The following is a 576,716-nucleotide window of genomic DNA, read 5'->3' as shown; positions in this document are numbered from 1 at the left end:
TTGTAGGGGATACCAGTGCATCTACTGATGGTGATGAAGTTAAGGGGATGTTGAGCTGTATCATGATGCATAATGCACCATCTGGGACTTGGTGTTTTCTTGACGCTCCAACAATTTTCCAAGGGTACCCAATGCATTCCCAATTCTCCCTTTGGCCTTCTGCGTGTTGTCGGGTGACAGTGAGAATTGGAGGAGTCAGCCCTTCGCGTGCATGCAAATGCGATCATGTCTGACATCTTGTACCTTCTTGCAGTGCATGAGCAGCGTACGCCTCTTTCTTCATGTACTCGAGCTGCATAACGTCATGGATGGCAGGGAGGACTGATATTGCCTGTGCAGTTTCTATGTATTTCACTAGGTGGGCCCGCTGGGCTGTGTCCATGGCATAAGGCCTGTGTTGCAATGTTTTCAGATTGTCCCCCAATGATCCTGCATTAGGCTCAGTGGCAACATCCCTTTCATCATCAGATGTTAAATGTAGGGGGCTCTGGCCTTCTTCATCTGGTTCAGGGTCATGTCTCTCGAAGTTGCTCAAATCAAGGGTAATCCCTTCTTGTGGCTTTATGTGGGATTGTAGTTGCTCACACACATCTACTACCACCGTGGATGGTGATTGAACTCCTTAAACATTGGCCTCAGATGTTGTTAATTGAGCCATGTCTTCAGATGGGTTGAATACATCATATACTATACATATACATACTATAGAAACTGTATTTCTCTCCGCAGCTATTAGGCTAGCTAGAGATGTGTCAGAAGCATGAGCATAACTTATGTCATCCACACACTGCCTGGACTTACTTGAAGTGGCCAATAGCTCTTTTGACCTTGTCGGTGTCTCTCCGCCAATAGAACTTCCATGTGGTGCTGTCTCCTTAGTTTGTGCTACAGTAATACTTGCCATTATGATGGTTGAGATCTCCTTACTGGTTGCAGGTATGCGGTCTTTATTGGCCAACATTAATAAATGCTTACTTGGGAGGGCTGCAGATAATTCACCACACATGCTTTTTGATGGCTTAGGTAACATGCGTTCACTTGGAGCTTGTTTGGCTACAGATGTTGCTGCAGCTAACTTTTTCTTGCCTTGCCTTGGTTTGTCGTCCACAGTTGCTGGACATTTAGAGCCTTATTTATGAGGCCCTTGCACCGCCGGTGCGGCCCTTTTTGTGACGCGCCGGCAGCATAAAATAAAAGCCACACTGAGACATATTTACAAAGTGCTACATTGTACCTGGTGGGCAATCCCCTGCAAAAAAGGCTCGTAGAAGTGTCGCAGTGAAATCTATGCAATTTCACTGCAACACCTATAGGGCGCCACTGCATCAAATCCTTATGCCTGCCTCACAGCAGGCGGAAGACTGACGCAGGCCCTTTCACACAGGGCTTGCCCCATGTGAAAGGACACATTGCTGGAGTTGTGTCTGTTTTTAGACTGGGGGTGAGTGCTTGCAATGTTCAACACTGCGTCCATCATTTCCTTTGGTTTTTGCTTTTGTTCGCCATAAGTTGGCAGGGTATGCTCAGACGTGAGTCCCTTGCTCACTTTGCCACTGGTTTCAAGCAAGCCTGGCTGAAGACGGCTGAAATGCCAGAAACCGGTCCTAGGAAGCTTGTTTCCGGTCCAGGGAAGACATGGCTTGGCAGTTCGGGCTGGACTGTTCCCATGAGGCACAGGGTCAGACTGATTTGCATAGGGCCATGTCTGAACTGGGGTGGCAGAGTGGGCTAAAGAACGGTGATGGATTAAACCCAGATCAGTTGACTGGGGGTGAGTGCTTGCAATGTTCAACTCTGCGTCCATCATTTCCTTTGGTTTTTGCTTTGTTTTTAGACACACCACAGCAATGCGCCACTATTGCGCCTACAGATACATCAGGAATACTGACGTATCTGTAAGTCCGTGCGACCTTGTGACATGGAGTGCTGTACAGTAAATACTGCGCATCCATGGTGTTGCAAGGAAGGTGCTCTGAAAAGTGTTGCATCGCTGTTTTCACGCAGCGATGCAACACTTTACATAAATGAGGCCCTTTGTCATTTGTGGCCTAACAGTAGCATCTCTTTCTTCTGTACATGTCATAGGAGTAGAAGGCTTTGAGCCACTTGCTGTAGCCTTAGCAGATGTACTAGGAGCATCCTCTCGGCCGGGCTGATCTGGTGGTGTAGCAGCTGAAATAAAAGAACAGTCACGAATAGTGTTATTGGAACACAATTCCTTATGCAGAAAATATTGTGTTGAGTTTGGATTGTATATTAGTGAGATATATACATATGTCAGTTATGCAGGGTACATAACCCTTTCTGTAAATACCCTTTTAATGAGTTACAACAAACGTATTATCATTTGTATTATCAAAACACAAATGTCTGATGTTAACATTGTATTATTGACACATTGATGTATGGATGGCATTGTCTTGATAGTTCCTGTAAACCCCATTTTAACATGTCTAGCATAAAATCAGAGATATTGTTACTCTTGCCGCTGTAGGGTAGCACTTTGTGCGTGGAAGAGCTCCTAATAAAAACCCATTTGCTCATCATGGACAGGGACATTACAGAATGAATGTAGTGGCCTGACGTACTGTCCCATGCTATATATTGTAGGTAGTGCTGACACATCATTGTACTTGATAGTGTTTTGGAAAAATACATGAAGGTGTTTGTGTAAAAAATAATGTACTGCATGATGTCATACCTATACTTTGTATAGCAGTTATGCCTGGACTGTTCCCATGAGGCACAGGGTCAAGACTGATTTGCATATGGCTGGGTCCAAACTGGGGTGGCGTAGTGGGCAAAAGAACGATGGATTTAACCCAGATCTTTTGACTGGGGGAGAATGTTTGTATTGTCAGCATTCCGTCCATCATTTGTTTCCAGTAACAATTGTCTGATGCCAGGCATAATTAGTACATCTATGATACTTCAGTGTATTCAAACCATGGGGTAAACCCCTTGTTTATGAACGAGTCGGAATTATGAGTTTGTAGGTGTTTAACACATGCGTTAATTACCAGATACATCAAATAACTCCACTTTTGTTAAATTTCAGCAGGTCAGACCTGCTGAAATTTAACGAGGGAAAACCATATGTTATTTACAGTATCCTGCTGCATTTGGTGCATTAAACAACAACATTTGCATGTTATTTCCCACAAAATTGCCCAAGAGGCTATTTATCTCACCTGATAACTGACATACCCCATGGTGTCATTATTTATTAGTTGTGACAACTAGCACCTATACGCGTATGCTATGGATGTCTTTGTTTGGTACAACAATGTCAGGAAGGCAGTTGATGGAAGTGGATCCAAAAACATTCTCACCAACATGAAACATGCACGAGCCAAAATGGCTGCCTCCATTTAAAGCCTGAGGACTACTTTTCAGGTGGCAACATAGATGTCCAATTTTTTGCTGAATAAATAATCAGGTGTAGTGGAATGGAGTGTTAATTTAACAATAACATGGCATTTTTAATAAGTTTTTACTGTTTTTCATGTTCCCCAATAACGCATCTAAGAACAACGCATGTGCTAAATAACGCATTCTTAAAACAACGCTTGTGCTTAGTAACGCATATGATATTTAACGCATAAGTTATTTATCGACCATTGTTAAATTCCGCGGGGTGCGATAAAAACTTAGAATGACTAATTATTTACCCCACGGAATCGTTAATTAACGATGCGGAGAATGGTGTGCTCTTTAGCAATTTATTCGTAATCAGGGCCTATCTCTATAGTCATTTTAACTTTAATCGCTAGCACTGTTCAGATAAACCTGGTATCAGGTTTCATATACCACTGGGACAGGACCCTTCTTTATTTTGAATAACATCATGTATACGCTAGATAACTGGTGTGTCGATTTGTTGGTTCATCTTGATTTCACTGCAGTGTTTGAGTTGGATGACTATAGATTGTCTATATAATGAGAATTCACATTATGATTATGCATCTCAAAGCTTAATTGGTTTAGGTTTTTTTTTTTTTTTTTTTTTTTTTTTTAAAAACCTTTATTCGCATAAATCAGATACACAGCTATTCAGCCGACATCCCGGAGGTTCGGCAGCTAAACAAGCAACACGTGAAGTCCTCCATAGCTCTAATGCAGGAGAATGACAAAGGTCTCATTTTTGAAAACTACCTACAATAAACACAACAAGCAAGGCAGTATACACCACAAAGTCGTGCCAGTTTCCAGCGGGGGCGCGGCCCCATTTCCAACATCAAATCAAAGCCAACGATCGGGAGGATGAGGGAGAGCAGAGGCACTAACATTCTAACGGAGGTGCATCAGGAAAACCCAAGTCGGAAGTGAGGCTAGGGGGAAAGTGGCTCCTCCGGCGGTTCAATGGCAGGAGGCAGACATATGCCTCCCCTATATTGGTTCCAACTTCCCCATACCTTATGCCATTTCTTAGGCCTCCCCCGTGCACTATACACCGTTTTCTCCCGAAACATGCTCCAGTCCATGTCGTCCTTCCATGCATCCAGGGTGGGCGGGCTATGGGATCCCCACAGTCGTGCTATATCTCGCTTAGCCACTGGTTTAGGTTTTTTAATATCTGGATGGTATTGGTTCATCCGGATGGGAGCTTCCAGGTTAGGCTCACCTCCACATACACTGTGGGGTGGCTTTAGAGATCAGTACTAACCAACACACACATACACACACACCACTCCTTGTCCACACTCCAAATGTATGAAGCAACTTAGGTACGTAAAACTACATTTATTGCAGAAAATGTCACCAATCGGCTATCCACAAAAGGATACCTAGCAGGCATGAAGGGATTTACAACTGCAGAATTGTAAGCTGTGATAGTGTACAGTTATGCAGTAGTACAGCAGGAAACCCCTTGCTTGGTGTGGGAATGGGGTGTTGAAGGCATGCAGTGGTGGCTCCTTGTCAGGGGCTCCAGGGTGCAGCCCAGGCCTCTGAGAGGCTGCTGCGGTCCGTGCAGGTAACAGCGGTGGGGCTGATGGGGCCGGGTAAGTGGGGATTTCGAGGCACGATGCAGAGAGGAAATGAAATAAATAATTAAGTTTCCCTCTGCATCGTCCCTCGATATCCCTCCTTACCCGGACCCATCGCCCTACCGCTGTTACCTGCACGGACCGTGGCCGCTGAGAGGCCCCACATTCTGCACCTTGCCGCCTCGAGTCCCGACACTTAGCATTATTTAACTTAGCATTGTTCATGAAAACACAACTTTTGTATTTTAATGAACACTGACAGTGCCGCCCTCTCTGCTTCATCTTCAGGCTCCGTATGACATAAGGAGGCGGAGGAGGCTGATAGGCTTAGGTACTATCCAGCAGCAGAGTACTGTCAAAACACAACACTCTGTAGGTGGATGTCTGGACTGTGCATGTCTGAAGGGAGTAGTTCAGCTATGATCCGCTCACACAGGCACAATCCATTTATTAAGCAGACATACTGCATATGCCCCAGATAGCACACTGTATGCTAAAATGTGGCTGCCAGGATGCACATCAGTGAATCCCTGACCCAATGAGAAGCCACACAGATGGTCAGGATCCCCAGCTCTGACCAAGCATTTTATAGAGCTGTGCTTCCAGCACTATCAAGAAGCTGGGAGAGGGATTAAGGTGGGTCTTTCCCTTTTTTCACCAAACATTGCTGCTGTTTTGGCTGGCTCCTCGTTGGGAATCATGGCTAGCTGGTTTCATTGTCCAGCACCTGATTCCTGCTCTGCTGCAAAGGAAGCAAGGTAAGTGTTGGACATGACTCTTTATCCAGGGTCATCCCCAAACTTTGTGCCTTCACCCTACTATTTTCTGAACCCATTTTTTACGGCTTCTAGCACTCTGCTCACATTATCACTGCTAACCATTGATAAAGTGATTGTGCACTCTCATTTAAATATGCTAGAATCGACTTACACCCAATTGTGCTATTTAATTTACTTGTAAGTCCTTAGTAAAGTGGTATCACGTGCGCCTAGGACATGTAAAGTAAATGCTGCTAGTTGCCCTAAAGCCCTGATTGTGCCACACACTTAAGTAGCCCTTTAAACATGTCTCAGGCCTGCCATTGCAGGCTGTGTGTGCATTTTAAACTGTCATTTCAACATGGCAAAAAAAAAACTCCATGCCCAAACCTTCTTTTTTATTACATATAAGTCACCCCAGGGTAGACCCTGGAGAGCCCAGAGGGCAGGGTGCAGTCTATTAAAAAAAGTTGGACATGTACTTTTACATTTTACATGCCCTGGTAGTGGGAAACTCTTTGTTTTTCACTACTGCAAGGCATACCTCTCACATAGGATAACATTGGTGTTACATTATTATAGTTAATAAGCAGTAACTTCCAATTGGGGCCAGGTAGACATATTACGTTTGGTGTCTAAAGAATTGTAATTAAAGGCCCTCTTTAATGTTAAAGTCTGATTTTCAATCACAGTTCTGAAAATGCCATTGTTAGAAAGTTGAAATGTTCTTGTCCTAACCTTAGGTGACTGCAGCAGTTGGTCTTTGTATATTCTCCCTAGAGAGCCGCAGACAATGGGGTGCTTGGATGGACCATCACTGGCAGGATGGGAGGGAGAAGCTTTGCACAGCCCCACTTACACTTGAATAGTGAAGAAGCCTCTCTGCAGCTAGATAGTTTTTGTAGATTTTATTTGATGAGAGCAGAGCCATATACAACTGAACCCCACAGTGCGACAGCATCGACTGCCTCCACTGAAGTTCCACATTCTAGACAGAACTGTCTCACGTATTCTAACAATTAAAGTAAAAGTAACCCTAGAATATAATCTTAGAACACAGCACACCTCTCTTCATGGAATAAACACGAATTACCTACATTTCGTCACATTAATATCCATACAGATTATTTCTATAGAAAAGTGATAACACTAAAATCTTTTGTACAAACAACACAATGCAAATAAGAAATGTAAAGTTAAGAATAAAGCATGCAACTATCTGACATAGTCCTTCAGCCATGTAGGACTGACTCTCCGTCTTGGATAGGTTCTGTTATTTTTATGAGGAACTAATCTTCTCACATTCTATTTCTTATCACCATCCAATATTACTGTGTTGCCAAGAATTCTCCTTGTTGTCCTGATACCTGAAAATTTCGATTCTCCTTTTCTTACAGTATTCCCCAATTTCACAAGCACACAATCCCCTTCCTTGAACGTTTGAGGAGACCTTTTCAATTTGCTGTTATGTCTTTGGCAATAGTTAATTTGCTTCTTCCTCACTCTCCTCACTATTTCTTTGACATCCAAATCACTATCTTCTCTGCACCTCATTCATACTGGGCAAGCCTTTGTTTCAGGCCTCCTTCTCAGAAGAAAATTAAATGGAGATACCCCAGTCATTGGATGTGGTGCGAATCTATAGCTCCACAACATACTTCTCAATTCATCCTTCCACTTCAAACCATTCTTTATAGCCAACTGAAAATATTCACCTAGCACTCTATCAAATCGCTCCACTAAACTATTTTCTCTGGAATGATAAAGCGCTGTTTTATGATGACATATATCATACAGCTTTAAGAAATCAGTCATCTTTTGCAAGATAAATTGTGGTCCGTTGTTAGTGACAACTTCTTGTGTAATACGTTCCCTTGCAAACACTTCATCGCAGAATTTGAGCACTGGATCAGTTTTCACGTCATCAACAATGCGAACCACAGGCCACTTTGAAAAGTAGTCAATCATAACTCTGGCTAATTTGCCTCTTAACTCTCGCTGACCAAAAAGACCACAAATATCCATTCCAAGCTTACTCCATGCCCCTTCATGACATCTGATCAGTACAATCGGTGATTCCTTAACCACACATGACTTGTCACTGTTCATACAAACATCACGGTTTCTCACATATCTCTCTATGTCCATCGGTGGCCACCAGGAATCCATCCGTCGCTTCTGGTTAATGGCAGTCATAACTTGGTGATCTTCATGCAGTAACACAATCAGACTTCTCCGAATGGGATCTGGAGCCACCAACTGCTCACCTCTATGCAAAACATTGTTATTAGCACTCGCCAATTCCGTCCTCACCAATTTATACTTTCCAAGCATCACATAATTTGTCCATTTCTTCCTCCACACACTTGTCAAATCATCTCATACTTTCCTTAATTATTCATCCATGTCCAAAGCATCTTTCCATTCACTTTCAGCGATAGATCCCTCAAACAATGACTCCACGGTGGCCACCATCCAACTGTCGACATCCTGTTCCTCTATACATCCATTCTCAGATGATGCAATTGGCAAACACGAAAGACAATCTGCTTTTGTGTTTCTCCAACCTGGTACATAACTCATTGTAAAGGAATATTCTTGCAGTCTGAATAACCATTTCGCTATTCGAGTGGCAGCTTCCCCGCCTCCCTTTTCGTCGCAAATACATTCACTAGAGTTCAGTAGAAGTTGAGTATCTTGGTAATGTCATTGGTGCGGAAGGCATCAAGCCCAAGCTAAAGCTTTTGCAAGCGATTGAACATGCCACCAGTCTGAGGACCAAGGAACAACTCAAGTTATTCCTCAGTCTAATCAAATATTATGCAAAATGTATGTGTCATTTTGTTGATTTGACCAGACTCATGAGATTACTACTGAAAAAGGAAGAAGAGCACAAGTGGTCTGATGAATGTGAAAGATCATTGTGTGCAGTGTAAGAGTGTATAATTGAAGCCCCTATATTGAAGTCATATAATGCAGAGTACAAAACCATACTCAGCACTGACATGAGTGTGTATGGGTTGGAGGCAGTACTCATGCAAATACATCAGAGAAAAGAGAGAGTTATAGCATTTGCTTCAAGGACCTTAACGGGAGCCGAAGATAATTATTTGGTGATTGAAAAGTAAGCACTAGCCTGTTGGTGGGGGGGGGGGAGCAGGGGGGGGCTACATTTTTGGGCATATCTATGGGTGACACATTTTGAGATAAAAACAGCCCACAAAACATTGTTATTAGCAATCGACAATGCCGTCCACACCAACTTATACTTTCCAAGCATCCTATCCTCATCACCAGAAGCCTCTATGTGGCTAGTTAGTTTTTGTAGGGTTTATTAGATGAGAGCCAAGCAATATACAACTTGACCCCACAGTGCAACAGCAACAACAGTCTCCGCTAGAGTTCTACATTCTAGACAAAACTGTCACACATATTCTAACAATTAATGTAAAAGTTACCCTAGAATATAACCTTAGGGCACAACACGTAGGCTGTGTCCTGCCTCCACACAAAGAGCTGCATACCCCCTGTAGTTAGTCTGGAGTCGGGGCAGGGACGGCAGGGCACCTGTGCACTTTGAAGGCATGCTTCCTGAAGCTTATTCCTACTTCAAGGACACAATTGGGTATACATACTGGACCTCAGGCACAGACTCTTCAGTACACTTCTTAGCCTGTGGAAACTCTATTAGGAAGGACTGCTGTACTAGTGAAAGGACTGCCACTCTGCTGAACTGCTGCTCTGAAGAACTGCTGCTCTGCTGTGCTGACCTGCTGCCCTCTTGCCTGGGTGAGAAGGACTGGACCTGCATCTGTTGAGTCCAGGACACCAAAGTGACTCCAAGGGCTAGTTGGCTTTAGGCACAGGGACAGAAGCCGTCAAAAACCTTGAATCCAGCACCTGAACTCTGCCATCTCTGAGTCTTCCCTGCCAAGTGGTGCCTAGAAAAACTGGTGCATCGCCGCTGCTGCATGGTTTGGACTCATTGCAAAGGCCTGCATCGCATCTTAGCCCATTTGAACCGGCTCTGCGCGAAGCATCCTTAGCTCAGGTACAGACCCTCGCATCCCTCATTGAAGCCAGCCTCGATGCCACCGCCAGACTTCGCATTGCAGCCTTGCAGACAGTGGTGTAGCTAGCACATTGGCCGCCCGTGGCCGTCCCAGTGTTTGCCTCCCCGCTGTGGTTGCATCAAAGAGAGCGGGGAGGGGTGCTGGTGAGATTTTTTCAATTTGCAGATTGAAGAGCAGGAGTGGCGATTGTCGCCCCAAGACAGCAGGTAAGAGTGGGGGGACGCTGCCGCCCCTGCCGCCCCATGGCATGCCACTACTTGCAGCTCATCGGAACCAGACATTGCCTGACTGCGTGATGCATCCTTGATGTCGGACTTTTTATTACAAGCCCTCATCAACAGGATCCTCGGCGATAACGCAGTACCTTGCACTGCTTCCTCACCTCATCTCAGAACCGATGCATCACTTCGGCGGTATGACACATCTTCGATGTGGATCCTCACAACACTCCACAAACCAAGATTTCAGGAACTTTCTTCAGCGAGCCTAACTGAGGACCTGTAGCCGGCTTGCACTCCATCGTAGTTGGCCTGACCTTGTGACTTAGTCTTGGTCTGGTATGACCAGATAACCACAGTTGGCTGTTTGTGCCTTTTGGCGCCATTTTCACAAAAATCTTTAAAGTTGCATCTCTTCGGTTCTACTGAATGGATTATTGTCACTTGCTTTATTATTAAAAATCACTCTATTTCTCTAACGTGGTGTGGGATTCGTTTTGTGTGGTGTTTTCCGCTTTATGTACTGCTTGAAGTGTTGCACATATACTTTACACATTGCCTCTAAGTTAAGCCTGACTGCTCTGTGCCAAGCTACCCGAAGGTTGAGCATAGGTTAATTTAGGGTTGGCTTCTGACTCACTCTGACAAGGATTGTTTGTTGCTGCTTGACCAGGGCTCATACCCCAGTCACCCAACAACCCAATTCCTTAAATCAAAAAAATAAATATTGTTTCTCTGTTTGTGTTTGTGAATGAGATTGTGAGTGACTGAAAGTGAACGGGATTGACTGAAAGTGTGTGTGTGAGTGTGTTTGCGAGTGTCAATGAGAGTGAAAGTGGGTTGAGAATCTGAGTTTGAGTGTGTATGAATAAGAGAAAGTGAGTATGAAGTTTTGAGTGAAGGAGTGCGAGTGCGTTAGGAGTGAGGGATTTGAGATTGTGAGAGGGAGTGGTGAGTCTGGAGTAGCTATTAATGGTGCAGAAGGTGCAGTGTCCTTCCACCACCGGCAGGCCCCTTGAGGGGGCTCTTTACTGGACATCCTATCTCTTCTCATTGGTCAAGGGATTACCTTGCCACCGGCAACACCCTTCATGTTGTGGGTCAATCGCTTCACCACTGGCCAGAGAAAGAATCTCCATTTAAGAGCCCCCTCCAGGGGTCTGTTGGGCATTGCAGCACCTGCCTAACAAGAAGAAGGCCCAATGATGAAACATGCCACTTCGATGGATGAGGGTCTACACATCCTATTGAGGATGTCTCCAATGACCTGGATCTGATCCTAAAAACCAGCATTTGGATCAAACTACCTATACAACGGAACTGCATACTTGTATTGTAAACTATTATTGACTGGGAGGGTGTGTGCTGGACTGCGATAATACCTCTATTTCCATCTGTCTTATTTCCAAAATGGTAGGTTACTCAGAACAAGGTGCAACACAGAAAACTAGAATAACCCAAAACCCTCTGGTGCTGAGATATGACCACAAATGTTATTATATTTCTAAGAAGTTTTACCCTAGAACTAAAACATTTACTGCAAAAGCGGTATTACACTATGTACTGACTGTGATCAGTGATGGACTTTAGCAGTTCAGTTCTCTGTGTTTGGTTAACAGATGGACCAGTGTCAATTTGGGGAATTTATTGTCAAAAAAAGTTGTTATAATCTGCCTTCCTTTTGCCCAGTTTTTCATTGTGGTCATGGTTCAAGATAGCGAGGTCAGTGGCCTTAAGCCAGTTCTGCAGAGATTGTTACTAAAACACATTGTACTGCCACCAAAAGTGAACTGGACCCTCAACCCACAGAAAAGGAGTGCTGCTGGTTGGCAAAGGAAACTGCAGGGTTTCAAATCATTGGGGTTTCCGGGGTACTGCTGCCTCAAAACACTCCTGCTGGTGAAGTTCAGGGGACTGTCATGTGTCCACATTTGACTAGAGCAAGAACACCACCATTTTAGTACTAATAATGAATAATTAAGGAAATTGGAAGCAGCATTACCAGCTGTTTTCCGAATTGCTAAGGGGAACCTTGGCATCCCACTTGTAAACTCCATGACCCTATAAAGGAACCTGATCCTCAGCCTCATTCCTCTTTCTGGTCATAGAAGTCCTTGGCGACTTGAAATATCATTAAAATGTTCGGCAGGGGGGACTTCACCACTTTAATAATAATAATAACAATAATAATAATAATAATGATAAGAAGAAGAAGAAGAAGAAGTAGAAGAATTCCTATTAAGTATGATAATAATGCAATAATGATTTTGTAGTAATCAAACCAGGATCCAAGAAGTGGTTTTATGTAGATTTATTGAGGTTGGTTACAAGATCAGAAATACAGCCAGTAATAAGCCAGAGTTTAGCCCCACCAGGAGCAGCCTTCCAGGTGCTCAGCCCTTCTCCAACTGTCCATTCCCACTCCCAACATTCCATCCAGCATCACACTGTCAGCATTCCACTGGCACATCTTAAACCATACCAGACGAGGATACTACATATCCTCCTTTGTTCCAACAAAAACAAAAAGAAACGCCAAAAACTAGAATGACAGGAGAGAAAAGGAACAGAAGCTAGACACAGGCTACAGGAAGGAGAAAACCGGAAAACACATAAAAGAGTAGAGGGAAAACATAACGAAAGGAGATGAGAGAGAATAACAAAAACCAACCCCATCTTCCCCTCCAAGGATAGAAACCTAACAAAAACACCAAGGAGAGTGCGGTAAAACATAATGAAAGGAGATGAGAGAGAATATCATAAACCAAACCCATCTTCCCTTCCAAAGATAGAAAGAAATAGAAGAAGAAAAAATCCATTAATGGCTGTCTTCTGCAAACCCACTGGCCAGGTAGAAATACAAGAAGGCAGCTCACAACAGAAGAAAACAAGACGACAGAGAAGAAGAGGAATCCAAGTACTCACACTTCCCCATCGACAGCAAGAAAAAGAGATTACAAATATAGAATACAACTGGGCTACAGCGTGCAAAACAAAACTAAGACAATTGAAACGCCCAGAGTAACGTAACCCATGCACTATGGCGACTTAAACCGCACACCCACTTAGGGTAAAGACATTTGCTAAAGCATGGGCAACCTCGAATGGAGGTATAAATATGTGCACTTTTGAAAAAAAAACATGTCCAACCTTAGACAACTAAGAAAGGTAAAGCGTGCACTCCTGTGGAGGCAACTGACAAATAATGTGATGTCCACCTACGGACGCACCTCGACTGGAGGTAAAAATTGATATGCACCGGATGACGGGGAAAAGCCCCACAACACACCTCCGGAGAGGTCAACAGATTGTGCATAGAAAACACGGGACACACGTCCACGCGACACACTTCTACTAGAGGTCAACTAATATGCACATGAACTAGGGACATAACCCTAACACACCTCGCGGAGAGGTCCTTAGATTAGCATGTGCGAGTGGGACAGTAGTCCACACATAAGATTGTGTACATGAGACACAGTACACTGTAATCGTTGTGAAAACAATTTGAGGAACAGACCTCGTGCGGAGAACAAATACGTTTTGCATAAGAGAGGTAAGTAAAACAAATAGTACCATCACCTTGTAAGACTAATAGTTACGTGTTCCCCACACTATGACCAACATAGTCATGACACCCTATGAAAAATAATAACTAAAGAAAATGCACCTCACTGGAGGTCAATGTATATGCACATTAAAAAAAATAATACCAAAAAAAACACACTTCACAAAAATGACCACCTCCAGATAAGCCAAACGACTTCGTCCAGGAAAGAAATAGGGTTAAACATTGCGATCTGAAAATCTAAACATTTTAACAGAAATACTTTTAAACTATAGTGATGAAATACACAACGAATGTTGAAATATTGACCCTGGAAACGTAACTGTATGGAAATGTAAGCACAGTCTCTTGAACTTGTACTCCATCAAACCTTGCACGAAGATTTTGCCCGTTACCTTCATGTTGCAGTTCGGTGAAAAATATTGAAGCAGCTTGCGACACCTGATAGCGCCCAATCCTCAAAGTTCACCAAAATCCTCGAGCCGGCCAAAAAACAAAGAGAGCATGTAACTGTTGCTCCCTCGACGGCTGCGCTGACCGAGTAAACTTGAATCAACTTTATTAACACGTGGTTGGCAAAACGTGGTTGGCAACATGACACCGTGAAAAGCAATTCATGTAAATGACTCCAAATCCCAAGATGGCGACACGTTTTCTCACGCTGCACCGGGTGGCTCCCGGCATCAGCGCGCACCCAGCCGAGGACTCAGAAGCAACTGCGCGTGACAAGACGGGTGGACAGGTAGGCGCATGCAATACATAGCTCGCGCGACTAACTTTGGATTCAAGAACGACGGTTGAACTGCCACAAGTTAAGAGCGCATCTAAGGCCCAAACAGGAATAATAATAAACTTACCCCCGAAGTCGGTATAAAAACCACATGCCCACCACACGGGCCATGCATAGAAATGTCAGCCCTTGAAACAAAATCGTAACACCGTGTAGGAACTTCCCATGCTGACCAGAGATAGAAAGGACTCTCCATGTCTTGCTCCCAGCATTGCCTCATTTCTCCTTCACCTCCAACCCTTTTTTGAAATGTACACCAAAATAACGATCACAGTATGGGAAGGCAGGAGCGAGGCGAAGCCTGTATGAAGGACGACAGCTTCTTTATTCAGGGTGCCCATTTGAAAACCATAGATTAACAAGAAACTGACACTAGGCACTTGTCACTTGTCTGTTAAAAGACCTGGCACATTAAATCCTTGTATATTGAGACACTGCAAAGAACACAGTAACAGTTCTTGAGTTTTTCAAAAATGCCATAGACTGTTGCCAAACCACAAAACATGACGCTGGGTCATATAAAAATAACGCACAGATCATTAAAAAAAACATTGTAGAAAGTCAGGCTTACCCTCTCCTGAGGGCACATCATAGGCTTACTCTCTCTTGAGGGCACAGCACAGCACAGGCTTACCCTGTCTTGAGGGCACAGCACTAAACGTTATAGAAAGTCAGGCTTACCCTCTCCTGAGGGCACAGCATAGGCTTACTCTCTCTTGAGGGCACAGCAGAGGGCACAGCACTTGACCAAGGCGTTGGGTTTACTCTCTCTTGAGGGCACAGCAGAGGCTTACCCTCTCTTGACAGCATACAAAGACTTGAGCTGCAGTTAAAACAGGAACTGGCACCGAAGCGTAGAGGGCGACCGATGAAGAGGTCACTGGTGGGGCTATGGTGTGCCAGTTAGTTGAATAATCCCAGCTGTAGTTACTTGAGTTTATTTAGCTTGAGAGTAGGTACTGCAGACTTGACATAGACTTGAAGTTGAAGGTTACAGAGGTAGCAGACGCAGGTTCTTTAGTTCAAATCGTCGCCATAAAATTGTAGTAATCAAACCAGGATCCAAGAAGTGGTTTTATGTAGATTTATTGAGGTTGGTTACAAGATCAGAAATACAGCCAGTAATAAGCCAGAGTTTAGCCCCACCAGGACCAGCCTTCCAGGTGCTCAGCCCTTCTCCAACTGTCCATTCCCACTCCCAACATTCCATCCAGCATCACACTGTCAGCATTCCACTGGCACATCTTAAACCATACCAGACCAGGATACTACAGATTCTTATTAATGATGATGATGATGATGATAATAATAATAATACTAATAATAATAATAATAATAATAATAATAATATACACCAGAGGGTATTTTATTCCTTATAATACAGTGACCCCATCACTCTTCCCACAAACTCATTAAATCGGTGGAATCTTGCTCTTTCATATAAAAGAGATAGTATTGTTGCAGAAATGAAGAATAAAAGCAGAATGTGTAGTGCAAAATTACACACACCAACAAGCAGTTACTAATTTGTTGCAAATATATAATAATATCATGTTAATGTAAGCCAGATCAAAAAATGCTGTAGCTCAGAATGTGGAGAAATGTTCCAAGAGATTCTATCTTGGCTGTAATGACCTATGGCATCCAAAAAATAAATATATTGTCATAAATATCGCCATTCTACTGATCACAGTTCCTTTTAGGTCTGACCCGGCATATCAGCTGGAGCTAGAGAGCCTGGGGTTCTCCCAGATCCAATCAATGGTCTACGGCACTCCGATTCCCCACGCTCTCCCGGCAGTAACTCGAATGGTTCTTTCTTGAATGGCGCTCTGCACTACGATATACTCAATGGGATGCTAAGCTCCCTTCACATGCACCTTTGTTGCCTGGCACCTGGATGAGGGAGGTGGCGGCGTTAGAGGGATTCTGGAAGTTGGATTTAATTGGTATTACGCACCTTGGGGATGTGTGGTCAAGGAGACACCTGCGTACCTTTCAAGATCTGCAAAGCATGTACTCCCTTCACTCCTCTCAGTTCTATAAATACTTACAGCCCCGACAAACTATCACCCTCCACGTCCCAGCTGACACCGCACTTCCTGAGTTTAGTCCACTAGAAGCCAAACTCTGTATGGGGAACCTAGGAAAAGGTGGGGTGTCCCAGATCTACAATTCTCTCATTAACAATTCCCCAACCACCTTAGACCATCTGAGGAAGCGTTGGGAATGATGGTCGAGCCTCTTGGAGGAACAGGACTGGCGAGATGCCTTATGGCCCCCCGAGTGATCACCATCTCAGCCAGACTGCGTTTGATCCACATTTACTATCTCCACTACGCTTTTCTCACCCTCGACAGACTGCACCATGCTGGGCTTCTCCCACCTCCACGATGCCCACTCTGTGCAGAAGAGCCCGCTGACTTTTACGACATGAGCTGGTCCTGCACCGCTCTCACTCAATATTGGACAGAGGAAGTAAGTGAATTGGGTGTCATTCTGGGATGGGTCCCGCTTACTCCCTTGGTCCTCATCTTGGAAGTTATGGAGGGTTTGGGAGGATCTCGCGCTGACAAGGCATTCCTGGGGATGGCCACTATGGTGGCCAAACATGATATAGAAGCCACTTGCAAGGACCCTGCCCCCCCCCTACTATCTCCCACTGTCGTAAGGGACTGGATTGGTGTGCCTTGCAAAAAAAACTGTGAGGCAAGAGGGTGTCCAGCCAAATATGACCATGTGTGGGGCAAATGGTTGGGCTTCAGGGGCTAATGGTAATATGTGATGGAAACTGCTTTCTCTGAGGCTCTGGTCGCATCTCTGCTAAACTGTAATGCGTCTGGGGCTGCAAAGGACACTCAAATAATTGCGAAATGTACTGTATGTCAAAGACTCATGAACTATTGTGCCATTGTTAAAACCCTAATAAAGTTGAATATCAATAAAAAAAAGAAAAACATGTTGGAAGACTGAAGTCACTTGTTGTTTATTGTTTAAACTGTAACTGCAGTTATTGTCTGTGACCTGCCTTTCATGCTGGCTGCTGGCAGCAGGCATTATCAAATCAAAAGCCAACCGTAATCATTTATTACAGTTCAACAGCTACTTCACTTCGTTATGGCAGGTAAAAAGAAATGTCACAACTTGACTGTGATAAGGAGATCAAAGACAGCTTTATATTTTTATTTAAGTTGTGATACACAGTGCAGCTTTCATGCGGGGTGGTGGGGGGTGGGGGGGTTACCATGGCGGTGTGAAACAATGTAAATACAAAGCAGTAGACAAAAATACATAATTAACGGCCGCTACATAATTAACTCCTGGAAAATAGACAAGTTTTTAGATGTTTTCTAATCAGCGTAAAATCTAGAGCATGTCACAGCTGGGACTGTAGTGTGTTCCAACTTTTGGCAGCTGCTTTGACAAAAGTGCCGGCACCCTGTGTTTCTAGGTGACTTCTAGGAATGGTCAGGAGGATTTGGCCTGCTGAAAAGAGCAGGTGAGCCGGTTATAAAACCCCAGTTGCATCAGGGCCGGCTTTAGGGCTGGTGGTGCATGGTGCGACAATGTTTGTTGGCGACCCCCGCCCCATCCATGGTGGACGTGGCGACACCTCCACCACAGATCTCCTCAGCACCACCTTTTAACACAGCCCCTCAAGTCTACATAATCACTCTCTTTCAGATGCTTTTAATTAGTTATATTGCACCACTCGTTCCAGTGTAGGGTGTCAGAGCACTTTGCATCACATATCCATTATATAGAGACAATCAATCATACGTGTGTAAATCAGCGTATAAGGAATGTTACATAAGATAGAGGACTACAAGGTGTAGGAGTGACATGTCATTCATACTGGTAGGCAGTATAATTTGAGTGTTTGGTCTGGAGAAGCACAAACTCAGAATTGAAACCTGAACACCATAGATGGGGATTCTCTTTAAAAATAAGTATTGATTTCTACCCAAATGAACCCTTTTTGCACCATTAATCTATGCTCGCATCCATACTTTGCAGGGTGCATGCCGTTCTTTGGTGACAGTTAATAATTCCCTGTTCCATATTCGGATTTTAACTTATAAACTCAAAAAGATGCTTCGTAGAAAAGCAATAACCCACTGCCCTATTTATATTATATGCACTTTGTGATCTGCATGTTACAGCAGCAGGCGTATATTAACCCTCTGCGCTGCCTTATGATGAGTCAAAACCTCAACTAGACAAAACTCCGATCTCTCTCCAGGAGGAACATTAATCACCAGAGTTATCTTAACATTTTTATTGTTGTCGCTGGAAATTCCCGGAGGCATGGAACGCGGCAGTATGTCCTTTTAAAACCGAAATAAACTTGCAAACTCTCCACCCCCTAAAGACAGCCCTGGGTGCTGTGGCACCGGTCGCACTGCCCTAGAGCCGGCCCTGAGTTGCATCATAAGGGTTGAAAGGTGATGTGAATACCAGGCTTTATGGACAATGCACATTGCTTTAAAAGTTACCCTGCATTTGATAAGCAATCAATGAAGAGACCTCAGAGATAGGATCCCAGGGCTTTAGGTTCCAAATGTCATGTTAGGTGATGTGTCAGGTGGATTTGTATAGCGAGCCTATCACCCGAGGGGTATCCAGGCCTATCATTCTGGCTGCAGTGTTCTTTATCTTCTGGAGTTTTTAGCTGACAGCTTTGGTAATTCTAAATAGATAGAGCTGCAGAGGCCAAGCCGGGAAGAAACAAAGGCATTTCAAATCTGTACCTTCTGACTGAAGGAGAACAGTTTGATAATCTACTTTAGCTACTGGAGTTAAGCAAATTTAGGCTTGGGTCTTAGGTGAAAGGGGACAAAAAGGGAAATCCCACACCGGAGAAGGGTAGAACAGAAGTACGTTTTCTCTCTGTTCTACTTTGATTTATTTTGATTCACCCATGCAGTTGTTTTTGAAAAGGATGGAATGGGTAAGGTCAGCTCCATGGTTAGCCTCACCGTCTTGCCTGATGATCAATTGAGTATCATCAGCACAGAACAATGCTTCACACCACAGGATTGAACGAAGCGGGCAAGTGGGAGCACGTAAATGTTAAAAAGTATCGGTGAGAGAGTCGGGCCCTGGGGAACTCTGTAATCCGCCATTCTAGCAGTTCAATAATGATTGGACAAAGCGACTTGGTAAGTGCCATTGCAAAGAAAGATTGCCAGCCGAAGCAGAGCCCGAAAGACCAACACCTGCAACCTGATCAAAAGGATGTTGTGACAGCGTAGTCCTGCCCCATAGGATCATTGTTGAAAGGAGCCATCTGTTGACGTTTGATCGTTGATCATTCATGAAAGTCACCACAGACAATTTTGAGCTCAGACATGGGCATAAGCCAACCTGGTTATGATTGAGGTCATTATGCTTCAGGACGCGTTCTTGTAGTTGCAGGAAACTGGCTTATTCCCGTAATTTGCCTGTGAAGGAGAACAGAGAAGTTGTGTGGTATTTTTATAAATCCTCTGGTTTAGGTTTGTGTTTTTCAGAATCGATTGTATGATTGCATGTTGTAATGGTTTGGGAATGACACCTGAAGAAAGGACTGATAACAAAATTGGGAGCACCAGATCAATCAGGGGCTTATAAAGCACAGCTACTCTCCCGTGAGGGTCTCAAGGCGCAGGGTGGGGGACTGCTGATCCCTCTGGGGGTAGGATCATTCAAAAAGCCAGGTCTTAAGGTCCGTCTTGAATTGGGTCAGCGACACAGATTGCCTGAGCTGGTGGGTGTAGTATACTTGTGATCCTCACATTAAGAAGCGTCTTAAGATCCATTTACAACAGTGGGGCAGGATGTTCCAGGTCGTGGCAGAGAGATACAAGAGGGATCTTCCTCCGGTTCTGGTCTTGTGGATACTGGGGCCGGAGGCAAGGGCAAGCTGAGCAAAACAGGAGGTAACAGGTCCGAAGGAGTACCTGATGGTTTGCTTGAAGCAATCAGTTTCACTGCGGAATCTTTGTCCAGTGGACACCAACAGGTCATGAATTCTATTGGAATACTTTTAGACTCTGTTAGAGTAGGGGAGGAATGTGGGGTTATGGGTGTCAAAAATCTTAGCAATCTTGGTGATTTTAGTAGCAAAAAAATCAGCAAACACATTGCATTTTTCTTTGGACGGGGGTTTTATAGCATGAGGAGAACAGCCTTTCAGCTCTTGATTTGCCTTAGAAAGAGCCTTTGAGATGCTAGGGGCAGAAATAATCTTCATGGCATAGAATAAGGCTTTGGCTTTTGTTAATCAATAATTTATATTGAAGGTTCAACTTATTCTATACAGCCTTTGCCAGGGGGTTATAACTGTTGTGGCAAAGGAGCTCCGTGCTTCGAAAGGACTTTTGCAAGAGGCTAAGTTCACTTGAGTACTGTTAGACCTGGTACCATTGGCTTGGGTCTCCCTTCCATTTTTCGCTGTTGTCTCCTTTGTTTTTGCTGGTGTTAGATGCTCTGGGTGCTGTGCCACTGCGATTCAGTGCCACAGCGCGAATGGTCCCTGTGTAAATATGATACGTGAATTGGTCTATCCATGATTGGCTTATTTGGTTTATCTGTTAGTCCCTAGTAGCATGGCCTGTGTGTGCCCAGGGCTGGTAAACCAAATGCTGCTGGTGGGCCTGCAGCGCTGGTTTGCGCCACCCACAGAAGCAGCTTGTAAAGTGTACCTCAGACCTGCCACTGCAGAGTCTGTGTGCAGTCCAGAACTGCCATCTTGGCTGTGAAGTGCACACACTTCCCAGCCCCTGAACCTTCCCTTGGCATCATATAAGTCACCACCATGGTAGGATGCATTGTATGTGTAAGGTAGGACATACCTTGGTATGTGTGGCATGTCCTGGTAGTGAATTACACCCAATTTCGTGTTTCACTACTGTAAGGATACCTGTTCTCCATAGGCCAGAATGGGCAGTTTGACTATTACATTCTATAATCCTGATCCAAGGAACATGGTAGAAAAACTAATTTAGTATGCCTGAGCTCAGGATATTAAAATACATCTTTTAGTAAAGTTTATTTTTCTATTCTGTGTTTGAAAATACCACTTTTAGAAAGTAGGTATTTTCTTGCCTAAGCCTTCCAGTGTGCTCTGCTGTTATGTGTATTGGCTGTCTGGTTTTGGAGGGACAGGGCAGGCTGAGTCAGAGTTGAATAGAGATATCTGCATTTGGAGTATGGGGAGGGGTAGCTCCTTGACCTGAATAGGTCTGTGCCTGGCAAGGTGAATGCTGGCTCCACCTCCTACTGTGCGTCTGATGGCAGACCCCCTCTCTCTGAAAGGAAGGATGCAGCCTGGTAAACAAAGTGCTCCAGGACTGAGCAGAACTGATTATGGCTGGGTTCAGTGACTTGTGACTCTCTAGAACAAAGACTTTTGGGGTATAAATACCTGTGCCCAAACCCCTACAATTTGTATTGCTCCTGGACATCAAGACGAACCTCTGTCCGTGTAACTGAAGGAATCTGCAGGAGGTGACTATCCTTGTGCTTGTGTGCTGTTCCTTGGATTGGCCTGCAGTGGTTACCATTGGACTTGGAAGAAGAAGGAAAAGGACTTTGAGAGAACTTTTATTAATCTTGCTAAAGTAATCACCCAAGGGTTAGAAGAGAGTCAGCCTCCTGCTGAAGTCTCAGGCACATCAGTCTTCACCACTGATTCCTCCCAGCGAGGATTTCTATCTGCAGGTGAGGCTCCTGTGTGTTCCAAGGCCTCTAGTTCTACTACAGAGAAGAGAGTGCTGAAATCGCCGCTAACGCCCGTTTGCGAGCAGCCAAGGCTGAAAGCGCCCCAGAAAATCATCGCGCTGCTGCCGCTGAGTGCTCACAACCCAAGATCATCGCATCGCACGTTTGCGGGCTGCCAAGTGCTCGCTAACTCCAAAGATCCTCGCATCGAGATCATCGCATCACGACATCGCAGCGCGGACGCCGGGCGTTCGCCATTTTCATCGCATCAGGATCGTCCCTCCCTCGCGGAGCTTCATTTCTTCACATCGCAACCTGATCGCACACGCAACAGGATCGTCGCCTCGTCTCCCCCCTCGCGGCAAGGAGTCATCGCATCAACGGCCTAGCGTGCAGAAGTTTGTTGCCTTGTCCCCGCACGCATCAGCAGATCGGTGCATCGTCTCCTCCCTCGCGGCAAGGATTCAGAGCATCGCCGGCCTCACGTGCAGAAAATCATCGCTACAGCTTCTTTGCGACATTTTGTTTGCTTTGCTACGAAATCAAGATACTTTGGAAGTAAAAGGGTCTCAGAGACCACTGCTTTGAACTGAACTCATCTTTGCACACTTTGAACTATTTTTGCAGTATTTCAAGAGTAATCCTATTTTTCAGTATAGTGGCTTTTTATCGTTATTGGTCTTGTGTTAAGTCTGTATATAAAGATACTTATTTTTTATAACTGCTTGCGTGGTGTCCCTTTGTAGTGTTCTTCACTGTGTTACTGTGTATGGTCAGAAATGCTTCACACACTGCCTCTGAGATAAGCCTAGCTGCTCGTGCTACGTTACCACAGGGTTGAGGAGGGGTTATCAAAGGGTGTAGCCCTCTTACTCTGACCTAGGAAGAAGGGTCCCTACTTGGACAGTGGCCAGCCATTGCCAACTAGAGACCCCCATTTCTAACAAGTACCATGATAAAGATTTTGTCTTATTCTTGAATACAGACTTTTTCAGTGGCTCCATCACTTCAACCGAGAACACTGTATTTAATTTATTTAACAATAGCTCTGAGTTGTTACTGGTGGGATTAGTCACCTTAGCTAAATCAACAGTCAATTTATCAAAGGATATAAAGCTACTTGATCTGCTCGATGTCATAGACATCGTTATTGATGAAGTTCAATTCTTTATTATGCAAATTAAATATGTATTATTAACAAAGTGCAGTTTACCACAATAAATTGTATGTGTACATTTAACAACTGAATATGTAGTAGGTAGCCATAGTTAGGGCCTTATTACAATGCCGGTCGGGCGAGCCTCCGACCAGCATTGTGTCAGAAACAGGACCAACCAACAAGGAGTCGCTGGTCCCGCTTCCCAAATTACGATGCAACCGCCATCATGGCAGTGTATTTTCCTATTGCAGCTTGTGCTGCAGGCCGCAGCACAAGCCACAATAGGAAAAATTCTTTTTTTAAACATCCATGTGGTGCCTGCCACACAATGCATATGCATGATGGGCACATAGCTGAGGGCCACGGGGGAAGGGCCCTGCTAGGGACCCCAAAAGACCCTTTCCGCCAGTCTTTTAGTGGCAGAAGAACCAACAGGAAGAGGCTATCGGGAAGGTGCATCGTAATCCTCACGGTGGTGCCTTAGCAGGCACAGCCTCCAGTTTGGGGATTACTATCCCCCCGTCGCCCCGGCAGGCTTCTTGAGCCTGTCGGAGGCAGAATGGATTCCCCCCACAGGCATTGGTCGGGCCACCTGTATCATAATATGGCAGTTAGACTGGTGCCTCAGATGTCGGGCGGACTGCCACCGTTGAGCGCTAGGATGCCTTCCCCCTGACATCGTAATAAGTTATTATAAGTAAACACTACAGTTATCAGGTCATAATGAATAACTTACCCTAATATTAAGGCCATTTTGAATGTCAGATTTACAAGTAAGGCCAAGAGGCCTGCTCACACATTTATGTGATTGTTTTGCACGAAATGTCTTCCTTTCTCTTGCCACTGCTAATGTTTTTTTTTTCCAGAGACCCTGCTGTTAAGCTAAAGAATAGGTATTTGTTATCTATTGAACAACTGATAGTGAGGTTCTCATCAGGAGGAGAGGAAGATGCCAGGAAGTGTGACTCATGGGAAAAACTGTCGGAACCACAATATTCTGTCCAGTGCAACAACTCAAGGACGTAGTCCTATTTGCACCACTGTCATAGCCTGAGGAAAATGGGAGTTTACCTGCTTCCATAGCTTGGTTGAAAATAATTGGTTCCCAAGATTGGGAACAAACTGAAATGTTGCAACTAATGTTTTGTTGAATTATATTAGTGTGTGTTCCTTAGACTAGGGACACTCAGATTCCAGGACTTCCCTGCTTGTTGTCTCTCGCACACTTTGGGGCCGATTCCGATCCTGTTTTTTTTTTTCCCGTACGACTCGTATCCGTATTTTTTTCCGTACGAATCGTACAAGTCACGTCCGACCCGTGAAATACGATTCGTATGGGAAAAAGTACATACGGATCGGCCCGATCCGTACGAATCGTAGCGGGTAAAGTTGTACGAGACGGACCCGGACACATTTCCGAACGAATCGTAAAAAGACAGTCCGAGCGTACAAGTACGATCCGGACCGGATTTCCGATTTACGATTAGTACGGAAAACGTCCCGTACACGGGGAATGACTTGTACAAATGCAATGTTGGTGTACGCACCGTACATACGCAATGTTGGTGTACACACCGTACATAGCAATGGTGGTGTACGCACCGTACATACGCAATGGCGGTGTACGCACCGTACCTAGCAATGGCGGTGCACGCACCGTACATAGCAATGGCGGTTTACGCACCGTACATAGCAATGGTGGTGCACGCACCGTACATAGCAATGGCGGTGTACGCACCGTACATAGCAATGGCGGTGTACGCACCGTACATAGCAATGGCGGTGTACGCACCGTACATAAGCAATGGCGGTGTACGCACTGTATATAGCAATGGCGGTGTACGCACCGTACATATGCAATGGCGGTGTACGCACCGTACATAGCAATGGCCGTGTACGCACCGTACATACACAACGCATGGGGGTGTGTGCCTGTACGACTCGTACCCCTGTACCATACTGAACCACAGACACTGTAAAACAGCACAAGGAGGGTCCATTTGACTCACAACACCACAAAACACGTCTACAGTGCACTAAAAACGGAAATGACTGACCTGGACACATCCAAACAGGCAAACAGAGGGGCAAACTCACAACCACCCCTTATAACACACCCACCAAAAATTCAAACTGAGGTCCACCCACAAATGGACCAATAAAAATGGCCCACACACACAAACCATGAGCCTTTGCAACAGACTCACTGCAGCTAGAGAGCACACACCAACAACTGCACCCATCCACCTTAACATATACACCGTCACACAACCTCCTTCACACATACCCCCTCTACACATTCACACCCACACCGTCACATTCAGACCCACACACCCACAACCATCCACACCCTCACCCCACACCATGCCCACAGACAAGAATCCAAAGCTCACAAGGGAGGAGCTGGAGATCCTTGTCAATGAAGTCATCAGAGTCGAGCCACAGCTGTTTGGAACATTGGTCAGACAGACCAGCATAGCTGAAAAATCACGCCTGTGGCAGAGGATCGTCGATAGGGTGAATGCTGTTGCACCCATCAGAAGGACCAGGAATGAATGCCAAGCCAGGTGGTACGATCTGCGGAGGGCGGTCAAGCGCAAAATGAATGAAGACTACGACCAGAGCAACATCACTGGAGGTGGTGCGCCCCGCAGATCAGTACATTACCATCCCTGGGAGGAGAAGGTGATGGCCCTGCTTCCGCCGGTGGGAGTACATGGACTGCAAGGACTTCCAGAGCCTGGTGAGTACACAAACAACTTACGTAACATGGGGGTAATGGCATCCACAACCCAACTACACAAAATGCACGTTACTACCCCCAAGCCCTCACCGGCCAGAACCACAGTAAAAAATAACACTAATGCCACTAACATGTGTATGCTCCATTGAGAAAGCAAGGCCATGCTATGTCCCATGCTACATGAAGCAGCAACCCAAGAATGGATGTCCCGTATGCTGGGAGGGTGGGTGGCACAAAACACATTGTTGAACTCCAAATCAGACACAATTGCCCTCATCCCATATGGCCCAGGTACATACCCATGCACGATGCACAATGCACAGGGATTGGTAAAGTACTGACAAGATAGCTCACACTCGGCCCGGGTGTAGGCAGCACAAGGCCCTCCTGTGACCAGTGCAAACACAAACACCAAGACAACAAGGTCAGATATCTAGGACAGGAACTCACACTCACTGTCATGGCAGCATGCTCCATGGGGGGACAGCTACATCACCTGGGAGCCCCACTGCCAAATCACACTACACCCACCAGCAGGCCCTGTCACACACACCCCTTACACAAGCAGACACCCCCGGGACAGGCAATGGATTTACACACTGTCACAATGGACATGTAACACAACAACACCAATACATAGCCAAAGAAGCATCCAAGCCAAAAATCTACATGTCAAAGACTCAGGAGAACATATCAATCTGTCCCCCGCAACATACCCATCCACAAGTGAACATTGAGGAGAATGCTAGGCACATACAACTACCTGGAGGAACAGTGCCAACTTGATTGTGTATGATACATGCATGTTGCATGAAACAGCATTAACATTGTCTGTCTCTCACACACAGGGCAACGTGATGAATCTACCCCCAACAATGGGGGTGAAGATTCACAGACGCCTCTCAACATTCCGCAGATGACCCCGACCGACCTGGACCCTCTGGTGTCCAAGCCCCTGCAGAACCTGGTTCAGGACCATCTGTGTCAACCACCACCCCCATTCCTGCCACATCACAGGAGACACCGAGGAGCCCTGCCCACAGTGAACAACTGAGCCAGTCTGACCAGGAGGGACAAGGAGCGTCGGGCACCCAGGAGGAGGCAGACAACACTGCCACTGCCATCCCTCAGGGGTCCCGTAGACCCGATGTGCCCACAACAGCAGGCCAGGCTCGTGTGGGCAGGGGTGGTGGGAGTGGAGGCAGGCGGAGGCGAGAACCTGACCAGCCAGCTGAAGGGACCGGTATGTCACACATACACAACATCATGGAGGCATACCGGCGTGACACCAGGGAGTTCAGTCAGGTAGTGCTGACCCTCACAGAGATCAAGAACCAGCAGGCCGAGCAACACGCCAGTCAACAAGAACACCAAGGACGGATGGAGGCAAGACTGGCTGAGCTCCTGGCGATGCAAAGAGACATAAGCCATTCACTCCGTCGGATCGCCGACAACATGGGCAACCCTCCCTGTGCCACCAGGCGAAGACCACCACCAGCCACAGGGAGGGAGAAGGAGGAGGAATAGGATTCATCCGACGGAGCGTCCCAAGCATCATCAAGGCCTGCATCTGAGGGTCCCCGGAGGAAGGTGGGTCGTCCACGGCAAAGACCGTGAGAGGCAACGGACCATCCACATCTCCCAGGTCACCTGGACTGGCACCTGGCCTTCATGTGCGACAGCATCACCTCATTGACTGACATCATCTGCCACATGGACCTGCTGGTCACAATCTGACTAATGATGCCAAACACTGTGGTCTGGACTCTGATGACTTCAAATGGCAAGGATCCCATCTCCCCCTGTGAACTTCGGATTCTATGGTCCCTGCATTGCACCTTTTTCAGTGCACAAATCACGCCCCAGACCTATAATTAAATAATTAATACGTGAAATTTGATGTTGCAGTCATTTAGCATGAGTCCACAACATACGTGTGGGGATATGTCAAAGTATGCCTGAGTGTGGAACTAACTCCAGCCATCCATATACTTGGATCTGAGTCCGGTCGAGGACACACATGTGTCTCAATGTATCACCAAATACAGACATGGAGCCCAATACTCACCGGTGATGGCCTCAAGCTGCTGAGGGGGGGCTTGCAATACTGCTCAAACAGACCAATTTGGAAGAGTATCATGAAGGTGTAGAGGTCATGGGTCACGTTGATGTGCCCGGGGAGGGAGTCCCAGGTCTGTTTGGCGAGGTGGGAGAACTATCTCCTGCATGCAGTGTTTATGTGGCTGTGATGAATGGTGGCCAGGGCAAGGTGGGCTGCACGGAGTTGGGCCAACGGGGTGTTGGATGACAAACGTCCAAGGTTTGTTTTGGGTCTGGGGTTGTGGACTGCCGCCTGAGTGTGGTTGAGGAGTCTGAAGGTGATCCTGTAGCAGACAGTGAGTCATTCTAGCTATCTCAGGTGGACGGTGATGTGGCTGGGGCTGGGGATGTTGAAGATGAGGTGTGCAGATGCACCCTGGATGTGGACAACTTCTCCTGCAGTTTTGCTGTTGTTCTACGTAGAGGCCGGTGCTGTAGTTGAGCCGGCTGGTGTCGTGGACCTGGGGGACGGTCTGTCTTGCCTTGTAGTGGATCTATCTGTGAATCATTTGCAGCATGCGGAGGGTGTTGCAGCATGAGGTACAGATGGTGGTGAGTTGCATGGTAATTGTCAGCGATGGGTCCATGATGAACACCAGCTTGCGTGCGTGGCCACTGGGTGCTGGTGCGGTGCCCAGACCAGTGGGACACAAGGAGTTGACACAGCCGTAAGGGGACAATCCTCAGATGATGACATCAGTCCTGTCCAAGTCCAGCCTCAGGTGGCTGATGTTCAGCCATTCGTCAACGGATCTCATGCCTTCTTGAAGTTTGGATCTGGCAATGGCTGGCTCTTTGGTGAGTTTGAGGAGCAGCTGGGTGTCAATGGCATACGAGATGATGATGAGGTCGTGTGCGCATGTGATGGTGGAGAGGGGGGTCATGGAGACATTGAAGATCGTCACGCTGAGAGAGGAGCCCTGGGGCATGTGCCACATGACCACAGTGTACTACATGCTGCAGGGTGGAGGCAGACTCCCTGGGCCTTGCTGGTGAGCTACTTTCTGATTGAATCCTGGGCCCTCCTCTGGATACCAGTGTTGATGTGTGAGCTGACAGTGTGGAAGCTCACGGTGTACAATGCCATTGAGAGGTCAAGGGGGGTTGGCTCACCATTGTTGAGCAGGGCAAAGTTGTCGTTGGTGGTGGCAATGATGACGGTTGCAGTGGTGTGATTACTGTGGAATATGTTCTGGTGCCGGTTGCCTGGAGCTGGTTGCGTGGAGGAAATATGTCAGTTGCTTGTTGAGTGTCTTCCGGATGACATTTGCTGGGTAGGGAAGCAGGGTGATGTACCAGGAGATCCTGCGGTACTGCCGTTCGTTGTTTAAGAAGGGCCTAGGTCTCTGCATGCCTTCAGCACCCATGGAATGTGGCCAACTCAAAGGAGACATTCAGAACGCGCTGGACGTGGGCTTCAAGGATGGGGAATGATGTGGTTTAGATGTTGTGTGGGAAGGGGCCTGATGGAGAGCCAGAGTGGATGGTTCACATGAGCCAGGTGGTGTACTTGCTGCTGACGGGAGTCCAGAACCTGAGGGGGGTTTGTCCTGCGGATAATAGTGCTGTCTGCCTCTGTGTGCCAAGGCTGTTGTGTATGGCAATGAGCTAGCAGTGGTACAAAGTTGCAAGGGATGTGATCTGCCTTGTAAGGGTGGGGTGTCTTGGATGGAGATCTGCTGTCAGTTCACTCACAATGCTGATGAGCTCCTTGATGTCGTGTGTTTTGGTGTCTCAGCACTATCTGAAGGATCTCCACTTGTCCTTGCTGATGATATGATGATGGCTGTGTGTGGTCTTTTCCAGGCCTGTAAGGTAAATGATGGCTCTTTGTGTTGCAAGGTGTGCACAAGAGTCCGGCTACGTCTGTAGGAGTCCAGTAGGTCTGTCTTGTCCCAGGTGCCTTAACTATTGTTGTGCTTCACAGGAAAGTCTGTCAATGTGGAAAGATTGTTGGATCGTGCGTGAGGTTTCTGGGTGTTGTGTTGGTGTTGTTTGGAGTGTTCCACACAGCTTGTCTGTGGTGACTTACATCAAGCATCTTTGGGGGATCGTTAGCAGGGTGTGGGGCAGTGTGTTGCTTGTCGGAGACGTCGATTAAAATGTTGATGGACCAATGATGGATGGTGGTGTGGTTCTCCTCCAGCCAGAAGTTACTGGCCCCCAGCCACATGTAGCCTGTGGAGGTGAGGGCGTGCGTGCAGATGTACGTGTTGATGACTTAGCGCAATTGTGGATGTAGGCCTGGTTATCTGTAGATGAGTGTTACTCTGAGGGTTGCCAGGGAGTTGCTGCAATCCCGGATTTGTGACTCTAAGGGTGTACTTGTGAATCAATTGCAATTCATCCTCCGGGATTGTTGGTGCCGTCCCTGCGGGTGATCTTGTATCCGTCTGAGATGGCAATGAAGAAGTTGTGTGCTGAGGATGCTTATGTCCTGGTTACTGTCATGAAGGTGATGTGTGGCCCTGTTGTGTTGAGGAGGTAACAGAGTCCAATGGCGTGCTGGTGGACGGAGCGGGTGTGGAGTAGGAGGCACATGACCTGGTTGTTCTGACAGGGTCTGGTAGGCTGGGCAGCGCTGTGTAGGCAGTTGGAGTTGCACACTCAGCATGCGAAGGTGTCGTGTGTGCGCTTAGGGGTTGCCTGATAGCAGGCGGATGATTGTGTGGAGGACATTGCTTGGAGGTTGGCTGCAGCATGAGCCTGTTGTGTGACGTGGGTCATGCAAAGACCAGAGGCTCGGGCACTGTGCACGTTGCAGGCGCACACGGTCCTGCCTTTGGCACGGCGTTGGCGCAACAGTGGCACAGACAAGCTGCTGGCTGCATTAAGAATGGGTGGAGGGGGAAGGGAGGAGCATTTTGGAGGCGTGTGGGTTGCAGAATCATGGCACTCGGCGGGGCGGTGCCGCAGGTGAGGCAGCAGCAGGCGGAAGGGATGAGAAACTAGGCAAAAAGTAGCACACAAAGACAAGGAGGTCAGAAAGCACAGTGCAACAGGTGTATGTAAAGGAAGGAGTGTCAGGTAACTCATGGGTCACTACGAGAAAATGTATGACCAATCACCAAAAATTACGGTCACAGGGTCAGGCAACAAAATGCGGAGCTGCGCACAGGAGACACACCATCAGCATGTGTTCATGTCCCGTTGTGTAGAGAAACCTGCACAAATACATACACAACCAGGGACTTCATGCACAATAGATATTATTAGCCATGAAGAACTGCATGCATGTTGCCGAAGTAGACATACACATATGCTCAATATTTGACAAGTATGCCATAGATGACGCATGCAAACTGGCAAGAGAGCTGCAGTGACAGAGATGAGGCACTTTGGATTGTGCTGAACACCTTTATTCCACATACACACACAAAGGGAAATGCATCCATGTGAACAGACTCACAGGTCAGTTGGCAGAACATGTGGGACATACGCTGGACCCCCCCTTCACGACACGGATGATGTCAATCCCAACGAACTGGCACACAAGTCAAGGGGATGAGCCAAACAAATCCTGCTGCACACGGAGAGGCTGCAATTCCCCATAGAGCCTGTTGTTGTGATGTCCCAAGCTATGTCCACCCGTAGCATCCACAATGTTTCAGAGGCAAGGTTTACACACATTGATGCCTTCATCAGACGCCACACTCCACTACAAATGACAGTCAAGAAGGGTGACTATCATGTCATGGGAGTGATGCTACATGTTACATGCTCCATGGTGAGAAGACATGTATGCATGGTACCACAACATGCACAGAAGCAGGCCCACACATTCCCAACCCGTACCACCACCAAAAAGCCTTGCTGCTATCCTTACCCAAACTGACATTTCCACATGTCCGTGCATGGAACACTGATTCAGCACACGTTGCAATCCTCATGAGGAATAGCAGGAGGACAAAGATGACATGAGCAGACAACAGGCGCAAAAACCTGGGAATGACAGACACACAAGAAGTCACCTAAAAGAATTCTCGCCGCACACAGGGACATTTACAAAACATGAACAATGTTGGACACATGTAAATTTCAAAGAAAGTTTCTCCGCAAAACTGTGTGGCATGACATCATCACTCGAGTGACACATCAGAACACACATCAAAGTCACTTTGCATTCAGTCAGCTGGACACACACATTGCAACACATGCCACTCAATGCTACAAGCTTGCACACTCATACCCAGTGACTCACCATTATGAGAAGAAGTTGCGTATGAGCTGACTCCGGATATCATCCTCCTCCTCCTCCTCGGCAGACCTTCTCCGGGGCATAAGGGAGGGACCCGCCTGTCTTGTCCAGGCACCGGAATCGGCTCTTCATAAGGCCAAACGTCCTCTCAATCACTCGCCTGGTCTGCCCGTGTGCATTATTGTACCTGTAATCTGCAGCTGTTCTTGGGTTGCGGAGAGGTGTCATTAGCCATGGCATGTTGGGATATCCAGAGTCCCCTACATGGAAACATCATGTAAAAAAGTGGGTCAGGAGATGCCGTAAGAGCCAAAGATACCGCAACACACAAGACAAACAGAGTATACCCACCAACAAGACATGCTCATTCGTTGTGCAGCCGCAGCATCATTTGTGGCACCCTGCTACGCCTCATGAAGTAGGCATCATGTGCTGATCCTGGAAAACGTGCACAGACATGGGAAATCAGCATGTTAACAAGACACACGACAAGGGCATTTATCAAGTGGTAATGTTTTCTATTGCGATAGGCTTGTTCCTGTGCCTGTGGTGGTACCAAAGCCACATGTGTAACATCAATGGACCCAATGACATGGGGCATCCCTCCCAGGGCATAGAAATCACCCTTGACATCTGTCAACTCCTCAGGAGTAGGAAATGTAATGAATTCATCAAGGTGCTCCAACATGGCTGCTAAAACATCACGCAGGACACGGCTGAACATTGTCTGTGACATGCCACCAACATCAGCTATGGTGAATTGAAACGTACCTGTGGCAAAAAAATGTAGGGCTGCCATCACCTTTATCTTTGGGGTCAGCGCAGTAGGATACCTGTGTCGCGGTTGGAGGTGTGGTGCCAGCCTGTCGGTCAAGTCCTCAATCAACTGTTGAGTGAATCTGTAACGTCGGATGCAGGCACGTTCCATCATGGCAGCCAAGTCTGGCATTGGTCTTGGGACAGGCGGTGCCCTGCAAGACATTGTTTGTAAGAATGAAGATTGAGAGTCTGCCAATATCAATGTCAATGAACATAGCACATGCTACACTGCTAATACACATCAGGTAACTATGGAGTAGGCTGTGTGCAATACATACAGGACACATATGCCAGCTTGCTGGCACTCCTACAAAAAGCCAGATACACCTGTTGATTGTCTAGTCTACATGACATGCCCTGAAATGAGTTGGTGGCCAGTCTGAGTGAAGAGCCACAGATATCACCGGAGTGACACACAACCACATAGCTGCATAGGAAGGATGTCATCTCATCCACACAGCTGACTGCAAGGCACACACACAGGTCACAAGGAATGTCAAATGTACATATCAAACACATTGCGATGAAGGGGTACACATGAAAAGAGAAAGACACAGCCATTGAGACAACGCAGACATGTATGACTGGGAAAATATGATGTCCGATGCACACAGACCCGACAGCGGTGGGAATCCACATGTGGCATGGGGTGCGTAGATGTGTCCCATGCCCATCTCCACACAGACCCATGTTGGATGCACCAACAGCAGATGCAGTTGACGGAACACTGACATCAAGCTCATGGGAACACATGACACACACATGACAAAGTCACAAAGGAGCACGCAGATCGTGACATGTCAGTTGATTGAGTGTCCCTGTCCCTGGCATCAGGAGACAGGTGCGGGTGGTGATGACTGTGCCATCCTTCTGCTGCTGTGCATGACACAGTTGGACTACAAACACACATGTGGCAAGTGTCAAGGTGATGTGTGCCACATAGTGCCCCATCACACATGACATGTGTCCACAGGTCATCACACATCAATTGTGCAACTAGATGAGAAGACCTGTGCAATATCACTGGCTGCCACACCTAAGGCCTGCACATAACAGTATGCAATGACAAGTACTTGATGGACATCCTTGTGCGACTCGTAGCCCTCCATTCCTGGCATGTGTGTGCCTGTATTACCATTGTAAGCGTGTGAAATGCGTACCCGTAGGTGTCTAACGCACTGTACTACTAGTGCGTACCCGTACGTGTGAACTAGTGCATACCCGTAGGTGTCTAACGCACTGTAACACTAGTGCGTACCCGTATGTGTGAACTAGTGCGTACCCGTAGGTGTCTAACGCACTGTAACACTAATGCATACCCGTACATGTGAACTAGTGCGTACCCGTAGGTGTCTAACGCACCATACTCCCGCTATCATTGCGTGTGTACGGTCCGTATCACTGTTCTACTGTGCCGTAGGGGTACGTGTGGTACGCACCGTAGCCACGCATTTATTGCGTGTGTACGGTCCGTATCACTGTTCTAATGGTGCCGTAGGGGTACGTGTGCAACGCACCATACACGTCCACTTCCGTTGTTGCGGTACGCAGGGGTTGCTGGCCACGCCCCCCAAGTGACCAGACCCTGGTGGTAATGTATGGCCTCCATATTATAGGTTTGGTTTTGAGTATGGGGTTTGTTTCCTGCCCCTCACCCCCACCCTGGCCCCTGGGTGTTGTTCTCACCTTCTGCGGCGTGTGCGTCGGGTGTGGTGCACCAGGTCGTAGGCCAAGAGGACCGGGATGACACGTACGACGTGGTTCATGGTGTGTACGTCGCGTACCGGGGCTCCGTTGCGTAGTGGTTCGGGTCGGACTCTGCTTTTCCGGCTGTGGTTGACTCCCGTAAAAAAAGAGCCTTACGGAGTGACGTAGGGACGAATCGTACTTGCTGGGCCGGAAACAGCTGCCTGAATACGTCCGGACTTCGCGTACAATCTGTTCCGGATCAGAATCGTAGGTTTTTTTGACCCGTACAGGCTTTTTTACGAAACGTACGGAAATAGGCTTTCTGTCCGAATCGTACTTCCTAGGTTGTACGGAACGTTTACCAGGTACGAGTCGTACTGGGTATACACTACATACAACGATTCGTACAGCCTTTTTACAGGATCGGAATCGACCCCTTTGTGTATTAAAGAGATGCTCACTGACTTGATGAGAAAATCTTTCTTAACTTTACAAATCTCCATGATTTGAGTGTGAAGGCTTCATGCCTCAGCATTTTAAATTTCTCATCAGAAACCTCCATTTGGTTTTTTGAAGTTGACACCTTACCTTATTTGCCTAACTCAAGGGTCCTTCTCAACTTAACTTTACTTAATTTAGAATAGGGATTTTTCCTTTATGGAATACATTTTTGTATATTCTGCATCCTATTTGTAATTCTAATCAATGTTCTATTTCACCTAAATTTTGAAATATCGAAATCGGTAATAATGATGCCTGAAATTTGAATACTTAATGAACTCACTTCAAATATCCTTGTCCTTTCCTGTGAAGTCTCAATTGGTTTTCTCTGTCAATGGTAATTGATGTAAAATGCTAGCTCCTTTCCCACTCTCCTCATTGACTAACAAAGGTCCAATGGCAGGGTTTGTATGATGATTATACCCGACATTTGAGATACAAGAATCCCAGCTCCAGCAGTATGAGCTCATATTAGTAGGGCAGTGAAAACAAATTGCAAACTGGACAGCAGAATGGTCGGTCCAGGGAAGTGGAAATGAGCAAAGGGGTAGATAAAGATTAAAAAGATCCAACAGCGTGAGTAATATTTTAATATTTGGTTGGTGCAAATCTTCGAGATGACATTTGAAATCCCCCAATAAAATCAGATGGGCAGAGGCTGATGCAGCTGATACAAGGAATGAGGAAAGTTAATCGAAACCCTGCATTGAATCTTGTGAAGGTGGTATACTAGCATAATTGTCCAAAGCACACTGTTGGGAGCTTTTAGACTAATCATTAGCACTTTAAGGTCAGATGAGCAAAATTAATTAATTAAATTGCCCTTGAAGTTTTTTTGTTCGTAATAATAGTTAAAACGCCCTCCCTTTTCTCGGCTTTATGGATGAAAAAGGTTTTAAAATCTGGGGTAGGTGAGTTCATTTAAAATATAATTGGACTCTTCTGCTAACCCCGTTTCTATAAAACAAAAACTACCTAAAGAATAGAAGTCACACAAAATGTTAATAAATATGCAATTTATTATAGCAAAGCGTACATTTAGAGGCTTACTCATAAAAATGCTGTTTCCTTCATTAGAGCTGCCCTAAGAGAGGGGTAAAAGTCTCTTCAGAAGCTCAGTTAATAAGTCAAGTGAGGCTGCTGTAACCAAAGATTTAGCCTCGAGTATTAAGGCTGGTGAGAATAATTGTATAAGAAAATCTCTCAGCAGTGCCCCCTGGGTATCCATCGTACCTATCAGAGGAAAGAACTGGCAGTATTTTTGGCCATTGGGCATGGTCTGGCTGCGGACGGGCGGAGATGGGCTTGCCTTTGGCGTGCCAGCGTCGCACCCACTGCTATTTTGCTTTTATCCCTGCTGTAGCGCATGGTCTGGGACAAAAAGAAGAACTACCTGTGGCCGGGCCCTTCTCTGCCTCCTCAGCAATAGCATCGCCACTTTGCAAGATAAGCTGACCTGCACAGCAGGAAGCAGAGCAGATACGCCAGCCTCTCAGTCCATTTCTTTCCATCACAGTACGAGGGGCCAGTGGGCTAAAGGTCAGGAGTGCCCTCATGCCAAGATGGCAGACACTCAGCGGCACAGAATCAAGGTAGAACATGGGCTACTCGCTTCTCATGAGTGGTCATACACTTGTAAATACACCCACTAATAAGTTGGAGTGCCATCCCCAGAGCAAAGTCAATAATTGTATCTCAAGGTTAAATTTTTTAAGGTTTACAACACAGTCAATAAATTGAAAAATAGGCTGTGAGCACTCCATAGATCGCTAATTTCAACTGTAATTAGAAGTACGGGTGCGCTGCGGTTCTGCTTTTTTCCCTGTCATAGAACATGGTCAGAGACAAAAAGAAGAACTAGAGCACCGATCTGCCAATGTAGCTCATGCTCAATGCAGTGGCAGCTGGCACGGATTGGGGGCAGAGGGGCGGGGGAGTGGAGAAAAATAAAAAATTCACGTACCTTTTCCCTGCGTCCCTCCTCAGTCATCTCTCGGCATCTCTTTCGGCCGTAACCAAGCAGGAAGCACCCAGGCTCCCCTGAGCAAATCACAACACTGCAAGGCACCATTGTGATTGGTCTGAGTGCCATGGTTCGGCTCTCAGACGGGGCCAGGAAGCCTGGGCATGCAAAGTGCGCATGACTGTTTGGCCGGCTGAAGACGGCAGGACAAAAAGTCATTCACACTTACAAAGTGTTCACCACTCCCAGCCCTGCCCGCAAAACTGTTTCAGCAGGGAAAAATTAAATTATAATAACCGTGTGTTATTATTATTTTATTTTTCCTTTTGTACACTGCTGAAAAGCAGTGGGGCGATGCTCCTCTGCCTTAGTGGAGGAGCCGCCACTGTCTCAATGCCACAGAGAGAAGGTAGAAAATGTCCAACTCTCTATTCACTTATAAATACTCCCACTCATAAGTTAGAGAGTCTTCCCCAGAGCAAAGCCAATAATTGTGCAAAATTGAAGGAATATTTATATATTCCTGTTTTACAGGAATTGTTTTTGCGACCAATAATAACAATAGTAATAATACCCTTTGTTTTTATATTGCGCATTAAACATCACTTGTGCCATCCAGCGTACTCACCTGAACGTTTCTTCATGGACCAGAACATCCTTTGCGTCCAGTGATTTTATTTATTTTCTTCTTCACGTTACAACCTGAAACTCTCTAGAGCTCTCCACAGTGAGCAGTGACTATTCCCCACACTGTCCAATTGTTGCAGAGCTTGAACGTGGCTATTGCTGCTATGTTATGTTACAAGATTTGTAGCGTGCACTATCACCCAGGAGGGTATCGTGGCCAAGGCAGGACCGGCCATACCAGGCATCAGGCATTTCCCCGGGAGGCTGGAAGGGTAGGAGGCTGGTTTTGTACTGTGGCTTGTTTTGTAGCAGTGCAACAGTTTCAAAAGCACCTGCTGCAGAGTTCCTTGCTTATCCAGCAGTTTTCAAGCCCCAATAACAGTGTTAAGATATCTCTCGTGAGTAGTCTTCCTGCTGGAGTGAGATCAGTGTTTTGTCCAGTGGCAGTTACGATTCATCTAAGGTAGCGCAGATGGGTATTATGTTTGCTGCAAAAACATGTACCATTCACATCACAGAACTGTATTTTATGTGCATTGCTCGGCAGGTTACTGCTTTTGTCACCAAGATCCTTGTGTTACTGTGCAGTTCATAAATTAGAATTAGAATCTAGCACAGTGAGCTATAAACTGCCATCACAGAGCGGCATGCAAACTGCATTGTACAGGTTAGAAAGTCATGTTTTCCCAGCCGTTCATTATCCTAATGTTGCTAACAAAAGGGTTTGTTTGGGTAGAAATAAATTCTTATTGATAAAATCAGCCCTAACCCCTGTGTAACGTTCTGAATTCTGTGTTTGTGCTTCTCCAGACCAAGCACTCTTAAAAAGTGCCCACCAGTATGGATGACATGCGACTAGTACAACTTGTAGTCCCCTTTGTCTTATGTAGCATTTTCTACACACTGAGTTACACACGCGTGCTTCATTGTCTCTGTATGTGTGCATTGTTATAGGCTAATTGAGCTATAGGAAAGAAATCTGTGAGGATGGAGTCAGCACACCATTACATGTCAAGAGGGCTCGAATAGAACCACCCGCCAGAATGAATACTATCGAGCGGAGTAATATTGTCACCAAATATTTAGTGGAAAACATGATTCGGTTCCAGTGTGTGCTATAAATATTACCTTGTTATTATTTTACTATTATACACTCTCAATGGCACTTTCTTGCGAGATGGAGGGCGATTTTATGATGGCACAGCTGCAGCTCGATTACTATTTTTGGGCATTTTATTATTCTTTTTATAAATTGCATTCAATGAAGGTGTTTTAAAACTGCGCCTTTGTTCTGTTTGATAAATCTTCTTTCTCTGAATCGTAACATGGTTTGCCCAAATATGCCTTATGGAATGAGCTTGAATCCTAGATACCAGAATGTGTCCTAGAAGGAAGGGCCAAGATCTACTATATTTAACTAATGAATTAGGCCAAGCGTGCTTTCAGATGTTTTTCTGTTTCAGAATTCTTTTCATAAGAGAGGCCTATAATCCCCAAAGCTGTAATAGTCTCTAAAATCTAATATATTTCACATAGAGGATCAGACTGAAGTAAATTACATTTTTAGCCATTTCTGTCTCTCCACCAAAACTCTTTTGGTGTTGAACTCCTAAGCTTTTGATTCCCAAAATGTATACAATATTTCACCAGCAGATGTACAAAATGGTGGCATTTGCTTTTCTTTTTTTCAACGATTACTTTACATTGTTTATATAACATTTCTGTTAAAGGTGCAGATCTTCAACCACCATAATGCACACTCTACCTCCCTTGAAATAATTGAAGACAGTCATACCTGAATATGGCTGGTATTTCCTCTAACACACATTGCAATACACAGAAGTAGAGTCACACGTTTCTTCTGTGTGGTTGTACTGACCCATATACCTGCTGAAAATAGGCAAGCAGTCTTAGCATCAAATCTGTCATGGAAATACAAGCATAATGTGGGCCTGAATCAGAAGCTGTACTTTGTGGTGCATTTTGTAATGCTACCAGAGTATTTTAAAACGTGCTACATGCTATTCACAAACTGCACATTTGTACTATCTTACATATTTTAGTAATTTATACTTTTTTTGTAAGTCCGTACCTTCATTATTTTCTATGAGAGGGTGTTGTAGTACCAATGGTTGGCCATGTGTAGTGCTGGACCTACTACAAAAGTGTAAGTTACTAAAAAAATGCAGTTTGCACATAACAAAAAGCAGTAAACTTATCAAATGTGTAAACTTACTCAAAAGTGTTACATTTATGAATCAGGGTCACAGTGTCTCGACGGGTTTCCAGTGGAAACATTTTAGAAGGGGAGAGTGGGAGATTAAAAATAATAATCAGGAGAATGTATTTACCTCGTTGACTTCTATTGAAGCAGTGACAATTTCGGACAGGAGAGAGCCAAAATAAAGCAATTTTTTGTTAAAAAAATTGCGAGTCTCCCGCCTGAATCGGGTCTCATTGTATGTGTGCCAGGGCCCCACTAACATTGCAAAGATAAACAACATGGTTTATGAATGATGACCACACAAAGGGTGTTATTGGTCCCTTTCCAGGATGTGTTACCTTTGCTGTATGCACACCTTGATCGTATCCATGGTGGTAATGGTCGCTCGAATGTTTACCTTATAATGCAACGCAAGAATATGTTATTTTTGATAAAGCATCTCAGATTTGCACAAGAAATGCCACAACTCTCTTTGACAGACTGTAACCTACAGGCTCCATTGAATAACCCTGTTTTATGTCCCCGGAGGTGCCTAAAAAAGAAGACATTAATTAGCTTGTGAAGTCAAGGTTTGTCTTATATGGGAATACGTGAACGTGCTGCGTTTACACACTTTCCCACTAGAGGTCACTAGGCGTCCACCTATCCATTGCAGCTTAGCCTCTACAGTTTACTATTAACAGTTTTCTATATAGAGTTGCAAACTGTTCTCTTTTACAAACATCTAAACATGTCTCGCTTTTTAACAGATTTGAGCTAATTCTAAGGAATTCCAGTTAAAATTATTGTACAATCGGCTCCCTCCCTTCTTACGCTTTGTAATATGCGTTCTTTCTGTTCAGACAGCACACATTCATTTTACCTTACAACTTAAGGGCTAAATTTCGTTCCTTGTGCAAACACGAGTAATTATGAGTTAGTGATTCTTACTCCCTAAAAATGTTCCTCTGAGAGGGCCTGATTACACGTATCCCCTGACAAGTGCAATAATTTATTGCACCTGATAAAAATGTGACTTTTTTTTTAATAACAGCTCCAAAACCCCAATGTCCCAGTAAATACCAGGCCTTTTCTCCCTGGTAAATTCCGGTAGGTTTGACCTATCAAAATTTAACAAAGGGTGCAAACTTGTTGCACCATGTAATTCCTGGGTGTGATGCTACTTAATTACTGCGATCCCTGTGCCGACAAGTGTTTTCACATAAATCGCAATTTAAGGCGTTACTTGAAATCAGGCCCACACGGCGAACGACCTTTACAACGTGGTCATTACACCACGATACGGTTACATCGCTGTCATTACAATGCAAGTCGTTACAACGACTTGCGCTGGATGGCGCTATACACAAAGGAATAGTATGATTTACTATTCCAACAGCTTCCCTACAATTACGTAGGCTGGAGTTGGAATAGTTAATCATACCATTCCTAAGTCCAGCGCCCTCCAGCGCAAGTCGTTGTAACGACTTGTGTTGTAATAACTGCGATGTAACGTACCGCGGTGTAACAACCGCATTGTAACGTCACATATTCGGCCCACAGATGTCAGCAGGTCAAACCTGCCAAAATCCAGAATGAGAAAGAGCAAGGAGAGGCAAAAACATGGAATTTGGTGAGCTAAAAACAAGTGTGCATTTGTGCCTCATTTTCTTGCTGAAAACGCAGAATAGACAGTACTTACCCTATGTGGTAAATACCTCACCTAGGGGAAATAGTATACCCCACCCTGTTCTGCTCGAATTGTAATGAGGGCCTAAACATGGATTTGCCTCACCATATACGGAATCATTTGAAGATTTCTGCGAACGCGTTTTTGTTTCAAGCAACAAAGATCAAAAGTTACTAACTGTTGCAAACACAATGCACTATAGCTCTTGACAATTTGCAAGTGGTAACTGGTCAATTTTTGCCCACAGATTGTGTTTTATGTGGATGTCAAGCCATGTTTGCAAGACAAAGTTCTCAAAATAGTAATCATTTCAAGGCAAACTCAGAATTTTGAGCAGCACCAAGAATCTTTTACCCCTTTTCAATGTCTAAAGTTTTGAATAGAAAATGTTTCTTAGTGAGACACTAGTATTAATAGTATGCAACAGTGCTCTATGGAGTTATTCCTTGTACAAAAGGGGTGCTTTAAGGAGCCCTGAGCCTTGACATAAAATAAACCAAGACTGAGATACTGGGGATAGTTTCTAAAAAAAAAAGTCGATTTCATTATTGCTAATAACAGTAAGCCTTTTAATATTTCTTTAAAAAACTATTACGCATCATTCAGACATTCGTTTTCCTCCATATGGCCCTGTATTTGTACATTATACGATTAAAAACATTGTTCAACAAAGTCATTTCATGATCCCTAAAGTGCAGGAAAGCGAATTGAGCTTTGAGTCATTCTTTAGTACATGATCTGTGTATGTGTGGATTTGTAGTCTGCTGAGGGAAGCGCTGTATGTTTTGTACAAATTACTTTTGTTCTATGAGATTCATATCCTCTCCCTCACCAAGGATCCAGACATCACCAGAAACAACTTCCAGGAAGGACTGAAGGACGTCGCATCCTGGATGAGCAGCAGCTGTCTGAAGCTGAACTAAACGGTAGTCCTCATCCTCGGATCCACCCCCTCTGCATGAAACAACACATGTTGGCCCCCTGTCCTCGGCAACCCTCCCACACCCACGGACCATGCCAGAAACCTCAGCATCATACTCGACTTCTCCCTTACCATGAACGACAGATCAACGCCGTATCCTCCACATGCTTCAACACCCTCCGCATACTCTGCAAGACCTTCAAATGGATGCCTCCGAATCCAGGAAGACCGTCATCCACGCACTGATCACCAGTAGGCTGGACTACGGAAACGCCCTCTACACCGGAATCAACAGATCTCTACTCCACAAACTCCAGTCCGTCCAGAACGCCGCAGCCAGACTCCTCCACAACATCCCACAACAATAGCACATCACCCAGCACCTACCAGACCTCCACTGGCTCCCTGTCAAAAAAAAGAGTGACCTTCAAGCTGCTCACACAGCCCACAAAGCCCTCCACAACACCAAACCCCAATATCCCAACGCAAGAATCTCCTTCTACGCCCCCAAGAGAAACCTCCGCTCCGCTGACCTAGTCTTGGCCGAAATCCCCCACATCCACAGAGCCAAAACGGGAGGCAGATCCTTCTCCTACATCGGGGACAAGACCTGGAACGAACTCCCCCTCAGCATCAGACGAAGCCCCACACTGCAAGCATTCAGGAAGAGCCTCAAGACCTGGCTCTTCGGATGACCGTAGCTGCCTGAAATCCTCCTCACCCCAGCGCCTTGAGACCCTCACGGGTGAGTAGTGCGCTGTACAAATCCCTGATTGACAAGAACATGTTCATGGAATCTATGCTTGAATGGAAGACAGGATCGCTGATTATTGGTGAATGTATTTTTTAATACCACCTACTGAATGTGTGTCATCTCTGAAAACCTCTATATTTTATAAATTATAGGGATCCAATTTTTATCAGCACCTTTGGCCATTTTGATGTAATAGCTAGATAATTATGTCACAATAAATGCCACATAATGTGCATGTAATCACACAATATATCACATGATATGCCTTTCTGTGTACCATTCAGGTAGAAAAACATTAAATGAAATGAAATAACAAAATTACTTAAGACATGTACAAGGCAACATTATCCTTTACCATTCATGAAGGTCATAAAGACAGGACGTGGAGTAACATTGCAAATTATTGGTCATCTTATAAACATTACTGGTCTCCATTGCATGCTCTACGCTTATCTACTAATTTATTTGCTGTTTTATTGAGCATGAACCAGACCCCTGTGTAACTCAGAGCACTTTACAACATTTTACTTATGCTATATAGAATGAGTGGCCATTCCACAAAGGTAAATTGAGACATGAGTAAATATGCAAGTCTAAATTTACTCTTACACTTTTGTAATACATTTACTAGTTTTGGCTAGTCACCATTTATGACTGTAAACTTACTACAAAGTTTAGATTTACATGTCTCCACCTCCTGAATTCAGGGGTGGAACCGAATTTATGAGTGTAAAGTTGCTAAAAGTCACTTTTTATATGTAGGCGGATATCTCCACATTCGGGACAGAGATCTCCCTGTGGTAACACCTAGAATTAAAATGTAATTACATCCCTCTTGGGGTAGCCTTGACTGCTCGACGACAGCTACCGCTGAGAGTTGAGTGCATAGGGGTACTTGGCCCAGTTGAGCAGGATCCATAGTAGGTCAGGGTGTAGAACATCAGGAGTAAAAGGCCCCAACCACCACAGTTGGGCACAGTAACCCCTGCTTACCCCGTGGCCCTCTGAAAGGGGTTCTGACAACATGAAACAATCTCCTGCGCCCAACCAACCATGGGTAGCCAGCCAGTCCATGCTGCACACAGCCTTCGACAGTGCATGGTGGGAGTTGGCTAGGCCCTGCTTACAAACCTCCAAGGGCAGTCAGACCCTGCTGTGCAGTGCCAAAAACTGAAAGGTTTTGCACCAAACCAATGAAAGCATGCTTTCTCACTTAAGCTCTACTTTTATGCCAAGTTTGGTGTAAATCTATTCAGCAGTTTTTGCCATACTCTGTGGCCAAACCTCACTGGAGGAGTTGAGGTGTCACTAAGCAAACAATCTTGTACTACCTGAGGATGGGAGCCCACAATGGGTTGCCAGGTCTTGCTGCAAACCACTGCTGTGCATTGCTAAAGGCTGGTGCAGTGGGGTCTAGCCACCCACACCGTGTTGGTGAAAGGGCTAGCTGCAGGTACTGCTATCAAATACCACTGCGAACGGCCATAGGCTGTTCAAAGCGAGAGATAGGGAAAAAGTGCATTATAAAAAAACTTCGCAATTCTCTGATATTCTGGTTCAAATGTGCAAAGCCACTAATACTCAGCTATTATGGTATGCAACACACACAATACACACCATAACTCATGTTGCCTGCATTAACAAAAAACTGAAAACAAAATATACATCCATTTTAAATTGGCATATGAAAAAAAGGCTGGATACCAAGAGTAAAACATGGTGGCCATTGTGAGTTATGGCATGTGTTGTGTGCCTTGCATACAACCATCGGCACATTTCAATGGATTTGCGCATTTGAGCCAGAGCCATAACTGTTTTTATCAATGTTTTTCAATGAATGTGTGTGTTTTATATGCATATGATTACATGTAAGTCTAATTATTTATGTATCATGCCCGCGCTCTAAGAAGTATATGGGTGGTACTATTTGTCCCATATAGAAAATAGATCTCAAACATCTACAAGCTACACAAAATGTAAGTAATAACTACACAATGGCTTTTCATGATTCAGATAATAGCCAGTGGACTATCTTTGGTCTAGATAGGGAGCTGAAACATGATACCCAGTTGAGAATGTTTGTCATAGATGGGGCATTGAAACATGATGGAGGAGGGAACCAAATCATGAGTCTATACAGCTTTAATCTAAATATATGCCGGAGTTGGCAACAAAAACCCTAAGGATAAATATGGATGAGGAGCTAGCAGTACACTTGTAATTTGCATAATTATGTGATGGATTTATGCTATCTAGTCTCCATTGTTCTTGTGCACTAACTGTATGATCTTTTGAGTGTAAATGTTGGTAACTTTGGCATTTTAACTATGATTTTCTTCATCTTTTATAGGTCACAGAGATAAGAAGAGAAGAGAAATTTGATTTATCAGACTGCTCGTACATGAATTGTGCCTAACTGAGCTTTAATATCAGTTGTGATTAATTTTCTTTTCTGGAAACTAGATAACTACTGGACTATCTTGATTTTGGTATTACTGTGAATGTTTTTTCAATGCAAATATCCGGGGCCACATTATACATTGTGCCCTGGAGGTGCCATGGTTGCCAGGGTTGTCTTCACCTGCTTTGGGCACCCCCGGGGCACAATGGTATTGTGCGTTCCCCTCTGTAATACTGATAGTGCACAGGTAGCGCTAGCATTATCTTCAGGGTGTGTTCCCTCATTCGGATGGGGGCATGGCCCCATGAAAATGAGGGAATCACTTTTGCCTCTGAACCCATCCCATATCACTGGCGTGGGCGCAGAGGCAAACATTCCTTTATGAGGTATATTGAAAGTGTGCCACAAAAAAGTGGCGCAACTTTTGTATGCCTCCTAAAGGGATCCCTCTGGCAGGCTGATACAGGGTCCCGTGGGCTCCCTCAGACATCCCCTTGCAGGCTGGTGCAGTCACTCACTGTAATCACCTGCAAGGGGATCTCTCTCCCCTCTTCAAAGTGCGAGCGGGTGCTGCCTGCACTGTGTAACACAGAACGGCTTTGAAGCAGGAGACGTATTTTGCTGAATGCACTGCCCCCATGGCAGCACAAATTAGCGGCCGCCCTGTAGGGCATTCTTTGTAATACGCTGTATTCATAATAAGGCCCCAGATGATTTATTTTTTTTGCAGTTTCTTGTAGCGCAAACTCGACCCGAAGGTATCAGAGTGCTTTACATGAGCATCAGTTGCAATACAGATGGCCACAATAAAGGAAAGGGAGTTGGAGGATAGGAAGGTAGGTTTTTCCTCCTGTTACGATATATCTGTCAAAAAAAGGGAACCAAAAAGGATCCTGATAAAGCCTACCTAGAAAAATATATATATAGGTGCTCTATGAATTAATAGAGTACTATACTAGAAAAAACACTTATTTTTCTAGAGTCCCCTCACTCACCTAGGGTTGCCCCAGGGTGACATGCTTCATCATTGGGGTCCTCCCAGACATCTACTGTCTGGGGCGTGCTACAACGTAACGAAATACGCAGGAGCACTTTTATATTTTTTCAACTATGTGTAGTGATGTGTTGTGCAGTGCTGTGTGGAGTGAAAAGTGAAATTAATTCAATAAAAATTACCTGGATAGTGAGCCCCAATTTTATTCTGCTCCTATCCGGTAAATGTACTTAAAAATGGGGCTAGTAATAGAGTACAGTAACGTTATGTGTGCCTGTCCCTAATTACTTGGTTGACATGTTTCGTGGTTACCCCAACCACTTCCTCAGGACCATACAAGGACCAGCCTTGCGTGTACCACTCCGTGTTTTTACAGACAAACAACTAATTTGGACTGTTTTTAAACCATTGGTTTGTTAAATACATACGATTCCCATGTTATCAGGATTTCTTAGATCAATTGGGTCGTAGTTTTTTAATGGAGGTGTAATTCTACTCCATGGTGTTGCTGGGGCAGAGAGGCTCTAGACATTTGTCTAGATTGCACACATCACTACACGTAGTTGAAAAAATATAAAAGTGCTCCTGCGTATTTCGTTAAGTTGTAGCACGCCCCAGACAGTAGATGTCTGGGAGGACCCCTATGATGAAGCATGTCACCCTGGGGCAACCCTAGGTGAGTGAGGGGACTCTAGAAAAATAAGTGTTTTTTCTAGTATAGTACTCTATTAATTCATAGAGCACCTATATATATATTTTTCTAGGTAGGCTTTATCAGGATCCTTTTTGGTTCCCTTTTCCGCAATACAGATGGCCACATAAATGTATTTTTTTTAGGCATGGGATATTAAGTGATTTGCCCAGAATCACAGGATGTTTGAGTCCACGCCGAGCGCCGAGACTCGAAACTGGTTCCCCATCTTTAAGGTCAGAGGCCCTAGCCATTAAGCCACACCCTCTCATACACATACATAACATAGGCGCTCTGATTCTCCTCCAAAACGACGGACACGGACCACAATGTAAGTTCTAATTCAGGTGTTTATTCAGATGCAGCCATTAGGCATTTCAGCTCCTCAAGGGCCTTGATCACATGACAATTATATATATATATATAAACACTTGAAAAATATCAAAAAAGTGAAATGATGAAGTGGTGGGAGGAGATCTCGCTGACTAAATATGAGGAAGCAGGTCGGGTCCCACATGGTTTAAGAATCATGCTAGCGCCTAATTTTGACAACATCCACCCTGAAATGCTTGTGGAATGGGCGGACAATAATCTTAGCGCTTCCATGAATGCGGTCAGGATTCTGATCAAATACGCTCAAATTGATCGTAATATGCTCCTAAAGAAAATCGAGGAGATCAATGAACAACTTAGTCAACGACCTGAAATAGAAGAAATTTTGAAGCAAAGAAAGGAAATAGATGATAGAATCAGAAAACAACAGGAAAGAATTAAACAAAGAAAAGTACGCAAATTCACTAGAGACAAAGAGGACTACGAATTGGGGCAGATTTTTACATTTGCTTGTCGTTATGATAACGCAAGAAAAAAGCGTTCCGACAAGCTGACCACAACCATGCAGAGTGTACCAACTACAAGTGGACATCCCATGATGGCGGGATCAGACACAACAGATTCTGTTTCCTTGACCAGCGGGAGTGAGGGGGAAGAAATGGACCGTGTGAGTTCCAACATGATGCCAAGCATTTTGCAACCAGGAGAAGAGCTGAATTTTTTAGCCGAGGACCGCCGTCAGACCATGAGGCGGCGGAATCCGCAAACATCCGCAGGGTCAAACGCAACAAGAAACGGAGCGCCAGAAGAAAAGCTCGCGGCGCAAAAAGGCAGAAAAGCACAATGGCGACAACGCTAAAAAATCGAAGTGACAGCAACACCATAGTCAATCTCTCCAAAATTATTCTTACGGCTGCTGAAGAAAACATCTTATCTTTGGGCCTCTCCTATTGTGCAAGCAACAATTTTAATTATTGCAAGACCAGAGTTGATATGTTTTTCGAGAAAATTAAAATTGAAAAAATTCTTCACCATCAAAGGCGGCAACAAATCAAATGCTTCTCCTGGAACTACAGCCACCACTACTGATTACAATCTGGCAGCAGCGGATGCCCATCTGCTCCTTACCATGGCTGAATTGAACAATATCGATCCAAACTCCTCAAATGAGTTAAATGACACACGGTCCACACAGGATAGGCTTTCAACCCTCATTAATACAGATTCATGTGCCGGTCTCAGCCCATTCAAAGGGAAATCGAGCTTTACCCCCATGATGCCCAAAGATGCTGTGGACATTTTTCAGGAGATGGTCACTAATGATTTGAAAAACCTTTACAGGGCGATTAGTCATAAAAATGTCAAGATCAATCAACAGGAGTTACAGTATAAGAATCTGATGAGCAAACTCAACAACAACTCAGGTTTGATGATCTGTACGTCCGACAAAGGAGGAAACGTGGTTATATGGCCCAAGGATGAATATGAGACTGAAGCAAGAAGGCAGCTTTCCGATGGGAACTGCTATGAAAAAATAAACACAAAGATTTACAACACTGCCAAGGAGTCCCTGAAGAAAATGTTGCACTCCTACAAGAGACAGGGTTTGATTTCAAACAATGAATTCAATTTTTTATACAATGGATTCCCTACCATCCCCACGCTTCGTCTCATACCAAAAATTCATAAAGGAGTAAAGCCGGTACCAGGCAGACCCATCATCTCGGCCATTGGCAGCATCAGTGAGAATACTAGTAGGTATGTGGATTACTTTTTACAACCACTAGTCCAAGACTTGTCTACCTACATTAAAGACACTGGTGACTTCATCAGGAAACTGAGTAATATCAAATGGCAACAAGGGTTTCTGTTAGTGACTCTTGATATTGAGTCACTATATACAAGTATTGAACACGTCACTGGTATGGCCGCCACTAAATATTATTTGGACCTCAGACCAATCAAATTTCATAACCACAATGCCATGCTTTTGGAATTAATTGAGTGGGCCTTACGCAACAACCACTTCATGTTTGGTAACGATCTGTATTCTCAAAAGAGGGGAGTCGCCATGGGAGCTTGCTTCTTCCCCAGCTATGCATGCCTTCATGTTGGCTGGTGGGAGGAGCAGGTTCTCATGGGGACCCATGCGGATGTGTTTAATTCCCAGATCGTCACATGGTTCAGATTTATTGATGATGTTTTTATGGTTTAGAACGGGGATTTTACTAGTGTGATGAATTTTATTGAGATTTTAAATAATAACGCTTTTAATCTCAAATTTACTTCGCACATTGACAAAAGCTCAGTTGAGTTTCTCGACACCAAAGTTATGATTATTGACAATAAGATTGAGACAACCCTCTATAGAAAACCCACTGCTGGCAATTCCATCTTGCATGCCAGTAGTGCTCATCCCCAGCACCTTATAAAAAGTATCCCCTATGGGGAACTCCTCCGCATTAAGCGTATCTGTAGTACATCTGAGGAGAGAACTAGATGCTCAGAGGAAGCAATAATGAGGATGAAGGAAAGAGGATACACTGAGAGGACTTTGAGGGATGCCTATAAGAAAGTGCAGACTATGCCCAGAGACATATTACTAATTGATAAATCCAGCATTCCCATTCCCAATGAATCTGATCTTGGGATGGTTGACCCATTTCCGGACGCACCCCGTTTGATTACGACCTACAACAAGCAACACCACAAAATCAGGGCCATTATCACCAAAAATTGGCCCATTTTGCTTACTGATGGTGTTCTGGCACCCATGTTACCCTCCAAACCTGTTCTTACATTTAGAAGGGCTAAAACAATGAAAGGAGAACTTATGAGGCACAATAGGGAAAATTCCTCCAGTAGTAGATGGCTCAAACCCAAAAATGGATTTTTTAAATGTACAAGCTGCAGGGCCTGCAAGTTTGGCCAGAATACCACTGAATACCTTGTTCCTTTTAGCCCCAATACAAGGCAAATCAAGGGTCATTACACTTGCAGATCAGAATTCGTGGTGTATTACCTCAACTGCACGTGTGGATTAAATTACATAGGCAGCACCAAACTCCAAGCCCATGTTAGAATCCTTCAACATTTAAGGGCTATCGTCAATAACGATTCTAGCTACCCCGTAGCGCGACACTTCAAGAGATGTCATAATAATGACCTAAATTGCCTCAAATACTTTGTTGTTGATAGTATTCCTGCACAACGCAGAGGGGGCAATAGAGAAAAGCTTTTAAGACAGCTCGAAACAAGGTATATCCTTGAGTTCGACAGCAAGGCCCCTACAGGACTCAACAACACTGAAGACTTACATAACTGTATTTGAAAAATAGGCACTATATTATATGTGACATTTGTCAGCGCCTTATCTGAGATAAGATGATATCCATCAACATTTCTCTTGTGTGTTTAACTGCCCCTTGTTTTTAGTCTTTTTATCCTTACTATTTTAGAGAATACGCATCTAGAAAGAAAACGTATAACAATACATGTCTTATTTCATGACTATTTGAATATTGATGATTGGTGAATAATTTGCTCATACATTCTTCTTTGTTTTTTCTCCCTTCTTTTCTTGTCTTGTTTCCTTCCTTCTTTCTTCTCTTTTCTTTTCGTTCCCTCTCCCATTTTTCCATTTTCTTGGTTGTCATATACATTTTTCCTGATATTGGTGTTTTCGGCATTTCCAATTGATGTTCCACACAATCTGGCCCTTCCAGTATCTGCCAGCCATAGTGTATTCGGGACCATCGCCACTGAAGACGTATAAATATTTGTTTTTTATACATGCTTATTGAGCCAGCCTCTGAATTTGTGTATATATGCTGCTTGTTTCAATGTACTCCAGCATTTTTCAAAGAAAATTCATTTTCCTTTCTCTCTCCCTTTTCTCCCCATCCCTTATTTTCCCACATTTTGCACCCTGTTCACATTTTTGGAAAAACAATATTTACATGACCGACATATTTGTTATCAATTTTTGAAATCCCAAGGCTTGTTTATTAGTTCTTCATTTTTATTTCTTGCCAAATACTAGAAGGATGCGTTTTATTTTATTCATGAACATTTTTGAATCAGGTTAACATTGTTGCCATGCAGATTAGCTTTTGAATCACCATTGCGTATTTTGCACAAGAAAAACTTTTGTATTTTACATCTTTAATTGTCTTTCAGGCAACTATGTCAATGTTTTACTAAATGTATTTTGCACTATTCCGTGCGAACATTTGTATTTTGCACCATCTTTGCGTATTTTGCACAACAATGTGATTGCAATTTGCACTTCAATCTGCGTATTTTGCACAACAAGCATCTGCACTTTGCAAAGATTACTGTTCATGTTTTGGTGCACCTTCAAAATAATTTATCATGATAAGAAAAGGAAATATTTAGCCTACAACTAGGATTTCTGCTATAGATTGACCATGACCATATATATTTCTTCTATGTCGTTCATCACTAATGATCACGTGATTATAAAGTGCTGTGTATATAAGGATGTCCAGTATGGTGGTTACCTTATGTGATCAAGGCCACCTGGTGGCCGAAACGCGTAATGACATGTCATGCCGATGCAGACTTCTAAATAAATCTTCGTGAAGCACGATTGGTGTCCGTGTGCTTTCCTCCTCGCCTGCCAGGAAGTGAAAGAATGCGCTAGGTGCTTGCATATATATATATATATATATATATATATATATATATATCCACTTAAAAACCATAGGTTTCACACATGTTATAGTTAGCTGGCATTTCACTCGTGAAAAACCATTGAAATTCCCCCGTTATAGTTAGTGCAGGCAACTATAACTCACGCGACCGCAATCCTCTACTGATGACGTCAGATATTACATCACTGTATTTAGACACTTATTTACCCATGTCTTCTTCCATTAATCTTTAGCTATACATATATTACAAATATTTATTTTTCAGAAAGACACATATGTCATCAGTGATGTAATATCTGACGTCATCAGCAGAGGATTGCGGTCGCGTGAGTTATAGTTGCCTGCACTAACTATAACGGGGGAATTTCAATGGTTTTTCACGAGTGAAATGTCCAGCTAACTATAACATGTGTGAAACCTATGGTTTTTTAAGTGAATTTGCAAGGTTTTTTAAATGCTAATTCCTAACTATAATGTGTGTGAAACCTATGGTTTTTTCAGTGAATTTGTACGGTTTTTTAAATGCTAAGTTATGTTTTTTTTTTTTAAGGTTTTTCACCGTGCGCGTACCGTACGCGCGCCCACGTTACGCAGTTCACGGAATTTTTCCGTTTCTACCGTAAGCGCACGCTACACGTACTCCGCGATTTTTCGTTAAAAAATTAAAGGAAATTTTGGTCCTTGGGGGTCCTTCTGGGACCCCCTGACAAAGGCTAGGGGGTCAGGAACTGTCCACCATGCCCCCTTTTCACGTTCTCCACCTTTGTTTTTCACCCCCTCAGACTGCGAGAGACAAAATGGCGGCCGACACTTCCTGGTTTCGACCAATTCGAATGTTTACTAAGATCTAACAACCAATCAGAATCAGCGTGCGCGTACGGTAAGTTTTACCGTACGCGCACGGTGCGCGCTTATAGATATATATATAGATTTAAATGCTATTTTCTCAGGAAATACTGAACAGATTTACACCAGACCTACAAAAGGCACATCCCTGACCTGAGGACTACCTCTCTGCTAAATTTCAAGTAATTCTGTTCAGCCGTTCGGGCTGTAGCTTGGACTAAAGGTCCTATGGAAAAATGCATGGCGAAAACGCGTTTTGGGACCCCCCCTTTTTCTCAGCCCCCGCTTGACGAATCCCCCCGAGACTTTCAGGGAAGGAGCGGAGTGGAGCGCCCCACCTATTTTGAAAATTTCGCGAGGATTCGTCAATCGGCGCCAAAGTTATTCCAAATAGAATGTTGCGGATTTCCTATGGAAACACGGTCCTAACTATAACTATCTACTGGCGACCGCCAGTAGATAATATATATATATATATATATATATATATATATATATATATATATATGCAACCCCAGTTCAGACATGGCCACATGCAAATCAGTCTTGACCCTGGACCCTGTGCCTCATGGGAACAGTCCAGCCCGAACTGCCATGCCATGTCTTCCCTGGACCGGAATCAAGCATCCTAGGACCGGATTCGGGGTTTCACACCTCTTCAGCCAGGATAGCTTGACTCCAGTGGCGTAGTGAGCACGGGACCCACGTCTGGGCATACCCTTCCCACATAGGGTGAACAGCAAAACACACAAGATGATGGACGGAATGTTGCACATTGGCAAAACATTCACCCCCAGTCACAGATCTCGGTTTAATCCATCGTTATTTTGCTCACCACGCCACCCCAGTTCAGACATGGCCACATGCAAATCAGTCTTGACCCTTTGTCTCATGGGAACAGATCAGCCCGAACTGCCAAGCAATGTCTTCCCTGGACCGGAATCAAGCATCCTAGGACCGGTTTCGGGGTTTCACCCCTCTTCAGCCAGGATAGCTTGACTCCAGTGGCGTAGTGAGCACGGGACCCACGTCTGGGCATACCCTTCCCACATAGGGCGAACAGCAAAACACACAAGATGATGGAAGGAATGTTGCACATTGGCAAAACATTCACCCCCAGTCAAAGATCTGGGTTTAATCCATTGTTATTTTGCTCACCACACCACCCCAGTTCAGACATGGCCACATGCAAATCAGTCTTGACCCTGTGCCTCATGGGAACAGTCCAGCCCGAACTGCCAAGCCATGTCTTCCCTGGACCGGAATCAAGCATCCTAGGACCGGTTTCGGGGTTTCATACTGGAATGGCATGGTGAGCAAAAAAATGATGGATTTAGGCCCAGATCTCTGTACTGGGGTGAATGTATGACATTGTTCTGCATTCTGCCCATCAATAGTTCTTTTTGCATTTGTCACCCCGAGTGGGACGGGTATGCTCAGATGTGAGTCCCGTGCTCTCCATGCCACTGGAATCAAGCTATCCTGGCTGAAGAGGGGTGAAACCCCAAAACAGGTTCTAGGATGCTTGTATCCAGTCCAGAGAGGACCTGGCCTGGCAGTTCGGGCTGGACTGTTCCCATTGGGCACTGGGTCAAGACTGATTTGCATATGGCTGGCTCCAAACTGGAATGGCATGGTGAGCAAAAAAACGATGGATTTAGGCCCAGATCTCTGTACTGGGGTGAATGTATGACATTGTTCCGCATTCTGTCCATCAATAGTTTTTTTTGCATTTGTCACCCCGAGTGGGACGGGTATGCTCAGACGTGAGTCCCGTGCTCTCCATGCCACTGGAATCAAGCTATCCTGCCTGAAGAGGGGTGAAATCCGAAACCCGTCGTAGGATGCTTGTTTCCAGTCCAGAGAGGACCTGGCCTGGCAGTTTGGGCTGGACTGTTCCCATTGGGCACAGGGTCAAGACTGATTTGCATATGGCTGGGTCCAAACTGGAATGGCATGGGGAGCAAAAAAACGATGGATTTAGGCCCAGATCTCTGTACTGGGGTGAATGTATGACATTGTTCCGCATTCTGTCCATCAATAGTTCTTTTTTGCATTAGTCACCCCGAATGGGACGGGTATGCTCAGATGTGAGTCCCGTGCTCTCCATGCCACTGGAATCAAGCTATCCTGGCTGAATAGGGGTGAAACCCCGAAACCGGTCCTAGGATGCCTGTTTCCAGTCCAGAGAGGACCTGGCCTGGCAGTTCGGGCTGGACTGTTCCCATTGGGCACAGGGTCAAGACTGATTTGCATATAGCTGGGTCCAAACTGGAATGGCATGGTGAGCAAAAAAACGATGGATTTAGGCCCAGATCTCTGTACTGGGGTGAATGTATGACATTATTCTGCATTCTGTCCATCAATAGTTCTTTTTGCATTTGTCACCCCGAGTGGGACGGGTATGCTCAGACGTGAGTCCCGTGCTCTCCATGCCACTGGAATCAAGCTATCCTGGCTGAACAGGGGTGAAACCCCCACACCGGTTCAAGGATGCTTGTTTCCAGTCCCGAGAGGACTTGGCCTGGCAGTTCGGGCTGGACTGTTCCCATTGGGCACAGGGTCAAGACTGATTTGCATATGGCTGGGTCCAAACTGGAATGGCATGGTGAGCAAAAAAACTATGGATTTAGGCCCATATCTCTGTACTGGGGTGAATGTATGACATTGTTCTGCATTCTGTCCATCAATAGTTCTTTTTGCATGTGCAAACACACACCCATTACACAGTGGTGGTTGCCATTGTGTAGTTACAGTTAGGTCAGAGTTTCTTTGCTTTACTGATAACGTTTTCACCGTTTGAAGAATCTTCATGAAACTTTTTAAAAACTGATACATTTTGGCTCCTCCATGGAATGTTTTGTGCTGATCAGTCAAGCAGGGTCCAAGAAAAAGGGGAGGTCGGTGGGGAGGGACGGGGGGGTTTAAAAGTGTGATTTCCCATGTTAATTCCCACAGGAAACGTTGCCCTTTGATACAGAAAAAACAGATGAACGGAATTGCACCAAATTTGGTAAAAAGTTAGAAATTTTCTCAGAAAGGCCAGGGAGCATTTTCTGAAATCAGTCATTTTTGTACCTGGTACTGGTACTGAGTGATATGATTGGCTGGCTGCAACACAGAAGGAAATGTTGTGGCTATGTTTACAGGACTCAGCACCTGGTACCATGGTTCCCGGCAAAGCCACCCCTGTTGTATCCCACTACTGGTGCCGTGGTATCAAATAAAACATTTAAAAAATAATTTCAAGGGTGTGGCCAACTGCCATTGTGAAGGCCGAAGACTGTGTACAGTGGTGCGTTGGGTGTCCATCGGGTGCTGCGGCCAACCCCCTGCTGCACACAGTCAAAGGCCATGAGCAATAGGTGGCCACAGGGGATTGGATGCAGGCCGAGGCCGGAGTGTGAGAAACGTTTGACCCACTAGTCAAGGAATTCTTTTAAATATCTTCTCTATACCCCTTTAGAAATGCCTATCCGACAAATGACTTTTTGCCCAATCATTTATGAAAATTGTGCGGGACATGCACCATTTGCCCCCACTTTTGTGAAAATATTTCTGAGGTGGAGGTGAGGCAAAGGGATGGAGCAGAGGGATAACAGGATTTCTTCATGCATACAATTTGTCGGGGGCGTCTCCTCTGTTATGGCGGAGGAGCATTGTGCCACTGCTGGAACCAGCAGACGTATGTAAAATAAATTGATAATACAGCAGTTATAAAACTGCTTTATTATCATTTTATTTTACTCCAGAACCAAGCTGATTCTTGAGGGCGGGGCCAGCAGGAGCAGTGGTGGGCTCGGGGCACTGCCAGTGCGCATGTCACTTTGTCCTCCTGTCCAGGGCCGGCCTAACCAACACGCGCACTTTGATATCTCCAGGCTATTGTTGGAGATGTTGGCAGGCTCAGGAGCACAGGCTCCCAGGCCCTGGTGGAGCATGGAACCAGACCGCTCTGCCCAATCCCGACGCTTCTCTCATGCTGGGCACCAGCAGGAGAGTAGAGTCTGGATTGGAGCTGGGACTCTGGGAGCCTGTGCGAGCATCGGAGCTGGCGAGGTGGCTGATGTCAGGCTGACGGTAAGTTTAGTTTGTTTTACTTTTTATTCCCAGCAATTTGTGGAAGTTTTCCAAATCTGTTCTAAAATCTGGTAGACCCTGGTAATCTCCTTGTAATTACAAATATAATTCAGCCTTCACCTAATTTGTAGGAAGTTATAGTAAATATCTTACTTACACACTTTCATTCGAGCAAACACTCATCATCATTTTGCATTTGGTTTTATTTTTCGGTAGGATTCTTATTTTCGTCTATTTCAGGATCAGAACTTGTGATGCTCACAAGTACTGTGGAGTTTTCAATACAAGATTTGTTCCCTCGGAAGGCCACCACCCACCAGGAAATGGGAGGCCTCTAACCTCTTCATTTAGTACTCATGATATGATCTTTGTTGTGCTCGCACTGGAAATTTCTTGTGCAACTTCAACTTTTGTAAGCACTATTTTGACAGGTTTTTTGCGTACAAATACCTTACCCATTCTGGCTGGCGCATTATTGCTTCCCTGGACTGTGTACAAAATCAATAAATCTGACTGCATGTGCCAAACCTTCCTTCATTGAGAAAGCCTCTCTGCTTCTGCCATCAATGGCCCCATTCACCTCGATGCCGTCTCACTTATTACCATCAAAATGGTCTGATTACCATGTAATCTTCTGGTCGAAAAGCCTCAGGTCTTAATCGTCTGGCCAATTACACAGTGACAGGGCCCCTTTAATGAAACAGACAAAACAGTAGATTGACAGGTATGATCCCACCCGGCTATGCTTGTCACAATAGGGCTAGGGTTATGATTGGTCCGAATATCCTTGTGGCGTTCGCATTACTCCATCCTGCTTCTGTGCGGCCATTTTGTTCTTACCTTCCATGTAAGGTCATGGATTAAATTAGGTTTGTACCAAAATAAGGTCCTCTATCAATGTTTGCAATCCTTTGTAAAATAAAAAGAAGCCATTGTTTGGTATCCTTTGAATAAAACTACATTGAACAGTTAGCTGGCTTTTCAGATTCAAATTCAAGTTAATTGCTGTTTATAGCCTTTGCACCATGTATCACATTTAAATTACACTTGCAAAATACTCACCTATCCATGTTTAAAATCACGTAGAATAATTGTGTCTTTCAAAATGTACAAAAGGCAAAATGTAGGAAAGTATTTGTACCTCATATCTCAATGTAACTGAATACTTTTAAATGTAATTACAGTGGTACTGAAAAGAGAAAATGCAAGGGCAATTAGTGCCCTTTATATCCTTGTTTCTGCGACACCGGGCGCTGCACATCGATACCATGTAATTTCCACTAAGTACCGTCAAAAGGCTCCTGGATTGTTTGGACTCTTGCCATGTCCAGCGATGCTACAAAACTGGAGGGAACTCTCCTGCAAAGTACATCTACGTAACCGCATCACCTTTCCTGTGAACCTCTCCTCAACCACTCTAGAGACCCGCTGACGAAGAACGACGCAGACTCAGTTACTCAGTCATAGTGGGACGGAGAGGCCCGGCTTGACTATGAAACTGGGGCTAGAAACACACTGCTACAAGGAAGACACAAGTGCTTGGGCAAGGACTGCATGGGCAGCAGCAGTATATTAAGATACTATCCCTAAGAGAGGGTTAGACATTAATACTAGAAAATGGGTGCATTGGGGGACTCTGTAGAGCAGAGAGATATGCATTCATACACTGGGGCACCGAGACTATAGCACCAGTACAAGGAGACACAGAGGGCCTGATTCACAAAGGTAAACTTAGACCAAAAGCCTAAGGTTATGACTTTCGGTATTCACAAAAGTGTCTTTATGTCCGCACTACTTGGGCAGAATCTCCTCACCGTGTGTGGCGATTTCAGAGTACATTCCCTTTGTGATTAGTAGAGAAAGTTTCAGGGGGGTAGGCAGTGATCCAGTAACCACTGCCAACTCTCAGAGAAACTTTAAAACTCGGCTCCTGCTCTCCTGCCTCCGACAGGAAGCAGGCAGCCAGGCTCCCTCCCCTAAGCTAATCACAACACTGCAAGCAGTGTTGTGATAGGTCGGGACACCGCCCAGCCATGGGATAATAGGGTGGCCATGTTCTCCGTTCAGGCTATGCAGCCTGTATGGAGATGGGCACAGTGCGCATGACTGGTTTGGGCAGACGAGAGGGTCTCAGGAGTCTCAGGAGTGGGCAAACCACTCCTCCCCTGCCCTGCTCAAAGGCAGAGCAGCGCCGCCCACCCGCCTGCTCCCAATGCGCAAAGGAAACATGGAATGGTAATAACGTTTAGTTATTACCATTTTATGTTTTGGCTTTCTTGCACTGGGAGAAAGCAGTGGGGCGACGCTCCTCCGCCCTAGTGGAGGAGCTGCCCCTGCTTCTACAGTACCTTCTTAAACAATCAGTAACCCCTATCTACTTGTGGCTGGGTGGTTGCTGGAAGAATTACATACGTTTGGGGTACAATGTTCGATATGGTGCCAGGCAAACTCTATGGGCTTCCCTTAGGCAAATCTACTAGATGTTGGGCAGCAAGGGCTGGTCCAAGGATTTTTCATGCATTGCATTTCAAAAATTATATTTCGCCAGAGATTTCTGTTATTTTTGGTTGGAATACATGTAATGCTTCAGCTAAAGACTACAGTCACTGCCTCTAAATTCAGTAGTTCTAGGAGAGAGGAGAACTGTTCAATCAATGGGCACCACTTTGCTATGTCCTTTTCTGTAGATCAATAAACTCACCTCCAGGAATCCAAACCTCCCATACATCAAATTGCTGTAGAACTCAACATGGCCAGTCCACACTCCTAAGGATGATGGCTTTAGTTTTGTACACTTTTCACGCCACAGGAAAATCTAGGACTATGTGTGATTCTCCAGGGAATACATACAATTCTTGCCAAGGTTTTGGATCACTATTTGTACTGCAAGGTTTGAATGTGAGATGCTCTTAGGAATTAATACAGGGGGTTTGAATGTGATAATTTGAAGTTGGAGGTCAGAGCTTTGAGTCTCTATGTTAGGTCATTATTTTAGTCAATGTCCATGAGGCCAACTTTTAAAATTAAAGACTTTCTGAGGTGTGATTGATCCATTGGATCAATGCTCCTTGTGCTATTCAACGCATATATTTCAAAGCCATATAATATTTCATTTAGTGTGTTATTCAGTCGGACATCAGTGGTGAGGCGGAGCGAGGTGTTAAAAAAAGAGAGAGAGAAACTCAAAAACAAAAAAAACCTTGCCTTACTGACGGCCACATTTCCAGGAACAGGAAGCACCCAGGCTTCCAGACTCCTCTAGCCAATCACAACGCTGCTGATAGCAGCGTCGTGATTGGTGGGAGTGCCGTGGCTCGCCGCTCGGACGGAGAATGGGAGTCCCGGCATGTTCCTCACCAGGCTGTGTATTACAGCCTGGTGTGGAACAAGCACAGTGCGCAGGACTGTTTGGCCGGCCCAAGATGGCTGGCCAAGCAGTCATGCGCAATGGGGGAGTGCCAACACTCCTCCTCTGCTCTTTGGGTAGCCCAGCCACGCCCTGAATCTGGAGATCGATAGGGAAAAATAAAATGATAATAAACTAGCGTTCTTATCATTTTATTTTTCTTGTGGGGCAACGCTCTTCCGCCACAGCGGAGGAGCCGCCACTATCAGTAACATATTTCATGGAAGCCTATTTAAACCTCCTTGGGCACTGTAGGGACTGTGTACACCTGAGATCCTTGAAGCAAAGGTCTTCCTAGGATGATATCCGCCTTTACTACAAGAAGTTTAGGTTTAAGCTGAAAAAATATTGGGGTGGTGCAATCACTGTGACTGGAGCCTCAGCTAGCGCTTTGAAAGGAAAAGCTGGGCCTTCGTCTCAGTGAAAATCAACACCTCTCCAGTTGCTGCAAAGAAAAGTAGGTCGTTTATGACTTCACAAGCTGTCACCTGACACTGCAGCCAAACCCACATAAACCAAGAGTAAAAATAAAATAGTAACTATTATTTGTTTGAATTGATTAAGCAGTTGTAGAGGACCTATGTGATTGTGATAGACCATTTGAAAGAGACCAGTGTTTTCGTGAGAGGGACTGGTAGCTCTGGGCACAAGTGGCTCCAGTTTGCTCCTGAAGGATGTACAGAAAGTAAATCTCCTAGAGTTAAAAAAAATATATATATTTTTACTGAAGTTTTAGGTACATTAACAGAAAATTATGCATTTATATCATTGCAAGTTGTTCAATTCTCAAACATTGCAAGTCATATAACCGCATTAATCTTAAAGAGCTTTGAATCCATTAGCTATCAGTTCAAGCTTTGATTGCATTCTCCCTTTCCATCCCCTTTCCGGGGCCATGTCATCCGTTCGAAATCCCCTCCACAATACTCCAGTTGTCTGAACATTGTATTAACAGGCTTGTGCACCTTCATGACTGCAAATGAGTTTATCTTCATTACAATCAAAGTGACCCATACCCCTTCACATAGGCCTCGTATTTCCCACATATGCATCTCATGATGGGTTGGCCATCAGATACATTCGCAAGAGGTCTCATATATCCCTCAACATAAAAGTAAGCGGGAGAAGTTCTGCATAGACCATGGATTGATCTTGCCACAATATGAAGTCCTGGAGCCAGTCCTTAAATTTGGGAGCACTTCCCCTTCCCCATTTACAGGCCACTCTACGTTTAGCCAATAATAGCCCCAACGCTTAAGTACCCCTGTAGCGCCCTAATCGGTGTAGTGGGTAGGGGGAGTCCCTATCATCACCTCGAGGGCTCCCAAGAGATCGCAGTTTATCAGGGATAGGGATATATATGAATCACATTTATCTCCAGGCTTGGCAGGTTTTAATAAGGAATGAATTATCGCCTCCCACATGGACAGGGGAAGAACACCCTCGTCCCTGGCCTCCTCAAACACCTTTTTAAGTATGGGGTCAAGTAGTCACCATATGGTTGATAAAAGTCAGCTGGGAAGCCATCCGAACAAGGACCTCTACCAGATCGCAGCTGCATCAACGCCACCCTGATCTCACACTCGATCTCTGCCAAAAAGAACTCCCTCTGCGCTCACCCCAACCATCCGAACGCCACATCTTCCAGGTACGATGTTAGTGCGATGGGTTGCCTCCCTCTCATGGTATAGAGGGTGGAGTAGACTATAGTGAAGGTATGTAGAATAGAGGAAGTATTCTTGTGAGTTATATCACCTGGATCTTGTATTTCAAGCACATAATTAGAGAACCGGGGTTACGGATTTGGTCAGCTAACGCTTCCCCTGGCCTTTCTCCCTCACCAGCTAGCCCCGAAGTATTTGCCACAAAACAAGCATTCTCTGCGGTGTCCTTGTCTCTAAGGACAACCTGTGTAACCCCAGCAGAGGAGTCTGACAGCTCCTTCTCCAGGCGCTTGTGGTCTCTCTCGAGTCAAGTAACGGGGGTGCATATGTCTTGCAATATTCCGCCTCCCTTTGCGATGCACATGCCACGTATAGTGACTTTGAAAGCCTCCCACACTGTTTTTAGTAGGGGAACCGACCGACATTGCGCTGAAAAAAGCTCCTTTATTTCTTGTCCTACGTCCGACCTAAATGGGTCATCTAATAAGGCTGTTGGATTAAGCTACCAGGTGAGGCATGGCGCAAAATTAAGCAGGGGAACCAATGTTAGCATCACCGGAGAGTGATCCGAATAAGTGCATGCCAGATGCTTGACCTGTGTCACCCATGTACCCATCCCCCTAGAGACAATCCAGTAATCAAGTCTGGACTAAGTGGAGTTCACCACTGCATTATGGGTACCCTCCTACAACGTCGGAAGGAGGTGTCTCAACGCATCTAGGAGAAAATGTTCAGTGAGAATATTTTGCATTTGATGCTGAGTGGCCGTGTTGTGTTTGGGCTGGGGGTGTGATCTGTTATGTTGTGGCTCCAGTGCCGTTTTAATGTCCCCCCCCCCATATCATGCATGTGGACCCTATTTCCGGCACCTTCCCCCAGAGGGTGTTAAAGAAAGCGGAATCATCTATATTCAGGCTGTCGCAGCACACCAGGATGACAGAGTATGTCGCTAATTGTGCCCACATAATGCTAAAGCGACCTTGTGTATCTCGAAGGGAACCCAATGCCACGTGTGGTGTACATTTTCTGACCAAGATTGCAGTGCATTTAGCATATCTGGAATATGACAAGAAGCATCTGTGCTCCGTCCATCGGGCAGCAAACACTGGATCTGTCGAGGAACCAAGGTGTGGCTCTTGTAACATGACGGTTTGAATGTTGTGCCTATCTAAGTAGACCAGGACCTGTCTGCGCCTGCATGGGTTACCCAACCCTCTGACGTTCCTAGTCAAAAGGTTGAGGCCTGTGCCCCCTTGCTGGGTTAAGAAATGGTATATTAGACTACCTGGGAATGGAGAACATGCAGCCAGATTTGCGATAAACCTGAAGTGTAGTAGCTTCCAAACAGTACATTGCACAATGCATTTAAGAAGATGCATTCCCTCCCCCTCCCGCTCCTCTCCCACAACAACAACCCAAACTTGTTGTAGCCAAAGTACCCACCCTCCCCAGAACTATTAGCCTCTACTATCAGTGTAGCTGGTCTATGGAACAATACCAGTCTCAATAACAATGTACCAAAAATAGCGAAACAATAGGAATAGCAATAGGAACTTTCCAATTAGCGGGTCTATAGGTGCCAACTCCTGCGTTAAGCCCCACATACTTTACAGTACAACATAGTGTATAGAGGCAAAAAGATAACAGTAAATAGATCAAACCCAAGAAAAGCAGTGGGTAGATAAAGAGTGAGAAGAAAGAAAACCATAGGAAGTCAAGTAGGGATCTCCTTGTAGGGTAATACCAGAGGGCACATCAGTACACCCCCAGTCACACAACGGGAGCTGGGTGCCCAGGTGTAGTCTCATTGTGCTCCCTATAAATCCCATAAAAGAAGTAATGTCATGTAAGAAAGGCTAGCCTTGAACGTTCTGTAGGGTTCAGTCCACATTCCTCTGAGATTTGCGGAAATTCAGTCACAGCAAGACCCACAGCGGTAGACAACTCTTGATCCTCGGCCAAGGCCCGGGATTCTCTCAGCGAGCCTTCCAGGAAGCACTTTTATCCTTGCTCCAACCCAGGAAATGTTGAGCGCGCCGGCGAGCATGCTCTGCCCCCTCTGGTAAAGGCACAACCGGTACGCTTCTATTAATCTTCCACCTGCTGTGGGTTAGTGAAAAGGTGTTGCTTTCTTTGATGATTGACCTGGAGGCATGCTGGGTATAGCATTGAATAGTCTATTTGGGCCTGTTGTAGCTTCCTCTTCACCGGTAGGAACTTCCTCCTGGCCTCCTGTACCACCATTGTAAAGTAGGGATAGATCGCAATGCTATTACCTTCAAATATGAGTTGCTTTTTGTCCCTGGCCAGCCAGAGGGCAGTATAGTGGTCACAATAATTAAGGAGCCTAGCGATGATGGGTCGTGGTGTTGCACCTGGAGGGGGTTGAGGTCCCAGTGAATGATGCGCATTCTCGACCCCCTGCTGTATAGAAAAGACATCTTTGATGGCTTTGAACATTTGTTCAACATAGTCCTCCATTCGGCCCATGTTCGTGCTGTCCGGCACACCCAAAATCGCACATTGGTTTGCCGCAAGCGCACCTCCAAATCTTCGTTTTTAGTAGCAATTACTTTTAAGAGGTGCTCCATGTGTAATAGTTGTTCTTTTATGCTGTCTGATGTGTCCTCCTGTTCAGAGATACAAAGCTCTGCTTCTTGAATGTGGTTATCCTGTTTCTCCAGCTTCTGAGAGAGAAAGTCTACTCAGGTACACACAGAGTCCATTTTAGCCTCTATTGATGTAAGGCTGTGTTTCATGGTCATTAGGAGGGATTTGATTTAATCTCCTGAGGACTGCTGGGTGGTCGGGAGTTGTTTGGTCATTGTGTGGCCTGTGTCTTTGGACTGAGACCTCACCGTCCTGCGGGGCTCGAAGGGCCGCGTTGACTGCTTACCTTCAGTTCTGCCCATAGCAGGCCTCTCTGTGTCTTAGTAAAAGCAATATGTGCCACAGGCGACATGACCATGCTGTTCAATGCAAGTTTGTTTCACCAACCTCATGAGCAGCCAAGACCACAGATTCTGCAGCAGCAGAAAGCGGAGCGGGCCCCTCTGTCCACTATTTAGAAGCAGCGCAACCATCCCTGCCAAGAGTCCCCTCCATGCCTTATGTGGGGTTCCATTAAATGCAGCTTCAGTATCTAACCACTCCATTAAACAATATGGACACCAGGGGGTGGACTCTGCCCGCGTTGTGTCTTTAAACCTGCACTGTTCAGAGCAGGGACCCCTCAAATGCCAGTCACAGCCTCTCAGGGTCGCACAGCCCAAGCGAGTCTCTCTACACTTCCCTTAGGACGCTCTGTGGTGTCAGTGAAATGGGCAACCAACAGTGCGGCTTTCACCTTCTCACTAGCACCTCGTGTGGGGGAAATAGGCTGTCAAACCCCAGGCTCGCCCCCGCCAGGCCCACCGCGGTCCAGGCCGTGCACACCAAGCCTACGTGTGTTTCCTGCTCTACGTCGGGCCACCATACGCTCTCCTCACCTCGCTGGCAGCTGTGGTGTCCCGCGGCAGCTGCACTTCACCCCAGCAGCCTCAGGATCTCCTCTGATGTGTCTCCGTGGTGCTTGCTCAGGCCGTGTCTCTCCCGATCGTTCCCCGGGGATGTACTCGTTGTTTTCTGCTACAGGGGGAGGACCCGACCACAAACCAGATCTTCCTAGCCGGCCCCCGGCTCGTAAAACAATTCCGCCATCCTGTTGATGATCAATCATGGGTTATTAGGCAGGATATTGATGATTTAGTGGCCTGGGCAGCAGGAGCCTCACCACTCGGCCATCTTGCGTGCGCATCCCTCTAGTGCACCCCATCAAGAGTTCCTTTAATTAAACTCATTCTCACTGATTCAATAAGAAAGTGCAGTCTCCAACTCATAAGATTTAGATTGTAGAAGCCCATTGGGACCCAGGCAGTATATATACTTAGCTGGGAACCCTGCAGCTGAGGCATGTTCCTAATGCGATGCCTTTTTTGCTAGCATACTTTCTGGGTCAATTTTAGTTTGAGACCTATACCAGCTAACTACTCAACACATCTGAACAGCTGCTTTGGCCACTACAGTCCCTATAGATAAACATTCCTCTCTTTGATTTACCAATGGTTGCTGTATGTACACTAATGGAAGCTGGCTCTGGAGACCACTTGTCTGACTTAGGACCTGATTCAGATCTTGGTGGTTTTACCGCCATCCCACTGATGCGACAGCCCCAAGTACTCTTTCGATTTGACAGTGGTCCTCCCGCTATATTTAGATGTAGCGGCAATAGCCAGAAGACCGCTGCGGTGACGGTCTTTGCTTCTGGCTGACAGTACTACATCACCATCACCCCGGCAGGATTGTGCCAGGCTTCTGTTGTTTTTGCATTTGTCACCCCGAGTGGGACGGGCATGCGCAGACGTGGGTCCTGTGCTCTCCATGCCACTGGAATCAAGCTATCCTGGCTGAAGAGGGGTGAATCCCCGAAACCGGTCCTAGGATGCTTGTTTCCAGTTCAGGGAGGACCTGGCTTGGCAGATCGGGCTGGGTTGTTGCCATGAGGCACGGGGTCAAGACTGATTTGCATATGGTTGGGTTCAAAGTGGAATGGCATGGTGAGCAAAAAAACGATGGATTTAGGCCCAGATCTCTGTACTGGGGTGAATGTATGACATTGTTCTGCATTCTGTCCATCATCTGTTGTTTTTGCGGCGGTCTGCGAGTGGCGGTGTCTCAGCGGAGTAAGGTCCTGGTGCGGTGAAGAAAGGTAAGTACAACTTTTTTTATAGATCTAACAACACATGTGTCATGTTAGCATGCAATGCATGTGTAGACAATGTGTAACATTTATTTGTGTCACTTTTTGCATCCCGCTCGCACAACATATACACACCATTGAATGACCCCCTATACGATACATAGGAGAAATGTATGAATGGCTTACATTTAATACTGGTGACAACAGACTCATTTGGCATTGTGGTGGTGTCGGTGCAGCAAAGGGGGGACCAGGATGAAGGTATAGAAGAAGGAAACGGAAGCGAGAAGCAGGAAATAGGTAAGTTATTGCCTCATTTCCTTCCATTCTTCCACCTCAAAGTAGGAGGTCTTCCTGCCATAGTTGGACTGGCGGGAGGGCACATCATAATCAGCTTGGTGGGAATCTTGCCTGGAGTACCGCCGCCAGCCGTGTCAGACCCTGCTGCTGTCAACCCAGTCCAGAAATCCTGGCGGAGTTGGCTGGAGCATGGCGGTCTTTCCTCCAATGCCCAGCCAACATCTGAATCGGGTGAGCAGACTGCCAAGGCAGCAGGTGTGTAGACCCCCAAAAACGCAACGGCGGGACAAGTCACTCCAAGATCTAAATCTGGCCGAATGTCTTTGTTTAGCTTTGATCACCTTTCCCCTAGAGTCTTTGTACCCATTGATCATGCAGTGTATTGAATCTACATTATAAACTCGTTCGTAGAAGGTAACATTTGAAACAAATAGAGCTGGAACACTTGCATTTGCCTTTTGCAGGGAGGGAAGTAGTGAATTAATCTTGGCTATTCGCGCTGTGTAATCTACTAGTAGTAATATTCGTTTATAGTCAATAAAAACTATAAACATTATTACAAATACGCAGTTAAAGGCACAATAAATAAATAAAAATTAGGAGCAGAATAATCAATCATGTACAATCAATATGCACGAGTGAAATTTGGCTAGCTCTAATGTTACCAGCATGTGCAAAATAGTGCGTAAAGTGCAACTGTGCAGATCTTCTTCCTTATTTGGTCAGTAGAGAGAAAATCAAGCCAAATAGCCCTAATTCTATCCAGCATCCCATGGCGACCTGCACTAATACTGAAATGGCACAGGCTTATGTAATGTGTAAAATTACGTAGAAAGTGCAGAAATGCTAATATTTGATATGTGAAGCTGGCAGAGGCCTAAGCAATGTGCAACTTTGCGCAAAACTTTTAACAATGCTACTTTTTTATCATCAGAACAGTTGGGGAAAGTCGGGCTGATATTCAACCTTGCGGGAAAGGGAATCAATAAGGTTATATAGTATTGTATTGTATTTCGAGGGTTCTGATAAGGGGCTTTCTTCACTGTCCGTCTTGACCTCTGCCTGAGTATCTGCTTTGGCAGGGATTTAAAGATGTCCAAGAACTGTACCAATCGAATGTTAAGCATTGTATTCCTTGGATCTAATGACTCAATTAGAGCTGATCTACAGGGCCTGATCCCTAATGCATAACATTATTTTTTCAATATGCTTGTTCACTGTTGGTCCAGAACAGGGCAGTTACAGATTACACGCTGCAATGTTTTTCGAAGGCATGATGGCATAAACAGCATTTCTGCCCCCCCCCCCTTTGACCATCTACCCTCCACTTTGGGAAAAAGTCTAAGGTTGGAAAATCACCAAATCTCAAGATCAGCAATGTCTGCTTAATCTTCAGGGAGTAAGTGACTTCCAGGAGGGGAGGCTCTTTTTGGGCATCATACGATTTCAGTACCAGCCACCCATGCGACCACTTGGCCGCTTTGTCTTTATCATCCATCCAACTTTGCAATTTAATGGATGTATTTACTGCTCATCTGAAAGCTTGGCCGGATGTATTAAGGTTCCACAGGTCGCCCAATTCAAGCTTTTCAAACTTTTTTTAAGGTACTTTTTATATTCACCATTCCCCCTTTGAAGGTTGATTTCAGACCAGACTAGATTAGCCAGTGAACTCTCTGCGGCTAACCGCAATTTGTGGCAGCATTTAACAAACACCGCAAGCCTGGCAAGTGGCGGCTTTATCAGTGAAAACTCCAGCCTGACTTGGGTGGGCAATGCAAATCTCAGTAGCCGGAAGACTTGTTTATAAGATCTTATCACGATTTCGTCAAGGAGGCTGGCCTCTGCGCCTATCATTATTTCTGTTCCATATGAGAGGGCAGGTAGCAGTTTACCCTTCATTAATGCAGCCAATGGCTGAAGATTGTGCACCCAAATAGATTTTGCTAGCGTTGTAAAGGCATAGTGGAGAGCCTGCGCTTTTCCCTTAATCGCCTCTCTTTGGGGTGCAAACGTAGCCCTTGCATCTATCTTGACACCTAAATACACAGATGCAGGGGTTTCATCAATTGTGTCTCTGCTACCATTTGCGCTGGTTTAAAATATGATGATTAAGTGAGATGACTTTAGTCTTTTTAGGATTTATTTCCAGCCCATTGTCCTCTGCATGTGATCCAAGGCAGTTCCGTAATCTCTGTAGGCCCATTCTGGTGTTGCTAAGCAGTAGCAGATCATCTGCGTGCAAGATATTTGACAGTGGCTGGCCACCAAGGCTCAGGCATAAGATACCTGGCCATTTGATTGCGAGGAGAAGTCTGCAATATATAAGTTAAAGAGGATTTAGTGTGGATCGGCTGAATCCTCAATTCTGAACCCTCAAACACACTTTATGTTGCTGCACATACATAATAGTGTTGCTTAGCAGCAAATGTTCTTTGTGCAGAACAGGCAGTGCAAAATACTGTTTAGTAAGTTTGCAAAGGTCGAACAAGCAAAGAATGTGCTATAGATGTTTTCTATTCTAGAAAATCATGTTTCTTTAAAGTCAGGTCATACTCAGAGTGAATGTCAGCTACCGACTGAGTCTCTGTCCACTAGACCCAAGGAAGGTGCATGACTTTGGATGTAGGGATGATAGTTTGTTTTGGTAGCAACGTCTAATGTGGGAATTTAAGAAGCAATAATTTTTGTGTTGGGTAGTACATTTCTCTTTAATTATTGTGGTTTGTACTGCTGTGAGAAATGAATCCAGTGGTTCAAAGCGCTTAATGGAGTCTAAAAATTAAGTTGTAAATTCAATTAATATTGTATGCTAAATTTTCCTACCTAAGAAGAAACTCAGTACTGTTGAAATGGGCACAACGTGATGTAGAAGCGTGACCTTACACTGATGCTTAGAGATGTTATCATAACTGCAGAATTTTTTCATTTAACAAAGAATAATTATTTTCTATTCAACATTTTGTTCTTGAATGTCATGAGCTTCCTATTTCTTAATGTTTCATATAAGAATTTAATAGAATAGCTTTTGCATTTAAACAATAATGACTGTCGTTTAGTAGAAAAGAATGCAGTACTTAATAGTGATTTATCTTTCGGTTAGTAGCTCATTGTTCTTGCAGTGAAACAAGTAGAGATATAGAAGGTCAATGGATGTGAGAAGCCTCTGGGAACTATGCCAGATGTTTCCAGAATCCAACGTTGCAAGACTGTCTGCAGCTAATAACATGATAAAAAGTTTGATCCACATGCATTTCGGTGGGAACGGAGGAACTGAACTTGCTTTCCGAAGAACCCTGTCTTCTTATTGGCCTGTGAAGCAGAAAGCCAGGAACAATGTTTTCAATATGTTTTTCTTGACTTTTATATTAGTGCGTGTTCATAGGTAGAGTTTTGCTTGGAGGATTACTCCAGACCTATGACGGTGGTAGCTACTTCTGCTACTGTTTCAATCAAACAGGTGTTTGTTAAGCCCGACTACTCCCCAGTAAGGGTCTCAAGGCGCTGGGGGGGGGGTGGGGGGGGGGGGGTGTCGCAGGTTCCAGTCCATCAAGGAGGGGGTTTGTCGAAGAGCCAGGTTTTGAGGTTTCTTGCGAAGATGGGGAGCCATGTTATCTGTCTGAGGTGGAGCGGAAGGTCGTTTCAGGCTCTGGCCGCGCGGAAGGAGAAGGAGCGGCCTCCGGATCTGGTCTTTCTGGTGCGGGGGACCACGGCGTAGGAGAGCTGGGCTGATCGTAGGGTCCTTTGGGGTGCGTGGAATTTGAGTCGGCTGTTCAGGTATGCTGGTCCGGTGTCATGGAGGGCCTTGTGAGCGTGGGTTAGCATCTAGTGACTCTAGCTTCGATGGGAAGCCAGTGGAGTGTGCGCAGGTGCTGAGAAATGTGGCAGTTTCTTGGCAGGTTGGGACCAGTCTTGATCAAGTTGAGGACACCGCAAACCATTACAACGCATTCCCCATTAAAACGCCCCGGTGGAGTTAGAATAGTAAATTGCGTGTAATGGACAATGCATTGTAATGGATTTGTATTGTATAGCCCTGCGTTGTAAAAGATTTTGCGGAGTAAAAAATGCGGGGTAATGACATGCATTGTAAATGCGTGCTGGGGAAAATGTCATATTCCTTTGATTCTAATGATTGATTTTTTTCTAACCAATTTTCCTTATGATGAGAATTCTGTAAACTTATTTGATTGATGGACTAACTGAATAAAGATCAAAAATAAATAAAGATCTTTACTAATATTTTAATGAGCAAATACATATTTTAAATGACAATACAACTCTCATCATTGACTGAAAATAAGCTGTTATTATTGAGATGTCTAAATTGCTCCTTGACTCCTAATACTCAATTTAAAGGTCCATCGCAGAAGAAGAAACACGTAGCAGAGGAAGGTGAGCTCAATTCTTACTTAAATGATCAGTAGAAATTAATTTTGGGCCCAGTTGCGTGCTATGAGGCTCATCTGCTATGAGTGAGGTGACACATGTATGCTGTTTGTCCTTTATTATATACATTTCTTAGAATTGCTTCTTTGTAAACTCTGCTGCTATTTTTTTTTTATTGTTGCACTGTGTCTTTTTGTCCTATACTTGTTTTTAAATTGCCCACTTGAAACTTTGCTGCTATCTTTAATAATTGTCACGTTGTGTGTTTCTTTTATTTTAAAAAAATTGAGCTCACTCACCCGCACGCTTCTCTGCACTTGACAAAACAAAGCTTATTTCTTTTTTAAACTCACTGCTGTGCTTCCAAAGGAGCTCACCTCTCCCCTCGCTTGTCTTCCTGCTGAGAGGCTATTGGCTGTCTCGATTACTCGACAGCCAATCGGCGCGCAGGGGGGGGCGGTGCTAAGGCTGCCACCGGCTATTTTATGCCGGCTGCAGCGCGGGAGCGCCAAAGGCAAGCCCGTCTGCGCCGGTCCGCGTCCGTCCAGGACCTGGGACCTGCCATCATGCTCAGGAAACTGACTATACTGTCAGTGAGTTGATAGCATTTCATGCAGCCTCTATTAAACTTAATCGTAATCCCCTTGTATACTCGTTTGTGTAAAAGAACTCGGAATATGGGCAGTTAGAACTACCTTCCCCGAAATCGGTAGTGTGCATGCCACTGGTCCATCTCTGACCCAACATAGCTTTGGACATAATACACGTAAGCTCTCTGTTGCATACTTGAACACTCGCTCTTTGGTCAAACATCAGCAGCCTGATCTTCTCTTGCTCACTGAAACCTGGTTATCCCATGAATCATCTCCTGATATCCTTGCGGCACTACCCTCTGACTATCATTTCATCCAGGCCAACCACCCCCGGGGAAAGTGGGCGGAGGAGTAGCGGCTATAATACGCCACAATTACAACTATACGGCCTTGACGTCGCTAAATTTACCGTCGGTGGACAATCTAGTGATAAAATTCGATTTTGAATCAGATGTTGCTCCCTTGGTATGTGTTCTGCTCTATAGACCTCCCTTCAGGATGCCTCTCTTTCCCCATTCCTTGGGTGAACAGATAGCCCATCTGGTGTCCAACTATGGGAAGGTTTTGCTGATTGGGGATTTCAATTACTGGGCCAATTACATCCTTGGTGGTCCCCATTCAGCTGAACTGACCGAGCTACTTCTAGGTTTAAATCTTACTCAACAGGTATCCAAGGCCACACACACTAAGGGAAATATCCTTGACCAGGTTTGGACCACTAATATCACCATGTCTCCTGTTTCAGTTTTACCTTGTACATGGTCTGATCATCATATGCTTAAATTTTCTATTCAAGATAATTTTGCAAATAAAACCCCCAGCCGTGCTGGTTGCCTCCGCCGGAGTTTGAATAAGATTGAGAAACCTTTATTCTTTGACTCACTTGCCAACTCTGCTCCCCCGGGTAATCTCTCAATTAACCAGGTGGATATACAGTCCCACTAGTTGGCTGCTAGCCGCTAGCGACAAGTTTGCTCCTCTTAGGAGCATCCATGTCCCTCGCCGCCATGAGGCCCCGAAATGGTTTTCAATTGAACTGAAACAACAAAAATTATCTCTAAGACAACTGGAAAGGAAATGGCGAAGTAACTACAAACCTGAAGATAAATTGCCTTATTTGAACTCTCTGAAAATCTATAAGAAATCCGTGTCAACTGCTAAAGTGGCGCATTTTTCATCCAAAATCCTATCGGCAACTAATCGTTCGAAGGAGATTTTTCATATTGTCAATGAGTTATCTAATCCCGATAGACTACTTCGCAAACTATCTCCTTCACAAGCATTTTGTAATGCTCTGAACCTCTTCTTCAATGATAAAATTAATAAAATTAAGTCCAGTATCCCAGTCTGACAAAATTTGGATTTCAGTTCTCATTCCATTTTAAACCATAGTTCTTTCACACACTTTCCTCCTATAAGTGAGCATATTTTTATTAACCTTCTTTCAAAAGTAAAATCGGGCTCTCCCAATGACTGTTGCCCTCCCAACATTTTGAAGGAAATCTGCACTATCCTTCCTAGTCCTGCTCTTAACCTCTTAAATGAGTCCTTGTCTCAAGGAACTGTCCCTGCCACCTTTAAAGAGGCAATTGTTGTCCCCCTTTTAAAAAAGGTAGGATCAGATCCTCTCATCCTAACCAATTACCGCCCTATCTCCCTTCTTCCCTATCTAGCTACGATTTTGGAAACCTATTTACAGGGTGTCTTACAGAATTTTTGGAGGAATCCGAATTTTTGGACTCCCATCAAGCTGGCTTTCGTCCAGCGTATTCCACTGAGGCGGTAATTCTCACAGTTCTAGACACCCTACGTGGCGAGGTTGATAGTGGCTCCGCGCAGGCTCTCGTCCTGCTTGATCTCTCCGCTGCCTTTGACACGGTCGACCATTCTCTTTTGGTCGACCGTGTGAGGGATGCAGGAATTGAGGGCCCTGCCCTTAGCTGGATTAGTTCCTTTTTGGAAAATCGCTCCCAGGCTGTCTGCACAGCCCAATTTACCGCCCCTAGAGTCAAAATCTCCTGTGGAGTCCCTCAGGGCTCATCTCTTTCTCCCTTGCTGTTCAATCTCTATCTGCTCCCTCTTGTCCGAGCTCTGAAGGGGCGTAAAGTCTGCACTTTCAACTATGCAGATGATTTTCAGCTTATTTATTATTTTCTCCACCAGTAACTCCTCAGAGTCGGTTCATGCTTTTCAATCGACCATGCTGTTCATCAGTCAATGGATGAACAAGAACCATTTAAAACTTAACCTGGACAAGACGGAGCTGGTTTTAACAGATAGCATTCTTAAAAATTCATGGGGACCTAATTTCGCGCCTACAGAGCTGGGCCAGCCCCCTGTTCCTTCTAGTGCGGCGAAAAGCTTAGGGGTGATCATCAGTCAGGATCTTACCCTGAAGCCTCAAATTAGCTCATTGATCTCCGTCTGTTTTTTTCAACTGCGTAGAATAAAAAAGATTTGCAGATACCTTACTCATGATGCCCGGATTCAGGTGATTCTCGCTTTGGTCATGTCCCACGTGGATTATGCCAACTCATTATATTTTGGCATCCCCCTCTATCTTTCCAGACGTTTACAGATTGTTCAAAATCAGGCTGCTCATCTGATTGTTCATCATCCTAGGCATCATCATATCACTCCATTTTTTAAACAATTACATTGGCTTCCGGTTGTTCAGCGATGCGCATTTAAGACTGGATGTCTTATTTTTAAATCACTCTATGGAAAGAGCCCTAAATTTGTTGATAATATGATTAACAAATTTGCTCCTACACGAAATCCTCGTTCAGCTCACAAAAATGTATTACTCATTCCTCATTTTAGATTAAAGCGCACTTGTGGTGCCAGGTTTTCTACCTTGGGCCCCATATTTTGGAATTCTCTTTCCCTCGATATTCGCTCCTGTACCAATCTCCTCAGTTTCAGGAGTCTTTTAAAAACTTGGCTCTTTCGACAGGCTTTCTAAACCCTTTTTTATGATCTGGATTTCAACCAAAACAGCGCCATTAAACCTCCCCGGTGTACGTGCACTCTATAAATTCATTTTAACATAACATAACATAACATAACATTGTACGTGACCTACTGGGTACCTTTAATTACTTGTTATCCCTACCCCACAGGCACTAAGCTTTTATCATGACAGTCTGAAGATATACTAAAATAGTGGTCTGCTTGTCTAATCACATTGTGCCTGAAAATGTGGAAGCTGTTACTTGGAACAGGAGTTTAACCATCTATGAGTAAATTGGCAAGTAGGTATGACTGAAGTTTAAAAAGCCCTTGAAGACCAGCAGTTTACAAGTGTGTTCGTAGACTTGAGCGTTCTACACTTTGAAAGGAAATCTGGGTTATCAGGGTTCAACTTCACTTAATAAGTCATAACAGAAAAATGTGACATTTAAAAAGGCAATTTTTTATTTCCTAAGTTTATTTTAAATCCTGACATTGCTTAGATAGTGATGACATTGTCTATATGTAGTAAGTGTCTCTAATGTAAATATTATCAATACAGAACATCACTTCTGGGTCTATCTACAGAATTTCAGTGATCCTTTGAGCAAATACTGCGGGCAGGTCCTATAGCTTAATCTAAATGAGGGCATTGGATACCCCCAATTGAGTCATTAGTCCGATGCTCTGCATGTTTTGTACAGCATGTGTTCGGCAAAGGGAGTTAATTGTGAAGTAATCCGATACTGATCTCCAAGACCCATTGGGCATGGAAACTGGTAAAATCAGATATTTGTGGAAGACTGTCATGAAGTAATTATTCCCGAATACAACAGATCGTCTCAAAAAAGTCATCTGCTATGATCTCTTCTCCAGTGAGAGTGTCCATCAAAAACTGAGGAGGCCAGTTATCTTTGGCTAATATTTATAATATATTTTTGCCAAATGAGTCCAAAAAATCATTTTATTGTTCTTGCAATATCATCCTAATTTAGAATTTTTGTTCCACCTAAATTTAATGATTTGGTGTGTTCAAGAAAGACTAGAATATTAATATGAGTTATGGTCATTTCTTTTCTGCTGTTTTATATTGCCAGTGTCCTCTCTGCTAGTCCGAAGAACTCTTTTCCTCAGAGGCATTCTTTTTCTTGCTAGCTTCTACATTCTTCTTCTTTAAGTGTGCTTTTGTCCTGAACCCTGTTCCTCTCTCTTATTACCATATTCTTCTTCCCTTCAGTAGAGCTTCACTTTGTCGTGTATTTTTTTTTTTTAACTGTTCATTCTTGTACACGTCTTTATTGCCACTCCTCCAAGCGTCTTGCTTCTACCTTATCCTGTGAAGATTGAGGATAGCGCTCATAAGAAAATTGGTACCTATCCGAAGGTTTTATTTGGTTATGATCTCTCAACTAATATTCCACTTGTTTCTCTCCTTTATAACATGGCATCAGTTCCTGACAGAAAATCGACCTCGGATTTGAGAACTTTCTCCAAGATTTCTTTTGTTCCTGTTTCTTACCCTTAGGGATACCCTTGGATTTGCTCTTTAACTCTAATTGTGTCTTTCGAGGTTTTTGTTCCAAGACTATGCCTTGCCATACAAATACATATCTGTGATATAGGGCCATATGTATCAACACATTTCCCCATAGACACAGAATGGGCAAAACCCTTTGATACATCTGGCCCATATTCTTTGATGAGAATTCTGCTTTCCTGATCCTGTGATTTTGCTGCATAACTCAGCCTTATGACCAGGAGGGAAGCATCACTGTCCACATTGCCGAGAATTATCTCAGTTATCATATTAATATGATTGAGCTGTTTCATACCTACATCGACAGTGGGAGATGCCCCATGGTCCTCTTGTATATGTTTAGGCACTTGAGATAGCACCCCCTAAGAAGGGGTGCCATGAGTGGTTGTGTAGAGTGCAGCAGTTGATTCTGAGTCATCCCAAAGGTACATGGTCATAATTCTATGCTTATGCTGTGGTTAGAATAAGTGTACGCAGCAGATAACCGATGTGTTTTATGAGCTATCCAATAAGAAGTGTGTTACTTACTGGGCAATGCCCCTCATTATTATTATGGGATGTGGAATAATTGTTGAAATAAGGGTCGCTGTATGATCTCAATTCCCTGTTCCTATAGTACATATTATTTTAACTGCAATACATCCTACTATCCCTTGAGGAATGTTTTAGTAGTTCTAATGTCTTGTCTCTCTCTTGCCAGGTGAGAGGCATGTCCCACTAATGCCAACCACATATTTGCTACTAACATTGACAGACCCATTCTGATTGGTTCTTGACATGCTGTGATCCACCCTGATCTCATTTCATGTGCTCGAAATATGTTAAGAGCATCCTCTGTGTGCTGGTGTGAATAAAACTGAGCATATGGATTAGCAGATGTGTACTTTGTAAGGAGCACCTTGTTACAATCCACTGCACCCATGAGTAATATATTTCAGTAGTGAACATGGGGTCTGCCCCTACAGTGATGTCAACCCTCTCCATCAGATGGAACCTTTTTCTTGTTAACAGGACGGTAAGTAGAAAACACATCTTCTCTGGAGTATTTACTTCATCATCACCTACTTTCTACAAAGACTCAGGTCTTTGTCAGTATCTTGGGTGTGTTTCCTTTTTTATCTTTTATGCTTAACAAACCTTGGTGGACATGAGGACATCTTTCTTCATCCGGAGGGGATTAGTTACAACCTAGGGATCTCGTCTATTTGGGACCAGTATGTAGCTGAAAGTTTGGCCCAGAGGACTTCCCCCATGCTGGGCACCACTGATGTGTACTTCCCTCATTTGGGAGAACCCCACTAGATTTCCCAAGCCCCAAGAAATGTAGGAAAAGGAACAGGTATCTCACAACTCTCCCTGTTGACTACACTCACTTGGATGGGAGGCATTTGGAGGACAACATACCTGTGAGTTGACACTAATGGAATAGGAGGAGCTTACTTTATTTCAGAGGAAAGCCCCAAATCATTACTCAAACAACAGGCAATTATATTTGTAGGGATTTATAATACCATAACCCATTATAGGAACTGTGCATTCAAATTACCATGATTATAATATAAACAATAAAAAATGCAAACAAAATCATAACATAAAACAACAAATAGTAGAGAACATTAGTGAGAAGCCTAACCTATAATTGTTCTCAGATGTATTGAATTATGTAAAACCTTTTCCCCATAGCTTGCTATGACCCATATAGATGGGTTGCTGGCTATTCAGAGGAACACAGGGCCCAGGCATGTAGATGGCCCTTCCTCCTGTCACTGGGAAACAGAATGACATAGTCCTTGTGCCTGGATACTGAAGCTGCTTGGGCAGGGTGTCATGCAGCCTATTGCTGGGAATGGCTGTACGGTAACCCATTGCTGGGTAAGAGCACTTTGTTACCTACTACAGGGCTTGGTAATTAGTGGCCTGGCTCTGTGCAACATGGGATGGCAACCAGTTACTGTACAGTGTTTGAGCATGGATGCAGCATAAAAGGCATTGGCAGGAATGCAGCATAACACCTATATATTTTTTTTATCAGTCTGAAATCTGTGTACATCTTCATTGTAGGAAACCATTGTATTGGTCAAATCATATTTTAGGACAATATGCACACAACAAACTATTTGTACACGCAATTGGCTCCTACCATAAGAAATGGTGAGTGTGGATGCCAGAACCCAATCAGAGGAGGGGAAACAGCTTCACAATGGAGGTGGTTGTGGCCATTCATCACTGCCAACCTGTGACCAGACCTACTAGGGTACAGAAAACTGAGTACCAAGAACACCCTTTTAGCACTTGACTCTCAAGGTAATGGGGCGAGCAGCCCAAGACTCCCAGGAAGGTAGAGTGGGGGCGGGGCACAGGCTAAGAACTCAACCATCACTCAGTAGACCAATATAACTGCTGCCCAATTCAATGCTTGTTTTTAGGAAAAAAAGAAGCACTCCATTACTAAGGTGCCACACGTAAAAGGCAATAAGATAACGAGCAAGGCAAAACTACAGGTGCAAGCTTGCGGTGAAAGTGCAAGTAAACCCTGTCTATGACCTGTAGATCAGCTTCACGGGCACTCAATCTCAACCCGCTTAACAATCAGGCCTTTGTCTCAGTTCTAGGCCTCCGTGTCCACCTAGGCTGAAATCAGTTCAGGTTGATCTTCTCATGTAGCGCCGGTACCCTAGTGCGAGGTGTTTTGCGGGTGGACAGCTCCACTTGTCTTCCTGTGGCACTGGGGAAGCTACAAATGCTGCAGGTGTAGCAGCAAGCTCTCGCCTTGCAAACAATTCCAGTGGAACATCTCCACCCCTAAAGGGACAAGAGTCCACCCTCGAATTCTCAGTGACGTCGTCAGCTCTGGCAGTCAAGGGACTGGTGGAGTTGCTACTTGAGCTAAAGCCAATTCTTACCTTTCCCTAAACTCTGAGACGACCCTGAGAGCTACAGAACCCAGTGGAAGGAAACAGGGGAGAGAAACACTGGTCCATAGTTGCAAAGAGCACATCTCAAGGCCCAAAGGTCTTGGATTGCCTATTCCTCTAAGGCTCACATTGCACCTCGATATAAAGAGAGGAACTCACAATAAGTATAGGGATTATAGGGTATTAAGGAGTCACAGTCAGGTGAATACTCAAGTAGTACCTCACCCGCTTCCTTGCAGGTGTAAACTGTGTCAAGTCCAAGGAAGACCAGGGCCCAATCCTGATTCTGGAATAAAGGCCAGTCAGCACAAAGGAGGTAGCACAAGGCATGAGCCTGTGAGGAACTCGAAAGGGACGAAAAAACAAAGCGAGGGAACGCAAAAGCCGGGTGCAAGCTATAATGGAAGGCAGGAAGCCAATGCAAACATGGACAGCTGCCAGGCACTGAGGAAAAGGAACCTACGCTCTGTAATTTAGTATAAAACTATGAGTTAGCGCACTCGCATCTTTAATCTTTTTCCTCCCCTGCCAACCCCCCATCTGCCACCCATGCCAGGAACCTCTTATCTTAGAGAAGTTTGCTTGCCCTTTATTGTGGCCAATGTTAATCAACAGCGAATATGTGAAACCCTGTTATCTTATTTGATGTCCTAGTGGGAACCGATTACAGTTCTCTCAGTGAGTAGCACACGGCCAGGACCCCATGGGGCTAGATGGCTCCTTGGTACAACAGGACATCATGGGTGTGTCAGCAACATTCGCCAATACCCAGGCCCGCACAGTGAGACTGTGGGCTGCAGTCGAGGTCATTCCTATTGGTCCCGCATGCCAGTCCATGGCTGCGCCCAGGATCATCCACTCCAACCCTGCAATCAACAGACACACTACACTGCCTTGCTTTTCTTCAGTGCTGCATGCCACATGTGGTTACGGGGATGGAAGGAACTCCTGTGATGTCACACTAGTCGTGGTGTTCACAGGCAGGGGTCACGCTCTTTGGTTTCTGTTTTGTGCAGTGCTCCAGAAATGATTTGGGGATGCAACGAGACCCATCATCACTCAAGCAGCTATGTAAACATCCCCTTTGTCAATTCACAATCTGCCGCTGTTCCCTCTCCCTGGGTTCTTCAGTTGAGCTTCTTCTCTAGCCACTTTTCCTCATGCACTCTCAGTTCTCAGCAGACCAGGCAGGCTCAGCACCAAGGTAGACCAACAGCTCTCCTCCAGTGGCAAATGCAGATGTCCACTTACCTCTGAGAGACTGGCTATCAGCAACACCAACCACAGATCACAAGAATTGCCTGCCACTCTGCGGCGTGCCTCCTCTTCAGTCAATGAGAAATGCTGGAGCATCTCTAGAAGGTTTCAGTCACTTTCTTATAGGCAACTTCAAGACAGTTTGCTTGCCCTTTAGTGTGGCCAATGTTAATCAACAGTGAATATGTGAAACCCCGTTCTCTTATTTGATGTCCTAGTGGGAACCGATTACAGTTCTCTCAGTGAGTAGAACACGGCCAGGACCCCATGGGGCTAGATGGCTCCTTGGTACAACAGGACATCGTGGCAACTTCAAGACAGTTATGAAAACTCACAGTTGGATGATTTAGTGCAGGGGTGCAAGTTCGCAAAAACACCCATACAGGGGGCATTCCCATCCCTGGGTGATTAGTAATGCACTGAACACCATATACTCAGTAGTTATGTCATATATGGATGATATAATGAAATAATAAATGATGTAAAGAGGAAAGAAATCTCTCCCTGGGACAGGGGGTGAAAACTGCCTCACACATCAGCCCACCTGCACACTTCCTATTGAGGATAAGTCTAGAGGGCACCCCTTCCATTATTATAGACATGTCCTGCCTGGGCACCACTTCACAATGTACCATATGTTTTGTCTCTTTGCTTTGTTAGTGCTTTGATTGCTTGTCCTTAAGCACAGGAGTAAGAGCTCTGAAGTCACCTAATGAATAATTAGCCCAGTTTGTCCTAGTATCTAACATCTGAATAAGTAAGGGTGCCTGTAGATCTTTTGGGCTTCTAGGTGCTTTTCATCATGATTAAATAAGTAATGTAGTTATGTAGGTGGGCTCAAACCTGGCTTGGGCCAATGCCTGGCGCTGGCCGGCCCTATAGCCTTGGGGACTGCATGGGCATCAATTCACCAAAATGCCAGGGGTATCGGAAGTGACATCCCACACCATTTGACCTTTACTTAGACTCACACACATGCTTACACATACACGCACATTCATACACCTCAGATAAACATACTCCCCTGCAAACATGCATACAACATACATTTAAAAGCATTGTTTACGTATCTAGGGTCATTTTCCAGCTCATTATACTCCATTTTTGATTACACTTATAGTGAAAAATATGATTCACTATCAGCGTAATAAAGATTTGACAGAAAACCAGTAAATTGGAGCTTCAACCGATGTCTATAAGGAGGAGCTGCTCCTGTGTTCCAGGCACTGATTTTTCCACCTCTGAGGCCAGGGGTTGCAAAGGCAGTACCAAAGGAAGCAAGGGGCAAGCCAGGGGTCGCAGCTGTGACCCCTAAATGACGTCCATGGGGGACTGACTCGTCAAAAAGAGTCCCAGGCACTGCCTTTACCCCCTAGCTGCTGCAGCTTTTTCTTAAAACAAAACTACTATGTGTGGTAGAGCTGAGCTCAGACGTAAAACTCCAAAGAGTGCCTTTCACCTTGAACTTTATTCAGCAGGTCAAAGGAATAACGTGTAAGAAAGAAAGTCGGTATGCAGCGAAGCCCTGACCTGTCCTAGTAACCAGAGACCAACTCTGTGGGATCGCAGGCACCCCTTTGTTTTGGTAGTTTGTGCATATGTCATCACTGAAGTTTAGAGAGGCAAAAAATCCTTCTCTTTGCCAAGTTAAAGGAAGCTATTGTCATTAACATACAAATAAAGACATGTATTCCCTTAACTCCACTTTGTACCTTTTTAGGTCTCGCCTGACCCAGCGCATGCGCTGGTCTGGCGAGACTTATTGAGAGGGCTCCAAAAAGTGCTACCAGGCCAGCCTAGAGCTACAGTGCATGTGCGCGGGCGCGCGCGCCATGCTTTACCGCGATTACTTTCACTTTCGCGGCCGCTTTGCATAGCCAATAGGTCTCGCTTTTGGGACCTTATAAGTATTTAGTTATGCAACTGTTGCATGGTTAAACACGTAAAGTCCCAAAGGCGAGACCTATTGGCTATGCCAATGCTTGTTTTTTTCAGAACGGCTTCCAGTGTGAGTTTGCATTTAACACACTTTACTACTCAGCACTTGGAAGAACTGAACAAAAGCACTGCCCTTTGGTGTTTAATGGGATAGAGGTTAAGATACCAGTCCAGTGGCTAAATTATACAATGATTAACTAGGAAAGCTTGGGTTCAAATCCTGGCTTCTCTGATTCAGCAGATGGTTTGATCACTTTACTTCCCTGTCTCTAATTTTCTTTCATTGTCACATTTGGCAGCACTTTGAAGTCTTTCGATTCACGATATGCGCTTTACAGAAATCTCTCTTCTTTCTGGGTTAATAGACGTGGACCCACCTGGAACAGTGGTCTTCAAAATGATTTGCTCTGAGCACCTACTAGGAAAAATATTTTGAAGTCAGGCTTACCCCCAAATATTTATTGCAAGGAAAGGGCTGATCGCAAGGGGCGGGATTATGAAACCATTTTGGGGGGCTTTTCTGTAGCTCATAATTCATTCTGAATTGTAAGACTTATGAAAGAGCAAATGCATCAAACAAGAACAGAACTTGGCAAAAAAATACTCCCCATGTTTGTGGTGCTGTGCAGCCATTGCACTCCTGAGACCCAATGCAACTGCACCTGCTGCACTAGTGATAGATGCAGCCCTAAGAAGCAGCTTCTGCTTCTTTCACCCCTTCCCCACCATGCCTGAACCATCACTTAAGTTTCAAACAGGCTCTCGGTCTCTTTCCGAATACAAAATGTGAGCTCCCACATGGTGCAGCAAGGTTGCCCTCTGCCCTGATGCTAGCAAGAAAACTGAGCCGCCATATGCCCTTTTTAAAGTAAGACAGAAATGACTGTGATGTAGTGGGCCCCTCAGACCCCTGGACCTCAGTGCTGCTGCACCTGCTTCACTAATGTTAGCCAATGCCTCGCAAAGCCGGTTGTCTCCTTTGCCCTTTGGTAAAGCCATTAACTCCTATCACACACTATGTCTCTCCATCCTTCTGATGCCCAGACCAAGATGTTTCCTCTGCCTTACATTTTCCATCCCTTGAGCCATTGCTCTGAGGCCCAAAGCAATAGTGGCACAGCGAGTGTGCAGTGGGCCCTAATGCAAGCAAGGAAGGATAGTAAAACAGCTTTAATTCGGCACCTGTCACACCAGTGATATCTACAGCTTTGCGAGGCAGGCTGTCTACTCTGGTCAGTCCTTGGGGCCATCATTCCTATGTCTGAAACCCAAGGCAGGCTTCCTTCACTTTGTGTGAGAAATAAAGCCCCACATCTAGCCCGCTCACCCCACACCTCGTTGCTTGGTTCCGGTTCTATGTGCAGCAAGGTTGTCTTTGGCCCTAATGTAAGCAAGGAAAATAGGCCCCCCACCAGGCACGGCCCGTGTAGGGCGTGCTACCGGGGCGGTGACATAGGGCGGGGGAGGGGCAGGGTGGGGGGTTGTAAAATGCGGCATACGGCCAATTTCAGGTAAGTACCGGGAAAAAAAAAATTCGTTGCGTGCGCTGCATCGCCAAATTTTTTTCGGTACTTACCTGAAATCGTCCGTATGCCGCATTTTACAACCCCCCACCCGGCCCTTACCCCGCCCTCCGTCACAGCCCCGCTAGCACGCCCTACATGGGCCGTGCCTGCCCCCACACACCTTTTCATAGTAAGACAGCCACAACTGGGATCCAGTGCCCACTCATACCCCTGGCCAGAGTGCCACAGCACCTGCAGTACTAATGGTAGCGATGACCCTTTAAAAATAAGAAAAATACCCTCTCCGTATCTCCCTCTTCCCTGCAGGCATCTCTCCAAGGAAGCTGTCTCTGTCCATTTCTAAAACAAAAAAAAGAGCCCCCGCATAGTGCCCCTTCTTCTAGGCACCTCTTTAACACAATCATTGGATCTCCCTCCTTTCTTCTTTCTCCTGGGCCATTAATTTGAGGCACCAGGGGTCACGTTTTTACAAAAAAAAACTGTCCTGAATACTTAATGCTGATCTGAGGGGTCTCTGCCTGAAAGTAGAGGGTATGGTGTGAGGAGGGATACAGGGGGAGACTCCTGTGCTGTGTGTGTGAGAGAGAGAGAGAGAGAGAGAGAAAAAACACTAAACAAACCTTCTCCCCAGGGTGCCTGCTACCTGAAAGAAATGTAAATGTGTTCAGTTGATTAATTGCCAGATATAAAGTCTGTGATGTAGCCAGTACAGGCTTTAATTGATGGAGTCACTTGAAGCTTCATGGTGACAAAGATTTATTCTTTTTGAGAGGTAATATAAGACTAGTATCAGTGGAGGGCTGGGTTGAGTCCTTTTGATTGGCACTTAAAAAATGTTTGCACTAGGTACAGTCTGATTACTAAAATGTATATCTTTAAAGCACTTCTTTTATCTTAAACAGTACATGATTATGTTGTGGCAGCCTATCTTCCACTGTGTAATACAATTTTAAAACAACAATATATATTCACAGTGCTTTCTGTCACAGGCTGGGACCTCGGAGCACTATAAATAAACAAGTCACTATTGCTCATGGCACCAAGCAGGGTTTAATTCTGCACCAACCAGGATTTAAGTCTATGTGTGTGTGACTCTCTTGTCTCACACACACAGACAACTGCAATGATTGCAGTAGCCAAGTGAGGTTTCATAAAATAAAATATACATTTCTCGTCAAATAGTTTACCTTGCATTTATTTTTCATTTAAGGTTTGTGCATGTTATTTTATATGCAGTGAAAAACCACAAAATACAGAATATTTTGTTATTTTTAGCTATGCCTCTTACCCCCCTCACCACACTCACCTTCCATGCTGCATTGCACTCAGTGTTGCAGTTCCCACGCTTTTATATGCACTCAACTGCCGCATGTAAATGAAGACAGCCTGGAAATGTGCCAGTCACACTTCTAGGACATCTTCGATGACAAGTACTTGCAGACACATTTGCACTGCCCTGGGAATACAGCCAGGACCCCCTGGGGGGCGGGCCCCACAGTTTGAAGACATCTGATCTAGAACAATGGCCATGTGGAAGGGACACATGACAACTGACTTGTCTTTCGTTTCATTCATGGATCATCCTTGGGCGAGATTCGTGAATGTTCCCAAGTTTAGAAAGGTTTGCCTTCAATATTTGTCACTGAGGACATTTGTGAAATTTAAGGTACTATATTGAAACATTAACGTAAAAAAACATGCTTTCATTTCAAAGTCTTTCTCATACTTTTAAAGTGTGTTTGCTGCGTAATTTACATATCATATATTTTGATGGCTTCAAGGTTACGCTTGCACCCTGGCTTGGCCCTCCCTTTTAACTTGCTTACCTGCCCACCTATATTTAATTATAAAAATTGATGCATAGGTATTGTGCCCTCCATCCGGTGTTCTTGCTGCTAGCTCAGGCAGTGGAGTTGCCAGGGTTCACCAGTGCCTGTCAATGAGTGAAAAGTTTTAGTACACTTGCTGAAAGCAAGACAGTTTAGACATTGTGGAGACCCTATAATTATTTAAAACATACTAGAGACCGAAGAGACACATGTGTGGGTCTTTTTCTACGTGCAGCCGTCTGATTGCGGGAGTCAATGCTTTTCTAAGATAATTTGGTGGCATCACTCAAGCCCACTTTGCGGGCTGGAGGCTTAAATTGTTGCTCATGCCCCCTTTCGGCCTACTAATTGACTCTGTAATAAAAACATTATCTTATTATGTAAATCGAACTATTGTATTTATTAACTTGTGTTGTACTGTTTTTATTTTTTGTGTACTTCTATGGTGGTTCGCAGCCGAATAAAGATGAAATAAAATGGGTGACATCTCCCTCCACTGCGAGTTTAGCAGGGATAGAGGGTGTTTCTACTGAGCAGAAATCATTTGCGAAGAAACGGCGTTAAGAGGTGAGGATCCCATTACTTACCAGTAATCTTCATTACCCTAAGTCTTAGTACACTTTGTCCCAGTCCTAACCTAGCACCCGATTCACAAAGGGCCTCCTCAGTCGTGGCGGAGGCTCCACAGTCGTTGGGGAGGCTCCGCAATTGCAGCTGAATCTTCGGATTGCCGTTCTCGTTGCAAAGATTCCACCATGAGTGCGAAGACTCCGCCGTGACTATGGCGGCTCCGCCATGACTGCGGAGGCTCTTAGAGACTCGAGCCCTCAGTGTATGGGCCAGCTATCAAGACAACGCTTTCCACAAGCAGTGAACCTATCCGAATTAGGTAGCCTTTTTTCCTGCTTTAACTACTCTTTTGCTATAAACCCCTCCTCCTCCCCATGGGCGGCTGGCATGTAACAAACAAACGCTGTAGTGGAATTGCCCAAAATGCATGGGAAGGGAGAATGAGGAATGGGAAGAGGAGCACCAGGACACAGGGTAATACAAATTATTGGTAAGTAATAGAGGGCCCCATTCACAGAACTAACTTAAGACAAAATCCTAAACTTACTACTTTTGGTATTCACAGAAGTTAGGATTTAGTCTTAAGTTTGTCTTAAGACAAACTTAAGACAGACTTAAGACAGACTTAAGACAAACCTAAGACAGACTTAAGACAGGCTTAAGTTAGGATTTTGTCTTAAGTTTGTCCTAAGTCTGTCTTAAGTCTGTCTTAAGCTTGTCTTAAGACAAAATCCTAACTTAAGTCTGTCTTAAGTCTGTCTTAAGTCTGTCTTAAGTTTGTCTTAAGTCTGTCTTAAGTCTGTCTTAAGTTTGTCTTAAGACAAACTTAAGACTAAATCCTAACTTCTGTGAATACCAAAAGTAGTAAGTTTAGGATTTTGTCTTAAGTTAGTTCTGTGAATCGGCCCCAAGATCATTACTCCTTTATCCCTGCTCCTCATCCCAGTCCTAACTTAATGAGGATATATCCAAGCTTTAGAATCAGCACCAATACAATAAAATGAACTGTACGGATGTTATTGAAACAAAACAATTTCCCTCTTTTAGTACAATTACTTCATTACAGCTTGAAACCCCCCACAAAGTACAAGTAACAGAATTGCCTTTACCTAGCTCTCATCTATTGTGTGAAGCGAAAGATTTGGAGTGGACCCTGTGGCTTCTCTGCATGTGTCTTGTAGTGATACACCACAAGCGTCTGCGCCTGAAGTTGAAACTGCTCTAGCTGATCGTCCCGGCACATTGTTTTTATTACAATACCTGTCCTGCAGATATACATGCTGTGAGATGGCCTGACGAACCTGTCTTTCTTACTCTTATTAGCTGCATCATATGACACAAACATGCATTAGTAGAACAAAACTCTTGTCTTTGCTAGGTATATTAGCAAAGCTCTAGCAATGTCTAAAGACAAAGGAATTGACTGTGCAGAGCCTTCATCACACACTGGCAAGATAATGTCCTGAGCCAAGAGAAACTGCTTCTGAACCTCTGGTGTAAAATGTGGGTCAGTTCTTAATTACGCCCTATTTAAAATGAACCTAAGATGTGGATAAGACATTGCAATTGTTCCGAGTTCACTCAATCTTGTTGCTGGTGTTATTGCCCCATAGAATACTACTTTCACTGAAAGCCACAAAGTGTTAGCTGACTCCAGTGTTTCAAAGGGCTCCTTTTGTAAACTTTCTAAGACAACAGTTACATCCCATGTTGCTAATGGGTTTAGAACATTTGGTTTCCTTATTTTAAAACATTTCATAAATCTTAACACAAGGGGAATTATCTTCAAAATATCAGCCCAGGATCCTTGGAAGCCATTAATCGCAGCCCATGGTGCTGCTAAGGTTGAGAGAGCTAAACTGTGTGTCCCTCCAGAACACCGGAATCTAAAGTGGATCACAGGATACTGCTAATAAACCTTTAATAGGGCGCTACTTATCAAAGTGTTTTCACTTGTTTAAATGAACCTTAATGGAACAGCATAGATGTTGAAAAGCAAGCCTCTCAACTTCCATGCAGTGAGATGTAAACTGTCTCTGAGACAAAGTCCAGAAGGACTTTAAGGATGAAGTGGAAGTTGAAATGGTTGCTCAACTGATAGCTGTTTCAATAACAAAAACCTCGGTTGGTGAGGCCAGAATAAAGCTACCAAGCCAGAATAAAGCTACCAAACTTATGACTCTCTCCTCCCAAATCTACTGAGGCATCCTCGCTAGGAGGGAAATTGAAGAAAATATAAGATCCCGGCTGGCCATGGATTGATAAACCAATCCAATGCATAGATCTGCCCTAGACTGGTGACAACTTGTTTCCATGCAGAATAGAAGAAGAATGCTATTGGACAGAAATACAAACAGATCCACCCACAGATTTCCGAATAGGTACACTGTATCCTGAGACAATTCCTGTGGAGGAGAAAAGGCACAGAGGATGGTAAGCTGTGGCTAAGTTTGTCTTCCTGAAGATTCTGCCTGTCTGGGATGTAAATTGCCTTTAGGGAAAAAAATATTTGTTCCTGCCCATGAGCAAATGCAGTGAGCTATGTTTGCTAGAGCTTTGTACTTTGTTCTCCCTTACCTGTTCATCTAACTTTCGGTTACCTGATTGTCTGTTTTGACCTCCACTGATTTCCTCGCCATGTGCTGGGCAAAAGCCTGTAGAGCATATCAAATTGGGAGGGGGAGTTCTGAAGTCTATAAAATAGCCATCAAGAATAATGGATAGCGCCCATTTAGCTTTTACTAGGTTTTTTCACAGATGGTAAAAGTCCTTGAGCCTGCTCCCCATTGCATGGACTGTATAGAGCGGGGAACCACCTTTACAACGCAACTTTTACAACGCTATGCTATTACAACGCATTTTTTACAACGCAAAAACTTTTACAACGCATGCTTTTACAACGCATGCTATTATATGGTAAGTACTTTTACAACGCATATACCTTTACAACGCATTATTTGAAAATGCCTTTACAACGCATGCATTTACAACGCATGCATTTACAACGCAAGATGTTATATGGTAAGTACTTTTACAACGCATATACTATTACAACGCATTTTTTAATGTTGGTATTTTAATTAAAATAAATATATATCGTATAATTATTTGTTATTAAAAAAATTGTATTTGAAATAAAGTGAGTTGTTTATCAAAATATTAATACTTGAGTATTTTGTCTAGTAGAAATGTTTTGTTGGATAGTTAAATTAATACTTGAGTATTTTAATATTAATACTTGAGTATTTTGTCTAGTAGGAATGTTTTGTTGGATAGTTAAATTAATACTTGAGTATTTTAATATTAATTCTTGATACTTAATACTTGAGTATTTTGTTTACTAGGAATGTTTTGTTGGATAGTTAAATTAATACTTGAGTATTTCTGAAAATGGAATGATTGTTTTTATATTTAATTTGATACATATTACAGTGAATAGTGAGTATTTTTAAAGTTAAATAAATAATTGAGAATTATTCTAAATTGAAAGAGTATTTAATATATTTTTTCTAAAAAATAAGAGTGAGTAAATAAATTTTAATATTTGAGTATTTTTTAAATATTAAAGTGTAGTTCTTAAATTAATTTAGTTCATTGGTTTTTTCAAATTAAGAAACAGCATATTTTAAATTTAATTTATTAAAAGTTTGTGAGTACTTTTTAAAAATATTAATACTACAGTATCTATCAAAAATTTAAGAAATAAGAAATGTAAATACTAAAGTATTTATAAGTTCAAAAAATAGAGAACATTGTTTTTAAAAAAAGGAAGAGTACTTTTGGATTATTTATTATAAAAATTAGATAAATTTATTAAAAATAATTAAAAATATAATAATATTTGAAATATTAAAAGAGTAATAAAAAATGCATTTTAAAAACAGTAATAGTTTAAAACAAAAAAAAAAAATTAATTACTTACTTTTTTAAAAAAACTCCCACGCTTTTCCATTGAAGTCTATGAGCGTCTTTGTCCTTTATTTATTTTGGCAGCATCAGAATATACAACCCGCGGAACAAGAAAAGAAGGATCAGAAAGTGAAGAAAGAGAAAGTTTTGAAAGGAAAAGACAATAGAGTCGAGGTAAGGAACATATATAGTGAATTAACATTTAATTAGTTATAAATTTGAAAGTTAAATAACTATTTAAAAAATAATGACAGGAAACAATTTTTGTTTTCACATTTTTTATTTATTGAAAAATCATGAAAAAATAAACCATATTTTTAATGAATTTTGCAATGTAAGTAACATTTTTGAAACAAAATATAAATATTTTATTAACATTTATAAACATTTATTTACAGGTTAGTTAAATAAAGTAGTCCGCTTTAAATTTAGATGCACGCGATGACGTAATGACGTGAGCGTCGACGTAATACGCCATTTTGCAGAGCATCGGAGGAGGAAGCAGCAGGAAGCTGATCTGCGGCCAGGTAGGAAATATTTTCATTTGTAATTGTAGAATAAACCTTTAAAAGGGATACATATATAGTGAGGAAAGAATAAGGGGAGGTTGCGGAAAAACTAATTGATTACTTAATTGTTTTTAAACATGTCCACATTAATGTCATTAATGTATGCCTATGTCGGGTAGCTAAAAGTTATTTATTTTGTTTAAAAAAGTATGTAACTGTTAAAAAATTAAAAGTTACTGTTCAGAAAGTTGATTATTTAGTAAGTAACAAAAGTAATGTCGATCTTCATTTCGAACTGCAAAAAAGTTGCGTACTTTCAAATTTTGAAAAATAACGATTGTTATAAACATGATGATTAAGCTGCAAAGTGCATTTCGGAATATGGTTTGAATTGTAGATTTTACATATGTTTCATTTTTGGAGATTAGTTTTGAAGGTAATTAAATTGGATTTTTTCGGTAATTTAATTAATGGAGTTACGATGTCGAACAATAGTTCAAATACTATGGGACAGTAAATTTGTAGACATTGGTAGTTTTTGCTTGAAATGAAGATTTGTTTTAAAAAAAAATAACCCGACTTGTTTGTTTGAAAAAAATTTTAGAAAATACCTTGGTATGCCAATTGTAATTTGAAAATTAGTAAAATTTAAAGCAAAGCAGGAAAGTAAGTAATTACATTATTTTAAAAAGAAAGAATGTTAGAAAGATTTTCCAGGTAGTCTATAGCCACACACAACGAAAATTGTTGTAGAATTGCCAATAGTCTCTCAGACATTTCCCTTGTTTTGACTGTTACTCGTGGGTTTAGACTACCTGCGAGTGTTTGGGCTATTCTCATTTCTTGGAAACTTTGCTCCTTCTTCAAAGTTTCCAAAAATGAGTAGAAGTTAGGATGTGGTTTACCAATTGTATGGTTGAAGGAGTTATGCCATCCCTCAATGGCATTGTTTGTTTTTGCTTCTCCCTCTAAACAACTCGTGTAGCAGTTCCACCACTCCACATGGAATCGTGGCTTCCTCCTGCGACCCGATCTGCTTAGGTGTCCAATCCATGTGTCCTCAAAATAATTTAGAATGGGTGCCAATTTTTCTTCGTTACTCGTATAATAAACAGATTCTATAATTGCAGTGTAGTACTCGTCCACACTATCGGGAGGAACAAAACAAAGTGCAGTTAATTTTTTTAGTTCAAATTGTAGTTTGCTATCCCGAGAATATTCTGCAACTAGGGATGTTTTCTGTAATTTACGCCAAAATGCCTGCGAAAAATGGAAAAAACATCCCTGAATTTGGGTATCCGTGTACGTTTTAGTGATCACATTGATCATACTCAATTCAAAATCAATAATTATTTTTCGAGGACTTGAAGATGTTTTACTTTTAATCACTGATAAAAGTTCAGTGTATGTTGCAGAAGTCTTATCAGGTAGCAAACTATAAACTAAGGGAATTACACTATTGTTAATTTTAGCATGTATAGTGTAAATTTGAGTGAAAGGATGGGGTGTACTTTTAAACGTCCCATCCATCATCCAAATTTCACTAGTTTCTAACTTAGCAAGGTTACGTGGGGTACTAAAAATTAAAATACGTTTCTGAGGGTTTTCGTTGTCATGCAGAAGGAAAGGTTCATCAGAAAAAGAAATAGAAAGATCATGAGGAATTCTAATGTCAGAGAAAGTATGTGGTGTAGATAATTGAATGTTACTTGCCTGCTTTTGTCTCTGAATAATTCTTCTCAAATTAGGTATTATAGGCATGTTACTAGCAACATGACTGGGGACATGCTGTGCAACCTCTCTTAAAATTGATCCTGTGGAATCATTGGAGGTGCTTGCAATAGCTTTCATCTCGTTTATTGTTTCTCTAATTTCTACATCCATTGCAGAGGCAGAGTGGTTATGTTCTGTGGTTTTCACAACCAAATTATCAACAGTAACCGCTCTGCCACTGCAATGGGTAGTGTAGTATTGCACACACCTCCAATGATTTCTAGTTAAACTTATTCTTTCCTTACTATATATGTATCCACCATGGTTTAACAAATTTTTGCCCTTCCTGGATTTAATAAAGTTGGCAGCTCCCAGGCTAGACATTATCTGAAAAGAGGAGAAAAGACACAAAAATTAGCCTGAATAAATTTATGATTTACCTAAAACATAACATTTACACCATCCTAAACATTCCCTACTGCTGCACCTTCCTGGAGTTAGAATAGTAAATTGCACCCCTACACCCTCCAACACTTTCCCTACTGATGCACCTTCCTGGAGTTAGAATAGTAAATTGCACCCCTACACCATCCAACACATTCCCTACTGATGCACCTTCCTGGAGTTAGAATAGTAAATTGAACCCCAACACCATCAAACACATTCCCTACTGATGCACCTTCCTGGAGTTAGAATAGTAAATTGCACCCCAACACCATCCAACACATTCCCTACTGCTGCACCTTCCTGGAGTTAGAATAGTAAATTGCACCCCTACACCATCCAACACTTTCCCTACTGCTGCACCTTCCTGGAGTTAGAATACTAAATTGCACCCCTACACCCTCCAACACATTCCCTACTGCTGCACCTTCCTGGAGTTAGAATAGTAAATTGCACCCCAACACCCTCCAACACTTTCCCTCCTGCTGCACCTTCCTGGAGTTAGAATAGTAAATTGAACCCCAACACCATCAAACACATTCCCTACTGATGCACCTTCCTGGAGTTAGAATAGTAAATTGCACCCCTACACCCTCCAACACTTTCCCTACTGATGCACCTTCCTGGAGTTAGAATAGTAAATTGCACCCCTACACCATCCAACACTTTCCCTACTGCTGCACCTTCCTGGAGTTAGAATAGTAAATTGCACCCCTACACCATCAAACACATTCCCTACTGATGCACCTTCCTGGAGTTAGAATAGTAAATTGCACCCCTACATCATCCAACACTTTCCCTACTGATGCACCTTCCTGGAGTTAGAATAGTAAATTGCACCCCAACACCATCCAACACTTTCCCTACTGCTGCACCTTCCTGGAGTTAGAATAGTAAATTGCACCCCAACACCATCCAACACATTCCCTACTGATGCACCTTCCTGGAGTTAGAATAGTAAATTGCACCCCAACACCATCCAACACATTCCCTACTGCTGCACCTTCCTGGAGTTAGAATAGTAAATTGCACCCCTACACCCTCCAACACTTTCCCTACTGATGCACCTTCCTGGAGTTAGAATAGTAAATTGCACCCCTACACCATCAAACACATTCCCTACTGATGCACCTTCCTGGAGTTAGAATAGTAAATTGCACCACAACACCATCCAACACATTCCCTACTGCTGCACCTTCCTGGAGTTAGAATAGTAAATTGCACCCCTACACAAGCCAACACTTTCCCAACTGATGCACCTTCCTGGAGTTAGAATAGTAAATTGCACCCCTACACCATCCAACACTTTCCCTACTGCTGCACCTTCCTGGAGTTAGAATAGTAAATTGCACCCCAACACCATCCAACACATTCCCTACTGCTGCACCTTCCTGGAGTTAGAATAGTAAATTGCACCCCTACACCCTCCAACACTTTCCCTACTGATGCACCTTCCTGGAGTTAGAATAGTAAATTGCACCCCAACACCATCCAACACATTCCCTACTGCTGCACCTTCCTGGAGTTAGAATAGTAAATTGCACCCCTACACCATCCAACACTTTCCCTACTGCTGCACCTTCCTGGAGTTAGAATACTAAATTGCACCCCTACACCCTCCAACACATTCCCTACTGCTGCACCTTCCTGGAGTTAGAATAGTAAATTGCACCCCAACACCCTCCAACACTTTCCCTACTGCTGCACCTTCCTGGAGTTAGAATAGTAAATTGCACCCCTACACCATCCAACACATTCCCTACTGATGCACCTTCCTGGAGTTAGAATAGTAAATTGCACCCCAACACCATCCAACACATTCCCTACTGATGCACCTTCCTGGAGTTAGAATAGTAAATTGTTACCCCTACACCATCCAACACTTTCACCAACGGATGCACCTTCCTGGAGTTAGAATAGTAATTGTTACCCCTACAGCATGGTACATTTTTAGAACTGGTGCACCTTAGAATGTTGGATAAAATTACCTTTTTATTTCGAATTTGCTTTTCTTGCTGACTTTTCTTAATTGGGAATGGCGTGTAGGCAGCAGTAGACACTTATGAGGTGATTGGATTTGGAATGGAAAAATAAATGTCTGGAAAAGTGAAAAAAGAAAAGAATGAGAAAACTGAACGATGTTGAGAAATGCGATTTTACAATAATTTTTGAAAACTTGTATATTTGTTATAAGTTGCAGTAGAGAACACTTTCCCTAATGCTACACCATCCTTTAGTCATGAAATAAAGTTCTGAATTCTGCAAATGTAACCATAATTAAATTGGGTTTTTTTTCAACATTAGCAATGAGATAGCTAGTCTAATATATTGAAGGTTAAGAAACCATCATGAAAATCAATACCTTGTTTTGTAGAACTTGCTTTTCTGGATGAGGCTTCGGAGGATGATTTGGACTGTTGGTTCTAGATTTAACGTGTGTGGTGGAAAGAATCTTTCTGTAAGGAATCAAATTGTTGTCTTTTGAAAAAAAAGAGGATAAAAAAAAAATTAACGTTGGTTTGAAATTTAAAATCTGAGTATATTTAAATTAATAATGACATACAATATAACTAATACTACATGACACTGTACTAACCAATGCACCTTCCTGTAGTTGAAATAGAGATATGTACCCCTACACTATAAAAAAATCTCCCTAATGTTGCACCTTCCTGGAGAAGAAATAGTATATTGTTACTCTAAACTATCCATTATTTTACTAATTTGGTACGTTAGAGGAGTAATAATTGCAAAAGGAAGATTTAAAAATGTGTAGTAAAAATAATACTGAAAAGGTAACATACCTTTTTCTGTTATTGCTTGTTTTCGTGCCTTTAAGCTAATGCTTGCAGCAGGATAAACTTTTTTTTTGGTACAGATGTACTCTGTGGAAAAAAAAACTTGAATAAATTAATGTTCCTTAGCCAACGTTGGTTGTTAAAAAAATAAATTTTAACAACAATTTGATATATGACAAAGGAGTATGAGTAACAATTGGTGAAAGAAAACATATTACACATTTAATGCATTTTTCGCAAAAAAAAAAAGGTTAATCCGATACTATCACTAAATTACTATAATGCAGAATATTCGAGGACTTTGAATAGAAATAGTTGCCCTAGTAATATGAATCGCTTTTTCAGATGTAGTACCCAACTGAAGTCTTATTAGTAATTGTTACTCCTGCATCATGCTATTTTAGTTTATGATGTAGTGAGATTGAGGTTTAAAAACAAAACACCATTGCCATACATCACTTTAGGTAATTTTTAAAAATATGTTTTACAATTAAAACCATTACAAATAAATTACATTTACCTTCACAATTTTATATGTCAGTCGTTTACGTGGTGGTGATGCTCAATTAGGTACACCTGTTGTTGAATCTCAATATATTCCGAGTTTCTGTTTTTGGAAAATAAAATACTTGTTTTAAGTTGGTGTGTATTTTTAGTGATAATAAATTAGAAACAGTACATTTTAAAAGTTATTATTAAGAAATTTCTTTAAATTTTTTTTTGGGTTAAGAAAATATATTTTCCTCAAAACCAACGTTTAAAATTATTATAATGACTTACTAGTAGTTGCTCTATTGTAATGCTTTTACGAATGAATTCCGTGCTCTCTCTGAGGAGGTCGCAGTGGAGGTGACAGAGGGTCAGCTTTTCACGTCTGGTCTCTCTGCTAGTTGATAATCAACTGAGTGCAAAATGGTGTCTTCCTTGTATTTATAAGTTTTACTCTGTGTCACTATTAATTTTTTTTAAAACTGCGTTCGTTGTGTTTTTTTAAATGCTTTGTTTTACTGTGGAAAATGATAATTTAAAAATGCTTTTTAAAAAATATTGTTTTCATTCATTTGCTCCGTTTTGGCATCCATTTTGGAACATGTCTTTTGGTATTGTTTACATAGAAACTGTGGTAGGACAAGTTTTACAAGTGAGATGGTTAAAATGGCGCCTATGTGTATGTGTGTTTTACTCTGTTTACTTACTTTCCGATTTATTCATGATAAAAATTGTGTTAGTACTGTTGTTTTAACTATCGTTCTTTTTGTTAATCTTTGAAATGTGTGAAAACGGAATTTATTTGGGGATTTTGAGTATTAATTTTAATACTCGAGTATTAATTATAATACTCGAGTATTAATTTGGTTAAGCATTTCAGTAGATTTACGCTCAGTTGTTCTCCACATTTTAATACACTTCCCCACCCTAAAACCCCTAATTTCCCTGCATCCCGTGCCAGATTTTATTGTACTTTTAATTTAAAAAAAAAAAAAAATCGCGTTGTAATGGTATGCGTTGTAATAGATTTCGTTGTAACAGCACTTTTCAGTATTTTAATAGGTTTTGCGTTGTAAGAGTATTCGTTGTAAAGTAATGCGTTGTAGTAGTACTTGCGGTGTAAAAAATGCGTTGTAAAGGTATGCGTTGTAATAGCATGCGTTGTAACGTCATACATCCGTATAGAGCATATGTTGTCAGTTATTTGATTGAAGCCTGGATTTGTCTGATTCTCCACACCTCAGACTCTAACGGGACAGCGTTCTTCTTGGGCTACATGAGTTGGTTTTCTCTGCACAAAGGATCTTCTCTCTGATGGCGTCCCAAAAGGTTAAAGGTTCTTCAGCTCGTGCCCCCGTCATGCACAGTCTTCTCATCATTGATGCTAATGCAAACGTTGCAGTGATGTTTTCAATGATGTTATAGAACATGTCATGAGTGATGTAATATGTGGGGTAATTAGCTGTGCATGGAGTGGGTGTGAGTTATAGTTACCTTTGGGTATGAGTTATAGTTGCTAGAGATCACTATAACTGGTGAATTTCACTGGTGTTTTGAGTTAAAAACATTACATTATCACCGAAAGTTTCACCTAACTGTAACGTCATTTTAACATTTGAATTTTTCAGTGAATTTCTAGGATTTTTTTTTAACATAAAGTAATATTTTATTTCCATACATAAAGCCAACCCCCTCGCAGGCAGCCAAACCCCAGCAGCGTACTGAATTGGACTGTGCACAGCAGGAGTAGGCCGCAGGGCCTGCCAGCAGCTTGGCCCTGCCGACAACCCCTTTACAGGCAGCCAAGCGCCAATAGTTGGCCGCAGGGCCTTGCACTCCAGCTAAAGAGCATGGAGCTCCAGCTAGGAGTCAGTGGCGAAGCAAGGGGGGATGGTCCGGCCAGGCGCCATGAGGTTTGGCAGTCGCAGCAATCACCAGCAACCCCCCCCCGCCCCGCTCTTAGATTCAGTCGACAAATGCAATGGACGCCTCGGGCAGCCTAAGGCTTAGCTACGCCGCTGCTAGGAGTACTCTAAAAACATACAGTTAGTTCTCTTTGGGTTATGGAATTCTAGGGGCATCACAAAGCAAAAAATAAAATAACAATAAAGCCCATTGCAGGTCATTATTAAAAGGAGCAGTGAATAATAATCAGGGGCTCCTACCGCTCATTTACAATTCTTTTAAAAAAAGTTTTTTTACTTTGGTCCATACCCGGAACACAGCATACTGCCTTGAGGAGTCTTAGCTCACACGCTCTAGATCCTATTCGCAGACATGATTGTATCTTCACCTTGAGGAGACTCACAGCAGACTTAACATTTGGATCACCAACATCACGGTGTTTCCTTGACAGAACAGTCCATTATTTTAAGACTTCATATTGGCTAGCCGGGTCAGAATTGTCACTGGCGGAGCGACTACCAAGATTTTTCATCTTCATAGTTTATACAGCCCTGAGGAAGTCACGGAATTATTTTCCGAATGCAACGAAACACGTGTTGGCTGGTTTCTGTTTTGCTCTAATGAAAATGGAATAAAGACAAAGCAACTTTCTACCAACAAGGACAATTGACTGTTGCTTCTAATTCACTAGAACTCTGTTGATACAATTACACTGTATAATTATTTTTATGTGTGCCCAGGATTTTGTTGAAAGTTCTCTTAGGGTCATGGAATTCTAGGGGCACCACAAAGCAAAAAGAAAACCATAAAAATAAAGCCCTTGTAGGTCATTATTCAAAGGAGCAGTGAATAATAATCAGGGGCTCCTGCCGCTCATTAACAATGCCTTTTTTTTGTAATACTTACTTTGGGTGCCCCTGTGCCCACCAGGCTAAAATCTCCCGCAAAAGGCGGCACAAAGCATCTAAATGGTTCACCCCTGACTTAACAGCTGTTAAACTCAGTGCACGGCAGGCTGAAAGAAAATGGCTTAACACCTACTCAACAAAAGCTAGAGAGCAACACATTGTGAGCCTAATAGCATATAAAAAAAGCCGTCCTGGAGGTAAAAAAATCATTTTTTATTAACATAATACTCAATTCAAATAACAGGACAAAAGACATCTTCAGTATTGTAAAGGAGTTATCTAACCCTGATTGTGTGACCCCCTTTCATTGGTACACATAAATTATGTAATGATTTGAATTCTTTCTTTGTAGACAAAATTTTAAAATTCCAAGAATCGATAGACTCTAGCCACAAGGATGTGGAAGAACTGTTAAGTAATACCAACTCCGTTTCTCTGGCCACCTTTCCTTGCCTAAATAAAAAACTTCTCTTTGAACTCCCGAATAAAGTAAAATCAGGCTCCTCTAAGGAGGTATGCCCTCCCCATATACAAAAATCCATTTACTAGGCATTCCAATTTTTTTGCTCCTTCATTGAGGGAACTCATTTTCTAGATGCCCATCAGGCTGGTTTTCGTCCATCTCACCCTACCGAATCTGTCATTCTTTCCATCATGGGCGATCTAAAAGGAAAGGCGGACGAGGACTGCACTCAGGGCCTGAGTCTCTTCGATACCGTTAACCATGATATACTGATGGAGGGCATTGCTGCAGCTGGTCTCAGAGGTGTTGCTCTGAGTTGGTTCAAATTCTTTTTAGAGGACAGCAAGCAATCAGTGTGGCTTTCACCCTACAAATCCAGCACTGTCAATATGAGTTGAGGAGTACCGCAGGGCTCCTCTTCATCCCCGCTTCTCTTTAATGTTTACATTTGCCGTCTCATATTTTGACATCATCAGATGGGGGTCAAGATTTTTTTTTTACCATTATTTTTATTAAACAATGACCGGTGAATGGTACATTACAGTGGAGCCATGCAGTTAACACTTCGCACAATGCATGAATGGAAGGATATACAGATAGTACATATGAGAGGAACATCACGGCAAAATAGGGTCATCATGATCAACATTTCGAGGTGGTGCGCAGATCTCTCCTCTAAAAGTGTTCCATGGGTTCCAAATAAGTGACCACTTCCTACGGCACCCTATTGCCAGATACACTGTTTTTTCTCTGAACATACACCAATCGAGATTTTTCTCCCAAACTTCCACTGTGGGTGCGTGAGCTGCCCCCCACAGTTGAGCGATATTTCGTTTTGCCAACATGTACCCCAGAGTGGCCCACTGGGTCTGTGAAGTGTTTTATTTTATTTTTTTATTTTTTTTATTTTTTTGAAACCGTTTATTACAAGTCTCAAGAGTATACAAGTATGGGCCTACAACCTTCCGTCCGGCCGCTAGCAATGACAGGAACATACGACATACAGTTATGGAACACGTGGCGTTGCAGAGGAGCATGCTCAGGAGGTAACAACGTCAAAAGCCACATCATCCAGACCCCACTATACGGTTTCATTTTAAATTAAGAACAACAAAAAAACCACACCCACAAGGCAACCCACAATCGGAAATAGCAGCACGTGCTCCCCTAAAGGGGGGATCCCAACTATCCACAGAAGTCTAAAGAGGGGGAAGAGAGCAGAGCGAGGACTGGGGGAACCCAATGCTCGGCAGCTGGGGAACGAGTCGGCTAGGGGGATGGGGCTGGCGAGGTATCAGGCAGCAACGGTGGTGCACAGATACCCCCGCGGTAGGCGTTCCAGGGGCCCCATACTTTCACCCATGTCCCAGGCTTACCCCTCGCCACATACACCACTTTTTCTCGAAACATGCACCAGTCCATGTGTTCTTTCCAGGCCGAGACCGTCGGGGGCCTCTGGGATCCCCACAGTTGAGCAATATCACGCTTGGCTATCATATATCCCAGAGTCACCCACCACGTCTGCGGCGCCGAGTAATCAGTCGGTTCCCACACATTCAACAGGCATCTCCTCGCTTCAGGCAACAGCGCCACATGCGTAACCAGTCGCAGCACCTCATGTACACCACGCCAGAACCCCTCCACCTCCGGGCACTCCCACAAAATATGCAAAAAGGTCCCCAAAGCACCACACCCACGCTTACACAACCCATCTCCAGCATAGCCCATACGCAGAAGCTTTGGCCCCGTCATGTAGACCCGGTGGAGTATCTTGAGCTGGACGAAGCGAAGGCGAGCCGGTATGGCCACCTCCTTCGGGGAGGCCACCGCGGAGGTCCAGTCCTCGTCGTCCAACTCCAGCCCGTCGGCAACCCAAGCCGCGCGAAGGGCAGTCAACAGGCCCGAGCGGTCATTTCTGTGAAGTGTTTTAAGTCCGTGGGCTCCCAGATATTCAGGAGGCACCGTCTCACCTCGGGCGGAGGAAGACATGTAATACTTTGTTAATTGTGTCATTCACCTGGCACCAAAAAAGGTTGATATGTGAGCATTCCCAGATCATGTGCATAAATGTTCCGGTAAGGCCACATCGCCGTCTGCATTCCCCTGCATCCGACCACCCCATGTGCACTAATCTAGGTCCTGTTATGTAGGTTCTATGGGGGATCTTAAGCTGAACCAGTCGCAAGCGTGCCGGGATGGTGACCACTTTGGGGGAGGAAACCGCTGCCTGCCAATCTTCATTTTCGAGCTCTACCCCATCCTGCACCCACTTATCTTGCAATCGCGTGAAGATTTACAACTATGCTGATGACGTGCAATTAATCTTTACCATTGATGATTCAACAATCCCCAAGGAGTTTCTCAGAAACTCCATGCTATTCATCAAGAATTGGATGAATAACAATCAATTAAAATTGAACTCTGGAAAACCGAAATCATCATCCCCAAAAACAAACTCCTGCATTGGGGTCCTGCACACTGGCCCCCGGAGTTAGGCTCTGCACCCACCCCAAAGACCACGATTAAGAGCCTGGGCATACAGATAGACTCGGACCTCCCCATGAGTACGCAGATCGGCCCGGTCACCTCTGCATGTTTTCTCCAACTCCGGAAATTGCGAAAAATCTGAAGATTTTTCAGCAGAGAGGCCAGCATCCAAATCACTATTGCCCTGATTTTATCAAAAATGGATTATGCAAATGTGATGTACCTAGGCCTCCCGCAAAATCAGAAACACCGTCTGCAGATGATACAAAATCAAGCTGCAAGAATTATTTACCAACAAGACAGGCGTTGTCACATCAGACCGCTGCTGAAAGAGCTTCACTGGCTCCCTGTGGAGCAGTGCTCTCTGTTCCAAACCTGTTCAAAGCTATAAATGGCATAGGTCCCAAGTACGTATCCTCGAGAATTCACAAATACTCACCTCAGCGTACCCTTAGATCCATGCACATGAATCTATTGGCAGTCCCTAGATTCAGACGCAAACGGACAGGAGGGTCACGGTTTTCAATACAGGGACCTCAATTCTGGAACTCTCTGCCTACAACTCTGAGACTTGAAACAGACCATTTGTGATTTAGGAGAATGTTGAAGACTTGGCATTTTACCCAAGCGCACCATTAGATTTGGACTTCCTGTTACCAGTTACTCCGGAATCAAATTCAGCGCCAAGAGACCTGCAGGTGAACGTGCGCTTTAGAAATTTACAATAACATATATCATATTATCATTTTTTAAGGTCTTTACATGCCACGGGAACTACGTCCCAGAGGGCTATATTCTTTTAAATAAAGGCCCGCTGCCCCAGCGGGCTCCCCAGTCAGCACCATACTGAATGCGGGCTGGAGCAAGCACCCTTCTTTTCCTCCATCACAGGCGGAAGCAGCATTTTTAAACAGCTACCAGCGAGTGGCAGAAAAGTGGAGTTTCCTGCCCAGGAGAGTGTAGGCAGGGTAGGGAACCACAGTGTCCTGGGGGTGGACACCCAGGGTACACTGTGTAGCATCATGCCCCAGGGGCTGGTGTCCCCGGGACTTTTTTTGACCCCGGGGGATGGGATCCCCAGAGGCTCGGAGACGAGGGGCCACATGCCCCTCCCCTTCAAAGTACATTTGGCCCCGTGGGATTGCGTCCCTGGGCCCGTTAATGGTTCATGGAGGGGGGGCAGCATGACCACTCCCCTTAAATTTGTATTTGGGGACAGGGATGGGGTCCCCTGGCCTTGAGTAGTTTACTAACGCCTCCCCCCATAAATATAATATTGAAGACTTCTGAGCCCTGGCCCACCCCGAGGATCAATTTGATTACACTTTTAAATACTGTCGGACGTTGTCTTTTTTTTCTTTAGTCACTATCCCGTTTTTTTTAGGTCAGAAGTGGGGGGCCCTCTGGGACCCCACCAGATGGGCTAGAGGGACAGGGTATCACTACCCTGCCCCCTTATATTTTTTACAAAATTTAAATTCAGGACAGGGGACTTTGCGGTGGCCCTGCCTAAAAAAGTCTATGAAAATTGCATGGGGAGATTTGGTTTTGGGACTCCCTTTTTAGGTCGAGCCTATAGCGGCAGCGCGCATGCACTGCTAGCTTTGCGAGGAATGCAGTATTCAGTATGGAGTGGAAGCTCGGTGGAAGCTCCGCCCACACTCCGCCCATCTTTTTCATTGGCTTAGTTCCTAAATGCTGCCTTCCGATTGGTTTTAGGCTTGTTAGTCTCTCTTCACGACGGCCATGTCGGCATTTGCATCCTTCCATGTCTACTGGCCCCTTTACTTCGAGTATTGCACAGTATGTTTTATGTAGACTGTGAGCACTACTTTGTTCCCATGCCTTCCCCCTCCTGCAGTCCGTGCCTTCTCGCCCTGCTGTCGCCTTCCCCATCCATAAAAATATCCCTGTGAAGTCGAGGAGCTTGTCTTTTGAGGGAAGCTGGAGGTGGTGTATATTGTGCAGTATACTACCCGGAAATACACGCCCCGCTCCATCGGCATCCGTATTTGTAGAGCGAGGAGGCACGGCTCGCCACTCTCGCCGGTCCTCTCATGCAGCCTGGGCACCAGTAACTTTATGTGAGTACTACTTGACCGTTATGGGCCACTTGACCTCCCTTTGTGTTTTCCTCTGATACCCCGCTTTCCTCTTTTTTTAAGCGGCAACACTCCTGTGCCCTTCCCCCTGTGTGGTTTGCCTTCCTTGTTACCTCCCACTAGCCACGAGCATACTTCACCTCCCGTGAAGTATTGCTGCAGTCCTGCTGGGCTAGCTGATTCCCCGGCTCGCATTTCTCTAAACCTGGGACTGCTCATGGCGATACTCCTGAGACGTGTCTCTGACGGAGACCGTCCACACGATAGTGACTTAGCCTTCACTAGCTGTCTGGGCCTCTGCACAAGCACGTGGACCCTCTATAAACCCCCCCTCCCCCCACTTCCCCCCCTCCAGTGTCAGTCCTGCTGTCTGGGTGCCGCGCCCGAGTTCCTTCTTTGCAATAACGCCCTAGACTTGCTCACCAGCGCTGCTAGGCCCCAGCGCAACACTTTGTGTGCCCAGGGGCGCCACACTCTCTGTTCCAATTTCAGGGTGTTAAGGCTTTACGATTACATCGTGATGAGCTGTCTTGCAATTTCGCTCCATGACTTAGATAGTGATGATCCCCCTAAGGGCGAGGTGGCATGCTACTGCCGGCGGCACGCTTGGTCGTAGGGGTCGACAGTGAGCCACATACACATATGTATACCGCTGGGACTGTGGGTAAATTGTGACTTAGTGACTACTTGTTAGGCTAGGTACCACACACAGTCCAGCGACCCTATTCACATTTAGAGGAAAATGTCTAGATAGGAATGATGATGTATTGCCAGGTCTGTTTGAACGCTTTGACAACCGTATACACACTGGGAGCTGCTACACCACAGGGTAGGGCTTGATTGAAAGCACTTCATACCCAGACGAGGCCTTGAGGCACAGCACACTGGGAGCTGCTATACCACAGGGTAGTGCTTGGTTGGAGGCATTTTATGCCCCTACAAGTCCCTGCAGCACACCGGGAGCTGCTGCACACAGGGTTGTGCTTGGTAGGAATCCATTCATACCCTCAATAAGGTCCTGCAGCACAGCACACCGGGAGCTGCTACAGCACAGGGTAGTGCTGGGTTGGTATCACTTCATACCCTGACAAGCTCCTGCAGCACAGCACACTGGAACATGCTACACCACAGGGTAGTACTTGGTTGGGAGCACTTCATACCCAGGCGAGGTCCTCCAGCACATAAGCACACTGGGAGCTGCTACAACACAGGGTAGTGCTGGGTTGGAAGCACTACATACCCCGATGAGGCCCTGTAGCACATTAGCACACCGGGAGCTTCTACACCACAGGTAGTGCTTGCTTGGAAGAGCTTTGCACGGTGCTGTGGCCAGAGAAGACCCAGATTTTATATTAAAAACACAGCTTTAGAGTATAACATTTCCCGCTGATAGGCAATATTTATCTCCATGTGGAGAGAAACGGACGCGCGCTGTGCATGGGAAAGCGCCTCTTACTTTGCTGCTACTTCTAAAGGGTTTTAAGCATTTTTTTACCTCATTTGTGTGAAAAGAAAAACAGTTCCTTTTAGTTATTGTAAAATTGATGCTCACCCCTGATTACTATTCCCGAGATAAGGCGCCCCACTCCCCGGTCCACCACAGGTTCTCCCGATTGAGTGGAGGGAGGAACCGGCGTACAAGCTAATCTCACTTCCGGGCTACACCTGAGGGGGGAGCCTCACAGGATACTTAACCCATATGCCATTCTCGTCGCACAGCGGACGCGTGCAGCGGGTGCGCCACCGGCGCACTGAAGGTGCGCCAAAGGCAAGTCCGTCTGCGCCTGTCTGCGCCCGACCTGGCCAGGGGCCACAACCCCTCCCCGTCTCTATCCGCATTCTAGGAACTACAATCCCCACTCCCTCCTTAAACTTAAAGGGGTGACCTCCGCAAATTGCTGGCATTCATGGAAAGTGGCAGATGAACACAACACCTTACCACACTGTGGGTTCCACTTCCAAACTACAATCACTGAACCAGTCCCCCACACTAAGAACACCCAGCAAAGTATGTACCTACTAAACTGTAGATCACTTCCTAAACACCAGATGTTCTCTTTTTAACAGAGACCTGGCTCAATGCAGAAACTTAGCCAGATCTCATCAAAACCCTCCCTCTGAGATATCAGATACAACGAGAGGACCGCAAAGAGGGAAGAGGAGGAGGCCTAGCGATTATTTTCAAGGATGTCTATAATTGCCGCAACCTCCCCAACCTGGTACCAGATTGCGAAAGTCTTTCTTTCGCCATTGATTTCTCCCCCACAAGTACCTTCTCTGGGCTACTTATTTATCGCCCACCTGGGCCCCTTGGGCAATTTCTTAATGCCCTCCCCCCCATCATAGAGGATCTGGCTTGCAGGCCTTCCAACTTTTCACTATTAGGGGATCTTAATATCCATCCAGATGATGCCTCTGACCACACCGCTAAAGAACTGACTATGAGCCTTTCTGCATTACAACTTAGACAACTATTATCCGCACCCACTCACACCAAAGGCCACCTACTCGACCCCATCTTCAGCAATTGTGCAGATCTTACAACGGGAACCCCATCCCCGCTCCCTTGGTTGGACCACTTCCTGATCCCCCTCTCCTGGGCTAACCCCGATCCCCAGTTCCCCACTAATTTGATCATGCGTAGGGAATGGAACTGGTCTAAACTTCCCCTGGAACTCTGGATGCCGGCCCTCGAAGCTTCAAGATCATCCAGTAACCCCAATCCCATCTTAGCCAATGAGGCATACAATAGCTGGATCCACAGCTCCTTAGACGCTGTGCTTCCCATGAAATGCTCTCAAACAAAACGCAGTGGCACAACCTCCCCCTGGTATTCCCCCAAATTACGGGAACTTAAACGATATTGTAAAAAGCTGGAGAGGAAATGGCGACTTGACTTTTCCCCCACTAGAAAAACCGCATACTGGGAGGCAATAAAAATGTACAAAAATGAAATCAAAGCCTCTCAATCAGCCGTCTATGAAGAAAAAATTAAGGCAACAGCGTTCTCCCCCAAGGAAATCTATCGTATTGCCAAAACTCTCTTCAAACTTCCCCAGAAACCGCCCAACCCTATCGACGCTCAAACCCGCTGTAACAATCTGGCAGAATTTTTTCTCCAGAAAAATACAAAAAATGTATACCTCTTTCCCCATCACTCAGCTTGATCCAGTCCTGGTCACTTCCATAAATCCAGGACCCCGATCTTCAGCCGCACTGGATACACTCCCCCCTTTGGATCCCACCACATTAGATTCCATCATGCACCAGGTAAAATCTGGCTCTCCCCTTGACCCGGCACCCCCATGTGCCTTGCTGCCAGTTATTGGAAATATTCTTCCTACCACCCTCGATCTGCTCAATGCTTCCATCTCCTCCGGCATTGTCCCCCCCTCTTGGAAGCGCGCTATGGTCAAGGCTCTCCTAAAGAAGCCCAACCGAGACCAAGACAACCGCAGCAAATACCGGCCGATCTCCCTGCTACCATGGCTGAGTAAGATCCTGGAGAAATATGTCAACTCGGTACTGGTGGAGTTCCTGGAAAGCAATCACCTACTTGATCTCTCCCAGACTGGATTCCGTCCCCTGCATGGAACCGAAATTGCCCTCCTGACAGTAACCGAGGAGGCCAGGAAAATCCTTGATCTAGAAGGCTCCGCGGCAATTATCCTCCTCGACTTAAGTGCCGCAATTCGACACTGTAAACCATGACATCCTGATTCACCGACTCATGAACTTACGAGTGTCAGGAAATGTCCTTACATGCTTTAGATCCTTTTTAGTGGATCGCTCCTTCCAGGTCTTTGAGGGTGATGTTGCTTCCACCAGCCTGCCTCTCAGTTGTGGTGTACCTCAGGGCTCCTCCCTGAGCCCCACACTATTCAACATATATATGAGCCCCCTACCTGAGATCGTACGTCCCTTCGGCATAAGAATCATCACTTACGCCGATGACACTCAGCTAGTGGTGGCCCTCAACCAGCCGAACATCTCCCCAAACCAGCCAAACATCTCCCCAAACAACCTCAGTAGCTGTTTGGAGGAGGTGGCCAACTGGATGACACTCTCCTGCCTAAAATTGAACGGGGACAAAACCAAGCTCATGCTCTTAGGAAACACACCCTCGTTTAATGCGAACCGTCTGTGGCCCATCTGTCTCGGCCCCGCACCAGCTCCAAAGAACACAATCAAAAGCCTGGGCGTCTGGCTGGACCACTCGCTCAATTTTAACCATCAAGCATCCAAGCTTTCAGCCACCTGCTATGGTCTACTTATGCTACTATGGAAAATTCTTCCCTTGCTTCCATTTCAGGCAAAACAAATCATAGTCCAGGGCCTCATTTTATCACGCTTGGACTATGGAAATGCCCTATATCTAGGAGCCCCTCAATCTACCATTTGCAAACTCCAGATCATCCAAAACTGTGCAGCTCGCACACTCCTTCAGATCCTCCGTCGGCACTCAATCAATCCAGGATTAAGGGCCTTGCACTGGCTCCCAGTCGGGCAAGAATTCAATTTAAGGCCCTGTGCATTGCCCACAAGGCTTTCTGGAACGGGGCCGGCCTTCAGCCAACCGGTAATCACTTCCTACCAACTGAATAGACAGCTTCCCTCAGCATCTTCCTTCCTTCCTCGCCCTAGTCCCCAAAATCAAGAGAGCAAGGTGTGGTGGCCGTTCCTTTGCCTACAACTCAGCTAAATCGTGAAACTCTCTCCCCCTCCACCTGCGAGCTGAACCCAACCTACTATTGTTCCGTAAACTTCTAAAAACGCTGTTCTTTAATAAACCCTTATAGCTCCTAATAGCCTCCATGCCCGCATTTGTCTGCAGTGCTAGGACGCCTCAAGGTAGCTACCGCGCTTTACAAATGCTCTTTTCATGTCATTCTTTTCATTTCATTTCATTTCCATGTGTTCCCATACCTGGCGTGTTCCACAGCTTGGTGCTTACTTTACCCCCATGTTAAAGAACAGTAGCTGTTTCAGCACCCAGGCTAATGTGTTGCATAACTAAATACCTATAAGGTCCCCAAAGCGAGACCGATTGCATTGCAAATGCTTGTTTTCTTGGCCCCCGCTTGACAAATCACCCCGACCCTTTCCTTGAAGGAGTTAAGGTGGATGAACCATTTTTTTTGGAAAGGTTTGTGAAGATTCGTCAAATGGCACCAAATATACTAACAAACCAAAAAATACTCTTCCTATGGAAACACAGATCTAACTATGAATACCTAGTGGCGGCAACCACTGGGTAACAGCTAATATTCCTAAGGGATAGCCTGGAATGTGCACACTTGGTTCTGAGGCTCCCGAGGGGATAGCTTGGAGTGTGCACATTTTGGACAAAGGCACTGAGGGATAGTTTAGCATGTTCACTCTAAGTTCTGAGGCTCTTAATAGATAGTTTGGAATGCGTACACTGAATACACCTGTACCTGGGGCTCTTAATGGATAGTTTGGAATGTGTGCACTTGAGCCTGGGGCTGCTAATGGATGGTTTTGAATGTGCACACTTGGGTCTGAGGTTCTTGAGGGGATAGTCTGGCATGTGCACACTTAGCGGGAAGGCTTCTTAGAAGTAACTTGCAATGTGCGCACTTAGAACTGAGTCTCACTGGAGACAGTTTAGAATGTTTCACACATGGGTCTGAGACTCCTACTGGACAGTCTGGAATGTACACACTTGGGACTGAACCTCCTATAAGTTAGTTTGGAATTGACACACTAGATTTTGGGGCTCATAGGGGAAGGTTTACAATATTCACTCTTATGAGGGGTGGGGCTTGTGAGAAAGTGGCTCTGTATATACTGTTCCTTAATAGGTACAGGGTGTACAGAGTCCACAGTCCCCCAGGGTTTGACAGAGGTTAAAGTTAGGTATAACCTTACTCTCTGAAGTGGTAGCTTGGTCGAGCAGTAAGGCAGTACCAGAGGACAGTGTAAAGCATTTGTTGTACACACTCAGTCAGCAAATGGTTTCACACACTCAATAACTGAACTCTAGGCCAATGGTTTATATATAAAAAATATATGCTTGTTTTATTTTAGAACCAACACTTGGAGTTAAAATATATTTTCTCAACAGTAGATGTTTCATATAAATACTTTTGCAATATGCAACAGATTTTAGTAAACAGTTACAAGTGGTTGCAGTAGGCAACTCTATTTTTAAACACAACAATACATTGAGCTCAATGGTAAATTCAAGTTATTTGCAACAGATTACTTTTTAGATTACTTTTGGAATTCCAGGACTGGATCCTAGATTCAGTCCTGGGTCAGTTCTCAGAATCAAGTGATGAAAGTCGACTTAAGTACTGTAAGGATTTTTAACTAATATTTAGCTATTTTAAAAGTTGACACTTAGAAAATATTTCAGAGAAAACAATCAATGATTCCCTATGGAAGAAAATGCAGGTTACAGGTACAGTATGTTCTCGTTACTTTTGTACTCCAGTACTGGGTGCCTAGACTCAGTACTGGGACCTTTATCCAAAACAGATAATTAATTACGTTTTCAGATATTATACGATTTTTGAAGAATATTTAAAGATTGCAGAAATCGACACTTAGAAGAAATTTCACAGAAAAACAGTCAATGGTTTCCTATGGAAGAAAATTGAGTTAAGGGTAAGTACAGTTGTAGAGACAGAGTCAGTGCTGGGCACCAAGATCCAGCACTGGGAGTTCATCTAGGAACAGGTGAGTAAATTCGTTTTTTTTGTCACTCGGCTGACTTTTGGTGAATATTTGAAGATTTGAAAAGTCCACACTTAGAAGAAATTTCAGGAAAAAGCCAGTCAATGTTACCCTATGAAGAAAATAGAGTTTGCGGTTTAAGGGTAAGTACTCGACTGGCAGAGTTGAGGTTCTGGGCACAGACTCAGGGGTCTCCCAGGGTCAGGTAGGTACTGTTGGTTCACCCTCAGCGGCTCTAGGGCGGCCGGGTGCAGAGAGAGTTAGGCCCAATGTTATCCTATGAGGGATAGGGGGGCCTTGTTGGGTGGCTGCTTACTGACAAGCCACGCCGCTGTGGGAGCTGGGCTCCTGGTCACTTACTCAGGGCAAGTGGGGAAGTAGGAAGGTGTAGAGTTTTCACTGCCAGGGCCACTCGGGCGGCTGGGTGCAGAGTGCTTTTGAGTCTTCGGGCGCTCAATGGATGTCAATGGGAAATCTCCGGTTAGGAAAAAGACTGCAAGCTCGGGGACGAGGACTCTTCAGGTGCCACCACCACTTTGAGAGGTAAGTTGGGTAGTTGGAGGATAGGTAGGTACCCCGGAGTTGGACACAGGGGGCCGTGGGGCGCCGCGTGCAGGGGTGCCTTTAGGTGTCGGGAAATCTTACCCTCTGATGATCGCGGTTGGGGTGGCACCATGTTCTGAGGCTGCAGGCTTCTTCAGGAGTGTCGAGGGAGGTCCTTGGGTGCCGCACTCGAAGTCACAGTCGCCGTGGGGTCGTCCTCAGGGTCGTTGTTCACTCCGGCACTGGCCAGGCTCGGCTGGTGCAGAGTGTGCTGGGTTCGCGGTTCTGGGCTGCTGCCAGGGGTTAGAGGTAGGTTTCGAGTAGAACCTCTACTCATGGGAGTCCCAGGGGCTTAGAGCCAAAAGGTAGCCAGGTCCTCCGGGGTTGGTGAGGTTGCTGGCCACGAAAGATGCCGCGCTGGAGCAGGAGCAGGCTCGAGGGTCGACAGGCCAGTAGGGCTGGGGCCAAAGCAGTTGGTGTCTTCCTCTTTTTAGCAGCTGCAGGGCAGGTCTTTGTTCTTCTTGCTCTTCTTGTAGTTTCGAATCTGGAATCTGGGGAAGGAAGGTTCAGGGTGCCCCTAAATACTAGATTTAGGGGCGTTACAGGTAGGTGAAGGCTAGGGACCAATGGGTCCCTGTCCTGGGGTGGGTACACCCCCTATCCTGCCTCTCTCCTGTGGGAGGGGGGCAGTAGCCTAGTCCTGATAGGGTAGGGCCTCCCATCTTCAAGATGGCGAGAGCCCGGAGTTGTGCTTCACCTCGCCTCCCCCACCTGAGGGGTGGGGTGGGCAGGCTGGCACATCCCCTGTCCTTGTTTGGGGTTTCCGGCCAAGCTTCCCGCCAGAGTGGGGGGTTGCAGTGGCCTGGGGAAGCTCACAGAGGCGGCAAGCCTTTGAAGCTTCCCTTTTGCTCATCCTGGGGGAGGAGATTTATCACCTCGCCCAGGATGTGCATTGTTGCAGGCCCAGGAGAGCAGGGGCTCTCCCACCCAGGGGTCCAGCAACGTGTCTGCTGTGTGGCAGCCTGGGCAGCCTCAGAGCAGACGTGGATTTGTAGGTTAATTGTAAGGGGGCATCTCTAAGATGCCCTCTGGGGTGCTTGGTACATTAAATTCCACACTGGCATCAGTGTGGGTTTAATGTGCTGAGAAGTTTGATACCAAACTTCCCAGTCTTCAGTGTTGCCATTATGGTGCTGTGGAGTTCGTGTTTGACGAGCTCTCAGCACCATGTACTCTTAAATGGCAGCACTGCACTTACAGTGCCCAGGAATGGACCCGGGTGCTGTAGGGGCACAGGGCTCCTGCTCCTGTGCCCACACCATTGGCATAAGGCACCCAGCCAGAGGGGTGGCTGATATATGCCTTGGCAGTGTAGGTGATGGGCATGGTACACAGTGATGTGTGCCATGTCGGCTCTTTGTTTTGTCTTGCACCCAGACACCCAGCCTGCAAAGGCAGTGTGTGTGTGTAAGGGTACAGGGCCTCTAAGGGTGGCACAATGAGTGCTGCAGCCCTTAGAGGCCTTCCCTGGCCACAAGGCCCTGGGTACCTAGGGTACCATTTACCAGGGGCTGACATGTGGCCAGGGTTGGCCAATTTGGAGTTTGTGTGTTTTAAGGAAGGAACATAGGCCCTGGGCACCTGATTAACAGGAGTCCAGGGCACACTCAATCAAAGTACATTCAGCAATTCAGCAAAAGGTGAGGGCATACCCTGCAAGAAAGATGGCACTTTCTCACAGGGCTTCTGACGAAGTAGTATGTAATATGCACACACAGGGCTGGGGCCTCTGAGGGATATCTTGAAAAGTGCACCTTGTGCATTTAGGGCTGAGGCTCCTTTAGAAGTTGGTCTCTGTGCTCTCCTGGCTGACGCTCATAGGGCGTAGTTTCAGGGGCTTCTCCTTTGAGTCTGAGGCTCCTGGGAGGAGAGGCAGTGATGTGTGGAATGAGTGTTGCAGACATCCGAGGGGATAGCTTGGAATGTGCACACTGAGGCCCAAATGCTCCAGAGGGAATACCGTGGTAGACAGATGCACGTCTTACACCCCTATGGCCATAGGGTGGGACTCCACAGTACATGCTGAGGGTCCAAACCTACTGAGGCGCAGTTGGGGAAAGGGGGTGAACAGCTGAGCTTCCGGGTGGCACCGTTTGGCGCACAGGTGCGCACTAAGACTCGGGTGCGTCACCGACGATGGGCACATTTTCACACTAATGAGTGGGTGCCTGAAGCATGGGTGGTGATGCGCTGGCTGCGTGTCTCGTGGCTCGTGTGTGGTGAGCACACTGACACGATGTTGCGTGTCAGTGTACGTACAATGTATGAGGGTGCAGGGGTGCGAGAAGTTGTTTCCCTCTTCTAGGACGAGCCTGTCCTCTGAGGAAGAAGAGGAGGGAGGTGGCCCCCGAGGAAGGGAGGCGGGCTCTGAACTCTCTGACAGTTCGAGCCCTCCTGATAGCGGGGTCTGTGACAGCCCTGGTCGCACACCTCCCTCTGGACCGCTCCGACTCAGCCTGGGCAGTGCCCGCCTGGTGATTGGTGCGCACTGCCCCCTCCGGTGCCTTCCAGCGGCGCTACCCTGTCTGGCCCGGGCTGCTGGAAGTTGTGGCGCAGCAGCCTGAACTCCGAGAGGGCCGGGTCTGAGAGCGACAGGCAGTGCAGGTGGGGGAGAGCACAGCCCAAGAGACGTCCTGTCCCCTCACAGACTCAGCGCAACCCCAGAAACAGTTAGAGACACCCAGAAATGCATTCCCACAGCGATCGGGACAACCTGCTACCGCTCAGACTTCAGGAAACCACTGCGACAAACTGCAGCCCCAAAGAAAGCGTGTAGGGGCAGAGGCATCCCGGAGTTACATAGACGGATGTTATGCAGCTACAGTGACAGTCAGAGACGCCCCGCAGCCCGAGAGACACCCTTCAGCCCCAGAAACGGTCAGACACCCAGCTGCTTTGGAAACATTCAGCTGCGTCAGAAACAGCGGGAGACAGAGACAGTACAGCACCAGAGACTCCCTGCAGCTTTTCCTGTAAGGCTGCGGCGCCTGAGACATCCCGCAGCCCCCAAACACAGAAGAAGAGACATCCGTATAAGCTGGACGCACCAGGCAGCGCAAAAACAGCCAGAGACACCCCGCTGAGCTTGAGGCAGACTACAATCCCAGAGACACTCTGGAGCGTCAGACATCTTGCAGCGCAAGAGACCTTCTCCGTCATCAGCACACGGGCAGGGCGGGCACCCCTAGGAAAGAGACCTTTCCTAGGGGTGTCTGCTCAGCTCTCCCTGCCTCTGAGAGTGTGAGGGAGAGGGAGGGGTTGTTACTTGTGACAGCTGCCTCCTTCACCCTGCCTACAGTTACTGGGAGCTGCCTTCTATCCAAATCAATAAGTGACAGCCTGCTGCCGAAAGCTGCCTGCTAAGAGCTAACTTCTGCTCCTGACTACAGCATACCACTGCTTCACGGCTCTGCCTGCGCCCACTGGCTCTTCTGTTGATGCCTGCTGAGAACGTCTTACTGTCAAGAATGGCTGGCAGTTCGGCGTTGCCTGCATCTGAGTCCGCCGCCTGCTGTTGGGAGCCCGAGCCTGTAAGAGCTGCCTGCTGGTGAAAGATGCTGCAGAACATTGCCTGTTGTTTTTAAAGGCTGCATGCTGTTGCTGGGATTTAACTATTGCCGAGCTGACTGCGCTGCTGTTGAACAGTGCTTGCTGCCGGGCAGCCTGTCTCTTCTGAATGGTACTGCTGCCCGCTGATGATTAACAGTGTCTCCTGCCGCTGAGATCCACCTGTTGTGAGCCCTCGCCCGAGCTGCCTGCCTCCTGCTTCTGAGAACTTCGACTGGCAGTGCCTGTGACAGCCGCCTGCTTCCTCCGCTGCCTGGCTGCCTGCTTGAGCCGTGGCTTCTCGGCGCTGCTCGGCAGCGGGCAGCGCTGGCACCATGTGAGCTTGGGGCTCGGAGCCGCACCATGGTGGACCTGGGCGGCTGCCCCAGGAGACACCTCTGCGAGCCCCTGCCGCCCCCCGTCCTGCTCTGCTGGGCCCTGCTGCTGCTCTGCGCCCCGGAGAGCTCCGCGCTGTCAGACTTCTCAGGTAAGACACTCTGCTTCCCAGCCTGTCCTCTCGGCAGGTGCCGTCCTTCGTGTCCCCCGGGCAGCAGTCGGGAGCGGGACCTGTGTCCCGGAAGTAACAGCCCTAAAGCAAGCAAGAAATAAACCTCCTAACCGCACTCAGGTAGTGTAAACTGTCTAAACTGGGTTGCAGGCAGCCCCTCTTACCCCTCGGCCTGGTGCCACTGCAACTGCTGCACTATGAATCGTTACAACACTTGAGCAGGCATGGTAGTGAACGCCACGCCTTGTATGGAGCTACAAGGATGCACCTTACACGTGCAGGCGTGCCCTGTAAACTGCATGGCCCGCAGGTGGAAGCACAGTTCCTCATCCGTGGGAGCGCAGTCAGAACTGCAGCCGGCATGCACCGCCTTGTGTGAGCCTGTGCCTGTGGGCTCGAGACACTGATGTGTATGTCCCACACGTGCAAGTCTCACATGCACGGTTGCAGTTAGCACTCATTTGCAGAATAGCACACCAGTCTTCTCTGCGCCTTCCAGGAATACAGGGCGAGAAACAAACCACACCGGCGGAAGTACAGGCATGGTGACTGCACTTTACAGTCACACCAGGTGAACTTTTGGCAGAAAAAGATGCGACAGTTAGAACATTCGGCAGCAGTTGCAGTGCTAACACACCTTCAACCCGTAGTCAATGAGTGGTTTAAATGTCCCCATTCCCTGCTGCCATATTGCACCCCGCCCTTTTTACCTCACCACTAATAGAGAGCGCGCACCCTTAACCCCAGCTTGTTTGTAGATTGTGCGGATCTTAAAGCAGCGTGTGCCGGAAGTGCCTGCGGTCTCCCCAGACGCAGGAGTACCGTAGTTTAGCGGATACGTTTTAAGGCATGGGCAAAGGGGGCAAGTGCCCAGGGCGCACATATTCCGAGGGCCCCCTGAGCAACTTTCTCATTATTCTGTTTCTCCATGTAAGCCCCTCTCCCTGTGTCTACCTGTCTTTATCCCCGAATCTCTCTCCCCAGTGTCATTTGAAGAATTGTTGGTTCCCCCCACACGACATTTTTTAAATGCTTTTGAAAGTTTCTCAACGTTTCTCGTATAATTCAGTACTTTTTGGCACCCTGTATGATTGAGTTATAAGAAAATTGGTAATTGATTCAAAGTTATTCTAAAAAGGGACCTTTACAATAGGTCTTTCCCTGGGCCCCCAAATCCTTAAGGTGACACGGAGTATGTATTATATCTGTTCAAATGAGTATTTTATATTGTATAGCACCAGAACGTGCCACCACTTCAGAACAATCGTCAGTTTTATTATGTAACGGTCAGAGGCCGTTTGAACAGTTTTGCGACAAGAGGTGTCGCGTCAAAACCATCCTTTAAACGTGGCATCATTTCTCTGGGACGGCGCGGTGCCTAAGTAAGCCCGTCTGTGCGGGTTATTGTCGTGCAATACAACTCGGTGGAACAGTCCAGCACTTTGTGTGGGCAACGGTCCCACTGGCGGCGCCAATGACTTACTACTGTAGTTGCTGCTGCAACAGGCCCTACAAAGCAGTCTGGGCCACAGAGCAAACAAGCATTTCACAACACCATGAACTGAAGCTCCTCCGTCAATTAGATGACTATCTGTGCATTTCTCAATTATATCTTGAAATAAGGTACGTAGGGCTTAATTCACCAGACATGCACCTACCATGCTACCCCTAGGTAAGCAAACACAGTATCTATGGTCTGCACCGCTAAGGACGGATCCCGACAGGTTCCGCGCCCGTGGATGTTGACAGGTGCATATTACAGCCGCGTAGAATCCGCTAGGTGGCAGCACTTTCCGTGGTCCTGAGTTTAGTCGAGGGCTTGCAAGTGGGAGGCCCAGAGGAGGGTCGGGGGTGGCCATTGGGAATTTTGCAAACACCTACAACGTCATAGCTTCCTGGGTATTGACAAGCATCCCAACGACTTAACGTAGTTGAAAAAAAACGAAGTTAAAATAAGTGAACTTTTATGGTAGCACTTTAACTCATCTCGTAGGGTTGTACGTGTCTCGTCAATATCCCAGCAAAGAGCCAGGGCCTCGCTGAGGAAAGTTTTTTAGGGTTGTCCCGACCCTCCTAATTTCCTGTCTTGTTTTTCCCCTCCTGCGGATCATATGTAAACAAGCACTGGCAAACGCACTGTGTACATACACAGTCACACAACATGTGGGTATATATAGACCATGCACACATACACTTTCACAAAGTTCAACAAACGTGCAGGCACTGGTGCACACAGGCAAACTTTCAGACATCAATGCCACAGATCAGCAGCTGTACATAGACCTGTGCTGCAGGGTCACAAGGGTATTTACCTCGCAGGGACAGTGATGTGTGTGTCTGTGATGCAAAGGTATGGGCTTGGGCCGAGTTTGGATTAGGCCGGAGTAATCAGAATAATTTCAGTAGTTCTAAATTACTCTTTGACTTGGAATTATCCATAATTAAGCGATTACTCCTGTTCGCGCAATTAAGAGCAATTTGGGGGGAAATATCCTACAGCGAGAGCACATTTAGCGATTGCGAGCAGGCGCTTGCGCGCGCTATTCGTGGTCTGCTGCATTTAGCATTGTTTCTTAGTGCACGATGCATCCTTGCGTCTATTTTGGTTGCGAGGGGGCATTTTGGGCTAAGAAAATAGCGCTAAATGCCAGATGTAAGTTTGGGGAAATCTCACTTCAAGAGCACACTTAGTGAGCGTGAGCGGCTGCTTGCGCTCGCTATTCATGTTCTGCTGCATTTACTGCTATTTCTTAGGGCAAAATGCATCATCGCATCCATCGTAGACGCCAGGGGGCATTTTTGCTCTAAGAAATAGCGCTAAACACAGAATTACTCTTCTTGTGCAACTCAAGCATATTCTTGGAGAATTCTTAAGTAGTTCTATCTAATTACACTGCACAGAAGTATGCGAGTTACGCCCACCCCTACAAGAAAGCACAGAGTGATGTGCGGGAGAGAAGCGCGCAGCTTGATGTGCACTGCGGGTGCACAGGGCGATGTGCATCAGGAGGCACACGGAGATGTGCAGCAGAGGAGCCCCGTTTGATGGGCGCCAGGATCTCATAGGGTCATGTGGATCTGGAGAGCAAGAGATGATCTGCATTATAAAAGCACCGGGTGAGGGATCTGAGTGCTGTTCGTCGAACTCCGGGTCTAGTTCACCTGATGAGCACTGAGGGGTGTGTATGAGGGGAGCACTAGGTGATGTACTATACAGGATCACAGCAGTGTGAATTATGTGGAAGGGACACAGTGTGACGGGCAAAGGGGCTATCGATAGGGGCTCACCCATTAGGGTGTTGCCTCTCCTTTTTATCTCAGTCACTTCGACCCTCTGAAGCTGCTCACCTCAGATTTTTGAGGCCTGATTCACAAAGATAACTCACACATTTGAATAATTTACTTTTAGGACTAAGTTTGCTACCTTTTAGTATTCACAAACTCTAAGTGTAAATTTGCTACAAAAGTTTAAGTTACACAGCTCCCTGTGTAAAGCTACTGGCTTATTCTTACCTGGGTGGGTGACCCTCACTATACCCCTCCCTGCTTCTCCATAAACCCCTCTTACTCCTTCCTTGTGTAGTAAGTCTGCCACTTTTTCCACCCACTTCCTATAGTCCGTCTCACATTTACTACTAAAACATATACTTACACGTGCAGAGGCTGTGCAGTTAGGGTGGAGAAATCCACACACATAAGTATATAGATAATGCAGAGGCATTACCTCCACACGTAGTTTGTGAATAACACTTTGTAGTACATTTTGTAATACTACAAAACATACTACAGAGTGCAGTCTGTGAATCAGGCCGTCCGAGTGATAGTTGAAAAACTGCACCTTTCTGCTTGGCTGAGCCCCCAACCTTGGCAAATGAAACATGTACATTTTGAGTAGTTATTGTGCAAAGAGGCTGAACTCTGATAGGATGCAGGCTTGCAAATAGACTTCACATGTTTCTACTGGAACATTGCCTAGCAAAGCTCTTCACCAGTGGCAAGGCCCAGCATCACACTGCTTATGCGATTTCAGGCCTCCAAAGTCATAAAACTGAGAGCTCCATGGAGCATCAGAGCTTAAGAAAGATCCCTTTGAAGGAACCAATGGGGGGCCTGTGCAGGTGGACAGCGGGAGGTAGGTAAAAAAAATCCCCTTTAATGGTGTGTGTGTGTGTGTGTGTGAATGCGCATGTGTCTTTGTGTGTGTCTGGCATATTAGTGGTAATTCTTGTCATTTTCGGGCCATCCATGGCATGCTGGTGCGCACTCTGGGCAACACTCAGGCACATTGGTGGCAACTTTTGGAATTTTCGGGGACCATCCATTGCATAATTGTGCCCATCCATCAGTGGCGTAACACAACTTGAGGGAGCCCCCCTGCAAGGTACTTGGAGGGGTACCCCACCAGACTCAATCAGGAGCTCTCTGCCCGAAGTGCTGTGCTGAGGGGGCCCTCTGGAGCTAGGGCCCCCCCGCACCGCGGGGGCTGCAGGGGCCTGTGTTACGCCCCGGCCATGCATGGAATAAAAGCTGACCATGCCATATTGATGGTCATTCTTGGTACATTCTAGCTATCTACAGTATGATGTGGCCCAACCCAGGAATAATGCTGGCCTTGACTTTTTGGTGTTGATTCTTGCCATGTTAGGGGCATTCATGGCATTATGGTGCCTACACTGGTATGATTCTGATCCTGCACATTGGTAGTAATTCCTGGCCTCTTGTCGGCCTCCATGGCATGCTGATGCATACCTGTGGGATCCAACTGGCCCTATCATAATAGTAATGCTCATCACATTGGCACATTCAGTCTCATGAGACGGCAATACATGGACATGTGAGGCCGAAGAAGTCCATGAGTGGCAGTAGTATATATGAGTGTTTAACGAACGAGATACATTGATGGTTGTAGAAATCAAGTTTATTTTTTCCTAAATGAAAAGCATGTATTTGATAACAACATGCCTGTATTTTTCATAAACTGACAGGTTGACGTTTTGGTACAAGCTATTGCAGTTCTAAATATATATTTAAAGCAGATAGCTGTGTTGTCTGAAGACCTAATCTACAAGGTTAGTGTTACATGTCTTCTTCCATAACATGTAAAGTCTTCCGAACTGGGGCAATAGCACTGGCATGTGTCTAGCTCTGCTGCGTACTAGATTTGTGTAATTTTTTTGTTTACCACCAAGCCCCTTCAAAAAACATTTAATGTAATATATGATTGAGACTTAACTTGGAAGGGGCAGTGAGGAAAAGTAAAAGAAGTGAATTGCAGAACTGTTCATTCATGCTATGGTAAAGTTAGGACACATTAAACTGATTTTTCTGAACTGCCAGCATTACCGGGGACTTTTTAGACACTTTGTAACGGAAATTGTGTTAAAAATGCACAATTCCTCCTCCATGTTCTCGAAATTATCTTAGGGTAGGCAAACATGCAACACTCCTAGATATTGTCTTAGTTGGCACACTATGAAAGAACTGGAATATTTTATGAGTGGCTTTTCAGCGCCTATCACTTTGTAGCAAACAGGTGTGAAAAATATGCAATAAAATGCACAGTCTGGCCTATGTTTCCAACATTTTCAGGTAGGATAAACCCCAAAAACCTCCTGAGACATTGAGACAGTGCTGCGCACTCACTTACTACAGTTTAGGGCAGGTATAACACACCACCATTTTCAAAGTTTGCCAGCCTCCACATGGTGATATGCAACAGGGGGACCTCAGCGACATGCACCTTATCACCTTCAGACAGTCCCGGGGTTTTGCTCATCAGCAAAATTCCAAATTCCAGAATACAAAGTTCTGTTGACTAAAAAAAATTAGAAACTGAAGGTGTCACACACTTGGCAGCTAATAACATCGAAATAGTACTTATTATACCTTTTCTTCTTTTTCCCCTGTTGCTTGCATTATTTAAATATTTAATATTTTGCATATCTTACTTATTCAACTATTTATTCTGTTATTTATCTATATAGATGTGTGTGTTACTTATTGGTGCATAGTATTCATCATTTATGAATTTTCATTTCTTTTCATATATTCAATATATTTATTCATACAATTTAAATTTTAAGTTGCTATTATCATTACTGTACTTTTGATGAAATATTTTCAAAATGCTAATAAAAAATTATAACACAAATAGTATTAGAACTTTGAAATTTTGAGAGCTCCATTGACGACAATGGAGTAGCTCCGGGCTTAATGGTTGCAATAAGCCCAGAGATCCAGCATTCCAATGTTTGTCTTCCTGTTTCTCTCAATTTAGTTTAGAACATTCTACCCATAGTGGGTGGAATGTTCTAATAGCCTAATATCCATTCTTCTTTGGGCTATACCGGTTGTTAAGGGCCTGCGACTCAGGCCTATTATTCTGGTTCAGGACCTTTAACAACAGGTGGGCTATAAAGCTATATTAAAACCTTCATTTTCATCAATATGTAGTCAGACCACTCTTACAGGCTTTCAGCCACGGCCCGTATAGGGCGTGTTAGCGGGGTGGTGACGTGGGGCGGATGAGGGGCAGGGTGGGGGGTTGCAAAATGCGGCATACGGCCGATTTCAGGTAAGTTACGAAAAAATAAAATAAAACGAATTTCCTTGCGCGCGCTGCATCGCCAAATGTGATGCAGCGCGCGCAACGATATTCTTTTTTTTCTGTAACTTACCTGAAATCGGCCGTATGCCGCATTTTGCAACCCCCCACCCTGCCCCTCCTCCGCCCCACGTCACTGCCCGCTAACACGCCCTATACGGGCTGTGGCTGCAGGCTTTGCTGATTTAGATGTTTGGGACATGAATTCACAGATCCTGCATTCACACACAATCTCCTTACTGCCCATACATTTATCCAAGATGATGGAAAAACAATGGACAATCTTGAATAATGGAGGTCATTTTCTGCTGACGGAGTTCATGCATGCCCAAGCCTACCTTTCCAAGCCACTTTAAATAGGTATGGCTTAACGTTTGATCACATTCCTGCCATGCTTTTATGATGCTGAATTAAATAGTAAATCCGCTAAAAGCTATTGGCACCCAGGTTTTTCCCTCAGGAGCTGGCAAAGGATGAAGATTATTTTCAGAAGGTGAGCTCAGAGCTTCTGCAGTTCTGAGGTTAGAGCTCTCTGGCCATAACTTCCATCTTGTATAAGTGGTCTGACACTGAGGCATCTGATGTGGGAATGAGGTGGCTGGTACAACATGCGTGACTGTTTTAACATTGTTCTGTATCTCAATATGTTTTGATATAAAAAAAATACTGTCTAGGGTAGGGGAAGGGAATAGATAACATTTAATTTCATGCTTTCTGTTTTTAGTGTGGGGGTGACATGTAGTGGAAGTGCCCCCTCCCACTTTTTAGATGACATAGAACAGCAAAGGCATTGGGGTTTCCAATGGTGGTCAAGTGGAGAGTGGGGTAGAGAGTGCCTTTGACGATGGGTAGGGATGGGGAAGAGGCAAGAGTTGCTGTGCCACCCAAAATAAAATGCTAAAAGCATTAGATACATTTAGTAGGAGATTAGGATTGGGTGAAGGCAAATGTTTGGATATTAAACTGAAACGTATAAGCCATAAATGCAGTCCACAAATTCAGAGCTACTAGAACGCAATTGCACACAATTAAACCTGAAATAATATACTTAAAAAGTATGTATAGATTTAGGGAAAAAAAGCCCTACTAGGCCACCTTGAATTTCAGATAACTATCTCTACCAATCAAAAAGTCATTGTTAGGGAAGTTATTTGTGTTTTAATATTGGAGCCAATTTTCTGGATTGGTCCGGATTCCATCTGTGGGGATTTAATGTGGTTTTGAGCCCTGCAACTGCTTGTACTATGCAGAGACCCCATAGTTGGAAGGTTTCAGCCACTGTAGTTCATCCTCAAGAGGTGGGCTGAATGATAGCTGGACTCAGGCTGGTTGTAAGTTTTATTCGGTGCCTCATAAGCAATATTTCAAAATATACATGATTTTATGTTCGCAATCTTTACTTCCACTTACATAGATTAACCTGAATGCCAAGACCTCCTCTGATCTTAAGTCTCTATCATTACATTTGAGGCATAGGACCTGATTTATAATTTGGCAGATAGAGAAATCTTCGTTGACCTGGCGGAGGACTTAACATCCGGCACGCCAAGACTACTCCACCCTCCAAATTTAGACATAACCGCCAAGTTGGCAGTAATTTCTGAAGCATTGGCAGGAACCGCCATCATGGTGGTACCTGCCAGTGCTGTTTACAGTTTGGTGAAGGGCTTTTCGTTTTGAAAAGCCCGGATTTTTCCGGGATTTTCTCTTTGAAAAAAGAAAATGCTTCCCTTGCCATGGGAGCTTCCTCCCATGGTGAGCGGAGCATTTAGCAGAGTTCACTTCTCCTTACCACCAGGGTTTTCCTGGCAGTGACGGTCAGTGAAAACTGACCTTTAACTCCACCCATCTAAATTATATGGGTGGAATTAGAGATTTGCCTCCGACGGGCCTTACTCCATAGGACTGTTGGAGAGGTTTAATCACTGTGGAGATGGACTAGTCTCCACTTTGATTAAACCTAAGGTTCACCCGCATATAGATTTGGCAGGTAAACCATTATCTTGGTGATATAACTCAGACCCTTAGTTATCTGATTAAAAGCCCATGATTTAAGTGGACATCTGTCCAATCTCTGTTACTGTCCCCTGAGTTATTAAGGAATACATGGCTGTTAAAGAATGGCCGAAGACACCTTCTGTGCTCTGGCATACTCTGAAAGCTGCAGCCCGATGGGCACCACTCAGTTATCACACCCACCGTACTTTTTTTTATTTTATATATCTTTTTATTAACAAAAATCGACATAATTGTACAGTACCGCAAACATGACAGATGTAATTCTGCTGCTCGGAAGCTAAAATGGGGTTACTATTTATCTGAGCAGGGTTACTAGAACCTATATAAGTCGTTCCAACGGTGGGAGTTCCTTTGTTATGTTGCATGGGCCTACTGGTCCGACCCCCGACCATAGGAACGACTTATATAGGTTCTAGTAACCCTGCTCAGATAAATAGTAACCCCATTTTAGCTTCCGAGCAGCAGAGTAATGTAAACTCGCCATCCTCAAGGGGTTCTATAAAAGTTACTACAGCATTATCTTCATGCACTAATGAGGTCCCTCTGAACCCGCCAACCATCCGGGCCCCGGGAAATCAGTTGAAGATCATAAAAAGGGGGATATCTAATAATCGCGGCCTACCTCAACCAAACCTCCCACCGGACTGCTCACCTTATGTAGCTGTCCTGACCAATGTTACACCAATTAGGGAGGATGGGCTTCATCATTATAATGAATCACATGAGTCCCTTAAAAATAAAACCGTGGCATGGCTTAATCGGGAGTGTGGCTTTCCAGTGGCTCTGGCGGACCAAATCTTGGCTACCACCAGGGTCAACTGGATTGGCACATCCCCGAAGCACATCTCTGGGGATTGTGTTATTGTTAATTTCAGTAATCCACACCTTGCCACAACAGCTTTGATTCGAGCCACCTCTCGTCCATGCAATGAGCAGGGCATCTCACTTCGTCCCTTGGGCTTTTTTTATAGACAATGCATTAGTCACCATTTTTGCAACAATGGGGGGGGAGTACGAGGGGAGAAGCTGTGGACAGGTTTGCAAATAGTTTTCATGTGAATACTGCTAATCGTTTTGAGTGCCTTAGCGGTCTGGACCAAAATGATTGACTGGAATACAAGATACCCCCTGAGATTCTGGAGAGACAGGCTCCGCCTGACTTGGGACAAAAGGTTTGTATTTTAGGGACTCCGACCAACACCGCTGGGATAATTATAGATCGCTTGCCTAGGGACTTGAAGGGTGATACAGTCGGTCAATCGGAGTCTTTGATGGTGTTGGGTATGTTACCCCCAGTTACCGAGTTGGAACGGACCCCGTTTGGTACCGATCAAATTGATCATACCTCAGGATACATGGATAACCCCTCGGGGACTACTGTAGATTGTACGCCTATGGGCAGGGAGGGCACCCTTCTTGGCCGGCCGGAGTTATCACCAGATACCTTAAATGTTGCTATTTCCAAGCAAGGTAGTAATTGTTCACCTAAGGGGCCTGGTGCACCTGGTCTTTCCAGATGTTATATTGCCAGTTGGAATATTGCAGGCATCTGGTCCAAATCAGATTGCTGAGGCTGGACTGAATTTTTAGCTCTCTTTGATATCATCTGTTTACAGGAAACTTGGTGTAGGGACTTTGAAGGATATAATGGTTTTGTCTCTTACCAGTTACCTGCCACTGGCTCCCTATCAGGTAGAGCTAAGGGAGGCCTTTTGATTTTAATCTCTGTCCAAACCCCCTTGCTGGTTAAAAAATATATACAAGTTGGGGCTCATTCTCAGATCTTGTGGCTCTACAAAACCGGAGGCAGAAACATTCTTTTAATACATTTTTATAATAATGTTTTTGATGATACCAGGGTTCAGGTGGTTAGTGCACTATCAAGTGCGTTGGATGATATCCTTAAGGAATCCAACGTAATCTTTGATTTGTTCATGGCAGGAGATTTTAATGCTACTACCTGTCCATTCTCAAATGTCAATGTTTGTGGGGTGGTGGACTGTTATGGGGACGGAATTCCCCACTTTCAACATAATCGTTATGGAGATGCCTTAAATAGTCTCCTTGATTCACATAATATGTCTATTATGGTGAATGAGAAAAATGAGCAGGAGGAGATTTGTCCAACTTTCACAGGTCGGGGTGCGAATTCTGTTATTGATTTTATCTGTATTTCCTCGAGTCTCGAGGCCTGGACTATGGCATCTAAAGTCATAGACATCCAGCTTAGTGACCATAATTGTTTGTCAGTTGAGGCTATGTTATGGGAAAATAATGGGAACTACATTGCAGGCAGTATCAATAACATAGAAGTTGTACGCCCTAATGGTTTTAGACTCAGATGGAGGGGGGACAAAGCCGAAATCTTGTCTGACTCAATTATCACTAGCTGCCTGGCTGGTATCACAGGTATTTTAGAAGATAACCTTGGTACTATTGGCTCTATTGAGCTTTTTACCGGTATTAATGCGGTCATTGACTCCAAGTTTACTAGTACATCTAAATTTAAGGAAGAACGTCTGCGGGGGTGGTTTAATACAGCTTGTACTCAGGCTTTAAAGGAATTAAAGTTAGCCTTATCAGCCTCGCCTAGAGACAAGGATTTGCTTGCAGATCTCAGAACCAGATACAAGGATACCCTCAAACGGAGAAAACTGGAACTCCAACAGGAAGCGTGGGATAATTTGTCCCTGGCTACCGAATCTAATAATACACCCTATTTTGGAAAACAGTTAATTCCCCTTTTCTCAAAGATGACAAAATCCCTGAATTAACCTCTAATGTTATGAAGGAAGAGTGGGTTTCCCATTTCTCTAAAATCTTTGAGTCTGATACTGTATCTAGGGATTCTGGGGATAGGTGGCCGTATATGCCATTGAATATCACCATTCAAGAGGTTTTAGATAGCATAAGGGCAAGTAAAGGAGGAAAAGCCCAGGGACCAGATGGCGTTCCAATCGATGTTTATAAACTGGTCCCTGAAGTCTGGGGGCCTTTGCTAACTAATATCTTTAATGCAGCAGCCTGTAATGAGGTGCCGCCTACTTGGGAAGAATCCATCCTAATACCAATATTTAAGAAAGGAAATCGAGGGGACGTTAAGAACTATCGTCCAATCTCCTTGTTGGATTCTTCCGTAAAAGTAATGAGTAGAGTGCTCCTAGTAAGGCTGGAAGAATGGGTGGAGGATAATGGCATTCTAGCAGAGAGCCAGTTTGGGTTCAGGAAGGGCCGAGGTACGATTGAGCAGTGTCTAAATTTAGACCTGCTCATCGGTAAATATACCCTGGCAAAGACTGGCACTATTTATCTCTGCTTTGCAGATTTGAGTAGTGCCTTTGACCTGGTGGACCATGGCATTCTCTGGGCAAAGCTTATTGAAATCGGGGCACCTGAGGGCATTGTGTTCTTCTTAGCACGTCTTTATGCCAAATTACGTGCTTGTGTCTGTTACGGTCCCAACGGGGAATGTACCACTAACTTCGAAATTGGACGTGGAATTAGGCAGGGATGTGTGTTGGCGCCACTGCTATTTACACTTTTTATTAATGAGATTGATCCTTTTCTTAAATCTTTGGCAGTGGACGCCCCCAAAATCAATAAGGACTCAGTCCCTGTGTTATTATACGCGGATGACGCGGTCCTAATTTCACGTACCCCAAATGGCCTTCAGCGATTGATGGACGGCTTTTCTCAATTTATCACAAGTAGAAAGTTAGTGATAAATAAATCCAAAACCTATGTTATGGTATGTGGGCGTAGGAACAGAAAGACTCAGTCTTCCTTCTTTATAGAGGGACAGAAGGTTCAGGCTATTGATAATTTCTCATACTTGGGGGTCACTTTTTCAAATAAAAATATTTGGGTTAATGAACATAAGAATGTCAGGGCCAAGATGGCGAGGAGTGCTCATGGAATTTTTTCCATGGCCACGAAACTTGGAGACAGGCGGGTTCAGGATATGCTTAAAATGTTTCAGTCCCGCTGTGTTTCGATTGCCTTATACGGAGCTGGCATTTGGGGCTATGCCCCGGCGGGATCTCTTCAGGCCGAGGAGAATCTTTTTCTGAAGAGACTTTTGTGTTTGCCAAGCTCTGTTTCCAATGTTCTAGTGCATAACAAATTGGGTATTTACCATCTTGCCGATCTGATCCTCCTTAGGCCTCTGTTGCTATGGCGTTCCATCTGGATAAAAGAAGAGACCTCATTATGTAGAGCTATTATTTCTGACTGCCTCTCTCTGGACCATCATCTGAAGATCCCATGGTTAAAGTATATCGTGTATAGTTTTCATGAGATCTTTAATATTAATATCTTTGTGGATCATTGTGGGGCCAATGAGTTGTCTAAAGCAGAACTCAAGCACTGCTTTTTACAACAGCTCTCCACCAGGAGGTTACAAAACAGTTTGGAACTTTCTTCCTGTGTTCTTTATTACGATCTAAATGAATTTGTAGGTCTCCAACCGTATTTGTTACAAGTGAGCAGGAAGTCACATCGGTTTGTGTTGGCCAGATTTAGAACCGGAATAGCCCACAATCTTGTTGCTTTCCCCTCTCAGTACCTACATCCTGTTGGCCCCTGTCCATGTGACACTACTACCCCCCAAAGTACCGTGCACTTTCTTTTGCTTTGTCAGTTGTATAAACATCTGCGGATTGCTTACCTGAAACCCTTATTTGCTAAATTTGGAGTTAGATCAATACATGACTGTATGAGCTTGCTTTTTAATCTACATCATCCCGATGTTTGTTTTTATACAGCTACCTTTCTTCTTAAATCAATTAATGCAAGGAAAAGTATGCTTTTTTAACTTTTTAATATTGTTGTATATTTTGCCCATGACTCTGTTTTATATTTTATGCTGTGCTTTTATGGTCTTGTTAAATGTACCGAATAAAGCCTTATGAAATGAATGAAATGACAGATGTAATTACAGTGGAGACAATTACCTATACAGATACAGTAGGATAATTCATTGGAAATAACGGTGAAGGGGCATCATCACAATCAATATTGCAGGGCGGAACACAAATATTACTATGGTAGGTATTCCAGGGGTCCCAGATCTTGGACCATTTCCGGGGGCAGCCTCGGGCCATGTACACCGTCTTTTCCCTAAACATACACCAGTCAAGGTCTTTTTTCCAGTCTATGATTTTGGGTGCATGTGTGGCCCCCCAGAGCACCCACTGTACTATCTTGAGTGAAGAGATTGATAGGAGACTGTTTGAACTAGAACTACCTCAGGGAGTTGCAATCAAGCATGGTCATTTGGATGAGGAAGAGCTATACAAGCAGCTGGTTGGCATTCAGGTGCAAGCTATGAGTTTTTATAGTGACAGGGTTGCAAAGGCATACTTGAGTGACACCGTATTGAAATTAGAGCTTTGTGTTTTGTTATTGAAGTCTTTAGATAATTCTGCCAGGGTCTATATTGTGAGATACTTGTTGATTTAATAGTGATAAGGAAACGTATTTTAAAGGGGTGCTTATGTCACAATTATCAGAAGAGAAGTGCTCTACTGTGAAACTCCCATTTACCCTAACAGGATTCAAAAAGCTGCAAAGCTGGATGGCTATTGGGGAAGATGCATTGCAGCAAAAGTTTTATTAGACCTTCAGAAAGGGGCTTTTTGAGGTTGATCTCAGGGATTGACAACTGTGCAGACATGCATAACTCTTTGAATTAGACCAGCTTAATGTTGATGCAAGATGTATAGTTTGTATAGTCTATCTCACTAATTGATACTAATGCCTAAGGCATGGAGAACTACTCTGGAAATGACTTGGTAAAATACCCCTATCTGCTAGGTACTCAGGTTTCATGGGGGGACAAGAAGGGTGGTATTTCCGAAATGGACATAGCAGGGTAATCCAAACCAGACCACCATGTAGTGCAGCATAAACATGGGGTGTAGATGGACCATGCTATATCCAGCTCACACATTAACCACACATTATTAACAGACACACACACATACATGTTTCATGCAAGCTCCAGGCATGATAGCTGCAAGAGACTGGACAGACCGTTTACCATGGAGTGCTGGTAGTCAGTTTACCCACAGGGATACAGGTACAAATCCATGTGTTTCTGGATTATAATCATTATCCAAAGCCTGGCTTCAGGGGACTGTAGACACCCTTATTAACAAAGGAGGACACTTGGGTGTCATGGCACCAGAGGCCACACACTCCAAAACGGTCTGTTGCACCTCAAATACAGTCACAAGACTATTGAGCTGTCTGGAGGAAAGCGTCTAAGGGCAGGGGAAGCACAGCTTTATGGAGCTGTGCAGGGGAATTTTGTCCTGAAAGCAGTGAATCTTGCTTTCAAGGGGTTCAGCATGGCAGTAGCCAAGGTGTGAGCTTTACCAAAACCCTTGTGTTAAAGACTAACAACCTCTGCGTGTGAGGTCCATGAATGGGTGTTTGAACACGCCCAGTAAACAAGACTCTGTGCTTGATAATATTGTTGATTTATATGTACGGAGAGTTCATTTCCAGGTACACCCTCCTCTTGGGGGGAAGCTATGGAACATCTGCCGCCCTACCCATCGCCTACTCCTGCTTTCTTCACTTTCTGGGTACAATCAAAACTTCTCAGCCCATGAAGTATTCCAAGGAAGCATGGGTAGAAACAAGAAACATGAATTCTTTCCAGAGTGTCAGAATCAGATTACTTTTCTTGGAGAGGTTTTTCTTATGTGTGGCTTGTATATAGAGTGGGGGAATAAGCAGGGAAGCTGCGCTTACCCCAGCCCTCTACTGTTGGAATAATCTGCAAAGATACAGCTAGCCTGGTTGATTGGCACTTAATCTTTAAGCATTAAGTTCACTCTTATTAGCAGATATTTCTTTAAAAATGTGATAAAATTGAAATTGTGAAAGTCAGAGGGATAGACGACCCTTCCATGGATTATCTCTCAGTGAACACCTACATGGTGCTCACTAGAGTGAATGCAGTCTGACTAAGTCTCAGACAGCCCACCTGGAGTATTTCATATGAACTTCAGCAAGACAGATGGTTCACAAGAAACCCATAAGGAAACAATGGGTGGACCTGCCACAGTAGACGCTTCTGGTTAGCCTGCCCAGTATCTTACCAAGGGAGGGGTCTATCTACAAGCAAAAGGTACCATTGTTCAACCTTAGTAACAAAAGTTTTTCAAGGATAGCTGTCTAGACAATCCACAATTTTACAAAGCCCAGAAGGAGTCTCTCACTCTTGGGGACCTGCACTTGCAAGCTCGGGTGCAACCTAATGGGGAGAGGATAACCTGATGGGAAGAGGGTGAGTTCTTGTATAGGGAGAATGAGTTTCTTAAATAGGGAGCATGGCGCTCAATGTGGGGCAAGCTGGAGATAGGTTGATTCCCCAGTGACACAGTAATTTGATGTTGACATTTGAACAAGGTCAACAATATCTTGCCAAGGCACCCTTGTCAAGATGTATTGGGAGTAATATTGCCAGTGGCAGTGGTATGTGCACAAGCAAAGTCTGATCATACCTAGGTTACTTCAACCTTTACTGTGTCCTAAGCAACCTTGGTCTTGACTTCCAACGGGCAGCATTGTAGACCATGCGAGATCACAGAATTGTATCATAATCTCATTTATAGTGGACTACTTCACTAAAACTGCCCATTATATCCTGTTACGTAAAGTCACTGTGCTCCTGAACTGCATTGACCTTTTTGAGGGTGGGCTCCCACTTACATAGATTGCCTAAGGTTATTATTACTGAGAGGGGAGCACAATTTGAAGCCTGTTTTTGGAAAGCGTTAGCTGAGCAGTTAGATATATTATACTTTTTGTATCACCCGTTGTCAGATGGACCGACAGAAAGATTGAACCAGGCACTTGAACAGTAGCTCTGCTGTTTTTTCAATGAATCTCCAAGAAGAATGGATCCAGTGTATAGCTGAGTTTGCCTGAAATATTTCCCTTCCTAGCGGTTTGGGCCCTTCCTCCTTTTATTGGTGTCACCACCAAAGTTGGCAGTGGAATTATCACTCATTCCAAAATTCCTTCAGTTCAGTCTCTTCTGCAGACCTTATGCAAAATCCAAAGACAGCTATTCAACACTTACCTAAAATCAAAACCGAATACACGAAATTCCTCTCAATCCGTGATAAAAAAGCTGCAACTGCGACTTCATCATTTCAGATTAACTGATGATAATGACAGATATATGAGATTCAATTACATTTTTGAGTGAGTAGTCCCATGTGAGCATCATACTTCAATTTTTTCTTCCTAAATATGGTTTTAATTTGGCTTAAAAGGCTAAATAATCCTGTAACTAAGGTTTACTATTTATAATAGGAGATATGGCCCATGCTTAAGTTTCCTTGGTCAGCTAGGTGAAAATAAAAGTAATCTTTGTCTGACCAGACAAGAATACATGTTGTCTAGAGAGAACATGTAAATTATATTGCACAAGGACAATCTGAAAAGACTGAGGGTCCCCCAAGAATTTTCAGGAGGAGCGATACTTGTCTTCAGGTTTGCAGACACCATGCTGCTCTCATTCTCATGAGAAAGATGCAGAAATACCTTGAAAAGAGATACAATAATAGAAACGTTCAGATGCTGAGCTAGGGACTTGAAAATCCTCAGTTTGTGCTGCGAAGCAAGAGTGGAAGGCTACATATGTCAGAAGTGGTGTGGCCTGTAAGACTATAGTTAACATGGTAAACAAGATGGCGTCGATTAAACCAACATGGCATCAGCTGTCACATTAATGTTTTGGCAAATTTTGGCGATTTCTCATAAGAGAGAGAGAAGTGGCTAAGCTTGCCTCTTCAGGAATGGAGCTAGCAGATAGTCAGCCAGGAGAATTGGGATTCATCTGTGCTATGGGCCACATTTACATATTGGCAGACAGGGTTAACTGAGTAAGTTACTCCGTGTCCCTGATGGAGTCCCTGCCTGCCAACTTCAGACATGACCGTCAAGCCGGTGGTCATTTCATAAGCACTGGCAGGATCTGTCATCACAGAACGTCCTGTCAATACTTATTTAACTTTGAAACATGACTCCGACAACATGACAGAATCGTCCGTCAAACTTATGTTTTGTGTTATTTTCAAAAAGTAAATTCTGAAGCGTGGCTTTCTTTTTGAAAAAAAAAATACAAATGCCTCCCCCTCACCATTGGAATCTCCCACGGCAAGGGGGGCATTTTAGTGTTTTTCTGGCCATACCACCAGGATTTTCTTGGGAGTGACAGTCACAAAAAATGTCTACTCTTCATCCCTTCTAAAATGGGCAGGCAAACAGATTGTCAATTCCCTGATGACCCTTACTCATTCGCCCCATCTGAGAAGTTTGGCCACGGCTGAAATGCAGTAGTTTCCGCGGTCGGCAAACTATAGTCCGCCCACTGTCAAATTTGGTCGGCGGACTAATATGTTGGTGATAAGGATAATCTGTCACCATTGCAACAGAGTGTCCTTACCGGCAACATATAAATTGGGCACTATGTAATGTTATGAAGGATGACGGACAATTATTTATAGCAATACCATAACAGAAAGAGGTAAGGTATACACTATATAGAAAAGGTTCTCAACTGCTACATTAGTGAAAGTTACTCTAACTAGTCTCCTAGCTACCATGAGACTGCTGGAGAACCAAACAGGAAATTCACAATGTTGAAATGAATTTAGGTTGAACTCAAGAAGTGTGACAGCCATGAGCGGTGAGGAAGGAAGACGGTCTTCGGAGACACATCTCTATTAAACAGACTTATAGTAGGAGGAAAGCTAGAAATAAAAACTTAACTGTGAGACTACCCTAGAACTAGACCAAAACAGGTGCAATGACGAAGACAGCTGACAACTGAGGGTTGTGACAGTAACTCACCAACCGCTATTGCCTGGTATAGGTATTAGGGAGACGTGGCTTCTTACCCTGACTCCTCTCCTCTGGTCCCAAAGTCTTCCTATGCGTACAGTGTCTTCCTGACCAGGAGGGCCTCAGTTGGTCCCGCGTCATACCCTTGACTGGTGTGCCAACCTCCCTTTGTCCTGAGCCTCCATTGCTCTCTCATGAGTAAGCCAAACATTTTTGGCCATTGTATTGGACAAGGTCCAATAGTCACACTGATGATTTCTGATTTATCTGGAGCCGGATGGTCTTATGAATTCTTACATTATATTGCTGAATAAAGGGAAGAGGTGTGGTGCCGTGGCCAGGGCGTCTGACTCTGGAATGCGGGGGCTCACGGTTCGATCCTCAGCGCTGGCGGCAGATCAACCCAGCACCATGTGACTCTGAGCAATAGCTTGCTTTATCCTCGGGTAATTGTTAGCGCTCTATAAAAATACTGGAATTCGAGCTGTTATTATGACTTATATAGGAGTCTGAAATATCAGAGATGGATTAATTAAAACTACCCTTAAAACAAGCAGCTCCCAACCAACTAACAAGCAGTATATGTGCCCATGTTTTTAGGTCTCGCTGAGTCAGCGCGCATGCGCTGCTCGGAGAGACTTTAGTAAGGGCTTTAAAAAATGCTACTGCCGGCTTCAGCTTGCAGTGCATGTGCGCGCTTCAGCAGAGGCACCATATGGCGTGATTACTGCTGCGCGCGCACCACTCGCGCACATGCACTGCAAGCTGTGGCCGGCGGTAGCATTTTTAGCTTGCTAATCGTGGCACCGGTGCTTTACTTTTAACTTTAAAAGTAAAGCGCCGGTGCCGCGATTATAGCAAAAGCAATGAAATAGAAACCAACATCTATTTCATTACTTTTGCTATAATCGCGGCACCCGCGCTTTACTTTTAATGTTAAAAGTAAAGCGCTGGTGTCGCGATTATAGCAAAAGTGGAGAAATAGAAACAAACATCTATTTCTTCACTTTTGCTATAATCGCGGCACCCGTGCTTTACTTTTAATGTTAAAAGTAAAGCACCGGTGCCGCGATTAGAAAGAAAACAAGCAATGGCATAGCCAATAGGTCTCGCCTTTGGGACCTTATAAGTGTTTAGCCATGCAACAGTTGCATAACTAAATACTTATAAGGTCCCAAAAGCGAGACCTATTGGCTATGCCAATGCTTGTTAAATTGTTCCACATCAAGGGCCTGAATGTTCATCAAACAAAAACTGAGGAAAAGATAACATTAAAATACTTTACAACCTGTGACACAGGGTGTTGAAACTACATGATAAAATGCTTTGGTGTGCTACGATAGATTGGTAAATCAGTAGAAATGGCAAACGGGTTATCAGAACATATATGCAAAGCCGCACCGGAAATCAAAAGGCTTCTGTTGCATTACAGTCGGCAGAAAGGAAACATCATTTGAATGAGACCAGTTTTCAGATCTTGGCACAAATAAACATTATGTCAAAAGGTGAGGACCATGTAAGTTTCTTGCCAAAGAGAACATAACTGGTTCAAAGACGTGATATGATTCAACGACAAGACTGGCTTAAAATGCTTTTGATAAGATTCATTTAGGCAATGACGTACAAGGAAACTTTTGTAACAACTTTTGTATACAATGCAATAATGTTTCCCTACTTGTTAGTATTATCCAGAAACAGTCTTTTCATTTTCTGTCATCTGTTGTTTTATGCATAGATGAAGTAGGATTAAAACGTGGAGATTTATTTAGGACTTTTGACTCATTTACAAGCACCATAAAATGCGGATATAGAATAGAATGTAATATTTAGGTATGTGGTGGAGTTTCCAAACTTCGAAAAAATTTTGTATTTTCATTTTTGACTAAAGTGTCGGGACAATAGTTCAAATCGAGCCATGAAATATGCTGGACACAGTGTTCTTTATTGCATTGCTCTGCTCTCTATCTGCTCAGTCAGTATGGAGATTAAGGTACAGGCTGAAAAATGAAACTACAAAGACAAAATGTTAGCATGAAGCACATTTAGGACGTGGCACATTATTTGACTACAGAAGAGGTACTTTAGAGAAAGAAACTATAATGAAAATAGACAAAGTATCAACTGGCGTTTAGAAATGTAAGTCCCTATGCCATGTGACATGGTGTGTTATTTGACAGTATATATTGCTTTCAAGGTCCACGTTTTCACAAAACACGACCAGGGCCGGAGTGGTCGTAGCAGGCACCAGGCATTTCCCTCGGACGGGTGGGGGCCAGTTTTGTGTCCGTGGGGGCCAGTTTTGTTACAGGGGGCCGGTTTTGCAGCAGTGCTGCAATATCAGCCCCTGTAACAAAAGCGGAAGCGGTGCTTTTCGCTCGCACCTCCCCACTGCACACAGAGCCGGTTGGGCAGCAATCGCCAGGGCAGGTTGCTGTTCCCAGTCCAGCCCTGAACACAACACAGGAAGACGTACAAGCTAATTCCCTATAATTCCCTATAGACAGAACGTACAAAGACTTTTCTGATATTCAAGAACACGACATGATTAGCAATAGCAGGAAATATTCTTCTTTTCCGCACTCAGTGGGGTATTTACAAGTCCCTTGCGCCACCGGTATGCCACTTTTTCCCGTATTAAAAGTGACGCACAGGTGGTGTAAGGGGCTTGTAAATAAGCCCCTCAGTGCCTGTACATAGAGTTTTATGTTGGTGCAATCTCTTAAGTCAATACTGGTGCAGTCATTGGTGGATCAGCTGCTATAGATGTTCCCTTCATCAGAATCTGACAGATACCCAGAATAAATAAAAAATAAGGCACACTCATTAACTCATATTAATCACAAATAAAGGTAGTTTGTTCCATGATATAGTTTTATCCAAGCAGAAAAATCAAGTCGAAATGTCCTTCAAATTTTAATATATTTTATTCATCATGTTGCTCCAAAATGTCTTTAGTATTCCACAGCATCACAATCCATTTAATAAATATCATTGACAGCTGATGTGTTTCGTCCCCATTGGACTTTCTCAAGGCTGAACAATAATCAGATATAAATTACAAAATTACATTCATTTTAAAAACATCTTAAAATAAGTTACCTATCATTGCAGCTATCCATAGCACACAGAGAGAATAGCATAATTGATCCTTGCAATCTAAAGATCAAACGTACAACCTGAATGACATTTCACAATCAGAAAACACAGGGCCACACTCACACAGGTAAACTTAGACCTGAAGTCTAAGCTTAGACCAGAAGTTTAAAGTTAGACTCCAGGGTTAAACTTAGACTTCAGATCTAAGATTAGACTTCAGGTCTAAGGTTAGATTTCAGGTCTAAGGTTAGACTTCAGGTCTAAGGTCAGACTTCAGGTCTAAGGTCAGACTTCAGGTCTATAGTTAGACTTCAGGTCTAAGGTTAGATTTCAGGTCTAAATTTAGACTTCAGGTCTAAGGTTAGACTTCAGGTCTAAGGTTAGTTTTCAGGTCTAAACTTAGACTTCAGGTCTAAGGTCAGACTTCAGGTCTAAGGTTAGATTTCAGGTCTAAACTTAGACTTCAGGTCTAAAATTACCTTTGTGAATCGGTCCCACAATTTTTTGCTCATAGTCAATCCTCAAACCGCTTCCTCTCATAGTTCATTTTTTAAAGTTAATATAATATACAATTTGATATTTATATATTCTTTTCTCTTCTTTTTTAACATTACCTAGGTCCTGAATCGAGAATGCTGTAACACACAGCACACGAACCCAAAAACTCTCGAGTTCTGTAAGCATTTAACAGAGAGATTTACATTTTTAAAACATTTTTCCTTATTGATGTTGATCTACAGAGATATATTATAATTTTAAATATCTTTTAACGGGGAGAGTACTTCCACATCTCCTTTGAGTTAGTGGTGGTGACATACTTGACTATTTACCCTATAGATCAACATATACACACAGTGGTAAATTGAACCCAGCTCTGGTACCTATCAGATATATGCTGACATATGCATTATGTGCAGAACCTTCGAGGACCTATAACTTACAGACAACATACCTGATTTTGAGTTTAGTGGATGGGTACTCTGTCACAAACGTGATGGATATTCTGTACACATTATTACAATTGCATTACGATATAATGTACTTGTAATAAGGCAGACCATATATTCGCCACATTTGTGATGGCGGTCCCATCCACCAAACTCCAAATCAGGCACAAAGTCTTCAGTACTTTTTCTTGGGAGAAACACGTCTAGAGATTAAGGTAGTGCCTCAATTTTGTAATGATTGGAATGGTTTAAGTTTATTTTATACAAAAAGTCCAGGCTGTATGTCAGTACCCCATATCATATACCATGCTAGTAAGGTTCTCTGACTGACCTTATGTATATTGTGTTGACAGGTACATGTATCTACTAGCTCCTGAAGAAGCGCTTGCCAGTGTGAGATGCACTGGCCTTGCTCTATCTGCCAGATAGATGCATTCTGTTTTTCTTTTGAAGATCTATGTAAATATTTATTAACTACACTTGATTACCGAAGAATTTGACTTTGGAAAAGACTTTTGAAAAGACTATATAAAGACTCAGTGCATGATTTAAAGTTTGACAGACCTGTAGTGTACACTGTCACTAAAGTGACGAATATCTTCTTACAATGCACCTGTAATAAGATGGATGGAATATCTTCCAAACTCGAAATCAGGCCATCTGTTTCTTAAGATCAGAAATTAAATCAAAAAAAGGAACAATATATTTATAAGGAAATTACGTCAAAACCTGAAGAGAAGCGGTTAGTGTGCACGGTGACATTCAAGTAGGAGCACTTGAATAACATAAGGCACATTTCTTCTTTTACAGCTCCCACCTTTGCATGGGCACTGCACAGGCCCGCAACTCCCCACTCCCCCTTCCTCAACTATGACGTACAGTCTAAAATTGTCTCAAATACCCCTTAGTTTGTAAGCTATCACTAAACACACACTTCCTAAACCTTGACTTGTCTGCCTTCTCACAGCCATTACAGTTGTTGATGATCTGTTCACAGCTGTATTTTTAGCACAACCAGGCGACTTTGATTTACTGGGACAAGTTCCGGTTTTTCACCACCAGTCGCAGTTGATATGAGTAAATTTAGCAACTCTTGGTTTTCAGAAAGGGCCGTCTGAATATAGAGGGGTGCACATTTCCATGTGTTCTACTGATGCTTTGTATAAAAGTTACACTTAATTCAGCTTGGTGCCTTATTGTCTGGGTTTGGTGCCTCATTATCTGTATTTGGAGCCTCATTGTCTGCATTTGGTGCGCACTATTGATGAAGTCATTCTGTGCCTCTCAGTCCATTCAAAATTACAGTGTTACTTCTATGTGTCTGGAATGGCCAGGTTTTTGTTTTTCAAAATCTGGTCATCCTCTACTCCACTCCATGCAACACCCTCTATGCCACTCCACTCTGCTCCACACCACTTCACAACACTCTCTACTGCTCCACTCTACGAGACTCTGACACTCTACTCCACTTTGTGCCACTCAACTCTACTCCATTCTGCGCCGTTCCACTCTATGAGACCCTGTTCCCTCCACGACACTGCACAACACTCTACACCACTCTCTGACACTCCACTTTACCCCACTCTATGCTACTCACGTCTACTCTACACAACTCTACCCCACTCCATTACACTCCACTATACTCCACTTTATGAGACTCCACTCCACACCACTCTGCTTAATGCCACAAAATGTTTTCCATGCTGAACAGCAGCCACTCTGGTGTACAACATGGCTAAGACATATAAGCAAAAGCCAATAAATCTTTTATAGGCGAGACGTTTTGGCTTTGCCAAACCTTGTTTATATTCCTCGTATGAAATGGAGAAGGCCGTTAAGGAAAAAAAATGATAATTTGTTTTCCCTACTTTTATGAACCAATGATCATTCCTTGGGTTTGCTTCTTTCATGGGTGCATTTAGAGTAGTATTCCAAAATAAGAGGGTCAGAAATTCTTGATGGTGTGAAATAAAGACGGATTTATCCCTGAGAAGGGACTTCAGCCTCCAATCACCAAACTACTTCCTCCTCTGAGCCAACCGTTAACTCACAGAATACAGAACTCAGAACCTAGAACATGCCATAGACATAGAACCCTAAGCATGAGACCCAGCGTGATACCACAGTGCACCTCTCTTTTGAGCCTCCGGTCCACAATAAAATATTTAGTAGTTTATGATACACATTTCAATGGCCTCAGAAGAGGAAGAGACCAAGGGAGGTCATTTAGAGTTTGACAAAGTGAGTGAAATTGGCGGTTCACCTGCCCCACTAAATTTTCTGATCCTTCTAGTGGGACACAGCGTGTTACACCTGTGGAAACCCCATGGCCTGGCAACCTGTCCATCAGGCCATGCTGTTGGTGACCGTGCCCTGTTTAGGTTGCAGCATCCATCCTTTGGTTTCCCTGCCCAGGACGGTCATGTGGTGTAATGAATGACAGTCCTGGGCAGGGAAATGAAACAATGACCTCAAGGACCAGGGAGAAAACTCACTGCACGTCAGGCCTTTCTTTTTTTGTTCTATCCGCCTTGGGTGGAGCCAAAAACAGGATGGCTGCTCGATGAAGAGCGTTAGCTTTGGAGCAGCGCTGCATTCGTGGTTTCGAAGGCAATGAGATCCACACCAGGGAGGGACGGGTGTCAATTTAATAAGAATATATTTTCATTTCCCCCAAACAAATGCAATGTTATTCAATGTGCTGATTAATTGTACACACGTTGACTGACTTATTACCAAATGTGTGTTAAGTAGGGGACACCGAACAACGCCTGGTAATCTCTTGAGCTGCTCCTCATTTGAGGCTCGGCCTTTTCCTGCACTTTTACTGGTCAAGGTCCTATTTATGTTTGAAAATGGGCCCTGATTTCTACTTGCAGGTTTCCATTTTAGTTACGCTTTTTTTTGCTGTAGAAAAAAAACATTTTATGGGCACATACCATCCAGTGTTGAATGGCAAGTCCTAATTAGCGTCCTGCCAGATTTTCCAAAATGTGCGCTAGGAGTTTAGGCGCTACTTTGCTTTCAGAAAGTGTTCTATCAGAATTGAAAGAAAAGCAGTAATTATACATGGACACCTTCTAAATACTGCTCTCTGTTTACTGTATAAAGTCATAGTCAAGCCTTGAATCTGCACACTTGCTCATTGGCCTGGGGTGGCAGGAACAGAATGTTGGCAAAACCCCTCATCCCAACTGGACCAGCCATGTTCTTTCATCACTAGGTCTGGTGATGAAAGAACATGGCTGGCCCTGCTAGGTCATACGATATCACCAGCGGTGTAGCGTGGGTTGCCAGCGCCCGGGGCAAGGAAAGTATCCTTCCACTTTTCTTTTAAAATTTTGCACTCCTAAGAATGCCCCTTAGAATGTTGTGCCTGGAACAACAGCCCCTCAACTCCCCCCTCCCCCACTACCCATTGTATGCCACCACCTGGCTCCCAGGATTCTTCTGATGCCTGTCTCTCAAGGCTACTCTAACCCTACTTACAGCAGCTTTTCTACCCTCAATGGTTAACTCCGCATGCAGGCTATACTTCAGGGAATGCACCGTCTCTATAGAAGTAGTAAAGGGTTTTGGCCATCCATGACGATGAACCACCAGGACAAGGGACAGAGTCCACCAAGGACCAGAAGGTAGCTGTCAGGTCCTCCTGACTTTTATAGTGGCCTTGACATTTGTGGCTTAGACCACCAATCCCAATCCCAGCTAGGTGAACCCCACTTCTGCTGCTATGGGTGAAGATGGGTGAAACCCTAAGGGGCCGAATGGAAGCCGTGTGCTTCTTGGTGCTCTTCAGTAGCATAAGAAATATCTATGTGAGAAAAGAAAACAGAAGAATTAACCAATGTTCCGAAATTGTATCCTGGATATTACACAAAGAACAACAAATATATAGCTGACTGAAAGGTGGTAAGAGCCTGAGGTGAAATGCAGAAGACTGTCTCTCCTACACTCACTCACTTCTGTCACATCCAGGGGTGTCTCTGCTTCCAACCAATGTCCAGGCTAACGCCCAATAATCACACTCATAAAGTTTCCAGAGCCTAGCTCCACTTACTAACTTAAACAAAAATCACTAAATCAAGCGAGCATTCTGAAACAGAATCTCCGTCAGATGTTGACGCCTTTCTCAGCAGCAAGGATAACATCTCCACTCTGCAGTATAACCAGGAATTCTTCAGGTCAAGGCAGAAACTCCACCGGGCCAGAGTGACCTGCAAGAATCCAATCGCTAGGTGCTCATTCCAGCTGCTGCTGCTTTATAATGTTCGGCACTTCTCTTCCCGTTTGTTTCCTCTGGAATTTTCAGGCATAATGCCTGCTGGGAACTGTAGTTCTGAGAAGTACAAACATTGCACCATCTGCTGCCTGTGAATTGGCCAAACCACAATTCAGAGTACCGCCCTGTTGCTAGAGGATGTCGATCACTTATACCACCTACATATGTCACTGGGAGCATGACACGAGCTCACCTCCCTAATACCAATGGTCATATTAGTGACGTAAGCACTACAGGCACCCAAGTACACTCGGTAGATGGGTACCTTGCATCTACTTCCGTAAAGCACAGGGAAAGGCTCAAATACACCTTTACTGAACCTGAAAATATCCAATACTTAACTAGCCTACATGTTGGCAGACATCTGCAATAACAAACTTTTATAGTGCACGTTTTTCCTCATCAAAGAAGCCATGTACAGTAACTTAAAGTATATCATCAAGTCACTAGTCACAGGCACTAGGTTTAAAGAAATGTAGACTTCCATGCATAGAATTATTAGGCAACAAACATAAGTTCGTGCTATATCTGAACCAATAGTTGATGTCACATTTTTAGGATCAGAGAGGCATTACACTTAGGTATTAACGTCCCACATAAATAGCTATAAATGGTGTCATTGATATGTGGATTTCAGTTTTCTAGGGAAGGATGAATGACTAGTTCCCTAGTGGGATATGTACTCTGGTCAGGGCTTTAAGTAGTATGAAAAAAATGGGGGGGTCTCTCAAAGGGGCGTGGCTGATGGAATTGGGGCGTGGTTTGAAAAGTGAACTAGAAATCTGTGTTCAGCACAGCGTACCGCCGGACTGGTATTTTGCTGCTTCTGTCATTGCATCCAGATATATAATACAACAAGTAACATTACACCTACAACAAGCCTGGACTATTGGCTTTGCCAATGGTTGTTAGATGCATAAGATAAATAAGCAATATAAACAAAACAAGCATTTGCAATGCAATAGGTCTCGCAATTATGCAAGTTTGAGCTATTGGCACTGTAAATGACAATGCCTCTTATTTATGTTTTTGTTTGTAAAACATAAATAAAACGCATTGTCAATTACAATGCCAATAGCTCAAACTCCCGTAAATGCGAGACCTATTGCATTGCAAATGCTTGTTTAATTTCCCTCTGTGACAACCCTCTCTTCGTGCCTATTTCCTCCTTAATTTCTGGGGTTGGGCACACACTGAAACACAAGGCAAACATGAGCAGGAAACAAAGAAAGGACACGCACCGACATGGGAGGAGGTGGAAGAGATGAATGCTTTACTAAACTGCTCCAAATCTGAATGTATCCGCACACAGATTTTGAACGGATCTCGGAGACCAGCCAATCCTAAACATTGATACGAATGATTTACGGGGAATCAAAGTCCAATAGGGGTACAGAAAGGCCAAAATAATGCCTGCAGCGATGAGTGCCACAAAGGAGATTCACGATGCCTTTGCGCTGCCACGAGGAAGATCCTCTCCTGGCCCCACCCACATGGTGGCTGTGTTCAGTAAGAAAGACTGTCTTTTTAATCAATTTCACGCTCTTTGGTGTTGATTAGAGCGAGATACTCTTGGGAGAAGGGACCGAAAACAACAGACTGAACACCTAGAGATAAGTGTTTGCTTAATATGGATGTGGCCACAACGCTTCATTCTTTTGATGGAAGTGCTGGCAACAGTAGAGGCCTGATGCGCTCGTAACAAAGGCAGAGCGATAAATGAGAGACACGCTCGTGAGGAGACGCGAAGTCTCTGATAGTAGCACAGTGTAGGCACGAGAAGAATGGCACGGGCAAATGCGCAATAGAAGGTGGCGCGAGTTCTGAGATGAGCTGTGAGGAGTGCGCGGTCTTCGAAGACAATGCAGAGCGTGGCAGACGGCAGGCACAAGCACTCATAAGGCAGTTGGTGGCATACGCGCGAGGCGAGCGTAACCGGCAGCTTGCTTGGACTAATAAAAAAAAAAAATAATAATAAAAAAAAAAATGCAAAACAGCAGCAAGGCAAAGTGGAGGTTAAGCAGGGCAGCAGAGAAATGGCAAACGGCAGGCACGAACAGTTGAAAGGCAGTTCAATCAGCGCATGGCAAACGCGTGAGACAAGTGTAATGGGCAGCTTGCTCTAATTAAAACAAGACAAGCCCGGCGGAGCGTGGCGCGCGCGCTTGGCGGGGGCGGGGGAGCGCATTCCAGGTGGGGGAGCGGACCCTTTGAAGTGCGATGCCAAACAAATTGCATGGCGGCACGATGCGCGTGATAGTGCGCGTGCTCGCCATGCAATCCGCTTTTGGGAGCACTTTTAAATCTCCCTTACAATAGTCTCGCTTTGCGATCGCTTACGCGATAGCAAGGCGAGACCTAAAAACAGTACGGGACAGCAAACACTTATGCCTGGGAGTGGGCTGCATGCAGTTGTTTGAAGTGGGCATGCAACCCACTGAGTTATTTTACAAGGATTACTCAAGAATCTTTGCAACAAGCACAATCAGCGACTGAGCTACTATGCTTACAAATAATGCTCCACAGCAGGCACATTAACCCTCTAATTTTTTTTTTTGTGATAGGAACCTATCACCACAGATTATACACACAGATTACTCCAGTAAATGCAGTAACACCTGACCTACGTTACCAGTATCATACCCACAAACCGTCGGAATCTTTCTAGCAGGTTCTCTGACCCTCTAACACATCTAAAAAGTCAATCAATCTGTGATCATTTTAGAAAGCCAAAACAGATACGCCATCCCCTTTTGATTTGTAATTTATTTGCAAAAAGAATGTTTGATTTCCACCTGCGCTTCCCTTGGCCCTCATAATGAACCACTAAGGTGGTGATTTATGACCTGAAGTAAGAATTGCACTGACTTTTTGTGAAAGGAATAGTATTTTTAGAACCAATCCAAATCGCAATCCTACTTGTCTCATCAATATTCAAGAAGTCGTTTGTAAAGGGTGCCTCATTACACCTGGATGCCATAACAGGAATGGTGACCTGCTGGGGTCATCAGACCACAATGTTGTGTCCACATTTTAATAAAGAAAACTTTTTTTTAATGTAGCCCATTTTCCTTAAAGGAAATGGGACTACATTTAAAAATAAACATTTAGTATGGGTTTCTTTTAATTCAAAAAGGGAAAGGGGTCCAAAGGGGATCACGGGCAATTCTCAAATAAACTTACAAAAAATAATAAACTTTTCTTTTTAAATTCAGTCATCCATTGACCCTGTTGTTCTTGCTAGGATCGATAAACAGAAGAACATACTAGCGATGGGTGGGTGGGTGGGTGGATGGATAGATGGATGGATGGGCGGACAGACGGGTAGGTGGGTGACTGGATGGATGGACCGGCGGACAGACGAATGGACGGACTGACAAACGTGGGTAAGTGGATGGATGGATGGATGGACAGACGGATGGATGGACAGACGGATGGACGGACAAGCGTATAGGTAGGTGGGTGGGTGGATGGATGGATGGATTGATGGACGGACAGACAGACGGATGGACAGACGAGCATACGGGTAGGTGGGTGGGTGGATGGATGGATGAATGGAGGGACGGACAGAAGGACGGGCGATTGGGTACATAGATCACCAAATGCAGGTAGGTATATAGGTAAGAGGCAGACAGGCAAATAAACTGCCATGCAGAGAGACAGACAGCAATCCCATCCATGGAGGGGGGACCGAAGAGGGGCCTGCAGGGGACGTGTCTGATCATAGGAACGCACAACTCAACGCTGAGCTGGGTGAGGGGCGCGCATCGCGGAGTGACACGGGAGGGGGCTGAGACCTGTTCTGAACAGACCGCTCCTTTGAAAAGGATGAAAAGACACAGAGCTAATAAAGGGCACACACAGTAATTGAGAGAAATGGGAAAGTGGCGGAGCCCCGGGTCTGGCAGAGATCCCATAATGAGAACCGTATGTCTTCGACCCCCGCATGTGACCCCAGGGTCCCTGAGGGCCGAGGCTGCGAGCACACCGAGTCCCAGGGATGAAAGAGCCTGTATCCCGGCCTTCCTCCCTGCCCCTGGACAGCTCTGGCGAACGCAAACAGGTGTGGGCTAAACAAATGACAAATGACGAGGCCGAGGCTGGCCTGCAGCACAGAGGCGTTTCTATCAGCGGCGGCTGGCAGCGGAGGGAGGGGTGCTGCGGGGACCTAGGCACCGCACGGAGAGGTGTCAAAGACGGGTCTCAGTCATACGGTGAATTCAGGCACAGGGAAATGCAATGCTCTGTTAAAGGTTAAGGAGAATGTGGCCTAACAACCAGAGCTGCCGACTTTAGAACTGGGGAACTGGTTTCGAGTCTCGGCGTCCCCTCAACATCCTGTGATTCTCGGCAAATCACTTATCTCCCAGAGCCTACAAACATGAATGTGCCGTTGTGTAATGTAATTGGTGCGCATGCAAAGCGCTCCAACACCTTCAGGTCGAGTTAGCGCTACAAATCTGCAAAAAAAAGATTACACCGTTGTTAGGACCTGGGAATGCTGGTGTGAGAGCAGTCATTTACTGTTCCAGCCAGGAAGGAAGCCATCGGAGGGCTACAGCTGCAGAAAACAGTCCCCGAAACACATCTGTCCACCAGAGCCACGGCGCGAGGGTGGGTTTCACTGGCACGCTTTTGATTCTCGGCAAATCACTTATCTCCCAGAGCCTACAAACATGAATGTGCCGTTGTGTAATGTAATTGGTGCGCATGCAAAGCGCTCCAACACCTTCAGGTCGAGTTAGCGCTACAAATCTGCAAAAAAAAGATTACACTGTTGTTAGGACCTGGGAATGCTGGTGTGAGAGCAGTCATTTACTGTTCCAGCCAGGAAGGAAGCCATCGGAGGGCTACAGCTGCAGAAAACAGTCCCCGAAACACATCTGTCCACCAGAGCCACGGCGCGAGGGTGGGTTTCACTGGCACGCTTTAGGCAGCAGTGCACCAACTGCGATTTTTAGCCCGGTGCATGCAATAGAAAAGAAAAACTAAAAGTCCTGACATGCCCCTGCGTGGTTAGTGCTGGAGGCTGACAAACTAGGTCTGCTGAGTGACGCGGCCGCGAAAGTGAAAGTGATCGCAATCGCGATTACGATCGCGTGCAACGGAGGGCGCGCGTGCACGTTCACGTGCACTGTAGCTTTAGGCCACGGCAGCACTTTGAAAAAGCCTGTTTACAAAATGTCTCGGCCAGATCAGCGCAAGCGCTGAATCAGACGAGACCTAAAAAGGAGTGAAGAGGTTCAATAGGTAGTGGACTCACCTTCCTCTGTAAATACGAGAAAACAAATAAAGTCCACCATTAACAACAGGAATTTTACTATGCTTCCTTGTTCAGTATTTGAGAGAGCTGGTCAGTTTTCCTAAGTTTGTATATGAAAAACACACTGTTTTGTTAAAATAACCCATTCATCGGAGCCCCAGGGAGGCATTGCTAGGGTGAGAGAGCAGCTTTGATAACTGTGTGACTACAAGCGCTCCTCCCCTCCTGTGAAAAAGCTCATGGGGCTGTAGTTTGGCAACATTAGTAACTAACTCGTATGATCATACCAATTGGGTATTGTATCAGTGCATGTTTTTTCTATCCATCAAAATCTGCAACATTGAGCAGGCAAACCACATGGTTGTTTTCTAACATAGTGGGGTACAGGGATCCCTTTCTGGTTCTGAAGAGAAGCCAAGGGGATGGCTTCGAAACATGTAGACTAGGGAGGTACTAGCCCATTTTAGCATGCAAACCTCTACTCCCCATTTTTAGGTCTCGCTGAGCCCAGCGCTTGCGCTGGCTCGGAGAGACATTTTGTATATGAGTTTTCAAAGTGCTGCTGGCTAGCCTAGCGCTTGCGTTCACGCGACCGTGCACGCGCGAACCGCTAGCCTTCAGCAGCACTTTGAAAACTCGTGCGTCATCGCGATCGCACTCACTTTCGCTTTCAGAGCGATCGCGAAGACGCACGCTTTCAATGCTTGTTTGTTTTGTTGCTGTGATTGCCCCCTCTTATTTCATTTAACTTTTTCAACTTTTCCGTTTTTATCTGTAACTGGTACGTTTGTAAAACTCCTCATGCAACGCTCTTGATTCTATTGTAAAGCGCTCTGACACCTTTGGGTAAAGTCGGCGCTGTATAAAATTGCATAAATAAATAAAAAATAACTAGCGCTGTAGTGCAGAGTTGAGCGGCATTAGCCGAGCTGTATATATACTTCTTTGTGTAATTTAACTGGTGCTGATGCAAAGCGCCCCAACACCATCTGTTCGAGTTTGCGCCGTATAAAAAGAGCATTAAAAAAATCGTCACTTCTAGGATGTGGGTGAGGTGCATTAGTAGGGCTGTATGCAGGGCTTTTCCAAGTGCAGGGAGGTGCCACGCGGCTGACCTTCGTTTATTAGAGCTGTGTGCCTTACATCACCGAGGCGCTTTGGAATACAGGACAGATGCGCATTGGCAGAACTAAATGTGGGTTCACTTTGAATATTTGGGGTGCTGGAAAGGCGGACTGGTGTGGCTTGGAAGTGCTGCCTGTATATTACTTGCAGTAGCAGTAGAAAGTGTGGCACAGTGATTGGACTGCACAGCTTACCTGCTGGAATATCGAGGGTTGCTACAGGGCACGGCAAACGTACCTCGGTGAAGTTATGTGCTGGGTTCAAGACTAGCGAGGCCTGCTACAGGGAAGAGCTGAGGGTTACGCTGGCCTCACGTACGGAATAGCAGGGATTACACAAAACGATACTGAGGTACCCTGGCGGAGGGTTACGGTGGGCTCACTTCTGGTTGCTACAGAGCACAGCTGATGTATCCTGGAGGAGGTTTATTCTGGATTAATGAGGGCTGATTGAGGGCACGGCTGAGGTACCTCGGCTGAGGTTTATTCTGGGTTCACTTCTAGATTAATGAGGGCTGACAGAGGGCACGACTGAGGCACCTCGTTGCAGGTATGTCCTGGGTTCACTCATGAAGTAATGACAGGGATTTAAACGGATAGGTAAGGGAGTACCTAACAAATTAAAATATCCCCCACTTGAAGCACACCTTAATCACATGACCACAGGAAGAGAGCAAACCCAACCTTCATTAGAAGCCCTCGCTTCTGCCTTTCATCTTTCTTCCATCTATCCATCCTCTCAGCCTTACATCTAGTCATACACCCATCTAGTCATACACCCATCTATTCATACACCCATCTGTCCATGCCTTCACCTTCCCCTTTCACCTAACCATCCTTTCACACCCCCTTCCTCCATCCTTTCACCCATCTGCCCATTCTTCCACCCTCCCATTTATGAAACCTTCCACCCCCTGATTCCTTCAGTCTTACATTCATCCTTTCACCCTTCAATCTATTCTCCCTCTCGCCATGCCAACCTTCAGTGCACACTTCCTTTCACGCTTCAAACCTTTCACCTTGTCATTCTTTCCTATCACCCATCCTTTCTCCTTCTGTTATTTCTTTCCACTTTCTATCTACCCCTCTTTTTCTGAATGTTCACTTTTTCTATTTGATATTCTCTGTTTTCTCCTATTTTCTTCATTGCTCTTTTTTTAATTTCCTTAAAAATGCATGTCAGCCCACAGCCCTCTGTAGTGGTATTCCCTAACATTGTTATTCAGGAGCGTTTTGTGCACACCTGCATGCCGAAACAAGCATTGGCATAGCCAATAGGTCTCGCTTTTGGGACCTTATAAGTATTTAGTTGTGCAGCACAATATCCTTGGTGCAACAACATCAACTGTTGCATGGCTAAACACTTATAAGGTCCCAAATGCGAGACCTATTGGCTATGCCAATGCTTGTTAATAATACCAGCCATAGGGAGTATTACATTTTAGTTTCCACTCAGCCAGGTATTTTTTAATCCCACTATATTCACTCAGACCCTTCCACTCTCACATCACACATAGTATCTCGTCACTAAAAAGTGCTCCCAATTCGTCGTCTTCGGTCGCAGCACGCCCCATCCCACAGCGGGGCGGGAAGAACCCGATGATGAAGCATGCCACCAAGTGACCTTTTGGTGGGTGAGGGTTATTTTAATAAAACTGTGTGTTTTTCCTATACAGACTTAGGAAAACTGACTAGGCCTCTCAAATACTGAACAAGGAAGGATAGTAATATTCCTGTTGTTAAGGGTGGACTTTGTTTGTTTCCTCACAAGATAAAGAAGCAACAAATAACGCTTCAGTTCTGAAATGATGAGACTGTGGAAGAACTATAACGAGTCTCTTTGAAGTTACATCAAAGGCAGTGAAGGGTGGTACTGTAGAAGAGAAAAAACTCTTTTCACCCTGAGGGTGAGGGCAAAAATGGAGAGTCCGATAGGGACCCGTCCCAGAACCTGGTTTTTAGAGCGGCAAACGACCTTTACAGCGCGGTCATTACAACGCAAGTCGTTACAACGACTTGCGCTGGATGGCGCTATACACTGAGGAATAGTATGATTTACTATTCCAACACCTTCCCTACTGTTACGTAGGCTGGAGTTGGAATAGTAAATCATACTATTCCTAAGTCCAGCGCCCTCCATCGCAAGTCGTTGTGACGACATGCGTTGTAATAACTGCGATGTAATGTACCGCGGTGTAACGACCGCGTTGTAACGTCACATATTCTTTTAGAACTGTTGGTGCTGAGCACCGGCAGGACCTGGCCCACTTAAAGCTCTGAGTCTGGCCTGCAGATCTCAGAGGCCCAAATTAATAAAATGCAGGGTATGTGCAATGCTGTGTTACACAATAGACAAAAAAATGTACAGCACTGTATTAATTACAGGCCACACGTTGATGATGTCATCAGTCAAGGTTGTGCTAGAAATACCTTTTTGCATGTCGCTAAATGTGAGTCGGTGTTACGACACAACGCAAAGGAGCGCGAGGCAGTGTCTTGCTTGAGTTTCATACTCGAGGCGCAACCCCTCAGCACAAATCTGTGCAAAGAGAAAACCCTAAGCGTGAATCACACAAAGTGCCATTTTGAGGCAATTGCACACATTGTGCCCAGGGATATGCGATTTACCTTTTGCGCTTTTCATGCGCCTCTTTTCATTTGGCGCTAGAATACTCCAGAAGGCCATGTTGTGCTGATTTGCTCAACTTTAGTTGTTATGGTTTTGAATGGAGTCCAAGGGGTGGTTGCTTAATTTTGCGGCCATTCTTCTTTCCTTGCATTCAATAGGGTGCTGTTTTAGTGCTCCACTCGCTTCCTCTTTCGATACAAAACTCTTTTCCACATGAAAATTGATCAGCGCTGTAGCTTGTGCTGCTTTGCGTTGCTTAGCACCCCCATGTCAGAAAAAGTGTTCAAACACACTTTTTTCTGGACCTAAGTCATACTGCTGCAGGGAGGGCCTGCGCTCCCCTGGAGGTCGGCGCCCTGGGCGTCTGCCCAGCTCACACATGCTTAAGGCCATTTCTGTTAATGTCCGGACGAGAATTCGCAGGAGTGGGCACTTATCTCCCGTGGTACCATGCAGGTTTGGGATGGGCCAGGGTAGGGGCTGTCAGGGTCATCAGATCAGCAGAGCACACAGCCCATTTTAGGCTCAGTTGTCCGGTGACCCATGGCCAAGTTAGAAAGGAGAAAGGCGTGCTTCTTGAAAGAATTAACTGTGAGATAATATTGGCTTTTCTTTCTCAAGCCGAGGGTGCGTGTCAGATGAGTCACTAAAAAAATTAAACTGCTTAAAATAGCATAATCTAACAAGGGACAGAACGCACTGTGTTAGTTTTCCAGTGGGAACTTCCTGTCCCAAGTCTACTGTTTAGGATAAACGTTTGTATTGGCAGGATAGCGCTAAAATACATTTCCAAGGCAGACGTCTTTCAAAAAAAAGGATATTGAGCAAGTTCTCAAATAAAAGAGGAAGTATTTTAGACTAAACAGCTGTGCCTAATTTCCGCAAAAAAATAAGTCTGTTTATTTAAATTGAAGGCGGTTCGTATTTTATATTATAAATTGAATTTTAAAGTGCCTCACCCTGTAGGCTTCTGGGAGCTGTGTCTTGTGACCGATCTCGTATTAAAGCATGCCTTGAAGCTGATTAAAATAGCGGAAACCTGAGCTGCTCTCTGAATGTGATGATCCATTTTCCTTCTAGAATTTCCCTGCCTCTGTCGGTCAGGCTGCGCCATATAAGAACGTGTTTGCGCCAGTGCTTCATCTGAGCCAGAGGTTGCAGGTGGGGCCCACAGGACTCACTTATTTTTACTAACCAGCCTTTGATCCAGACAGGAAGCGAAAGAAAACAGAGGAGGGGGGAGAGAGGAGGAGAAAGACAGAAAAACAGCGACCTAGGAAGAAAACAGGATACTGCAAGAGTGAGATAAAGGTGGCTTAAAGAAGCATACGATGGAATCAAGATTACGCAGCCTTGGTATTCGGCGCCAATCTTCTATAGCACCGGTTGCAAGCTTCTCAGCCAAACTTTGGGCCACGGCACAAGTTGCGCAGAACAGCTAGTCACCTTGCTGCGCTGCGTGATAGGGAGAGAGCAGGCATGCACCGTATTTATTATTCTGCCTTTGTCTCTGCGCTGGCGCTGTTTTGGCTGCCCAGCGCCAACGCAGAGACTTGCACCATTGTGCAAGGGTGTCTGCGTTGTAAGGAGAATTGTTTTTGTGCAGGAAGGCGCACCTTCCTGCACAAAAACAATCCGCTGAGCCATTTTTCCTCTTTCGATGTGTGCTGCAGGATGCAACACACATATAAAGAGGAAGTAACAAAGAGAAATAAAGGTATTTCTCCTCATTACGCCTCATCTGGGAAGGCGTGGCATTTTGGCACATTCCCATGTCTACCACCTTTGGCAACACTGGGAATGCATCAAAAACCATGGATGTTGCGTGGCAACACCCACACAACACCCATGGAGCGCCCTCCTAGTGCAGAGTAATGCAAAGCAGCGATTTGTTCTGCGTTACTCTAGATTTATGAAGCCACACAGGGCCACATGTGGCTTCATAAATCGCATTTTAAGTTTGCGTTGTGCCTGCACCACGTTGCATGGTGCAAGCGAGACGCAACCCCACTCATAAATACGCTCCTTATTCTTTTTCAAAAAGTTTGCACTGGTGTGAAACACAGGTCAACTCAATTTGCTCTTTCTTTGCTGATTGGGATGGCACAAACAGATTTTTCTCCAGTCTATATCACAAAAATAATTTTGCACCAGATCAAAAATGGAGGAACGGATTGTGAAACCGCTTGCAAAAAGTATTAATTTTTGATAATTTTCAGAGTCATACAGATAACATCAAATAGATCATTTATGAGTAACACTTAAAAACGCAAAAGTAGACTTTGCACTTGTTTTGATATTTATGTAAGAAAAAACAAATATACTGTTTTTGTCTCAATCGCAGACCCATGCTTCACATTTATAAATTGGGCAAACATTTTTTTTCTCTTTACTAAGTAAAAAAAACATGATGTAAAATCATTTTGATCCATGTTTCACCTTAGTGCAAGCACAATTTGTTTCATTCCGTGCTAACAGAAGCTCCAAAAATGCTCAAATGTATTGAGTAGCATGCTGTATGTCCACTGAAATTGTTTTTTTTGAAACTGCTAAATTTCTGAAACACGCCCTGGTCTGTAGCCTTCTCCATGCGAAACCCAAGTAAGTGGTGGGTTTCAATATTAACACAATATGAAAGATGCTTAAATGAACAGTAAAGTATATGAGCTCATCCACTCCTGACTCCTTAGATCTGGAACTCTCATTCATGGCTATACATTTTTCTCGTGCCACAAGTAGTTAAAACTTGTTTGCAATTAAGCAAAATACAGGGATATGCCAGCTTGCTTATTTACCTTGAGTTGATGCTTGTGGAAAGCACTATGGTGGACGTAGCACAGAGCTGAAGCCATCGGAGTGGAAGAATCCCTCCTGTGGAATGTCCTTGGCACCCTTCTCCAGGCCCCGCCTAGCCTCCCATTCCATGATAAAGATGGTCTGTTCAATGAAGATATTGTGTGAATGCTCACCCTCTAGTGGGAACCTCCACTGATGAGGGATTGGGTCTCGTTGGATCCAGGGCAGGGGTGAAAACCAAAATCAGCCCTGTCAAAATGACCCAACCAGCCCCACGCTGCAGAAGGCAGCGACTCGACTAGTGCCGTAGGCCTCTTTGATAACGGGGTCTTGACTGCCCACCTTGCAGTAACAGAAGCCTATGTAAGCCTGTAGCCCACAGGAAAACCGCCAGAGTGGTGGGATGGAGAGTCGGTCCCTCGTTCAACTGCACCCAGAACCCTGCTTTGCTGTAATTGATGCCTCCTCGTTCCCTGAAGTTGAATCTGACAGCCTGCAAATGTGCACCCTGCTGTGGGGTGCAAGTTAGAAGGGTGCGCAGGGCAGCTGTGGTCGTCTGTACTGATTCTTAGCACAGTTCAGATGCTACGAAGTTGCCGTAAAAAGGTATTTTGGTGTTCTGTCTTGAATTGACTAACCAAGCTTTTATTTTTCAAGGTGGGAGAGAGTCTCTCATGTCCCCAGATGCTGTGGACCCTTTCAAGCTGTTTTAAAAGTGACCTGATAATGATAAAGTCTGCAAAAATCAGCATTTGCCCTGTTAGGCGATCAGAAAAGATCTGAGCACTGTGTTTGTAGTATCAATGCTTGTGATGCCATGACAACAGATGTTGACTGTAGAGGTTCTCGATTTGTACATATAGGACAGTTTCTGCTCTCAAGATGTTAAAGTTCACCTGGTTTAACATTATTTTGTTCACTATAGTACTTTGGAGTGAGCAATACTGTAATTGTGTTTGAAATTGTGTTTATATAGCGCTTACCACCCCTGAGGAGGCGGCAAAGCGTTTTTCGGCAACTAGCAGACTAATCCGGAACCCACAGTGGATAAGTGGTGGATTAGTTTATCCAAATATAAGTTGTTCATTGGATTGGTGGACATGTGAGTCTGTTAGTTGGATTGAATAAAATAAAGGGGTGATAGAGGCGGGAAGAGTCTAGAAGGTGTTATTTGGGAGATCATAGAAGTAAAAACAGGTTTGGGATGAGTCAAAGGAGGGATGGAGGGGGGAAGGGTCTAGAAAGGGTTATTTGAGAGATCATAGCAGTAAAATGAAGTTTGGGATGAGTCAAAGGAGGGATAGAGGAGGGAAGAGTCTAGAAAGGGTTATTTGAGAGATCATAGTATTTACATTAGGTTTATGATGAGACAGAGAGTGGAGGTAGAATGCTTTTTATAAAACCCAATGGATTTCGGGTCAACCACAGGCCCTTCTTCAGGGGTCTAAAAGAAAAATACAAGAACACCAGATCACACTCTAATATGTCATTGACTTCATCAAAAACATAAATGAAATTCCTAGACATATTAGAGTGTGATCTGGTGTTCTTGTATTTTTCTTTTAGACCCCTGAAGAAGGGTCTGTGGTTGACCCGAAATGCATTGGGTTTTATAAAAAGCATTGCGTCTCAACAAAATGATGGAATTATGAATTAACGAAGTATGACCTTGCTGATGAATGAATAAATTGATGAAGTAATCATAAATCAACAAGCATCAGAATTTTTTGTGTTTGAACAAGGTGGAATTGAAATTAGAAACATATTGTTTCATCGAAGGTGCACACATCCAAGGGACTGGTTTGCCTGACCCATTTAGTTTTGCATGATTTGGGGCACTTCCAGACACAGTGCAACGGATGGAGTAGCACACAATGAAGGTGTAAAGATTGGTTAAATTGTGGAAAATTGAGTGTACTGAGAAACAAAACTGTAATCTGCATAGTTATAGTATGTGAGCTGCAATGCATTGATCATTGCTGGTAATGACTTCATGTAGATGTTGAAAAGCATGGGTGAGAGGATAGAGCCTTTAGGGACCTCTGCTTTTGCGAATAATGGTTTGGATGAGAAAGGGGGAGTATGGATGATATTTGTTCTGTTTTGAAAGTAGGATGTGGTCCAGTCGGGAGCAGTCCCCTTTATGCCGACTTCGTGGAGACTTTGGATTAGAGTGTCATGATCAACTGTGTTGAAGGCAGCTGAAAGAACCAAGAGAAGTATGCAGCAACCCCGTTCTAGTCTACTGTGTTTTTAAGCTCATCCCAAAAGGCAGGACGACTGTTTCACCTTCTTTTACTTGCATTTGTGAATCGGGTCTTTTCTAATTGTGCAAAAACAACAATTGATGGACAGAATGCAGAACATTGTCATACATTCACCCCAGTACAGAGATCTGAGCATAAATCCATTGTGTTTTTTGCTCACCATGCCATTCCAGTTTGAAACCAGCCATATGCAAATCAGTCTTGACCCTGTGCTTCATGGGAACAGTCCAGCCCGAACTGCCAAGCCAGGTCCTCCCTGGACTGGAAACAAGCATCCTAGGACCGGTTTCGGGGTTTCACCACTCTTCAGCCAGGATAGCTTGATTCCAGTGGCATGGAGAGCAAGGGACTCCTGTCTGAGCATACCCGTCCCACTCAGGGTGACAAATGCAAAAACAACAACTGATGGACAAAATGCAGAACAATGTCATACATTCACCCCAGTACAGAGATCTGGGCCTAAACCCATCGTTTTTTTGCTCACCATGCCATTCCAGTTTGAACCCAGCCATATGCAAATCAGTCTAGGCACAGTGCCTCATGGGAACAGTCCAGCCCGAACTGCCAAGCCAGGTCCTTCCTGGACTGGAAGCAAGAATCCTAGGACCGGTTTCGGGGTTTCACCCCTCTTCAGCCAGGATAGCTTGATTCCAGTGGCATGGAGAGCACGGGACTCACGTCTGAGCATACCCGTCCCACTCGGGGTGACAAATGCAAAAACAACAATTGATGGACAGAATGCAGAACAATGTCATACATTCACCCCAGTACAGAGATCTGGGCCTAAATCCATCGTTTTTTTGGTCAACATGCCATTCCAGATTGAACCCAGCCATATGCAAATCAGTCTTGACCCTGTGCCTCATGGGAACAGTCCAGCCCGAACTGCCAAGCCAGGTCCTCCCTGGACTGGAAACAAGCATCCTAGGACCGGTTTCGGGGTTTCACCCCTCTTCAGCCAGGATAGCTTGATTCCAGTGGCATGGAAAGCACAGGGATTCACGTCTGAGCATACCTGTCCTACTCGGGGTGACAAATGCAAAAACAACAATTGATGGACAGAATGCAGAACAATGTCATACATTCACCCCAGTACAGAGATCTGGGCCTAAATCCATCGTTTTTTTGCTCACCATGCCATTCCAGTTTGAACCCAGCCATATGCAAATCAGTCTTGACCCTGTGCCTCATGGGAACAGTTCAGCCCGAACTGCCAAGCCAGGTCCTCCCTGGACCGGAAACAAGCATCCTAGGACCGGTTTCGGGGTTTCACCCCTCTTCAGCCAGGATAGCTTGATTCCAGTGGCATGGAGAGCACGGGACTCACGTCTGAGCATACCCGTCCCACTCGGGGGTGAATGTTTTGCCAATGTGCAACATTCCATCCATCATCTTGTGTGTTTTGCTGTTTGCCCTATGTGGTAAGGGTATGCCCAGACGTGGGTCCCGAGCTCACTGCGCCACTAGAGTCAAGCTATCCTGGCTGAAGAGGGGTGAAACCCCGAAACCGGCCCTAGGATGCTTGATTCTGATCCAGGGAAGACATGGCTTGGCAGTTTGGGATGGACTGTTCCCATGAGGCACAGGGTCAAGACTGATTTGCATATGGCCATGTCTGAACTGGGGTGGCGTGGTGAGCAAAATAACGATGGATTAAACCCAGATCTGTGACTGGGGGTGAATGTTTTCCCAATGTGCAACATTCCATCCATCATCTTGTGTGTTTTGCTGTTCGCCCTATGTGGGAAGGGTATGCCCAGACGTGGGTCCAGAGCGCACTACGCCTCTGGAGTCAAGCTATCCTGGCTGAAGAGGGGTGAAACCCCGAAACCGGTCCTAGGATGCTTGATTCCGGTCCAGGGAAGACACGGCTTGGCAGTTTGGGCTGGACTGTTCCCATGAGGCACAGGGTCAAGACTGATTTGCATATGGCCATGTCTGAACTGGGGTGGCGTGGTGAGCAAAATAACGATGGATTAAACCCAGATCTGTGACTGGGGGTGAATGTTTTGCCAATGTGCAAAATTCGATCCATCATCTTGTGTGTTTTGCTGTTCGCCCTATGTGGGAAGGGTATGCCCAGACGTGGGTCCCGTGCTCAGTACGCCACTGGAGTCAAGCTATCCTGACTGAAGAGGGGTGAAATCCCGAAACCGGTCCTAGGATGCTTGATTCCGGTCCAGGGAAGACATGGCTTGGCAGTTTGGGCTGGACTGTTCCCATGAGGCACAGGGTCTAGACTGATTTGCATATGGCCATGTCTGAACTGGGGTGGCGTGGTGAGCAAAATAACGATGGATTAATCCCAGATCTGTGACTGGGGGTGAATGTCTTGCCAATGTGCAACATTCCATCCATCACCTTGTGTGTTTTGCTGTTCGCCCTATGTGGGAAGGGTATGCCCAGACGTGGGTCCCGTGCTCACTATGCCACTGGAGTCAAGCTATCCTGGCTGAAGAGGGGTGAAACCCCGAAACCGGTCCTAGGATGCTTGATTCCGGTCCAGGGAAGACATGGCTTGGCAGTTTGGGCTGGACTGTTCCCATGAGGCACCGGGTCAAGGCTGATTTGCATATGGCCATGTCTGAACTGGGGTGGCGTGGTGAGCAAAATAACGATGGATTAAACCCAGATCTGTGACTGGGGGTGAATGTTTTGCCAATGTGCAACATTCCAGCCATCATCTTGTGTGTTTTGCTGTTCGCCCTATGTGGGAAGGGTATGCCCAGACGTGGGTCCCATGCTCACTACGCCACTGGAGTCAAGCTATCCTGGCTGAAGAGGGGTGAAACCCCGAAACCGGTCCTAGGATGCTTGATTCCGGTCCAGGGAAGACATGGCTTGGCAGTTTGGGCTGGACTGTTCCCATGAGGCACAGGGTCAAGACTGATTTGCATATGGCCATGTCTGAACTGGGGTGGCGTGGTGAGCAAAATAACGATGGATTAAACCCAGATCTGTGACTGGGGGTGAATGTTTTGCCAATGTGCAAAATTCCATCCATCATCTTGTGTGTTTTGCTGTTCGCCCTATGTGGGAAGGGTATGCCCAGACGTGGGTGCCGTACTCACTACGCCACTGGAGTCAAGCTATCCTGGCTGAAGAGGGGTGAAACACCGAAAACGGTCCTAGGATGCTTGATTCCGGTCCAGGGAAGACATGGCTTGGCAGTTTGGGCTGGACTGTTCCCATGAGGCACAGGGTCAAGACTGATTTGCATATGGCCATGTCTGAACTGGGGTGGCGTGATGAGCAAAATAACGATGGATTAAACCCAGATCTGTGACTGGGGGTGAATGTTTTGCCAATGTGCAACATTCCATCCATCATCTTGTGTGTTTTGCTCCTTTCTAATTGTCCCAGTTGTAGATGAATATTCCCTAAGTAGTCCCATTTAATTCCCATTTTAGATATTTTGACGCCAATACCTAAAGGCATATAAGAGTATTTAAAAGAGTGGTACAGGAGTCCTAAATTACATGCACACTAGAACGCATTTTGAACAGCCCCCCTTGTGTTTAAATTCATACATAATTTAAACCAGTGTTTTTCTAGCGCCAAATAGTTCTCTGATGGTCGAGAGACCTGGCTGGTATACCACAAAACTATACAAATCTAAACATAATGCATAGATAAATCAATAAGCATGGGGTAATAAAAAGAGTTAGGGAAAGTCATGTCTAAATATTGATTCTCTACCCTGGAAAACTTCAAAGACATTGGAAAGTACACATGCCCCCAGGCCCCCTTTCCTCTGTATTTATGGGGCCACATCCCAAGCAGGGGAGGAAGTACTGCATTTGGCAATTCCATTGTTTTGTCAGGAGGATGGGATATAGCACACTGTGTTAGACGAATGAGAAACCACGTTATAATATTAAAATAAACAGAATGCTTTAAAAATGTGCTTTGCAAGCGCAAGGACATGATAAGCCACACCCCATCCCCAGCCCCAGGCACCAGCAGCATCTTCCTGAACCCAGGGGATTATTTATTCTGCTCAGAGTCTGCACTGTGAGCGTCCCAGTCTGTGCACTTTTATTTTATTGTATCTTAGGTCCTTGGCAGGGACTGTTTCTTCAGCCTCGTTGCGTCCTCGCTCCTTACCTTCTGTGCATCCCCCAAAATAATAACTTATTTACTGTATTATTTGCAAGTGCTGCAAATTACAGGGGAATCTGCTACCACTTTATTTGTATTCAAGCCATCATCTTCGGATGGATGGAAGGCAGGTTTGACCTTGCCTGGGTTTGACCCATTGACCTATTTCACACGACCATGGTCCAGCAATGGGTGGAGCCTTCCTAATGAGATGCAGGTTGTGAGTGGTCTTCTGGTAAATTTGTGTGAAGGTCAGAATACATTTTTAGATGAGAACAAAAACCTTTAAAAAATCTTTTAATAGCAGGTGGAATGCTGAAGGCATCCGTGCACAGTGCTCCTATGTCCATATAATTGCAGGAGGTATTATACCATATGGATTTCTTATACGGAGTGAAGAGCAGGGTCTCAGATGTTCTATTGAGTTTGTCTTTGAAGGTACATAAGTGAGATGACTGTCTGGTAGATATTGTGAGTCAGAAATTTGCAAGATTATCACCTATAAGGGGTTGTAGAATGGTTATCAGAGAGATAGAACATTTAAGAAAACAAGGGAGTACACCAAAAGAGGATGACAACCTACGTCAAAGGAGGCTACTCAAAGAAGGGCATTCTGGAAGGTTTGAGAAGAACTCGCAGAGGACAGTTTGCTATAATGTGTGGTGACAAGGTTGTTCTACCAGAAATGTTGAGAGGGGGTGGAATGTGTCAAACTGGACAGCTAGAAATTACTAAACATGGAGTGCAGTAAGTGTCAACGGTTGATGACCTTCAAAGGACATGCATGTGGTGAGGATTGTTCATAAGTGTATGGTTTGTGAGTCAGCAGATAAATTACCTCAGAAGAAGGTGTTGGTTGAAGGAAATACATAGAGTTTGTTGAAGTTCATAGGTTAAGTTTTGCTTTTGGAAAGAGTAGGTAGAACATTGATGAGTTTAAAAAGGGTGCGGTTCCGGTCTAAGCAGAGATAAGAATTTCTGTCTGAGATGGGATTAGTACCTCAATTCATCATCCCATGAGGCAATGTGTTAGCTGAATTAGTCATGGTGTTTTAAGGGGGTCCCTGGTCTATGGAGGGATGTCATAGTTTAGAAGGGAGAGCTTAAGGCAACCCTGTGGAAATATAGTGTAGTCATAGGATGACATCACCTGAAGGTTGAGCAGAAGGCGGATAAAGCCGGAGGCAGAGTCTCTAAAGCTTAGATGAGGTGCACACAGGTTTGTGAGAGCAAAAATGGAGCAAGGAAGGTAAACATGGTTGCTAGACATTGGGTGAGATGTAAGTTCTTCCAAAGCTCGCTCAATGGGACACAGTGCATTCTAAACCAAGGAAGACAGTAGAATTATTCTATAATTTTGTTAGGGGGCAGGATGGAATGTGTAGCATTTCAGTCTCATTCTGGCACTGCACTGGATTCCAAAAGGAACAGACAACAGGAAATGTGTGGGTTATCAATGGTAGCTTGAGAAAATAGGAAATAGGATTACCCACTACAGACAATGGGCCCTATTAGGATGGCGGGTGGACTCCTCGCGGTGTTGGGACTGGCTGCCAGACATGCGGTGATCCCGCACCGCGAGTTAGGATGAAACCGCCACTCTGGCGGTCGCATTCCGCATTTTACAGCAGCACCCGCAGAAATGTCAAAATTGCATGCCTGGCTTGTCACTGCATCACATGGCAGGCATCACACAGTGCCTGCCACTTGGTGCAGCGACATTTAGGGGGTACCATAGGTCCCCCCACTCCCCCATCCCTCGAGAGTCCGCAACAAGCCCCAAAGGCCAATCTCTGCCAGCCTTTCCATGGCGGCATCGCCGCCATGGAAAGGCCTTCAAAATGCCACATCCTAATATGGCTGGCGGTGCCTGCTAGGCACCGCCACCATATTGGAACCCCTGCTCCGCCGGGCAGGTCATCTCAGCGATTGCCTGCCGGCGGACAAAAAGCAGCGGACGGACTTTCCGTCTGCCGCGATACCCACCGCCATCGTGATATGGCGGGGGATGTTGCATGCTAAGATGGCGTAACAGTCGCCACCGCTGGCTTGGCGGTGGCGATCGTTACGCCATCGTAATGAGCCCCAATGTCTCCAGTCCTGAACTTTTCATGTACAAATCGTTGTTGTAAGGTGTGTAATCCTAAATAGTTCAAGGGAAGTAAGCAAAGCTAGACTACACCACCCAGAATTCATTAGGGGATCACACAAAACTTCAGGACTGGAAACAGTGTCTGTAATGCCCTTGAAGGAGGCTGTCACCCTAATGCCTGGTACGTGTTTTATATAGAATGTACTGTTGGGCAAAAAGCTGAACAAAGCCATCGGGGAATTCGTATCTCTCATGAGCAATCCATATAAACATTTGATTATCAAGCAGGAGGAGAAATAGGCCTCTTTACTATGCCTAGTGTTTAAAGGGTCTAATAAAGTGGGAAAGGGCAGTAGAGGGTACCTTGTGGTTGTTCCAGCTGCAGTCAGAGGGATATGACAAATGGTAATTTATGTCGACTCAGTGTGGAACTCTGATGAAACTAGTACTACACAAACCATAATATTCTTTTAAATTGCAGGGAATAGGGAGAGGAAGTGATATTGACTGATAATGGCTCTCCCCAGTAGGTATACTGTACGCTGGTAGAGAGATGTTATATACATGAGGTAACCGGAAGTGCTGGGTCTCCATCTTTGGAGGGGCCCCTCTTGTTTCGTGGTGCTTGTGATGTATTATATTTTCAGCATTTGTAAAGCACATATATGCCTTTTGTATGGCCTTGCAGTGCCTTCGGAGTCTAGGCACCGTTGTGTACGATTCTGAGATTGCTCATTGTTGTCATGATGTCTGATTTAATCTGTCCAAGGGTGTAGTTTCCATTAGTGGAGCAGGTGCAGTGGCACAGGGGCCAGAGGCCTTAGGGGCCCATTGAACCCTGATCCTTGCTGTATTTCACAGTTCAAACAACGGCCGGGGGCATTTCCTTCCTGCCACTAGGGCCATGACACATTAACCACACCACTGGATTTATCATGCGGCTATGTTGTTGTAATGTTATGGAAAATGAAAAATTAAGTTTAAAAAAGCGAGCAATTCGTAAATCTACCCATGCACACGCACTCCTGTCCATGTGTATACATTTGCGAGTTTTAACAGTTCACGTACCTTTTCACACGTGCATCTGGAAAGATGCACCAGTTGCAATTTTCCACTTGCACCCCTGGAAATGCTATAGGACTTTTTTGTATCTTTCTTTTTATTTTCTCCGCAGGGAAAACTGTTTCCCCTTACAGAACCCCCTTCTTTTACCCATCATAGCATTATGGTCTATTCTGTTTCACTTCTCACTCTGGAATGTAACTTACCCCAACCCTTGCCTGGTGTAAATCTACCACAATTTCCAGGATAAGAAAGGGTCAGAGAGGAGTTTGTGAATGCTCTGGTATTTGTGGACATTCTCAAATCTACTAGAGAAATAATTTGTTGAGCCACAAACTCGCTCCCCTTTGTATAGAATTTTATCCTGAATAAAATTACGCATCCATGGGGTAACATTATATGGGAGAAAATTGATCTACACCGCCAAAGTTACTTATTGTGAATTCCTTGATCATAGATTCACTAAAGTATAAAATAAAAGTGATGGATGTTATGCTTGAATTAATCTCAGCTGCTGCTAATCACTCGGTGTCGCAACCCAATCCATCATTATTTTACACATCGTGCCACCTCAGTTTAGACCCACCTATATGCAAATCAGCCCTGACCCTGCTCCAATGGGAGCAGTCCAGTACTAACTGCTAAGCAGGCTCCTCAATGACATGGGTTTTGTGCACACTGTGTCACTGGAACCAAGCTATACTTGACTGATGAGCGCTAACTAGGGCAAAACTGGCCTTAGAGTGCTTTTGTTCTGATTCAGGGAGGACCTGGCCTGGCAGTTCGGGCTGGACTATTCCCATTGGAGCAGGGTCAAGATTGATTTGCATGTGGCTTGGTCCAAACTGAGGTGGCATGGTGGGCAAAAGAATGATGGACTGGGATGCAGCCCGAGTAATTTCCAGCGACTGAGATTAATTCAAGCATTCAATCCATCACGCTTTGTATACTTTTGTTTGTGATAGATGCATCAATTTTCGATCGAGAATGACTTTGAGGGTGTTTTACTATCTGTACCAATGAGGCCTTTAAGAATTGTATTCTGCTATCACACCCCTTTTTAGGTTTTATCAAAAAGGCACTTTAGCTCCACCTGTACAGCATGTATGTATGACGGCACTAAAATGCATCAGTCGTAAAGAGATACTCCTATGGGAACTGAAGTTATGTACTAAACGAGCAGCGAGGAGGACTGAGTGGAGAGTGGAGAAGACTAACCTAGTATAGAAGTGGTGTCTCCTACAGCTGGTCTATGTTTAAGAGAGCCTGTCATGGCAGTGAGATTACTGGTGGGTGGGGGAGGGCCTCACTCAGATGGGTTCACAACTTGCACCCACCAAGGATATACTGCACTGGTCTACTCAAGTAACGCTCTAGGGGCTACCCAAGATGGAGGTGGGGGTTAGTTTAAGGTTTGAATAAGCATTTTGCAAAAGATCACTGACTGCACATGGAATGTGTAAACTGTTCGACATATAACCCAAGATATAATGCCAGAAATACCTTTCCGGATTCAGCATTGGATAGCCTGAAAATGGAAAATATAATGATTTAAAAGTGAAGGATAGTAATAGTACAAGAATGGGCAGGGAGACATTCTTCTGAACTACGCCTATTCTGCAAAGAGTCCCCGCTAGAGTGCATCTGGCCTCAGCGGTCAGTGGTGTAAACCAGGGATGCTCTTATGTGGGTCCTTGCAGTCGGATGCTTTGTTACCATTTTGAAACGAAGGATTAAAGTTCATTTTCGAACACCTAATGAAGCGCAGGAAATGACGTTTCCTTAAGGGTCAGAAAATGTAGTTGACTTTCATTATTAGAATAAAATAGTAGAAATTATCTTAACCATGCTTATAATGCTGCTCGCCGGAAAATATTTATCATTGATAAAAGTTTAATTATTTTAAAACTTGTTAAACTAGTGAAGGATGGTTAATTGTGTTAGGATAAAAGAGACTCGAAAAGAGTGGTTCATTTATTAGCGGGGCTTTTTGTTTCATTGACAAATGATTTATTTTCCAGTAGTACACATACTAATACAAACTAAATATTCAACCTTTGCACGCTTTGGAGCAGACAGAGAGTGAGCCTTAAAGAAACCCAGACTGTGCCAAACTACATGTCTGTTTCCCGTCTACCTCCAGGCTGTTTTTGTAGAGTTTTTTGGCTCCTCCGCCCATCATTTTATCGTCATAAATTTACCCAGATGAGAGCGCCTGTTTGTTGACGCTGATCGTTCTTGAAACATGTACCTCTAAAACAGGATGTGTCTTTAGGTGAACAGATAATGATCATTTTGAAATATAAACATGGAAGCTGCACAGGTGAATTTCATTTGCCAGCCGGATATGGACATCAATTCACCAAAATGACAGGGGTGGCGGAAGTGACATCACAGGAAGCAACTTCATCTAACATTTGAACCAGAATCTTCCCAAAAATGAATGTCAAGTGACCTTAACCCTAATGACATCACAACTAACGACTTTACAGTAGTTTTATTACAAATGCACGATTAATATACACAGTCAAACGTTCATATTAGAACGCTGACGAGATATTTGTAAGTGTAACTGAATTGTAGCGGGTGGGCGAAGCCAGTGAACCACACCTCTTCCAGGAAGTTTGGGGAGGAGAAGAGTGATTTGAAAGAAATTGGGTCAAATATTAGTGGATTTTAAAGCACAATTTGCTCTTAAACTTGCTAAAAAGCCATAGGCCCTGAAAGGGTACTTTTTAAATATTAATGTTCTGTCATGGTGTGCCAAGACAATGAAACCTGATGCTCCCCAGGAATTTACTCCATTTTTTTCTGAATGTGCTATGGGTGCCCCATGTGTCAAAATGTGCTCCAGTGTGCCAGGCCAGTAGTTTGTCATGGATACCGTCCTATGAAATGACTGCCACCTATGCCAAAAATTACATATAATATGCCAGTGCATGAATTTTGCTATTAATGCCATCCATATGCCATGGTGGACCCTTATGTCAAAAATTACCTGAGTATGCAAGGACCAAGCATTTTGTCATGGTTGTCCCCCTCCCGTGTGCTACGGCTGTCCTTCCTCAGGCCAAGAACTACCCACAGTATGGTAGTACCAGTATTTTGCCACATGTGATCCATATGCCAACAATGACATGTAGTATGTCAGTACCTGTATTTTACAATGAATGCTCATTATCCCAAAAATCATCCCCAGCATGTCAGTGCCAGTATTTTATCGCAAGTCCTTATGATGCCAAGAATTGCCTACAGTATGCCAGTGCCAGTATTTTTCCATGGGTGCCTCTATAGAAGAAGAATTATATTCAAAATGCCAGAGCGAATGGTAGACTCACGAGCATAACACAAAATTCACTCTCACATTAATTCTCACCCACTTTCACTGATTCATTCTCACTCACTTGCACCCATTCATTCACTCACACCCACTCTCTTACACTCATTCATTCATTCTCTCTCTTACTCATTCTAACTCATGCACACTCGCTCTCTCAAACTTTCTCACTCACATTCACTTGAACTCAATCTAAGTGTCACTCCCTCATTCTCACTCCCTAGCACTTATTCATACTTGGATTCACTTTTACTCTCACTCGCTCATTCTCTCTTATCCTCACACTCTCTGGCTCACTCATTCCCATTCACAGTTACACTCCCTCACCATCACTAACTCACTTTTTGTCACTCACACTAACACTCCCTCACACTCATTCTTACTCATTTCTTCTCACTCACTTGCAGACACTCTTGGTCTAGCCCATTCACTGTCTCACTCAGTCTCTGACACATAATCGTACTCATCCTCACTACCTATCTGTCACTGACGCTCACTCGCTTTCACAAATTCACCCATAATTACACATACAAACATGCACCCTCACACATACACCTGCTCTGCCTCTTATAAGCCAACTCTCACACGATCTCATGTACACAATACACATTTAAAAGCTTTTTTTCTACTTTCCTTTGCTGCCAGCGAAGGTTATGTTCCAGCTAATGGTGATCCATCTTTTATTGCACTAACAATGAATAATAGAGTCATATTCACTGTTACTATAATAAAAAAAAAATGGGCAGAAAATTCTCTAACAACCTTTGGCGGAGAGCCCAAAAATGGATACGTTTGTACTACAGTTGGAAACCTTCAAATGGTCAGTTAGGGCCTGGTTTGGAGTTTTGCAGAAATGTTCCTCTGCCACAGACGTGGCTGAGTTCCCTTTCCACCAGCCTGAGAGCCCACACATTTAGTTAGAGTCTTTAGTGTCATTTAGAGCGGATGGTACTTTTCTCTCTTCGTGACTGCCAGGAAAAGCCCTGCGGTCTCGAAGAAAAAAGGAAAAATTACCCACACACCATGGACGAAAACTCCCACGGTATCAGAGTCATTTGATTTTGTGTTTTTTTAAAACAAAAAAGATCGCTGATTGGCCGCATGAAACACCACTGCCAGTCCATAAACATTCAGTGCCTTCAGAGGAGCTGCCTTGGAAAAAGTGTACCACCACCAGACTGCCCACTGTGGTACTAGGGTGGTTAATCCCAGCTTCACCACTCAAATGGATATTAAAACAAGATATTAAAACAATAACTCAATTTTCTGCACTTAATTTTTCATCTATCAGAAGTTGGTGCATTGAAAGGCAGGATAAGTCATTCATAAATAACTTGGCATTTGCAGGAGTGGACCATGGCTGGAAGGGTATTAGTTGATGCTGTGGTTGTCTTCTTATAGACTATACTTTAAGATGATACCTGTTTGCTTTGCTGCAGTAAGGCGGGATGGGCGTATTTTGTAGATACCAGTGGCGGTCCAAACATTTTCTGGGAACATTTACCACCACGTGTGCTGCACCTGCACAGTTTGTGAGTGAAGCTTTCACAGTTACTGCTTCTGTTGTACTTTTTCAATTAAATCAATTATTATGATTTGTGATATAACTAGGGCTGGGTGTTTTTTTTTCTCAATGGCATGCAGAAACTAGTTACCACCAAATTCTGTGGCATTTCCTTCGGCTTATCACAGAAAAAGAAAATTTAAACGTCCATTGGACATTCTGCCCAGCAGCCATGAATTCTCTGGTTCCTACCATACATGTGGTTCTCCCCAGTAATGCAAACTCCAATGAGAACATATTACAAAAGGATGATCAGCACACACTTTTTTCCAAGCATGAGTACATTTACTGAAATTATTATTATCATGAAGCAAAGTCCAAGAAATTTCATGGAGATATATTCCAGAATTTATGTTTTTTATTTTATTCTTCACAGTGTAGCTACACTGCGAAGAATAACATTTAAAAAAAATAAAGGATTACCAAATACATTCTGGAATATATCTCCATGAAATTTCTTGGACTTTGCTTCATGTTAATAATAATTTCAGTAAATTTACTCATGCTTGGAAATAAGTGTGTGCTGATCATCCTTTTGTAATTGCTTATGTGAATTCGTTCACTATTGGGAAATTAGGAGGTCTTTTTTCTTGTGATCGTTGCACCACACGTAATACGTTCCCACTTTTATAACTAGGGCGGTATTGGGTCTACGGCCTCTTTGTAAATTGTTTCCAATGAGAACCTCATAAACCACAAGAACTGCCAGCTTCATGTGCAGCTTGGGAAGATCTCTCTAGACCTAGTTATTCAAGAGAGAACTATATGGAGTGCGTGAATCGCGATTGTCTACCTATTTTTCAGGTTTTCCTACAAGGCAGATTTGGGAGTCCTGTATTGCCTTGCAGGCAAATAAAAAAATTGGCAAATTTCACCAGTTTTGCATTTTGCAAAATAGTTTTACCCACCCATAGAAATAACTGTGCTGTCCCTGTTTTCTATCTGATTGCACCACTTGTGTCTGTGCTGTATCAGTCCTGTGTGGCAGAAGTTTGCTGTGTTTTTGGCCCTTCTCCTTTTGGGCTATGTTTACTCTCTGCAGATACCCTAAATGATGCATAATAAAGTTTTAGGAAAATTGTTAGACAGATGAACTCTGAACCAGCGGTTGAAGTGGTAAGATTAGATGGGAGGAGATTCCTACCGTTTATAAGTCAAATAGCAATATTCCTATGTTTGTTTCCACACAAATTTTTTTTTTTTTTGGATTAGCACACTTCAGTGCTTACTTCTAAATGCGTTTTGGACTGCTGCAGAAGGTGCATGACAGTGCAGGTCAGCTTTTGTTTTGTAACCGAGGGCACATTTTCTTTTTGCCTCTGTACAGTGCAGCATCCTGCGCTGTTGCAGCTCCCCTTTCTAAAATCACCGCTCATCAGGCATTCGTTTACTGGGCATGTGCAGTCTTCCCAAAATAATTTTGGAGACATTTGCAAGAAATGACCAATTGTAGTGATGACTGGAGTGGCTGTAGTGATGACAAAGTTGGAAGACAATGACTTTATTCGGCACAAGAAGATGCCTCCATACATAATGATAACTCGTAACTGCAAATCAGCACCATAGACCTCACACTTCTAAAGATTCCACAATTCACCTAAGCACACAAATAAAAACACCAGGAAGGCAGGGTAGAGAAAAGTGAAGTTTGATAAAACAACCCAGAATACTATATCTACTACCCAACCTGCCATGGTAAAAAAACTAGGGTATCTTCACAAGCCATGTCAGTGGTACTTGCTGGTAGTGCAGCAGGAAATAAAGCAACATCAAACACCCTGCCATCATGCATAGACATATAAGCATATCCCCCACAAGTCGACACATTCTCTCTTCCCCCTTTACAGGCATGGCTTATGGTCTGTGACATCTGAACAGCACATAAGACATTCCGCCACTGTGCATTCTTCAACATCATTGCTGAACCAGATTCTAGAAATCACAAGGAGATGATGGACGGACGCTGAAACTTTTCAGACACTCACCCCAAGTCACAGATCTGGGTTGAATCCATCATCATTCTTTAGCTCACTTCGCCACCTCAGTTCAGACCCAGCTATATGCAAATCACTCTTGACCCTGTGCCTCATGGGAACAGTCCAGCCCGAACTGCTAAGCCAGGTCTTCCCTGAATCGGAAACAAGCATCCTAGGACCTGTTTCTGGGTAACACCCTTCATCAGCCAGGCTAGCTTGAATCCAGTGGCAAAAGTGAGCAAGGGACCCACATCTGGGCACACCCTGCCAACTTAGGGCGAACAAAGCAAACACAAGGAGATGATGGACGGAGCGCTGAAACTTTTCAGACACTCACCCCCAGTCACAGAACTGGGTTGAATCCATCATCAATCTTTAGCTCACTTCACCACCTCAGTTCAGACCCAGCTATATGGGAATCAGTCCTGGCCCTGTGCCTCATGGAAACAGTCCAGCCCGAACTGCCAAGCCAGGTCTTCCCTGAACCGGAAACAAGCATCCTGGGACCGGTTTCTGGGTAACACCCTTCATCAGCTAGGCTAGTTTGAATCCAGTGGCAAAGTGAGCAAGGGACCCACATCTTGGCATACCCTGCCAACTTAGGGCGAACAAAGCAAACACAAGGAGATGATGGACAGAGCGCTGAAACTTTTCAGACACTAACCCCAGTCACAGATCTGGGTTGAATCCATCATCATTCTTTAGCTCACTTCACCACATCAGTTCAGACCGAGCTATATGCAACTCAGTCCTGACCCTGTGCCTCATGGAAACAGTCCAGCCCGAACTGCCAAGCCAGGTCTTCCCTGAACTAGAAACAAGCATCCTGGGACCGGTTTCTGGGTAACACCCTTCATCAGCCAGGCTAGCTTGAATCCAGTGGCAAAGTGAGCAAGGGACCCACGTCTGGGCATACCCTGCCAACTTAAGGCGAATAAAGCAAACACAAGGAGATGATGGACGGAGCGCTGAAACTTTTCAGACACTCACCCCCAGTCACAGATCTGGGTTGAATCCATCATCATTCTTTAGCTGACTTCGCCACCTCAGTTCAGAGTCAGCTATATGCAAATCACTCATGACCCTGTGCCTCATGGGAACAGTCCATCCCGAACTGCCAAGCCAGGTCTTCCCTGAACTGGAAACAAGCATCCTGGTACCGGTTTCTGGGTAGTCAGTCACAAGCTAGCCTAGCTGATGAAGGGTGTTACGCAGAAACCGGTCCCAGGATGCTTGTTTCCAGTTCAGGGAAGACCTGGCTTGGCAGTTCGGGCTAGACTATTTCCATGAGTTACAGGGTCAGGACAGATTTGAATATAGCTGGGTCTGAACTGAGGTGGCGAAGTGAGCTTAAGAATGATGATGGATTCAACCCAGATCTGTGACTGGGGGTGAGTGTCTGAAAAGTTTCAGCGCAGATTCTAATCACATGCAAGGGACAACTGTAATTGTGTTAGTTGGTGTGCGTTTGATCCTGACAACCTTACCTATTCATATCCTATTATTGACCACTTTCTCCTTCTGCTGTTTTATATTTCTTTGACCTTTCTACCATGTTTTTATGCAAAAGTTCATTCATGCTGGGTCTGGTGCTTTGAACCCCTCTAACTCCCCCTCTTAAACCTAGATGGATGCAATTTGGTCATGACCAAATTCCCTCTCAACATTTCAAAGGGGTCCTGCTGGTTATGCAGTGGGGAGTGGTGTGATATTCCCACAAACGTGTTCTCACAGCATTTTTAACAGGTAAGCTCCCCTTAGTGGCTAACCATAAAGTTTGCTTCATAAGACAGTTTTCACGCTCTATTTTCCATTACTCTGGGGATGGTACAATGATGCTTTGCAATGGGTAATACCAAGTATCTTGACAAATGTTTCTGTTTCGCCAAAAATGAATTGACAATATTGTCACTGACAACTTCCTCAGAAAATCCTTCTCTACAAAATGTTTGCGTAAAGAATGTCTTTTGCTGTGTGATATTTTAAGGATTCTAGGTCAAGCCACTGCTGTAATAATTCACCATGGCTACAGCATAGCGCATGGCCAATAGTAACTTGTTCATGGGTCCTATCAAATCTACACCCACCTTCTGCCACATGCCTTCAGGGGAATTACATGCACCTTAAGTGATTTATCAGACTCTGTGCTCATTTGGCACTCTTGCACATTTACATCAACATCCTGGTCTATGGTGAGCCACTAATAGTCCATCCTGAGTTGTATGTTAGTGCCAGCTATTCCCATGTGTCTCTCATGAGCTAAGGCTATGGCATGTGCTCACAACAAAACGGGTGAAATCAAGGCGTCATTCCTTATAATGACAATGTCATCAATGAGGAATGAGGAAACAATTACAAAATGGCTAGTGGAGGTCAGCAATGCTCATGCCCCCCTCCGTAAAACAAAACGGATGAGATGCCATGATGTCAATACAAGGTTTTCAGATGAACTGATAATTGCTAAACTGGAACTTTGGTGCTCCGAACAAAAAATGGCGTAAAAATTACTCTCTTGATCGCAAAAACACTTTCATACCACAACTTAAAGAGTATAAACAGATGATCAGGGCAAGCTAAATCTCGTTGTTTTACTAGTAAGATCTGAAATGCCCCCAACAAATCTAAAGAGATGTTTTAAATTGTCTCTGAACTTCCAAAACCTGATAGAAACACTTTACCCTTCATGCCCTCTCAAAATCTCTGTGATTCTCTCAATTCTTTTTTTATCAATAAGATTGAGACCATCAAAAAAAGTATCCCCTTTAGCACCTTGCAGAATGTTCTGTCATCTGATGATATAAATACAAGTCATCTTTCATCCTTCCCCGAGATCAGTAAAGAGTACCTAATGAACTTACTCAAAAAAGTTAAATTGGGGTCCTCCAATGATACCTGTCCTCCAAATGTTTTCAAAAAGGTATTTACCAATTTTCCAAACCTGGCTTTATATTTTCTTAATCGGTCTCTCAATCAAGGCAAAGTCCCTAGTTCCTTTAGAAAGGCAATTGTAGTCCCCCTACAAAAGAAAGCAGGTGAGGATCCCCTCAACCTGAAAAAACTATTGGCCAATTTCTCTCCTCCCCTATTTGGCAAAATTACCTGAGGCACACGTTGCTTGTCCTCTCTGCTTGTTTATAGAGGTCTCAGACTTCCTTGATCCCTGCCAAGTGGGCTTCCGCCCATCTCACTCGATAGAAGCAGTGATAGTCTTGGTAGTAGATGACATGCGAGAGGAAGTGGATAAAGGCAACACTCAAGCCGTAAGTACTCCTTGATCTGTCAGTGGCTTTTGACATGGCCAACCACAATATTCTGGCTGACTGTGTCAGGGTCCCAGGGCTTGAGGAATCAGCAATCAACTGGATCATCTCTTTTCTCAAGGACAGATGTCAATCAGTTACACTTTCCCCCTATAATTCTCCTGAAGTCCAGTTAAATTGTGGGGTACCACAAGGCTCCTCTCTTCCCCTCATCTTTTTAATTTATTTATCCGCCCTCTGTTTCAATCTCTCAAAAACATCAAAGTCTAATTATTATACTGATGACATGCAACTCCTCTTCACGTTTGATAGCACTCCTAATTCCCAGTTGCATTTTCAAGACTCCATGCTGTTCATCCAGGATTGAATGAACAGCAACGACCTGAAACTAAACTCTGACAAAACAGAGATAGCAGTCACCAAAAATAAGTTCGACCTTTGGAATATCTCCTTTTGGCCCCATTAGATGGGCTTCCCCCTCTCCAAAGAAGTCGGTAAAAAAGTTGTGACTTTATTATTTACAAGGAGCTATCTCTAAAACCGCAGTTTGGTTCCGTGATATCTTCCTGCTTCTTCCAACTTCGCAGAATTAAGAAGATATATACATTTTTTACTACTGATGCCTTGGTCCAAGTTATAATAGCTCTGATCATGTCAAGAATTGACTATGCCTATTCTCTTTACTTGGGTGTTCTCAAACATCTTATGCGGAAGCTCTATTTGACCCATAACCAGGCAGCTCAGCTTATCTATCAGCTTCCCAAACACTGCCATATTTCTCAAGAATCAAACGATCTTCACTGGCTCCCAGTTGCACAGAAATCTACGTTCAAAACATGTTGCGTTATTTTCAAAGCTTTACACTGGAAAAGTCCAGCTTTTATCAAATCTCAGATTCATAAGTTCTCCCCCACTAGAGATCTTAGATACATTCACTTACACTTTTTTTGCGATCCCCCAATTTAAGAGGAATAGGAAAGGTGGAGTCAGGTTGTTAGTCACTGCTCCTTGTGTCTGCAACTCCCATCCTTGGGAACTCTGGACCACCTTAAACTATAGGAAGTTCAGACAGATGCTGAAGACTTGGCTCTTTAAGCAAGAATATTAATAAGTATCGTGAGCCGTGTGGAGACAGGTACCTAGTGCAAGGAGACCGTTCGGTGTATGTGCGCTCTATAAGCTACAGTAACATAACATAACATTATTCCACATAAATCCAGAAAACCTAGCAATCTTTTTACAAATGTATTATACGTATAATAAGGCGGACTGTATCCGTCACATTTGTGATGGGGGACCTGCCTGCCAAACGCTAAATCAGGCCAATAGTTTGGATATGGTGGTGTTGAATGAATCAAGGGTGCCCTGGGATGTGTGTGATCGTATTCATTCTGAGCACGATAGAGCTTGGTGTAGGCTTCTCAGTTGAGTCACAGCCCAGAAAATCAACTCTCACTGCTGACACAATGAAACTTACATACAGGACCACTGTATAGCCTGCAATTTGTTCATAGTATACTTCCAAATGCGTAAAACCTAAGTTGAGCAGTGTTTCATGTCATTTATTTATTTAAAAAACACACGCAATATAACAGTTGCTCTAACAACCTACTTGTGATAGAAACTCTATCAAAGGTGAATAAACCATTTAAACATAATATCTCATAATTTACACACAACCGTAGAATTTCGGTCGACCGGTACAAAATGGTCTCCTTTGGGAATTACCACCCCCTGCTCCCTCTAAAACATTCAATCTTTGCTGAAAAAAGTATTACCGCTCTTCTGGGTGCAAAGAGCAAGCCAAGTGGAATGAGGACATGTGCCCCAAGTACCAAGGAATCCAACAAATGATGCACTAGTGCCTTGCAAGGATTGCTATGCCAGCAGCTGCTTTCTGCTAAAACCGGTTTAGAGATGATGCGCTTCCTTAGGATCTGGAAGTCAAGCCCACATTTAAATCGCCATTCTGGTGCCTTTCTTCTGGCTAGGATTAGCCCAGGTCTGCTATATGAAACTATTTTCTTCTATTGTTGAGCTCCAGCCAGGTTTTACTCTGTTTTTGATTGGAAAAAACCCTCCATTATTATATGCAATTGTCAAAGGAGAAAAAGAGGTGCAACATAGCTTACTCCCTGGCCTCTCTCCTGTGATGAGGAATGCCTGTGTCTTCCTTGCATGGCTGAGTCTCTTTGAACTAGTATCAAAGTTGTGTTGTACTTTCTTGTTAGGCGTGAGCTGGATCGATCAACCAGCCGCCTCAGACCCACTGTGGGCCTGAAAGAGCATTAGTCTGGTCCAGTGGAACTTCATGAAGCCTCACCAGGCATCCCAAAACGTCAGTGGATTCCAGCAGCTCCATACAATGTGAAAGAATGTGACGTCTTCAACCCCGCATGCAATAACATTGTGGGCTATTTCTACGGACACTATTTTCGCAGTGGCGAAACAATAGCCCCTGTGGTGCGGGCGGCCCTCAGCTCCAGGGGCTGCCCCTCTGGCACTGTGGAGAAATACTAATGCAGGGTTTTAGGTTTTACGGTATGCGATGGCGCCCACAATGTATACGTAGAGGTTTGGAGCTGAAGAGTAAAACGGTGCAAATAGGACGAGGGGAAAACAAACCCTAAACCCCTCCAGTAGACCGGAGTCTAAAATAGGAAACAACATAGAATGCCCATGCACACGTTACGAGTAAGTACTGTATCAATACAGGAAGTAATGGTAAGAACAGCAGTATAGACACAAATTACAGAAATCCAACACGTTTCTTTTTCTTGGTTTAATATGATTCCGTTGCCCAGCCAACACGTGTTTCGTCCGGGTGTAAGACCCACGACTTCTTCAGGGCATCAGGCGCAACGTGAACAGTAAGTGGATCTCTCCGCCGGTTATAATTCCGTCCCGGTTGTACGGGAAAAAAAAACATGTAATGGTCACTAATTGGACGAGTTACACAGGGGTGAGTAGCCCAAGTGAGTCAGGACCTGTGAGACGAGTGCGTCAGGGAGTGTAGTTGGAGTCCGGTTCTTGTTAGGCGTGAGCTGGATCGATCAACCAGCCGCCTCAGACCCACTGTGGGCCTGAAAGAGCATTAGTCTGGTCCAGTGGAACTTCATGAAGCCTCACCAGGCATCCCAAAACGTCAGTGGATTCCAGCAGCTCCATACAATGTGAAAGAATGTGACGTCTTCAACCCCGCATGCAATAACATTGTGGGCTATTTCTACGGACACTATTTTCGCAGTGGCGAAACAATAGCCCCTGTGGTGCGGGCGGCCCTCAGCTCCAGGGGCTGCCCCTCTGGCACTGTGCATGGGTAGACCTGAGAGCTCCTGACTGGGCCTGGGACATGGGGGGGGCCCCCTTCATGTATTTTAAGGGGGGCCCCCTCGAGTTTCGTTACGCCACTGCATTTTTAAGTATAGCCAAAGGTACAGAAATTAGTACAAGTATAGAAATCGTGCTAATGCGCATGCTCAGAAAAGTATGGCAGATGTAGAGATGCTGAGAAAACTGACCCATAATGAATATACATCTGTTCATCCGCCATGGCGACCGATGTATCTAGTGGCATAAACATTAAAGGGAAATAATGCAAGCTATGTGGGCATGTTTTGGTATGTTATGTTATATGAATTTGTAGAGTGCGCGTAATCACCCGTGAGGGTATCCAGGCGCTGAAACGTATGGTTTGTATAACATGCAGACCCTTCACTGTGGTGCCACGACATGCCCGAAACCTGTTGGCCGGCATGTAACACAAATAAGGGTTGAGCGTACACAATATGTAACTATTGAAGGGCTGGCTCCATTGTCAGACAGGCCCTCCCATGGCTGCAACAGAAGAGAAGGAGAACAAGCTGACCGGCTGCAGAGAATAGGAAATACTCCAAGACTACAACCAGCATGCTTGACATGCCATGTGAACAGATTGTACAGCTGTGTCAGGGTTTGCCAAAAGCTGCACTAGATGTTCTAGCAGAGATCAAAGGCTCAACCTCTCAAAGGGCCGGCTATCCTTCCAAGCACTCTTGCAGGGGAAGGAATGTGTCAACATGAGAAAAAGTGTCTGCAAAGGGAACTTCAATTTGAAATGGTAAAAAAAGTAACATTAAAGAAGACCTTCAGTTTAAGAGATAAACAGCATCTTTTAAAGAGGATTTCAATTATTCATGATAAAAAGTATCAGTAAATGGGAATTTCAATTTAAAATGCTAAAAATCACCTTTAAATGAGAACTTCGGCATAAGATGATAAAAATACTTTTTTAAAGGATCTCAATTCGACAAGCTAAATAGGAGACGGAAATAGGATTTTCAAATTAACAAGACTAGTATCTTTAAAGGAGAACTTCAGCTTGAAACGATAAAAAATATCATTAAATGGGAACCACAGTTTGACATGATAAAAAAGCGTGAGTAGAAAAAAACTGCAATGTGAAATGATCAAATTTACCATTAAAGGGAATATCAATTCGAAATGATAGGACATATAATTAAAAGAAATTTGAAATGTTACAAAGTATCATTAGGGGCAATCTCAATGTGAAATAATATACAATGTGACAAAACGAGAACTTCACATTGAAAAAAATGTGTTCCTGATAGCAAAGACCTTGAAGTGTACATTTTTTGTGTGTTTTTTTTATGTGATTTTCCATGATGACATATATGTGATGCAGTCCTCATCCTCGTGTTTCCTCCCAGATTCAAGGCGCATACAAAGGCTTGGGGGTGGGGGTGGGGGGGGGAGGAATGCTCTTAGGGATGATGCAACTGTTGTCTTGATCGACCAAACAAAATTACAGGATTTAATTGAAATTGAATAAAAGTATCTCTGAAACATTCTTCTTAGCAGAAGCAAATATCTCACAAAGTTGTTTTACAATCAGATATTTTTCTTCCTGTTACTGCCTTGTGTGATCCGAAGCTCAATAGATGGTTCATGCATTAAATAATATGGACAGGAAATGGGGGACATCATCCACTGTCATGACCTCATAGTAATCTATAAATCACAGTAATCTATGCATTACACAGGCCCCTGTAGAACGTTATGGTGGGATCATGTAGTGGAGTCTAAGCTGCAAACATTAAATCCCCCAGAGGAACGCTCACCTGTAAAATCCTAACATACGTTAGTTGGAGATTAATTCTCAAATTGACTTTAATTATGACCTATGAATGTGGTGATGGATATCACCTGACAGGTTTGAGTGGTACTGTACATGTTACAAATGTTTTCAGTAGCGGCTGCTACCGAACGGGGGTGGTAGGGCAGGGGATAAGAAGCAGGGGGAACAGAGGAGCGGGAATAAAAAAATTAAAAAGCACTTACCTGAATACCGCCGGCTGCTGCCTCTCCTCTCTGCAGCAGGTAGCACGTAGTCTATCAGAATCACCTGGCCAATCATGACGCTGCCTTACAGCAGCGTTGTGATGGGTCTGAGTGCCGTGGGCTGGTGCTCAGAAAGGAGGGACTGGGAGGCTGGGCATGTTCTCCACCCTGACTATACAATACAGTCTGTAGAGAACATGCAACGTGCACATGACTGCTTGGCTGGCCCAAGACGTCCGGCTAAACCGTCACGCGCACTTAAGGTGCAGCCACCACTCTTCCTCCCTATGACGCGGGGAGCCCAACCCCACCCGCCCTGACAACCTGGCTTCAACTGCAACCTCCATAGAAAAAATAAAACGATAATAACGGAAAGCTATTATTTTATTTTTTGCACTGAGCTTGAAGTTGAAGCAGTGGGGCGACATTCCTCCGCCTTAGCGGAGGAGCCGCCGCTGGTTTGCATACTGACTAGCTTTTACAGTGCAATCGGTACTGAAGGTATATGTTATTTAATGGGGTTTGATGTTATGAACTGTTGCATAAAATGATGAATACATGTAATGTTGTAGGAAAATGCCCAGATGATAGTTTCTTGGAGTGTTGTTGGAGCTTAATCAGTGGTCAGTTTGGGACTTTTTATGAATGTGTGAGGGCAATCAAGCTAAAGACATTCAGGGTACATGCTCAAATGTCAATGGTAAGAGGTTGACTCGGAGAGCCGCATGATTGGGCACGTAGAACTGCACACAAATGGAAGAGTGGTGCAATGAAGGGACTACTCAAAAACGAATATGGGGAGTAATAGGGTGTAGACAATGTGAATTAGCAAAACAACAGATAGTAAGAGGTCACTTACTTTGCCATAAAGCATACGTACACTTTCAAAACAATCATTTTACATATAGCGTGTCGTTCTTGCATGTGTATTGGTTCTTCAGATCTCGTTTACAAATTTCGCAATACTGATGTTTGAAACCCAGCCAACTTCTGTTTGCTCCGGTTGGTTTATTAGATTTTAGGCTTTCTCAAGGCTTGTATGGTAGCGGTCTTTGGATCGCTGTAATTATGCTAAGATTTGGGATCTATGGACTGAGCAAAAAACTGAAACATACTTCTGCAAGACCGTAGTATACCCCTTGGACTGGACGCCCCGCCCCCCAGACAGACTGCATTCCTGATTTCCTTGTCCACGTGCACCTGCAAGCAGAATAAAAAGAGACCTTATGAAGAGCAACTCATATAAATGGCATATTATATGACTAACCTGTTAGAATGAGGCACTTATAATACATGTAAACAGATTTTAGACAGGGTTCCAAAGTATACCTTATTGTAAAGTAAATGACTCCTGACTATCTGTTAATTTACTATCCACAACGAATTACTCCCTGCATAAACTGTACCTATCTATCGGAATGGGGACTTAACTGTATCAGAGGCAGTGAACGTACTGATCATTAAGAAATTAAAGTAGAAATTAAGCACATTTGTAACAAGAACAGAAATAAATGGCCCTCACTCTTTGATATAACACTAGTCTAAAACAGACAATGAAGGGGCAAAATGGGAACAGCCCAATGAGGACAGCGATAGTATGACCGAGCCGAGTGAGAAACAAGAAGGTGTGACTGGAAGAAGGAAGAAGGGTTCATGTGGATACAACACACACCGACGCAGGCACCTGCTTTGACTATTTGTTGAATGTCCTGATCCAGTGTTTGTTTCACAACCAATCACATACAACCGGATTTAGAATTGGATGAAAACAGGAAATCTTCTGACTTCTGCGGGGAAAAAGTAAATATGGAGGACAAGAATCCACTCTCAGAACGTCCTCCATGATAAGGATAGTATGGAAGAGGACATTTACTAATGGGTTCTCCTTCAGATTTAGACCTTACTCCAAACATCAGAGGATTTCCTGTAATCAACCAACCCTAAATCAGGCCCCTAGTATGTCACTAAGCTTTCATCCCACCGATGATCAGAAAGCCAGCCTTCCCGCCTGTACTTCTTTAATTGAATGAAACCAAAAGTCCAGAGTGGTATGGTAATTTAGAAGTTTGGATGCTAGATGCTGCGAGTGTTGCCAGCTGCTCTTATTGTACTTTCATAATCTGTTTCTCCTCTTGTAGCATGTGGCTAGGTTTCCACAATCAACGGAGATCCTACTTTGCCTATATATTAATGTCAACCCTTGGTTAGTTGTATCCAATTTTGCATACATGCAGTAGTGACTGCTACCAGACAGGGTGGTGGGGAATGAAAACCAAAGAAAAAAGGACATTCCTTGAACAGCCGGCCGCCGCCTCCCCTCTGTCCTCTTCATCTTCCTTCTTCCTGCAGTCCTGGCCAGCAGCAAGAAGCATCCAGGCACACAGGCTCCCCTGAGCCAATCACAACGCTGCAATGCAGCATTGTGATTGGTCTGAGCACAGTGGTTCGGCACTCAGATGGGGGCAGGGAGCCTCTGCATGTTCCTCCCCAGGCTGTTTAATGCAGCCAGGTGGGGAACATGCAAAGTGCGCATTAACTGTTTGGTGGGCCCAAGACGGCCGGCCAAGCAGTCATGAGCACTTGGGGAGTGCAAACAACTCCTCCCTTGCTCTGGCAAGCCCCACCCGCCACTGACTGCTATTAGAAAAATAAAATGATAATAACAACATTTTCTTCTCATTTTATTTTTCCTTTTGACCAGTGAGACTACGCTCCCCCGCCCTAGCGGAGGAGCCGCCACTGCATACATGCCATGGCAAGAATTTATCTCATTCAAGAGTATGGTTGGATAATGGCCAGCAATCAGCAATTTCTTAAACATGTGCAACTACTGTACAAAATACTTGCATTGTGCCAAAGACACAGTGTCTCTTCATGACTGGTATGTTGTCCCTTCTATGAACAAACTATCTAACGTGCCCTAGGTCTTCAAATCTGTTGCAGCTGGAATGGCTGGGATGATTTATGTTGCTTTACCCAGCATTCTATTAGTCTCTCGTCATACCTCTAGGTATATCATCAGCTTGAGTCTTTCTGTGTGCATACAGAACATCCACTGAGACATCTGCAGTCATCTACGTTAGAACTATGGGGCTGATTTGGAGTTTGGCGGAGCGGGTACTCCATCGCAACTGTGACAGCAGTCGCGGCCGGCATAACTAGCGGGGGGTCGCGCTGGAAGGGGGTCGCGCGGGGGGAGGTTTAATTAAAAACAAATATTTAAAGTTAACTTACCTTTGCCGGCCCGGTCCGGTCCCGCGTCGTCTCTGCTTCTCTGCTCCTCACAGGAAGCAGACAGCCTTCCTCCCCTTCCCTAAGCCAATCACAACGCTGCAATGGCAGCGTTGTGATTGGTTGAGACGCCGATCACACAGACATCTATGGAGAGGCCATTTTCTCTATGTAGGCTGCATGCTGCCTACAAGAAGAAAAGGCAGAGTGCGTATGACAGGTTTGGTCGCCGCTGGGGCTGACCAAACAGTCAGCGCCCTCAGAGTGGGCAAGCCACTCCTCCCCTGCCCTAGAGCAGGACCGCCCACCCGCCCGCCCCCAACCAAACCCTTCTGCTTTCTCGCGGTGCGAGAAGCAGAAACATAAAATGGAATTTATAATACCATTTTATGTTTCTGTTTCTCTCACTGCGAGAAAGCAGTGGTGCGATGCTCCTCCACCCATATGGAGGAGCCGCCCCTGGGGAGTAACTTACCCGCCAAAATGAAGGTCTGTCCCCCTAATTCACAAATGTGCGGAACTTAAGTATGTCAGTGACAGTGGCTACTCCATCTCTGTCACTGACATACCTGATTTAGAGTGGGCAATTTATAGTGGGTGGTCGGATGGCGAGTTTATAAGGCTCCTTGAAGCCAGGTGAAATCTGGCAGCAAGGGACAGTGAGAATTGCACAATGACCGCCACACCATGAGAGACACATCCCATGGTGCTGGTGTTATTAGGTTTTGTATTTTCGAAAACAAATTCCACTTTGGGATTTTGTTTTTGAAAATACAAAAACATGTTAAAGGTTTGATGGATGCTACAGTCAGTTTGACGTTACAGTCTGCCAAACTTTTAATACATTGATAGGAACCGCCATGATGGGAATTCCTGCCAATGTTAAGAGATGAGTGCTGGACATCTCTAAATTAAGCAGACAGAGGACCCTTGGTATGGCAGGAGTAAAGTTCTCCGTCATACCAAAGGATCTACTTCTGTCGACCAAAGTCTAAATCAGGCCCCAAGCCTAGTTTTCTGCTAGCAAGCTTTCTCTTGGTTGCGATTGAAGTTTCATGCTTCACTGTGTAGTCTTTCAGGCCTATTCATACAGGTAGACATAGGAGTACATCTACATTTGTAAGTTTACTCTTACCCTTTTGAGTAACTTTACTGCTTTTGGCTATTCACCATTTACAAGTGCAATTTTACTAAAACATTTAGACTTATATGTCTCCATGACCTGTAACAGGGGAAGAGCTAAATTTACTAGTGTAAAATTTCAATAGTCAAAACGGAGAGTAGTAGGTCCAGCACCACACATGGCCAACCGCTGATACTACAACACTCTAGAAAGTAATAGGCAGAGGTAGTAACTTAAAGGAGAACTCCATAGGAAATAATTTATAATTCAATTAAATTATTTAAAATAGTTAAAGATATAAATACATTTAATTTAAAATACATCTAAAAAACTTATTATCTATTTATTTTAACATATTTTAATAACCATTTTGAATTAAAACATTACTGCAACAATATTTGTATTAAAAAATAATCATTGAAAACTGAAGTTTCGAATAAAGGTCTGGGATTTGTACTAACTCACATAGGTGATGACTTCTTAACACATGTTGAGATATCCCAATTCTTTAGGAAAGTTCGCTTGGGCTTCTTCTTTGAAGGAAATACACAGACGGATGAACCGAATCAAGTTACTAATACAGGTCTTAAACCAAAAGCCACTTTTTATCCTCTTCTGCACCTGGTTCCGCCAGAGGTGGTGACTTTTGAAAAGGCAGCCATCAAAGAATTTGATAAATTGAGACCCAGAGTGAAGATGCCATTTTTCAATCTCTCCAAGAAGGAGTTACAGTGCTTACAGCGTCTGGGTTGCAAGCTAAAGATTTTCATTAAACCAGCTGATAAAGGTGGGGCCACTGTCATCATGGACCGACAGGATTACAGAAGTGAATGGCTTGGTCAACTCAATGATGAAAAATACTATCAGCGCCTAAGTCTTGATCCCACCCCCCAGACTCATGACCACCATAAGAAAAATGGTGGCTGGATTACAGAGAGTGAAGCTAAGTTTCTGATTCAGAAAGAACCGAACTGTGTGCTGCCCAAAGTACATAAGGCCACAAGACCATCCCCGGATAGACCCATCATCTCGGGTATAGGTTCATTACTTGAAACTTTTTCACAATTTGTGGATTGGTTCTTGCGTCCTATGGTAACAGAGATGCCGTCATACTTCCAGGACACTAAACACATTTTGAATATACTTACGGAAATTGCTTTTTAGCATCCTTTGATGTTGAATCATTATACACAAACATTCCGCAGGATGATTCTCTTGTGAAAGTGTGAGACAACTATTGAACCAACAACTACGGGATGATCTAACTCCTACTTCATTTGTGTTGCAGTGTGCCACTCTGGCTATGAAAGAAACATTTTTACAGTTTGAAGAACAGTTGTATTAGCAGATGAATGGAACATCGATGGGCCCCAAGTATGGCCAATCTATACATGCATAGTTTTTAAGTTATCCACAAGAAAATCCCTTTACATTGAATTTAAAAGTTTGGAAGAGACACATCGACGATGTATTAGTGGTGTGGGAAGGTTCGACGAACTCCCTTGAGATTTTTGCGAACTGGTTGAACACAAAAACACCACATCTAAAATTTACGTGTGAATCTAGCAAGGTGTCTTTGCCCTTCCTAGATTTACGCCTATACCCGAAGGACGGTGGAATATACTCTGAGTTGTATAAGAAATCAATGGCCCGGAGTTCTCTACTGAGCTTTACCAGCTTTCATCCACATGCACTTAGACATAACCTCCTTCTAGGTCAGTTCCTTAGGTTGCGGAGGAACTGCATGGAGGTCAAGAAATGTAAAGAACATGCAAACAAACTAAGCTCGTATCTGCTTCATGGAGCATATCCTACAGAGCTAATACAAAGAGCATGCAAAAGGGCGAGGAACAATAACCGAGAATCCTTACTTGATATACATACAAACGAAGCCCAATGGATCCCCTGGTTTGTGTAAGCACTTACATTCCCTTAACTGACATAGTGAAGAAGTCCATCAATAAGAACTGGGCTATCTTGAACATTGGTGAGAACCGGTTGCCTAGACCTCTCTTTGCCCTGAAGCGGAGTAGGAGATTTAGGGATATGCTGGTCCATACCCATCCACATATTTCAGCAATTCAGATAGGTCAAAACATCTTGTGGTCCAGAACGTGAGCGAAGGGGCATTACCCCTGTGGAACATGCTCTGTCTGTCACTTCACCTCAGCCTCAACATCTATAGAGTTATGTGTTAATACGCGCTTGGAACTATGCTATATGACGAACTGCAACACAGAGGGAGTCATTTACATGTTACGCTCCCCTTGTGATCTGATGCATGTGGGCATGACCACCCGAAAAGCTAAATAAAGGATAGTCGAACATCGGTGCTCATAAGGTGTAAGAAGGACAACACAAAACTTACACGGCACTTCCTCAGTATGGGTCACACAGATAATGACATCCGATGGACAGTCATTGATAAGTCCCACTATGTGAGGACAATGGGCTCTTTGCAATCTGTCCTGTTTCAACAAGAGCAGAGGTGGATTTTCAGACTCCATTGCGATACCCAGGGACTGAATTATGACATTCCTTGGAACAGCCTTGGCAGATAACCTGATTATGGGGGGCTGTTTTTGAGCTTGTAAATGACACCACCCCAGCACTCCATTCTTCATGTCTTCTCTATAAACATACACTCTCTCTCTCTCTATATATATACACCCTTTTTAACACTCCTGGTTATAGATGCACATTGCTTACAGTAGGGAGTAGATTGTACAGATTGTGACTAGTAAGACATGAAGTTATTAGGATTTGGGCCATTAACAATTCGGTTTTCACAGAGACACGTCAAGGAGACTATCATCTATATGAGATATGCCTGATGTGCCATTGGTGATTATGCGCTGATCGAGTGGTGTTATGATATAAGGATTTTGCCCCAGAACTCTTATTGCACTTTTCCATTATGATGATTGTCACACCAGCTATTTTTCCACACTCCTGCATTAGAGTTTGTTTTACATTCGGCTGAACGCTTCATGATTACAGACAGAAAGGGAAAAGGTAGGCGCGGACGTGCATGGCAGAGGAAACTAAAATTCCCATGCTTCTCGCTCGCACGCTACGCATAGTGTCAACGTTACTTCCTTGATTTTTTCATCTTTAGCGGTTAGCGTCAGCGTTCTACTGCCTCTCGCTGGGACCCTGTCAGATTAAAGCCCGGACCGCTGTTTGGGTGAGCTTCTCAAAACTATTTGATACATGCCGTCTTCTTTTTTCAGTTCTTGGAAGATTATCTGGGATAATTCCGAAGGGTGTCCATTTAGTCCGGCGCATAGTGGAATAGATTAGAGAGTCATGTAGTAGGCAAGATTGTTTGGACACTACGCTCTCTTGGCGAGTCACTTTAGGGTGATCATTAGACTACGGCTACATGGGAAATTTGTTCTTTTCAACCCATGGCAGGGTAAAATTGACTGTCACGTGGGAATAGCTGGATGGTCTCGAGTCGAGACAGTCATATTCACAATTTAGCCCTGAGCACAGTGAACTTTCACATGAGTGATCCAGTGTAATATTCAGGGTAGAGATATATAATGTTATGAAGGTGGGCGAGTTCTTCCACTGATTGTTGTCAATGAGATAACAACATGAGGGTGAGGAACATTGTTTTGTGGAACACTGACTGTTTTTAAACTATATTGTCACTGCCATGTTTCTTTGGATTCTTTCCTTTATCTGAGCATTAATGGGGTACCCTTTGGCTGAAGAGAGGTAATCAAATGCATTTGACCGTGTAACCTCTATAATATTTTTTTTCAGACACCTGGTATTATTGTTGGTTGTGGATCTTTGTCCACTTTTCATTCTTTTCGTTGTTCTAAGATTATGTGTACACATGCAAGCCGGAAGAATTCTAGTTATGTTTTGTTTCTATTTTTACGGATGAGACGACGTACTCCACAAATTCTGTGTATACGGCTACCAATCGTTGACGGCCAGTATAAACGTCTGTTTCCTGTTTGCACATTATCTTTATGTTCTATATTCAGAGTGACTACTCTTATTTCCAGTCCTGACGAATGCCCATTGAACCTCGTTGGGTGTCGAATAGAGGGCAGAAACTTGTTGACCCAATAATAGGGGTATATTTGTTGTTAACCCCTAGTCCTCTGAGTTTTTAATCCTGCCACAGGACACCGCACAATGAAGTTATTTGGTTTACTGGAGACAGTTTTAACATTTTTCTCACAGTTATTTATTTCATTTTTGCACTCTTACCCTAACTCACCGTGTTGTATTTTTGGTCTCCTCTATAAAACAAACAAATAAAACACCTCAGCTCCTCTTTCATTCCTTTTGGAGAGTTGAAGCCCACACTGGGGACCTTGTGGCCCCAATGTGAGGAGGGAACCCTATGATGAAGCATGTCACCTTCGGGTTAGTGAGGGTTCTCGTCCTTAAAAAAGGATCCCTCCCTATTCTGCACAACACTCTTGATTTTTCCCTTGACATGAGTTAATGCAACTGTATCTGTTGTAGAGACCGTACCAAGAGTGAGTTATCATATTAAAAAATAATTACATTATTTTAATTAATTCTATACATCACTTTTAATAATGCATAATAAACTATATATGTTTTTTTACTTTAGGCGGGAATTCTATTTATGATTTAAACTTCCGTACAATAATATCAATTTAATTTAATACAATCAAAATAATTATAATTTAAATTTAAATGAGGATATGAATGTTGTAAGCTTGTTTTATGTTGTTCTATATTTGAAATTAATATACCAAAGTAATCTTCCTAAATATTTAACATAATAATATTTTTACTAATTTGTTTCACGTTTAATAACCTAGAATTAATTTAAATTAATGTTGTTATTTTTATTTTTATATTCATTTGATCAGAAAGTAGTATTTATATTTTCATTATATTAATGTTGCATTATTTTTTACTTTAAAAAAGGTCATCAGCATCTATAAAAATAATATAAATAATATTTTTAGATAATTTATTTAACAATAGATTTAATGTATTTAACATTTTACCTATTTCAAATAATTTCATTAAATTGATGATTATTTCCTACAGTGTTTTATTTTAGTCCTGACCTCTATTATTGTCTATGTGAGGGTGTTGCAGTACCATTGGTGGACCTTGTGTGGGGCTGGACTTTCTCCAGCTCTGAGTTGGAATACATTTACAACTACTTTAGGTCATTTTTGGTTGTAGTAACTTTAAAAGTGCAGTTTGTGAATAGGAACAGGCCTTTTCCATCTTCACCCACCACAGCGTTTCTAAGGTGTTATGCAAAAAATAATGAATAAGCTCTACTTCAAAGGATAGCCAGGATGACTCATAATGTGGTTGGCTAAGCCCTCCATATTTTACAGATGAGTACAATCGATTCATTTTCACAAACAGTTTTACCATTTGAGGATATGTCCGTCAGCATTTTCTTAGAGATTTTTATGGGCAGAATAGCAAGAACATAATTAAAGTGAGGCACAATTTAATTTTCATAACTATAGTCCTTCCTCATACAGATTAATTAAAGGAGAGACCTCCTCTTTATGTCTAAGGGTGGGCGGAATTTGCGAAATTGACTTTCGCAAATTATCGCGAAATTGCACAAAATCTCCGCGAGCATGTGAAACTTTCATGAAGATTGCTTTTCCCGCCCGTTCGCGATGTTTTTTTGCGTGCTCACGGGGAAATATATCTCCAACTTACCCATGCGGTCGCTAATGGGCGCGGCCATCTTGCTCGCGATGCTTATTTCCTGTTCGCGATCGCAATGACGTGTTCGTGATCTCAAACTCTCGCGGGGATAGCGCGACCGGCTACCAACAATCCAACATCTTGTGGCGCACGCGAACGGATAGGAAACCTCGTAGGCAAACGCAGGGACCCGGTAAGTCGCGACCGCGCGCGAATGCATTTTTAAAGCGAGAACAAGAAAAATACTTCCGTTTCGCGGCAGGTTGCGAAAGTTTTGACATTTTCGTGCTCTCCACGGAATGCGAAAATGTCAAAATATCGCAAATTCCGCGAACGGAACGAAATTTACCGCCCAGGCCTATTTATATCATGATGCGACCTGTCCCATAAAAGACACAAGTTATCTCTTAACATATTATCAAGACCTTTATTTAGAAATATCCCCAAATATTACAATTTTGCTGTGTTTCATTGAAAGGGGGGTTGTCCCAAGGGCATTACTGTATTAGATCTGGGTAGTGGTAAGGCTTCACATTTCCCCCAATTAATACAATGAGCAGAAAACACAGAAAATCTGATGATCAGTGCTGTAAGGTGCGTAATGGAGTTTTCAGGATCTGATAGGGTTGATAGAATGTTGTCCACATAAAATAATGCCTTGTGCTCACCTACCATTGATGGAATGCCTTTATGGTCTTTAATTGGCTGATAGCAATCACCAGTGGTTCTAGGGCAAGGACATAAAGTAATGGAGACAGTGTGCAGCCTAGTCTTGTTCCCCTATATATCTCAAAAAGTTGCACTGTGTACCCATTGCACAATGTGACAGCCATTGGATCAAGTAAAGCCTTTGGATTTTTGGACAAATCATCTGGTATTAGACCCGTGCGTGCCAGCACCCTAAACAGATATCCCTATTCCACCAGGTTGAACCATTTTTGGGCGTTCAAAGAGATAACCATCTTTTTGTTGTCATCGTAGCATACTTGCTGCAGGCTATCTGACAGTGTCTCAGATGGCCAGCCAATGAGCGGTGGGAGACAAAGTCAACTTGATCTCGGTGTATCAGCGACGGTAAGACCAGTTTCAGTCTATTAGCCAATATTTTGGCCAGTATCTTCATGTCAACAATAATTAGTGATATAGTCTATAACTAGAAAAACGTAAGGGTTATTTGTCTGGTTTGAGAATTAACAATGTCTGGCTATGTTAATTTCTGGAGAAGAAAGGTGGCCCTTCTTCACTTCTTTGATAATTTTACACAGAAGGTGAACCACAAAGTGTTTATTAATCTTAAAAAACTCAGGTGGATATACGTCTATATTTCCGGGGCTTTGGAGTTGGAAAGAGCATCTAGTCTTGCCCTATCTCTTCCTCTGTAATGTTTCTCTCCAGCTGTTGTTGAGCTGCCTCATGGGAGGGGTTAGTTAGTTGCCTTTTGGAAAGAAACCGATCTTCTGCCACAGTAGTACCCTGATTCCACTGAATATAGGGTTTTAAAGGTGTAGCAGAAGACCGAAAGAATTTCTTTCAGGTGTGTCACTGTCTAGCCATGATAATCTTTTATCACACGTACAGTGTGGGAAGCTTCCATTTGTCTTAGTTGCAAATCCAAGAGACGGCCCGCCTTTTCCGTTGTTTCAGACAGAATAGGGTTTCTCAGCCTTTAAAGTATATAACTCATTGATGTCATATTAACAGCTAACCCAGATTATCTGGTGAGGATGTTGCATTATATTGTGTTATAAGAAGTGTTACTTTCCGCTCTAAAGACTTCTGGTCAGAGTGCGTTTGTTGCTTAAAAATTGCAGAATCACACATTATCTCACCTCGCACAGAGGCCTTGCCCGCTTCCCACAGAACCTGGGGGGATGTTACTGAATTTTGGTTATCCTCCAAATATGTGTGAAGAAACCTTTGCAGTTTAAGTTTAATTTGAGGTAGTTTATACCATGATATATTAAGGCACCAATTTCCCTATGGAAGTGCTGAAAATCCTATGGCAATGAGCATCTGTACTTCGCCGTGGTCCGAGGTTCAGTTTGGTATTATATCTGAGGCAGTGATATGAACCAACATGGAAGATTAAATAAAAATCTACATGGGTACATGTTCCATGTATGCAGGAAGTGAACGTGCACTCTTGAGCAGTCGAATGGGATTTCCACCATGGATCCAGTAATGAATGATCAGTCATTAAGTCACCCAGGACATTCCTGTCTCTGGAATAATTTGCTGTGTGATGACCTCATTTATCTATTGAAGAATCCAGAACTAAATTCCAGTCTCCTCCAATTAACACTTTGGCTCATGAGCGAGGACCTGTTAATCGCCATGAAAAAACTGGTTATATCTCCACCTGTGGCATAGATTGAACCAAGCATGATCATTTGCAAATGAATAGTTACCATTATGAAGGCCCAGTGTCCTTCCAGGTCTGACTGCATCTGACCTACTCATAGGGGGAGTGCTTTCTGGATTAAAATAGCCCCTCCCCCATTTATGGTAGCCCATGGTCATATCTGCCTGCCCATACTTTTGGAACTTTAGATTCATGGTATACTCGCCCCACCCAATCGCATCTGAGGTCCCCTGTTTCATTGTGAGAGAGGTGCATCTCTTGAATCTGTGCAATGTTTGGTCTGGCGTTGTGAAGGAACATTAGTATTTTTTATGTTTTATAATGGGTAAGTCCATTAAAATTGTGTGAAAGGACCACTAGATCTTAAGCTGACTCCAAGATGAAAGAGTAAGGGTGGTTGGGCTAACAAACTGGATTTACGGTGGTGTCAGCTTATGTTGAGCCTCGCAAGATGTTTTAGAGAGTGTAGGCCTATATTATGTGCTTGAGGAAAAGTGAGCCGTATTTGTGGCGCACCCTGGTGGATATACTATCAGAGTCCAATCACATGTGTGGTGTCTAAAGGAATTCCTAGTAAAGTGCCTAATCAGTCACCTTGTATAACGTGGGGAGTGCGCAGGAAGAGCTAAAGGGATATGTGGGTGGGTACTTTGCAACTGGGTACGGCGGTCACTGCCAAGGGGCCTAGCCTTGCTCTCACAGCAGCAGTGTGTCTCATATGAGGTAGCAAACATACTATAAGCCACTGTAAGCATGTTTCTGCTGGAATATGGGACGTTACAATGTGATGATTTACATCGCGGTACGTTACATCGCAGTTATTACAACGCAAGTCGTTACAATGACTTGCGCTGGAGGGCGCTGGACTTAGGAATAGTATGATTTACTGTTCCAACTCCAGCCTACGTAACAGTAGGGAAAGTGTTGGAATAGTAAATCATACCATTTCTTAGTGTATAGCGCCATCCAGTGCAAGTCGTTGTAACTACCTGCGTTGTAATGACCGCGTTGTAAATGAATCGCGGTGTAGCGACCGTGTTGTAAAGGTCATTCGCCTTCTGCTGATGTACGCATTATGAAACAAATGTAATTATTGTCAATACTGAATGTGCTGCAACCAGTTGCCTCCTACAGTTTCCATTTCTTTGATTTGCATGGAATACAGAGAACTGTATGGCTTTCTAACATTGTAGCACAAATATTTAAGAAAAAATAAAACAGAGTCAGAAATTGCACAGAGGTTTTTACTGTTGTTGATGCTTAGGAAAATCTTAAAATGGCTCTCAAGCAACACTAGAAAAACACATGCCCTAGTCACCAGCAAGTTGCACAATGGGAACACCCTCTACACTGGATCACCAAACAACTCATTAGAAGGCATCAAACCATCCTGAACTCAGCAGCCAGACACATCCTGAGCCTCCCACACAGAATGTACATCACAACACACTTCCACTGGCTGCCGAAACACAAATTCAAATTACTCAAAATACTCAATTCAAACCCCTCACACACGCTTTTAAGACACTACACAACTCAGGCCTCACCTGCACTCGCACACATACCACACATACCACAAGTACACAGAACCAGATAAGGAAGACGACCGTTCTCTTACATTTCTCCAGGTGCATGGAACAGCCTCCCACTCCACATGTTAACCTACCCCTCTCTTCTTGAATTCTGCAAGAAGCTGAAGACCTGACTTTTTAATTAACCAACCTACCATTGGCATGGGGCAGGCACACACATGTGCTCAGCGCCAGGACACCCTCGAGGGTAATAGTAACAAATACAAATACACAAAACATAACAATAAGAAACATATGATGATAAATCATTATAAACAAATTAGTAAAAAAGTTTATCATATATTGAAAAATTGTGTTTAGAAAATATATAGGACTAACACAACTGTTCTGACGATGATAGCTGAAACAAAATGTGTATACTTCTTGGCTCACTGTGTAGCGAAAGGCAAATATTTACTGACTGTATAACTGTTCCACAAACATGCAAATGTAGGCACTGTGTTAAACCTGCCTAGTTGTTAAGCTATCTCATGTTCATTGACAATATTTGGACTTATGCACTTTTGTTTTTTATTTTTATTGAAAACATTTTACGCCTTCACCGTTCTCAAGCAAGAGACAGGAGTCCAACGTAAATTAAAATCACAGCCAAAAATGATAAGACGGGGCTTAATCTTCCATAACGTGGACAAGGGTCAGCTTAATTTGCTGTCCAACTCCCTCCAAAACACAACAATATTTTAACAATTTCAAAGTATATGAGGCGGATTGACTGGGTGCTTGCCACAACTCCAACAAAGCTTGGACTCCTGTAACTTCAGCTTATTCACGCCATTGCCTTCCAAAGAAGACAAAAGATCAAAAGGAGAGAACCCCTGCTGCATTTATCTTATTTTAGAAGTTCTTTGATGTTTTTTTTCCATGCATTGACTTAAGTAAAATATGTTAAACTTCCTCAGTCCATTTTAATTGTGGAATCAGTACTTTGATTATAATAATTTACTATCTACTTGTAAAGCTAGTTGAAGTTGTATTGGAGCAGGAAGGAAATAAATATGCAACTGCACATAGGCGCCAGATATTTTCCCTGGTTGAACTGTGCTGAGGTTCCAATTCCACAGTAGGACAATTCCTCTGAAGTAGTCAGAAGACATTCTCGTGAGTGGGTCCGGAGACCTGCGACTGGAGCAGCTTGCAGGTGCAAGATTTTGTGAATTAAAAAAAAAAGTACAAAAGTGAATTCTGACTGGAAAGCAAATCTTTAAAAATACTTGTACCCTTTGTTTTCTGACTTGGACCCTGAGGGAATTGCCAGCTACTTGAGCCTTTCTTGCAAAATTGGCAAAGGTTTGGAACGCAAATAGAGAACAAATAAACTTTGTATGGGTTCGAATATCACACAGAAACAAACTGGAAAATCACTAAAAATTTTGCAGTTTCAAAATACAAAGTCAACGGGAAGATCGAAAAAATGAAAGCACTCCAGTAGTACAAAGCCCACTTAAAACCTATTTTTTTCCTTACCTGTGGAATAAGGGGCTGAACGACATGAAGTGTAAAAGGCCTTCTTTGTGTCTTCATTCCTTCCATGCCTTCAGCACTTTCTTTTTAGCACTGTAGCGGCAAACAGGCCCTAACCCTGGCTACAGCGAACATTCTGGTTTAATAGATTTGTTAAATTTAGCAAATAGGCTTGTGGGTTGGGTGAAGATGTCAAGCAGGCCAACTAGTTCCGAGGTGCAATATTTATCCAGTGGCTGCATTGCTAGTCCATGATGTTCAGCACGGTTAGTGATTTTAACAGAGGAAACCCTGGAGTTGTATCTTGTAGAGCCACATTAAAGGCTATTTTTCTAGCTTCTGCCCTCCATGCAAGTGCACCTTGATGGTATAACCTAATACACGTTACCTCCTGGCCTTGGCCATAAGATGGTTTGAAAAGTAGAGTGACCTTTTTGTTCCATATTTTAAGGGAACCATTCCACGCGAGGCCTAACCAGGAAATTAGGCCTGCGAGAGGCACCAACTTTAGATCTGGGAAACCAGGGGGTATATTTACAAGAATTGCTGCTATGCAACTTTGACGCTGCTTAGAGAACAGTTTTTTTACCGCTGACTATCGCCGAAATTCATCACCATGTAAGCAACGTATTTACAATACGTTGCTACATGGCGATAGTATCAGCTAGTCGTGGAGAAAACTGCTGCTAACACTAGCGTCAAGGCGATAACATTTTTTACGTTAGTGAGAGAAAAGTCATGAAAGGCCAATTAGTGGCAAAAAACAATGGAATGCAGAATGGAGCAGCCAGGGCCAAGTACAGCACAGGCCAACAACCCCCCAGTCCCTCAACAGCCAGGATGTCCCAAGGGAAGAGGAAATGGAGAATCATGGCCTCATATATGAAAAGTGGTACATCGCTGGGGAAAAACAGTGATGCAGCACTTTTCATAGTGCCATCCATGCGACACCATGTCGGCCGATGCCTGGAAACGCGAACAGTCCCCGGGGCCTGGAGGCCCCGCTGGGTCTGCATCTGAGACCCAGAGTGGGAGGCGCCGGTGCAGTGGAGTTGCTGCAGACTGACGTGGAAACGGTCCGCGTTAGGTGCAAGCCAGTGGGCCGTGGCAGTAAACATTGAGGCGTTGGCGATTGCCCTTACCTGGTGGCGTAGTCTGGCAGGTAGCATGGAGACACGTTGCTGACCTCTGTGAGAAGACCGGCTGCCGCCCCTTGGAGCTGTGATCGGTAGAGCACTCCTGCGCACCGACATGGAGATGTCTGTATTGCATAGCACGCGCCAACACTACACCGGGGTGCACAGAGGAGAATGCCAATGGGGGCATGCACCTCTCTGCATCACAGGCCGGATGATGTTGCGCTGGCTAGACACTGTGGAGGGTGATGCCTCTGAGCTGCGCCGAACTCCTGCGGGAGCGCCGCAACTTCACGCCTAAGGGGGCTCTGTTGCATCACCTGTATCGGGAGGTTCCCCAGCAGATTTGGCGGCAAAAGTTGTACCCAGGATTGTGGGATCCGGCCTGGCTGAGGCGCCTGCTGGCTGAGACACACATTTGGAAAGAGCTCTGCAGAGTGATCCCCAGGGTGTCCATGTCCAGGTGAGGAGAAGGCGGGATGTGGAGCAGAGGAGGCCCGGGGTTTGACTCGGGCCCAGGCCTAGCGCCTGTGGGAGGCTCACATCATGCGCTAAGCAATCTCTGCACTGCGGCGGACCTACATTGCCAAGGGCACTGCACAAAACTGGTGGGGTCTCCACTAACTGGCTGTAGTCGCTGATATCGGCCGTTGGGCACGGGGTCATTCAGGCACCGGCCCTTGGGCGCGCTGCCTGATCTGCCCTCCCTCACTGGGGCACTGGGAAACACGGAATCTGATTGTCACTGTTAGCTCATAGAAGGCGACCGGGTGGTGCTGCCTTTCTTCGCCCCCAGCTAGGGAGATCTTGGGTGTATGTGGGATTTCAAACTGTGTCGCCTAAACGAAGATTCCTGACTAGCATACACTTGACTGGAGGAGAGGGGCTGGCTGGCCACACTGCAATGCACCGCATGTCATACATAGTGCCTGGGCATCTGGCGCGATGATGTCCCACCTGCAGACTGGGACGGCATTGACATTTGGCCGCTCCGCATTATCAGTGAACCGAACGGCTGGGGTTCGCTGTCCAGCGGGGCAGGTGACAGAGGACACCCTGGCATTCAAACGAGACTCTGTACTCACAGCAGGTACCTCCCTTGAACAAACGCACACTTCTTTTGAGGGCCACATAGACAAAATCACAGTCGACTTCACCCTAGAGCGCGCAGATCATCACAAGCTGACTTACAAGGTACACGACATGATTGTGAATTATTTATTTGGCTCATTCCTCATCAGATTATTTCATTACTTTTTTAATTCCATATATCTGACTACATCTGTCTTTGTATGGTTTCTGAAATAAGCTAAAATCTATTAAAAAAAGGTTGAAGTTGATTAAAAAAATTGTGATGCCTTAAGCTGGCAATTACTATTCCGACTAGGCATCATTCTGAATCCAAACCTATTTCTCTTAGTTGGCTTGCTGTCGAAAGGGAAGTAATGGCCCCATATCATATTCATGCTACTTGTACTATTAACAATATTAAGGTTAACTACTCTAAAAGTATATTGGCAGATACAGCAAATTCGTAGTTGATGTTGAATAAAAAAGCTTAACACTTAAATGACCAAATTTACTTGAATGATGCTTTACCATAACAAGGGAATTACAACGGAGAAAAAGTCTCTCTTTAGGGAGGATGGGCTGAGAGGTATATCCATGGTCTGTGACTTGAAGATCTGAATTCTCCTATGAGATTTGCTGTGATACAGTACAAGCTTTGGTCTCTGCATGTTGGACTTTTACAAGCTCCCAAATCCTAAAGTGGCAATATCTAAATTGAGTCTTCTATGCAATATGGACCAACCTATTGTCATAATAAAAATATTTGTATAGGGTCTCCTGGTGACTAAAGTTGATAAATAACTGTCTCCATTTACTTTGAAACCCAACCTACTCATATGGAAACAGTGGGATAGATGATTCAGTGATTGGAAACAGAATGTTTTTGAAACGAGAAAGTTAGACCTGATTCTGCAATAAGGGAAAAAGTGACTAGAGACATATGATGTTTTATTGCAAATTCATCCTTCCTTTTGATTGGAAGTCTGGTTGTATATTGATGAAAAACTGCATGTAAATCTCCACATTATTTCATTGATGACTACTTTGGGTATCTTCACAGCTTGTCCTTCCCCTGATCTAGATGCTTTTGACTTGCTTCTTATAGATCTACTGTTTAAGAATGGAAATTAAAACAATATTGCCTGTAAGAAATCAGCTGAGCACATATACATATACATATATTCCTGATGAACATGACTATGTTTCAATTACAGTGTGGAAAGTGATACGTCAAAGGACTTTATTTCCACAGACAAGACAGGAAACTGTTGAATAAAATTGGCCAATTGCTGCAAAAGGACAACCTCCCTTGACTTGAAGAAGTCAGTCTAGTCTAACAATGGTTGCCCCCTTCTCTTTATAATTAAGGATCTTTCTTGATAACTAGTCTTGCATTTTAGGTTATTGATTTATCACAAATAGAACTTATATATGTTGCTACTGCTACTTTCTGGATCTACAACGATTTTACGTGCTGTTTTTTCTTTCTTTTTTCATTTATGATGCTGGATACCAGTACAATTGCTAACACGAGGAAATAGTTTTTAAAAATGATTTGTTCTTTATTTTTTAATATGAATATGCACGCAACACTGCCCTGGTGTTCTGTTGACTTCATAACAAATTCTGTTCTGTAATGGGAACACTTTGCTGGAAAGGTTGTATTTCCGCCAATTTAAGCTACACTGGCAGTGTGGTAAAATAGTGAACTAATGTTACAGCGATAGAATGTTTATATTTATCTGTTTCAAAGCAGACACCATTTATTGAAGTTAAGAATACAAAACATTTTTCTTGATTTTCCACATTGTTATCCACTTTTAATTATCCTCTGTACATTAAGTATGTTACTTTCAATACATCAGCTCCCATCTTGTAGGATTCATCACAGTTTCTGCGCCCATAGTTGTCGACATTCCAAATGATCACCATCACCCTGGGCTTCTACCTCATGGACGCTCTTCCACAAATTTGGGGCATATTCCCAAGGATCTATCGCCGAGTTAACAACACTTTATCTCAGCCAAAGTTGCGATAAAGTTATCGCCCCAATCACAAGCTGGTGTTAACATCCCACAGCACCAGTTTGCCCGCGATAGCAGCCGCAAAAAACATCGCCACAGATGACCCCCACAACTATTGCTAATGAGATGCAGAGTAGGCGTTCCCGGGCCAAAAGCCGCGACAACACCACTCCACAACATTCACAGCGACCAGCCAGAACTGCGATAAGAACACAAAACAGGCGATAAGGCGCGTTAGCAGCAGGTAAATAACACCTGATCTGACCTGGTGCAAAGTCAGACCACAGCCTGCACCACAAAAGGGAGCCCAGGCCACAGCCACATCGGAAGGGCAACAGATGCCATGGAGCCACTGGTCATGCGGCCCAGTCACCCGAGAGGGCCACAACACCCACCGCCACCACCCCAGGACCCAGGACCCCAACCCACCCACCCCCCTCCCCCCCCCCCCGGAATCCCCCTTCAGGAAACGTACCAGCCTCACAGACCCAAAACCTGACAATGTAATTGCCCACTACAGGCTCAAAAGGACAACACGCATCCTGACCAACAACGCTCAACAAGCCAACGGCACCAACACAGCGGACAACCAACATCCCACCCCACACAAAGCTGCTGGCTGTGCTGCACCTGTTGGCCCCTGGTAACCCCCAACTAACACCCGCCAGAGTCGGAGGAGTCACACAGCCAGCCACATCCAAGTCCCTCACACCTGTCCTGGACATCACCATCAGCCTGGTACTCCAGCCCCTATACGTCCAACACAATGCACAGGATCCGCTAGAGACCAAGCAAGGACCATACGCCATAGCTGGATGCACGCACTTGTTGGGGGCAATCCACAGCACACATGTCCTACCTGTGCCCCCTGATGACACAGCACATAATCACTGCAACAGAAAGCACACATCTCACATCAATGTGCAGGCAACAACCGAACACCGTGGAACCTCCACCAATGTCGCCTCCAAATACCCAGCCAGTGTGCATGATTCCTTCATCCTCCGACAGTCCATCAGCAACCAGCGTTCCCAGGATGGCACCAAGGGAAATGCACAGCCCCTTAGCAAGTTCCAAATGAACACCCCACTCACCTCAACTCCACAACCATGCAACTCACAACTCTGGCAATTCACACGTCACAAAATCACAACCAACATGCAAAACATCATGCCCACCCACCAGACACGACAGAACAACTCACAATGGTAACCTGGGCAAGCCGTGAACATGATCCATCAACGGCATGGCACCTCAGCCACACACTAGCCCATGTGGGGAGAGGTGGCAACCAGGCATGTGTGAAGGATGCAGGAGAACCATGATTGGGAAAGTACACAATGCCAAGAGTGGCGGAGATGTGCTGGACAGACCGCAGTATGCCGAACACATCCATATCCATGGCGACATACACCGCTGGTGTATGGAGTGTAGTGGACAGTGAACACGACCATGTCACCCCAGCCAGCAGGAATGTTGCCTGTTACGTCCCCCCGTAAGCGTGAGCAGAGTGGGATGGCCCGGCGTACGCCAGTCCAGCGGAGGGGTGTGAATAAAAAGCACGCAGCCCTGGGCGTGGTCCTTTTCCGGAAAGCCCAACGTCTCTGCCAGGGTGGCACCTCTCACCGTGCCACGAGGCCAATGTCGTCCTCATGAGCGGAGTTGCCTGCGATCATGTGTGCCTGCCGTACCCCGGCCCGCTGGACCCCAAACCCGTCAGGCCCGCCCCTGCGCAGCCAGGCCACACTGATCACCTTCCGACACCGGTGTATGTCAAGGAGGGCCCACCACGTGCCTGCGCAGGCTCCAAGCCTGAGGGCCGTGACCTTAGTAGCCACTCAGACCATCACAGCCTCCACGACACAGGCCCACTGTAGTCCTTTCTCGTTGACGTACTCTACTGCCGCCTTCGGCCTACACCACAGTCAAGTAGGTCACACATTTGGAACTGAGTCTTGATCATACATTGTCCGTGTATGCATAAAAAGGAAGATTCTACTTCACTGTACTCCCTTTGGTCAGGTGGCAGCAACCATGTGCATAGCATCCCACCAACACGTGGCTGTGGACACTTGCTGACCACTGACCACGGCCTACGCTGCGGGCGAATAGGTCACACACACCTTCGAATTCAGCCTTGGTTTATTTATGGCAGACTTGATGTCATTGTACAGGCCTCATCGCAGACTGCATCCCCTTTTAGCCCCGGTGCCACTATGTCTATTCCCCGAGAACCATGGACACATTCAGGTTGGACTTTGGTGGTGACTGAGTCCATGGACTTGGGGTTGTCGTCGCCATCATGGCAATGATACTGACTTTGTGGTGAAAATGAGGCCGTGGTATTCCACCCATCCATTTGCTGCTTCCGGACAGCTTTCACGCTCTGCATCATGCCCTGGAGGACACCTTCCACTTTCCCCTGCAACCCTACGCAACATACACCTCAGACATTGATGAGGACCCGCTCAGGTCGCATGGCCCATCTGACTGCACTGCAAGTCACCGTCCGGTGGCAGGGTGCCTGTGACGGCCGCAGTGCATCCAGGGCCACTAACTCTGTGCTGGTCAGTTCTGGAACCCCTTCTTCTGAGATATTGGATGGCCTCTGAGGCGATGGCCTTAGGGTCATCAACGCCATGTGTCTGTGGCCCTGCACTGTCCGCTGCCTCCGGCCTCAACTGCGGTCCACCAGGGCTCACACATCAAATTGAGTCCTGACCGGCCCGAAAGTCGCATCACCGCAGGAGGCACACGCCACCACCGCCAGGACCACCTCCAACCGCCATCTGTCAGAGTCAAAACGGTGGTCCTGACAGACTTACGGAGTTGCTCACACCTGTCGTGTATTCCATCATCAGACTGATACTCTGCTCGGCACTCCAGGTGCCACTGACTCAGTGCACCACAAGCCATCGTCCGTTACTGATTGAGTTTTGTGTTGTTGAGAGGTTGCACAGCAATGTCACCTCAAGCAGTGTGGGAGACCTGGGACGTTGATGAGGAAGATGATGCAGGTTTAACACACCCCACTGCATCTGCATCAGGAATATCTCAAGGGAATACAATCTGAGACTTTTTCTTCACATGGGTGCGCTCAGCTGTAGTGCCCCTACCTCAGTGCACTGCAACTCACGGACACTTCTGTTTGCATGTTGTGTGTCCTCTGGACTTTCTCCGGCTCCCTCCATGTTTCTCAGCAGTTGACTCTGTTATGCAGGTGTTTTCAGTTTCCGTTGCACTGGTGTCCACTGTTCAAGTGGTTGCCAGCACCAAGCACTCCGTGCAGGCTGGCTTACACTCACCCCACACACATCCAGCACAGGTGTCACTGTACATGTGGCCTGCCAATAAAGGGGCTGGGCGCACGTGCCTGTATCCAGTTCAACATAATATCTGCGTGTGTCCCTGTGGTCTTGTTGTATGCATGAGGGCCCTGGGCCCTACAACATTACATTGTGCTGTGTACAGCGGATGCAGACATGTCACCACAGGCAGCGGGTTGGAGCTTGGACATGTAGCTTTGTCGTCATCCACTCAATTCGTAAGGGGAGTGGCCTGGGCCGTCGTACGCACAGCCAAAGTGGGTGTGTGACTGCTATTTGCGTACCCCTGGGCATGGTTCTGTACTGTGAATGTGCATCTGCATGTGTCTCTATGACTGTGTGGGTCTCCTTTGTGGGGTGTAGGTGGTCCCTGAAGGGTAATAGACACCAACATATGTGATCTAGTTCACCTTCCATGGGTTCAGACCCTACCCACACCTGTTCGGCCACCTCCTTTTGGCGTGCTGACACATGGCATTGGGGGGCCATGTGTGGGTGGGTGAAGTGTCATGAGCCAGCTGTGTTTGCCGGTGCTTCCTGCTGTGTGGTCTGTTGCAGGCTCTGTGTTCTCTTCTAAGTAGCTTGGCTGCCCGGGTCCTGGTGGTGGGTTGCGTGGGATGTCCATGGGTTGTTGTAGGGCATCGGTGTCGAAGGTGTGGTGGTCCTCTCCGGCATCACAGATGTGTTGTCTTCTGTGCTCTGCTGGAGATGTTGTGTGCCCCTCTGCAATGTGAACGGGAGATGCATGTTGACATTGTGTTGACATGTATGTTGGCGCATTGTTCTGGTTTACATGCAGACTGTATGACAATGTACATTGTGACTGTTTGGGAGGAGCTGAATTCTGCTGCGGGACAGTGTACATTTGGACAACACGACGGATGTGAGGTCGTATGCGTACATTTCCATTTCACAGTTTCCTGCTCTGTCAGATGTAGTAGGCATGTTTCTGTGCATGTGCGGAGCCAGTTGTGTCCTCTGTTCTGCAGTGTCGGCTATGCGCATTGTACCACGTTGTCGTCAATGTGGGTGTGCTGTTCTTGCTATGTGTGTGTGCTGCAGTGTGCCAAGGGGATCAGGGACATGATCCTGGGTAATTGTGGGTGTGCAGTGTGCTACACCTTGTTGTGCATGTGTGCCATTGTGTCCCATCAGTCCCTGTTCATTACTCTCCCAGTTGATGTTGTGTCAGGTCCTCTCGAGCTGTGTCCGTACTCCCTACTCCTTGCACCATCTCCACACTGATGACTGTGGCCTCGGTTTCCTCCAGCTCCTCCTGTGGCTCAGGACTGCCACCTCCTGTCGCCGTTGCTGCCTTCCTGTTGGCAGCGGGTTTGTGCCTGGTTTAGGTTGTCACGTCATGCCGGTGCCTTTTGGCCTCCTCGATTGGCTTCCTCAGCACTCCGACTGCATTCCAGGTGGTCTGCTTGTGGGCCATTTGCTGGTAGTGTTTTGTCACCTCCGTGACGCTGGTCTTGTTGTTCTGCGGTCTGCACCCCGACTTCCTCTCCCTCTTCTCCTTGGCCTTCCCCGACCCCGTTGTTCCTTGCTGGTGGTCTGTGGGGGTTGTGTGGTTAGCGTTGGCCTCTGCGCTGGGTCAGGGTGCATCCATGTTGCTATGTGCTTTGGCTTGTTTCAGGTGTGTTGTTTCTGTGGTTTTTATGGTGCATTTTCCCGCCAGACGCATGAGATTTGCAGGCCTGTGGCTGGTTTTCGCTATCTTTTGTACCGCGATTGGCCTCATCGCATGATGCGTTCGCATTTTTAGGGCATGGCGTTGAATTTTGCGCGGGCATTTGACCCGTTATCTGGTGACTATCGCATGCTACGGCCGCGTTGTGGATACTTGGTTGGCACGGCGTAATTTTTCTGCAATAGGCTGTGATGTTGAGAGTTGCGTTAAGCTACTCTTGCGGTAGTTATCACACGTTCTTGTGAATATACCCCTTTGTTTCTTCACTTTCTCTGAACTGAATCAAAGATCTTTGAATTAGCTGCTTATATGCATCACGCTCTTCAGCACTATCAGCTCTAAATGCAACGAAGAACACCAAACCGAGAGCAGACCTTTATTGCCAGAATCAACTCATTACGAGCAGCTCAGTGTGATAACTCCAGGTGTTCCACCGCCCTCAGTTCCAAGTCTCTCCAGGCTCAGATCTATCAGATCTATCAGGTCCACAAATTCCATACCTGATCATTCACGGCCATTATTAATCCACATGTGTAAAGCGCGAACAATCACCCGTAAGGGTCTCTAGGCGCTGGGGCTCCTCGGGAAGATGAAGCAAGCTATTGCCCAGAGTCACATGGTGCTGGGCTAATCTGCCGCTGGCACCGGGGATCGAACCGTGATCCCCAGATTCTGGAGTCAGTCACCCTGGCCGCGGCGCCACACCTCTTCCCTCTTCCATTCAATGCCCAAAGACACCAGACACTGCTCTATGCTGCAGGAACTGTAGGGAAGAGCACAACACAGCCTACGCTACACCTGCAGACAATGCTTACACCAGTGAAGGTCAAACCTGCCCGACCCCTTGTCCTTCACCGCACCCCTCTAGCCCCTACTGCCCTCAGTCGCCTTCTCAGTGCAGGCAGAAACTCTTGGCAGTTTTCTCGTCTTAATAGGGAAAAGCTGCATGGAAAAGGACCCAGTATTAAGGGGATTTGTGCATTTATTCCCAATTCCCGAGAGGAAGAGTTGAGACTGGGGAAGTTGTAAATGGGGATACCAATAGAAACGTAAAAGTGGCGCAAGGGGCTTGTAAATCTGCCCCTCCGTTTTTCCAGTATAACAGTCCCAAATTTTAAAATACGTTCTTAATGAGGGCCTAAGTGTGACACCCGAAGCTTTCTCATTACCTTTGAAGCTGTGTTTTGTGTTGACTTCCGGTTTTACCAACCTCAAGAATACCAATATATAATTTTATGTGAAATTATAGCGTTTGAGTAACAACACATAAATATGGTGAGTACTTAACCAGTCTAGAAGAACATATAAGCCACTGGCGTATCACCCTAGCGCAGCGGCATAGCTTGGGTGGCCAGCGCCCGGGGCAAGGCAAGTATCCTTCCACTTTTCTTTTAAAATGTTGTGCCCCTAAGAATGGCCCTGCCCCCCTAAAAATGCCCCTAAAAGTTTTGTGCGCAGGACAACTGCCCCTGCCCTAGTGTCACACTCATATACCAGTGAAATATCAAGCTGACGTTTGTGACTCCCTATAGTTTACATCAAATCTGCCAAGACGTTCCAAGTATGTGCCTAATTTTCCATCTCAGATTTGGAGACTTAGAACAGATGAAAAGTTCCGCGAATCCAACGATCTTTTAATTGCCTGTAATTGAGAATGTGCATTTTTGATTTCGCAGAAATCTCAGAGGGCCTCCAGCCTTTGTAATCAAAAGATGTGCCCAAAACACATCCTTCCGGACCACTGTGGGAACAGATAGAAGCAGAGATTTGGAGGTTGGAAATGTTTTAAGAAAGAAAAAATAAAAGCAGGGACATTCGAAATAATATGTATGTACGTACTCTTTTTCTCATAGCATGAAAGGACCCTTAAGACCAGAGAACTAAATTAAACCCAGCAAGGTGCTGTAGTGATCTGACTTTATTTTGGACCCAGTGCATGTCCTTTGATCAAAAAGTCCTTTGGGCAATCAGAGTGCTTTTTCAGTCTCTTTTATGTTTTTTGCATCTTTCCTCTGGACTTTTCAGCCTCCAAACTGAGGAACTGTGAAGGCTGAGCTCTCAGGGGACATCCAACTGGTCGCAACTTCTTCTGTGTTTGTCCTAATCCTGCGACAGAGCACATCATGGTGCACACCCATCGACCCAGTTCTTTTATTAATTGTCCGCTAGGTTTTTTAATCGGTATTTGACACAACAGCAGACTTGATGCCAAATTAGGAGCTTGGTGATGTGGTATGCTTGACAGTTGTCACCTTGTTGTAGGAGGCGACCAGCAGGAGATCCCATGTCAATAACTGAGTATTTTACTCAGCAGACCACAGAGCCAGTAACAGTGACAGTCAGGGCTCCTGTCTGCAACTGGCAATCTGTTATACCACACAGGATAAGTCAATAATGCAAATAGCTTTTATGAGTAATACAGTTTCCAAAAAGTGTTATACATCAGAGCACAGGCCAAAAGTGCAAAACACATTTAATGAGCATTAACAGTAAAGGGGGTGTCTCTTCCCAACCAGCCAAGCTTCAACTAGGTGAGAATCCACCAGAGATTCCAACACACAAGCTAGGTTCCTGCATGGAATTCCTACAATTGCCATAATAAAACCCTCCACCAGTATTTAAAGATACCGCACAATCCGCGCCCAGATCTTCAGCATCATTTCATTCTTTTTCGTACACCACACAACATGCTTATTCACACTCACAGGACACGCTAGCACCAAGCACACGAATGTACACAGACACACAAACACATCCTCACCAGTGATTCTCAAGTGATAGAGACCACCCATATCAACTCAATGGACAACAGAACGGAGAACCGCGTCTCACGTAATTTTCTCGACTCATAACAATAGACACTCAAGTTAATTCTTCAAAGGCTTGTGTGGAAGCAAGTGAGCATCAACTGTTTCCTTGTCCAAGTAGGAAAAAGGTAATGAACTTGCTGTTACGTTGCTTTGGGGAATTATGCTTGAAAGACTTCCCTTGAAGGCGATAGATATGGATTCCTGTGATTTTATGATCCTGACTTGGAAAACATCTTGTTGGTACCCATTCTACTGTATGTGCTAAATAACTGAATGAACTTGACAAACATTCCTCTTCTGAACATTACCTGGGTTTTAAAAGATAAAGGGGCGGGCTGTAGCCATTCCTTCTCATTTGAATGGTCCCTCAGACTTCAGTATCAGGTCAACCACAAGATCAGTCTATGTATATCAAGGAATCCCTCTGCTACACTGAGGAAACCCTACACAATGTAGACTGATCATACAAAGAATTACAGACAACCACCCAAGTTCTTCATCATCGTGGGGATGAACCAAGAAAGGTTTCTTTAGTTTGCTTTACCTACTAGGTTTTGATCATGGCTTAGAACAGGCTTTCCCTCTCAATGCTTAACCTACCAGCTCAGGTTTTGATCATGGTTTAGAACAGGCTTTCCCTCTCAATGCTTAACCTGCCAGCTCAGGTTTTGATCATGGTTTAGAACAGGCTTTCCCTATAAATGTGCCTCTGTTTGTGCCAGAAATAATAATGCAGCGCATGGTGCCTTTTAGAGTTTGCCTGTTTTATGGATATCTGTAGGAGAGCCTCGTGGGCTGCGACTCTGTAAGGAATACTTCTGGGGTGTTTGTGTCAAATCACATGCTAGGTTTGGTCTAACTATATTGTGCAACCTGTTCATTTGCAGGAAGTGCACATTAAGGGCCCGATTACGACTTTGGTGGCGCAGCGCTTGGCCCTTCCCGCCGCTGCACCACCAAAACCATGGTCAGACAGCCTACCAGATTAGGAGTTTCCTCCTGTCTGGCGGGCAGGTTTTTGGCGTTCCCAAGGCGGTGCCTCAGAAAATGGGCACCGCAATGGGAATGCCAAAAACAGTCCCTGCACGGCATGGACACAGGAGGGAACATGTTGTGCCACCCTTTTTGCATCCTCATGCGGAGAAGGCACAGGGGGCCCTGCAGGGCCCCTTTATTTCCTCTCCGCCATGGTGTTCATGGAGGAGGAGCCTCTATGACACCGCCGGAGTACAGGAAACTAGTAATATGCTTGGCAAGCATATTGCGGCCTCCTGACCACTGCAACACTGCGACACTGCCACTGTGGCGGGACTGTGTTGCGGTCCGACTGTCTAAATCGTAATAGACCGCCACCGCCGCGCCCTCGCGAGTCTGGCAGTCCATGGGCCACCAGACTCGTAATCGGGGCCCTAAGTGTGTGAGGGGAGGGATGATGTCTAGAGGGATGATTAGTATTGATCCCTGCTAATGAACTCAATGTCTGTGTGTCTTGTTGCGTCAACAGAAAATCTGTCCAAAATTATTTCCAGGTCTCTTGTATGGCTTGAGGATGCTTACAAAGCACAGCTGGAATACCCTTTCACAAACATCTAAGAGCATAATAACTTTTAAACAATTAGTGAATATGTTTGTGAAATATACTCAGTAGGTAAGTTGCACACTTCACTTCATCATAAACTGTTTTTATACTACACTGTTAAATTGCACAGTTGTGTCATGAGGCACAATAGAAGACTGGCTAATTTAACAATGGGAAGCAGTGGTTAATATGTAAAAGAATAAGTGCTGGTGCTCTTGTCGGGAGGCCACTGCAGCTTGCACCACACAATGCCCCTGCCAACTGCCACTGACAGTACAAACACAGCTACTAACCATCTAAAAGTGTGCCAATTCATACTAATCCAGGCCCCCAAAGCTATAAGAATGACTTGGGAGGCAGGTATTAGTCATTGGGAATGTATATTGAGCTAATAAACAGGTGCTGTTGTGCTCATACCTAAATTATCCAGACAGCGCCACCATGTGGCAGACTGTCATAAGCTCTAGTGCTGGCAATTAGGTGCCGGTGCTGAGCAACAGAAACCACCGGCTCAAATTAAGCACTGATGGAAAGATGTCTATTGATTAAAAGCAGCAGTAACAAAATAGGGAGTAATAGTTCCTGCTGTATCTTAAATTATATGATGTGTTGCAGTATAGTTTTCTGGAACCCCCAAAGATTCCTTCTGTGTTACTGGACCTTACCTGGTCTCTCTACCGTGGTTTCTCTACGCTCATCTTAAATATATTTCAAGGCATACTACTGATGGATGTGGTAAGGATGTGCGTTGTTTTAATGCAGTGTGGATTTATAGTAATTTTACTGACCGGGAAACTAAGAAACACTTTGAAAGAAAGATTTTTTTTCATTATTATCGTGGTTTAATATTAGTATTCACTGAAAGGGTCTCTTTGACCAGCAGCAAACTTCGAATTTGGCGTGCGAATTGTGGCTGGAGTACTGGAGCCAGACCTTAACTGAGATGTTACGGGCAGATTTCTTAAGGTCTGTTTCTATGCTGAGTTGCGTGAAACAGAGTGCGCAAAAATGCCATGTGCCGGCGTACTTGAGGCTGCCTAGCTCAAACACAAGCACCCTTGTGCCTTACTGTAAGTGTGCCTGGGTTATGAACAGGATTGTTTTTGTGCAGGAAGAGGTACCTTCCTGCACAAAAACAATCCTAAAAGACATTTTTTCATTTTTTCATGCATGAAGTGGAATGCATCACACATAGAAAAAGGAAGTAAAGAGGAGAATGAAAGATATTACTCATCATCACGCCTGAGTCTGAGAGACGCACCATTTTCGTGCAATCCCAGGTTTACTGACCTTAGTTAATGTGCGAGTGCGTCAAAATCCATGGGTGATGCATGTGAACACCCATGCTCCACCCACGGAAGGCCTCCCCAGCGCAAGATTTTTCTAGGCAGCGCTATGTGCTGGCATGCGTTACTTTTCTTTTAACAAAGCCATAAAAGGCGCCACAAATTGGCCCTTGCGAGGCTTTGCAAATCTCAACTTGCAAAAAAATGGCCGAGCCATGACAAAGAACAGTAGTTAATCTCCACCTAAGTCTTCACATTCTGTAGTGAACATTTGGTTGTTGTTGCAGAATGTGGCAATGTGGCCTGCATAGTCTGAATATCTGGGTCACTGGGAACCAGAATGCATCGAGTGTGAATATTATTTTTTTAGAAATGAAGTTAGATTAACTAAACTAACCCAAACCACAGCATAGCATCAATTGACCTAGCAGCCTAACTTGAGTAGGGTAATAGCTTAAAGGAATTTGGTAACAGTTTCATTCTTGATTGAATTATGTTGAACAAATGACCTGGTCTTGAATTCGTGTGCCCCGGATGAGAGAATGTAATATTGATCGTACTCGTTAAAAACTAAAACCCCATAACAGGCTCAATATCACCTATTAAAAGTTTAGCTCTAAAAATGGGTCAGAAAAGGCTGGATTTTAGTCCCTCTGCACTAAAGTCTGCATTTACCAGTACTGATTGGGACTCTTCTCCAGTTGAATTTTCACACGTTTGGCCTGCTGAAATGTATATGGGGGGACAGACTTGATCACACCCGATCATTACCAGGTATGGGGAACTCTGCTCCACTTGGTATAGCAACCTTTCTGTGAACAGTTATTTGCACCATAGTTGCCAAAACACTTGCAAACAAATTCCTACACAAATTTTGACCTATTTTATTAAGTTCCCAATTTTGGATTGATGCTTGTTAGAAAATCTAGGATTTTTATAAAACGAACCCCCTTTTCATCAGTAAAGTAATGAAGATTTTTGCTTGAACAAAGGGTTTTTCGCATGCATATGTTTAAACCGAAGGAGATGTTTGAATACATCAGCCGTGCATACAGCCTGCACCGCATTGTTTCATATTTAACATCGACATTCCAGCTGGGGGCTGTGTCTTAGGCAAATATTTAGCACATGCCGAGCGGGGCGTGGGGACCCTAATAATAACCGAAGCCCCTTTATAGAGAGCAAAGTAGCAAACGCTATGAAGTGCTGAGACAGCAGGTGATTTTATTTCACAGCTCAACAGCCCCAGAGGGAGATAGGAGTGAGTCCCTCTAGCAGGGCTAAAACTTCTGGGCTACAGGGAGCGCGCAGACATCTGCAGCAATAGCAACTGGTGAGTGAGCTATGTATCCAGCCAACCTTAACATCAGCACCAACCAAACATTGGCAAAGCCAATTGGTCTCAGCTTTGGGCTTTGTCAATGTAGGCCTCTTCGCTTTTCCAGTGGTTTGCATCAATGCTGTTCAGCATTAGCACAAATATTTAAAAAGTAGTTATTGCTGATGATCAACAGCATCAGCAAATTGCAAGGCATGATGATGTATACAGGTGCATGTGTGCTGATGCATGTGCATGCATACCTCATGATGTCAATGGCTGTGACGTGACGCTGTCTATGCATGCATGCATCACAACACATGTGCGTGCATCGGTTATGATGCAGTGACCATTTTGTTATTTTTCATTTACCGTCCCGAGATGGCAGACTCCAATCTTAGTAAATGAAAAAATTATACTTTAAGGTGCATACAAAAGAAGCGGTCCAATAGCAAATTGCAGTTGGGACAAAAAAAAAATGTGGACGAAAGCCATCAACTGAAAAGCATGGAAATGAAATATAGACAAGAACGCCATCCAATCAAGTGCAAAGGGATGACTCAAAGCCCACATTATCTATATATTTTAATGTATTATTTACAATTGACCTTCAACAACTTACAGCTAAAGGTGTCCGTAAGTGAGACCTAAAAAGTAGCTCATGCTTTCTGTTAGAAATGGGGTCTTTAGTTGGCAGAGGCATGCACCCTGTCCAAGTGTTGACGCAGACTCTAGTCAGGGTAAGTTAAGTACACACTAAACGTTTACCAGTGCTTACTCTCTGGTAGATTAGCACAGAGCAGTTAGGCTAAACTAAAGATGCAATGTGTAAAGTATTTGTACACACACATAGTAACACATAAAAATACAAAAGTACTCCACACCAGTTTAGACCATGGCCAATATTTCTCTGAGTAAAACAAGATCTAAATGACAAAAATCCAACATACACAAGTCAAGATATAATTTTTTTAAAGATTAAATCAAAATGCAGTGCTTAGAAGTCTGGGCTATCTGGTCCCGTTTGACCGGGACAAATCCAAAAGTTCAGTCTGACTGCAATGGAGCATGGACCGGATACAGAAGTCATGCAGGCCCCCTTGCAGTACATTGGATGCATCAGAAACCAAAGACAATGCATCGCACAGAGGAAGTGAGGCGTCGCAAATGCAGGTGAGAATCCTCGGTTCCTGATGGCAATGTGGCGTCGAGGATGCGTTGATGTCAAGAGCATGGTGCATTGATTGTTTGGCATCGAACTGCTGGGCTGAAGGCGATGAATTGGTTGAAAGCCACACAGAGTCGGGGATGCGTCCCAAATCAAAGACGCTGTGGCAAAGTCGGGCTGCATCAAAAGTTGAGGTCGTTGCATCATGCATTCAGCGAGCAGTGTCCCTGGCCTCGGTGCAGGCAGCAGTGATGCGTCGGTTTCACAGGGATGCGCTGCTTTTGAAATTATGCTTTGGGTCCATGCGTCAATTTCTTTGTTGAAGCACCAAATCCACCTCCAAGGGCCCAGGACTGGTTTTGGCACCACATGGCAGGTCAGGACTCACAGCAGAGGAGCCCAGGTGCTGGTAGCAAGATGCAGGTGAAGTTGTTGATGCCCCTGAGACTTCAGCAACAGGGGGCAAGCTCAGTCAAGCCCTTGTAGCACCTTAGAAAGCAGGATGTAATGAGTAAAGTCTAGTCCTCTCACTCCCAGGCAAGAAGCAGCAGGCAGCAAGCCAACACAGCAAAGCAAGCAGCAAAGTGGCAGTCCTTCCTGGAAACACAACAGCTCTTCACAGAAAGGTCTTTGTATTGCACAAGACCCTGCCATTTACACTACAGGGCGGTATGCAGCTATTTGTGTGGGAACAGGCACAACCCTATTCAGGAGCACGTTTCAACTCTTCCCACCACTCTAGCTTAGGAAGACCCATCAGCCTGGTGATGGGCCATCTGGATGTGCAGGTCACACCTCAGCTCCCTTTGTGTGTGACTGTCTAGAGTGAAATCACAAAGCCCAGCTGTCAGCCTGACCCAGACATGTATTCTAGGGCCCGACCAAGGCACAGAATGGTTAAAGTAAGAAAATTCCAACTTTCTAAAAGTGGCATTTCCAGACCTGCAATTTAAAAACAAACTTTACTAAAAGATGTGTTATTAAATTGTGAGTCCAGAGACACCAAACTCCAATTTTTCATCTGCTCCCAATTTGAAATTATGTTTGTAAAGAACTACAAGGCAGCTCCAATGCTAATCTGTGGGAAAGCTATGACTTGCTGTAGTGAAAACGAATTTAGCAGTCTTTTACTATCAGGACATGTAAAACTCCAAAGTACATGTCCCACCTTATTCAAAAACTCTGCATCCTGCCCGTAGGTCTACATAGGGTCTACCTTAGGGGTGACTTACATGTGATAAAAAGAAAGGTAGGGCCTGGCAAGTAGGTGAACTTGCCAGGTCGACATGGCAGTTTAAAACTGCACTCACAGGGTCTGCAGTGGCAGGCCTGAGACAGGTTTGAAGGGCTACTCATGTGGGTGGCCCAATCAGAACTGCATGCCCACTAGTAGCATTTGATTTACAGACCCTTGGCACATGTAGTGCACTGTACTAGGGTCTTACCAGTAAATCAAATATGCCAATCATGGAGAAACCAAATGCCATTACATTTTAGACTTAGAGCACATGCACTTTAGCACTCAGTGGTCGTAAAGTGCCCAGAGTCCTAAAACCAGCAAAAACGAAGTTCAGCACACAGTCAAAAACAGGAGGTAATAACCAAAAAGACACAGGAAACCACGCCAAGAGATGCCTGGTCTAACACTTACTTTTCTACCATCTGTTCAGCTACATTTATTTACTCAAAAGTTTTGTTTACCACTGGTCAGTGCTTACGTGTGGTGCAGCGAGTTGTTACTTGAGAACAACAGCTAAAAGGTTTTTGATAACCAGAGCTTACAGCCAGCCAACCCAGCACACATGGGCAAGCAGATGGATCTCTTCACTCCCTAACACCACTACTGACACCAATTAGTGCCCTCACTTAGCAACATCCCAGGCGATAGGTGAGCCAAACAACAAGATTAAAATGGTTTGGCAAGACCTCAGGGCAGACCCAATAAACTCATGAACTCCCCTGATCAACTATGAAAACTCACCTATTGTAAACATCAATAGAGTCACAAATACACTACTGACATTACAATTCCTAATCCTAATCAGGTTTCAGTCTATGGGCCTGATTTAGAGTTTGGCAGATGGGTTACTCCATCACAAATAAGACGGCTATCCCATCCACCTTAATACAAGTGCATTATATCCTATAGCACTTGTAATGAGACAGACAGGATATCATGTTCGCCAAACCCTAAATCAGTACATATGTCAGAATCCTCAAACTCAGGGCAAGAATGTACCAGATACGAATAGCTAGCAATATGTAGCATAATATAACATATCATGACATAAATCTAATAGTGGATTCTCGAAGTTAAAAGGAGAGGTGTGTTTGTCCTCTATTGGTTAAAGGAAAGCAGGGTTGGTGAAGCTTGATATTCAGTAGTTCGGTCGAGGGTGGACTCCAAGCTTCTCCAAGACAATGTAACGCAGGGCACATCATTGGTTTCACTCATATGGATAAACTTAGCACTTTTCTATTGTCTAACAGTCTTAAAAGCTGGCTACAAAATATATAGCAGAGGGTTTTCAATGGAGGATTTTTAATCATTTAGAAGGAATCAAGCTTCGGATAGTTCTTGTCATGCTCCAGTTGTACCTTTGAAACAGAGATTAGTTTTTGATCAACCCAATGCACACAGGCTTTGCTTCAGGGGGTATGGGTGGATGTGTGGGCCAAGGGTCTTGTTTGGCGCAAAGAGCCCATGCACGAGCCGAGTCATGAAGACATTTGGCACGAAAGTCCTGCAACAAACATTATGTAAAAATGTGATAAAATTGCTCAAAAAGTATATTTGTTTAACATGCGGAAGCGCTTCACCTCAGTACTTCAGATTGTATCACTCCATTGAGAGGCAATGCTTAAAAATGATAATCTTAAAACATGAACTTAGAAATATCCATGCTCCCCCTGCCCTGATGAAAATGCCACTAGTGAATTCAATGGTAAGTCAGTTGTCATGTGTACCCTCTATGTGGTCTAGATTCTTATTATAGATAAAGCCTCATTATAGTCTGTTCAATCAAACACAAGCGATTCTTGTACAGCGCACTTCCTAAACTCATGCGTTTGAAGGTGCTCTCAAATGTGATAATAAATAAAAAAGGAGTCTTGGTGAAATAAATATTTGCTTACAATCACACAATTTATTCAAACTTGGAGTGATATTAGTTTTTCTGTTTTCAGGTTGTGCAATTCAGCTACTAGATACACATCTCTTTCTCTCTCTTTTTTTACATTAAAGGTCAGTGCTTTGTCTTTGATACTTGGAGTTAGTTGAGGGCAGGCAGGAGCCAACTGATACCTCAGCACATTTTGAGCTTGAGTGTCCAAGCAAACCTCGAGCTGAGCCAGAGACAAACATTGGGCCTCATTTATGGTTTTTTTGCCGTAGGGCATCACAATAGGCCTTGCTGCTGTGCTGCCCTACTGCAAAAGAAAATGGCAGGAATGTGCCGTATCTATTAGATATGGTGCATTCCTGTCTTCCTCTGCGCCGGTGCACAATGGGCTGCCGTTCACCAAACCAAGCACCTTTGCACCATGCTGCAAGGGTGCCTGCCTTGCAGGGATGATTTCTTTTGTGCCGGAAGGGAAACCTTCCTACACAAAAACAATCATGAGAGGCTTTTTCCTCTTTCTAAGCGTGCTGTAGAATGCAGCACACATAGAAGGAGGAAAAACGTAGAAGTTCTTATGGCTAATGAAGGAGCAAGGAGTGTGTCCAAGCGTTGCTCAAGCGTGCTCTGACGTCACTGGGGAAGTACTTCCTCGACCTGTCTAAGGCTGTTGTCCTTCTCAGAGTCTGAAAGAGATCACATAATGTCCTCCCAGCTGTCCGAGATGGGCTTTTTACACCAACCTCTGTACTTTTCATGCTGAAGTGCTTCGTATTCTCTATCAGTCCAGTACTCCACTTTCTTTCGCCAGGCTCCCATGACGGGAAGAAGGGTTGATTTCCACCTCCTCATAATTGCCCTTTTTGCTAACAGTAGTGCCAAATCTATACATTTGCTGCTTGCTCTAGCTGTGTTGGGTCTAGGCTAGATGCCTAATAAACAACTTTCTTCAGACTGGAGAATATCCCGCCCTGTAACTCGTTTCACCTCAACCGGTACTGCTACCCAATAACTGTGGATTTTGGGACTGGTCCACATCATGTGCTGGAAGTCTACTTGCGACTTGTGGCATATGCGACAATGCGCATGTGTGACAGGGAAAATGCTATCAATGGAATGTGGAGTGAAGTAGGCTGTATGAGGTATGTTAAATTGTATGTATTTGAAACAGGCGTTGCATGATACCTTATGGGGACAGTCAAGAGCTTTTTACCACTTCTTGTTGTGTAAGCTACGCCCCAGTGCTGCCTCAGATTTATCTCTAAGGGGTTGCAAACTAACCCCGGTGTGCTCCAGGACGGCTTTATACAGCCATGTGATCAGGTGGCATCCAGAGCCGATCATATACACGATATGTACTAGGGCATGTGTTAGGGATTCTACAAGACTGGCTTGTCAATGAAGCTTTAAGGCACACTTGATGTTCCAGAATAATAAGAATTGACCCCTCAGGAGATTCCACTATTCCACTGAAGTGGGGAAGGGCAATAGAGTACCTTCAGTGTACAGGTCTCCAATGGTATCTATACCAGCTGCTTCAAACTGCTAGATCTCCCGGTGAGTCAGCAAGCTAGTTCCTGTAGCCATTCCCTGTAGTGGGATAGCTGGTGCATAGGGAACTGTGGAGTGCATATTGGCTAATGCATGCTTCCAACAATTCGAAGCTGTGGTGAAAAGAAGGGCCAAGGGAGTGCGACGCTGCAGGCCTGGGAAAAACAGCACCTGAATGCCATCTTCGGCAATCTGTTGATTGGAGAATCCAGGCTCTCCCATGTTCTTATCACCCAGCCAAACCATCCAGCAGGCCACTCACTGCAGTTGTTTAGCTAAGTACCAAACCCCTAAATTAGGGGCCTTATCTGTTGGCAATCTCAGTTTTCCAAGCACAACGCTCCATCTGCTGGAGGCCCAAATCAGTTGGATTAGCAATGCGTCAAGGTATGTGAACAGGTTTGCTAGTAGGACATATGGGAGACTGTCAAAGTAATACAGGAGGCAGGGAAGCATCAGCATTTTAGCTAGCACTATGCTCCCCGCCACAGACAAAGGACATTAGGTCCAGAAGAATGCCTTTAGAGGTAATCCTCTAGCATGTCCTTCTCTGCATGTTAAATATTGATACCCAAAGATTTGTAAAGTGTGGGATTCACAACTAAGCAGTTTCTCCCCAGGATATGTTGGGTTGGGATTGGTTCAGTGGGAAGACACACAATTTAGTGTAATTAACTGCCAACCTCAAAATCTCACGAAAATGGTTGAAAATCTCATCTCTATTTGTCAGGCTGGTGCGGACGTCCTGTATGTTAAGCAGCATACCGTCTGCATAAAATGAGATGATCTTTGGCATGAAATTTATCAGAATCTCCAGCTCGTCATTCAGTTTCCTCAGTTTCTCCACCAGGGGCTTAAAGGCTAAAGCAAAAAGAATGGGGGCAAGCAGGCAGCCCATCCTGGGTCCTCGGGCAATGTGGTACGTCCCAGAAATGTGTCGTCCAGTTTGCTCCCTTGCAGTGGGCGAGGAATAAAGCAGTTTAATCCAATCTATCAGGCTAGGACCTATGCCATGGTGGCCCAGAACTGTGTAAATATAGCCCCAACATGTGGTATCAAAATCCTGCTATAGATCTATAGCTATACAGACCACAGCAAGGGGGCTTTTTCCATAATTGTATAATCAGTGTTTAATATAGACAACGTAGCAACACAAAAAGATGATAGATAGAATGTTGTACATTGTCAAACATTCACCCCCAGTGACAGATCTGGGTTAAATACATCATTTTTTTGCTCTCTTTGCCACCCCAGTTTGGACCCAGCCGATTTCAAATCAGTCTTGAATCTGTATTCAAGGCACAGAATGGCAGCAAGGTTCATCAACACTGCACTACCCAGTCTAGTCACTAGTGTATTCCGACACACGTATTGCGCCATGAGAACAGTTCAGCCCAAACTGCCAAACCAGGTCCTCCATGGCCTGGAAAACAAGCATCCTTGAACAGTTTTCGGGGTATCAACCCTCATCAGTCAGGCTAGCTTGAATCCAGCGGCATAGCGAGCACCGGGACCTATGTCTGTGCATACCCTTCCCACTTAGGACAACTCCTAGCAGCACAAAAAGATGATGGACGGAATGTTGAACATTATCAAACAATCACCCCCAGTCACAGATCTGGGTTACATCCATTGTCGTTTTTCTCACCATGCCACCCCAGTTTGGACCCAGCAATATGCAAATCAGCCTTGAACCTGATCCCCATGCGAACAGTTCAGCCCGAACTGCCAGACCAGGTCCTACCTGGGCCAGAAAACAAGCATCATGGGACTGGTGTCAGGGTATCACCCCTCATCAGCCAGGCAAGCTTGAATCCAGTGGCATAACAAGCATGGGACCCATGTCTGGGCATTCCCTTCCCACTTAAGGCAACTATAGCAATATGATAATGGACGGAATGCTAGACATTGTCAAACATTCACTCCCAGTCACAGATCTGGACCTAAATCCCTCGTTTTTTGCTCGCTATTCCAGTTTGGATCCAGCCATATGCAAATCAGTCTTGACCCTGGACCAGAAAAAAAGCATCCTGGGACCTTTTGTGGGGTACCACCCCTCATCAGCCAGGCTAGCTTGCATCCATTGGCATAGCGAGCATGGAACTGGGGGTGAATGTTTGACAATGTACAGCATTCCGGTCATCATCTTTTTGTGTTGTAATATAGACAATGGCCTGTCATGTAGTTTCCACCATTCAGTAGTACCTGCACGTTTGCAGATGACATAAACGGTGCCAGACTGATTCCATTCACCCCGGTAGGCTATGCTGTCCCTTGGACCAGCTAGCTCGCAGTCCCACCGTTACCCCCCCAAAAACGGAGCAAACAGTTCTGGCAACCACTGAACATGACAGCTCTGTTTCCTCAGGAACCATGGTGACAGACTTCTAACTTTCGCTCAGACACTTGTGCTTTCTTTCGCTCAGTGAGATATACAAAGAATACACGGAGGTACGTTTTCAATATTTATTGAAACAGCGGGATTCTTGTATAGAATCTATGGGCTGCGATGATTAATAGAAGCTGATAAAAGTTATAATGAGAGTCAGTACGGAGAATAAAACAAAGAGTTCCAATATCTTGTTGAGACAGGTTATATATATTTGGACATATAAAAGATTATAACAATTGTGCGTACCCCTACAATCCTAACCTATGTGTCTAGGGTATGAATGTATGGTCTGCCAAGAAAACCCCCGTCTGGATGATCTAACCCCTTTACTTGGTGGCTAAGAGCGTACGACCCCTTCTTGGTAACAAACTGGAAACCCCTCATGGAGATATCAGTTTAGCTGCTAGGCGAAAGCTTTAGCAGGCAGGGACTCTTTGAGATCAGAAGTGTCTCCTCTGTTTATGTTAGGGAACGAAAGGCTACACATAGAAAAGGGCATCCTTGCCTTTGGCCGAAATTGTGATGGGGCACCCATTGTTTGTGTTCTACAAATAGTGGTGTCACCATATGTATGCAATAATAAGCACATTTGTATTACGCATGTGATGCCTTGTACTAATGCCAAGACAGTATGATAGTATTCTCACAAAGTATTCTGTGTCAGCAAGGTGGGTGTTTCTACGAAACCAGTCCAAGCATCACAAATGCAAAATGTGTGTCAAATGTCACTGTGGCAAAGAGAAGGCAACTTTAGTAAAAAGGATTTGTGTACATGCAAGAATGATACTAATTCCTACTGAGCCTAACTCGGGCACATGACAGGCCTGTTGGAAGCCATTACAGTCGGGTCCATGCCTGGTTTCAGGATTGAGGTGACCAATGCCTTTTTAGTTGTGGTAGGGAGACACCTGGTCAGCTTGGCCGAGTTATATAATGTGAGCAATTTTGTAACTAGTAGGGCCTCATAGGTGGTATAGAAGTCTGTGGATAGTCAGTCAGACCCCGGTGTCCTGCCCTTGGCCATGGAGCTTAGCACCTGCTTTGTTTCCTGTTCAGAGGTTCTTGCCGATGTTCTCAACTTGGAAAGGGAATCCCCGCGAGGAACTCATTCAGTGTCACTGGAGCGGTTGGGGGATTGGGGCACATAGCTGTGCATAAAAGGTTTTAAAAGCTATATCAATATCATTTTTTGTATGTACCAGCAGATCCTCGCATTTCATAATGGACGTTACTGGGGGGCAACAGAGGTGGCTTAATAAACCTGGTTAAAAGACCACCTTATCACTCTCAGTGTGTTTCAGCTCTGCATACTTTACGTAGTCAAGGCATTGTATATGCACCAGGAGGTCAGCATGGATTTTCCTCATCTTGGAGGGATTTGAACACTGGCTACCTCTACAATGTGAACCTGTCTCTCTGCATTCAAGAGTTTAATCTCAAGGTCATTTTGCACACCAACTGTGGAGTGTATGCATGCACCCCTAATGTCGACCTTAAACGCTTCCCATTCTATGAGCTGAGAGGAAGTTTTGCCCATGCTATTGTGAAAATTATTTAGTATTTCTTGATACATTCATCTTGAAACACTGGATCTTCAAGGCACGTGGGTTGTAGTTTTCTGGTGGGTATAGGCAAGGGTATGTTATCTCAGTGTAATCCCATCTCTAGTGAACAATGATCGGATAGGATTTTCCCAAGCTATTCCATCTGGTATATATCCTTCTGGAGGATCTTTGAGCATACTATCATTTAAAAGGGATATGTAATTTGTGCATTGAGGAGTAGAATCAGTTTTCCCACGCTCCCACATTTCTGTAACGCCAGGAGTCAATCAAGGACTCATAGCCCTAGAGTTGCATATTGTGGGTGTGCCTGTCAGAGGTGGATGGATCTGTTGAACTATACATCTAACACACTATTGAAATCCCCAAAGCATGGGGCATCTGTCCAGTCTGAGAGTAATCTTGTCAGATTGACATTGGGGAAGTAAAGACTGCCCAGCACCAATGGGTGTCCATTCAATTGACCCCAAAGCAACACTTAGTGACCTCCGGCATTCAAGGGTGTTTCCGTGACCAGGGCTCATCCAAATTGCGGCGCCCCTGGAATACAGCGAGAAGGTCATGTAATAGAATTGGCCTTTCCATTTGCTTCTGACGTTTGCACCCTCAGTCTCATTGAGATAAAAATCCTAGGGAAATGCAATGTTGACTCCTCGTCTTTTCAGCTGTGTGCGGAGTTTATATCGCTTGGTCAAAGTCCTCATTCTCCTTTATATTCCATGTGGTGAAAAGGTATTTACCAGCAGCCCCTACCCGATATATCATCTTTCAGTAAGTTGGTGTTTAACCCATTGTCTAGGCTGAGCAGAGCATGCTTGGGGGACCTAGTCAGCACTCATAATATTGTGTAAGTATGCACAACTTTCATAGGTTAAGAAACTTCAACGCCAAGGTTGTGAGCACCAACATGTGCAGACCAATTTTGAACAACGCCATTGTCCCAAAAAAACAGTAAAACACACAAATGGGGTACAGCATTGGAATTCTTGGACCCCCCTTGGGGCATCTGGCTCTGAAATAACAGACTTTTATATTCACCCATCCATATTTGACCATTTTACCTCCTCAACCATTCATGAATTTACTAATCCACACAACCATACTGAAACATACACATAAAATAACCCAGGGTGTTTGTATTGCCTCTGCAGACTGTGCTGTACCTGTTATTTGAGAGAGTAGATGACTGATATTTCTTGACTTGAACCTGCTCTATGGCAGTAGGAAGCTTGTACTGCTGCTGTAGTGTCAGGTAGAAGCTTCCACTGCAGTCACCACGCTGCACCTGTTCTTTGAAGAAGGGGAATCTTGTACTTCTGCCTGTGCTGTACCTGTTCCATGAGGAATGGGAGCCTGCACGGCTGATGCCCAGCGGCACCTGTGAGGGATGCTATGATGAACTTCTATCTGTGAAGATGGAAATATTGTCAATTGATGCACATGGTGTATCTGTTCTGTGAGAGAGGAAAACTTGCACTGCTGATACCTATCTGTGTCTGTTCTGTGAATAACGCTTGCACTGCTAATGGTGTGCTGTACCTATTCTGTAAGGGAAGGAAGCATGTACTTTCAGGTTTCAGAAGGGCTAATCACATCTTCTATGGGTGTACCTGTCAGTGGTGTTAAGGTGGTGCATCAGACTGTGGGTTCAAACCATTATTGTGGGTATCCTATGAGTGTCCCTGTCTTTTTGCAGGCCTGCAGGAATGGGCACCACCTTTCTCAGAGAAGAATATTGAACATTTCTGTGTATGTTGAGGGTGTGGAAGGGCCAGGAGATGGTACTTAAAAGAAGTTTGTGTAAATCTGTATGTATTCTTTAGCATGGCAATTCTGCCTCTGTTTGCATTAACAATATATAGGAATAATCTAGGCAGCTCTAGGATACTTTTGACATGTTTTTATTTTGGAGTTTCTGTTTTATATTTGTATTTCAAAGGGAAAATGACTGGATTGAGATGATTTTTATGATTTTGTTATCTGACTTAGCATGGAAATACTGGCCAAACCAATGGTCACAATTTCAGTCCTCTTAAAATAGCTTAAATGGTTAATGATTCTTCATCAGGACACTGTATGCAAGTTTAGATCTCATATTTGTAGTCTAATTAAGATAGCTTTGGGATAAATGTTTTTATCTCCAAGTGTAATCTTTGCCCCCACTTGCACCAATTTTTTTGCATCTTCTAAAAGGCTCTAATCATCTTCTGCACCGGGGGGTGGTGAGAAAGTTGACTTAGACTCAGGGTCTTACGTTCTCTTCCTGTCTCAGCTTGGTTCCATCTACCCTTTATATTGTTATCTCCTTCAAGCAATTACATTGCAGAGCCCTGTCACGTGCCAGTGGGTGGGGAGACAACTCCTGGGGCAATCAATCAGCTGCAAGCCATCCAGCTGGTTTGATGTTTTCTAGATTAGTAGTGCATCCAGCTTAAGTCACACTCTACAGGACTCCATATTAGACATAATTCCTGTCACATCATATGCACAATACAGCTCGGAGTCCTACAGTTGTCTAAGTGTTTGCTCCATCAGTGGTACATCATTTCAAGTCATACTGACAAATGATGCCCTATCATTCATCTACACAGCCATTGGGAAAAACGTTAGGGGCAGATTTACAAGCCCCCTGTGTCCCCTTTGTGCTGCAGTTGCGTCACATTTTGTGACGCAGTGGCGGCGTGCGCCACATTGTGGCCCATTTCTAACGTGACGCATCTAGGGAGATGCTCCTCTTGTAAAGCCCTGTGCCACATTATACCTGCGTCAGCTTTAATGGCGTAGTGGGCATAAGAACAACGGACTTAACCCAGATCTTTTGACTGGTGAGAATGTTTGCATTGTCAGCATTCCATCCATCATTTGTTTGCCTTAACACTTTTCGCCCTAAGTGAGATGGGTATGCCCAGACGTGGGTCCCTTGCTCACCGTGCCACTGGATTCATGCTAGCCTGGCTGAAGAAGGGTGACATACCCTGAAACCGGTCCCAGGATGCTTGTTTCCGGTCCAGGGAGGACCTGGCCTGACAGTTCGGTCTGGACTGTTCCCATAGGGCACAGGGTCAAGACTGATTTGCATATGGCTGGGTCCAAACTGGGGTGGCGTAGTCGGCAAAAGAACGATGGACTTAACCCAGAACTTTTGACTGGGGAGAATGTTTGCATTGTCAGCATTCCGTCCATCATTTGTTTGCTGTAACACTTTTCGCCCTAAGTGGGATGGGTATGCCCAGACGTGGGTCCCTTGCTCACTGTGCCACTGGATTCATGCTAGCCTGGCTAAAGAAGGATGACATACCCTGAAACCGGTCCCAGGATGCTTGTTTCCGGTTCAGGGAGGACCTGGCCTGGCAGTTCGGTCTGGACTGTTCCCATGGGGCACAGGGTCAAGACTGATTTGCATATGGCTGGGTCCAAAGTGGGGTGGCGTAGTGGGCAAAAGAACGATGGATTTAACCCAGATCTTTTGACTGGGGAAGAATGTTTGCATTGTGCAGATGCGTCAGTTTCATGTAAATCTGCCCCTTAGATAAAAACCTACCACATCCACAAATGCTTAGAATGGCATCATAGTCATATAATTAGGAAAGCTAGCTCAAAACTTTACAAGAAGTTGAAGCCAAGCAATGGACACTTGTTCACCCCAATAGAATGAAACAAACTGCAATGTCCTTCAGCACACAAATTCACGCACACAATCTTCATATTTTAAAATGTGTGACACCATTTCTATAGTTTCTATTAAAAGGGGAAAGAAACCATGGCATGGATCACCGGTTCCTTGTCATGTAGATCAACACAGTGTACAAGGGTTTTTTAGTCCAGGTAGTTTCAAACTTTACTTCCTTGTAGCTTAGGCGCCTTATGTAATTACACACTGCTGTGTATTGTGCAGCATTTCCTACTATTTTGGACCTTTGACCTAGTCTGCTCTCCCTGATTTCTCTCTTCTTCCAAGTGTTGTCTGCGGTTCTGCCCATGCTACAAAAAGCCTTCCTCTTGCTGCCCATCCTAAGACTGGTCTGATGATGTTAGCTATGGGTTTACGCCAGCCTTCTCTTCTGGGCCTATCTGCCCAACATTGCTGTAAGGAGGGATTGGACTAGAGGGAAAAAATAGTAAGGTCTGGTGGCCCAGTGTGCCCTATCCTTTTTAGTTGGATACACCTCGTTGCTTTTTAGGACATCTCGGAATCACACCCCTCTCACATTATAGACTAAACTACCCCCCTGCCACCGCAGATGTCCCAGCCTCAGTGTTTTGAGTGGAACATGGAAGAGAGCTGGTGGCAAATGTTGAAGAGATTATGTCAATATTTTAAAAAACATTTATATCAAGAAATACCATTATGAAGAGACTACTATGAACAAAAGTTGTTCTAACAAACTAGGCAATAGTCTTTTTTCACTCTTGGTCTGCATTACAGGCCATTCGTACTCAGAGCTATTCTGTTGCTTCTCCACGCATTACTTACTATCCGGTGTTTAAGACTGGGCTCCTGACGCCTTCTCAGATCTTTCTACATATCCTTTCGCGACATTTTCTCATTTGGTTGTGCCTACTTTCCATATCACCAGTAATACATCATCTTCTCCTCCACTACAGAAACACTGCAAGCTTTGTTACTGACTGCCTTTGGGCCACCCTACAATAACTGTCTGCCTGCGGCTTAATGCTCAGTCCCACCGAAAGCAAGGCCACCTACTTCCTATTACTAGTGCATAATGTAAGTCAGGATTCAGGAGCTTTGTGATAGCTGTGTGGATACCTAAGAAATGGGAAATCAGTGCTTGGCAGAGGTCACCATAGAGGTTCTTCGTAAGAGCTCCACGAATGGGATAGCAGTGCAGAATCCGGGTCGGTACAGAGAGAGAGAGACAGAGAGAGAGAGAGAGAGAGAGAGGGAGGGAGAGAGAGAGAGAGAGAGAGAGAGAGAGAGACAGAGAGAGAGAGACAGAGAGAGAGAGAGAGAGAGGGAGGGAGAGAGAGAGAGAGAGAGAGAGAGAGAGAGACAGAGAGAGAGAGACAGAGAGAGAGAGAGAGAGAGAGAGAGAGAGAGAGAGACATTTCAATCTCTCAGTATTGAGATAGCACTGCAAGAAATAATAGAAGGACATTCTGAATCTATTAACAAGACCTGGGTTATATAGTGATACTGTTGGTGCAGTTACACTGTAATGTGCTCCATTCAACAAGTTTTTCATTTGACAGTATCAGCTTCCAGTTTTGCTTTATCGTGATGATTGCAAATGCATCCTGGAGAATCTGAGAAGCCCACCTCTGACACCGGTCAGGCAAGTAAGGTGTTGTGGTGCCAGATCCCCATTTAAAAGCACTAAAGTACATAATGTACACACACACTTGATTGCACTTGGCTGGCCAAGTAAGCCTTGTTCTTGATAGTGTAGTCACCTAGCCTGTAATTGGGAGTACACTGGGCTGGAGTACATTTACACCTGCTTTAACACCTTTAGGACAGTAATCACTTTTGAAGTGTACTTATGGAATAATAATGGCCTTACTCTATTGTGGGTGTGTGTTTGCATTAGTGTGTCATTCCCCAAACCGTTCCTTAAATTTCCATAAACCTCTCCTACAGAGGGTCAATTGTCAACAACTCCCACCTTGTCCCTCTCACATTTACTACTGAAACATAGTGGGGATCTCAACACAGAAAAGATAGGAGAGGCAGAAGTCCCCACCCGTAGGTCTGTGAATAGCATTGTGTAGTAAGTCGTACTACATTAGGTACTACAAAATGCAGTTTGTGAATAGGCCCCACTGGGTTGAGGCATCTTTGCAGGGGTTATCTGCATTGTATCCTGAAGGACTTTGGGGGCATTTTAGAGTGTCTCACTTAGTTTCCCAAGGCCATAGTGAAAGAGATAGTGAAAGAGAGAGAAAGTCTTTAATTAATGAAAATGTTCTTTTTTATCGATATGTGTGGGTTATATAGCTCTCATTCCACTTAACATGTTTACAAGCAATTAAAGAGAAGGGTAGCTGAGCCGAAGGCAGTGTTGCAGGTGACTGGGCTTGTGGTCTGGGTACCCCAGGTCAAAGCAAGCATTGGTCTCAACTTATTGTGTGGTGAGTGAGTGTGTGAGGTCGCAAGGAAGCTCATTTGACAACTTCATATATATATATATATTTAAATTTTACAGGTTCACAGAGTCCAAAACTGCCAACGTTTAAAAAAAGGTGGGAGGGATTAAAAAGGGGTCCTGCACAGCAACTGGAAAACCCCTCCAGTCCGCTCAGGACTGATGCAGGCCTCCACAACTCAGCAGGCAGGCACTGTTGACACCTACCACTGGAGGTGGGACTTCCGGTGGCATGGAGTCATTAGTGCCACTCAGTGCAATGAGCAGCGTTGAGAAGCAGCCGGTAACCTCCTCACTGTCAGCCCTGGGAGCAGCTGGTAAAACTCAGGTTGCAGCCAGTGCCCCATGCTTGACCAAGTGTGCACTATATAAATCGGCACAAAAAATCTGCTAGCCAGAATTGAAATTGATTCCACAGCAGTACAAACTAATTATGAGACTTAAATAACATGTGCTATTTTCTCCCAAGTTTAGTTTGTACTTCATGTGCACGTGCTACCACTCTTTGTAACTTTGAAACTGGATGGGTGCCCCTAGCGCTCGTGGCTGGAGAGTGCACCAATTTAGTACACTTAGGGACCAAAAAAACACTTTTACAGTGGTGACAACAAATGTTTCAGCTGATGAAAGGAAAATCTTTTTTTTCGTGAAAATGTTGAATGGCAATACGAAAAGTCTTGTTTTCTTGCGAAAGTCCAGATGTCTAAAACTTCGATATTTTGTGCTTTTCTTCTTTTTTGTCCTAGCAAACCTAAGGTAGCAAGGAAAAGGGTCACAACTTTGCCCAACCCTAGTTTTAGTACATTGACCGACAACCACGGTTGGGCTTTCTAGCCGCGAGGCTTGGAGAGCACACCCGATGCGCCACGTAGCTTCGCGGCACCTCCGCACTCCTGGCTTTCTACTGACACACTGACTGTTGTCCAATTTCCTCAAGGGGACTGAAAAATGTCAAAAAGCTTTCTAAAGCCCATCACGGCAGACCGGGGGGTTATTAGAACCAGGCTTTGAAATTTGGAGAAAGAAGCAAGACGTTGCGAGCGGTAAGAAAGGGATCTGAAGATGGGATTCCGCAAAGTGGAAAGAGCAGTGACCCAAGAAAGTATGCCATCAAATAATCTCTGTTTAAAAAAATGTCTTGAAGATCTGTGAAGAACAGAAGAGGATTAAGCTTCGCGCCTTCCATCGCTATGTGCACCGCTGACCTCCGCGCCGACTCCCTGCAGAACTGCGCACTTGACTTGTTCCCGCTTTTATTTTAGTGACATGCTTTCCTTCAGGAGCTGTTTCCGGGGACCCTTGAATTAGGGTGACCAGATTTTGAGAAGCAAAAACGGGGACAGGCCAGACATAAAAGTAGGGCTAAAGCCTTTAATCTTACTTCTATATCTGGCCTGTCCCTTTTTTTGCATAGGTTTGTAAAAATAAATATATATATATATATATATATATGTTGTATATATGTATTTATATTATGTATATATATTATTATCTATGTATATATGTCATATCATAACATAAGGTATGGCAAGACCTCCACCTTGAGCACCCTTGCTCTCCTCCTCAGTCTGGCTCTACTCAGCTGGGAGCGCCCAGTGGATCTCCTTGTGTGCTGCCTGACGGAAACAGATGCATTACTTTAATTATTTGAGACAACAGAGGCCCCTGTCAAAGGAGAACATGCCTTTCTATTCTGCTTTGCAGAATGACCCGACTTACCTTTGTCCCAAAAACCGGGACATTTATTTAAAACTAAGAAAAGTGTCGGGACACAGGGACAGTCCTCCAAAAACCGGGACTGTCCCAGGAAATCTGGTCACCCTACTTGTAATGTAACTTCCTGTCTGGAAAAAAAAGCTATGAAAACTGTGGCCCTGACTTAGAGGTAACTTACATTTTTGAGTAAGTTTACACTTTTGAGTAAGTTTACTATTTTGTGATATTCACAAACTGCACTTTTGTAGTAACTTACACGTTTGCAATAATTTAGGGCCTGATTACGATGGCGGTGAGACCACTACTGACAGCCTACAATCGGTAGTGCAAACAATGTAATGCCTACAATGGTGGCGGTGCCTACCAGGCACCGTCGTAGGCATTACAATGTCTCTTTCCACTGGCCCTTTCATAGCAGTGAAGCCGCCATGAAATGGCTGGTGGAAAGGGACTTTGGGGGCCCCTAGCCGGCCCACTTACCCCAGATGCAGGACCTGGGGGGCACCCATGGTGCCCCCATAGATATCCCTTCACCATGTGGCAGGCACCGCATGCTGCCTGCCACATAGTGCCGGAATATGTCAGGGGTCCCTTTTTCGCATTGCAGCTGGTGCTGCAGCCAGCGGCACCTGCCGTAATGCAAAATATAGGCATTGTGACCGCTGGGGTGGCGGTGGCATCCTAATTGTTACTGCAGAACCGCCGACATCCTGTCGGGCGCTCCCAATCCTCAATAGGGTGGCGAGCGGACATTAGTCTATCCGCCATCGTAATCAGCCCCATACACTTTTTCAGTAAGACCAGCACTACAAATGGTCAACCACTGGTACTGCGACCCCCTTCCATAGAACATAATAGAGGGAGTGACTTAATTACAAAACCCATGGGAAACCATACTAAATTATTTAAAATAGTTACAAATATAAATAGAAGTATTAAACACATATATATCTGTATCTCTCTCTCTCTCTCTCTCTCTCTCCAACGTGGTGAAAAATCATTTTCTTTTATTGTGCAGTTTTTAAAAGTGCCAGTGCAAAGTAATTTGACAGCAAGTGCCCAGCCTGACGCGTTTCGACTGTCCAACGGCAGTCTTGATCACATGACGCGCTGGACCAATGACAATGTATATATAGTAAAAACTATAGAGTCACATGGTATATACATTCCAATCAGTTATAGACACAAGCATAGACGGTGAAAACAGACCATTACATTCATAAAGCATACTAGCTTAAACATAATACACCGTGTTTGAGAAATATGAGGAAAGTCAAAAAATAAAGGCATAGTGCTCCAAATTTCATGACATCAACCTTCCCATATTATGTTATTTTGATTCTTAAAATTCTAACACAGCTAAGATCATTAAAACAAGAAGGTTTTCTTATTTAAAAAAGCTTGTGCTAATTTGAACCACTAATGTCCTGAAAAATACTAGTATTTTCTTTTAAAGTTAAATTGGATTCACTGTCAAATGCTCATACTAATCAGTCTTTTCAGTCACTAAAATGGAATGTACTAATGTGCAAAAAATATGCAAAAAAGTGCTAGTGTGCAAGTGCAAAAAAATATATATACATAGATAAAGCAGCATATATGCAGACATTACTTGAGTCTAATTCTTATTTTCATTATCTTAAGTTCCTTCTTTCTTTCTTTTTTCTTTTTTTCTCTCCTTTCTTTTTATCATTCCCATTTCCGATTTTTCCCTCTCCTGCGATATTTTCAACACAGTTTTGAGATCTCATTTTCCAAATTAATCAGTTTCCTTCAACCTATTAAGAACATACAAGAGCAACACACAAAATGAATGTTTGACTGAATTGGTTCATAAAAGAATAAATATAAAGAAAAACACGTTCATAATAAACCTACGGTCTAAAAAAACAAAAGTCTGAACTGTCAGATGTTTTTAAAAAAAACACATTTGACCACAACAAATTTTATAATTAAGACAAAATTCACAAAGGTTTAAAATCGGCAATATATCTCTCTTAAAACCAGTTAAAATCTAAAATAACATAGACTAAAAAACTGGAACATAAAAAGAGAATATACATCGATTACAGGAGTCGTCCCAAAGTGTACATTTCATCTAACATAAATAATTATAAAAAGTTGTGCAAATCATCACTATTATTTAATCCATTGGGCATTTTAGTGTCGAGTAACATAATGAATTCTGATTCAACCTGTCTTAACCTCTTTCCTCGATTCCCTCCTCTCATATTTTTGGGTACAGCATATATATATATATCATCTACTGGCGGTCGCCAGTAGATAGTTATAGTTAGGACCGTGTTTCCATAGGAAATCCGCAACATTCTATTTGGAATAACTTTGGCGCCGATTGATGAATACTCGCGAATTTTTCAAAATAGTGGGACGCTCCGCTCCGCTCCTACCCTGAAAGTCTCGGGGGGATTCGTCAAGCGGGGGCTGAGAAAAAAGGGGGGTCCCAAAACACGTTTTTCCCATGCAATTTTCCATAGGGACCTTTAGTCCAAGGTACAGCCCAAACGGCTGAACAGAATTACTTGAAATTTGGCAGAGAGGTAGTCCTCAGGTCAGGGATGTGCCTTTTGCATATCTGGAGTCAATCTGTTAATTAGTTCCTGAGACAATTGCAGTTAAAAGTACATATATATCTATAGGCGCGCACCGTGCGCGCACGGTGCACGCACAGTGACGTGCGCTAGCGCAATTCTGATTGGTTGTTAGATGTCAGTAAACATTCGAATCGGTCGAAATCAGGAAGTGACGGCCGCCATTTTGTCTCTCGCAGTCTGAGGCAGTGAAAAACAAAGGTGGAGAACGTGAAAAGGGGGCAGGGTGGACAGTTCCTGACCCCCTAGCCTTTGTCAGGGGGTCACTGAAGGACCCCCAAGGGTGAAAAACCATTTTTTCTTTTTTTCGAAAAAGCGCGGGGTGCGCACACCGTGCGCGCACGGACAACGCATCGTGGGTGCTCGGTGCGCGAAGCGCACCGTGCGCGCACAGTGCGCGCACGGTGAAAAACCTGAAAAAAAAAATATTAATAAATACATAACTTAGCATTTAAAAAAACGTACAAATTCACTTAAAAAACCATAGGTTTCACACACGTTATAGTTAGGAAGTAGCATTTAAAAAACCTTGCAAATTCACTTAAAAAACCATAGGTTTCACACATGTTATAGTTAGCTGGACATTTCCCTCGTAAAAAACCAATGAAATTCCCCCGTTATAGTTAGTTCAGGCAACTATAACTCACGCGACCGCAATCCACTGCTGATGACGTCAGATATTACATCACTGATGACATATGTGTCTTTCTGTAAAATAAATATTTGTAATATATGTATAGCTAAAGATTAATGGAAGAATAATTGGGTAAATAAGTGTCTAAATACAGTGATGTAATATCTGACGTCATCAGCAGTGGATTGCGGTCGCGTGAGTTATAGTTGCCTGAACTAACTATAACGGGGGAATTTCATTGGTTTTTTACGAGGGAAATGTCCAGCTAACTATAACATGTGTGAAACCTATGGTTTTTTAAGTGAATTTGCAAGGTTTTTTAAATGCTAATTCCTAACTATAACGTGTGTGAAACCTATGGTTTTTTAAGTGAATATATATATATATATCCAACTTAGTGCTCCTTCCGACTGCCAGGGACCCATGAGGTAGTGGCGCACGCACTGGCGGAGCACGCCGGTAATTCAATCAACAAAATCCTCAGCGTATGTGCGCTCTCAGTAACAACGGACTCCGACACCATAGAATGTCCACAAGATGTTTATTCCACCACAACGCGTTTCGGCTTACTGCCAAGCCTTGATCACGTGAAAAAGTGCACAGGTTTTCAGGCACAAAATAAAGCATACGATGTGTCATGAACATGAACAAGGGACTTCACCAGATAGAAATACATGGCGGCCATCCTCTGCTGATGACGTCAGATATTACATCACTGATGACATATGTGTCTTTCTGAAAAATAAATATTTGTAATATATGTATAGCTAAAGATTAATAGAAGAAGACATGGGTAAATAAGTGTCTAAATACAGTGATGTAATATCTGACGTCATCAGCAGAGGATTGCGGTCGCGTGAGTTATAGTTGCCTGCACTAACTATAACGGGGGAATTTCAATGGTTTTTCACGAGTGAAATGTCCAGCTAACTATAACATGTGTGAAACCTATCGTTTTTTAAGTGAATATATATATATATATATACTTGTACATAATAACAATCTTGATGATCTCAAATATTTTGTCATCAGTGCAGTGCCCAAAAATATTCGAGGTGGCAATAGAGAAAAAAGACTGAGACAAATTGAATCGGAATTTATTTTGCTACTCGACACTAAAATGCCTAATGGTCTTAATAACAGCGATGATTTGCACAATTTTCTCTAATGAATAACTGGCTTTTGACATTACTTATAATGTTATTTTAGATCCCAGATTTACTATCAAATGGCTTTTATCTACTCTTTTATGACTAAAGTTTTCTGGAAGTTTTAGAATTTTTTAAGAATTTTTTAAGATTTTTTAGATTTCTTAAGGGGTGATAGTAGCTATGGCCGGTTTCAAAGCCTGGGGAATCTTATCCAGTTTTTATTCCATTTATCATTTATCATATATTTTATTGAAAAACTATGCATTTCATCTTGACTGCCAGCTATTGTTATAATTTTATATCTTCTTAATACCCACATTGGTCTATGTCTTGTTTTAGGAATAAGAAATGATTTACACCCCTGATTTTACTTGATTATATTTGAGGATTCCTTAAATGGTTTTTAGTTTCATGGGACCCTGACCGGCTATCTGGTTTCTGGGTTTTGTTTGATTCAAAACTAACTCTAATTAATTTGAGACACTGTGTCTGAATTGAGTTAATGATCATTAGCTTTCAAATATCTGTAAATCTATTTTTTTCCTTTTTTGCCAATAGAAACATCTGGGTATTAAGACTGAAGAGTGGGACAAGACAATTTAACGAGATGAAATTAACTGAAAGATTTATGATGAGGAGATTACATAAGGGACATCGATTATCTGCTGCTATTTTTGTATGTTCACATTTTATTGACTGAAATTCTACTATTATGCACTTTAGCACTAGATCACTTTTTTGCACTATTTTGCACATAATGATTTACCATGTAAACGGAATTAGATACAAATATTTTATTTGATTTAGGCCAGGGATTGTGGTTACTTACATTATTTGTGGAAATTTATTTCCAATTGAGACTCTTCATTATGAAATTTGTAAGTAATCTTGGCTCAAATGCTTTGAAAAGAACTCTTGTAGACTGGTTACAAAATGCAAACACTATGTTTTTATCATTGTTTGGTACTGTATTGGTTTTACATTTATGTTTAACATAAGATTCCCTTCGGGGAAGTACCATCAAAACCGGTTTTATATGTTAATTCTCTGATTTCTGTAATTGGGTGAATGGAATCATGTGCTTAATTTGAATTTCACTATTTAGGTGCACTGATAGGTCCAGCGCGTCATGTGATCAAGACTGCCTGTGTGCAGTCGAAACGCGTCATGCTGGGCACTTGCTCGTATTGATTTCTGCACTTGCATTTGCACTTTTTTTGAATCTGCTAAATAAAATGAAGAATTAACTATCCACGCTGTGGTCCGTACCTGTTTGATGTGATCAAGACTACGATTACTTCAGGATGGTGGTTTGCATATATATATATATATATATATATATATATATATATATATATATATATATATATATATATATATACAAGGTGCCCGAAAGCATTTGAGGGCGCACACTCAGCACTTGCACCCTCTGGCTTCCAAATGCAGCTTGCCTTTGTGTTCCATCAATTTATAAATGCCGACTTGTTTCAAGGATCTGGGCCTCTTCTTCATGGCCTACTAGTAAACCACATCAACACTCACCATCTATTTCCGGCTTTATTTATTGCTATTCAGGTTCCTTGGTAGGCTTTGCTCAGTGCAACCAAATAACTGCAACCTGGGACTTGTAGTCTTAGGATGTGAATAAAGTAATTTTCTTCCTTTAATAGGTTTGATGCGTGTTACCAATTTAAAAGCTTTACAATGTCCTTAGTAGGATTTTGGAACATTCTGGACGAGCTCCTTTATGCATATCAAGCGCTGTGCTGTAAGCGGTTTCAAATAGTTCAAATCCCCAGCCTTGTTGTTTTAACAACGGTGCTCCCCTCCACGGCAGGGCCGCCGTGTGAAAAATTTGCATTTTAGATGTCATCAGTGATGTCATGAGTGATGTCACTGACCATGACATGAGTGATGTAATATGTGACGTCATCACCAGTGCATTGCGGGCGCGCAAGTTATAGTTAGCTCAACTAACTGTAACGGGGGAATTTCTCTGGATTTATATGAGTCCAATGTCCAAGTAATTATAACGTCCCTGAAACCTATGGTGTTTTCAGTGAATTTCTAAGGTTTTTTAAATGCTAATTTCTAACTATAATGTGCCTGAAACCTATGGTTTTTTTTCAGTGAATTTCTAAGGTTTTTTAAATGCTAATTTCTAACTGTAACGTGCCTGAAACCTATGGTTTTTTCAGTGAATTTCAAAGGTTTTTTAAATGCTAATTTCTAATTATAATGTTCATAAAACCTATGTTTTTCTCAGTAATTTGGAAAAAAAATGTGATATTTTGTAACTTTAATATCCTAAAAATCGTTTTTGTATTTTTTTTTTTTATTATTTAATGTCTTCTTGTTTTTTAAATATTAAACAACTACATACAGTATGAAAGGGAGCCCAGCCCAGAGCCACATCTGAAGACCAACACATGTCATAGACCTACTGATGAAGCAGCTCCGACACCCAAGAACGCCACAACACCCACCACCACCCCCAGGACCCCCACCCCTCTACCACCGAGGCAGCGCAGACCATGACAGCGAACTTTCCGAAAACGGCATGGCCCCTCAGCCACACAATAGCAGAATATTGGGACAGGTGTGAACAAACTATATGTGAAGGAAGCAATTCACCCATGAATAACAATGCACACGATGCAAAGTGTAGCGGTGATGTGCTGGACACATCTCAGTATGGAGAACACACACCTCTCCATGTGCACAAATACTACTGGTGCTTGTAGTGTTGTGGACAGTGGACCCAACCATGTTACGTCAAACACTAGGGACGATCTCAGTCATGTAGCTGTATCGTCCCCCCCTGTAAGCATAAGGGTAACCGGAGTGGTCTGGTCCGATGTACGCCACTTCAGCGTACGAGTGTCAATAAATAGGCCGGGGCTCTGGGCGTGGTTCACTTGTGAACTGTGAAGACCAACGACTGTGCCAGAGCGGCGGGCTTCACCCTGCCACGAGGCTGCTGCCATGACCACGGCTCTTCTCGACACAGGCCCCATGCGAACCCAGCGGCACAGCACCGCAGACTTATGTCTGTACAGACTACTGCCTTCGATCTACACTGCGGGCAACAGGCCACACAATTCAGATGGAGTAGCGATTGCAGATAACACAGTGCAGTACGCAAGATACATTGCTCTCAGTGTGGCCCTCTCGGACCACGCATCATCGCAGGGTGCGCCCACGCTGAGTACTTCAGATGCCACTAACTCAGTGCACCACAAGTCATCCCCATGTGGCCTTGCTGGGGCAGAATTCAATAGACAAAAGACATTGGTTTGAATGCGGCCCTCCCGGACAACGCATCATCGCAGTGTACGTACACGCTGAGCGCCAAAGGTACTACTAACTCAGTGCACCACAAGACATCGACACGTCGCCTTACTGAGGCAGAATTCAATAGACAAATAACATTGCTCCGAATGCGGCCCTCCTGGACAACGCATCATCGCAGGGTACGTACACACTGAGCGCCAAAGGTACTACTAACTCAGTGCACCATAAGTCATCGCAAGGAAGAGTGAACAGTTTTATGTCAGCAGTGAGGCATACTATCACTCGAAAATCACCCAAAAATACTTATAATATAAAAAGAACAGAAGAATCAAAGTACATTAATTATTACAATCCAGTAATTTTGAAGATGTGGAATGCAAATCTGGACATACAGTATGTTGCAGATAACTCAATTCCTGTTCCTCGCATACTTTCCAAATAGAAGTCCATACCTGGAAAACATATGTCTATATGAAATACTGCAACATTATAGTTTGGAAAAAATGTTACAGAGAAAATAAATAAAGTGAAATATGCTGTAATTGGATCTGATGGATGTTTCTTAAAGAATGCCAAAGGAAATTTGATAAATCACAGGAAATTAAGTTGTGATACTCCAGATAAGAGAGCGTTTTCTATTTAGCTCTTCTCCAACTCTTCAAACCTTGGAGGACTGAAATGGAATTAATTGGAGATTTTGACTGCTATGAAGATTCTTTCAAAGCATGTAAAGACATTGCTACCAGTGAGGCCCGCCAGGACCACGCATCATCGCAGGGTGCGCACACGCTGAGTGCTTCAGGTACCATTAACTCACTGCACCACAAGTCATCACCACATGGACTTATTCAGGCAGAATTCAATGCAAGCCGCAACACATGGTGCCACTAACCCTGTTCAACACAAGCCGGCGACACATGGTGCCACTAACCCTGTTCAACACAAGCCGAACGATCCCACATGTGTAACTGTGTCCTGAGTCCTGAATGGCAGTGACCCCAAGTCCATGGCAGCGACCACAGCACCAGACTCCCTCTGATTAGTTAGGCATATTTCCATATGCAAGGCCGGTGACACGTGGTGCCACTTACCCTGTACAACACAAGGTGCGACACGTGGTGCCACTAACCCTGTTCAACACAAGCCGATCCCACATGTGTAACTGTGTCCTGAGTCCTGAATGGCAGTGACCCCAAGTCCTGGCAGCGACCACAGCAGCATACTCCCTTTGATCAGTTAGGCATATTTCCATATGCAAGGCCGGCGGCACGTGTTGCCACTAACCCTGTTCAACACAAGCTGATCCCACATGTGTAACTGTGTCCTGAGTCCTGAATGGCAGGGATCCCAAGTCCGTGGCAGCGACCACAGCAGCATACTCCCTTTGCTCAGTTAGGCATATTTCCATATGCAAGGCCGGCGACACGTGGTGCCACTAACCCTATTAAACACAAGCCCATCCCACATGTGTAACTGTGTCCTGAGTCCTGAATGGCAGTGACCCCAAGTACGTGGCAGCGACCACAGCAGCATACTCCCTTCGATCAGTTAGGCATATTTCCATATGCAAAGCCAGCGGCACTTTGTGCCACCAACCCTGTTCAACCCAAGCCCATCCCACATGTGTAACTGTGTCCAGAGTCCTGAATAGCAGTGACCCCAAGTCTGTAGCTGCGACCACAGCAGCATACTCCCTTTGATCAGTTAGGCATATTTCCATATGCAAGGCTGGCGGCACATGGTGCCACTAACCCTGTTCAACACAAGCTGATCCCACATGTGTAACTGTGTCCTGAGTCCTGAATGGCAGTGACCCCAAGTCGGTGGCAGCGACCACAGCAGCATACTACCTTTGATCAGTTAGGCATATTTCCATATGCAAGGCCGGTGGCACATGGTGCCACTAACCCTGTTCAACGTAAGCAGATCCCACATATGTAACTGTGTCCTGAGTCCTCAATGGCAGTGACCCCAAGTCTGTGGCAGCGACCACATCAGCATACTCCCTTTGCTCAGTTAGGCATATTTCCATATGCAAGGCCAGCGACACGTGATGCCACTAACCCTGTTCAACACAAGCCGATCCCACATGTGTAACTGTGTCCTGAGTCCTGAATGGCAGTGACCCCAAGTCCGTGGCAGCGACCACAGCAGCATACTCACTTTGATCAGTTACGCATATTTCCATATGCAAGGCCGACGACACGTGGTGCCACTAACCCTGTTCAACACAAGCCGAACCCACATGTGGAACTGTGTCCTGAAATCTGAATGGCAGTGACCCCAAGTCTGTGGCAGTGATCACCAACCAATGCATGTGGGCCCTTGCTCACCGCTACCTCTGACCTACACTGCGGTCAGCAGGACTCACAATTCAGATACAGTCACGATTGCAGATGACGCAGTTGGCAAGAGACATAGCTCCCACTGCGGTCCATCCGCACCAAGCAGCATCACAGGCTCATACACTTCGACAGTGTATTCTATACATATTTCATCTTTTCATGATACGCCTACACTGTGGTCAGTAGGGCTCACAATTAAAATTAAATCTTGATTCATTAATTACAGAGTCCACTAGGCAAGTGACTATCACAGGCCTAAAACCTACATAATATCTTTTTAGTATCCTTGCTTCAAGAACTTTTTTTATATCAGTTATACCTTTAGCACAATCAACAAATTAATCTTCAAGTGCAAACAAACACTCAACAACAGTCTACAGTGCGGGCAACAGAGCTCGCAATTTGACATTTTGACACATGGTGCCACTAACCCTGTTTAACACAAGACGCGACACGTGGTGCCACTAACCCTGTTCAACACAAGCCGATCCCACATTTGCAACTGTGTCCTGAGTCCTGAATGGCAGTGTCCCCAAGTCCGTGGCAGCGACTACAGCACCAGACTCCCTTAGATCTGTTTGTCATATTTCCATATGCAAGGCCGGCGACACGAGGTGCCACTAACCCTGTTCAACACAAGCCGGTGTCACGTGGTGCCACTAACCCTGTTCAACACAAGCCAATCCCACATGTGGAACTGTGTCCTGAGTCCTGAATGGCAGTGACCCCAACTTCGTGGCAGCGACCACAGCACCATGCTCTCTTCAGTTTTATTTGTTGTTGTTTTCTTTAAATAAAATGTTTCATATGTGAAACCTATACAAGACTAAGATTCTTATTTGTCCAACCGCACAAGGACACTTCCGGGCCCAAGAAGGTTGTTGGGGGTATGTTGGTAATGTGGGAAGAGATTGCTTTACCTGCTGATGTGGGGAGAGGCAGCGTGAAAGGGGTATCTCTCACAGAAAGAACTCCGATATGTTTTCAGAAATGCCTCAGACAGATGCCAGCTGACGGATTGAATCACAAAATGTTTTTTCAATGCTTATGTAGTGTGAGTTATGAACAGTTTGCACCCAGACTCGCAGAGGGAGAACTGCAGCCTATCCGCTCGACTCACAGACGCAGTACTACGAGCCGTCCGCTCCCAAAGGAACAGCACTGTAGTAGTTTGCAGAGGTACAGGCACAGTAGCGTACTAGCTCGCAAAGGTAGAGAGCTATGATCCGACGGACTGGCTTCTAACGGCATAGCTGCGAAGTGGTGATGTTGGGCAGAGGCAGCATGAAAGAGTTATCTTGCAGAAACAGAGCTCCGGTATATTAAATTGCCCTTGAGACCTTTCTTTTATATTTTCACTCGATGCGAGAAAGCCCGCTTTCTGGACCAAGACCTTGCTCCCTGCCAAATTTGGCGTAATTCCGTTCAGCAGTTTGACCTGTAGCCTTGTCTAAAGTTTCCTATGGAAAATCCATTGAGAAAACACGTTTTCACACCCCCACATAGCTACCTGACGCAGGCGTACTCGCTGTTGGTGTGCAGGTCAGTGCTCTATTTGTCAACATGTCACGGCCACGTGAGGGCAGGTTTGCACACACACCACACCCATCCGGCACATGCGTTACAGGCCATGTGACCATGCAAATATAATGCATCAACAACGTCACATCCTTTATTGCCGGTGGTGACTGGATGGCGGACGCTCCACGGGTCTGAATCATAAAGAGTCTATGAAGGGTTGCGCAGAGAGTTAGTCGCACCCTAAGCTGCATGGCCTACTACCACGTGGCGCGGACTTGAGTTGCACAGGGTTAGTCGCACCCTAAGTTGTATGGCTGTCAGCGGCCTACCACCATGTGGCTCTGACTTGCGTTGCACAGGGTCAGCGGCCCCAAAAGCTGATGTGGACTCCGCCATTGATGACTCAGGACTCAGCGACATGTGTGAGATCTGCCGGGCCGCGGGGAAACTAATGTGGTCTCCGCCATTCATGACTCAGGACTCAGCGACATCTGTGAGATCTGCCGGGCCGCGGAGCTTTGACGGGCACGTGGTGTGCCCACTGGTAGACACTCCGGTGGCAGCAGGTAATTATTTGGTCACGGCTGCGCAGGCGTGGCAGTGTCTCTCTCTCTCTCTCTCTCTCACTTCCCTCTCTTCATTCTCTCTCTTCCTTCCTTTCCTTCTATCTCTCTCTCTCTCTCCCTTCTCCCTTCTCCCTTTCTCACTCCCTTTCTTTCCTTCCCTCTCTTTTTGTCTTTGCTTTTTTTTCCTTCTCTCTTTCTCTGTGTCACACTTCTCTGATATGCGCATTACACACGTCCTTATTTTGTGCTTTATTTTACAGGCTGTGTCGTCGACATTGATGGACCCGACAGGAGTCTTCCGCCTTGTTGTTTTGAGTTCTTTAAATTTCAGTAAAGTTTTTGGTTGTTACTTAAGTGCTGTGTCACTCTTTCTCGTTCTTATTACTGTTCTTTGGTGGTGTCCAGTGATGTCTGCATTTTGCACCAGCTTCTGAATAGTGTGTTAGATTTATCTCAACTTTAATTGCATTAAAGTGCTGATAATGAGATGCAGACTAGGCGTTCCCGTGCAAAAACACACGAGGTGCAACTTTGCGATCTATTCTAATTACTAAAATCCTGTATTGAATTCCACTGTGGTAGTGGGTGCATTTACAGTGTACAGACAAAATCAATAAAGAAATCTCATTGTATTTATATTGATTGAGAATAGTGGGTCAGGTGCTGGATCTAGAAGGGATACACTGCCAAGTTCGTTTATTTTTCTGTACACGAAAAAACCACAACACAACTTTCACAACGAAAGCCAAAAAATACGAAGCGAAACAAATTCCGTCGATAAGCCGCGTTAGCACCAGAGATTTTACACCTGCTTTCTGCTGATGTTAAGCAGGACGACTACCTGCAGCATGAAAAAGAACACAGCCAAGAGCCACACCTGAACACCCACAGCTGCCATAGAGTCAATGAGCATGATACACAGATACCCATGAGGGCCATAACACTCCTCGCAACAACCCCAGGACCGCCAATGCCCCCCGAACTCGCATCTGAGCAAGTATGTCCGTGTGGTCATTGTGTTAACATGATAGGCACCGGCCCTGCAACATCACAGTGTGCTGTCTTATGCGGACGTTACCATGTCACCTCAGCGTTGGCAGTGAGCCTGGAGATGTAACTACGCACACATCCCCCTGCATGCACAAGCGGCAAAGGGAACGAAGTGTATCACACATGTCCGTGTGCAAGAAGTGTGGTAAGTGTGTCTCTGTGTTCTGCTGTGGCCACCACAAGGGCCACAGCAGTTGATGTTGTAAAGTGGCATGCACCACCTCCAAACGGCAGTGTCACGGTGTGATTGTAATGCCGCAGGACATGCGGCAATAGGCATTACAAAGGTGTGCCGTAGGAGTGCACGGGATACAGCAGCGCACAAAAGTGTGGGGGCTTGTTGGAGGGAGGAGCAGCTGTTTGGCAACATAACGCACAGTGAACCTGCCCATGTGCCACGTGCTGGGCATCTCATCCATGATGACCAGCGTCGCAGACATCCCACAACACCCACGACCGGCCTTTGTACACATCCTGTATGAATGCACCTGGAGAAGTTACATTAAGGATGAAAGGTTCTTTGTCTGAGCTATCTTGCGCTAACACATCTGCTGCTCAGAGAAGGAACTTGCAAGTAGCCAGCCCCCCTGACAAATACGATAATATTTGCATCCGTCTCCCACACTACCCACTGCCCGATTTGAGAACAACGAGTGGCCATCCCACACTCAAAAGTCCTTCGTCGTAGTTAGCGTGCATGAAATGGCCTTCACACATACTCCCACCACAACCCTACCCTGCACCCATTACACACAGACCCGGATCATTGCACCAAGCTGTGCCATTTCATCCACAAGACTGGCACACGGCAAGCCAGTGCAGCTACAAGCAGAGCCACTGATGCATAGCAGGGCATCCCGAGATCATGGTCGACTCCGGTCACGTCCACCTATACCTTGCACGTCTGCTGCATGTCCTGGGTGCATTGCCTTTGCAAGTGCTGCGGATCACTTACCAGCACCATATACAAGTTACCGTGTTCCAAACAAAACTTCCTCCTACTACGTATAAAATATTGCTGACACTGCTTGGACAGGTGTGGCACAGCGCCCAGAGCACATGTCTTCACAGCATAGGACACACAGTTTGGGCTCACGGTTTCATCCCCGAGTCCAGCAGCAGCTCAATTTATCAGCATAAAACTCTAGGCAATACCTCACTTAATTTCCATACCCCGCACTTTCAGACCGGTAGGGGTCAGTAGTTCGGCGCCTTTATCCCCGAGTCCGGCAGCAGCTCAGCTTACACCCCCAGCGCCATCAGATCTGTACGAGTGAGTAGTTTGCACTTTCCAAATACCGAATTGATTTGATACGCGCAAATTTACCTTCGTGCTCACTGTATAACACCCCCTAAACACCATTCACAACTTACAATATTCGAAACAAAAGTTCCTCCGAGTAGGTATAACTACATGCTGACACTACTTGCGCAGATGTGGCACAGTGGCCAGAGCACATGACTTCACAGCATATGACACACAGTTTGGACTCACGCTTTCATCCCCGAGTCCGGCAGCAGCTCAGCTTGAGACTCTAGACAATACCTCACATATTTTCCGTACCCCAGCACTTTCAGACCAGTAGGGGTCAGTAGTTTGTCCTAGTAGGTATAAACACATGTTGACACTACTTCCACAGGTGTGGTGCAATGGAGAGGACACCTGACTTCACAACATAAGACACACAGTTTGGTCTTGCGCTTTAATCCCCGAGTCCCGCGGCAGCTCACCTTAGCAGCATCAGACTCTAGGCAATACCTCACTTAATTTCCGTAGCCCAGCACTTTCAGCCCGGTAGGATGAGTAATTCGCTTCACACCCCTGTATAGCACACCCTAAACACCCCACAGAGGTTACAGTGCTCCTACCCTCCTCTTTCCTCCTTTTTTCGCCCTTTTTTCCCCTTACTCGCGTCAACAGAATCACAAAATGGCTGCCAACACTTCCTAGTTGCAACCACTCGCACCGCTCGCAGCCAATAAGCAGAAAGCTCGTGCTCGTAACGCCTCAGCCAATCAGAGGGCAGAATTCCCAAATATCGATATCTGTAAATTTTGATATTTCTCCAAAACTACTAAACAGATTTACACCAAATAAACAAAAGCATGCTTTCTAGACCAAGACCCTTCTCCCTGCCAAATTTGGAGTAATTCCGTTCACCCGTTCGACCTGTAGCCTTGTCTAAAGTTTCCTATGGAAATTAACATGGAGAAAACACGTTTTGGGACCCCCTTTGTTCTCGGCCTCCCCTTGATGAATCACCCCCAAACTTCCAACATAGGAGCTGATATGAACAAAGAATTAGTTTGGAAAATTTCATGAAGATTCATCAAACGACGCCAAAGTTATAAGCAAAACAAAAAATGCTCTTCCTATGAAAACTTGGTCCTAACTATAACTACCTACTGGCGACCGTCAGTAGGTAATATATATATAAATATATATATATATATATATATATATTCACCGTTATAGTTAGTGCAGGCAACTATAACTCACGCGACCGCAATCCTCTGCTGATGACGTCAGATATTACATCACTGTATTTAGACACCTATTTACCCATGTCTTCTTCCATTAATCTTTAGCTATACATATATTACAAATATTTTTTTTTCAGAAAGACACATATGTCATCAGTGATGTAATATCTGACGTCATCAGCAGAGGATTGCGGTCGCGTGAGTTATAGTTGCCTGCACTAACTATAACGGGGGAATTTCAATGGTTTTTCACGAGTGAAATGTCCAGCTAACTATAACATGTGTGAAACCTATGGTTTTTTAAGTGAATTTGCAAGGTTTTTTAAATGCTAATTCCTAACTATAACATGTGTGAAACCTATGGTTTTTTCAGTGAATTTGTACGGTTTTTTAAATGCTAAGTTATGTATTTATTTAATTTTTTTTTAAGGTTTTTCACCGTGCGCGTACCATACGCGCATGGTGCGCTTCGCGCACTGTGCGCGCGCTGCGGGCGCGTGGTGCGCTTTGCGCACTGCGCTTTGCGCACTGCGCGCCCACGTTACGCAGTTCGCGAAATTTTTCCGATTCCACTGTACGCGCACGCTACGCGCACTCCGCGATTTTTCGAAAAAAAATTAAAAGAAATGTTGGCCCTTGGGGGTCCTTCTGGGACCCCCTGACAAAGGCTAGGGGGTCAGGAACTGTCCACCCTGCTCCCTTTTCACGTTCTCCACCTTTGTTTTTCACCCCCTCAGACTGCGAGAGACAAAATGGCAGCTGACACTTCCTGGTTTCGACCGATTCGAATGTTTACTAAGATCTAACAACCAATCAGAATTGCGCTTGCGCACGGCAGCGTGCGCGTACGTTACGTTTTACCGCACACGCACGGAGCGCGCCTATAGATATATATATTGATTTAAATGCTATTTTCTCAGGAAATACTGAACAGATTTACACCAGACCTGCAAAAGGCACATCCCGGACCTGAGGACTACCTCTCCGCCAAATTTCAAGTAATTCTGTTCAGCCGTTCAGGCTGTAGCTTGGACTAAAGGTCCTATGGAAAAATGCATGGGGAAAACGCGTTTTGGGACACCCCTTTTTCTCAGCCCCCGCTTGACGAATCCCCCCGAGACTTTCAGGGAAGGAGTGGAGCGGAGCGCCCCACCTATTTTGAAAATTGCGCGAGGATTCGTCAATCGGTGCCAAAGTTATTCCAAATAGAATGTTGCGGATTTCCTATGGAAACATGGTCCTAACTATAACTATCTACTGCCGACCGCCAGTAGATAATATATATATAAATATATATATATATATATATATGTTTATTTATTTATATATTTCCACAATTCATCCTCCATTCGAAGACGCACTCCAGAGCAGACCGAGTAAAGGCTTGAAGGCCGTGAAGACTGCACCACCCTGTAATTTGAACACAGACATGGAATTGCTTCGAGTCTGGGAGTGGGAGAACAGACAGGCACAATTACTGAACTTCTTTCTTCTAAGGCCCACTGCAGGGCCATGAAAATTGAAATTAACTGTCTGTGGCAAGCGCAGAACCCACATGGGGAACAATGTTTAAAAGGCACTGCAAAATCTACTGAAAAGAGAAAAAGGTTGTACTAAACATACCAACATGCAACACACTTGTGACTCACCTGTGAGGCCCACTGGAGAGCAATTACAATAAAAGACATATAGGGGAAGTGCCTTTTGTATTACTGCACAACCTCAGAAGATACCTGTGAACAAGGAGTTTTCACTCCGAAACGCGTAAAGACTCCTTTAATGAATTGAAGAAGAAATGCCGGTTTGCCTTTACTCGGTCTGCTCTGGAGTGCGTCTTCGAATGGAGGATGAATTGTGGAAATGTAAATGACGGCAGTCCAGCCGTGAAGACTGCACCACCCTGTAATTTGAAAATGGGGCCACACAGACATGGAACTATGGAATGTGTATATATATATATATCTAGATATATATATATTAGCCTGGCTGAAGGCTTGAGCCGAAACACGTAGGCTTTCCATGTGGGGTGTTGCGGAGGCACTTCAAAATACAATAAAAATTAATTGAACACTTGGAATTGGTGCAATGCTGTTTTTTCTGTGAGAAGCGGGATAGTGCGGCTGGATTATCGGAATGGTTGGTCGTTGTGGAGAATATATACATATATATTCACTGAAAAACCCAAAACTTAAAGTAATGTTAAAGTTAGGTAAAATGTTCAGTAACAACGTAACGTTTTTTAAACAAAGAAAACCACTGAAATTCATCAGTAATAGTTATAGTTATCTTAAGTAACTATAACTATTTTCCTAAGGTAACTATAACTCATGCACAGTGATATTATCAATGATGTCAAAGAAGACGTCATGAGTGATGTAATATATGAGTTAATTAGCAGTGCATGGCGAGGGAATCCAAACTGGGGATAGGGAATGCTTAGCTGCACCCCGAGTACCGAGCAAGATCATCATAGAAAGAAATTCACAGCTCCAGGTGTGAGAATGTGACTCCCATGTGCTCCGCACTGTGAGGGCAGTGCAGAGGAGATAGAGGCCATGTTCTCCACACTTAAGGGTTAATGTCCCAGCTCAGAAGACTACTGGCATTGGCGGTAGGCCCACACTGCCCTGAGCAGAAACAGACCAAATATTTGTATTGATCATCAGGTGTGTCAGGATTCGAGCTAGCTGCTAACTAGAGCAAATCCCAGAGGTGGTTATTGCAAGATGTAATGTTATTATCCTGAGGACCCTTTATTTCATACAACATGTCATGGCTGTGTCATGTATGTATGTGGATTTATATACAGCGCACCTTGTGCCTAGAAAGCAGTCGGTGTTGGACGGGGTTGAGGTAGGGAGTCTTCTGATCATCAGGATTGGGCAGGGCTGCACCAGTTAAGAGAAGAATGGGGTTCAATGGGCAGGATGTTGAGGTGCAAAGGACAAAGTGAGCCGTAGGTTAATGTTGATGCGGTGTTGCTTGCAGGGAATGGTCTTAAGGGCTTTTCCCTAAGTGTACAACAGGAGGAGCCTGGGGGATTTCTATAGGGATGGCATTCCAGATCCTAGAGTCATAGCAGGAGGACGCCTGACATGTCTTCTCCGTTCTGCAGCCTATAAACTCGAGTGTGTTGATGTTCATTCTGTAAGTTATATTGAGATCTCCTTAGGTGTTGACCTTGGCAGAAACTGTGCAGTGTCTTCAGTGACAGGTTTGTCTGTGATGCAGCTTGCATTGAATTGAATGAGCACTGGTAGCAGGAGCCATTTGAGTTCTGTGAGGTTAGGATTAATCAAATTTTGGGCAAATCTCTTAATCTCCCTGTGCTTAACAAAAATTAATGAGTCCTTGTGTAACGTAACTGGTGCTCATGTAAAGTACTCAGATACCTTCGGGTCAAGTCTGCGCTATATAAAACCCAGAGACAAAAAAATCCAGTCAAGCTTTCGGAGGCTTTCACATGTATAGCACTGCAAACCATGTGCATACGTGCGCATCGGCAGGCTTGGTGCTAGTGAAGCGACTAAGAAACAACGATGAAGGATTCCCCAAGCAGGATGAAAGAAGTGACCTATAATAAGAGTGCTGTAATGGCTTCGTCGAGGATCAGGAGCTGGGGGCTATTCAAACTGCTGTCAAAAGAAATACCTTGTCAGCTTTCTTCAGAACACTGTGTTCTTGGATGCAGCTTAACTTTCCAGGGGAACATTTCTGTTAATAGTTTCCGTGCCTTCTTCTATTCTGGGGGCCTACTTTTCAAAACCTTTTGTGCAAGTAAGTGTAACTTGCGACCGCAAAATATGGGATTAATGTCCTAATTCCCAACATGCACGTGATGTGAAATTGTCTGACCCCAATATAAATTTCACTTCCTTCTTTGGGATATACACTGAGTTGGGTGGAATTTTATCTTGTAGGAAAAAACTGGAGATACATCAGTGTCTTCAGGGGAGCAGCCAATGGAAATGTGGGAAAAACACACAGAAGTCGATTCACCGAAGCATTTACGAGTGCTGAATACAGTGCTACAGGAATACTCTTTTACATACTCTTACATGCCTTAGTGAATCCGACTTGTAACTTCCAACTACCTATTAGTAAGTGTGGGTGCTAATTGCATATGAATATTGCCTGCATATTCATATTTTATCTCCAAATGTTGATGCTTTGGGTACAATTCACAAAGACATGTAAGAGTACATAAATGATTACTACTTTACATACTACATAATGCCTTTGTGAATAGCCTCCACACCGACATAATTTTGTGGGAGTCACAACATGCTCAACGTCTTTGTAATCTAATTTACACACAGCGTCAGTTCCGGACGTGTTGCAGTATGGGTGAATATATAGGCAAAGCACTCTTGCAGCCATATATTTTAGGGACTTCAATGGATAGTGGTGTGCAGACTTTATATCATATGAGTAAAGATTTGTGTGAACCTGATTGTTGCCTGTGGTTTGCGTTTTGTCTCTTTTTCTGCATCTAGGGTTGTTTTTCTCTTCAAACTAGCAATATCTCCTTTCAAGTGTTGTGCTGTTTGTCTTCAGTTAACGTTGAAACCTTTTTCCTTGTGGCATTGAGACCAGTGGGATAGTGGCAATATTTTTTATCTCCACAAAAACCTAAAATACGCCCAAAAGTCATGCTTTACATGTAAAAATCCACACGCAGGGAACATCACGCCCTAGGAGTAGTATGCGTAGCATTCGCAAGAATTATGGGAAGTTTGTGAGAAAATCTTTGCATAACAGTAGCAGAGGAAGGGGATTCTCAGCATATTATGTGAATTTGTAGAGTGCAGCTAATTACCTGTGAGGGTATCCAGGCCCTAAAAAGGGCAGGCATGATGAGGGAGGAGGAGATCGTGCTTGTTTCATCTGGAAGAGCCATGTCTTGAGGGTTCCTCAGAAGTCCATGAGAGAGGAGGAGGTTTTGAGGTTTCGAGAGGTCATTCCAGGTCTTGGCTGAGAGGTATGAGAAGAAGTGTACTCCGCTTTTGGTCTTCTTTATGTGCTCTAGCCTGAGATGCAGATTGAAGGTGTCTGGTGGGTTGGTAGAAGTTGAGGTGGTGGTTGAGAAAAGATGGACCCTGTTGTGGAGAGCTTTGTAGGCATGGGTGAGTAGCTTGAACTTACATCTTTCCTGGACTGGGAGCCAGTGGAGATTGTTGAGTTGTGGAGAGATGTGGTAATTTCTCGGAATGTTCAGAATGAGTCTGACGATGGCATTCTGGGTGGTTGGGAGTCAGCGTAGGACATGAGCTGGGATTTCGATGTAGAGGGAGTTTCCGTAATCAAGTCTACTTGTGATAAGGGTCTGGGTGACTGTTTGTCTGGTGTTCAGTGGGACCCACTTGAAAATCTTGCATAGCATTCGCAGGACGTGCAAGCAATACGAGGAGATGCAGTTGATCTGTCTGCTCATGGACAGTTTAGTGTCAAGGATGATCCTGAGGTTCTTGGCATGGTCTGCAGAGGTGAGTAGGGGGCCAAGTTCAGAGGGCCACCAAGAGGCATCCCAGTGGGAGTGGTTGTTGCTGAAGTTTAGGACTTCAGTTTTGTCTGTGTTGAGATGGAGGCAGTTGTTTTTCATCCAAGCAGTGACGTTTCTCATGCAGTTGGCAAAGTTTGAGTCGGAGAGGATGAGCTGTGTGTCATTGGCGTAGGCTACTATGTTGCTGCTGTGAGCTATAATGGTGTCCGTGAGGGACGTCATGTAGAGGTTAAAGAGTGTTGGGATGAGAGACAATTCTTGAGGGACTCCTCAGATGAGTTTCTTCGGTTCTGAGGTGTAGGGGGGAATTCTAACTTGATGAGTTCTGTCCGTGAGGAAGGAGGATATCCACTTGATTTCCTTGGGTATCCGGAGATAGCCAAGTCCTGAAACTTGTGGGAGACTGTATCGAAAGCTGCGGAGAGGTCGAGGAGGATGAGTGCACTGTTAAGGATGCTTCTGATGTCATTGGTGGCCACTATGAGGGTTGTCTCTGTGCTGTGGTTGGTGCGAAAGCCTGATTGAGACCTGTCTAGGAGTTGATGGAGTTCTAGGTGGTCTGCAAGTTGGTTATTGATCACTTTCTCAATAACTTTAGCTGCCAAAGGCAAGAGCGAGATGGGTCTGTAGCTGCTGAGGGTGTTGTGTTCTGCTGTTGGTTTCTTCAATAGGGAGTTGACATCTGCTTTTTCCAGTAAGATGGGAAGGTGGCGGTGTTTATGGAGATTTTGATGATAGCGGTAAGCACGGGGGAGATGATGGTTCTTCCAAGGTTGTATATGAAGTGGGGGCATTGGTGTATGGGGCTACTGAGTGGATGGTAATCACAGGGCAGTGGTTTCTTCGTTCGAAAGGGACTTCCTATTGCTTAGCTGCTGTTTGGCGAGGAAGGAGGTGTCCAGCTGGTCGGGGGAGTTCGTATTGGTATGCTGTGGTTAAATGTGTTGTAGATTTTGGCAAACTTCTGTTTGAAGAAGTTAGAGATTTTGTTACAGGGTGTTAGGGATGGGAGGATGTCGTTTTTGGCAGCTGTGGGATTGGAGAATTCCTTGACGATGATGAAGAGTTCTTTGTTAGAGCTGGCTTCGAGTCTGAGAGTTAGGGCCTTTTTTTTGCGTCTTGTAGTTATTGGTGATAGAGGGCAGCTTTGCAAGTGGAACTTGCGGTGGTGTTTTTGTTGAGTCTCCATTTTCTCTCAAGTTATTTGCAGTGTTGCTTGGACTTGCTGTAGTCGTTCATGTACCAAGTGGGTAATTTTTGTTTTTTTGTAGGTCTTGTTTCTTGTGGGAGCAGTGCGGTTGGTGCAGTCGACAAGGCATTTATTGAAGAGCTTGGTGTCGACATCGAGGTTCCTGGTATGGTTGGGTGGGCATTTCTATAGGGTCTTGGTCCAGTTTTTTTCATATATTTTTCCCAGTGTTTTGATGGTGCTTTGGGTTTTTCTGGTGGGGTGGCCTGGTGGGTAGGAATTTTGAAATGTATGATGTAGTGGTTGGACCATGTGAGTGGGGTTATGTGGGTAGTGGTGATCCTGTTGTTGGAGGTGAAAATAGGGTCGGGGTTTGTCCTTGGATGTACTGGGTAAGTCTGATGTTGCTGAAGCTGTCGAGAAGGGCTGTGGAGTTAGGGTATGTGGTGTAATCCAGGTGGAAATTGAGGTCCCCTCAGAAAATAAATCTACATGGAGAAAAAAGTCAAAAACATAACATTTTCAATCTCAAATTTCAGCCATACTTAACACAGATTTGCTCTGCCGATATAAGGGTAGGAGAATAGGATCCTGCCTAGAGATCTGCGACTTGAGTCATTTTCTACGGTATTCTTCTTAACATATGAATCTTGAAAAATGAGGATAAGTATAAACCTCAGGAAGAAATCTTTTATGTCTGGATTTCCTCACTCCTTTGTGAATTGGGTCCCAAAGGGAAAGTTTCCTACTTTCTTTTTGCAGTATTTCCAAACCAGTATGAGTGGCCTGTAAATTTTGATAGGACTTCAAACAGAAGTTACCCGTCCCATCGGAATTACACATTTTGAATGTGTCACATGGAGATTTCGGCTGCAGAACTTCGGGGGGAAACATTAGGAAACTAATGCAGAAACTCCAATTATACCATGTTAATCCCCAAAATCTTGGAATCCCTATTATTTCCCCACCTATGAGAATTACCAGGACCCTGTTTAACAGTAATTCCTAGGCCGGCAAATAACAGGGATTTTAACAGGCAACTTATAATGAGGGCCCATGAATTCTGATCTTGATGTGCGTCTGTGCATGCATCTCTCCACTCTGCTCTTGTGGAGTCAGCCTAACATATGGAGAAAGATGAAGGGAATTTGTGGCTGTTGAGGGACGTTTGGCAACAACATTTGATTCTTTGACTAGTTCAGTTGTGACCAATTTTGTTACATTCATTCGTAGATCTCAATAGACTGTGGTGCATGAAGTTTTGCTCCCTAATACTGAGCATGAGCCTGAACCACAAGCTTGAGAGTATGAGCACTAATGCAAAAACAACAGTTGATGGACAGAATGCAGAACAATGTCATACATTCACCCCAGTACAGAGATCTGGGCCTAAATCCATCGTTTTTTTGCTCACCATGCCGTTCCAGTTTGGACCTAGCCATATGCAAATCAGTCTTGACCCTGCGCCCAATGGGAACAGTCCAGTCCGAACTGCCAGGCCAGGTCCTCCCTGGACTGGAAACAAGCATCCTAGGACCGGTTTCGGGGTTTCACCCCTCTTCAGCCAGGATAGCTTGACTCCAGCAGCATGTAGAGCACGGGACCCACGTCTGGGCATACCCGTCCCATTCGGGGTGACAAATGCAAAAAATTAAAAATTAGGGGAAACTGGAATTATATGTTCTACGGTTTCTGTGAATAGCAGGATTTTTGTGCCACAGAGAAAGTCTTGACCACTTAGAGAGGAAGATGAGCAGAGCTTGTTATGGTTCACAGTACTAGAAGCAGCTGACAAGTCAAGAGCTATCTAGACTGCGGGCTTTATTGTCCATGAAATATAACAATTGCCTCCACCCTTTAATAGTTGCCTCTAAGACTAACACTGTCCTATGCGGAACAGGTCCACAAATCACAGTTCACCCGTCTGGGAGCTAAGTTTGAAAGACTCAGACCTCCTTGCTCCCAGGTTTCCTACAACTTCCAACTCAAGGGGACGGATATAAAATATAGCCTGGATTTCTGATGACACATTAGTGCTGTGAAGCGGCTCCTGGTGGCAAGCAGCACTATGAGATACCAATAAATGAATCGGACTGATTCCACCCCATGGACCAGTCTGAACTCAGATTGGAAGGTGTGAGCAGCTTATGTATTTCAGCATGTGTTTGAAGTTGTGCCGTCAAGAGCAGCAAACAAGGGATTGTGTGAAAGTTACACTGGAGTGTGGGACCCAGTTAGAGTTATTTGTACTGGTGTAACTACAGCTTTCTTGAAGTCTTTCACTATTAACCCTTATATGGGAGAGTCTCTTCACAATATCCAGTAATAAGGGCTCAAGGGTGATGAAGCCATCTTTGGTGAAGGGATCAGGAGATAAGGAATTTGAGCCAATGTTTTCATGGTGTTAGGAAGGACCATCGAGCTAAGAAAAGGAAAATTGGATTAGTGATAGTCCTTGAGTATTCTCCACTGATAATTGATGGGGTGTGTGATTGCATCATGTTTTGGCCTGGTTCTAAAAGGGGCAGTCCCACTCTGAAGCCACGCCCCTCTGGGTGGGTACACAAGCTGCTATTGGCCTGTTTGAACCCTGTGTGCCTCATCAGAGAGGAGCAGCTTAGGTTGAGCATAGCGAGGTGTGGGAGCCATATCCGAACAAAACCGTTCAAACAGGCCGACTCACACCAAAACACAAAGAAAACATGAACTGACGTGCCTGCATCAATCCGAACAATCAGTTATCGAGGCACGTGTCCCTTCCCAGCCGCCATACTAATATCTCCGAACACAACCACGGGTGGCATTGTTATATATGTATGCAACACAGGCGCGCAAACAACCCACAACGTCTTCAGAATGCGTGACCAAGCAGTAATTGTCCCGCTTAACAGCACTCGTTTGACATTTACGCCATAAAGACATATTGTCATCTCCCGGAGCGGAGGGCGGGGCTGGTCGCTCTGAAATCCAAGCTGTATTTAAATGTCGATCAGGAGCACCTGCTCCCCAGCTGTGAGGCTGTGCCCTGCCTTCCTGCCGCCCTCATCCCGAGCACGTTTTCTAACGAGGCTAATGCACTCACGGACAGGAAGTGCCAACATTGGCTTCAGTGGATTTAAGGCGGCTGATTAAAACATCATTTACTTTCATGTTCCTGATAAATAACCATTGTTTATGAAGGAGCCCACTCAACGGCCTCAGTGAATGATTAATCCGGCGTTTGTAATGTCAGATAAAGGAAAATGTCCCTTTGTGGAAGAGCGAATAGAGAAAAGTACCACTGCGATAAGCAGTTACCGCCCAGCCCCAGACCATGACGATACGAGTTACTCCTTCACTGCTGACGTGGCACTTTTACTTAAGAATATAGTTCAACATGTCTGTAGGGATGTTTGAAGAACTTCGGAAATGCTGTTTAAAATAAACCCCCACCGTAAGTCATATTACACTTTTACCGCGGTCTACGCACAATAAGTCAAACTAAACTCAGCAACACCAAACTGAACTAATTCATGACACTGTGAACATAAAAAACGCCACAGCCTCTCTCGCTTCAAATATTCTGAGACTGGAGGAAATAAGTCAAAACTAACACGTTTTATTGCAGGTGACTGTTGGACAGGCCACATGAAGGGCTTGCTCCCTCCCCGCATGACAGGGCCCAAGCCCCGGACCCCCAGGTGTTACCCACAAGAGCAACCCGCACCCCGTCTCCCGACGGAACTCCTGCCCCCGGACATCCTTGTATCATGGGGCCGAACCACTACCGGCTCCCCCGGCCGGATCAGCCGCCATCTTGGACACTGCCCCACGAGGCCGCGTGGCCTCAGCTCGACCCTAACCCTGGGCCTGGACAGGCCCCGACATCCCGGCACCACCATCCACCCAGGAGGTGAACGGACCACTTGGCAGGTCAATGGGAGAAAGAAATGTCGATGGCTCTCCCCCGCCAGGTGCCGATCGCCCTCCAGCTCCCCCGGGCGCTGGCTCCACCCCCCTGCTGGGTGTCTGGACTCCCTCATCCCGGACCTTCCGACCTCCAAGCGCGAGGGTCCGGACATCAAAGGGCGCCAGACCTATAACTAGGGCAGCTCCAGAGCAGGAAGGCAGTTGTATCCTGGAGTCGAGAGACACCGAGAAGAACTCAGCCTTGACGGACTACCGGCGCTGCCGTAGCCCTGCCTTGTGAACTATCGTCCTGCCTGCTGGCGCTGCCGCGGCCTTCTGCATCCTCCATCCTCGTCGGGACCTGCTGGCGCTGCCGCGGACCGTGTAACGACCACCTTCCTCGGGACCTGCTGGCGCTGCCGCGGACCGTGTAACGACCACCTTCATCGGGACCTGCTGGCGCTGCCGCGGACCGTGTAACGACCACCTTCACCGGGACCTGCTGGCGCTGCCGCGGCCCGTCCAAAGCTAGAACATCGAGCTCGAGGATTGTGAGCTATCCATCCGACCATCTCAGCTACCAGATTGGTAACCAGACTGTCCCGCTACCCCCTTTCCCAAACCAAGAGACTAGAATCGAGGGGACCCCTGAGTCCAGACCTCCTTGTACCATTCCATCGTACCTTAAGAAATCGCTTATAAAGAACGTTAAATCCTATCCTTGTGTGGTGTATATCCGTGGGGGGGAAGTTACGCATCTGTACGATCGCTGGAGACGGCTCTCCCCGGAGACCTCTCCCCTTGTCCTCGGCCGACCCTCCCGGTCCGTCTAACATTGGTGGCCAGCGGCGCGATCCGAATCAACGCGTAATCGTACAGAGAGTAGCTCACCCCACGACAAAACCACGATGTCAACCAAAGAGAGCGGATCCACCGAGAAATTCCAGATGGATAAATTGGAAGAGTACAGCCATCGTGAATTGAAACAATTCTGCATGGAACTAGGCATTGCTACCACCGGCCTGAGTACCAAAGACGATTTTAAGCACGCCATTGAGTCGTGGGCAGAAACCGGGGTCGCCAGATCCCCAGACCGAAACGGTGCAGCATCGGAGAGGAACGCCACGGCTCTCGAGGAGCGAGGAACGGGCCTCTCGCAGGAAGAGATCCCAGAAAGAGAAAAAAACAGACTACATGAGTTAGAAATGGCACGACTCAAAATGGACGGTGAACTAAAATTAGCCGAGCAGAAACTGAACCTAGAACATCTGCGGCTCCGAGAAGAACGGGAAGAAAAACAGAGGCAGAGAGAGCTCGAAGAAAAAAGATTAGCATACGAACACGAGCGCAAACTGGCAGAAATAGAACTACGGAAGCAGAACAAAGAACCGGAGGTGCCCGAGCGACCGCGCACCCCGGGAGCGACAGAAAAGAAAGTCCACATCCCCAAGGATGTCGTCCGAGAGTATGTCCGAGAGGACGACATACAACAGTGGTTCAAGGCCTACGAGATCGCCATGACCTCCCACCGGATCGATCGAAGTGACTGGGGAGCCGGCCTATGGGGGAGGTTCGTCAACGAAGGCCGCGATGCCCTGCTACAGCTCCCAGACCATCAGATGTCATCCTATGACCACATGAAGGCTGCCCTCCTCACCCGGTATGGGCTCACACCCGAAATGTACCGCCAGAGGTTTCGGGACTGCACCCGGATCCCGGGTACAACTTGGGTGGAATATGTCAACTATTTCAGCCGAGCCTTCGAGGGTTGGATCAAGGGAAGCCACGTAACGACCTACGAGCAACTTTTTAATCTCATGGTGTGGGAGCACCTATCTAACAACTGCTTCGTCGAGCTCAGGCAGCACCTCCTCGACAGTAAATTGACTGACCCACGGCAACTCGCCGCCGAAGCTGACCGGTGGGAAAGCACCCGAGTGGGCCGGAGAGGGCCACACGAGCAGAACTGGAACAACCAAGGTCAGCACCGTCCCCGAGGAGGAGGAGGAGGCCAGGGGCGAGGGAGAGACACCGTCCCGGCCGCTCCCACTGCCAGCACCCCGCCCCCGGCCAGCCGGGGGAACCCCCCGATGCGCCCGGGGTTCCGAGCCAACGTCACGTGTCACCGATGCCAGCGAGTCGGCCAGTGACTATTATAGATGATCTAAATAACCAGTCCCCTTTAATATTCACAGACTAATAAATCCGTCACTCTACATCAGAGTTCTAGAATATTTTTGGAAAAGTGGTCGCATATTCTGAACAGTGAATGCAGAAAAGTAAAAACAAAAATCACGATGAGAGCAAAGTGCCAATATCGGCCACACTCACCAGCCCTCCCGCAGCAACATACAGGTAGCATAAATAAGCAGACAAGACAACTTTTTGGGGGAGAAAATTGCTGCAGGTTTATTAGCATACCAAATATGCCAACGTGGTGGGTTATCTTACAGGCTATCCAAAGGCAAGCCGCCCCTCGCGGCCTACCACCTGATGGGCCAACTTGCATCGTGATCTTAGCCAATCGGTGCTTAGCGGTTGTGGTGAGGGGATAGCCCCTCCCACTTCCGGTGAAACATTGGTCCACCATATAACTCACGCCCCCCCCTACAAGGGGCGGAGCGTTCAAGCGACCCCCGGTTGTACAGGTTTCCAACTGCCCGTAGGACAGATGGGGCGCCGTCACACCCCAGGGTCCACCCCACAGACTTCCTGGGGATATTCGGCCTCAGCACCCTTTGTGCTCCTGAAGAGGGTACCCCTGAGTACCTTTCCGCCTCTGGATCGCCATGTAACTCCGCCACAGCCCTGGGTGTGGCGACCATCGAAGCCACGGCCCCCCACCAAGGCCGGCGCTCCTACTTACATCCCGCTATTTCCAGGGCCTCCCCTAGGTCCAGGAGGAACAAGTCCATGCCTATTCTGGGGAGATGTATCCCATCGTCTTCGAAACACCCTGTGGATTTAGCATGAAGCAAACCATGTCTTATGAATCCAAACCCCATTTGTTCGGTGAATTTACGCATCGCGCAATTGACTCTCCTGCGCGAAGCCTCCATTGCCTCCCCAGATCGGGCTCCCTGACACAGGAGCCGTGGGGTGATCACCGACCACCACAGTTCACATGTCCCTAACTGATTGCTTAATTTGCAAATAGTGGCTTTCATGTTTTGAAGCAATGTCCTTTTGCCCAGTGCCATCAGGTCGTTGTTCCCCAGGTGAATAACCAGCACGTTGGGGAGACTGGTCACTCCCCCAGGTCTCTGCTGAAGTTTGTCCAACAACCCATTCCATCGCATGCCCGGGTACCCCAGCCAAGTTATCTCGCTGTTTGAAAAGCCATGCCTCCACTTCCTGCTCGCAGCCCACTGTGCCAATCTGCTGACGCCAGAATGGCCAATCACCCAGACCTTTGTTCCTGGTAAATAAAGAAATGTGATGTTGCAAAACGTTTATTACCAACACAGCACGCCATAATGAAACATTAAAATTACAATACCACCACACTGCCGCCAGTACCCGGAAAACCGGTTCCTGCGAGCAAACCAAATAACTTGGCTCATGGCCATACACAATTGCAAACAGAAACTTAAAAACACACCATGCCACCATCACTCGCCATGACCTGGCTGTAGAAAGGCCAATAAAGTTTGTGGGCTCATGGACGTATGTATCTTTTGAAACAGTGGGATTGCCAGCGCCCCACTTGTTTGATACCCTCTGCTGGCAAGCCTTCCTTAAACGCTGTAGTTGCTGCCCCTATGCGGAAGGAGTGGCTGCAGAAACGCTTGCTAGGGTCCTTGTTACCAGATAGCGCCAGGCACGCATGCATGATGTGTTCCACCTGGTACTTAGTAAGGTGCGTGCTGTCTGTGTGTATGAAAAGGTAAGCGTCTGCTGCCGGATGCAGGGCTGCATAGGCGGCGAACAGCCTGACTGGGCAATACCTGCCCTCCCCCAGACTGCGCAGCCAGAACACCCTACCCTTGCCGCTCTGATCAGTCTTAGACCTTCGTAGTGTTACTTTGAGGGAATCCCCAGAGAGGACCACATCCTGCCATTTCAGAGCCACCCCAGACTTATCATTCTTCGCTCTGGCCACCAACTCACTAATTCGAAGTGCCCCAAAGAAAGCCAGGCTGAACGTGCCAGCAAACAATGCTGCCTCAAACTCTGAGTGAGTGGCCTTGTGCATCCAATCTAGCACCCCCTGGAGTGTCTCAAAGTCTATAGGGGACGTGTTGTCCGGTGCCTTAGGTTCACTCCTTGCCCACCCTTTTAATGCCACTCTGATCACAAAAGATCTAGTTGGATCTGACTGCCCCTTGAGTCTAGTGTGGTGGCTAATTGCTGCAAGGTGGCCCGATATCCAAGAATGACTCTTCCCATTGTCTTTAGCCCACAATATGAAGGACTGCACTCTGGTTGCTAAAGATAGTTCGCCTTCATCCCATGGGCCCGTCACTGAACAGAATTTTTGCACACAGGACTTATACCTCTTGTTAGTCCCAGGCGCTAGGGATAACTCGCCCAGGCCCCTCATTCATTTTTCCACTTCAACAGGAACCACAGGTGCGCTGGGAAAGGGGTCCCCTCCTCTCTCGCTCTCGGCCATGCCTCCCGGAACCGGTGCCACTGAAAACGAGAGAGAGCATCAGCCGCTGTGTTCTGCACACCCTGAATGTGTCGCGCCCTGCATTCAACATTGTTGTAAAGACAAGCCCGCACCAACTCCCTCAAGAGGCACAGAACCAGGGGACAACTCGCTGACTGGGAATTGATGGCCTGCACTACCGCTAGATTGTCAGACCAGAAAAGGACCCTTTTGGCCGCCAGTATTGTGGGCCATAAATGGAAAGCCACCACAATGGGGAACAACTCCAGCACTGTGATGTTGGTTGTGATCCTTTTCTTGTGCCAGGCACTGGGCCATTTCTCAGCACACCATTCCCTGTCTAGGATGGCCCGAATCCTTCCCTGCCTGATGCAACTGTATGTAGGGATAGGTCCGGGCTGCCTGCCCAGGGAGCCCTCCAAATTACTGAACCGTTAAAGTTGGCCAAGAAATCCGCCCACATGGCCAGGTCCAGTCTCATGCCTTTGCTTAGCTTGACCATGTGGTGCTTTTTAAAGACCCTGGCGGTGGCCCTGGCCAACCTTCTGCCAAGCACTCTTCCAGCTGGTATGACCCTCGCTGCAAAGTTCACTTTCCCTAAGAGCCCTTGAATGCATTCCAGGGTGGCCCTGCCCTGCGCAACCACAGACTGAATGTGTTGTGCAAAGTCGTGTACCTTGTCTGTAGGCAATCTGGATTCCCCTGCGATGGTGGTACCCAGCATCAGCAGGGTAAAAATGTCCACAAAATCCCTCCTCCATATTCCCTCTTTGGCTGCCTGAGGCACTTGCCAGGCTAGTGAACAACGCCCAGACAGCAGCGGGGCAGTCGTGACTTGTTGGACCAATGTGGGCAAGGGAGCGGCCATGAGGGCAGTCGTGACTTGTTGGACCAAGGTGGGCAAGGGAGCTGGCGTGAGGGAAGACAAAACAGCTGCGGCCCCCAAACTTGTATTGCCTGGCATAGTACTCAGGCGTGGGGCTGGTGGACACAGAACCTGCTTGAAGCTGAGACATGAAATTGTTCATAGTGTCCATGAGTTTGGCAAGCTCATCCCTAGTGGCGTAGTTACCTTGGGCCGCGGTACTGTCCAACGGGGTGAGAGGCCCCGGAGGCGTAGGAGCACCCAGCGCTGTAACGACCTCCTTGGGGGCCTGAACTGCTCTGCTTCTGGGTGGTGGCAGCGGATCTGCCGGGAAGTCCCTGGACGTGGGTTTGCGGACCCGCTTGGGCATAGATGGTCCTGCCTCTGCACCGGGTTGTTGTTCTGTAGGAGGAGAATCGCCAACGATCCCAGAGTCCTCCTGATCGGGGGCGTTCAAGATGCCATTGACCCATGCCAGGCCTTTGATCTTGTCCATCTCAAAGAAATTGGCCCACTGTGCATCCTGCGAAGTGCCCGGCATCGAGTCGTCCACCTGGGATCTCTCCAGAAAAAGGGGGGGTGAGCCCTGGCTATCCATGCCGACCTTCGACTCCACACGGGCCCCTGATCTGAGGAGATACATTTATGGAATCAAAACATGATATTGCTTGGTTGTTTTGGGCGGACACCTCAAGCCCCCTGCTTCCCCAGACGCTCCTTGCCCCCCACATTCCCTATACTTACTTATTGTGCGGTAGCGGGAGTGGACCTGGGGCGTGATGCGCCCAAAAGGCTTGCTCAAAGTGTGCCCTGCGTGTTCTGATGAAGTGGGTGTGCTGGGGGGACAAAAGAAAACGTTAGCTGGGACCCTGGTGCGCGAAAGAGACCCTAATCGCCCGCCCACATTGGTCCCGGTGGTCCCCCCGTGGGCCCCGAAGCTGTCTCTCCTGCTTCCACTCGAAGGTATGAGCCCTGACCAATACCTGTTTCTCCTGCTGTTCAACCCTTTGCGTCAGACAGCTTGCGACGTCACCTCCCAATGACGGTTTTGACCTGGAATAAAGAAGGAAATGTTTTATTGCGCCCGAGACGAGGCCTGCGTCCATGACCCCTCGTGCCCTGTCACATCTTCGCTGAAGACCCTTGTGTCCCAGAAACTGTTGCGGGCCGTGGACACGTCGCACCACCCGCAGCAGTAACCCAAACGAATGACTCAGCACCTGCAAAGAAGACACATTAGTCATGACCATCAATGTGTACATTATAATGCTAGTGTGTCCCGCCACATTGTAAATACCGTGGGGGGGGCAGGCGAGTACACGCGCCCTGCCCATGCCTCATGTGCTAGCCCCTTTCCATTATTTCCCTAGACCCTGCGCTTGGTAATGCGCCCATAAATATATAGTCATCTAATCAACAGATTCCCTTGATGTGAATAAGATACGGCAAGAGGCAACCATCCCGTGACTCAGCACTGCCTGATTTGAAAGGATCTTTTAAAAAACACCCTGGAAGGCCGTAAGCTAAATAGCAAAATGCCTAAAGCATCCTATTTTTCCCAGTTGGCCTCCCATCCAAGTACTAACCAGGCCCGACCCTGCTTAACTTCGAGGATGGAACGAGGTCGTGTGCCATCTGGAAGGTGCTGGCCGCAAGCGCGAGGCTGCACACAGAAACGGAAAAGAAACGTGGCCAAATATCTACCCCGCCCCTCTCACATTCCGGTGCAGTTGTCTAAGAAATGTTGCCGGTATGCAGAACGCTAATGGTAGGTGTGTGAATAAAAGCTTCCGATCTACACTGCCAACAAATGCACTCGAGCGGTCGGACGCATGGCACGCATGGGAGGGGGGGGCACCCGATCGCTACGCCGGCAGAATGGGCAGGCGCGCAGTAACCAGACTTCGCCGGCGGCAGTTATAAGGGGTGGGGGATCCCGGACCACCAACCTGCTAATAAATTATGCGAGGGGGTGTGGGGGGAGCAAACCATGATAAAGGCCCCCCGCGGCCAGTCCCGCCAGAACAACGGGCCTACCCCATGGCCCCCGAAGCGAGGACCAGACATACTTGCGCTTGCGTTGCCCCCCACCCCCCTGTCCGTTAATCATAAAGGTGCGGCTCTAAGCGCGAGAAAACTATTGCCGGAGGTCAGGATCGAACCAACTAATCTGGTCACTTCAATCACCGCCCCCTGCACCTAACCCGGGGGGCGGTGCTTTACCGACTAAGCAGCCTGGCCTGTAGTCCGTGACCTGGCCATGTCGCTCTATTATTGCCGCCGTAAAACAAGAGGAGACGTGTAGCGGCCACCGGGTGAGGAAGGATCGACCGGAGTCCTTCGACCGGCCGCCCCCTCCCGCCACCCGCATGTCCCCGGCGGTGTGCTAGCCGTGCTTCGGCCCCCATAGCCCACTAGCCATCGGACCCCAGCCGCCCCTCATCCGGCACCGCGTGCCAAACCCGATCCCATTGCCGCATAGGCCCGGAGTTTCCCACATTCCAAGGCAAATCTATTTATGGGGCTAAGCAAGAATTATTAAAATGCCCGCCAGACGAAGCTTTGCGGGCGCCGGGGTCAAGAAAATTGTGGCCGTATGTAACCTTAATGATTGTGGAGGCTTTTTTCTCGCTCACCTGTAGCCCCACCACCATAAAACAACCTCCCCCTGATTGCCCCCGCGCGGACCGGAGCTGAGACGGCTGGCGCGGCGCTCGGGCAACTGGGCCGTCCGTGCAGCCTTGCTATAAAAAAGGCCCTAACAGCTCTCGTCGTGACCATGGTTGAAAGGGGGGAGAACACTAAAATGGGTATCCGAGCCCCGCAAGCCGGGGGGCCGGCTAGCGAAGCACTAATGGTAGGGGAATGCTGCTGCTGCCCCCCCCCCCCCGGCGGCCCACAGCTATGGCCGGGCCGCCCGGCCCCCGATGGTTAAAACCAGGGGGGGGGGAGGCCCATTAATACACTTACCGGCACAATGGCAGCAGCTCAAAGGAGCTCAGATGAGTGCTGGCACCGGTGGACACAGGGTGCAGCTCCCTAGTCAGATGAGTATTGGCACCAGTGGAAGCAGTGTGCGGCTCCAACGTCAGATGAGTGGTGGCACCAGTGGACGGAGGGTGCAGCTTCTCATCAGATGAGTATTGGCACCAGTGGAAGCAGTGTGCAGCTCCCTCATCAGATGAGTGCTGGCACCGGTGGACGCAGGGTGCAGCTCCCTCGTCAGATGAGTGCTGGCACCGGTGGGTGCAGGGTGCAGCTCCCTCGTCAGATGAGTGCTGGCACCGGTGCACGCAGGGTGCAGCTCCCTAGTCAGATGAGTACTGGCACTGGTGGACGCAGGGTGCGCTCCCTAGTCAGATGAGTGTTGGCATCAATGGATGCAGGATGCAGCTCCCTAGTCAGATGAGTGCTGGCACCAGTGGACGCAAGGTGCGCTCCCTAGTCAGATGAGTGTTGGCATGCAGCTCTCTAGTCAGATGAGTGCTGGCATCGGTGGACGCAGGGTGCAGCTCCCTATCAGATGAGCACTGGCACCTGTGGGCACAGAGTGCAGCTCCCTAGTCAGATGAACACTGGCACCAGTGGATGCAGGGTGCAGTTCCCTAATCAGAAGGGTACAGACACAGGTGGACGCAAGGTGCAGCTCACTATTCAGATGAGTACTGGCACCGGTGGATGCAGGGTGCAGCTCCCTAGTCAGATGAGTACTGGCACCTGTGGACGCTAGTGCAGCTCCCTAGTCAGAGTAGTACTGGCACACGTACATGCAGGCTGCAGCTCTCAAGTCAGATGAGTACTGGCACCCGTGGATGCAGGGTGCAGCTCCCTAGTCAGATGAGTACTGGCACCAGTGGACGCAGGCGGCAGCTGCCTAGTCAGATGAGAACTGGCACTGGCGGATTCAGGGTGCAGCTCCCTAGTCAGATGAGTGCTGGCAGAGGTGGATGCAGGGTGCAGCTCCCTAGTCAGATGAGTACTGGCACCGGTGGACGCAGGGTGCAACTCCCTAGTCAGATAAGTGCTGGCACCGGTGGATACAGGGTGCAGCTCCCTAGTCAGATGAGTACTGGCACCAGTAAATGCAGCTCCCTTGTCAGATGAGTGCTGGTACTGGTGGATGCAGGGGGCACCTCCCTAGCCAGTTGAATACTGACACAGGTGGAGGCTGGGTGCAGCTCCCTTGTCAGATTAGTACTGACACCCGTGGATGCTGGGTGCAGCTCCCTAGTCAGATGAGTTCTGGCACCAGTAGATGCAGGATGCAACCCCCTAGTCAGATAAGTAATGGCACCCGTGGATGCAGGGTGCAACTTGCTAGTAAGATGAGTACTGCCACCGGTGGACGCAGGGTGCAGCTCCCTAGTCAGATGAGTGCTGGCACCGGTGGACGCAGGGTCCAGCTCCCTACTCAGATGCGTACTGGCACCACAGGGTGCAGCTCCCTAGTCAGATGAGTACTGGCACCGGTGGACGCAGGGTGCAGCTCCCTAGTCAGATGAGTGCTGGCACCGGTGGACGCAGGGTGCAGCTCCCTAGTCAGATGAGTGCTGGCACCGGTGTATGCAGGGTGCATCTCCCTAGTCAGATGAGTACTGGCACCGGTGGACAGAGGGTGCAACTCCCTAGTCAGATGAGTGCTGGCACCGGTGGACGCAGGGTGCAGCTCCCTAGTCAGATGAATACTTGCACCAGTAAATGCAGCTCCCTTGCCAGATGAGTGCTGGTACTGGTAGATGCAGTGTGCACCTTCCAAGCCAGATGAATACTGACACCGGAGGAGGCTGGGTGCAGCTCCCTTGTCAGATGTGTACTGACACCAGTAGATGCAGGATGCAGGATGCAGCCCCCTAGTCAGATAAGTACTGGCACCCGTGAATGCTGGGTGCAGCTCCCTAGTCAGATGAGTACTGGCACCAGTAGATGCAGGATGCAGGATGCAGCCCCCTAGTCAGATAAGTACTGGCACCCGTGAATTCAGGGTGCAGCTCCCTAGTCAGACGAGTACTGCCACCGGTGGACGCAGGGTGCAGCTCCCTAGTCAAATGAGTGCTGGCACTGGTGGACGCAGGGTCCAGCTCCCTACTCAGATGTGTACTGCCACCGGTGGACGCTGGGTGCAGCTCCCTAGTCAGATGAGTACTGGCACCGGTGGACGCAGAGTGCAGCTCCCTATCAGATGAGTGCTGGCACTGGAGGACGGAGGGTGCAGCTCCCTAGTCAGATGAGTGCTGGCACCGGAGGATGCAGGGTCCAGCTCCCTAGTCTGATGAGTACTGGCACCGGTCAATGCAGCTCCCTCATCAGACTAGTACAGGCACCAGTGGACGCAGGGTGCAGCTCCCTAGTCAGATGAGTACTGGCACCGGTGGACGCAGGGTGCAGCTCCCTAGCCACATGAGTACTGACACCGGTGGACTCTGGGTGCAGCTCCCTAGTCAGATGAGTACTGGCACCGGTGGACGCTTGTGCAGCTCCCTAGTCAGATGAGTACTGACACCCGTGGACGCTTGTGCAGCTCCCTAGTCAGATGAGTACTGGCACCGGTGGACGCAGGATGCAGCCCCCTAGTCAGATAAGTACTGGAACCCGTGGATGCAGGGTACAGCTCCCTGGTCAGATGAGTACTGCCACCGGTGGATGCAGGGTGCAGCTCCCTAGTCAGATGAGTGCTGGCAACGGTGGATGCAGGGTCCACCTGCCTAGTCAGATGCGTACTGGCACCGGTGGATGCAGGGTGCAGCTCCCTAGTCAGATGAGTGCTGGCACCTGTGGGCACAGGTTGCAGCTGCCTACTCAGATGAGTACTGGCACCGGTGGATGCAGGGTGCAGCACCCTAGTCAGAAGAGAGCTGGCACCGGTGGATGCAGGGTGCAGCTCCCTAGTCAGATTAGTACTGGCACCAGTGGACGCAGGGTGCAGCTCCCTAGTCAGATGAGTACTGGCACCAGTGGACAGAGGGTGCAACTCCCTAGTCAGATGAGTGCTGGCACCGGTGGACGCAGGGTGCAGCTCCCTAGTCAGATGAATACTGGCACCAGTAAATGCAGCTCCCTTGTCAGAAGAGTGCTGGCACTGGTGGATGCAGGGTGCACCTCCCTAGCCAGATGAATACTGACACCGGTGGAGACTGGGTGCAGCTCCCTTGTCAGATGAGTACTGACATCCGTGGATGCTGGGTGCAGCTCCCTAGTCAGATGAGTACTGGCACCAGTAGATGCAGGATGCAGCCCCATACTCAGATAAATACTGGCACCCGTGGATGCAGGGTGCAGCTCCCTAGTCAGATGAGTACTGCCACCGGTGGACGCTGGGTGCAGCTCCCTAGTCAGATGAGTGCTGGCACCGGTGGACTCAGGGTGCAGCTCCCTAGTCAGATGAGTACTGGCACCGGTGGATGCAGAGTGCAGCTCCCTATCAGATGAGTACTGGCACCGGTGGACGGAGGATGCAGCTCCATAGTCAGATGAGTGCTGGCACCGGAGGACGCAGGGTCCAGCTCCCTAGTCAGATGAGTACTGGCACCGGTCGATGCAGATCCCTCATCAGATGAGTACAGGCACTGGTCGACGCAGGATGCAGCTCCCTAGTCAGATGAGTACTGGCACCCGTGGACTAGTCAGCTCCCTACTCAGATGAGTACTGACACCCGTGGACGCTGGGTGCAGCTCCCTAGTCAGATGAGTACTGACACCGTTGGACGCTGGGTGCAGCTCCATGGTCAGAGGAGTACTGACACCGGGGGACGCTGGGTGCAGCTCCCTAGTCAGATGAGTACTGACAACGGTGGACGCTTGTGCAGCTCCCTAGTCAGATGAGTACTGGCACCAATGGACGCAGGATGTAGCTCCTTAGTCAGATTAGTACTGACACCAGTGGATGCAGGATGCAGCTCCCTAGTCAGATAAGTACTGGCACCCGTAGGTTCAGGGTGCAGCACCCTAGTCAGATGAGTACTGGCACCCGTGGATGCAGGGTGCAGCTCCCTAGTCAGATGAGTACTGACTCCGATGGACACTGGGTGCAGCTCCCTAGTCAGATGAGTACTGACACCCGTGGACGCTGGGTGCAGCTCCCTGGTCAGATGAGTACTGACACCGGTGGACGCTGGGTGCAGCTCCCTAGTCAGATGAGTACTGACACCGGTGGACGCTGGGTGCAGCTCCCTAGTCAGATGAGTACTGACACCCGTGGACTCTGGGTGCAGCTCCCGAGTCAGATGAGTACTAACAACGGTGGACGCAGGATGCAGCTCCCTAGTCAGATGAGTACTGACACCGGTGGACGCTGGGTGCAGCTCCCTAGTCAGATGAGTAATGACACCTGTGGTCGCTGGGTGCAGCTCCTGAGTCAGATGAGTACTGGCACCAATGGACGCAGGATGCAGCTCCCTAGTCAGATAAGTACTGGCACCTATACATGCAGGGTGCAGCTCCCTAGTCAGATGAGGACTGGCACCAGTGGACGCTGGGTGCAGCTTCCTAGTCAGATAAGTACTGGCACCCATACACGCAGGGTGCAGCTCCCTAGTCATATGAGGACTGGCACCCATGGATGCAGGGTGCAGCTCCCTAGTCATATGAGCACTGGCACCAGTGGACGCAGGATGCAGCTCCCTAGTCAGGTGAGTACTGGCACCAGTGGACGCTGGGTGCAGCTCCCTAGTCAGATGAGTACTGGCACTAGTGGACGCAGAAGGCAGCTCCAATGTCAGATGTGTTCTGGCACCAGTGGACGCAGGATGCAACTCCCTAGTCAGATAAGTACTGGCACCCGTAGATGCAGGGTGCAGCTCCCTAGTCAGATGAGTACTGACTTCAGTGGACACTGGGTGCAGCTCCCTAGTCAGATGAGTACTGACAACCGTGGATGCTGGGTGCAGCTCCCTAGTCAGATGAGGACTGACACCGGCGGACGCTGGGTGCAGCTCCCTAGTCAGATGAGTACTGACACCCGTGGACGCTGGGTGCAGCTCCCTAATCAGATAAGTACTGGCACCCATAGATGCAGGGTGCAGCTCCCTATTCAGAGGAGTACTGACTCCGGTGGACACTGAGTGCAGTTCCTTAGTCAAATAAGTACTGGCACTGGTGGAAGCAGGGTGCAGCTCCCTAGTCAGATGAGTACTGGCACCGGTGGATGCAGAGTGCAGCTCCCTAGTCAGATGAGTACTGGCATCTGTGTACGCAGGGTGCAACTCAAAAGTCAGATGAGTACTAGCACCGATGGATGCAGGGTGCAGCTCCCTAGTCCAATGAGTACTAGCACCGGTGGATGCAGGATGCAGCTCCCTAGTTAGATGAGCGCTGTCACCGGTGGGCCCAGGGTGCAGCTTCCTAGTCAGAAGAGTACTGGCACCGGTGGATGCAGGATGCAGCTCCCTAGTCAGATAAGTGCTGCCACCAGTGGGAGCAGGGTGCAGCTCCCTTGTCAGATGAGTACTGGCACTAGTAAATGCAAGTGGGGCAGATTTACAAGCCCCTTGCGACACTTTTAGCCGCAGTTGCGTCCCTTTTGTGACACAGTGGCGGCGTAAACAATGTGCTACATTGCAACACATTTACAACGTGACACATCTAGGGAGATGCGTCACGTTCTAAAGCCCTGTGCCACATTATACCTGCATCAGGTATAATGTATGCAGGGTGGGTGTTCTGACGCAAGAAACCCTCCTAAAAGTGAAGTAGTGAAATCTGCAAGATTTCACTGCACCACTTCTACGATGCCACTGCGTCAAAACCTTATGCCTGCTTGAAGCAGGCATGAGGAGTGACGAAACACAATAGGAAAAAGCATTCCTGAGCATTGCTGGAGTTGCGTTGTGCTTGCGACATGACTCCAGCAATGCGTTACCTTTACGTCAACAGATCCTTGCGCCATGGTGAGCCGCATTGTAAATGGGACGCATCCATGGTAGCGCAAGGGTTTTTTTAGTGACACAACTAAACAGACACATCTCTACTATGACGCAGAGATGCGTCAGTTTCTTGTAAGTCTGCCCCACGATTTCTAGTGTGAGATGCCAAATAATGAGAATAATACGACAGGGAAGATACTCCAAACCCTACTAGAGAAGGTTGTGCCTTGTGGAAGGCAGAGAGGAGCTGATCTCGAACCATACTCTTCTATAGACCATTTTGATAATGTAGTGACAGCTTTTTTGAAGAGCAGGCAACCTTCTTTTGGCAGACCCTCGAACAGGGAGGAGGTGCAAAATGTGAAGATAATCAGGTTGAGTTATTTTCTCCTAGCGAGGATAAGACAGACATTACCTCTGATGACAGAGATTCAGATAACAATATCAAATATCGGCAGAACCTTTCAGGTATCAAACTCAAAAAAGACCCAATTCCATCCAGGCATAGATCTATGCCTCTGTAGGCAGCTGCCAACGGTCCAGATTGTGAGGACCTTATGTCTGATCAAGAGGATAACCTGCCCCCCGCCCAAAGGTCATCAGGGTCCTGGAATATTTGGATCATAGGCTGTACAAATCTCTAGTAAAAGATGCCAGATTGAGATTCAATGTTGGATGCCCCAGAACTAAAATTGATGATAACGTGGTGGCCTCACTGGAAGTGGCCCTAAGATGATGACCTATTTATCACAGTATGCCAGTAATTACAGAAAGATATTCCATAGGCCTTAGCATTCGTGCCAAGACAAGCTCCTGGACCTATCAGGACCTCTGCCAAAGACCATGGAGATGGTGGAAGACTAAAGCCTCTAGCAGCCCATTTGATCCAGATGAACTGACAGGATGTACACAACGCACCATCTGTACATAAGAGAACGCTAGTTGTGGCATCTTTGTATAACATTGCTAAGGCTTACTCCTGAAGACACCCAAAACTCTGCTGGTTGGCATCCTCCAAGGCAATTTCATTTGCTCTGGGCCTCCTCATATTACTGAACCCTCTCATAAAACAGTTTGGAAAATGTATATCCATGTATTCTGCCCTAGACAAAGACCAATGCTCAATGATGAGTGGGTTTTTTTCTGTCAGATTTTCAGTATTTATGGCTTGACCATTATGTATCATAAAGCCAGAGGTTCCATGGTTGCCAGAGAGCTTACCTCCTCGCTGGAAATTCCTTTAAGAAAGCACAATTGTTAGCTAAATTGGGCCAAACTCCATGCAGGTATGGTGTCCAAGCCAACAGGCAAAAACCGCACCAGCATACCTGAACAGCCGACTCAAATTCCACACACCCCAAAGGACCCTAAGTTTCAGCCCAGCTCTCCTACGCCATGTTCCCACGCACCAGAAAAAACAGATCGGGAGGCCGCTCCTTCTCCTACCTCGTGGCCAAAGCCTGGAACGCCCTTCCGCTCCACCTCAGACAGACAACATCGTTTCCCATCTTCGAAAGAAACCTCAAAACCTGGCTCTTTGACGGACCCACTCCTTGATGGACTGGAACCTGCACCCCCCACCCCCAGGGCCTTGAGACCCTTACAGGTAAGTAGTCGCGCTTCTTAACAAGCGCCTGATTGATTGATTGACACCAAAAGGCCACCCAAAATGGTAAGAAAACATACCTGGTTGGTAAGAATGAGATAATGAGATGCAGAATGCAGGGCTAGACTGGGCGTAGTAGGCACCGGGCGTTTCCCTGGTGGGCCGCCTGGGTGGGGGTCGGTTTGGGGCCCCTGGGGGGGGGGGGGCGTTTTTGTTACAGGGACGTTTTTGCAGCATAGCTGCAAAATCGGCCCTGTAACAAAATCGGCCGATACCGGCCCTGGCAAACAGCTCGGCCGCACCCCCAACCCCTCAGGGGGGGGGGGGGGCTGCCGAGCAGTTTGCCAAGGCCCGTTTTGGTTTCCAGACCGGCCTTGGCAGAATGGCACACGTACCTTGCACCAGGCACTTTATACCATAAACCAGAGCTGAACACACACTATCGGAGATGGGCAGACGGCACAACCTACTTACTCGGTTGCCATTGACAACAATTTTTGTTCAAAGGTAACTTCTTGCAGGCCACAAACAGTCCTTTTGAAACTGACTTGATCCATTGAGGTGAAAATTGGAAGACACCAGCTTTTGACTTATTCACGTCCCTTCTTCTGACGTATCATTGTGCACTAATAAATCTTTTGTGAATATATTTTAAATTATTTTAAGATGAACAGTTTTATTGGCATATTGTTATGGTTTTAATTAACTGAAACACTAAAGAATTCATTCACTATTTGGAAGACAGGGAGTTTTCCGTGTTGCATTGAGGCAGTGTTCATCTCAGCCACACTCACCAAAACCTGGTGTAGTGGACTTTGTGGGAAGGGTGGAGAGAAAGGAGAAAAGTAGGGGCATGCTGGGGGTCAAAGGGTGACCGCTACCGCAAAAATACTCTCTGGAGCACACGCAATACATGTAGATCTGCAGCCAGGGGTACACCAACCCTTCATGTATACGGAACCCACCAGGCCTGCTTTACCAGGGGGGGTCGTTGAGCAGCGTAAACATAAACGCCTGTGCCCTCTGACTACGGCTTCTGCAAGCCATTAGTTTATTATACCCACGGCATTGTCACATATGAGACTTTCTCCCTGACTGATGTCATAGACAGGCGGGAGAAATGAGAGTTCCCACTCCCAGAATTGTCAGAGTGTCTGTCCTGGAATCCCACAGTTCTCTCTTTTGAATACCCTTCATTTTGACTCCTTTTCCATTGTGCTTGAAACTTTCGCCTATGTTTCCTTTCCACTCCCAGCTTGACTTATTCTGTGCACTCATAGTAAGTTTTCTTAGTAAATTAATATTTTATCCCGAATTTATTCCCGGGGACCTGCATTTCGGAATGATCCATCTTGGCTGTGCTGCTGCTCGGCTCCGTGCAGTTGTTGTTGGTAGAAGGGTTTTCATTGCTCTGATACATTCCTCATCGAATTCCTTCCATTTTTCAAATAACAGCCAGGCTGCAGCTGAGTGACACGTTTGGCTCGTTCCTCCCTCTACAGTTGTTTCTTGGACATTATGCAGCGGGCCCGACCCCGCCGCAATGCATGGCAATTTAATGTGGTTACTTGTCGTTGCTGAATGGCTGCTTCATCCATTAACCTGGCTTGAGTGATTTGTAGTCAAGAAGCTCTTCGCCCAACAATGGCTGTGTGTGGCTCTGCTGGTCGCGGTCCAGCGAGGCCGCAGCGCGCCGGCCGGTCTTCACTTTCATTAAAGCAGTCTAGATACAGGACGTCATCACATTTGTTATCAAAGGCTGGCGCCCAACCTCCTGGGCTATTTTTGTGCCGCGCTCTCTGCGAATGAGGAAAAGCTGCAACCATTCTATCCTTCCACCTTCGTTCCCGACTCCGGTGAGGTATCACGTGGAGGGTGTGGCATAACGGCCAGAGCTGCCGACTTTGGCGTTGGGGAACCACGTTCAACCAGGCTCAACATCCTGCGATTCTGAGCAAATCACTTAGGGGCCTATTAGCAAGAAGTTGCGATATTTATCACAAAACGCGCTTAGCGTGTTCATTTTTATTGCTGCCTATTGCTGGATATTTTAGCGGCGAAAACAGGCTATTAGCAACCTTTTTCTCCATTGTGCTAAAATATCCAGTGATAGCGGCGAAATGCGTGAATATCGCTGGAAATCCAGCGATATTCACGCATTAACGCCAATGGGGACTTAACCTGAAGATCCACCTCCCATTGGATAAACAGGTAATTCATGTTTTTAGCAGGCGTTAGATTATAGCGATTTTTTTCATCGCTTCGCCTACCTTGCTAATAGGCGATAGCTGTGTTAGCGACTGCTTTCAGTCGCTAACAGTTTGGGTACGCCCACTTTGCATGTCATTAGCGATAAATATATCTGACATGCAAAGCGGGCCCCAAACCGGTCGCTATCGCCTAAAAGCTGTCGCTAACTGCTGTTTGCGACAGCTTGCTAATAGGGCGATAGAAATATCGCCGCTTTAGCTGCAAAAAGTGCCGCTAAAGCAGCGATATTGCCCTTGCTAATATGCCCCTTGATCTCCCCCGTTCGTCCGAAAAAATGAATTTGTCCTTGTGCAACGTAACTAGGGCTCATGTAAAGGGCTCCAATACCTCCAGGTCGTGTTCGCGCTATATATAACTGCAAAAAATAAAAAGCCCAAATATAGCTATCTAATGTATGTATTTCTCAAAATTATGCTCCATTGTTGTGCTGTTAATTTTTGACACTCTTAATACTGGGTTTTAGCGGCGTGGCTCATAACATTTGTATAATTAGAATATCTCCCAAAAAGTACCAATTTTTGCACAAAAAGTTGGCCCCTTTTTCCAAATTGGTGCGTATATCCATTCTGGCGTAGACTCCCTCTCTCGTTTTGAGGGAGTAGTATACCGCTTTTTATTATTTCAATGTATTCACTGCTCTTCTATGACCACGGTATATCAGTCAAAAGCCATGACAGCAGAAAGTGCATCAACGCATCATACATGTATGTTAAGACTGTGGTTCTGGTTATGAGTGAGGCCCAGTGGAGTCACCACATGAGGAGATGATGTTGACAAGGACGTGGTACACAGAGAAAAAGAAGAGAAACCAAGACAGAACCTTTGGGATGCCGACCGCTAAGGTCAGGTCGATGTGGACAGCGATGAGCTTCATGAACTGTGAAGCGCTGACCAGAGGGACAGGAACTAAAACAGTCAAATGCTACATCAGGGATGCCAAAGGGCTTGAGTGGATAACTGGGTGGAGTGGTCTAAAGTATCAATCACTGCTGTGAGGCTGAGCATGATCTTAAATGAAAGGCGCTTGTGGTAGGAACAGGTCATGAATTTGGCTACTTGTGAGATGTGGGATTCTCTTGAATATAGTACTAGGGAGCGTGGATGAATGGGTTTTGTCAAGTTGTATGCATTGAAAATAATTTGGCTATCTGAATAATGGAGCAGTATGAGTCTTGCTAAACCCTCTTGAAATTGCAGGATCTACTCGTTGTACTGAGAACATCTTGAATTTTATCTTGTGGTGGCAGAAGAGCAGAACTCACTAACTATATAGAAGCACACATATCCCTCATTCACTCTCACGTCCTGCCTGCTTGCCTGGCTAGAATAAATGATACCGTTCATCTAGCAGTGCCAACAAGAATCTGACAAAGACTAGACCGTTTCTCTCAAAACTAAGTACCCTACACATCCCTGCTTTCCAGTGTCCAGACGATACTGTCTCCTTAATCACACCCCCATTGTCTTATAAATGACGTTAACCAGTATCCATAGCTACAATGATGACAACCAGCTGTTAGAAAGGGTAGATGGACCGGGAGGGTCGGCCGGGGACAGGAGGAGAGGTCTCCGGGGAGAGCCGTCTCCAGCGATCGTACAGACAAGTAACTTCCCCCCCACAGACAGATACCACACACGGATACGGTTCAGTGTCCTTTATAAGCACTTCTTAAGGTACGGTTGAATGGTACAAGGAGGTCTGGACTCAGGGGTCCCCTCGATTCAAGTCTCTCAAAGCAGGGTAAGGGGTAGCGGGACAGTCTGTCTACCAGTCAGGTAGTTCGGATGAGATGATGACTAGCTCACAATCCTCGAGCTTGGTGGCTTAGTTGGTACGGGCCGCGGCAGCGCCAGCAGGTCCCGGTTGAGATGGTCGGTACACGGTCCGCGGCAGCGCCAGCAGGTCCCGGAAAGATGGTCGATGTACGGTCCGCGGCAGCGCCAGCAGGTCCCGGTGAGGATGGTCGTTACAACGGGCCGCGGCAGCGCCAGCAGGTCCCGACGAGGATGGTCGTTACAACGGGCCGCGGCAGCGCCAGCAGGTCCCGACGAGGATGGAGGTTGCAGAAGGCCGCGGCAGCGCCAGCAGGCAGGACGATGGTTCACAAGAGCGGGCTACGGCAGCGCCAGTAGTCCGTCGAGGCTGAGTTCTCTCGGTGTCTCTCGACTCCAGGATACAACTGCCTTCCTGCTCCGGAGTTGCCCCAGTTATAGGGCAGGCGCCCTTTGATGTCCGGACCCTCGCACTTGGAGGTCGGAGGGCCCGGGATGAAGGTGTCCAGACGCCCAGCCGGGGGTGGAGCCAGCGCCTGGGGGGAGCTGGAGGCGATCGGCACCTGGCGGGGGGAAGAGCTCTTGACACTTCGTTCTCCCATTGACCTGCCAAGTGGTCCGCTCACCTCCTGGGTGGAGGGTGGTGCCGGGATGTCGGGGCCGGCCAGGCCCGGGGTTAGGGTCGGGCCGAGGCCACGCGGCCTCGTGGTGCAGGGCCCAAGATGGCGGCTTGAACCGGCCGGGGGAGCCGGTGGGGCTGGGCCCCGGGATGAGTAGAGGCCCGAGGGCAGAAGATCCGTCGGGAGATGGGGTACAGGTGCTTTTCGTGGGTTATGCCTGGTGGGCCGGAGCTCGGGCCCTGTCGTGCGGGGAGGGAGCAAGCCCTTCGTGTGGCCTGTCCAACATGCGTCCCCCCCAGCTGAAGGCGGGGAGAGTCACCCATCTCCTTGGGGACTCTCTTCGTCGAGGCGGAAAAAGCGGGACAGGCCGTCCGCGTTGGCGTGGTCTTGGCCTGGTCGGTGCTCCACAGTGAAGTCCATTCCCTGCAGGGAAATGGACCAGCGCAAGAGTTTTGGGTTCTCCCCCCGCATCTGCATCAGCCACTGCAGGGGTCGATGGTCGGTTTGTACCCGGAAGTGGGTACCGAAGAGATAGGGCCGGAGCTTTTTGAGGGCCCACACCACTGCGAAGGCCTCCCTCTCGATCCAGCGCTGTTCTCGGGCCAGGAGACGTCGACTGATGAAGGCCACCGGCTGGTCATGACCCTCGGGGTTTAACTGAGAAAGGACGGCCCCGATGCCGTGGTCGGAGGCGTCGGTCTGTACCACGAATTCCCGACTGTAATCGGGGGCCTGGAGCACAGGGGCGGTGCACAGGGCGGCCTTCAGCTTCTCGAAGGCCGCTTGACAATCGGGGGTCCAGTTAATCCGCTTCGGCTGGTTCTTGGACGTGAGACCCGTGAGGGGCCCCACGATGCTGCCGTAGTCTCTCACGAACCGCCGGTAGTAGCCGGTGAGCCCCAAGAAGGCTCGGACCTCGGTCTGGGTGACAGGGGGCTGCCAGGACTGGATGGCAGCAATCTTAAGTTGTAGCGGGGCCACCAGCCCGCTTCCCACTTGGTGCCCAAGGTAGGTCACAGACCCTTGGCCAATTTGGCACTTGCCGGCCTTAATTGTGAGACCGGCCCGCTGGAGGGCCTGTAGGACCTCTTGGAGGTGACGGAGGTGGTCGGGCCAGTGGCGGCTGTATACAGCGATATCGTCCAGGTAGGCAGCGCTGAACTCTTCGAGCCCCGCCAAGACCTGGTTCACGAGGCGTTGAAACGTGGCGGGGGCATTCTTCATGCCGAAGGGCATGACCTTGAATTGGTAGTGGCCATCGGGGGTAGAGAAGGCTGACCGTTCCTGAGCCCTGGGTGTGAGGCCGATCTGCCAGTAGCCCGCTGTTAGGTCGAAGATACTGAGGTAGCGGGCGGCCCCCAGCCGGTCGATCAGCTCGTCTGCTCGGGGAATCGGATGAGCGTCGGTCCGGGTGACAGCGTTCAAGCCCCGGTAGTCGACGCAGAATCTCAGTTCAGGTGCGGTGCCGGGGGCAGCGGCTTTGGGAACCAATACAACCGGACTGGCCCAGGGACTGTCCGAGGGCTCGATGACCCCGATTGTGAGCATCTTGGCCACTTCCTCCTGTATGCAGGCCCGTACCCGATCTGGTACGCGGTAGGCCCGGTGTCGGACAGGGGGACTGTCCCCGGTGTCCACGTCGTGCAAACACCAAGGGGTGACCCCGGGGGTGAGGGAGAACAGGGTAGCGAACTGCAGCAGGAGGTTCCGGCAGCCCTGGCGTTGCTCCGAAGTGAGGGCGTCAGAGAGCCGGACCCCGTCCACGGAGCCGTCATTCTCCTGAGTTTTCAGAAGATCCGGGAGGGGTTCGGAGTCTTCCTCTGCCCCACTGTCCGTAGCCATCAGGAGGCTGAGTTCTGAGCGCACAAAGTGTGGTTTGAGTCGGTTGGTGTGGAGGACCCGGAGGGGGTTCCGGGAGGTCCCCAGGTCGATGAGGTAAGTGACGGGGCTTTTGCGCTCGACCACTTTGAAGGGCCCCGTCCACTTATCTTGCAAGGCACATGGTTCGGTGGGGGACATCACCCATACTTGTTGTCCAGGCTCGAACTCAACGGAGGAGGCATTGTGATCATACCACCTCTTCATGTCCTCCTGGCTGGCCTCGAGGTTCGCCTTGGCCATCTGTCTGAAGCGCCGGTTCTGGTTGCGTAGGGCCAGGATGTATTTGAAGACGTCTGGAGGGGTCTTTAGGGGGGCCATCTCCCAACCTTCTTTTACTAGGCTGAGGGGCCCTCGCACAGGGTGCCCGTACAGGAGTTCGAAAGGGCTAAACCCGAGGGACTTCTGGGGAACTTCTCGGTAAGCGAAGAGGAGGCACGGGAGTAGTACATCCCACTGGCGACGGAGGGGCTCTTCCAATCCCTCAATCATCCCCTTGAGAGTGCGGTTAAACCGCTCCACTAGTCCGTTCCCTTGGGGGTGATAGGGGGTCGTGAATCTGTAGGTGACCCCGCATTGTTGCCAGAGGGACTTCATGTATTTGGATATAAAGTTCGTGCCTCGGTCGCTGACGACTTCTCGGGGGAAGCCTACCCGGGAGAAGATCCCCATTAGGGCCCGGCCAACCACCGGAGCTGTCACGGTCCGTAGGGGCACCGCCTCGGGGTATCGGGTGGCATGGTCCACCAGTACTAAGATGAACCTGTGTCCTTGTGCCGTGCGGGGGTCCAGAGGCCCCACAATGTCTATCCCCACCCTCTCGAACGGGGTGGTGACCACAGGGAAGGGTTGCAGAGGGGCTTTCAGCTTCCGACCACTCTTCCCGCTGGCTTGGCATGTGGGGCAAGATCGGCAGTGGTTCAGGACGTCGTTCCTCATTTTCGGCCAGAAAAAGTGGGTCACTAGGCGGCTGTACGTTTTGTCCTGGCCCAGGTGTCCAGCCAGGGGGACATCGTGTGCCAGGTTGAGCAGAAAGTCTCTGAAGCGGAGAGGTACCACCAGTACTCGACCGGCCCCCAGCTCGGCGATTCTTTGCTCGCTGTATAGCAGGTCGTTATCCCAGTAGACCCAGTGAGTTCCGGTGGAGTCCCCTGCGTTCTGGGCGCTGGCTTGTTGGCGGAGTCCCTCGAGGGAGGGACAGGTCTTTTGTTCCTGGCGGAACTGTTCTTGGGTGGGCCCCCCTTCTTGACGCCACTGGGCCAGGTCAGGAAGGTCCTGGGATTGCGCGTCCCCTTTGGTCGTCGGGTCTGGGAGGCTGGCCTTGTCGTTGTCTTCTACTGGGGCGACCGGGGGCGGAGGTGCCGGCCATTCCGGTTCTTCTGATCGAGGGACGGCACGGGCGGCCATGGACCGGGTGGTTATGCAGGCCCAGTCCGGGAGGCCCAGCATCCCCAGGTGCTCCCTTCTCTCAACTGTGGCCCACGGGGAACTCTCGAGGTCATTCCCCAGGAGGCAGTCCACGGGGGCATCGTCCCGGACCGTCACCTTCAACAGGCCGGAGACCCCTCCCCATTCGAATGGGACGCAGGCCATTTGACACATACTTTCAGAGTTGTCTGCCGAGCGGACGGGGCAGAGAATGTTCGGCAGGATCTGCTCGGGCTTCACCAGGTGACAGCGGACGGCCGTCACACTGGCGCCTGTGTCACGCAAGGCCTCGGCTCGCTGTCCATTAATGGTCACCCACTGACCGTATTTCCTGGTGTTAGCGGGTAGGGGAGCCCGCGGGACCATGTCTCTTCCCCCTAAGCACGCCAGGACCATGGCGGCCGGCTCCCACTCTTGCTGGGCCGGCTCATACTCTTCTGGTTCCTCCGATGATCGCTCTTCCCCCAGGGCGGCGGCAGCTACCTGGCGGGGCTTGGGTGCTTGGTTCTGCGGGCAGCTCGGGTCATTGGCGTAGATGCCGACTCGCTGGCATCGGTGGCACGTGACGTTGGCTCGGGCCCCAGGACGCCACGGGGGGTTGCCCCGGCCGGCCGGAGGTGGGGTGCTGGTCACGGGTGTTGTTGGCAAGGCGTCTCTCCCTCGCCCCTGGCCCCCTCCTCCTCCCCGAGGACGGTGCTGGCCTGGGTTGCTTCTGTTCTGTTCGTGTGGCCCCCTCCGGCCCACTCGGGTGCTTTCCCATCGGTCAGCCTCGGCGGCGAGCTGCCGGGGGTCAGTCAGCTTACTGTCGAGGAGGTGCTGCCTGAGCTCGACGAAACAGTTGTTCGACAGGTGCTCCCATACCATAAGGTTAAAGAGTTGTTCGTAAGTGGTGACATGGCTCCCCTTTATCCAACCCTCGAAGGCACGGCTGAAATAGTTCACGTATTCTACCCAAGTTGTACCTGGGATCCGGGTGCAATCTCTGAACCTCTGGCGGTACATCTCGGGTGTGAGGCCGTAGCGGGTGAGGAGGGCAGCCTTCATGTGGTCGTAGGACGACATTTGGTGATCGGGGAGCTGCAGTAGGGCATCGCGACCCTCGTTGATAAACCTCCCCCAAAGTCCGGCTCCCCAATCACTCCGGTCGATCCGGTGGGAGGTCATGGCGATCTCGTAGGCTTTAAACCACTGTTGTATGTCGTCTTCTCGGACATACTCGCGGACAACATCCTTGGGGATGTGGACTTTTTTCTCGATTGGCCCCGGGGTGTGTGGTCGCTCAGGCACCCCCAGTTCTTTATTTTGTTTCCGAAGTTCTATCTCCGCTAGTTGGCGCTCGTGCTCGAGCGTTATTTTTTTCTCCTCCAGCTCTCTCTGTCTCTGCTTCTCTTCTCGTTCATCTCGGAGCCGCATATGCTCGAGGTTGAGTTTCTGTTCGGCTAACTTGAGTTTCCCATCCATCTTGAGTCGTGCCATTTCCAACTCGTGCAATCTGGTTCTTTCTCTTTCTCGGATCTCCTCCTGCGAGAGGCCCGTTCCCCGCTCCTCGGGAGCCGTGGCGTTCCCCTCTGGTGTGATGCTGCTTTGGTCGGAGGGTCCGGCGACCCCAGTTTCTGTCCACGACTCTAGGGCGTGCTTTAGATCATCCTTGGTACTCAGGCCGGTGGTAGCAATGCCAAGTTCTATGCAGAATTGTCTCAGTTCGCGGTGGTTGTATTCTTCTAATTTATCCATTTGGAAATTCTCGGTGGAGCTGCTATCTTTGGCTGACATCGTGTTGTTGTCGTGGGGTGAGCTACTCTCTGTACGATTATGCGTTGATTCGGATCGCGCCGCTGGCCACCAATGTTAGAAAGGGTAGATGGACCGGGAGGGTCGGCCGGGACAGGAGGAGAGGTCTCCGGGGAGAGCCGTCTCCAGCGATCGTACAGACAAGTAACTTCCCCCCCACAGACAGATACCACCCACGGATACGGTTCAGTGTCCTTTATAAGCACTTCTTAAGGTACGGTTGAATGGTACAAGGAGGTCTGGACTCAGGGGTCCCCTCGATTCAAGTCTCTCAAAGCAGGGTAAGGGGTAGCGGGACAGTCTGTCTACCAGTCAGGTAGTTCGGATGAGATGATGACTAGCTCACAATCCTCGAGCTTGGTGGCTTAGTTGGTACGGGCCGCGGCAGCGCCAGCAGGTCCCGGTTGAGATGGTCGGTACACGGTCCGCGGCAGCGCCAGCAGGTCCCGGAAAGATGGTCGATGTACGGTCCGCGGCAGCGCCAGCAGGTCCCGGTGAGGATGGTCGTTACAACGGGCCGCGGCAGCGCCAGCAGGTCCCGACGAGGATGGTCGTTACAACGGGCCGCGGCAGCGCCAGCAGGTCCCGACGAGGATGGAGGTTGCAGAAGGCCGCGGCAGCGCCAGCAGGCAGGACGATGGTTCACAAGAGCGGGCTACGGCAGCGCCAGTAGTCCGTTGAGGCTGAGTTCTCTCGGTGTCTCTCGACTCCAGGATACAACTGCCTTCCTGCTCCGGAGTTGCCCCAGTTATAGGGCAGGCGCCCTTTGATGTCCGGACCCTCGCACTTGGAGGTCGGAGGGCCCGGGATGAAGGTGTCCAGACGCCCAGCCGGGGGTGGAGCCAGCGCCTGGGGGGAGCTGGAGGCGATCGGCACCTGGCGGGGGGAAGAGCTCTTGACACTTCGTTCTCCCATTGACCTGCCAAGTGGTCCGCTCACCTCCTGGGTGGAGGGTGGTGCCGGGATGTCGGGGCCGGCCAGGCCCGGGGTTAGGGTCGGGCCGAGGCCACGTGGCCTCGTGGCGCAGGGCCCAAGATGGCGGCTTGAACCGGCCGGGGGAGCCGGTGGGGCTGGGCCCCGGGATGAGTAGAGGCCCGAGGGCAGAAGATCCGTCGGGAGACGGGGTACAGGTGCTTTTCGTGGGTTATGCCTGGTGGGCCGGAGCTCGGGCCCTGTCGTGCGGGGAGGGAGCAAGCCCTTCGTGTGGCCTGTCCAACACCAGCTAAAACTTAACCTGAACAAAACCAAGATAGTGCCCTTTGGAAAACCAACCAGTAGTGAATCCTGGCAGATTGGAGAGGACAAAATGATATCTATTGGGCGTGTGGCGGTATCGAAAACAAAATCTAAATAGTCAGGTTCAAGCCATGCGCAACTAGTCAAGATACTCGCAACAACATGTAAGGAAAATATTCAGGAGTTTATAGTGTTCGACGGGCTAATTAATCTTGCAATGATCGCAAACCTTCAGTTTATAAAATACTGCTTCAGGTTGAAGAAACCAGTCCCAGACTCTCCAAAAAACTTAATTTGGAAAGAACTATGTGAGCATTCATAAACACAGATTACTATTGGGATACCAAATCTGGACAAAATACCAGAAGTGATGAAGATAAAGGAGGAATGCAACACAAACGCATAACACATTTAATTTAAAAATGTGGCGTGAACCGCAGCCATCACCAATGCCTTCAACAAGATCGTTGAAGAGCTATCAAAGCTGTCCAGAGGGAGTCTATAGTTATCAACATTCCGCTCTCCATTGCCACAGCGTTATCTGAATGCGACACTAAAACAAAATATCAGGTTAAAGTTTTTTAGACTAAGATCCCGCCTTGCTCCACTCTTATAAGTTGCAGCAGCGACATTTTAATTTGTAAATAAAGAATTTTTTTTATGTGGAAACATTTATAGTTAAATAACATGCATATAATACAAGCACATTTTGTAGTAAGTAATCATACCTAGATGCCATACGCCTACAAGTGAAGTAAACAAGTGCTGATTTAAGTTAGCTTAGCTGTTGATGCCATGTTGATCCAAGCGTCACGTTAACATTGAAATGCCTATTTTCCACACTGAGCTGTTGTTTTGCATGACATGTTCTTTTTTTGCTGCAGATGTCAATTTCCCAGAAATGTTCTGTTAGTTAGTGAATAGGCACCTTTTTTTGTATTAGACAACTGATAGTGAGTTTCTCACAGGGAGACAACAGGAAGGATTATCTATGGGAAGAACCGTCTGGACCACAAACTGTGGGTGATGTATACTTTCAAGGTCTAGTGTCTGTAGCCCATTGAGCAGACATGAGAAGATCGGGAGTTTACCTATTCCCAAGAGCTGTCTAAAATCCTATTGGATGTTGTAGATGGAGAAAAGAAACTTGTTATCATTTATAATATTGTGCATTTATATTAGTGTGTGTTCTAGAGTAGGGGGGCTTCTCTCATTTACATTTGCTGGAGACTCATTTCTGAGTCTCTTGAGATTATACCTCTCTACATGGGAGGTTGCTTAGCTGATTTTCTGATGTCCGCTGATTTATGGCTGTGAATACATTCCAGCTTCATCTTAGTTTTCAATTGATGAGCAAAAGCTATATGCAGATGCACTTATTCTCTCATAAGAATTCTTTATTGGTTATCTGAACTGAATCCCTAACTCAATTTCAATATAATTTAACTTAGATTAGGGAAATTCCTTTATGGAAGATGCTTGCTGTATTATTACAATATTAACTGTTATATTGGCTAATATTGTATTCTTACTTTTATTGAAATATCGATTATTGGAGTATATAAATCGTTAATGCTGATACTTAAATGATTAATACTTATTGAATAAATAATGAAAAACTAAAGAATGAAAACAATTGAAAATAAAACTCTTCAACTCACACAAGTTCTCTTTATTTACTATACTAAAAGTCTTTAATGATTTTTTCATTTATACGTTTCTTTTTTTTTTTTTACGGGTAACTTAAGATGGTATTTATTATGGTAGATGGTTCCAGGTTACAGGTACATAGAGCCCCACCAGGAGCAGCCTTTTTCAGTTATACGGTTTGATGTAGATTATTGCTCCTTTCAACTTCTCTTTGTTGATGTACAAATGTCCATACGACCAACGGCAGGGGTTATTTGATGATTTTGCCCGAAGATTAAGATACAAAAAACCCTGCTCCCTCACCGTTAACACCAGCAGTTACTCCAACAATGTAGTGCCATGCAAATGTTGTAGAGGTTGTGGGTATCCACTTCAGTCACTGTTACATGTCATCTGCATATGTCTTTACTTGCTGGATTTTAGAAAGATGTTCTTGCGGCCCTATTCATAAGGCTCGGGGTACGTACAGTCGATAAGCTATTATTGTAGGTCTTCAAGGTTTGGACCACCAATTGATCTACAGGTTGGTGAAATATATACACCTAGCAGCCAAAGAATGTAACAACTGCAAAGGAAACCAGCACTTGACAGGCTGCCAAGAAAAAATAAATTAATGATTATACCATCTCCGTCTGTTACTATTCTGGTCTATTAATGCTGTTTATTGGTTAATCTCGTCGCATTTCACTGATCATGTACTGTTTTGTGTAATACCGCGGTTTAACGCTTTGGAGGGCGAATTGAACTCTTTGCACTTATTCGTGATTTCCGTTTGTTTTGCTTTGTGTATGACTGTACACAGTGCTCTGGAGGTCGCAGAAAAGCAGAATGAACTCCAGGGTGGACAGCCACTAAAATCAACAAAATGCAGTAGTGCGTTCAGACACAGCACTACACTTTATTTTTGAATACTTGGATTATTTCCTTGCTATGTACATACATCACATTCCGGCCAATAATTAATGACCACTAGCCATCATTTTTAAATTATTTTACTAGCCACTGAATGAAAAATGTACATTTTATTATGGCCAACAATTCGTGAATGATGCAGTCATCTCTTTTGTAGTAATATACATTTTCGAAAATCAGAATGAACTTTGTAATGATTTTTTATTGATCAACAAATAAAGAAATTTCATTTAATTTAATTTCATGGAAGCTCTCATGGAGACCTTCTGCTGGAAGGATGAAGGGACATTACTGCTTCATGCCATAAATGTGGGAGATTGTAACCCCCTCCCCGATTAGCCCGGAGAGGCTGCTGGTTGGAGCCGGTGGAGCTCTAAGACAGTATTACCATGGGGGTTTCACAGGTTAGGAATCTCCACAGGATCCCCGAAAACACTACAGGTGCCCTTTACTTACTGCTCCGTTCCTGGATTCTTCCCAGCTGGCAGTTCGAGTGACACATCAAATTTCCTAGCGTGACAGTCGAGGCAGCTGTCAGTCTGCTGACGTCACTGTCACAGTGCAGCACCGAACACTCATTCTCCCAGCTGCAAACATGCCATATAAAATGAGGACCTATACACATAGAAAAGAGTGCGACTGCAAAAAAACTATAACCCAGAGCAGGGTTCTCCAAAGTCAGTCCTAGAAGGCAGGATCCATGCCAGATCTTTAGCATATCCCCATTTAGATAAATGTAATTGTCTTAAAAATCTGGCATTGATCCGGCCCGCCAGGATCAACTTTGGAGAACCTTGACCCAGAGCATGTAGGTTTGTGGCTGCAGACAGTCCCACATTAACAAACACCACGGGAAATGCGTCCACGTACATGAATATGTATGTACATATATGAAGAAAAAGTCACAGAGAGTAACACGGAACACTCACAGGGTCCAACATACTTTATTCAATGCAAGTAGACACGTTTCTGCGTTTGCTTTCTTCAAAACTTGCTCATAAACTTAAGCACACCAAACGTGACTTTTTAAACTCGTTTCCATGGGGCATATTATCAAGACAGGCGATAAAATTATCGCTGCTTTAGCGGCAGAAAACTGCCGCTAAAACGGCGATAATGGGCTTGATAATATGCTCTATGGAATTCCAATTGAAGCTCAGGTTAGATGTCCTTCACATCTAACATGGGCTTCAATTGGAATTCCATTGAGCATATTATCAAGCCCATTATCGCCGTTTTAGCGGCAGTTTTCTGCCGCTAAAGCAGCGATAATTTTATCGCCTGTCTTGATAATATGCCCCCATGTTCTCCCATTGGGTGATGTATTGTAACAAGAGAGAGTGGACTGCTATCATTCCGCTAGTATAGCGATGTCTATAGCAGACATTTCTGCGGGGTTTGGTAGCATTCATAGTACGTTGTGCCGACCATCGCTACCCCAGTTCCATATGACTTGTTCATTGATTTTACCTTTGATGGATGCACAGTACCAAAATGCCAATTGTCCAAGATTCTTGCAGTTCTGCATTTTTTACACATATTTAAAATGAGGTACATGCCCCTCGCCACAGCCGTACCTTAAAGTTCGTATGGCACCAACCTACACAAGTCGGTCAAATGGGCAGTTATCCAGCAGTTCAATAAATGCCAATCAGAGTTGACAGGGGAGCCTGCAGAAATCCCACACAGTGGTGCAGGCAATGTGCAAATTAATCAATCTCTCAAGTTCCACCAAGCAGTTTGCCACACTCAGGACGGGTGCATCCATTTCGAGGGGGGGACGGGGGGGGGGGTAACCATGCTATATGAACAAAACCTCTACCCTGAGACTCCCTGCCCTCCATTCCTACTCTGTCTCCTCGTCTGCTGCAGCTGACCTGCTGTGCTACCTGAACGAAACAAACAATTTACTTAACAAGATCATACCTTTCAGTTCTCCTTTCATGATGACTTGACCTTTGTCCCAAAAACCGGCACATATTTAGGAAAGAATCAGGAACCCGGAACAGTCCCTTGAAAACCTGGACTGTATGGGGAAATCTGGGCGGTCTGGTCACCCTAACACATCCACACACACGGTAGTTTCACTTCTGCGCCAGGGTTTTATTTTTACTTAAGACTCCCATTTTTCCATTTTTACAGATACATGTAGACAGAAAAGGATCCATTTTCCTATCTGTATTTATTTCTAAACATGGAAAAAACTTCAGAAAATAGGTCTTCTTTGAATGATTCTCACTACTGTCAATCACAAATGTCAGGTCAGTAGGTGTTTAGATTGACCTGTAGAAGAGTAAAAAAAAAAGAAAAAAAAGATTTCCTAAATAATCTTAAATACATATAGATATACAGCTGTAAACGCTATTCTATAATGCAAATGTTTTCACATGACTATACTGCACTGTATATAGCAAAAACCTCTTTGGCATTTAAATGTGAGTTTACATTTTTCAGTTAAATAAATGTGGAAATATCCATTGCAGCTTCATTTATACACTAAACACAAAATAAAAAAAGATAAATACATACAAAATTGAACAAAAAATAAAGATGGATAAATACAGACGGAAATGTAAGAAAAAAAATAGATACAATAAAACTGAAAGCCCTATTTTAACTTTATTATTACTGTACTATTGCCTTTGTTTGTAGAGCCTGATGTGATAGTAGGATGCTTTGTTTTGCCAGATGCCAGCACAGGGCGCATTTGAGCTTTATCAGTTTCTGTCTCCTGCCACTGCTGTTGTAAATTCCTTTTGAAGTGGCCTTTGTTTATCAGATAGCTGTTTTTGCACACCATACCAGCAGCTCACAACCACTATTTGAGCTCATGATGTGCTCTCTCTTTGTAACCCTGTCTGTTGAACCTTATTTCTTTCCATTGTTTCCTTTTTTGCTTTCTTTCCTTCTTTAATATTTCTTTTGTTGCTTCTTTCTTTCCTCTTTTTCTTATTTCTTTTCTTATTTGATACTTTCTTTCATTTCTTTCCTTTCTTTCGTTCCTTCTTTATTCTTTCTTTCTTCCATTCCTTCCTCTTTCATTCCTCCCTTCTTTTTTCCTCTTTTCCTGCTTCTTTCTTTCTTTTTTTTTCTTTTTCTTTCTTTCTTTCTTACTTTCTTTCTTTCTTTCTTTCTTTCTTTCTTTCTTTCTTTCTTTCTTTCTTTCTTTCTCTCTTTCTCTCTTTCTCTTGCTGTCATCTTTCTCTCTTACCTTCCACTCTCTTGCTTTCTTTTCTTCCTCTCTCTCTTTCTTGCCTCTTTCCTTTCTTCCTTCTCAAAGTCAGCCAATGCCAGACCGATTGTGTTTTTTAAAGTCTGTGTTAACCAAGACCTTTTGATTTTACTAAAATTGCATGTATAACATACTTGACTATGAGTTTTTTCAGTCAGACTTAAGCCATTAGTCTGTGATTGTGTCATTCACATTTTCTTCCACCTACTCCAGCATGCATCAAGGGGCAATGTGTCAGCCCTTTTCAGCCATTGCCCATTGGCTGACTTCATGATAAGTTATTGCTTGCCTCCCAAAAGGAGCACATGCACATACAAAGTAGTTCCCTTCAGTGCCAGGGAGTACTATGGCAATGTGTGCTTTTTGGAGAATAAAACAACAGCTTTTAGCCTTTAGCCACGTTTTGTTTTAGATTGGTGAGGGCTCAGGTGCTTCCAGAATAATAACGTTTTGCAAAAACCATTACAAAACAAGGATTGCCAAAAGGATGGCAGCCAATGTGAAAGCTATTGGTTTTGCCAATACTTGTTGCACCTTCATTCCAGTCCTTTCAGGGCAACAGCCTGCAGAACAGTTCATCTTAGCGACTCTTCCTCGATCTGGCCAATGAAAAAAGCATCCCTGAATAAGGTACATTTTCATTTTTCATCTTTGTGTGTAGCTCAAAATAAGCTGGATTTTGAGTACAGGTGTCCCAAGGACATCACAACTCCCTCATGCACACCAAGCCACTCTCAGTGCCACTGTCCCACCCCTCTGTCAAGTGTCTACTGCAAAACCCATACTTATGCACACGCTGTTGCTATGCACGTCATGCTCGAGTGGTGCTGCCTTGTTAAGAGGGTGCCTATCTGTTTCTATACCACTGTGCTGTACTGACAGCAGTACCTCTGGCTCAGTAGCTTTGAGTTGAGACGTTACTATCTCCACTCAGGTAGAGAGGAAACTGCAGTTCAGGACCAGGTGGGCTCAGAGGGGGCTATTGCTTATCTTGTCTGGCATTAACTAGGGAAATCATGAGAACTTTGAGGTCATCCAGAATTACCACCAAGAGCAGCAACAGCAGCTTCAGGGACTCTATCCGGTATGCAGGCGGAGTAGGCCTCTCTTTGTGTGACAGGAAGGACTGGACATGGTGCTGAGCATTCAGAGGCAGTAAGATGGAGCAGTTGGAAAAGTTCATTGTCCTACACTGATGTTTGATCTACCAGAGCTCCACAGTCACAGATACCTGCCCATGCTTAGTGTGCCTCTACTTTCATACTAGACGTGGTGCACAATGCTGAGGTCACCTCTGAGCACACACAATATTAATACCAAAGCAGTGAACTGCACCAAAACCAGATCCTCCAAATGCTTTAAAACACAATCACATTCAGTCTCATTGATAAACGTCTGATTAGTAGCCCTCGGGAAGACATGACCACATCAAGTTTAAAAAAAGAATGTGAATGGTCACACCCCAAAAGCTAGGAGGATTTATGTATAACTACATTCTCTGGGCAATCTATTTTTCATGGGTTCTTGTACAGCTTCTTTGATTTGATGGAGGGAGGATGACCAAGACCTACTGGCAAGAGACATTGTGGACAATCTCTAGTATGGTGTTGGTGTTTTGAAATGTTGTCACTGGTATTGAGATGAGTTCTTGAAGTGGGCTGAATACAGGATTATTTTCTGAAAGCTCTGGCAATGATTTGCAAAGGCCCTCGGCTGACCTTAATGTGAATATTTGTCACATAATATTGAATGGCATTTCCTATTGGTCTGACCGCCTTAGGGGAGAAGGCTAATTACAAGTGACAGTGATGAGGTCAACGATGACTGGATTTAATGTGCTGCAACTTTGGAAATTTGGATTAATTGCGTGATAGAGCACAGGCAGCAGGTCCAGTCCTCTTCTGATCTTATGCTGGTCCAGAAAATGTTCTGAGTAAGGTGCCTTGGAAAGCCACATTTATGGTTAGTGCTAACTAGTGGGTAAGCTGTGAATCCTGGCTTCTCTTAAACCAATGGGGTAAAAGTTCACAGGGCAACCCAGCAGCTCCTAATTGTTCTACTGCAAACAATCCCACAGTGCCCCTCTCTCAGAAAATCCAAAATGAGGAAGCCCTTTCTTCCTTGTGCAGAGCTCTTGAGTCAACCCAAAGATGAGTCCATGGAAATGAGCAGTCCCCTCTGCTGTTTCCACTCCAAACCAGTTCTGGTGTAGCTTCCCACCCACTGAGTTTGCAGCCAGCCTGACTAGTGTGGGTCTTTGGGAAAAGGCTTATCTTTCTTCAGGTCTCTCCTGACACTAAACTATGAATAGACAGGTCTCACCTATGTCCCTTTCAAGTTATTGAAGTTCACAGATATACACCATCTTCCTGGACTGATAGAGGTCAAATTTCCCACACCCATATCATCCTGTCGCCAGTCCTAAGCCATGTTTCTCCTCTGGTAGCAGTTTTCACACCTCATTAAGGTCAAGCACTTGCTGGAAGATGCTGGCAGGCCAATGCAAATTAGCATCCAGGTGCTTCAGGGAGGGGAAAAAGCTACTTTCTACAAGTTACTTTTCCTAAGTATTTATTAACTCTGACTTCAGCACCAAATCGGACTTTAAATAAATATGAAAAACAGTTGTCTTTCCTGTCAAAAGTTAGAGCACAAAGTTTATAATTTGTGCTTTGACATTTTCATGGATCCAGCTACAGACTTCTTAGTGAAAATAGCTTTTGGGTACTCGTCACTGGAGGAACATGCCAACTTTAATTTTGCACATGTTCCACTTATACATATCAGGCACCCTACCTTGTGGATGACAAGTTGCACTTATGGTGACTTATTGATATTTAAAAGCAGAGTTTTCCATCCAGTCAAAAATATTTTTTTGTATGGTTTGGCAGCAGGTTTTTAAGCTGCTAACATCAGGCTACACATGGTAGGCATGAGGCCATGTTTTACAGGCCAACCTTGTGGATGCCACCATAGATGCTGCAGTTCATAGGTGGCATTTAACTTCCAGGAGTGTATATCCTACACCATACAGTAGGGACATATAGGCAAGTTAAATATGTAAATCGTGGTAAGCCAATTTACACAGGTTTAGAGGGAAGCACATGCCTTTTACTCCTGTTTAATACGAGTAAAGTGCACAGTGTTAAGAAAACAGCAAAAATAGGATACAGAAAAGGGTGAGAAATCTGGGATGACCATGCAGAAATGATGGATTTGCTACATTAAGTAAATATGGGCAAGTACAGGTTTATTTCACTTTACTTTACATCTATATACCTTAGCAGTGCCCCTGATACTAGAGCTGCTACACCAGGTTAGCAAAGGATTGCACAACTGACCAGTCTTGGGGAGTGGTTACCTAGCGAGGCCTACTGACTACTTACTGACACTATCTCCACTTCTTTCTTCTGTCACTGGGTCTATCAGAACCACATTTGTCTTCTGCCTCTCAATATGCCTTCTGCCTAGCAGGTATTTAGTCCTGCCAGTGTTGATACATTTAATCTGCAAAATCTTCCCCTTTTGACACCGCTATCTGACCTGTCACAATACACCCCATGCCGCATGGGAGTAGATAAATTCCTATTTATAACCGGACGCCTACTCAAATCACTGCCCAATACATTTAAGATCATTTACCCCCCTGGCCTATTGAAATATGCAACAAACAATTGCAAACAGACACTTCCCGAACACCCAGAAATGCTCATCACCAAACAAGAGGTAGAATTGAAACTGATCTTGTTCTCTCACAATATGTCTCAGCAGGCAATGCTATTAACGAATATCCTGAACATCACTGTTAACTCCAAAATCCCATATGGACCGAAACTCACCATCATGCCCTTTCCTGCATTTTATACTAATCTCACAAACTCTATTTTCACAAATGTCAAAATCATGATCCAAGGCATGGATGAAAACCTCAGAAGATTAGATCGACATTTCCCGGCCTTCCTCTGATGTCTAGTAAGCCTGTCCTCTCTGGTGCACAACATTATTCCTTCTCACCCCACTCCTAACATAACTTCCTCTACCTCAGTCTGTCTATTATTTCCTCTCGTCCAATCTATAAAGCAGTCTATCATCAGCATCTCATTTCTCACATACCATGTGCCGCAGCTGAACTCTCCCTTACCACAAGATCTCCTAACTCTAACAAAGAGACCATCTCTTCTTGCATCCTTGTTGCCACTTGGGGGCATATTATCAAGCACGGCGTTAAAATGATCGCCGCTTTAGCGGCAGAAAACTGCCGCTAAAGCGGCAATAATGGACTTGATAATATGCCGCAGAGAATTCCAATAGAAGCCCATGTTGACACCAGAACATGGGCTTCTATGGGAATTCTCAGGGGCATATTATCAAGCCCATTATCGCCGCTTTAGCGGCAGTTTTCTGCCGCAAAAGCAGCGATAATTTTATCGCCGTTTCTTGATAATATGCCCCTGTGTCTCTTCAGTCACAGCAGCAGATGCCTTCCCCCCCTCGAGATCTCTGAATCTTTACCATTGTAACACATCATCACCAATTCCAGGATCCCCTATGCCCCTAAATTCCTCAAGCCTTTAAATGCCCCATCCTGTGTCACTGCGAAATCCATGTATGTTACATCCAACATCTCTTACAATTTTACAGACTACACATGTTTGAAACCACAACCTCCACTGAGCAGCAGTGCTCCGTCTTGTCTGCCCATTCGTGCAACAACACAGCAGCAGAAATCTAACAGTTGCCTCCCCTAAAACTTTCCATCCCACTACCTTTAGAGACTCTCCTTGTTCGTCTTTCTATCTCAACACTGTTGGATTTGAAACCTCCTTAACCCCTTCGCTGCGGCGGGAATTCCGCCGCAGCGCTGGGGGGTGCGGGGGGGCAGCGCGGTGGCGCTGTGCTCATGACGGAGCCACTCCGTCATGAGCCACGGTTGAGCTGTGCTCATGACGGAGCGTCTGGTAGGTACACATGATTTATAGACGAATGGAGACGTTGGGGGGGGGGCGTGGCTGACAATAGTGCCCAATGAGTGAAAAACAAATAATAAGTGCCCAGGGAGAAGAATCGGTAAGTTAAAAGCACAATTTCACACACAAATGTTAAGAGCTGCAAGCGATCGTTCTCCTGGCTTCCGCCTCAGGAGATTACTGTCTCAGGCTCGCGCTTGTATTCAGCGCGTTTAAGTAGCTTTTGGCGGGGGGGCGTGGCCGACAACAGTGGGCGTTGCCTGGGGAGTCCCAGGGAATGGCGGCAAGATAATTATGTTGTAACCCGTGGCAGCAATAAATCCGCTGTGCGGGGGATGCCCAATGAGTGAAAAACAAATAATAAGTGCCCAGGGAGAAGAATCGGTAAGTTAAAAGCACAATTTCACACACAAATGTTAAGAGCTTCCGCCTCAGGGGATTACTGTCTCAGTAACACCAACATATCACCAACAGCGACATGCAGATCAACCTCAGGTTGTGCTAAAAAATCTAATTTGATTAAATGTTATGACAGGCCTTTGTACACCAATTCCAGCCCTTCCATTGACAAAACTTGACTCACTACATATGGAATTACGGTTACTTGATAATGTCCTGACGCACACAATCATTGGTAGGACAAATTCAACACCAGCATTAACCAACTTACCCTTCTTGAAACGACCGCGTCAACCAAATTCACGATTGAAACCAAGCCTTGCAGGAATAAGGAACAAAGGTCTAAAAGAGTGAAACAGCATTTGTCTAAGACTGACGTTGAGAATCTACTTAAAGAAAATGTATCTAGCTCAAGACCAAATATTGTGCAAGTTATCCAAACCACTCAAGTCATTGCAAGCTGTAAAACATCAACAGCTACAACCCAGGGTAAAGGAATCCATCAAGATAACCTGTTTAAAATAACATCTCTCACCTCTTCTTTCAGCAGTTCCAGGCACATGACCCTCAAATGCTTCTCTCATAATTACAGGTCAGCAGTAAAACATAATGGGTTTCAGTTCCATTTACAGTATGCTTTATGGGTTTGTGTCCCATTTTGGTTTGGTATACCTTATTGGTATATGGGTGTAGTACACCCATAGTTTGGAGTACATACACGGGTGAGGTCCACCCACAGTGTATTTGTTCTGGGAGTCTTTCTCCCTGTATGACTCATCAATTTGTAGAGTACCTATAGTCGTTTTCTACTTTGATTCTCTGAGTTTTGTTTCATATGTATCTTATGTGGGGTCTTTTTAATTTCTGTTTGGGAGTTTAACGTTCTTTTCGTGTCTTATTAAAAGAGGAGATTGGTGATAGTGAGTGAGTTTAATGTTCTCTTTTGTGTCTTATTATAAGAGGAGGATGGTGATAGTTTATTCTTATCTTTTCATCCTCGTCGCCAAATTTGAAGTGATTACACCACAAGGATAAGTGTAAGAGCACAAGGTTTATTCACTGTATGTCTCCACAGCTTCCAGGAACACCAACTGGCCTCCCCAGAGATTCAAACCACAACACTCCATTGCCATGACAGTGACATCATGGTCATGATGAACATGAGTGATACATAGAGCTAAAGAAGAGACTACTACAACATCTCCCATCTCTCGGATAATTTAGTACAAAGAAAATGCATGTACTAAAATAGGTGGAGATAAAACCAAATAACATGTACAAATTAGTGAGTAAAGAAAAAGAAACATATGCAGAAACAAAATAGAAACAATAATATACACTGAGTCCTCATGGAAACAACACATCAAAGATGGAACTCAAAAGAAAATACAGATCACATTCTATAAATTTAGACGATCTGGTGGAACACTAGTTCTACCAGCCCTACGTGGTGGAACATACATCAAGGAAGACTTACTTCTGCATTCTTTCCCATTACGAGAGCATTGTCTAGAATCAGATTGATATTGACCCGAGTTTTCCGAATCCAGACCAAGTTTCACGACAACACTCAGAGGTATCCTATACACTCTAGAAAGATTCCACCAATTCTTCCCATTGATCCTTACAACAAAACGTGAACAAGCATCCACTTTAACTGGTGGACCAAATTTTGACAACCCCTTTGGAACATTAAAAGGAGATTTAATCCTTATCCAATCTCCTACCTTAATGTTGGATTTAAACTCAGCTTCCAGGGGATCCACCAGTAAAATGGAAGATTTGGCACAGAGCTTTTGAGAAGTATCTAGGAGCGATAGGGGGTTTAAGATTCAGTGCTGAAAGAAAACGATTTATTTTGGAGCACAATTTAGGTTTTGAGGGGCAAGCCGTACTAGAACATTTACCTCCTATTCCTGTTGTTGCGGGTGAAAATGCGTTGAATGATTATGATCAAGCTGTGAGAATGTTGGAAGTTCTGTTTGACGTAGAGAGTAGTCTCGTAGTTTCTAGACACAAGTTCTTTACTAGAGAACAGGAGAGTGGGGAAAGTATAGTTTCTTATGTGGCAGCATTACGGATTCTTGCATCAGAGTGTGAGTTTGAACATTTCTGTTCACAACTTATTCGTGATCAAATAGTAGTTCATTGTAGGGACAGAAAAGTCCAACAAAAGTTACTTACGTTAAAGAATCCATCTTTAGAAGAAACTATTAGCATTGTTAAGAGTATAGAATTGTCTGAGGAATCATCTAAAGAATTAAAACCAGAGAAGAACCCCGTAGGGGTGGTTAAAGAAGAAAAGGAATCTAATGAGAAAACAGCAGCAGACAAGTTCAAAGCCAATAGTGATCAAAAGGGTAATAAATTTGTTCCGGGGAGATTTGTCAACAATAAGACAGGGAAGAAGGGAATGTATTCGAAAAATGTATGTAATAAGTGTGGATTCCCTTCCCATTATCCTGATTCGTGAATTTGTCCTGCGAGAAATACAGCTTGTTGGAAATGTGGGAAGCAAGGGCATTTTGCTAAAATGTGTGGTTTTCGTGGGAGTGTAAATGTGGTATATTCTGACGAATCCAAATCAGACTCTGTGAGTGAAGTGGTTAGCTCACTAACTGATTTTGTAGTTGTAGTGAAAGATGATTCTGAAGAGTGTGTTGATCCTGTAGTTGATATCCTGGTTGATGGGAGATCTTTGAAGTTGTTAGTTGTCTCCGGAGCGAGAATGACAATGATCACTGAGGAACTTTTTGAAGAGACTTGGGGGAATAGACCTCTCAATCCCCCTGACAGAAGCCCGGTTTCCTATGAAGGGAGACGGATAGATCTATAAGGGTTCTTTGAAACATCTTTGGTCTTTAAAGAGAAACGCATTCAGGGGAAGGTTTATGTAGCTAAAAAAGGACTAAATATTCTTGGATGGTACCACCAAGGTTTATTTGGTATGACCCTCAGACCTGGGACCTTAGAGCAAGTCTCTATAGTTGGTGAGTTACCTGTTGATGAGAGTTTGAGTCATTGGTCCAAGAGGTTTCCTAAAGTGTTTGGAGACGGATTGGGTTGTATTACGGGTTTTAGACATCTCATTAAAGTTAAAGATGGGGCCTCACCAGTCAAACACAAACTTAGGAATGTGCCTTTTAGCATTAGGGATGATTTGTCTGCTGAACTTAGAAAAATGTGTGAAAATGGGGTCATTGAACCCATTGAGTCGTCTCTATGGTTGAGTCCTTTGATAGTCGCGAGGAAGAAAAATGGCAGTCTCAGTGTATGCATTGACTTACGCAGTCTCAATAGGGAAATTTGGGTGGACTCCCATCCTCTTCCCCGTATTGATGATATTATGTCTAGGTTTGCTGGTGCTAGGTTTTTTTCAAAGATTGATTTGGCCCTGGCGTATCATCAGGTCGAATTGGATCATGATTCAAAGCATTTAACTGCTTTTGTGTCACCGGTAGGGACCTTCCAGTTTAGGAGGATGCCTTTTGGGTTAGCCTCGGCGGCTGCAGTTTTCCAACGGATTATGGAAAAAGTGTTGGAGGGTGTTTCTGATGTGGTAGTGTTTCAGGACGACATTTTGGTGGGTGGTAAGAGTAAGGATGAACATGACAGGAATGTTGCAAGAGTGTTAGAATGTTTGAAAAATAGAGGTATTGTGGCTAACAAACTCAAGTGCACTTTTGGTGTTGAGTCAATAGAGTATTTAGGGCATCGTATTTCAGGAGATGGTATTGTGCCAAGAGAGGGTCTCATTGAAGCTATATCTGAAGCTCCTTCTCCTATTTCTAAAGAACAGGTTTCTTCCTTTTTAGGGTTATGTGAATTTTATGCTAAATTTATCTCTAATTTTGCTGGAAAAACTGTTCACATGAGGGAGTTACTCAAGAGGAAGACAGTTTTTTGTTGGAGTGATGACTGTCAGAAGGAATTTTTGCAGATCAAAAAAGAGTTAGGTTCCTGTCAGATTCTTACTCCTTTTGATCCTTCCTTTATGTGCACTGTGTTGGTCGATGCTAGTATAGATGGTTTGGGCGGTATGATCACTCAAGTCAAGCATGGTAAGGAATATACTGTGGGTTTTGCGTCTAGGGCTCTGAGACCAAGCGCGAAAAATTACTCTGTTATTGAGAGAGAGCTTCTAGCTTGTTGTTGGGCCGTCGAACGGTTCAAGTGTTTTTTGTGGGGGAAGTCTTTTAGGCTTCTCACGGACCATAAGCATCTTATTCCCATATTAGAGGGTAGGATTGTGAAGGATCATACACCAAGGATCGCTAGGTTAAGTTCGAAGCTTCTGCAGTATAATTTTGTTGTTGCTCACATACCTGGCGGGAAGAATACTAGGGCTAATTATCTTTCGAGATCCCCGCTGCCTCTAAGGAAGGGCAAGTGTGATGTAGATATTTCGGATGAATGTCTCATTGCTGCTGTAGATGCTTGTTGCATTGGGTGTTTTTCTGAATGTGATTGGTTTTGTGGGATGGAGTCAGATGCAACTCTCAAAAAAGTAGGAGAGTTGGTTGTATTGGGGTGGCCAAAGGAGAAGCATCTTGATGCTGACCTCCATCCTTTTTCCAAGGTTGCTGAGGAGCTTTCAGTAGGGGATGGTGGAATGGTCATGAGAGGGGATAAGTCTGTTCCTCCAGAGTCTCTCAGAGCTCATATTATTGACTATGGTCATCAAGGACATCTGTAGCAAACCAACACGAAGAGGAGGATTCGTGCTGTTTATTGGTGGCCTTCTATGGATCGCCAAATAAATGATGCGGTTGAAGGGTGTACTACATGTTGTACCAGTGACAAGGTCGTTAAGATTGTTTCACCTCCTTTGCAGTGTGTTGAACTACCTGATGGGCCGTGGTTGAAGTTGGCCATCGATTTTGTTGGACCGTTCAATATTTTACCCAGCAGGTACAAATTTGCTCTTGTTGTTGCTGGTTATTTCAGTAAGTGGTGGGAGGTCCATTTCATGACTGATCCCAACTCTAAAAAAGTTATCAGATTTCTCCAGTCTTTTTGGTAGGGAAGGTTTCCCAAAAGAAATCGTATCTGACAATGGAGTGCAATTTACTTCAAAGGAAATGTCGGATTTCCTCAGTCATTCAGGAATAGTACACCGGCGAGTTGCGTTATATCACCCACAGGCCAATGGTTTCATTGAGCGCAATAACGGGATTTTGGTGGAGTGTATTCAGTGGGCTGTTTCAGGAAATATTGACATCAAAGAGGCTGTGCAGAGTATGTTGTGGGCTCATCATACTACTCCAAGCACTATTACTGGGTCTAGTCCTTTCTCGCTACTTAGGGGAAGGGAGGCTTCTTTCCACATGTGTCCTGCATGGATGAAGAAATGGGAAATGTCAAGTAAAAGCGGTGAGGTTAAAGGCGTTAAAGATGCGGTTTTCTCTTCATGTGGGGGTGCGTGCAGGACTTCTCCTCAAACTATTGCTGCTGGTGAGGATGAGTTTAAATCCAACATTAAGGTAGGAGATTGGATAAGGATTAAATCACCTTTTAATGTTCCAAAGGGGTTGTCAAAATTTGGTCCACCAGTTAAAGTGGATGCTTGTTCACGTTTTGCTGTAAGGATCAATGGGAAGAATTGGTGGAATCTTTCTAGAGTGTATAGGATACCTCTGAGTGTTGTCGTGAAACTTGGTCTGGATTCGGAAAACTCGGGTCAATATCAATCTGATTCTAGACAATGCTCTCGTAATGGGAAAGAATGCAGAAGTAAGTCTTCCTTGATGTATGTTCCACCACGTAGGACTGGTAGAACTAGTGTTCCACCAGATCGTATAAATTTATAGAATGTGATCTGTATTTTTTTTTTAGTTCCATCTTTGATGTGTTGTTTCCATGAGGACTCAGTGTATATTATTGTTTCTATTTTGTTTCTGCATATGCTTCTTTTTCTTTACTCACTAATTTGTACATGTTTTTTGGTTTTATCTCCACCTATTTTAGTACATGCATTTTCTTTGTACTAAATTATCCGAGAGATGGGAGATGTTGTAGTAGTCTCTTCTTTAGCTCTATGTATCACTCATGTTCATCATGACCATGATGTCACTGTCATGGCAATGGAGTGTTGTGGTTTGAATCTCTGGGGAGGCCAGTTGGTGTTCCTGGAAGCTGTGGAGACATACAGTGAATAAACCTTGTGCTCTTACACTTATCCTTGTGGTGTAATCACTTCACATAGTATGGAGACTGCAGATCTTATTTCCTTCCCTACAATCTTGACCTGATCTTCCAAACCAAGACTTAGCTCAATGAATCATCTCTACCTGTGATGGACATCCTGATAGCACAAGAGTAATCTATCATTGGCCTTTACAGAAAATAAAAAAATAGGTGATGGGGTAGCAGTCATGAAAACCTCTAAATGTAGGATCAATTTTCTACCTCCTGTGCCACCTGATTACAATTAAAATAATTGACCCGGATCCACGTAAGCTTCGCATCCTTTGTTGCCCATCAGAAGGCATTAAGCTGTTCGTAGAGCAGCTGATTGAGCTCAACATGGAGTCTCCCATCCAGTCCAACAGCAATATCTTCCCCAGTGATTTCAACCTTCACTGAAAAAGAATCTACCACTTTTCTATTGCTGTCGTTTTTAGTGGTCAATAACCTCAGCCAGCTTTGTTCATTCCCACGCATATCAAAAAAGAGCCACTCTGGACCTCCTGATTACAAATGAAGGAATAATTAAAAGTGACACCCCTATTCAGGTTGACTGGTCTGACCACTAACTCGTACCCTTCCCACTCCATTCCTCTGAATTATCCTTCGCTGGACAACCAAAAAAAGCCAAACAGTTGATAAGAGAGCTGAGAAACGTAGACACTGCCATGCTGCCTTCGGCTATAGAATAAGTACTACAAGACATTCTTTCCCCTAATCTTTAAATCAACGATTATCAACTCATTGGCACCAACAAAAACCAATAGTCAAAACGTCTTAAGGATCATCATACTGGGTTTCAAAAGAACTTCATGAAATCAGGAATTCTCTGAGATCACATGAGCGGACTTGATGTAAAAACCCAGAAACAGAAATGATATCTAGCTTAGGTTCAGAGAGAAATAAATACAGAATACTGATATTCAAAGTGAAATGTAATCATATAAAAAAAGATTAATCGAGCTAAATAAACACCTAAAAAGACCATTACACAATGTGAAATAAGCCACTCTCTCCAAGCCAGTTACTTTAAGCAACGACTCATGTGAGGAATTATCTAATTTCTTTACAGAGAAAGTGAAGAAGAATGAACAGCTTCACTTGCACCCCCTAACATGCCAGAATCACAGTGCTTTTTCTTTAAAAGTCAAAAGAAATTTGGTCCAATTTAAGAGATTTTCCCCTCAACATTGACCAGAACAATCATCAAAAACAAACATCCTCTCACTTCTCCAAACTCATTCAAATGACACTCCTAAATGCAATCAGTGCCTCTATCATTCTCTATTGGTCATACCTTGTTAACACCTCAATTTCATAAGGAAATATACCTGCCTGCTTATAAGTAGGGCAAGTTTGGCCTCAATGAAACAAGGAGGAGTAGATCTGACAGATATAAACAATTTTTGATCGATCTAAAATTTCCTGCTCTTGCAACTGTAATGATAATAGACTATGCTCACCGCATCATCAACCATGGCAGCCGTGCCTGCTTGCCCTCTTTGACCTGTCGGCGGCCTTCGCCACCGTGAACCTTCCCACCCTCATCAAGATCCTAAACGCAAGAATGGGACTGAATGGAGCCATCCTCAAATGGTCCTACGCACATGTGGAAAACGGGAGGCAATGCATAAAAAACTATGACCACCTCACCAACCCTATGAATATCCCACAAGGTGTCCCCCGAGTCCCTATTCTCTCTTTAACTTGCGCGCTGCCACTCAACTGCTCTCATTTCACTTCTAAGCTGATGTGACCCAGCTTTATCTGTAATGATCCACTCCAGAAGATGTGAAACACATGGCACATGCACTTGAAACTACTCAGGTGTGGATGCTTCAATACCACCTCCAACAATGCAGAGAAAACTGGATTCTTCCCCATCCCTGACCCTCCAACGTACACTGTCCCAATTCAAACTTGGCTTGATGCTTTCTCAGCACTGCCAATCATCATAGATGGCAGACAATGTGCAATTCACCACACCTTCATCCTTCTCCCCACCCTTGCCGTGTAGAATATCCCCATAAAAACACGTCAGACTGTATTTGGTCTTCACAGCGTAGTCTTTATTCATTTTAGAAATGCTACCGCCAGTTTAAATTTTGGCTCACTCACTGTTAATCTCTTCACCAACTTTATTATTGCTTTATTCAATACACCACAGCACGCCAATAAGATATCAGGTTATATATTTTCATCTCTACATTTATATTTACATTTGACTCTCCACAGGGCGTTTGCCGCGGGTTGTGCCAGCAGGCCCCAACCAAGATACCCTGCTCTCTTTAGTGCTGACCGCCCACCGGCCAACAGAGCCGCAGGTAGTTTCATCACTGCTGAAAACTAGCACCAGCTTCCTGGGTAGGGCCAGAGAGTCCAGGGCCACCAGCAGGTCAGCCCCCTCTCCCGCCAGCCCGGAGCCCACAATAGGCTGCGCGCCCTGTTCTGGGGCCAAGCAGCCGCCGCCAACCGGAGTCCCTGACATGTCTCTTGTCCAGGACCCCGCCTAACCAAACTCTGAGCTTAGGGATGGGTGGGTGGGTAACTTCGCGACGCCCCGATGTCGCCGACCACGCGGCGAGAGGAAAAAGAGGGGGTTCTACCTTGCCACTGAGTTCTTAAACCCCCCGCCAGTTTCCTGCCCGTGACGCACTTCCGTGGGTCCGCGACGATCAAGCTCTTCCGGGTAACTTAACCCGGAAGAGTTCCTAACCTAGTTCCGCCCCTTGCTGCCACTAATGGCACCACGCCCCCTATGTGGGTTGGTGCCCGTCAATACTGTGATCTGCCAATATCATTGGGCTTCTACTGTGATAAAAACCTCAAACTCCACTCCCACTTCAACACGATGGCTAAAGGGGAGCAACTCAAATGCAACCTCCTTTGTGGAATCGATCTGTTTACCTCTGACACTTTTTTAAAAAGTAATTCAATCACTTATCCTCTCAACACTGGACTAAGGGAAGTCATTACTCACAGGAATCCTGAACGTACACCTGAACCCTCTCACAGCATCACTCCATGCAGCTGCCAGGTTAGCCTCGGGCTTTAAGAAATGTGACCCTATTGCGCCAATCCATGTCACTCTAACATGGCTTTTTGTTGAAGTGAAAAGTATCTACAAACTTGCCTGCATCATACACACAAAACTTTAATCAGAGGAACGCCAAGCAATCTCACCCAGAAACGACCATCTCAGGTGAATGTCCCTTTAGGAGTCACAACAGCCCTCTTCCTTCAAATGCCTGACTCCGACCTCCCCCACCCCCCAAAAAACTCTTAAATACTAGTCATTCTTAGGTAGCGCCTACTGGGCATGAACTCCTTGGTAGCCGTCAAAACTAAAAAGCTTACTGTTGCAACATCACGTCCAAACTTGAATGACCACTCTAAACACTTAAAAATCTGCATAGTAGGAATTTGATCACTCTGATATATTTCTTGTGTTTGAAGTTATCGCCTATTGTTGTTGTGTAACTTCTGGTAGCCCCCCCCCCCCCTTCCTCTTGCCTTGCCATTCGAATATACCTGAAAAATATTAATTTGCAAAGCCCTTTGCCTCCTCTACGGGCCTGGTCCGTGCTAGATAAAAATCTTTCAAAATAAATAAATACCAAAATACACCATCCACCATAACATGGCTATTTTTGCTTTGAGCTTCTTCTAACAGGATTATGTCTGCAGTCCATTTTGTGACACAAACAACTACGTAAATTTGAAAATGGACAGTATCAAATCAGGTCTCTTTTCCTTCCAATATAATTGAAGAAATAAATACCTGAGCTCAGAAAACTATCCTGTTTATAAAGGTGGAAAGGTTTACCCTTCATCACACTTTATTGCGTTTATTTGCACAGTAAGAGAAAAGGTCATTTAACCCAGATCTGCCTGGGGAAAAAGTGACTGTACCTCCCTGTACATTTAACACAACCTCTAAGACTGCCCGAGGGAAGTAATGTAGGAAAGGGGTGGATGAGCCTGACTCGACCGCCTCAGGTTTGAAATTAATAATTGTGTGCACTGAAATGCAAGCACCTTAATATACATTTCAAAGAGAGCTGCAGCATTGGACTAGAAAAGCGACATATCATGTGCAGATAGCAGAGCTAAAAACACTCAAAATAGGTGGAAGGGGATTCATTTTCAGAGCAAGTGCACTAGATAAAAACTTTAAGAGTTCAAGCATGTTTGTTGTCGGATGATGAAAGAAATTGAATGTATTTTTATGTACTATTCATCTCGTGTTCGAGCGTCATACAGAAACTACTCTCAATTAATGTAAGGCCGATGCTCACTTTTCCACATGCAATAAGAGATAAAGCACCCTGCTTGGAATTCTAAGTGCTGAGGTTGTCTCCACCAATCAGATGTCAGAGAATACCCCTACTAGCCACTTGTTTTCTTGCTTGCTGGGTTCAGTGGGAATGAAGAATGAAGCAGACACATACAGTAAATATTTTCGTTTTTCTGTGTTGTGTGAGGTTTGAGGGACAGGTGTCAACAGGGCTATTGACTGATTGCTGTCGGGTCCCAACATCTAATAAATCCCCTTCCTGTCACTAAGGACCGCCCCTTATGTTTGGGCCCTGAATTGAGATGCAGGCCATTAACAATGGTTAATGACTTCAGCGGGTTTTGTTAAGCACTGTTAATGCCCTGAGTAGAGGGTAATAGTGCTTAATTGGTGCATTGGTGCATTGGAAGCACAACTGAACTCAAGGGAGTTGCAAAGGGCAAACAATGACTGATGTGTGAATCAGTAGCGGCTGGTCTGCGGGCGGAGTGGTGAGGAAGGGGTGGGAGTTGACTTGGGACGACAGAGATAAAGAATGCCCTCAAAGTAAATACTATATGCAAAGCCCATGTCACTCTAATGTTTAATTCTTCAGAAAAAGTAGAAAAAATGTGTTGGCGAAACTTAACCTGCGATCACTTCTTACGTGTTTTTCCACCCAGAATAACAAGTGTGTCTGCTCTAGATGAAAATTCTTTGTTGCATGTCTACCTATATATTTCCGAAGGCACTTCTGGGTCATTCCCAAATAATGACATGATTAAATAAGGTGCATTTACCATTAGGCTTACCAAATGGTAAACGTCTATGCGAAATCACTACCACCTTTCCAGCCCTATCTAGAATCCATCCTACCAAACCAGCTACCATCACCATTAATTTGATGCCCCATCACAGTCTTACACCTTCCTGGAGAAGATCTGAGTGTCAACAAATTCTTGGGACTGTTCTGTGACAGTCAACTCAAGGAGCCTGGCGAGGAAGTTGGACGGGCCACTCACATCAATCAATTAATTGCTTAGAAGGATGATAGGGTTGTTTGTTTCACAGCCACCCATGAGTGAGGCGGAGAGCTAATCTCCCATAATTCAAAGTAAGGCAAGAGCCTTAAGCTGCTACTAGTAGAAAGCACCAATTTAGAGTCAAAATCTTCAAAAATGGCCCCTTTCCTAGGTGATGGGCAGTGCACAAGGCTAATTTGCAGAGCTGGACATCCTTGTCATGGATAATGTGAGTGAGCTGGAATTCAAAGTGGGAGGGAATAATCTTGGAGCATCATGGACATCCTTTCTCTTGAACTTTATGGATATCATTTCTTCACCATTTCCCTATCACTATTTGAGATGTGCTAGAATTGAAGAATATGGTAGCTGCAGGTCTGCTATGTCTAGAACCGTGAGATAATGGCAGTCGCCCTCTGTAGAAGGTAAGAGGCTACTGCAAAAAAAGAAATCACACTCGAGGCTTCTGATATAAGGAGAACAATGTTGGTCCAGAGGACCTGGAGGAGGATCACAGAGTGGATGGTTAAAACAACAATTACATGGACCTCCCTGCCTGAGATGTCTTGCATCATTACCTCCAACAGGTCCCAGGAAGTCTGGCTCCCTCTCTATACTTCCAAACCCAAGAACCTCATCTGACGGATCATCGTTGAGCCCTGCTCTCTTTAACGTCTACTTCGTTCCACTGACTCACGTCTAAAGATGCCACAGAATCAACATTGTCTCCTACACAAACGACACCCTTGTCATCCCCCCCATCACAGACAACAACCACACCACCAGGACCAACTTCACCACCTGCAAGTCAAACGTAGCAAACTGGATGAAACAGAACTGCCTAAAAACTTAACATGAATAAAACAGAAGTCGTGATCTTCACGAGCAAGAGCTCTCCATGGGCCTCCTCCTGGTGGCCAACAGACCTGGGACCCATTCACACTCCTATCGATCATGCCAGAAACCTCGGCATCATCTTAAACGACAGACTCATGATGGACAAACAAGTGCACACCATCACCTCCTACTGCTTCTTCATCCTATGTATTTGCACAAAATATTCCAATGGCTCCCCACGGACACTAGATGCACCGTCACCCAGGCCATCATCAACTGCAGACTAGACTACGGCAACACAGTCTCTGCTGGCATTACGAATCAACTCATACAAAGATTCCAGACCCCCCAGAATGCCTCTGCCAGACTCATCCTCAACATCCCCCACAGCGCACACATCACGCCCCACCTCACAGAGCTACACTGGCTACCAATCCAGAAGCGATGCCAATTCAAGCTGCTCACCTACACATACAAAGCCCTCCACAATGTCGGACCTGCCTACCTCAACCATTGCCTCAACCTCCCCCAACCCACCAGGCAATTGCGCTCAGCCACTCCACCCCGCGGACAGGCCACACATCTGCAGGAGCAAATCAGGAGGATGCTCCTTGTCCTAAAGCTGGAATGATCTTCCAAACCTTAGCAGGACCCCCTCATCCCTACTCAAGCTCCGCAAGAAACTAAAGACCTGGCTATTCCACTAGGAGTCCGATTAGCCTACTGCTCTACTCCAGCGCCTGGATACCCATTGGGTGATACGAGCGCTGTACAAATCCTAATAACGTTACATAACATATCTTAGCATAACATAGAGTAGAACAGAACATATCTAGGCCTGCCTAACTAAACTGCTGAAATGGTACCGAATGTGAAAAAAAGTGTCTGAAGGGTGGAGTAACAAAAAGTTTTGCGTAAATTTGACAAAATTCCATTTGCAAAGAGTGACATCTGGAACCTGCAGGCGCACTGGTTTAAGAAATTTGAATGTGCTGTATTTTTTTATATGCCAATTGGACTTGTAACTGAACAAAATTCACCTAGGTAGAGATTTCGCACTTTTGTGAGCGTAATGTAAATATGGAAAATGTATGTTTAAATGGAACTTTCATGGGAGCTGGCACAGGAACCCTGGTTATCACCTACGTTTGAGATATTCACAAACATTTGCAAAACCCTTTCTCACAATTATTGGACGTCTAACCTTGCAGCTACTTCAAATAGGTTTCATTGGCACAATACATTTGTGGGGGTGCTCCAAACAGCACCCCAGTTTTTTCAGGGGTCTAAGGAACTTAATTTCCGTTACATGGAAAAATGCAATCCACGTGAAGGAAAAAAAGAATACATAACTGTGCAATTGCAAATTCAGTGTGATCCCGCGTCTGCGTGTTTCTGTTGCGTGTAGAATACACGGTGATAAGGTCAGGGATACATGGCACACAGCAGAACAAACTTCAAAAGCCACAGTTTTCCCAGCATTCCTCAGGGGATTATGAGAATTTCAAAATGGCGGAATAGCACGCAAATCGTAGATGTACACCAGCGTAGACATGCACATTCTTGTGACTCGGCCCCTCACTGTAGAAGCAATTGCAAGGGGGTAATTGTAGGGGCTTCGTGCACCCCTTCAGCTGAGGACAGGTCCCACATTCCTTCTGGTTATGACTTAATTGCTGATGTAATTGCTGAAGAAATGTCAGCGTTTGATCTTGAAACGGATCTTCCAAGGTTTCTAATTACTGCGGTTAGCCATAATGCGTACAGCAATAAATGTCAAAATTAATACATATCAGTGTGAGCTGAACCATGGCAGCAGAATACGTGGGCTTGTTTCAGCGCTGTGCGTCACAGTCTCAACGTTTAGTCACATTGTTGGGGACTGGATTGGTGAGAGATATTGATCTCGCCATAGTCCTAGTAAACAAGTATGGCAAAGCCAATAGGTCCGTCTTTAATATCTTAATTCATGCAAATACAGGCATACGCAAATGGTGTTTACGTGTGTTAGTATACATGAAAGCCAAATCTTTTGACTTTGTCAATGCTGGGTGTCTTGACCAGCACAAGACTGCTGTGCCACGGGCTGTTTCTAGGTGTCCCTCGAGTGAGCAGCACAAGCGTTCTCTACTTCAGTCTCTTATTAAGGGCCATATTACGAGTCTGGCGGTCTGAGGACCAGCGGTGGTGGTCCAGGCACTGCCGCACCGGCGCTCCGACCACCCTATTACCACTAGGGCGGTCAGACCGCTGCAGCCACCAGGGAAACGCAGCAGTGTAGAGACAGCAATATGCTTGGCGGGACCGCAGCGGTCCCGCCAAGCATATCACGAGTTTCCTCTCTGCCGCGGTTTTCATGGCAGTTCCTGTGGCAGAGAGAAAACAAAGGGGTCTCTACAGGGCCCCCTGTTGCCTGAGGGTCATGGGGTGTCTGTAATGGGGCAAAACGGTGTACATGCACCCCAGTTCCTGCAGAGTATGGTCTTTGTAGTCCATGCTGTGCAGCATTCCCAGTCCAGTGCCCATTTTCACAGGCACCGCCATGGCTTTGCCAAACAAAGCCCACCAGACATGAGAAACACTCGTAATATGGCGGGCGGCTCGACCACGGGTTTGGCGGTGTTGGAGCGGGCCACCAGCTTGGCCAAACTCGTAATCAGGCCCTTGGTGTTCCAACTGTGAGAAGCATAACTCTGCTGTACCATAGGTTGTTACAAGGTGACATGACACCTAGTAACACCACAAGGTGTTACTGGGTGTCCCGAAATAAATAAAAAAATGCAGTGGCAATTTATTACTATTGCAGCGCAAAGTAACAGTTATATACTTCCAAGGTAGATATTCAATAAATATGGCAGCACTTGCATAAGCGAGACTTGATTAATTGATGCTCTGATAGTTAACAAGGAATAAAATGGTGCACTATAGTAAAAACTTCAAGGGGACAACTCTGAGCCTATCCACTGCACCTTGAACAAGTAACACCCTTTCCGTTGTTGTTGTGCCCACCTACAATGGCTGGTTGTCGTCAGCGCGACCTTCAGAATGATATAACAGGGAAATGAACCAACTAGTAACTATAGATTAACGTGTAATGTTTGCACAGAAAGCTTTAGAGACACAGGTCCTCTTAAGAAATGTTCTTTATTTGGATAATGTAGTTCTGAGCAACACAACAAACAAACAGGCAATGCGTTACGCTCTTTCAAAAAGACCTTCTTCAGGGCTAGAATGTGTATTGGGCAGACACTCAGAACTCAAACAACAGATAAAATAGCTCACTGTCCAGCCGATGCTTGTCTTAATTAGAAGAAAAGTACTTAATGTAATAGCAAAAGTAAATACTACACACAGGCATGGGGAGTTGGGTACAAGATTCGACAACTCCATCTACAGGCTTTAGTCAAGTTGATACTTCCTTTAGGGCCTCATGTAGGTAGCCAAATACCGGTCGGTAACGGCCGATTTTCGGTAAATATGCCGTTACCGACCGGTATTCAGACAAGTGAGATGTAGGAGTCCAAAAACGACTTTTCGGTAAATATGAGGCGGTAAATACCGAATCATATTTACCGAATTCTAAAATACCGAATCAGAGTTACCGAATACATACTTATCGAATCGGTAAATATGAAGTGGTAAATATGAAGTGGTAAAAATGATAATGACATGTAGGAGCACTCGGTAATTAAGAAATCCAAGAAAATCGGGAAATAAGAGTCGGTAATTAACACGGATTGAAAGCAGGTGGTAACCATCAACAGTGCATATTAGCAATCCCAAAATGCAACAGCGTGGACAACATGGCCGCTATGTATGTCATTGCAAGGCGCCTACGTCTACAGGCAGCAGGACTGAGGGTTTGGCGACGGGAGGAACGCATCTACAGACAGCGCATCACACTATTCCACCTGACTGATGCAGAGATACATGAGAGGTACAGGCTACACCCCGAAACCATCATGGACTTAATCAGGGACCTTCACCCACTCCTGGACCAGCCAATAAGAAGGGCGCACGCCATACCCCCACATGTGCAGGTGCTCTGCAGCCTACATCTGCTGGCATCCGGCAGTTATCAGGTGGTGATAGCTGCGGTGGGTGGTGTATCCCAGAGTTGCCTGTCACGTTTCTTCAGGAAGTTCCTGGATGCCATGATGCAGAGAATGCACCACTACATCAGCTTCCCCAACACACAGGCTGCACTGCAGAAAACAAAAACAGACTTTTATCACATGGCACAGTTCCCCCATGTCATCGGCTGTATTGATGGTACACACATCCCAATCTGTCCACCAGCTGACACAGAGCACATCTACAGGAACAGGAAGTCCACCCACTCCATCAATGTGCAGGTGATCTGTGATGCAGGGAACATCATCACAGATATTGTTGCAAAGTTTCCTGGGAGCACCCACGACTCGTACATCTTCCAGAATAGTGGGATCTACACACGACTGAGTGCCGGAGAATTTGGAGAGGGATACCTGCTAGGTGAGTAACAGTGACACCCCTTGCAACCTGCAAATCATAGTGTAAAGAGGCATGTGACTGATGTTTCCCTTCAACTCATATAGGCGACAGTGCATATGCATGCCGGTCATTCATCCTCACTCCCTACCTACACCCAGCAACCCAGAGTGAGAGACGATACAACGTGGCACACAAAACAACACGCAATGTGGTGGAGCGCACGTTTGGACTACTGAAGAGCAGGTTCCGCTGCCTCCACAAGAGCGGAGGCGCACGCCAGTACACACCCATCACCTGCTGCAAGATTATTGCCACTTGTGCAATGCTGCACAACCTTGCCACGAAAAAAGGTACAGATGTGGAACTAACATATTTTGAGGACAACGAGGATGAGTCAGGCCAGCCACAGGGCAACGCAGCTAGAGTGCCAACTGCAATCGATGGGAGAGAGAGACGGGCAGAGATCACATGCAACTATTTCTGAGTAAGTAAGGGGACACAGCCAGTTGTGATTAGTCATGACGTGGTTTTACTGTGGCACCACGCCATGAACACATGAACAAGCCAATCTGGCAATATAACATCTATACAAGGAGTATGTCCAGGGTTACGTCACCCATTGGGAAGTGGCTAAGCAGGGCCACATCAATGTTTGCGCATACGCGCTGCAGTGGTGGATGGCACGGCCTGTGCATCCTCACTAGAGCCAACCCCAAGCCGCCTGCTGCTCCTGCGTGCTTCTGGGATGGGGGGTGTGATGCTGCTCCTGCTGCTGGTGTCGATGCTCTCCGCAGCATCCCCTGCAGCAGTTGTCGACGCCTGACTAGTCAATAGCACCCCTAGTGCACTTGTCACCTGCACCATCCCCCGAGACAGGTCGCTGCAGCAGTGTGTTAGGCCCTCCTGCATCGTCACAGAGCGCCGGCACAGTAGAGAAGTCGCAGTTGCCAGACAGTTGAGTGCCCTGTTGGTAGTGTCCCTTCTCTGCCGTTCCCGGCGCCGTGCCTCGATGTCAGCATCCAATTTGCTGCACAACTGCTGGACTGACTGGGACATGTCCCGAATGCCCGCAGCCATGCCGCTGATGTTAGTGTCCATGTTGAGTAATGTAGTTTTCATCACCCGCATGTGCCTCTGGACTGTCATGACTGCCTTTGTTTGCAGGCGCTGTTGTTTCAACATTTGGCCCTCGAGACCCAAGAAGACACCATGGCCGTCAATGGGTGCTGGTGGACTCTGGACACGCGACCTGCGGCGCCCTCTTGCTCCCGTCTGTGCTGCCTGTGAGGTGTGGGGCACAGTGGCATGGCTCCCTTCCTGGGGCCTGGAGCGTTCTTCAGGGCCCATGCTGTCGTCTGACGAGGTGTCTAAGGCTCGTAGCCTGGCTGCTGGACGCCTCCTCATTCTCACACCTGCAAGCGGAGATGTGGCCGGTGATTCAAACATGAGTGGCGATGCTGGCTCTGGGTGAGGTGATGCTGGCTCTGGGTGAGGTGATGCTGGCTCTGGGTGAGGTGATGCTGGCTCTGGCTGCGGCGAGGCTGCCTGTGTTGGTGGTGCGGCTGCCAGTGGGCCTGCTCCCTGGTCTGAACTTGTGCTGGCTAGAGGTGATATTTGTGGCCGGTGTGCCGTCTCTCCTGCAGCATGCCCTGTCCTGCATGATGTCACATCTGTGGACAGAAATACAACATTGGCTCAGTGTCCCCGAAGGGCTGCATTGAAAGCGTCACAATACATAATTTCACATTCCAAAATGTCCTCTGTCTCCTTGTGCCTCGAGTGCGTGACATGCCTTGTTGCCCTGTAACATTTACGTCATGGTTGGTGTTTCCCTGACTACATCTCCCGGAATGCATTGCCTGTCTGCACTGACACGTGTGGACTGCAGTGTGATTCTCGTTTCACATTGGGGGATGTGGGATAGGGATAGGGGGTGCTACATTGCTGTGCTTTCGTCTTACCTTGTTGTGTGGCGGCTCTGGCAGAGCTGTCGGCGTCCCCAAGACCCACGACGCTCTCTTGCTCGATTGTGGCCCCCACCAGCTCCTCCAGTTCGGTGAGGGCAGGTGCCCTGTTGGTTCCACCTCCAGTCTGGCTGGCCTCCTTCTGGATGTCGCCCATCTTCCTCTTGGTTACAATCCTCAGGTCATACCAGCGCTTCTTTAGGACCTCTATGTCCCTGTGGGTCACTCCCACGGCATTCACATGGGCCTGGATGGCCAGCCATATGTTGCGCTTTTCAGCCTCAGGCACTTGCAGGGATTGCCTTCCAAACAGCTTCTGGTGCTGCTTCACCACCTCCTCCACCAGCACCTGGAGTTCCTTGGGGCTAAATTTCAGCTTCCTCCTCCTTTCCCCTCCGTCTCTCTGTGTTCTCTGGCTGGACATGATGTTCGTTTTCCCGCTCGCACAGGCACCGGCTCCCTGCCTCTCCTCTGCACTCCAAGCCTCTCCAGGGTCGGCTAATTATGTACACCTGCCTGGGTGTGGCCACTTCCTGGTTGGGTGGGCTGTGGTTGCACGGGATTAGCTGTTTCGTCAAGTCATGTGATTTTATTTACCGATTCCGTACATACCGATTCGGTATTTTCCGATTCGGTAAATACCACCTCGGTATTTTCCGATTCGGTAAATACCACCTCGGTATTTTCCGATTCGGTAAATACCACCTCGGTATTTACCGATTCGGTGAATTCCGATTCGTGATTACCGAATGTTACCGAATCGGTAACTGTTACCGAATTTTTACCTACATATAACTTACCGATTCTAATTTACCGATTCGGTACGGCTCGGTATTTAAGAAACGGTAAAATGTATTTACCTACATGAGGCCCTTAGTGCTGTATCCCCACTCCTATGGTGTCCCCAGACCCTGGAGTGTGCTGGCCCAGATCAAGGGTCAAAGGCAATGATCAAGCACAGAGTTTGCTGTCACGTAATGCAAGTCACTACCATGTGAGTAACCCATAGGTCATTTCGTTTAGACCTTCAGCAAAAGAGTTCACTCTGGCAATCGCTGTTTTCCCAACAGAATGCTTATCTTTTTAAAGTTCAGGATAGTTTCTCAGTCTCTAGATCACAGCCCCCCTCGGTGTGGCGTTTGTTGGTTTGCTCCTCACTGACGCACCTGCAGTGCCTTCGTCAGCAGAGCAGGATTGTGGGTGACAGCCTCATTTCTATCTCAGGAAGCTTGGACTATTAACGCGGTAGGGCTGGGTAGCAGGTGATCGCCTTCAACACGAGGCAAGACTTCTGCTGTGGGCGAGTCTTCTCCTCATGCAGATGTGTGGATTCTCGCTGGCTGCTCTGCCTCTCGAGGCAGCAGCAGCACAAAGCTCACTCTAGATATGCTGCAGGGCTGCTGGTTAGCATGTTGTTACATTGGATTTGTAGATACTTGGTGCAGTTCGCCACATGAGCCATGCAGGTTGGTCAGGTGACTCCTCTCTACTCGGGTCAGAGCTGGTCATGCCCCCGGGCAAGGCAGCTTCTTCTGAGTGCTCCACGTGCTGAGATCACTGCTGGGCTTCTCCTGCTGGACAGTCTCCTCCTCCAGAGACAGGCCCTTTCCTTCCCTCTCTGAACAGGCAGGCAGACTTCTAGACAGTAGACAGACCCACAGCTTCTCCAGCAATCTGTGAAGGCTTCAGGTAATGCAGCCTCATCTCTAAGAGACTGGCTGTCAGGCAGACACATCCCATATCACACAGCAGCTCTTTGAGCACTCTGTGGAAAATAATTACTTTGAACTAAAACAAAGTGGAGTGTCCCACATTTGTAATACTTTTTGTGACAGGTGAACTGGATCCACTGTCTCAGGCTTTGAAAGTAGCTTGAGTGTGTCCCTTTCAAGTGTAATTCTCTGGCTGTAGTGCAGACGCAGCCTATATGCACGGTGATACCTCTCTCAGCAGGTAGTGATGATGCTGGCTCCAAGCATGAGTATCCAAGATAAGTGGACAATGAAGTGTGGAGACTCTGTACTTGGTTGACATCAATGTTCCGGAAGTGGCGATGGATAAGACATACGTGCTGGCCCTGGCTGTAAACATCCTAACCCTGAACAACAGAACCTCCTGCCTCAACCCCTGTCCTCTTCTATCCACCAAATGGCACTGCTCGGAAATGACTAACTCAACACCTTGTTAGAAAGGTTAGATTTTGTAAGGACACCTCTTTCTCTACCTTCCCTCATTTCAGTGACTTTGTCTCCTCCCTTCAGCTCAAGGATTACAGGTAATACACTTCCACTGTCTGGGGAAGCTGTATCCCTCCCTGGTCTTGTGCTATGTCCAAACTGGGCATGTCCCACTCGTCACGGCTGTCAGGCTCTCATCACAACATGGAGTGCTGCTGACAACCACACCAAACATACATGCATGTGCCGCACATTCAGGAGGTCAGCAACAGGATATGGCTGCCACATTAGGGCAGCACTTAGCATGAGTAGGACCAGTAGGCTGCACTCCCCTGAAAAAAAGATCTGCTTCGATCTATCAATTCGCATAAATCAGCATTCTGCCCCCAGTATTTCATGTCTATAACCCATGAGCAGTAGACCCATGTCAGCAAGGAGGGCATTCGTGGTGTGTTCCTCTTGATCACAGGTTCTGGACTTTGTAATCACCATGGACAAACCTAGGCCTCAGTACACATGTTAGGTTGACCTGCTGACTGGCCCAACAAAAATCAGGATGCCATTTTCACATGCAGTCGAGTCACTCTGGGTCGTGGTGCATGCTTGTTTACCATGCAGGGCACATTCCCCTCCCAAAACCTGCCCATACTGAATCGCAATTAAGGAAGGAGTGTGAACTGGTCATTCACAACTAATTGTGATTCATTACGGTGAGTGTCAAAGTAATTGGGGTTGCAAGCTATTGACCAGTTACCCCATAGGTATAAGCATACAGGGCGGACCCATATACCCAGAACGGAATCCAAGTCGGTAAGTGTATCACAGACAATGGTTTTTGTGGGTGTCAACTTGGACACACTTTGAGGAATCACTTGTACTTACGTGTCCTAGTAGAACAATTAATTCATCACAGGGCCACTGTTGATATGTCAACAGATTGTATAATTTCAAAGTGATAATACTGTAAATCCGGTATTTCTAAGGTGCGAACTAATCACCCGTAAGGGTCTCAAGGCGCTGGGAGGCATCAGGGAGATTAAGTGAGCTTTTGCCCAAGGTCACATGATGCTGAGCTGATCTGCGTCCGGCGCTGGGAATTGAACTATGAGCCCCGCACTCCGGAGTCAGCCGTCCTGGCCACTGCGCCACACCTCTCCCTATACTGTATGAAATACAATCTAGTGCAGATGGCACAGTTTTACCTAAGATGCTCAGAGCAGGAATATTTACACATGAACAAAACACAGGGTGTCAAAAATAATGTAGATGTTACTGGTTCAATACACAGCATTTGAATCAAAGTTAGGCATAAATTCACAACACACACCCCTGAGATTATTTTGACTTTTCCACCCTATGTATTGAAGCCGCAGGTTTCTTCAGGACATTGCTGTCTGTTTAGCAATCTGAAAATTGAAAAAATTGGACCTTTTTTTCCGATTAGTGGAGAGAAATAGGTCTTCTAAAAATTCATACGTGTATCAAGATATCTCAGGTAAAGGAAACCTTCCTGAGCACTCAGCTGGTCCAAGCCACAGTTGGCAATTTCAGTCATGAATCTGTAAAATGTCAGTTCTTGGGTTTAAGTTTTTGATCGACACTATAGTTGGTTAGCTCAACCTCTTGCGCACTACCACCACCTTGCTGCTGATGTCCCGGTTGTGAATTCTGAGTGCCCTCTCAGCACCTTCACAAGGTGGTTGAATTGTCTGTGCACGTGGTTTTTGGGGCAGGTTCTACGATGCTACAGGCTTTATGTATTGTCCCAGTGAAGGAAAAACGAAGGAGAAGCTAAGTGTTACATGTCCTAATGAGGATCAGCGCTTAATTTGAGCCAGTGGTTTCTGGTACTCCGCACCAGCACTTAATTGCCGATACCGGCACTTAATTGCTGCACCATGCGCTTATGACAGCTGCCACAAGGTGACGTTGCTTGTGTAATTTAAAGATGAACAGAAAAACATTTGTTTGTTAATTCAATATACATTAAAAACAGCTAATACCTGCCACCCAATCCATTCTTTAAAGCTTTGGCGGCCTCGAATAGTCTGAATTGTCACACTTGTAGCAGTGTGATGGTTAGTAGTTGTGTACGTACAGTGACAATGTGTGTGCTGCGGTGGCCTCCTGACCAGGGCCCCAGCACTTATGGCTTTTTTCTTTACAAATTAAGCACTGCTGGTGATCCTGATTGGTCTGCATGACCTGCAGCTCCTGCCTTCAGAGTGAATAACCTCTCTCACATCCAGCTCACTCATCACATAGTACTATATCGCCATTTCTTGGAATTATCTTGATTTCACAATGTCACGTATGACATAAGGCATCAAAAATGCCTTATACCTGCAAGCAGAGGCTTTCTTTCGGCTGTTACGGCCGCATGTAACTTGAACGCTCGAATGCGAGAAGGCAGAAACGTTTTATTTTCTTTCATTGCTCTCACTGCTAAATGCTTTTATACCTGTCCTGTTAGATTTTATGTTTCAGTACCCGCCGTGATTTTTTAAAAATAGCACTTTCCCTAATTGTATGAATTTGTACTTTGCACAGAATCTCTGAATTTGTATTTCGGGCTGAATCACTTAACCCATCTTACCTTGCTCTTGGGTTCCTCGGGAGGGGGAAAGCCATTGCTGATTGGGTTGTTTCCTGAACGACAGGAAACCACCACGAGGCACCGGAAGCAGCGCACAGTGGGGCAGCGCTCCAGCTTCTATTAGATGGGTGTCCTCATAAACGGGCCCCTGCACGGCCGCGCAGCAGGCAAGTCGCTAGAGCACCTAAGGCAAGAATTTACTGCACCTCTCCGCGTCCGCATCACGGGCAGCACCAGCCATGCTGCCCGAGGGACGTGAGGTGTCCGCATTGTATGGTGGTCTAAAGAGCAACTCCTACATCTGAACAACTTGAAACCGGTTCTATCAAGGCATGCCTGATTGACTGTAGGTCCCTCCCCAAGCATGCGGATGGCATATGGCTATGTTTGGAGGCTAACTCATGGGATTTAATGTTCCTTACAGAAACTTGGCTTAAGAAGTGCGCTAATCCAGACCTAATGCTGGCCATCCCGGCTGGTTTCAGACTGGCGGGTGTCAACAGAGGAGGCAACAAGACTGGCGGGGGCGGGAGTGGCTATTATCTTTAGGGAAGGCAGGGAAATCACATATAGAAGGATTGAACATTTAGGGATCTTGGAGGCCATGTATTTCTGTGTAAAAATTGCACCCACAGTATCGGTAGCAGGGATCCTAGTATACAGACCCCCAACACTCCGGCCTGTCATCTAGCTGATCTCTGTGATATAGTAGCAGACCTCTCTCTAATATACACCAGCTTTACAATTTTAGGAGACTTTAATGTCCATATGGACAGTGACATATGCACTAAAGCTAGCCACCTAGCAGATACGCTGCTCAGACTCAACTTCTCACAGCGCGTCACGGCTCCCACTCATGCTGCCGGTCATACACTCGATTTAATTTTTGCTAATGACCTCAACCTGATGGTTGAGGCTCCCCTACCCCTCATGTGGTTTGATCATCTACTGATACCATTTATCCTCAGGCCCGCTCATTCCAGTATCAGACCTCAGCACTGCCCAGAGAGAAGGAGAAACTGGAGCAAAATCACTAAAGACAGCATGCTACCAGCACTCCGTTCAGTCTCCCTTATGCTGTCAGGTAATCCTGATGAAGATACTGCAAGTTTTAATAGCTGGGTGGATAAGGCTCTTGATATTGTTACCTTCCCTAGACTAGCAGTCTCCTCTAGGAAGAGGCCTTCTGCCCCTTGGTTCTCCCCAGAACTTCAAACCGAGAAAAGTGTATGCAAAAAATTGGAGCGCGCTTGGAGGCAATCCTACGACCCGGCAGCCAAACTCACTTAAAAATTTCCATAAATTTAAGAGAAGCACCATGCGGGATTACTTTACCCTAAAGATTAAAGATTAAAGTAGCTGACTATTCAGCGAAAGTCTTATTTAAAATTGTCCAAAATTTTATGAAACCTGTAGCTCTGGACAACACTGTGACTCCCTCCTTGTCCCTCTGCGCGGGGCTGTCAAATTTTTCCCAGGACAAAATTGTATCCATCTATGCTTCTTTCCCTTCCAATCTGACACTGACCAGAACGTCACTTCAGATAGCTCGGAGCGTTTGACCGAATTCTGCCCTCTGTCTCTTGAAGCTTCCTTTAAAAAACGATTAAAAAGCAAATCTGGCTCACCCGCGGATCCCTGCCCAGCCCAGTTTTTTAAACCCGTGGTCCCCTGTTTTAACGCCCCCTTGAACCAAATCTGGAATTTTTCTCTGCATTCAGGCATTTTCCCTGCAGCATGAAAACAGGCTTTTCTACTACCTATACTTAAGAAACCAGACGCCGACCCTGCAGAGTACAAAAACTTCAGACCCATCTCGCTTCTACTTGCTCCGGCAAAGATCCTTGAACAGATAGTCCAGAGCCAACTATCGGAATTCTTGGAATCTAAAAAACAATTCCATGACTCCCAATCCGGCCTCAGAGCAGGCTATAGCACTGAGACTGCTCTCCTAGAAGTGGCTGAAAGCGTCCGTGATACTACGGACCACGGCAACGCAGCTAGGCTGGTGCTGCTGGATCTGTCTGTGGCCTTCGACACCGTGGCCCATCCGGTTTTCCTAGAGAGACTCAAACTGCTGGGAATTCAGGGTACGGCCCATGCCTGGATCCGGTCCTTCTTGGAGAACCAGACACAACAAGTTTTCCTAAGTTCCTTTATCTCTTCCCAGAAGCCCCTTGTTTGTAGGGTCACCCAGGGTTTGGCATTGAGCCCTCTCCTATTCAATGCCTATCTCTCCCTGCTTGCAGCACTGATTGAATTCTTGGGGGTGAAGGTGATTTCCTACGCTGACAATACCCAGCTTCTGTTTTCCTTTAAAGAACATTCAGATGCTGCTTTTATTAACTTGAGAAGCTGTCTAAGTCACATCTCGACCTGGATGACCCAAAACTGTCTAAAAGTTAACTTGGAAAAAACCGAGGTGCTATTCTTCAATCAACAGCTAGGCCTGGGCTAAAATTCCGTTCCGCTCGCGGAAATTGGGATAATTTGACATTTTCGTGTTCCGCGGAGAGCGCGAAAATGTCAAAATTTCCACAATCCGCATTTTACCGGAAATTTTTTGCTTGCTCGCGCTGTGAAATAATACCTGATTCCCCGCGTTCGCCGACAAGTTTTCCCGATCCGGTCGCGTTCTCCACAAGATGTTGGATTGTTGGTAGCCATTTGCGCTGTCTCGCGACAGTTCGCGCCCGCAGTAACGTCATTCGTCGCGCGATCACGTCTTTCTTCTCGCGATCATGCACCGCGAGACAAGTGAAAACAAGATGGCCGCGCCCGCGAGCAACCGCATGGGTAAGTTGGCGAGCCGCGACCACGCAGAAAATACCGCGAACGGGCGGGAAAAAAACTTCCGAATCTTCGCGATATTTCCACGGGTTTGCGGAGATTTTAACATTTCCGCGATAATTTGCGAAAGTGAATTTCGCAAATTCCGCCCACCACTCCACCCCCTAGGCTCTGGTGGCCGCAGGAATTGAACCTCCTCCTGAGCCGGGAGACTCGGTTAGAAAGTTGGGATTCAGATTTGATAATACCCTTTCTTGCAAGTCCCAGATTCGACAAGTCTCCTCCTCCTGCTTCGGGAAACTCTGCATTCTGCAGATATTTCTCCATTTCCTTCCAACAGACTGCAGGAGGTCGGTGGTTCATGCCTTTATTACATCCCATCTAGACTATGCCAACAGCCTGTACTTGGGTCTCCCAGCTTATCTGATCCACAGACTACAATTGATACAGAATGCAGCGGCCAGATTGATTTGCAAGGTGCCTTACCGACACTCCATCACACCACACCTGAGAAGCCTCCACTGGCTACCCGTCTTAAGGAGAATAGAATTCAAGGCACTCACCCTGGCACACAGAGCAACCAGGAGCCAAGGCCCGGCCTACTTGAGAGCTAGACTCCAACACTACCAGCATGACCGGGTCCTGACATCTAACCACCTGCAGCTCCTCACCACCCCCGCTTTTGCAAAGGTGAGGGTAGGTGGCAGAGCTTTTGCAGTTAGACCACGAAACTGTGGAACACAATACCGCTCCCTCTCCGCCTGACCGAACCTGAACCCGCCTTTAGACAAGCTCTAAAAATCTGGCTATTCAACCATCCCTGAGCCTACTTGCGCCCTGTGTCTCTCGACTGCCTTAGTGCCGGGACACCTCTGCTGGAGGTAGCTGCCCGCTTTAAAAACTCCAATAATAATAATAATAATAATTAAAAAAGTAGAGGGACACTGATAAATTACATTGAGTCTTACTGTAATGGTTTTTGCTTACAATTATGTTTTTCAGGGTTAGAGGATTCAAGGCAAAATTGCTTTTCAGAAGCAAATGTGGTTTATAATGTGGTTTATAATTCACTGCAGCATAAGCTCAATCGGCTGCAATAGTATTTGAATAATTTCACAACAGACAATCTGTTTTAAGATCTTTCTTACTTAGACATGCTTATTTACACATGTCCATCCTTTGAAATATTGTTTTTTGCAGCAAGAGCAACGATTTTTGGTACTTCATAGCATCACTGGTAAGGAATTGGCTGCTCTGTTGAGTGTGAGCTGGAGCCGGTGTACTAGTTTCTAAGGAAGTCCTACGTGTTACCCTTATTGGTATCCAGCCATGAGATGATGACTGCCCTGTTCATTGTGTCTTTGGGAGCCACCGAGACCTATGAGCAATGTTTTTCTCCTGTAGGAATGGTAATCGGCTGACTTGAGCACACGGTTGCTGGGGGTTTCGAGAGTAAGTTTTTCAGATCTTGCACACTGAGGGCCCGATTCACAAAGGTAAACTTAGACGTTTGGTCTAAACTTAGATCAAACGCCTAAGTTTACATGTCTATCTTTATGTCCACACCGCCCGAGTGCGAACATAAAGATAGTATTCGTATATGTCCTTTGTGAATTCCCAAAGTTGTAAACTAAAATGTTTGATCTAAGTTTAGACCAAACGTCTAAGTTTACCTTTGTTAATCAGGCCCTATGTTGAACTGCGCTGGTGCAGTGTTACATAATCTGGCATCTGGTAAGAGTTGTTGGTTACAAGTGGTGTTAGAAATGGGGGTTTCTAGTTGGCAGAGGTAGGTACCCTTGACCAAGTAGGGGCCCTTGCTTCTAGTCAGGGAAAGGGGGGTACACTCCTGGTTCACCCCTGCTCACCCCCTTGGTAGCTTGACACAAGCAGGCAGGCTTATCTCAGAGGCAGTGTGTAAAGCATTTGTGAACACATACAGTAATACAGTGAAAACACTACAAACGGACACTACATCAGTTTATAAAAATAAGTAATCTTTAATAGACTTAACACAAGACCAAACAACAAAAATCCACAATACTGTGATCAAAAATAAGACTAATGGTAGAAAATAGCTTAGTTCAATGTAGATGGTAAATGCGACACTTTACTTTCAAAGTACCTGGGATGCGTCACGCAATACAAACAAAAGGGTCACAGGGGGGTTGATGCGCCGTTCCTTACACTCAGGGGAGTGGATGCGTCGGTTTCTTACTGCAGCTCAGGGGAGGTGATGTGTCGCTTCCTTGCAGTGTGGGGAGTTGATGCGTTGTTTCTTACTGTGGCCCGGTGACGCGCTTCGTCGGTGATGCAACGGCGAACAGCTGCAGCAGCGACGCGCTACTTCGGCGATGCAACGGCAACTGCTGTGGTGGCGACACGCTTCTTCCTAGATGCGTCGTGCTTCCAGCTCCCAGTGACATGCAGTCTCCAGAGGGCCCAAAACAACAGCAGGCGCCTCTCTACAGGCAGAATTCCCAGCAAGGAAATTCAGGGGGAGCTGGTGGTGAAGTATTGGGGTCCCTGTGACTTCAGACCGGAGGCAAGCTCAGTTTCAAGCCCTTGGAGATCTTCCTCAAGATGATAGAGTACACAAAGTTTATTTTCCCTTTTCTTGGAAATGAGTTACCACTGCAGGCCAACCCCAGACAGCAACCAACACTGGGGCAGTCTCCTCCTTCAGCTTCCTTGGTTTCTCTCCTTGACAAAGGTCCGTCTTGATTCCCAGAAGTGATCTAAAGCTCTGGGGTCTGGTCTCCAATATTTATACTGCAGAATCCTTTGTTCTCTGAAGGTTGAGAGTGTCTGTGCCTAGTCAAAACCAGTTCTGTCCTCTTTGGTGCAGCTTTCTGGAAGGAGGTGGAGACAGCATTGTTTGAGAGCAGACCAGACCCAGGTAGCTGAAAATAAATCTCCTCCCCCTACTCTCTATTCTATGAGGGCTCAGGTCACTGAAAGGAAATCTCCACCCCCTACTCTCTATTCAATGCAGGTCCTATTCAGCCCAGCCCTGACCCATCAGGTTGCTGGAGCCAAAGTCCTCTCCAGCCCCCTGTCACTCACAAACCAGACATGGAATACACAAACCTATCAGAGGCATGCTGGATGGTTAGGCAAGAAAATACCTACTTTCTAAAAGTGGTATTTTCAAACACAGAATGTAAAAATCACCCACACTAAAAGATGTATTTTAACATTCTAAGTTCATACATACTAAACTTTATTTTCTTATCTTGTTCCTTGGGTCAGTTATGATTATAAGATGTTATAATCAAACTGCCCATTCTGGCCTATGGGACTGAGGACTTTCAATAGTGAAAAACAAAATTGGCTGTAATTCACTATCAGGACATGCCACCCACACCAAGGCATGTCCTACCTTTTACATACAATGCACCCTGCCCTTGGGGGTGACTAATATGTAGAAAAGGGAAGGTTTGCGTACTGGCAAGTGCACTTGCCAAGTTGACATGGCAGTCCCAGACTGCACACAGGCTCTGCAATGGCAGACGTGAGCCACACTTTACATGCTGCTTCTGTGGGTGGCACAACCAGTGCTGCAAGCCCACCAGCAGCATCTGATTTACAGGCCCTGGGCACGCATGGTGCACTGTACTTCGGTCTGACAAGTAAATTAAATAAGCCAATCATGGAGTCACTAATCCAATACAACAATTTACAATAGGGAGCACTTGCACTTTGGCACTGAATAGCAGTGGCAAAGTGCCCAAAGCATCTAGACCAGCAAAAACATAGCAAAACATAGGAGGCAACAGTGAAAAAATGGAAGGGAGACCCACGCCAATGGTGCCAGGTCTAACAAGTGGCAAAAGGTTTCATTCTTCTCTGCACTCCTTCTGAGATTTGGCAGTAAGTGAGTGATGTCCAGCTATAGTTGGGAGACTAGCCTGTGCAGTACTAAGACGGACCATCAAAGCACAAACCACACAATGATGCCGTAATTCCAGACAGCACCAAGACAATCTTAACATAGACAGAGCAAGTCACAGTACTGATAGCAATGGCCAAATGATCACAGACAATCTTAAATCCTTGGGAAATCCCTCTCACAGGACGAATCACATGTTTGCTAGGTTTGAAGTGCTAGAAATGTCTAAAAGTGTTAAACAAGCATTGGACCACATCTGTATAACCTAGGAAGACCCTCTTCAAGGCACCATTTCATCTGCACCTCTTAATGCTGTCTCCACCTTGTTCTGTCTCTGAAATACGTATGTCAATATGACCACTTGCAAATGATATTCAAACTTACTGCATATTTGGTTCCTTTATGGAAATTTGTTTACAATATGATTGCATGTATATGATAACTTAACAATTGAATATCCTATTCCACATACCCTACTATCCCCACAAACTCATTGCTTAATAATACATGTTAAAGGCCTTACCCATACCAAGGGTAACAGCCTGAACCCTGTACGCCACTAATTATTCTAAATTAATTGAGGAGGCTAAAAATTCCACCAAGAAACTGTTTCAGGTGGTAACCAAACAGACCACACACTTTCTGACAAAGCTGTAAAGGACCATTCCAAAGCTTTCTGCAATACCTTTTCCCTGAATTTTCAAAATAAAGTGGAGCTGATTTACTCCACTTTTGAAATTATGCCTAGGTCTGCGGCATGAGAACCAAATGACCTGCTAACTTCTTGCTCCCCAGCATTTACTGAATTTCCCCCAGTTACTAGCGATCAGATAACAGCTTTGATCAATCAGGCCAAATCCAGATCGCCTCATGACCCTTTCCCCCTATGACATTTAAACAGGTCCCTGAAATCCTCAGAACCAGCTTGGTCACCATCTTTAATTCTTTGTTCAAGGAAGGAGTCTTTCCTTCCATTTGGAAAAGGGCTTCAATCTTACCTCTTCTAACGAAACCGAGTCTTGATCCAGTCGAACCTAACAACTATAGACCCAATTCGCGTCTTCCACTTCCGGCAAAGTTGGTGGAAAAAGTCATGAATGCTCAGTTAGCTAACTACATGCATGAAAACAGTTTTTGGGATGAGACCCAGTTTCTGTTTAGGTCAGGCCACAGCACTGAAACAACCTTAATCAAAGCCACAGACTAAATCAGGGCAGCATTAGATGAAGGGGGTGCTGCGGCTATCATCTTGCTCGATCTGTCAGCAGCTTTCGACACAGTCAACCACAAGCTGCTACTCAGTTGTTTGAGCGCTCTGGGTATCAAGGATAAAGCACTGTCACTGGTCTCCTCTTTTTATCAGGAAGATCTCAATCCGTAGCTTTATGCATTTATGAGTTACCTTCCTTTGCTCTTCCCTGTTGGGTTCTGCAGGGCTCATCAATTAGTCCCACTCTTTTTAATATCTATGTGTCAGAACTGGCAGCTCTGATCAGATCCTTCGGACTGGCACTGACATGTTATGCGAACGACACCCAAATTGTCCTGTCTATTCACAAAAATAGTATCCTGAAGCAATTGATAAGGAGAGGACTTAGGACTTCTTGGGAACAAAAAGCAAAGCCATTATTGTCCCTATGCCACGATTTCTTTCATTTAAAAGAATGGATTTTTGATCTTGGATTGAAACTAGCACTCAGTGGTACAATTAGGTGTGTTTAACGTGCTGCATAGCAGCACGAAAAGATGAAGGGCGGAATGCTGAACATTGTCAAACATTCACCTCCAGTCACAGATCAGTAACTCCATCGTTTTTTTGCCACTCCAGTTTGCACCCACGTTATAACGTGCTGAATGACCTGCGCACCAGGAATATCATAGTGGATTGATGTTGTCATTAATGATTGAGGACTAAGGGCCTCTAATGGAGTTGGTTGATGTGTGACATCCACCGAAAAGCAGTGGATGTCAACCATCCGCCGCCAAACTTGGCGTTTCCCCACTCTATTTAGTGTTGTGGATGTGCCTTGTTTCTGATGGAAGAGCCATTTCTGGCTCCCCCGGTAGAAACACCTGACCAACGTTTTGCCTGACATTGGACCATCTGTAAAAATTCATTTCTTTATTACAGATGTTACGAGGTCTATTTTTCCTATTCAGGACAACAAGGAAAAACCTGCCAGTCCCCTACAGGAAACCAAAGAAATGACCCTCACACAGGGAGATCCTAGACAAGTTCTTTTTTGGTTTTTGATAAAAACCCAAATCAAAAGATGGCGCCCACTCAGCAAAGCTTTAGTGCATTCAATAGAACCACCACCATAGAGAATCTTCTGAAGGCAGCGAGATCTGTACCTGGTGCAGATCTCTAAGTATGTCGAGAGATCTTACACCAAATCAGCTGAGGACGTCTGTCTGCCGTACTCTCATGAGTCTGAATTCTCATTTTTCTGAAGAATAGATTTCTGGCCTGATCTCCGGTGGGGGAGACACTGAAACGTATCTACCATGGAAATTTATTTTCCCCAGAATCTTTCAAACTGCTGACAACGTTTTTGTCATGAGTAATGTCTCTTGTGAACTATTTACTGGTGATTTTTCCGAGGGCTGTGTTGATTCTTTATCCTTTTCTGTTCTTTTTTAAGGAATTATTCCCTACAGTATTCAGCTTTTTTCAGTCAAACATGGTTGGAAGTTTTGAAGGTCGTTCAATAATGAAGGATCATAACACCTCTTCAGATACATAACCTAACCATTTATTGTGTGGTGATGTGCAGGGCTGACAAAGTACACATACCAGTGTTGTGAGGGTCTTGGTTAAAGGTTGCTTCTAGTACCTTTCCCTTGAATCTTCTACCTTGACTTAACATTTGAAGGGAGGCAATACATTAAAAATTCCACCACAAAGAATAAATTACACTGATTAAGTTAACCAAAAGGATAAGAATAAGGGCTCATGTAAGGGTCAGGGTTAAATTTGGGATTAGAGTAAAGGGCAGAGTTATATGTCATGGTAGACTGGGGTTAGGGCAATGGATAGGTGTAGGGCAAGGACTAGTGTTAGACTTAAAGTTAGTGTTGGCATTTGTGTTATGGATAACTAGTGGTAGTTAGATGCAATGGGGCATTTGTAATGGTAGTTCGAGGTAGTGATCTCCGTAGTAGAAATAAGCAACCATATTCCAAGTAAAAAAATCTAGCAGGAGCACATGCTGACTCATACACGCGGCCCGTCTCTCATGATTGCTCTAAGTGTCTCAAGAAGAACACCCTCAGCTATGCGCTCCCCCACTAACCAAAGAAGCATGATCACACTGACCAGTGGAGGGCCGGACTGGGAACCCAAAGCAGCTCGAGCAAAGTTTGTCAGAACAGACCCCATACGCTGCATAGTGATTGAGCGCAGCAAGCAAGCCTATCCACTAAAAGGGGGCTGGTGGTAGGTGGGTCTTCCCCCAATCAATCAATCAATCATAACACTTGTATAGCGCGTTACTCACCCGGAAGGGTCTCAAGGCGCTTGGGGGAAGGGGGCCGCTACTGCTCGAACAGCCAGGTCTTGAGTTGTCTCCTGAATGCGAGGTGGTCCTGGGTCAGCCGAAGGTGGATGGGGAGGGAGTTCCGTGTCTTGGCCGCCAGGTAGGAGAAGGATCTGCCTCCGGCGGTGGTTCTTCGGATGCGTGGTACGGCGGCGAGGGCGAGGCTAGCGGATCGTAGCTGGCGGGTGGGCGTGTGGAAGGTCAGGCGGTCGTTGAGATACTTGGGGCCCAGGTTGTGGAGAGACTTGTGTGCGTGGGTGAGGAGCCTGAACGTGATCCTCATGTTGACGGGGACCCAGGGCAGGTTCCTCAGGTGGCCGGAGATGTGGCTGCGTCGAGGGATGTCCAGGATGAGTCGGGCGGAGGCGATCTGGATGCGTTGTAGTCTTTTCTGTAGCTTGGCTGTGGTTCCGGCGTAGAGGGTGTTTCCGTAGTCCAGCCGGCTGGTGACGAGGGCCTGGGTGACCGTCTTCCTGGTTTCGATCGGGATCCATCGGAAGATCTTGCGGAGCATGCGGAGGGTGTGAAAGCATGAAGAGGAGACGGCGTTGACTTGTCTGGTCATCGAGAGGGAGGAGTCCAGGATGAAGCCCAGGTTGCGTGCGTGGTCTGTCGGCTTGGGGGCGGTGCCCAGGGCTGGGGGCCACCAAGAGTCGTCCCAGGCGGAGGGTGATGGTCCAAGGATGAGGACTTCCGTCTTGTCTGAGTTCAGTTTCAAGCGGCTGTTCTTCATCCACTCGGCGACGTTTTTCATCCCTTCGTGGAGGCTGGTTCTGGCGGTGTCGGGGTCTCTGGTTAGGGAGAGGATCAGCTGGGTGTCGTCGGCGTAGGAGATGATGTTGAGGTTGTGTTGGCGTGCGATGGCTGCGAGAGGTCTCATGTAGACATTGAAGAGGATGGGGCTGAGTGATGATCCTTGCGGGACGCCGCAGATGTTAATGTTAATGTTAATGTTATCGGATTTCTAAAGCGCATAGCTGCCCGTAAGCGTCCCAGCGCTGAACAAGTACTGATGGAAAAAGAGGGAAGGAAGCTTATGGGAACAGCCATGTCTTTAAGGATTTTCGAAATGCCAGAAGATTAGGTTGGGCGCAGAGGTCAGGAGGGAGGGAGTTCCACATCTTGGACGCATTATAAGAAAAGCGTCGTCCTCCCGAACGTGCTCGAAAGATCTTGGGTAGTTTAGTAAGGTTGGCATTGGATGATCGGAGAGGTCTGGAAGTGTTGTAGGGAATAACTAAATCTCTTAGTATGGGGGGGGCTTTGCCATTCAAAATGTTATGTGTAAGGCAGAGTGACTTGAACTGCACTCTTTCTGTGATGGGTAGCCAGTGCAGTGCTCGCATGGCTGGTTTGGCTGAGCAGCGGTTCCCGGTGTTGGTCAGAATCCTGGCGGCAGCATTTTGAACTACCTGAAGTTTAGTAGTGACTTTTAGAGGTGCACCAAGGTAGAGTGCATTGCCGTAGTCCAGCCTTGATAGGATGAGACCCTGTATCAGAAGTTTCCTTGATTGGAAAGGGAGTAAAGGTAAGATTTTTCTGGTGGATCGCAGGAGACCAAAGCAGACTCCGGCAGTTTTTCTTGCTTGGGTTTGCATGGTGAGGTTTTTATCCAGCCATAGACCGAGGCTTTTAATCTCTGGCTTGGGGGTTGGAGGTTTACCCATGCAAGGAGGCCAGAGGGAGTCTGTGAGGAGGTGGGCTTGATTTCCCATCACCATGATCTCCGTTTTGTCGCCGTTAAGCTTTAAGTGGGATCTGTCCATCCAGCTAACAATGTCAGTCAGGCAGGAATAGAGGTCTATGTTGGGATTTTTTTGCTGGGTGAGGGAAACCACCAGCTGTGTATCATCTGCGTATGTTAGAAATTTTATGCCGTGTGGGGTGACTATCTGTTCCAAGGGGGACATATATACGTTAAAGAGTGTAGGGCTCAGGGAAGAGCCCTGAGGCACTCCACAGCGTACAGGGGTCTCCTTGGATGAGTAGTTGCCCTCTATGACCTGGAATGAGCGGTCTTGCAGAAATGATTTTAGCCAGGATAAGACGAGGCCTGAAATCCCAAGATCGCTAAGTCGCTGGGCCAGGATCTGATGGTTGACCGTATCGAAGGCCGCGCTTAGGTCCAGGAGGATCACTGCCACTGATCCTCCTGTATCCAAGATCTTCCTGGCCTCCTCAACCACGGTCAGCATCGTGGTTTCAGTGCCCTGACCCGGACGGAAGCCTGTCTGTGAGGATTTGAGTAGTTCATTGGTCTCGAGATAGTTGGATAGCTGAGAGTTTATACATTTTTCAGTTATCTTGCTAATGCAGGGGAGGAGGGAGATTGGCCTGAAGTTAGAAAGGTTAAGGGGATCCAAATTTGTTTTTTTTAGTAGAGCCCTAACCTTCGCCTTCTTCCAGCTAGGGGGAACCGTACCATTAATCAGAGAGGAATTGATTACGTTTACCAATGGTTCGAGAATAGTTGGTGTTACAAGTTTTAAGATTTTTACTGGGGCAGGATCTGAAGGTGAGCCACTTTTGAGTGACTGGAGAATCGGCGCCAGAGTGTCAGGGCTTAAGAGGGTAAATGATTCAAGTCCTGTGTTAGGCACGTTGATCTGTTTTGCCGTTACAGGAAGATGATCCGTGTTGGAAAGGGGGGGGAGTTTTTGTAAGATATTTTGGATTTTTTGGTCAAAAAATATAGCCAGTTTGTCACATTGATTATCTGAGGGATCGACAGATCCTGACGGTTCTGATGTTTTTAAAAGTTGTTTGACGATTTGAAAGGTCTCCCTTGATGAACAGGATGCCGCACTAATTTTTTCTTGGAAAAAGATGGTTTGTGCATTTTTCAACGCTTTTTTGCACGCAATAATGGACAGTCTGTAGTCTTTCTTACGTTCAGGGTCGAAGTCTTTCCGCCACACTCTTTCAGCTTTTTTACAGAGTTTTTTTAGGTGGCGGGTCTCCTGTGTAAACCAAGGAGCTGTTTTTTTTTTACGGGAGGTAAGATGTGGGTTTTTTGGGAGGATCGTATTAAGGGAGTTTTCGATCCAGGAGGAAAAATTTGTGTCAGCTCTTATAGGGTCTAATTCGTGGATTGGTTTACGGCGTTCTAAGACTAGTTTCCATTTTTCAATGTCTAGTTTGGCCCAGGGACGCGAGGGAGCGACAGAGGGCTTGTTGGGGGGGGAGATGTTAGGTATTTCCCATCTGAAGGGGATGAGTAAGTGGTCCGACCATGGCAGAGGGATCGGGGCGTTGGTTTTAAGATCGTCGATGTTACATATGATAGGGTCAAGAAGATGTCCAAGCCTATGTGTGGGTTGGTTGTTCTGGAGCTGGACAGTTGCTAAATCTGCCAGTAGTTCTACTGCAGTATCGTCATTGTCCCTATCAAAATGAATGTTGAGGTCTCCTAGGATAATCATGTTAGATGAAGTGCTCGAGAGAGCAGTTGAAAATTCTAGTAGAGAGCTACAAAATTGGCCTAAAGGCCCTGGTGGGCGATAAATGAGGACTCCTGAGAGGGAGTTACAAGGGGACAGTTGGATGTTGAAATGCATATTTTCACAGTTCGATAGGGGGCTGTCGTAAAAACAACATGTGAATTGATTATTATAAATAATCGCGATACCTCCTCCCTTACCCTTCGCTCGGTCTAGATGTTGAAGTGAAAGACCCTGAGGTAGGGCCTGGGCAATGTCGAAGTCCGATTCTGGTCTGAGCCACGTTTCTGTGAGAAATAGGATCCCGAATTTCTCCTCTTCTAGTAGCATATGTATTTCCTGGGTGTGCTTGGGTAAGGATCGACAATTTAACAAGCCCATTTTAATGATTGTCGGTGGGAGTTGGTTCTTCACAGCAGGGGTGAATTTGAAAGGACAGTTCTGACAGTGAGTGCACAGGCTCTCACCTGTGAGGGAGTTGGTACAGGAAGGCTGTAGGGGTTGGTTCAGTCGAAGCAGGGAGTCCCTGGAGTATGACAGACTAGCATGATAGGAACGGTCCAGGGTGGCTGGCCCTAGGCCCGTCCTGGCGCGGACGGGCGCAGACGGGCTTGCCTTAGGCGCGCCTTCGGCACATATTTATTGGTGGAAAGGGAGCACTGGGGGGGCGTGGCCTCGAAGGGGCGTGGCCTCAGTGCACACCGGCAATGGCATCCGAGAAAGTTGTTTGTCCCAGGTCCGCTCTCAGCGTTAAGTCTGCTGTGCAGCGAAATCAGGGGAGGGTATTATTCTGCAAGTGCACAAATGAGGTAAGTTTAAAACAAAATACAATCAGCAAGTGACACTCAAATTTTTTAAAAAAAAGGTTCTGCTCCCGGCTTCCGCCTCAGGAGTACTGTTTCTAAAGCGCGCTAGTAATCAGCGCCTTTATACTGATGCGGGGGGCGTGGCCTCGAAGGGGCGTGGCCTCGGTGCACGCCGGCAATGGCGTCCGAGAAAGTTGTTTGTCCCAGGTCCGCTCTCAGCGTTAAGTCCGCTGTGCAGCGAAATCAGGGGAGGGTATTATTCTGCAAGTGCACAAATGAGGTAAGTTTAAAACAAAATACATTCAGCAAGTGACACTCAAATTTTTAAAAAAGGTTCTGCTCCCGGCTTCCGCCTCAGGAGTACTGTTTCTAAAGCGCGCTAGTAATCAGCGCCTTTATACTGATGCGGGGGGCGTGGCTTTGAAGGGGCGTGGCCTCGGTGCACGCCGGCAATGGCGTCCGAGAAAGTTGTTTGTCCCAGGTCCGCTCTCAGCGTTAAGTCCGCTGTGCAGCGAAATCAGGGGAGGGTGTTATTCTGCAAGTGCACAAATGAGGTAAGTTTAAAACAAAATATGACTTCGGTGGCCTCGGAACGAAACGGGGGGAGGCGGACTCTCTGTGTTCTTCCAGCGAGGAACGAGATGATCCACTTCAGTGCCTTGTCTTGGATGCCGGTGTTGCTGAGGCGTTGGACTAGGGTGCAGTGGCAGACAGTGTCGAACGCGGCGGAGAGGTCCAGGAGGATGAGTGCCGCTGTTTCCCCGTTGTCGAGAAGGGCTCGGATGTCGTCGGTGGCTGCGATGAGGGCGGTCTCGGTGCTGTGGTTGGCTCTGAAACCGGACTGCGAGGGGTCGAGGGATCCATTCGTCTCGAGGAAGGCGGCAAGCTGTCTGTTGGCGATCTTCTCGATGACTTTGGCAGGAAAAGGGAGGAGCGAGATGGGGCGGAAGTTTTTGAGGTCGGTGGGGTCCGCTGTTGGTTTCTTCAGTAGGGCGCTGAGCTCGGCATGCTTCCAGCTCTCCGGGAAGGTGGCGGTGTCGAAGACAAATTGGGGCAAAAATGGCAAAAATGGTGCAATCTCCAACACATTTCTCAATATATATTCAATTGTATTAGTTTTTAAAGCATAGTTGATGATGACCTTACAGTACATCAGGATAGGATTATCTTTGTTGGGGCCTTTCAATTATTTCCTCACTATCACCCTTCATCAGTGCCTCTTATCTCTCCATAGCCCCTCTCTCACATGTATTTCATTTGTTTTATAGCGCCTCACCATACAAGTGTAGGGTGTCAGAACATTTAACATCACAAACAGATACAGCGACAATGAATCATACGTTTGTAAATGAGTGTATAGAAAATGTTACATAAGACACAGGGAACAAGTGTTATGGTGTATATTGGTGTGCTTGGTTACCAAGGAAAACTTCAGTCTATATTTATATAAGGAACTCTACAGTGTTTTAAAAACTGCTGCAGTGGTGCATAACCAGCCGCCAGTAAAAAAATCCCCCCCCCCTTCCAGCCACCCGGGGAAACGCGCGATGCCTGGTATGACCAGTCCGGCCTTGACCCTAAACAGTACACTCAGTTACAATACCTTTCACAGCTTGTGCCCTGTGAGACAGCTAATCTTTTGGAGTCACTCTGTGGCATGTTTTCTGTACATCACGGTTTATTTTGTCTTGTTGTTCTGCCCGCATTAACTTATTCTCCAAAGAGCAGAAGCTAACCACCCATCATTTGGATATAGTACTCAGATTCTGTAACCAACATTGTATCTCTTTGATGTTTGAATTTTCCTACCCGAATTTTCAGTGCAAGTAATGTGGTATGTTTCTTGCAGATTACCTGGCTAAACTTCTACGGAATCATACAGTGTATGCTTGCGACGGGGACCAAATAAGCTTGCAGTGTCCTCGTCATTCAACAATAAGTATTCAGTCAGCTTTTTACGGACACAGACTTGAGAATTACCACATGTGTTCTACGTCAGAGCCGGAAGCCATGGAGAAAGAAAGAGTGGATTGCTTCGCGGAAACCACTTTACAGGTAATTCATGAAGTGACATATCTAGCAAGTGCAACCTGCTATATATATGTACATATATATTATTCCTTCGGTGTCCTTTACACTTCTCATTTATCCTGAAGAGAAATTGTTTTCTATCACTACCGGGCGCAAATTCTTCATTTTTGATTTTATCAGTGGGCTTAGAGACCGCCTATTGATTACCATTGGTTTGCTTCATTGTAATTGGTCAGCTGCTGTCTGCTTTCTTTCACTTTGTGTATGTGTCCCTCCCCTGGAGCATGGATGCATTACTTGTGTTCTTCCAGTGATGATCATTTTTGTAGACACTACTTTTTTCTTTGTGTTCAAGCACTCTACCAGAGTGTGTGTTTTTCAGCTGGCTGTCTTGTGTACTTCATCCCCCTATGCTGTTCTTCTTCTTGCCCCCACCAACCCTCCCTTTGTTGTTGTCCGTGCTGCTTGCTCCACCCCCTCATTCCGTTGTTGTGCATGTTGCTTTCCCCCACCCACCCTCTTCCCTGTGGTGTTGTTCATTTTACTTGCACCCACTCGTCCTCCATCTTTGTCTGTGCTACTTGCCGCCATCCACCCTCTGTCACTCTGTTATTTAAACAATATCAAAGCTGCACCACATATCCAATTGTAATCAAACAAGTCAAAGTGTTCAGTCTGTGTTGAAAAATATAATATTGATTCTTTATTGATTCCTTTTAGAGACCACAGCCAACGCGTTTCGTTCTGTAAACAGAACTTCTTCAGGGCAATAATAATGTCAGCAATTGCATTGATAGCTGCGTAAAAAGCTAATCTCGCTTCGGAGTATTCCTTAGAGATGGATTTCTCGATCATATTTCAACGTCGCTATTCAATTCGTCATAACATATCATGTAGTATTGATTCTTCTATCATGGTCATGCAGTATTCATTTTGAAGAACGGGTATTAAGAATTGATATGATAGTCAAACGAGGTAATCCCAACATAAATATATTTTGGGACAGCATACACCGTACCTAGAGTTGTGGTCAGTACTCCCAACTTCTCTGCCGGCGTTCTTGTTCCCGTCCGTTATGACGAATTGAATAGCGACGTTGACATATGATCGAGAAATCTGAGTACCATCTCTAAGGAATACTCCGAAGCGAGAATACCTTTTTACGGAGCTATCAATGCAATTGCTGACATTATTAACGCCCTGAAGAAGTTCTGTTTACAGAACGAAACGCGTTGGCTGTGGTCTCTAAAAGGAATCAATAAAGGAGCAACATTATATTTTTCAATACGGACTGAACACTTTGACTTGTTTGATTACAATTGGATATGTGGTGCAGCTTTGATATTGTTTAAATCTACGATTCGCCCTGAGGTTAAGGGTGGTACTCTTGGACAGAGGGCACTTTTGAATCTTGCACACAGATTTGTTTGGTATTATACAAAATACTGGTATAATTTCTGAAGTTGGTACCTTTGCAGGTGAATTGGTCCACTGTCCAGGTTTATGTGTTTACTCTGTCACTCTGTTGTTCTCCGTGTTGCTTGCCCCAGCCTTCCTCCCCCCTTCCATTATTGGCTATGTTGCTTGGTCCCACCTGAACTCCCTACTTCCGTTGTTTCCCATGATGACCACCCTCTTCATTCCATTGTTGCCCGTGTTACTTGCCCCCTCATGCCCCATCCTTCCATTGCTGACCATGTTGCTTGCCCCCTCCTTCACTGGTGTCTGTTTTGTTTGCCCCACACACCCCCTTCAGTTGTTGCCCATGTTACTTACCCACCCTCTCTCCTTCCGTTGTTATCCACGTTACTTGACCCATCCACCCTTCCGCCCTCCCTCTGTAGTCTGTGTTGAGCCCATCATAACAAATGAAGGGCTATGGCACAGACACTAGAGCTTTTTTTCGCACCCTCTTATTGTGTTGCCTCCCCCCTCTGTGTTTCCTCCTGGCACACCCGTCCTCTCCTACCATGAATGGAAAAAAGCGCTATGACGCAGCCAGCACTGTCCACATCTTAGTACTTCAAAAAATCTTTCAGTCAGGCTGCACAGAAGCTGTGCAGCTGTACAACATGGCTAAAACATTGACAAAGCCAATAGGTAGTGTAGGTTGGACCAAATTGCTTTGCCAATGTTTTTTCTTTTTATACTTTTATTCTTTTAATAATCTTGTATTTGCTTGTTGTTTGTGTGTGTTATATTTTACATGGATGAGTGGATGAATGCAAGAATGAGTCCGTGTTTGGATGAATGAATGACATAATGAGTGACAGGGCGCTTGTATGATGAGGTACTGACGCCAAGCTATACAAAGAATTTTCTTCGGGTTTGCATTACATGTTTAGAGCTGATGCAATGCAAAGTCTAGGCTGGTATTTACAAGCTAACGCTAAATCATGATTTGGATTGATTTCTAACCAAAAGTAATGCGATGCAGCCCAATGCAATTCGTGCATGACTTTGCCTCACGTGGGATTTCCATGGGTGGTGCAAGAGCATTCCTATGCGACCATCTATGGGATTTGATGCAACCCCCTATCTACAAAGGGTTGTAGACAGGGATATATTTGCCAAACTCTTGTGCTTGCCTGAGCCAGGCATAACAAGGGAAAATATTTGTATTTCTCCTCGTTTTGTTTCTTATTTTCACTTGTGCTGCATTCTGCAGCACACATACAAAGAGAAAATTGCTTTAAAGCATAGTTTTTGTGGTGGAAGGTGTTCCTTCCTGCACAAAAACTATGCTTACCACAACTCAGACACCCTTGCACTATGGCGCAGGGGTGCCTGCATTAGTGCATGGCTGCCAGAGTGTGCCAGAGTTGGGAAAGAGCAAAACTGCACCACTTCTTAGTAGATATGGCACAGTTCTGCTCTCTCCCGATCACGCAGCGCTGCACAGCAACTTTACTTGCTGCCCCAAGTTGCTTGAACTCTGTGTAAATCTGGGCCTGAGTACCTGAAATCACCAGTGACTGAAAAGGCACTCTCAGTTAAAAGCAAGACTTATTGGCATGGCCAGTGCTTGTTATTAAAGGTGACGCAGGGCTCGTAGGAGGGTGCGATTGAAGTCAAGAGATATATTTGATTTGTGAGATTAGTAATTTTATTCCCTGGAAAATAACACCCTCCGGTAGGGGTGAGTTGAGAAGTGTACTGTGTACTGGGGATGGTGGATACCCTCTCAGTATTCCGCAGTTGAACACGTACACTCTATCCTTGAAGCTCCGGTCCTTTATACCAGTGTGTGTTTTTGTTCTCCATGGGGCTTATTTACAAGCTCCTTGCGCCGCCGGTTCATCACTTTTTTTGATGCACTGGCAGCGCAGTGTGCCAGCCATATTTCCAAGTCCGTGCAAAGCCACCCTGTGTGGCTTTAACGGCCTTGTAAATACGGCTCCTATTCATACATCACTTTGCGTGAAATGGGCATGCCAAGGGGGTTTATGGGTGTTCCTACACAACACCTATGGATTCTGACACATTCTCAGATTTACAACGTTTTGTAAGCATGGGAATGAGTCATAATCCTACGCCTCCCATGAAAGGCGTTAGAAGGCGCAACAAGGAGAAATACTTTTATTTCCCCTCGTTTTTTCTTCTTTCTATGCGTGCTGCCCTCAATGATTGTTTTTGTGTATGAAGGTGTCCCTTCCTGCACAACAACAGTCATCCTCGCAATGCGGGCACCCTTGCACCATGGTGCAAGGGTGCATGCGTTGGTGCACAGCAGCCAATAGTGCACCAACACAGGGAAAAGCACAGGAATGCATTGCATTGTTGTAAGTACAACGCATCCTCGTGCTTTTCAAATGACGCAGCTCGGCACAGAAAATGCCTTGCGGCGCCATGCTGTGTCATTTTGTTGTAAAGGAGGCCCCATGTCTTGCCTATGCATCTTTCAAGATTAAACATTGATACAGAAAGTACTCCCATTTTGTTTAATGGGCAGTCCTCTCAGCTCCTTGCGACTAGATGTCGAGCTAAAAGTATTAACCCCTTCGCTGCGGCGGGAATTCCGCCGCAGCGCTGGGGGATGCGGGGGGGCAGCGCGGTGGCGCTGTGCTCATGACGGAGCCACTCCGTCATGAGCCACGGTTGAGCTGTGCTCATGACGGAGCGGTTCCGTCATGACTCCGCCCAGTTACGTTGTCCCCCCGCACAGGCGGGGAATCAGCGCCGCGTGGGCGGAGCGGCCGCCAACGGTCGTGGCATGACGGAACCGCTCCGTCATGAGCACACGGCAACCGTGGCTCATGACGGAGCGGTTCCGTCATGAGCGGGGAAGGGGTTAAGCACTCTATGCCCAAACACATAATTGAAATTATGTAGTTATGTTACAAAGGTTTAGGAAAGTCACCGACCTCATCGAAAAACTGTTTTGAAAGCAAGCCTAAGCATACCTGCCTAATAAATATATCAAATACCTTCTTGTTCTGCAATAGATTAACTTCATGCCAGACTATATTCTTTATCTGAAATAGTGTGGCTCCATGTGACTTTATTTTCTTTTTATGGAAGATTATAGCCACTATTAATTTACTGTCACTGTAAGCCCAGATGCATTAATTTACACACACCTTCTCTGATGTGTGTAGATCCATGTTACTGTGTTTGTTGATCACCTATGGGATTGAGATGCTTGTGAGAAGTAATTAATGTGTCTTCAGTCTTTGGGGGGCATGAACAAGGCTCTTTGGCTCATACAGACCTGCTGTGTGCTGCTCTCCACTGCCTCTCTTTCAAGGCAATCATCTATAATCCTTTTTCTTTTAGAAGATGCTGGACGAGTGCCAGAACCTGCGAGCCTGCCAAGTACCTGTCAATAGCCGTGTTTTTGGACCCGACCCCTGCCCAGGCACCACTAAGTACCTCCTTGTCTCCTTTAAATGCAAGCCCAGTAAGTACTGGTAATCTCCTGCCCCTGCCAAGCGTATTTTATGCCTTGCATTGTGCGGTGCCTGTTACAGAGGACTTAGCATTGGTGTATTTTATGCGTGTCTATTTAAATCAGCCTGTTTTTGTGATCTTTCAATATATCTATGCCAAGATCCCTTAGAAGTGTAGCACGAAAACACGAGACGAGGTGGGATGTATTTAATTTTGCATAGAAAACAGTTTGTTTAGGTGCAGACTGATAACTTACGGTGTGTGAGCCATCAATGCACAAATATACTCAGGGCCTGATTCTCAAAGGTAAAGTTTGCCCAAAAGTCTAACTTAGACCAAAAGTCTAACTTTACTACTTGTCGGTATTCACAAAGGTAATATTAGACCAAAAGTCTAACCTAGTCCAAAAGTCTAACTTCACCACTTTTCAGTATTCACAAAGGTAAAATTAGACCAAAAGTCTAAATTAGACCAAACGTCAAACTTTGCTACTTTTCGGTATTCACAGAGGTAAAATTAGACCAAAGGCTAACTTTACTACTTTTCGATATTTACAAAGATAAGTTACTACTAGTAACTTTATTACTAGTATTTTTCTAATAGTAACTTTACTAGTAGTAAAGTTACTAGTAGTAAAGTTACTAGAAGTAACTTACCTTTGTGAATACCGAAAAGTATTACGTTAGACTTTTGGTCAATGTTAGACTTTTGGTCTAACTTTACCTTTGTGAAATGGGCCCCAGTGCTTAATCTGTAAAAAAAAAAAAATGTGCATGGGACCAAAGTTTTACATAGTAGCCATCGCCGTTGCTGCTGAATACCAGAGTCCAGAATGCTAAGGCGGTGTAGTCTTGATTCCGCCTCATGTTTCTTTCGTCCACCACCCACACCTTCTGTCTCCTTATTTTACTCTTGCAGGGTCTTTTTCTTCTGTGCTTTCTCCCTTTGTCATTTTTCCCCTATCTTTATTTTCTATCACCTTCCAACTTTCTCTGTTTTCTGTCCTAATCTCATTTGCTGTCAGCCAAAGTCTGATGATGAAAAATAAGTGCTGGTGCTTTCAAAAGAGTGCCAGTTGCCTCATTATGCAACCTCCTCCACAAATTAAGCACTGGACATATTTGTAGTGATGACCTAGTAAAGGTAGACAGAGGGTGGCAGGGTATTGCTCTGTGTCTTCTTGTGTGCGTATGTGCATGTTTCCTACGGTTTTATGTTGGTTGCAAGTCTCAGCAGAGACGGTAATGTAAAGAATAGCCGTGGGCGTTAAACTCCATATTACCTTCGAGCAGGTACTGGCAAGAAAGCACGTCTTAGGAGAGCTACCATAATTGTGATATAAAAGTTTGAGTACTTCTTGAAAGAACTAACACTTTTGAAATAGGACAGAACAAGTACTTCTCAGTACTGTTTAACTCAACCTTGTTGCAGGTTCTTCTGATATTTCAAGCTTGGGATTTCTGCTCCTTTTGTGGTATTACTGGCTTTGTGGTGATGTGTTGCAGGGCGTAGTGGGCATCAGGCATTTTCCCGGGAAGTTGGAAGGGTGGTTTTGCAGCTGTGGGGGCTGTGTTTTTTGTTACTGGGGGACGATTCTGCAGCAGTGATGTAACAATAGCAGCAGTGCTTCACACTTGCACCCCATCCACCACTCCTCCTCTCAGGGGGGGGGGAGGAGGGGGCGGTCCTACAAAATTTGCAGGGCTCCTCTGGGTTCTCAGCCCGGCCCTGCGGTGTTGTGAAGGGTGAACTTGACCTATTGCATCTTTTCCTTCTCTGTGGCAGTTTATTCTTTATCCAATTGTTGCAAGGCCCACGTTTACAGGGGCAAGCATGCCCTCCCCCCTGTCTCTGCCTAATTGCAACATGTGCCTGAAGAGCCCAGAGTTCAAGAGAGGGTTGGAAGGCGGGAGACATGGAGTGCTGTGGTTTTCAAAGCCTCTTCAGGAGCCTTAGCGTGTGCGGAAGAAGCCTCACTGGGGTCTTGAAGGACTGCACTCAACGCTCATCCATTCATGGGTGGCATGGCATTGGCTACCTTTGTTGTTGGCGATGAATAACTGAATTAAAGGCAATGAACAACTCAAAGTACATCGGGGGCTTGTGATGTTTGTGCTACTCAATTTCTGAGTTGAATTGGAAAGAGTCGTGTTTTTCCAACATATTCTCCTTGTTTTTCTTGGTAGCAAATTCATGTTCAATGCCGTTGCTTAACAATGTTGAAATCTATATTATTCAAAGTTGTTGGATTAAACGATATATTGAGAGGGATAAAACAGGCAAACGTGCACTTTATTTTCCTCTCCTCTGAGAATTTTGTTTACATTTATTTCTTCCTCTGTTTCTCTTATTATTTTATATTTGTACATTTTGGGGGTAAGTACCCTATAACTTGCAACAAAATTTTGGGAGGCAGAATTACATTATTTCCTATTTTAGGCCACAAATCTGGTAAACTTGCTATAACCTTCCATACCTTTCAATTTTTTAGGCATTCACAAATTGTCATTGTTTCAGTAGAATGTTATTCAAGAATAATGTGTTTTCACAACACAGTTGCAACAATGAAGGGTGGTAAGGAATTGGTCCCCCAGCCGAAACTATGCCTCCTCTATATATAAGACGCAACGGACCTGTCTAGTGTAGAACAAACATGGGTTAGCAATGGTCATAGTGAAGTGGAATATCGCTCGCAGGTGGGGGGTACAGGAAATGCCAACAATCGAGGAGTGGGAGCAGGATATGGACTGGTGTATGCTCGCACGAAAAAAACAGTCTATGTAAATAGGGGGTGTCCCCGGAAATGGGATAGAAAGTGGGGAAATTGAATGCATATAGAGGTTATATATGTATCCCTCCATCAACACAAAGAACTGGACGGGGGGGCGGCGGGTGTAGTGGGATGCTGATGTCAATGTTGATGATATTTAAAACGTGAATGTGAGGTATTGTAAATAACACCTTATGGACTGCTAAACTATGAATACAATGGGAAATGTGACTTGCTTTTGGGAAATTATTCCGATTTCAATAAAAAGATTTTCAACAACAAAAAGAATGACGTGTTTAAAAGCAGTATTCAGTGCAGGGAAAACTCTGTGGGTGCAAAAGAGTTTACTTACAAGTAGTTTCACATGTCTAATAAGAGCACATAATACAAAAACCAAACATTGAAAACAAACTATAGGATATGGTCATAGGCTAGATTATTACACACAAGGGAGAGATTTCCAATTGATGTGTGAGTTATGGTTTGCATGGTAGGTGTGCGAGCTATGGTTGGGAGAGCTTACCATAAATGGGGAATTTCAGGGGTTTTTCAGTTTTATTACATAATCATAACTGCACTTTAATCATCGTATTTCTGTCTATCTATCTATCTATAGATAGCAATATAGGCCCTTTTTCACGTGTTGCTCATTAAGTATTTTTTATATTACACAATGTATTATTTTATTTTAGTACTCTTTAAAAAGAGTTGGAGCATTTGAGCATCAGCTGGTTAGTATTCATTGTTTTGCCTGAGACTGCAGATATGCCTGTCAATGTTTTGAGAAACATGTTTTTATATTGGTAATAATGTCCTCATATTTAAATGTGTTTTATGTAACAATTTGTATTATTATAAACACATTTTTAATTGCACATCACTCTGTAAGGAAATTGAACACATATTCTAAAATGTTTTTTTCTCTTGTAGTATACTGAGTCTGTAAAGTAAACTAAACAAGACATATATATAAAAAATAAAAAAAAGACAATGTGGGACATTGTAACATTTTGCTGACAGGTTTCTGTGATCCCAATGTTCGTTTTCACACACTGAGGAGGAATCATGGGTAGATGCTTGCATCAAGCATGGGCATGCTAGGGCGAGCTTGCCAGGTGTGCTGATTAATGGGCTGAGAGCAGCATTGACACCGATAAAGCGTTTATTTCTACAAGAACTGAAAGAAAGAAGAAATGCTCTTTTAATCATGCATTTAACTTCTTTATTTGTTAAAAGAAACTAAATATCCTGCAGATAGATTCAGCACGATGAATTACAGGAAAAAAAATCACAGTGAGAACTTCTTTTCTGTGGAATATGAACTTTGAAACCACTAACAAACATTCAATATACTTGTATTTCTTTTTTAGGAGAAGTTTATAGATTTTTTTGCATATACGCTAAGGTTTTATGACCATAGATAGCAATAAGATCATGTTAACTGTATTTTTTAGATGAAAACGTAAAAATGTAATGCCTCGGTATCACATTGCAGTCTGCTCTCTACAAGGTCTTCAGCTTTATGCAGGAGGGTTTGAGTTCAGGGCCTGGCCACAGGCCCTGTGAAAACCTATCATGTGACAAACCACTGGTGCACATAGTGTTCAATTGTGTGCAACAGCTGTTTTCTGCAGGAAGCCAACCTCCCATGTGGGCTACCGCCCGCTGGACAGTCAGTTTGCAAGTTAAACCCAATTCTGGTGTAAATCCATCAACCGATGCGAAAGCTATTCCTAAATCAGCTTTTATGATCCCCACACCCCAATTCATTTCCCCACCCCTTGCCAGATTTGCATGCCTGGGATCTCAACACAGGGCTTATTTTGACACACAAACCGAAAACTAAACATGTAAACTACAGATGATTTTCTTGCAGATTTGTCAATGTGTGCCAAAGGTATTAGCAAATGAACACTCATTATTCCCGCCCCTTAACCATGGGATAACCTTTAAAACATGTTTTTTTATCCCTCTGCATTAACTGTCCCCCCAACCCAAATGTGCATAAAACTAAAAAGATCAAGAGTAAGCTAAACATGTCACATTTCTGCAAAGTGTTGTGCCACTCTGTCAAACGGCGCAAAAATTATTTGTGACTCAATGATTTTTTTGCCCCCTTCTTCTAGATAGCTCCCCTTTGTTAGATCTGCCTGAACTCTCCATTCCTATACTGGGCTAAACTTGCTAACAGCCTGCCAAATTTCATGCATATTTATTAAACAGCATCAAAGTTATTAGCACACAAAAACATTTTCGCCCCCTTTTAACTTTGACCCACCCGCTGGATGGATCTGCTCCAAAAATGTCATACCATCTGAAGATTGAACATGTAATGTGTCTTACAAATATCGGGGCTTATTTACAAGCCCCTTGCGACGTCCATGCATCACATTTAGTATGGGAAGGGGTGACGTACCAGCGGCGCAAGGGACTTGTAAATAAGCCCCTTCATTTGGAGTCATCAAAGGATGCAGTAATTATTATCAAATGAGCACTTTTTTGATGTCCCCTTTTTATTGTACCCCCCCTTGACTTATCTGCGCAAATTTAAAAATACTAAAAGTAAGCAAAATATCCTACGTTTCTGATACTTTTTGTACAAATTTGTCAGACGGCACGTAAGCTAAAGTTTTGAACTGTCAAGATATCTCTATCTTTCAATCCTTCGGTTGGCACGGGAAAGTCTCCTATGTTGTTTCGGGATTGTGCACTACTGCCATGAGTTAACATTCTGGAAGTATCCACAGTATTTTTAATTTTTAATGCGATCATGCACAACAATCATGCATCTGTGTGGAGAAACTGGAGGAAGTACTATAGCCCCAGAGTGGGAATTTTTAGACTGGAGGGCTGCACCAAGCTTGCCTTTCTTTTACATGGGACTACTATCCACCATTGGCTTGTTCACAGACACTTAGGGGTCGATTACGATCCCATTCGGATTCCGATTCGGGTTTGCCGAATCCGATATGCAGCCCTTGTTTCCGATCGAATCGTACCCAGTTCCGAACGACCGATTACGATGCCCGGAAACTATTAGGGCTGTCCAAACTGGTTCCGAAAGGCTGCCGGAATCGGTCTTTGGGGGCACGTAGCAGGCCTCCCTTCACCTGGGACCTTCCAAATCTGTCCCGTGGGGGTACCCAAAGGACCCCCCTTTCCAACCATGTACAATGTGGCAGGCACCATGGGGTACCCACCACAGGGTGCACGATTTTCCCCAACTACCCCTTTCTTCAATGGGAGTCTGTGTTCTCGTTCGGAACACAGGCTTCCATTAAAGTCAATGGGAGTCCGACCGAATCGTATCCGGAAGCATCCGGATGCATCCAAATTGCTCCCCCGATCCGAGTCCTCCAAAAAGCATTCCGGAACCGATTCGGTGGTAATGCTGTCCGGACGAGATCGTAATCGGCCCCTTAGAGGTGATGGCTGCATTCTGTTCTTAAATTTCCCCAAAGTACCTCTAAAGTGTCATAACCATGCTGTTTGCTGACATCCTGAGTGTATGGTGTTTGTGCAAGGGGCAGTAGGTTACTTGTGTTATGAATCTTTATGGATGTGAGTATGCTGTTTTAAAAACAGTTTGACAATTCTGGATTTACTCTGGTAAAATATGGTACAAGATGCGTTGTAGTTGACCTAGAAAAAGCATTCAGCACAGTAGATTGGGGATACATGTTTGCGACGCTGGACAAAATAGGAATTAGGGGTCAGTTAAAGCGTCCATTAAGACTCCTATACATTAAGCCCACAGGACAGGTGAAAATAGGGCAACATATCTTGACCCCAAGCACAGAGATTCAGACAGTCAGGTCAGGCTTGGGGATTATAGATGGGAGAAATGACGCATGTGGCCTCATTATATTGCCTAATCTACGTCTGGGATATCAGGTTGGGCATCGCCAAGATAGCCGATATCATAGCTGCATTCCGATCCACTTTGGGGCTAGGGATAAATCGGTCGAAAATGTGTTTGTTCCTGATTCATCTGGAATGTCCCCCACAGCAAGTCATGGTGGGCTCACTTTTCTTTCACTGGAAGTCCGCACCTTCCGCTGTTTGTGCATTAATGTCTACCACGCGACTTGAGATCTCATAGATGAAAACCCCACAAAGGCAGTTTCTTCTCTTTGTCCTCAGATTGCATTCTGGTGCCCGCTTCCACTTTTGGTGCAGGGCAGAGTGTCCGTCTCAAAGATGGTGATACTCCAGTGTCTATTTATTATTTGTATAACTTACCATTGAACATCCCCCATAGCACCTTCCACACACTGTACGTTATGCTTGGCGGCTTTCTATGGAACAAGGGTAGACACAGGGTAGCCCTGGCCAAATTACAGCTCCCTGTGGAGAAAGGTGTGCTCGGCACCCCGAACATTGAACATTACTACCTGTCAGCACAACTGCAGTGGCCCAACTGCTGACTGGCTGAGAGGCACATAGAGGGACTGGGATTGGCTCCGGGGTGCAGAGCGCAGCAGATGGTGCAGGAACTGTTTCTTCAGCAGGGGGAGCTCCCCTTGCCTTTTGGCGGTTTGCTGCAGATGGCTCATGATAGCTTTGGGTGAACCTTGCGCCTCATGCCCGACATGCCTAAGTATGCCCCTGGGGTCCGATTGTACTCCATACAAATACTCAGAGAGCAGATCAGCCTGGAGGGAACGGCGCTCTGGGAGTCGGTAGGCATGGGCTCCCAGGGTGATCTGATCCAGAATGCGCCCTCATCCCGTTTGATCAGCTGGTGGGTGATACAGGCCTCCTGGTTGGCCACTTCCTCGCTTATGGCCGGCTGGTAGTCGAATTAGGGAGATTGTGGGGTATAGTTGATATGGAGCCTAACCCACACCTGCTGCTACAACCAATGCACACCATAGGGGACAGATGTCAGCTAACTACCTGGCTGACTAGGGCCCTCTCCCACACATTGCATGACGTACCTGGAATTCCTCAGGAGGACTTGGGAGGGGGAAATAGGCCACGGGTTGATCTAGAAGGAGCGGGACAGAATTGGGGGCACGTAGCAGGCCCCCCTTCACCTGGGACCTTCCAAATCTGTCCCGTGGGGGTACCCAAAGGACCCCCCTTTCCAACCATGTACAATGTGGTAGGCACCATGGGGTACCCACCACAGGGTGCACGATTTTCCCCAACTACCCCTTTCTTCAATGGGAGTCCGTGTTCTCGTTCGGAACACAGGCTTCCATTAAAGTCAATGGGAGTCCGACCGAATCGTATCCGGAAGCATCCGGATGCATCCAAATTGCTCCCCCGATCCGAGTCCTCCAAAAAGCATTCCGGAACCGATTCGGTGGTAATGCTGTCCGGACGAGATCGTAATCGGCCCCTTAGAGGTGATGGCTGCATTCTGTTCTTAAATTTCCCCAAAGTACCTCTAAAGTGTCATAACCATGCTGTTTGCTGACATCCTGAGTGTATGGTGTTTGTGCAAGGGGCAGTAGGTTACTTGTGTTATGAATCTTTATGGATGTGAGTATGCTGTTTTAAAAACAGTTTGACAATTCTGGATTTACTCTGGTAAAATATGGTACAAGATGCGTTGTAGTTGACCTAGAAAAAGCATTCAACACAGTAGATTGGGGATACATGTTTGCGACGCTGGACAAAATAGGAATTAGGGGTCAGTTAAAGCGTCCATTAAGACTTCTATACATTAAGCCCACAGGACAGGTGAAAATAGGGCAACATATCTTGACCCCAAGCACAGAGATTCAGACAGTCAGGTCAGGCTTGGGGAATATAGATGGGAGAAATGACGCATGTGGCCTCATTATATTGCCTAATCTACGTCTGGGATATCAGGTTGGGCATCGCCAAGATAGCCGATATCATAGCTGCATTCCGATCCACTTTGGGGCTAGGGATAAATCGGTCGAAAATGTGTTTGTTCCTGATTCATCTGGAATGTCCCCCACAGCAAGTCATGGTGGGCTCACTTTTCTTTCACTGAAAGTCCGCGCCTTCCGCTGTTTGTGCATTAATGTCTACCACGCGACTTGAGATCTCATAGATGAAAACCCCACAAAGGCAGTTTCTTCTCTTTGTCCTCAGATTGCATTCTGGTGCCCGCTTCCACTTTTGGTGCAGGGCAGAGTGTCCGTCTCAAAGATGGTGATACTCCAGTGTCTATTTATTATTTGTATAACTTACCATTGAACATCCCCCATAGCACCTTCCACACACTGTACGTTATGCTTGGCGGCTTTCTATGGAACAAGGGTAGACACAGGGTAGCCCTGGCCAAATTACAGCTCCCTGTGGAGAAAGGTGTGCTCGGCACCCCGAACATTGAACATTACTACCTGTCAGCACAACTGCAGTGGCCCAACTGCTGACTGGCTGCGAGGCACATAGAGGGACTGGGATTGGCTCCGGGGTGCAGAGCGCAGCAGATGGTGCAGGAACTGTTTCTTCAGCAGGGGGAGCTCCCCTTGCCTTTTGGCGGTTTGCTGCAGATGGCTCATGATAGCTTTGGGTGAACCTTGCGCCTCATGCCCGACATGCCTAAGTATGCCCCTGGGGTCCGATTGTACTCCATACAAATACTCAGAGAGCAGATCAGCCTGGAGGGAACGGCGCTCTGGGAGTCGGTAGGCATGGGCTCCCAGGGTGATCTGATCCAGAATGCGCCCTCATCCCGTTTGATCAGCTGGTGGGTGATACAGGCCTCCTGGTTGGCCACTTCCTCGCTTATGGCCGGCTGGTAGTCGAATTAGGGAGATTGTGGGGTATAGTTGATATGGAGCCTAACCCACACCTGCTGCTACAACCAATGCACACCATAGGGGACAGATGTCAGCTAACTACCTGGCTGACTAGGGCCCTCTCCCACACATTGCATGACGTACCTGGAATTCCTCAGGAGGACTTGGGAGGGGGAAATAGGCCACGGGTTGATCTAGAAGGAGCGGGACAGAATTGCTTTGTACCCTTGAAAGGTCTCCTGCTATGCCAGCTTCCAGTACATACAGCACTACATCCTTCACAGGGCATACCTCACCCCGGCCAAACCACTAAATCTTCCCTGGGTCTTCATCCGACTGCCCGCGCTGCCATGTCACTGGAGCTGATATGCTGCACATGTTCTGGAGCTCCCCACTGGCCGGAAATCTTTGATCAGGTCTCACAGACACCCTTGCCAGAATAGTGTGCCGCACCAACCTCAACAATGCAGCTAGCAGAGTGCTAGGCCTTTATAGGTGCTGAAAGCCCAGTGGGGGCACAAACCACTTTATTGATTTGGCATTACTTATGGTATGTAGATTGATCGCTATGCATGGAAGTCTTGCGCATTGCCTGGGGTAAGGCACTGGCAGGAAGCAACCCTTAAGTGGGGTAAGGCTGAAGCTAGAGCGCTCTGGTGGGAAGACGTGTGTGGGCTGTGGAGGTGGTCCATTGCGGCAGACTGGGAAGATCTATTAGTTTCCCTTTAGGGATCATGGGGCAGTTCCTCCAGATCAGACTGGTCACTTGCACACTATAACAGCTCCTTGGAATCTGTCCGGGCGCCCTATCCCTCTCTGCCCTCTCTGACCACCCTATTCCCTACATAGGTGGGGTGTAGTGGTGACACACTTCATGCCATGAGTTGTGGACTCACAGCAAAAGACAGGGGAACCCTACTCACAACGGAACCAGGGTACTAGTTATATATGGGGAAACAGTGGTTCCAGAGGATAATAGGAAAATGATTTAAGCAATGAATATGTACAATCGCAATAAGTATGTAAAGGACCTGGTAATGTCAGAGGGCAAAATGAAATTTCTACACAGTTTGCTCAATATAGTATTTTATTAAAAAAACACAGCAAATTGTATATACACTTCTTTAAGTCAAAAGCACCAAACTTTGTGCATAGTGTCCCCAAGTGAAAATTGGAACCAAAAAGTGACTGTACAAGGTGAATCATTTTGTAAAGGGTTTCCATAAGTTGTAAGAAACGACCATTCAAATACGCTTTTTCAATAGCCTAGGTATACAGTGATACAAGCTGGGTAATGGTCCGTTCTGTGTGCTTGACACTGTTGAAAAAGTGTATATAAAATGCAGTAATGCAGCCGTGTTCAGGCCTTGTCAAAAATGGCAACTACCTCTAAATATCTTTGATTACAGTTAGACTTGACAGTTTAAAGGCCTCCCTATGGCTTTAGTTTGATCATGACTTTCTTTTGGGATGTGTCTCCAATAAAATGACTCTGGCTACTTAAACTCTAATCACTTCCCGCAACAGCAAATCTGGCATGAGCCTTCATAGATTAACCGAGTGCAACCAAGCATGAGCTATCTGCTCTCTATAACAGGCTCCCCAGGTGCTTCAATCTACACCACCTCGCCCCATGTGTAAACCACTTACCTCTCACAGCTCAGACATCCACCGGTTACAATACCTCCCAGTCACGTTTTTATGCTCCCCGGCTTTGGCATTCTTCTCCTCCTCAGGTCTGTACCCTTTCTATGTGACTAGGTCGAACATCGCCTCACTTCAAAATCCTCACCTCTACATGCGAACCCAGTCCGCCTTGAAGCCCAGACACCCACTGGCTCCAGTCTGGCTACATTACCTCTCCGTAACTTTTTTGCGGTGCTCCTCAGCTCAGGGAACCCCCTCTCTCGCATGTCTCGCCACACCACCTCACACCCTCTTCTCAGTCTAACTCTCTCTCACCTTAGGACCCCCCACACTTCAGTTCACATTATCTCGCAACCTCTGGTGCTTGCCACCCCCTCCTCCCCATCTATGCAGACACCCCCATGCTCCAGTCTGGCCTCCCACCGCAGACGTCTCCTCCCTCACAGTCCACACCACCTCCACTTCACACACTAACATTCTGAGCCTGGTATTGCGTGCACCCCTCTCTGTACTGCTTGCATCAGTGGCGCCACTCGCTGCCTAACTTAGCACCTCACATGCCCACCTCACAGCTCCTCACCTGCTTGCCCTGAAGGCGCCCTGTGAGCGAACGCCAGACTGCCTCCTGTAAGGTGCAGTCTTTACTTCAGGCTCAGGGGTACCTGCCCCTCGCTGCATATTGTTCATTTCAGTACTGGTTGTTATTGAGCGATGTATGCGCCTCGCAGCACGCTGGCTGTTCTGACTCTGGCGCTCTCTGGTGCCCATTCTTTGATTAAAACAAAAACCTGACCTTTAAAATGAAGCCCCTGCGCTCATGTGTTGTTTGGTCGGGGCATGCACCTTGACTGAGCGAGGCTCCCTGACTTTGTGACGGCCCGTGAAGGCTCAGCCTCACTGGTAGTGCCAGGTTGATTTGTGTTCACCTTTCCACATCCGTCTTCGTGGGCTGGATCTTGTGGTGGCCCCGGTTACGGTATGCGTAGCATTGCGTGAGCATCTTTGCCCGTACAGAGAGGAGCTTAATTCTCATGTGAACACACTCTCCAGCAGCACAAGTTACCTATTACAACAGGCGTCACTGAGCACGCGATTGGAGCATTAGGGGGTTGTCTCTTGGTTGCGGTCATTTTACTTTGTTTTTACTATTTTGTGCCCTTAGGGCATTCATTTTAATTTACTGCCTTATGGGTTGCGTAAGGGATGCATCATTAAAAAGCCTCTGTTGCTCTTTTATGGCAGCTCTCCATCGGTCAGATCAGGAGGCAAGCCTATGCATTCCTGTATTTGTTTTCAGTAATCGACCCAATGAATTGTAATTGGCATTCAGTAATTAAGATTTGTTTTCTTTTCTTTTTAGTTGGCAATTGGTTTGTGCAGATGTAACCATAGACTGCTTATTGTGTTTCTGTGTTTACCTAGGTAAAGATTTACCCAGTGGAAGACGCTGTAAGCGCTTCACATTTGGGGGATGGGCATAGTGTGACTTCGCAAAACAGACTCTTCAGTTTTGCCATTTACATGTTGTGGTCTGTGTGACTTGTATTTCCAGTAGGAGTGTTGGTATCTTAGATAATACGTCATATTAATGCTACCATCAGATTTAGCAGACTGTAATCCCATGGAAAGTTTATTGGCCTAATCCGGCACAACTGATATCATGTGCTCACCGCATTACCAAAAAAACACACTTGTAGTGTATCATGAGCTCAGTGCAGCCATCCAGTCGATAGTTTCGGAGTGGACGTCCTGCGGATGCATATAAAGGAACTTTATCACAAAACGTTTCAAAATGGAGTCCATCCATAATTTTGCTACTGGTTTGTTCTTATGAACCGTTGGCAGATCTCTACTGGATGGTATGATATCGCTCGGCATCCCATGACCCACCATCCATCATTCTTTAATAAACTGGTCATTTTAAGTCGCAGTACATGTGCATTGCCCGGTTTTAGTATCCACCAAGCAAATTTTATTTTCAACTTTTGGTTTTTGTACAGTCCTGCTTGTGGCTTTCTTGATGAAAGCGCCTTGGTCGCTGAAACGCTCGTAGATTCTACAAAGACCTATCAACGACTCGAGCCACACATTCTGTGATCATGTCAATTGGGACATATTATCATTTTTGAGAATCATTGCTCGCTCGTGATTCATGAACACTGTTGCCCTGACTTGAAAGGAATCAGGTCAAGTTATTAGAGGCAATATATATTGATGTTGTTATTTTGTTGTGTGCATCGACGTTCGGATGGAGATGTGACTGTCGTTTGATATATGTGTGATGGTATTCTGAGGGAGAAGTGTGGCGAAGCGGCCAGAGCGGCTGACTGTGGAGCACGGGAATTACGGTTCGATTCCTTGTGGCAGCTCAGCTCAGCATCATGTGACTCTGGCCATTTATACAATAGCCCATTTATACAGTCATCAATCATTGTTGAAGTGTGCATAGTTGCTCTGGGGTGTTCTAATTACAATACTCAGTGCAGCCAGACACACTGTAAACAATGCATTATTTATGGGTGCGGTCAGGAATTGGCCAAACACACTGGAATAGCGCACCCTAATACACATACTGTAAAAAAGCAAAGTGTAATAATTGTATAGCTCTTCAATCCCTGGCGGTACAGCGCCAAGGATAATGTGCTGCATGGCTACACACTTATAAGGTCCAAAAAGCGAGACCTATTGGCTATGCCAATGCTTGTTTATTAGTGTCTAGAATCGAACTGACTCACTGTTTTAAATGTTTGTTGACTTTGTGGAACATATATTTTCTGATCACTTTCAAAATGTGTACAAGGATATGGGTTCCTTGTTGCTTAAATGCTCGTAATGATGTTCTTGGAAGGATTGCATGGACCGGTATACCCCCTGTATTGTTGATGATAAACTTCCAATAAATATGGTTTAAAAAAAAGTTGTGGAAGGACGGAGGCAGGTAGGGCTACCTATTGAAATGTAGCAGTGGGCCGAGTGATTGATCCTTCCTCGCGCTCCCATTAGGATAGATGGAGATGTGCGGAGGTGGAGACAGCACTCTCCTTTGCAAATGTAGGATGAACCATTCTGTCAGGGCCAGAGGCCAAGGACAGTACCAGAGGTACTATAACAAAAGGCTGATGGCTGTCAGGCGAAAGGACGCCGCTCCTAACTGTGCTCTTGTTATGGTCTTCCTGGAGACAGCACTGATGAAAGCCTCCTGTGATACACTTACCTGAAGACAAAGGGGCAGATTTACAAGGAAAGTGACTCAGTGCCTGCCGCAAGCCATTTGGCTGCGCCGCACTGAGTCACTTTCAAAGCACAGGGATGCGACATATTTACAGCAGTATGTCGCATCTCTGTGCTTCCCCCTGCGCTGGCGCACAAACTGCTGCCATGCGCTGGCACAGGCCACCTTGCAGCATGGTGCAAGGATGCCTGCATTGTGGGGAGATTGTTTAAGTGCAGGCAGGGTTGCCTTCCTGCACATAAACAATCAGAAATGGCATTTTCAACTTCTATGTGTGCTGCATTAGCACACATAGAACTTGCAAAACGTCATTGTTTTACCGATTGTTTACGCGCAAGAAGGGACACCTTCTTGTACATAATCACCAGAGCTTATTTCCTCTTTCTATGTGTGAATGCAGCACACATAGAAAGAGGGGAAAAACGAGGAGAAATAAATACATTACTCCTCGTTGCGCCTCCCTATGCCTCCTCTGGGGAAGAATAGCATTCAGAAGCATTTCCAGATTTACAATTTCTCATAAATCTGGAAATGTGTCTGGTTCCATGGGGGACACCCACAGCAACACTAATGGAACGCCCCTTTCACGCAAAGTGCTGTGTGCAAAGGGGCTGTATTTACAAGAACAGGAAAAGTCACCCCTGTCCTTGTAAATATGGGGCACTAAAATGCACAGCCGGTTTGTCACAAAAAGTTACACAGCGGTGGAGCAAGGGGCTTGTAAATCTGCCCCAAAGTCTATTAGGGGAGAATACGCAAACTAAGTGAACTCCTCAAATCAGTTCCAGAACAGTGACAATGGAATCAACATTCACTGTCTGGAAAGGACCGTAAGGGAAGGCTTGAAATGTCCTCAAATGGTTTCAGGACTTCTCATTGACTAAACAGATATCACTATGCAGAGTGTGAGGGAAGCTCTTCGCGAACCTGGGCCGGTGATGCTGACAACCAGTCTCCCGAGAGGATAGTTGTGGGTCTGTCTTGAAAAACAGTCTACTTTGGGTCTGTATTACATCACCAGATATGGCAGCTGCTCTAGCTGAATGTCCATAGCATCTGTGGAACATCTGTCGAGAGAGAAGGCAGGGCTACTCATACACAGCAGGTTCAGCGAGGACCTCACAGTAGGATCCTGCTGCACCAGAGAAGGTAAAAAATAACTGAGCACTGCCCCAGGAACACGCACAGCTTGAAACAAACTGTGGGTTCTAATCACTAAGAAACTGGGCACCGATCAGAGACTGGCCTGAGCTTTATAGAAAACATACTAAACTTCACACTTCTTACTGTGAACCTCAACCTATAATTTTGCCTTTATAGATTGCTATTGCCTTACCTAAAAGAACACCTGTTTAAACCCATTCTTCCCAAGCATAACTTATTTCTGTTGTATTATGTAGTAGGTGTAATGCAGTACTTTTTGTCAATAGTGGCTCCTCCGGTAAGGCAAAGGAGCGTCGCCCCACTGCCTTAAAGCAGGAAAAGAAAGGAAAAAATAAAATGTTAATAATGTAATGTTATCATCATTATATTTTAGTCCTCCTACTGCGGTAGCTTTGCATGAGGGGGCGGGGCTGCAGGGGAGGGTAGTAGAATCCAGAACCCTCCTAAGTGCGCAATGACTGTTAGCCCGGCCCTCTCGGGCCGCCCAAAACGGTCATGCAGGGGGCGTGGTCTGGCCACGCAGGAAGATGGCCGCCTGACGAGTGAGCTCCGCCGCGGGATGGGCTCTTAACAGAAATATCTTTCTCCTTACCTGCTTTGGAGCCCTCTTCACGTGCCCTGTGCTTGCTGGAAGGTGGGGGGCACGACTTGAGCGTGTTCCAGGGATGTGACAGCGCAGTCTTCTTGGTGTTGCTCATCTTGACGAGATTGTGCGGCGCTGCTCACCTGACGCAGCCCGCCTGACGTGCTTCCTTCGGCTGCCTCATCCTCCCCTCAGAAGCCGCGCCTCTGCTACTCATGGAGTGCGCCTGCCCCCTCAAGAGGCCGCGCCTTTGTTGCTGTTGAGGAGCATCCGCTTCCTTATGAGGCCGGGCTCCTGTGGATGTCGTGCGCCCGCCTCCTCATGAGGCCGCGCCTTCGCTGCTGCTGTCAGGCGCCTTCCTCATGAAGTCCCGCCCTTGCTCTTACTGCTGAATACCTGCCTCCTCATGTAGCCGCGCCTCCTTCAGTTTGCCTGTTTTATTCTCCTTAGCAATATTACCTCACAGGAGTCATGGTTCTTGTCGTGCCGCTGGACTGCTGCTGGTAGGATTAACTCCTTTTATAACTTTATTGTGGCGCCTTGTCATTTACCTCAGTCAGTCATTTTGCGCCACACTCTCTGCAAATTAATGTTTTTCTTGCAAGAACAAGCCACGACTGTCACCCACAACTGAACTTTTCGAATTTTTTTCCATCCTCTTATGACTGGCCTCACAGTTTCGCCCCTTCGACTGGGGACGTCTGGAAATGACTCTTTTAATGCAACATGGGTGACGTATATAATGGCATGTCTTAACTTAATGTTATCATAGTGCTTTTGTCAACTTTTTCAGTCAGGTTGTGTACTCTTTGCTTTGATGTGGCTCATGACCTCCCTGTTCATTCTGCAAATTCAATTGTGGTTTATATGCTGTTTCACTCTATTTATGCGTCTTTGAGCATGCCGACAGCTACACTTTTTTCATCAATGCTTTCAACCTTTGCTTGTGGTTTTGGGGATAACTAAGCAGGGGGTTTTCCCCTTCATGTGATGTACTCTTACCTTTTAGTGTCTGGAATTGTTGTAATTTTATGTTTATATGCAAGAACTGTCTACCAGCAAGACGCCCTCACGCATTTTCAAAGTTTCTGTCAAATATTTTCCTCAAATGCCTGCCCCTAGGCAAGGAAATAAGTCTTCTAAACCACTTCTCTTTGCTGAAGCTCTTAAGCAGACCATTAACATGCCAACGAAAGGTACTGCCTCCTCTCCTCCCGCTTTATCCTCGGCTTCGACCTCTAATGGGGGACAGACATCGGCGGTAACTCTACAGCGTATTTTACACGAAATATCTGAGGTCAGTCGCCGACTAGACGACATGAAACTCACAATTACATCATTAGCTGAGGAGACCAAATCAATTAAAGCAGAATTCACCAGCTTTAATGCGAGGATTGACTCTCTTGACTCCAGAGTTCAGGTGGTGGAGAACCACTTGGACTCTCTTCCCAACAAAGATCAAGACCTCCTATTCTTCCGCAGCAAACTTATTGATTTGGAAGACAGAAGCAGGAGGGATAATGTTCGTTTCTTTGGTTTTCCAGAGCGTATTGAAGGGCAGAGTTCCAGTGCATTTCTGTGTCGCATACTTCCTCAGATGACTGGTATCTCTTTTACCCCACCTCTGGAGATTCAACGGGCCCATAGAATTGGTCCTCCTCGTGATGATCCTGCCGCGCGTCCTCGGCCGATCATTGCTTGTTTTCTCCGACATGACCAAACAAGACAACTACTGTCTGCTGCTCGACTTCGAGGTTCCTTCTCTTTTGAAGGCCATCGCATTCATATGGCAGCTGATTTCTCAAAGGAAACCAATGAACGGCGGAAGGCCTTTCTCTCCATGCGACCTCAGTTACGTCAATTAGATATCAAATATGGCCTGTTTGAACCTGCACGTTTTCGTGTCACCAAAGATGGAGTCTCCAAGGACTTTTTTGATCCAGAACATCTTCAGCAATTTTTGGACTGCCTTCAACCCCAAGATATGGAGGTTCTCGCTGCATCCTCACAGCCAATTCCGTCCCAATCACTCCTTAAATCTTCTACTTTAACGTCAGAACGTAACAGGCGCCCTCCTAGTAGCCCTAGATCTCGGGGCAGGGACCTCGAACGACTTCATCGCTCACAAGAAGATAGGAAGTCAGCAATACAGTCGGTCTCAGCAGCCACATTCCCACAAGACTTACAAAGGGACAAGTCCCGCTCTCCTCTTAAAACCCCTTCGGATGCGGACTGAATAATACTTCCTCATGTGGGGAAAAATCACCTCTTGACCTATTGGCAGCTTATCGTAGACTTTCGGTCCTTGCGGGCCTTGTTTATATTGTTAAATCATTATTATATTTTTGGCATTTTTCGCTGTTATAATATCTGATTGCCTTTTCTTTTTCACCTCTTTTCTCACTAGCTTCTTATCTTACCTCTTTTCCTTTTCACTTTGCCTTCTGCTATATCTCTGCCTTATAATGCTATTCTTTTTTCTCCCTGTATTTCTTACTTTTCATGTTACAATTTTATTGCATATTCTCAACTGGTTTTGCAATTACTCGGGTGCACTGGCGCCTAATTGTTTGATTATAGTTATATCACCTTATTTGCTCGTATGCATATTGGTATAGATTTTTGATATATGTGTATGATATGTTTTATACGCTTAGGTTACCTCACATTTAATTACTGTAAGATTTCTCCTCTTATGTAGTGTTGCTTCTCAACCTTTATTTGGCTTTCTCTACCTTCTTCTGTTCTTTTTATATTGTTTTTTTGGGCTCCCCCTCTATATTATTAATGCCTTCTTAATTGCTTCTCTCTTTCTGTGGGGTCTTTTCCCGCGGCGGCGCTCTAGTGCGCCCAGACCCGCGGGTAACAGTTTTACGGTTTCTTGTTCTTTACTCGCTATTATTCTATAGTTTCTTTATTACTGTACTATTTTCTAAATTTTACCTCCTTTCGTCTTTATCTTTTTATTGTTTTCTTTATGCATTTCACCTAGATTACAAGTACTACTTCCACTTATATTCTTTCTGTTTCCTCTTTCTTTTGTCATTTCTCTTCCTTTTCTTTTTGTTTGATTCACCACGTTGTTTTGTGCTTTATATTATTTTCTTCCTCCTGATTTTTGCTCTATTCTACTATGACACAGGCACATTCTCTGAATGCGATCACTTGGAATGTACATGGCCTCACCCATTACATAAAGCGGAAGAAAGTACTCTCCTATCTCCAGACCAAACATGTAGATGTGGCCTTGCTTCAGGAGACCCATTTGGATGCTCTGGAGTCGGATAAACTTGGCAGAGACTGGGTGGGCAAGGTTATCCATAGTAGTGTTCAACAAGACGATTCCTCAGACACAGGCCCTCTCCGCAAATGTGGAGTAGCAATCCTCCTTCGCAAATCCCTCCCGGTCACTGTCTCTAAAACATGGTCAGATGTAAATGGCCGTTATGTATTTGCCAAACTTAAAATTGGAGAGTCTCACATTTGTGTAGGGTCTGTCTATGCCCCTACGGGTACCAAAAAAACATTCTTTCTTCAACTTTCCCGTTTGCTGCTTGAAATTAATGCATCACAATATTTGATTGGCGGAGACTGGAATGTGACGCAAGATACCATTCTAGACAAAACTGGCCCATTAGATAGGGGCAATGCGTCAGACAGAGCCTTGTTGGGGGACATCATATCAGACATTGGACTGGTTGACCATTGGCGTTTTAGCCATCCAACAGATAAGGAATATACTTTATTTTCTTCGGCCCATGGTACATTTTCTCGTCTTGATTACTTCCTTATTTCTCATAACACAGTTCAATTCGTTACAGACTCCTGCATCCTGGAAGCGGCCTTGTCTGATCACTCTCCGGTTTTCCTTTCCCTTGATCTGGGTCTCTCTCGGCCTGGACGTAAATCATGGCGAATGAGCATCCAACGCCACAGGACTCCTGCTGGTAAGGCCCAACTGCAATCACACCTTCAAAATTATCTTTCTACTAATCAGGGGTCTGTCACCTCCAGCAGGACTCTTTGGGCCGCGGCGAAGGCTACTTTGAGGGGGCAATTAATGCGTGATGCAGCAATTGCTAATAAACAAAATGCAAGGAGACAAAGTGAGCTCGAATCTGATATACAAACTTATTCTCGCTTATACACCACATCTCCGTCTCTACAAAACCGCAAATTATTAGAGCAAGCTCGAATGGCCTTAAATAGCCTTTTTACATCTAAAGCAGAATACGCTTTACAGAAAATGAAAGGCCGGCATTACGAGCAAGGGGAAAAGGCGGGAAGGTTATTGGCCGCGCAGCTGCGTCAGAGGGAGGCGTCCATGGCCATTCCGGCCATTAGATCTACGCAAGGTCACCTGTGCACGAAACCTCAAGACATCGTTAATGAGTTCGCCTCTTTTTACGAATCTCTTTACACCTCCGATAGTAGAATGGACTCGGATAAAATGACAGCATTTCTTGCAAAAGTACATCTTCCTTCTCTTTCGGCGGAGGGCAGAGCCATCCTAGAGGGTGAAATAACCAGAGATGAGGTCTCTAGTGCGATTACTGCCCTGCCCTATCACAAGGCCCCTGGTGAAGATGGATTTCCCCCTGAGTTCTATCGCTGGGCAGGTCACAATATTATTGATACCCTGCATGCCGCATTCCAGGAGGCGGATAGTTCATCTTCACTAGGACCTCTTTCTAACAAGGCTATTATTGTTGTGCTTCCAAAGCCAGGTAAGGACCCCCAGCTCTGCAGTAGCTATCGCCCCATCTCTTTATTGAACACTGATATTAAAATCCTGGCCAGCATTCTTGCTTCGCGTTTGCGTAAGGTCTTGCCTTCCTTGATACACCATTCTCAAGTAGGCTTTGTACCGGGTCGATCCTCTCGGAACCATCTGCGTTCTCTGGCCCATGCATTATGGTCGGCTCAACATCTTAAGGACGATGCGTTAGCCCTTTCACTTGACGCAGAAAAGGCGTTCGACCGCATTGAATGGAATTATCTTTTCAAAGTCATGGATAGATTTGGTTTAGGCACGAAATTTATTGATAAGGTACGCTTATTATACGACCATCCTTCTGCTCAGGTAAATTGTGGTGGGTTTCTATCAGACACCTTTACCATTAAGAGAGGGACACGTCAAGGATGTCCACTATCCCCTCTTTTGTTTCTTCTGGCTATGGAGCCCTTGGCCGCCACCATTCGTCAATCGGATGAGGTCTCTGGTGTCCCCCTTCCAATTGGACATTCTAAAATATACTTATATGCTGATGATATCCTACTCACCCTTACTCGTCTTCCCCGGTCGATTCCTTCTCTTCTTCACATTATTAATGATTTCTCCTCTTTTTCAGGTTATAAGATTAATTGGGACAAGAGTGAGGCTTTGCCCATCTCTAACGGTACCACCAAAGCAGCCATTTTTGGATTTCCTTTTCATTGGCAGCCTTCACGCCTTAAATACTTGGGTGTCCTTGTTAATAAAGGATTGCAAGACATGGTTGCAGATAATTTATCTCCTCTTATATCCCAAATGCAACGGGATTTTGACAAATGGAGGGCTTTGGGCCTTTCTCTTTGGGGCAGAACTCAGGCGGTTAAAATGGTTACCCTCCCGAGATTTACATACATTCTAGGTATGCTTCCTTTGCAGATCCCTCTATCCTTACTTCGATCAATAGATGCCCAGATTAAAACTTTCATCTGGGGTACTATGAAGCCGCGACTTGCTATCACTAAGTTGAAGGCTCACCAATTATCTGGCGGAATCGGTCTTCCTTCTATTGAACACTACTCTTTGGCGTTACATATTTCCCAAATCTCATATTTTTTACCTGGCATCAAAGATTTACCACAATGGGTTCCAATAGAAAGACACCTTCTATCCTCGGAATCAAACCTTTCTCCCCTGTATGGTACTGGCTCTAGTCGTTCTGACCCAAAAAACCCGATACTATCTGCCATGCATAAATCCTGGCAGAGAAGTCATAGATTATTAGGCTCAAACTCCAGAATACATGCTAAAGCTCCCTTGTGGAACAATTCGGGGATCCGTATTAATGGCCGTATGTTATCCTGGCCTGAATGGCGAGCTGCAGGTATTCTCTATCCGGATCAACTCCTACATGATGGGGATTTTAAGTCATTCTCTCAGCTCAGGGTAGAATTTGATCTTCCCCTTCATCATTCTTCCAAATATCTTCAACTCCAACAATGTTTAAAGACCCATATGGGAACATCACCATGGCTCCTGCAGGATTCCCCTATATTATCCTATTTGCACATTTGGGGGAAATTTAAGGGTGTTACTTCTGGTATATACAAAATTTTTTCATCTCATCTTTTTTCTAAATCTCTTTCACATGATCTCCAGCGTAAATGGCAATCTCGTCTCTCCATTTCCTTTTCCGATGCTGAGTGGGATTTGATTCTAGAGAATTTAAATAAGGGAGCTCGTGAATCAAGGCTTAAATTTTGTCTTTTTAAAATTCTGCATGATTGGCACTGGTCTCCTGTCAAATTACACCAAGCTGGTCTTCTCTCTCATTCTAACTGCTGGAGATGCTTCAATTCAGGTTGTGATATTACTCATATCATTTGTGAATGTCCTAGTATTCAACCCTATTGGACGTTTATCGGTGCTACCTTGAAATCCACTATGCCCCTAAAATTGCCACTTACATCTACTACCATTCTCCTACATGACTTACGTCATTCCCCAAAGCTCACGAAGCCACAACTCCGTCTTTTTCATACTTCAATTGCTACTGCCAAAATATGTATACTGCGTCATTGGAAATCAACTTTGCCTCCCTCACAGGAGGACTGGTTGGTGGCAATGATGCAAACTGCTTCCCATGAACGTACAATCTATAATCTTCAAGATCAAAACGACACCTTTCTTCGAATATGGTCTCCATTTCTTAAACCAAATGCTGCTGATTCTCCGGCCTCCACTTCTACTCAAACACACTAATCAACTTTCACTTTTCTGTCCTTTGTTTTTTCTCTTCTCTCTGTTCCCTCACAATCCTTTGCTTCCTCCGTTGTGGTATTCTTCTGCTTTTATTTAATTATTTTTCCTTTGTTCTATTTCTTTATATTTCCAGCACTCTTTATTCTACTATGTTTTTCTTCTCTCTTTTTTCCCTATTGCTCACTCTTATTACATGTTATTCTGGGTTTTGATATCTTTGTTGCATTAATTTGTATTTATCTATTTAAACGCATATTTATATCGTATTTATTTATCAATTTCTTATTCCATGATTCCTTCTAACATGTAATTATTCTCTTTTATTTACTATTGCATATGCTCTAATGTATTTGTCTTATAAAATTCAATAAAAAATTTCAACACAAAAAAAAAAAAACGGTCATGCACACTTTCCCTGCTCTTCATGCAGGCTTTAATGCAGCCCCTAGCTGTGCGGCGTGTCACGGCACTCAGACTAATCACAAGGTTGCATTGCAGCATTGTGATTGGCCAGGGGAGCATGTGAGCTGTGTGCTTCCTGTTCCTGGAGTCCTACGCAGGACAGCTGGAGCAGAGAAACGGGACCCGGCGGGAAGGTGTTTTTTTTTTTAATTGGATCCAGTGCGCCCCCTTTTTCCCACCCGTGCCCGCCCCTCCTTTTCATAAAGCTAAAACACTGGGCTCGAAGTCATTATTGAGTTCTAGTGATCGCACATTGAATTTTCAGTCTCTACCCCCACACTACCTCACAGAAATGCCCTTGACAGCTTGCAGTGTGCCTGGTCTTCAGTATTCATTTACCAGAGTGGGCCAGGCCCTGGAAAATCAGTGTTGAAAGGCCTACCACCTCGATTGTAGCCTTCTAATCTCTGTGTGCCTTGAGGCTCCCAAAGCAGTTCTGACACCATCAAAGTCGTCTCAATATATGTTTGTAATGCTAATTTCTAAGAAAATACTGAACTGAGTAACACCAAACCAATCAAAGGAACGCCTCATGGTAAAGTTCTATTTTAATGTCAAATTTCATCTAATTCAATAAATTAAATTAATTTTGTTGGAAAGTTTTGTGCAGGTTCATCAGGCGGTGCCAAAGTTATTAGCTAAACAAAAACTGTCTAACCATAACTGTAAATGACTACACAATTGATAAAAAGATAGAAGGTTGGGATCTCCCACATGTATCAAATATAAATAAAAACATATATCCACTCTGACTGATCATCTCCTCTGCACTAGCTGGAATTAAAAGAGTTCTCTCTACAGGCTACTGACCAAATCGTAAAACCCTCTCTGCAGTTTCGCCCTTTCTTCAGTCGCTTTAAAGCCTGCCCAGTCTGGAAAGATCATGTTATTTGCGCATTTCTTGAGTTGCGATTGGATAATTAGGAGACAGCGAATAATGGGCCCAGCCAAGTTCTTTCAAGTGATGGGAGAGGGTGCAGCCTCCAGAGCACTAGGGGTACAAGGCCTCAGCAGGTTTTGATTGCAGTGGTTGATTGAACCGCACAACAAGGATGCAAGTGGACAGGGTTTGATGCTTTTCCATGTGGTTCTTCTAACACAAAGCATCTCAAGAAGGTCTCTCCACCCAAATGGGAGTAAAGCAGGAGGCGGTGGCCTCTGGCATTCTCAAGCGATACAAGGCCCAAGTGCTTTCGAAAACTCAAGAGGCTTGGGAACAATTTTGTCACAATTAACGAGGCTTCACTTTCACTTCATGCCACCCACGGCCTCTGTGCACAAGCCTGGATCCCAGCTCTATTGATGAGACCTTCAATCGGAGCAGACCAACCCGCGCCTTGAGGGCAAAGGAGATAAAAGGGATTCATTGGCACAAAGGAGAGGCAATGTCCGCATGGACTGCAATAATAGAATGCTCGTCAATTACTTGGATAAAGTTCAGTGTCGCTTTCTCATTTTATGTGTCTGCACTCTACATGTGTACATGCACCTGCACAGTTATTGTATTTATTTCTGTTGCAGAAGCAAAAGGTCCTGCTTATATTTAGAAACAAACACTGTACTGTATCCCCATCAGAGACCTATGCTTAATGTCTGCCCATTGGCTCAACCAAGGGTCTTTCAAGAGGGTGAAACAAGGTGGCAGATCTCTGGAAGTGCTGAGGTGCGTGAATACTTCCACCTCAGCAAACTACATTAAGTTCTGAAAACTCCTGAAAATTCAACTTTTCAGACTGACCCTCAACTGAGATTGAAGGCAGAAGAGCTGTGCTGTAGAATTTCAGACACGGTTGATCCCCCCACCTCCCCCGATTCCAGAAGTCTGTCTATTCTCCCTTTCTGCTAGCGTGCAGAAGTTACAGAAAGGCAACACACTAGTAATAAATAAATAAATAAATGCAAGGCTTTAAATACAGGACAGTGCTGTCGGGCGGATACTTTCAGGTAAACGCCATTGGATTCAGAGCAATAATTCAGTAGCCCACCAAAAATGATTAAAGGTAGTAACCATAAAACGGAGAGGACGCAGGAAACAGACAGCGACTATCATTAGCCAGTCACCAGGTTTGTTTATGTTTTACTATTGTAATACAGTTGTCCACCCAGTAATGGGGCAGAATGGGAATAGAGTCTAGTTACTAAGTCACCTGATGTGTTTTCCGCACTCCGCCATTCACAAATTTGCAGGTATTACCGGAGGCTGCACGGTAACGTATCCCAGTGACGCACAACTGCAAAGGCTGCCGGGGTGGGGATGAGGAATGACTATCGGTAGCAATGTTAGTGCCTGTTATTCACCAATTTTAAAGCTATCCTGTTAAAGTAGTTGTATAGGGGTCTATAATGTGAATTCCACTCAAACCATTGCTGCTATGTCTATGGGCAAGCTGCTGATCAGACATCAATTGTGATAAGCAAGGGATGAGTCTGGACAATGGCGTAGCTAGAGCGTTGGCCGCCCAGGGCAGCCATGAGTTTCTTGCCCAGTGATGGCCAGTGCAGGTAAGAGCCAGCGGGGGGGGGGGGGGTTGGAGGCAATAGACGACAACAAGCGGGGGAGGCGACAGGCAATGATGAGGGAGAATAACATTAAAAAAAAGAAGACTTACCTTGCGCTTGCCGCCGCCCCCCAAAAAGTGCCGCCTGGGGTGGACCCACCCCCAGCTATGCCACTGAGTCTGGGGCCTTAAGAGGTGAGGAAGGACTGGAGGAGTGTGAGTGACAGGTTAAAGAGTCTCATGGCATATATAACCAATAGGTCAATGCACATCCCTAGCCTGTTTTGACTGCCCTTCTCTCAGAGCCCTCTCATTAGAGGTGCCAGGCTCTGTTTTTTGCTTAGTGTCCCAAGTGCCACCATATGTTCAACATGTCTGTGCTGGTTACATTTATTTAATTGATCAATCATGCCAGGAGATTCTGCAGCCTTGGGGTATTCCCACTAGGGTTTTACACTCACCTTTAAACTTGACATTACCAGGGATCTGGTGTTCTCCACCCACTGATTTGTTAGCAGGAAATGGAGGCCCTTTTTGTGAATGGGCAATTTTAAATTCGTACCTTTTACCACTTTATTTTGGAGGCAGAAATCGGAAATTATGCCTGGATTTGGAATTCTTACATTGGGGCTTGTTTTCGAAGCTGCATGCAAAGTAATTCGTACAACGTATCCTTGTGAGTAGACACAGGTGTTTCCTCGTCGCGTGCAGCTTTTGGTTTTCCAAGTCGTCAACTCTCTCGCCCACCGAGTCCAAGTCTCTCCGCACCTCATGAATCTCCATGGTTAGGTCTTTTTTTCATGGAGTGGAATTTTCTAGTGAGGTCTGTAAAGAGGGATTCCAGAACACTGCATGTGACCGGGCCCTCCGGATCATCCAAGCCGGGTCGCATCATCGAGCCACCTTGTGTTGTCGGCGTTTCTGCTCCGCCAGCACCAGCCTTGAGAAGAAGATCTTTCATGGATCTGTCTTTCCGGGATTTGGTGGCAGCAATCGCGAACGGTCATCTCCTTGTGATGACAAGGGGAGGCAGAGATATGTTAAGATGAGGAACAGAGCGCCAGGAACCAGTCAGGCGTGTTCCCAAATGGTACTTTGGTTCCTCCGTCGGTGGTACTTCAAGGGACCTGGGAAACTATGCGCCCGTGCTCCACTCTCTATATCGAGTCTCTCCGGCTCGTCCTCCCGGGCTGGTATTGCTGTGGTAGATTCTCAAGGCCCCTCTGCTAGGCGCTCTTTCAGAGTCACGAGGGTACCCCTATGCCATCTCCCTCAGGTTCCAGGCCTATAAACTCAAAAACAGCGCTGCGCTAGTTCTCACTTTCCCTTCCCAGCCTGATCAACTCCCCGGCCTCCTCGTGCATAAGTGGGTCCCCACTCTGGGCTGCTCGTCGCTGTAGGTCTCGCGCTCCGGCTCCGCGCTCCACTGGGCCAAATCAGGGCACTTTGCTGCCAAGTAGGAAGGGGGGGAGGGTGCTTGCTCAAGTGTCCAGCATGTGGATCAAGGTCTAGTCTTCAGCTCCCAAGCCCCCTACCGGGAGCAGATCTCAGCCTGTGGGAAGTGTTGGGGGGCAGCTGCAAGCAATTTGTGATGCTGTTGATTAGGCTTAGTGTTATTTTATTTGCATACTTTAGAAATTCTCATTAGAATCTTCACATGATGCATAAGTAATCACAAAGGCACCCTCTCATTGTTATCCTGCAGAAATGTAAATAGGACAGCATGTTCTATCTGACCCATATAGAGATTTGCTACTCCAAGTACACTGTGGTAGATAACTAAGTTAAGCTCTAATGCGCTGGACTGTGTGAGCTGAAGACTGCCCATCCTCGGCAAACAGACCTTTTTCATGCTAATTTGTATTAGCAGAGATTCAGTAAGAAATGGAATTAGCAAATATACCTTGTTATTTCAATCACTCAATCAATCAAGTAGTACTTCTATAGTGCAGCTTATTATCAAAGAGGGTATCCAGGCGCTGTGCTGTGGGTCTTAGAAGAAGAGTCAGGTTTTGAGTCTCTTCCTGAAGTGGGTCAACAAGGGTGAGATGCGGAGGTAGGGGGGAGGCTGTTCCAGGACTTGGCATCAGGTGGAAGAAGGAGCGTCCTCCGGAGCAGCTGGGGCGGATGAATGGTATCTGTGGGAGGGTGAGGTGAGCAGAGGCGGATGTTCCTGGGAGGTTGGTGGAAATTCAGGTGGTGGTTCATGTAAGCGGGTCCTTGGTAATGGAGGGCTTTGAAGGCGTGGATCAGAACCTTGAATTGGCATCTCTTCTGGATAGGGAGCCAGTGGAGATCCTTCAGGTGCTGGGTGATGTGGGTCCGCTTGGGTAGGTTGAGGATTAGTCTGACTGCAGCGTTCGGGATTGTCTGGAGTCTTTTCAGGAGTTTGGTGGTGGTGCCTGTGTAGAGTGCGTTGCCACAGTCCAGCCGACGGGTGATGAGGGCCTGTGTCACTGTTTTCCTGGTGCTGATGGCTGAGCCACTTGAAGACTTTGCGGAGCATGCGGAAAGTGTGGAAACAGGATGAGGAAATGATGTTGACCTGATGTTTAATTGAGAGTTCGCTGTCCAGGATGGTGCAGAGGTTGTAGGCATGGTCTTTCAGAGCAGGGGTGTGTCCGAGTTCCAATGGCCACCAGGAGTCGTTCCAGAGTGCGGTGTGTCTGCCGAAGATCGAGACTTCGGTTTTGTCCTTGTTGAGCTTCAGGCAGTTGTTCTCCATCCAGGCTGCAATGTTCTTCATGCAGTTGTGGAAGTTTGTTTTCATCGAGGAGAGGTCCATTGAGAGCGAGAGGACGAGCTGGGTATGGTCTGTGTAGAAAATGATGTTGATGTCGTGAGATCTGAGTGGTGTCCAGCAGATGTTGAAGAGGGTTGGGTTGAATGATGAGCCTTGAGGGACGATGCAGATGTGCTTGGGTTGTGAGATGAAGGGGGGAGACAGGTTCTCTGGGTGTGACCCGTGAAAAAGGACGCCATCCATCTGAGCGAAATGTCTGTGATTCCGATCTTGCACAGTCGATCAATGAGTGTGTGGTGGGAGACGGTGTTGAAGGCAGTGGAGAGGTCGAGCAGGATCATGGAGGCTTATTCTCCCCTGTCGAGTAGTATGCAGATGTCATCTGTTGCGGCAATGAGTGCTGCCTTAGTGCTGTGATTGGCTCTGAAACCTGATTGGGAAGGGTCAAGCAGGTTGTTTCTTTCCAGGTGTTCGGTGAGTTGGAGGTTGATGGCGTTCTCCAGGACTTTGGCTGGAAATGGGAACAGTGAGATGGGAGGTAGTTCTGGAGCTCGCTGGGGTCTGCAGAGGGTTTCTTGAGGAGGGGTTTCACCTCTTTACTTTCTTCTAAACTCTCTTGCCTCTAGCACCGTGATATTTGTTACCATTATTTTGCAAATGTCCTGCACTAAATTGGGTTCTAATGAAATAATGGTTTAAATATCGTGTGTATGTGAAACCCCCGAAAAATATACTTGTTGTATCTGGCAGGTTTGGCTGGTCTTAACATGGATCTATTCAGCTAAGGTGTTAGACATTAACAGACACCTGTGCAGTTCCATAACTCCAAATAGCAGGTTGGTAAACCTGTATTACCTGGGGTCTAGTGGAAGTCTGCCAGGGTTGAATTGTTTACACAGCAAACCTTTTATCTTTTCCTCCATGAACCAAAAATAAAAAATGACTAAAGCAAGAAGCTGCTATTCATTCTGTTTAATTTTGATTTCGTTTTTTAAATTTATTTTGACCAGTTTTTGAATGACCTATATGGATTTACAATGTCTGGCAAAAGGTATTTGAAGGTTTGGTATGTATCCTCACACATTTGACCTTCCTTTATTGTAGTATGTTAATGTTAAGTTTCTATTTAGCAGTCAATTGTACCCCCACATGTCATGTGGCACCATTAAGCCCCAGTGATGATGAGAGTCTCCCTGCTCTAGGTATGGATGTCAGTTATCTACGAGGATGCTCTTGTTGGGGTTTGGGCAACCTTCTCCTATCTCATGAGACTAATCATAGCTATTGATTGAATGGGAGTGGCTGCACTCCCAAGAGAAGATGCCTACAGAAGATGCTTATTAGTGGTCTAGACCCACTGCTTTATAGAGGACAAAAGATATGTGATCAGCTCTAGACCACACACTTTATCAAACTATGTCTTCCAAGCGAAATCTTGCAGATGGTTACTTTGACTACCTGTCCATCATGTTGTGCTTCACTCTGCCAACTAGACCTATAAACTACATAATTTCATATATCATTCTGCATCATCATAGCGGGAACCTGCAGTTCCTGATGTAAGAGGTTCTCTGTTTTTCACCAGTGTCCTGACAGAGGTAACATTGTACTTCAGGTGAAAAAAGATCACCACTCAATGGAGCCAAATCCCTTCAGTCATTTAATGTTTTCTTGCAACAAATTATATTGCAGCTTTCCAGCTTGATCTTCTCTCTGAATCCAGCAGAGTTAATTTTCATTCTTCCTCTAGGATCTTATTCATTAAAAAGCTGTGATACACTGCTGGTAAAAAGACTTTCAACCAGTCACTAAGTGAAGAATACTTCAGAACATGTCAAATGTCATCAATCCTCCTTGGTCCACCTCCGCACAGTTGCTGCAGACAGCTATGTGGCTCCTGGCATCTTGTATTTAGCTTGTCCTCACATTGTCCAGCAGAACATACTGGATACGTTTTCACAATCCCTCTAAATTCCCATGTCTCTAAAGTGATAGTGGAGTGGTAGACATCAGCGGAAAACTTCTTCAACTCTGAGCCGGAAATCTCCATAGCAATAGATTCTTCTGGGTCATGTCAGGATCACCCTTCATGGGCACTCAGCAAGTTCAGAACATTTGGCTGGTGAAAGAATGATGGGTTCATGAAGAAAACCTAGTGTAAAAGGATGATTTATGCAGCACTAAAATAACCCTGGGCGGAGCAGGCGTAGTACCTCAACGCGAAGTTCCATGGAGTTGGAAAGCAACTCCGTGGAACTTCGCTACTCTCCCCCCCTCCCAAAATAATTAATATTAATTAAAAGGCACTTACCTGCCCCGTGGCTGCCTCCTCCTTTACATCGCCGCTCTCCTACCTCCTTCTCGCCGTCCTGCTTCACTAATAACCCCTAAGTTGTACATCTTGCGCGGCATCGTAGTTTTGCCTGAACTCCACGTTCGCAACGGAACGCGGAGTAGGCAAAACTAGGTAAACTTCGCTGGCGGAGCGTAGTTACCCGCCCGGGGTTACACTAAAAGTATTTCATGTGTTCCATAGAAGATACTGGTTTACACTAACAATCACAAAGGTACTGTTTCATACCAATAGGCAAGTAATAAACACTCCTTCCATTTGATTTGGAAAATTGAATATGGGCGGTATGCATTGACTGATCATTGTCAGACACTCTTATAGCAACAATCTGAAAAACGTCAAAGGATGTGTTGTCATCATCTACATATATGTCCATAACTGGACATCGCATAAGAGAGTTACAGCCTTAATGTTCATTTGGTGAGCCCAGTAGAAAGTGTATTTATTTGCGACAAAGATCAATGTGAATATTAATAATTATTTATTTTGCTCAGTCAATTAAAGCCATTACATAAAGTATAATGAAACAGAAGTTAAAACCAATTTTTTAATTACCAAATATGCAGTTTCAACAAACATAACCTCTATACAGTACTGAACCTATGTATTTACAAAAGGTAAAATGTATCAGTCGAGGTGTGTTTTGAGTTGACTTAACAGAACAGAAGTTAAAATATTAAGGACAACATGAATTATCGCATTTGATAGGCAAGGTTTTGATTAATATACTCCTAGGCTGTGGAACTTGTGAGAACGCTCACCCAAAAGGAAACATAGAAGACCCCTTTGTAGGGAAAACTTGTTTTTTGGTTTCTGTTTCAAAATACAGTCAGACAAATGATAAAACTGTAATTACATCAAAACAACATACAAGGTAGTGTTTGCTGGAGTTGGAGTTTGAAAGGCCAGTGGCTTGTTGCTGTAATGGCATAGGAGGTCTGATACAATCTGCCCTGAAGAAGGCTCACAGGTCTAAGGCCTAGACCTGCTTAGAGGATGCTGCAGTGAGTGGCAGCTTTTGTGTAGCGTTGTGCTCCTCTTTCCATCTTACTGGGACATATAGTAGGCAGGTAACTTACAGAAGTGGAGGACTTCACATTTGGGATTATAAAATACAACACTAAAGGACATAGAACCCAGACTTCTCAAAATACAAGCTACAGCTGAAAAAGTGGGAGGTTCTCCATGCTGGAGGAATACTTTCAGCCTCACTCCTGCGCTCTTACTTCTCTGATGGTGATGCTATTGGTGAAACCTCTTAAAGTAATCTGTGAAGCCGAAAGAGGGCTCTGATGTCCACATCCAAGTAGGAAAAATAGAGGCCAGAATCAGATCTCTACAAAGTCAGCTAGACATCATGCCTCTGAAAACCTCTGGTATGGGTGGACTCATCAATGCAGTTTCTTGAAAAGAGTAACAAAATATCGGATGGATCGGAGACAGGACAAACTCAAGAGAATGAACGGACAACCAACTTTCAGAGTGGTGGTGTGAGTTCAGTGTCCTCGATGGGAGAAACTTGCGAATGGCAGAAGAGCAGCCAATCTCAAGCTGATCATCTGGGGGAGGGGGGACCTAAGCAAGAAAATGCAGCCTTTTTAGAGCAGGAAATGTATCCAAAAAGTGAGCATTACCCATCTAAGAGCAAGAAGAGCTACCCAGTGAGCAGTGGGAAAGTGAGCATTATCCAATTCAGATCAAAAGAGCTATGCATTTGCCTACAAAGAAAACATGCAAGACTTAAAGAGGTGAGAATATGATGACATTGGGTAACACTGGGAAACAGCTCTTCCGTGGACTTCCAAGAAGAAAGACCTCTCATGTCTGGGTCCTTGGTGGGTCAAAGTATCCAAGCCAGTGCTCTAATTCCAACCCAGTTGAGGGTGGTCACGTGTGTGAATCTGTCAGTGCTTATTTTGAGCCGGTGGTTGCCGGTGGGGGCCACTGTCACTTATTTTTGGGTACTTGGACATATTTTTCTGCATCAGATCTTTGCCAAGCGCAAGATATTGAAAAACACCCAGATCGGAAAGACGGGGGAAGAAAAGGCTGCAGGACCGTAACAAAGAGAGAAAGCAAGAACCTGTAAGAGTGAGCTAAAGGGACAGGGAAAATCTGGTAGTGGATTAAATAGGCATGAGGTGGAGTTAAGACTACCGGCCTTGGTATTCGGTGCACTGCCGTGTAATTGCATCGGCGATGAGCTTCTTAGCAGACGCAACACTTTTTCTTTTACAAATTAAGCACAGGAGTTTGTATTCACACAAGCTGACACAGAAAGGAGTTATTTAGATAAACTTATAAATGAGGTAATCAAGGGCCATGTTCTTGGAAGATTTCATCCTAGGTTGATTGTAGCACAGGGTCTTTACCTTTTTTTGAATTTGCTACTAACTTTGTCCTAATTTCATTAATGATTTCACAATTTGATCCTAATTGTAAAGAAAACAGTTCTTTGACTGATGGCCCTGTATGCTTTGAGAAGGGTTGTTGCATAGTTCTATTGTCCCCTCTAAGTTCTTCCATTTTTTTATTTAAGAGTTTTTTAACTAGCTTTCATAACCTGTGAAATTCATGGTTTTGTGTATAATCCTTTCTGTTTTTATGCAGTGCTTTGTTCTTTCTGTGTGCCCAAAATGATTATATGCTAATTTAATGTATATACTAATAGCCAAACTTGGAACAAACATCCTCACAGATGAAGCAGTCCAGCTAACTTAATCAATACCTCAGTAAATAATAATATTGTCTCCTCAAGTGCCCTGACCTCCCACAGCCATCCTTTCAATGGACAGAGGAGGGCAACCCTCAGGTAAATGTCCTGGCCAAGATTCATACCCGGCCAGCGCTGTTGACCTCGGTAATGATTGACAGAAGGTCAGACTCATGAGCATTACACTAAAGATTATTCCACCATCCCTGACCTCCACCAGGGCAATTTATTGCAAGTCATGGGACCTGAAAAATTGCTAGAGATAATGGAGCAGTGCTACCCGGCACATGCAACCAGCAACAACAACAGCTGGTAGCCCCAGCGACAACAATCAAGAATCTCACTATTACTATCAAGAAAACACAAGCTAGTGCAACAATATGGAGTCTCGTTGGCTACATGGCCACAGTTCTCTATGTGACATCACTACAGGTGGTGGAATCCCATTGCAATGCACCAATGACTAATGAAAAAGCCTTCCCAAATGCTCACCACCATTTTCTGAAAACCTGTTAAACTTCATAGCAGCAGTACTTTGGAGCATTTAGTAGTGTCTAGGCCACAGTGCTGATGGTGATAGCCACAGATGGATGAACTTCAGCAAGTGGGCTATAGTCAATATCTGCCCCTTGATTTGGCAGTGGTACAGCCTCTTCCTACTCTTGCCGCATGGTCTCATCTCTGACACTTTGTGGAAAGTGTGCAGACACAATGGGAGTAGTGATTGCAACAGTGCCAGTCGCTGATGCCCCATTAGGAGCTCGGGCAGTAATGAAAGTCCCACAGGTAGGCAGCGTCACTGTGAATTGGGCAGTCCTAGAGTGACGGATTGAGTGCTGCTTGCTGGCAGTGCTCCCAGTTGTGGTAATAATGGCCAGTGTGTTGCAAAAATATATATGTATATCCATTTAAATTCATATGTATGCACTCACACTAACATGAGGCCCAGAGCCTCATGTTAGTGGAGAAGAGTCTTGCCGGTGGCAGTGGCAGGCTCTATCCGCTCGTGCTGTGTTGCATTCTATTTTATTTTATGAATGTCACAATGTTAACGCTGCTCCACAGCGTGATATTTTAAACTGTTGCGAGTAGGCTACTTTTTTAAAAGCATTGTGTGTTTACCTGTGTTCTTGACACCCACTTCCTTGTAAACTCCCGCCCCGGTCCGCCGCGTCCATTCTGGGCGATCGATGCGGAGGGTGAGGAGGAGCCAGCACTTCCGGGCTCGAGCGGCCAGGTTAGCGCTCTAGTGGCATTGTAGGGGAAGTGTACTTAACTCGCTGCCTCACGCAGTCGCGTTGTGGAGAAGAGTCTGGCCGGTGGCAGTGGCAGGCTCTATCCGCTCGTGCTGTGTTGCATTCTATTTTATTTTATGAATGTCACAATGTTAACGCTGCTCCACAGCGTGATATTTTAAACTGTTGCGAGTAGGCTACTTTTTTAAAAGCATTGTGTGTTTACCTGTGTTCTTGACACCCACTTCCTTGTAAACTCCCGCCCCGGTCCGCCGCGTCCATTCTGGGCGATTGATGCGGAGGGTGAGGAGGAGACAGCACTTCCGGGCTCGAGCGGCCAGGTTAGCGCTCTAGTGGCATTGTAGGGGAAGTGTACTTAACTCGCTGCCTCACGCAGTCGCGTTGTGGAGAAGAGTCTTGCCGGTGGCAGTGGCAGGCTCTATCTGCTCGTGCTGTGTTGCATTCTATTTTATTTTATGAATGTCACAATGTTAACGCTGCTCCACAGCGTGATATTTTAAACTGTTGCGAGTAGGCTACTTTTTTAAAAGCATTGTGTGTTTACCTGTGTTCTTGACACCCACTTCCTTGTAAACTCCCGCCCCGGTCCGCCGCGTCCATTCTGGGCGATTGATGCGGAGGGTGAGGAGGAGCCAGCACTTCCGGGCTCGAGCGGCCAGGTTAGCGCTCTAGTGGCCCCTACTGCCTATAAATGTGTGTTGGCCAGCGACCGCGCAGCGGACGCGTGCAGCGGGCGCGCCGGAAGCGCGCCGAAGTCGAGCCAAAGTCAAGCCCGTCTGCGCCCGTCCGCGGCCGGACGGGGCGCGGGGCCATACACCCTGGCCTACCTAACCCCCTCCACTTACGGTACGATAAACAAACGTTGCTGCACCTCCGCCCGGCTGTAACACTACCATGTTTACATTCTATGCAGGCCTTATCACTACATAACTGTTCCATGTGCCCTTTTACTCCTGAAATGGGCTCCATAACAGTCCCCCCAAAAAAATTGATAAAAGCCGCTCTGCTTAACTGTAGATCTCTCAGTAAGCACTGCATTCAGGTCTACAACCTACTTGAGGATGAAGCACTGGATATACTGCTGTTAACTGAGACCTGGCTTGGCGAACACTCTGACCCAGACATCATAGAGGCGCTGCCTCCAGGATATTCTCTCGCCAGGCTTGACAGGCAGGATGGTAGGGGTGATGGAATAGCTATTGCTGTTAGAGCCCCATTGGAATGCTCCTTACTCCCCCTGACAATTGACCACTGCGAAGCTGCTTCGTTTAGTATCTCACTGGGACCTCAACACTCCCTATCAGGTATTCTTATATATAGACCCCCAGGTAGACTATTTGATTTTACAGCTAGTCTAGTAGAGGCGACAGCTCACCTCGCCTTGAGGAAATCCAAACTCCTGGTACTTGGCGACATGAACATTCATTTTGATGATGTCCAAGACAAGGATGCCTCCTGTATAAAAGATGAGTTACTCTCCCTGCAACTTACTCTTAAGAACCAAGAGCCTACTCACAGACTAGGTCATCTGATCGACCCCATATTTGGTAATTGGAATGGAGTAGAAACGCTTCCCCCAATACCCGTTCCTTGGTCTGACCATTTTGTCATTCCCTTACGAATCTGGGTGTCCAAGCCTGAAACTTGGAGTGATAGTACGCAGATTTACCAATGTCGAAAGTGGAAAAATTTCAACTTAGATACCTTTATCGACTATCTTGAAGCGGCTGGACCTCCTGGAGGGTCAGATTGTGAGGCTGCCTATTCATGCCTGAAGAATTGTGTCCTAACTGCCCTAGATAATACTGCTCCTATCCGTAGATCAGTAATTACCAAGAAAACGCGAAAACCCTCCCCGTGGTTTACTTCTGAACTTCAGGTGGCAAAATCTGCTTGTAAAAAACTGGAACGAGAATGGCGCCTTGAATTTTGCCCCAAAGCCAAAATTCAATATAAAATAGCGCAAGCAGGATATTATAAACTTATTCGTTCCTCTAAAGCACTGTATTACAAGACCCGCATTGGAGAGGCTGAGAACTCCTCAAAGGAGCTCTTTAAAATTTTTAAAGAAATCTCGGTAGTATCTAATGAGAGCAATGCCCAGAATGACTCTGTTGAATCATGCAATAATATTGCCAGATATTTTGCTAGCAAAATTACTAACATCTATGCAAATTTCTCCAAGGATCTGCCCTCGGGCTCTGCTTTCACTGAAAATTTGGAGATTACTCATAATAAGGCATGCCTATACTGCTTTACTGTTCCTAGTACTACTACTCTAAATAATATCTGTAAAAGCATTAAATCGGGCTCCCCTCGAGATCCTGCCCCTCCCAAGATTTTAGCAGCTAGCCTTAAAGTCTTAGAACAACACTTCAGACATATTCTCCAACTCTCCTTTTCTACGGCCATCCTACCTGTGGAGTGGAAGCAAGCCATTGTACTTCCAATAAAGAAAAAACCTAACATAAGTCGGGATATCCTTGAAAATTTACGGCCTATCTCGCTGCTACCTTATCTGGCGAAGGTGGCCGAAAAAATAGCTAACAGTCAACTCATGGCCCATCTAGAGTCCAATAAAGCTTTCCACAGCTCTCAATCTGGGTTCAGGGCAGGGTATTCCACTGATACCGCCCTTCTGAGAGACGACCGAAACCTTACGTGCTGGTGCGGATAAGGGCCAGACTATGGCTTTGATTATGCTTGACCTTAGTGCCGCGTTCGACACTGTGGCACATTCCATCTTGCTGCAGTGTCTGAACAAAGCCGGGGTCACCCAGGAAGCACTGGGCTGGCTTAAAGCCTTTCTCACCAACCGCTGCTTCCAGGTTCAGAGAGGCATGCATCGCTCTAATAGCATAGCTTTAGAACAGGGGGTACCTCAGGGCTCCTCCCTGAGCCCCACCCTGTTCAATCTCTACATGGCCCCCTTGGCGGAAGTGGTTGAATCGTACGGCATTGAATTAGTCTCATATGCCGACGATACCCAACTCCTCCTTTCCCTGTCTCAAGTACCCTCCACTGATGCTAACAATTTTAAAACTTGCATGCAGGCTCTGGCAGGCTGGATGACCCAGCACTGCCTGAAGCTAAATGGCTCTAAAACGGAGGTTCTGGTAATTGGAGGAAGGGATGCTAGCTGGACCAAGGAGTGGTGGCCATCATGTTTGGGACCGCTACCCACTCCCTGTAAAGCAGCTAAGAATCTGGGGATCTGGGTTGATCCCAGACTCTCTTATGATAACCATGTACACAAAGTGGTTGGGAAATGCTTCGGGGTAATGAAGACCTTGAACCGTACCCTTGACCTTCTCCCTCTGGAAGCCAGGCGCACTATGACCCATGCTCTAGTGACCTCGAGGATAGACTATGGCAATGTGCTTTTGCTCGGAATCACACAAAAAAACTTCAGGAGACTTCAAGTACTCCAAAACACAGCAGCACGCCTAGTCCTTAGACTTCCGAAAAGATCAGCCTCTATGCCAGCCCTAGCCACTCTGCATTGGCTCCCCATAAAAAAGAGAGTCCTATTTAAAGCTCTTTTAATGTGCTATAGGATTATCTCACACAAAGCTCCCCTTTATATGACAGATCTGGCTATCCCATACGAGCCTAATAGAATTCTCCGCTCTGGGGGAACTGGTTTGCTTAAAATTCCCCGCGTCAAGAAAGCCAGAATGGGCGGATGTTCTTTTCGTGTTATGGCTGCCAAAGAATGGAATTCTCTCCCCATGAATATCAGGCTAGCGGATTCAGAGCCCTTGTTTAGAAAACTTTTAAAAACCTATCTGTTTTCTTCTTAATTACCCTCTCTTGGCTCTGACTTTTCTCCACAGCGCGGGGACACGCCGGGATGGCGTCACCATGCGCTTTACAAGCTCCTTTATTATTATTATTATTATTATTAGAGCGCCAAAGGGCTTCCTATCTGACCTTGCCTGGACAAGCTTACAGCAGCTATTTTGAATCAGTCTCAGAGGTCACTTTCCTTGCCCTGACGTCATCATAAGTTTCCTTATCTGGTTGTGCAAGTTGCTTACACAGTGCCGAGACAGCCTTTCTGGTTTGCCCATATCTCTCTGTTTATAATTTGCATGGTGCAGACATTGCACATCCATGTTAGCCATATTTGGCTTGTTGCCTTATTCTAGTTCCGCTGATATGGCATTACTAAACGAATATAGCACCCAGAAACCAGCCACTCTGGGAAGAAGCAGTCTGAGAGCCCTTACGGTGGCAGATCTGACATCCTTGGTAATTAGCAATGATGCATGCTTTTGGTACCAATACATACATTTCACTCTGTTTCTGAGCAAACCTGCTATGTCTGGTGAGTTTCATTCATTTGCTCCTGGGAGGGTGTCGGTATTTCCACATCAGAATGGTGTCAGAAAGTGGGACATTGGAGGACTGTGATGTCACCAGTCGGCAAGTGAGATGTAAGCTAAATAACTAACTTGCCTTGCTGCAAGTGACCTTTCAGTCTTTCAAATGCTTATTTAACCCATAGTATTAATAAAAGGGGCATTAACTGGCAATTAAAATAAACAGGGGGACTGTAGAGAATGTTTTTAAGTATTTCTCCATCACAGTGTCTGTGTTGTAGACCCACCGGTGGCACTGGCTTCGTGGGGTGGGTGGTCCGTGCTCATCTTGCAGGTGGTGGTGGTGGATACCTGATAGATGACTGGTCCAAATCCTGTGCTGTGACACCTGCAAGAATATTGGAGCCAATCCCATCTGAGACAATGCAACAACAGTGTCATAATGCCATCAGTCATATCTGCACACCAAGCTATAGTTGAACAATGTTCCATCTGTTACAACCGAGATATGACATTCCCATAGTTTTCTTTTAGGTGACACCTTACCAGACAATACATTTATACCACAAGGCCCTATCCCTCAGGCCAGTCACTATCATGTCATATAACACATGCTATCTCTAACTTTCCATCACATCTGTGCATGTAGATTTAGGGGGGGTGCGAGGGGTGTTCGTCAGTCGTAGGGTAATCAGTGACTACGTAAGAAATCACTATTGCTTTGCACTCCTTGTTTTTTCACTTGATATTTTCCACTGCTTCGTTCCTCTCAATTTTCGGCATTCTTCATTTTTCACTAGAGAACTTATCCATAGATCAAGAGTTAGTTAGATAACACTGCCTCTTAGTTTGATAAACATTGGGAGGTGGGCATCAACCACAGAATTTCGGGATAGTTAGACATTTCTGGCATTTGCTTGACGGCAAGGACAGGAGTGTATACAAAATGACTGCATGCAATATGGGATTCAGAGTCTGGCAGAGCATATGTCTCAATAATACGATCTTTATTGTGCATGAACCGCTTGGACGTAAGAAATATCAACACGTCCAATATCCGTTTTTCTTTAACAGTTATATTAAACTACCCTTTATTGGTCGTTCTTCACAAAGTTGACAGAAAGTGTTGTTCCTTCTGGATGAATGAATTACTAGTGAATACATTGTTTAATTAGAGAGTGCAATAAATATCAGAATTATCATATTAATCAATGGCATGCCTAATCTAAACACCCCCACACTCAAACTTGTATTTTTTTCTTTCTGAACCCAGTGCAGCATGAATAATTCCTGCTCCATGGCACATTGCAAGCTCGCAGACTCCCTCGCTGCCCGACTCCCACTGTCGCTGCATTCATACTTTTTAGGTTTGACTGAGTCCTTTGTCCAACATTTAAAGAGCGAAGGCTGGAGTCAGTGTTTGCTGAGGGCTGTGTAGGAACACATTGCTGAGAGGCACCAGAAGTGCAGAAGAGTTATCACAATGTCACATTGTCATCTTGTCACAAAACATTTAATTCTTTGTAAATGTTGATTTTGTAGAATTTCAATTCTCTGTCAATCTTTTCGTTTCCTTTCTGCTTTCCAGAGAAAAAGCAGAGTTTTCCTAGGCCTGACTGCTTCCTATTCCAATAGTTTGGTCTCAGGACTGCACTGGTCTCCTTGCTTGTTTATTTTTAATCTCTGGGCGAGCAGATTTATTTCAAATAGTGATACAAACTTATTCAAGAACTCATCACATGTATTTTTCTTATTTATGTCATGCATACATCAAGTCCTCCAAATGTGCTTATTAGTACTTATTAGTACTTGAGAGAGCTGGCTTGGTTCCACATGTCTGTTATAATCAGTCCACCATCACTGAAATGTTCTTGGGTTGTTCTGGAAAAATATGAAGTATTGAAATACATTTTAGATGCGCTTTCTAATCCATCCTGGTGTTTCATTTCGTTTTTCCATGAGTTCCTGGAGCCTTAATAATGTCTGGCCTTCTCTTTCAAGAGTTTCCATTGATTTGTTGAAATCTGATCATGTTTTCGGTAAATTTTCATGAAAAAGCAAAGTGTGAAGTACTGGAACTAATTCCCAGGTTCTCCTGACTTGTCCATAAATGTGCATTTTTTCAAGCATGAAATGTCATGTTTTTTGCACAGTTGAACTCTGCGTTTTCACAGAGGGGTTATTCTGAAAGTCTGCAAACATACAGTTTCAGGTAAATCAGTTTCACATTTGCATTTTGTGCTGCATTTTAACTCCTGCAGTGGCCTGCTGCTAGTTTCATTTTTGCAATCCAGTCTTTAATATTCTGCAATATCCCTCGTTTTACTCAAAGCTCTTAATTTGTTTATCTTTTCCAGTGGTATGTGCCAGTTCATCTGGTGTTTGGATAAAATATCAGAAACACAAATATCGTGGGACAGAATATTGTGTCAAAACTATCGAGAACAAGAATATTGTGAAGGTCATTTTCTTTGGGTAAGTCAAGTTTTACTATATATAACTCCACATATATGTACCTTGACGATATGTATATATCTTCAAGGTATGTAGATCTAGAGCTAAGAATAGTACATTTATACTTACCTATTTGCACTTACCTTTTCGATATCCTTGTCCTCAATATTTTTAACACGATATTCTGTCCACACGATATTTGTGTTTTCAATATCCTGTCACTGATCTGTTCCTCCACCCATTGTAATACAATCCTGCTGGCTCCTTTACCACTCTTGAATATTGCATATTAAGACATTCTTTACCTCACTTTATATTTACTCTGTTCCTGTGTGTATGTATTTATGTATGTAAAGATATCTTTACAGTGAAAACATGGCTAGAGAGCAGCGGAGGAAGATCCAAGGGGTACGAGTCATGATCATTTACAATAGGACCACTACCAGACCTTCTAATGTATGCGGTGGTAGTGCTCTCGGAAGAGATGGGTCGTCAATTTATTCCCGAATTGGAGGACGGTGGCAACCGTTCTGATGTTCATGGGAATGTTGTTCCAGATCATGGGTGCTTGGCCGCACAAGGTCTGCTCTCTGGTCATTTCCTGTGGCATTTCCTGTTGCGGACGGGAAGTGTTTCACTTTTTTCAAGAGAGACAGTTGTTACTATGCAGCCTTGGTTTTGTAAGGATCCTTTCTAGATATGGCATTTTATTTCTCTGCACATTTGCTATTCACTGAACTCAGCTGCAATATGTTTAAATACCCCCTTAACACACGCATTGTATGCCACAGCAGTAACAGAAATCTAACAACTAGTTGTCACAAAGGATGTTTGAAATAATCCCACTATGAAAAAGAACTAGCATCAACCCAGAGCACTATTTATAAAGTTCCCTTCCATCAAAATACAAACTGTAGCGACAGAGAATATCAAGACAGCCTGAGCGGTTGGCACAGGGAAAGAAGCAAACAGTTAGTATTATTTGGCTGTATATAAAAAATTTTTACAAACATATTGGGCCTCATGTAGGTAGCTAAATACCGGTCGGTAACGGCAACAATTCGGTAAATATCCCGTTACCAACCGGTATTTAGGCATTTGCGATGTAGGAGGCATGATTTCAGGATTCGGTAATTTACCAAATCGGTAATGGATCGGTAAAATACCGATTCGGTAAAATACAGATTCGGTAAATTACCGAATCCTGAAATCATATGTAGGGAGCACTCAAAAGAGTGAATATTAGTATTAAGAATTCGGTATTTACCACCAAATACAGGTTGGTGATAAATAACTAATACCTTGCAAACCGCTATAGTTTGCTGATTTAAAAGTGCCATGTGGCAGACATACATGCCCTTAGGGCATGTATGTGCGCCACATGTGCACACATGCACGAATCAGGGGTGCAACAGGGTGTCAATGTGCCACCCTGCCACCCATGATAATGCCTCCCCTATTACCGATTCGGTATTTACCGAATCGGTAATAGTAACTGGCTTCCCATTCATTCCTATGGGCCTCCAGGCCCATAGGAATGAATGGGAAGGGATGCATTATTACCGATTCGGTAAATACCGATTCATAAATACCGATATTTACCGAATCGGTAATAATTACCGATTATTTACCTACATACTATTTACCGATTCATAAATACCGAATCGGTAAACTTCGGTATTTATGAATCGGTAAATAGTATGTTACCTACATATGGCCCATTGTCACTAACTTTCAATTTACACGAGGGTGTCACGAATGCTAACAATATCCACACTTGTTCACCAGAACTCTTAGTCAAGAAAAAAACGAATGAAACTTTCAGATTAAAACATTCTTAGAGAAAAGGACAAAGGGAGAAAGAAAATAGCAGATAGTATGTATATATAGCCATGGCAGTACTGAATTCTGCCATTCTAAGCACATGTCAAAGAAGAAGTGAGATCATCCAGTTCAAATCTGAATAGAAAAAAAACTAATTACATCAGCAATAATTGTCTTTTCATGAATTATTAAATTAATCTTGTGTCCCAATCTACCTCTATTATCAGTAACCTTTCTCGGCTATCTCATTAACAAATTCATTCACTACTGTAAGCTGCAAATAAGTAAAATACTTTAATTAGATAAAAACTATATTATTTTGTGGCCATCAATTTCCTTGCAGAAAATATAAATACCTCCTTCTATATGGAACCCAAATAAGTCTTATCCAATATGATGCCAAAGGATGCAACATGATCACAATAATTATCATTCAAAATGATATGGCTTAATTGTTGGAAATCGCAATGAAGTATTTACATCTGTTCCTTAATTGCAAAATGTTCATAAACTGGGAGTAGCGTGTCTCAATATGATTTCACAGCTCTCTCTAACATTCAGTCCTTTATTGTTTTTTTCAATGGTTTTTATAATTCTGTCGGCGCTGTTGCACCACCTTATCGTCATTTGGCCAAGAAGGATTAGGGAGTGGCTCAACAAGTCACATTCCTTCCTTGAGTTTGATCTTGCTTGTTTGATTGGATCTGAAGGGGCTACCTTGTCACATAGTGCTAGACTGTCTTTGTTCTTTTTTATATACATTTCATACTTACTTTTTATATCCTTCTGCACATCTCATAAGTTCTTTTCTGAAATTGACCTTAGTCATTTGTCTGATTTCGAAGTTTCCAACATTTGTGACCAATGGTGATGTTTTTTCGCATGATGCTAATGTAATTCATCTAGCAACATTTCATTGTGAAAAGCAAATATTTTTCAGTAATATTTGTTGAACAATAAAAAGTAAATCAAGTGTTATTGCCCATTGCTTGAGATGAAGGGTATGAGAAGAATGGTCAAAAGACAACACTTAAGGTTAGAGGCACTCTCCCACCCTGTCTCAACCATTACAGACAGAAAAACAATTAGCTGCCCCAGACTGCTTCTTTTCTATTTTTAGTAAAAATAATATCAAAATACACTCTCATCATGTTATGGGAAAGGGTTTTAACTGTAATATAAGGAGGTTAGACTTTGAAGTCCATTTATTCAACATGTTCATTCCTCTTCTCCGCTTGATGAAATAGGACTAGCACCTAAAAAGGCTGTGCCTGTAGTTTGATTAGTAAGTTAGCCAGGTTGACTTTACAGTGAGGTTGGGGGTAGCCCGCACATATCAACAAAGGAAGGGTAGTAGAAGTAAACGCAGAGAAAATCTTAAGTTTACAAAAAGAGGAAGAATTGCAATCAGTGAGTAAGAAACCTATATTGAAGACCAACAAAAGCTTTCCTAGTCACCTTTTTTTGCCTCAAAGCTGCCTTCAAGGGCAAGTAAAGAATTACAGCAAGGAAATCTGTAAAGGCTGGAAGAATGTCCCCTTTCACTTAAGAAAAGTAAAGACTAATTAAGCAGAGAACAAGGGATGTTCAAGAAAGAAATGACAAAATCATATTTATTTATTTCAACCAGCACGCTTTTTTTGCTTTTTGGAAACAAAAAATAGTGTCATTTACTCAGTGTTCTATTATTGTCTGAATATTAAAAAACAAAATTCAACAAGTGTATTTTTCAAACAGTTGTTTTCGATTCATTCTCTTACAGAATGATAACATTTAGAAGAGGCTTCTCAGTCTTATCTGTGAATGATATAGTTAGGGACAATACCAAGGTATGGAAATTGATTCTGTTGGGGTGGTATGTATCGGTAAAGGATCCCTCTGTTCGGAGTAACTTTTCTAACAAGTAGAACCTCTGGGGAAGTCAAGAATAAGCATGGGCATGAAGAACCAATCACTTTTCAAATGAGATAATGGATGAATGATGATCAGACCCTTAATGATTAGGAGGAAGATTAGTAATAAGCATGGGCGCTTGCTAGTCTTGCTTGGCCTACACGATATGAGTGACCTTTATAAACTAGGCAGCATAATATGTGAGACAAGGGAAATTTTGTGGTTAAAGCTATAAGGATTAGCTGAATGTAGCTTTCCACCCATTCACTTATTCTTTTCGTATATGATCATTGGGCTTCTAAAATATTGCTGTTAATGTCTAACACATGTTTTTTCACATAAGGTCACTTGATTTTCATAAATGTTAATAACTTTAATATTTTTTATTAGTTAATGGAGAGCCGCAAATGTCATGTTATGTATATTTGTAAAGCACAATATTACAGTGAGGATATTCTACCATTGAGCAGGCGTGTGTGCCTATCCTTGCCTATGGTAGGTTGGTTAATTGAAAAATAGGTCTTCAGCTTATTACGGAATTCAAGAAGAGAGGAGGAAGCAGTTCTATGCTTTAGGATTGGTGTAGGAGAATGCCTGTATTCCTGATCTGGTTATGTGTATGTGTGGGATGTGTGCAAGTAGGAGTCCTGTGGAGCAGAGCTGTCTGGGTGGTTTATGGAAGGTGATGCAACTGCTCAGGTAGGTGGGAAATTAGCGTATGTGTGTATTGGGTGCAAGGGGAGCTTCCTGAGGTGTAGTGTGATGTGTTTTGTGTGGGAACTTGAAAATTAGTTTGGCTGCTGAGCTCTGGATGGTTTGTAGTCTTCTGATAAGTTGCTAGGCAATCCGGTAGGCCAACTTGCTGGTGACTGGGGCATGAGTTGCAGTTGTTCTAGTGTTGTTTAGGAGCCATTTGAAGATCTTCCTTTGCATCTTCAGGGTGTGGAAGCAGGATGCAGTGGTGATGCTGACTTATGTGGTCAGGTCCAGTTTTCTGTTGATAATTATTCTGAGGTTCCTGGTGTGGGTGCTTGTTGTAACTGGGCTCTTATTTGTTAGGTGGAATGTTGGTATGTAGAATGTTATTAGGTCACTTGGAATTTGTATATAAGTTGGAATGTGGAATGTCATTCTGTCTTCGCCCTGCTTGCTGCTGCATGCACCCTTTTTCCTGTACTACATTTTCTGGAAATAAATAAGATGATTAACCGTGTGATCTCCAGAGGAGTTACTACAATTTTGGCAACGGACTGGCGAAGGATCTATCGTGTGAGACTGTTTAGCCACAATCTAGGGATTTTGTATGATAACCCCTAGCATTGTTTTTTTTTTTCTACGACCAGTTATGAGAGGAAGATTCCCATACTGCAAAATGAATCCTGGTTGGATATACAGAAGTAGGAAGTATGTTTGGGACAGCACTCAAGTAAGAGAGTGTATTTCCAAATTTCAGAGTAAAAACAAAGCTTATTTTGATGCTAAGCATGGCACTAGAAAAGTGTCCTTAGAAGTTGGTCAACTTGTCAGAGTCAAAACTGGAAAAAAGGTGGGAAAGTTACATCCTCGTTTTTCTGAACCCGGAACAGTCACTGAGGTCATGCGGAACACTGTCATTTTAGATGATGGTACTGTTCGCCATATGAATCGTATTGCCTTGGCACGACAACATCTTTCTTTGACTGGGAAAGATGTAAAGGAAAGGGGGAAGGTCGATTATGGGTGGATGAATTCTGTTTCTACTGGGCCCGTTCCTTTGCCTAGTCTGGAAACAACCACTGATGATCGTAACATTGAACCAAATTTTGGTGATGTTCATGAAGGTGATGGTAAAGATGTGTCTGCACCTGATGAAACTGAAAGCTTAGAAAGGTCCACTAGATGTGGAAGACGCATCAAGACACCAAAGACCTTGCAGGATTTTGTGTGTGACTAAACATGCACCTTCTGCTTTGGTGCTCAGTTCTTTTCGTGCATCTAGATGTTTACCTCCGCATTGTTCTTGTCTCTTTGCTTTTGTTTTTTTATGTTTTTTTTGTTTTTTATTTTGGAAGGGGGATGTGTTGTAACTGGGCTCTTATTTGTTGGGTGGAATGTTAGTATGTAGAATGTTATTGGGTCACTTAGAATTTGTATATAAGTTGGAATGTAGAATGTCATTCTGTCTTCGCCCTGTTTGCTGCTGCATGCACCCTTTTTGCTGTACTACATTTTCTGGAAATAAAGAAGGAGATTAACCGTGTGATCTCCAGAGTGGTTACTACAGTTCTCGTAGTGGTTTGAGTTCGGCTAGCCACCAATTGAAGTCCCATGGTGAGGTGTACTTGCCGAAGATCACCACTTCTGCCTTGTCGGTGTTGAGCTTGAGACAGTTGTCTTTTATCCAGTTAGTGATTTGGGGTATGCAGGTGTTAAAGTTGTTTGAAGATTATTTTATTTATTATATTTTCTTCCAACATTGGACTGCATATTAAAATGTCACACCCATTTAGCGAACACCTTTGGCTGTTGTTTTTTTCTGAAATACTGAATGGATTATGTAAGATCCCAGGGTACAAAGTGTGTTGGCATTTCACAGGACCCATCCTATCCTATGTGCTCTCCTGGTCTCTCTCATCCTCGTCTTCACACCCCTTCTCCCCTCTTATCAATTTGAACTGGAGATAAATGCGCATTCACCATTTCCTGTCTTCAGTCAGTTCATGAAAGAGATAAGGCAACTTCTTTATATTGTATTAATGGGAAGGCTCAATAGATGGATGTGAGGATGGGTGAATGGACAGATGATGGAGACGCTGGTGAAAATACAGAGACTTTAGCAGTGCTGAAGCTCGTGGGTGTATACCTATGCTAATTAGTATGATGGGTCGTTTGTTATTCAGTTCAGTATTTCACACAAATGTTTAGATGCATCAATGCATTAAATACGAAAATGCAGCAACTAGACATTAATTAAAAGTTGGGATATGTATGTTGCATTCAGTGACACTACTTGGGCCTTCACAGAGTAGATTCTGTAGCCAATTTTGTGTGGACTGTATAAGGGTTTCTATCACTCTTTTCGTTACTACAAAAATTCTGGATGCTATTATGTTCTAGCCTGTTCTTCTGTTGTAGCCATTGGGGCCAATGACATCCTCACTATATCACCTTTTGCTCCTGGCTGGTTTCCACTGAATATACTCATCGCTCGCTATGAGCTCAATGCAGAAACTAGCCTGCTTTATATACAGTGGCGGCTGTCATCTATAGTGGTTGGTAAGGCGGGTGTGCTTTCAAATAATATATATTAAAAAATGTGCCTGCAAATAATATATATAAAAAAAACACTTACCTTACAGAACAGAATGTCTTCCAGTCCGGACCTCCTCTTTCACTGGAACTGGATGAAGCAACTCCCTTGCCTATCCTGGCGCTGCTCTCACCAGCATGAGAGCACCGCTAGGATTGGTGGGAGAAGCCTCTCTCAGGGCTCCATAGTGCTCTGGAGGCTTTGGATTGCTCTAACCTAGCAGTCTTAGGACAGTTGGGTTAGAGCTCTTTAAAGTATGCATGTATGGCTGGCCATCGCAAGACAAACAGCCCAAAAGTCATGCAGACTTTAAATAGTGCACAACCAGCCCACCCTCCTCCCTGCTGCTATCACTCAACAGCGTTCGGCCCCCATCCTGACGCTCTGTTCGGGACAGGGCATGAAAAATAATATGGTAATAAATTACTATTTATTTTTCATCACGGGGCTTTGGGGTGCTTTTAAGTGGGGCGACGCTCCTCCGCTCCAATGGAGGAGCCGCTCCTGTTTATGTATACCTATGGGGATGATATTTTTCTGTTTGTGTTCATGGAAATGTTTTTGTCTCCTACAGATTCCTTTAGTGAGCATTACCAGAAACATGACAGTGTTTCCTTGAATTTTTATTGTCTTTCTCTCACATATGCATTTTCCTTGCTGTTTATAAGTGTCTATCCAAGGGTTTTTAGCGTGGTGTCTTAACATATAATTCCCAAAAATAGCTGACTCGTCGCCGATCATGTGAGAAATTATATTGGAAACATGGTAGAACAATACGTTAGACATTTTACATTTTGTTCATGCGCGAAAAGGATATAGGGCCAGATGTACTAACACTGAATTTGCAGTTAAGTGTTCCCAAATTGCGCACCTATTTGCGGTTCCAGTAAGATTTTGGGAGCTACCTATGTATGTCAGCTCGCAAAATCATAATTCAGAGTGGGTTGTAAACTGACCCACATCATGAATATTAATATGAATGGTAGCCTACTGGGGTCATCAGACCTCAATGTATGTGATCTCATTTAAATAAAGTAAACTTGTTTTTAAACTGCAGCTCATCTGTTCCCGCCTATGGCCCAGCGAGGCAAAAAAATCAAAGAATACAATTAAAATATAACGTACCTGAACGCCTCCGCCTGCCGCATTGCACTCGTTCAGTCTACTTCTTCTGGGCACTGGCTCCCAGACTTCACTGCAGCCAATCGTGACGCAGCATGAAAGCAGCGTCACGATTGACCTGAGCGCTGTCAACTAGGGCTCCCAGACAGACTGGAGCCTGTGCCTGCTCTCTCTAGCCCCAGCAATGCAGCTGGGGCTGGGGAGAGATTCAGTGCGCAGGATGGTTTGGCCGGCCTGAGACTGCCGTCCAAACCTCATGCACACTGTAACAGTGCCCACCACTCCCCCACCAGTAGTGTCATCCCCCTGGACGTGCCCCCAAGACTCGTCAGAGTCCTGGGGCGGGTCCAGGGGGATTAAAATAAAACGATAATAAAACATGTTTAAAACCCATTTTATTATTGTTTTATTTTAGGGTGGTGGCAGGGGTGGCGGCGCTCCTCCGCACTAATGCAGGGGCCCCTGCTGATGTTTTATACAATAACATAATTGCTTCATAATTAAGTTTCTTGAGTGAGCAAATAGCCCAAAAAGGGAGACAGGTGATTGCATAATAAACAATTTTAGGAACCCAAAGCTGGTTGGTTTTTTACTTCAGGCATTGTCATATGAAGGGGCAGCTGCACCACAGAGTAATATCAAGGCCACCCCTCTTGGCTATTTCTATAGGCCCAGTAACTTTACACACAATGCACCTGCTGTATCATCATCTCTGTTGCCTAGGCTACCAGCTATTGCAACACATTATCGTTTTACTCTGCTGGAACAGATTTACTGACTTACTGATGGAAGAGGCCCACAAGAGATGCAGATTTCATTGTCCTGTAAGAATGACTGTGAACTTAGGGTGATGACTGAGGCCTTAGTACCTATGGAAAGGAAATGTTTAACTGACCACCCTAAGGACAACAATAGATTGATTAAAGGGCGAACAGAGCCAACGGCTCACCCCTATGGAACTATGCTTATGCGGAACACTTGGCCCTAAAGATGACCAATGATTCAGTTGTTATAGACTTCAATGCATCCTTGCAAGCTGAAGCGATGTCAACTTCGAAATCATGCCCTGTGGCATTGGTTCCAGATTTGAATCTGCTGCTTTGGAATGTGACTGGTATTAGTTGCAAACTGAAGGATGACAGTCGGTATAGTTTGATAAGGAATAATCCAACTGTGTGCCTGCAGGAAACTTGGATGAAAGTGTTCATATTAATGGGTTTCATTCACTTGAAACACCAGCCACTGAATCCAGGTCTGGGCATCACAGGGGAGGTCTTATGACTCTTGTTTCTGTCTCTTTAGCAGGCACAATAAGCACAGCCCTACTTTAATTTGGCTAATGTTTTAATTATTTTTTTATGCCCTGGTGCTAGTTTGTTAACTGTTTTAGTTAATGTTTATCACAACAATTTTAACTGCAAGATTATTGAAATAGCAAACTCACTTAAAGTGGCTCCAATTGCGATGCTCAAAGACTTAAAAGGTGATTCTGTTGTTATATGGGGTGGGATTTTACAGCACACTTTGTTCTGTTTCAAGGAATGTTGTGTGTGGTACAATCGGCCATGAAGACGAAGTGGATCAATTGTTTTATTTAGAATAATCCCTGTGGCGGTGTTGTCTTTAATAAGATCATGAGCAGGAGTCTTTCAAGTATCTCGGGATCTGGGTGGCCCTTGCCTGGGCGCTCAACGTAACTCCCTTAGTGAAGAAAGCCCGGGCTGACCTCCTTAGATGGCAAACACTGCCGCTGAACCCAATGGACAGAATAGCCCTATTCAAAATGCTGATTTTACCCAGGTTTCTTTACATGCTTCAGAACATTCCCCTTCCTTTCTCACGTGCATGGTTTCGGGAGATGGACAGTTTAGCCATCAAGTTTCTCTGGGGGGGTCGGAGGCCCCATCTGGCCCTCACCCAGCCTTTGATGGCAGTCTGGGGATGACAAATCTGTACGTCTATTCTGTCTCCTTACCTTGCACGATTAGTTCAACGGCGGCTGGTCGGACCCGGCCTACAGGCTGGAACTGCACACCCTAGGTTTACCCAACATTCAGGGGATGCTGTACGGGAATACTGTCCACAGAACCCTACCTGAGGTTATCCACGGGGTACTTCTGGCCTGGCGGGCTTCTCTGCACCACACAACACTAGTCGGGCAAATTGACTCAATACACTCCACTTTGGCAGGGCATCCAGCTCCGGGAGGTCGCCGGTTTATCTGGCTTTAGAGCATGGGATCTCATTGGGATCTCGCAGTTGGGGGGCATTTGGAAAGGGGACAACATGCGTACCTTTCAGGACCTTTGCAACCTGTACTCCCTGCACACCTCACAGTTTTACCGCTACCTGCAGCTGCGCCACGCTCTCCACTCGCACATCCCAGAGGGCACCTCTATACCCGAATACAGCCCACCTGAAGCCCAGATTATGACTGGCAATCTGGGTAAAGGAGTGATCTCCCGTATCTACCGCTCCCTCACGAATAACACCCCCAACACACTGTCACAGCTTAGAGACAGATAGGAGGATTGGCTTGGGTCCTTAGACGATGACGACTGGCGGGATGCGCTAATGGCCCCAAAGACAATCACAGCCTCAGCGCGGCTACGCATGGTCCAAATATACTACTTACACGCTGCTTATCACACACCGCTACGCCTCCACTGCGCTGGGCTCCATCCCGAAGCATCCTGCCCACGCTGCAAACACCCACAGGCTGATTTCTTCAATACGGTATAGCTTTGCTCTGTAATCACATGCTTTTCGGAGGCAGTGGTAGGGGAACTTACTGAAGTCCTTGGCTGGGAAGTACCTCTTAACCCAACAAATATACTCCTGGGAATTGCAGAGGGGCTGGATGGCTCTCAAGCCGACAAACTTTTTTTGACCACAGCCCTAATGGTGGCTAAAAGAGACATCGCGGCGAACTGGCTGACCTCGACTGCCCCCGCCATGTCGCGGTGGCGCAGGGGGGTGGACTGGTGCGCAGCACAGGAGCGGCCCATGTACGAGGCCAAGGGATGCCCGAAGAAATACCACAGGTTGTGGGGTAAATGGGTAGGGGCGATAGACGACTAATGCTCTTGTTGGGCAATTGCGAGATGTGGTGTGTGTTATTCTGCTTTTATTGTTCATTAAGTGCATGTACAATGCCTTACGGACACTATGCTTTTCATGTGAGCTGAGACCTGAGCTGGCTTTTGATCTTTTGTCTTATCACGTATGTCTCTTACAAAAATCAATAAAGTTGGTTATAAAAAAAAAGATCATGAGCAGGCTGAATTTAGTATTAACAGTAGACCTTGCTTCCGCTACAGTCATGAATCAAGTTACCTTCGATGGGAGAGGTACTGGGAGTATGATTGGCTTTATAGCTGTTTAAACATTATGGTACCCAAAGGTTTTTAATTTTACTAGTCTCCAAACCTGTCGAAGTGTCCACAATCTCTTGGCCCTACGATTTATCACAGGCTTACACAATGAAAGCACACCCATGTTATTCCTCCAATCGAGATAGACAAGAATAGATGTAAATTCATCCAGAACAGGATACTCACCAACTCCTCCAACTCCAAGGAACTCTTCAGCAACAAACAAGAATTCACTAAACCCACCAGCAAATCCTCTGACATTCCTCCCTCTCAGGACCTCTGCAATAAACTTGGCTCCTTCTTCCATCTCAAGATCAGAACTCTCTACAGCAACTTTGACTAGCAGAACCTAGACACTGACCCTACACCTCCAACCAACAACATAACCCAGCCTACCATTACCGCCTAGACCCCGTCACCACAGAAGACACTGCCAAGACCATGAGAAGTATACACTCAGGAGTACCCACCGACCCCTGCCGCCCAACATCTACCACAGAGTCGCTTCCACCATCGCACCCGAACTATGACATACCATCAACTGCTCCTTCGAAACAGGCACTTTCCCCGATAACTGGAAACGCGCAAAGGTCAAGCCCCTCCTCAAAAAGCCCTCCTCAGACCTGGCGGACCTTAAGAACTACCAACCCATCTCTCTCCTCCCCTTTGCAGCCAAGGTCACAGAGAAGATCGTCAACAACCAGTTCACCAACTTCATAGAAGCCAACCACAGCATCTAGACCACCTCCTCAACCAGGGCAGCATGGCAGCCCTCATCCTACTAGACCTATCAGCAGCCTTCGATACCGAGTCCCACCACACACTAACCACCAGACTACATGACGCCGGCATCCCGGTTACCGCCCTCGACTGGATCCACTCCGTCCTCACCGGCCGAACCCAAAGAATCAGACTCCCATCCTTCCTCTCCGAACCCACACAGATCAGCTGCGGAGTACCCCAAGAATCCTCACTCAGCCCCAAGCTCTTCAACATCTACATGGCCCCTCTCGCCGCCATCGTCAGAAAACACAGACTCAGCACAGTATCCTATGCTGACGACACCCAGCTCATCCTCTCCCTCACCAAAGAACCCGACATCACCAGACACGGCTTCCAGAGGGGTATGGAAGACGTCTCCTCCTGGATGAGTAACAGCTGCCTAACGCTCAACTCAGAGAAAACAGAAGTCCTCGTCCTCGGATCCACCCCCTCAGCATGGGACAACACCTGGTGGCCCACCACCCTCAGCGAACCTCCCACACCCACTGACCACACTTGCAACCTCTACAGCATACTCAATTCCTCCCTCACCATGCACAGACAGATCAACGCCGCATCCTCCACATGCTTCAACACCCTCCGCATCCTCCGCAAGACCTTCAAAAGAATCCCCCCCGAATCCAGAAGGACCATCACTCATTCACTCATAACTAGCAGACTGGAATAGGGAAATGCCCTCGACGCAGGAATAAACAAATCTCTACTCCTCAAACTCCAGACAATCCAGAACGCTGCAGCTAGATGTGTCCTCGGCATACCACGAGAACACCACACCACCCAACACTTACAAGAACTCCACTGGCTCCATGTAGAAAAGAGAGTGACCTTCAACCTCCTCACTCATGCCTAAAAATCCCTCTGCAACATCGGACCCCAATACCTCAACGAAAGAATCTCCTTCTACGCACCCAAGAGAAGCCTCTGATCCGACGACCTTGCCCTAGCCGAAATCCCATGCACCAGCACAGCAGGGAGCGATCCTTCTCCTACATCGCAGGCAGGACCTGGAAGGAACCCCCTCTCAGCATCAGGCAAACCCCACACTGCAAGCTTTCAGGAAGAGCCTCAAGACCTAGCTCTTCGGATTAGACAAAGCTGCGTGAATCCCTCTCCTCCCCCCCAGCAACTTGAGACCCTCGTGGGTGAGTAGTGTGCTTCACAAATCCCTGATTGATTGATTGATTGATTGATAATGCACAAATAAGCCACTGGCATAACATAAGCCCCCGCGGTGCAAGGGGCCCCCTAGCTACAGGGCACCGCTCAGCTCAGTACTCTCACTGACCCATTAACTGGGTCTGGGATCAGTTTGTTTTATAGCTAAGCTTGCATACACGTTCATGATATTACACATGGTGCATTCATGCTGCACGGTTTCCAGGGTGGGGCACATGGTGGGGTAGGGCGGGTGCAACTGTATTGTGTTATGCGCACTTGTGCAGTGCAAACTGCACATGCGGTGGCTAGTGGAACCATAATTTTGCAGCGGTCTGCCGTATGCTCAGTGCACCTGCCACCAAAGCTGAAGGTAGGTCACAGAGGAGATTGAAATGAGACGTACTATATCACAGTAGCAGCAGTGGTGAGGTGGGAGGGAGGGGGGATTAAAAAAACAAAAAAAACAAAAGGGGCAAGAAAAAAAACACTCACCTTCCCGGCGGACGCTTTCCTTCATCCTCATCCTCTTCAGGGAGACGAACCAGGAAGCACCCAGGCTCCCGACTCTTCTGACCAATCACAATGTTGCAATGCAGCGTTTCGATTGGTCTGAGCGCCGTGGTTCGGGGCCCAGCCAGGGAATGGGGGGCTGGGCATGTTCTCCATCGGGATGTACAGCACAGCCCGGTGGAGAACATGCCAAGTGTGTATGACAGTTTGGCCGGCCCAAGGCGGACGGCCAAGCAGTCATGAGCACTTAGGAGAGGGCTACCGCCCACGCCAGCTTTACACAGCCAGTTGCGGAGGAGCCGCCACTGCTATATCACTATAGCACAATCATGTTCTCTCTTCTCTGCGGTGGGGGAAGGGGTCCTGCTGTATTTAGGAACCCGGAGTTGCCCCAGCCAGACAGGTGCCATGATTATGCAGACTTCACTTACCATTCACACCAAGCAAGGGACAGGTAAAGAACGGAAAGGTATGTTTTATTCCCAACCTTTGCACCGCAGCAGGTAGAGACTGTTGCATCCATTAAGGACTGATGCAGATTTCTGCTAAAGACAGATGCGCCATCTGCGAATATGATCGTCCTAATTACCCAGGGTGCTGGCATGTCTCGGCCCTTGAAACATACATTGTGTGTACAAACTTCAGTAAAACAGAATTGTAGCAAAGGCACAAAATGTTTAAACTCTGCATACATGCTTCTGAGGTTATAAGTGTATTAAAAATGTGCTCACATTATATTACCTCAATGTGAAAAATTACCTCAGTGAAAGACTGTCATGCTGCAGAAAACGAACACTACATGTACATCAAGGCCAGTCAGGCCGCACAGGGAGGCTGTAAGGGTGTGGGACAGCTTTTGCCACTGGGGGGCCGCTTTTGTAGCAGTGCAGCAGTTTTAAGAGCACTTCAGACTTCCTGGTATATCCAACAGTTTTCAGGCAACAATAAATGTGGCAAGATAACTCTGGTGATTAATGTACCTGCTAGCGAGAGATCAGCGTTTTGTCTAGTGGCAGTTTCGACTCATATCAGGTAGCGCAGAGGGTTAATATGCCTGCTGCATAGAACACGTACTATGCAGATTACAGAACATTATTTTATGTGCAGTGGTATGCTGCTTTTCTCACAGAGATCCTTTTGTTACTGTGCACTTCATAAGTTACAGTCATAATCCAGCACAGTGAGCTATGAACCGCCTTCAAAGCGCTGCATGCAAACAGCAGGGTACAGATTAGAAAGCTATGTTTTTCCCCAGTCTTTGACTATCCAAAATTTACTAAAAAGGGTTTGTTTAGGTAGAAATAACTTGTTATCTGTAAAGTCTACCCCAACCAACGTGTTATGTTCTGAATCCTGAGTTTATGCTTCCCCAGACCAAGCACTCTTAACAAATGCCTACCAGTATGAATGACGTGAATCCTACACCTTGTAGTCCCCTTTGTCTTGTGTAACATTTTCTATACACTGATTTAGACACGTATGATTCATTGTCTCTGTATGTGTTTGTTATGTAAAGCGCTCCAACATCCTATGCTAGTAGGAGAGGTGATATCACTGGTGTAACAATTGCCTCCACAGCCCTTGTGGTGGAGGAGGGGCAAGCTCTAGGGGGACCCCCTCAGCATGGTAGACTGTGCACAGGTGGCGGGCCCCTGCTGATAACTCCTGACTGGGTCGGAGGGTGGCCCCACGATGTACTTTGCATCGGGCCCCCTAAAGTTTTGTTACGCCACTGAAACGGGCCACTGTTGATCCTGACCATCTACTGAAATAACTGGAAGTGCTAGGAACATCTGAAGGTGTGTTTGGAGAGTGGGTTGGATTCTGCTCACCTGCTGAGAGCGTATAATGGAATATGTAACTCTGCCACAGAGCTTCTATTTTTACCGCTATCCTGTAGGGAACTAAAGAAAAATAGATGGTTTAATGGGGTCTGTTCCTCTGTACATAGTTGTTTTATCAAGGCCATGAAAAGGTCACTACGATTAATGGAGGAGGTAAGGACATGTTGATCACGCCACAAGGAAGCAATCATAGAGAAAGAAAGATATTGGACGGGAAGCGTTAGAGCAATTACGGGAGGCCAGTGATAAGAATGATGCATCCCGTTACTGGACATTGTAAATGAACTTTTTTTGTTGCAGAGAACCAAAATACGAGTGTGGATACAATCATCCCACCACATTTTTGGGTGGCACATTTCTCTAAGGTGTATTATTATTATTAGTAGGTTTTTGTAAAGCGCGTAGTCACCCGTAAGTATCCCAGCGCTATATAAGACACGTGGGCAAGTAACGCCGTAAATGTCCAAATTTAGGGGCAGATTTATATCAGACTTGCGCCACTTTTACGCCGCCGTCACGTCACTTTTGTGACGCAGCGGCGGCGTAAACCCTGCGCCATGTTGCGCCCCATTTACAACGTGACGCATCACTTTCCCGGCCATGCTGCGTCAAAACCCTGCGCCTGCTTGAAGCAGGCGTAAGGATTGACGCAGCATTGTGACGATAGGGCACGCCCGAGCCTTGCTGGAGCTGCGTCGCACTTGCGACGCAACTCCAGCAATGCGCCAACAATCCGCCATCAGATGCGTCACGCATCTGTTTATCCTTGCGCCACGATGCGCTGCATTGTAAATGCGGCGCATCTATTGTGGCGCAAGGGTAAACTTTCGTGACACATCTTTCCTGGTGCATCCCTGCTGATTTGCAGGGATGCGCCAGGAAACATAAATCTGCCCCTTAGTTTTTATGGAAATCGTATTAATGGAGGTAATCTTGGCCATCGAACAGAGCCCAAGGAATAAAGCACCAGACCTCGATAGGGTTCCAATCGACCTGTTTAAAAGTAATATAGATCTATGGGCCCCAGTAATAGTGAATGTGCTGAGTAGGGAACACATATGTTGGCCCCACCAACTCATGGTCCAACTCAATCATTGTGCCTATTTTCAAGAAGGGAGATCGTGCAGACTCTTGTTATCGGCCATCTTCCTTACTGATTGCACTGCCAAAGTGCGGGGCAAAATTCTCTTAGATCGATTAGAGGAATGGGCTACTGACAAGTTCTGTGTACCGTAGACCAATGTCTTAATCTTTACCTTTTAATTAGTAAGCAAATCAAGGAGAAGAGGGGGGTCTACATGTAGCATTCATGGACCTTAGCTCTGCATTTGACTGTGTCAATCGAGCCAAGTTGATGCTAGAATTGGGAGTCGATCCTTCAATTGTGCATCTGCTAGTTCAATTTTATGCGGATGTGACGGCGTGCACCAGGCATGGCACAAAAGGCGAGTGTACCTCCCAAATTAGGATCAGGGGAGTTAGACAGGGCTGTGTTTTATCTCCCTTTCTAATCCGCCTCTACATTGTTACATCTTTGCTACTTGTTGAAGCTGATACTCCAGTGTGGGAGCAAGGCAACTACTGGCTTTGCCATATTCTGATGATGGAGTCATACTCTCCAGAACAGGGGTAGGGCTACAGAAGCTATTTGACAACTTTGCTTTGTTTATGTGCAAATTGGGCCTGTTTATTGATAACTCCAAATCTTACAGCATGGTTTGTGATTGGTCTTCTGGTAAATTGAGATCTGATCATGTTAACAACACCGGGTTGCTCTGTGTACCAACATTTGCATACTTGGGGGTTCCTGTTGATAATAAAGGCACCTGAGGGCACTTGGTGAAAGTTAGGAAGACCCAATTTGACAGGTCTGTTGCTGCCGTTTTTAAGTTTGCTGCAAAATTTGGTTCAAAACCTACTGGATGCAATGGTAAATTTATATAAGGCTAGCTGCATTTCAGTGACCACATATAGTTCAAGTACAACACAAATTTGGGTCAGCAAAAATGTATTTTTAAGAAGGATACTATCTGTCATCTCTGGCGTACCCTCCTTTGCCTGTCATGTTGGGGTTTCCGCATGTGGAGGATCAGATACAACTTGCACCTTTAATGTTATGGCTTTCGATTTGAGCTAAAACAGAAACATTGCTCAATCAAGCCATAATTATCCATTGTTTAAGGCTCTACAAAGTCAACCACATTCTGTGGTTGACATTGTCTGGAACCAACTTTGCTCATCGGGGCGTCTGGATTTTCTTAAATAACCCACAGAGCATTAGTTTATCATCCAAATAGATGAATTCCTTGAAATACTTATGAGAAGAAGAAAAGATCAGGAGTGTAGCAAGAGAAGGGTGGTGGCTTACCAACTATTAACCACCACACATGATATGGAGACTTATTTAAACATTAAAGTCAGCATCAAGATGACTATTTAATTAAGTTCTGTTTTAACATCGCCCACTTCCTGGTTGCTTATCCTGGAGAGGCATATGGTGAATCCATGTGATTCAGAGTCTGTACAATACACACAACATTTTTTTTCTTTTGTAAACCTTATGAAGTTCAGAGGAAACTTCCTAGATAATTGAATATCGGAAGATGTATGCTGTTTTTATTCTATTATTCTATTTACAACTTTAGCAATCTGAATATATTTGTTTTCGGTGTATAAACATTATAGCTGCAGTTCGGTTACATAACATGGTGGGCAAGTAATCTAGGGTAGCACTATGATGCATGAGAAGTGATTAATTGTGCTTATTACTTCTAGTCTTGCTGAGCTGTGCATTATAGGCATACAGGAGACAAATGAGTTGATGAAGTGACGTAGGGTTTAGATTTACAAATCTTTACTCCTGTGAACTTCCTGCTATAATTTTCTTTTGTTTCATGTACTAGGCGTTTTGCGGCCTGATTCCCAATCATGGGAATGGTGCTATATTTTTTATTGTTGATTTTAATGTTCTATCTTTTTGTGGTTGGACGGTTAAACTACTTAATGTGATTTTTTAATGGTGTCGTTATATGTGTAAATGAAATGAAAATGTGTATTATTTTATGTTTTTTTAAACCAAATAAAGATCGATTGACTTGACTGACTTGGGTGAGACTATCTTATTTTTTCAAATCAATCCTTCCAAAGAGCCCCCAGGCCCCGAGTCCTGATTCTGCACCTTCTTGTCTTTTTTTCTCTCTTACTCTATCTCTCCGCTCTCTCTTTCCTCTGTTCCTCTATGTTTCCCCCTACTCTTGCCTCTATGACTTGTCTCTCTGCTATTATAATCTGCACTACAGCGGCACTGTCAATGAATCTGTCCTCATGTTTATAAAATAACCTATGCCTGATGTATAGTATCTCATTCTTTTTGTCTTTTTTGTACAATTCTCTGATGCTCCTCGTCATGGTTCACACTGAACAATACTTCTTAAAGAAAATGAAGCAACATAAAATAAGACCAGAACTTGCAGTCCCACATTGTAGGATTGAACATGTGTTGTTTCAATTTGATACTGTGTGAAAAGCTTTCTAAATTAATGGCGCAGTTTGTTTTATTTGTTTAGTTGCTACAATTGCAGTATAGTCATTCAAACCGTTCGTAAATATTTGAAACATCTGTTGCATTTAGACTTTTTGGAAGACGTGAACCCTATACCCTTGTTCCTATTAAAACAACATGGCAGATAGCTTGTACGATAGCTCGTACACATGTAACATTCTTGCATTTAAAGTCCTTATGAGAAACGGGGTATGTTTTTTATTTACATTCATTTTTATTGGGTTTAATTTTTATTGTTTTTTTAACTCCTAAAGTCGAATCCTGTGCAGGCAGCCTAATTGTTGCTACAACTTGCAACACTGTGATGGAAATGTTTCAAAATCGTTTGAGATCCAGAAGTAAATAGAGTCAGGCAGTGACGTTAGCCATCATGTGTTTTTTGTCAGTGTACTGCACTGGGCGCAGGCTCACTAATGCTCTATTACTTACAAGTAAATCTTCATTACTTCTGGTCCCGTTGTCCTTGTCCCATTCATGACAAAGTGTAGATAACCATCTCCCGACAGAAAAAAAGAACAGAGGAATGCTGGGGCCCTAACCCCAACCCCTCCCACTGGGAGAACATAAGCAGTACTTACATTCTGCCTGAACAACCAAGCCCAACAGGAAGGCCGGCCGTCCGGGAAGGAGGGCGGGCGTAATGAATGGGACGAAGGCAACAGGACCAGGAGTAATGAAGATTAACGGTAAGTAATAGGGCATTGCCCAAAGGTCCCTCCTGTTTTCGTCCCATTCATGACAAAGTGGAGAATACAAAAGCCAGAAACCCGGCCTTCCAAAACCTCCATGCACACCCAGGAAACTACACCAGAAGCAGCAACCCAAGGAAAGCAAAAAGGAGAGCCGCAGGGAACAGGTAGAGCACACAGCCTGGAAAGTACCCCATCAAAACTCAGGACCGCATCCCCACACAAAAGAAGCAGGAAACGACCAAGGCGAAAAAAACACAGAGCCACCACCACCCAGAGGGCAGCGAGCACACACTAGGAACTACCACACCACCAAGGAGAAGAACCCGCCAAGAAACCCCCAAAGGCCGCCAACAACAGAAGGACAGCCAGGAGGCCACACAAATAAGAAGGCCCAAGAGGCCAAAAAATCCCATCTAGCCAGGAAAAGGCCAACTGGGACGCAACCAAGGCCCGGAAACCGTGAACCTGGAAAGCCGAAGGCAACAGCGACATCAAGGAGGCAGCCAACCAAAGAAATTAGAAACAGAGCACCCAGGCCCCATGAAAGGCAAACCCCAAACCACCAAGCGGAAGGGAGAAAGCCACAAAGGCGACAAGGCAAAGAAACCAAAGCCAAAAAGGATGCACCCCACAGATACCCCCAAGCCAGAGGACCAGAAAAGAGGAAGCCCCAACAGGACAAAAGGATGCCCACCGGACAAAAGGTGGACAAGAACAGCACCACCAGTCAGCCACCCTGATTAGGCAGCAGAACAGACACAGAGCAAGCCCAAGTCAGAACGGAAGGGAAGCCCCGAAAGCCAAACAGACACCCAAGCAACCCCAAAGGAAAATAAGGGGAAGAAAGGAAAGACCGCACAGCCCCCGACCAATCAGGCATGAAGGGCGAAAAAGGGCCAAACACAGGATAAACTCTCCAACTCCATTGGAAAGGAAAGAGGAAAGGAAAAGGGCCTGCCAGCAAGGCAAGACACAAACCCAAGGAACCAACCAAGGTTAGGGCCACACAGACCAAACCAGAAAAGGGGGAAGCACCGACCAAACAACAGCCCACCCAGACTGAACCGGCCCCCCAGAGAGCCCAGAGGACACAGCCACTGAAACCTCCAGAAGAGGATCAGGCCCCAGGGCAGGAACAACCAGAACCAAACAGGAGTACCGACACAGGACAACCGCCAAGCACCCAGCACTGGAGAAGGAGCCATACCAGGAGCCCATAGACAGGCCAAGAGACAAAAGCCAAGGCATACACCAGAAGGCCGGAATACCCGGACAACCCCCTAAACACAGCCCAACAAGGCAGGCCCCCAGCGCCAAAAGACCAACCAGGAGGACCAGGCAGCCAGACCCCAGCACCATCCAAACTGGAAAGGACAGGAGAAGAGCCAGAGACCAGAACTCCGGGAAGCCTCAACACCCCACCAGGAACAATGCCAACAACAGACCAAACCAAAGAAAAGGCAAAGGGGTGGAAACCACCAGACCCCAGACCCAACCCGAGCTGGGGCCAGACATGAAAGGACAGAACACTACGGACGGGCGAGGCAAACCCCAAGGCCGCCAAGACCAGAGCAACCCCAGGAGGACACCCCAACCGGAAACCCAGGGGTCGACAGGAGCAGGAAACCACAGCCCAGGAGAACGCACATTCACCGAACACCAGAGAAGAGGCACAACGGCCCCTCCAGATGAGGAAACGGTCCAGAGAACCCAGGACCACACCAAGAAATCACCCCAAGCAAGCCCCAACACCAGCAGCAAAGACCAAAAGAAATGGCAGAAAACAAGAAGACCACCAGAAACGCCCCCACAGGGACCAAGCAGCCAGCCAACCGAACCACAGATAGGCCATCCAAGACAGGAGGCCACAAACACGGAACCCACACAGGCCCGGAAAGAGCGGCACAGAGCCAACAGCCACAGTCCCAAAACCAGACAAGCCATAAAGGCAACAACAAGCCAAGGCGGAACCAAGCAGACAGCACAGTCACACCAAATCCATGGCCCAGCACGCACCAGAGGAGGGCAGGAGCAGGGGAATAAAACCCTCAGGGTCAGCCACAAGCAAGGCCACCAAAACCGGGAAGCCAGGCCCCAAGCCATGCAAACCACCCTTGCAGGAGGACACGAGAGCACAACCCCACCCGGAGAAGGACCATGCACATCACAGGCAAAGCCAAGGGCAGGGAGGCCGGCAGAGACCCCCACCCAGAACTGTCGGACCACACAGGATCGAACCCAAACAAGCCAACAGCCCAAAGGCCCAGACCAGTACAACCAGACCGGAAGACAAGTGCACACGGAGGACAACAGCCCCCACCCCCCAACAAGGGAGCAGAGACCATAGGAGGGACAGAATTAAAACCTGAACCCAAAGCACAGGAACAGCCCCATGCAGGCCAACAGGCAAAGACACAGCAAGACGGAGGAGAGCAAGTGGCCATGAGCGAGGGCGGCTCCTACATTATGCCGGAGGAGCGGCACCCCACTGCTTTCTCGCAGTGCGAGAGGCAGAAACATAAAATGTTAAAACTACAATTTTATGTTTCTGCGTCTCGCACTGCGAGAAAGCAGAAGGGTTGGGTTGGGGCGGGCAGGTGGATGGGTCTGCTGGAGGGCAGGGGAGGAGTGGCTAGCCCAATGCTGCGGGCCCTGACTGTTTGGTCGGCCTTCTGCGGCTGACCATACCAGTCATGCGCACTCTCCCTTTTCTCCTTGTAGGCTGCATGCAGCCTACATGGAGAAAATGCCCTCCCCATAGCGCCCAGCTGGGCACCATCCCCACCAATCACAACGCTGCCTTTGCACCATTGTGATTGGCTTAGGGAAGGGGAGGGAGGCTGCCAGCTTCCTTTTCCACGGGACTCGGCCAGGAGCTGAGATGGCGCTGGACCCGGGAAGGTAAGTTTAATACCATTTTTAAAAATTAAATACCCGACGCGCGAAACTCTGTGCGTGACCCGCCCACTCGCCCCCCTACCTGCGAATCATGTCGGCCACTACTGGCCACGAGGACCACAAAACAGGGAAACACGTACCCAGAAAACAGAGCCGCCGGCAGAGGGACAACAGCTCAGGAACAGGAGGGAGTCAAGAAGCCAGAGGCGCAAAACCCCACCTGAACCACAGCGGCAGGCACAGGGAAAACCATCAGAAAGGTGAGCAGGCACCCAATATGGCAAGACAAACCCCATTCAACTGCACCCGGGGGGGGGGGGGGAGAGAGAAACGCAGAGGGCAACTGGAACACCCACCAACCAAAACTGACAATAGGAGTGGTCCAGAGGGGGGCACGCAGGGAAGACAGGAGTGGTTGCCCAGGCAAAAAACATTGGGCCGAGGCCACAAACGGCAAGACCACCCCACCCCCGCAAGGACCGGGACCCAACTGCAGAGGGACCAGCTCCACACCAGGCCAAGACCACACCAAACCCAGCAACACAGCCAGGCCAAAGTGCCCATGCAACCCCCAGCACACAGCACCAGGATCCCCAGGTGGACACCAAACCAGGAAGGAACTATGTCCAAACCCGTGGAACCACAGAGAGAGAACTTAATGAGCCATGGCCGCAGGACAAGACGACCCATCGGCCAGGCAGCCCACCAGAGGCAAAACAAAAAAGCCTACAGCACGGGGCAGACCCCAAACCAGGAACCAACCAGGCTCGACTCAACCGAACCCCCGAGGGTAGGGAAGGAAGGCCTACTGAGGGCCAAAGCAAGAACACCAAACAAAGGTGCCACCGCAGGGGGAACAAACCCAACAGCACAGGTGAACCTCAGGCTGACACCCACAAACCCCAGAGAGGGGAACAGACACAAACAGGGCAGGTCCAAGAATGAACCAGGCCCAACCCAGCACAACCCTTGACAGCAGACCAGAGCAGGGGCGACCAGGGAGGAATGGCCGGAGGCCAAAAACCAGGCGCAGAAGACTACAAAGCACTGTACATGAGCACCAGTGGCATGACAGATGGGCACAGGCAATGTGAGGCACGGAGAGAGGAAGAGAACTACCCAGAACCATAGGAATATCTGAGCCTCTCGCAAGACACGAACCAGGCGTCACAACATCAAAGCCCGCTACTGCAGCAGGCAAGCCACAGCTGCACCTCAAGGGAGGGGCAATTGACCCCAAAACACCGGAATGCGAGCCCCAATCGTGAGGCAAACAGCAGCACCCCCAAGGGCACCCACAGGGCGGCATGACTGCAGGCCCCAAAAAAGGGCCAAGGAAAAATAACCAAATCAGTGCTCAAATGAGCTGGTTGCCTCCGGAGCACAGCATCGGCACCACAGCACGAACACCAGCACTAAAAAGAAATGACCATCAGAGAATGGCATGCCCAGCCGTGGCAGGCATGGGGAGAGTGTGTGACCTGCCCGAATCACACAATGCAGAGCCGATGCTGAGACCCGAACCAGGCTCCCAAGCAGTTCAAGGCCAATAGGCCAGGTCCTGACACAGAACAAAGAGGACAACCGCTATGTGGTACTCAACAGGGAGGGGGGCCTTCAGACTCCAAACAAGGCCCCCACCAGCACCTCCACAGCCAGCCCAAGGGGAACCACCAGCGGCCTCGCCAGGGCAGCAGGAACTGGAGTAGTCAACCAGCGAGCGAGGCACGTCAACCACACGGCCAGGCCTCAGGAAGATGCGTTCCTACCCAGAAACGACCGGGAGACCGGCGCATCAGCCGCAAAGGGCCAGCTGGCATGCACCTCAAGAGCCAGCCGGAAAACCAAGCCTCCGACAAGCCAGGCAGGCCAGGAGGCTGAACAGCACACACCCCGTCCAGAACAGCCAGGCAGCCAGACAGGGTGACGAAGAAAACTGCCACTCAAGCCCAACAGGAGCAGCACCAAGTCCCATTCCTGTCGACAGACAGAAAAAAAGAACAGACGGAATGCTGGGTAAGTACTGCTTATGTACTCCCAGTGGGAGGAGTTGGGGTTAGGGTCCCAGCAGTCCTCTGTTCTTTTTTTCTGTCGGGAGATGGTTATCCCCACTTTGTCATGAATGGGACGAGGACAGGAGGGACCTGGGGGTAATGTGATATAGAATTACCCTGCTACACCACTTGTTAAATGTTCTGACATTTGAATTAACAACAACTATCATTTTTCACAAGCCCACAGGTAAGTGGCAATTCAAAGCATGTATGACGCACTAGCTTCCGTAGCTCAAACTATTCAACTTCGGTGACAAGATGGCTTCTGATAAGCACTCTGATGGTAAGTTCAGCCTGGGATGTACAAGGCACAGAGAGAAAAGCATATCTATAGTAAATGCATGATGTTCTAGGAGATTATCAGGCCAAACAGGAGTTGTAATAGTTGCTGTCAGCCACGCAGCCATTGTCACGAATGAACAATAAGCTTTAGAAAATTACAAATCATTGTTTTCAAGGGAGTTAGTATCCCTGCTCCACATATTCCCTCATGCTCTGCATCTTTCCTAACGCTCTCCACCCCTGCTCCATATGTTCCCTAACACCTCTGTGAACGGTCCTTCACGCTGACAGAGTCTCCACCGGTTAAAAGATATTTGCCACACCGCCCTCCTCAAGAAAAAGCCGGCCCTTCCCCCATACATAGGTGGCAGCCATCTTTCTTCTGCTGACTGTCACCACTAAACCATCAATTCTCCTGAGGTGGCCTTGCTTACAACCAAAGAGGGCCCTGTGCTGCCATATTAGAAGTGCTTCCCCCACCTTAAAATGGACAGATATTACTACGTCTATGGAGAACATGTTCATAATCTAACAATGCACTGCCTTAGCTGGCATTCTGAAATCGATGTTTGGGTGGAGTGGGCTAGATTGGTTTAGAGTGGGATGTGATAGAATAGGGTCTAGTGGGGTGTGGTAGATTGTGGTAGTTTGGTGTGAATTAGATTGGTGTAGAGTGGAGTGATGTAGATTGTAGTGGAGTGACGTGAAGTGAAGTGGAGTGGGGTAGATTGGGATAGAGTCAAGTGAGGTAGTGTTGTTTAGTAGGGTAGAGTGAGATGGGCTAGAGGGGAGTGAGGTATAGTGGGGTAGAGAGGTGTATTTGGTAGTGGTGTAGATTGGAGTGGGGTAGCTTAGGATATATTGTAGTGTACTAGAGTGTGGTAAATTGGAGTGGCGTACATTGGAGAGGGGGAAATTGTTGTAGAGTTGAGTGTATAGATTGGACAGAGTGTAGAGTGGTGTGGTAGAGTGGGTTACAGAGGGCTAGATTGTGGTAGGGTGGGTTGAGTGAGGTAGATTGTTGTGAGATGGCTTGGGTAGATTGGCGGATGGTAGATTGCTATGGGGTAGGTTGTGGCAGAGTAAGTGGGTTCGTTTTTAAAGAGTTGAGCTGCTAGATTGGGGAAGGTGGAGTCGGGTAGAGTTTATTATGAGGTTGAGGAGTGGAAATATAATTATGATAGGATATTACATTTTCCTTGGCTTGATTATTTGTGCTTTAAAAAAAAGCGCTATGGAGGGAGCAGCATGCAGTGCAAGAGTGAAGGGGGAAGAAAAAATACCATCACATTGAGAGCAGCGGACGGTCGTTGATTACATTTGATTAATCTGTGTTTAGTTCCTGGTCCCCAGAAAGGACCTTAACTGATGTTTGGCTAGCAGTGGCCAAATAAGGTGGCTGCAAAGAGGGTTGCTGCAGCCCACAAATGGTAAGTAGTGGGAGGGCTGCAGGCCATTTTGTAGTAAATAACAGTGTCAGGGCCTTTTAATATATCATTTATGACATTATTGTAATGCAGTGAAATGTGTTGCAGTGTGTTGTGATTGTTTTAATTTTGACTAAATCTATTTGCTTAAATTTCTTTTTCAAAAATGCCTTTATTTAATTTTGTACAAGCATTAATAGTTTTTTGTGCATACGATATATACAAAACATGTTATTTAATAAATCAGTGCTTAATTTGTTAATAAAGCAAGTGTTTTAGTATGTTGGTTGCACAACCAAGAACAGAGCCTAAAAGTACCGAATGGTCCTGTAGTGTGAAAATATGTTAACGTAAGTTGCCAGAGACTGGGTCTTGAAGGGCATGCCTTTAATGGCAACCTCAACTGCTAATGTAAATCAAAAGATTTCTTTTTGCAAGTACAATGAATTTGTTTTTCCCCGGGACACATGTGGGTTGACATGCCTGCATGTTTAAAATTGAAATTGTGTTTTTTTTAAATTACATTTATAACGAATATTTAAGGGTATAGTAGGAGTGTTACACAGAATTATGTTTTTAATTTTACCGCAGTTTTCAATGTACTATATTGTAATAGAGACAATAATGCAACTCTGCCCACTCATTACCATTTGAAGTCATGTGAACAAGAACAGCTCAGTCAGTCTGTGCATTCAAAGAACTCTGATGAAGTTGGCACCGGGTCGCGGCTGTGCTGGCATTATAGTCATCTGGAGTGGACAGTTGCATACAGTGCATGCATAGTGTTATCTTTCTGAAGTTATAGCTCAGGCCTTTCCTTTCAATGTCTGAGCCTCTGCAAGAAGTAATCAAGGGGGGAGCGTGACATTACTATCTGGCATCAAGAAAGTGCTAGCTTAATTAATTTCTGGTAAGAATGAAATTAACTTCAGAAAGTACATTACTTTTTAGTTTGCTCACCTCAGTGTGCAGCATGTAGAGTTGTACGGAATGACAAGCGGCCCCGCAGAGTAGGAAAATGACGTTAGGCTCTTAAACTCTTAGCCTAAGCAGTCAGGATATCCCTCCGCTTGTTCAACAAGCATGCTTGAAATGTGTGCAGCCACGGAGAGATTAGTAAACCGCATAGCGCAAGCAATGTGCATGCTAAACATAACAAGCATTTGCAATGGAATAGGTCTCACATTTATGAGAGTTTGAGCTATTGGCATTGTAAATGACAATGCCTTTTATGTATGTGTAGTTTTTAAAACAGACAAATAAAAGTCATTGTCATTTACAATGCCAATAGCTTAAGCTCTCACAAATGTGAGACCTATTGCATTGCAAATGCGTGCTATAAAAATAAAGAAAAGCGTCAGGAGAGAGCGTGTCCTGCCTGCAAAAGCAGGCAGGACAGCGTTATTTGAGAAAATAGTTCTCGGAGGCTGTAATTAAAGCCTATCGAGCACAAACACACGTAACAGAAGATGTTGCCATGGGAGGGTACAAAATGAGACACAGTGGTACTAAGAAGGGACTACTAAGCCTTTTGACCAATGAACAGCCACAGTTTACAGTGGACAATGACACAAGCCAATGAAATATTTGGGCGGTGAGTGGGCGGAGTTTCAAGTCCCTACCTCAATACATCATGCCTCGCAGCGCATGCGCTGCCCGGGCTCGACCTAAAAATATTCACAGCACACGTGCTGTGCTTGTTCACCGATTCTCCCCATGGCTGCATAATTTCAAGTGTGCTTGTTCTTACAAAACTTCTTTATTGAAAAACTCTTGCGAAAAAAAGAACATCTTTAGCCTGGCTACTGAAATTTGAAGAGTTACAAAGTAGTTCACAATGGTGTCAAATGACAATTTATGCTGATAAAATGTGGCAGACTTCTACCACTAGTTGGGCCCCATTCATCTGTGTGTGTGTCTGTTTGTCTGTATAGGGATGCGCTGATAATGAAATACTGATGCATGGTTCCCCGCCCACTGAGATTGCAGGGAATGTAAGCAGGTCAAGAGAGTGTGCAGTTTGTAGGGCTGGACAAGCCCTGTGAAACCAGCTCTAACAGCTGTGCAGGTTACTGTAGGTATTGTTAATGCACAGAAGCAATTATTTCAGAGGGGTGCAGCTAAGGGACAGTACTCTTAAGGAAGGAAGAGGGCGAAGATAAAAGGAGACTGGGGGACAAGATGGCTCCACAGTTTGGCAGATGGCTAAATAACCTTTCACTCCTAAGCTGTCACATTGATCGTGATCAACAGTTAAATGCCAAAAGTGTACCAGAAATGAAATTTGGGCCTCAGTCCAGTGTGACATGACAATACTATCACACATGACAAGAAATATCATGGGAGAAGAGAGGATGTTGCTCATCAGGCAGGGCTGCTGACTCAAGAGCTGGGGATCCTGGTTCGAGTCTTGGCGGCGCAGCTTCCTGTGATTCTGTGCAAATCATCTCTCCGGGTGATAAATTGCACTATATATATCTGCTAATTTAAAGTATCAAGCAAGCAGAAAGAGGCAAAACATTATTAAAAATAGTTCCCCCATAGTGGATGTTAACAGTATTTCGACTATGGAAAACTGATAAGAGAAGCAGACAAGGCATTGGTAAATGCAGGAAAATATGCTAAGCCAACAGAAATGGAGGAAAAGTAAGTGACTAGCACAGGAACCAATGAAAATCTAGGAAAGCAAGGGGGCGGGAGGGAAGCCCATTTTAAGATTCATATTATAAACAATAGATTTTACAAGCCCAGTGCAAGCGCTGTGCAGGTGACACCGAAAAGGATGTAATCAGTCCTTTCCAGCTGCAGTAGCCAGAATCTGGAACTTGCTATCTTAAGCTTTCCTAAATTGCTGCCACTCTGGTCTTTACTCAAAAACCTCCAACCCTATTTTTTGCAAACACCTCAATGTCTGGTATCATTATTGCCTCTTTAGCTGATAGTTTTACTTCCTTTTCACCCACGTCTCTTACCTTTTTCTCATTGAGTGGCACTAACAAAGTGTTTTATTACCGTAGGTCTACAGTTCTACATAAAACAAATACACAAATAAGTAAATAGAAAATAGAAATCCCCCTCTTATGCTAAAGGCCAGCGTAATGCAGGCCAATCTGCAGAATGTAACATGAAAACCTTAGTCGTGGAAGGAGCTTCATGCAAACATCCACACAGATAGTAACCGCCTCTCCTTTAAATAGTAAAATAGTAACCCAGCACGGATTGCAACTACACTCACTCATTCATGCCACCAGAAAGCTCTCTGAGGCAATGCTGTTTGCACTCTTTTAATTCACGTGCCTATTTAGGTCTCAGACAACAGTTGTCCATATTATGTACAGTAACCTAGGTGGGTAATATCAAATTTTGATGTCTCTTTACAGTTTAGATGTTTTAGCTTGTCTCTCCTCCTCTATAAGATGCTCCTGTAAAGTAGAGCTGAAGTGAGGGGAGCACAGTGTGAGAGGAGAGGTGTGGCGCCGCGGCCAGGGCGACTGACTCCGGAATCTGGGGATCACTGATCGATCGCCGGCGGCAGATTAGCCCAGCACCATGTGACTCTGGGCAATAGCTTGCTTAATCTTCCCGACGGCCCCCAGCGCCTAGAGACCCTTACGGGTGATTGTTTGCGCTTTACAAATGTGGATTATTATTATTACAGTCCCTTTTTCTAGGAAGGACTGCAGAAAAGTGCCGCCGCCAGCAGCAGGCTCGTGTGTGAGAAACATGATTGTTTGCCTTATGTTTGTGGATAGAGGATAAGTATTCAGAGCTTATTCAGGCTTAAACACTAGGCACCGGATTCTGCTCTTCAAGGGAAAAAAAGGAACACTCAGTAGGAGTGGGTGTAATTTACACACAGACTTCTGCCAAATACATTGTTATTTTGGAAACCAACCAATGTATTGATAGGTTGGTTTACAAAATATCGTAGTGCATTGCAATTTGACCTACCTCATTAACATGCAAGAGTTAGGTCGCAAATTGAGACCCACTACGATTGGTTAGAGTCACATGCATGGTGATCTGGTGGGGTCAACAGACAACTATGTCTATTTTTTTTTTTAAACGTAGCCCGTTTTCCTAAAAGGAAAAAGGGATGCATTTAAAAAAGAAAATTAATAATTTTACAACCATTTATTGGGAGCAGGCAGTAATCCCAGGGACCACTGCCTGCTCCCCAAAAATGTGTTTGCCGACATTCCCTTGGGGACTTCCCATTTTCGAATTGTTAACACCTGTTTGGATTTGGTAGTGAAATATTAATGTTTTGCAACCGAAATCTGGTTATGCAGTCAGTATTTGGAAGGGACGCCCTTTACGTGCCTCTTCCAAACACTGATTCTGTAGGTTTGTCTGAAACCCAAATTGCAATAACATATTACTGAATCGCAATTTTGGTTTTGTACATTTAAAAAAGCCATTTGGCAGTCCCAAAGGCTCAAATTATACTTTAGCGACCGTAAAATCGCGTTGTACATCAGGCCCCACTGTTCTTAAACTACCTCTGCTGCAATGTACCTAAAAGGTGGACTTGATGTCACAGAATTACCTTGAAGAATGTTTTTTTGTTTGTACCATTTCCTTTCAAGTACTAGCATTGGTCATACCTTTGTTCTTCAAGTATCTGTAACTGGTACAATTTACATTTCATTACTCCATTGGTTTGTAGCGTTGCCCTTGAATTGTGTGTATTAGTTTGCTGCATTGCCCTAAAAGTACTTTTTCTCTACTGGGGCCAAGAATTCAAATGTGACAGCAAACGTACCAAAAATATAAAAATGGTCAAAATACTTGACGCTTTTTTGGTAATATCACATTGCTACATTTTGTATTGTGGTTTCTTTGGAGATGTCCAATGCATCCCAGTGCTGTCAAACACAATTAAGTTTTCAAAAGGACACCTGGAAGATGCCTTATACGTTCGGGGGGGGGGGGGGGGGGCATTTAGAGTTTTGAGCTGTGGAAACACCACCGTAAACTGTTCAATTTGCACTTCCTTGGCCCTACTTTAAATAAGAAAATCCTCTGGACTTCTGTGGCCAGCATCTCAGGCTGCTCTGCCAGCAGAAACCTTTGACATGTTGGCCTGTCCACCATTGGGCCAGCAGGTCTCTGAGACGGTTGCCTCACCCTGTTTGAAGCTTGGCAGCCGTAAACAGATTTCTCCGCCCCAGACATGGTGGTCCCATGTGGAAAATTCAAATACTGACCTTGACCCTCAGACAGAAAAATCCCTTTGTGTTGGGGGGACATTGGTGTTTGTTTTTCAAAAATAAACTTTCCAATTTGGGAGTGCTTCACTTTGTTGTAGCTGTCTAATGTTAATTTTGTTTAATGTCGCTTCACCAATTGTGTTTGTGTCTTTTGTTATTTTAGCGGAATACAAAACCCGGTCAGTGTGTGAAAATGACGAGCTTAAACTGCACTGTATAGAGTCACGCTCCCTTAACATTTATTCCGCAGTGTATGGCAGATTGGCATATGAGAGAAATAACTGCTCCACCACCACAGACTGTGCGGCTCAGTTTGGTAAGGCATCATCCTGAAAACACTTTGTATTAAGTTTTTTTGTGGAAACGCGTATTGAGACAAATACTGAAAAAATAATTGAAAAACTGTTTTATTAAAAGGTTTTTATAAGAATGTTTTTGGCTGAAAACAAAGTAAGACTAGGATGCACCACCCTTTATATCCAATCATTACTCTGACTAACATTACTACAACCAAGGCATCCCCTAGAGTCTCTGTTGAATAGACCTCAACTCAGGCCCAAAATTGCAACGATTAAAGGTAGAATAGAAAATTTACCAAGTGGGACTGGAGTGAGTCTTTGATGGCCAGGTTCAAACGCTAAAGTAAGGCCCAGTGCAAGTAAAGGTGGTGAACATCTGGAGTTTAAGACAAGGGATCAAGCAACCGTGAAACAACCAAAGCAATCAACCAAAAACGTCCTCTAAAAAGCAGAACATACATTTCAAGCCACTTTCGTTTACATTAAACTTGACTTCAAATCAGCAAAGAAAAACAAAACTTGAGAGTCTGAGAAGTTATGGAAAAATTTGAAATTAAAAGCAGGCTTTTTCAGCCGCAAGGTTTAGTGGTATTTTTTCAACAAAAGCGTAGTTTACACAAGAAACAATTGTTTTGGAGCAGGTTTTCTTTTCAAATAAAAGTGTTTAACCACAGTGGTTATCAACGACGTGCTTTCAATGCATTCACTTATACCCACGCGTCCCTGCTTTTATCAGACGCAGTAGCCCAAATTTCTTTGTGTGAGATTGGCGCTCAAACAGCCTCTTTTCATAAGTTGGTTTTGCCCCCGTGAACTGAGTTAGTCAGCCACAGCCACAAGTGAAAGAATTCTACCATAGTAAACCCGATGGAAAGGGTGGAGAGTGGGCGATGTAGGCAGGATCTGCCTTTAAGCTGATGGGCACTCACATTGGCATTCACAAACTATGACTTGACCCTTTCCCACTGTGGAAAGGTACAAGTTTTGTTCACGGAAAGCTCTGAAGTAACTTATCTTCCAGGGCGGGGAGGGCAACGGATCATCTTCAGACTTAGAGGAGCTGCAAGGAAGAGGGGTTCTCTGTGGGGAAATGTTTATCTCATGACAAAAAATGAATACAAAATTGCAATTGCATATTGGAGTGCATTTCCCCAAGGCAGAATCGTATACTTTTGTACAATTCGGAGCGCATCACATGACATTCCCATGATTTAGCCAAGAAACCTGCACCTGGTGCCGCTTTCCCTGTGTATGTTTGTGAATTCCCATAAGTGGTGAACCTGCACTAGGGGTGCACACTTGTGAATCAACAGTACTGATCACATAATGAAACCACCCACTCATCTCTCCTTCCCCATGCTCATTTATACATGTCTGCGTTTATGCACTTTCACACTTCACACAGACCCGTTGTCTCCTCTCTTTACGCATTTCTTTTTATAGTTTATGTCTGAACCATGGCCAAATCTGTAGGAATGGGAACCAGCTTTAGAGCCTATACAAAATGTGTAAATATTTCAAACAACTTTGTCCAAGCAAAACCCCATGGTGTTCATTACCAGGTTAACTATACATTTTGTGAGTCTATAAGGTGTCAACCAGGTAGGGCCTCATTAAGAGATACATGGACTGACTCCAAGGGGAGATCTCACCCCACCCCACCCGGATACAATATCTATGGGATGTGGCAGCTCAACTGGTAACACCAAATATGTTTCGGCAGGGAAATGTGTAAAACATTCGGATTTGGGCCTAGTGACTCCTGCATGTCTCCAGGAAGAGGTACCTGTGGAGTCGTTAACTCCGGCATCAGAAAGTGAATAAGGCCTCGCTTCTAAGTGATGCAGATATGCTGCATTAAATGTGTTGAGTTGTTTTTAGTCTATAGCCTGGCATAGATGGTGTTTACATCACCATTAATGTATTCTGAGGGTTGCAGTCTTGCCTCACTTCAATTAAACCATTTGATCTGAAGTCCCAGACTAAAATTGGTCCCAGATTTTCTGTTATTTAGAGTGTGTGCTCATGTAACGTCAAGTGATGCAAACGGCAGCACCAGTCGATGTTCACATACAAAATCAATTTTGCACCAAACTTAGACACAAGTGCAGCACCAAAATACCAGCCTATCTCATAGTGACAAACATCTAATAATTCCATTAAAAGGAGGGTGTAGGGGGGCGTGGTCAAGATGGCGGCCTAGGTGGACGTGCGGTTTCGCCTCTCCCGCGGGCGACTAACAGAAAGCTTGGTGTCCGGCCGTTCCCAGCTGGCCGCCACCTAAGATAATAGCCCAGGAGGGGCCCGCCGAGACAACGAAGGCGAGAGAGCGGAGGCCGATCGGCAGAGTGCATCGGAGCCCCGTACCACGGAGCCGAAGGAGGCCCGGCGCTAGTGGGGCCCGCCGCGAGGAGGGGCGGATGGATCTCGAAGGCATTCAGGCGGGGGCGCTTGGAGGCGGACTGCGGCCCTGTAGCTCCCGAGAGCTAGCGGACCTGGCGTGGGAGAGCTCGACGCTTACCCCCCTGGAGACAGGGACAAAGGATTGGACTGGTAGCGAGGGGACCCTGCGGAGCGGAGCGGCCAGCCCGGCGGAAGCCAGCGCGACGGTCCCGGCAGTGGAGGGACGAGGACCGGCGGCCTCGGAGGTGCGGCAGACCCTGGATCGGACCGGAGCCCCGGGACCCCCGCGGGGGTGCCGGCGCCAGGCAGGCAAGTGATCGCGCTGCTGGCGCCGCTGGTGGTGGCCCGGGGCAGGCGTGTGGCGGCCATTTGTGAGAGACGGGCGGCCTACCTCCGGGCACAGAGATCAGTGAAGCACCCAGGGAACTCGGGAGCCGGCGGTGCACCCATCAGGCCACGCAAGGGTGAGAGCCACACAGTTGAGCGGTAATTAGCCTCATGGGGCGGCGGACACAACAGGAGTGACTCCCGTCCACACGCCAGTGGGCCTCGGGGGTCGGAGCAGGACGGAACGGGGGACCGGGCTTCACGCCCCAAGGGTGTGGGGCCCTTTGCGGGGGGGTGGCGCTGCCTCCTGATTGCCCTCGAAGTCGTGGGGGAGCTGCCCCCCTTGTTGTGAGACCTACACCCTGTGGAGACTGAGTGGAGGACCGGGGCCCAACTCGGCCGAGGTGGAGCAGGGCTCGCGCCGACGCTGGAGACGAGCCCGGAGGAGTGCACGGTGGAACGCGGGCCCTAGCGTAGTCGCTGCGGTGGAAGAGATCTATGGGGCCGGCCTGAAAGGACAAGTAGCGTGGTGGTGGTCGAGAGACGGAACCTCCGGACGGGGGCACCCCGGAAGGTCCCTGGGGGAGACGCAGGCGGGGAAGAGGCGTGAGGAGGGGAGCCCGGGCACAGGTCGGCGAAGCCTTATGGGCCCTCAGCCCCCCCCAGACACCAGCAAATGAGCGCCCACGGGGCCGCAGCGGGTGAGACGCGACTGAGTGGCTCTTTGAGTACGAGAGGCGCTAGCTGGCAGAGAAAGGGCTGAGAGGAGGATTGAGGAAGTCGCGGACCCGGGGCATTAGCGGAAGACACGTCCCGGACCAGTAAGGCTCGCCAGCTTTGGCTTGGCATCGTAGGCGGCGGAGCTGGTGGAGAGGGACCCGAGACCGGCGCTGGTTAGTGGTTGGGTGGTGCTGAGCTCCCCTGGATGGGATAAAGGTGGTCCTGAAGCACGTTATGATCCCCCCGAAAGGCCGCAGAGACAAGACCCTGAAGGAGCTGTTTGCGAAACCTCAGATAGGGCCCTCAGCAGGCGTCATGGCGTCGGGCGCGGCGGGTTGCCCGACCGCGCAGCCGGTGGGATCGGAACTCATCACCAAGTCGTTTTTGGAATCTATGTTCACCGGCCTACGAACTGATATCCAAAACCTCCAAAAGGAATTCACTGCGGAGCTTAAGGAGGTGCGCAGAGACGTGGACAGTATTGGAACGGGTCGCTGCGCTGGAGGATAAGGGGGACGGCCACGATTCGGAGCTGGCGACACTTCAACAAGAACTCCTCCGGATTCACGACCAGCAGGTGGACCTTCAGTCGCACGTGGAGGACCTGGAAAACCGGTCCCGGCGCCATAATATACGAATTCGAGGGGTGCATACTACTGACGACTCGAAAGACCTCTTCACCTTCACGAGGGAACTCTTCAATCATATCTTGGAGCGCCCGCTGGAGACGGAGCTGTGAATTGACCGAGCACATAGAGTGGGTCCCCCGCGGCGGCCGGCCCATCGGATATCCTGGTGTGTGTTCAAGACTACCGCACCAAAGAAGATATACTAAGTAACACCCGTCGGCAGCACCCCGTGAGGTTTCGGGACCATGCACCAGTGCTATATCAGGATTTGTCAGCGCTCACGCTTCATAAACGTAGGCTGTTCAAGCCCATCACGACACACCTCCAACAACGCAACATCCAATATAGCTGGGGACATCCGTTCCGATTGGTGTTCCGCATTGACAATACATTATATCAGCTGAGGTCCCTGTCGGAAGCGGCTAAGCTGTTGGGGGTGACCTTACCACAGGAGGACAGTGGGGCGGAAGAGGGTCCGATGGAGGCCGCAACGGTGGGACCCGGTTGGCGTCGACAGGGCCGTCGTAAACGTGCGAAGAAACCCCCTGTAGCGGAGATCCTCAGAGGGCAGCAGGATGCACTAGAGACTGTCTCCGTAGGCTTGCGAGGCACCTCGCCTGGTGCGGCTGAGTAATGGCTGTGGTGGGCTACTTTGCTGGATCTTTGAAAGGGTTGTCTGCGGGAGAGGGGCCTCTTCATTGTGTTACCGTTCCTTGCGCCCTTCCATCACCATCCACTGGAAAGTGGAGGACACTGGTTCTGGACTTTTGTTGTTAAGATGTTGAGATGTTCGGAGGGAGGGGGGGAGGGTGACTGGAAGAGGGAAGGGGGTTCCGCATCTGTCAGGGAGTAGGGTAAAGTGGGCAGCCAACATGCAGGGAAAGGGGAGCGTCAATCTGTGGGCGGTTCCCGGGCACGAGCAGCACCCTCTACATGGCACATCCTGACATTCCAAGTGAGATCACATGGCGCCTCCTACACTTAAAGTATTAACACTCAATGTTCGGGGCCTCAACAACCCGGTTAAGCGCAAAGCTGTGCTGTCGTGCCTTGAGAACTCGCAGGTCGATATCTGCCTCCTTCATGAGACCCATTTACTCGCTCAGGACTGTCACAGGCTTCGATCCCGCAAATTCCCGGTACAACTCTTTTCCTCTAGTCTTACTAAGACAGCGGGAGTTGCGATCCTAGTGGCCCAGCGTTTTAGAGGGGAGGTCCTGCAGAAGGAAGCCGAAGTTCGTGGACGGCTTTTGATTTATAGGTTTGCCTTGGGGGCCTTGACCTTCACCATTGGCTCACTTTATGCTCCCAACGAGGGGCAAGAGCGCTTTTTGCAATCCTCTCTCACGGAAGTCAGAGCGACAAGTGATAGGCTAATTCTCTTGGGGGGGATCTAAATCTTGTTTTTGACAACATACGCGATAGATCTTGCCAACGTACACATCAAACGGGGGCAATTTCTACGACTGGGCTTGCTAGATTACGAGAGTTGGGGCTCGAAGATTTGTGGCGTAGCTTTCACCCGCAGGACCGGGAGTTTTCCTATTACTCACATGCGCATAAAACATACGCGCGGCTGGATTATCTTCTAGCGCCGTCCGCAGTTAGAGAGATGGCAGTGGCAGTTGAGATGGGGGCGATCTCACTCTCTGACCATGCTCCGGTGTTTGTCGCGTTGTCCCTGCCACCGATGGGACAGCCGGATAGAGTATGGCGTCTTCGGGACTCACTGCTGCACCGAGAGGACGTGCTGCGACAGATCACTGGGTCGATCAAGGATTTTCTTACGCATAATGACAACACTGCCACGACCCTTGCGACGCAATGGGCGGCATTGAAGGCGGTCCTCAGGGGGGAGTTTATTGCTATAGCGGCTGCCGACAACTCCGAGCGGCGGCGTAAGCGAGAAGAACTCACACAAAAAACTAAGGAGCTGGAACAAATGCATCAGAGGATGGGTGCCCCCAGGATATGGCGGCAACTGAGGGCCATCCGGCAGCAGCCGACGGCTCTTGATCAAGATAGAGCGGAATACGCCGCTCTCCGTTTAAAACACGCTTACTATACGGGGGGTGATAGGTGCGGACGCTTACTCGCACACAAACTTCGGGAGGTCCGGAGACGCCAGGGGGTGCGCGAGATCTGCCGGGAGGATGGCACGAGAGTCACGGACGACAGGGACATAGCAGAATCGTTCCGAGCTTACTATGCAGCCCTATAAAACGGTTCGGGTCGGCTGTGGACAACGGGGCAGCCTTTCTGGATTCCGTTGAGCTCCCCACTCTGACCAGGGTCCAGGCAGACCAGCTGGACAGAGACATACGCCCTGAGGAGGTGATTGCGGCTATCTCCCAGTTGAAGCTGGCGAAGGCCCCAGGGCCTGATGGCTTCACCGCCATTTTCTATAAGAAATTCTGTACTTTACTGGCGCCCCTTCTGACCCGGCTCTTCAACTCCTTCTCGGTCGTGGGAGCGATTCCCCCGGACCTCTTGCGGGCTCACATAGCGGTGATTCCCAAGCCGGGGAAAGACCGGACTCGTTGTGGAGCGTTCCGCCCCATTTCCTTGTTGAACGTTGATCTTAAGCTCTACTCGGGGATCCTGGCCAGTCGATTAGCGCCTTGCATGCCTAACCTAATCGACTCGGATCAGGCGGGGTTCATCCCAGAACGGCAAGCCCCAGACAACACGAAACGTGTCATGCACCTGGTTGAGAAGGCCTCTCGCACATCGGGAGAATACATGTTCCTCGCGATCGACGCCGAAAAAGCGTTTGATCGTGTCCACTGGCCCTACCTGGAGCAGGTGTTACTGCGGATGGGGTTGGGGGAGAGATTCCGCACCCACATCTTCAACTGCTATAAATTCCCGTCAGCCATGGTCCGAGTCAATGGACACACGTCCGCTAGCTTCCCCATCACGCGGGGCACGAGGCAGCGGTGTCTGCTGTCGCCGCTGCTTTTCGCTGCATACATGGAACCCCTGGCTCAGAAAATCAGGCAGAACCCGGGAATCTCCGGGATTAAGTTCGGGGGATATACCCATACCATCAGCCTATATGCAGATGATGTATTACTCTCTCTATCAAACCCTCGGGAGGCGCTACCGGCGTGTATGGTGGATTTGGACGCCTTCGCACAGGTGGCGGGGTTCAAGGTTAATGCGGACAAATCAATGGCTCTAGACCTTTCGCTGACCCCCTCCACGCGGCAGTACTTAGAAGGTTCGCTCCCCTTTCAGTGGGCGAAGGACTCGATCCCCTACCTGGGGATCCAGTTGGCCTCTACGCTTTCCCGGGTGGTGACCCTCAATTATGCTGCTCTGCGCCAGAAGATTCGCAGAGAGCTTGGGCAGTGGAAATACTATCCTCTCTCGTGGTTGGGCAAGATTGCGGCAGTCAAAATGACCATCCTGCCGCAGATCCTTTATCTTTTCCGCACCGTACCCCAGTACCCGCCTGCTGGCTGGATCCAGCAAACGCAGTCGGAGTTGGCCCAGTTCATTTGGAGTGGACGGAAGCCCCGTATGAAGAGACGACTGTCCACTCTGACTCCTGAGGGCGGGGGACTTGGGATCCCGGATCTCCAACTTTATTTCCAAGCCTCGCAACTACGCTACCTAGTGGAGTGGAGTCGCTGGGAGTCGGAAAAGCACTGGCTGTCTCAGGATCAGGCGGTAGCAGCTAGACCTCTGCAGGAAATTCCCTTACTACGGAGACAGCACAGGCCCCCCAACCTCTATGCCTCCCATATTACCCGCGTTCCTCTGGAGATCTGGGATCGCACTAATGTGGCTCACGAGCTTACCACCTTCCCTTCCCCGCTTACCACCTTGTTGGCCAATCCGGATTTTTCCCCTGGTATGGATTCGGCAGCCTTTCATAGGTGGAAGCCGGCGGGCTGCCGCTTCTTATATCATATGTATCACTCTGAGGGGGTGCGCCCGTTCCAGCAATTCAGGCAGGAATACGGATTGCCGGAGGTGGAACGCATTCGATACCTTCAGGTCCGACATTGGGCGCTGGATGGGAGGGTCAGACCGTGGGCAGATAGGCGACTCTCTCAGTACGAGCGGTGGTTAATAACGCGCTCTTCCGACAAGCAATTGATCACTGACCTCTACTGAACACTCCAAAGGCGATTCACGCACACATACAATGCAGGAAGAATGCGTTGGGAGAGGGCGCTAGGTAGATCTTTGGCTCACGTGGAGTGGGAGGGTATATACTACAGGGCCCGACACTCTGCGTACCATATGGGACTCACGGATACACTTACAAAAGTGGCGACCTATTGGTATTACACTCCAGAACGCCTACCTGCGATAGATAAGAAGAGGGAGGCGTATTGTTGGAGGGGTTGTGGGCAGATAGGCACCCTGACTCATTTACTTTGGGATTGCGAGGGAGTTCGGGCATACTGGACTCAGGTACTCGATGAAATAGATAAATATCTCAACACTACGATCCCGCGCTTTCCGGCGTATGTATTGCTGGGTCTCCCAAACCCGTTGACATACCCACTTAAGTCACGCAGAGGTAGGCTAATGGCCATAGCGCTGGGTTCAGCGACGCAGAACATACTTACTCATTGGCGCTCCCACACCCCACCGACTTTCACGGGCTGGTTGTACCGATTGTGGTATGTCCTGGGCATGGGGAAACTCACATTGACGCTGTCAGGGGAGGGATCCAAGTACGGAGAATTGTGGAAGCCCTTCCTGTCACTGTTGGCCACCGAGTTTAGGGAAGTTACATGTCCCCGCTATCTACGCTTACTGAGACTATCTGAGACACAGAAAGAGGGGTAACGTCAGGGCGCTGATGGAAATGTGAAAGATTGGGTTTGACAAACGCGGAACAGAGGGAGGGAAGGGGGGGTGCGGGTGAGGGGGGGGGGGTTTCGCTTCCTTACTTTTGTTTCATAGCACCCTATTGGAGATCACTATGACATTCCCAAATTGGTTGTAGCCTGTACTAGTGTGCAGTACAGAGCTGAGAGACTCATGCATCAACCTGAAATTGAACAAGGTGCTGGTCTTTCCTTTTGTTGAAGTTTTTTCTTCAGTGTATTTTTGAAATGCCAATAAAAGATTTAAACCTGAAAGGAGGGTGTAAAGGGCCGAGGACAATGCAAACAGCTTTAGGATTCAAAGCAAAACCAGACCCACTAAACTAGAAAGTCTTGACTTTGTTTGAAATTTTATCGCCAAATAAAACCAGGTACAAACAGTGCGGAAGGTGAGTAGAACATGAAATTTACATGTGTAATTGTGATTTATGCAAAATTACACATCTTAGCCAGCTTACTTTTAGGTAGTTGTTTAAATCAGACACGAGAACTACTCTACTTGCAAAGCATCTTCTGAGAGAGCACAGCAAATAACATCATCAGTGCACAATTCTTACTGAATATGGGGCTGCACCAAAATCTTCACTGTGTGTAATGCAGACATGTGTATTTTGCCTCTGTGCTGATGTGCCCCATTTTAGTAAATATGGGCCTCAGATCTGCTAAGATAATGTGCCATTGATGTGGAGTCAGCTGGTCTTCCTAGGGACACTTACCTCCACCTCACCCTAAAATTGTATATTAAGGCTGAAGGTCGGAGCTTATTTTTGAATTGCCTTCCTTACTACTGTTTTCCTTGTTTGAGCTTTTTGTCATATTTAAAACAATTCTATTACTACAATGTAATAGTTTTTTTCATTTTCTATTAAAAACGTTGTCATGCTGGCAAGAAATAAATCAGCAGAGGTTCTTTACAACGTGAAATTAATAACTAGAAGTGTTGTGTATGCAGGGCTTTTTCACTAAAAGAGATGTAAAGGCTCTGCATAGATTTCATCTGCAATTGTTTGACATTCAAGAAGTGATGACCCCTAGATCCATAGGCTGGCCTCAACAGGGCCAATGTTTAGAACATTCCATCACAAGTCATCCACATGCATTGCTAAACTGGACTGTGAACCTGTGACGGTGTCGCAAAGGACTAACACCATGGATTGCGGTCCTTGCTCGTACAAGTTTAACAGAGAAAGCCTCTCTCACTACATTCATGGTGAGAAACAAACCTTTAGAAATTCAGCAAAGGGATAAATGCCCAAAGGTCCCACTCTGCATTATAGCAGAGTAGTTTGTGTGTTCAGCGCCTCTAAACATTGAAGGTCACACAGTTGTATTTTTGTTTTACTTTATAGTTTTAAAAACTGTTAAGTGGCTAGGGGCAGCCTGAGAGATCTATAAACACAATACAAAAACCAAGATAAAATGATAGAATGGGAATATCTACTCCTTAATTTAAATGATCTCTTTGTTCACCACCAATTTCCATCTGTTCTCAATGGCTGATGTGGAGCATCTCCTGCAGCAGCGTGTCCTGCTAATTACCAATGTAAGCCTTCAAGCCAGTGCCACTGAATTTCTTTACAGTATTCACTTTCACCGCTTGCCACAGAAGGCCACTATAGGAGAGAACGTTCTATGCTAGATTCCATATAGGATCTAACATTGATTTTGTTGTCTTTCAGACTGCTGGTCCCATTCGGCATTAGAAGTCCTATCGAAGAGGTGCTACGGCAAGCAGAGGTGCAAGATCACAGTCAACGACCAACATTTTGGGAGTCCATGTCTTCCTGGAGTGAAGAAATATCTTACAGTTAACTATGCATGTGGTAAGAAATGTGCTTGATCCTAGTTTAGGCCATAGTGAAGGCCATTACTAACTTTCTCATCCTTAAAAAGTCAATTAAATAACATGCTTACACCTTCACAAATAACAGCACATATTGAAGGATTTCAGTTATTTTACACAATGTGATAGAAGGTTAGTGGTAAAATACTGTTCATATACATTAAGATTCCTACTGAAATTAATCCCATGGCCAACAAATTTAGTTCTGCCATTTCAAGGGTCAGAGCCAGCATGGAGTCAACATGTAGCCTCTTGGAAACGAGATCTCACAGGTACTTATTAATCACAGAGTTGACGCCTGGTAGCGCCTGGATACTCTGGCGCTCTACAAATTTACTTATTGATTAAAAATCATTATTGAAGAGATCAAGAAGGTTGTGTCAGATAAGAAGCAAACCATAAGGGCAGACAGGCCCTGCTACTTACCCCAGGCCTCCCAGTTACCTGCAACATCTGGGACTGACACTGGGTATCAAGGAATAGAGAATCAAAACACGGGAGGTGTTTAGGGTAATCAGATGCTGCCCACTGGATGAGGAAAGCATTTTTGAGCACACAATTCTATTCACACCAGGATTGTGCTCACTTCTGTCAAGAGGCTAAGAAGCAGACACAGAATGCATTTAACTCAGTGCAGCAAAGTGGCGAGTCACTAGTAGAATGCATTCCAGCGGGACAAATTCCAAGAAATATACAAGCACAAACATTGGAGAATTCAAGGAGGGAACAAGGGAAAAAAAAAAGAAAGTTTTGCACAGTGCGGGCAGGCTGGGTGTGAAGTGCACAAGAGCAAGGTAGGCCCCCCAACAAGCAATGTTGCTAGGCACAGAATTAATGGGACTTTTGCCTCCTATACCACCACAATGACTCATATCCCGGAAGAGGAAGTATATGCAAATGGTAGCCATGTTGGATAAAGAAGGTATGTTATATCTTTGGTACATGATGTTTTTTTCACAATCCAATTTAGTCAACTCACATTGAGTCAAGGCCAGTTACAGACCATATCATCTGTGCACGACCCTTCGTGTTTCCCCTGGCCATCTCTGCCGCCCAGCAGGAACTCTAGAAAAATAGCTGTGTGCTAACCCTCTTAGTCTGTATTCCGATAGGCTGGTGAAATCAGATTGAGGAGAGAAGTACCCGGATTTGGACAAAGTATTAATCACAAACAGGCCATAATCCATAGTCCATAGGATTAAATTCTACTGCTCTCACTCGGGATGAGTTTACAAAGACCTCTGGGCGTTTGCTGACAAGGGACGGCTGTATAAAAAGGCCCTCAAAACAGTTAGAGCAAGTGGACAAGACTTGCTCCCCTGTCGTGATAAATTCACACATGGCCCAAAATGAACAGTAAAAAACAAAAAATAATCTCATCTAGCTGTAGACACCTTCAAATCAATATCCAGTAGAAGTTGTCTCAAGAAAACAAAATCCAATAAAACCTACATCAGTTCCAAGCATGATGTTTAGGTGCACAATGTATTTTGTAACTGTCTCTGCAACTTTCATCACAGTACACCTTCTTTTTATTTTAGTTTGGGACGTGTTCAAAACAAAAGGTGAATCTCATTAATAATGAGACATATCCCTTGGTCTGAGTTTAATCCATCCATTAAAATAGCAAAATGATTTACTTCCCAGACTGTTAAGCTGTTAACTATTGAAGATTTATACTGAATGCATGTAGACTGACTCCATCATTCTCACCGAGGTCACTTTAGGCTTGAGACAGGACAACTCATCAGGGAGAAGAATCATCAAAGCTTAAGATTACTTCAACAATGCATTCGCTTTCTAGACTAAGGCCATGGAGTAGCACCAAACAATTCAACCAAAGACACTGATGATTTTCCCTTGCAAGGTTCTGAAGAAGGTCCACTGCACACTTGAAAGCGAGACAGCAAAACCTGTTGATGTAATATTTACACTGACATATTAATTTTTGTGGGACTACCAGACTTTGGTGGTTTGGTTTTTATAAAGAACACCAAGTAAGATATAAAATGACCTCAAGTCTAAATTTTCAGATGTCAGGTTGGAGACGACTTTGTGGATTTTTATAGGGAACTGACAGATTGGATATGAAAGGATTTCGCATAAAAATATTCGTATTGTGTATATTTTCTTATCTTCAAATAGCCGGTGTTTTCAGGGGATGCCATGCATTGCAGTGAATGTTCCCTGCTCTTCGCCCTGTCCGCGCCTTGCGCCAAGCTCCACTGATACAAACTGTGCAAACTTCACAAACTATTGTTTCGGTCCATATATTTGCCCTGTTGTGGCTGAAGTCCAATTTTCTTATACCTAAGATTGTTGTCTCTAAATCCTAGAAAACTCATGTCTTTGCAAGAGCAATGGCTTGCTGACTCAAGGAGTCCTAACAAAGCTGTTTCTGTTGTTTAGTTGTACTTTTTGTGTGCTAACCTTTTCTCAAACTCCTTTGAACATTGAACTCATGATGCAACTGTTGAAGCAACCGGTACTAGTTTCAAAAGGCTGTTTGACAGCAGGGCTGGAGCGCGTTTGACACAGGTGATATGACTTCTCCTAGGCCCACTGATCAACATTAGACTTGGTATTTCATTATTTGTATTTCTTTTCACTGGTACACATTAATTGAGTTAAACTTATTGTTTGTCAGTGTCTTGGTGTGCAACTTTGCTCCCCGACCTACATGCAATGTAATCAGGTCTGAGGAGAGTGATGTTGTGGCGTCCTTTATCTGTGGCAGTATGGATGGGCCGAAGGATGGAAGCTTCAGTCTGTCTGACTGTCCAGGTATTCCAGCCAGGGCTGGACTGGCCGTAGCAGGCACTGGGCATTTCCCCCAGTGGGCCGGAGGGGTGGGGCCTGGTTTTATTGCCGCAGTGAGCCGCATTTCTTACAGGCTGCTGCAAAATCGGCCCTCTGTAAGAAAAGCAGGAGTGGTGCTAAACCCTCCCAGCCCCAAGGGCCGGTCGAGAACAACCTGCCAGGGCTGGTTGCTGTTCCCAGTCCGGCCCTGATACCAGCCCACAGGGAGTGTGGCATACATCTCAGTGAAGCCACTGCTAGTGCCATAAAGGCATTATCATTTGTAATAAGGAATAAAAATCAGATTTTGGCTCTCAATTCCAGTTATGTGTGGTGCTAACACCTACACCCTACAGTCTTTCATTCCTGTATATGCCATCCCTGCCTGACGATTACCCATCAAAGAAAGTGTATGGAAGATTTCACCTTGGCATCTCACTCCGATCCCAGTTCCTGACAGACCCTTTATGGTTTGTGTGGTGACCGAGGGTGGGAGCTGACAGTTTCTCCCACTAGAGCTATGACCTCATGTGATTGATGTCCCCCATCCCAAACTAGAAGCAAGTGTCAAAGAAACTCAGCCACAATAAAGAAGATCAACTCCAGTCATGTGACAGTGGAAAGTGAAGTGACTTCTTCAAGTGCATGCTTGCATTCCTTCAGAAGTTATTAGAATGTACAGATGGACTCTAATTAAACCACCCCTTCAGAAATTACTCTCTTTTGTGTTAACTTAAATATGTTACCAGCAATCAACTCGGATTCTTCTTCAAACAAAGAGATGCACAACTGCAGTGGTTCTTAACCTTCTGACTTCTGTGGATCCCCCACTTAATAAGTACTAAAATCCGGCGAACACCACTGAATCATTATTGGAATCCAGGAACTCCCGCTGAGTTATTACTGGAAGCCGGGGATCCTGACATATGCAATTTCGATCATTGGAATTTCAAACCGACATAAAAATAAAGAAACAAGAATTCATCAAACCCACAAATGATAAAATATTTTTGTTAATTTGCGAACAAATAAAAAAAAAATCAAAATTTTCATTTTAAGGAGAAGTTTGGGGCTTTTCTAAATTCATCTGAGGCTACCCATTGCCCATACTAGTCTGATGGAAGCATTTTCACTTCTCCCTCAAATCAATCGGAGGACAGCGTCTTAACTTTTCAGCCTCCAATTTCAAATTACTTCACATTTATGTAACTTTTTAAAATGTTCAGTTTTACATTTCGCTTCTTTATTTATGTGCATCTTATTAACCTGTTAATATTATTTCCCTTTCTAAAGAGTTGCGCACCCCCTGAGTATGTGTAGCGCACCCCGAGGGGTCCCGGTTAAGAACTGCTGCTCTGACTGTATCATAAACAGGGCTTCCAATTAAAGTAGGACAAACTGCAGGTGCCTACTCAGCATGGGTGGTTGCTGGAGCCTGTTCTTTGCCTTAAGGCAGTGCTGTGCTGGATGCAGATGGATTGGTTTTATAATAAAGGTTGACACATTCATGCACACGCGACGACATGATCATATTTGCTTATTTGATTTAATCAGGATGTGGAAGGAGGCCCTTTTTCCATTGAATCAGCACAATGTTTCCAGGATCATAGTGATAAATACTGTAGTCCTTATTATCAGTTCCTTCAAATTCATGTAACCCCTTCTGTAATAACAGAATGCCTCGGAGGCGCAAAAAGGGTTGGGTTCAAATACCTGTTGGGTCCCTGGTGCATTAGGTTTCATACAGCCCCTAGTATTCATGATGAGTCTCGTCATAGGCCGAATGGTTGCACAATCCAGTAACATTCTATAAATATGTAGGGGCACATTTATTAGCTCCCTGCACCACCTTGTGACGCTCCGGCAGCGCAGATTACAAACTCATGTCTATGAGGCCACTATGCTTGGCTTTGAATGGCCTCAGGGATATGGAGTAAGGCAAAGCAACGCAAATTCTGCAGCCCACATAGAAAGAGGAAAACGCCTCTTAACGTTTGTTTCTGTACAAGGAGATGCCCCTTCCTGCACAAAAACTATCCTGCCGACAACACAGGCACCCTTGTACTATGGTGCAAGGGTACCTGCACCAACACTAGACAGCCGAAACGGCACCAGCGCAGGGAGAAAGGTCAGGAATGCACCGTATTGCATGAGTACGGTGCATTCCTGCCCTACACCAAATCCCTAATTCTACAAGCTCATGGCTAAGTCTAAAGGCATCCTACAAACACCTTGTAATTATGAAGGCGTTGCATTCCAGTGTGGAATATTACAGATCTCAGCCGCATCCTGTAGTTAAATAGTTGAGTGCTTGAACAAACAGCTTAGATGACCTTTCCCAGCTATCCCCTGCATAAGGCCCTTAAGAGGAGTAAAGCCCATAGGTGAAATCTAGGATTATTTCTTTAGTTCATCAGGGGGTGACCAGTGGCAGGTGTAGCAAGTAATGTAAGTATATGTCTATGCAAAAAACTAGAAAAAAAGACAATGGGTCTGGTTCAGAATTGTTGTGACACAGGGTCTAGTACATGTGTTAGCCTACCACAGCCTCGCCAGTTGCTGCAGGCTTTCCAACGTGTGACTCTTACCGGTTCAGACTACTGTGCAGAGCATCCCTCTGTTAGCTTCTCACTAATGTTTGAATGAATACCTCCTTAAACAGGACAGGAGTTTGTTTAGGGTTAAAGAGTCTCTACAGGGCACAGAGGTTCAGCAGGCCATAGACCTTAAGTGGGATGCAACAGGAAGCATGCTGAAATGCACTGCCTCATATGAACATACATTTCCAGGACTGGTGGGTACTGTTTGTTAAACATACAACCCTACAACGGGCTCTTTCAGTTTTTGTACTTTCAGCACAGCTCTACAAAAAGGGTCTTATGGGCCTTTGTGTTTTTTGTCTCCGAGGCTTAGTTTTGTTAAATCTGCTGGCCATGCATACACATATATACATCCATGTCATAGGCCCTAAACACAGGCTGCTGAGCCAAGGCATTGCAAAAGTAATGCATTGGCCTACAGAGAACGTGTGGATACCAAGGGTACCAACAGGGACATCTTACAGATTTTGGGGGCCCTCGGACAAAACATATTTTTGGGTCTCCGTTCGGAACAGCTTTGATTTTATGATCCAGTTTCAGCTCTTTCATGCCCTCTTTGGCCAGGTCACTGACCGTGCACAGGCACACTTGTCCAAATTTTAAGTGTGTTTCCATCTACTATTCAGGGACAGTAATGTGTTTCAATATTGTAAAACAACAAAGGCTCACTAATATTACTGCAAATAATCTCTGTGACACTCTCCCATTTCTAATATGTGCGGTGCTGTTTTAATCTAACAGAACCGTTTTTATGGATGTTGCTTGAAACATAAACGCAAAATTTCTCTCCAAAATGTCTGTAATAGACCCTTACACCTCACCCACATTAAAAATAAATTAAAGAAAAACAGCATATGAAACAATCTATTTAAGAATTATTCAAGGGCTGCAGAACAGAGCTGGCTCTATCAGGGGGCTCCCTGAATGGCTAGGGGCCCTGGGCCAGAGCACTTTGCCCATGCCTTGAAACGTCTCTGGGCACCAGTGTTTAAAATCCTGTTTGGTCGTTCCTAAAATATTAACACATAACCTACATTTCAGCATTATTTTTTCTGTATTGGCAGTTTTTGCAGATGCACAAGCATGACTGTGTCATGGAAGAATAAATCTATGACTTCTCCAGAAATTCATATACTACTTTATCAGCTGTTGGGTACACACAGTCGCACCAAGGACACCAGCATGTTGTAATGCATCTGCCTATGGTCGTACAAACAGAGTTTAGCATGCCCTTACGTAAGATTTGTTGAGGTTTGTTGCTTGATGTTACTTTCTGGTTATGGACATGCGCATATCTAAAATCACCACTGCTGTTTGTTTAATGCAAGTTTCAATAAAGCTATTCTCTCTTCTGTCCCGACCAATTTGCTGATGCAAAGTTAAATATAAAAAGCACACAATAAATCCCATCACATAGCTTTAATAACATTGTCTTGAAGACATTGTTATTAAAGTTATGCGATGGGATGTTTTAAATGTGGTTCCCTTGCTTAATGGGGCCATGCAGCCTTGCTTCAGAAACTCATCAATATGCAAACAGCTGGGACTGAGTTAAGATCTATGTAATGTGCAGACTTCATTGTGGGAGGGATCAGGGCTTTGCAGGACCACTTTTCAATCAAGTGTTCTTAGTAGGAATTCAGAGAATGTTGAATGTGGGATTTTTAGGATGTGACACACATGTCCCTTGCATACGCCAGATTTGCAGCATTGACCGATCACTGACCACATGCTATGCCTGAGTAAGACCCCAGGAGTGTGATGATGTCATACATTTAAGGATTCATGGTAAAGGACATGCCTTAACAAGTTCTCTAGAGAGTGCCCAAGTGCCACGTGCAGATGAGTGCTTTGAGTTATGTTATGCTATGCTATGTTATGTTACGTTACGTCATTTCATGCTATGCTACATTATGTTATGTTATGGTACGCTACGCTGCATTATGTTATGTCATGTTATGAATGGGGTATTTTTAAACCACTGGTACGCATTAGGCTCTTGACGCTTTAGCAGTAACACAGTCTAGTAACAACACTTGTGGTTATAGTCATTTACTGATTAAAAATGCAGGCTATCAATTGTTGTCTGAAGGTTTCAGATTATAGGGGTAGAGGCAGTGAGTTCCAAATTGCGCAAAAAACATCATGGAACTGAAAGCGATCCTGTGACATACAGCTGGCCAGTGAACGGATCTTAAGATGTCCGTAACATGGTTCCACCTGGGGGCCATAAGGTGAGCTTCTGCGTTTTGCACAAATTGAATAACTTGAATATGTTGTTAGAAGGAGCCAAGTATGCTAGATTAGAACAGCCCAGTCTTGACTGGATCAATACATTAACAACCGATAAATGGAAGTGAGGTTCCAGAAAAGGAAGAAGTTTCTTTAGAACTTTGAGCTGAAGGACACAATTATTTGTTGCCTTTTGCCATCTGAAGTTCCAGTGGCTGTGACTCCCTAAACTGCTTACAGCATTAACAGGAGTAGCTCGAGGACCCACTGATAGGACTAGAAGCTCTTGTTTTATTGCTCAATAAAGAGGGGGCTAAGCAGGACCTCAGTTTTTTTAAGATTCAGCTTGGGAACATTGTGGGAAATCCTTCACTAAGTGATTGCCAGGATATTGTTTGGGCTGTCATGGTGACAGTTTGATGTCTAAGAATTCTGACAGTATGAGATGATGAAGATAACCCGTGTGTCATCTACATGCAGTTGCAGGTATTTGTAATACAGTATGTTCTGTAATGTAACTATGCTAAGACAAAGACTGCTGCACAACAAGCTCACATTTCATTCAGTCTGGGTGCTCAAGAAACAATAACGGAGTTCTGTTTCTCTGAACAACCTCTAAATTAAAGGAGCTTGGGAACTGGGTCAGCATAAATCAGATGTACCTCATCAGGCCCATTGGAAAAGCGTGAAATCTAAAACACAGTGACTTGAATCCTCAAACTTGGTTGGGTCAACAAATGAATGCGTGCTTTGGTGTTTATACACGCCACAAACCTAGCTAGGAGGCAATGGTGAAATGAACATTATTTTGGGGAACGGTTTAAAGAGTCCGTGCTTTTAGTAATACTGACTTACAAGCACCGCTTTTTCCTCCTTTTTCCTCCTAATACCACCTAAAGACGTTTTGTGTGTGTTAATATCAAATGACTGACAAAGTGGTGATGCCTTTATCTTGGTGCAAAAAGTCTTATTTCGGAGACCTACGTAGCTGTGAGGAAGCAAATTACCAGAGTACGACTTTTACACAGCGACGGCCTGGAATGCCTTCTGGTAAATCAGCTAGTAAATCTTCCAAACAACCCTCTTATTCTGAGATATTAAGCCAGAGTCGTTCTGCCTCAGAAACGAGCAATACTGTCGTAGCAGCTCAAAAGTCATCTAACTCTATGATGGCGACTATATCAGACCCTACTATGGAACGAATACTTCAAGAGATTACTGCTGTTGGACAACGTTTGGATGGAACGGAGACATCTATCTCTGCTCTTATGACAGAGACTAAATCCATATGTGCTGATATTGAAGGATTCCAAAAGCGGCTTGATAGTCTCACCGATCGTGTAACCACAGTTGAGAATTGTCTCCAAAATATACCAAACAGAGACCAAGAACTTCTCTTCCTAAGAAGCAAATTGATTGATTTGGAAGATAGAAATCGCCTGGATAATGTGCGCTTCTTTGAATTTCCGGAAGGAATAGAAGAATCAGATACTAAATACTTTCTAAAAGTAACTCTTCTGAAAATACAGGCCTCACTTTCGACCCACCATTAGAAATGCAGAGAGGACATCGTATTGATCCCCCTAAAGTGGGAAAGAATATGGAGCCACGTACACTTATTGTATGTTTTTTGTGGCACAAACAAGCTCGGCAATTAATTACAGCAGCACATACGCATGGTCCATATATTTTTGACAGTCATGAGATTTGAGTAGCTTCAGATTTTTCCAGAGAAACGAATGACCGTCGCAAAGCCTTTCTCTCTTTCTGGCCTCGCCTACGTCAGTTCGACATTAAATATGGTCTTTTTGAACCAGCACAGCTGTGAATCACCAAGGATGGCATATCAAAAGACTTCTTCAATCCAGATGACCTTCGACACTTCCTGGACAATGTTTCTCCCGAACAAATGGAATATACTAATTCCCTATCTGATGTCCAATCTGCATTTCTCCATCAACAACCAAAAACCCCTGATATCCAGTGTAACCCAGTTTCTTCTCAAAGCAGAGGAAGAGATCCAGATAGAAATATACGCTCGTTTGGTGACCGTGCTCAAGCCCTACAAGCAGTAGCTGCTCTCGCGTAAGAGAGAGACAGAGACAAATCACGCTCGCCAATTAAACCTCTTCCATCACTTGACAACGCTGTTCCATGAACTTGATCTACTACTTTATTATTGATATCTTGAAGAATAGATAAAATAGGCATATACTACTACCTGTAAAAGGCCTGACCTGATGAGTATCTACTTATTTATTTACCCAATTGTACATTACTTGCTGTACAAATTGTATACTATATTTTCTAATCCATTTTAATTTTCAATTTTTCATCTTTTCTCCCTCCTCCTCTAAAATGTATATATAGTATGGTTTACTTGTGCTCATGTTCACTATGTTATAAAGTCTTTATCTGATGGCACTGTTATTTATATTACAATTCTTTGATATATTCTTCATGAAGAAATGTATTACACATATGACTTAATGCCTCAAAAGTTATGCATTATACTCTTTATAAATATTTTTCTATCATTTCTTCATCTTATTGTATATTGATTTTATTCTTTAGATATGTTGTGCTTTAACTAGGCTGAGGTTTACATTGTTATTAAATGTTATTTACATGCTGTTTAATTATTCCTAACTTAGATTTCACCTCAAATTAAAAAAGATTCAGTTTTTTCTTCCTTCTTCAGATTTCTCCTGAGACACACTACTTAGAAACAGATATTCTTTATGCTTTTATTCTTTCAGTATTATTTATATCCTTTTTCATATGTCCTTATTTTTATTGCTGCTTATATTTGAGACAAATTTGCTCAATAATTGTATGAGTTGTTTGATATGTTATACCTTACATTAATTAACTCTAATAAGATTCAACTGTTACAATATTCAATAATTTCCTTTTTATCCTATTTAATTGTTATTAAGTCACGTAATGGTTATATTTAATACTTACATCTTCCAAGACTCTTCTTTACCTCTTTCCTTATCTTCTTATACCGTATCTTACACTATAATATTTAATTATTCACTTATATCCATAATGTTTCAAATCTTTCTTATACTGTTTGGTACTTGCCATAGCCATTCACTCTTTCTATGCCTCTCACTGTGCGGACTCCCCCCGATGCGTATAGCCCGAAAGCCAGGACACGCAGAGTACAGTCCTACCTCCCTTATACTGCCCCTTTTCCCTGTGTAGTATCTTTACCCTTACTCTTCTCTTTCTTTTCTTCCCTAGCCCTTGTGTCATTTTCATTTTTTCTATTTGGGTCCTTTTTAAATTTTCCTCTATATTCCTAAGTAACTTACATTTATTCTCTCCTTCTACCTGGAACCCTTGTTCTTTACTTTTATCACTCTTCATTCTCCCACATTGATCCTTTTTCCTTTCTTCATTTCCCTGTATCTAACTTATCTTCTCCACTAACCTGCACATGGCTGTAAATATTTCCTCTACTTCCCATCCGGTACACATTATATTGTGGAATGTTCATGGCCTTACGCACTTTATTAAGCGTAAAAAAATACTTTCCTACCTTCAAACGAAAAAAACCTGACATAGCTCTTTTACAAGAAACCCATTTGGACGCTCTAGAAGCCTCTAAGTTATGACAAGATTGGGTAGGAAAAGTCATTCATTGCGGGATTACGACACACCTTCCTCCTAACAAGAATCATCCAAGAAAATATGGTGTAGCTTTCCTTCTTCATAAATCCCTACCTGTTACAATAATCAAGATTTGGACTGATCCAGATGGCAGATATATCTTTGCAAAACTGAAAGTAGGTGATAAGATCCTCTGTGTGGGCTAGGTTTATGCTCCAACAGGAGCCAAACGTGCTTTCTTTCTCAGTCTGAATTGTTTACTGGTAGAAATTGGGTCTTCCAGTTATATTATTGGTGGTGACTGGAATCTTGCCCTAGATCCTATAACTGACAGAACAGGTCCCTTGGATAGGTGTAATGAGGGAGCCCGAGCCCTGTTGGGTGATATAACATCAGATAATGGACTAGTGGACCATTGGCGTCTTTGTCATCCTTCTGATCAGGAATATACCTTTCTCTCCTCCACCCACGGCTCACAGTCTAAGATAGACTATTTTCTCATCTCGTATATCTTTCTCTCCTCCACCCACGGCTGACAGTCTAAGATAGACTATTTTCTCATCTCGCATCCATTAGTAGCAATCACTACTGAATCCTGTATTCTGGAGGCCGCACTATCAGACCATGCCCCTATCCTTATTACTCTAGAAATTACTTTAGCTTCCACAGGCCGTAAGCCATGGTGTATGAAAATCCAAAGGTATCGCTCTCCCAAAGGTAAGCTTCTACTCCTTTTGCACATTTATGATTACTTAACTACTAACACATCATCTGTCACTTCTGGCAGAGTTGTTTGGGCAGCCGCTAAAGCAACCGTTCGCGGTTAGTTGATGAGAGATGCTGCGGAAACTAATAAGTCTAAGTCTTTACGTCGTACTGAATTATAGGCTCAAATAACTTCCCTCACGCATCTACATACATCCCATCCCACATCACCCAACCATCGAAAACTTGAACTTGCTAAATTGGAGCTTAATAACTTATATACTTCCAAAGCAGTGTATGCTCTTCAGTGCCTAAAGGGTAGACATTATGAGCAGGGTGAAAAAGCAGGTAGTCTGCTAGCAGCACAATTGAACAAGGTGGGAGAGCTATGGCGATTCGTGCCTTACGCTCGGAAAGGGGTGATATTTTTACTAAACCACAGGACATTGTAACACCTTTGCATCCTTCTATAAAAAACGTTATACTCCTGAAACTTCAGCAACTGAGGACCAGCTAGTTTCATATCTAGCAGATATCAACCTACCCTGCCTCACAGATGAAGGTGGAGCCCTGCTTGATGGTGACATTAGTAAAGAAGAAATTGCTGTAGCCATCACCACACTGCCTTATCACAAATCTCCAGAAGAAGACGGTTTCCCTGCAGAATTTTATAAATGGACCGGGGCAGATACTGTTGATACTTTATTTACTGCCTTTCAAGAGGCGGTTCAAACACAGTAACTTGGTCCTATTTCTAATAAAGCGTTGATCGCGGTTATTCGCAAACCCGGTAAGGACCCACTTTCTGTAGTAGTTATCGACCTATCTCCCTCATAAATAGTGATGTTAACATTTTAGCTAGTATTTTAGCGGCACGTCTATGTTAAGTCATTCCCTCTCTCATACATCATTCACAGGTTGGTTTTGTCCCAGGTTGTTCTTCCAGGAACCATCTCCGAACCCTGGCTCACACTTTATGGTCTGCAAATAAGATGACAGAAGATGCTGTGGCTCTTTCACTGGATGCAGAAAAAGCATTCAACCGCATTGACTGGAAATATCTTTTTGCAGCTATGAAACGCTTTGTCCTAGGTGATCAATTTATCTCTAAAGTTCATCTCTTATATGATACTCCGACAGCCCAAGTCAATTGTGGTGGGTTTTCATCTGATCCCTTTCCAATTAAGAGAGGTACTTGACAAGGTTGCCCTCTTTCCCCCCTTTTATTCTCACTTGCGATTGAGCCTCTTGCCTCACTCATTCGGCATTCACCTCATGTCCAAGGCATACATATAGCAGGAGGCACTTCTAAACTAGACTCGTACACTGATGATATTCTGCTCATGTTAAAAGAGCTCCCTCACTCTTTGCCAGCTTTATTTTAGATAATTGATGGTTTTGCGACAGTTTCGGTTACAAATGAACTGGGATAAAAGTGAGGCTCTGACGATTTCTCCTGGTACCATAAAGCATCAATTGATGGATTTCCCTTTTGTTGGAAATCATCCCAATTAAAATATTTGGGAGTTTTGGTCTACAAAGGCTTATCAAATATGATCACAGACAATATCACACCCCTTATAACACAAATGGAAACTGACTTTGCAAAATGGTCTCACTTGGGTCTTTCTATGTGGGGAAGGGAACAGGCCGTGAGGATGGTCACCTTGTCTTGCGTTAGCTATATACTTGGTATGCTCCCAGTTCTTGTTCCCTTATCTACACTTCACAGAGTAGATGCCCGAATTCGATCTATTGTTTGGGGATCTACAAGGCCTCGTCTAGCTGCTTTTAAATTTACTTACTTCCTGGTACAACAGATCCTCCACAGTGGGTCGCAACGGAACACTCTTTACTTAATCGAAGTTACGGCATAGATTTCCTTTATGGACCCCGTCTTCCACGTTCCTCCCCCCCGCATCCAATAATGCAAGCTACTTATCAAACATGGCAACGTTGCCCATCGACTACACTATAAAGCCCCACTCTGGGGTAATGAAAGTATTTGTATAAATGGTTGTGCACTCCAATGGTCTAGTTGGGAATCAAGAGGAATACTCATGATTGATCAACTTATCCTAAATGGAGAACTAAAATCCTTTGATTCACTTAGTGAAGAGTTCAGTCTCCCGCCGCATCAGCTCACATGTTACTCAGAACTACAGTGCTGTCTCAAATGATGTATTGGTTCTCCTCCCTGGTCTCTGAATTTGTCACCCATTTTAGACTATTTTCTTACTTGGAGTCGGCATACAGGGGTGTTATCAGGCCTGTATGGTGTCTTGAGTCATCATCTATATTCACAACCACTTCTTAAAGCTCTTCAAGACAAATGGCAGGACCGTCTACACATCATCATTGAAGACGATGACTGGTCGGATATGCTAGAAGCCCTTGACAAGGGTACCCGAGAGGCTTGTTTGAAGTTCTGCCTCTTTAAGACCTTACACGATTGGCACTCTGCACCTCTGAAATTACAAAGAGCAGGACTTTTACCACACTCTAAATGTTGGAGGTGTTCTGGTGTTAACTGTGATCTCCCTCACATTCTTTGTGATTGCCCTTCTGTGCTGAATTTTTAGACATATGAAGGAAACACTCTGAAGGACTTGATCTCTTCTCTTAACACTCCTCTTACCGCTTCTATTATTTTATTACATGATTTTAGAATTCTTGCTACCATTACACGCCCGCAACATCGTCTTTTACATACTGCATTCTCCACAGCTAAAAACTGCAGCCTACGACATTGAAAATCTTCCAGTCCTCCTACGCCGGAAGAATGGATGGTAGCAATGATTAAAACTGCTTCTCAGGAACGTATTATTGCAGGATCAATAGGAAATTTTCTTTGCAATCCTTGAATTCTTTTCTTTCCACTCTTACCATATGATATAGCCCTATATTTTTCTTTCCTCTATCTTTACATTTATTTTTCCCTCTAATTTATATATATTCACTTATATATATTCATACTTTGTTATTTATCTAATTCTTGTGTATTCATTTAGGTTCTCTTTACTGCCTTTCCTTTTCCTCTTTTACTCTACAAGATTTATATCTCTTATTTTCTAATCTATGGACTAAAATTACTCCCTTTTCTTACTCTGTAATATTGTATAATTTATCTTTTACTTATTCTTTATTATTATGTATGAATTATTATTACTTTGTATGAACATAAGTTATTTTTATAATATTGTATATGTATTCTTGTTTCTATGTATCATTAATTCCTTTTTATCAATAAATAAATATGAAAAAAAAATACAATTCATACATTACATTCCACATGTTTAGGCAAAGGGAGATTAAGTGATCTTCCTACAATCATACAATGTGGAGGCCGAGATTCAAACCTAAATCCCCAGGCTCCATAGCTGGAAGGCAAAACCAAAGGGGATGATGGACGGAGTATTGAACATTGCAAGCACTCACCCCCAGTCAACTGATCTGGGTTTAATCCATCATCATTCTTTAGCTCACTCCGCCACCCCAGTTCAGACATGGCTATATGAAAATCAGTCTGACCCTGTGCCTCATGGGAACAGTCCAGCCCGAACTGTCAAGCCATGTCTTCAAAAAAACGATGGATTTTGGCCCTGATCTCTGTACAGAGGTGAATGTATTACATTGTTTTGCATTCTGTCCATCAACTGTTGTTTTTGCATTTGTCACCCTGAGTGAGATGGGTATGCACAGACGTGGGTCCCATGCTCTCCATGCCACTGGAATCAAGCTATCCGGGCTGAAGAGGGGTGAAACCCCGAAACCAGTCCTAGGATGCTTGTATCCAGTTCAGGGAGGATCTGGCTTGGCCGTTCGGGCTGGACTGTTCCCATGAGGCACAGGGTCAAGACTGATTTGCATATGGCTGGGTTCAAACTGGAATGGCATGGTGAGCAAAAAAACGATGGATTTAGGCCCAGATCTCTGTACTGGGGTGAATGTATGACATTGTTCTGCATTCTGTTGTTTTTCCATAGCTGGAAGCCCTAGCCATTAGGCCACATAGTGGATCAAAATGATTCAAACTACCCCCAAAAATTTAATGTTTGTTGCATTTTCCTCTACACAGCACTAACCACTTACATTGCCATGATAGTAAATGGGGTGCCTATTCCCCTAAACTGCTTTAACAGGGTGTTGTGCTGTTTATACTTAAATGGTGTAGTTTATACGCCCAGCTTGACCCTTTGCATCCTGGTTTTGGTACACATATGTTTTTTTAAACAAATAAACATGAAAAAATGTCATGCCTAAGGCACATATGCAGATGTGCAGAACATATTATGCTATTTATTATGACTGTTGAAGTAGGGGAAAAGTATGGGAGAGGAGTTGGTCTAATGGCTATGGCGGTCAACCTCAAATCTGGGGAACTGGGCTCGAGTCTCGGCAATGACGCTGAACATCCTGTGATTCTGGGCTAATCACTTAATCTCCCTGTGCCTAAAAAAAATGAATGTAATGTAACTGGTGCTATGTAAGCGCTCTGGTACCCGATTCGGGTCAAGTTCGCGCTGTATAAAACTCTGCAAAAAAAGGGGAGGGGCATTGTGTCCCACCTTTGCCTCTCGTGATCCCCATCCCGCATTCAACAATAATAATACTGGTAATGGAGAGCAAGTTATACTCTGCACATCTGCATATGTATTACATATACATATTTCACTGGAAAAAACAGTTAAAAACCGAGTTATTGACTGGCTCATATGCACAAAATAACATATTCACATTGCACAAAATAACTCGTGTCACCCGACAAATTTGATTACTGTTTTTCCATTGCCAAATGCAAATGGATGTGTGGACCATGTTCGAAGATGCGAAGAGCAATACATTAAAATGCCCATTATAGATAAAGTTGGATTAGGAGCAGAAGTAAAAAGCAAGCACTTCAATTAGTAGATCACCAATATATTCCACCTAAGATATCTACATGTATTGCTATTCAATAAAAGCTAACTCTCCATCCCCCTATCCTGTTTCCCCAGTCCACAAGAATAATCCACTAGGAATATCTTGTCCAGAGATGTCCTTGAGCCAGATCTCAGCATTACAATTTGAATACATATTTGTATCCAAAATCAGTTCACGAATTTGTGTACAGTGTTTGTGTAATGAACTTACATTTAGAAGGGCAGCATAATTAAGCCTCTAGGATACCTGTGGTGCCCTACAGGGTTTAAATGCTTTATGCGTGAAAGAAATGGGATCATTACTACTGACTTTATAAGGGAAGAGTAAACATTATAGGTTGAATCCATTGCTAATGATATTACTTCAATAATCTGTGCTCTGGAGTACAATAATCTGGAAGACTCCGGAGAATTTACACAAGGGGTACTGGTAAACTGTTTGTACTAGGGGTACTGGTCTCAGCTGCATTCTGGTCCCAAATAGGTGTGGACTTACTTGCCTTTGGTGTGGCGTCGGGCACACCCACTCTGAAACACCCACTGCACGTATACAACGCATGTGTGTTAATGCACTCCCCTGTAGGTCAGCTATGACTGAAGGAGAGGTGGAGCACAACAAACCTCCAATGGCACACACAACAACTAGAGTGAAGACCAGATGAAGGTGAAGGGCAGCAGGACACTCACTGCTTCTCACATCCACCAGACAGTCCCCAGGGAATTAGATGATGGTATCAGTTTCAAACCCACAATCTGGCAATGGCAGTAAAGTAAATAATAAAAAGACATGAGCAATGTTTAAACCCTTCTGCCCTCCAGTAATTGATCTAATGCTCAGTCTGACACAGGTGCAAAAGATGACAGACACTTACCATTATAATATTTATTGCGTGGACGCGCTGCCTGTGTGTAAAGATGCTCCCCAGAAGACAGGCTTCTGACTGAAGGAGGCAGCAACAGAAACATGTATGCAACTTAAGAATAAGGTCTCACGTTGAGTCAGTAAACATCTTAACTATCACCCTACCCCATCCAATAAAAGTATGTTTGGAGGGCATATAGGGGCAGATTTACAAGCCCCTTGCGCCACTTTTGCGTCACTTTTAACATGGGAAAAGTGACGGAAAAGTGGTGCAAGGGGCTTGTATATCTGCCCAATAGTGTGGATTGGATCAGTCAAAGAATCTGGTGACGAAGACATTGTTGACGTTAATTGTAATGGGCCTCACATTGTGAATCCTTTGCGGTCTCCAGTCTGCAACCTCTATGCCACCATTTGCAAAATGTTGGTCCTTCCTCTTGGTTTTAATTATAAACATACCCTCCCCTGGTCCAATGACCCTTGGAACCCAAATCGCCCAACAGCTCCAGTGCACGCCAACAGCAGCCCATTACAGAATCGCTTCTCACTATTACACGATGTTACTGACATTGATTAACAATCACACTCTTCCCTTTACACTAGCACCCATGCATTAACCTGCCCAAGTGCTATGTCCACCTTCTCAAGTTATGGAGGCTTACCCACTGTTACTTCTGACCCAGTCAGGGTGGTATGCTAGAACATTGCAGGTTACGCCGCTAGGACTGAATGTAGAGTTCGGTCTTCCTTTACTGAGAGCTAGTGTTGTTGCAGGAGACCTGGGAAGTGTCTGACATTAATCAAATTGGATTCAGCTGCTATTCCATCGATGCTCAACCCTCTAGTTCGGGGAGAGCCTTGGGAAGTCTATTAATCTGAATAAAGTTATCACTGGATTGTAAATTTATCCCTGTATCTACAGATAGCTCTGTGATACAGGCTTTGGCGATCAAATGCAATAATAACTTTTATATTTTGTTTTTTTAATTTTTTTATAACGATGAGGTTTCTTATTGTAACATCATAAATTTTAGAGGTTTATTGAGGCAGTAGACAGGGTCCTCAACCAACACAAGGATGGGCTGCAATGGGCAAATACCATTTCATGTGGTGATTTTGTTAACACCCTTGTTCAGGATCAAGGACTGATAATATTTTGCACAACACTTTTACCTGTTCTAACCTTAGAGGCTTTGAGTTTGGTAATTTGAGAGACTTGATGTGCATCAATTGATTATACCGTTCCCAAATGCCTGTAGTTCCTACCTTTTTTGGTTGCGCATGTTCCACTGTCATAAACTATATTTTTTTGACTAGATCTTTAACTGGCTAGCCTCAAACTATGAAACTGTTAATTTGTGCATTGAGGACTATAGCCCACTAACTCTGTCTCTCGACCTCCCTCTCCAACGCTTTGCTCCTAATTCTGGTGCTAAATTTAAAATGAACACTGAAGATAACAATTTGCGCATGACATGGAATCTATCTAAACCTGCAATCCTCTTGAACCACTGGTCAGGGATAATTGCAGGGCTTTTATCTCTTGCCTTACCTCAGAGGGGGACTGAGATGCAATAATGCAGTCTTCCTCCAAGATTTGTGGGATGGTAAAAAAACAGCAAAAGATGCCTGCCCCTAAATATAATGCCCAGAACCCTAAATGGTTTGATTTATCTGACTCCTGTGTAAATCGTAATCGGAGATTTGTTTTAGGTATACTAAGCCTAGAAATTTGGAACTGGTGAGGATATGTAGGGCTCATTATTAACTTAGTGTAAAGCTTAGAAAGAATTAGATCAAAAGAAGGCATCTCGAGTCAATAACGGAGGCAAACAAGCGGAAGGATTCCAAAATGTTATGCCACACAATCAGTCGATTGAGATATAGTAGTTGGAATTTGGTGCCACTTAACTCACATATCACTGCTGCCAATTGGCTTGCACATTATTACAACATGTACCATCTTAGTAGTAATAAGGTATCATCCGCACACCTGGAGGTCGCTGAAGACCTAAGTTCTTGTTTACAGATAGACCTGGAGGAAATGCTGATTGTCTTATAGGACTGTCCTCCTAATAACTCCCCTGGTCCAGACAGGCTTCCAAACGATTTATTAAAGTGTAATTTAGATGTTTGGTCACCTTCCTTTACTAATATTTTTAAATCAAATGATTCCTGCATCTCTTACAGCCTTTTGGTATTCTTCTCTACTGTACCAATTTTTAAGAAGAGGGATTGATCAGACCCATGGTGTTATCATCCAATTTCTCTTGTTAATTCTACAGCTAAAGTGCTGGACAGAGTAGTCTTTAATCGGATTAGAATTTAGGCCAGTAAACAGAATATTCTAAATTACTGCCAGTATGGGGTTAGGCAACGTCTTGGAACAGTAGAGCAGTGCCTGAAACTTTAACTGACTATTGGGAAATATGGTGTGGTCAGACACTGCCCGCTGTACTTGGCCTTCGTGGACATGTTGAGCACTTTTGACCACATCAACAGGTCCAAACGTTGGCCTATGTTAATTTATAAGGAATGGACCCTGTTTTGGTTAACTTTTTGTCTCTCTTTCACAAGAATTTAACTGCCAGAACCAGGTTCGAACCAAACAGCAAATGTACAGGGCCTTCTGGTCTGGACAGAAGCGTTCACCAAGGATGCATTTTGGCACCAGTGTTTTTCACATTGTACATTAATGACGTAAGCAACTATTTGTTGTCTTGCGGACAGTATGCACCACAGATTGGTAGCCTGCAAGGGCCATTGTTACTTTATGCAGACAATGCCGTATTGCTGGCTCATGGTCCAAGGAACCTGTCGCAATGAGTACATGGTTTTGTAAGGTTTACGAATGATTTAACTATTCTAAATCCCACGTTATGGCATGCGGTCTCAGGAAGAATAGAGTGAGTCCTATACATATCAGTTCTAACATACTATCCATGCTGTCAAGTTTTCCTTATAAGGGGGGGTCCGCTTTAACTCTTTGGGATTGTGGCTTTCTAATATTTGCACCAGGCATCTGAAATGTATTCAATCTATTAGCACATTCCTTAACTTGATCCGTGCAGTAGCGGCAAGCCGGTGGCAGTATTCTTAGAATTATATAAAACCCAATGTGTCCCTGTTACTACGCTTGGTGCAGGAGTCTGGGGTTATGTCAAAGTAGAAGTGTACATATTGAAGAAAAATCTTCTGTAAGATACTCCTTCACAACCACCCAGCTTCCCCCACTTTGTTTTCCATGATGAGCCAGGACTCACATATGCTGAAGATGTCATTAAGATTAGACCACTGATGTTGTGGTTGTAGATAAGGTTCAACCCACAGGCCATTTTTAATCAGCACGTGATCATGGGCTGCCTAAACTGTAAATGTGGGATGATAAAAATGTCCTTTTTAACCTGGGAAGGCATTCTCTTTTTTCCAACCAAATTGTATAAATAAATCAGACAAAATATGGCTAAAGCCTGTCTTTATGGATGCTAGCCGTTCTCAAAGAGAGTTTATCAAGCCCAAAAATAAACAATATATTTTATTACAGACCTCTGCTGGCATCAAATCCTATTTATTGTATCATTCCAGCCAATGGGAAAGGTCCTTATTGCTGAGATTTAGAACTGGCTCCATTTGCACCTTGCTATGCTTTCCTTTGGGGTATCCTGGGAGGGATACCCTTTCTCCTTGTGATGACATCTCTCCACAGTTCTGATTACATTTCACTTTTTTGTGCAAATTCTATGTAAAATCCACAAGGATATTTTCTTTGCCAGTTGTGAGAGCTAATCATTTTTGATTATATGGACCCACTCCAATTTTTTACAGGCTCTTAAGGAACCAGCAACCTTAAGGAACCAGGTGTCTCGCAGTCACCTGTTTTTAAAAAAAAGTATTGTACACTGTCTTAAAACTATGCAGTGTTAACATTTTCAATTCTTTTATTAACTTTTTGCATTTTATGTAACGTGTGCTTTTATGATTATTTCTCTCAATTGCATAAAGTTTTTGATAACGATGATGATGACGATGATGACTGGTGGAGGAATAGAGCCCAACAAGCCCACGATGGTAGCCACAGCAGCTAGAGCGCCGACCAGAATGAAGTGGAAAGCAACGAGACACCCACCAGAACAGAACAACAAGCCCCAGAAAATTGGTTCTAAATCTCAGAATGCAACTCTACAATTTGGCAATGCCAATTAAGTAAATACCCAAAAAATCATGAATAATCAGGGCACGTAAAACAATGCTCAAAAACCACTGTGAGTCAGGAATTGTTCTAACACTCTGACACAGGTTCTAAAGATACCAGGCACCACCTTTTCCTGTTTGTTCGCTTCTTACTGGCTGCTGACTTTCATGCAATATCATTTGCTACACAGTGTTTCAGTGGCTTGCACTGAGACATAAGGATGTAGAATTCTAGATAATATTAAAAAATGGTAGGCGTGGTTTATTATTTAAGTAACGGTTTCTTGTTGGTGATGCACCAGCGGCCTTCACTTAATGGCAGCTGAAGGGTTGCTCCTAGCCCATCTTATCTAATAGACTCATGAAGTGCATCTTTGACAGGAATTGTTAAGTCTCAGTGTGCAGTCGAAAAAGACCCTAGTGAGTAAAGAGGTACTTAAGAACTTTGGTCGGAAGTGGGAAACTTGACTAAGACATTGATAGATGCTCATGGCATTATGAGCATCAATCATAATGCTATGGATTACTTGACGTAATGCTATGCTTCACATATACAGCACATTGAAACCTATGTGAACACTACTGTCTCTCTGTAAAGTGGAAATGCTCTAACCAACCTAAACCACTGGTAATTAGTCTAAGCAGTATTTTATTCCATCGTCTCTTTTCTGACTGTACCTTTGCATACAGGGACAAACCATATGAAAAATAGTGGTCCTGCTTCAAAACAGTCTTCTCCAAATGCCTATGCTGTGTTCCATTTGGACAAGCACCCCAAGTCATATTTCAGTTTTGTCGCAACTCCTCAAAATCAAGTGATGGGACCCATACCTGGGAATACCAATGCTGCGGAAAAAAAAGCAACAGCTTTCGCCTTTGGGACCTATTGGCTTTTCCAATCCCATTTGTTAATACTGTACAGCTTTGGGGGAAACAACTATTTTTGTTGCTGCTGTGCAGCATCGGCCAAAAGAATGAAAAAAATATATTATTACGTAACCATTACTGGCAGCCACGTCATTATATAGGCACGCACATGCACGCTGACGTATGCACGTGCCTACGAAAGAACGTGGGAATAATTTTTTTAATTTACCAATACAAGAAGGATCAGTAAATTAAAAAAATAAGCAATAATACTTTTTGTAAGGTGGAAGGGCTGGCAGCAATTTGCTGCTGCACACTCCAAGAAACATTTTAAAACATTTTAAATAAAAAAGGACCAACATGGAGAAGAGGGTGGAGAGTGGGTGGGGGTGAAGCAATGGGGAGTGGGTCAGGTAATAAAAAATATAAAACTGGGGGGGGGGGAGTAAAGGTAGCACGTAAGGGAGAGAGCAACATGGGGCATGGGGGAGAGAAGCACGGAAAGGAGAGAGAAGCACGGAGCATGGGCAGGTATTTGGCCAGTGGGAGAAGCACACAAGAGAGGCAGCTGGAAAATACATGCTCACCCATGGAATGTTTAACCAAAAAATAAAAATTTGTTGCCTAAAAGTGAGCAGTGAAGAATACAAGTCAGCTAACCTAAAGGTTAGTAAACAGGCTATGTTCAAGGTAAGGGGCAAACTCCAGATGGGAAAAGGAAAGCCATTGTCAGGGGCATACCACTGGCCCCCGCAGCCCCCGTGGTGCAGGGGGGCCCCCAAGCTCCAGGGGGCCCCCTCAGCACAATAGCCCGGCCTGGAGTGCTCCTCATTGATGCTGGAGGTGGCCCCTCCGCGTACCTTCCAGGGGAGCCATCGCAAGTTTCATTTCGCCACTGGCCATTGGAATAATGGCAACCCTTGGCTACTAATGGACAGGCTATTAGCCCTCTGTAAGTTTTTGGTAAGCCCACAATAGGTCTTTCACAACTAAACAGCTTGTGCTATCTGGTAGGCAAGACCTAACTAACAAGTGATCCACTGTTGAGTACCATGAGCAGCACTTCGCTTCATTGCTCATTGTGCAGACAAGGACCAACCATCTGCAAATCAGTCTTGGCCCTGACCCAAAAATGTCAGTAGCGTCTGAACTGCCGGGTCCTATGTACCCTGAACAAATCCACAATCAAACCTGGTGTATTCCTCAGATGGTCTGGATTTCATCAGTGAGCTGTATCTGGTGATCCTTTGGTGCATCATCCTACACAGAGCTACAGCTGTGCATACCCATGATGCTAGGCCAACTCACCTAGAAGAAAGTGATGAATGACAATGCATGAAATAATGTTAACTACTGGTAATGTCTTTAGGCAGCATTCCATTCCACCAGTTTCCAAAATACCAGCACCAATAGAGAGAAACTAGATGAAGGTAAATCACTCTTTTTTTTTTTTTTTTTTCTTTTTTTTTTTAAAGTTTCCAAAACCTTTATTTGCAAGTAGGAGATACACAGTAAGGTAAATCACTCTTAGCCCTGCCCCAAATGGAACGAAGCAGGGAAAAATGTTAGACCATTCCCTCTATGGGTTAAAGCACAAGGAAGCAGCCTCTGCACAAAGTATCTGGACAAATGATTCTGTAGCTGTCTCCTTTAACCCTCCATACTCTGCACTGCATCTCTTCATTCATCTCATGCCCCTCCTCCCTCACAGTGCCATTGGCCTGCTCCCCACTCCTTAAACAGCTCTACTCTTGTTATTGTCCAACTTTCTTAGTCCTCCAAACAACCTTGTTTGTTTTTTGTTTCTGGTTATTTGTAAAGTGCCTAAATGCCCCTAGGTGCTTGTGAGCTATATGAGGAAGCTATAAATAGTCACTTCGCATAGGGCAACTAAGCTGAGAAGAAATCTTGATATCCTGGCTTGAGATAATAGTTTCACACTAAATTATTTGGGGAAATCTTTCAGCCAATACAAAAACATGTTGATTGAACACAAAAGAAGGCCTGCGAGTGGTTCTAATGGGTGGACTATGCCCTTCACATAATGCGAGTGCATATCTTACCACACAACTCATGCATGGATTTGCACGATGGGACTAGCCTATGCTCTACCTTGGTGAAGATTGGGACAGCAGGCTCTAACCACAGTATTTTCCTCTCTACCTCCACGTACGTAGGACCTGACTAGGGATCCTACAACCACTGCTACAGCATTGAGGCAGTTGAGATTGTTTTATGAAAGATGTGGAGAGGCAAAAAAGAGTCCTTGCTTGAGAGTGTCGGACAACCACCAGTAACACCAAAGAAATTCTAGGAGCCATCCAGTGAAATAAAAAAGATCCAGCTCTCCATGTGCTCTTCTGCTACAAGCACTAAAAACAAGCATTGCTCAGTGACCCAGAGTTTGGTGGTATCTGGTTGGATTTGGAATTCTACGACGGCATTGTCCACTGGAGATCCCCGCCAAACAAGAAGGCGAATGCTTACATGACGGAAACACTGGAGAATCCTTCTCAGTGGTCAGCACCTCCATTTCACTTGGCTCCTTCCTTGACCTTTCTGTGGAGGTTGGGACAGATAGACCATGAAACATGCTCCTGCCTTTGCCACTGCTCATGATTGAGCAGTTTTATCTGTTGGTAAAGTTTCCATATACTTATGAATTGTGGCACTGTACTGCACCAGCAATTGATCAAAATATGACTGTGTTTTACATGCAATCGCTTCAAAAATTAAATAAGATATGGTTTTGCTGCGTACATTTTGCAAATGATGAAAACATTACAGTAATAACGTGAAATAAAGCTCTCCAGCAGGGTGTAAGAACGGTAGGCAAGGAAACAGGAGTGGTACCAATAACGGGGTATAAACCGACACACTTGTTGCAATGTGCCTGGCTTTTATCACATATGTGACATTGTTATAAAGCTATTTCTGCACGGGCATTCTAATTGATAAAATGGTATTTATGATACGGCCGGTGAGAGAATCACTCGTGAAATGTCACATTGGCATGAATTTTAAAAATGCATAATACAGTTATTTTTGTTCATGCATTATTAGATTCATTTCTGGTACTTCCTCCCTTCTATCCTGTGATTCATATGTCAACGTGCCATTTAGAATGACCTAACCTTATCATCTCGCTGTTGTCCGCATCATGTTTACTTCCTTCCTGCTTCCCTTCCTCGGCCTCCTATTAAAGCGTTGGTGAATGTTGTCTGGGAAACAGCAGCGGCACTGAAAGAAAACAGAACTCAGATGAAATCTGGACAGCGCTATTTTGTTCAGATTTTATTTTGGAGACTCTAGAGTACAAAATATGTTGCTGGAAGAAAGAGTTCACAGTGTTCAAAAGGGTAGCAACTTTTGGGGCATATTTACAAGCCCTTATCACCACCACAACGTCACTTTTCGCCCCTATCGCCACCACAACGTCACTTTTTCTGACGTTGTGGTGGCGATAGGGGCTTCGCCTTATTTACAAGGCAGCGTTAACGTGGCTTAACACTGCCTTGTAAGGCGCCCTTTCACGCTATACTTAGCGCAAAAGGGGTGGGCAATGGGTGTTGCAGTGGGCATTCCACCGCAATACCCATTAATTTTTACTCTGCCCCATATTTACAAGGGCGGCGTAAATATGGGACAGCTCCAAAATCAAGACCAGGGAAAACCTGGTCTCAAACAGGCGCACTTCTCCTCGTTTTTGCCGTTTCCATGTGTGCTGCGTTGTGCAGCACACATAGAAACAGCAAAAAGCCATTGATTGTTTATGTGCAGAAAGGTGCCCCTTCCTGCACATAAACAATCAATAAAAAAATGACATTTAGAAACTTCTATGTGTGCTGAATTAGGCAACACACATAAAAGTTTCAAAATGTCATCTCAGAATGTTTATGTGCAGGAAGGGACACCTTCTGGCACATAAACAATCTTCCCCCAAAAACGCAGGCACCATTGCACTATGGTGCAAGGGTGTCTGCGTTGGCCCTAGGCAGTTAAAATTAGCGCCAGCGCAGGGGGAAAGCAGGGCTGCACCATATCCTTGTAAATACGGTGCAGCCCTATATTTTGGAAGTGGCAGAGCATGGCGTTAAGCCAAGGTGGCTAACACCACGCTCTACATCTTCCTCGTAAATATGCCCCTTATTGCGCCATTTGGAATAATATTTACCTTGATAATAGCTCCATGTTTTAACTGATCATAATAACGTCAATCCCATTCACCATAGGTCACTGCAGTGAACAATACAGGTAAAAACATACATAACCTTATATAAAGTAGTCAGGTTGGAATCTCATGTGGACAAACTCGGCTCATCCTATTGGTCTGTGTGTCCCTGTTCCCTGCCTATCCATCCACGCATCCGGCATTTAAAGGAGTCATCAGGTGAATGAAGTCCCCATAGGTGTCAGAACCCAAGATGACATCATCAAACAAAGCAAAATTCGCGAACGCTTATTGTTGGTGATTGTTAGAAATGTACGACCAGATAAAGAGAACTGTGTATTGTTTCTTTTTGCTGGAAGGACCCTTTAAGTACAAACTTCTATGTACCATTCCGGAGGGTCGTTTTGGAAGCCTTAGGATTCAAGAATTGGAAAAGTAGAAAATGGTCTGTAAAATTAGTGTTCAAAATATGTACTGCAATTTTCCAAAAGTGAAAACGCTTCCAATGCCCAGAGGCGATGGGTCTTTTATGAAAAAGTAATAAGAAAAATATTTGCTTTGTTTTCACTTTCCTAAAAGATGGGGTGGTGGTGTAGAACAAGTGTTATTTGTTTAACAGCAGTTCATTTTGACTTTTCTAATGTCATTAACCTGAAGACCAAATCTTTTTCATTAACAAGGTATTTTTTTTTCTTTTCTCCTTTTAGTTCCAAAAATCATACTTACAGCTGTTGATCCAAAGATTTCTATTACAAGTCCATCCCCAAAACAGAATGAAGGTGAGCATGTTTGTTGGTTACTCACACCAAGTATGAACTTAGCCATCACAGCAAAACAAGTTAGAATACATACCTTTCTCTGCGAAAATAATTTTTTTTAACTTACTTTCTGGGAATTTAGGCGTGGGGTGTACTGCCTTTGTATCTCTGAAACACACACATCAATTTGAAGGCCAAACTATTGATCTATTTACAGTGTTCTGCTGTACACTGATTGGGTTCATGTTCATCCTTTCTTATAAGTGAGCTCAGCCTGGAACAACTGCTCTCTGAAGGAGTTCTCTGCAGTCTGCTTTAATCCCGCCCTTGCCGTCCCAGTGAGCACTCAGCAGAGCGGTCACACTGGAGTGACGGGTCAAGTCTACTGTGACCGAGACACACTACCAGTGATGATAATACAACTCCCTTCTCCTCAGCTGGCAACCGATTGTAATCAGGAGTTCCAATGTTACGCGGAGAACCAGTGAGCAGCGGTGTGAAAATGGGAGTGGAAAGAGGCAGCGGAGTAGAACTACAGGAAGAGGATTGAGTCTCTCGATTGGAGATCCTGGTGGGAAAAAAAAGAAGTTCTCAAAAGAATTGCCGTCCTCCAGAGGATTTTATGGGTCACAGTGTGCTCTTCGGCAGATGACAGGATGCAGGGGATCCCATTAAACACACAGAAGTATGAGGAGTTCCATACCACATCTGTAATAATGTAAGGTTGTGGGTCAAACAACGGATGACGATTGTTAGACCCTTGATTTGGCCAGCACCGGGGGCCTATCACATAAATGCAATGTTTTAATTCTCTTTCTTCCGCATATTCATTCATTTGTTGTTTCTTGTGAAGATAATTTCCTCATACTTCCTCATGTTCTTGGGGACTCCTAGGTGCCATTTCAGGAATGTGTGTCCCTATTTTACCCCCCACCCAAACGCCAGCTCAGAGGGATCTCGGTGGTCAAGCTGCATGGGATGTCTCAAGACTCTTAATGTCTGTCAAAAAACTGTGAATGCAGCCTCTGTTTAACTGTGCTATTTTAGGAGTTTTCTTCTAAGTGGCTAGTATAGGTTCAACCATTCCATTTGTTTGTGGCCACCAGGGTGGGATCATGCAATGGTTGAAACTAATATAGTCACCTTTAAAAAGTATCTTCCATTTAATGGTGACCAATTGTAAACTTCATGACACACAGAATGTCATATGTCAACATGATCCGGCTCATTGCCACATTGAAATCTTCTGAAGTGGTCCTGAGTACAGGTACAACTTGAGGAAACTTGAAATTTCTATCCATGACCACCATCAGGAGCTGACCAGGCGGAATCTATTGCTACATTCTTCCATCCACCTTCCTGCACATGGGGCATTTCAAGACGCTCCAAAACGGTGCAATTTACTCAAATTGTGGCATATGTGTTATAAGCCAATCATCGTTTGAACCAACAGATCAAGGAAAGACAATCATACATTTTGACCTAGCAGTGTCGGAGCGGAAGTAATGCTTCTGTCGTCGTAATGGGCCGGGTCCACACCCTCCTTTCTGAGGCCACAGAGATGGTAATGCTAGTCCTTCACAAACATAGACCCTTACAAGGGCATACCAGTTTCCTTTGCTTGCTGTGATGGTCTCTGTGTCACCTGAGATCACATTTACAATGCGATGAAGTGACTTGTCCAAATCTTTCTAGCTCTGCAAATCAATTAGTTCAGTCACCACATTGCGCGTGGAGTCGGCACATGTAGCATAAATGACGTTGTACCTGCTTATTTTGATAGGTCTGATCAGTTTAATATTATATTTCTGCAAATTACGGCCTTAATGATGTACATAGCAGTAGTAAGGAGTAGTAAGAAATGAGCAGTATTTTGGTTTGGTCTTCTCTCCCGCTTGTGCACGATGCCAAAATGGGATTGTTGAAGACGCGCCCTACTTTTCAGTTCTCTGCATCATCATCACTTTTAGGTTCACAAATATGGTGAAGAGGGCCTGGTGGTCGGTCACTGCATTAACATTTTTTCCATAAACAAAAAAATGCAATTATTGTGCATCCAAACAACTGGCAAGTTTTTTTGATAGTTTGACTGGCATAGATAATTACTTTAGCGGGAGCCCTGTATTAATAACTGCACTTTCCCCGGTTGGCATCAACTATCATTTTAGTTGGAAGTCGGCCATGTTATTCACCTCTGAAATTCATGATCAGATGGCATCAATACTTGCTTGTCAGCGCAAGAACCAATGGAAGTCAGACCCGTGATTTTGTCAGTTACCTTATCAGTGCACTGATCAAGTTTTCTAGCTAGCCGTGCCCAGAAACAAATGGGCGGCTTAAACACTTGAGGCAAATGGAGCTGAGGTGAGCACCTCCTACTCCTCAGGATCTGGCCTCATGCATCATGGGAGGATATGTGGCTACCGAAATTCAGTGTTGGCAAACTTAAATCCCATTTGTCCTTTGCAAGGGCCGCATGTTGGCAGTGGCTAATGCACTGTACACCTTCATTGTGTTCCTCTTGAGTCTTGTAAAAACATCAATATATCATAAGTGTAATTCAGAAACTTTGTAATACTTTCAGTTACCTTGCATTTTTCCTCCAGAAACATTTCAGCATCTGGCGATTCTGCCTAAAATGGGTTTCTTATTCCAGAACCGACCGAAAAGTGCGGTAAAGGTGGTGATATCTCTGTACTGTTTCTGGCTGTAATGATGAGAGGCCTTGTTCAACTCCACTTTCGAGAATACTTGTATTCCATTCAATTGGTGGATAATGTCCGTAATCTTAGGAGCTAGGTGACGCCTCCGGTGTATGGCCCAGCTGGGCTGTCGCATGTCCACACAGATTCACATTTTCCATTGGACTCCCTCTTAGCCATTGGTACAGCGAGAGACAGCCATGGTGTCAGACCTGTCACTGGTGCAATTATGTTTTATTGAAGGAGTCGGTCGATTTCTGATTTTAAATGTTAAAATGAATGCCTTTGACACGTGTCAGCGAATATATGTCCTTCATTTTCCATGGCCTGGAATTGTCTACATCACATTCTTCAGAAGTTGCAATGAGATGATAAGAGTGCCTGCAGTACCCCCACATTTACTATTAAATGAAAGCTTAGCAGACATCCTTTTTCAGCAGAATCTTCGACAGCATAAACCTCAAAGTTGAATTTGGGACATGCATGGGACAGTTTTGCACAGAAATAACCCCTGCATGATAACGTTTCACAAGAATTGTAGGCATATGACTTTAATTGAACAGGCTGAGACACAATGCCACGTGGCAGCTTACCAAACGTGTCAAGGATGACAGTGACCAATACCCCAGTGAGAACCAGGAATTTAATTTCTGTGCCACAAGTGTTAATGTCCAGAACAAGTTCTGTGATATCACCCTCTGTGGATACGCTTTTCCAGATGGAGACACTTATGACTTTCCTGAGCAGAGAGCGACAAGTCACTTTGAGGTTTTCCTCTCAACAATAATTTTTCTTGTACATTGTTGTGACTTTTTAGAGCACTTATTTATTTCCTTATCTCTCAGAGGAACCATCAACAGATGTGTATGTGCTCTGATCTTTCAAGTGGAGAGACGAGTAGACTTTCCTGAAGTGGCCTTTCACACCCAAGGTATCGTAGACATTTCTAAGTGCCAGGAAATCACTTCTGTACAAGTATACTGCTTCCCCGCCTTACTAGTCAATAAACACGTTTTGCAACCAGCAGCCATTGGTGCATTTGTTCTCAGCATCAGTCGCAGCTCGTAGTGGGAGTGCTGCGGGGCGGTGGAGGTAGTTCAAAAAAACAATGGTCTGGTGAGGTCAAAAAATCCTCGAGTAGCAGAGCTACAGTAATTTATTTGAGAGAATTTTTTTTTTTTCAATAGTATTTGATGGTAACGGAAAATGAATTAGATCCAATTACGGAACGTATACAAGGACACAGAAAAGTAGAGGAAGACATCACATTTTATTAACATCATAAAATGGAGTTGCTTCCATTCCTATCATTTTTACTTTTGTGCATTGTATATACACTAGTGCTCACATATACAAAAGTGAAAGTGCGTGAAGTGAAGTGCTAAGTGACAATAAAAACATTTCATCGCATTGAGAAACAGGTCAAAAAACACCCAATTGGTTTAGACAGTGTTTAAGGGAATTTTGACATTGTGGTCGACGGCGTTTCGATCTTAGTCAGTCAAGATCATCATCAGGACAAGGTAAATGTGAGCACGTAGGATATGTGTGGGCAGAATCCACGGAAGGCGATGTCAGCGGAGGAGGGCCGCTAGCAATCCGTGCTCTGCGGCGTGTTACGAAGCTATGGGCTTGTGGCTGGCCCGAGCGAAGTTTGCATGAAGAATTTTGCGGGGTGAATTAATCACGTCAGGAGCGCGCTGGCAGTAGTCCGGGGCAGGGGAGGGGCAGGGTGGGGGGTAGTAAACTCCGGCATACGGCCGACCGGAGGTAAGTACATAAATAAATAAATAAAACGAATTACATTGTGCGCGGTGCAACGCCAATTGCGTGATGTGTCTATAACTGTGAATCAGTGAGCCTTTTAGGGCAAGGAGGTCACACCTTCCATACTTAACCCTAACAGCTTTGAGACGCTTGGGGGGAGATTTACTAAGAAAAGTGATGCAAATCAGCGCAAAATCTTTTTTTCCTAATTTACTTTCCAGCGCTAAACTTGTTTAGCACTGGAAATAATGGAAAAGTATTGCGCATAGCGCTGCTTTGCATTACTTTCTGCCCTGGGGGAGTACCAAGGGTGGTGCATGGGCATTCCCATGCAACCACCCAAGGTTTCTCACGCTAAACCCAACTTACTAAATACAGTAGATTGGGTTTAGCGTGAGAAAACTGCGCCCTTTTCAAGTAGGCGCAAGGAAGGAGAAATGCTTTCATTTCTCCTTCTTTTTCCCCCTTTGTATGTGTGCTGCACTTTGCATCACACATACAAAGTGGGAACATGGTTAAAGTGAGTCTGTGCATAGTATATTGTACTGTAAGGCTTCCTTCGAGTACGAAACCTATGCTAGACTCATGGAGACACCCTTGTACCTTGGCGCAAAGATGTCTCCGTGACGCACGGCAGTAAGCCTGGGCAAAGCACTAGGCTACGCTCGCGTAGTTTGCGAAGTTTGTGCTACTTCGCACTACGCGAATTGCACGTAGCACAGTGCGAACACGCGTAGCGTAGTGTTGCGTAGTGCAGCGGTCATTTTTTGCTTGCTCGCGGTCCTCAATGTCAAGTTGGCGACCGCGAGCAAGCAAAATGACATCCCGGCGAGACTTTTTCCTCGTTCGCGATCAGCAACATCAAGTTGGCGATCGCGAGCATGAAAAATAACCCTCCCGGCGAGATTCTCAACGCGAGGAGGTCAGGTTTCTCATTGCGAGTGGTCGCATATGCTCGCGACCGCTCACGGTGAGAAACTACCAGTTCGCGTTGAGAAAGCTGCCGCTCGAGTAAAAATCTACTCGAGCGGCAGAAAACTACAGCTCGCACTGTGCAAGATGCCGTTTTCTGCACAGTGCCGGTTGCTTGCCCGCACTGTGCAATCATTGAAAACGACATCTTGCACAGTGCGAACAGGGTACTACGCAGTTCGCGAAGTGCTACGCGTAGCTCGCGTAGTGCGAAGTGCACTTTGCGTAGCTTCGCGTAGTGCTACTTTGCAAACTACGCCCAGGGTTACACGGCAGCTGATTTCAGCACAGTGCTAGTGAGAGGGGAGGAGAGTGTCTTATTTTAGTAAATAGGGCGCTCTCCTCCTCTCTCCTTTTCACGTAGCGCGGCGCAGCATTTGCGGCTGCTGCAGTGCGCTACGTGAAACAATAGTAAATCTGCCCCTTAATTTGGTGTGTTTGAGTGAGGAGAATTACATATAGAGTGACAACTATGAAGTAAAACTACAGAGTGAGAGTAAGGGTGAAAAAGTACAACCAAATAGACAATCTTTAAGGAGGTAATGAAAAACAAGTGGCTAAATTCTTGTCAACTATTCTGAGTAACACTGGTGGATATTAAGAAGGTAAAAATGTGTTGGATTAATATTTCAGCAGAAGGATAGGCTACAGCCCTAAATTACTACAGGGCCATGGGATTTACTGCCTGCAGTGAGGAATGAAGCAGTCATATGTCTTCATATAAATGAGGGTGAAATGATTTGCACATCAAACACTTGTTTGCCTTTATTAAAAGAAGAGTCAACTTGGCTTTTTGTTTTCTTGGGCATGGAAGGGTTGATTCTAGGTATTTACAACATGACTCATAGAATATGTTACATTCTAAACATATAATCTGTGTATCAATTTATGCTGCTACAGGTTCATTCTTCACAGTTCCTGAGTTCTTGAGTGATTCACCCCAGTTTACAATGCCTGGCTCAGTGAGTTTTTATGAAATGTCATTTGACCACCCACCAACACTGCTTCACTTGAACACGGACACCACTCGTACTTCCAGTGGATTGTTGAGGGATTTTATTGTAGTTTATTTCATCCATGAAGCTACTGGTAATGTTGATGCTCAATAACATAACACGTGTATTTGTAAAAGCACACGTTCACCCATAGGTCTCTTGGCGCTGAATAACTAATGTTGATTGTTACCCAACTCAATTGTACTCATTTTATCGACCTTAGATGGATGAAAGGCTGGGTGGACCCGCCGGGATTTGAACCTATGACCATGAAGTTGAACACAGCCCCCTGCAGTGGATGCATTAGTCCACTGACCCACCAGACCCGGCAGAAAATCACGTATATCAAGCCCATTAACTGGGATTTATTGAGCCGCACAAAGCCACCTTGCATGGCTCTGCATGGTTTAGTAAATCCAGGATAACGCAAGGCAGAGCATTTTGCTGTCTTGTGGTCAGCTGGTGATGAGTGACAACGAATAATGTCTCTTGAGGTGAAAATCCTATGTTTTTTCAGACACTGCTTTTGCTTGGGATAAGTTTGGGACTGAAATACCGAACACAAAATCAGAGTGATCAGATGCGAGTCACAGACAGTGTGTTCTTCGATGAATAATCCCTATGTCGCGTTATGAAATATTTGCTGATTTATTTGTGAATGTGCTCATAGCGCAGTATTGTATCTCACGTCTATGGTGAGTGCGAGTAGACACGAGAAATTAGATTTGTAATTAGAGTTGATGGGATGTAACCAGTGCATTCATTTCCAATGCCCTGAGCTGATACTTAACTTTATCCTGTGATTTATATTTTGCAGTTGAAATTGTTATTCATCCAAGAGAATCCAGGATTCCAGTCAATGACGGGATTCTCCTCAGCAGCTTTCTGGCTGCATTTGCCTACATCAAAGGTAAGGAATAGATTTCTGTACCTTCAACTAAGACCCACCCTATGCAAGGCCAGTAATCGCGATGGGGCTGATAACCCCGTTACCGGCCCCATTGGGAATGATGAGATCTGGGGTGTTGCCACAGACTTCTCATGTTTGCCCTGGAGATTCTGGCTGCTCAAACTGGTCACTGCTGGGAAAATGAGGAATTACCCCTGGAAATGGACCATGAATTAGTGATTCCTTGGCAATTCCTGATTACCAAGGGGATTCACGAGGTTCAGCCTGAAACTCTGTTGATCCTGTACCCCAGGACTTATCAGGCACCCCAGCATCACTAACTATGGGTGCATAATAATATAACGCCCCCCGCCCAATCCCTCCCAAGTCCAAGATCCTCCTAATGAGGCCAAATGATTTTATGTTGATTACTTCCCTTTAAGCATTGTGGAATTACAACCACCTAACATGCACATAGATGAGAAAAGAATAGAATATGGAAATACATTAAGAGAAGTAAACTTTGATAACTCTTCTTTAAACGGTCCTTGATATCAAGAATGTTTACTGGAGGAAATGCAGCACAGTAAATGTTTCAGCAATGCAAGAGTGATGTGATCTACCCTCACAAAATATGTTTTACCAAATGTAGTTGCCATTAAAATAATCCGTAATAAATTATAACATAGCCATTGATGCAGAAAAGTGTCTGAACGTTGTATTTTCCCAAATGAAATTTGGGCTTGCTTGGATATAGAAACTATATTATAAAAATTTGGCCTAATTTATCGTTTAGTGCTACATTACGAGGCAATAATCGCAACTCAATTATTGATTACGTTGGGCTTTAACTCTGGATTTAGCATCCTGTCCTGAGAAATGAGGCATACTAGCCGATCATAGAGTTACAGTCGGTTTTTGCAAATTTTTTCACATACACACAAAGAATTACAAGTAATGTAACCTACAATATTTCTTAAAAAGTACATATTTAATATTTAAAAAGTCAAGCAACTCAAAAAATGTACTCTTTTTTAATGTAATCAAAATTAAAACCACTAAGACAATCATCAATTAGAATCCTCCAAAAGAAAATAATAAAATGAAGCGAACATTAAAACAATACGCATCCAAGCCAACAAAATGATTTTAAAAAATCACATATTTTTAGAATATTTGTTAAATTATGAACGATGTAAACATTTAACATTTTCAATTGTAAAAAAAATATATAAATACATTATCAGCAGTATACTACCCAACACAATTTCCACTCACAAATTTACCCCATTTTAGAACATAACAAGTCCCATAATTACATTTCAATTCCAAGAAATTTAATTCTTAATGTTGAAGTAACAAAAAAACACTACCCACCCAAATACCGAATATATCCCTTAACTAATAGTATAAAAAACGTTTTGAATTAAACACCCACATCAATGAACCCTTAAGTTAAAATAATACAAATGTAAGAATAATTTAAATAAATACAAAATATTCATTTTTAAAAATTATAATAAATTGAGAATTTTTCAAATACATGTAAAATTAAACATTATCAACCCTTGCACAATATATCCCATAACCTGTAAACAATTGTACTTTTAATAACTCCAAAAATATTATCAGAAACAATTTAATTGAATATGATATGACTAAACATTCACATTACATTTAAAACTAACTAAATTAATTACAATGATATTTTAAGTACATTAACTACGTGATATTTTAGTAAATGATATTTTTCACACTGATAATCTCAAAGCCTGTCTCAATGTTTTGACTATGATTTTCTGGCTTAACAATATTTATATCTCGATATTGAGGTGCCACACCCCTACAAAAATTCACTTATGGAATTAAAAGCCAAGGCAGGACAAGCAGAACTTGCATATACGTAAGAGATGTGTACATCAACATCACCTATTAAAAGATGTAAAGGAGGACTGGAATAATTCAAAAAGAAGAAAGCCCAATTTTTAAAAAGTATGCTAGATGAGAATAAAGTAGTTGGAAGATACAGTTTCGGCCCTCCCCCTTTCAAAACTATTAGAATGTACTGGCCTCCATGGGTTGTGCACAGGTAATGACAGTCTCCAGAAACAAAGCGAGTGGTGTCTACAGGGCCAGCTCTAGAGTGGTGTGAACAGTGCAGCTACCCTAGCGCTAACCTCCGGGGATGTTGTGTTTAGAAATAACTTATGGGTTTAAAAAACATGCGTTGCAGAGTTCCTTGTGTGTCCAGCAGTTTACAGGCAACAATAAAAATGTTGAGATTAATGTTCCTGTTGGAGGAGAGGGACAAGTTTTCACTGGAGGCAGTTTTGACTCATCATAAAGTAGCGCAGAAGGTTAATGCTAGCTGCAAAGATTGTGCACCACGCAAATCACAGAACTGTATTTTATCCATATAGCTTAGTAGATTACGGCCTTTGTCGAAGAGATCCTTTAGTTTCTTGCAGTTCATAAATTACATCCCTAATAATACACAGTGACCTATGAACCTTCATCAAAGAGCTGCATGCAAAGTGCATGGTACAGGTTAAAACTGTATGTTTTTTCCCCATCTGTCATTATCCTAATGTTGCTTAAATGGGTTCCTTTTTTATTTTTAGAGTTTTATATAGCGCAAACTAGACCCGAGACAAAGGGTATCAGAGCGCTTTACATGAGCACCAGTTTTGTTACAGATGGACACTAAGTAATTGGCCAAGAATCACAGGATGTTGAGCGCCGTTGCCGAGACTCAAACCCAGTTCAAGCTTCGAGGTCGACTGCTCTAGCCATAAGGCTACATCCTCTCCTCTCTCATTTGGGTAGAAATACATTCTTAGTAGGAAAGTCAACCTCAACCTACTGTGTTATAAAACCAGAGTTTGTGCTTCACCATTCCAAAACACTCTTAAAATACACTGCCTAATAGTATGGTTTAACGTGATTCCTACACCTTGTAATCCTCATTGTTTTATGTAACATTTCTTATAGACTGATTTACACATGTATGCTTCATTTTCTCTGTGTGTGTGTGTGATGTAAAGTGCTCTGACACCCTACACTCGTATGAGTACAGCTATAAAACAAATGAAATAAATGTGAGAGAGCAGCTATGGCGAGATGAGTGGCACTGCTGGAGCGTGGTAATGAGGAAATTCGTGGAGAAGTAGATCATGGGAGGAGGACGCCATAAAAACGTGTCTCACTAGGTAGGCTCCACCTGCACTAAATCCGGCCCTGAGTGTATAAGTGTAACCAGATGCCATATTCCACATAGTATCCTTAGGGTACAATGGGCGTTTGCACCTGTTTTTTGCGCCCTCTCCATTTGTGAATCAGTTGCCATCCCAGCTAAGAAGTCAGAAACTGAACAATGGTTTGCCAACTGAAATGCGTTTGAAAACCATTAATACATACCATACCAACTTGCAATTTGGCAGGAACCGAAATCGATATCCATTACACACCCCTTCCAAAGCGCCTTACACGGCCCTTTCAAATTGTGATTTGGTATGGATTGGAAACTCCATTTTGCGATTTGGAAAAATATTTCCTTATCACAAAATGGGGTTAATATAAATGAAAAAGGGATTTCCAACCGCAAAAATCTTTACTACACTTTGCACTTATTTCTTGTGACACAATGTAACTGTGCATGGATTTAAAACCAAACAAAATATCTGTAATTAAGATGTTCCACTTAAAGACATGTTTTGTATGTTTGGAATGCGTTATTGTTTTATAGATGAGCTGCTGTAAGCTTTGGAATGTGAAGACACAACTTAGAATAACATGATAACAAAATTGGTAAAATAGGTACATATGCCCTGGAATGCACTGTGCAACAGAAATAAGAAGGATTCTTTGACAACTGGCACCTGCATTATTTGTCATTCTTTGTTTTTGGGTGGCCATTGCCTCATAGAATATTATCACAGATGTTTGCATGTATAGAGACACTGACCAAGAGATATCTTCTTTTTTCCTTCCAACTCACAGTGATGTGTCTTTGAAGGATGCAGTAAAAGTGTCAATGGTTGAACAGGTCGAAAGATACTTGCTTACAACAAAAGGATCACTTTTTTGCATCAGTAATCTCCCTGGCAGAACTTGCAGTCCTCCCTAATGTGATTTAAGTACATGGGCTATCCCAAAATGGTCTTGAATTAATGCCACACAGCACTCTAAGTGTGGCGGAGAGGGGGTTTCTGTATCCTACTCTTCTGGTGTATTCATTAAATAACCCCAGCCACTGGTCTATGGACCTTTGTTCATCGAAAATGAGAAGTATAAAGGACCAATCAGAAATAATCTACATTAAACACATAGCAATAAAATCATTAAAGACTTTTAGTACAGTCAATAAGAAGATCTTGTGTGAGTTAAAGGGTTTTATTTTCAATCTTCATATTTATTCAATAAGTATTAATCTTCTAAGTATCAGCATTACAAGTTAATGTATTCCAATAATGAACATTTCAATATAAGGATCAACACAATATTAGTCACAATAACAGTTACTATTGTAACAATGTAGCAATCATGTTCCATAAGGGAGTTCCCTAATCTAATTTAAGCTAGAATGAAATTGAATAAGGTGTCTGTTCAGATACCCAATAAAGAGTTCAGTTGAGAGAATAAGTTCATAGGCATAAAGCCTTTGCATATTAATTGAAGGAAAAATCAAGCTGGAAAGTATTCTCATCTACCAATCAGCAGACATGAAGAGAGATATATTCTCAAGAACCACAGAGATAAGTCTCCAGCAATTGCAAGTGAGGGAAGCGCCCTCTGCTCTAGGAACACACACTTATATAAACACACAACATTCTATATGGTAACAAGTGTCTTTTTGTCTGTCCCCAAGGTACAAGAGGATTTTAGACAGCTCTTGGGAATAGGTAAACTCCCCATCTTCTCAATTCTGCACCATGGGCTACAGACACCAGTACGTGAAGACACTTCTTCCCATGAATCATCCTTTCTGTAGTCTCCCCGTGAGAACTGCTGTTGTCTAATACAAAACAAATGCCTATTAACAGAAGGCTTCTGGAAAATGACAGCATCTGCAGAAAAAAGAGAAACTTAAGTTTAACTGAGACAAAATCCTAACTTTACTACTCCTAAATGCCCTTAGTGAATAACGGAAGTCGTAAAGTTAGGATTTTGTCTCAGATTACTTTTGTGAATCGGGTCCAATGATCGGTGCTCATTGAGTAGCAAGGGGATAGCCCATAATGTAAGTTGTGCCAGGGCCATTTCCATATGTAGCCATTCTATTTAATTCAAGCAACAGTCAATCGTTCACAGTAAAATCTAAAAAAGAAATTCCAACAAGAAAACTTAGTTTAAATGTTTACCACAAATGGGGCATCCATAAAACATAACAAACCATCTTGATACACCTGCACTTAAGTTAGCACTGTAGCAAGTTGTCAGTAATTTTAAAAGTGGATAGTGAGGACTATGTCCATGAGTACTTTACAATCATGCAGGTTTTTAATCTCCAGCTGGTATTTCTGGAAGCAGCAGCTAAATATACATACAAGTTCTTACAAATTAGCTTCATCTAACATCTGTATTGCTGCTTCTGCATATCACAAATAACTGAGGCCTGATTGCACTGTGCCTGCTCCATGATAAATTTGGCTCCTGACCACAGCGCCAACCACAGCCATTTGTCCATGCGTCCATTTTGTGAGATTGATCTGACCGCTCCTTCTTTCTCTGTAGACCACCCTGAACGAGCCGCCCTGCTCTTCATTTCCAGTATTTGCATTGGCTTAGTCCTGACGTTGTGCACCCTAGTCGTGAGGGTCTCCTGCACCGCAGATTTTCAGAAGCGTCACCAGATGCAAAGCCAGCTACCAAAGGAGAGTGCCTACAATGAGGACAGCAGTGAGGAGGATGACGAGGAGGAGGACCCAACGCCTTCAGACAGTTCCGATGAGGTGGTTGGACTCTACAAGACATCTCACTTTGTTCACTTTTCAATGGACCCGGCTGATCTGGCAGAAAGAATCGATCGACGAGAACAGATCATACAAGAAATCTGGATGAACAGTGGTTTGGATATACCTGCTGCCAGGCATTTAAACACATATTACTAAAGAACCCATGTATTTTGAAAGGATAATGAACACTGTGTGGGATTTGTTTTGCTTTTTCTCACCTACGCCTTCTGTGAAGGGAAAATTGTGTGAGCCAAACATCTGTAAGAAAACAGGTATTTCAATGGCTTTAGACCATGTTATATGCACCCATTTCAGGGATATTGTTGGAACAGATGCGTGGCTTATGTTTATATTTTTTTACTGATTTCTATTTATCAGCACCAGCTTAAGAGATCACTTAGTACTGTAAAGTAAATAGTTTATCTTGTTTAAGAGCAGAGCTATGAGTTTGTCCGTCCAAGAAAGGTCTCTAGCCTGTGCGAGGCATGCCAGGGCATTACTCTTGTAGTAACTCACAACACTGGATTACAACTAACACTTACTTTACTTGAGGAACATAAAAAATGGTGCTTACCCTACAGGCACTAAGCAGCAGGATATAGTGCTGTTGCAGTAAAATGTGATTTTTGCTACACATAAAAAAAGATATAGGACCACACACAATAACTGCAAAATTGTTAGCCACAGCTGAAGAAAGGGTAGAAATGTGCCTGAAAATTCACAATTTAGTCATTCTGTCACCATGAAAATCAAGCTGTGATTGGTTAAGTAGCCAGTGTTAGAGCAGTCGTTGGCCAATGGACGGAGGAGATTACATAAGAACATTGACCATCTTAATTTCAAGAGAACATTCTTTTCAAACGTTGCCTTCTATTTCCATGAAGTAGCTCTACTCAGAAACTCCTCTCCAATGACAAAAGGTGACATTCTAATTTTAGGATTTCTGCTGCTAATAAGATCAAGGATTTGACGTATTGGGCATTCCCTGCCTCTCAACCAGTAACAGCTTTTGTTGCAGGCGAATTCAGAGGTGGGCATTTTACACTCCCAAATAGTCATTTGTACGATGAGATTTTGTTAAGCTTGTACAGGGAAAATCTGAGATTTTGTAAAGGAAAGGAAGGGATGGTATGCAGTATAACTTTCATTACCACTTCCTCTGCAGCACCAGGAGGCATTGTTTCTGCACTGTGGTGTTAACACAAACTAAACTTCTGCTTTGCATTCACCTGATCCTTTTATAGGCCAAAGCAAGTGGACGGGGGAAAGGGTGGCATTTTTCCCCAGGCCCCTTGCTTTTGCAAAGTCCCACCTTCCTGCTCCAAAGTATATTTATTGTTTTAAAAGCAAGCCTGCCATTTTTATTTATTAATGATGAGACAGCCACTAGATGATGCCAGATACTATAGCTGCCATGTTTTCCTAGAGTCCAGTTTTTAGGTCGAACCAACCACAGAGCGCAGCTATCTGCTTGCAGAAGATATATTGTGGGCTTACAAAGAACATACAGGCCCTTGCAGCGACCCAAAGCTTACCATTGGTTGGCTTTCCTGTCACTCTCATTTGCCTGTTTCTTATTCGGGTCTCAGCTTGTCAATCTTGTGTTTGTCCTTCCATGGAGCATAGTCTTTTTTCACTCCTTTTTGATTGTCTGGCTTCTATATTTTCACTTCTTGCCTTTCAATCACTTTTTTCTTTTTGGTTAAGCACTCTACAAGAGTGCATGTGTTTTCCAGCTGTCTCCCCCATGTACTTCTCTCTCCCTACTCCCCGTGTTGATCTCTGTCGGTCGTGTGCCTCTTCCTACCTCTATAAGGTACTCACTTATGTGTCCCTCCCCCAATGATTTCTCGCCTGTCTGCTTCTCCCCTGCCCACTCCATGTCATTTTCTTGCCCACTGCTTCTCCTCCCCATTCCCACTCTCTGTGTTGCTTCTGTCCCCCATCCTCCATTTTGCCCTCCTTCTCTGTCGCATGTTGCTTCTCCTCACCACCCCCACATTGCTTCCTCCCGTTCGCATCCTCTGTGTTGCCCACCCACACCCTACATGTTGCACCCCCCTGTGCTTCAATAAACGCTGTTGCAATTCTTTTTATTTCCCAGGCCAACTCAGATCAGCTATTATTATTCACCAGTGCTGCACAGCATCGGGGATTTTGTACAGTATGGCTAAAAATCCTTGACAAAGCCACTAGGTCTCCAAGGCGCAACCTATTTGTGTTGCCCGTGCTTGTTTATAGTTAGTATCTGGTGCTTGTGCCACAAATGGAAGAAGTGGGCCCCCTTCTAGTTTTGACTAGGTCGCACACAAACGTCTGACAGATCCAGGAGAGAGAGAAAAGAAGATTAGAAACAAAGCTAGACAACATGCTAAAAACATGGCACTATAGGACAATGAAGACTGGCAATAACAACTTGAAGACTAAGATAACAAGGAAAGCTGATATACAGTACAAGAAAAGAATTTCAGAAACTGAGATTGCTACGTGAACAAGAACTCTTGGTCTCAAAGGAGAAGAGATGGTATTATCTGTTCCTTCTCTTTAATAAACTGTTTGATTTTCTCTGCACTTTCTTTGGAAATGCCTATTTCAAGATAAGGAAACACACATTACATGCATGTTTAAAGTTTAGTGAGGACTTTGCTAGCTGTGTGGTCTACAGGTTTGAAGTGGAATGCCTTTCAAGGAGAGAGGGACAGGACTAGCAGGCCTCTTGAAGAGTGTTCGCTATTCTGAGTCTAATCAGATGTTTGGTGTTCAGTGTCCTGTGGAATATGAGGGCTGGTATCAAAGGGAATAAGAAATCGATATGCTGATTGAGTCCCTTGGACTCAGTAGAAGATTGATGTAGGTAGAAAGGAGGGCTGGATTGCCCATAGGTATCTCTGTGAAAGGGTTGGTCAAGCCAGGGTGATATGACACACCATTCCCATGATCTCCTCAAAATCAGGAGTGCTCTTGGGAGAAAGAAAAAATGTGGCACTGCAAAGCAAAAGAGTTTTGTCCACTCAGACAGGAAAGGGACAGGTCACACAAGTACTTGTGTGTTGTGCAAACTGATTAACTTTGGAAGGTGTTGGTTCAGGGAAGATGCAAAAAGGTTTGTTTCTGGTTGGTCCTACAGCACGTTCAGTGGCAGGAAAACTCAAGAGTTCCAAAAATCACTAGACAACTAAAAACATAACTTATGAAAAAAAAACTCTTAATTGAGTAAAGTGCTCTTTTCAGAGAACTTAAATTGTGTATGTATTTAGTCAGAAGTGTGAAACACTTATCAATTAAAGACCTTTGAAATCACCAATGAAGTCCTTTGCAAGTTTGTTGGTGATTTTAGCTACATATGATAGAGTATTGACTTTCTGTGTCCAACAGAAATAGCCATCTCAGCATCCTCAAACACAAGGAGGGCATGATGGGCCCAGCCACATGCAGAGTTGAGGTTTGCCTTACCCGGGAAAGTTGCCACCCCCCAAGAGCCAAAGAAGGTAATCCGAACTCTTGAGGATACTGACTTGCATTGCCATTTATGCCATTCCCAGAGCTCGTCCAGCTTCATTGAAAGAAGGAGAGGAGGTGCCAAACAATTTCAGGCGTGGACTGCATTCTGACCCTAATTGCTTGTCAAGGGCCTTCAATGTACATATTCTTATAGGCTGAAGTCTTGATGGGATACTGTGCCAGGGGCAGGTAATTACTGCAGCATGGTTGGTTGGCAGCCATTCTTTGAAGGTAAGATGGTTCAGCGTGGAAGGGTTGACCACAGAATCTCTAAACAGGTAGAGAATGTGGGTTGCTATGGCAGCCAAGCACCTGGAACAGCTTGGAGGAAGGAAAGATGACTTACACTGGAGGGCCTGGACCAGATCAAACCGCTCTTTGTCATTTTCCCAATTGTCACCACTAGTCCCTGGATTTGTGGATGGAAGCCATCATTACAAGAATATTCTGCTGGTAAGGCCTCAGAAGAAGTACGTTGAAAAACAGATCATAATAAACATCATAGAGTCTGGGTACCCTGGCCTAGTGTAATCTCTTGCAAAACGCACAAGGCCTGGCAACGGTATTTTCCATGTGCCTTTTCCGATGCCTTTCTGGTATAACTCTGGTGGGTAGCCATTTCTATCCTGCAACAAACTACATGATAGAAAGTCGTGCAGGAAGAATTACTTTCAGAAACTGAACACATGTAAAGAATGCCAGGTGGAAAGCAAGCGTTCCCGTGGCGGTGTTATCAATGACCCGTAGGGGATATTGGAACTGGACGTGGCTTGCATTAGTTGATCCTTGGGTACCAAATGGAGGCTATGTAAGGGGGCAAAGGCATCTCCATAGTATGGTTATTGAAGTCACTCATCACAGCGCCCTGGATCACCAGAGGGTTATACCAAGTGATGTCTATTGAAGTCACTAATCACAGCACATTGAATCACCAGTTGTTGGAAGGCGTTACCCGGGGAGGCTGCGGAATGCGTTCCCGACCACCCGGAGGCCCACCTTACCCAGAGATAGGCCGAGCAAGAGCAGGGAGGCCCTTCCTGGAAGGGTCTCGTACCTAGGATCGCACACGCTGCACTTACACTCTTCTTCGGATAGAGGGACACCACACAGTAATTCGTGGTAAGATAATAAGCTTTTATCGGTGGTTGTCAGGGATCTTTATGATCAGGCAGGCAGGTGCAGAATTAATGCCACAAGTGGCAGCGATCTCGTGAAGAGGGGAAAAAGGGTAGCGGGACAGTCTTTGAATCAGTGACTCTGCGAGGTATCCGGCGCACAGCTCTCAATCCTCGAGCTGAGGGGATGTTGCTTCTCTCGGCAATCTCTGCCGATTCTCTTGGAGGAGCGGGCCGCGAGTCACTCAGCAGGCACCGGAGGTTCGTAGTTCGGGGAGCCGCGAAGGCGTCAGCAGGGCTCAGATGGTTCAGAGTTCGGGGAGCCGCGACAGCGTCAGCAGGGCTCAGATGGTTCAGAGTTCGGGGAGCCGCGACAGCGTCAGCAGGGCTCAGATGGTTCAGAGTTCGGGGAGCCGCGACAGCGTCCGCAGGGCTCAGGTGGTTCAGAGTTCGGGTAGCGTTCTTCTGTTCGGGGAGCGATCGAGACGCGACCAAGTCAGCAGGCTCTCGTCAGTCCAGGTCTTCTCTGCCCCGTCCCGTCAGCACCCCTTGTTATACTCCCCCTCCTCTTTGAAGTCCGGAGTCCTCGCGGAGAGGGGTCTGGTGCCTGGGGGGCGGTGTGATGGGGTTTCCTGTCGCTCGGCCCCTTGATCTGTTCAGGTGGGTCTGGGAGGGACCCCAGACGCCCAGCAGGCGAGGCGCCTGCTCACCGGGGGCCTGGTGGTCGGTTGAAACCTCCCTCGGGGAAGAGACCAGAGGTGTGACCGGGTCGGCGCCTCTCGGTCTGGCTTGGGGGGTTCCTCTCTCCCTCGGCCGGGCATGCGTGTTGGGGATCTGGTCGGCCCTCGGGATGTTGGCCCACGGGGGCCGGAAGGCCGTGTCCACGAGCTGCGGCGTGGTTGTAGGGTAACTTGCTGGTCGGGAGGGCCCACGCCACGAGGCCGGTCTCACACGTGCCCCCCCCAGCTGAAAGGCGGGGAGAACTACCCATCCACTTGGGGGTTCTCCTCGCTGAAGCGGAAGAATCGGGACAGGCCGTCCGCGTTGGCGTGGTCCGTCCCGGGGCGATGTTCCACAGTGAAATCCATCCCTTGGAGGGAGATGGACCAGCGTAGCAGCTTGGGGTTTTCCCCTCGCATCTGCATCAACCACCGCAGGGGTCGATGATCTGTTTGCACTCGGAAGTGTGTTCCGAACAGGTAGGGCCGTAGCTTTTTGAGGGCCCAGACCACTGCGAAGGTCTCTCTTTCAATTGTGCTCCACCGCTGTTCCCGGGGCAGCAACCTTCGGCTGATGAAGGCTATGGGCCGATCTACGCCTTTGTCGTCGAACTGGGAGAGGACTGCCCCGATGCCGTGTTCCGAGGCGTCCGTCTGGACCACAAACTCCTGGGCGTAGTCGGGTGCTTTGAGCACTGGGGCCGCGCACATGGCGGCCTTTAGGGTGTCGAACGCCTTCTGGCAGGAGGGAGTCCAGTGTACTTTCTTGGGGTGTTTTTTGGAGGTTAGTTCTGTGAGGGGGCCTGCGATGCTGCCATAGTTCTTAATAAACCTTCGGTAGTAGCCGGTGAGGCCCAGGAAGGCCCGGACTTCCGTTTGGGTTGCGGGGGGTTCCCAGGACAAGATGGCGTCGATCTTCGGCTGGAGAGGGGCGACCTGCCCACTTCCCACCTGGTGCCCCAGATATGTTACAGAGCCGTGCCCAATTTGACATTTACTGGCTTTGATGGTGAGGCCGGCCCGGCGCAGAGCCAGCAGGACTTGACGGAGGTGCTGGAGGTGCTCGGTCCATTGGGAGCTGAAGACCGCGATGTCGTCGAGGTATGCTGCGCTGAACCCCTCTAGTCCGGACAGGACCCTGTCCGGGGCATTCTTCATTCCAAACGGCATCACCCTAAAGCGGTAGTGCCCATCCGGGGTGGAGAAGGCGGAGCGCTCCTTGGCTCCCTCGGTGAGGGCAATCTGCCAGTATCCACTAGTCAGGTCGAAGGTGCTGAGGTAGCGAGCGGCCCCAAGGTGGTCAATGAGCTCGTCGGCACGGGGGATAGGGTGAGCGTCTGCTCGGGTGACCGCATTGAGTCCTCAGTAGTCCACGCAAAACCTCAGCTCGGGGGCAACACCCGGGGTAGTCGCTTTCGGAACCAGGACTACCGGGCTGGCCCAGGGGCTGTCGGAGGGTTCAATCACCCCGAGGTCTAGCATCTTCGCCACCTCGGTCTGGATGCAGGTTCGGACCCGATCAGGGACCCGGTAGGCCCGATGTCTCACTGGCGGGCTGTCGCCGGTGTTCACGTCATGGACACACCAGTTGGTGACCCCAGGGGTCAGGGAGAAGAGGTCCGCGAACTGCCCTAGTAGCTGGCGGCAGTCGTGGGACTGTTGGGCTGTGAGGGCGGTTGACAGTCTCACTCCCTCCACAGACCCATCGGTCTCCTTCGCCCCCAGGGGGTCTGGAAGGGGCTCGGTGTCTTCTTCGGCCCCATCGTCGGTGGCCAGGAGTAAACTCAATTCGGTCCGTACAAAGTGAGGTTTGAGGCGGTTCACGTGGAGAACCCGGAGGGGGTTCCGCGGGGACTGCACATCGACGAGATAGGTGACCTGGCTCTTCCGCTCGACCACCTTGAAGGGCCCAGTCCATTTATCTTGGAGAGCGCAGGGTGTCACCGGGGCCATGACCCAGACTTGTTGGCCCGGCTGAAACTCGACCAGCGTGGCATTCTGGTCATACCAGCGCTTCATTTCTTCTTGACTAGCCTCGAGGTTCGCTTCTGCGAGTTCTCTGAATTTCCGGGTCTGGTTGCGGAGCGCCAAGATGTATCGGAACACATCCGGGGGGGTCCCCCGGGGGGTTGTTTCCCACCCCTCCTTGAACAGGCTCAGGGGTCCTCGGACGGGATGTCCATATAGTAGTTCGAATGGGCTGAATCCCAGGGATTTTTGGGGAACCTCCCGGTAGGCGAACAGGAGACATGGGAGGAGGACGTCCCACCTCCGGCGTAGGGGTTCCTCGAGGCCCATGATCATTCCTTTCAGTGTTTTGTTAAAGCGCTCGACGAGGCCGTTTCCTTGGGGGTGGTACGGGGTGGTGAATTTGTACGATACTCCGCACTGCTGCCAGAGGGACTTCATATATCGGGAGATAAAGTTCGTACCCCGGTCACTCACGACTTCGCGGGGGAACCCCATGCGGGAGAAGATCCCCATCAAGGCTCGGCCTACCACGGGGGCCGTCACGGTGCGGAGAGGGATGGCTTCGGGGTAACGGGTGGCATGATCCACCAGGACGAGGATGAACCGGTGGCCCTGGGCGGTCTTGGGATCCAGCAGTCCCACAATGTCGATTCCTACCCGCTCAAAAGGGGTACTGACGACGGGGAAGGGCTGTAGCGGAGTCTTGCACTTGCCCCCACTCTTTCCGCTGGCCTGGCACGTGGGGCAGGACTTGCAGTGGGCCTCCACATTTGCTCGCATCTTGGGCCAATAGAAGTGGGTGACGAGCCGTTGGTAGGTCTTATCTTGGCCTAAGTGTCCGGCCAGGGGTACATCATGGGCCAGGCCCAGGAGGAGACTTCAGAAGCGTAGGGGTACCACTAGTACCCGGGCCGATCCCAACTCGGCCGACTTCTGTTCGCTGTACAGGAGGCCGTCCTCCCAGTATACCCAGAGGGTGCCAGTCTGGTCGCCTGCTGCTTTTGCCTCGGCCTGTTGTCGGGGTCCAATGAGGGACGGGCAGGTGGATTGTTCTCGGCAGAACTCTTCACGGGAGGGGCCCCCTTCGCAGGGCCACTGGGCCAGTTCTGGCAAGTCCTCAAGTTTGGTCAGGGTTTCGGGGTCGCAAGGCACTGACCCTTCGTCGGGAGCGGTCGGTTCGTCCAGAAGGGGGTCGTTGGCCTCTGGTGGTGTATTCTGCATCTCGGGGATGGTGGTGGTGTTTAGCGGCATGGCCTCTCCCCCCTCGGAGGAAGGCGCCCGGAGAGTCATTGAGCGCGTGGTGGCGCATACCCACTCGGGTAGGCCCATCATCTCGAGGTGGGCTCTTCGTTCCACTTGTCCCCACGGGGAATTCTCAAGGTCGTTGCCCAGGAGGCAGTCCACGGGCTGGGAGGTTCGGACTGCCACCTTTAACTTGCCGGTGACTCCCCCCCATTCGAAGGGGACTAGGGCCATCCGGCAGAGGCTCTCGGAATTGTCTGATGATATGACGGGGCAAAATGCGCCAGGCAGGATCTGATCTTCGGAGACCAGGTGACAATGAACCGCCGTGACACTCGCCCCCGTGTCCCGGAGGCCCTCGATGCGGTGACCGTTGACCGTTACCTGCTGTCGGTACTTCTTCGTGTTGGCGGGCAGGGACGTTCCGGGGACCATCTCCCGGTCCCCTAGGGAGACCAAGGCCATGGCGGCTGGTTCCCATTCTTCGGAGTCTTCCATCTCTTCCCCCAGGGCTACGGAGGCCATCTGCCGAGCCGGCGGGGTTGTTGTGGCGGTCCGCTGGTACAGGGGACATTGAGGGTCGCTGGCATAGTGTCCGGTCTGTTGGCAGCGGAAACAGGTGATCCTCACTCGGGGCCCCGGCCTCCCTTGTGGCCCGGTGCTGGCCGGAGGTGGAGCTGGAAAGGGCGGAGATTGTCCTCTGGGAGGGCTGAGCGGGGATCCCCCCGGGAGCTCCCTTTGCCGGCCTTGATTCCCTCCGCCCCTCTGGCGGGGGGGTCCCTGACTGTGGCGACCGTAGTCTCCCACGGGGCCCCGGGAGGTCCGGGTGTTTACCCACCTGTCAGCCTCGACGGCCAGTTTTCGAGGGTCTGTGAGTTTGCTGTCCAGGAGGTGCTGGCGCAGCTCTACGAAGCAATTAGCGGCCAAGTGTTCCCAAGCGATCAGGTCGAATAGCTCCTCAAAGGTGGAGACCTTGCTGCCCTTGATCCAACCGTCCAAGGCCCGGCTGTAAAAGTTCACGTACTCCACCCAGGTGGTACCAGGTATCTTTTTGCAGTCTCTAAATCGTTGCCGGTACATTTCAGGGGTGAGCCCATATCTGGCTACTAGGGCCTCTTTCATGTGACTGCAGGAGTTCATCACCGTGGAAGGCAGGTCCAGCAGGGTATCTCTCCCCTTGCTCAGGAACCGGCCCCACAGCCCAGCCCCCCAGTCTTTCTGCGGGACTCGGTGGGAGGTCATGGCGACTTCGTAGGCCTTGAACCATTGCTGAATATCGTCGTTCTTATAATATTCTTTCACCACATCCTTGGGGATGTGGACCTTTGGTTCCACGGTGGAGGAGATGGGTTGGGTTTCCGAGGGTCGGGCTTCCGCCTTCTTAGCCTTGAGCTCGATTTCTTTTAGGCTACGTTCGTGCTCTAGTTGGAGTTTTTTCTCTTCGTGTTCTCTCTGTCGTTTCTTTTCCTCTAGTTCTCCTTGTAGGCGTAATTGTTCCACCACCAGTTTTTTTTCAGCTAGTTTTAGCTCTCCTTCGATTTTTAATTTTGCTAGTTCTAGTTCGTGGTTGCGACCTCTTTCTCGGTCCACTAGTTCCTCTGGGGATATGCCCCCCTCGGGGGCGCCGTTCCTCCCCAGGGTGCTTCGTGGTTCGTTGGGAGGCACTCCTTCTGTTTGTGTCCGGGGAGTTTCCGCCTCGACCCAGGTTTTTAATACCCCCTGGAAGTCCTCTTTCGTGCTTAGTCCGGTGGTAGCAATTCCAAAGTCTTTGCAAAATTGTTTCAGTTCTCGGTGCGTATAAGATTCTAACTGGTCCCTTTGGAATGCCATGCTCGGGTTGGTGCCTGCGGCACCTAGGGAAGTTTCTCCTTCCATTCTTCTTGGTAGTGCGTAAGCCGTCTACTGCACGATCTCTAGGTATTGGCTCGGATCCCGTCGCCTGCCACCAAATGTTGGAAGGCGTTCCCCGGGGAGGCTGCGGAATGCGTTCCCGACCACCCGGAGGCCCACCTTACCCAGAGATAGGCCGAGCAAGAGCAGGGAGGCCCTTCCTGGAAGGGTCTCGTACCTAGGATCGCACACGCTGCACTTACACTCTTCTTCGGATAGAGGGACACCACACAGTAATTCGTGGTAATATAATATGCTTTTATCGGTGGTTGTCAGGGATCTTTATGATCCGGCAGGCAGGTGCAGAATTAATGCCACAAGCGGCAGCGATCTCGTGAAGAGGGGAAAAGGGGTAGCGGGACAGTCTTTGAATCAGTGTCTCTGCGAGGTATCCGGCGCACAGCTCTCAATCCTCGAGCTGAGGGGATGTTGCTTCTTTCGGCAGTCTCTGCCGATTCTCTTGGAGGAGCGGGCCGCGAGTCACTCAGCAGGCACCGGAGGTTCGTAGTTTGGGGAGGCGCGACGGCGTCAGCAGGGCTCAGATGGTTCAGAGTTCGGGGAGCCGCGACAGCGTCAGCAGGGCTCAGATGGTTCAGAGTTCAGGGAGCCGCGACAGCGTCAGCAGGGCTCAGATGGTTCAGAGTTCGGGGAGCCGCGACAGCGTCCGCAGGGCTCAGGTGGTTCAGAGTTCGGGTAGCGTTCTTCTGTTCGGGGAGCGATCGAGCCGCGACCAAGTCAGCAGGCTCTCGTCAGTCCAGGTCTTCTCTGCCCCCGTCCCGTCAGCACCCCTTGTTATACTCCCCCTCCTCTTTGAAGTCCGGAGTCCTCGCGGAGAGGGGTCTGGTGCCTGGGGGGCGGTGTGATGGGGTTTCCTGTCGCTCGGCCCCTTGATCTGTTCAGGTGGGTCTGGGAGGGACCCCAGACGCCCAGCAGGCGAGGCGCCTGCTCACCGGGGGCCTGGTGGTCGATCGAAACCTCCCTCGGGGAAGAGACCAGAGGTGTGACCGGGTCGGCGCCTCTCGGTCTGGCTTGGGGGGTTCCTCTCTCCCTCGGCCGGGCATGCGTGTTGGGGATCTGGTCGGCCCTCGGGATGTTGGCCCACGGGGGCCGGAAGGCCGTGTCCACGAGGTGCGGCGTGGTTGTAAGGTAACTTGCTGGTCGGGAGGGCCCACGCCACGAGGCCGGTCTCACACCAGTTATATCAAGTGATGTCATCAACACTCTTTGAGTTGGGAATTATGATTCCTCAAGTGCTTATTGGATCATCCTGTTTAAAAATAATAGAATGCTCCCACTCTTGTTTTTGCCTACTAATATACCATGATTGGTCTCTTGTTTTAAATGTTATTTTTTATAAGAAAGTTACTTAAGTAGGGAGCTAGTGAGCAGTGGCGGCTCCTTTTCAATGACGGAGGAACATCGCCACACTGGCTCAGAGCCAGTGGCCGGACCATGGGAGGGAGGAGGAGTGGAGTGCACTTATAAGTGCGCATGTCAGTTTGGCTGGCGGTCTTGGGACGGCCAAGCTGACATGCACAGTTAGGTTTATCCAACCCAGCTGTATTCCACAGCCGGGTGGAATACAAACTCCCTGTGCCTGAGCGTGTGTTCAACCAGTCCGCTCGGGTCAAAGCCCATGCTGCTCTCATGCAGCATGAGAGCAGCGTGGGAATTAGATGGGAAGTCTCTGATGGTATCCCAGGGACTTCTGCGAACAGGAAGGAGAGAAGCACCGAGGCGCAAGGCAGCCAGCGGCATCAGGTAAGTTTATTTTTATTATTAATTACCCCTCGCTGCTGCCACTCTGTCCCCCCACTCTTTTATTGTCAGCACCCACAACTGCTAATGAGTGGAATGCAGAGAGGCTGTATTGGTACAGCAACAAATATGTGGGTGCAGTGTTTTGGAATGTTATTTTAGGAATTGAAGTCTAATGTAAAAAGGCTACCTTGTAGAGGACAAAGGGCAGCAGCCCAAGCAAAGATGGCCATGCATGTGAGTGCATCATGTCTCTTTGGTCATGTGAAAACACAACAGTGGCTAGGGCCGGACTGGGAACCCAAAGCAGCCCTTGCAATTTGTCGGGCCATCCCCCGGGTGTGGAGGAGGGCAAGTGTGAAGCACTGCTACTTTTGTTACAAGGGTCCGATATTGAAGCACCACTGCAAAACCGACCCCCAGTAACAAAACCGGCCCCCACTGCCCCAAGACCGGCCCTCACACCTTACAACCTCACGGGGAAATGCCTGATGCCCACTGCAGCCAGTCCGGCTCTGACAGTGGCATTGTGCATGACCGAGAAAAGATGTGAGCAGTGCCCAGGGCCGGACTGCGAAACCAAAGCAGCCCTGGCAGTTTTAATAGACCATCCCCCCTGCTGCTTTTGTTACTGGGGGTGATATAGCAGAACCATTACAAAACCGTCCCTCAGTAACAAAAACAGCCCTCACTGATGCAAATCCGGCCCCACCTTTCCAGCCTCTCGGGAAAATGCCCTATGCCCGCTATGACCAGTCCAGCCCTGGCAGTGCCTGACACCATGCTGGGAGGCAGCACAAGTAATGTAAACTGCATGGACTGGTAAGTTCACAAATTGAGCAAATGACACTGAATCACAGTACGTAGAAACAGGAAATGGGGTGAAACAGTAAAAGGATTTATCACATACAGCTGGAAAGGCAACAGGGAATGTAGGGCCCAGTGGCTAGACATCCGGGGCCAGAAAAAGAGCAACCCCAAAAGAAGACATGGAGGTGTGCTGATAGAAACACAGCAGTCCTAAATGGAGATATCAAGGCTAGTGGCAAATGAAAGCCCATGAAAGCAGAGTTAGAGGGAAACATAACTAATAAATGCAATAAGCATTTGTCTTGATGAGGTAACATCAACAGAGAAGGACAGGAGCACACACAGCAGAGTTGTATTCGATGTTTACATTGCTATACAGTACTCCTAGATATTTGTATGGCAATTAAAGAGAAATAGTGCATATAACGTACACATCCTTGTCTTACATTACAATATTTGTTTTAAATCCTATAGTTGATTTAGAATTTATATTTTTCACAAGGAGTGGAAAATACGTAGATTACATTAATTTGCCATGCAAATACAATAGCAGATAAGTGAATATTACAAAGATACATCCCTCATTTATTAAATGACTGGCACATTCTTGGAAAAATTAAATGAAATAATAAAAAAGAACGAAATACACCACTACTATGCTCTGTGACCACTCTCGTCCTATGTTTATTTATGCTTCCAACATATTTCTTTGGTGTCCACTTTTAATTGAAAGATGGGGTGTTAGTACGTGGCAATGGAAATTAGTAGTCATTCTTAGGACCTAGTGATCTATCTCTGGGACTAATCACACTGCATGATCATACCACCCTAAATAGTCCACCTCACTTTTTAGAACCACGCATGCATATGTAAACTTACATCCTCGCAACATGCATCACTAACAAAGAAATCATTTTCCAACGAGATAGGTATCCATGATAATTGTGCCATGTTGAACTGACACAGAAGTATAATTCCAGCTGGCATATGTGAGTTAATGTCTCAATCATTATCCAAATAAGGCATAAACAATATCACTGCTGCAAGTTATCATAATATCATCAGTTCCCGGCTTTGCATGTTTTAGGACCCATGAAGGCTCTTGTGGCCCATTTGTGCCTACCTCAATCATGATTCCTTACACATTATAGCAGGTGTCTATTACATAACCCTCAATTTCCAACTGAACAAATATCAATTGAATTGATAAAGAGTGCTACAGAGATCTGGAAACGCTACGACCCACAATTACCTGGTGAAATCTAAGTTTTTCTGGCTCCACGAGTAAAACTGCTTTGTTGCAGCCAAAAAGACACATGACACAACCGGTTCTGTAGAAGAAGTCGCTATGTTAGTGGTGTACTACAATGGCAGCATAGACCCCTTTCAATTTAATGAAGTTCCTGGACCTTCCCAAGCTGGTCTTCCTGGGTTGGTAGCTATCACTCACCAGACCCCTCGGTCTGCTTGTATAAAGACCCAAGGCGTTGTTCCTACTCTTATAGAAGTTAGTTCTCAGACCTTATTAAGGGGAAGCACTGGCAGGGCCATCTGTCTACCAGAAAGCTAATGCTAATTAACCTACTGGAGGCTCAGGCAGGTAAAAGTAAAATGTGACTTTTTAAAAAAGACTTTCCACTGAATTCAATTTTTACTAAATATAAACAGTGCTTGAATTGTCTCAAACTAGACATAGCTACGATTTTAATTCTGAACTCTAGTTTTTCTCATAGGACAGCTACGTCCCTTTACAGTGAAATTAGCTTTTGGGGGCTATTCAGTGTAGGTAGATGCCACCATTAAATTATTGTATGTGCCGTTTTTAAATACTAGGCACCATATCCTGTGGGCTCCAAGGTCTAGTTAGGAGTGATTTACTTAATATTTAAAAGTAGTGTTTTTTCCTGTCAAGAAGGATTATTTTGACAGATTCACCTCCAGATTTAAAAGCTGCACAAGTCAGGCTAGAAGAGTAGGCCTGAAGCTATGTTTTTTGTCCTTCTAGTGAATGGCACAATACGTGCTGTAGTCTAAAGGTGAAATGTAACTTACTGTAAACTTAGATATGTTATTTGACAATTAGCCTATTTTACCATGTTTTAGGGGAGGCTGGACAGCAATGCCCCATTGTGCAGAGTTAAAAAAGTAGAAGTCCACAAAAATGGGGTGACCATCCAAACTAGGCACTTTCTCACAACAATAACAAATGATTCTTTTACAGACATCTAAAGGTGTCTACGGTGGGGTTGTGACACCATGTTGTTAGTACTACTTGTAAAGCATACCCTTACCTGTGATTTCTTGGTGTTTAAAGATAGCACACCATCTGGATAAGAAATGTCAGGAGTTACTTTCTTCTGTGAGCTTGTTTGAAAAGCAATGTCTTTAAAAATGTACGAAATAACCCTAGAGTCAGTTTCATGGCGAATCTTTTCCAGTGGAGAAGTAGAAGTTACAGGGGCCACTACATAAACGCTCCGCCCGCCCAATCCCTATTTGCAAAACTTTGAGACCATAAGTCGATTTGCATGTGTTGATCTAATATTACGTGTAGAAATACACTTGTCTATTTTTTCAGCCACAAAGTTAAGAGCCATCCCATTCATACTTTTGAACACTGTGCAGCACACTTTAAACTGTATTAGTTCCTTCACTGGTAACCAGTGGAATTTCTTTAATAATGTCATGGAATGGATATGTCTACGAAGAAATGCCAGACTGACAGTCTTATTCTGGGTAATTTGAAGCTTATGCTGAGTGATGTTAAAGAATTGGCATAGTCGAGACTAGAAGTGATACTTTGCATCTCCATCAATTTCCATATCTCAAAAGATAAAAGTGGCACAATTTGGCTCAGCAATTTCAGTACTTAGACACAAAAGAACCTACCTGAGATTGCAGTGTGAGATTTCCATCAATCACAATGCCTGGGCTCTGTGCAAAGGTTGTATGAATCGGCACAAGGCCAACTTTACTTCTCCAGAATACTTGGTTCCATATACTGGTTTAAATATTCAGTAAGACTACCTCCGTCTTGTCTGCATTCAATTTTAATTGATTGGTACTCATCCAGCCGGCAATAAATTTCATAGTACTTTGAATTCCTGCAAATGAAGTGGAGGTGCCATCTAGATCAGTGATACACAAAGTACGGCCCGCTGGCTGCATGCGGCCCTCCTAACCTTTACATGCGGCCCCCTGGGCAACAGCAGTCCTGGACTGCTGTTTACTCGACTCAACACTAATGTTAAAAAATGTTTAAATATACCAGCAAGCATTTATTTAAAGTTAAGGTGAAAACATCTTGCAACAAACCTATCAATATATGATAGTCTTTTTAAAATTCAAAAAGGGGTATTTCATTAACATGCGGAACAATTTTCCTTAGTATATTAGATTATATCAATGCATTGAGAAGCATTATTTTTTTCAAAAGGGATAGTTTTCAAACATGAAATAAGAAAGATTCATTCTTTGACCCACCCTGACAACAATGCCAGTAGTGAACTAAGAGGCAAGTCAGTTGTTACATGCACCCTCTGAGTGGCCTGGATTCCTCATATGTATGAACAACATTATACTTTAATCAATCAAACACAGGAGATGGTTTTGTAGAGGACACATCCTGAAGTCATGTATTTTGAAGTCCTCTTAAGTGTAATAATGAAGAAAAAGGAGGGAAAGTGAAATTAAACAGCTGCCTAAAATCACACAATTTGGTAAAGTGGGGAAGGCGGGATTAAACCCAGGTTTTCTGTTTTCACATTGTGCAGTCCAGCCACTATATATATATATATTTAGCTTCCCCTATACCTACCATACCACCAACACCCTCTCGCAAGCCAACTCCCCTGCCCCCTCCCCACCCACTACCCTGCTGGCATCAATGCGGCCCTCTGTCACATAACTGACCAAACATTTTGGCCCCTGGGAAAATGTTTGTGAGTACCCATGATCGAGATGAAATAACAGCTGAGAATCGTCTGCATAGTTATATATTCTACAGCCTCTAGATACCAGCTCCACTCTCAGAGGCTTAATATGCAAGTATAAGTTAAATAGATGTGGAGATAATGATGACCCTTGGGAAACCTGAATTCTAACCTAACTTTGGCTCAGAATTGCCCTAATGTTACTTCCTGTGTATCCTTGGCTAAAAAGGACTTAATCCAATTCAAGGAATTGCCCTGCACCTCTGCATCTTTCACACAGTCGATCAATAGCTTATGATTGACCTTGTCGAAAGCTGCTGACAAATCCAGCAACACCAGGGCTCTGTCTTTCACTTGATCCTCTTCCCATCTCAGTTCATCTAGAACAGGCATTATAACAGATTATGAACTATGAAAAGGTTCAAAGCCGGCTTGCGCAGGATGGTCCCCGCAGTACTTGTGGCACATGGGCTTCTAGAAGTTTTGCCAACGAATGGAAGTAAAGGTATAGGTCTATAATGTTTCAACACTGTCAGGTCCTCATCTTACTTCTTAATTAGAGGAATTACTTCTGCATGTTTAAAGGCATTCGGCACAATAAAGTGTTGGGAGTGATTGATTAAGTAGAGTTCTCACCAGATTATTTATTACTGTGAAAAATCATTTTATATTGACTGGCAGGCAAGGATCCCTTGGCGACCTGGATTTCACTTAACATATTAACTCAGTCAGTCTATATTCACTAATTTCGGAGAAGCAAGTTAATGCTTTATTATTGAATACCCCTTTGGGTTCAGGTAAACCTGTATGACTAGTAGTAATACTATCTTCGATACATTTAGTTTTCTCTATAAAATCACCTTAGCTGTAATCTTTTCTGGGGAGATAAGTTTTTTTTTAAATGCTAAAAGTTTCCTATCTTTTTTTACAACTTCTAGAATGCTATTGGTATAATAGTTCATTTTTACAAGTATTAGCTTTGTTCTATAATTATCCAGTCCCTCTTTACATTTGATTTTGAATTATTCCTCATACTTTTTGCACCATTGTCGTTCGAGCACGTGAAGGTATTTCTTACACAACAACTTTTAAAAAAAACTCTGCAACACTAAAGTTAAAGGGTAGTTAAGGTTAACAAATATGTTTAGAATAGCTTTGCCATAAAAACTAAAAAACGTTCAGAAATTACTACACTAAGGGCCAGATGTATGACTGTTTTTGCATGTGCAAACGGGTTTGCGAACACGATTGTGCATGCAAAAACAGCATGGGCCATGTACAAAGTCTATTTAGCAAGTCGCAATTTATTTGCGACTCGCTAAATAGGTTTTACGACTCACTATTAGGAAGGGGTGTTCCCTTCCTAATAGCGAGTGCAGGCCATGTATGAATGTTTTGCGTCCGCAATTACGGGCGCAAAACACTCGCAAATTACCACCCTCTTCGAGAGGGTGGTAATGCACTCGCAAAATGGAATGGGTCCCAAGGGAACCCCTTCCCCTTTGCAAATGCAGAGGAAAATATTTTTAAAGGCAGGCAGTGGTCCCAGGTACCACTAACTGCCCTTAAAAAATGAAACGAAAACGTTTCATTTTACTTTTTAAATGTATCCCGTTTTCCTTTAAGAAAAACTGGCTGCATTAAAAAAAACTGCTTTATTTAAAAGCAGTCCCAGACATGGTGGTCTGCTGAGCCCAGCAGGCCACCATACCTGGGAGAGCCTGCCATTCCCAATGGAGTCGCAAATTGCGAGAGGCTCATTAATATTCATGAGCCTCTCCATTTGCAACCCCATTGGGAATCGCAAACTGTGTGATACACACTGTTGTGCATCCAAAATAGCCCCTCGCAAATTGCGAGTCGTAAAAAACTCGCAATTTGCGAGGCGCTATTTTGCGCGTCGTACATCTGGCCATAAATTGCTACTTTCCCCAACCTGCTATACTAAGTCTGCCCTAATCTGGCTACATCACACACCTCTTGACACAAAAAACATAATATAAAATATTAAATGCATTATACAGCAAAACCATGTATTGCTGCATACAATCAACCCATTCTCTTTCATACGTACTTTGTATGTATGTATTTGGTATTTCTATAGCACGAAGATAGCCAAAAGGCAGTGGGGAGCTATGCAGATTCAAAGACAACCATAAAGTCAAAGAGTGATAGGACAGCTAGCTGGTTGCTGGACTGGACTGTTAATGCATTATTATGTAATGTTCTTTAAAAGGTGTCTCTTCATTTCTTTCAACAAACATCACATGACAACACACCAATAATCATACAGCCATTAACCCAACACCACACATTGCCTATCACACAGACATATTCATTTGCCAACACAATTTACCAAAGCTTTGCAGTGTGACTACAAGAACTTAATCATGCAGTCATGCATCTTTTTATGCACGTACAAACATGAGACAAACATAATAAACGTTTGGCTCAAACACAACAGACTGCAAGCTTACTCAAGTAATAACAGAGGTGAGACACCCATCATCATGTAACCATACAGCCTCAAGCAAACACCATCATACACCCAAATGCACACCATGGCACACATGCAAATCTACCAACATACACCCACAACACAACCTTTAAATACCAATATGCTAACCATCATGCATCCACGGAGCCACCATTTAACAATACTCAACAGTGTTGCTTGCTAAAAGTTATCACACCATCATCAAACCTTTCACACAAATATAGATATAATCAATTAGCCTCAAAAGCACAACACATGATTAGCTTTATCAAATAATAACAAGTGGGAGTTAAGGCTGACTTAGCACAGTAGGGCTGGAAATGGTGCAAAGGTAGTACCTAAACTTGGGAATGTTTGGACTTTTTATTTTTGGGCAAAGCCTGGTAAACTATTTGTCAATCTTAAATCCCTTTCAAATGTTTTCATATATGTGTATATGTAATGATATTACTTTATATAAAGAGCTTTACAGTGTTCATATTTGGGCATAGGTTATCCAGGATCAGGTTCTTATTTGAACTTGGGCATCCTAAGCTGTGGCACTCTAAATTCAAGCTATGAACATGGTGCCACAAGCAGTTTGCAGCAGCTGACATACATTTACTTATATCTACTGCATAGAGTATCTGTGAAGCAACCACTGGGTGCATGCCTGCACTCTGTATGAAGATCTACCCAACCTATCTCTAAAGACAACTCATGTGAATGCAGACTTATTGTTTAGAAGATGGGTTTGGAGCTAGTTACAGGGGTTCAGAAACATCACGTGTTTTGTCAGTGGTGAAGGAAGAAGCCTATCCCAGCTCCGTTCTCGTATGTGGTACACTCCCTCATTGTTCATATGCAACACAGGCATGTATCCCCTGGGAAGACAAAGATATCAGGTCAAACAATTTCTTGCCTGTTACCTCCCAATGCCTTGCGTGGGATTTGGTTGTCAAGCTTCTGGGGGAGGAATGCATCTAAATCTGGAGGGAGAAGCAGTTCACTCCAATGATTGCTTGTGTTCTGTCGAAATTCGGGATGCATATTATCATGTTTCTCTTCAGCAGGCACTCAGGGAAACCAACACTATCACTACACTATGCTGTCCTCCACCGTGAAGACATCCCACACGTCTTTACCAAGATGTTTGCTCCCGTATCAGCATGCTGAGGCTGCAGACAAGCCACTGATATGCCTATGTGATATATTCTCCAGTAAGAGTGTCTTTCACAGTCTTGATTGCTAACAATTGGACGTTTTAGTCAGAACTCTTTATCATCTTGGTGAACTACTCAAAATCCTCTTTGGCACTTCCCGAGTGGGTCCAATGCCCTTTGGCCACTTCTGTAAGCAGGTCTACCAAAAAGATGCCCCTCTTGGAGAAAAAGTTATTCGATCAGGGAGATTGTGATTCTGTTCCTGTAATGCAGCTCTACGATGGCCAGATGAGTTCAGAAGTTTCTACAACTGCATGCATCCATCACCTGAGTCAATCCCTGCATTTTTACCTGCCAGATTACTTGAATCAGTTCATGGACGGGGAGGCCAACTTCATCCAGGTTCACCAGGATCTTTTCATACGTTGAGATGGTGAACCCATGGCCTCAACCTTCCAATTTTTAAAACTGCAGATCATTGTCACCACAGACGTATAGAAGTATGACTTGTTAACACTCTTTTGAGACTTTTCCTGTAGTTTCTAGCATCACAAATTTGATTTTTCACATCACATAAAGGTGGTGTCAAAGTTCAAGTTAATCTTAAGGATGTAGGTTTTCTTTTATGTGCTCATGGCCAAGGTGTTGACAGCGAACATCAACATCACAGTCCTTTTGCATATCATGGCCACCTATTCTACTCAACTCTGTTGGCTGACAGTGGACCTTGAAAATGGCCATTCGACAGGGCCTGTTTCCTTTGTTTTACCATACTGCAGAGTTTCTAATTCCACAAGAAAGCAGCCTGATTAGGCATCTCTCTCCGTTGCACAAATTAGAACTAAACCGGGCAATCCTCTGTGTTATTTATGTTGTTGCAAGATGTCTACACAAGAAATGTGCCTCCATTGATCCTAGATAACGGGCTCATAGTAGACAATGCATTCTCTCGGACTCTTTCAAAACAGTCCTTTAAAAGGTCAAGGACAGTGGCAGTGCTCAGAAATGCAACAACAACAAACTTCACCATGGCCAAGGAGAAGATCTCCCATCCAAGGCATAACTTAAGAAGATAAATCTCACTGCTCAGTTATGCCGCATACAGGGCTGCTGCATGGTACATACATAGCAAAATACGAAGATCAGTTAAATCCATTCAATTAAACAATAATCTCCGAGCACATCTCCCAGAAGTCACTTGCCTTGTGTGCGCTCTTCTTAGATAGCTTGCGTTTGGTCATCTTGGTTTCTTCACAGACAAGATGTAGATGTTGGCTCTGTCAGAAAATCCACCAGCAGCTCTCTGCACAAGAACAAGTTGTTACAAATCTAGTCAAACAGCATTAATCATCTTATCTGCTCTGTAGACAATGTCAAGTGTTCCTAATTAGGGGGCATATCAACAAGGGCCTTATCTCTGCTTTTTTGGCTTTAAAAGCCAGAAAAGGAGAGATAAAACTAGCGCCCTATCAACAACAGGGTGCTAACATGCAAATTTGCATGTTAGCACCCTTTTACTCTACGCTTCCCCTTGCATCTCTAATGAGATGCAAAGGGGGCGTTCCAGAGTAAAATAACAGGAGAAATGTCGCTAAGCGACATTTCTCCTATTATCAAGAATGTCGCTAACCCTGTTAGAGACAAAAAAGCAGCGCTAACCGCGGTTAACGCTGCTTTTTTACGTCTGGTATTTTTCTGACTTAGCCATGATATCCTATGGAAGGAGGATAACATGGCTAAGTTTGCCTGTCCCTATCAACAAGGTAACGTGAGATTATCGCTGGGTTTCCAGCGATAATCTCACGTTAGCCTGTTAGCGTGAGGATTTTTATCGCTATTGAGATAAGCGTTGTTAATAGCACGCTATCTCAGCGATAAAAATCCGCGGTAGCCGGCGATAATTATCCCAGCGCTAAGTGCGCTTTGCGATAATTATCGCCGGTTGTTGTAAATATGCCCCTAGGTGTTTTGTAGACACCTGCAGACCTTTTTGAAGCCAGTCGAAAAACCTAAATGGGCTGAGGGAATCTTTTTGCTCTTCCACTGAGGTCATCAAATGTCGCCTGACTGATCTATTGCATTTGTTTTCCTCGTTCAGAAGTCCTACGTTTGAAGTGGTTTCAACATTGTTCAATCATGTCTAGTGCAAAAGTTTTAATAAGCAATACTTCCTGTGGGAGATGAAGCTGGAATACCGCTTTCCTGATTACCACAGCATCTGCAAATCCTATGCACATATGAATTGTACATTATTTTCAAATGGACTAGAGTAGTACTCAAGATTCAACTATGCTACAACGCAAAGTTGTTGACTGCATATGATGTGAAAGAGAAGCTCTTTCTCTCAGATTTCTTTCTGTCCCTATTCTTCTCCACAGCCGATGTTGTCTCAAACAAAATTTATGATTTACATGTTGTCAGATTTTAACTGGATAGAACAAGTGATCTGTGTTCTAGCGACCAGCTTTCCATCTATGGCCATGTAGGAGCAGGCAAGCCAGCATCCAAAAATATTTTTCCAGATGGATCACTCCTTTCTTCTCTAATTGCAATACTATGTAGGGGAAGTGTCTTCAGTTGAATATTATTAGCACATTGCACCAGGGAAATTGCATTCTCCAAAGAACGGTCCGGTCAGAAAAATTGATAGGCCAGCTAAATGGGTCACTCCACATGCCTTCTGCCAGCACAATGTTCTAGATGCTCTTTCCAGCGGTAATGATTAGTTGAATTAGAGGTCTTAAGGAACTTTGGCTGCTATTTAGAAGTTAACAGATGCAGGGTATCTGCCAAAAAATGTCAGATGCCATGCCTGCTAAACTTGTGGTGCCCAACATGATTTAGAGGTGGGGGAGCAGCAGGGTTTCCAATGGGGGAGCAGTGCTTAATTTGAGTTGGTGGCTTCGGTGGAGCCTACCGGCCTTCATTTTTGGGAACGAGCACTTATTTTTCCTCATCAGATATTGACCGCGAGCACGAGAGTGAAAAACACACAAATGGGAAAGAAGGAGGCCAAGAAAGACGGAAAAATTGGTGCAAAGAGAGAAAGCAGGGACCAGCAAGAGTGAGCTAAAGGGACAACAGTATCTGCTAGTGGATTAAAGAGGCCTGAGTGAATTCAACACTAGGCAGCCTTGGTATTCGGATTGCTGATTTCTAATAGCTCCGCCGGAGCAGAGCTTTGGACACGACCATTCATTGTTTCACAAATTAAGCACTGCCTGGGGGAGACTTGATCAGCTCCAGAGGCGAAACCCTCAACATGACCTGCCACTTTCACAGTGACAGTCATCCTATCCTGTTCATGGTAGGATATCCCTCGATGGCCTGGTGCTCACTGTAAACGTTCTGCTTATCAGAGTCACAGGTTTGTGTTTCTCAAGAACAAACTCTCACTTTAGGAGCTTGTAGTTGAAGCGCAAATTAGTTTGCCGAGCAGGTGCAATAAACATGGCATCGGCTTGGCAAACTCTCCATCCTTCAGAACAACCACTGCAGGGGTGGTTGCTATGAAGCAGGAAGGTAGGAATCTCTAAATCTGGCAGATATTCCTCTGCAGGGAGAGCAGAGGCCAAATCCTCCTCTGACCTGGTGGCCTAACAAGACTCCCTCAACCTTATAAATGAGGGCTTCTCTCTCTGGATGCCCAGTCCTCATTTTACCTTAATTTTTGCTTGTGCTGTGGAATCCATCCACAGATTAGGAACAGGAGAGAACTTTGGATGTAAGAGTAGGGTAAAGTTACCTCTGTTGTGAGTGTGATTCGTTATCCCGGAGAGATTTCCTATTCACCGCGCCATCACACCTACCCCTGTGCATTAGTCACAACTAACCAATGGGCTGTAAGAGGGAACTGGCTAGGCTGCACATCTGTGTGTGGGAAGGGAGTGTCGCCATATGCAAGGAGTGACCGGTGGCAGTGGCTGTGCAAAACTCTGAACTGAACAGTTTTATGAGCAGTTTCTGGGCTCAACTCTAAGTGACACAGTATCAATAGGCTGGAAATTACAGAGGCTCTAAGGACTAGGAATAACAAAGTCACAAAAAAGTTACTTTTATTCTTTTAATCCACTGAGGGAATTAGCAGACACTAAATTGGACCTGGTTAGTTTCAAGAGCTGCCCAATGTTTGGAATGGGCTCGTGCAGTGAGGGGGATGTCGTTTCCCACGCTGAGCTCTTGGAATTGGTCTGACATCAGCACTGAAAAGGAAGGAACCAAATGCCTCCTCCAGACTGAGAGAGCTAGAAAAACAAAGAATCAATATTAAAACCTCTTCTATTGTAAGAACTAAAAAGAAACAGGCAGCTCGCACAGAACGCTCACAGGAATCCACTCAGAACAAAGTATCAGTCCCTCACATGCTCCCACAAACAACATACCTTCAAAGTATGCACTTCACTCCATCAAATCAGGCATAGAGTCACATCATGTACACACCAACTCAAAGCCAATCTGGATATATGTACAATCAAACATAACATACTTCTGGCCAATCCACAGACAGCATCTTAGCACCCCTCTGTACAGCACTTCTCCTTAAAGTTACACAGCACTTACACATCTAAGGGCCACTATCCCGGTTAGTCATGTACATTTTACATAGACGTCTGTTGTTGCACTTCAAACCCCTGCCACAAGGCATCATGTGCAACAGCACAGCACACTCCCTAGGAGTATGCAAATAAAACACAAAAGCTAATTTGTACTTGTACGTGCAATGTCATACAACACTTCCATGCGCATGCTTCTAGTAACACTGGCTGAGTTGTTGACCTCAGCACCTGACACCTTGGTGCCGTATTACACAAAGTGTCACGTGAACACAAAAGCAGTGTGCACCCACTTCTTGCGCAACCAGGACAACCATAGACGCTTATGCTTTTGGCTGGAAATGTCACAGCATTTGTTGGCATCAGAAAGACAATTACAGCTCACAACAGAAAACAACAGACTAACATAACACAAAAAGTAATACAACAAAAACAACGTGACACAACACAACAAAACTATCAGAACAGAATGCAACACCACAAACAGTGCAACTCAAAAATAATACAATGCAATAATGCAGTACAAAAACACAATAGTATGCCATACCACCACCACAACAGAAAGCAACAGGACAAATATACACAAATATATTTTTTACATAATACCAGCCGCACGGTCTGCTTTCATATTTCCGTCAAAGAAATGTCAGAGCGCTGGTGAATTAATGTGTGATGTGGCCCACTGCTGCTCAGATTGTAGAGAAATAATATACATAAGCACCGCTGTAACATGAATATGTGTAGGTGAGTAGAGGTGAAGTGTACCTTATGCTGTTTATCATTTTGAGCACGCTACAGCCTGGTTTCTGTAATGCGGCCTCAGTCACAAGCTGCCCTAACTGGGCCAAGGGCGGCTTTCAGGTGCGTGTTCCCTCTAGCTGGGGCAGCAGTTTAATCCTGCCAACTGGAAGTGTTTGTTGTGTCTCGGCCCTGAGCAGATTTTTGGGTCATTGTTTGAAGCACACAGGCGGGTTGTTCATCGCACAGTCTTGCATAACTAGCGCTTCTCTTGATACAGGATCACCTTACACGTGGGATGACGAATCGCTTCACTGCTCAGGACTTCGCCGCCGCCATCTTTGTTTGTTTTGGATCCTGACAGGATCACCTTACGCGTGGGATGACTAATCGCTTCACTGCTCATGACTTCTCCCCCGCCATCTTTGTTTGTTTTGGATTTTGTAAGTGCTCAGTGAAGAAAGCAAGTGGGGCACTACCTGTCAAATGCAAATAATGTTTTCTGAATGCAAGAACCCGAATGAGAAGAGGATTTCTTCAAAACTAAGGTTATTTATTTAAAATATATTCGTAGGCATTTCAGCAGTCAGCTGTCTCCATAAGCTTCAGAATAAATTATTCATTTACTGCTTTAAGACATATTTGGACTCTGAGTACCTTTTCATTCATGCAGGTAGTCATCGATTACTGGTATCCGGTGTCCCAAGAAAATAATTCACAGAAGAGCTATCTAAGTATCTAGGCATTTTCACCTAGTTTTGGTTTTCTGAAGGAACTGATTGTTTATGCTCCACAGAACATTCAGTTGGTATCTGAGAAGTGCACTCTATCAAACTTGACACAACAATAATTAGTTGTACCCTACCGTCCATGCAACTAATTCAATTTGGAGTACCCTACCTTACATGAAACCAAATCCAACTAGTAGTACCCTACCTTATATGCAACAAATCCAACTAGTAGCATCCTGCATTACATGCAACAATAACTAGGAGTTCCCTACCGTACATGGAATAAATCCATCCAGGATTATCATACCTTACACGCAACAAATACAATTAGTAGAACCCTGCATTACTTGCAACAATAACTAGGAGTCCTCTACCTTACATGGAATAAATCTATCCAGGAGTATTATACATTACACGCAACAAATCAAACAAGTAGTACCCTACCTTACATGGAATACATCCATCTAGGAGTATCATACATTATGTGCAACAAATCCAACTAGCAGTACCCTACATTACATGCAACAATAACTAGGAGTACCCTACCTTACATGCAACAACTCCAACTAGTAGTATGCTCCATTATATGCAACAATAACTGGGAGTACCCTACCTTACATGGAATTAATCCATCTAGGAGTGTCATACCTAACGTGCAACAAATACAACTATTAGTACCCAACATTACATGCAACAATAAATAGGAGTAGCCTACCTTACATGCATAAATCCAACTAGAAGTACCCTACCTTACATGGAATTAATCCATCTAGAAAAATCATACCTTACGTGTAACAAATCCAACTAGGAGTACCCTACATTACATGCAACAATAACTAGGAGTGTCCTACCTCACGTGCAACAAATCCAACTAGTAGTACCATACCTTACATATAATTAACCCATCTAGAAGTATCATACCTTACGTGCAACAAATCCTTGTAGTATTACCCTAATGTTGTGATGTGTTATCTTAGTAACTAGTATTTACTTTATGATGTACCATCGCATCTCGTGAGGTTGCTGTGAAAACGGGAAACGGTTGATGGATGAAGCAGGCTGGGATCCCCGTCTGTGTTGGAGAGTCTCAATAAACTTACCTTAATCACTCTGTGGCACCTGTCATTCCTTCACTTGATCTTCAGCATTTTGGCGACGATTGCCTGTCCTCTTCAACAGCGGGGAACGAATCGACATTGTTTTGCTGTTTCGGCTGCATCGGCGTACTGAATCTTCTGCTGTGCTTCGTGGTGATCATTGATTCAGGTCACCAATACTTCACAAGTTTGTGCTCCAAGCCGTCATCCCAGGTGCAGGTACTGTCTTATTTTTTTACTTCTTTCGTCAGAGCCGTTACACGCTCTTCGGATTTAGCTCGCCCTGTTCCTCCTGACCGAGCCGGCATATGCCCGCTCTTTCTGTCACGGCAGAACAGTGCGTTTCCTGGCAACCGCACTACTGAGTGGATCGTCTTTGTTCTCCTTACGCCCATCAGCCCGTCCCATGTACCAAGCAATAGTCAGGCGTTGAACGTCAACACGCACACGCTGAAGTGACGCCATCTTGAAAGTAATTGTCTCGTTCACCTTACGCTGATCTGCACAGCTCGCACCATGGAGTTCGCTATCTTCATTCTGCAGATCAATACGGTGATCTACACACCAATGCTTATGGCATTTCATATAACACTCACCTACGGAGCAATACAGTGATCTGCACACTCTCTCTCACAATCGATTGCAGATCAGTATGTTGATCTGCACACCTGTTTATTTATATTGGATTACATGGTAATTTGCTACCTACAACGCAAATCTCCATGGTGATTTGCACACCTGGTCAACAATATAACTGTTTAGCATACTATTATTTCATATACTGATAGTTTATCATTGTATGTATTAGTTGGTATATTTCACAACACTATGGCAGCAAATCAAATGGTTTCACCACCCCCATTTTTCTATCGGAAGGAGAATTTCCGTCTCTAGAATGGGAAGAGTGGATTAGTATTTTTGGAAATTGTATTGAAGCTATTGATGAGTTGAGATTTCAAGCTACAAGGCAAAAGGCCCTTTTGTTGAACTCATTAGGGAAAGAGGGTCAACATGTTTTTAAGTTCTCACCTGAGGTTATCGGAGCCAATGGTGAGCCTACTGATAATCCATATTTAGAGGCAGAGAACGGACTTGGAAAGTACTTTGGCAAACAAGTTAATATTGTGATGCAACGTCACAAATTGTATTCGTTAGCTCAAAAGGAAAAAGAAACAGTAGATCGAATGGTCACACATTTACGAGAATTGGCACTTAAATGTGACTTTGGTCCTATGACCGATCAGATGATTAGGGATCAGTTAATTGTGCAATGTAAGAACAAGAGAATGCAGGAGAGACTATGGGCCACTAGAAATCCTACGCTACAAGAAGCCATTTCTATTGCAAAAAATGTGGAAGAATCTGACAGGTGTATGAGAGAAATGCACAACTTAGAAACGAAAAAAGAAGATACTGTAAATGTTGTTAGCAAGAAGGATGACCCAATAGACAGTGAGAACAAAATAAAGCAAAAGAGTGATGGCAGACCTAGTTCACACAAAAACCAAAACCTATGGGGGATAACAGAAGCAAATTTAATGGGTGTTATAGGTGTGGCAGTATGAGTCATGCTGCTGATTTCGTGGGATGTTACGTTAGAGACAAAATTCGCAGAAAATATGGGGAAAAAATGTCATTTAAGCAGAGTTTGCAAAGATCTTTCAAGAAATAGAGTTGCCTTTGTTGAGGAAGGTTATGTTGCACCTGACATTTTTCTGTGTGTGGAAGACGAATGTATAGAGATTACAAAGGCCCAAAGCAACCTTCTTGGTAAATGGTGTGGCTGTAGAGTTGATGGGGGACCCCGGTTCCATGTTTACCATATACCCTTTTGTATCTTTAATGAGCATTGGCCAAATGTGTCACTCATTAACAGTTACATCTCTCCTAAACGGTACAGCGGTGAAGCTATTTCCATCAAAGATTTCATGGAAACTGAGTTTGAGTTTAAGAGAAGGAGTGCAATAGGTAGAGTGTATGTGTCAAATGACGGCCCTGCTATTTTAGGCTGGGTACAACAACATGATTTGCACCTGGTCATAAATCCCAGGTCGACGGACAAAGTGTTGGTGGTGGATAATGAAGTTATGCTTGATACGATCCTAACCAAGTACAAAGGAGTTTTTTGTGAGGATTTAGGAAAATTGGTGGTGTACGTTCATGAGATCAAGGTTAAGGACAGTGCTCAACCTGTGAGACATGGACCGAGGAAGATTCCCATTGCTATTCAGAATGAAGTTAAGGAAATGTTGAGTGACATGCAGAAGCAAGATGTTATTGAACCGGTAGAGGTGTCAGAGTGGCTTTCTCCAGTGGTCATCACTAAGAAGAAGGATGGTAAGCTTTGTTTCTGTGTTGATCCCAGGTCATTGAATCAAAACATAATTGTGGATAGTTTTCCTTTGCCAAACATATCTGAGATGGTGTTATTTATCGACAGAGCCAAGTTTTTCACTAAATTAGATTTAAGGTCAGCATATCATCAGGTTATGTTGCATTCACATTCTAGAAAACTAACAGCATTTGTCACCATGGAGGGAGTCTTCCAATTCAAGAGGCTTCCTTTTGGCCTGGCATCGGCCTCTAGCTTATTTCAGCATATGAGGCACAGTTTACTTAAGGGGGTAAATAATACTTACTGTTTCCAAGATTATATTCTTGTTACTGGGAAAGATGAAGCAGAGCATAACAGAATGTTGGAAAAGGTTTTGTAGATCCTAGACAGAGCAGGACTGACTTTAAGGAAGGAAAAGTGCAAGTTCCTACTAAAAGAAGTGGACTATTTGGGGTACACTATTTCTGAGAGTGGTATGCAACCTAAAGAAGATTTGATGAAGGCTATTAAGCTAGCTGCCACTCCCACTAGCAAAGATCAACTCAAATCTTTTATTGGAATGATTGAGTATTATTCCAAATTTGTTCTCAATTTCGCAAACAAAACTGAGGCATTGAGGGAGTTGTTGAGGAATGGTGCACCATTTAAATGGGGTGTTGCAGAGGGAAAGGCTTTTCAAAATATTAAAGAAGAAATAGTGAGTACTGACATTCTTACTCCATTTGAACCCGGTAAGGAGACCCTCATTAAAGTTGATGCCAGTGCCCATGGTATTGGTGCTGTTTTATCACAAATCAAAGAGGGTGCAGAGAAAAGAGTGGCGTTTGTGTCACGCACACCTAATAAATCTGAACGTAATTACGCCATCATTGAGAGGCAGGCGTTAGCTGCTGCGCGGGAAAATCAGTACTTTCACACCTATTTGTGGGGGCTTGCTTTACCTTAAGAACATACCACAAGCCCCTTATCAGAATGTTGAGTCCTGGTAGGGCAAGTAATGGATCTTCTAGGTTAATGCAATTTGCGGCCAGGCTGCAAGAATATATGTATAAACTGGAGTATATAACAGGCTGGAAAAATGTTCAGGCCGACTGTTTATCAATATTGCCAATTGGTGTGGAGGGGATTGAAAAGAATGATGAGGAAATGGTGTGTATTGTAGCTAGCGTGGAGGATGTGTTTGAAAATGAGTTTAAATCGGTGACCAAGAATGAGTGGCAGGAAGCAGTTAAGAACAATGATGAATATAGAGAATTGGTTAGTTCCATCAGGCCAGGATGGAAACGCAAAGGTGATCTCAAGCCAGCCTTAAGAAATTTCATCAAATTGCAAGAGGAGTTTAGTATTGGTGTGACGGACGATTTAGTTTTGAGGGGTGAGAGATTTGTACCTCCTAGAGGGCTCAGAAAGAAATTGTTTCTGTTGGCACATGAAGGTTATGTGGGACACACAATTACAAAGAAATGTCTCAAGGACAGATTTTGGTGGCCAGGGTTAGATGAGGAGGTCAGATTGTGGGTAGAAAGTTGTAATTTGTGCAGGGAGAGTGAAAAAAGACTCAAGATCGATACACAAGGTATGGATTCTATTGCTGGAGATCAAAGTGGAGTGGCGTGGGAGAAAGTGTGTCTGGATTTCATTGGCCCCATGGATTTTCTACCCGAAGACAAGAGATTTGCTATGGTACTGGTGGATGTCTACTCGCGATGGGTCATTGTGGAATTTCTAAAGAAATATCACCACTGGTAATGTGATCAAGAATTTAGATGCTATATTTAAGAGGGAGGGGTGTTCGGGTGTGCTGATGACTGTTAATGGCACGCAACTCATTTCCCATGCTATGCAGAGTTTTTTGCGTAGAAACGGTATAGGACATGTGTGCACATCTTTATATAATCCACAAGGAAATGGCATGGTAGAACGTATGAATAGGGTCCTTAAGGGCACCATCCAAATGGCTATACAGGGGAATCGAGATGTTCAGAGGTGTGTGGATAACATGGTCTGGTCCTACAAAACTGCTGTAAATGGAGCCACTGATGAGATGCCTTTTAAAATAATGAGGGGCAGAACTCCAAAGACTAAACTCACTCCTCTGTGGATGGTTGAGAGTGTTTGTCGTGTCAAGAGAGAAAACATAGCGAAGGGAAGTAACATGGAAGTTCTAGATTTGGTCAAAGTCAAGTTGGGCAAGAGAGAGCATGGTGTGAACAGATTTTCGGCACCCATGGAAATGAAAGAAGTACGTAGGTGGCATGTAGTCTTAATGAATGGACAAAAATGGAACAGTAGGAGAGTGGCTCTGTATTGTAAGAAAGGTGATGCTGATGTCTGTGTGGGCGTGAATGAGGACAGTTTTGAGGGAGTTGATGGGAAGGGAGCAGCTGGTGGGGTTGAAGGAGACACCAGGAACGAATTGTATCAAGGTATTGTAACAAAACAAAAGAAACATTCCTGCTTGCGTTTTGTTCCCTCCAAATGTAATGATTTTGTCATGGGATAAGGGCTGAAGGGTATTTCGTTGTTTCTTTGGGTTGTTATGTTTCTTTTGTGTATCTCTTGTTCAACCATTCAGTTTTCTTATGTTGGTAAAGTAAAGGGGTTATGTTGTGATGTGTTATCTTACTAACTAGTAGTTACTTGATGATGTACTATCGAGTCTCGTGCGGTTGCTGTGGTATTCGTGGAATGCAGCCGGGCATTCCAGGGAGGCTCAACAATCTCGGAGGACGGTTGATGGATGAAGAAGACTGGGATCCCCGTCTGTGTTGGTGAGTCTCAATAAACTTACCTTCATCACTCCGTGGCACCTGTTGTTCTTTCAATTGATCTTCAACACCTACATTACATGTAACATTAACTAGGAGTACCCTACATTACATGCAACTAAAACTAGGAGTGCCCTACCTTGCGTGCAACAAATCAAACTAGTACTATCCTACCTTACATGCAACAAATCTAACCAGGATCACTATCTTACATACAATAGATCCATCTGTTGCTGTGACATTTTGAAGCTTGCTTTCAACTCCAAGCTGACATATTAAATCTGATGCCCTACTTAATTTACTTTATTTTAATTGTATGTTTTGGAGTAGTGGCACTTTCGTCATTCTCTATGATTTCGTGTCACCGGTGTCTTGCTGATTGAGCTGCCCACTTTGGAACTGGGAAGCCATTTTCAAATCCCTGCCCTGGGTCAACATCCTGTGATTCAGAGCAAATCACTTAACTTCTCCTGTGCCTAAAAAACAGTCTGGCCTCATGTAAAAACTGGTTCTCATGTAAAGCTCTCTAATGCCCTCGGTTAAAGTTTGCACTATATAAAGCTGCAAAAACAAAAATGAAGAAAAAAATATTGAGTGAGACTCTATACAATGCAGGTATTGGAGCTCTTTCCATTATTATTCTTGTTTTGTTTTTAAAAAAGCACTTTGAACCTCTCAGACCTAACTACAGCTACATTGAAAATACATATTTTCAGAACGTATCTGACAGACTAATTCACCCCTTTCTTGCTGTTAATTATGATACATTCACTTTTTGCATCTCTTGGTTCATGTGTAGCATTCTGCTGCCCAAGTGGTTATGTCTGTGCTATCGAAATGTATTTAATAAAAAATTTATAAAAAGTACCACACTTCTTCCTATCTGACCAGTGTAATGAATTAATAACAGGTGACCTCTAGAAGGATGCATCAATTTTAGGATCACCTGCATAACAGACAAATCGATACACCCGGGGTACCAATGTTACCAGCAACAAAAACTTCGTACAACATTGAGATTTAAATTAACAAGAGGAGTTGGCTCTGAAGGTTCCAAAAGTGAAGAAGACAAAGAACACAAACAGGGGTGTAGGTAACTCAGCCAGATTTGGGAAGTGTTAATCTCAAACTTCCCAGCTTAAAAAGCAGTGGCTCGCGGGGTGAAGGGTGAGATGACCAGGGTATAGACTGTTCCCTTGAGGAGCAGGATCACAAGTGATTTGCATTAGGAGGGTCTCTGGGGATGATATAGAGATTGGTGGACCAGTGCTCTGTTGTAATAGAAGCAAGGTACCCTGTCCACTAAAACATAGGACTGCCCACACAATTTCATTTCCCATGGACCTCAAGATTTACGCCGAAGGAGATAAATTTATTATTTCATTGTAAAGCTCCCTGTAACGGTTCGATAGAATAGGAGTCAAAGGAGGTATGCCATCTGAACACCTGCCCGATTTAGAGTTGATGACCAGGTATGTCATGGTGGGGAAGGACAGTAAACAAAAACAAAAAAAGACCACCACGTCATGGGAGAAAACTCCCATGGAAATGAGGTGATTCGTTTTTTTCCCAGAAAAAAATCTCCTGTTTTTCAAAAATAAACAACTTGGGAATGGTTTGATGGCCACCTGTCACGTTAACGGAGTCATCTGTTGAACTTGTATTCCATTGACAGGAACTACATTGACAAAGGATCCTACCAATATCTAGTGAAGTCCATGGGGCTAGAAGCATCTCTAAATGTGGTGGGCAGAGTAAGGTCTTCCGCCACCCTGTCTTCCTTTACTTCACCAGCCAAACCTTAATTCAAGCCCTAAGTCTAGAGTGGTACAGTGAGCGAAAAACCATGGTTTGGAATGCTAACCCAAGCTATTGTCAGTGGTTAGAAGACTATTTGCAAGCATTCATCCCATCAACCTTTGGGTGTTTGATTGCCAGTAGTATGCCTGAAAACCTATCAAACCTAACTAGGGTGAACCAGTTCCTAGGTTGCTTGTATTCTGGTTCAGGGAATCCGTGACCTGGCAGTTTGGGCTGGACTGTTCTCATTGGAGCAAGGTCAATGCTAATTTGCATATGGCTGGGTCCAATTTGAGGTGCCATGTTGTGCAAAATAATGATGGATTATGATGCGACCCAAGTAATTGCTAGTGGCTGAGTATAATTAAAGCATTCCATCCATCACTTTTTGTATGCTTTAGAAAACCTGAGGCTGGCACAGCTTTCCAAATCTACTAGTGCCAATGCTTGTTAATTCTAAACAGTAGCACAGTTGCATCCATTCAAGGAGTTCTTTTGTGGGTGTAAATTTGCGATTGTTTTGGTACACCAGTTACTGTATATATTTAAGTTCCTTGTTCAAAAAATGAACAAGTTCAAACCTCTTAGTGATATCAGGACAAGAAAAACGAATACAAACATAGCAAATCTGACTTGGGCCCCCAGACCTAACAACTTAGCCAGGAATGCATTTATTTGAGGGGTGACACACCTCAAACACCTCCCCAAAGCTACGCCCCTGAATGGAAAGCAAGCCTTCTCCTTCCTAATCCCCAGGCTTTGGAACCAGATCACAGAAGCTATGAGAATAGCCCCATACCTCATGACCTTTCAGATAGACATTAAGATGCACCTGTTCAGGCTTTTTCTATTAGGCATGTTTTTTTAATAGCATGGCCTTCCCTAAGCGGACACCCCTGAAATAATGCTGAAGGTGCTGTAATTGTTGTCTTTACTTGAACTGTTAGATGTAAAGTGCTCCACAGCTCATGTTCCAATGGTTGCAATCTATAAGCACAATAAAGAAATAAAACTATTTAATGATACACAATTTAATGACCTCTAAAGGATGTAAAGCGGAACCTGAATTCAAAATAGTGACCTAGGGGTAACTGTAGATGTCAGCGACTACATTAAGTCACTGAGCCATCATCTAGTTGGCTATGTGTGCCACCCAAACGAATACTGCAATCTTCTCATCTTCTTTATCTACTTTGAAGCCCTCCAATGTTGTTCTTTTCCACACCCCGTCCTTGTTGGTGGTTGTACCCAATTTTTTCAGTTTTAGACCTTCCCCTAGCAGAGCACCCAGGTGTTTTGCAGGTAAGTTTTACTAATATATATTATGTAAATATATGCATATTTGATACATATATTATAAGTGCATCATGCTACATTACCTTTGGGTGCAGCATAGAAAAACAGTCCACTTGAGTTCTTGCAAAGTGTTGTGCCTGTAGCTGCTCATGGGTGGCATCTCAGAGAATTGGCAGCTCTTGCAGGGACACCATGGAACTCGGAGACCACAGTATGCGCATGACTAGTGGTGGCAGCCGAGAGAATGATGAAGCTCAACTTCTCTCACCTGTGACATCCTGAAGCCATCGCACATTCTTCCCTCCGGGCCCTGGGTTCAGATCACACCATTCCCTGATACTCCGCTTCTTCTGGGAGGAGGTGGGTGGAGCCAGAAACCACCAGCAACTTTGCAAACTTCCTGGAAAAGAAAGGCAATCATGTGTTTCAAGGCATGTAGAAGCCTTTTAAAGGCCATCTGAAATGTTATTTTAGTCCTAATTATATTTTTTCTCTCAGTAAATCCAACATGGAGGCATTTCTTCTTCATATTTCTTCCACTATTGAAGTACGAAAGTATTATAAAAAACAAAGCCACTCAACCGCAGTAACTTATTACAGCTGAGCTCTGATGTCACAATACTAGCTGCCAGAGCCAGCTGCCCAAGGGAAAGGCAGGTCAGGTTTTGGAACATAATTAAAGTAGCTGTTCGCCTAGTTTTCATGGATCTGAGTTATGCGTTCTATTACGTAAACAGAGCTAAACTGTGGTCTATTATGCTGTCTCTTGGTTTTCACCAAGATTTTACATCTTCTGTACTAACTACATTTGAACATCTCTGCAAAGGTGAGATATGGGGCGGGTGGTGAGTGCCCTGACTTTTGCAAACTTGAGTGGGGAGTGCAGCAAGGCTGTATTTGTGCCCCATTTATTTATATCCTCTATATTAATACACTAGAATCTACATTGGTGGCTCAAGGACAAGGCTTGTTAAACGTTGTTTCCTGCCCATTTCCCACCCTCTTTCCTATGCTGAGAATGTGGCACTTTTGCCTCAAAATGCCGAAGTGTTGAAAAAAACTGGTAGACTTTTTTGTATAGTTCATGAATCAGCTTGACTTATGTACTAATCTTGCAAAATCTTTTTCCATGTTTGTGGGACCAAATCGGCCAAGGCAAGGAGCTGACTTCACAAACTGCATGCTGTAATACGCAAATACTATGGTAGAACTACTTACCTACTACAAAGTGCAATTCACACACCTACAAGTGCAAATTTCTATCTCCACCTCTCCTACCTTGAAATGTTATTTTGTAATGTGACAGTTATCTTGGAATATTATGTTCTACACTTCCAAGATGGCAGTAACTTTGCTTCTGGACAAAGTATGACAGCTGTCTGTGAATGTTATTTTCTACACTTATGTGCCGGCTGTCATGTTACTTCCAGATTCAATAGGATGGCTATCGTAAAAGTATATAAAAAATAACATTCCAAGATGGTTAGCTGTCCCTATTGGCTTTGCCAGTGCCTGCAATGCAAAGCCAAAACTGTGAGCAAACAAGCAATGGCAAGGCAAGACAACTTAACTTTGCCAATGCTTAAGGGGCGTGGCTTGGCTGCCGAGCGGAATGGCTGCCTGAAACCGCAGCTCCGCCGATCGAGCACATAAATCCTTCAATTATTGGCTTAACTGGTGTGCGGGCTCAGACCTCCTAACCCAAGAAGGAAGTCTAGAGTGTCCGCCCTATGCGCTGGAAGTTCTGACCCCGTCTGTGAAATGGTAGCGGAGAGCGGCCTGCTGGAGGCGGAGGGACGCGGCGGCCTGCGGCGTTCGTGAGAGCCGGGAGCTTGCGTGTGGTGAGACCCGAAAGCGGAGCGAGCAGTGGGGCAGCGGCTGGTAGATCGCCCCGGCCGGGGGGAGTGCAGCCCGCCAGACGCTTACCCCCCGTGGCTGAGGCAGCGAGGCTAGGACGGAAGCGACCGGTGTGGTGGACCACTGATGGCGGATTGGAGGTGAGGCGAAGAGGGAGACCTGGGCGATTTGCGACGCACCGGGAGCTGGCCGACTGCCGTGAAACTGAGCGGAGGGCACCTATGCCGACATTCGGCGGACGCTGCTGGGCCCTGCTCTGAAGGGCCGAGGTGCCGGACCTCGTGGGGAGAGACTCCGGTCTGCGCCCTCGGATCGCCAGCCCTTGGACTGCATGATAGGGAGCGGTGGCAGGCCCGGAAGAAAAGTTGGAGTGGCGGCCATTTTCTCTGAGGGTGGCTGCGTGGCGGTGTCCTTTTGTTGGGGGCCCCGGAGCGGCGATCGGTGAGATATGGTCGGCTACTGTGCCTGTCCCTGGCCATACTACAGTGCTGGTGAGGTCGCGCTCGGGACCAGTGACCCCTGAAGCAGTGGTGGGTCTGTGCGTGGTGCAGGGAATCGACTGGCTCTGGCGCAGGGTCGCGTGGCTTGCACCCCCCTCCTGACAGACGACGTGCCGGGTGGCCGCCTGGACGAGGTGCGAGAGCGCTCCTGTGGACGTCCCTATATACTGTGCTGCATTGGCCTGGGATACAGAAGGGGAGTGGCTGCACGAGTGTTGGCCTGGATCTGACGGACCGTGCGGTGTCTCCCCCCGTTTGGTCCGCTGCGCCGCGGGTGTGCCCCGGACCGGAGGACGCAGCCTCATTAGCTACCAACGAGGCCCAAACTCCCTGCTGCCCTCGGCGAGACGCTGGTGGGTGGTGACCAGTGCTGTGTGAGGAGAGTGCGGCTTGGCTGCCCACGCCGACGGACTGAGCTAGGAGGCAACCATGGGTAAGCCGGACACACGGCAGCCGAAAATCACGTTTGACAAGTCCAAACAGAAACCACCAGACCAAGACCACCGGGAGGCCGAGTCTGCTCGAGAAGACCGGAGTAGCGCACAGGAGGCGGACATTAAAACCATGTTTCAGGAACTGAAAACAAGTTTGCATGGTATAGATGGCAAAATGGACGCGCTGGCGGCCCGTATGGACGGTATCACGTCTCGCATGTACAAACAAGAAGGAAGAGTGGCATCGCTTGAAACACGTGTGGCTGATACGGAAGAAAGTCAAACCGCCCTTGACAAACAGCTGCGGGGCATGGATAAGATCCTGGCACTCATACAACAAAAAAATGAGGATTTGGAAGCGCGCTCGAGGCATAACAACGTCCGCATCACGAGAGTGGCGGAAACGACGGACATAACCAACATGGAGCAATATGTCGAACACATGTTTAAAGAGCTGTTTGGGTCGGGCTTATCGTCAATGTTCCTTGTCGAAAGGGCACATAGATCATTGGGGCCCAGGCCTAAACCGGGTGCGCCGCCCCGGCCTATTATTGCACGAGTCTTAAATTATAGGGACCGGGACACGATATTACGTATGGCGAGAGACATGACCGACGTGCAATACAGGGGCAGCCACATCGCACTATACCCAGTTTATACGATGCAGGTACAGGCCGCTCAAAGGGAATTTTTGCCGGCGAAGAAGCTTTTCCAACAGACGGGCACCAAATACTCCCTCATCTACCCTGCGAAGCTCCGGGTACAAGGACCCGGAAAACCGTCCTTCTTCTTGGACGCGACAGCGGCTCTGAAATACGCCAAACAACTGGTGAAGGACCAAAAGACTCAGGCAACTGCAAGTGGCCCGGACCAGCGAGACAGGCTAAGTGATGTTGAATAACTGTTCACGTTTGATTGTTGCCATGACGCTGGGTATTGCCTGTCCGAACCGGGTCGGGTCATAGTGAATGTTAGGCGCTCTGGAGGGTCAATTTCGGATGCTGGAAGGGAGATGTGTAAAATTGCGGGCCCGGGAGGGGGAGGTCCTTGAGCTGTCACACTAGGTCAGCGCTCGATCACCCTGTCATGAGTACAGGGCGTGTGGGTGGCCAACCTGCGTACCTCAGGGGATGATTCCCATTCATCGGTCACGACCACTGACTGTAGTTACAGTTTCTATGGTTGGGAGGGGGACCTGGGAGGATATTGCACAACCTGATTGGGGGGTTGGAGCGGGGGGGCTCGGGGTTCAGTTGAAGTTGGGGGTTTTTGTTGAGTTTTGTTTATGTTCCAGAGTTGGGCCAGAGGAAGCGAGATCTGCTGCTGAATTGTATATCGTACACTGTTCGTTGCTATGTCGACATTCACCTAGCATGTGGTGTTCAGGCCTTTGCCGGGCAGGGTGGCCAGATGGGCAGTTAGGGTATGTGCTGTCTATCAGAGATGGGTGGCCGGGAGGAGTGCAACATGGACCAGGTCTGTGGCCTGAACGAGTTTTATTCCGATGCTTGTTGCCGTGCAGAAAATAAAATGCATTACTTGGAATGTAAGAGGTATGAATGACAGGCGCAAAGCCAGATTGGTGCAGGCCTTCCTGCTCAGAAAAGACGTGGACCTCTGTCTCCTGCAGGAGACGCATTTAACTGCAAACGCGGCGCAGCTGCTCAGACACCATAGATGGGGAGAGATATTTCACGCCTCCTATTCTAACTACTCCAGAGGGGTGGCGATATTAATCAGGAAGGGGCTTCACTGGCAGACACATGAGGTACTCAGAGATACGGGAGGCAGATATATAATACTAGTGGGTACACTGTGCGGTATGAGAGTGACACTGGTGAATGTGTATGGTCTGAATGACGATAACCCAGAGTTTTACGGGGACTTATGGCATAAGGTGCAGACCCGTGGCCCGGCGGCGATTTTATGGGGAGGGGACTACAATGTTGTACTATCAGACACCATGGATAGACAGGGCTCGACTAGAGAACACCACCCCAGGGCGTCGGAAGAGCTCGGCTACATTATGCAGGATGCAGGGCTAGTGGACTCCTGGAGGATGCTGCACCCCGGGGTCCGCGCGGGCACATGCATGACAGCCCATAGGGCGGCATGGTCCAGACTGGATTACTGGCTATTATCCAGAGATTTACACTCGGCGGTGCTAGAGGCAATGCACTTGCCGAGATCTCTGTCCGATCACGCCCCGGTGTCCCTTACTATATCCACACCGCCCCAATACGTTCAGCTGGAGATTTCCTTCCCGAGCATTGCGTGATCAGGTATTTCAGCAGGATCTACGGGACAAACTGGAGGAATACTTTGTAATGAATGAGGGCACTGTAGATTCACTGGGCATGTTATGGGAGGCCTGTAAAGTGGTGATAAGAGGGCATTGCATGTCGCTAAAAACGGGTGTACTGAGATCCATTAGAGAGACGTTGAGCAAATTAGAAAGCGAACTTGCGCAACTGGAGACTGCGCTGATCGATGCCCCGACGGATAAGCTACGGGCAGAATTCAGGTCGAAGCTTACCAGGTATCAAGAGGAGGCGGACAGGGAGGTTGCATTTTTATCGAAAGATCATCAGGCCAGACGGTATGGGGAGGGTGATCGGACTGAACGTACACTGGCGAACCTGCTGCGCGCGCCGCGAGGGTCGGACCATATCATGGAACTACAGGGGGTGGGGGGTGGCGTGGTACGAGAGCCCCCGGCTATACTGGCAACCATGACCGATTACTACAGGGACCTATATACCTCTAAGGTGACACCGGAGGACACGGTGCTCAGCGAATATCTGGACACCATAGCCCTAGCATGGTTCAGTGATAGGGCTAGACAATATATGGACTTACCGTTCACGCAAGACGACATACGTTCGGTTATAGCCGCTCTGCCACTTAGTAAGGCACCTGGCCCTGACGGGCTGACGGCGGCCTTCTATAAAGAATACGCTGACATCCTGGTCCCGAAGCTGCACGGGGTCTTCGAGGAGGCAGTAGAAAAGGGAATCCTCCCCGATCGATGCGCGAGGCGCTAATTATCACGCTGCTTAAACCGGGCAAAGACCCGATATGCCCAGACTCCTATCGTCCGCTTTCACTAATTAACCTTGATGCAAAAATATACGCGAAGTTGCTGGCCGACCTCTTGAAATATATGCTGCCGCAGATTGCACTGTCTGATCAGTCGGGCTTTGTGATGGGGAGGTCGACTTCCCATAACTTGAGAGTGCTGTTCGGGCTCCTGCATTATCTGGATCCCAAACTGCAGGCAGTAGCTGGACTGCTGGATGCCACTAAGGCATTCGACTCCCTGGAGTGGAAATTCCTACGTACCTTATTTACTCGCATGGGATTCAGCTCATCCTTCTCCAGGCGTATTGGCATACTTTATAATAATCCGACGGCCAGGGTGCGGGTGAATGGGCAGATGTCCGCCCCGATCTCCATAACCAGGGGGACTCGTCAAGGTTGCCCGCTGTCGCCGTTGCTGTTTGCTATTGCAACGGAGCCGCTCGCGGCTCGCTTGAGACAACACCATACTCAGCACAGCATCGGATTTACATCGCGTGGCCTACTCGTATCTATGTACGTTGACGACATCACCATATACATGCTGAACCCGGCGGAGAATTTTGACCCGCTGATCAGAGGTGACACGGTACAGTGGCCTCACAGGCATTGATATTAACTGGTCGAAATCGACAATGTTTCCGCTAACCGATGGTACGAACAAGTGCCACACGGAATTTCCGATCGACTGGGTGACGGACGAGGTCAAATATTTGGGCATTCAGCTAAGCCGTTCGGTTCAGGATATAGTGCTTGCTAACCTTGGTGTGGCTGTGGAGTGGCTGGAGAGCAAAATTCAGAGGTGGAAGAAGCTGCTGCTGTCCTTGACGGGTCGCATAGCTATTGCGAAATTGGTGGTGGTGCCTAAATTTCTTTATTTGTTCGCGAATATTCCCGTGCCACTAACAAAGGCGTTCTTCCGCCGACTCCGCTCAGCCATGATAGAATTGGTTTGGGCGGGCAAGCAACCCAGAGTGACCTGGAACTTACTTACGCTTCCCTTCCGACAGGGCGGCCTTGCGGCCCCGGATTTTGAACTGTATGCGTACAGTGCGCAGGCCCAATACTTACATTACTGGCACCATCCAATCCCTTACCAGCCCCACGTGGCAATAGAAATGGACGTGGCGGCTCCCTGCCCGCTTCGGACAGCGGTGTACCAGAAATACAGACACCCCAGGGAGACGTGGACACCGTTGAAATGGTACGCTGGGCTTGGACGAACATTGCTAAGCGTGCGGGCATAGCGGAACTATACGCGCCGAGTATGCCACTTGCGGCTAACCCGCTGCTGGGCCCATTGACAGATGCGGCGGTGGCGCGCCGGGCGCAGACCTGTGGCCTGAGGGTGGCGGGAGACTTGTACCCGGACGATGCTTTCCTGACGGTGCAGGCTGTGGCGGAAGCGCCGGAACCGACGGCATCGGAGCTACTTCTATATTACCAACTGCGGTCGGCGTGTAAACGCAGGTACACCATGTTCCCGAACGCTCCGCCGACGCTGGCGGCTTTGGAGGACATACTCTCGAATTCCTCCTCGCGCAAACTGATTACACGCATCTACAGGACTACTCAAACCGCAACGCCTGTTGCGCACGTGGATTCTAGATCAATGTGGGAGGGCGAAGCGGGCATAAGTATTACAGAGAAACAGTGGGAATTTTGCTGCTCCCAACTCGAAAACCTGTCGCCTAACTACAGATTGCGGCTGATACACTTCAACTACCTGCATAGAACATACCGCAAGCCCATACAGCTGTTTAGGATGGGGCTGCGAGCCGATACGAACTGTTGGAGATGTGGCGAGGGGGAGGCTACGTTCTATCACCTCGTTTGGGTATGTGTGCCGGTGCGGAGATACTGGGATACGGTCTTCCATACTATTGGTAAGATCGTGGGAATGACTATGGAACCAGATCCGCTCATGGCCCTCCTGGGGTTTGTAAAGCAGGTGCCTAGTGAGTCGCGCAAACTTGTGGCCCTCCTACTGTTGCTTGCCAAGCGCCAAATAGCGATGCACTGGAAGAAAACGACTCCACCGAGGGCATCGGCCTGGGTGGGATCAGCGGTGTACTGTAGGGAACAACTTACTTCCTATTGGGACCAGATGCCGCAGCGATCGAAGCCTGTAGACATATGGCAGCCGCTGGTGGGTTGGTTGGCAGGGGCGGAAGTGTTGGAGGATGCCTGACAGGGTGGATTGTGCGTCTGGCGCGTTGGGGCTATTGGGATGGGGCTGCGGCGAGGGGCACACATGTGGGAGGCCAGGTGTGATCGGTCTTGGGGTTGCATGCGTATCGCATGGGTGGGCCCTCTGGTACTGCACAGGCACGGCAACACACGAATCTGGAGTGGTGACAGCTGTGCCCTTTGTCGTTGATATTGTTCACTTCCCTCTGGCCCTCGCTTATTGTTGTTGTTGTTGACTATTAAATACAGTACTATTATTGATGTGCAGCTCAATTGCACGGCTGAGACTTGCTGAGGCGGAGTACCGCTGCGTAACCAGGCTGCCTGCCTCCGGGTTGTTGGCTGAACAGCAGTGTACAATCTATTGGAACAATAAAGGTTTTGGAAATTTAAAAAAAAAACAAAAAAAAAAAAACTTTGCCAATGCTTGCTACTTCTGGGTTTCCACTTTTTGAAACTGAGTTGTTTGTTCTTAAAGGATTCTACTCTGAAATATAAAACATAGATGTAGAGCCAAGCACTAGCACTTTTGTTTACAGTCAAGTGCAATTTCCTCGTGGGGTCCCTTAAGGATTTATTGTTAATTGCAGTAGTATTTACAAATTTTAAAGGATCATTTTTTTTTTTTTTAAACTATTGTGCCTTTTTTATGTGTGAAGGTTATGCAACATTTTTGTTGCTCTATACTAAGTATGATTTGTAAGTTTTTATGTGTTTTAACAGGTAAACATGCTAATAAACTTCACATGACTTGGATTAATTTCAAATTCAATTATCACAACACTGAACACTTTTAGAGCTTGCAGCTCTTGTAAGGGGTCTCCAAATTCTATTGACACTCATATTCTCTAATAGACTGACAAATTCATGAAAATGATGCAGCAATATTGAATGCTTTAGAATCTAATCAGATCGTTTGGTTATAGGTGTAAAGAAATGGTCTGTAATTTTGGTTTCCAATAAAAAAGGTTCTGAAACATCGCCATCCTAAACTTTCTGTGAAATTGCCAGCAATCTAATTTCGCCATGATCAACTTTTCTTTTTAGTTTTTTGTCCATCTTTGGTACTAAATCTTTATTCTGCATTTTCAATGCTGAGGGGACTCCTAGGTCCATTCTTTCTTTTACTCCAAAACAGGAGTACTGATCTTTGGGATGAAAGCCTCTGTATGGGACCACAGCTGGTGGCCAGCAGAACTTGGACCTACACCCACACGACCGACCATGCTCACAACCTCGGCATCATCCTCAACAGCCAACTGGGCACAAAACAACAAATTAACACAGTCGCCTCCTTCTGCTTCCATCCCCTTTGCATGCACCACAGAATATTCAGATGGATACACTCATGACCATCACTCATACAGAACACTGCAGTCAGAGTCATCTTGGACCTCCACAAACGGACTTACATCACTCCACACCTCAGAAACCTCCACTGGCTCCCTATTCAGAAGAGATGCCGGTTCAAGATCCTCACGCACACCTAAAAAGCTCTTCACAACCAAGGACTATCCTACATCAATCACCGATTGAACTTCCACCTGCCCACTAGACACTAACTTGCCCTCACGCACCCCCCCTGCATCTGATGCACCTGCAGCAGGTCCACCCTTTCTCCTACATACCTGCTAAGATCTGGAACTATCCCCCTCCACTTCTGAACAGCACCTTCCCAGGCGGACTTCAGAAAGAAGCTCATGACATGACTTTTCGACTGAGACATGACACCCTCAGCGCCCAGCTACCCTTAGGGGTGACAGTTCTGCGCTTCATAAATGCCCATTGATTGATTGATTGATTGATTGACTCCTCTCGCTCAACGATAGTGTGTCATTCTTTAATTTGCTTCTCTTTCACACCCTTACCTCTTATCATCTCTATTATTCTTTGTAGCCAACATGTTGGCTGAGATCTGAGACTTTTGCAGCAGAGTTTCTTCCTCACCTCAATGTCTAGCTGCTTCCCGAAGTTTGTCTTCAAATGCAGGGAATTTATGTATTTGGTGCCAAACTGCGATAGACAGTGCTTAATGTATGATGTGATAGGAGGTACTTATAAAGCACACTATAACTGATGACTGAGCATCCTGGAGCTAGCTCAGCAACAAACATAGAAAACCATTACCTAACACAAAAGACTGTAGTATTAAGACCCGTGGAAAGAAAGGCGAACCTTGATATCAGCAGGTCAAACGCCTGTAGGAATCATCAGATAAAGAGAAAAGCCAAGTTTTGAGAAGTTTCCTGAATTTCGTTTCACTGTTAGTAAATCTGAACGGGACAGGGAGTTGACTCCAGATTTTGGACCTCAGTACGGAGAGAGATTTAACTCCCTTTGTTTTGCGTCGGAAAACAGGAATGGAAAACCAATTAAGGTGAGAAGATCTCAAGGTTTTGAAGGCTTGTAATGTTTAAAACAACCCCAAAGATATAAAGGACCTGAGCACTGGAAGGCTCTAAAGACCAAAGTCAGAGTCCTGAAAGGAATCCGTGTATGGACCGGGAGCCAATGCAGTCTCCTAAGTCCCTAAGAAACTGAGCTTTTGCGTGGGAGTTCCAGAACCAGTCTGACTGTATGAATGTGTTTGCAGGTGTTGAGCATGAGCACTCATTTTTTTTAGGACATTGCCATTTTTTTCTTCAGACTTTGGCCCACAGCAAGAGAGAGAGAGAGAGAAAGCTAGGAAAACAGGGACAAAGCAGGGATGAAAAATAACCTGTGACAGCACGATAAAGAGACAGGAAGTGTCGGTTGGTGATGATAGAAAGTGGCTAGAAGCAGAATCCAAACTAAATATTATTTGTATTCACCAACAAGGACTGTGGCAGTGCCTGGGGTGGGCTTCTAAGAAAATAATTGCTCCCACAACACCCCTCCCCCACCACAGTTATTTTTCTACTTATATTATTTTTTTTATTAATCAGCAGGGCTAGGTCTCCTAGGAGGGTCTGTGGGCATCAAGCGCTGCACAGGGACGGAGGAGAATAGCAACAGGTAGCACGGTCCACAGACCTCAGACTGCGTTGGCGAATAAAGGGGCAAAGTTGGGTGGGCTGCTTTCAATAACAAAAATAGGTGGTTTCGTTTAGTTAACAGATGACATCAACAGATGCCATCAGATCATTAAAATTGGCATCTGTGATTATAATCAGAATTGTCACTTATTTCAAAGTGACAATTCTGATTATAATCACAGATTATAGATGAACGCTTTTTTAAGTTTATTGTTGATCGAAATTTGTAAATAAGTGTCTCTTCGAAGCTACAAATGCAACTTCATGTATTTAAAAAGTTCAAACTCCAGAAACATTCTTGGTAAGAAAACAGTTTTCTTTTACCTGATCATAACACATGAAACTTTCTATTCTGATCTTTGTCTTGCTTTATCATCAGTTCGCTGCTGCCCAGTGGGCAACTAAAATGACTTAGGGGCATATTATCAAGGACGGCGTTAAAATTATCGCCGCTATAGCGGCAGAAACTGCCACTAAAGCGGCGATAATGGGCTTGACAATATGCCGCAGAGAATTCCAATAGAAGCCCAGGTTTACACCAGAACATGGGCTTCTATGGGAATTCTCCAGGGCATATTATCAAGCACATTATCGCCGCTTTAGCGGCAGTTTTCTGCCGCTAAAGCGGCGATAATTTTAACACAGTTTCTTGATAATATGCCCCCTAATCTTTAGTTGTGTCAAGTGCGACAGGAGCGACTCACTTCCCACTTTGCAGGCACCCATCGGGACATTTGGGTAATGAACATAAAAGGGAGGATTTCTATTGCCTCTCCCTGCCTTTGTTCTAAAAGTCTGCAGAATGGGCTTTGTTTCAGATGCCACCCCAGACCACTGACTGTTTCAGGAGCCCTAACAAAGTTCAACATTGGATTTTGATAAATACTTCTAGAATGATATCACAGGCCATGCAGCGTACTTCCTTCCTATTCCCAAGAAAACACTGTGGCCGTTTTCACGTGACTACTCAATTTAAGTAACGATAAAAATCCTCTCAAATGTTATTCTGTAAACTCCAGTTTATGTTTTTTTAATACATCTACAGACATGCAGGTGGGCTTGCACTGAATAAAGGCTAGCCTGTGATATTTAAGAGAAGTGCACAATTAACGGACAGAATCTAATGCATCTAATGCATTCAGTGTGAAATTTGTTAGAATAGCCGGGGCACTAGACAAAACCCGCCATCAAACACTGGCTTAAGAGCATGTCATATTGCGACACTACGAGCGAATTATACGCTGAATTACAACCGACTACCTAAGGACATATGGCAGCCCTTAAGGGAATACCTCCGAGTACAGGAGGAACGCGATACACAACCCAGCCAAGGGAAGCAGGAACCAAGACAAGGTGTATAATTAATGGGGAGAAACTGCAGTAATTCAAAGCGGGAGAAAGCACTCACTGGCGCACGGGAGCCGACGGCCAGAAACAGGGCATATGGGTAGAAGAGTAGGGGACATGTAACGCACATTACAGCTGATCAACAGTTATAACGGAGAAGACGATATTAGTTGTTAGCATGTTCTACTATGATTATGGACCTGTGGAAAATGTACCTGCATATTGATGTATCACAATTTTTGTGCATTGTTAATAAAATGATAAATAAAAAAATTAAAAAAAAATTGTTAGAAAAGCTCCTAAATTGTTAATCCATGTACTGCACTATACAAGTGCCTTCACGCTTGCAGGCCTCACAAGTTGCTCAACCAATCCATTTTAAGTTTGGAGTGCATTTAAAAAGAGAAAATGCCCAGCACAAAAAATTCATGCACAAATGTGCATAAATGCTGCAATGGGCAGTTTCTGAAAAGTAGATGTTCAGAGAATGAGAATGTGCAACGCACTACAGTAATTTAATTTGTATTTTAGTCATTAATAAACATTCAATGTATCCGTGTTATGTCAACAGTTTATACAACATGCATTCTACAATGTCAGACGCCAGAGTGACCAGGAACTAATGGGACGCGAGTTCCAATTCCTTAGTGATTTAAGTTCCAATAACATTACGTTTTGCAACCTTTTTCAGTTTATGTTACTTTATTTTTTATTAATGCATAGTTATTTTCTTAGTTCTGTCTCCTTTGTTGGGTAGAAATTGCTATACAAAATGTGCCACCTTTAATATAGTGCTGCCATCTCTATTGTCTAACAAAGTGACCCAGGCCCTTACAACCCCCGCCATGAGTGCAGTGTATTCCAAATAGCCAAACGATAACACGAAGCACATCATAAAACTATCAAATAAAGAAATACAATTGTTAGTCACTGCATGTCAAGGTTAAAACATTATATCACAGGTTCCATCCTTTTATTGAGAAGCACTGGCATTAGGGTGAATAAGTTGTTTGGAAGATTGCAACACAAATAGATGGAAGGATGCTTCTAGACGTCCACATCTGGGTTATCCTGACACAAGAAAGACATTTGTATGTGCTGAATAAGGGTTCTAAAAATGAGATAAAGTTAGCTTTAGGATTAGATAAAACTGAGTCCTCACATGTGATTTCACCATTAAGGTTTGTTAGAATACCTTGCTCCACAAAAGGCACCATCATATATGCAAAATCTATGGGCGTGGTCACACCTATGGGGTTGTGGAATGTGGGGTGCATGTGGAGAAAGAGGATAGCATGAGATCAGAAGGACAAGATCTGTTCTGCTCAGAGAAAGAACATTTCCAGAACAGCAAACTCTGCTCTTCCATTAAATGAGGATCAGGAAAACCGCCCGTATCGGGTCACTTAATAAAATGAGAATCTGAACATGGCAAAACAACAATAATGCTGCTCACGGATATTTATTTTATTTACAGTACTTATAAAGCACTAACTGTCCCCAAAAACGGTATCCTGGCGCTAGCATACAAGGAACTGTCTAGCTGAGAGGGCACATGTCAACTTCGACCGCAGAGTGGATTACTTCAGGAAGAGCCAGGTCTTCAGGGGCTTTCTAAATTGCAGCAACTCCGATGATGCCTTCAGTGAGTGCGGAAGCTCATTCGGAAGCTCATTCAGAAGCTCATTCAGAAGCTCATTCCATAACTGATCTGCTTTAACTGAGAATGCTCTGCCCCCTTGTGTACATTTTTGGTAGGTAGGAGTGCAAACAAGGTTTGCAGATGAGGTATGCATTTAACTGTATATATACGTTTTTTTTTTTTAGAAATGAAAAGGTATTTATTATTTTTCCTTCTGCTCCTACAGGGCATTTCATTTTCCCCTTCTTTCACAAGCTACACTTTGTACTCCTTGAGCTGCTAATTTAATTTACCAGCACTCGCTGAAAGCAAAGGTGCAAGTTGTGAGAAGGAGCTGCTGGGGGCTGAGAGTTCGGATTCAGAGAACTATGCGGACCAGAAGACCGCGGGGCTAGGAGCCGCCCACTCGACACGCCTTGCCTAGGTGTATTTACCCAGACTCTCCCTTAGGTCCCGCGGGACGCGTGCGGGCACGCGCCGGGCAAAGCCCGGGCCAAGGGCGGGCCCGTTTGAGCCCGTTCGAGACAGGAGAGGCAGGGCTGGGCCACCCCCCTGAGATGCAATACACGCTACCAGCTACTGGTCTGAGGAAGCGCGCTAGAGGGTGATCCATTTCCGAAGTTCGATATTGTGTGGATAACTGTAGTTGAAGGGTCGTAGTCCAGAGTCAGAATGGCGGCACGGGAAAGAAGGGGTAAGAAAGCAATGGGTGTGGATTATGTGGCGGGAACACTGGACCAGTTTATCACAAGGGCATCATCTGTACTGGCTAATGAGATCGCCGCCACAGAGAGACGCCTATCACTAGAGCCGCAGCTTAGGAAAAGGTCGTCAATGGGGGGCATTTCTAATGTATGTACACCGGAAAGAATGAGTCAACCTTTTCTGGCCACGGATTTTAATCAAATGATTGAAATGGTACCCCTAACTCCACCAACAGTACCGGACATGGTTGACTGTCCAGCAGTAGATAGGCCACAAGCTACTAATCAGTCACATCCCTGGAAGGATATGGGTGAGACCAGAGCAGACATTCATATGGTGCCCATTGATCCCATTGACCCCTCCGACCTACATACTCCCACACAAGGAGGGGCTATAAGGAAGAAATGAGGGGGGCCGCGAGGAGCCCATCACCAAAAGGGGAAGATGTCCAAAACTGCTGCACAAAGAGGAAAACAGGGAATAACACAAGGAGAACACCATAGGGCGGAAGAGCCGCCTGGGCCAGCGGTCACACTGGCTGTCACACTAACCCCCACAAATGAAGACAATTGTAGCAGGCGCACACTGACAATGGAGGACTCATATTGGCAGAAATTAGGGGCACTGATAACTGCTACATTGGAGCCATTAACAACAAGACTTTTAGACATTGAAAATAGGCTTGTTGAAACAGAAAAACTGGTGTTAGCCGCTTTGGGGGGGATGGAAAATAAAACAGTGTGTGGAGATTTGCCCAGTGCGGGTGGGAGAGAGGCGGGGAAGGACCTGTTGGCTCGCCCTATCCCAGTTATCACTACCCCAACAAGCACAACTTCTAAGGTGCCCCCAATACCACAGGAATGCCCAGTTGTTTCCTTGGGGAGGAATGGGCCGAGTGGGAAGTCCCCACTAGCCGGGGGAGGAGTCATAAGTGTTAATGAAAGGGGGGGGGAACAGAGGTACTGATCTGGAATTGCATTCAATTTTAGATTTGCCACCAGAATGTTCCCCATATGTGGTGGTTCTCACTGGGGTCCCACCATGGGAGAGTGATAAAATTGAAGCTTATGACCAGCTGAAAAACAAGGTAACCCACTGGTTAAATACCCACAGATCATTGCCTAGAGGGGTAAGATGTAAAATCCTTCATGTACGGAGAGTGGACTGGATAGGAAGGAGCAAAAAAATAAAAATAAAGGGGGGGACTGTATTGTTATCAATTTTAGTGATCCTAGAGTAGTAGATCACATCTGTAGGGGAATATGGTCACATCAGGAGACACATATCCAGGTTCACGAGTTGGGTTACTTTTATAGGCCCACATATTTTGGGGGCACTCGCTTAAATCTGCGGCTTGCGGAGGAATGTAGTGGCCAGATAGGAAGAATAAGAGAGAGCGGGCGTGAATTTGGACGAATATGGGAGTCTACGCAGCAAGAAGGAGAGGGTAGGCTTTGTACACAGCAGACATTAGGGAGAGCTAAGTGGGGGGGGGGCATGAATCAGTACAGTAGACAAGCGGGACCTCAGTGGGGTAGGCGCCTTAGCGAAATAGATTGACTTTGCGATACAAAAACCAGGCAGAGACAAGAACTAGCCAAAAGGGGGGTTCTAAAAAATTTAACAGTAAATGAGGCGGAAAATGTCCTGGTTAGGAAGGTGGTAGTAAATGAAACAGTTCAAGAGAAGATATCTCACACAAACCTGGAAGCTGTCCGAGGAGGGGAGGATGTTAGTGCAGGAAGAACATTGAATTTGGTATCTTGGAATGTGGAAGGTCTAGCAACCAAATTCACAAACCAGGAATGGATAGCATACATCAAAAATGTCAATATCATTTGCATCCAGGAAACGTGGGAGACAGAATACTTACATTTTCATTTAGAGGGGTTTAAACAATTCGGGACCCCAGCGAGCAAATCTACATCAGGGAGAGCAAGGGGAGGGGGCTTTTAATATTTGTAGATTTAACCATTGGAGGAACCTGGACAGATTTGAATTGGGATACTGAAAATATGCTGGGTTTAAGTCTAAGAATGAGGGGACTCCATATCATCCTAGCTAATTTTTATAATGCGGGTAGGCAATGTGCAAGGGAACTTGAGGGAAGGTTAAATGATCTGAATGAGAAGACATTAGGGCCCCTTGCACCTATGTTTCTAATTGTGGGGGACTTTAATTGTCATTTATGCCCTAATTTATTGCCGATCAAGGAGGATTGGACCACCTGCATTTATGAGGAGGGCCCACATCTTGAACATACTCCCGAAGGTAAGGTGTTAGCTCGGGTGATAAATACACTCAATTTAGCGCACACCATAGATTTATTAGAGTTAAGACTAAACAAATTGATACCGCCAACATTTAAGGGAAGAGGGTGCTTCTCGTTTATTGATTTTATTGTGGTGTCAAAACAATTGAAGCCAAGAATAAGAGATTTCTCTATTGAAATCAGTGGCTTTAGTGATCATAACCTCTTAACACTGATTTTGGAAGATTCAAACTTATCTAAAACCAAGAAAAAGGGAAGGGAGACAATTGTAGAGACGGCCACTGATCAGGGCAGACACTTAAAATGGACTTGCATAGATAGCGAGGAGTTCTACAGATCACTCATAATAGGGGGCAAACAGTTAATGGACGATTGCCTAGATTCAGCAGTAAATGGCAAAAAACTGGTAGAACACTTTGAAGGATTGGGCCGTATAATTGACGGCCTATTAACATCTAAAGGACAGGGCAGGCCAAATAACGATCCTAAATGGTTTGATAAGGCATGTTCCCTGGCACAAAAGAAACTGAGAAATGCCCTAAAAGTGGCCCCTAGAGATAAACAAAGGATTGCACAATGCAGACTACATTATAAGCAGGCAGTTAAACACAGGAAGTCTGCTCTACGCAACCAAACTTGGGAGGATCTTAGAGAGGCCTCGGAGAAAAAAGACTTGTCTAGTTTTTGGAAAATAATAAATAATCCCTGTTTTAAAGAGGGATCTGGGGATCGGATCTCTTCTAATATCCTCGCAGAGCAGTGGGTGGAACACTTCAGTGGGCTGTATAATCGGGCTACTAATGAGCATCGGTATGATGTAATAAATCCACAGTTAGACGAAGGGAGACCAACGAGGGCAGCTAAAGCTGAATTTACTCTAGAAGAGATAAAAGTAGGAATCTGTGGACTCACTAGGAATAAAGCACCGGGCCCGGATGGGATACCATCAGACCTCTTTTTAAGCAAGGTTGATCTATGGGCACCAATTCTTACCAGAATAATAAATGCAGCCATAGCAACAGGGCTTCCCCGATCATGGTCTACAGCCACAATAGTGCCAATATTTAAAAAAGGAAATCGGGATAGCCCGCATTGCTATCGCCCAATTTCATTAATTGATGTCACCGCTAAAATACTAGGGCGTATTATTTTAAATCGGTTGACAATTTGGGCAGAGGAGAAGAGCGTCATTACGGACGTTCAATATGGATTTAGGTCAAGTAGATCCACCACAGACCAATGTTTAAATTTGTACTTGTTGGTGACAAAATATACCATTGCTAGTACTGAGGCGGTTTATCTTGCCTTTATGGATCTTACAGCCGCTTTTGATTGTGTTAACAGGGAGAAGCTATGGAATCTATTAAGCACATTAGTGGCAGATCAAGAACTAATAGAGATCATGAAAACACTCCACTGGAATACCATGGCTAAAGTAAGGTACAACACAGAGGGGGGATGTACGGAACCCTTTGCTTGTACCAGTGGTGTACGGCAGGGGTGTATTTTGGCCCCATTTTTGTTCTCTGTATATATAAATGGTCTGGAAAAAGCTCTATTGGATTTAAAAATAGACCCGCCAAGAGTAGGGAATAGACCAATTCCTGTCCTGCTTTACGCAGACGATGCGGTCTTATTGGCACGCACGCCTTTGGGCCTACAAAAATTGATCAATGGGTTTGTCAATTTTATGAGCAATCTGGATCTAAGTGCCAATTTAGGGAAATCTTACGTACTAGAAGCAGGTAGGAGGGTCCATAAAGGCTACAATTACAGAATAGGCGCCCACAAAATAGAGAAGGTGGTGACCTTCTCATATTTAGGCATTCTACTCGATGGGCACTTAAATTTTAAAGAACTTACAGAAGAAAGGGGAAACAAGCTCGCGGCAAGCGTAGGGGCACTCATGAATTTTGCCAGAAGGATTGGACGCTGGGCCCCAGAACAAATGATGAAGTTATATAACTCTATCTGCTTCGCTAAAGCGACATATGGAGCAGAATTGTGGGGATTCGCGGGGGTTGAGAAGCTGCAGTTACAGGAGAATAAATTTATGAGATGCTTGCTCAAGCTACCACAATGTGTTCCCGCAAGCATCATTCATGAAGAACTAGGTGCGAGCATTTATATAGAGGACCACTTTTAGCCTGGCTAAAAATTTGGACTAATCCGGAAGCGGAACTCTCCAGACAGATAATTAAAGACTGCCTGGAAAGGGACAGGGGGATGAACATCTCTTGGCTAAAATATTTGAGAGCCACGTTTAAAGCAATAGGCCTCGAAGATCTCTTCTCCAACCCAGACAGAATAACGGGGAAAGACAAGGAGGTAGTAAAAAAGGGATTTTTTATGCACAAAGTCACCGGAAGAGAAGATATGGATTGGAGGAAAAAGTCGGTGAAAGCATATGGGCTGGTGAGGACCACTGATGGAATAGAACCATATTTGTCCCTCACATATAACCCTCATGATAGATTTTTATTACACATTTTAGGCACAATTTTTTACATTATTTATTAGCCGTACCGGCGGGTTTTAATAAAGTTTCTGAGCCAAAGGGCCCCTGCGGCTGCGATCAACGATCTCCGCAGGATGCCCTTCATTTTGTATTATTGTGTCCTTTTTATTCATTGCCAAGGCGCCATTTTTTAATTGAACTGTTGAAGGAGAACAAATTTAAAAATGCAAAGTTGGCCTCCTTTATTTACAAATGGCTAAAGACCCCAGGGCTCTATTCTGTATAATAAGTTTTTTAAGATGTGCTTTTAAGTTAAGAGAAACGAGAGAGATTGGCTGAGGGAATAATTAGTTAGGATTAAGGAAGCCCTACATATTATTGTTTATCATATGGATGCCCTTATTAGAGATTTACCAGGCAAGAGTAAGGCTGCCCTAAGATATAAGTGGGCAAAAATAGGGGAGTGTGCTTAAGTAATTTAGGATGTAAAAAGATTAATTGGTCTAACATATGAGAATGAAGATTGTAAATATATGATGTTTTTATTCTGTACTTTTTATGGCGTTTGTTAATGCCGAATAAAGTTTGTAAAGTTTGTAAAGTTACCAGCCTAGTGATGCATTAGTAATTTAACAGTATTTCCACCTTTACAATGTTCCTCCTTATATGGATGTAATATAAGAAACCTTGGGAAAAGGCACCATCGAATGAGAAAGCCAGCAGCAACAGGTGTCATCATTGTGGTAACCCAAATCCCTTAGCTCAAAGCAAGAAATATCCAGAGTTAAATGCAAAGTGTTTAGAGTGCAAGGTTGTGGAACATTTTGCTTAATTGTGTATGAAGAAGGGAAAGATGTATAACATTTCCATCACTGCAGAAGTTAATACTAGCTTGATTGCTAAAAGGGGGTTTAATCCTGAATTTTAATGAGAAGGAGCACATCACTCCTCCCCTTACATGACCATATGAGGGTTACCATCACACCCGCTAGCAGACACAGATCACGTTACTTTATTGTTGCAGATCAAGTGTTGTTGACCAAATTTATGTAAAAAGCAGTTGCCAAATTTAAACTTGCTGGCTTTAATCTGAATAGTTATACAGGTGATAGTATTGAAAAGTTAGACTACAGGGCTTATGGATTTAAAGGTAAGAACATTAAAATTGTGTGCAATTTATATGTAGTTAAAAAGGGTCGATCTCTCCAGGTTGGGAGAGTTCAAGGGTCTCTGCACATAGGTTTAGTCCTAATAGTGTTGAGCAAATGCTGATAGTGGGGGCTAGTGATAACTCAAGAAAAATGTTGTTGGAAAGACTTTCTAAAGCGTTTAGTGGGAGAATCTGAACATTGAAAGGGTTTGCAGATAGGATTGGGTTGAAAGCTAATACAGTCCCGACGGTGCACAAAGTACGAAGTATACCTGTTATAGCGAGAGATGAGAAGAACGCTGAGGTAAAGAGGCATCAGCATTTCAAGTTTATTGAACCTGAATCAGTGGAACGGGTGTCACCCTTGGTTGTTTCATGCCGTGCCCCAGGCAAAATGAGGTGGTGTTTGAACTTAAGAGAACTTAATGACAATATTATGATTGAGCAGTTTTTATCTCCCTAAAATTGACTGAATAATAGCATTAGCAAAAGGGGTCTAGCTAGATCTCTACTCTTGACCTTCCATCGGCTCACCATCAGGCCTCCTTGCTCCCAGAGAGTAAAACCTAGGGCACCTTCATTACAACCTTGAGATATTTCCAGTTCCGGCTTATGCTTTTTGATCAAGCTTCTACAGCAGTGGAATTACAGGGGCTTATGATGGAATGGATTGGAACTAAGGATGGTGTGGTTTACATTTAGGCTAGTAACTTAGTAATTAGTAGAGTCAGATGGGAACAAGATAGACATAGAGTAAAAAACTATTTGAGGCCATTAGAGACGCATGTCCAGGGATAATGTAAAAATGGTTATTTGTAGGGTGCCATCCTTACACGGTTCTGATCGCTTGTTAGTCGAAACATCACCATATATCAGGAAAGTTTTGCGGGCACTTTTAACACAGACGGGGGGCTTTGGGAAAGATTAATGGCTGCATTCGCATTTCAAACATTGTCTCCACCAGAGGAAAGATATTCAGTGATCTAATGTGACATGTTAGGCTGTGTGTAGGTACTAAATGATTTCCATAAATTCTTTTGTCTGGGGAGTAGAATTTGTACTGAGAAGTTATAAGAAACCTTTCACTAAATTGTTAGTAGTCGTTGTACACAGGGCATCAGTAACGATTGTACAAATGTCAGTGCCCATGCAAGATTTTATCTACCGTCCTGAATATCTGTCTGATACAAAACATGTAGTTGCTGATTCTTTAGCAGGATGGCTCTTTCCATAAGAGAGAATGATGAAGACATGTGGCAAGACTAGAGTACTACAAGTGTGTTTGTTGTGAATGTTGATAGTTGTTGCTACAATCATGCATAGATGTAACTATTACTAGGGAACAGTGAGAAAGCTCTTATGAAAAACATCGAGTTTTGAATTTGGTAAGATGCGAATAGGAAGGCTGGCTGAGAAGATGTTAGAATTAGAGTTTCTAGTTGGCAGTGGCTTGCACAATACCCAAGTAGGGACCCTTACTCTAGTCAAGGTAAGTAAGTTACACACTAAGAATAACCCGTGCTCTCCCCCTTGGTAGCTTGGCAAGAGCAGCCAGGCTTATCCCCAGAGGCAATGTGTAAAGTATTTGTAAACTCACACACAGTAGCACAGTGAAAACACCACCCAAGTACTCCACACCAGTTTAGAAAAATAGCCACTATTTATCTGAGTAAAACAAGACCAAAATGACAAGAACCCAACATACACAAGTCAAGATATGAATTCTTTAATGATAAAATCAAGTATAGCTTACAGAAAACAATAGTGGTGGTGGCAAAGCCTGCATTGTAAGTCGCGGTTGTTAAGTTGAGCAAGGACCACAGCTTCAGTGCAGGCAGCGGCACGGCATCAAAGTTGCAGACAGGCACCTGTTCCGAAGTCGCTCGACGTCGGTTTACTCTTGTAGCACTGATACTCACATCCAAGGACCTGGATTTGGCACCACTTGGCAAGTCGGCCTCTCAGCAGAGCAGCCCAGGTGTTACAGGTGAAGTCTTTGTTGGCCCTGAGACTTCCAACAAGTGGCAAGCTCAACTCAAGCCATTGGAGAACCTTTAGAAAGCAGGATGTAGAGAGCAAAGTCTGGTCCTCTCACTATCAAGACAGAAGCAGCAGGCCAACGCAGCAAAGCAAACAGCAAAGTGGCAGTCCCTCTTGGCAGCACAACAGCTCTTCTTCTTGGCAGAATGTCCTCAGTCCAGAAATGCCCTAAGTATATGGTGTCAGAGGTCCAGTACTTATACACATTTTAGCCCTTGAATTAGGGAGACTTCAAATAAAGGTCTTTGTAGTGCCTGCCATTCCTGGTCCTGGCTCCAGACAACCTAAAGGTGTGGAGACTTCTTTGTGTGGGGACATGTACAGCTCTATTCAGGTGTGTCAACTCCTCCCACCACTCTAGCTCAGGAAGGCTCATCAGCCTTGTGATGGGCGATCAGTATATGCAGGGCACACCTCGGCTCCATTTGTGTGTGACTGTCTAGAGTGAATTTACAGAGCCCAACTGTGATCCAATCCAGATGTGTATTCTAGGGACAGGCAGAGGCACAGAATGGCTAAGTAAGAAAATGTTAACTTACTAAAAGTGGCAGTTTCAGACCTGCAAGTTAAAAAACAACTTCACTAAAAGATGAGTTTTTCAATTGTGAGTCCAGATACACCAAATTTTCTATCTGCTCCCAAGGACATGAAAAAAATCACAAGTACATGTCCTACCTTTTAGATAGACTGCACCCTGCCTATTGGGCTACCTAGGGCCTACCTTAGGGATGCCTTGCATGTCATAAAAGGGAAGGTTTGGGCCCGGCAATTGGGTATACTTGCCAGGTCGAAGTGCTAATTTAAAACTGCACACACAGGCTCTGCACTGGCAGGCCTGAGACATGTTTGCAGGGCTACTCATGTGGGTGGTACAATCAGAGTTGCAGGCCCACGAGTAGCATTTGATTTACAGGCCCTGGGCTCCTCTGCTGCAATGTACTAGGGACTTACTAGTAAATCAAATTGGCCAATCATGGCGAAACCAAATATCATTACATTTTAGACTTGGAGCACCTACACTTTAGCACTGATCAGCAGTGGTAAAGTGTCCAGAGTCCTAAAGCCTGAAAAAACGAAATTCAGCATACAGTCAAAAACACGAGGTCAGAAGCAAAAAGACAGGGGGGACCACGCCAAAAGATGCCTGAGCTAAGAGAAGAAAATTGTGTAAGTCCAGATTTGAAGTCATTTTAGGAAGTCTTTGAGTGTTTGTGATTGTAGGGCGTGGAATGACTGCACATGGAAGAACCATGGTTATTCATTATAAGTACTTCTAGGTTTATTTTTTATCAAAAAACGTTCAAGAGCCTGGTTTCTATTGAGAGGGAATATGACGCAGTTCTGGTTTTTACTATCTCCAAAATAAAGAGTATGCCACTATGTGTTAGTCTTACCATAACCTTAACAAAACCCAAAAGCACAAAAACAGTTAAGGTGCAGAGACTTCGCTACTTTGGGCCTGTAATTTTAAAGTAAAAATTACTGCTATATGTGTACAACAATACAGAGCTTCCAAGCAGCACCAGATTGTGGAGACTGCAGATGTGTGGTGTTGCCAGGAGGATCATTACATTTAATTGTCGGCTGTCGTGTAGTTATCATTCACATAATTTAGGGAACAACTACCTTACTCATATTTTTTTTGGGTGTAATTCTTTTTAACAGAATTCGAGTCGTCTTGACAGGTTACAGTAATTAAGGCAGAAACTTATACCAAATGTTGTCATGATTACATTGTACATAATTAGTTTGTGGTGGTTAACAATGACTATGGGAGTGTTGGATCTTCCGGCTCTGGGATAGCGGGGGGGAACACAAATATCTCCTCTGTAGTTATTCCGTTTATTCCAGAGAGAAGACCATTTTCTGGGGCACCCACGTGAAACATATACAGTTTTCTCACGGAACGTGCACCAATCCATGTTTGCCTTCCAAGATGCTACCTTGGGCGGCTCTCCCGCCCCCCACATTTGTATAATGTTCCGTTTGGCCACCATGTGACCCAGTGTGACCTAGATTTTGTCTTTGCTGCTGAGATCGGTAGGTTCCCAAAAGTTCAACAGGCATCCTTTGGCTTCCGGTCGCAAGGCTGCCTCCCAACACCCTGTTCATGCAATCGTGTATTTTCAACCAATAGGATTGGATGTACTCACATTACCATATTATATGTATAAAGGAGCCCAGCTGTCCACACCTTTGTCTACAGTTACCATCCTCTGCTTTCCCCATTTTGACTAGAGTTGGTCCGGTGACATATATTCTATGGAGGATTTTCAACTGTACAAGACGGAACCTGGAAAAAATCACCACCTCCCTTGGGGATGCAACTGCCTCCTGCTATTCTTCGTCATCTATTTCAAGTCCATCCCTCTCCCAGTGTTGCCTGAGTGTCGTCAGAGGGTTAGGAGAAATGTTGATCAGTTTTTTATAGTTCAGGGATATCTCCTTGTCTGGCATATACCGTCCAACAATCTGTCCTCCAGTGGAGAAGAGTCTGGTAGGGTGGTACCTCTGGGTATATTTGACAGTAGTGCGTGTCTGATTTGTAGGTAGCGAAATTGTTCTGAGCTAGCGAGCTCATGACTCTGCTGCAGAGCGGCAAAGGTGACCACCTCTCCCTTGTCCCATAGACCCCCAATTTTTGAGATCCCAATGATATCCCATTTGTCGATACCCTTTGTGGTACCTAGTGTGCCCAGCTGTTCCGTCTCCCATAAAGGGATGGCTTTTGTAAGCTTCTTAACCCAGCCCAAGCTTTTGTTGGCCGTGTGCCAGACCCACACTGAGTGCTTGGTTGGGCCCGTCAGGGGATATTTCCATGGTCTTACTCATATTATTGTTGGGCTGTCACCATTACTTCTCGAGGAGATCAGTTTGGGAAAGGCACTACAGAAACTATTTGTTACCCCTCAAGTCACTGGGTGACACCTGCCCTGTGTGGTTTGGCACCCAATGAGCTGCCAGACTCTCTTCTTTACCCACATTATTGATTGCAATACTGTAAACAATCTGCATGTAGTAATAAAAACTTGTTTTCTATATCAGTTCATGCAGCGGTAAACAACAGATGTCACTATTACCCAATTTATGGTTCTCAACTCAGCCAAACTGGCAAAACTCAAAATTTTGACTGGAGGGTCACTACTTTGTTCAGGTCATGAACATTGAACTGATTCATCTATCACTTGGAGCATCTGTAGGCGTGCCTGGTACAGGTAAGAGTGGTTAGGCGGGGAAGAGGGGGTAAAGTCGACATACAACGGGATAGGGAAAATAAATCAAAGAATAAATAAGACCACTTACCTTGCGCTTGCTGCATAGACAACTCGGCGCAAGGTAAGGGGTTTTATTTATTTATTTTATTTTCCCTATCCCATCGTATGTTGACTTCTCCCCACCCCGTTCCACCACTCTTAGCTGTACCGGCCGCGCCTGAGCAACTGTTTAGAGACCCAGGCACAGGTACCCTGATCGAGACCTATCCTAAGGAAGTGGAGATTTCTCAACTACCATAGAAATTATGGAATGCCTGGAATCAGACTTGCAATCAGAGGAAGTTAAATAGGCAATGCAATAGATATCCAAGGGCAAAGCAACCGGCAGTGACAGTTTTCTGACTAGGCTTTATCTGACTATCGCCCTAAAAGGAGAAAATTGCTTGCCAATCTCAATAAAGCTAGAGAGGCAGCTTGTTGAAGCAACAGGAGAAGGCATCATCTGTATGGTTCCAAAACCTGGTAAAGATCATAAGGATCCATCTGCTTACTGAACTCTAACAATGATGCACTGGGGCGTGGCCAAGCATCAGAACGAGATGGCTGCCTAATACAACAGCTTCGTAGAAACTGTCTCCCCCACAGCTATCCACTACACTAATCCGCTTCCCCGGAGTGGACACACGCATCGGAGAATCAGCGGAGGCGAATCCAGTAGCTCCCGCACTCGACGACCGCCTGTGCCCAAAGTTACGGGTCCCGTGAGGCAGAGCTCCCACAGTGGCCATGAACAAGGTGGGAGGAACAGATGCCATTGATCTGCTGCGGCGGAGCTCCGGCCGGCAGTGTATGCCCGGGAGTGAGGTAAGATGCGGGGGAGGGTCCCAGTGTTGAAATTGGAGCTGTGCTGGGGCCCCCCCTCCTTCTTGGACTGTCCCGCTTCATTTAGAACGCAGAAGCGAGAACGTAGGGGCCGCCTCTCCCCCATCATTTCCGAGGCGAGGGTGCTGGGCAGTAGGAAAAGGAGTCCATGTACTTTTAAAACATCGCGGATCATCAGTATGCGGTTTGGAAACTGAAGGGCAGCCTAATTACGACATCCCTGGGGCTGAGAGCCATGAGCACTGACCACACAGCAGTGCGCTCACTTCGCATAGTGCAGGAAGAGATCGAGCCTGTGCCCCAGCACTGTCCGTTACGTTAGCGGTCGGGTGCTTGTGGGGCAGACAGTCGCATCCCCCCCTTTTACCTATCCTGTGCCTTGTTATCCGGCTGCCTACTGACGTCCGGGGACGGGGCACACCTTCCCTTCAGGGCCTTCCCCGCTGGGACCAGAGAGGGGGCCGTGCCGCAGTGAGAGGGCCTATAGGATAGTGCGAAGCAACAATGGACAAAAATAAAACCACAGGGTCAAAAGGGTCCAAATCAGTTCAATCTAATAAACTGGACCGCCACGCCCTACACAAAGATATGCTGCAGGGCTGCCAATCCAGAGGTACTTCCGTGGGAGATCAGGGAGGAGAAGACCAGGAGTTGTCATTAAAGGATGTCATGGACGCGATCACCGGTGTTAAGACCTCCCTGGAGCACAAAATGGACTCCATCTCAATTGATGTGAACCTGATTCAAGCGGACCTTACCAAACTTAATGAAAAAGTCAAGCAGGTAGAAATCACCACGACCAGTCTGGTGGGAGACGTCGCACAACTCCAAGGAGAGATCCAGGACATACAGGACTTCCGTAAATACATCGAACTTTGGCTGGACGATTACGAGGGGCGCCTTCGGCGCAAAAATATATGCATTTTGGGGGTGCCAGAACGGGCCAAGGGTCAGACCCCTGACTTCTTTGTTGAAGACCTTATCCTAAAGCATCTACAACCTAAAGGCCTCAGTAAATTCTTTGTCATTGAAGGGCTCACAGGGCCCCGAGGGGCGCCCGAGGCCTGGGGCCCCGCGCCCGATGTTAGCGAGAGTTCTGAACTTCCGGGACAGGGATGTGATTCTTTAGAACGCCAGGATGGGGGCTCCTCTCCGTTACGATAGCACTGACATCACCATCTTCCCGGAATTCACGCAAAGGGTGCAGAGACAGAGACGATCATTCCTTGTGGTGAAAAAGAAACTCGGGGAGAGAGGCTTGAAGTATGCTATACTGTTCCCGGTGCGGCCCCATTTTGTGTGACTGTCTAGAGTGAATTTACAAAGCCCAACTGTGATCCAATCCAGATGTGTATTCTAGGGACAGGCAGAGGCACAGAATGGCTAAGTAAGAAAATGTTAACTTTCTAAAAGTGGCAGTTTCAGACCTGCAAGTTAAAAAACAACTTCACTAAAAGATGAGTTTTTCAATTGTGAGTCCAGATACACCAAATTCCATATTTTCTATCTGCTCCCAGGGACATGGAAAAAATCACAAATACATGTCCTACCTTTTAGATAGACTGCACCCTGCCCATGGGGCTACCTAGGGCCTACCTTAGGGATGCCTTACATGTCATAAAGGGGAAGGTTTGGGCCAGGCAAGTGGGTATACTTGCCAGGTCGAAATGCTAATTTAAAACTGCACACACAGGCTCTGCACTGGCAGGCCTGAGACATGTTTGCAGGGCTACTCATGTGGGTGGTACAATCAGAGTTGCAGGCCCACGAGTAGCATTTGATTTACAGGCCCTGGGCTCCTCTGATGCAATGTACTAGGGACTTACTAGTAAATCAAATAGGCCAATCATGGCGAAACCAAATATCATAACATTTTAGACATGGAGCACCTGTGCTTTAGCACTGATCAGCAGTGGTAAAGTGTCCAGAGTCCTAAAGCCTGAAAAAACGAAATTCAGCATACAGTCAAAAACACGAGGTCAGAAGCAAAAAGACAGGGGGGACCACGCCAAAAGATGCCTGAGCTAAGAGAAGAACATTGTGTAAGTCCAGATTTGAAGTCATTTTAGGAGGTTTGAAAAAAGGCAGCAAAGTCTTTGAGTGTTTGTGATTGTAGGGCGTGGAATGACTGCACATGGAAGAACCATGGTTATTCATTATATGTACTTCTAGGTTTATTTTTTATCAAAAAACGTTCAAGAGTCTGGTTTCTATTGAGAGGGAATATGACCCAGTTCTGGTTTTTACTATCTCCAAAATAAAGAGTATGCCTGTAGGAACTGGGGTCACCAGTCCCTCAGGGGGTAGCGTGGCGCGAGCAGGTAGGCATCCAGCGGCTTACGTGTAAAGTGACCATACAGCACACACATCCACTGAGACAGGAAGAGCACGCAATGATTGACACCACACCAGTGAGGTTGAATAAAAACCAATTAGCTTTATCTAGATCAAAGTCAGGTTCTCAGAGCATTTCATTGGACCGTTTCATTAGAACATTACATTAAAACACTAGACCGGGCATTTCATTAAAGCATTTCACTGAAGCGCTCAACATAACATTTCATTAGGGGCCTAACTATGGCAAGTAGTCAAAGCGCTACACATGGCAAAAAGTCAAAGCATTAAATCAGAGCATTAACCAGAGCCTTTCATTATGGCATTAACCAGAGCATTGCATTATGGCATTCACCAGAGCATTGAATTATGGCATTAACCAGAGCATTGAATTATGGGATTAACCAGAGCATTGCATTATGGCATTCACCAGAGTATTGAATTATGGCATTAACCAGAGCATTGAATTATGGCATTAACCAGAGCATTGAATTATGGCAGTCTCACAGTTACGTAGGCATGAGGCCCTCCTCGTGGTGGGGGTACACAGCCTCCCCTTATGCCCCTAAATGCTCCTGGGGATAGGCTTACACTTGGCCCCTCACAGGGCGAGAGATGCGGGACCATCGGCCAGTGTTGGGCCCCGTTCCGGGCAGCAGGGGGCCAAAAGGTCCAACGAGGGATCACCCCGGGGGAGGGGCGAGCTCTGGGCCTCTCTCGGGCCTCCCGCCCTCCTCCCCGGGGGTTACCTTGGTCTTCGGCCTGGTAGGCCCTTGCGACGGTTCTCCGGCTGGGCGGGGGGCTCGCGCTCCTGGGAGCCCCGCCCGCCACGTGCCTCCCGGCGATGTCCAGGCCGAGGGGGGAAACGTTGGGATGGGCCCTGCGGGGCCGCACGCTCAGCAAGGTATCTTGGGGCCTCCGGCGGGTCTCCCGGTCGGCCTGGGAGTCCTGCTCTGTTGGGGGGGGCAGGTTCCGGGCCCTCCGAGGGCTCCGGGGGCCCCGGAGACCAGCAAGGGTGTTCGAAGCAGGGGCGCGCCCGCAGCCGCCTATGGCAGCGCGGCCTGCGGGGGCGTGGCCTCTTCCCTCACAGGAGACGGCGGGGGCGGCGTTGAGCAGTCCGCCCCGTCACGTGATGCCAGGTGTCGGCTTCGCGGCCCAGCAAGGCCTTCGCCGAATTCCAGCGGCCCTCTCCTACTGAGGGACGCATTGCTCAGGCTGCGACGGCAGCGGCGGGGCCCCGGTCTTCTCCGCGGGCCCCGGGGATGGCGGGGGCAGTCTTCCCGGCCCAGGGCCGCGGCGGTGAGTGATTTTTAAGGCCCCCCCAGCGGGGGCAGGGGAAATTAAGGCCCGGCCTGCAGCTTGAGGGGGACAATCTGATTGATGCCCAGCGCCGAGCAGGGCAGCTGGGAGGGCAGGCCACATGTCAGTGGCAGTGCAGTATAGGGGGGACCCAGGCAAAGTCAGGGAGCGCAGGGGTGGCACAGCGCTGGTACCTGGTCGATCCCCCAGCAGTTCGGTAGTAAGTTTAGAAGGTCTTCTTCGGCGCTTGTTGGTTCCTGCGCCCTTAGTTGTTAGTTCCTTGGGGGAGGGGGGGTAGGTTGAGTTGGTGACTGAAGAGAGTCCTTTAGTCAGTCTCTGTAGGTCGTCCCTGGGTTCCCCTCCCGCTGGGCCAGATCAGTGGGCTAGTTCAGTGTTCCTCACGCAACTTAGAAGGCAGCAACTAAGCCCTGTCACTCCCAGTGGTATAGGCCCCTGACTAGGCCCTACCGCCTAAATCTCCTGCGTAGGTTCCCCCAGGTCTGCGTAGCCCCAACTGACTGAAAAGTTTCCCTCCTTTCCTTAAGTATCCCCAGGTCAGGCGACCACTCTCTAAGGCGGCAAAAGTAGACCCCGCCCTTATTCTAGAAGGTTCCAGCAGGTTCCAGAAGCTTCCCTACTCTAGCAATGGGAGAAAAAGGCGGGCTGGTGTCGCAACAATGTTGTAGGGTCCCAGCCAGCTCCTGGCAACTAGGGTGCTACTAAAAAGACCACTCCGCAGTAGCAGGGGCCTGTGGCAGCCATGTTGGGAGAAGAGAGCACCTGCACCTTAGCATTGATTAGCAATGGGAAGGCGCTCGGAGACCTAAGGCCAACGAAAAAGAGGGTGGAAAAAATGAGGCAAGGGCAAAAACACAGGGAAAGACCACCCTAGGGCTGACAGGTCTAACACGCGTCCCCCCCAGCCGAAAGAGGGGAGAGCTACCCAACCTGTAGGGAGTTCTCGTCACTAAGGCGGAAAAACCGGGAGAGACCGTCAGCATTGGCGTGGTCAACTCCGGGCCGATGTTCCACCCGAAAGTCCATCCCCTGTAGGGAAATGGACCACCTTAGCAACTTGGGATTTTCGCCTCTCATCTGCATGAGCCAGCGAAGGGGTCGGTGGTCTGTCTGAATCAGGAAGTGAGAGCCAAAAAGGTATGGCATCAACTTCTTCAGGGCCCAGACCACCGCGAAGGCTTCTCGCTCGATGGTGCTTCACCGTTGTTCCGGAGGGAGGAGTCTTCTTGAGATAAAGGCCACAGGTTGGTCTTGGCCGTCGTTGTTCAGTTGCGAGAGCACAGCACCTATGCCGTGTTCAGAGGCGTCCATCTGCACGATTAATTCTTTTGTAAAGTCAGGTGTTGCAAGCACCGGAGCGGTGCACATCGCGTGCTTCAAGGTCTCGAATGCCTCTTGGCAAGCAGCCGTCCAGATCACTTTTCGTGGCTGCTTTTTGGACGTCAATTCCATCAAGGGGGCTACGATGGTACCATACCCCTTGACAAACCGGCGGTAATATCCAGTGAGGCCGAGGAAAGCTCGGACCTCAGTTTGGGTTTTGGGGGGCTCCCAGGCCATGATGGTTTCAATTTTGGCCTGGAGGGGTTACACCTTACCCCCGCCCACCAGGTGTCCCAGGTAGATGACAGATCCCTGTCCAATCTGGCACTTGCTAGCCTTGATAGTCAGACCAGCACGTTGCAGAGCCTGCAGCACCTCCTGGAGGTGTTGCAGATGGTCCTCCCAGGTGCTACTGAAGACAGCTATGTCATCCAGATATGCCGCTGAGAAGGACTCCAGGCCAGACAGCACCTGGTTCACCAACCGCTGGAAAGTGGCCGGAGCATTCTTAACCCGAAGGGCATCACCCTAAATTGGAAGTGGCCCTCGGGGGTGGAGAACACTGTTTTCTCCTTTGCTCCATCGGCCATGGCAATCTGCCAGTACCCTGAGGTCAAGTCGATGGTGCTGAGGTACCGGGCTGCTCCCAGCCGGTCCACCAACTCGTCTACCCGTGGGATCGGGTGAGCGTCTGTTTTGGTGACAGAGTTCAATCCCCTGTAGTCCACACAGAACCGGAGTTCTGGTGTGGTGCCCGGTGGGGCCGCTTTCGGCACCAACACCACCGGACTAGCCCACGGGCTGCTGGAGGGTTCGATCACCCCCAGCTCCAGCATTTTGCCTACCTCACCCTGGATGCTGTTCTTCACTCTATCAGATAGCCGGTAAGACTTGGTTTTTACTGGTGGGCTGTCCCCCGTGTCAACATCATGGGTACACAGATGAGTGATTCCAGGTGTGAGGGAGAACAACGAGGCGTGCCGCCCCAATACCTGGCGGCAGTCCCTCTGTTGCTCTGGGGTCAAGGATGGGGAGAGGATCACGCCCTCCACCGATCCATCCTTCTCCTGGGCCGCCAGAAGGTCAGGAAGAGTCTCACGCTCTTCCTCTTCGCTCCCATCCGTCACCATGAGGACAGCAATATCAGATCGCTCATGGTGTGGCTTCAGGCGGTTGACGTGGAGCACCCGATGGGGCTGTCGGGGGGTCTTCAAGTCGACGACATAGGTAGTCTGGCCTCGTCGCTCCACAATCTCGTACGGAACAGTCCACCGGTCCTAGAGGGCACTAAGCTCCCCAGGCTCCATGACCCACACCTTCTGTCCAGCGTCCAACTCCACCGTCCGAGCGTTGCGGTCATACCACTCCTTCATGACGGCTTGGCTAGCCTCCAGATTGTCTGAGGCTTCCTTCCACAGCTTGGCCATCTGGCTGCGGAATGCCAGCATGTAGCTGACGATATCACGGGGAAGCTTCTTCGAAGTCTTCTCCCACCCCTCCTTCACCAGGCTGAGGGGCCCCCTAACGGGGTGGCCATAGAGCAGCTCAAAAGGGCTGAACCCGACTCCCTTCTGCGGCACCTCACGGTATGAGAACAGCAGGCAAGGGAGGAGGACGTCCCACTTCCGTCTCAAGTCCTCTGGTAGGCTCCGGATCATCCCCTTTAGAGGCTTATTAAAACGCTCTACGAGCCCGTTAGTCTGGGGGATGGTAAGGAGTGGAGAACCGATAGGTCACTCCGCACTCCTTCCACATGGCCTGCATGTAGGCCGACATGAAATTCGTGCCCCTGTCTGACACCACGACCTTGGGGAATCCCACTTGGGTAAAAATCCCCAACAGGGCCCGCGCCACCACCGGTGCAGTGATGGTCCTCAGAGGGATAGCCTCCGGGTACCGAGTGGCGTGGTCCACTAATACCAAAATGAACCGGTGTCCCGCAGAGGTCGGAGGGTCCAACGGCCCCACAATGACAATTCTGACCCGCTCAAAAGGGGTCCCGACCACCGGAAGCGGTTCCAAAGGGACCTTCAACTTAGTCCCAGTCTTGCCACTCGCCTGGCAAGTCTTACAGGTCTTACAGTAAGTGTCAGAGGCAACTCTCATCCTGGGCCAATAAAAATGTGAGACCAACCGCGCAAAGGTTTTGTCCTGATCCAGGTGTCCCGCTAAGGGTATTTGATGCGCCAATTCCAATAGGAAGGCCCGGTAGCATTGGGGGACCACTAAGGCCCTTGAGGATCCATGCACCGGAACCTTAGGTTCACTGTAAAGGAGGCCATCCTCCCAATACACGTGATAACTGCCAGTCTCCTGATTGATTCAGCCTGCCGCCGCATGCCATCAAGCGTGGGGCACTCCCTCTGCGCCCGAGTAGGCCCTCCTTCCACATGCCACTTGGCAAGGGTCGGCAAGTCCCCCACGGGAACAACATCCACCTCCGCGGACTCCGGGGGTACCTCCGCGGGCTCCCCCTCCATCACACGGGGCGTGTCCTCCACAACATTCTCCTCTCCAAGACCGGCATTGGGTTGGGCCATTATCCCAGGCTCCAACCCGGGTTGAGTTCCTTGCCGGGCAGCCATGGACCTCGTGACTACGCAAGTACATCCTGGTAATCCCAGCATCTCAGTGTGGGCTCTAAACTCCACTTCTTTCCAGACGGCGTGTTCTAGATCATTTCCTAATAAACACTCCACAGGCAAGGCAGGGCTCACAGCAACTCTCAACGGGCCTTTGACTCCTCCCCACTCAAAGGGAACTTGAGCCACAGGGTAGTGACTCACACTGCCGTCAGCCAATACGGCCGGATGGAACTCATCAAGGATCACCTTCTTAGGGGACACCAGCCGTATCACTACGGTTGTCATGCTGGCACCTGTGTCCCTCAGAGCCTCCACCTCCTCCCCGTTAACCTTCACCCTCTGCTGGTACTTAGCAGTGTTAGGGGGTAGGGACGCCACTGGGACCATCTCTCTATACCCGAGTGAAACCAGGGTCAGGCCTGTCCACTCCCCTTCCCTATCTAGGGGCAGCTCCACCCCAAGCGCTACACTAGCCACCCCGGGGCTCTTCCCTCCCGTGGGGGCTGGGGGTCTCTTGCGACACTTAGGATCGCCCTTGTAGTGTCCAATCTCCCCACATTCATAGCACCGGACAGTGCTTGGCTGCTGACTCCTGTCAGGGTAAGTGGGCTTTGGGGAACTGGACTGAGGTAGGGTACCTACTCCCTTCCCAAACTGTCTAGTTTGTGGGCCTCATGAGAACTCCATCTTTTTATCTCCCCCCTCTTTCTTCTGGGGGAAACCCTGTCTGCCTTTCGGGCCATCTCCCCCGGGGCCCTTGTGAGACACCCGGGTGCTAACCCAAATGTCTGCCTCCTCCGCAAGCTCGCGGGGATCGGTCAGCTTGCGGTCCACCAGATGTTGGCGCAGCTCCGGAAAACACTTATCCAAGAGGTGCTCTCTCAAAAGTAAATTGTACAAGCCCTCATAATCATGCACCTCGCTGCCACGCACCCAACCATCCAGAGCCTTACGGGCATAATCAAAAAAATCTACCCAGTTTTGCGTGGACAGCTTATGGCTGCCACGGAACTTCTGGCGATACCTTTCAGGGTTGAGGCCAAACTTCTTAAGCAGCGCCTCTTTCATGGGGATATACTTGACTTGGTCCGCCTTCGCTAAGTACAAAAGGGTGTCCCTGACATTGGGAGGTATGTAACGATACAGGCCACCCCCCCAGTTGCTTTCAGGCACCCTTTGGGCTGTCAAGGCCACCTCATACGCCTCCAGCCACTTGGCGATGTCATCCCCCACAGTGTAACTCGCAATCACATCCTTGGGTAGATAAAACTTAGGCTCCTATAGAGCCTTCGGTACGCTGCCACCATTAGCATTTCCTGACGCACATAACTGTAGTGCTCGCAGCTCCAATTCTGTAAGTTGAAGCTCGTGCGCCAGCTTCTTCTCCTCCATCGCAAATCTTCTACTTTCCCTTTCTCTTTCCCTTTCGTGGTCCAGCTTGGCAAGCTCCCACTTCAATTGCCTCTCCTCCCTCCTGTCCTCATACTCTTCTGGTGACGCACTCCTCCTAGACCCTACACTACTGCTTGCCCCTGAACGTCTCCCTGGTGGCAAGTTTTCAGTGACATCAATCTGCAGTAGGTCTAGCTCCTCCTGTGCGCCCGCCTCCTGAGGTGCACCCTGCCCCTCCTGTCCCCCATCCCCTCTCCCCTCTGGGTGGGCCTCTACCCATGCCCTCAAGGCTGCATGGAGCTCCTCTCCTTTGGCTCTCCGTACCCCAGGCACCCCCCTCTCCTGCCCGAATTCTCTCAGCTACCTCACTGTATACCCTTCAAGGTTGGCTAACTGGAACTCCATTTTGACAGGTGGGGACCCAGACATCAAAGGAAACAGACACTAGGACGTAGGTAACAGTACCGGGATAACCAGGACTCCGCACACTCAGTTCAGACCGTGGGGGTCAATTGATGCAGAAATAACATTCACAATAGGCGCCCAATTGCGGCGCACACCGTCTCACTGGAGGGTGCTGTATAGTCACAGGTCCTGATCCCACCGCTCGCCAACAATGTAGGAACTGGAGTCACCAGCCCCTCAGGGGGTAGCGTGGCCCGAGCAGGTAGGCATCCAGCGGCTTACGTGTAAAGTGACCATACAGCACACACATCCACTGAGACAGGAAGAGCACGCAATGATTGACACCACACCAGTGAGGTTGAATAAAAACCAATTAGCTTTATCTAGATCAAAGTCAGGTTCTCAGAGCATTTCATTGGACCGTTTCATTAGAACATTACATTAAAACACTAGACCGGGCATTTCATTAAAGCATTTCACTGAAGCGCTCAACATAACATTTCATTAGGGGCCTAACTATGGCAAGTAAGCAAAGCGCTACACATGGCCTGTAATCAAAGCGCTAAATATGGCAAGAAATCAAAGCGCTACACATGGCAAAAAGTCAAAGCATTAAATCAGAGCATTAACCAGAGCCTTTCATTATGGCATTAACCAGAGCATTGAATTATGGCATTCACCAGAGCATTGAATTATGGCATTCACCAGAGCATTGAATTATGGCATTAACCAGAGCATTGAATTATGGCATTAACCAGAGCATTGAATTATGGCAGTCTCACAGTTACGTAGGCATGAGGCCCTCCTCGTGGTGGAGGTACACAGCCTCCCCTTATGCCCCTAAATGCTCCTGGGGATAGGCTTACACTTGGCCCCTCACAGTGCGAGAGATGCAGAGGCCATCGGCCAGTGTTGGGCTCCGTTCCGGGCAGCAGGGGGCCAAAAGGTCCAACGAGGGATCACCCCGGGGGGAGGGGCGAGCTCCGGCCTCTCTCGGGCCTCCCGCCCTCCTCCCGGTAGTTACCTTGGTCTTCGGCCTGGTAGGCCCTTGCGGCGGTTCCCCGGCTGGGCGTGGAGCTCACGCTCCTGGGAGCCCCGCCCGCCACGTGCCTCCCGGCGATGTCCAGGCCGAGGGGGGAAACATTGGGATGGGCCCTGCGGGGCCGCCCGCGCAGCAAGGCATCTTGGGGCCCCGGCGGGTCTCCCGGTCGGCCTGGGAGTCCCGCTCCGTTGGGGGGGGGCGGTCACGGGCCCTCCGAGGGCTCTGGGGGCCCCGGAGACCAGCAAGGGTGTTCGAAGCAGGGGCGCGGCCTCCTCCCTCACAGGAGATGGCGGGGCGGCGTTGAGCAGTCCGCCCCGTCACGTGATGCCAGGTGTCGGCTTCGTGGCCTAGCAAGGCCTTCGCCGAATTCCGGCCGCGTTGCTTAGGCTGCGACGGCAGCAGCAGGGCCCCGGTCTTCTCCGCGGGCCCCGGGGATGGCAGGGGCAGTCTTCCCGGCCCAGGGCCGCGGCGGTGAGTGATTTTCAAGGCCCCCCCAGCGGGGGTGGGGGAAATTAAGGCCCGGCCTGCAGCTTGAGGGGGACAATCTGATTGATGCCCAGCGCCGAGCAGGGCAGCTGGGAGGGCAGGCCACACGTCAAGTGGCAGTGCAGTATAGGGGGGACCCAGGCAAAGTCAGGGAGAGCAGGAGTGGCACAGCGCTGGTACCTGGTCGATCCCCCAGCAGTTCAGTAGTAAGTTTAGAAGGTCTTCTTCGGCGCTTGTTGGTTCCTGCGCCCTTAGTGGTTAGTTACTTGGGAGGGGGTAGGTTGAGTTGGTGACTGAAGAGAGTCCTTTAGTCAGTCTCTGTAGGTCATCCCTGGGTTCCCCTCCCGCTGGGCCAGATCAGTGGGCTAGTTCAGTGTTCCTCACGCAACTTAGAAGGCAGCACCTAAGCCCTGTCACTCCCAGTGGTATAGGTCCCTGACTAGGTCCTACCGCCTAAATCTCCTGCGTAGGTTCCCCCAGGTCTGCGTTGCCCCAACTGACTGAAAAGTTTCCCTCCTTTCCTTAAGTATCCCCAGGTCAGGTGACTACTCTCTAAGGCGGCAAAAGTAGACCCCGCCCTTATTCTAGAAGGTTCCAGCAGGTTCCAGGAGCTTCCCTACTCTAGCTATGGGAGAAAAAGGCGGGCTGGTGTCACAACAATGTTGTAGGGTCCCAGCCAGCTCATGGCAACTAGGGTGCTACTAAAAAGACCACTCCGTAGTAGCGGGGGCCTGTGGCAGCAATGTTGGGAGAAGAGAGCACCTGCACCTTAGCATTGATTAGCAATGGGAAGGCGCTCGGAGACCTAAGGCCAACGAAAAAGAGGGTGGAAAAAATGAGGCAAGGGCAAAAACACAGGGAAAGACCACCCTAGGGCTGACAGGTCTAACAATGCCACTATGTGTTAGTCTTACCATAACCATAACAAAACCCAAAAGCACAAAAACAGTGAAGGTGCAGAGACTTCGCTACTTTGGGTCTGTAAGTTTAAAGTAAAAATTACTGCTATATGTGTACAACAATACAGAGCTTCCAAGCAGCACCAGATTGTGGAGACTGCAGATGTGCGGTGTTGCCAGGAGGATCATTACATTGAATTGTCGGCTGTCATGTAGTTATCATTCACATAATTTAGGGGAACGACTACCTTCTCATATTTTTTTTGTGTGTAATTCTTTTTATTAACAGAATTCAAGTCGACTTGACAGGTTACAGTAATTAAGGCAGAAACTTATACCAAATGTTGTCATAATTACAGTGTACATAATTAGTTTGTGGTGGTTAACAATGACTATGGGAGTGTTGGATCTTCCGGCTCTGGGATAGCGGGGGGGAACACAAATATCTCCTCTGTAGTTATTCCGTTTATTCCAGAGAGAAGACCACTTTCTGGGGCACCCACGTGAAACATATATAGTTTTCTCACGGAACATGCACCAATCCATGTCTGCCTTCCAAGATGCTACCTTGGGCGGCTCTCCCGCCCCCCACATTTGTGTAATGTTCCGTTTGGCCACCATCTGACCCAGTGTGACCTAGATTTTGTCTTTGCTGCTGAGATCGGTAGGTTCCCAAAAGTTCAACAGGCATCCTTTGGCTTCCGGTAGCAAGGCTGCCCCCAACACCCTGTTCATGCAATTGTGTATTTTCAACCAATAGGATTGGATGTACTCACATTACCATATTATATGTATAAAGGAGCCCAGCTGTCCACACCTTTGTCTACAGTTACCATCCTCTGCTTTCCCCATTTTGACTAGAGTTGGTCCGGTGACATATATTCTATGGAGGAATTTCAACTGTACAAGACGGAACCTGGACGAAATCGCCACCTCCCTTGGGGATGCAACTGCCTCCTGCCATTCTTCGTCATCTATTTCAAGTCCATCCCTCTCTCAGTGTTGCCTGAGTGTCGTCAGAGGGTTTGTTAGAAATGTTGATCAGTTTTTTATAGGTCAGGGATATCGCCTTGTCCGGCATATACCATCCAACAATCTGTCCTCCAGTGGAGAAGAGTCTGGTAGGGTGGTACCTCTGGGTATATTTGACAGTAGTGCGTGTCTGATTTGTAGGTAGCGAAAGTGCTCTGAGCTAGTGAGCTCATGACTCTGCTGCAGAGCGGCGAAGGTGACCACCTCTCCCTTGTCCCATAGATCCCCAATTTTTGAGATCCCAATGATATCCCATTTGTCGATACCCTTTGTGGTACCTAGTGTGCCCAGCTGTTCCGTCTCCCATAAAGGGATGGCTTTTGTAAGCTTCTTAACCCAGCCCAAGCTTTTGTTGGCCGTGTGCCAGACCCACACTGAGTGCTTGGTTGGGCCCGTCAGGGGATATCTCCATGGCCTTACTCATATTATTGTTGGGCTGTCACCATTACTTCTCGAGGAGATCAGTTTGGGAAAGGCACTACAGAAACTATTTGTTACCCCTCAAGTGACTGGGTGACACCTGCCCTGTGTGGTTTGGCACCCAATGAGCCGCCAGACTCTCTTCTTTACCCACATTATTGATTGCAACACTGTAAACAATCTGCATGTAGTAATAAAAACTTGTTTTCTATCTCAGTTCATGCAGCTCTAAACAACAGATGTCACTATTACCCAATTTATGGTTCTCAACTCAGCCAAACTGCCAAAACTCAAAATTTTGACTTGAGGATCACTACTTTGTTCAGGTCATGAACATTGAACTGATTCATCTATCACTTGGAGCATTTGTAGGCGCGCCTGGTACAGGTAAGAGCGGTGGGGCGGGGAGGAGGGGGTAAAGTCGACATACGACGGGATAGGGAAAATAAATCAAATAATAAATAAGACCACTTACCTGCATAGACAACTCGGCGCAGGGTAAGGGGTTTTATTTATTTATTTTATTTTCCCTATCCCATCGTATGTTGACTTCTCCCCGCCCCGTCTCACCCCTCTTAGCTGTACCGGCCGCGCCTGAGCAACTGTTTAAAGACCCAGGCACAGGTACCCTGATCGAGACCTATCCTGAGGAAGTGGAGATTTCTCAACTACCATAGAAATTATGGAATGCCTGGAATCAGACTTGCAGTCAGAGGAAGTTAAATAGGCAATGCAATAGATGTCCAAGGGCAAAGCACTCGGCAGTGACAGTTTTCTGACTAGGCTTTATCTGACTATCACCCTAAAAGGAGAAAATTGCTTACCAATCTCAATAAAGCTAGAGAGGCAGCTTGTTGAAGCAAAGGGAGAAGGCATCATCTGTATGGTTCCAAAACCTGGTAAAGACCATAAGGATCCATCTGCTTACTGAACTCTCACAATGATGCACTGGGGTGTGGCCAAGCATCAGAACGAGATGGCTGCCTAATACAACAGCTCCGTAGAAACTGTCTCCCCCACAGCTATCCGCTACACTAATCCGCTTCCCCGGAGTGGCGACACGCATCGGAGAATCAGCCGAGGCGAATCCAGTAGCTCCCGCACTCGACGACCGCCTGTGCCCAAAGTTACGGGTCCCGTGAGGCAGAGCTCCGACGGTGGCCATGAGCAAGGTGGGAGGAACAGATGCCATTGATCTGCTGCGGCGGAGCTGTGGCCGGCAGTGTATGTCCGGGAGTGAAGTAAGATGCGGGGGGAGTCACGGTGTTGAAATTGGAGCTGTGCTGGGGGACCCCCTCCTTCTTGGACTGTCCCGCTTCGTTTAGAACGTAGAAGCGAGAACGTAGGGGCCGCCCCTCCCCCATCATTCCGAGGCGAGGGTGCTGGGCAGTAGAAAATGGAGTCCATGTACTTTTAAAACATCGCGGATCATCAGTATGTGGTTTGGAAACTGAAGGGCAGCCTAATTACGACATCCCTGGGGCTGAGAGCCACGATCACTGACCACACGGCAGTGCGCTCACTTCGCATAGTGCAGGAAGAGATCGAGCCTGTGCCCCCAGCACTGTCTGTTACGTTAGCTGTCGGGTGCTTGTGGGGCAGACAGTCGCACCCCCCCCTTTTACCGATCCTGTGCCTTGTTATGCGGCTGCCTCCTGACGTCCGGGGACGGGGCACACCTTCCCTTCAGGGCCTTCCCCCGCTGGGACCAGAGAGGGGGCTGTGCCGCAGTGAGAGGGCCTATAGGATAGTGCGAAGCAACAATGGACAAAAATAAAACCACAGGGTCAAAAGGGTCCAAATCAGTTCCATCCAATAAACTGGACCGCCACGCCCTACACAAAGATATGCCGCAGGGCCGCCAATCCAGAGGTACTTCCGTGGGCGATCAGGGAGGAGAAAACCAGGAGTTGTCGTTAAAGGATGTCATGGACGCGATCACCGGTGTTAAGACCTCCCTGGAGCACAAAATGGACTCCATCTCGATTGATGTGAACCTGATTCGAGTGGACCTTACCAAACTTAATGAAAAAGTCAAGCAGGTAGAAATCACCACGACCAGTCTGGTGGGAGACGTCGCACAACTCCAAGGAGAGATCCAGGACATACAGGACTTTCGTAAATACACCGAACTTTAGCTGGACGATTATGAGGGGCGCCTTCGGCGCAAAAATATATGCATTTTGGGGGTGCCAGAACGGGCCAAGGGTCAGACCCCTGACTTCTTTGTTGAAGACCTTATCCTAAAGCATCTACAACCTAAAGGCCTCAGTAAATTCTTTGTCATCGAAGGGCTCACAGGGCCCCGAGGGGCGCCCGAGGCCTGGGGCCCCCGCGCCCGATGTTAGCGAGAGTTCTGAACTTCCGGGACAGGGATGTGATTCTTTAGAACGCCAGGATGGGGGCTCCTCTCCGTTACTATAGTGCTGAAATCACCTTCTTCCCGGACTTCACGCAAAGGGTGCAGAGACAGAGACAATCATTCCTTGCGGTGGAAAAGAAACCATGTTGAGGCAGAGGGAAGAGCCTGGTTTTTTGAACACCCGGAGGAGGCTGCTGACTGGATTGAGAACCGGGTGGTTCGAAGCCCGAATAATCTCAGCAGTGGAGATGAGACGACATCCCAGCCCTTCGGATGATGTGGCTGGGACTAAGTTTGGGACCCCTCTGGGTGAGCTGTGTCCAGGATTGTGCTGAGACAGGTAACGGGCTGCACTGTTGCCGACAGCCAGGGTAGATTTCCTCCCAAATGTTGATACCCAACACTATGGGGTGCGACTCTCCTTGGGGGATACGAGGTCCAGTTGGAAGGGGGGGGGGGCAGAGGAACGTGTGCTGCGCCCCTACTTTTTCTACTTTTAGTTACTCACTAGGGCGACAGGCACTCTGCAAGGGTTTAAATGGGCAGTTCTACACCCAGAGTGCAGGGCAGCAGGGTGGGGGGTTGTTGGGTTGGGGGATTTTGTTTGTTTGTTGTTATGGTTCTAACATCGGCAATATGTCTCGTATCACTCGCAGAGGACACAAGGGCCTATTCAGTGTTCTATGACTACACAGTGGGACAAAAGTGTTAAAATATTGAGCTGGAATGTTAACGGGCTTGGGGATAAGATCAAACGCTGCATGGTCCTCCAGGATATTAAGAGTCAGGCCCCGGATATTGTCATGCTTAAAGAAACTCACCTGGTCGGCAGCTCATGTAAGGCAATGCACAGATAGGGGTATAACATGATAGCACATGCGGGATTCACTTCAAGCTCAAGGGGCGTCAGTATCATGATGAAAACTTTCTTCCCCCTTTCTGTGAGTGCCACATGTGCGGACGATTGGGGTAGATATATAGGAGTAACGGGCACATGGGAAGGGCGGTCCATAACACTTATGTCAGTCTACATACCACCAGGCCTGCAGAACACCACATTAACGGATCTAGGCGCTATTCTACTTTCTATACCAGATGGCCTGTTGGTCCTTGGGGGCGACTTCAACTCATTAGTCTCGGGCACACTTGACCGACACCCCCCACGGGAGGTGGGGCCATCTTCTCGCTGGCTGCCAGATTTTCTTAAGGCCATGGGGTTGGTGGATGGGTGGAGAACGTATCACCCGGATAAGATACAGCACACTTTTCACTCGGGGGCCCATAATAGCCTCTCTCGTATAGACTATTTCCTAGTCCCCGCCTCACAAGCTACTCTCATTCACGAAATCAAACACTTAGCCTGGGGTATTTCTGACCACTCTCCTGTAGGGGTTCATATAGTCCTCAACCAAATAAGGGTGGGGAGACTTGCCCCTATTAACCTATGGTACCTCCGGTATCCGAAAATCCGTAAAGATCTCATCAAAGCCATAGACAACTACTTTATAGACAACGAGGGGTCTGTGACCTCTTCCCAGACTTTATGGGAAGCTTTTAAGACAATGATCCGCGGCCAAGCCTTGTCTTTAATTTCCAAGACGAAGAAAGAAAAGCAAAATAATATCTCAGACATTGAGACCGAGATCTGTTGGCTGGAAAGGGAACTGGAAACTGGAGTCACACCAGAAAAACTCCACCTTCTGATTCTCCAACAACACGAGTATAGAGTGTTGGTGACTGATAAGGCCAAAACCCTAAGGAGGGACAAACTGGGAAGGATATACGAGCTAGGAGATAAAGCTGGGAAGCTAATGGCTTGGCTCGATAAAAAAGAGTGGGCAAGCAGACTGGTTCCTGAACTTAGAGATGATGGAGATATTCGTCTTACTGATCCACAGGATATCACGGACAAATTCGCCAGTCATTTCAGTGCCGTTTACACTGCCGTAGCATCCCACACTGAGGAAGACTCTCATGAGTTACTAAGAGATATTAGACTCCCAAGATCTCTTTAGATGACCTTAATTTTCTGGAGAGCGCCTTGACGGCAGATGAAATAGCGCAAGCGATTCGATCTTTAAACTCAGGAAAAGCCACTGGTCCCAATGGTATTCCCATTGAATTGTACAAACTTAGACCTGATAAACTGCCACCATATTTGAAAACCATGTTTGATGAATCTGTGTAAAGGGGAACACAACCTAGAGATCAGATGATTGCCACCATAGTCATCATACATAAAAAAGGAAAACCCAAAACTGATTGTGCTTCTTACAGACCAATATCTCTCCTAAACGCTGAACCCAAAATTCTGGCCAAGATCTTGGCCAATCGACTGGTCAAGATAATTGGAGGCCTAGTTCACCCAGACCAATCTGGCTTTATGCCACACCGTAACACAGCTTTGAATTTGAATTTGCGCAGAGTCCATGGGGTGCTGGGTAGAGCAAACACGATCCAAGAGCCAGCCATGATAGTATCCCTGGACGCAGCCATGGCATTCAAAACTAGTGAATGGCCTTATCTCTGGGCGGTGTAAGCAAAGATGGGGTTTGGCCCGGACTATATCCAATGGGTACGGCTCTTGTATAATGAGCCCTTGGCACAAGTGGTGGTTAATAACAAAAAATCTGTCACATTCACACTCAGTTGCGGGACACGCCAGGGGTGTCCGCTTTCGCCTCTCCTGTTTGCCCTAGCTCTGGAGCCACTGGCAGCATGGGTCCGTAGGGACCCAGTCATACGAGGATTACACTGGTCCCCGGAGTGGGAGGACCGCATCTCACTTTACGTGGACGACATGCTTGGTGGCGGTCTTGGATATCCTAGTAATCTTCGGTAGATATTCCGGATTCTCCGTCAACTGGAGCAAGTCCTTTTTGTATGTTCTCAAGGGCGACCCGCCAGCCCCGCCGAGAGGCTGCCCAATCCAAATCAACATGGTGGGCTTCAAGTATTTAGGTATCTTTCTTTCATTAGACTCATCACTCCGATATACCCGCAATCTTCTCCCGCCACTGCACAGGCTCAGACGAGATATAACCAGCTGGAAGTCTCTTCCTCTCTCACTAGTAGGCAAAACGGCACTCTTCAAAATGATGTCCTTGCCCCGCTTCCTTTGTGTCCTACAAAATTCCTTAGATCCTGTCCTGATGACTTACTTTAAAGAAATCGAGGGCCTCCAGAGGGACTTGCTGTGGGACGGAAAACCGCACATCGCCCTGAACAAGCTTACATTAAACTGGTACGACCGGGGCATCAGCCTCCCGGACATCAACAAATATTATTGGGCAGCACACTTAGCAGCCATTAACCATGGCACCTACGGTCGGCCTGATGACCCTGGCTATAACATGGACAGGTGGCTCCTTCCCGGAGGGAACTATAATAGAGCGCTTTATTCCAAACACTCAGTCCACATATGGCATGTCGCTACTAAATTCCATGGATGTGGTCATCAGCTGACTTTAGCGACTCTACTGTGGGACTCCGAGAAGCTGGATAACCTATGGAATTCAAAGGGGTTTGACAAGTGGGAACTCATCGGGATCTCACGTATCAAAGACCTCTGCGATAAGGGCGAGGTGAAATCCTTTATTACATTGCAACAGCAATACGAGTTAGCTGACACTGAGCATTTTCGATATGCACAAGCCCGTCACGCATTTATATCCCTTCTGCCAAAGGGCTCCAATCCTCCCAAGTCTTACCCATTGGAAGATAGAATACTAGATGGCCACCTTCCTGAAAAAACTATCTCCTAATATACAAGAAACTGATAAATAACATGGTAGATCCTCTCCAATTATTGCGGGAGAGATGGACAGGAGATGGTATTGAAATGGACGATGAAGAATGGCAGGAGGCAATATTTTCTCCGAAAGTGGTTGCAATCCCAGTGAGACTTAGGCTGGTGCAGCTCAAAACCTTCACAGGGTATATATCACAGGACCCCGTTTGGTACAGATGGGGAGGGCTGACTGGGGAGAGTGCAGGAGAGGATGCGGCCACTTAGGAACATTCATGCACATCATATGGGAATGCGACCGCATACGTTCCTTCTGGCAGAAAGTACACGACACGTTCAAGGCAGTACTGACCGTCCACCTTCACCCAGAGGCCCGTAGGTGCCTCCTAAATATATGGGAGCCTACAGACTTGAACACTCACCAGACACAATGGGTCACACTGGGATTAATGCTTGCCAAAACGAATATCGCACAGCTGTGGGGTGCGGCCGGCCCACCCACCCACAATAGAGGCCTGGGAAAAAGAGCTTGATTGGTGCATGCACAGAGAAAAGACAGTCTATGCAGCCAGGGGCTGCCCCAAAAAATGGTCCCGCATCTGGGGCCTGTGGAACTCATACCGAGGGGAGATATGCCAACCGCCACGTAGTATTGAACATGATGACCCCCTTACCCCGTAACTTACCCTTATGATGTAATGTTGTCATCAGCTCTCACTTATTGTCTCCCCCATGTATACCTTTGCTAATTCCTCTGTACTGTGTGCAAATTCCTCTGTACTGTGTATTTGATGCCGATGAATGTTAATAAAAAAATGTATTTAAAAAAAACAATGATGCACATCACCACTAAGACCTTATGTAAGGTTCTTGCTAACAGGCTCCAGAGGGTGGTGCCTGCCCTGGTGCATCTAGAAAAGTGTGGTTTTACTCCGGGCTGTAATACCTCAGTGAACATCCATAGACTTACATGTTTATTTAACTCTACGAACGCAAGTCAAAATGGATATACTGTTTCAGCCCTAGACCTTGAAAGGGCATTTGACACACTGAATTGGACCTACCTAATTGCAGTGTTGACACATATGGGGTGTGGTTCAAATCTAGTTGGCCTGAATACAGGTATTATACACGGACCCACTAGCAAGGGTTAAATCTCATGGAATGGTTTTTGAGGGGTGGAGCAGGGCACCAGGCAGGGGGGTGCACTTTCGCCCTTGCTAATTGTTCTAGCAGTGGGACCTCCAGTGTTACAACTGAGAAAGGCACTCATTATGGAGTAAATTAGAGTGGGGCATACGGACAATATAGGGGCTGATTTAGAGGTTATCTGAGAGGGTATTCTCGTCAGCGGCAATTGAATACCCTCTCTACCAAACTGTTAGTCCACTTGCTTCAATTAGATATAGATGGAATGAAAATATGTTGATGACAGAACCTACTCTGGCTCTATCGCAGACATACTCCTTCGACGGCTCAATGAAGTACGAGCCAGCGAAGGTTAGCCACCCTAAATAGAAAGGGCAGTCAGATGCTTTTTTCTTGCTGTCCTCACTACCAGGTAAAACTTGGCTCTGAGGGACAGTAAAAATAAAATACTCCCCACATTATGGGAGATAAATTCCATGGTCGGGTGCTAATTAGTTTTTCATTTTTTTAAAGCAAACTCCCCCTTTGGGATTGTGGTTTTGAAAAAAAAGGTGTGGAAAAATTTGACGGACGGCAGTCATGTTTGACGGAGCCATCCAGTGAACTTTTACAACATTGACAGGAAGTTCCTTGGAGGCAGTTACTGTCAATATTAATTTAGGTTTGTCTGCGGCGCTGGTAGACAACCTTAGATTTGGCAGGGGAGGTTCCTTGGATTGCAGGGGGGCAATGTCCTTCACCATCCTACCAGAAAAGTCTAAATCAACCCTGTAGAAGCACTGATATATCTAAGGCAGCCCAGAGTATCAGTCCCATTATTCAGCGGTACATCAGGCCTGACAATTAATAAGTCAATACTGTGACCGTAGGGCACTCTAATGCAAATGGCAAATGAAAACCTGCCTGACTTAGATCTTGTTTATTGGGGATAATTGTAGCATCTTCCTTGAATAAACAACATGAATACAATATGGGTAGGGTGCTTTAAGGACTAAGGGCATCATTGGAGTTTTGGATTTCTCGTTCACTCTCAATTACGAGTAGGGTTTCCATAGTCAAAGGGCTGTACTTTCTCATTGTCTTTATGTGCCTGTTGTGAGGTCTACATTCAAGGTTTATTGGAGATAATTGTAGCATCTACTCCAGATAAACAACATGAATACAATATGGGTAGGGTGCTTTAAGGACTAAGGACATAATTGGAGTTTTGGATTTCTCGTTCACTCTCAATTACAAGTAAGGTTTCCATAGTCAAATGGCTGTGCTCTCTCATTGTCTTTATGTGCCTGTTGTGAGGTCTACATTCAAGGAGTCAGATAGCCTAAAGACATACCATTGTGGGCCAGGAAGAGTTGCCGAGTATCCCTGTGGTGCACTGATTCCAAATTTAGAAGAAAGGAGATTGGGTCTACCAGACGTTTAATTGTATTGTACTGCAGCAAATTTACAACATGTGCCCAAGTGGCATACTGAAAATTATAACTGGGAGAAAAGACTGTTAAAGGTAATCCATGGGAAGTCCCACTTAGGGAATTGCTCATTGTTAGAAATGGGGGTCTCTAGTTGGCAGAGGAAGGTACCTTTGTCCAAATAGGGACCCTTGCTTTTAGTCAGGGTAAGGGGGGATACACTTCTAAAATGCTCACCCCCTTGGTAGCTTGGTACGAGCAGACAGGCTTATCTCAGAGACAGTGTGTAAAGCATTTGTGAACATATACAGTAATACAGTGAAAACACTACAAATGGACACCACACCAGTTTAGAAAAATAAGTAATCTTTATCTAAACCAAACAAGACCAAAACGACAAAAATCCACAATACAGTAATACAAATATGACTTTCAAATGGTAGAAATAGTTCAGTTCAAAGCAAATGGCAGATGCAACACTTTTCACACAAAGCTCTTTGGAATGCGTCACACACACAAACAAAAAGGGTTGCAGGGGAGGTGATTTGTCGGTTCCTTACCGGAGAGGAGGTGATGCTTCTGTCTCTTACTGAGTCCCCCAACAATGCGACAGACCTGGCGTCTTGATGCGATGCGACAATCCGGGACGATACGTGGGTTCTTGCCGCCGCACAGCAGGGTTTGCGTCAGAATCGGTGCAGTGATCTCGGACTTCAGAGACCGGTGCACTCGATGCGGCGTGCGGCGATTTCTCGACCCTGGGCAGGTGCTGCGGCGGTTTCTTCGGTGATGTGTCAGAAACAGGTATGGTTGCGTTGCGCCTCTCATCGTTGCATTGCTTTTCCAGCTCCCAACTGCCAGAACAACCTCCTGAGGCCCAGAACAGCTTCAGGCACTTCCTGGTAGGTCAGAACTCCCAGCAAGGAAGTTCAGGGGGGCTGGGGGTGAAGTTTTTGTGTCCCTGAGACTGCAGAACAGGAGGGAAGCTAAATTTCAAGCCCTTGGAGATCTGCCTCAAGCAAGGGACCCAGCAAACAGCAAAGTCCTTCTCATTTCCTTGGCAGAAAGTAGCCACTGCAGGCTAACCCCAGACAGCAAACAGCACAGGGGCAGTATTCCTCCTCAGTTTCTCCAGCTCTTCTCCCTGGCAAAGGTTCCTCTTGATTCCCAGAAGAGATCCAAAAGTCTGGGGTCTGAGCCCCTCTTTTTATACAGTAAATCTATTTGTTCTCTGGTGCAGAGAAGCACTTTGCCCAGCCACAAACAGTTCTGTCCTCTCTGGTGCAGCTTCCTAGCAGTAGGTGGAGACAGCATTGTCCTTGGCAGACCAGGCCCATTGAGGTGTGAAATAAATATCTGCTTCCTACTCTGAATGCAGCCCAGGTCTATTCAGCCCAGCCCTGACTCACCCTGGAAAGGCAGGACAGACCTAACCCCCTCCCCCCCCCCAAGTGGCTGTCTGAACAGAATGCACATTCCCAGCCCCTGTCACTCCAAAGCCAGAAAGTCAATACACAACTTAGCAGAGACACACTGGATGGGCAGAGACACACTGGATGGTTAGGCAAGACAATACCTACTTTCTAAAAGTGGTATTTTCAAACCCAGAATGTAAAAATCACCCTCACTAAAAGATGCATCTTAACATTCTGAGTTCAAGCATATCAGACCTTATGTTCCTATCTTGTTCCCATGGGCAGGTATGCTTATAAGATGTTATGAGCAAACTCCACATTCTCTCCTATGGGGACAGATAGCCTTACAATAGTGAACAACGAAATTGGCAGTATTTCACTATCAGGACATGCCTCACACATCAGCAAATGTCCTACCTTTCACACACCCTGCACTGTGCCCACATTTGTACCTTGGGCCTACCTTAGGGGTGACTAACATGTAAGAAAGGGAAATGATAGGGCCTGGCAAGTGAGTGCATTTGCCAGATTGACATGGCAATACATAGACTGCGCACAAATACTGCAGTGCCAGATCTGAGTTACATTTACAGGCTGCTTATGTGGGTGGCACAACCAGTGCTGCAGGCCCACTAGCAGCATTTGATTTACAGGCCCTGGGCACGCACAGTGCACTGTACTAGAGACTGACTAGTAAATCAAATAAATCAAATTTTGGAAACACCGATCCATAACAATTTACAAAGGGAGCGCTTGTACTTTGGCACTGAACAGCAGTGGCAAAGTGCTCAAAGCATCTAGACCAGCACAGCAAAAACACAGCAGGTAAATCAAAAATACAGGGGTAAGACACGCGTATGATGCCAGGTCTAACACTCATGAAGGTAGAAAACATACAGAGCAGTTATCCCTATGCTAAACAACAGACTGGAAATTGCCATTCTTGAGAGATCTGTTTATTTGGGCTCCATAACCTTTCAAAAACATAACCCAAGACATGTCATTGGCACATTGGAAGAACTAGGAGCACCACATCCTGGTAGACCTCAAGTCAGAAGAGTTTTTAGTTACTTTCCAGGAAGCACAGGAGACCTTTGATGTTGACCCAAGATAGTTTTTACAAGAGGCAAAATTATAGCGCTAGGGAAATTTGGACACATTTCCTGAGGGCTCCAGACTCTACATATACACTCCAGGCTATACTGAGCTTGGGACAGTGGCAGAGGCTGGTGTCAATAATATACAGAGACCTCAAGGTAGATAGAAAAAAAGCGACACTGAAAGTTAGACAATTATGGGAGGCCGATATATAAGAACAGATATCACATCGGGAGTAGAGGGCTGCATGTGTCCGGGAAAAGGTGTCACAAGTAATGCTAGATTTAAAATGACTCACTTTAATTATTTGCGACGCACATACTTGACCCCCAATAAAACTGAAAAAGATTTATCCAGAAAAGTACTTGGCCAGTCCAGGTGTGGGGATCCGGAAGCAACATATGTACCTGTTACATGATATTGTGAAGTAGTTAATGCATTTTGGGAAGTGGTGGTGCCAAAGCAGAAACTGGTAACATGCCTCAGGCTGGAAGTCTCACCTAAGCAGTTCCTTCTAGAGGTCATTAAAAACAAGCATTTGCAATGCAATAGGTCTCGCATTCACGCAAGTATGAGCTATTGACATTGTAAATGACAATGCCTTTTATTTATGTTTTGGGTTTAAAAACGTAAATAAAAGGCATTGCCATTTCAATACTAATAGCTTAAACTCTCGCAAATGGGAGACCTGTTGCATTGCAAATGCTTGTTGAAAGGAATGTTCGCGAATCTAGAATCGTTTCTGGGGTGAGCTGGGGCCATCTGAGACTGCTACAGAACACAAAGCCCATTCATTCGGAAGTGCCTGGAGACACTGGCATCCTTCTTTGAAGCACTTTGTGGAGCTAGGGGATTGCTTTCTCAGCTTGGAAGCTGGTGAAAGAGCCAAGTGAACTAATGATTCCACTGTAGAGTAAACACGTTATCACATAACATGTAAAGCGCTCGGATACCTTCGGGTCTAGCTAGCGCTATACACATCTCAAAATAATAATTACAGGCTTCGAATTCTGTCTTTCATCCTTCAGAGGTCGAAAAAAAATGAGTAACATTGAGTGGGGTAGTAATGTACATATCAGTGCCTAGATACCAAACAAACGGTAGTCACCGCTATGTACAGTTAATTGTGTTATTTTGGTCTGCCACAGCCCTGCATTAGTTCGCTCAAAAAATACTTTTTCCGGGCTAACTAAACATAATACTATAATAAGTAATACCTGTGGCGTACACATTCCTTGCACTGGCTGTGATTTAAAAAACAAACCGGCGCGAAATATTTCACGAGTCTCAGGCCACACACAGTGAACTCACCCCCGCGGCTGGTGAAACGAGGTGCAAGTGGCACCGAGTGGTGAAAAACGGAGATGAAATAGGCGGCACTGAACAAAAGGCGCGCCCTCTGAAGTGTTGTGCCAGATTTAACACCCGAGCTGTGATGTGGCCGAGGTGTGAATGGCGGCGGTACAAGCTACATTAAGGTCCCTGTCAGAGGACGGCAGCAACATGCAGCAGATGAAGAGCGCGAAGGACAAATGATAAGTGGGAAGGTGAGAAGCCAAACAAGGAAGGGGCCGAGAGGATCGGGTTGCAGACTCTATGGCCAGAGATCAAAAGATAGCAACACAAGAGGAGCCTTGGAGTGACGAGGCGCTAATTGTCTGTCCTGCAGATGGGCCCGGGGAGGAAGGAACCGGAAGGAACGGCAGGCTGCAGTAATGAGCGTCATTCAATCTGTGTGGGAGAATGGACGAGGGGCACTCGCTGCAGGCGCACTGCCGCCGTGCACCAAAGGGCTGCGCAGGTGAAAAGAAAAATAAACACGGCCCGCTGTGCGATTGCTCGATTCTAGCTTTAATAGATAAGTTATCAGAATACATCACACAGGTAGGAGGCCGCCAAAAGTTATGTAAACTGGCACACACGTTAAAGGCATGGACACGCCCACACATCTGACGTCTAACTTGGGTGCACTCAAAGAGGAAAATAAATGTACTGATAGAAGACAATCGAGACCTGGTGTCGTCCCTCGAGGCAATTCCTTACTCAAACAAGCAGGAAGTGGGATAAGGGAGGGGGTGGCAAATGGCGTGTACATTTCGCGGGCGCTTTGATGTTCGCAGTGGCCGCGCGGCTCACTGAGAACATCAAAGCGCCCACGAAATGTACACGCAGGCTGCCAAATGGTGTGCGCGCCCAGCGCACATGCACTGTATTTGGAGGCCTGAAAGCACTCGTTTGCACTTTCAGATCCCCCATTTACAAAAGCTCTCGCGAGAGCAGCGCTAAAGTGCTGTCTCAGGCGAGACCTAAAAACGAGAAAGGGTAAAATCTGTTAAAGATTTGCTACGCTGGTCCTAATGCTAGTCAATCAATGTATAGTCACCAGCTGGCTTCGATCTTCAGTCCCTAAGGAAAGTACTTTCCATACAGTAGTCATTGAGTAGGAATTGGCTGAAGAACTCCACCTGAAGGCGGCCAGACGCGATATTAAAGTGACTGACCTTGGGATATGTCGTGAACAGTGGTGAGTTATAGTGAAACTGATCCACAGGAAATAATACAATTAACACAGACCTTAGAAGTTGTTTAGGTGGTACAGAGCACAGGAGGTACAGAGCACAGGAGTACGGCCACTTACACAAGAAACTGAAAATAAAAAGCACCCAAGATATGGACGGGATAGTATATTAATGACATATATATGAACATGGTTATAGGCTGAATAGTACTTGAGGTGTGCTGATTAATTGTGTTGCTCTTGACATTGAAATATTAAGGGCAGGATACACAAACTGCATTTTGTAGTACTATTTTAATACTACAACAGTACTACAAATATGTTACAAAACGCTATTCACAAACTGCACTTCTAAAGTACTACTTTCATTTAACATTATTTCCCATGGGGTTTTATTTAAATCCCCTACCTCTATTATTTTCTTTGGGAGGGTGTAGTTGCAGTACCAGTGGCGACCACGTATAGGGCTGGACTTACAACTGTTTGGCAACATTACTTTAGAAGCGTAATTTGCATATATATATATATATATATATATTACCTACTGGCGGTCGCCAGTAGGTAGTTATAGTTAGGACCACGTTTCCATAGGAAATCCTCAACATTCTATTTTGAATAACTTTGGCGCCGGTTGACGAATCCTCGCAAATTTTTCAAAATAGGTGGGGCGCTACGCTCCGCTCCTACCCTGAAAGTCTCGGGGGGATTCGTCAAGCGGGGGCTGAGATAAAAGGGGGTCCCAAAACGCGTTTTTCCCATGCATTTTTCCATAGGACCTTTAGACAGGGCTACAGCCCGAACGGCTGAACAGAATTACTTGAAATTTGGCAGAGAGGTAGTCCTCAGGTCAAGGAAGTGCCTTTTGTTGGTTTGGTGTAAATCTGTTCAGTAGATTCTGAGAAAATAGCCTTTAAATCAATATATATATCTGAGCCAGCTTACGGTGCGCTTACGGTGCGCTTACCGTACGCGTACGGTGGCGTGCGCGAGCGCGATTCTGATTGGCTGTTACATCTAAGTAAACATTCGAATCGGTCGAAACCAGGAAGCGGCGGCCGCCATTTTCTCTCTCGCACTGTGAGGGAGGGGCTGTAAACAAAGGGAAAAAACATATAAAGGGGCTGTTTAGACAGCGCCCATGCACATAGCCATGTTAGTTGAGTCCTCAAAGATCCCCCAAGGCCAAAAACGGTAAATTTTTATTTTTTGAAAATTTCGCCGATTACGCTTACCGTACGCGTACCGTGCGCTTACGCTAAAAAATATATAAAAAAAAAAAACGCACTCTCTGTGCATGGCATATTATTGTCATCACTTACAAATTAAATTTAACAGATTACCTATCACAAGGAAGCGCATAATATGTCCTCCATGTGCGCACGGTGCGTTACGTGGGCACGCGGTGCGCGTAGCGCACTGCGTGCCCACCTTGCGTGTACGGCACTAACTGCGTAAAGTGGGCGCGCGGTGCGCGAAGCGCACCGCGTGCTCACTGTGCACGCACGGTGCGCGAAGCGCACCGTGCGCGCACTGAACGAACTGCGTTAAGTGGGCGCGCACGCCACGAATGGCGTAAAGTAACTTAGCATTTAAAAAAACGTACAAATTCACTGAAAAAACCATAGGTTTCACACACGTTATAGTTAGGAATTAGCATTTAAAAAACCTTGCTAATTCACTGAAAAAACCATAGGTTTCACACATGTTATAGTTAGCTGGAAATTTTACTGATAAAAAACCAATGAAATTCCCCCGTTATAGTTACTGTAAGCAACTATAACTCACGCGACCGTAATCCTCTGCTGATGACATATGTGTCTTTATGAAAAAAAAAAATTTGTAATATATGTATAGCTAAAATTTAATGGAAGAAGACATAGGCAAATAAGTGTCTAAATACAGTATTAGCATCAGCAGAGGATTGCGGTCGCGTGAGTTATAGTTGCTTACAGTAACTATAACGGGGGAATTTCATTGGTTTTTTATCAGTAAAATTTCCAGCTAACTATAACATGTGTGAAACCTATGGTTTTTTCAGTGAATTAGCAAGGTTTTTTAAATGCTAATTCCTAACTATAACGTGTGTGAAACCTATGGTTTTTTCAGTGAATATATATATATATATATCCTTCACCACGTTGCTTAGAAACAGCCGCCGCAGTACTCCAGATCAGCGGGTGCGTCGTCAAGCGAACCTCCAAGCCCGGTCCGCTAAATATGAACAGCACTCCTCTCACAACAAACGGACACGACGCTGTGTCTTTGACAAATCTAGCCAGGGTTTATTCAGTGGCTCTGTCGGACGCGTTTCGCCTGAACCAGCAGGCTTGTTCACCAACAAAGTTTTGCCAAACATTTCCACCATTTATGCTGTGCACGTGATACGCTCATGTGAGGACTACAAAATCAATGTGCAAGAAAAAAGACTCGTAGTTTTTACCCATTGCGATCGATCAATTGAAAACAGGATACATCCAACTTTAAGTAAAGTGTAATACATTCAAATATGACCTACATTAATAGATCTCTATTTACAATTGTTATTATGGCATGATTTTTGTAAAACACGGTCAATTTTCTAAAAAAGCGCTAAACATCCAATAGCAATTACAAAAGCCAATATACCCACGTGGGTTTGACATATTGTTTTAACTATTTCCTCTAATTCAGCCCCAGTGGGCAAACCTGATTGTTCTGGCTCATCTGATGACTAAATACCTCACATGAAACAAAATTAAAGTGATATGAATCAGCTAATTCATTCCTACTTGACAAAACTAATAATCCATACATTTATAAATGATACACTCTAATGTTCGAAATTTGTTAAAAACGGAAATTCCAGGAAGGGTTTTTTAGCTCTATAAAGGCCCTATAAGTGTGTATACAAATCTTCTTCAATGTTAAGGCCCATTGGTGCTTTACTATTTAGTTCCACAATATAACGTGATTCTAGTTTTCTTAAATCTTTCTGTCTATCACCACCTCTCACATTAGGTGGGATCGCATCAATGACAAAGTACGATAAGCCTGTCACATTGCTATTATGGCAGACCGCGAAGTGACGTGCTACCGGGTAGGTTTTATCCACGTTTTTGATGGCTCTTAAATGCTGAAGTATTCTTTTATGAACAGGAAGGATTGTACTGCCCACGTACCGAAGATTGCATGGGCAGTTCAGCACGTAGATGGCAAAATCCGTTTTGCAATCAAACTGCCCTCTGATGTTTTTCTCAATTCTTGAGCAGCCTGTTGTGAACTTCTTGGTATTGATACCATGCTGACATGCCTTGCACTTCACACATCTAATAAACCCATCTTGGCGTGTCAACCATGATGTTTTGGGGGGTTGTTTGCCAGATTTCGGTGCCATATTGCTCACTAGCATTTGTTTGAATGATTTGGCTCTTCTAAACGTTATTGAAGGTTTTTTTGATACAATTTGGCCCAGAATAGGGTCATTGCGTATCAAATGCCAATGCTTCGACAAGATATTCCGTACTTGCCCATGTTGTTTGTTGAATGCAGTCACCAATCTACACTCATTTGAGTCTTGTAGTTGTTTCTGTTTGCGTTTTTTTGTTGTTTCTGATGGCTGAAATAAAATTTCCTCTCTTGTTTTGAGCTTGACCTTGTGAATTGCACTCTGAATACATTCAGCGCCATACCCTCTAGATTTAAAACGGGAACGTAGGGTCTGAAGCTCTTTTTCCCTAGTGTCAGCTTCACTACAGTTGCGAACTGTTCTTAGACATTCCCCATAGGGGATGCTCTTGATAAGATTACTGGGATGGAAACTTGTTGCATGTAGCAGCGTGTTTCCTGCTGTTGGTTTTCGAAATATCTGTGTCTGTAAATGACCATTCTTCACATAGACCGTGAGGTCTAGAAAGTTCACTTCATTCTTGCTTATAGTGCTAGTAAACTTTAGATTAAGATTGTTGATCTGAAGTTTTTTAACAAAATTATTGGCTGATGTCTCTGTTCCCCTCCAAATGATAAACAAATCATCAATAAAACTACTCCAATGGAGGATGTTATTGTCCCATTCTTCCCGGCACTGCTGACGGACCACCTGCTCCTCCCACCAGCCCATGTGTAGATTGGCATAGCTGGGGGCGAAGCAGGTGCCCATCGCAGTCCCGCAGAGTTGGCGGAACAATTCCCCATTGAAGAGGAAGAAATTATTCTTCAGGCAATATTCCACCATGGAGCACAACATTTGACTATGAGCCCACAGGGAAATAGGTTTTGTTCCTAAATAATGTTTTATGGCATTGAGGCCATCTTGATGTTTTATACTAGTATAAAGTGTGGTAACATCAATAGTCATTAACAACATGTCATTTTCCCATGGTACATCATAAATACTTTTCAAAAAATCGCCTGTGTCTAGAATGAATGAAGGGAGTAATTTTACCATGGGGCATAGAAATGAATCGACAAATCTGGACGTATACTCCAAGCTGCTCCCAATGGCCGAAATAATCGGTCTTCCTGGGGGATTATTGAGATCTTTATGAACTTTTGGTATAAGATAAAAGACTGGAGTCACTGGATTTTTGATCTCTAAATATCGAAGTTCGTCATGTGATAACAAACCTTGATCATGCCACTGCTGTAATTTGGTATTAAACACTGAATTGCTATTTTGCATCACAATAGGCGGGACTCTTACATAGTTATTTCTGTTATTAAGTTGTTTGTACGCTTCATCAAGGTATTTCTGTCTACCCCATAAAACTATGTTCCCGCCCTTATCAGCATTTTGAACAATACAATCGTTGTTTAAAGACAGTTTCTTAATGAGATCCATGCAATTTTTTTGTTGCTGTGACCATTTTTTATGCACGGAACCTGTACATTTCTCCAAATTCTTTAAATCATTAACCACCAATTCATGAAAAATGTCCACTGAGTCCTTTGTAGTAGTGGGAATAAATTTAGACCGAGGTCTAAAACCTGTCGACACACTTTCCCCAATCACCAAACCCTGTTCTGATGCTGTTGACTCTGCATGCTGAAGTGATGCTTCTACAGTATCTGCCTGTTCAAGCTCCTCTTCGTTGCCCATTTGTCCTAGCTCCAATATTAAGTTCATATCATTGACCTGTAGATTCCGAAGGTATCAAAAAAACCTTCAATAACGTTTAGAAGAGCCAAATCATTCAAACAAATGCTAGTGAGCAATATGGCACCGAAATCTGGCAAACAACCCCCCAAAACATCATGGTTGACACGCCAAGATGGGTTTATTAGATGTGTGAAGTGCAAGGCATGTCAGCATGGTATCAATACCAAGAAGTTCACAACAGGCTGCTCAAGAATTGAGAAAAACATCAGAGGGCAGTTTGATTGCAAAACGGATTTTGCCATCTACGTGCTGAACTGCCCATGCAATCTTCGGTACGTGGGCAGTACAATCCTTCCTTTTCATAAAAGAATACTTCAGCATCTAAGAGCGAGTGAAATGTACAGCTAACTATAACTTGTGTGAAACCTATGGTTTTTTCAGTGAATATATATATATATATATATATATATATATATATATATATATATATATATATATATATATATATATATATACGAAGAAGTTTTTCCGCTGAACGCCGCACGCCTGCACATTAGCGTCGGTGCCTGCCGTGGTAGCGGCAACCACAAATATGAGCAAAGTTCAATCCATAGTAGGAAAGGGGCGGCACTCCGTCCTGGTGTTCAAGGTATGTTTAATCGCTCACAAACAACAAAGCGTTTCAGCCGCAAGACGGCCTTTGTCAAGTTGTCTGTGCGTTCCACAATGCCGATTTTTAAAAAACAAACAACGTCATGATAAACATGGAAAAAATACTTCGTAAATCTCATGAGTAGTTCATTAATTCTGAGATAAACTGGTTAATAATTTTTACACATTATAATCATAAATTACAAGAAATGGAAAGCAATCAAAATTGGGAGAAAATGAAAAATCAAAAACAGTTAATGCTTTTTTCTTGTGCTTCGAGTGAAATCATTTCATGAAAATAGAAGAGAGACGGTAGCCCATCATAACGAAACTTTTTGCTCTCAAACAGTCATACATGAATTAACGTCCAAAAAATAAATAAAGGACTGATCAAATATATGATTACCAATTCTGAAGCCATGATTCATTTTAAATTACAATTTAGCATTTATACTGTAATCAAGATTTCTCCACTCAAAATGGCATTGAGGACACGCTGAGTTGCTAAATGCAAAATAGTGGGGTGTGTAATGCAAGAAAGAGAGGACTGGTATGCGGGGAAGGTATCGGTTGTATATATACTTTTTTCATGTCAGATCTCATTGTTGATCCGTGAAAGGACAGTGGTAAATACAAAGTCCAATAACCCTGAATTGGGATGTATAGGGAATACAAGGAATCACCCTGAAAATTAAGACAAGTGCCCAATAATCTACTGTCACAGAAACCAATAGAGGTCGCAATGAGCATATCAAAAAATTCATAAGATTATATCAACCACAGATCAATATCTGTACCAACCTAACCACGTAACTAGTCACAATCATGTGCGTGTATTTTCCAAAATAATATGAAATGTGAAAAATTATAACTAAATCAGTATATGTACAAGGTACAATACATCTTATTGTACCTATCATTGAATCACAGAAAAAAACGTGATAGAGGAAATACAAACATATATGCACAAAGGACATATAATGGGTTGCAAGAAGGTCTAGTTTAGTTTAATGACCAATGTGAGTATTGAGTTCCTCTTCCCTGTTCAATCCATACGGGGCCCTAGTGTTTAGGTCAATTATGTATCTTGATTCCAAGATACGTAGATGTTTCTCTCTGTCTCCTCCACATATGTGCTTAAGTACTTTATCTATTCCACAGAACTTCAGAAGTGTATTGTTACTGTTATGTGAAATATGAAAATGTCTCGCTATGGGATAGTTGAAATCTAAATTGGTTATAGCCCTTAAATGTTCAAGGATACGTTTTTTTAGTTGGAGTTTAGTACTACCAACGTAGCGCATGTTGCACGGACACTCTAAAAGATATACCACGTGGTCTGAAGTGCAAGTGATAAATTTCCTGATTGGTTTCTCCTTGCCATCCTGCGTCTTGTAGCTTCTGCAACTTACAGAGTTCTTACACGCTTTGCAGGAGTTACATTTATGGAAGCCATCCCTGGCATGTAGCCAAGTTTGATTAGATTCCATGGGCTGGTAACTTCTTACCAATTTGTCCCTGAGTGATGGAGGTCGTCTATAGGTCATTAATGGAGCTTGTCCCACTTTGTCCCCAATCACTGGATCAGCCTTTATAAGACCCCAGTGCTGAGTCAAAAGGGATTTTAATTTCCCAGATTTCACACTATATGTGGTTATCATACGAGGACCATCCATGGTTTCCTCTTTGCTAGTTTGTTTTTCGCCAAAGAGAACCTCGCTGTGTTTGGTAGCTGCCAATTTATCAGCAGCTTGTTTCAGAATTTTGTCTTTGTATCCCCGTTGTTTGAATCTAGTTATCATAATGTTTTTCTCCATGTTGAACCCTTCATCTGTATTACAGTTTCCTTTCTGAAAAGAGCGGTAGTGAGTCTGTTGTTGATGTTATCAATAGTTATTCTTACATCTAAGAAATCACATGAGGTTTCACTGATGGAATAGGTGAAACTTAAATTTAAATCATTAGCAGATAATGCCTCAATAAACTCCTGGGCTAGGTCTACACCTCCGTCCCAGATGATAAAAAGGTTGTCTATGTACCTTAGCCATAAGGGAACATGATTTGTGAATTTCTCAAATGTCTCACTCCAGACCACCTGCTCCTCCCACCACCCCAGGAAAAGATTTGCCAGGCTAGGGGCAAAACAAGTGCCCATGGCAGTGCCTGTTTTTTGTCTATACAGTGTGGTGTCGAATATGAAAATATTCTCTTGTAAACAGAAAAGCATCATCTCCCTTAACATTAAGGAATGATTCAACATCTCCAACGGTTGGCGTTGCAGGTAATACATGCAAGCTTGGACTCCCTTCAATTGATCGATACATGTATACAACGAGCATACATCAAGAGAGATCATAACAAAGCCCTCCTCCCACCTGATATCATGAATACGTTTTAGAAAGGCAGTGGTGTCTTTGCAATAAGATCTAAGATCTTTAACGAATGCAGCTAGAAAATAGTCCAAAAATATTGATGTATTTTCAAGTAGGCCATCATTAGAAGACACAATAGGCCTTCCCGGTGGTTTTTTCAGGCTTTTATGCACCTTCGGCAGTAGATATAAGCATGGTACCTTTGGATTGTCCTTTTTGAAAAATTTATATTCGTCGTCATCCAGGAGATCCTGTTGCCACCAGATCATGAGAAGATTGTGGTATCTTATTATTGTTTCATCATAGTACTTCCAGCTGATGATTTCATAACAATTTTTGTCATTTAACTGGTGCAAGGCCTCATTTTTGTAATCCTCGGTGTTCATTAAGACAACATTTCCACCTTTATCTGAAGGTTTAATGGTTATGGTAGGATCTTGCAACAGATTCTTTAATGCTTGTCTTTGACCTTTTGTGAGATTGTCCCGGATGCGATAGTCATGATTGTAACTCATTTTCATAACTTCATGCATCAGTACTGAGTGGAAAGATTCGATGTTATCGTGTGCTGTGTTGGGATTAAATTTAGATTTCACTCTAAAACCACTCCTGCGTTTGGTATCAATCGAGAATCCCAAAGATTGTAAAAGGACTCCCTCTGATTCGTCACTGGGAGATGGATTATTGGTCTCCAAGGCATGAAGTTCCAAGATGTCACCAATATCATTCATTGTAAAGTTTGCGGATGACAACTGTGTGCCAATTACATTGGTTGTACGTTCCTTGTTCCGTTTGGCTAAGAGATGTAATTTCATAAGTTTTAGTTTGCGCATGTATAAGAAGAGATCAATTCTGGTGTCTACATAGTTCCAATCGCTCGTGGGACAGAAGGAGAGACCCAATTTGAGAAGTGTTTCTTCATCAGATGTTAAAATGCGTGTTGATAAATTGATAATGGTTTTCTCACACGTATCCATGTAGACTGTGTTCTTGTACCAGAATTTTTTGCTACCACCCCTTCTTGTTATTCTTATTTTCTGGTTTTTGGTCTTCCTCTTGCCCTTCCACGGCCTCTTCCTCTTCTCTCTCCCTCGAGGGGGCTCGCTTGGTCCTTCTGTTGCTTGAGGATTTGGAACTCGTGTAAAAAAGTGAGTGGTCTTGTTCCCAAAGGGGTCGGGGTGGTTTGACGTTCAATGTCCGAGCTTAATTCGGAGCTCGAGTCTGTTGACACCGTATCCGGTTTTTCTCTCAGGAGAAGTTGTCTATCTTTTTCCACCCAATCGAACCGTTTGGCATACGTTAGAATTCTGCCCTCGGCGTAGTCTTTTTTATCTCGAAGAAATTTTCGATGTTTTTTTACTTTAATGCTATCTTCATAGATTTTCAATCGTCCCTCCAAAGCCTTCAGAAACTCAATCACCACTTTCTCTTCCTTATGTTTGTCAATTTCAATCCTCAGAACAGATAGTTCTTGTCTGGTTTTATCCAAGTCGATTTTAGCATACTTGATTAACATCTCTAACATGTCTTTGCTTCAACGTAGTTCGTCAGAGAGGTGACCTCCCACCATTTGTTTAATTCTCGTTTACATAGTTTTTCCAAAAGATTGGGATTTTGTTTTAAGGTGGGCTCGGTAGCATTCGCAATGGTTCCAGTATTTGATGTCGTGATATTGGAAGCTACATTCTCGTTAAACAGGGAGAGAGCTACAGCTAGACGTTCTGTTTCCCAAGTGTCCATGCTTAAGTGCGATATTATACCTGTAACGGTAGGACGACGTCACAGTCTGAATATTGGCTGCAACGTGACAATGCTCCAGGATAATACACGGAGAAATGGATGTTACGGATGGGTGTTAGAGAGTGAGCGGTAAAATGAGGAGAGGTGAACGAAAACCCACAAGCCCTCCGACTGGTGTGAGACGCACTGCCCCCCCACACAATCACCACCGGTACTACTCACCACCGCAAACCGATACCATCAACGATCTCATCTGCTGATTAGAAATCCACTCTGGAGCGGCTGGGGCGGCTGCAATGAATTTACGAAGAAGTTTTTCCGCTGAACGCCGCACGCCTGCACATTAGCGTCGGTGCCTGCCGTGATAGCGGCAACCACAAATATGAGTAAAGTTCAATCCACAGTAGGAAAGGGGCGGCACTCCGTCCTGGTGTTCAAGGTATGTTTAATCACTCACAAACAACAACGCGTTTCAGCCGCAAGACGGCCTTTGTCAAGTTGCCTGTGCGTTCCACAATGCCGATTTTTAAAAAACAAACAACGTCATGATAAACATGGAAAAAATACTTCGTAAATCTCATGAGTAGTTCATTAATTCTGAGATAAACTGGTTAACAATGAGATCTGACATGAAAAATGTATACATACAACCGATACCTTCCCCGCATACCAGTCCTCTCTTTCTTGCATTACACACCCCACTATTTTGCATTTAGCAACTCAGCGTGTCCTCAATGCCATTTTGAGTGGAGAAATCTTGATTACAGTATAAATGCTAAATTGTAATTTAAAATGAATCATGGCTTCAGAATTGGTAATCATATATTTGATCAGTCCTTTATTTATTTTTTGGACGTTAATTCATGTATGACTGTTTGAGAGCAAAAAGTTTCGTTATGATGGGCTACCGTCTCTCTTCTATTTTCATGAAATGATTTCACTCGAAGCACAAGAAAAAAGCATTAGCTGTTTTCGATTTTCATTTTCTCCCAATTTTGATTGCCTTCCATTTCTTGTAATTTATGATTATTATGTGTAAAAATTATTAACCAGTTTATCTCAGAATTAATGAACTACTCATGAGATTTACGAAGTATTTTTTCCATGTTTATCATGACGTTGTTTGTATATATATATATATATATATATATATATATATATATTCATATATATATATATATATATATATATATATTCATATATATATATATATATATATATATATATATATATATATATATATATATATATATATTATCTACTGGCGGTCGCCAGTACATAGTTATAGTTAGGACCGTGTTTCCATAGGAAATCTCAAAATTCTATTTTGAATAACTTTGGCGCCGGTTGACGAATCTTCGCGAAATTTTCAAAACTAATGGGGCGCTCCGCTCCGCTCCTACCTTGAAAGTCTCGGGGTGATTTGTCAAGCGGGGGCCGAGAAAAAGGGGGGGTCCCAAAACGCGTTTTCCCCATGGATTTTTCCATAGGGACTTTAGTCGCAGCTACAGCCCGAACGGCTGAACAGAATTACGTGAAATTTGGCAGAGAGGTAGCCATAAGGTCCATGAAGTGCCTTTTGCAGGTTTGGTGTAAATCTGTTCAGTATTTTCTGAGAAAATAGTATTTAAATCAATATATATATCTATACGCGCGCAGCGTGCGCGCTGGGTGCGCGCACCTTGCCGTGCGCGAGCGCAATTCTGATTGGTTGGTAGATCTTAGTAAACATTCGAATCGGTCGAAACCAGGAAGTGTCGGCCGCCATTTTGTCTCTCGCACTCTGAGGGGGTGAAAAACTAATGTGGAGAACGTGAAAAGGGGGCAGCGTGGACACTTCCCGACCCCCTAGCCGTGATCAGGGGGTCCCAGAAGGACCCCCAAGGGCAAAAAAAAAATTATTTTTTGTTCGAAAAATCGCCGAGTGCGCGCACCCAGCACGCACCGTCCAAACAGAAAAAAATCTGCGAAGTTCGCGCAGCGTGCGCGCACTCCGCGATTTTGTGGAAAAAAAAAAAAGCACGGCAAGAACTGCGTAAAGTGCCCACCGTGCGCGCACGAACTGCGCAAAGTGGGCACGCGGTGCGCGACGCGTACCGCGTGCCCACCGCGTGCGCACGGCCTGAACTGCGTAAAGTGGGCTTCGCGCACCGCGTTCCCACTGTGCGCGAATGGCCTGAACAGCGTAAAGTGGGCACGCGGTGCGCGAAGCGCACCGGGTGCCCACCGCGCGCGCACGGTGCGCGAAGCGCACCGCGCACGCGCAGTGAAAAAGTTTTGTTTAAAAAAATATATTAATAAATACATAACTTAGCATTTAAAAAAACGTACAAATTCACTGAAAAAACCATAGGTTTCACACACGTTATAGTTAGGAATTAGCATTTAAAAAACCTTGCAAATTCACTTAAAAAACCATAGGTTTCACACATGTTATAGTTAGCTGGGCATTTCCTTCGAAAAAAACCAATGAAATTCCCCTGTTATAGTTAGTGCAGGCAACTATAACTCACGCGACCGCAATCCGCTGCTGATGACGTCAGATATTACATCACTGATGACATATGTGTCTTTCTGAAAAAAAAAAATTGTAATATATGTATAGCTAAAAATGAATGGAAGAAGACATGGGTAAATAAGTGTCTAAATACAGTGATGTAATATCTGACGTCATCAGCAGCGGATTGCGGTCGCGTGAGTTATAGTTGCCTGCACTAACTATAACGGGGGAATTTCATTGGTTTTTTTCGAAGGAAATGCCCAGCTAACTATAACATGTGTGAAACCTATGGTTTTTTAAGTGAATTTGCAAGGTTTTTTAAATGCTAATTCCTAACTATAACGTGTGTGAAACCTATGGTTTTTTCAGTGAATATAGATATATATATATATATATATATTTCCAACAATGGCTTAGGAAGGCACACGCAGCTCGCCTGCCTGCTGGCATACCATTCTCCACTCGCCTCGATCCCCAGGTAATTTATTCATTAAGCCAACGCGTTTCGAGGCTCTTTGCCTCTTCTTCCAGGGCTGATTTGACAAAATTGAAATGCAAACTCGTTTGGACTCTCTTTTTCAGCATTTTATTGGTTCACAGACCCCTCGTGGGCTGAACTCTCTGCACCTGTTCGAAGTAGTGCAATCTGGGACATGTTGTTTTCAAAACGAGTAACCAGTCTTACCCACAGTAGGTGCATTGCAGTCTTGTCCATATTTTACATATTATTCTCCTTTTAGTAAGGTCCAGGAACATGAGGTGAGCAGGCGAGCTGCGTGTGCCTTCCTAAGCCATTGGCCATTGTTGGAAACACAAAAACAAAACAAAAAAAAAAATATATATATATATATATATATATATATATATATATATATATATATATATATATATATATATATATATATATATATATATTATCTACTGGCAGTCGCCAGTAGATAGTTATAGTTAGGACCGTGTTTCCATAGGAAATCTCAAAATTTTATTTTGAATAACTTTGGCGCCAGTTGACGAATCTTTGCGAAATTTTCAAAACTAATGGGGCGCTCCGCTCAGCTCCTACCCTGAAAGTCTCGGGGGGATTCGTCAAGCGGGGGCCGAGACAAAAGGGGGGTCCCAAAACGCGTTTTCCCCATGCATTTTCCCATAGGACCTTTAGTCGAAGGTACAGCCCGAACGGCTGAACAGAATTACTTGAAATTTGGCAGAGAGGTAGTCCTCGGGTCAGGGAAGCGCCTTTTGCATATATGGAGTCAATCTGTTCAGTAGTTCCAGAGAAAATCGCATTAAAAAGCACATACATATCTATAGCCGCGCACCGTGCGCGCACCCTAACGTGCGCAAGCGTAATTCTGATTGGTTGTTACATGTCAGTCAACGTTCGAATCGGTCTAAATCAGGAAGTGTCGGACGCCATTTTGTTTGTTTTCAGTGCGAGAGTGGAAAAGGAAGGTGGCGAACGTGAAAAGGGGGCAGGGTAGAGAGTTCCTGACCCCCTAGCCTTGGTCAGGGGGTCCCTGAAGGACCCGAAGGCAGAAAAAAACATTACACATTTTTTTTTTTAAATCGCGGGGGTGCGCACACCGTGCGCGCACGGTGAAAAACCATAAAAAAATAAAAAAAAATAATAATACGTAGTTTATTGAAAAATAAATATATAAAAAAAATAATAATACATACATAACTTAGCATTTAAAAAACCATACAAATTCACTGAAAAAACCATAGGTTTCACACATGTTATAGTTAGGAATTAGCATTTAAAAAACCTTGCAAATTCACTTAAAAATCCATAGGTTTCACACATGTTATAGTTAGGTGGATATTTCACTCGTAAAAAAACAATGAAATTCCCCCGTTATAGTTAGTTGAGATAACTATAACTCGCGTGACCGCCACTCTATCACAAGGATGATGTCATCAGTGATGCCACTGACCATGTCATGAATGATGTAATATGTGACGTCATGAGCAGAGGATTGCGGGCGCGCGAGTTATAGTTATCTCAACTAACTATAACGGGGGAATTTCATTGGTTTTTTACGAGTGAAATATCCACCTAACTATAACATGTGTGAAACCTATGGTTTTTTAAGTGAATTTATATATATATATATATATATATATATATATATATATAAAAATATATATAATCCTATCATAGAAACCTTAAGAGGATTCGCAGCTCCTTTTATACGCGGTGTATCAGGGAAGCTAAGAATGATGGAAAGGAGATTTTTAAAATCTTGGCCAACTTCACAGATTCAGAACTTACATCTCCCTCGTTGGAGCCTAGTCAGTCCTTATGCTCTTGACTGAGTGACTTTTTTGAGGAGAAAGTCCTCAGAATTCAGTCTGATCTGTCAGAGGTGAATCAGGCTCTCGGAAAGTTGGAATTAGAAGACCCGTTGGGGTTAAGTTCCCATCTGACATTGTTGACGTTTTCAGTGCCATCTGTTAAGGATGTGATTGCCTCTTTTTTGAATCTTAGATCTGGGTCTCCAACCAATCCCATTCTGCCTCCCATTTTTAAGTATATCTCAGATATTATTGCTCCATTGTATCAGGAGCTAATCACCATTTCTCTTCATTCCAGGGTATTACCAGTTGACTGGAAAAGAGCCAATGTGACCTCTTTATTAAAAATGGCTAATACCGATCCTAAATCCTTAGTTAACTTTAGGCCAGTCTCATTACTTCCAGTAGCTTCTAAAGTGCTGGAAAAGTTTGCAAACCAGCAACTCACCACCTTTCTGACACCTTTCTGAGAATAACCTACTTCACCCCTCAAAATCAGGTTTTAGAGCCTGTCACAGCACCTAGTCCATTAAGTTTAGTTTGGATTCCGGCCTCAATGTGGCTCTGTTGCTGTTGGACCTGTCAGCAGCATTTGATACTGTGGATCATAACATCTTGATGCACAGGTTAGAGTATTTGGGGGTAACAGGGTCTGCACTGAGCTGGCTGGGCTTCTTCCTGGAAAGATGGGAGCAGGTGGTATGGATGAAGCCAAATGTCTCAGGAGGAAAAATGTTGAAGTGGGAGTGCCACAAGGCTTCTCCCTTAGTCCCACTCTCTTCAATTTTTACGTGTCCCCTTTGGAATATTTGGTGGAATCCTATAACATCAAGATCATCTCATATGCAGATGATACTCAACTCCTGCATGATGGGGATCCTGTGAGGGCTGCATTTGCTAGTTATACCGGCCCTGCTCGACTGGCTGAAGACCAATAGATTGCAGTGCAACTCTGATAAGACAGAGGTCTTACTGTTTGAGCAGGATCCCCATCCATGATTGGTTGGGGCCTGGCCTGACAGTGTTCCCTCTCTACCCGAGCTAACGTTGGTGTGATGTTTGATGTCCAGCTTTCATTTGGGGCACAGGTGTCAGCAGTAGTGAAACCTTCTTTTTGGGTTCTGCACATGTTGAATACGTTTCTTCACCTGCTTCCCATGAGGCCCAAGTTCCAGTAGTCAGGTCTCTGATATTATCTAGGCTGGATTAGGCCAATGTCTTGTACGCTGGGTTACTAGAATATCTAATCCCGCGGTCTCAGGTTATGCAGAATATGGCAGTTTGTGTACTTTTTAACCTCTTCGCTGCTAGGCCTTTCCCCCCCTGTGCTGAGCCTTTTTTTTTGGCTATTTGGGGTAGTGCGTGGTTAGGCCCCTGTAACTTTTTGACCACATAAGGTATCCACGCCAAATTTGCGTCCTTTCTTCCAACATCATGGGGATTCTAAAGGTACCCAGGGTTTGTGGATTCCCCTGGAGGGGTCCCAGAAATTAGCCAAAATACAGCAAAAGTTTGTTTTATTTTGGAAAAATGGGAAAAACGGGCTGCAAATGAAAGCGTCTGGGTTTTTCCCTGCAAATGTTATCAAAAAAGGGTTTGTGGGGCTGAAATCACCATTTTCCCAGCTTTTAGGGAATGACAGACTTTTGTCAGAAAACCAAAATTTTTTACACAGTTTTGGCATTTTTCTGGAACATAGCCTATTTTTGCTATTTTTTGTGCTTTCAACCTCCTTCCAGTTAATGGTAGAAATGGGTGTGAAAGTTATAATAGATCCTGGAAAGCTATACATTTTAGAAAAGTAGACAAAATTCTGAATTCAGCAAGGGGTCATTTGTGTAGATCCATCAAGGTTTCTTTATAGAAACTAACAGTTAAATATAGGAAAAATTTAAAATTTGTTGAAAATAACAGCCTTTTGTGTCAACGTTTTCACCTGTAACTTCTTCTAATTATGACAGCTCTTTAAAAGCAATATACCGTTACATCCGCTAGACCTTCCTGGTTGTGGGGATATATAGGAATTGTAGGTTCACCAAGAACCCGATGAACCCAGAGTCAAAAACTGAGCAGCAATTTGCAATGGTTTTTTATTATGTTTTGGGTATATGGCAATTATTGTGGGAAAATGTATACATGGAAAAATAGGTATGAAAGACACCTATGTATTTCTGAAATGGGAACAAATTATTGAGTTTAGAAACAGTACATATTTATACATTTTCAAAATTGGGAATACTCATACTAGCATGAGAATTATCGGTCATTTTTCAAAATGGCTTCTTTTTTACACAATGTCTTTCATTTGGAAGGCAGAAATGCATCAAAAATCAATGGGTAATAACAATTGCTTTACAAACCTGAATTACCCAAAGTCTCCCGATAAAAATGGTACCTCACTTGTGTGGGTAGGCATAGTGCCCACGACAGGAAATGGCTCAAAACCCAACGTGAACACGCCACATTTTCACAATGAAAATTTACCCTTTTTTTGCGAAGTGTCTAGCTGTAGTTTTTTAACACTAGCTCTGCCGGCACCTAGAGAAACCTAGCAAGCCTATACATTTTTGAAAACTAGACACCCAGGGGAATCCAGGATGTGGTGACTTGACTGCCTCCCACCAGGTTCTGTTACCCAGAATCTCTTGAAAACCTAAACAATTGTCCAAAAAAACACATTTTCCCCACATTTCTGTGGTGGAAAGTTCTGGAATCTGCGTGGATCCACAAATTTCCACTCACCCCGCGTTCCCCAAAGTCTTCCGAGAAAAATGGTACATCACTTGTGTGGGTCGGCCTAGTGCCCGCGACAGGAAACAGCGCAAAACGCAACTTGGTCACACCTCAATTTCGCAGTGAAAAATGACCCTTTTTTGGCAAAGTGCCTAGCTGCAGTTTTTGAACCCTAGCTCTGCCGGCACCTAGGGAAACCTAGCAAACCTATACATGTTTTAAAACTAGATACCCAGGGGAATCCAGGATGTGGTGACTTGACTGCCTCCCACCAGGTTCTGTTACCCAGAATCCCTTGCAAACTTAAACAACTGTCAAAAGAAACACATTTTCCCCACATTTCTGTGGTGGAAAGTTCTGGAATCCGCGTGGATCCACAAATTTCCACCCACCCCGCGTTCCCCAAAGTCTTACAAGAAAAATGGCACCTCATTTTTCGTGGGTCGGCCTAGTGCCCGGGACAGGAAACGGTGCAAAACGCAACGTGGTCACACCTCAATTTCGCAGGGAAAAATGACCCTTTTTTGGCAAAGTGCCTAGCTGTAGTTTTTTAACCTTAGCTCTGCCGGCACCTAGGGAAACCTAGCAAACCTATACATTTTTTAAAACTAGACAACCAGGGAAATCCAGGATGGGGAGATTTGACTGCCTCCCACCAGGTTCTGTTAACCAGAATCCCTTGCAAACCTAAAAAAGGGTCCAAAAAAACACATTTTCTCCACATTTAAGTAGTGGAAAATTCTGGAATCTGCGTCCATCCACAAATTTCCACCCACCCCGCGTTCCCCAAAGTCTTATGAGAAAAATGGTACCTCACTTGTGTGGGTCGGCATAGTGCCTGCGACAGGAAACGGCGCAAAACGCAACTTGGTCACACCTCAATTTCGCAGTGAAAAATGACCCTTTTTTGGCAAAGTGCCTAGCTGTAGTTTTTTAACCCTAGCTCTGCCGGCACCTAGGGAAACCTAGCAAACCTATAAAATTTTTTAAACTAGACACCCTGGGGAAACCAGGATGGGGTGACATGGCTGCCTCCCACCAGGTTCTGTTACCCAGAATCCCTTGCAAACATAAAAAATTGTCACAATTTCCACATTTTTCCCACATTTCTGTGGTGGAAAGTTCTGGAATCTGCATCGATCCACAAATTTCCACCCACCCCGCATTCCCCAAAGTCTTACGAGAAAAATGATACCTCACTTGTGTGGGTTGGCCTAGTGCCTGCTACAGGAAACGGCGCAAAACGCAACGTGGTCAAGCCTCAATTTCGCAGTGAGAAATGACCCTTTTTTGGCAAAGTGCCTCGCTGTAGTTTGTGAACCCTAGCTCTGCCGGCACCTGGGAAACCTACCAAACCCACACATTTCTAAAAACTAGACACCCGAGGGCTTCCAGGGAGGTATGGCTTGTGTGGATCCCCCAACGTTTCCTTACCCAGAATTCCCTGCAAACCTCAATTGTAGCTAAAAAAAACACTTTTTTCACACATTTTTGTGTGGGAAAGTGTGGCATCACTGGGCTCACACAAATTTCCCACCACCCAGCATTCCCCCAGATCTCCCGATAAAAATGGTACCTCACTTGTGTGGGAGGCCCAAGTACCCGCGACAGGCAAAGGCCCAAAACGTAGTGAGGCGACATCAAAATTGCCTATATCAAAAACCACCTGGTTTTGCAAGGAGGGTCACCTGGGTTTTAGGCCCCGTGCTTGGCGGCCATCTAGGGAAACCTACCAAACCTACACATTTCTGAAAACTAGACACCCGGGGGCTTCCAGGGAGGTATGGCTTGTGTGGATCCCCCAACGTTTCCTTACCCAGAATCCCCTGCAAACCTCAATTTTAGCTGAAAAAAATCACTTTTTTCACACATTTTTGTGTGGGAAAGTTGTGGCATCACCGGGCTCACACAAATTTCCCACCACCCAGCGTTCCCCCAGGTCTCCCGATAAAAAAAGTGCCTCACTTGTGTGGGAGGCCCAAGTACCCGCGACAGGCAAGGACACAAAATGTTTTGAGGCAACATCAACATTGCCTATCAAAAATGTTTTTGGGCTTTTCCCTGTCGCGGGTACTTGTGCCTCCCACACAAGTGAGGCACCATTTTTATCGGGAGACCTGGGGGAACGCTGGGTGGTGGGAAATTTGTGGTAGCCCGATGATGCCACAACTTTCCCACACAAAAATGTGTGAAAAACGTGATTTTTTCAGCTAAAATTGAGGTTTGCAGGGGATTCTGGGTAAGGAAACTTTGGGGGATCCACGCAAGCCATACCTCCCTGGAAGCCCCCAGGTCTCTAGTTTTCAGAAATGTGTGGGTTTGGTAGGTTTCCTTAGATGGCCGCCGAGCACGGGGCCAAAAACCCAGGTGCCTGTCATGGGTATTTGGGCCTCCCACACAAGTGAGGCACCATTTTTATTGGGAGACCTGGGGGAATGCTGGGTGGTGGGAAATTTGTGTGAGCCCGGTGATGCCACAACTTTCCCACACAAAAATGTGTGAAAAAAGTGACTTTTTCAGGTAAAATTGAGGTATGCAGGGGATCCTGGGTAAGGAAACGTTGGGGATCCACACAAGCCATACCTCCCTGGAAGCCCCCAGGTGTCTTGTTTTCAGAAATGTGTGGGTTAGGTAGGTTTCCCTAGCTGGCCGCCGAGCCCCTGACCAAAAACTCATGGGACCCCCCTTGCAAAACCAGGTTGGTTTGTGATAGGTAATTTTGATGTCAATAGGTTTTGGGCCCTTCCCTGCCGCGGGTACTTGGCCCACCCATACAAGTGAGGTACCATTTCTATTGGGATACTTGGAGAAATGCAGGTGGGTTGGAAATTAGTTGTTACTTTCCGCTGTGTGAAAATGTGTGCACAATAATGCAAGGAAAATGTCACAGCCACATTTTGAGGTTCGCAGGACATTGTGGGTAAGATAACTTGTTGGGATCCACAAGAGAGACATCACCATGCACTCCCATGGGTGTTTAGTTTACGACAAAAACTACAGTTGTTAGGTTATTCTTAAATGAAATGTACAGCTTGGCAGAGGGACAAAACAGACAAAGATTACTGCACAGCCATCTATTCCTCAAACACACACACATACTGGTTGGATTTGGCACGAGGGCGAGTGACGGTTCAGTATATAAAATTGTATTAACAAGAGATTTCACATAAATGAAATGCACTGTCAATAATTGAATGGACAAAAAACTGAACCAGTGACTCGCAGCTCGTTGGCTGTAAAGTCACTTCAAGGCACCAACCGCTTTACAGGCCATTCACACACCTTTCATACATGATACACACATGACCATTTACACCACCAGGCACAAAACCAACACATTACAACATTCACAAAAAAGGACAAGGTACACCCTGCTTGACAAAAACACAAAAGACATATTTTTATGCACAACCACCAATGTCTCAAGCACACATACATACTGGTTAGATTTGGCACAAGGGTGAGTGATGGTTCAGTATATACAGTCGTATTAACCAGAGACTTCACAAAAATGAAAGGCACTGTTAATTGAAAGGACGAGAAACTGAACCATTGACTCACAGCTCGTGAGCTGTAAAGCCACGACAAGGCGCCAACCTCTTTACAGGCCATTCATACACCTTTCATACGTGGAACACATACGAAACCATTCACAACGCCAGCCGCGGGCCCAGCACATTACAACACTCACACCAGCAGACAGCGCCATTCAAGGGCCTATCACATTCACACGCCCACATTCCTGACACAGCAACCACACCAGCTCACGGATTGCGTTGAGTGGCGTTTGGCTAGCAGTGTGTGTAGTGACCAGCAGCTAGTCACTACTCACACACCGCCAGCCAAGCGCCAGTCCACGCACACCGCCAGCCAAGCACCAGTCCAAACACACTGCCAGCCAAGTGCCAGTATAAAAACACACCGTCAGCCAAGCGCCAGTCCACGCACACCGCCAGCCAAGCACCAGTCCACGCACACCACACCACCAGCCAAGCGCCAGTCCACGCACACCGCCAGACAAGCGCCAGTCCACGCACACCGCCAGCCAAGCGTCAGTCCATGCACACCGAAAGCCAAGCGCCAGTCCACGCACACCACACCGTCAGCCATGCGCCAGTCCACGCACACCACACCGCCAGCCATGCGCCAGTCCACGCACACCGCCATCACATTTAGGATTTATTTTTATATGAATACGAAAATATTAAACAATAGAGGCCAGGCAGTTCACTTTACCACTCATGGATGCTCCCAAAAATTATTTTGCGTGTGGTACATTCTAAAACAAGCAGGCACACACAGCCCAGGGTTAGAAGGACACTCGGGGTAGTACATACGAGTCTCCTTCCGCATACCTCTTCGCCAACAGACTCTACATCTCCTACTGGGAAATTCTATTGAGGGTGTGGGAGGAATGTGATCAGGAAAGTGGCGATCTTTCAATCTAGCAACATCCTCCACCACTCCAACTCTAGGAACACTTGCCTGTTCCACTATAACAAGGCTGCCTATTACAGACTCCTGAAACTTAGCAAAAGTCATCTTTGACTCAGGACAAGAATCCTGGAACACAACAAAAGCATTAAAGGTTGCCAAGCGGAAAAGATGGATAGCCAACTTCTTGTGCCAAATGTAAGCCTTACGAAGAGCAGCGTAAGGTTCCAACCTCTGATCTACTCTGTCAACACCACCCATGTGCCTATTATAGTCTAAAATGCACACAGGTTTGCGCACTTCAGCAACCTGACCCCAAAAACACATCATCCATAAACAACTGAAGAAACATTATCGGCAAAATGTTTTCAGTATTCACTCTACACCCTGGAACACCAGTAAAGTCTGGCAATGCTGGCTGCACCATCCCTGGGGCAACCCAGACGTCAGCACTTTCAACGGGAAGCCTTGCAGCCCCAGGCTGCAGTCCAGATGCCTCTTGCCGCACTATACCAACGGGAAGCCTTGCAGCCCCAGGCTGTAGCCCAGATGCCTCTTGCCGCACTATCGGCACATCAATGTCCTCCTCTAACACAGGCACTTCATCTGCACTAAGAGTAGCTTCATCCGCACTGAGAGTAGCTTCATCCGCACTGAGAGTAGCTTCATCATCTGTTGATGCCATGTGGAGAGAAAACTCACTGCCTGAATCTTCCCCTCCCACCTCTGCCTCAGAATTAGAGTCAGTCTCTGGACCATGGTCAGAGGAAGACTCAAAAAGCATACCAACAACCTGCTGAGCAGTAATCCTGCGGCTAGCCATTATCATTACTAAGAAAGGAAACTGCACAAAAAAGTCAACAACAACCAACACTGTGCAAAATAAGTAAGTAAAAAAAATGTGTGCCTTTATCACAAAGATCAATATACTCAAAAACTATACGCTTCACTTGCAAGAGACCGCTACACTCACCAGCACCTACTCTGCAGAGAGACAGCAAAAACGATATCCCACTAGAAAGA

At 45.4% G+C, this 576,716-nt stretch overlaps 1 protein-coding gene across 2 annotated transcripts; it reads left to right on the top strand.

Moving 5' to 3' along the window:
- Nucleotides 1–114,681: 114,681 nt before the first annotated feature.
- EVA1C (eva-1 homolog C) lies at nucleotides 114,682–467,575 on the top strand. Of its 2 annotated transcripts, none has more exons than XM_085623116.1 (8): nucleotides 114,682–116,167; nucleotides 333,303–333,508; nucleotides 338,261–338,384; nucleotides 412,361–412,513; nucleotides 423,105–423,248; nucleotides 450,946–451,017; nucleotides 458,250–458,342; nucleotides 464,055–467,575. In XM_085623116.1, exons 1-8 carry the CDS (start codon nucleotides 116,044–116,046, stop codon nucleotides 464,429–464,431), a joined length of 1,293 nt encoding a protein of 430 aa, XP_085479242.1. In that variant the 5' UTR covers nucleotides 114,682–116,043; the 3' UTR covers nucleotides 464,432–467,575. The 2 variants fall into 2 exon arrangements, with proteins under 2 accessions (XP_085479242.1, XP_085479243.1); XM_085623117.1 differs by having other exon boundaries at nucleotides 115,522–116,167; nucleotides 338,264–338,384.
- The last annotated feature ends 109,141 nt before the right edge of the window (nucleotides 467,576–576,716 follow it).

The sequence above is a fragment of the Triturus cristatus genome, chromosome 8 (genome assembly GCF_964204655.1).
Source record: "Triturus cristatus chromosome 8, aTriCri1.1, whole genome shotgun sequence".
Lineage (NCBI taxonomy): Eukaryota > Metazoa > Chordata > Amphibia > Caudata > Salamandridae > Triturus > Triturus cristatus.
Note: the sequence above shows the minus strand (reverse complement) of the source record. Positions and strands in the feature narration are given on the sequence as shown.

Bases quoted from the DNA above. Each gene is read 5' to 3' on its own strand.
- EVA1C (XM_085623116.1), top strand. From the start codon at position 116,044: ATGGTGGACCTGGGCGGCTGCCCCAGGAGACACCTCTGCGAGCCCCTG. The intron at 423,249-450,945 runs GTAAGAAATGTG...TTCTCCTTTTAG, and splicing joins TACAGTTAACTATGCATGTG to TTCCAAAAATCATACTTACA. The intron at 451,018-458,249 runs GTGAGCATGTTT...TATATTTTGCAG, and splicing joins ATCCCCAAAACAGAATGAAG to TTGAAATTGTTATTCATCCA.